Source organism: Mobula birostris, chromosome 8, assembly GCF_030028105.1.
Source record: "Mobula birostris isolate sMobBir1 chromosome 8, sMobBir1.hap1, whole genome shotgun sequence".
NCBI classification, from domain to species: domain Eukaryota; kingdom Metazoa; phylum Chordata; class Chondrichthyes; order Myliobatiformes; family Myliobatidae; genus Mobula; species Mobula birostris.
The window spans coordinates 69,338,818-69,900,566 of NC_092377.1; the positions used below are offsets into that span (position 1 = coordinate 69,338,818).

The following is a 561,749-nucleotide window of genomic DNA, read 5'->3' on the forward strand; positions in this document are numbered from 1 at the left end:
AATCTCCCCCGACTATTAATTTAAACTTCCAGGTTTTCATGGCGGCATAATTTCCAAAGTCACTGCTCTTCTCCAAATGTCGCCGTTGCTTCTATAAGCGTCGTTAAATAGTTGTAAGGTCCGCAGTTGTAGATGGTTTGATTGCACAAAAACAAAGTCACTGCAAATGTGCGTTTGCACCGATAGAAGTTTTTAATCGGTATTAGCATCAATCTTAAAACAGGTTTAGGCAATCTTGAACTTTAACGGTAAAATTAATGTAGAATATCTCCACAATTACTGTACAATCACCAAACACTCCGGTTGAGTTGACCCATTCCTCTGGAAGATGTAGCTGTTTAGGGAAATGTGACACCAGGTATTTGTACCGAGATCACCCTGCGTGTCTATCACAACAGATAAAAAAGAGACCACGACATTTCTGTATAGTAATTGGACTGCATTCCCTTTCACATTTTTAAAGGAAATGAAGACCGATGTGTTGCATTTACTTTGAAATTAACAATCCTGGTTTTCACCAACCCACGGAAAGGATGGGGGGGGGCATTACTGTCCCGTTTTCCTTTTTTCCATTAAGAAACATGGGTCACTCTGAATAGTTAGTTCTGCATGATCCAATCCCAGTTAAAACCAAAGCCTCTGCTTGGGAGAGTGTCTGAGGCCGTTGACAGTGGAACTCGTAACGGGCGGTAAAATAGACGAAGCCTATTGTGGGAGGTAGGGGGAGGATGGACGGGAATTTCAGCCGAATTTCGATGTAGTGTCGGTAGGAATAACGTGTTTTCTGGCCGGTGTGACTGCAGGTGTGGTTTAAAAATCGCCGAGCCAAGTGCCGCCAGCAGCAGCAGAACGGGGGCAGCGCCAAAGCCCGGCCAGCCAAGAAGAAGTCGTCGCCGACTCGGGAGAGCAGCGGCTCGGAGAGTAGCGGCCAGTTCACCCCGCCCGCCGTGTCCAGCTCTTCCGGCAGCGGAACCAGCAACTCCAGCAGCGGGCCCACCTCGCTGCTCAACCCACCAGCCTCCATCTGGAGCCCGGCTTCCATCTCCCCCGGGGCGGCAGTGGGGGAGCCTCTGGCCGCCAGCGCTTCCTGCATGCAGCGCTGTTCCTCCTCTTCGACCTCCAGCGCCTACCCGGTGGCCTACGGTCAAAGCGGCGGCTATACCCAGGGCTACCCGCCTTCCTCCTCCTACTTCGGCGGCGTGGATTGCAGCTCGTACCTGGCGCCCATGCACTCGCATCACCCTCACCACCCCCACCACCAGCTGTCGGCCCACGGCACCGCCCTCAGCCCCATGAGCACCTCATCCATGTCTGGGCATCACATCGGTCAGAGCGCGGCTCACCACCACCACCACCACCACCATCACCACCCTCACCAGGGGTATGCGGGCGCTGGACTGGCCTTCAATTCGCCCGACTGCTTGGATTACAAAGACCAGACGCCGACCTGGAAACTCAACTTCAACACAACGGACTGTTTGGATTACAAAGACCAGACCGCCTCGTGGAAGTTCCAAGTGTTATGAAATAAGGATCGACTTTAATGCACCAGATCTGAGTGTGTTAACCTGCAAAACAAAAGATAACTTGTTGCTTTCTCCTGTTAAGGTGTGATGCAAGCAGGTGTCTGAAACTATTTTGCTAAGACTGATTTTAGTTCCATTCAGACCATCTTTTAATTGACAATCAACGTCGTGTCTATTTTTAATTGGATATTGAGTGCTGATGTATGTGTTGCGACTTATAAAGCATCAAGTAAAGAAAACAAACCCATTGTCATACTCCGGGGCACAAGCGTGCAACGTTACTGTACACTCCCAGCCTGCTGTCGATTTCACAATAAAGTGTATTCAACTCGATGTCCAGCGGCTTGCTGTACTTAAATCTAGCGATATTCGTTCTCTTAACGCTGATCTCATCGGTATGTCTTAAACCAGCTGTCCTGCGTGTGTTCAAATAAAACACTGGGCAGTTAGTGATCTTTTTGTTTTAGCTAATTGAATTCGTTAAAATTTAACATGACTCGAAATAAAACGAATTCTACCTGGGTTACATTGCGTTTTTGCCACGTATGATAAGAGTACAGTGAATATTGTCGTCATACCATCCGGAGGGGCTTGGATCTAATTCACATTTTGATAAACGGGAGGAAATTGTGTAGATAGTGTTGTAGTGGGAATACCAATTCGAATAGGGCATAGCACTTGCACATCTGTGTAAATTATGTTCGCGCTGAGTTTTTTTTGCTAAATGAGGTTATTTTGCGAATTGGATCTTTCCTATCGAATGCAGTGTTGAAAGTATTTAAGGCACCGCCGTTATATACATTATATATAATTAAATTCAATTGAGGAGAAACCCGTGTCTGCGTGCTTGCTGTTTTTATCTTCGATCGGTTGTTTCATGGGAGAATTCAAACTTGCATCGATGTAGTATAACAAACCCGCACTGTTTTTGACAAGCGCCTATTTTTTTTACTAGACTAGTTGTCCAGCTAATATTAAGTCGGCCAAATAAGGCGAAGCTTGTCCATCGCTTGAACGTTGTTTCAAGTCTGACTTTAAGTGAAACGCCGCACTCTTTCCTTAGGTCAATTTTTGAGACTCTATGATTTTCAGTGCTTCAGTACCCGATGTGGTTGTGACTGGATCCATCAAAAACATTGGGTTTCTGACCCTCCGATAACTGCTTAATGAAGGACCTATTGTCATGCGATCTGAATAAAACAATGAAAATTGATTCACCTCGTTAAAAGAACCTATGGGTAGACAATTAAGTCTTTAAATGCGTGTCTCTTCTCTCCTGCTGTACCGGGTTTGCAGCGCTTACAACGTGTAAGTCTTCGAACCAACTTTGTTTACCTCGAGACTGCGCTAAAAAATAAGCGGGAGACTTTTCCCGAGTTTAAAGCACCTTGTTCTTCAGAATTCAAGCGACGATTCGAGGTAACGCGGAGGACGGACGTTTTCGTACGGCCCAGATAGCTTTTTAGGTCGGGGAAAACGCCTAGAATTTAGTTATCGGATTTAAAGGTTTTCTTTCGCGGATAGTTGGTGAGTCACGTGGGGGGCTAGAGCCGTTCGTTTTAGTGGGGAAAACGCGAGGATTAAGTCGGATCGGTCAGCGATTTTAAATTTGCTCGTGTAGTCCTATTTAATTTGGGTCGTCAGTAAGTTTATATAGCGAGGCCATAAGTAAAATAGCCCCAAAAAATCTATACTTAATGCTCGAATGAAATATTTGCTTTTCTAACCTGTGTTCTCTAGATGTACGGTCACGTTGGCTTGGCTTTAAAGGTGTGTTACACGTGTACATATCAGTATTAAGAATCTGCTTTTCTGGTGCGGTTTGGATTAAAATAAGCTACAGCCAAATGAGTATAGATAAAATGGACAGGAATACAGTGTAGAATTTACACACAAAACATCTAACACCAATTTATTTGGGTGACATCCGTGTAATTTTGAAAATATATAAATCCTCTTAGGTAATTGGTATGTAGCATAGATCGCTTTTTATAGTAATTGAATCGATGATTTGAGGGCTAAATCTTGTCCACGATTTGATGAACCCTAATGTACTTAAGACATACAATGGCACACTGTTTAAAGCAGGATCTTAATACTTCATTTGATATTGCCTGCACACCCATATTATAGATTTCAAGAGTTAAGATTTTCAAGTTTCTTGTTTTTACCTCTGCCTTCTGGTATTTCAGTACATTCTCACAGTCAGAATCTCTACACTCGCACAGTTAGTACCTGTCAAAGAAACTTCCTAATCTGCCAAGTCAAGTAATCACAAAGAGGGGGTCCCATTGTATGCGCGAACTTTGAGTAAAGCAATTGTTTGTAGATTAAAAGTGACTAATGTTTGTAACCCTGATGTAAAATTTGTATGGTATAATCAAACTGTTGGAAATAATCAAATTTTTAGTATTACTAAATTTGAAATGCATTCAATAATATAAGCGATTTCTCTGCTTAAAACCCTTGCTACGTTTCATGCAATATTCGAATTTAATTGGGTAGGAGAGTGCTTTATTTCTCCAGCGTGTTAAGTAATGAACCTTTTGCCATCCTGCAGTAACTACACCGATCAGTTTCGGTTTCTATTTTGGGCTTAATTTAGATTTATGACAACAAAATAAAACCGGGTTACTTTATACAGGAGCTTCATTATATTCTTGCATTTGCCAAGAGTTTATTAAAGCGCTTAATTTTCAAGGTTTTTAAAAATGCGTCTTTAAGTTTTAACTGGCCTGAAAATGTTAAACGTCTTAACTTTAGTGCACGAGTCATTCGCAGTCAGAATAGGTGCCAGTTCTAACTAATAAATGAGTTCCATAATCCAGCTACAAAACTTGGATCAAACTATTCCAGTCGTTCTTGGGCTGCAGGAGTGAAGCTTGGAAATCTTGTGCATAGAATTGTGTGTTGAACAATAAGTAGTTTTGCAATTAACATTTGATTTCTTATGAAATGCAAAGTCATTCTTTTGAAATGTAACAGAATGAATTCCACTTAAAGTGTTCTGGTTCTCTGAGACTTGCTCACTGTCTGTTTTTTCTGCAGGCAAAACATTTATCTCAAATGCAATTTGGAAATTTTCTAAGCGACTAAATACCTAAGCCCATACTAAGTCTTTTGCGCTGGTGGATGCAGTCAGTTGCTAGTTTGTTTCCAATGATTTAAAACTACTTTGTATCTGATCACAAGAACTATCTAGGTTTGAAGTACTTTTGGTTGTGCAGATATGAAGATGTTGTTTCCAACTACACAGTTGGAATGAAGATGTTCTTTTCAATCAGGGAAGTAGAGGCTAGTGCTACAGTTGTAGATATGTGCAGTGCAATATAATGCAAGGCACAAGGACAGGTTTGAGTTCTGATTGAAGCAATCGAGGAACATCAGTGACAGCCAATCTAGCTATTTTTTAACCATATAATTTCTGCTTTGAGCTCACTTCTAGCTATAACAAGAAGTTAATGGGATAATTAAGTTCCTAGTGATCTGTTGTTAGTAGTGTCAATGGCTGACATGCATAATAGTTATTTGAATAATACGAAATAATGTCATAATTAAAAACAGTGTTTATCAAATGCATTTACTATTCATTCGACACTGGTGGCTGGAAGGGGAGGAAAAATGACAGATTTTGCTGCACGAGAAAGTGAATGGAGTTTTTATGTGTGGTTGTGGCATAAACGTGCTGCATTCTGGCGCCATTCTTTCCTCTTCAGGGCATTTCGTGTTGAAGCCAGTCCATGAGATATTTGCCCAAAGGAAAGCTCGGTTCTCCTACCACACCTCACTCCTGAAGCACAGCAAAGCAAAAAGGCAATTCTGGCTAACTCTGGATGTAGGATATACAACGTCCAATACCAGAAACCACTCCTGAGCCGAATTGTATCCCTGCTACAAGATCATGTTAGTATAATGTGATTTTATTTTAAATAAGATGCCCCCCCTCCTACACAATTTCATCTTTATCAGTTTGCCTAGATGTGGTGAATTACTGCTGTGGGGATATTTTTACCAGCATAGAAATGTAATAATGTATTTTATCAGTGAATCACCCTATTTAAAGTACAAATATTCTTCTATTCATTTAGGTGGCAGATGTTCACAATATCTTAATATAAGCCCCTTGTTGCCCATTACATGCTTCCAATAGGTGTTGCTACTGTAAGCAAACACCAAGTAAGTTGATCTCTTAGAAGAACATTCCTTTGTGTTCAGTTGAAGACCTTTTAAATTGTCAATGCATGGGTTCCTGCTGTTCTATGAACTTTAATTGGCTGCTAGCCACAATCTAAAGCAATTGAAATAAGAATTATCATTTAGTTGGAACCTGAATGTTGTGTTTTGCAGGCAACACACATATTTTGTGGTGAATTTGTATTGAAGTGAAATTTTCAGTGCAATGCAAAGAATCCGTTCTAATTTAGCAACACTGTAAATGTTCAGGTGGCAAAATAGTCACAGCATAAATAACTTATTTAGTTGCAGAAATCCAAAATCACTCCTAAAAACACGCCAAATGCTGGAGGAACTCAAGTAGATCAGGCAGCATCTGTGGAAAAGAATAAGGAGTCAATCCATAAAATGGATTCAGCAGTGGCTGGATGGGAGATGCCAGAGAGGTGGAAAACTGTTTGTCAGATTGGAGGCTGGTGGCTGGTGACTAGTGGTGTGCCTCAGGGATCTGTACTGGGTCCAATGTTGTTTGTAATATATATTAATGATCTGGATGATGGGGAGGTAAATTGGATTAGTAAGTATGCAGATGATACTAAGATAGGTGGAGTTGTGGATGATGAGGTAGGTTTTCAAAGCTTGCAGAGAGATTTAGACCAGTTAGAAGAGTGGGCTGAAAGATGGCAGATGGAGTTTAATGCTGATAAATGTGAGGTGCTACATTTTGGTAGGACTAATCAAAATAGGACATACATGGTAAATGGTAGGGCTCTGAAGAATGCAGTAGAACAGAGGGATCTAGGAATAATGGTGCATAGTTCCCTGAAGGTGGAATCTCATGTGGATAGGGTGGTGAAGAAAGCTTTTGGTATGCTGGCCTTTATAAATCAGAGCATTGAATATAGGAGTTGGGATGTATTGTTGAAATTTTACAAGGCATTGGCAAGGCCAAATTTGGAGTATTGTGTACAGTTTTGGTCACTGAATTATAGGAAAGATGTCAACAAAATAGAGAGAGTACAGAGAAGATTTACTAGAATGTTACCTGGGTTTCATCACCTGAGTTACAGAGAAAGGTTGAACAACTTGGGTCTTTATTCTTTGGAAAGTAGAAGGTTGAGGGGGGACTTGATAGAGGCATTTAAAATTATGAGGGGGATAAATGGAGTTGACGTGGATAGACTTTTTCCATTGAGAGTGGGGGAGATTCAAACGAGGACATGAGTTGAGAGTTAAAGGGCAAATGTTTAGGGGTAACATGAGGGGGAACTTCTTTACTCAGAGAGTGGTGGCTGTGTGGAATGAGCTTCCAGCAGAAGTGGTTGAGGCAGGTTCGATGTTGTCATTTAAAGTTAAATTGGATAGCTATATGGACAGGAAAGGAATGGAGGGTTGTGGGCTGAGTGCAGGTCGGTGGGACTAGGTGAGAGTAAGAGTTCGGCACGGACTAGAAGGGCTGAGGTGGCCTGTTTCCGTGCTGCAATTGTTATGGTTATATGGTTGGGCCCAAAAAGTTGTTTATTCCTTTCCATGGGTGCTGCCTGACCTGTTCAGTCCCTCCAGCACTGGGTGTGGGTGTTGCTCTGAATTTTCCAGCATCTGCAGAATTTCTTCTGTTTTTCACTCGTTAAAAACACATTTTTGTCCTATAGTTCTCACATGCTCCATGCTCCAAGTCTTGTCTTTTTCTATATTAAATTATATTTTCTTATTAATCTACCTTACTTTAATGGCCACAGTTGTGTAGCATCACTCTGAAGAATGTGGCTGTTAATGATTTTTAATTAACTTTTGAATTGAACTTCTGTTCAAATGAGAAGAAATATTAAATAGAATCAATTAGCAAGTGTGTTTTAAAAAAAATCAAACATTAAAAATGATTGGCAAATTGAATATTGTTTTACATTTTAAATTGCTTAGTGGTTACCCCTCCCCCACAGTTTCTATTCCTGCCGATCAGATGAAAAGACGTATATGAGGACCTTGTGTTTTTATTCTCATTTATACTATTGTTTACTCTTCCTGTTGCTTCATTGATGTGAATAATGCTGGTGTCCACTCTTTCTGTAATATCCTCAGTTCAGGGGTATTCATGTGACAAGCATGTTAGTACACCTGTGGTTGCACTAAGTCCAGCCCAAGTTTTGGATGGATTTCCCTCCCTGAAGGACATCACTTTTCTTTACAACTATCCAGTAGTTTTGTTGACATAAGAGACTCTTTAGATGCTGGAAATCCAGAGCAGCACCACCACACAAAATGCTGAGGAATTCAGCAGGTCAGGCAGCATCTATAGAAGTGGATAAACGGTCAACGTTTTGGGCCAAGAAGGAAGAGAGAAGGCAGAACAGAGAATGGGGAAGGAGTACAAGCTAGAAGGTGGACAGTGAAACCAGGTGAGTGGGGGAAGTAAATGAAAATGGTGAAGGGCTGGCGAAGAAAGAATCTGATAGGAGAGGCACCAGTGGGAGGTGATAGGCAGGTGAGGAGAAGGCATGAATAGAGGGAAGCCAGTGTGGGGAATTGAAAAAGGGGGAGGGGAAAATTACCAGAAGTCTGAGAAATTGATAGAGAAATTGCAACCCAACATAGATTGGGGACTGCTTGGTCAAGCACCTTCTCTCCATCCACAAAAGCAGGATTTCCCATGGCCGACCATTTTAATTCCAATTCCCATTCCAACATGTCAGTCCATGGCCTCCTCTACAGCCACAATGAGGCCCTCTCAGGGTGGAGGAGCAACACTTCATATTCCATATGAGTAGCCTCCAACCTGACAGCATGAACGTTGATTTCTCTAACTTTCGGTAACTTCCACCACCCACTCTTCACTCTTCTGTTTCCCACTCTGGCTCCTCTTCTCAGCTACCTATCTCTTCCCCAGGGTCCCCCTTCCTTCCCCTTTTCCCCAGTGCCCCCTTTCCTTTCCCTTTCCCCCCACTGTCCCCCTTCCTTCCCTTTTCTCCCACTGTCCCCCTTCCTTCCCTTTTCTCCCACTGTCCCCCTTCCTTCCCTTTTCTCCCACTGTCCCCCTTCCTTCCCTTTTCTCCCACTGTCCCTCTTCCTTCCCTTTTCCCATGGTCCAGTCTCCTGTCGTATTCTTCTGTCCAGCCCTTTACCTTTTCCACCTATCACCTCCCTGCTTACTTCAACCACCCTCTCCCCACACATCTGGCTTCACCTATCAGCACCAAGTTTATACTATTTCTCCCACCCCGCCCCCCAAACCTCTACTAGCTTCTTCCCTGTTGCTTTCCAGTCCTGAAGAAGGGTCTTGGCCCAAACCATCAATTTATTCATTTCCATAGATGCTGACGGACCTGAGTTCCTCCAGCATCTTGTATGTGTTACTCAGTAGTTTTAATTATTACACTTCCTGAAACTATTTCAATTCCATAGTCTTTAAATTGCCCAGCTGCCTGATGTATTTAAGATAAGTCTCTAGAAGTCTGGCTACCAGTTCCACCGTCACTGGTATGAAACAAAAACATGTTGGTCAGGCAGTATCTCTTTTCTGGTACTGGAAGAGAGTTAAAATGCTTTGTCTCTATAACGCCATCAGTTCAAGTTAAAGTAGCTTACTTTGAAGCATTTACTACTCAGAATTAACCTCCAGATTTTCAGTGAATTAATCGGTAGTGAACATTTACCTGGATACAACCACCGTTGGGCAGGAATTTTCAAGTATGGTTAAATGTCAAACATGCTAATGTGCTCATTGAGTTACACCCTCAGACCATGCCCTGCTTTAAAACCTGCACAGAGGAGAGACTTCTGTCAAAATTAGTACTTATGGCTGAAAGGAAATTGCAGACACATTAATCATTTTGATAGGACTTGAAAAGCTCTTAAAATCTGAATTGCTATGTTTGGCCTCTTGCAGATCCACCTCCCTGGCTTGGAGTGAATGATACAATTATTTAATTAAATTAAACATCCTCATGCCCTGGTGTCATTTCAGACCAATCCACAAACCTGCCAGTTTGTGAAAGGTTTTATTTAAATTCTTGACTGAAAACTCAATCATTCAATAACTGCAAAAGGGAAACCGAATCAGCGTCACATAGGAGGTGCGGTTTCTTCACATTTTGGTATCATTGGTCCTCGCTTGTTTGTAGCCCTTAAGTTCTAACAGGTTAAGCATGGAAAGGAGATTGTTGAGGCTAGAAGTAGAAATATGTGATCTTTGCAGTAACTATTTAGGGATAGGCCCTTTCAGACCTGATCTATTTAAACCGAGCCTAATCACAAGACAATTTACAATGACCAATAACCTACTAACCGGTACATCTGGGACTGTGGGAGGAGGCCGGAGGAAATCAATGGGGTGAATGCACGAACTCCTTACAGTTGGCCCCAGAACTGAACTCTGCATCGCACTAACCACTATGCTACTGAGAGGCAAAGTCAATGGCTTTAGTCCTGTCGGTGAAATCCAACACGAAATGTGGAGGAATCAGACTGCAAAAGGTACAACATATCGAGTCAGCAGCATACTTGTGGACACAGCCCATATCACCAAGGTGCGAATATCCATGGTAAGATGCAGTCTCTGCTCCAGCAAAAAGGAAATGCCAAAGCAACAGCCTGAAACTTGCCTATCATTTTTTGAATTATCATCTCATCGCCAAATGCTAAGTAAATTAATGTTGAACTTTATTTTGTAACAATGCAAATGCCATGATTCCACAAATCTAGATGTTGGAATTAGTAATTCGTAGTCTTAGTTTTCAATGTTTTAGATTGCATGGTAGTTCCATGTCATTACTCGGTACAGGGATCTGAAGAGAGTTTCCACTGGCTTTGTTGATTGCAATAGAGCAATTGCCTTTCCTGCTGTCAAGCTATAGCTTTCGTTTTGTATTTATATTCAACCTTTTTAATAAAATGTTCCATCTGACTTTGGAGTCGGCAGTAAGGAACCATGCCAACTTATCAAAAATTTGACCCTTTATTATAGAGAACTCTTCAATTTTGAAACTTCATTTTAACCTTATTTTTCTTTGGTCGTATTTTATCTGTTTAATCTCCTCACACCTGTGGTATCCAGCTGTACATATATGCTGTCATTTCTCTTGTCAGTTTTTAGTGGGAGGTTGAAAGAATATGTCATCTTGCATATGTTAATTCTTCAGGAGTGTATATCAAGTTGACCAAACTTAAATATTTATATTTTTGGTTGACAATCATTGTGATTTCTTTTTTAATATGTGACACAAAGACTTTTAATTGGCCCCAATGCTGCATTTCCCCTCTCTAATTGGGCACATTCGTGCACAGTGAAATTCATTTGGTGAGATGCCCTGGATTACTACCTTCTAGCCAGTATTTCTGGAACAACTAAGTAGTGAATTGACTTTCATTTGCAGAGACCTCAATTAGTATTTGTTTTGGGATCAAAAAAATGCTGCAGTTTGATTTTTAGCAGAGCACGTTTCTCAGCAGTTGCCTTGACTACTAGGATATTTTTCTAGTAGTCTTCACAAGCTGCACCAGTATGGAATACTGGAAAGTTCCTTTCTACTCAGTCAGGAAAGCTGTGACACTCTTTGTTGGAAGAGTCAATTAGTTATAGTCAGTCTTTTTGCAGCAGACTTCCATGTATCTGCACTAAAACGGGATACATAATGAAATTGAATCAGTTCATGTGTAGCTGAAATTTGTTTACAGATGTAAGTTTGTTCTTCTCCTGTGGTACACTTACTTGAATGTGGTACAATGTCAACTGTGGCTGTGTTGTTAAACTAAGGCCTTTTCTGACACAGCAACCACTCTTATGAGCATGCTGTGAGTAAATGGGCTGCCTTAATCCTTAGTAAAACACTTCACTAATGGTACATTTAGATTTCCAATTCTATATGCAACTTCCAAAGGGTGGATTGAAGGCCCTTACATAATGCAGCTCACAGAATTCTTAGACTAAACCTAATTTAGTAAGAGCTATAGTCTCACCAAATTGTGATCCAATGTTTCCTTGTGATCTTTTGTACTGCTTTAGTAAGATTACGTGGATCAGGAAACTTGATGATCTATCTATTTGGGTTTGAAAACCAAGCAACTTAATAGATTCTTCAATGCTTAAGCTGTGCCTGGTGAGATTTTGTGCTTTAATACTATTTTGAAATTTACAAGATAAAACTACTGACCTTATTCTCAAGGCAAATTATCAATAGTTTGGAACAAATGTTTGTATTCCGGCTCAGGTTTCTGCTGCCCTGAAGCAGGCCAATAGTCATGTGACAGCCACATCCCACAAACCCTCCAGTAGTCCAGAGTAAATTATGACACTTTTGTACATCCCACTCACTGTATACTGTCCTATCTAGGGACTGTTGATACTAAACTTTCAGTTTACTTGAGATAAGCCTCAGCTTCTACCTCAGTGATATCTCGCTCTTCATTCTGTTAAATATATCCTTTCTCTACATTTATTTGACAAATATTGACTGCATGCATCAAGATCTGCATTTTTGATGGTGATTATAATCTGCACATAAAAACAGATTCTTAAAGTGTTTATATTATTTCTCCTTCTGGTGAAAGGATGTTAGGTCCACATTATTTGTTTAATTTAATGGCACTATTTCCGTGTTCGTTTAGCATCATTTTCTGTCCACGAAGCCTTCTTATTAACTGAGATCTTAACTGATCCACGAATATTTTGTTGTATTCTAAATCAGAATTTGAATAAGCTAACTGCGTATCTGATTTTATCTTGCCTTTATCATGTCACTAATCAAACTATCACACAAAACCCAATGAGTCTGAGCCTTTATTTCCTCAAGCTACACTTTGGGAGGTCTGAAACATCAAGTTCAGATCTGTTGCTTCTGAATTCAACCCTTTTCAGGCCACTGCCTTAGACACAGTAAAACTGTTTGAATTTCTAACATAGCTTCTGTGATTTTAAAGAAACAAATGCTCATTTTTTTCATATAGTCTGACTGATCCTTTGCGCTTCTGCCTCTTAAATATCCATTTCTTTGTCGCTCTCTAACTCTGCTTCAGTTGCTGGTTTTCTGTCCACCATTGTCTGCAAATTTAATCCTACATCTTTGGCTCCATTCAAAGCTTGTGCATATTAAATCCAAACTGTATGCCTAAACCTCTTGTCTTTCAATTACTTAAATTTCTATTTAACTCATCTTTTAAATTCTTCCAGATTTTTACTTTATTAATTTGCCACTTCTTGATCTGAGATTTGTGGAGATACTTCTCCCCTGCACTAAATGCATTCTTTAAATAACAAATGAAAATGTATATATTTTAAATGTAGGTGCTGAAAGTCTGAAATACAAACGGAAAATATTGGAAACACACCAGTGGGCCAGGCAGCATATGTGGGAAGAGAAACTAAGTCCTACAACCTACAGTACTGTGTAAAAGTCTTAGGCATGCTAAATTTCTTACGTAAAATTTGTTTTGAATGGTTTTTTTGTCTTCTGTATTAGTGTGTCAGTAAAAAAAGGGCAAATTTTAGATTTCCAAACATTCGATTTCCAAAAACTAAATGCTACAGAGAATGTGGACAGAGAATTTTTTTATTTTGTTAAAGAAAGTAAGATATTAAGTAATAAGCCACTTGATTACTTCGTAGGTATATAGCCCAGAGCATGAGTTAACAAAAATAACAAACAGGATGCTAATGATCAATGACTTTCTAAAGTCTCCTGAAGAAAGACAAAGATGTGGACAAGATTGAGCACCAGAAATGCAGTGGCCAGCGGCAGAAACTGAGTGCAGCAGCTGGGAGAGATATCAAACTGACGTCCATTCTAAATCCGAAGAAGTCTAGCACTGCTATCGGCTCTGAACTGGGAAGGCACTGGGGCTGAAGTATACCACTTTACAGTCTGGAGAAGTCTCGTCAGAAGTGGTCTTTGTGGAAGAGTTGCTGCCGAAAAGCAATTCCTCCAAAGTGGAAACAAAGCCAAGGGACTCCCCTAGGCACAAGAAACACAAGGACTGGTGTTGAGCGATGGCAGTGGGTATTGTGGACTGATGAGTCAAAATTTGAATGTTTTGGTTCAAGAAGGAAGCAGCCTGTCTGAAGAAGAGCTGGAAAGCACGATGTGGGTGGGTGTGTGCACCAACAGTAAAGCACCTCGGGAGCTTCCCTGCAGATTTGGGGCTGCATCTGTACAAATAGAGCTGGTGATCTGCTCAGAATTAATGGAATCCTCAATACTGAAAGTACAAGCAGATTCTCATTCATCGTGCAATACCAACAGGGAGATGTCTGGTTGGTCCCAACTTCATTCTGCAGCCCCAAACACATGGCCAAGGTTGTAAAGAACTGTCTTCAGCAAAAAGATCAAGTACTGCTACATCATTGAGACTCTCTGAAGAGACAGAAGCAAGTGAAACTGCTGCAGTCTGCAGAAGAACTGTGGCAAGTTCTCCAAGATGCCCGGAACAACCTCTCTGCCAATTTTCTTATAAAGCTGCATGTCAGTGTATAGTACCTAAGAGATTTGATACAGTTTTAAAGTCAAAGGGTGGTCACATCAAATGTTGATTTGATTTAGTGTTTTTTTTTCTCTTTGCTGCTCTTTGTAGTATTTTTTTGATAGCATATTTTCATTTCATTATTTTTGAAAGCATCTTCACTTCAGAGAATTTTTTTACATCTGCCTAAGACTTGCACAGTACTGTTGACTGTACTTGTGCTTTTGCCTGACTGAACACCTTGTTTCTAAGCAACACACACAAAGTACTGGAGGAACTCAGTGGGTCAGACATCATATGTGGAGGGAAATGTCAACATTTGGGGCTGAGATTCACCTTCAGGACTGGAAAGGAAGGGGGCAGAAGCCAGAATAAGAAGGTGGGGGCAAGGAGGAGTATATGCTGGCAGATGATGGCTGAGGACAAGTGGGGGGGGGGTAGGGGAAGGGGGGGGATGAAGTTGGAAGATGGTGGGTCGAGGAGTTAAAGAGCTGAGGAAGGAATCTAATTGAGAGGACAGAGGACAATAGGATAAGGGGATAGAAATGGGGGACCCAGAGGGAGGTGATGGCAAGTCATGAAGGCAGAGGAGAAGAGGGTGAGAGGGTAATCAGAATGGGGAATGGAAAAAGAGAGGTGTGTGTGGGGTGGGGGCAAGGGAGGCTGGGGAAATGACTCATGGGAGTTAGATAAATCAGTGTTCCTGCCATCAGGTTGCTACTCCAACCTGTGTGTGGCCTCATTTGTGTCAGTAGGGGTGGCTGTGGACAGACACACTGGTACGGGAATGAAAAGTCAAAGTGAAATTGGGTGGCCACGTGGAGTTCCTGGCTGATGCATTGGACAGAACAAAGGTTTAACTACTCTTAAAGTTTCTGTTGTCCACATATTAACAAGGGCCCTTCATTTTTGATTTCTTCAAAGGGAAATATTGTTTCCATATTGAGCTCAACCTATACAACTCAATGGAGGTTTCAATATTTGAGGACAAACCCCTCCTCGTGCAACACTCCTTGCCAGCAAGTTATCCTTTGCTTTGGTACCATGTTGTGAATGTTTTTATCCTTTATTATCTTATTGCAAAGCCTTCATCCTTTTTCTCCACAGATTTCTTGTAATGCTCTTGCCCTGAATTATTTTCCTCAGAGATATTCAGATTCCCACTTTTATAAAAGTAATCTTAAGTTTATTGTCTCTTTTATCCTTTCAAAGAGACTTTTTAAAAACTCTTGTTTAATAGTTCTGAAACTTGTTCCATACTGTTACAACAACTCCTCCTCACTTTTGAGGTTGTTTACCTAGTTACAGTTTCAGATGTATTTTGCACAATTTCCATTTAAAGATAACGTGTCTTATTACTTGAAGCTCTGTACTTTCATCCTATATTCTGTTCGAAGAATGCACCAAGTGGTCCATTTGTTTGCAAATCTGAAGAGATGGGGGGGGGGTCTTTCCTCATTAATAGCCTTTGACACATTCTGTTCAAGTCAATGGCAGGTGGTGTGTCGTCAGCTAGTAAACTAAAAGTCGAATCTGCGGTAAAATATGTGGGTGGTTAAGTCATTGGGAAATTTCATAAAAAGTGTTGACAGTGAAGGCTTTCAAATTGATGAATTGGAAACTAGTATTTCATCTCTAAGCACTTTGCCTTAATTTTTGTAACAGGTCTTGACTGAAAGGTAAGTGGAAGATTGGATGACAATTGAAAAATAGATGGACTGAGGAAGTTTTACAGGAAGAATCACAATTGTAAAGGCAGTGAACCAGTTAAAGCTGGCAGATCTAGGGTTGGGCAGATGAGATTGTGATCATGTACAGATTGTAAGGGAATACAGTATATCAAGCCAATCAAAATGGTATCAGATGTTGGGCTGCAGAGGATTGGTGTGGCAGGGGGAGGGGGGGATCTGTGCTGGTGCTTTTTGAGGGAGAATTGTGCAAAAGAGTAGAAAGAGAATTTAATTAAAATAGAGTCTGATATATTCAGTCAGGAGCATCGACTGAGAAGGAAGCAGGAAGTGGGCCTTAAGATTGGGAAGCATTGGAACAAAATGAGGATTTTGAGAGTCATTTTAAAAAAAAAAGCGTATCATGGAATCTGGCTTTTATATTTTCATATCCTTCCCTGCAAACACTATATGAGACTTCTTTTATGTATGTCCCAGTGATTACTCAGCTATAGATTAAATGCAACAACATGTTTAGGGTTGTGGTGCAAACTTAATATAGCTTTTTGATGGTCCGTTCTGCTTTGACTGGCATTTTCGAGTGAGGAGTTTTCTCTTGTCGGCAGGAAGAGAAATGTGGTCTGACAAAGTAGAAATCAGGAGTTGCGTGGAAGGTTAAAATGCAGGACATCAAGGACATCCCATGATTACCAGGTACCACCTTCTGTTGAGGTTAGGCAATGGAGGGGAGAGCAGGTGAGTGTGTGACTGAAGATCTGGTGCAGGTGGCAATACTTCAGCGACGTGGACTATTGATGCTCTTCTGATGCAGAAGTGACCTGTACTAGAGAGACTGGAGGGTGGGTATGGAAACTGCTCTCAAACTGGACAGGGACCAATATTGTGAAGAGATCTCCTAGTGGTTGGGTGGTCTTTAAACTAGTCTGGCAGAGTGGTGTCAGGGAGTAGTTAGGTTCCTGTGAATATATTTCTATTAGTTTTAAGATAGTTATGGAAAAGGATAGGACAGACCCACAGGTCAGGGTCCTCACGTGGAGCAGCACTAAGTTTGGGGCAATTATGCAGGATCTGATCTTGGGTGAGGACAGGCTTCAGCAAGCACAGGCTCTGGGTAAGTTTCTAGTAAGTTTTTTTTTTGTTCATACATAGCTAGTGCATAGACTGGGTCCAGAATTACAGGTATGATCCTTATGTGAGATATGGGAACTCTGGGAGACTGCCTCTGGCCTCCCTCACAACTACATCTGCACACAGTGCACTGAGCTGCAGAGCTGCAGTTGGATGACATTTGGTTCATATAGGAAAATGAGGTGATGGAGGTGACTGCCTCCCTGTAGCTCCTAACCAAGTTGTAGGAGGCAGGTACCTGGGTGACTGCCAGGAGAAGGAAAGGGAATAGGCAGCCAGTAAATTTGGAAAATCAAGTTTGTGCTGGATCCCAGTAGAAGGAATCTGCAGAATGCCTGCAAGATGGCTTTTTAGAGCAGCTTGTGGTTGAACCCACCAGGGAAAAGGCAATTCTGGATTCGGTGTTGTGCATTGAACCTGATTTCATTAGGGAGCTTAAGGTAAAGAAACCCTAAGGAGGCAGTGATCTTAATATGATAGAATTCACTCTACAGTTTGAGAGGGGGAAGTGAAAGTCAAATATATCAATATTACAGTGGTGTAAAGGGAACTATGGAGCCATGAGAGAGGAGGTGACCAAATTTGATTGGAAGGGGACACCAGTTCAAAAGTACATGCATTATCAAAGTATATATACATAATACAACCTTGAGATTTGTCTTCTGAGAAGCAGCCTTAAAACAAAGAAAACCCAACAACAACAAAAGACTGTCAAACAGCTAAAGTGCAGAGAGAAAAAGAACAAATCATGCAAACAGTAAACGCAAGCAAATAACATTCTGAGCTGAAGTCTACAGAGAGTCTGTCCACAGTCCCTTAGTTCAACGCAGAGCGGAGCAGCAAGCTGAACCGGCTCATCTTTTGCCTTGGGCCCTGACACCCTGATTCTTTCAATCTGGCCCGGTGCTTAAATTGCCATCCAAACATCAATTTCGGTTGCTTCAATATGCTCTGGGGCCTGGACCCTGCCATCTCAATTTGGCCTGGTGCTTAAATTGATCAAACTTCGGGCCTTGCTCTCGGCGATGGGCCTGTTGCTCGCCTCAGCTCTGCCACATCGAATTGCCTCCAGCTCTAAAGGGAAGTTGCAGGCTATTGTTTGCAGTGATCATTTACCAGAAAAAGACAAGCAAGTTATTTAGTTGTGTTACTTGTTTCATTGGCCATCAGCCCAGAGTTGCTAAGATTCACTAATAATAATAATAATAATAGTACTAGGCATTCGTTAGTCTCGTGAGACCATGGATTTGCACCTTGGAAGGTTTCCAGGGTGCAGGCCTGGGAAATTTGTATGGAAGACCGGTAGTTGCCCATGCTGCAAGTCTCCCCTCTGCACGCCACCGATGTTGTCATAAGGGCATTAGGACCCATACAGCTTGGCATCGGTGTCGTCGCAGATCAATGTGTGGTTAAGTGCCTTGCTCAAGGACACAACACGCTGCCTCAGCCAAGGCTTGAACTAGCGACCTTCAGATCACTAGACGAATGCCTTAACCACTTGGCTACACGCCAAAAGATTCACCAGTGCCATCTTAAACTGGAAGCAGGGATGACGGCAGAACAGCATTAACTGGAAATCCTGGGAGCTATTTAGAAGGTGCAGGATTGATACATCCCAACGAAGAAGCATTCTAAAGAGAGGATGAGGCAACTGTCACTAACAAGGAAAGTCAAGGGCAGCAAAAAAAGGAAGAGGGCATATAATATAGCTAGAATTAGTGGGAAGTTAGAGGATTGGGAAGCTTCTTTCAAAAATAAAACAGAAGCTTTCTAAAAAAAAAAGCAATAGAGAGAAAAGTTGAAATGAAATAATATAATACAAATGAGGATACCAAAAACTTTTTGCAGGTATATAGAATAAAATAGAGGCAAGAGCGGATATTGGACCACTAGAACATGATGCTGGAGAGGTCGTAATGGGGGACAAAGAAATGCCAGAAGTACTGGATAAGTATTTTGTCATTCTTCACTGTGGAAGACACCAACAGGATGCCAGAAATTGGAGAGTATTAGGGGACAGAATTGAGTTATAACTTAGCTGTTATTACTAAGGAGAAATTGGCTGTGAAGTTGAAAGGTCTGAAGGTAGATATGTCATCTGGACCAGATGGTCGACACCCCAGCATTCTGAAAGATGTAGCTGAAGACCAGAGGTCTTCAATAGATTATGGAATGATTCCAGAGGACTGGAAAATTACAAATGTCACTCCAGTCTTTAAGAAGGAGGGAGGGAAAAGACGGGAAATTACAGGGCAGTTAGCCTGACTTCAGTGGTTGGTAAGATTTTGGAATCCATTATTAAAGATAAAGTTGCAAGATACTTGGAGGCAGATGGTAAAATGAGCCAAAGTCATCATGATTTCATTGAGGCGAAATCTTGCCTGACAAGCTTGTTGAAATTGGTGGAGCAGACACGATGGACCAATGGCCTAATTCTGCTCCTGTGTCTTATGGAAGAGGTATAATGCATTAGGATGGACAAATCCCCAAGATCTGTCTGAGTGCATCCTTGTGTTTCATGGGAGGCTGGAAAGGAAACTGTGGGGGTCCTTATGGAGATAGTTGCTTCATAGTTGGTCACTGGTCAAGTTCCTAAAGACCGGAAAATGACTAGTAGTGTTCCACTGTTTAAAAAAACATAGTAAGGACAAGCTAGGGGACTGCAGTCCAGTCGGGCTTGCATCGGTAGTAAGGACATTTTCTGGAGGGAATTCTGAGGGATAGGATCTACCAGCATTTGAACAGGTAGTCTGGTTACGAGGAGTCAGCTTGGCTTTGTGCATGGGAAGTCATGCGTGACAGCTGTCTTAAAGGTTTGTTTTTGAGGATGTAGATGAGGCTCGGACAGTGGATGTTGTCTATTTGGATTTTTAGTAAGGACTCTAGTTAAAGTCTTGTATAGAAGGCTGGTGTGGAAGGTTGGGTCCCCTGGAATCTGGGGAGAGCTGGTTAGACAGATTCAAAATTGGCTCGGGTAGGAGGAAGAAGCACTGAGAACAATCAGAGAGGAAGAGAGGTAAAGCAGCAGTCAATCTAAGTCATGTATATTTGCAAGAAGTAACACAGTGCCTGGGATCACAGTGTACAAATAGAACCCCAGTGATCCCAGCCACAGCTGGCCACCCACACTAATCACCACCATCCACAAGCCCTTCACCCCAGGGGAAAAGCAGTGCATTCTATCTGAACTGCCTTCACTTAGTTACGCGTGGCAATGGAAAAATTTGCCATATGTTAGAAGAAATGATCAAAATTCACCAAATGTACCCCAAAGGTATACACCCATTGGTTAAAGGTAAATGTCCAAAAATACATGGGACAGTATAACTCCAGAGGTGCAGGATGGAACTTGGGAATGCCAGCAACGAGGAGAGTTAACAGAACTTTAGGGAAGGAGTGCGGCAATGACTTGGAGAGGGAGAGATTAACTGGGAAATGATTGTCAGTTGCTCAGAAGGCCCATAAGCCTGCCATGGACTATGCAGAGTGAAAATACTGGACCGATGAGGAATACTCAGGGCTGGGCAACCCAGGGAGGGATGATTCAGTCGTCTTCAAGGGACGGGCTGAGCTCAACCCACCAGGAGAATTTAGACTTGGATAATGGTGGGATAGTTTCATGGGCTAGGGAAATAGAGGGGCTGTAAGGTGACCGTAGCTGCTGTGAAGATGCAGTGATCTTGTTCTGTTTGTCACCGACCAGGGCACTTAGCGAGGGCCTGCCGTGCTAGATTTGGAAGGGCAGAGGAGATGGTAAATGACAGCTGTGGTCTCCCAGGCCACGGTTGGAGACGGGGTTCTAACAGAGGAAGGAGGCAGAGTCACCCATTGAGTCAGGTAGCGGCTACAACAGAACCAAGTGCCCTGTCTGTCCAGTTTGACTGCTGACCAGATGGTAGAGGTAGTAAGGACAGCCTTGAGGTCAGGTGAACAGTTGGTAGTGGCACTGGTGACCCATAAAGGTACACAACAGCATTGTTAGGGGGCCTGCAACGCAATATGTTAGTGGATACAGGGACATCGATGTCAATAACTGACCTTCCTTGCCAATGACTGGAGAGGCTATTTGTATTACAGGCGTAAGGGGAAGAATGGCGAAGGCAAGGTGAAGTGAGTCACAGACACTCGAAATCGGTGGAGTGCAGCTTCTAGGTAATGAGGGTACTATCCTCAGCATTGACATACTGAGGGCAGTGGAGAAATAACATAGACAAGCCAGGGGCAGTAAACGCTTACAAGCCAGCCAGCATAGCTGCAGCTGCTCCAGTCATCAGGGACTGGAGCCGGAATGAATCTATCAGTTACTTTGTCGGCGGTTCCCAGAGGTGTGGGCTAGACACAAGCAAGATTGTGGTTGGATGAAGGTGAACTCAGTTAAAATAGAGGGGATCTGCATAAACCCCAAAAGCAGTATCTCATGCATAGTGGATGCATAGACAGCTGTCCAGAGTATAGAGAAGCAACTAAAACATCAGGCAATGCTCAGAGGGACATTGCCAGGCACTAACTCGTATATATGATCAGTAAAGAGACCAGATGGATCATATCAGTTAGCAATAAACTACACAGCCCTCAGTAAAACCACACTGAGATAGCATCCCATTGTGGCCAGCCCTACCACAATCCTGAAGGGCCTGTCTCCAGAACATAAAATTTTCTCAGTCCTGGACCTTGCTAATGAGTGTTGGGGCTCCTGTTAGCACTTGAGTCCCAAAGCCAATTTACCCTCACCTTGGGTGGGCATCAGTATATATGGACCAGAATGCCCCAGGGGTCCCACAAATAGCCCAACTGTTTTTCATAAGGTCATGGCACAGACTGTGGGAAAAGTCAATTTAATACCCTACTGCTCGACCATCTTCAAATATTTAGATCATCTGCTAATGGCCTCGGAGGGTGAAGCAGGTCACTGGCCAGGGGGGAGGGATAGCCAGTGATTTAGAAATAGTGTGGGACGAGGAATATCAAATCAGCCTACACGAGGCTCAGATAGGAAAACAAACAGTCCAATACCTAAGATGCACTATTTTGTGGAGAGGAAGGACCATGTCAGATGACAGACTTTCTGCAATCAGCTCCATGCCCCGCCCAGTCAATGTGAGGAAGGTAATGGGCCTATTCAATGACGTAAATTGGTAATTTCATATCCAGGTTCTCAGCACCAGTGGCTCCGATACAGGCCTTAATCACAGGAGGGAAGCTCCCTCTAGAGGAGGCCAGATGAGGAAAAGACTTCCAGATATCAAGAAAGCTCTGGGCTCTGCACATGTGTTAGTTAGCCAGTATGGCTCTCCCCTTTCACCTTTACTGCAGCGGTGAGGGAGGGTGTTACAACAGTGTCCATGCGGACACAAGAAGGCCGGTGGCAGGAGAATCTCCTGCGCTGAATCGCCTGCCCTGAGGGATCTTGAAGGGACTATTGTGGAGAAGGTGTTTCCTCCAGTGGGAAAAATTAGAACTTGGGGGTCATTCTACTAAACTAAAGGACTACTTAATTAGGACAGATGAGACATTTTTTTTTTCTCTCAAAGTATTTTGGAAGTCTCTTCCTTAAAGGGTAGTGAAAAGGGTCTTCAAATATTGTTAAGAATTAATCCACCTTTACCAGGAAATGGTTATCACAGGAGAGCCCAACTCTAAATGTACTTATGGAAATTACAATGGATATTTACAAAATGGAGAAGGTAACAATATCTGTTAATCATAAGTTGGAACAATTTTATTCATACTGGAAAAAATGGTTTAACTACATAACACCTCATAGGCCTGATTTTATTCTCACAAGTCAATGAATATGTTGTAAAAAAAAATCACTCCCTACTCTGTACTTAGTTTTCTTCTTCCAATTGTTCTTTCTTTCCTCTCCTTTCTATAAGTGTATACCTCAGATAAATATTATGTTGAGATTTGTGACAAATATGATTGAGAGTAAGCGTTCGGCATGGACTAGAAGGGCTGAGATGGCCTGTTTCTGTGCTGTAATCGTTATATGGTTATATGTTATATTACTCAACAAAGCAGGCGGCTGTTGTAGCAGGACTTCCCTGCTGTGTGGTAGCCTTTGTGCAAGTGAGCAAACCTGACGGGACAAGTCGTACTTCACCTTCCCCGTGCTGTTGTAGAGCTCTTGGACATGGAGACTGAGAGCATTTGCCAACAACAGGAGGGCAGCTAGGGAGCCAGATCTCATCCTCAAAGATAAGTAATGAACCCTACAGGCACGAGCCTGACGGGGAGGCATGTGAGTGCCAAATGGACATAGAGTGGGAGGAAAATATTGGTGTGACAGAAACACCTCTGGAAGTGGAAGCAGAGGAAGTTGGAGGTAGATAGAAGGGAAGCCACAGACTGGATGGGCCATGGTGAAGGAAGCTGGTGAGAAGTTAGCTGTAGGAGCTGTACTAGGAGGTTGCTCAGCCGCAGTAGTGGAACTGGTGGCTCTACAGTACAAGCGGAGGAGTAAATATTTATAAACAGTGTAGGTATGCATTTGGGGTGGTGCATGATTATCTGATGGCATGGGCACAATGTGGGTTTGTAACCTCACCAGGGGCAGATATCCAGCACGGGCACCTAATACAAGATCCTCTGGGAGCAGTGAGACTGCGAGCAGAGGCCACTGTGATTAAAGTAACGGCTCACCAGAAAGGGGAGAACTGGCTGGTGGTGCAGTGGCATCCACACCGGACTTTGAGGTGAGTGGTCCTGGGTTCAAATCCGGCCGGCTCCTTGCACTCCTTCCATCTGTGCTGGGTAGAGCGTTCAGCTAGCAACTCGGGCTTGTAAAACAACAGACAGATGCTAAGGAAACAGCAAGGTTACCACCCGATGTACCATAGGGCATGGAGAGGAACAAGAAAGGGGCAAGTAAGGAGCAGGTAGGGAATGAGTGGGCAGACATCAGGGCATAAAAGGCAGTGGAAGAACATGAGGTGACTGAAATTGCAAGTGTGCAGGAAGAAACTACTGGAGCCAGTTCAGTAAAATTATATGAGGAAGCAGAGGAGCAGAGATTGACGGAGTGAGCAAAGGAAAGACCAGATGGGAGCTGGACTCGGGGGGAGGCAGGTGTCTCAGTAGCCCCACCACATGTTAGGCATACTATTGAAGGTATATCATGGGCCAGGAATGGGGAAAGATGTTGAGAAATTCTGCCACCATTGCATCATTTGTGCCCAGCATAACCCTGGTAAGGGCATAAGGGTGCAGCTGGCAAACCAGCCATGGCTGAAGGCCTCCTGGTAACTTCAGGGGGCTCCTGCCAAAAAGCAGGGGAAAAGCTACTGGCTGGTGACCATGGATCACTTCACCCAATAGGTAGAGGCCTTCCCAATGAGAGATTCTACTACCAACACAGCAGCACAGATCTTAGCTCAGGAAATCCACTGCAGCCCAGGTGAATTTGGATCAAAGAGCACATTTCACAGGGAAATGGATGAAGGAAATGTGCAAGCTGTTAGGGATTTGACAATGGTTCCGCCTACCCGATCACCCTCAGAGTTCAGGAATGGTAGAAAGGATGAATCAGACAATCGAAACAGCCTTGGGTAAAGCTATAACAGAGACAGGAAAGACATGGGGTAATGTATTGCCAGGAATCCCGATGAGATTGTGAGCAATCCCAAACTGCAGGCTGGGTTTAAGCCCCTATGAATTACCGATGGGCCAAGCAATGCGACTCTTTGGGTTGAGGGAACTTACAGGGATAACATGACCCAGTGTGTAAAGGTCCTCTGTAACAAGCAAAGTGTTGAGGGACTGAGCAAAACAACAACATTGTATTGCGGATCAGAGAGCCAGAGGGAGAGAAGGTAGTCCTCCCACAGCCGGGAGACCAAGTCCTGGTAAGAGATCTTCCTGAAAAGGCAGGGCTTGCTCCCAGGTGGGCAGAACCACAGATTGTGCTTCAGACAAATGATACTTTTGTTTGTGTACAGTTCCAGCGAGGCAGCCAGTGGAAACACTGGACTCAGGTTAAACCGTGTGACTCATCTCCTTGTTGCTTTCACAGACAAAGCAAGAGATTAAGCCAACCCATGAACAGTGTCATTACAGAGAATCTAAGAATCTGACCACACCTGATGGAAGTAGGCCTGCAGATGAAAGAGAATGGAAATGCAAATACAGAAGGCAGTCCCCCCCTCTCCCCCCCTCTCCCCCCCTCTCCCCCCCTCTCCCCCCCCCCCCAGTTTAAAGTGTAATGGTAACTACACTTAGTAAGGAAGGCTGGTTATTAGAGGTAGATGATAGTTGTATCGATCAGACGATAAAGATACTGGGGAAAACGGACGAGATGGGATCCAAGTTAAGGCAGAGACATCAAGTTCCACAACCTCAATGGCAAGGCAGACCGAGGGAGAGTGAATAAATTGAACACAGCGTCTGTCAGGCAGCGACCCAAACTGAAAGGGGAGTGGATACATAAGCTGGGCTCTTTCACTGTCCAAGCCACTGATCGAAAGGATGGTCCAGGAAGGGGTGCCACCAGGGTGAGGTCCTTGCAGCTTGGAAGCTACAAACCCTCCTGTCAATTGATCAAACAGACTAGTTGTCAAGATCACTCTGATAATCTTCTGTCATGGCGTGGAATGTGAACTGTTCCCTGTGAACCCAAAACAAAGTCAACTTGTTGTGACCCTGCCCAGAGAGTAACTACTGACAGCCAGTGCTGATAGTTCTATCTATCAGAGATTGAAGGGGAAAGATGATGTGATCAGATTTCTGCTATGTCCGATTGCTGTCTCTGTACAATCTTGTACAGAGCCAGTTAGAGATTTTAGATGGAGTAGATGTAGGTACATAAAGGTAAGTAATTGAGAAAGGGATCTGAAGGGAAGGGGGACTGTATCCTCAAAGTTTGGCCTTCCTGAGATTTCTGTCCAGGGACCAAGATATGTTAGGCAGTATTCTGGAATTATATGACTATAACAGATAATAATTCAAACAAGAACCAGGCTTTGTTCTTATTGTAAATGTAATTAAGTTCAGGAAGCTTGCAAATAGCCTTTAGTTTTTTTTGTAAACTGCAAGAAATAAATTGGGCACAGGGTAGTGTAGCAGTTAGCACGAAGCCATTGTAGCTCCTGGTGTTAACAGACTTCAGAGTTCAATTCCAGTGCAGTTCTGTAAGATGACCTCCCCGTGGAATGCGTGGGTCTCCCCCTGTGCTCTGATTTCTTCCCATGGTCCAAAGATATACCCGGTAGCTTAATTGGTCATTTAGATTGTCCCGTAATTGGGTTAGGGTTAATCAGGTTTGTTGAGGGTTGCTGGGGCAGCATTGCCTGAAGGGGCAGAAGGGCCTACTCCACACTTGATCACTAAAATAAAAAGAAGGTAAAAGCACGGGCTGCTCCACTGGCAGATTGCATATGTAAGAGCCAAACATCAGGTCAAAGTTGAAAGTAAATTTATTATCAAATTATGTGTGTGTCACCATATAGAACCCTGTGATTCATTTCCTTACAGGGATACTCAACGAATCTATAATAGAATAATAACCATAATAGCATCAGTGAAAGACTGCACCTACTTGGGCAGCCAAACAATGTGCCAGAGACAACAAACTGCAAATACAGACAGAAATGGGTGGCATTACTTGTCAAGGAAAATGTCACGCAGTGCTCAGTCAGGACAGACTGAAGAACGTCTAGTGAGCTGCTATGGGTGGAATTGAAAAATAAGAAAGGTATAACCACATTAATGGAGCTCTATTACAGACTACCCAACAGTCCAAGGGGTTTAGAGGAACACATTACAGAGAGATCCTAGACTGTTGCAAGAACCATTTTAACTTTCCAAATATTGACTAGGACCCAATACTGTAAAAGGATAAGTTGGGATAAAGTTTCTTATATGTGTTCAGGAAAGTTCCTTTAATCAGTACGTAGAAGTCCCAGTGAGAGAGTGTATGATACTTGATCTGCAGTTAGGGAATGAGGAAGGGTAGGTGACAGAAGTTTGTGTAGAGGAACACTTTGCACCTAGTGATCACAAAGTCATTCGTTTCAAAGTAAATATGCAAAAATGTGCAAGAAGTGTACGTGGCTAAGTGGGAGGTCTTCAGTAGTGAAATTTTGAGAGTACAAAGCTTGTACGTGCTGTCAGATAAAAGGTAAAGATAACAGGTGTTGGGAGCCTTGGTTTTCAGGAGATATTCAAGCCCTGGTTAAAAACAAAAGGAGGTGCATAGCAGGTATTAGTAGGCAGGAAAAATGAGGTGTTTATGGATACTAGAAATGTAAGAGAACACTTAAGAAATAAATCAGGAGAGTTAAAAGAGGCATGTGGTTTCTCGAGCAGACAAGGTGAAGGAGAATTCTAAGGGATCGTACAAGTATGTTAAGAGAAAAAGGATTGCAAGGGACAAACTTGGTTCTGTTGGAAGATCAGAATGGTAATTCACACATGGAACCAAAAGAAATGGGGGACATTTTGAATAATTTTTTTGGCATCTGTATTTACTCAGGAGATGGACACAGAGTCTAGAGAAGTGAGGCAAAGTGGCGTCAATTTCAGACCTTATACAGATTGCAGAGGAGGAGGTGTTTGCTGTCCTGAGGCAAATTAGGGTGGATAAATCCCTAGGGCCTGACAAGGTATTCCCTCAGACCCTGCAGGAGGCAAGTGCAGAAGTTGCTGGGGCCCAGCAGATATATAAATCATCCTTCGCAATGGCTGAGGTACCAGAGGATTGGAGGATAGCCAGTGTTGTTCCGCTGTTCAAGAAAAGTTCTAAACATAAACCAGGAAACTATAGGTCAGTGAGTCTGACAGCAGTAGTGGGAAAGTTATTGGAAAATATTCTGAGGGACTGAATATGCAAGTATTTGGGCAGACATAGACTGATTAAGGATAATCAGCATGGCTTTGTGCATGGTTGGTTATGTCTAACCAATCTTATAGATTTCTTCGAGGAAGCTACCAGGAAAGTTGATGAAGTCAAGGCAATGGATGTTGCCTATGTGGACTTTAGTAAGGCATTTGACAAGGTCCCTCATCTCTTACTAGCTCTTCCTTCAGTTAGTCCTGACGAAGGGTCTTGGCCCGAAACGTCGACTGTACCTCTTCCTAGAGATGCTGCCTGGCCTGCTGCGTTCACCAGCAACTTTGATGTGTGTTCCCTCATGGGAGGTTGTTCAAGAAAGTTCAGTTGCTTGGCACTCAAGATGAGGTAGAAAATTGGATTAGGCATTCCCTTTGGGAGAAGCCAGAGAGTGGTAGTAGATCATTGCCTCTGTGACTGGAGGCCTGTGACTCGGGAAGTACTGCAGGGATCGGTGCTGGGACCTTTGTTGTTTGTCATCTATATCAATGATCTGAATGATAAACTACATCAGCAAATTTGCAGATGATGCCAAGATTGGGAGTGTTGAGAACATCGAGGAAGGAGAATAGTTTGTAGCGAGATCTGGACCAGGTTGAAAAATAGCTGATGGAATTTAATGCAGGCAAGTGTGAGGTGTTGCATGAGGTAGCACCAACCAGGATAGGTCTTGCACAGTGAGAAGTGTGGTAGAACAAATGGATCTGGGAATACATGCCCATAATTCATTGAAAGGGTGTCATAGGTAGATAGGGTTGTAAAGAAAGCATTTGCCACAGTAGTGCCCTTCATCAATTAGAAGTAGAGTACAGGAGATGGGATGTTATGTTAAAGTTGTGTAAGACATTAGTGAGGCCTAATTTGGAGAATTGTGTGCAGCTTTGGTCACCTACCTACAGGAAAGATATAAATAAGGTTCAAAGAGTACAGAAAAAATTTACAGGAGTGTTGCCGGGTCTGGAGGACCAGAGTTATAAGGAAAGATTGAGCAGGTTAGGACTTTATTCCTTGGAACATAGAAATTGGAGAGCAGATCTTATAGAGGTACACAAAATTATGAGAGGTATAGATGAGGTAAATGCAAGCAGGTTTTTTTTGCACTGAGGTTGGGTGGGTCATGGGTTAAGGGTGAAAGGTGAAAAGTTTAAGGGGAACATGAGGGGAGACAACTTCACTCAGAGGATCATGAGAGTGTGGAATGAGCTTCCAGTGCAAATGGCGCATGCAAGCTCGATTTCAACGCTGAAGAGAAGTTTGGATACATTGGTGGAAGGGGTATGGATGGCTATGGTCCTGGTGCAGATTGAAGGATGTAGGCAGTTTAAATGGTTCAGCCTGGACTAGATGGGCAGAAGGGCTGTTTCTGTGGTGTACTTTTCTATGACTCTAAAGAAATAATAGTAATAACTAAACATTAAGTACCAAGAGTATGAGATGAAGAGACCTTGAAAGTGAGTCAAACAACAGGAATTCTGCAGATGCTGGAAATTCAAGCAACACACATGAAAGTTGCTGGTGAACGCAGCAGGCCAGGCAGCATCTCTAGGAAGAGGTACAGTCGACGTTTCAGGCCGAGACCCTTCGTCAGTGAGTCCTTAGGTTGTGGGAGCGTTTTAGTGATGGGGCAAGAGCCTGATGGTTGAGGGGTAATAACTGTTACTGTATCACTATCCTGATGGCAGCAGCAAGAAGAGAGCATGACCTGTGTGGTGGGAGTAAGGTATGTATTTATTTATTAGAGTAATGACTTCTCTTAGCCATCTCCCCTGTGCATGTTTTTATTTTAATTCATATGTAGTTACACAGACACAACAAATTGGCAATGAGTATGAGCCTGAATGTCAGAGAACATCACCAACTGCCCTGACAATTATGGGAAGAAACACTGAGAGTTAAACAGTATGAAAGCCAGTCACAGATACTAACAAAGCGATGTGTGCATAGTAGACAGTGAAGGACGTGCAACTAGTAAAGTTAAAGTGAAAATAATATGGTGATGGCTTCAGTTGGGAAAGTCAATAAACTCAATAGTGCTAATGAAAGCTGGGAGTCGTTTATCAAGATGGTTGAACTGTATTGTAATGCGAACAACTTGGATGAGCAAAAGAAAGTATGCATGCTACACACATCAAAGTTGCTGGTGAATGCAGCAGGCCAGGCAGCATCTCTAGGAGGAGGTACAGTCGACGTTTCAGGCCGAGACTCTTCGTCAGGACTCATGCAAGTACGCTCAAGTATGCTCATGCTCAAGTATGCATGCTTCTTAGCTTAATGGGTGCCAGAACATACAGTCTCTTATGCAACTTAGTAACTCCTGAAAAGCCAGCAAGCAAGACATTCAAAATTTTACAAGACCCCATTTGAGCCATAAACTGCTGGTAATAGTTGAGAAATTTAGATTTTACATAAAGAACCAGTCAAAGGATGAACGCATTTCTGAATACATTGCAGAACTGCACAACCTTTCCCAGTAAACAGAGATGGACTGTTGCATCAAGGGACAGACTTGATGTCTGTGGCATGCACAATCAAAATACTCGAGACTACTGTTAGAAAGAGACCTATCCTGAGCACGGGCATTGACCATTGCAATATTGTTAGAGACTGCAGCAAAGGATGCAGCAGAACTACAGAAAAAGAAGTTAGGATGTGAAATGCACAAACTGACCCTGAACAGTGCAAAAAGCCAAAAATATTATCCATGTGGCAAATCCTACCATGGTATAAATGACTGTTGGTTCAAAGAAAAAGTTTGCAGAAAGTGTCACAGACAAGGTCATCTAGAGTGAGTGGGTAAGGTAGAAAAAAAAGCACAACTGAGTGAAAAGTTTCAAACACAAAACTAAGCAACTGCATAAAGTGATGGAATGTGAAACAGAATCAGACAACACAATCTGACAAAGGTGAGCTGTCATGCCTAGAATTGCATAGTATTACTGAAGAGATCACAAAATCACATCGATCACAACAGATGTGTCTGGTGTAAAACTTGAAAATGGAGTTGGATACAGTGTTAGCTTTGTTTATGATTTCAGAGGCTGACTACAACAGACTGTTTTCTAAACTACCATTAAATAAGAGCTCAGTGATGCTAAAGACATACACAGGTGTAAGTGTGTCTCATAGCAAACTGAAAATAGATGTGATTTATGGAGGCCAAACACAACAGTTAAAGCTTTGTGTTGAAAAGTGGAGGGCCAGCACTCTTTGGACATGAATGATTGAGGAAAAATCTGACTAGACTGGCATTCAATCAAAGCTCTCAATGTGGTGTTTACATGCAACTGTAGCCCAAATGGTAGCACTAACCAGAGACTGTCACAGCAGCTAAATGCTAATGAGAAGGTGCTTGAGAAGGAGATTGGTAAACTCAAAGGCAGGAAGGCCAGAATTGAACTGAATGAAGTAGTAACACCAAGGTTCTATAAAGTGTGTCCAGTGCCTTACACACTACATCCTAAGGTGGATGCTGAACTTCACAGCTTGGAGGCATCTGAAATTCTCCCCAAGGGTGAGTGGAGTGATTGGGCCACGCCCATTGTCCCAGTGATCAAAATAGGGAAGGCCAGAGCTGTTCACATAAGTGGGGATTTCAAGGTGCGCATCAGCCCAGTGCTGTGTACCGTGCAGTATCCCCCGTCACAAATAGAAGATTTTTTTTGTCTTTGGTGGGCGGGGAGAGGTTTTCAAAGATTGACTTGTCACAAGCCTATCTGCAAATGGAGATCGAGCAGTGAAGTAGGAAGTTCCTCACAATCAACACTCGCAAGGGACTTTTCAGTATAATCTTCTCATTTCTGGTGTTGCATCAGCTCCAACGATTTGCTAAAGAGCAATGGACCAAGTACTCCCAAGATATCTCAGGAACATAATGTTACCTTGTTGACAGTATCGTAACTGGCAAGAATGAGGAAGAGCACCTCCAGAACCTTGGTAAAGTGCTTACCAGGCTGCGTGAGTATGGTCTGTGTGCAAAGAGAGAGAAATGTGAGCTTTTCAAGAATGAAATCTCATTGTGGGCAAGTCTTTGACAAGCATGGCTTACATAGGTCACAAGAGAAAATTGAAGCAGTGGTACAGGCACCCAAACCGGAAAATGTTTCACTACTCAGGTTGTACTTGGACTTTGTAAACTACTACCACTGGTTTCTCCCAAACATTGCTACAGTGCTGCATGCATTGAACACACTGTTGCAGACAGGAGCAAAGTGGGAATGGTCAGGAAGATGTGAAAGAGCATTCAAGAAAACAGAGTCTCATTGAATTGAATGATCTTTATTGTCATTATACATAGATACAATGAAACTCTGTTTGGCTTCCTCTCAGGCAACTAAATAAAACGGTAGATAAAAACAAGACAGTAATAGAAAAGCAGTATTAAATAGATAAGTAGCAGAAAATAAGTTGCAGCAGCACCAGAATATCACAGTAATGCACAACGTGCCATTAGTGCAAGTATTTGAGTCCATGTGTGTGCTCACAGTTTTAGTCATTGTTCTGTGGGAGTGGTGTGATGGAGGCCACAGCTCTGGGATAGAAGCTGTTCCTCAGTCTATTCATTCTGGCTTTTAGTATCCTGAACCTTTTGCTGGATGGCAGCGGGTCAAACGGAGTGGCCGGGGTGTGTGGTTTCTCTGGTTATGCTGATTTCTTTCCTCCTGAGTCTGCTGGAATAGATGGTGTCCAGTCCTGGGAGCTCCATCCTGACAATTCGCTGGTCTTCACGTGACGCAGGTCTTGTCGCTCAGCAGCTGTGCAGCTGGCATACCACATTGTGGCACTGTTGGTCAGGATGGTTTTAATTGTGCTTCTGTAGAAGTTAAGCAACAGCTTTTGTGGGAGTTTGGCCTGTTTCAACTTTCTGAGGAAGAAGAGTCGTTGTTGTGCCTTTTCTACAAGCAGCGAGGTGTTGGTGGTCCATGTCAGCTGTTTTGACAACATAACTCCAAGGAATTTTAGGTCTTCCACACTTTCCACTGCCTCTCCATGTATATGGAGGGGGGTGTGCACTCTGTCCTTTGATCTCCTGAAGACAATGATCATCTCTTTTGTTTTAGAAGTGTTAAGGACCAGGTTGTTGTCCTTACACCACTCCATCAGATGATCCACCTCAAGCCTATAGGCTGTTTCATCCTCGTCCGAGATCAGGCCAACCACTGTGGTATCATCCACAAATTTAATTATGGAGTTGGAGGTGTAGATGGGGGTGCAGCCATGTGTGAAGAGTGTGTAGAGCACAGGGCTCAGCACACAGCCCTGCGGGGTGCCTATTTTTAAGATGAGGGTGGTGGAGGTGTGCTTACCAATTCTGACTTGCTGTGGTCGGTCTGTGAGAAAGTCCATGACCCATGAGTACAGGGAGGAACCAAGGCCAAGAGAGTTCAGTTTGCTGACAAGTTTATGGGGGATGACTGTGTTAAATGTAGAACTGAAGTCCACAAATAACATCCTCACATAAGTGTTCGGTTCCTCTAAGTGAGTCAAAGCAATATGGAGGGCTGTTGTGATTGCATCCTCTGTGGAGTGGTTTGCCCGGTAGGCAAACTGGTGTTTGTTCAGATCAGGTGGGATTATAGCCTTAATGTGTGAGAGCACAAGTCTCTCAAAGCACTTCATGGCTATGGGTGTCAGCGCTACAGGGCGATAGTCATTCAGGCACCTCACAGCTGATTTTTGGGGCACTGGGATGATGGTGGAGGTTTAATCTAATAACATCAGATGAATTGCTTGCCTATTATGACCCATCACTACCCATCAGACTGGCATACAATGTGTCCCCTTATGGCATTAGAGCATTTTGTCTCACACTATTAAAGATGAATGTGAACATCTGATTGTATTTGCTTCAAGAGCACTGATGAGCGCAGAACACAATTACTGTATGCACATATTGAGAAGCGTTTAGTCCAATATGGAGAATTAAGAAGTTCCACCACTATCTCCATGGATAAAAGTTTATGCTAGTGACAGATCACAGGCCTCTTGTGTCCATTTTTAATCCCAGGAAGGGAATTCCAGTGATGACCGCTACCTAGTTACAATGTTGGGCACTATTCCTAGGAGTCCACTCTTACGACATAAAAGAGTTTAAGGGTACCAAATAACACAGCAATGCTGATGGCTTGTCACATCTTCCACTGTTGGCAACTGAAGAAGAAAAGTCTTCATACTGTGACCCAGTAGAAGTGTTCCACAGCACATCGGGGACCAGTTGCCGGTAACAAATTCAGAGATACACAGGGAAACAAGGAATGACCCGACATTGTCAGAAGTCTGTGAAATCACCATGCAAGGATGGCTAGCTCATGGTAACCCTATGTTTCTAGAGTTTGCAGTGAGATGAGGTGAACTGTTGGTATATCAAAGAATGCTGGTGTGTCGATCTCGTGTTGTGGTTCCCTCTAAACGGCGCATCAGAGCGTTAGAGAATCTGCATGAAGGACACCTCGGTACAGTCAAGATGAGGAGTCTCGTCCAGAGCTATGTGTGATCACCGGGAATAGATAAACAGATTGAAGACTTGATCAAAAGCAGTTCAAGATGCTAAAAAGTTCAAAATGCACCCCCACAGGCATTGTTACACCCATGGGAGTGGCCATCATCCCCATGACAAAGAGTACATATTGACTTTGCTGGGCCATTCATGGACTCCATGTTTCTGATTGCTGTGGATACTTATTCGAAGTGGCCGGAAGTTATACCAATGAAGTCAACCACCTCAGTCACCCTGTCTCTGCCCTGACGGCTATTTTTTGCCAGAAACAGCTTACCAGAACAAATTGTGAGTGACAACAGACCACAATACATGTCAGAAGAATTCCCACTGTTTATGAAGAAAAATGGCATCAGACATGTCAAGTCAGTCCCTCACCACCTGGTAATGAATGTGTTAGCTGAAAGGTTTATCCAAACCTTCAAGAAATCCATTAAAGCTATGGACAAGGAGGACATTTCTCTTCAGCACAAGGTGGACAATTTCCTTCTTGTGTGTCAGAGCTCTGTTCAAGCAGTGACAAATCAAACACCTGCAATGCTGTTCATGAACAGGAATCTGAGATCCTGCATTTATCTCCTGAAACCAGACTTATTAAAGGAAATGCAGAATAAACAGTTCAACTAGTTGCTAATTGAAGTAGCAGGAAGTCCTGGTGCCTGATTACTGAGAAGACAAGTGGACACCCAGTAGGGTAGCTACAAGATCTGGACCATTGATGTACACAGTCGATATTGGAGATCAGACATGGAGACGTCATGTGGACCAGATGATGCTCAACTGAAGAACACATCTGAGTCAACTGCATCCAACAAGATGGACACATTACAATCATTGGACTTGCCTCTAAATGATCATGTCACTAATAGCAAAGTGACCCCAGTAACTGAGAACGTTGTCTTAGACAGGGTACCTACCTGATGCCACTCTGCAGATCCAGAGGCGCTATCCCAAAGGTAAGAGAGCAGCACCCAAATGACTGAATCTTCAGAACAGTAAAGTAAGTTGTGGACTGTTATTGTGAAAGCATATTTATTTGAATGGGTGTGAAAGGGAAATTTAATGTTTTGTACATACAGTTTTATATTACATTAAAGGGGGAAGTGGTGTAATATATGGATTGATTTATCTTAGATCAATGACTCCCCTTAGCACTATATATGATCTGCTAACTACGCATGCACATTGTTCTCACTCTCATGCTCTCCTCTCCTCCTCTCCCCCCCCCCCCATTTGAATACACTCGTTAAAGCCATCTCCCATATGCTTTTTATTTTCATTGAAATATAAAGACAATGGTGGGGGGTCCCTGATCTTGGACACTCAATGTTGAGGAGGGTTTTACCTGTGATGGACTGGGCCGTATCCACTACTTTTTGTAGGTATAGTGGTTACTTGAAAACAAATCGAAACCACTGAGACTAAGCCAGGGTAATTGACACTATATAACACATTTCCAAATAATTAATTTCTAAATTGAAGATACGTTCAATCCTCTATTACAAAACCAGTAAAAGAAAATCAGAATCAGGTTTATTATCACCGGCATGTGACGTGTAATTTGTTAACTTAGCAGCAGCAGTTCAATGCAATACATAATCTAGAAGAGAAAAATAATAATAAACAAGTAAATCAATTACAGTATACATATATTGAATAGATCAAAAAAGTGCAAAAACAGAAACACTACTGTATATTTAAAAAAAAAAGTGAGGTAGTATCCAAAGATTCAACATCCATTTAGGAATCAGATGGCAGAGGGGAAGAAGCTGTTCCTGAATCACTGAGTGTGTGCCTTCAGGTTTCTGTACCTCCTACCTGATGGTAACAGTGAGAACAATCTTGTAGCATGACTATACTCATTTGCTTCTACTTCCCAACCCACATGACATATTACCATAATGAACGCACCAATAAACATAATGCAGGCAGAAAATAGATGTGTGGGTCCTCAAGACCCAAAAAAAGATACATGGCTCTGACAGTAGGATCTTCCATTCAAGGGCATTGGTCTTTCCATACCAGGTTGTGATGGAGCCTGTCAATATACTCTCAAATGTACATCAATAGAAGTTTGTCAAAGTTCGGCAAACTCCTAATGAAGCAGAGATGCAGCTGTGCTTTCTTTGTAATTGCACTTATGTTCTGGGCCCAGGTCAGCAGCAACAAATTATAGCACCAAGGAATTTGAAGTTACTAACCCTCTTCACCTCTGATTCTCTGACTCATGTCCCTCTGGTTTCTTCCTCCTGAAGTCAATAATTAGCTCCTTGGTCTTGTTGATATTGAGTAAGAGATTGTTGTTGTGGCAACACTCAGCCAGATTTTTAGTGTCTCTCGTATATACTGATTCATCACACCTTTGATTCGGCTAATGACAGTGACGTTGCCAGCAAACTTGAATATGGCATTGGAGCTGTGCTTAGCCACACAGTCATATGTGTAGTGAGTTAAGCTAAGCACACAGCCTTGTGGAGCACCTGTGCTGATGGAGATTGTGGAGGAGATGTTGTTGTCAATCTGAACTGACTGGGGTCTGCGAGTGAGGAACTTGAAGATCCAGTTGCACAAGGAGGTACTGAAGCCAAGGTCTTGAAGATTATTGATCAGTTTTGAGGGGATGATGATATTGAATGTTGAGCTATGGTTGATCAAGAGCATCCTGATGTATGTATCTTTGTTGTCCAGATATTACAGGGTTGAGTAAAGAGCCAATCAGATGGCACCTGCTGTGGACCTGTTGCGCTGGTTGGCAAATTAGAGCGGATCCATGTTGCTTCTCAGACAGGAGTTGATATGTTTCATCACCAACCTCTCATCGCAGTGGGTTGGTGTTCATTGGTCTGCATCAAACCAGGCAACATTGCTAAGTTATATGTACCATTCTGATTTGAGTGCAACCTGGCAGACCAGATGGATGCTGTCAATTACGATATCAAACTTGATCACAGGTATAGGCAATGCATGGTTTTTGTATATTTACCATACTTGTGTACTCAGACAGCCCTGACAACATTAATTTTGGATGTCTGGCTCTGTTGTTAAAAGGTTTTAGAATATTTGAGTTAATTAGTTTATCCCAAAGGTGTTTGGACTTTCAGAAGTGTCTTATCAATTACAGTGTGTTTCCACTATGTATCTCAAAGGAATTATTTGTCAACCCAAGTATTGAAGTAAACAATATCATTATAATGACTGAAATTGTATTGAATCACAATTTGATCTTAAGGGTATAAAATGTGATGTACCTTTAGGTTTGTGAGCCTCTATGGATAGTGTCTCCAGAATGATTCCTGTTTGTTGTACTAAATAGAGACTTCTATATCACCAGCTTCAGTGGCTCTCCGATGACTTCAGTCCCAGTCACACACCTCTGTTATTCATTATTTATATAAATAATTTGAATAGGAATGCACAAGGTTTGATCAATAAATTTGTGGATAACTTAAGATTAAGCGATGTTGTTGGTTACGAAGTTATCATAGGATCCCGATAAGACAGGAAAGTCGGCTGAGGAGTGGCAAAGGGATTTCAATACAGAGCAGTGTGTGTTGATGCATTTTAGAAAGACAAGCCAATGTTATATTTAAAGAAGCAATGGTAGGTACCGGGTATGTAATGGAGCAGAGGGATCTGGGAGTACAGATGCATATTTCATTAACGGCAGGGTGGTGGTAAAAAATGTTGAGCACACTGGCCTTCATCAGTCAGTGCAATGACTACAGGAGATGGGATATTATGTCGCAATTGTATAAGTCGTTGGTGAGTACTATGGTTAGTTTTGGTCACTCTGTTAAAGGAAAGATGTGGTTAAACTGGCAAGAGTGCAGCAAAGACTGATGAGGACGTTGCTATGATTAGAGGGCTTGAGTTACAGGTAGAGGTTGGCCAGACAAGGTCTTTATTCCTTGGAACATAGGAGAATGAGGGGTGCCTTTATAGAAAAGTTTAATATTAGGAGAGACATAGATAAGGTGAATAGTAAATCTTTCCCCCAGGTAGGGGAGACCAAAACCAGGGTGAGCAGGGAAATACTGAAAAGTGACTCGGGGTAATTGCACACAGAGGGTGGTGAGTATATGGAAAGAGCCTCCACAGCAAGTGGCTGAGGCAGGGACAATGGAAAAATTTAAAAAGCACTTGGGATAGTGTTTAGAGAGTTATGGGTTGAATGCAGGAAATTGAGACTAACTGGGTGGGCATGGAATCATTGGGCCAAAGGGTCTCTATTCGTGTTGTATTGCTCTGTTGCTCTGTAAATGAGATAGGCCACAGAGTTCAGGGATTAGATGGTGAGAAATGGGTGGAGTGTCCAGAAACATTTTCTGAAGCAACATATAGATGGTGCTACTGGAGGAAGGGCTACACTCAACCTCCTGTTAGGAAATGAGATTGCGCATGTAGTTGATGTTTTGGGAAGAGTACTTTAGGACCAGTGACCAGAATTCTATTAGTGTCAATATAATTATAGAGAAAGATAGGACTAATCTTTAAAATGAAGATCGTAAATTGGAGTAAGGGTAACCTTGATGGCATCAGATAGAACTTGCAAGGGTTGATTGGGAGAAGCTGCTTAAAAGTAAAGCAACATCTGGCAATGGGAAGCTATCAAAATTGAGATGGGGAGAGTTCAGGATCAACATGTTTCTGTTAGAGTAAAAGGTGAGGACAGCAAGATTAGGGAACAGAAAACAAACTGCTGGGGGGAGGGTAACTGTCAATGTTTTGAGTTAAGATCTTGCACCAGGACTGAGCAGACTTGGAAACCTTGGTTGATGAGAGATATTAAGGGTTTGATTAAGAAAAAGGAGGCATAAAGGGCCATGAGATATCCCTGGCAGATAAGATGAGGGTCAATCCTAAAAGATTCCTTAAGTATATTAAGAGCAGAAAGGTAACTGGGAGAGACTAGTTCCCCTTGAGGATCATTATGGTGATCTGTATGTGGAATTATAGGAAATGGGTGAGGTCTTAAATGAATACTTCTCATCTTGTGCATCATTGAAAAGGACATGGAAGCTAGTGAGTTCCAGGGAGAGAACAGTAATATTCTGGAACATCTCAACACTGCAAAGCATGAGATATTGGATGTCTGTAACACATCTGAGAAAGAAATGGTACATTTTTGTAAGTTAAACAGGACAGATGTGCATAGTGACCCGCAAGACCCCCCAGCAGTTTTGATGAACAGAGGGATCTTGGGGTATAAGTGCAATATTCCTTAAAGATGGCAACAGAAGTAAACAGAATCTATGGAGGGAATAAACAGTTCACATTTCAGGCCAAGACCCTTCATCAGGTCTGCTTATTCCTCTCCATAGATAGTGCCTGACCTGCTGAGTTCCTCCAGAAGTTTGCATCTATTGCTCTTGATTTCCAGCATCGGTAGAAGCTCTTGTGTTTACAAATAGACAGCAGTGAGGAAGGCATATGGAATGATTTATTTCATCATCTGAGGCACAGAGTATGAGTTGGGATGTCACATTATAGTTGCTCTAAATGTTGGTTAAGCCATACTGAAGGCACTGTGTGCAGTTCTGGTCATCACACTATAAGAAGTGTGTGGTTAAGATGAGGAGTACAGAGAAATTTCTTTAGGATGTTACCTGTATTAGAGGGCATGATTTATCAGGAGATATTAGATGGACAGTCTGTTTTCCATGGAGTAAAGGAGGCTGAAAGGTGATGTGGTAGAGGTATATAAATTTGAGAGGTATAGATTGGATAGCTGGTGTCTGAAACTACAGGGCACAGCTTTAAGGTGAAAAGGAAGTTTAAAGGAGAGGTGAGGTGTTAAGTTTTCACAGTGAGGAATTGGTATGTGAAAGAAGCTGCAAGCAGAGGTGGTGGAGGCAAGAACAGTAACACATTTAAGAGGCATCTTGACATGTACTTGCATGTGTAAAGCACAGAGAGTAGGAGAATTAATACAGGTAAGTAGAATTAGTGTAGATAGGCATGATAGTTGGCATAGACCTGATGGGCCAAAGCCAAAGGGTTGTTTCTCAGCTGTATTATTCTATTACCCTAAGTTTCCTGTGAACTCACATGGCCCCAAGATGAAAGCCACCAAAAAAGGTGAGACCCTGTTCAGTGTAGGAACCTGATATCAAAACCTGGTCATATTTTAATGGATGGAAAATGAACACTGTTTTGAGAAGGAACCTGCTGATAATGAGCAGTAAGGAAGAGAAGCTGGTTGAGATGGGTTGTTAAGATACTTTGTTTATCACATTTAGTTTGCAATATTACTTGCAAACCGTTGTACTGCACCAGGTGCAGTATATTCAGATCTGCCGTTAGATTTTACAAAATTATTTTGTCACTCCATTGCATTGAGATAAATTAAAAATATCAGTGTAACACTATCAAACATTTGATATCATCACACACAGAGATTTATTACTAGACAAGTATTTCCAAAATAGCCAATTTCAAAAGTAAGGATATTTGGATTTTAACAACAAATGATGTATAAATATTTTTAGTTGTGTAGAAATTTTTAATAGGGGCTCAATGGACATAAGAAATGAAGCAATCTTGATCATGTAAATTTTTACCATCAATTTATGCATTCTAAACGTTAATCCTCTTAACGTACAAAGCAAAGAAAAATACCATGCGTGAAGGATTATACACCACTGATTGATGCTAGATTAATCCCTCATGCAGGCCATCATCAGCTTCAACAGAAGCCATGAGTGAAATGGACAAAAGTAGTTCTCGGAGATAAAATCATGTGTTGTATACAAAGTCAATATAATGACCACAAACTTTCTTGACTATCCCAAAAATTTAATGAGAAAAGGGATAATTTTCAAAATGACCTTGGTTTAAATGAAAGATCATAAGACCACTGGTATTTCCATGTCTCTACTCAATTCCAAATAACAGTATAAAATATTTAAAATAATGTCTTTGGGTTGCCAAGCAATTTGAAATTAATTATAATAAAAATGGGTTGAATTACACAATTAAACAAGAATAGAATAATATGTTAAATAAAATACTTTGCCTTTCATTTAATATGGCCACATAGTAAATGCATTGTCATAATAACTTTTAATATTAGTTTAACCTTTGATGTTGGAGAGCAGCTACTAGAGTTGCTTCCTCAGAGCTCCAGTTTACTGGTTCAATGCTGACCCCTGGGATTGTTAGTGTAGAATTCTTAACTTCTCACTGTCACTGTGTTACTCCAATTTCCTCCTATATTCTAATGACACAAAGTTGGTATTTAAATTTGCCACTGTCAATTGCCCCTAGTGTGTATCAGTGAGTCTGGAATCTGATGGAAATAAGGGAAGCGTAAAATAGGATTAGTGCAAATGGGTGCTTTGCACAGATATAGAGAGCCAACACACCTTTGCATCCTGTACAATTCTCTCACTCTACAAACCTCACCTTATAAATTCTAATCCTCTATGGACTTGCTTCTAGTCTATGATCCCTCCTCTAGCTGTCTAACATTCCCCATTCCCTTTTACCCCACCACTGGTGATCAACAATCTTGGTAATATTCCTTGCCATTTATGCAAGGGTAAAGGAACAAGGAAATGTTGTGTAGGATGTGTAAAGTGAGGTATCAGGGAGAGGAAGGAGGGAAATGTGAAGCAAGGTGAAGGCTAAGGGGGAATTTCTCCCTCCAGGGCCTGCAACAGTGGTAGTGGGCTGAAACTGTTTGGAAGGTTTTTATAGGTAAAGTAAGATAATGGGACAAGTCCATGTTGTGGGAAATATGGAGTAATGCAAGCTGTAGAGGGAATGTGGGGAGGTGAGAAATTAATGCACTGTTAGAAATGGAAAAGGGGTATTATGAGAGATGTATGAGTGAGTTAGGCAAAAGAGCTGTGTAGCCAAGATGGGTATGGGCACAGGATAAAGTCAGGAGGCGGAGCTAGATAAATAAATATTTTATTCTCCTTTGCACTTGTGTACAAGAAATTACATTAGCCAATCTTGAATCTTCAATAATGTAAAGGTGGAAAGAGAGGGTATGGTGGGGGACAGGAGATATGAGGGGTATTTCTGCTATTTTGGGAGCTGTAATGGAACATTATGTTTTGAAAGATTAAAGTTGCTTGTTTTATTCTTTGAGACTATAGAAATAAATTCTTCATTTGTCTGTTCCTTGATAATTGTTATAATGCAAATACATTTGTAATTAGACCAACATAATTAAAGCATCCATCTTCATCCAATGATTGGTAATTCTTTCATATCATTTTACACCAAACCGAAGTGTACCACTTTCAGAGTGCTGCTCTTTCCAAGTTTCTGTAGAAAAAGATCAAGTTTTAATAAACATGAGGAATACTAACAGGTATAAATTGGTTTGTGTTGTGCAAAAATAATACCTATATTCCTCTTTTGCATGTAATCTAATAAAGACAGTTGTAAGGTTTCAAATGTCTTTAATTATCTTGGAGATTGTTACTGTATAACAGCTATTAGCATTTACATACTGGCCTTGCATTAGTTTCAACATTCTTGTACATACTTTGAAGTTTGCCTGTGTAAGTTTAGATGAATGTTGAGAGCACTTTTTTCCATAGACACTGCCTAGCCTGTTGAGTTTCTCCAGCATTTTGTGTGTGTTGTTGAGAGCACCGACAGTTTTCTATAGTTGTTGGGGCCACTTTCACACAACTTGGGGAATTTTTAACCAACCATTTGAAAACTCTGGTTTTGCACCAGCATGTGGGCTTTTGAGACAGAATCAGATCAAGAATGAACTCCCACTTCGTATCAATTAGCACCCATAGCAGCTTACTGTCAAAGGGAATGTGGCAGAATTTAAATACAATGATACTTGAACATTAATTTGTGACAGAGTGGCACCATGTGTTCTCCCGTTGCAGAAAGTGCTTCAGGGTCACAAGTTGACTGGTGTCAAAAAATGTCTGGTCAAATTTTGAGAGTGAAGGAAAATAATAAGCAAAAGGTCATTATGGTGTTTTACTCCACTGAAACATAAAACTGGTACAAGATTCTAGTGTCCAGATTGTGATTTCTCCCTGCCCTCCTAATAACACCACCTCCCCACCAATTACCACCTCCACCAGGTCATCCCAGCTAAGACCCACCTCTAACCAAACAGTGAGCTCTGCTGTGAACTTTTGTAGCTTAATGTTAAATTATTTCATTGCATTTGCAGATATTTAAACATCTCACCTGCGGTTCTCCTCCTCCTTCAAAAGTGTTACCTTAAAAAATACGTAATATATTATTTTCCTTATCCAATGCCATTTTAGATAGTTGATGCATAATGAATGACATTCATGAAGTTTAGAACATGCAAATATTTAAAGTGTGCATTATTTTGAATAAAAGGCAAATTAATATTAAATTACATTAGCAATGAAAATTGATGAAGTATACAATGTTGCTGTTACTTTTAATTATGATCAGTAAAATTACATTATAAAATGTCAGAGGAGCTAAAAGCTCTGACAATTTTAAAAGATTAAATCCTAACTAAATTGAGGTTTTAAATATATTCCTAATACCTGTGAGCATTTCTTAGAGTTTATTTTCCAAGTAGCAAGTTTTCCAAATACTATTTTGCTTCTTTCAAACATCTACCTTAAAGTCTTCAGGCATGTACCATAATTGTTTTATTGCACATTTTATTGCATAAATCTTTTATTGCACATTTTTATACAGTTGATGTCTTTTACCTGCCTGGATCCAGGCTGATGGGTCACCTATCAAGCCTGAACCATAGGTGTTGAATTCAAGTTCACTCTCTGTATCGCCCCTCAAGTTATGGCACGAAGGCCTGATCAGGAGAAAACAATAAGTTAACACTTAAATTGATATTATTTGTTTACATCAGCTCTCTGATACATCACCATTTCAAATAACTGGAAGTACTAGTTCTACAATATATCCAACCTGGTATTTGTTTTTGGACAGGTTCCTCACCGATTAGTGCTGCAGTTCTGTGTTCTGCCATGAGTAATCCTATGCAGGAGTACATTGGGGAATTGGCAGTGAAGAGTAAGCTAATGAGGTCGAGACTTATGCATTCCCACTCAATGGCTGTTAATTGTGGAACTACTATTATCTTCCGAGATCTAGACCAATTTTTTTTCCCATTTCAGCGTATGTGATTGTGTTGCTGACATTTATTCCCTATCTCTAATTGTACTGAGAGATCATAATAGATTGAGTTCAAGAACCGCGAGGTAGTGGTGCAGCTTTATGAAACCCTGATTGGATCTCTCTTGGACCATTGTGTTCAGTTCCACTCGCCTCATTATAGGGAGGTTGCAGAGAAGTTTTACCAGGATGTTGCTTGGATTAGAAAGCATGTCTTATGAGGATAGGTTGAGTGAACTAGGACCTTTCTCATTGGTATGAAGAAGAATGGGATGTGACTAGTTAGAGGTGTATAAGATGATGAGCATATATCAAGCAGATAGATTTTTTTTCCAGGTTGGAAATGGCTAGTATGAGGGGCATAATATTGGAGGAGATAAGATTGGAGGAAAATATAGTGGGGATGTCAGTGGCAAGTTTTTTTTTACACAGAAAATGATGGGTTCATGGAACACCCTTGCCAGGGGTAGTGGTAGAGGCAGATATTTAAGAAGTATTTAGGCAAATGGCTGATAGAAAAAATGGAGGGCTATGTAGGAGGGAAGGGTTAGATTAATTTTAGAGTCAGCACAACAGTGTGGGTGGAAGGCCCTGTAGTGTGCTGTTATATTCTATGTTCCAGCTTGGGTGGGGAGTTCACCCCGGCAATGTTAAGGGACCATCATCATCCCCCTCAGGCTGAGGTATTGAAGGTGATGTATCTACCACCCTTGTCCTTTTGAGTGTTACTATTCATAAGTCTGCGAAGTACTATCAAAGAGTTGCTGCAGTGCATTTTGTAGCTGGTAAACAACACAGCAGTGATGTCCTCCAGAATACTGGGGAATATGGTAATGATACTGTAACATGAGACTTTCTTGTTCTGGGTTCTCAGTATCATTAGAAAAGCTAAAAGAAAATATGAGGTTGCTTTGGCAAGTAAGGTGAAAATAAATCGCAAGGGTTTCTACAGTTATATTAATAGCAAAAGGATAGTGAGGGATAAAATTAGTCCCTTAGAGAATCAGAGTGGACGGCTATGTGCAGAGCCAAAAGAGATGGGGGAGATTTTGAACAATTTCTTTTCTTCGGTATTCACTAAGGAGAAAGATGTTGAATTGTGTAAGGTAAGGGAAACAAGTAGGGTACTTATAGAAACTATAATGATTAAAGAAGAAGTACTGGTGCTTCTAAGGAATATAAAAGTGGATAAGTCTCCGGGTCCTGACAGGATATTGCCTAGGACCTTCAGAGAGGTTAGTGTGGAAATAGTAGGGGCTCTGACAGAAATATTGCTCATGTTGTTCCATTGTTTAAAAAGGGTTCTAAGAGTAAACCTAGCAATTATCGGCCTGTGAGTTTGACATCAGTGGTGGGTAAATTGATGGAAAGTATTCTTAGAGATGGTATATATAATTATCTGGATAGACAGGGTCTGATTAGGAACAGTCAACATGGATTTGTGAGTGGAAAGTCATGTTTGACAAATCTTATTGAATTTTTTGAAGAGGTTAGTAGGAAAGTTGACGAGGGTAAAGCAGTGGATGTTGCCTATATGGACTTCAGTAAGGCCTTTGACAAGGTTCCACATGGAAGGTTAGTTAGGAAGGTTCAATCGTTAAGTATTAATATTGAAGTAGTAAAATGGATTCAGCAGTGGCTGGATGGGAGATGCCAGAGAGTAGTGGTGGATAACTGTTTGTCAGATTGGAGGCTGGTGACTAATGGTGTGCCACTGGGTCCAATGTTGTTTGTCATATATATTAATGATCTGGATGATGGGGTGGTAAATTGGATGAGTAAGTATGCAGATGATACTAAGATAGGTGGAGTTGTAGATAATGAAGTAGGTTTTCAAAGCCTGCAGAGAGATTTAGGCCAGTTAAAAGAGTGGGCTGAAAGATGGCAGTTGGAATTTAATGCTGATAAATGTGGGGTGCTACATTTTGGTAGGACTAATCAAAATAGGACATACATGGTAAATGGTAGGGCATTGAAGAATGCAGTAGAACAGAGGGATTTAGGAATAATGGTGCATAGTTCCCTGAAGGTGGAATCTCATGTGGATAGCGTGGTGAAGAAAGCTTTTGGTATGCTGGCCTTTATAAATTAGAGCATTGAATATAGGAGTTGGGATGTAATGTTGAAATTGTACAAAGCATTGGTAAGGCCAAATTTGGAGTATTGTGTACAGTTCTGGTCACCGAATTACAGGAAAGATGTCAACAAAATTGAGAGAGTACAGAGAAGATTTACTAGAATGTTACCTGGGTTTCATCTCCTGAGTTACAGAGAAAGGTTGAACAAGTTGGGTCTTTATTCTTTGGAGCGTAGAAGGTTGAGAGGGGACTTGATAGATGTATTTAAAATTATGAGGGGGATAGAGTTGACGTGGATAGGCTTTTTCTATTGAGAGTGGGGGAGATTCAAACAAGGGGACATGAGTTGAGAGCTAAAGGGCAAAAGTTTAGGGGTAACATGAGGGGGAACTTCTTTACTCAAAGTGATGGCTGTGTGGAATGAGCTTCCAGCAGAAGTGGTTGAGGCAGGTTCAATGTTGTTATTTAAAGTTAAATTGGATAGCTATATGGACAGGAAAGGAATAGAGGGTTATGGGCTGAGTGCAGGTCAGTGGGACTAGGTGAGAGTAAGAGTTTGGTATGGACTAGAAGGGCCGAGATGGCCTGTTTCCGTGCTGTAATTGTTATATGGTCTGTGAGGGACAAATAGTAGGAGCCATTGAGTGGCCCAAGCCCGACTATTGTTCAGGTTGTATTGTATTTGAATACAAACTGCTTCATTACCTGTGGCACTATGAATGGAATGGAATATTATGCCAGTATGAAGGAAAATCCCCATCTGAGTTAGCATGAGTGAGTGTTCATTGATGAGGCAGCTCAGAAAAGGAACTGTATATCTGACATAGCCGATGAAGAATTTCATCCCTTCTCGTTTCAGTTTCAGGAGGTTTCCCTCGTTCAGTGATATCGATCATTGGTAATTTTGGTCTATCTATTTTAAGTTGAAAGATGATGGTATTGGAGCCAGCTCAGATTTGTTTGATTACTGACGTGGGGGAGTTGTCTAATGGGGAAAGATAATGGAAATTTTAATTGAGAATAATGAGAGAGCATGGGATTCTGGAGTTGTGGGGGTGGGGTGAAAATTATGCTAAGTTGTTTCCCCTCATGAGATTGAGGGAGGAGGCATAGCTTCAAAAACAGAGTTATCCATTAGACAGCGATAATAGGCATTTTCTCTTTGATGGCAATGAGTGTTTGGAATTCTTATGCCAGCTGTATCGTTAACTATATTCAGACCGAGGCAGAAGGTTTTTGGTTTATCGAAGAGTCTGGACAGCAGGCTGGCGAGCAGAACTGAGAGCAAGACCACATAAGCTTCAATCGTATGGAATAGCTGATGCTGAACAGCTTGTTGCTGCTCCATTTACTTACCCTGCCTTGAAGTTGAGAGTAGTCCCCCACAACCTTACCTCTTAGTATATCTGTACCAAAACTGTAATAATGTCGGCAGTCACTTATTTATGGTGAGGTGCAACTGAAGCACTACCACCCCACCAGCCTCCACATCCTCTTACCCCATCCTCCCAGCACCCTATCAGGGATAGGATTCCTCTTGTCCTCACCTATCACATCACCAGCCTCCACATCATCCTCACCTACCACCCTGCCAGCCTCTGTGTCCTCTTACCCTATCCTCCTGCCACCCTACCAAGGATAGGGTTCCTCTTGTCCTCACCTACCAATCCACCAGCTTCTGCATCCAGCACATAATTCTCTAAAACTTCTGCCACCTCCAACAGGATTCCACCACCAAGCACACATCTTTCCCTCCCCCCCGCTTTCTACTTCCCTCAGGGATCGCTCCCTATGTGACTCCCTTGTTCATTCATCGCTCCCTGCTGATCTCCCTCCTGGCACTCATCCTTGCAAGGGCTACACCTGCTTCTACACCTCCTCCCTCACTACCATTCAAGGCCCTAAACAGTCCTTCCAGATGAGGTGACACTTCATCTGTGAGTCTGTTGGGTCATCTACTGTGTCCGGTGCTCCCACTGTGGCCTCCTGTACATTGGTCAGACACGGCTTCACTGAGCACCTACGCTCCGTCCACCAGATCTCCCAGTGGCCACCCATTTTAATACCACTTCCCATTCCCATTCCAATATGTCCATCCATGGCCTCCTCTACTGTCATGATGAGGCCACACTTGGGTTGGAGGAACAACACCTTGTATCCCGTTTGGGTAGCCTCCAACCTGATGGCATGAACATCGATTTCTCAAACATCCGGTAATGCCCTCCCAACTCCCCTCCTTCACCATTTCCCTCTCTCACCTTATCTCCTTGCCCACCCATCACCCCCTTCTGGTGCTCCTCCCCCTTTCTTCCATAGCTTTCTGTCTCTTTCACCAATCAACTTCCCAGTTCTTTACTACATCCTTCCCCCTATTCACCTCTCACCTTGTGTTTCTCTATCCCCTCCCCCTACTTTTTAAATCTATTCAAACAACAGGAATTCTGCAGATGCTGGAAATTCAAGCAACACACATCAAAGTTGCTGGTGAACGCAGCAGGCCAGGCAGCATCTCTAGGAAGAGGTGCAGTCGACGTTTCAGGCTGAGACCCTTCGTCAGGACTAACTGAAGGAAGAGTGAGTAAGGGATTTGAAAGTTGGAGGGGGAGGCGGAGATCCAAAATGATAGGAGAAGACAGGAGGGGGAGGGATGGAGCCAAGATCTGGACAGGTGATTGGCAAAAGGGGATACGAGAGGATCATGGGACAGGAGGTCCAGGAAGAAAGACAAGGGGGGGGGACCCAGAGGATGGGCAAGAGGTATATTCAGAGGGACAGAGGAAGAAAAAGGAGAGTGAGAGAAAGAATGTGTGTATAAAAATAAATAACAGATGGGGTACAAGGGGGAGGTGGGGCATTAGCGGAAGTTAGAGAAGTCGATGTTCATGCCATCAGATTGGAGGCTACCCAGACGGAATATAAGGTGTTGTTCCTCCAACCTGAGTGTGGCTTCATCTTTACAGTAGAGGAGGCCGTGGATAGACATGTCAGAATAGGAATGGGATGTGGAACTAAAATGTGTGGCCACTGGGAGATCCTGCCTTCTCTGGCGAACAGAGCGTAGATGTTCAGCAAAGCGGTCTCCCAGTCTGCGTCGGGTCTCGCCAATATATAAAAGGCCACATCGGGAGCACTGGACGCAGTATATCACCCCAGTCGACTCACAGGTGAAGTGTTGCCTCACCTGGAAGGACTGTTTGGGGCCCTGAATGGTGGTAAGGGAGGAAGTGTAAGGGCATGTGTAGCACTTGTTCCGCTTACACGGATAAGTGCCAGGAGGGAGATCAGTGGGGAGGGATGGGGGGGGGGACAAATGGACAAGGGAGTTGTGTAGCGAGCAATCCCTGTGGAATGCAGAGGGGGGGGGAGGGAAAGATGTGCTTAGTGGTGGGATCCCGTTGGAGGTGGCGGAAGTTACGGTGAATAATATGTTGGATCCGGAGGCTGGTGGGGTGGTAGGTGAGGACCAGGGGAACCCTATTCCTAGTGGGGTGGCCGGAGGATGGAGTGAGAGCAGATGTACGTGAAATGGGGGAGATGCGTTTAAGAGCAGAGTTGATAGTGGAGGAAGGGAAGCCCCTTTCTTTAAAAAATAAAGACATCTCCCTCGTCCTAGAATGAAAAGCCTCATCCTGAGAGCAGGTGCGGCGGAGACGGAGGAATTGCGAGAAGGGGATGGCGTTTTTGCAAGAGACAGAGTGAGAAGAGGAATAGTCCAGATAGCTGTGAGAGTCAGTAGGCTTATAGTAGACATCAGTGGATAAGCTGTCTCCAGAGACAGAGACAGAAAGATCTAGAAAGGGGAGGGAGGTGTCGGAAATGGACCAGGTAAACTTGAGGGCAGGGTGAAAGTTGGAGGCAAAGTTAATAAAGTCAACGAGTTCTGCATGCGTGCAGGAGGCAGCACCAATGCAGTCGTCGATGTAGTGAAGGAAAAGTGGGGGACAGATACCAGAATAGGCACGGAACATAGATTGTTCCACAAACCCAACAAAAAGGTAGGCATAGCTAGGACCCATACGGGTGCGCATAGCTACACCTTTAGTTTGGAGGAAGTGGGAGGAGCCAAAGGAGAAATTATTAAGAGTAAGGACTAATTCCGCTAGATGGAGCAGAGTGGTGGTAGAGGGGAACTGATTAGGTCTGGAATCCAAAAAGAAGCATAGAGCTTTGAGACCTTCCTGATGGGGGAAATGGAAGTATATAAGGACTGGACATCCATGGTGAAAATAAAGCGGTGAGGGCCAGGGAACTTAAAATCATTGAAAAGTTTAAGAGCGTGAGAAGTGTCATGAACATAGGTCGGAAAGGATTGAACAAGGGGGGATAAAACAGTGTCGAGGTATGCAGAAATGAGTTCGGTGGGGCAGGAGCAAGCTGAGACAATAGGTCGGCCAGGACAGGCAGGTTTGTGGATCTTGGGTAGGAGGTAGAAACGGGAAGTGCGGGGTGTGGGAACTATAAGGTTGGTAGCAGTGGATGGGAGATCCCCTGAGCAGATAAAGTCGGTGATGGTGTGGGAGACAATGGCCTGGTGCTCCTTAGTGGGGTCACGATCGAGGGGTAAATAAGAGGAGGTATCCGCGAGTTGTCGCTGTGCCTCGGCAAGGTAGAGGTCAGTACGCCAGACTACAACAGCACCCCCCTTATCGACGGGTTTAATAATAAGGTTAGGATTAGTGCGGAGGGAGTGGAGAGCAGAGCGTTCGGAAGGAGTGAGGTTGGAATGGGGACAAGGTGCGGTGAAGTCGAGACGGTTGATGTCCCGTCGGCAATTAGCGATAAAGAGATCCAGGGCAGGCAGAAGACCAGAGCGGGGTGTCCATGAAGAAGAGGAGGGTTGAAGACGGGAGAAGGGGTCATCGGTGGGGGTGGAAGAGTCCTTGCCGCAGAAGTAGGCTCGGAGATGGAGACGGCGGTAGAAAAGTTCCGCATCGTGGCGAACACGGAACTCGCTGAGGTGTGGGCGAAGGGGGACAAAGGTGAGGCCCTTACTGAGGACCGAGCGTTCTGCCTCCAACAGTTGAAGGTCGGAGGAGATAGTAAAGACCCGGCACGGATGAGAGCTGGGATCAGAGGGGGGAGGGGGGAGGGGGGAGGCTGGGGGTGTCAATGGAGAGGGGAGGGTTGGGGTGAGAGGAAGATGGAGCCTCCGAGGGCCCAGGAGTTGACGGTGGGATCTGAGGAAGACAGGGCTGCGGAGTGGTGGTGGGGGAAGGGGAGACGGGAGTCACAACAGCATCATGTGAAGACCCGGCCTGGAGTTCAAGGCTGGAATCTTGAGAGCTGGGATCAGAGGGGGGAGGGGGGAGGCTGGGGGTGTCAATGGAGAGGGGAGGGTTGGGGTGAGAGGAAGATGGAGCCTCTGAGGACCCAGGAGCTGACGATGGGATCTGAAGGAGACGGGGTTGCAGAGTATTGGGGGGGAAGGGGAGACGGGAGTCACAACAGCAGCATCTACTCCCTAGCTTTTCTCACGAGGCCTGCAGAAGGATTTCGGCCAGAAACGTTGACTGTACTTTTTTCCATAGATGCTGCCTGGCCTACTGAGTTCCTCCAGCATTTTGTGTGCTGTACTAATGAGTGTGTTATTGCTGAGAGCATTGTGCTTTTTTGTCGCTTTCCTTGACTCATTTGGATCAGCCCAATTCTTTTGTAGTAGAATATCTGGGCAATTTTCTATTCTCAGCTAAATATCAATATTGTCGCTGTGCTGGAACAGTCTGATAGAGGCAGGGTAGTTCTGGAGCACTAGTAGTCAGCTCTATGTTCATGCTTCATTTGGTATCCATTGGCTTTACAATGTCATTGTACTTGGCTGATTTGTGACAACATTAGAGTGGATTGTACTAAATGAAGACCGGTGGGTATGATGACTGGTGGGTTAGGGTGTAGGCCAAGAAGGAATATCCACTTGACACTTGTGACTGAAAGCTGCTTTCGCTTCAGGCTTTTTGTCAGGATAGTTAATATGCAAGGGGATGAAATGTTTTCTGGATGTTGGCAACAGAGTTATTACAATCAGATCAGCCGTGATCTTATTAAATGACAGAGGATGAGGGGACAGTTGCCTCCCAGTGTGTGTGTGTGTGTGTTTTCATATGTTCTTGCCTGGGTGTTATCACTGAGAACCAGGATGCCATGGAGCCTCCTTTAACTAGTTGTTTCATTATCAACCACTCTTCAGTAGTGGGATATGGCTGTACAATCGAGCTTTAAGCTGACCTTTGGGTTTGAGAATTGTTTTAAGATTACTGCTCCCACTGCTGAAGCATGTAGGTTCAACAAGTTGGTGGCTTGTTTGTAGATACTTGAGTCTAGATTGGTTCACTAGCTTGGTATTAACGGATCTGGAGGTTTTAGGTAGAGTGGTGGAGGAGTTCATTTAGATTTTTCTATATGGTGTTTCATGCTTCACACTGCTTGCTCATACATTGTCCAGTAGCCACAGTATGTGATCATTTCAGACAACTATGGTCGAACCGTTCCTGGAGATGTGCACTGATTTGCTAGTTTCCAACCTGCCAACCCCATCCCATTCCCCCTCAAGAACATTCCATGTCCACAATATTTCTTCCAAGTGGCATTCAGTCTTGACTAGTAGTGATTCAGCAGTGCTGGAAATCAGGAAGTTACCACATCCATTTTTGTTATGTTACAAATGAAGGACAGGGACTCATGTTGAGGACTCATTGCCAATACACCATCCCATGACATTAACTCTTTGCTGATGACTTCAATAAGAACTAATATAGGACTTATCCAAATATTTGAATATCAGCTGAAAGTGTGATTTTTGTAATATATTTGTCCTCATGAGCTACCTCTGAATTTTTCATTTGAGCATTTCAGAGGGCAATCACACAGCATTAGCTCAAGCCATGTTTGGTCAGACAAGGAAAGGACATGAGCAAATCAGTTTTGTGAAATCTGTTGTTCATTTTCAATTTCAAATTTGTTCAATTAACAATTTAAATGCCTCAGCTGCACTGATGGGATATGAATTAATGCCTCTACATCATTATGGTATCCTGGTCCTATAAACTTAATGCAAAGATGCAGTAATTTACAAATTAACCCATAAAGCTTCTGTAGATTTGATATACAGTATCAATGACACAATTCAATCTCACTGCAAACACAGCAGTAGCCTTAATAACATTAATTGCATGTTCCTGCCAACATTTTAACCTGTGGCCCTTTTTCACATTTCCTTGTAATATTTGTTGATGTCCGTAGTGTTTGTAACTACAATAGACAACTGGATTTTCAATGATATCAAGCGTTGTTTGAACTGGATGCCTGCTGACACATGATAAAGATCTGGTCAAAACCCTGACAATTTTTTTGTTATCTTCAGTCTTCCCATGCATTACAGCTTAGGGCGTGCTGCTGCAATTTCTGCTCTTTGATTGTCAAGTGATTGTCCTCTTCATCAGCTTTCCCTCAGCCAAATAAAGCTTCAATTTTGCTGCTATTCCATCACCATAAGCTTTATTGGCTGGATAGAAAAGACAATGACACTTCATCTGAGACTAGATTAGGCTGAGAAACAAGAATGAAAGGATTGTTTTCTTCTCAGTCTGTTTATCTTTGGTGTAGCATCTTGATCAGCTGTATTACTCAGCAGTGGGCAGCATTCTGATTTTTGGCAGCCAAACTGTTCGGACCTTTCAACTGTTTAAACCAGCTTAATCCTGTCCACCCTCTCTTTAAAGTATTCTTTTAAGTTGAATGATTTTGGAAGAAAGGAAGTACAAAGGAGAAGCAGCCAGTTTAAAGAAAGTCTGTCAGGACTTTCAGTGGAACGGAAGATCGTGAAGAAAGTTGGGGACAATTCCTCATGGACTTCATGCGCAAGTTTTTAAAAGCGAATGCGGTCTGTTGGGACATTCTGAGGAGCAGGAGATTGCTTGGGTTATTAGTAACCTAGCAAGGACCAATAAAAGAAGTTAGGTTTAAGCAGAGTGAGCCAGCATTAAAGTGGGAGACTTTGGCTCAACAGGCAAAGGCTAAAGGTGCAGAGTTGTTTGGAACTATTTATTTGATTGTAGAACTCAGACATGAGAAGTTAGAGCCAAAGGTATAACAAGCTCAGCAAGAGAAGGCTAAGTAAGTGACTTAGGTGAGTGTATAAGTCAAAGGTTTCACAGAAAAGGAACAGGCAAGTACAGGTAGATCCTCCGTCCTTGATTCAGTGTAGGCAAGATGTAAGTTAAGGTAGTGGAATGATACTCCTGTAAACTCTGGGATTTCAGGGTATCTAACATTCTCCCTGATGACTGCATCAATGGGAAGTGCACCCAGCTTCAGCTCCCTTCTGACCAGAGCAAGGAACTGCAGATAGAGCTGGGTCTCCTCAAGATCATTGGGAGGCTGAAGCCTCATAGATAAAACTTTTACTGAGATGGCCAGAGTGCAGGCTTCAGAAATCAGATGGATGACTACCAGGAGAAGTAAGGGGAGTGAGCAGTCAGTACAGAGTACCCCTGTGGCCCTTCCCCTCAGCAACAAGCAAATCCCTTTGGAAACTGCTGGGGGGAATGACCTATCAGGGCACAACAGCAGCAGTCAGACCAGTGGCATTGTGGCTGTCTCTGAGGCTCGGCAGTGAAGGGTAAAGTCTGCCAGAGCGATAGTGATAGGAGACTCTGTAGCTGTGAAAGGGACACCGAGATGGTGTGTTGCCTCCCAACTGCTAAGGTTTAGGATGTCTCAGAGTGGCTGCAGATTATTCTCAAGAGGGAGCGTGAGCAGCCAGAGGTTATAGTACATATTGGCAACAATGACATAGGTAGAAAGGGGAAAGAGGTCCTGCACAATGAGTATAGGGAGTTAAGGAAGAGGCTGAAGTGCTCCAAGATCGTAATCTCTGGATTACTCCTGGTGCCACGTGCTAGTCGGGTAGGTATTAGATGACAGTACAGATGAATGAGTGGCAAAGGAATTAGGACAGGGGCCAAAGTTTCAGATTCTTGGATCACTGGAATCTCTTTTGGGGCAAGGGTAACCTCTATAAGAGGGATGGTTGCTCCTAAACTGGAGGGAAATCAATATTCTGGCTGGAGGTTTACTAATACTACTCAGGAAGTTTTGAGCTAATTTGGCAGGAGGATAGGAACCAGATCAGCAGGGCAGAAAGTGAAGGAATGGAGATAAAGGTAATTTTTTTTTTCAGCGATACAGTCAAATTGGCAATAGAGGCCTCATTCAGGTCATGGAGAGAGATTTAAAGAAAAAGCTTTTGTAGGATTTTTTTTTTTTCAGCAGCACAGTTGTGATTCATTAGCAAGGGCAAATAAAAATAAGGCTGGGACAAGCAGCCAAATTTTTGGAGAGGCCATTGTGTGAGTGACCAGGGTTGAAGTGGGGAGGCTTTGGCTCATCAGGCTTTGGTGAGAACAGGCGTGGGCAAGGTAAGTATCTGATGAGTTTCTACTTCTTTCTTCTTTTTCTATGAAATACTAAAGGGGGAGGTTGAGCAGCCAAAAGTCTTGGTACATATTGTCACTAATTACATAGGTAGGAAAAATGAGAAGGTCCTGAAGAGAGAATTTAGAGAGCTAGGTGGAAGCTGAAAAGCAGGACCTCCAGGGTAGCAGTCTCTGGAATGCTGCCTGTGCCACGTACCAGGTAAGGGTAAGAATAAGATAATTTGGCAGATTAATGTGTGGCTGAGGAACTGGTGCAGGGTTTCAGATTTCCAGATCATTGGGACCTCTTCTGGGGAAAGTATCTGTACAAAAGGGAAGGGTTGCACCTGAACCCGAAGGGAACTGATACCCTTGCGGGCAGGCTTCCTAGAGTTATTGGGGATGATCTAAACTAATTTGGCAGGAGGATGGGAACCAGAGTGAAAGGGTTGTTGGTTTACAAGCAGAGGCAGTGTGTAGTAAGACTATCAGGAAGGACAGGCAGATGATAGGGCAAAATTACAGTCAATGGGATGAGTTGCAGGATAAAAGGAAAATAAGATTGAAAAGGATGACAAATATAGGATTGAAGACGTTATATTTGCATTGATGCAGTATATGGAATAAGGTGGATGATCTTGTAGAACAGGGATTGCCAGGTGTGACATTGTAGGCGTCACTGAGTTGTGGCTGGAAGAGATTTATAGTAGGAGCTTGACACCCAAGGATACACATTGTATCAAACCAAATGGCAGTTAGGCAGTGGCCCTGTTGATAAAAAATGAAATCAGATCCTCAGAATGAGGTGACATAGGACCAGAAGTTGTAGAAACTTTGTAGGTGGAGGTAAGAAACTGCAAGGGTGAAAAGCCCTGATGGGACTTGTATACTAGCCTCCAAAGAGTTCCCAGGATGTGAGGTACAAATTACAGAGGGAGATAGAAAAGGCACGTGAAAAGGGCAATGTTACGATAGTCATGGGGTTTTTCCAATATGCTGGTGGAGCAGGAAAATCAGGCTGGTGCTGGATACCAAGAGAGAGAATTTGGAGAATGCCTTTGCTTTTTAGAGCAGCTTGTCATTGAGCCAACAAGGAGATCAGCTTTTCTGAATTGGGGTTGTGTAATGAACTGGATTTGGTAAGGGAGTTTGAGCCCAGCAGGAGAAAGTCAATTCTGGACTGGGTGTAGTGTAATGAATCAAAATATTAGGGAACTTAAGGTAAGGAAATCCTTAGGAGGCAGTGATCATAATATTATAGAATTCACCCTGAAATTTGAGAGGGAGATGATAAAGTCAGATGTAATCAATATTACAGTGGAGTAAAGAGAATTTACAGAGGCATGAGCGAGGAGCTGGCCAAAGTTGATTGGGAAGGAACACTAGCAGGGATGATGGCAATGCAGCAATGGCTGGAGTTTTTGGGAGCAATTTGGAAGGCACAGGATAGATACATTCCAAAGAAGTAGTATTCTAAAGGTAGGATGATGCCACTGTGGCTGACAAGGGAAGTAAAAGCCAACATAAAAGCAAAAGTGAGGGCATATAATAGAGCAAAAATTACTGAGAAGTTAAAGGATTGGGAAACCTTTTTTTAAAAAAAGCCAAAAGTGGAATAGATGAAATATGAAGGTAAGCTAGCCAATAATGTCAAAGAGGATACAAAAAGTTCTGTTCAGATATATAGAGTAAAAAAGGCAAGAGTAGATATTGGACCACTGGAAAATGACACTGGAGAGGTGGTAATGGAGGACAAAGAAATGGCAGACAAACCGAATAAGTATTTTGCATCAGTCTTCACTGTGGAAGACCAGCAGTATGCTGGAATGTTGAGAATGTCAGGGGACAGAAGTGAGGGCAGTTGCTATTACCAGGAAGAAGGTGCTTGGGAAACTGAAAGGTCTGAAGGTAGATGTGTCACCTGGAACAGATGGACTACACCCCAGGGTTCTGAAAGAGGTAGCTGAAGAGATTGTGGAGGCATTAGTAATGATCTTTCAAGAATCAATAGACTGTGGCATGGTTCCAGAGGACTGGAATATTGTAAATGTCATTCCACTCTTCAAGAAGGGAAGAAGGCAGCAGAAAGGAAATTATAGGCCAGTTAGCTTGACCTCAGTGGTCAGAAGGATGTTGGAGTTGATTGTTCAGAAGTACTTGGAGGAATATGATAAAATATGTCAAAGTCAGCATGATGTCCTTCAGGGAAAATCTTGCCTAACAAATCTGTTGGAATTCTTTGAGGGAAATAACAAGCAGGATAAATGAAAGAGAGTCAGTAGATATTGCGTACTTAGATTTTTAGGCGACTTTTGACAAAAGTTCGAAGTAGATTTATTATCAAAGTACACATGTCGCTATACAACTCTGAGATTGATTTTCTTGCAGGCATACACAATAAATGTATATTCAGTAGTTCGCTGAGCCTGGAGGTTAGGTCACAAACATTTTGTCACCAGTCGAGGTGACACCATCAGTGCAGATTTGAGTGTTGTTTCTGTTGAGTATTCGTGTATATATTGGTCCAACTGTTTGTTCTGATTGGTTTGAGTGTTTGGGGCAGTCTCCACATTGGATTTGGTATAATAAATTTGTTCTCTCCATGTGGGCTATTGGATCTTTGAGTCTCAAGACGAGCATTCTGGTGGTTGTGCTGGATTTGTGTACTACCGTTATTCCGTGTGGTTGCAGCAGTCTTGCTGTCATTTTGGAAATATTCCTTATGTATGGTAGGGTTAGCCTCTTTCTTGTCTGTTCAGTAGGAGTTAAAAGGTTGTTTCTCTGAAGTTGCATCTGAATGCTATTCAGCCAAGTGGATACACACTGAAGTTGTGCATACTTCAAGAAGAAAGAAGAAAATCACCTTTTTTCAAGTATTCACATTCAATGGCTATCCAAAAATCTTCATCTGAAGGCACCTCGTCCAGAGAAACAACCTTTTAACTCTTAAAGAGCATTATGGTGGATGTCCCCAGGGCCTGATGGAAAATACCCCAGCTTACTGAGAGCGGCAACATATGAGATTGCTGGGGCTTTGACCAATATCTTCATATCTTCTTATCCTCTTACCCACAGGCGAAGTCCCAGAGGACTGGCCTGTAGCTAATGCTGTTCCATAATTCAAGAAGAGAACCAGCAATAATTCTGGAAGCTGTAGACTGGAGAGTCTCATGTCAGTGGTAGGGAAGTTACTCGAGAGAATTCTTGGGGATAGGACTTATGAGTATTTGGAAAACTATGGCTTAAGACAAGACCATAAGACAAAAGAGCAGAAGTTGGCCATTCGGCCCATTGAGTCTGCTCCACCATTTTATCATGAGCTGATCCATTCTCCCATTTAGTCCCACTCCCCTGCCTTCTCACCATAACCTTTGATGCCCTGGCTACTCAGATACCTATCAATCTCTGCCTTAAATACATCCAACGACTTGGCCTCCACTGCCGCCCGTGGCAACAAATTCCATAGATTCACCACCCTCTGACTAAAAAAATTTCTTCACATTTCTGTTCTGAATGGGCGCCCTTCAATCCTTAAGTCATGCCCTCTCGTACTAGACTCCCCCATCATGGGAAACAACTTTGCCACATCCACTCTGTCCATGCCTTTCAACATTCGAAATGTTTCTATGAGGTCTCCCCTCATTCTTCTAAACTCCAAGGAATACAGTCCAGGAGCGGACAAACGTTCCTCATATGTTAACCCTCTCGTTCCCAGAATCATTCTAGTGAATCTTCTCTGTACCCTCTCCAATGTCAGCACATCCTTTCTTAAATAAGGAGACCAAAACTGCCCACAGTACTCCAAGTGAGGTCTCACCAGCGCGTTATAGAGCCTCAACATCACTTCCCTGCTCCTATACTCTATTCCTCTAGAAATGAATGCCAACATTGCATTCGCCTTCTTCACTACTGACTCAACCTGGAGGTTAACTTTAAGGGTATCCTGTACGAGGACTCCCAAGTCCCGTTGCATCTCAGAACTTTGAATTCTTTCCCCATTTAAATAATAGTCTGCCCGTTTATTTTTTCTGCCAAAGTGCACAACCATACACTTCCCAACATTGTACTTCATTTGCCACTTCTCTGCCCATTCTTCCAATCTATCCAAGTTTCTCTGCAGAACCCTCCGTTTCCTCAGCACTACCGGCCCCTCCACCTATCTTCGTATCGTCAGCAAACTTAGCCACAAAGCCATCTATTCCATAATCCAAATCGTTGATGTACAGTGTAAAAAGAAGCAGCCCCAACACTGATCCCTGTGGAACACCACTGGTAACTGGCAGCCAACCAGAATAGGATCCCTGTATTCCCACTCTCTGTTTCCTGCCAATCAGCCACGCTCTATCCACGTATGTAACTTTCCCGTAATTCCATGGGCTCTTATCTTGTTAAGTAGCCTCATGTGTGGCACCTTGTCAAAGGCCTTCTGAAAATCCAAATATACAACATCCACTGCACCTCCCTTGTCTAGCCTACTGGTAATTTCCTCAAAAAATTGTAATTGGTTTGTCAGGCAGGATTTTCCTTTAAGGAATCTATGCTGAGTTCTGCCTATCTTGTCATATGCCTCCAGGTACTCTGTAACCTCATCCTTGACAATCGACTCTAACAACTTCCCAACCACCGATGTCAAGCTAACAGGCCTATAATTTCCTTTTTGCTTCCTTGCCCCTTCCTTAAATAGTGGAGTGACATTTGCAATCTTCCAGTCCTCTGGAACCATGCCAGAATCTATCGACTTTTGAAAGATCATCGCTAATGCCTCCGCAATCTCCACAGCTACTTCCTTCAGAACACGAGAGTGCGTTCCATCTGGTCCAGGAGATTTATCTACCTTTAGACTATTCAGCTTCCTGAGTACTTTCTCTGTTGTAATTGTGACTGCACACACTTCTCTTCCTTGCCACCCTTGAGTGTCTGGTATACTGCTGATGTCTTCCTCAGTGAAGACTGATGCAAAATACTCGTTCAGTTCCTCTGCCATCTCCTTATCTCCCATTACAATTTCTCCAGCATCATTTTCTATCAGTCCTATATCTACTCTCACCTGTCTTTTACTCTCTATATACTTGAAAAAGCTTTTAGTATCCTCTTTGATATTATTTGCTAGTTTCCTTTCATAATTAATCTTTTCCCTCTTAATGGCCTTCTTGGTTTCCTTTTGTAAGGTTTTAAAAACTTCCCAATCCTCTGTCTTCCCACTAATTTTTGCTTCCTTGTATGCCTTCTCCTTTGCTTTAACTTTGGCTTTGACTTTGACTTCTCTTGTCAACCACGGTTGCATCCTTTTTCCACTCGAAAATTTCTTCTTTTTTGGAATATATCTGTCTTGCACCTTCCTCACTTCTCGCATAAACTCCAGCCACTGCTGCTCTGCTGACTTTCCTATCAGTGTCCCTTTCCAGTCAACTTTGGCCAGTTCCTCTCTCATGCCACTGTAATTTCCTTTACTCCACTGAAATGCCGACACATCAGATTTCGGCTTCTCTTTTTCAAATTTCACATAACTCAATCATGTTATGATCACTGCCTCCTAAGGGTTCCTTCACCTCAATCTCTTTAATCACCTCCGGTTCATTACACAATACCCAATCCAGTACAGCCGATCCCCTAATGGGCTCAACAACAAGCTGTTCTAAAAAGCCATCTTGCAGACATTCTACAAATTCTCTCTCTGGAGATCCAGTGCTGACCTGATTTTCCCAATCTACTCGCATGTTAAAATCCCCCACAATTATCATAACACTGCCCTTCTGACAAGCCTTTTCTGCTTCCAGTTGTAATTTGTAGTCCACATCCCTGCAGCTGTTTGGAGGCCTATAAATAACTGCCAACAGGGTCCTTTTACCCCTGCTATTTCTTAGCTCAACCCATAAAGATTCTGCACCTTCTGATCCTATATCACCTCTTTCTAATGATTTCATATCATTTCTTACCAATAAAGCCACTCCACCCCCTCTACCTACCTGCCTATCCTTCCGATACACCGTGTATCCTTGGACGTTCAGCTCCCAGAGACATGCATCCTTTAGCCAGGTCTCAGTGATGGCCACAATATCATACCTGCCAATCTGTAGCTGTACGACAAGATCATCCACCTTATTCCTTATGCTGCGTGCATTTAAGTACAACACCTTAAGACCAGTATTTGATACTTTTCGCTTTGATTTCACTGCAACTTTATTGCATTGCAACTCATCCCATTGGCTACAAATTTGTCCCATCACCTGCCTGTCTTTCCTGACATCTTTACTGCTCACTATCTTAGATTTATTTCTGTTTTCCCCTTCCTCTGCTCTGTCATTCCAGTTTCCATCCCCCTGCCAAATTAGTTTAAACCCTCCCTAACAGCTCTATTAAACTTCCCGCCAGGATTTTGGTCCCCTTCGGGTTCAGGTGTAACCTGTCCTTTTTGAACAGATCATACTTCCCCCAGAAGAGATCCCAATTATCCAAGAATCTGAAGCCCTGCCCCCTACACCAGTCTGTCAGCCACGCATTCATCTGTCTGATCCTACTACTCTTGCCCTCGCTAGCACATAGCACAGATAGCAATCCCGAGATTACTACCCTGGAGGTCCTGCTTCTCAGCTTCCTTCCTAACTCCTGGAAATCTCTCTTCAGGACCTCCTCCTTTGTCCTATCTATGTCATTGATACCAACATGTACCAAGACAACTGGCTTAATTATGGAGAGCCAGCATGGCTTTGTGCAGGGCAAGTTGCATCTTACTAATTTGATTGAGTTTTTTTTTGATGAGGTGACGAATGTGATTGATGTTATCTCCATGAATGTTATTAATGTTGACAAGGTCTCTTGTGTGATGCTCATCCAAAAGATTAAGGTACATGCGATCCATTTTGAATTGACCATTTGGATCTAAAACTGGCTTCCCCATTGTAGACAGAGGGTAGTTGTCAAAGGGACTTACTTTAGCTGAAGGACTGTAATTAAGGTGTTCCACAAGGATTTGTACAGGGACCTCTGCTGTTTGTGATGTATATAAATGACCTGGATAAAAGTTTAGATGGGTGGGTCAATAAGTTTGGGGATGATGCGAAGATTGGTGGTGTTGTGCATAGCGTAGAAGACTGGCAAACAATACAACAGGATACAGATCAGTTGCAGATACAGTATGGAGCTTAACCCAGCTAAACGTGGAACATTGCAGTTTGGTAGGTCAAATGCAAAAAAACAGTACACTGTAGCCTTTTACAGTGTTGATGAACAGAGGGATATTGGGGCGTGTTCATAGCTCCCCTGAAAATGGCTACACATGCTAATAGGATGGTTAAGACATCAGATGGCATGCTTGCCTTTATTAGTCAAGGCACTGCGTTCAAAAGTCAGGAAATTTCATTGCAGCTTTTTAAAACACTAGTTTGGCCACATTGGGAGTATTGCAATATAGTTCTGGTTGCCCCATTATAAGGAGGATGTTGAGGCTTTGGAGAGGGTTTTGAAGAGGTTTACCAGAATGCTACCTGGATCAGAGGCCATGTGCTGTAACAAGAGCTTGAACGAACCTGGGTTGTTGTCTCTGGGGCTGCAGAGGCTGAAGGGAGATCATATAGAGGTTTATAAGATTATGAGAGGCATAGTGTAGATAGACAGTGTCTTTTTTCCAGGGTTCAAATATCTAACACCATAGGGCATGCATTTATGATGAGAGTGTAATTTCAAAGAAGGTGTGAGTGGCAAGTTTTTTGTGTTTTTTTACACAGAACGGAGGGTGGCTGGAATGTTTTGCCTGGGGTGGTTGGAGAGGCACAGGTAGATACATTAGGGGATCTTAGAGAGTTTAGATAGCACATGAATGTGAGGGAAATGGAAGGATATGGACATTGTATAGGCAGAAGGAATTAGTTTATTTGGCTATCTGATTATGAATTTAATTGGTTCAGCACATTTTGGGCCGAAGGGCCTGTTCTATGTTCTGGACTAACCTGACGAAGGGTCTCGGCCTGAAACGTCGACTGCACCTCTTCCTACAGATACTGCCTGGCCTGCTGCATTCACCAGCAACTTTCATGTGTATTGCTTGAATTTCCAGCATCTGCAGAACTCCTGTTGTTTGGTTTCATAAATGTTGAGATTATCTGATGGGAATATTTCCTTGCACCCATGGTTGAGTCAGAAACAGGTTTAATATCACCAGCATATGTCGTGAAATTTGTTGAATATCTGAACAGGCCTAGTCACCTTGTTATGAACTCTCAATCCTTGCAGTTCATGTTTGGAAACAGTGGAGGTCAACTTAGGCTTGAGCTCAGCCAGCCAAATATGAAGTTGATGATATAACCATATAACAATTACAGCATAGAAACAGGCCATCTCGGCCCTTATAGTTCGTGCCGAACTCTTACTCTCACCTAGTCCCACCGACCTGCACTCAGCCATAACCCTCAATTCCTTTCCTGTCCATGTAGCTGTCCAATTTAACTTTAAACGACAACATCGAACCTACCTCAACCACTTCTGCTGGAAGCTCATTCCACACAGCTACCACTCTCTGAGTAAAGAAGTTTCCCCTCATGTTACCCTAAACTTTTGCCCTTTAACTCTCAACTCATGTCCTCTTGTTTGAATCTCCCCCACTCTCAATAGAAAAAGCCTATCCACATTAACTCTATCTATCCCCCTTGTAATTTTAAATACCTCTATCAAGTCCCCCCTCAACCTTCTACATTCCAAAGAATAAAGACCCAACTTGTTCAACCTTTCTCTGTAACTCAGGTGATGAAACCCAGGTAACATTCTAGTAAATCTTCTCTGTACTCTCTCTAATTTGTTGACCTCTTTCCTATAATTCAGTGACCAAATCTGTACACAATACTCCAAATTTGGCCTCACCAATGCCTTGTACAATTTCAACATTACATCCTAACTCCTATACTCAATGCTCTGATTTATAAAGGCCAGCATACCAAAAGCTTTCTTCACCACCCTATCCACATGAGATTCCACCTTCAGGGAACTATGCACCATTATTCCTAGATCCCTCTGTTCTACTGCATTCTTCAATACCCTACCATTTACCATGTATGTAATAATTTGATTAGTCCTACCAAAATGTAGTACCTCACATTTATCAGCATTAAACTCCAACTGCCGTCTTTCAGCCCACTCTTCTAACTGGCCTAAATCTCTCTGCAAGCTTTGAAAACCTACTTCATTATCCACATCATCCAATTTACCACCCCATCATCCAGATCATTAATGTATATGACAAACAACAGTGGACCCAGTACAGATTCCTCAGGCACACCACTAGTCACTGGCCTCCAATCTGACAAACAGTTATCCACCACTACTCTCTGGCATCTCCCATCCAGCCACTGCTGAATCCATTTTACTACTTCAATATTAATACCTAACGATTGAACCTTCCTAACTAACCTTCCATGTGGAACCTTTTCAAAGGCCTTACTGAAGTCCATATAGACAACATCCACCGCTTTACCCTCGTCAACTTTCCTAGTAACCTCTTCAAAAAATTCAATAAGATTTGTCAAACATGACCTTCCACATACAAATCCATGTTGACTGTTCCTAATCAGACCCTGTCTATCCAGATAATTATATATACCATCTCTAAGAATACTTTCCATCAATTTACCCACCACTGACGTCAAACTCACAGGCTGATAATTGCTAGGTTTAGTCTTAGAACCCTTTTTAAACAATGGAACAACATGAGCAATACGCCAATCCTCCAGCACCAATCCCTTTCTAATGACATTTGAAATATTTCTGTCAGAGCCCCTGCTATTTCCACACTAACTTCCCTCAAGGTCCTAGGGAATATCCTGTCAGAACCCGGAGACTTATCCACCTTTATATTTCTTAAAAGCTCCAGTACTTCCTCTTCTTTAATCATCATAGTTACCATAATTTCCCTACCTGTTTCCCTTATCTTACACAATTCAATATCCTTTTCCTTAGTGAATACCAAAGAAAATAAATTGTTCAGAATCTCCCCCATCTCTTTTGGCTCCACACATAGCCGTCCACTCTGATTCTCTAAGGGACCAATTTTATCCCTCACTATCCTTTCGCTATTAATATAACAGTAGAAACCCTTGGGATTTATTTTCTATGCTCTGTCTGCCAGAGAAAGCAGGATCTCCCAGTGGCCACACATTTTAATTCCATGTCCCATTCCCATTCTGACATGTCTATCCACGGCCTCCTCTACTGTAAAGATGAAGCCACACTCAGGTTGGAGGAACAACACCTTATATTCCGTCTGGGTAGCCTCCAACCTGATGGCATGAACATCGACTTCTCTAACTTCCGCTAAGGCCCCACCTCCCCCTCGTACCCCATCTGTTACTTATTTTTATGCACACATTCTTTCTCTTACTCTCCTTTTTCTCCCTCTGTCCCTCTGAATATACCTCTTGCCCATCCTCTGGGTCCCCCCCCGCCTTGTCTTTCTTCCCGGACCTCCTATCCCATGATCCTCTCGTATCCCCTTTTGCCTGTCACCTGTCCAGCTCTTGGCTCTATCCCTCCCCCTCCTGTCTTCTCCTATCATTTTGGATCTCCCCCTCTCCCTCCAACTTTCAAATCCCTTACTCACTCTTCCTTCAGTTAGTCCTGACGAAGGGTCTCAGCCTGAAACGTCGACTGCACCTCTTCCTACAGATGCTGCCTGGCCTGCTGCGTTTACCAGCAACTTTGATGTGTGTTGCTTGAATTTCCAGCATCTACAGAATTCCTGTTGTTTGGATTTATTTTCACATTACTTGCCAAAGCAACCTCATATCTTCTTTTAGCTTTTCTAATTTCTTTCTTAAGATTCTTTTTACATTCTTTATATTCCTCAAGCACCTCATTTACTCCACACTGCCTATATTTATTGTAGATATCTCTCTTTTTCCGATCCAAGTTTCCAATATCCCTTGAAAACCATGGCTCTCTCAAACGTTTAACCTTTCCTTTCTACCTAACAGGAACAAAGATTCTGTACTCTCAAAACTTCACCTTTAAATGACCTCCATTTCTCTATTACATTCTTCCCGTAAAAAATATTGTCCCAGTCCACTCCTCCTAAATCCTTTCACATCTCCTCAAAGTTAGCCTTTCTCCAATCAAAAATCTCAACCCTGGGTCCAGACCTATCCTTCTCCATAATTATATTGAAACTAATAGGATTGTGATCATTGAACCTGAAGTGCTCCCCAACACAAACCTCCATCACCTGACCTATCTCATTCCCTAACAGGAGATCCAGCACTGCCCCTTCTCCAGTTGGTACCTCTATGTATTGCTGCAAAAAACTATCTTGCACATATTTTACAAACTCCAAACCATCCAGCCCTTTTACAGAATGGGCTTCCCAGTCTATATGTGGAAAATTAAAATCTCCCACAATCATAACCTTGTGCTTACTACAAATATCTGCTATCTCCTTACAAATTTGCTCCTCCAATTCTCGCTCCCCATTTGGTGGTCTATAATACATCCCCATAAGTGTTACTAGACCTTTCCCATTCCTCAGTTCCACCCAAATAGCCTCCCTAGCCGAGCCCTCCAATCTATCCTGCCAGAGCACCGCTGTAATATTTTCTCTGACAAGCAATGCAACACCTCCCCCTCTTGTCCCTCCGATTCTATCACACCTGAAGCAATTAAATCCAGGAATATTTAATTGCCAATCACACCCCTCCTGTAACTACGTTTCACTATTAGCTACCACATCATACTTCCAGGTATCAATCCATGCTTTAAACTCATCCACCTTTCTTATGATGCTCCTAGCATTAAAATAAATGCATGTAAGAAATTTTCCACCTCTTACTCTCTGTTTATCACTATCGGTGCAAACAACTTTACTATTTTCTTTTTCTTCCTTCTTCCCTACATCTGTTCCTACACTCTGGTTCCCCTCCCCCCTCGTATCTAGTTTAAATCCACCGGAGCCTCTCTAGCAAACATACTTGCAAGAATATTTCTCGTCCTCCAGTTCAGATGTAGACCGTCCCGCCGGAACAGGTCCCACCTTCCCTGGAAAACTGCCCAATTATCTATAAATCTGAAGCCCTCCTTCCTGCACCAAGTCTTCAGCCATGTGTTGATCTGCGATATCTTACTATTTCTAAACCCGCCTGCACATGGCACTGGTAGCAATCCTGAGATTGCTATCCTGGAGGTCCTGTCCTTTAACTTGGTGCCTAACTCCCTAAACTCACCTTTCAGGACCTCCTCACTCTTCCTACCCACGTCATTGGTCCCTACCTGGACCACGACATCCGGCTACTCACCCTCCCTCTTGAGGATACCGAGAACTCGATCTGAGATATCGCGGACCTTGGCACCAGGGAGGCAACAGACCATCCGGGATTCTCGATCTCTTCCACAGAACCTCTTATCTGTTCCCCTACCTATCGAATCCCCTATCACTACTGCTCTCCTCTTTTCCCTCCTTCCCTTCTGAGCTGAGGGTCCCATCTCGGTGCCAGAGATGCAACCACTGCAACCTGTCCCTGGTAGGTCTTCCCCATCAACAGTATCCAAAACGATGTACTTATTATTGGTGGGAACAGCCACATGGGTGCTCTGCTCATTCTGTCTATTCCCCTTCCCTCTCCTGACAGTCACCCAGCTCCCTGTCTCCTGACTCTTAGGGGTGACTATCTCCCTGTAACTCCTCTCTATTTCTGCCTCTGCCTCCCAAATGATCCAAAGTTCATCCAGCTCCAGCTCCAGTTCCCTAACTCGGTTTGTCAGGAGCTGCAGCTGGATGCACCTCTTGCAGGTGTAGTTATCAGGGACAATTGCGCTCGCCCTGACTTCCCACATCCTGCAAATGGAGCACTCAACTGCCCTAACTGCTGCCTCCATTACCTACTCTTAAGGTAATTAGATTTATTCAAGGAACTTACGTGGCCTTACCTCACTTAGAGTGAAGATCTTCCTCAGCCTCTGCTCGCCAAAGCCTCAGGAGCCAAAGCCTTCCTACTCTGTCTCCCTCTACAACATCGCCCGCTCTGTTTATCTACTTACTTTTAAATACTCCCGCTGCCTCACGGTCCGACTTACACGTGCTTGCGCAGTCGTGCCCCGTTCAACTGCTGAAGAAAATGATTTAAAACAATTTGACATGGAATCCTTTTAGTCACTGCTTGAGGTCCTTTACAGTATACAAATGAAAACTGAGATATGATTTGGGATGAAGGCACACCTAGAGAATCCTGTTTCACCTAGGTTTTTTGAACATAGAACACCACAGGCTCTTCAGTTGTGCTGACCTGTTAACCTACTCTAAGATGATCTAATCCTTCCCTCCCCTAAAGCCCTCTATTTTTCTATCACCCATGTGCCTATCTAAGAGTTTCTTAAATGCCCCTCATGTATTTGCCTCTTCCACCTCATCTGGCAGGACATTTTACACATCCACCACTCTCTGACTGAAGAACTTGCCTCTGATGTCCTCCCTATACTTTCCTCCAATCACCTTAAAACCATGCCCCTTGTATTAGGCATTTCTGTCCTGGAAAAAAGTTTCTGGCTATCCACTCGATCTATGCTTCTTATCAAGTCACCTCTCATCCTCTTTAACCCTGTATTTTGTCTTTAAAGTTAACCTTCCAAAGTGAATCACTTCACACTTTTCTGGACTGAACTCCATCTGCCACTTCTCAGACCAGCTCTACATCCTATCAATGTCTTGTTGTAACCTACAACAAACTTCTGCACTATCCACAACACCTCCAGCCTTCATCTTGACTGCAAACTTACTAACCCACCCTTCCATTTCCTTATCCAAGTCATTTATATATTAAAAAAAATTGCAAACAGCAGAGTTTCTTTGACAGATCCTTATGGAACACGACTGGTCACTGACCTTCAGACAGAATTCCCTCCATCTACGACTACTGTCTGGCTCTTATGGGCAAGCCAATTCAGAAACAATGGAGCCAAGTTTCCCTGGATCCCATGCTCCTGACTTTCTGAAGGAGCCTACCAAATGCCTTACTAAAATCTACATATACCACATTCACTGCTCTACTTTCATCAATGTGCTTTGTCACATCCTCAAACTATGTTTCTCTAAATTCTTGTAAATCCTGTCCCTTAGAAACTTCTCCAATAATATGTACATCATTGAAGTAAGACTTACTAGTCTATAATTCCTAGAATTATCACTTCTTCCTTTCTTGGACAAAGCAATAACTTTTGCCATCCTCCAATCATCTGGTACTACCGCTTTGGCCAGTAAGGATGCAAAGATCTTTGCCAAGGGTACATCCTTCGCTTCCTGCAGTAAACTGGGGCATATTCCATCCAGCCCTGGGGACTTGATGTTTTTCAAAAGTTCTAGCACATTCTCTTTGGTAACATCGATGTATTCAAACATATTAGCCTGTTTTATGCTGTCCCCACAATCAATGTCCCTCTCACTGGTGAATACTGAAGCAAAATACTCATATGAAATATGAAGCAGAATCATGTTCATGCCCATCAAAAAAAGACTAATCCTACATTTCAGTTCTTAGTCCATGTTTTTGTAGGTCATGCCACTTCAAGTATATATTCAAGTACTGAGGGTATCTATACCTACCACTGTTATAGGCAGCAAGATCCTGACGACCAGTATCTCCATTTTCTGCTGCATCCATAGTGCTGTGGTTTGGTCCTGGCTTTGCAGAAACAGTGTGTTCTCAGTCTAGCTATTGTCCACACCATTAGCCTGAATCCATCATGCAATGCTGCTTTCCATACGAAATAAATCCAAACTGTTGGATTTGCTGATAATACAACCATTGTTGCAGAATCTCAGATGGAGATGAGAGGGTGTACAGGAGTGAAATATACCGACTAGTTGAGTGCTGTCGCAGCAACAACCTTGCACTTAATGTCAGTAAGACCAAAGAGCTGATTGTGGACTTTGGGAAGGCTAAGATGAGGGAACATAAAACAATCCTCATAGAGGGATCAGAAGAGGAGAGAATGAGCAATTTCATAATTACTCACCCCCTTCAAATCAATACTTACTAGATGCACCTTGGGCAGCAATTACACCCTTGAGTCTGTGTGGATTGGTCTCTATCAGCGTTGCACACCTGGACACCGCAGTTTTTCCCCAATCATTCTTTACAAAATTACTCAAGCTCTGTCAGATTGAAAGGAGATCATGAGTGAACAGCCCATTTCAAGTCCAGCCACAAATTCTCAATTGGATTGAGGTCTGGACTCTAACTGGGTCATTCCAGGACATTAACTTTGTTGTTATTAAGCCATTCCTGTTTAGCTTTGGTTTTGTGCTTTGTTGGAAAACAAATCTTCTCCCAAGTTGCAGTTCTCCTGCAGACTGCATCAGGATTTCCCTGTATTTTGCTGCATTCATTTTACCCTCTATCTTCACAAGCCTTCCAGGGCCTGCAGCCATCCCACCTCTCTCGGAAGTTCCGGGAGTCTCCCATATATTAATAGTGGCTCCCTGATGCCTGCAAATTATATACAATATCCTGGAAATCAATTTTTTTGAGAGAGAGCAAGAGAGCTTGAGAGCGAGAGAGCGTGTGAGTGAGAGAGAGAGAGTGTGAGAGACAGCGTGAGAGAGAGTGAGAGAGAGAGAGAGAGAGAGAGAGAGAGAGAGCACGCCATGGCAGAGTGTTCCAAAAAAAGAAAATATAAAACGTATGTCACCCCAGACTACACTAAAGTGTACCCCTGCCTAATAGGGGTCAAAAATAATGACAGTGTTGCTTGTTGCACTGTTTGCAACAGTGACTTTTCTATTGCCCATGGTGAGTTAAGACTGTAAAAGACATGTTGAGGTGAGTTCAACAGGTGTCATTTGTTCATTAGCATAGCTAACATTATTTAAACTAGCTGGCTAGCTGCTGAGGAGCTACTCTATTGCAGACATCCCAGCTCTCCTGGAAGTTCCGGGAGTCTCCTGCAAATTGATGGAGCTATCTCCCTGAAATGAGTTTTTGCAGGGTGGGATGTCTGGGCCTGCTGCAAGGCTTGCTTCAGGGTAAGGATGGTGTGTTTTTGATGTGTGGTTGTTTATCTTATGCCAATCATAGCATTTAGTCTGATGACCAAAAAGCTCAATTTTGGTTTCATCAGACCATTGAAACTTCTTCCAGCTGACTTCAGATTCTTCCATATGCCTTCTGGCAAACTCTAGCTGAGATTTCGTGTGAGTTTTTTCAACAATGGCTTTCTCTTTGCCACTCTCCCATAAAACTGTGACTGGTGAAGCATGTGGGCAACAGTTGATGTAGGTGCAGCCTCTTCCATCTCAGCCACTAAAGCTTGTAACTCCTCCAGAGTTGTCATAGGTCTTCTGGTGGCCTCTCACTTTCCCCCTTCTTGCACAGTCACTCAGTTTTTGAGGATGGCCTGCTCTAGGCAGATTTACAGCTGTGCCATATTCTTTCCATTTCTTGATGATTGACTTAACTGTACTCCAAAGGATATTCAGTGACTTGGTAATTTTCTATTTCATGTCCTGACTTGTGTTCTTCAATAACCTTTTCGCGGAGTTGCTTGGAGTGTTCTTTGTCTTTGTGGTGTAGTTTTTGCCAGGATACTGACCAACCAGCAGTTAGACCTTCCAGTTACAGGTGTATTTTTACTACAATCAATTGAAACACTTGACTGCACATAGGTAATCTCCATTTAACTAATTATGACTTCTAAAACCAATTGGCTGCACCAGTGATGTTGGTTTGTCACATTAAAGGGGATGAATACTTATACAATCAATTATTTTGTGTTTTATCACTTTGTAGAGATCTGTTTTCACCTTGATACGAAAGAGGTTTTTTTTTCTGCTGATGAGTGTCAAAAAAAGCCATACTGTATCCACTGTGATTCAATGTAGTAAAATGACATGTAAACTTGTGGGGGTGGGTGAATACCTTTTGTAGGCACTGTATGACTCATGGAATATCACTACCTGAAAGATGATCTGCAGATTGCACACCATCCTGAGTTGAGAACATGTCATTGGATCTTCATCATCAGCAGCCTAAATCTTTAAACTCTACACAACAGCACTGTGGGAGCATGTTCCAGAACCACAACCAATTCTCAAGAGCAATTAAGTTTAAGCAGTGAGATCTTGAATAAATTGGGTATGACATTCACATTGATATAAATGTGATCAGAATATGATTTACTTAGCAGCATGATTTCTATAATGTATCTCTCGATTATATTTGTTACTCAGCATGGTCACGTAACTAAAGTGTTCATGGGTCTAAAGCTTCTACTCGTGTATGAAAAATTTCAAAAGGAGCAAAAGGTGTGTTTGCGCATCTAAAGAACCTATGCAAGAAGGACCTGGAAAGTAGATCTGTATCTTTCCTGTGTTTCTGTTGGTAATCTTATCTGTAAGAATCTCTCTCTTCATTCTTTTTGTGTGTGGAAAGGCTCAATAAAAAATATCAAGCAAAGTTGTTTGTATCAGTTAATTATTTCAGTCGATGATAACTTATATCATAGGTAGTTCCTCGGGTCAAACAAGGCTACAATATTGAATAAATCCTCTATTCAACCTTCTCTGCTGCAATGCTGCACCTCTGTTCCATAAAGCCTCCTCCTAGTTGAGTTAAAATAATATTTAGTGAGGAATCTGGTTATCAACCATCAACATAAGAGTATATAGATGATAATTGGTTATGTGGACATTTGGAGGCTGAACTTCAAGTTATCATTGACTCCACTGAAGATATGGTGAGAAGGATTTACTCTAAATATCTATAGACAAAGGTCCTCTTCCAATTTGCTCCTATCATTCCTTCCTACAATCAAGATCTTAAATAAAACCCTGGAAAATGTGATTCACTTTTCATGCTTAAGTGAACGTAGACATTTATAAATGGAATTCATAACTGTCTTCATTATGCCAGCAATACCTGCAGTGAGCTGATAGGTGTTCAATAACCAAGGCTTCAAACTCACTACCAAGCTATTGGTGAAGTGAGTATCAATGATGACCACCTTTATGTTTGGTTTGAAGACATGTACAATAAGATTTCAAAACACTGGAGAAATATCATCAATACTGTCTCTGTGAAATGCTGCAAATCCATTGGTAGAATACATAAGCCAATGTCTGCCCTTCCCAGACCAACTTCCCCAGTTAAGAGGGTTGGTCATGTTCAAACAGTTCATGTGGAAAACAGATACTTGACTCCAAATTGCTGTTATCTCAGGATTTTTCCAGGAGACAGAAAGCAGTCAAGAATGTTCTCAAAGACCCCCTGTAAAATGCAGTATTCCCACTGACAATAAAATGCATAGCCTATGAGAGCTCAAATGAAAAAGTCACTGAACACCTTGCATCCCTAACATATAGGAGTTAAGAGGTGAAGTGAAAACAGCATATCATCCCTCACAACTGAGCCACTGGTCCAATCAATATACAAAGGAGCAGAATTAGGCCTTATGGCTCATCAAGTCTGCTCTGCCATTTCATCATGGCTAATCCATCTTCTTCTCAACCCCATTCACAAATTTCATGACACATGCCAGTGATAATAAACCTGATTCTGATTCTCCTGCCTTCTCCCTATAGCCTTTTACGCCCTGACCTATCAATCTCTGCCTTAAATACACCCAAGGATCCTGCATCTACAGCTGCCTGCGGCAATGAATTCCACAGGTTCAACACCCTCTGGCTAAAGAAATTCATCTTCATCTCTGTTCTAAATGGACATTCCTTTATTCTGAGGCTGTGCCTTCTGGTCCTAAACATCCCCACCATTGGAAGAATCCTCTCCACATCCACTCTCTCTACATCTTTCAACATTCAATAGGTTTCAATGAGATACCATCTCATTCTTATAAGTTCCAGCAAGTACAGGCCCAGAACCATCAAACTTTCTTCATATGACAAGCCATTCAATCCTAGAATTATTTTTGTGAACCGCCTTTAACCCTCTCCAGTCTCAGCACATCCTTTCTTAAACAAAGGGCCCAAAACTGCTCGCAATACTCCAAGTGAGGCTTCACCTGTGCCTTATAGATCCTCAGCATTACATCCTTGCTTTTATATTCTAGTCTTCTTGAAATGAACACTAACATTGCATTTGCCTTCCTCACCACAGACTCAATCTGCAAATTAACCTTTAGGGAACCCTGCATGAGAACGCCCAAATCCCTTTGCACCAACTGTGTTACTTGTCTGGGAGAGTCTGTGGATCTCCTGTAAATATATTCAGCCCTTCAGAGCTCACAAATTTCACTCTCCATTCTTGGGGTCACTGCTTAGGAGACATGAGAAAGATTTAAGGGATAACTGGGGTAGAAAATAAACAGAATGATTAAAGGAAGTTATAGAGGCTGAACTGCTGAATATACTTAAACTTACAGACAGATTTTTACTCAGCAGTGAAAGAAAGGGATATGGTAAACAAGCATTAAACTGGAAATGATTCCTAGGTTAGTTCAACCTTGGTCTTGTTCAGAGGTGGAGTATACACTAGGAGCCACATAGCCTGTGGTTATACTTCTCATTTTTATTTATGTGCTATGCTGAATGATAAAAGGGTAAAGGGAGATATATGTGGAACAAAAGCACCATGTTAGATTACCTGTTTCTAGAATAGAAACAGGCAATAAGAAGCGCATTCCATATTTAAGGAGTGCAAAACTGTTGTCACTCTCACCTGATATAAGGGTTGCTCTGTGCAGCAAGCTGTGGTAAATAGCTGCTGTTACTGGCTAAGCCACGAAGTGCATTCCCACTCTTTGATCTTTCTGCTTCCATTGATGTGGAAGGAAATTCAGATCCATCTCTTCTCAAAGGATCACCTCTCTGTGCACATTCCAGAGTTACTGTAAATAATAGGAGAATTGGAAATTATTTCAAAATGAACCTTACAATCTAATGTAAGGCACAAATACAAAAAAACAACACTGAAAGGACGCAGCAGGCTGGGCGGCATCTTTGGACAGAGAAACAGAAATAATAATCAAGCATAAATACAAGAGAGTCTGCAGATGCTGGAAATCCAGAGCAACACACACAAAATGCTAGAGGAATTCCACAGGTCAGGCAACATCTATGGAAAGGAATAAACAGTCGGTGTTTCGGGCCAAGATGCTTCATTGGTACACTCAAGCATGAACCCTTTCACAGGGCTGCAATATTTGCAAATGTAGCAATACCAGAAACCTATACACAGGCTGAGGGAGAGGTGGAGAATTAAAGAACAGGAGTGTCTGGATTTTGGTGGTGGGCAGGGTTATTAACAAAGAAGTTGAATCATTAACAGGTCAGTAAGCCAAAGGGTAAAAATGTACTGGTAATAATCTAAAGGTTGAACTCTGTTTTCAGTTTCAAGGCTGCAATGTACCTAACTGAAAAGTGGAGGTGGTATTCATTAAACCCGTGTTGAAGATTAATGGACTATTGTAGGAAGACAAGAAAAGATTAGGAGTAGGTTGAAATTCTGGTAGAGTCATGCATGTTGGCTGAGTGGAGGTGTTAGGCAAAGTAATTGTCCAATTGGTATTTGCTCTCTCTAACTTAGAGGAGTCCATTCATTGAGCATTTAATGCATTAGAGTTACAGCACAACTTTAGTTGTCAAAAGTTTTTGGACTAAAGTTAAAGCATTTTGAAATACTTTGGAAGCTCAAAAGTACTTCAAAATAATATTTTAATTTGCTTTAATTAGTGACATAATGTCAATTTTAACTTGACTAAATTGATTTACTTCAGAATGAGTAATTCACATTTTAAGACAAAAGTTGACTCCTTTGATAATGCATTGACTGGCCACATCAGTTTATATGAGAGACAGTTTTAAGCAATTATAATTGTATCAAACCACATTTTTCCTTCAGTGATTATAAGAATTTTTATAAAATATTTAAAAATTGTTTTTGAGGGAATTCTAATATACAGAAAAATAGTAATTATAGATTTATATGAATACACAAAAGTGAAATATTCTTGATGCTAGAAACTAAAATCCCATATTTTATTGAACATGAATAGTATTATTTCCTTAAATAAAATATTTTAAACTGTAATTATGTACAACCATGGCAGTGGTCAAAATGCATTCATATTCTAAGGAAAAGTTACGTTTAAAATGCAAGCAAGCTGTTCAGCCAGAATCAGAACCAGGTTTTTATCAATTGTTGTTAGTTGCAGCAGTATAGTGTAAGACATAAAAATTACAATAAGTTACAAAAACTAAATAGTGCAAAAGACAAATAGTGAGGGAATGTTCATGGGTTCATGGACATTCAAAAATCAGATAGCGGAGGGAAAGAAAATGTTCCTAAAATGTTCTGTATTCTCATTTAGACCAAAACAGGCATGACATAATACAACATCCAGTAAGAGTTGCTTAGCCAAAATATACACAAGAGGCTCAACTTGCTCTGCATGATGCAAGTGGCCACAATATAGCAGTAAGAGCACCAACAAAGCTGACCTCAGGGCTTGTTAGTTGGGCACGGCTCCTGCTCCTGGTTGCCCTCTGGTGTCACTGTCTCCCCTTTTAATGAAAATCAAGCTACCTGGATGATGCCAGCATGTCTGAATGAGCAGACACTCAATATCTACCAGAATTATATGAAGAATGGTCATTCGGATCAGGACCAGGAAGCTAGCTGATATCCATAAAAAGAAGCTGTTGTATGTGATATAAGGAGGAAAATGATAGGAAATAACTGGTAAGGGAAAGGAATGGGGAAAAAAATTTATCTGGAGCCAAGACCAGTCAAAACGTTATCAAGAATTTTTAGCAAATTCTAAGGATACACCAGAAACACAGTTTTGTAATAGTTATCCTTCAACACAAGGGTTAGGAGACATGGGTGTTTCTTACATTAGCCGTATCATTCAAAGAAGGTAGAACACTTAAGAGTTCAGAATGTATCCTATGAAAATATAACAAGACTGGGAATACCAATGGCAGAAAAATTATTCAAATCCCCTGCACTGATATTTTTCATCTCAAGAAGCACAATTTGCCACAGAATAGAATTATAGGATCATAATAGATAGGATTATTAACTTTACAATTAGGTTTCATGCTTACCTATTTTTCTACATAAAGAAGATATACTGTTGATGAAATGCAAAATACTTTGAATACTTCAATTCTAAAATTGAAGTAGAAAATACTAGATGTTTGTCATCTATATGAACAGTTTCAGCATTAAATCACATTACAACAATGACCTCAGTAATTTGATTGTAGCCTGTTTTAGGGTAAATTAGGCAGATGAAAGGCTCTACAGAATAGAATTTTAAAAAATTCTCTTGAACTCTTTTCTGTATTGGTAACTCTTTTATGTAGTTTCCTCATGAACTTAAAATACAAATTGAAAATAAGTAAGTTAAACATAGAGTCAGAGTCATAGAGTTGTACAGCACTGAAATTAGCCCTTCAGACAACTCATCCGTGCCTATCTACAGAATCCTTATGCCCACATTAGACCTGTAAAACCTCTATTCCTTTCCAAGTACCTGTCCGAACACAATTAAAGCACTGTAATTGTATCCTTCTCTGCCACTTCATCTGGCAGCTCTTTCCATGTGACCACTGCCTTCATTGTGGAAAAACCTGGCCCTCAGATCTCATCGAAATTTCTCCCCTCTCCTTAAACCTATGACCTCTATTTTTAGACTTCCCTACTCTAGGCAAAATACTTAACTATCTTCCCTCATAATTTTATAAAGCGTTATCCATAAAATTACCCCTCCATCTCAGGGTGCTGGCGCCTTCATGTGGACCACCACAGTTGTAGTGGCTGCTACCTCTGTGTGGGTTGGTAACATAGAACATAGAATAGTACAGCACAGTACAGGCCCTTCGGCCCACAATGTTGTGCCGACCCTCAAACCCTGCCTCCCATATAAGCCCCCACCTTAGATTCTTCCATATACCTGTCTAGTAGTCTCTTAAACTTCACTAGTATATCTGCCTCCACCACTGACTCAGGCAGTGCATTCCACGCACCAACCACTCTCTGAGTAAAAAACCTTCCTCTAATATCCCCCTTGAACTTCCCACCCCTTACCTTAAAGCCATGTCCTCTTGTATTCAGCAGTGGTGCCCTGGGGAAGAGGCGCTGGCTATCCACTCTACCTATTCCTCTTATTATCTTGTACACCTCTATCATTTCTCCTCTCATCCTCCTTCTCTCTAAAGAGTAAAGCCCTAGCTCCCTTAATCTCTGATCATAATGCATACTTTCTAAACCAGGCAGCATCCTGGTAAATCTCCTCTGTACCCTTTCCAATGCTTCCACATCCTTCCTATAGTGAGGTGACCAGAACTGGACACAGTACTCCAAGTGTGGCCTAACCAGAGTTTTATAGAGCTGCATCATTACATCGCGACTCTTAAACTTTATCCCTCGACTTATGAAAGCTAACACCCCATAAGCTTTCTTAACTACCCTATCCACCTGGGAGGCAACGTTCAGGGATCTGTGGACATGTACCCCCAGATCCCTCTGCTCCTCCACACTACCTTGGCTGATGTCCAGCAGCCTACTTGGAACTGGTGCAGACCAGGAGAATCCAACCCTTGAAACATTTTGAAAATGTTAATAATGATGTTTTTAAATTTACATGTAAAATACAAATAAATCTATGTAATAATATGTACCTTTATCAATGTTAATATTTCACCGTATTTTGAATGCATGACTTTATACTTAAATCCAACAGCAGTTCTCACATACAAAGTGCTGCAGCAACTCAGCTGGTCAGGCAGCATCTATGGAGAGGAATAAACAGTTCACATTTCATCTGGACTGGAATGGAAAGGGGAAGAAGCCAGAATAAGGTGATGAGGAGAGGGGAAAGAGTACAAACTGGCAGGTGATAAGTGAAAACAGATGAGTGGGAAGATGGGTAGCTAGGAGAGGGGGAATGAAGCTGGGGGGGTAACAAGTGGAAGGGGTAAGGGGCCGAAGAAGGAATCTGATAGGAGAGGATTGTGAACCATGGAATAAAGGGAAAGAGGAGGAATTCCAGAGCAAGGTGAGGTGAAGATAATGGTTAAGGAGAGAGCCAGAATGGGGATTGAAAAAAGAAAGAAGGACGATGACAAGAGAAATTATCATGTTAGTGAAATTGATGTTCATGCCATCAGGTTAGAGGCTACCTAGATGGGATATGAGGTATTCCTCCTCCAACCTGAGCATGGCCTCTGTGGTAGTAGAGGAGACCATGGACCAACATGTGGGGATGGGAAATTAAATTGAAAGAGGTGGCTACTGGGACACCTGGCCTTTTGTGGTGGATGGAACAAAGGTGTTCAATGAAGCAGTGCCCCAAACTACATCGGGTCTCATCGAAGTAGGGGAGGCCACACTGGGAGCACTGGATACAGTAAATGGCCCTGACAGACTCAAGGGTGAAGTGTTCCCTCATCTGGAAGGACTATTTGGGGCCCTGAATGGTGGTGAGGGAGGAGTTAGGGACAGATGTAGCACTTGCCCCACTTGTAGGAATAAATGTAGGAGGGAGATCAGTGGGGAGGTATGAGTGGACAAGGGAATCACGTAGCGAGCAATCCCTGCAGAAAGCAGAGATTTAGGGGTGGGGTGGGAGGGAAAGATGTGCTTACTGGAAGTTCAAAAAGTCAATCCAGGATACTTGCTGGAGGCATACATCTTATATAAAGCAAGTCAGAGTTTATTTCACTTTGATCTTTGTTGACTATCAACATAACTATTCAAGTACAGTTATGATAGACAGCACTGATGGTATTCTATCAGCCACACTGCAAACAAAGAAAGCAACTTGACAAGGTAAGTTTGTTCATCAAATTTGGAGAAAATCCAAAAAAAAATCTGAAATAAGTTTCATTTTCTTTTTAAAATCAACTATTTCATTTCTAGATGTTAATTTAGGGGTAAATTATAAATGGGATAGCAGCTCTCAAAAGAGTCAATTATGCTTCAAAGAGTACAATAGGAGACAACTATGCCTAGTTTTCAGAATGATCATGTGTTCTTCATCATAAAAACTCTGCACTCTTGAGCTTCCCAAGCTCCTATCCCTTGGGAAGAGAATGAAAATTAATACTGGGATTCAATTTATCAACTGGTTGTTTGAAAGAGGTTTCTAAATTATGCCATTATTTACAATAACATTACTGCCCAATTATTTTGAAAAATGTCTCATAACAGGCATGCTTTAGAAAGAACTAGAACAAAGCACATATTAATAAAAAGCACAATTGACATTGAATAAGGAATCTACTTTTGTTCTATTTAAAGGATAGGCAGAAAAGATAAACAACTTATTAGGCTAAAGGAACATGGTTTTCATTGAATGATGTAAGCTTCGATACATAAATTGTCTAGTATTGGACAATCAGGATAAATAACTAATTATTGTATATATGGTTCTATACTTTCCTGCAAAATTGGGAAAAACTAGTAGCCTATATCTCAATGGATAAATGATGGAACTTCACACCCATAGAAAATGAGGGTCCAAGGTTTAAACCACGGTCTCTGCTGAGCTCATTTAGTTGACTATTATGTTAAAAGTGCCTCAAATGAAAACAATGCAGATTTAATGAAAATTAATACACCAGCTATTTGACCATTCCTCATTCTTACTGAAAAATCCCTTAAGGGCATATGACAGATTGGGAAGAAGGATGATCACTTGACTGAAAGCCCACGTACCTAGAAATTAGACTTCAGATTGGTAGCAATAAACAAGCAATATAATTGTGACAATGCCCTGTACGATGCATTTAAAATTAGATTCATTTTAAGTGATTGGAGTGGAATTTCAGATGAGTTCAACAAGTGGATGCTACCTTATTGCAAGTTTATTGCACTGATCATTGTTTAAAAAGGGTTCTAAGAGTAAACCTGGCAATTATCGGCCTGTGAGTTTGACATCAGTGGTGGGTAAACTGATGGAAAGTATTCTTAGAGATGGTGTCTATAATTATCTGGATAGACAGGGTCTGATTAGGAACAGTCAACATGGATTTGTGCGTGGAAGGTGATGTTTGACAAATCTTATTGAATTTTTTGATGAGGTTACTAAGAAAGTTGACGAGGGTAAAGCGGTGGATGTTGTCTATGCGGACTTCAGTAAGGCCTTTGACAAGGTTCCACACGGAAGGTTAGTTAGGAAGGTTCAATCGTTAGGCATTAATATGGAAGTAGTAAAATGGATTCAGCAGTGGCTAGATGGGAAACGACAGCGAGTAGTGGTGGATAACTGTGTGTCAGATTGGAGGACGGTGTGTAGCGGTGTACCTCAGGGATCTGTACTGGGTCCAATGTTGTTTGTCATATATATTAATGATCTGGATGATGGGGTGGTAAATTGGATTAGTAAGTATGCAGATGATACTAAGATAGGTGGTGTTGTGGATGATGAGGTAGGTTTTCAAAGCTTGCAGAGAGATTTAGGACAGTTAGAAGAGTGGGCTGAAAGATGGCAGATGGAGTTTAATGCTGAAAAATGTGAGGTGCTACATTTTGGTAGGACTAATCAAAATAGGACATACATGGTAAATGGTAGGGTATTGAAGAATGCTGTAGAACAGAAGGATCTAGGAATAATGGTGTATAGTTCCCTGAAGGTGGAATCTCATGTGGTTAGGGTGGTGAAGAAAGCTTTTGGTATGCTGGCCTTTATTAATCAGAGCATTGAGTATAGGAGTTGGGATGTAATGTTGAAATTGTATAGGGCTTTGGTAAGGCCAAATTTGGAGTATTGTGTACAGTTCTGGTCACCGAATTATAGGAAAGATGTCAATAAAATTGAGAGAGTACAGAGGAGGTTTACTAAAATGTTGTCTGGGTTTCACCTCTTAAGTTACAGAGAAAGGTTGAACAAGTTAGGTCTTTATTCTTTGGAGCGTAGAAGGTTGAGGGGGGATTTGATAGAGGTGTTTAAAATTATGAGGGGGGTTGATAAGAGTTGACGTGGATAGGCTTTTTCCATTGACAGTAGGGAAGATTCAAACAAGAGGACATGAGTTGAGAGTTAAAGGACAAAAGTTTAAGGGCAACATGAGGGGGAACTTCTTTACTCAGAGAGTGGTAGCTGTGTGGAACGAGCTTCCAGCAGAAGTGGTTGAGGTAGGTTCAATGTTGTCGTTTAAAGTTAAATTGGATAGATATATGGACAGGAAAGGAATGGAGGGTTATGGGCCGAGTGCAGGTCGGTGGGAATAGGTGAGAGTAAGAGTTCGGCACGGACTAGAAGGGCCGAGATGGCCTGTTTCCGTGCTGTAATTGTTATATGGTTATATGATCAAAGATGATTTGCTGGCTGGTGGCGTAGTGGCATCAGCACTGGACTTCGGAGCGAGAGATCCCGAGTTCAAATCCGGCCAGTTCCCTCGCACGCTCTCCATCCGTGCCTGGGTTGAGTGTCGAGCTAAGAGCTTGACCTCGTAAAAAAAAACCTGGAGAGGGATGGGCTCCACCAGGTTTCAGATGCCCAAGACATGTTGTACGATAAGCATACCAAAAAGATTGGTGCAGAAAGCTTGTCATGACGGCGCCCTGACTCCATCAGGAGTTAAGGGTGCGCGTGCACACACACACACACACACACACACACACACACACACAAAGATGATTTAATCTACACCGGACTACATCCAGTTTAAAGTACTGACATAGGCTGTAAAAATAATTAAAACTAAATTAAAGGCACATAAGCTCAATTCTGAACCATATTATGTTATGTTCTGAATTACAAGTGATTTAATTGTTCACTAATTATTTATCAATGACAGTAATTATATTTGTAACCTTCAACTCCATTTCTATTTAAATGAGTACAGGTTGATTTACAATGCCATTTAGCCTTATTCCTGGGGTGTAATACTTATTACTATCTAACACATTGAAAGACTGCTTGGTAAAGTGGCTATAATCCAGTTTAGGATTTAGTCATAGAGAAGGAGGGGAGGAAAAAAAGAGGAAAGTCTTGAAGAAATGCAACATCCTACCAACAACTGGAAACTTCAGATTTATTACCAGTCAAAATGATGGAAGAACATTCAGGATGATATTGAAAAGCTTGAAGTCATGCATTGGGAGAAGATGGAACCCTGCCTCGGTGCTGAAAGAAGCACACCAGCATGCACACTATTCATCCATCTATCCTGTCTGCACTATCTGTAGAGTAGTGGCCACCCTGTACAAATTCATTCCTTTGTTTAAAGTAAGATATTTCTCAACAAGCAGTGTATCTTTGTGTCTCACCATTTTGAAACTGGAACTGCAATTGTACTAACTAAAGATTCTCTAATATATATCACTAAAACCCTATGTTGGGAAAAATAAAAGACTCACAGCTCTACTAGTTATCTCCTAACGGGCAGAACATAACTTCTTAGGCTTATTAATAGAGGAGATGTGAGCATATGTTTCATACATAAAACAATCCTATAGCCTTTCCCATTTCCTCTCATAAATGAAAATGTTAAATTCTATCCTAAGGATACCTGATAGATATCAAGTCAAAAATAGTTAATTGGAATATTACCATTCACCAATTAATGGCAATAATTTGCAGTGTTTCTGTGATATTAAGGATAACAAATTCAGAAATTATACCAATTAAATCTGATTTGAATAGGGATTTAGGCAAATGCAGGCACTTTCTAAATAGCTCATTAGCTACAACTTTGATAGCCATGGTGGACTGACATAATTTCCATGGTGGAAGATTTCAGTTAGAAAAATTGCTAACAATGTAATTCAAATCAAACATTTGAAAAGTTACAGCCATCATTTATGTAGATAAGCTTTGTCCACTTAATATCATAATGCATACATAGATTTCTATATTCTTGCATAATTTAATGCACAAACACTCATATCTATGCAAGTTGACATGCTAGCTAATTTTTCAGTGAATCACCACTACAGTGGGCTCAGCTACATTTTTTTTTAAATGGGAGAAGGAAATCTTTCTCCAAACCATCATTTATTGTTGCTTTTGAGAAGAAGCTGGTTATGGACAATTGCATTCTTTCTGGTGAGGGCAATCACAGTGTTATTAGGAAGAGAATTACAAGATTAAAATCTCAGGATAATAAAATAAACTGTGCTAGTTTCAAGTAAGGACTCTGTAAATTTGGAGGTATTCCTGAGGAACCTTAAGTTGTTGCAATGCAAGTTGTTGTTGGTATACCTTTAATTGCTGTGCACTAGTGAGGCAGAAGTAATATTTAGGATGAAAAATGGTAGAACAAATCAAAGGACTTTTCAAAGTACATTTATTATCAAAGTAATGCACACAAAATGCTGGAGGAACCCAGAAAGCCAAGCAGCATCATTGGAAAAGAGTGAACAGTCGATGTTTTGGCCAAGACCCCTCATTAAGACTTTCTCTTGTTTATTATCAAAATATGTACACTATATACAACCTTGAGATTTGTCTCCTTACAGGCAGCCACAAAACAAAGAAACGCAATAGAACCCATTAAAAAAAAGACCTTCAAACATCAATGTGCAGAAAAATAACAAACTGTGCAAACAATAAAAGTAATCAAATAGCACTCAGAACTGAAGTTCACGAAGGTGAGTTCACACACACGAAGACAGTCATAGCTGATCCAGGAGCCCGTTAGATTCAGGCTGCAGCCTTAGTTCACCACAGAGACAAGTAAACCTTACGAGCAATAAGCTAAACACTGGCCAGTCCCCCTCCTCCGCCGCAACAACCTGACCTTTTCAATCTGGCTCAGCACTTAAATCAGCCAAACAATGGGACATTTCTCGCTCTTGGAACTGGGCCTTGCTGCTTTGATACACTCTTAGGCCTGAGGCCCACTGCCTCAATTCGGCCTGTACCTGATCATTCTAATCTGGCCTGGTGCTTAAATTGGTCAAATATTGGCTTGTTCTTTGCTCTCGGGCCTAGGCCCCGATGCCTCGACTCTGCCTTGCCTCAGTTTTGTTTCTTAGAATCGTTTCCCAAGTCCACTCCAACAGTGGCTAAACATTGGCTTGTCCCCCTCTCTTGGGCCCAGTCCCTGCTGCCTTGATTTGCAACGTACACACCAGGCCACAACTTCCTATACCACAGTTCACACTGCAAAAATGCCAGGTTATACTGGCAGTTCAAAAGCTTAACTCTGAAAGGGAAGTTATAGGCTATGATTGCAATGATCATGGAGGAGTAGCCATATACATAAGGGACAATTGAAACATGAACCTGCTTATGATAGGAGATGAATCAAGACTTAGTGAAGATATTTGACTGAGAATTGAAAGCTATAAGGATAAAGGAAAAACAGTGGGTGTATGTTATGCAGCCTCCAAAGCTGCTAGTGATTTTAATAAACAACTCTATCAGAATATTAGAAAAGCAAGTTCTGAGAGTGATGTTATAGTTATAGGACACTTAAATTTCCCAAATATTGGGTGGGAGAACCCAGTGACTAATGGATTACAGGAAAGTGAATTCATTGAGTTATTGAATGATTGTTTTTTGACCCAGTACGTAAATGCACCAACAAGAGGGGAGGCCAGTCTGGATTTGATATTCTGTAACAATCAGGACAGAATTTTGATTATGGAAGTTGTTGAGCCTTTAGGAACAGGCGATCATCACGTTGTTAGTCTCGAAGTTTTTTGGGACAGTATATCAATTAAAACCAAAGCCAATTAGTTGAATTTCAGAAAGGCAAAATTTGTGCAGATGTGGCAAAGACTTCAGAAGATAAAATGGAAGGAACTGCTTGACATTGAGTCAATTGAGGAACAATGGTGTCGATTTAAAGAGGTAATACATGCAGTGCAGGAAATGTTCATACCCAAGGTCAGGAGAAGCAATAAAAACAACAGATCAACTACATGGATGAATAAAAATATATCAAAAATTATTGAAGAAAAGACAGCTATATAAATAATGCAAAAAAATAGTAATTATGTTAACTGTTGGGCATACAAAAGTGTGAGAGCTATAGTCAAGAAGGAAATTTGGATTGTCATAAGGCGGGCTGAGAAGGATATTGCTGATAATGCTAAGACTGACCCCGAGAGATTTTCTCAATGTTTTAGTAGTACAAGAAAAGTCGAGGAGGAAGTTGAGTGAATTAGGAATAATAGTGGGATGATAAATTATGCAGAGAAGGACATAGCGGACATTCAACTCATATTTTGCATAAGTATTTACTTACAAAGATGTTAGCAATATGCCAATTAGTGTAGATACCATTAATTTTGTTTTAAGTGTCATAGAGATCTTAGAAAGTTTCAGCTTCAGCTGAAAAGGCTTTATGTTAACAAATCTCCAGGGCCAGACAACATATATCCAAGGATACTTAAAGAGGTCTGTGATTATACATACAAACCCCTAACATGCAGTTTTCAAAAGTCTTAATGTGTATCATAGGTAAGATAATGGAAACTTTAATAATGAAAGAGTTGGAAAAGCAGCTGATAAGAACAGGCATGTTAGCAGAAAGCCAGCATGGGTTCAGAAAGGGGAAATATGTTTTACTAATATGCTGGAGTTCTATGAAGAAGCAACTAAAATTTGCGATATCATTTACTTGGACTTTCAGAAGGCTTTTGACAAGTTACTCCACGAAGTTAATAATCAAATTACAGGAGGTAGGGAATCAGGATAAGGTGTGCGAATGCGTGCAGAAAACAACGAGTTATGGTGAGAGGATCATTTTCGCACCTAGATGATGTCAAAAGTGGGGTTCCTCATAAATCAGTTTTGGGGCTGCTGCTGTTTTTAATTTATATTTATGATTTGGATAAGCACATAACAAATAAACTAGTAAAGTTTGCAGATGACAAAATTGGGGGGGGGGGCAGGCTGATAACATTCAGGCAACAGAATCAATACAGATAGATGTAAACAAAATCCAAATGTGGGCAGATAAATGGTAGATAAAATTTAAAGTATGTAAAATATTACATATAGGAAGTAGAAATGTTGGATATAGTCATATAATGGGGGGGGAGATTTGAGTTAGAACGTGCATTGTATGAGAAGGACTGGGCATCCTGGTAGATTCATCACTATCAACATCTAGCCAAAGTACCGAAGTGATTAGAAATGCTAATATACTGTTGGGCTATATAATGTGTTCAGTGGAGTTCAGGTCCAGAGAAGTTCTCCTCAATGAGTTCAGAGAAGGGCGACAAGACTCATTTTAGGTTTGCAGGGTATGAGTTATGAAGAAATATTGAAATAATTAAATCTTTTCAGCCTAAGTAGACAGAGAATGAGAGGAGACATGATAGAAGTGTTCAAAGTATAAGGGTATAAGTAAGATCGATGCCAGTTGCTACTTCAAAATTAATCCATCAGTGAGGACACAGGACCATAGGTGGAATCTGGTTAAAGGGAGATTTCAGACTAATATCAGGAAATATTTCTTTACGGCGAGTTGTGGACACATGGAACAAACTACCTAGTTGTGTAGTTGAGAGTAGTACCTCAGGGCAGCCTTTCACGATCTTCTTGACCTGGAGGAACGCTTGAAATAATTTTCATTTCTCAAGGAAATCCTGCATAAAAATTGTTGTTTGTGCAGCTCATAGTACATTAGCTTAATCAGTAAATTGTAGATATAATAATCCAAAAATAATTGGCAATGCCCTTTTCAGTAGAGAATGAATTTTTAGCTTACATTTCTTGAAATTAATCTCTTTCTTTCCCTTTCATAAATTTTAAAAACTCATAAGGCAAACATAATAAATTTCTCAATTCTCGGTCAAACTTGAGACATGCACACATGGACGGATATCACCTTCAACTGAAATGAGACGATCTCTATCCTTGCTCTTGATGCTTATTAAAGAAGAAAAGGCTTGCTCACACATGTAAGAATTTGAAAACTGCAGCAAAATATTCAATGCTTTCTTCTTTTACAGAAATCCAGAACTTGTTCAGGGGCAGGTCAGTAAATCTCATCCTGACTGCATGATCAGACTGTAGCTCACAAAGTTCTTCCTCTTCTCTCAAAGTCAAGTTCTCAGGCTGAGCAGAAGATTCAGAGAAAGGGTCCCTCACCCTGTCATACACTTGTGTTGAAAGGGTAGAAAAGTACTGTTCAATTTTGCTCTGCGGTGCTTCCAGGTGATTTTCAATAAGACTTTCTGATATCCTTTCTCACTTTCAAGCCCAAGCAGCAGTGGAAATATTTCAAGATTCACCTTTCAGCTCAAGCACCCAGTTGCGAACTCTTCTTCTGCTAAACCACTGGATTTCTATATGTAACAGGAGATTGTTGTGCTCTTTGTCCAGGTTTTCACACAGTTTTTTAAACATTCTCTCGTGTACTGGCTTTAAAGCTACTAAATACCTTGCTTCCTGAACCCTTTTACTGACTATGACTTTATTTTTAAAAGTTGTTTTGAGACTCCAACAGTCATTTATAATAATCAGCCCTTTTATGTGTCATATGGCTGTGATTTTTAGTTAAGTGTCTTTTCAATTTCGCTGGAGCCATTGCTATATTTGTAAGTTGTTTGCCACAGACTAGGCACAATGGAATAGGACAACTTGGATCACCAGTCCAAGTAAAGCCCATTGACATGTAGTTTTCATTATAAAGACAGACTTTTTTGTGTCTGTTCTTGTACTGGTGCAGCAAAATGACTCAGAAGATTGCAATTCTTCATCATTAACCTTAGCAGAATTATCCATAAACCTAGGCACAGAATCCACCTCTTGTTCAAAAATCGCCACACTGGACCATCTTTAGAAATTAAAATTTCCAATGTTCTACTACACTGGTAGTTTGTTCGCTCCCATAAGTCAGTCGGCAGTGCATAAGGGGAAGTTGGGGGAGGTAGTTCAGGAGGGAGACACTGATGTTACAGCCCAAGTTGGGCAAGTCCATTCAATGCTTGGAAAATGCACTTCATGCTCATCAGCCTACTGTCCTCCCCTCCATGCAATACTGCGCACACCAATTATCTTGCATCAAAAACTGAGAATGGACTTTACCAAATAAACACAGTCCTATTGCGCACTGCCATACTGGACTAAGAGGCCTCGAACAAGATTGCTTACGGGGCTGCTCAGTCACTGCACACCACCGTGAACACTAGCATCGTGCATTGCACTAAGTTCAAAAGTCTCTATTTCCTGATGAGACTGAGGTCTTTTAACATCTGCCGGATGATGCTGAGGATGTTCTACGAGTCTGTGGTGGCCAGTGCTATCATGTTTGCTGTTGTGTGCTGGGCAGCAGGCTGAGGGTGGCAGACACCAACAGAATCAACAAACTCATTCGTAAGGCCAGTGATGTTGTGGGGATGGAACTGGACTCTCTCACGGTGGTGTTTGAAAAGAGGATGCTGTCTAAGTTGCATGCCATCTTGGTCAATGTCTCCCATCCACTACATAATGTACTGGGTGGGCACAGGAGTACATTCAGCCAGAGACTCATTCCACCGAGATGCAGCACTGAGCATCATAGGAAGTCATTCCTGCCTGTGGCCATCAAACTTTACAACTCCTCCCTTGGAGGGTCAGACACCCTGAGCCAATAGGCTGGTCCTGGACTTATTTCATAATTTACTGGCATAATTTACATATTACTATTTAACTATTTATGGTTCTATTACTATTTATTATTTATGGAGCAACTGTAAAGAAAACCAATTTCCCCCGGGATTAATAAAGTATGACTATGACTATGACTATGAAAATTGAAGTTTTTTTTAAAATCACAATCTCTCATGGAGCTCCTAGCAACCTCTCACGGAACCCTCGGATTCTGCAGAACCCCAGTTGAGAAATCCTGCCTTACAGACTTTCAAATCTATACTCAATAGCTATTTCAACACACTATGCGAATAGGAATTTGGCAAGCTTTGTTGGGCTGAATGGCCTGTCCTTGTCAAAAACTTTTTATCGTTCTAATGTTCCAATGATCATTTTTGAGAAAAAGTGTGATTAGTAGTAGTTTTGCTTGCTACCAGCAAGCCATCATTGTGCTTCACAAATGCCATCTTAAACCAGAACTTTCATATATAACCATATAACAATTACAGCACGGAAACAGGCCATCTCGGCCCTTCTATTCCGTGCCGAACGCTTACTCTCACCTATTCCCACCGACCTGCACTCAGCCCATAACCCTCCATTCCTTTCCTGTCCATATAGCTATCCAATTTAACTTTAAATGACAACATCAAACCTGCCTCAACCACTTCTGCTGGAAGCTCATTCCACACAGCTACCACTCTCTGAGTAAAGAAGTTCCCCCTCATGTTACCCCTAAACGTTTTCCCTTTAACTCTCAACTCATGTCCTCGTTTGAATCTCCCCCACTCTCAATGGAAAAAGCCTATCCACGTCAACTCCATCTATCCCCCTCATAATTTTAAATACCTCTATCAAGTCCCCCCTCAACCTTCTACACTCCAAAGAATAAAGACCCAATTTGTTCAACCTTTCTCTGTAACTTAGGTGATGAAACCCAGGTAACATTCTAGTAAATCTTCTCTGTGCTCTGTCTATTTTGTTGACATCTTTCCTATAATTCGGTGACCAGAACTGTACACAATACTCCAAATTTGGCCTTACCAATGCCTTGTACAATTTCAACATTACATCCCAACTCCTATACTCAATGCTTTGATTTATAAAGGCCAGCATACCAAAAGCTTTCTTCACCACCCTATCCACATGAGATTCCACCTTCAGGGAACTATGCACCATTATTCCTAGATCCCTCTGTTCTACTGCATTCTTCAATACCCTACCATTTACCATGTATGTAATAATTTGATTAGTCCTACCAAAATGTAGTACCTCACATTTATCAGCATTAAACTCCAACTGCCGTCTTTCAGCCCACTCTTCTAACTGGCCTAAATCTCTCTGCAAGCTTTGAAAACCTACTTCATTATCCACAACTCCACCTATCTTAGTATCATCTGCATACTTACTCATCCAATTTACCACCCCATCATCCAGATCATTAATGTATATGACAAATAACAGTGGACCCAGTACAGATCCCTCAGGCACACCACTAGTCTCCGGCCTCCAATCTGACAAACAGTTATCCACCACTACTCTCTGGCATCTCCCATCCAGCCACTGCTGAATCCATTTTACTGCTTCAATATTAATACCTAACGATTGAACCTTCCTAACTAACCTTCCATGTGGAACCTTGTCAAAGGCCTTACTGAAGTCCATATAGACAACATCCACCGCTTTACCTTCGTCAACTTTCCTAGTAACCTCTTCAAAAAATTCAATAAGATTTGTCAAACATGACCTTCCATGCACAAATCCATGTTGACTGTTCCTAATCTGACCCTGTCGATCTAGATAATTATATATATCATCTCTAAGAATATTTTCCACCAATTTACCCACCACTGACGTCAAACTTACAGGCCAATAATTGCTAGGTTTAGTCTTAGAGCCCCTGCTATTTCCACACTAACTTCCCTCAAGGTCTTAGGGAATATGCTGTCAGGACCCGGAGACTTACCCTCTTTTATATTCCTTAAAAGTGCCATTTCTTCCTCTTCTTTAATCATCATAGTTTCCATAACTTCCCTACCTGTTTCTCTCATCTTACACATTCAATATCCTTCTCCTTAGTGAATACCGAAGAAAAGAAATTGTTCAGAATCTCCCCCATCTCTTTTGGGTCCACACATAGCTGTCCACTCTGATTCTCTAAGGGACCAATTTTATCCCTCACTATCCTTTTGCTATTAATATAACTGTAGAAACCCTTGGATTTATTTTCAACTTACTTGCCAAAACAACCTCATATCTTCTTTTAGCTTTTCTAATTTCTTTCTTAAGATTCTTATTACATTCTTTATATTCCTCAAGCACCTCATTTATTCCATGCTGCCTATATTTGTTGTAGATATCTCTCTTTTTCCGAACCAAGTTTTTAATACCCCTTGAAAACCAGAGCGCTCTCAAACTTTTAACCTTTCCTTTCAACCTAATAGGAACATAAAGATTCTGTACCCTCAAAATTTCACCTTTAAGTGACCTCCATTTCTCTATTATATTCTTCCCGTAAAACAAATTGTCCCAATCCACTCCTTCTAAATCCTTTCGCATCTCCTCAAAGTTAGCCTTTCTCCAATCAAAAATCTCAACCCTGGGTCCAGACCTATCCTTCTCCATAATTATATCGAAGCTAATGACATTGTGATCACCGGACCCGAAGTGCTCCCCAACACAAACCTCCATCACCTGACCTACCTCATTCCCTAACAGGAGATCCAACACTGCCCCTTCTCTAGCTGGTACCTCTATGTATTGCTGCAAGGAACTATCCTGCACACATCTTACGAACTCCAAGCCATCCAGCCCTTTTACAGTATAGGCTTCCCAGTCTATGTGTGGAAAATGACGTGGAAAATGATCTTTAGCAGTAAAGTTTTTGAACTTAATCCAAGTCATATACATGCAGTAAATGTATATTATGTCATCAGGTATTTGTAGATAGTAGGAAGGTGTTTGTGAGTGATTTGATTGTATTTTTTTCTTGATCAAAAAAGAACTTATTTGATAAGAATGACCAGGAAATTCAGAAGCCAATTAACCACAATTGGAAAAGAATCACCACTGAAGGATGAAGGCTAAACAAAATACCTGTGACCTAAGAGCCAGATGAAGAGTGGCAAAAATGCAGATGATTCAAAAGGTTAGACAGCCATGAGATTCCTGACAGTATTGCAAATGTACCAACTCCTATGCAAAGGTTCAAGAAGGTATTTCACTATCACTTTCTCGAGGGTAACAGTGGATGGGCAATTAAATGCTGGCTCAATCTCTGAAGCCCACATCACTTGAATTAATACATTAAAAAAATAATTCTTCAGTGCTGTCAAAGCTATCTACAGTCCATGAAACCAAGAACCGACATGACAGAAAGCCATGAATGGCAATGAATATGGAGGTAGCACCTCTGAAAAGAACACTTCAAAAATCTCTTCTGTCCCAATTCTTTTTGTGATACCCTAAACAATATCCAGATAAAGAAACTATTGTTTCAACAAAACAGATAATTTTTTAAATGTAGCAGAACAATTCTGCTGCTATTTCCTGTGACAGAAAATTGTTTAGAAATTCAAGGCAAATACATTCAACCTTGTTAAATTGCTGATCAAGATCTTCAGTTGTTAGGTCATTATTAGGTTATCATTTGCAACACTTTGCTGAAGCTGACATATGGCCCTCCATGACACAATTTAGTTGTCTACATTTAGCCCAGCAGGTGAAAGGTTTGAGGCCGGATCCTATATGGGAATGTCACAACACAAGCATCACTTTTCCAACTACTGGATGTAGGGGAAGAGTTCTCCCAAGGAGTAAGGAAGCCAGTGTAGACAAGTGCCCATAAGAGGTACATTCTTCTAGATTGCCATGGGGTCTTCACAAGAATGTATTGTAAATACCTTTGATGAAAGCTTGCACTCTGAAGAGGCCTTGATACAGAAAAAAATCCATGGCTACCCTAACTGCTTCTGACGGAAGTCTCCTTTCAATAATCAGCAATCTAAGAGTAATGGCAGAGATCAACAGCAGCAACATAGAATAGTTATGAGGCTAGGAAGCCAAGAGTGATTGCAAACTTAAGCTCCAAGAGCAAAGCAGTCTAGACACACAGTATTTAAAGTTACAGTATTGGAGAAGAAGAAATGCAGTTTCAGTATTAGCCCTTTAAGCAGCATAGTTTCAAGGGTAAGTTAGTAAAAGCTGGTTGTTCTATGAGTAAGAAATATTTGCATATTGTTCACGCTAATGAGGTTGAAAGTCTCTGTGCAGATAAATATAGCATGTTCCCATGATATGGGGGTTTCATACCTTGAATAAAACATGTTTGGCAAAGGAAATCCTGTAAGAAATCGAAAGATGTGTAGATCTTCAAATACAAAGGACACTGCTTTCAAGGAACTTTGAGAAATTTTTTGTCCACTCTTTTCAAAAATTTAAGCATTCTTTCAATCAACTATTGAAAATTCACAGATGTAAACTTATACTATAGCAGTCTAGAAAAACTGCAACTTGCTAATCTTTAGGAAGTAAAATTCTCATCTTCACCAGTTTTGATCAGCAATAATTTTCACTGTACAAAGACAAAATTATAAAAAGTACTTAAATATATAATCAACTGGAAATGTAAACATAACAATCTGATTACGCTCAAGTTATATAATCCTGCACTCTCTACAGTTTATTTTTAGTCTGAGGGAGTTGAATAATCTTGTTTAAAATATCTACTTTAAAACATCTATCTAATGAAGTCTTCAATCTGAAATATTAACTCTGTTTTTATTCCCAAAGATGCAGTCAGCCCTGATGAATATTTCTTGTGTTATCCATTATTATTTTAGATTTCCACCATCTGCTATATTTTTATTTATTCTTGCTTAGAGATTTATTGATTCTGCATATTCACAGCATTAATTAAACATGCTAACCTATATATTGTCAATGTCTTTCAGCATTGTTACAATCTTCATCCTGTTTCTCTCCAGTTTCTAATTTGAAAACAAGTATAAATTCTCATAAATTAAAATATCCTTGGATCCAATAACTGTCAGTCTTTTCAGTTACTCATCTGAGAAAACCCTCTTCATCACAACTCTTGTAATACTTCTCAAATAGCACTTCTGAGTCAAAATGAGTAATCAAGGTTAGGGACAATTTTATTTTCAAGTTATATGATAGGAGGATGCTGAACAGAATAGCCATATCTAATCTTTTACTTCCAATATAGGTAGTTATTGGATTACATAAGGGTTCTGCTCCTGAGAACTGTACATTCACTGAATTCTCTGCAAGCGAGAAAAGTCCATTTTTTGTAGTAGCCAATATCATAGTGCTCGACATAGACCTACTTTGCAACCTAAAGCTACCCATAAATACTGGAAAATATACTAAATCAAGTTATTAATGAACACTGCAAAGCATTTTATTATCTTGAAAAATCATTTATAACTGTATAGAATTTACACGAAGACAAATTTCTGTAAGTTAGGTAATCTGTAACCCACAGAGCCACTGTATACTATACTCTGAGGCCTAGGTCTTACTTCATTGCTGATGTTGAGTTATACAGTATAACAATATTGCTTTTGGGCTCCAAGATTTTTTCTAAGGTGTTAAGTGAGCCCAACTTAAAAGTCAGATGAATTTCAGGTTGTATACGCTATTAAATGTACTTTGAAATTTTGAATATGTTTAAATTATCACTAAAAACTGGGACAAGGGAAAAGTCATAGAAAAGACAATGCTGTAACCGTTTTCAGGTATTTCACTAAGCAGCAGACAAAGTCGTTTGTAGTTCAGATTTTACAGGTTCAAGAGATGTACAACTTACGGTATTTACTAGACAGCAGATAAAACACGAACCACTCAAGGTCTCAAATTTGGTTTAAGAAGTCTTGCCAGCTGGATGGGAAATGGGGCTACAATTAATGGGTAATGATTTGCAACAGTACTATTCCTTACTTCAGTTACAATGCAAGAGGCTGTTTCCTTTGTATAAGATTCTGCATATTCACAGCATTAATTAATATGTGAAGGGATCAGGACTGCAGAGAAAAGATAGACAGGCTATATGGTTATATATATGGTTATATGGTTATAGATTTGCATTTATGTAATGCCATATTCTAACTCGGGGCTTCTTCCAGCAATTTTCAACTAATTATTCTTGTGCATTGTCAGTGTTGTAATGCAGAATGTTTTTCACCCAATTTGCAGACAACTTTTATCTAAAAATCAATAATAATCTTAACAATAGCACACAGCAAACCAGTGTTAATGTTGTTAAGTAATGACTAAATTATTCAGATTATGAAAATGCGTCTTCTTGAATGCAACCACTGTGCAGACTTAATCCAGTTACCTGCTGCAAAATTCTGCCCTCTTAACTCTGCTGCAAAATGAAGATTCATGTCAAAGAGAGCAGAATGTAATGTTCTAGTTAAAAATTGTGACAGATCGCTCTCATAATATGGTAAGTTTTAAACACCAAATGCATTCTGGTTTTGCAGAGATATCTGCAGAACTTCTCAACTGAACTCACAGCAATGTATCAAATGGATAACATTTGTAAGAGGTACTATCATATCAGATTTACCATAGATAATGCTTGCCAGGATGATAGAATACAGATCTGCTAATACAGCGCTCGTGTGGCTTTAGAAGCACTGTTAAAAGATAGTATAAATGGCAAGTTTCAAATCTTGCAGCAAGAAAGTAAAACTCCATCATATTCAGAAATTGTCACTATAGCCCATTACAGTTGTAAAGAATTCAATTTATTGCAAAATCCTTTTCTTGAGAACATGAGACTGAGGGAGAGACAGCAAGAGAACTTTTTGACTAAATTCAGCAGACTGAGTCCAACAAAACTGGATAAATAATTTGTATATAGCCTGGATAGTTACAACAGCATTAGTAAGACAGCCCTAATCTCAACTAGAATTGACATTTGAGATTCATTGTACAAATATAAATCATGTCAGCAAATGTTGCAGCAAAGACAACATTGAAATGAATAATTTTCAAATGAATAATTGAAAGCTGACAGTTTACCTCGGATTTCTGAACAGAAGTTACCAGATCAACTAGAACTTTTTTTTAAGCAACTTGTTCACAGAAATATTTTCTTGTAATTGTGCAATATTTATTCCCACTTGACTGGTAATTAGATTATAATGCTTGCCAAAAGACTCCACTATGACAGTTATTATTGAGGGAGGGCAGCCTCTGAGGCATTTGCTGGAAACAAAAATCTGTCCCATTATCTTAAAGGTTAAAGTTAGCATACAAACACACCGAGCCACCTGTATCCCTCAAGGCTTCCTTGTAGATTGTACTCTTCAAAGGTTTGAAAACCAGAGTACTTCAAACAGATTTCAGTCAACACAGCAATAAGACACATGTGAAAAGTACTGTACATGTCTGTGCAATGATGAGAAAAGCAAATTATGGCGTCAAATACAGTTACATATATTATTGGTCACTTTTTTGATGATTTGTACATTTAATGATTTTAAATGATAATTGTTGATGCCTAATAATTTTGGCTGGAATCAAGTGACGTTTCAGTTGTGGAGGGTTCATGCAACTTTGAAACTTTTGCCTTCCATAAATATTTTCTCCCTTTCTAGGTCTAAACAGTGTCACTGCACATTGAACAAGATAGCAGACAATTAATGCTCCTGAGTGAGAAAGACTGTAAGCAGTCTGAGAGAGGTCAGCAAGGCTGCAGAACATGAACCTGTGCCCAGAGAACACAGAAGCAATTTGGGGCAGTTTGCAGTACTAAGAAAAGAACATCCAACACAAAGTGCCTGCCCCTGCTCTTAAGATTCTCCAGATCACCAGAGACAGACTCAACCTCTTTGAGGATCCCTGCAACACCCTGGTGGAAACAGACCAGATTTTTCTATACCAAAGTAGAAGTGTACAATGTCAAAGGGAAATCTTTCCAATGAAAGAACTACAGAAATCATTCATAAAAAGACTCAAATACAATTAAATTCTTAAGATTATTAAAAATAGTGAAGAACTGCATATGGTGGGTTTCTTACATGGGATTTGCCATGCTGAATAAGAAAGAGAACATGTAGGAACTTGAAGCCTAATAGAGAATATGCATTTTGGGTTAAGTGTGGCATAGAAAATTTAGCAGGGCAATAAATAGAAGCTCGAGGCAGGGAAACTTAATGTTTACTTGCTTCAAGTACACTTGACTCACAGGATACAAGGAAAAATAGTAAAGTATGAACTGGAGTTCAAGTTCTGAAAATTAACAGGAATTACCTGAAGGCAATAAAGATAAAGGAGATGATTCATCACAAACAGGACTTAAAAGCATAGCTTGAAAATATGACTGACAGTTCAGCGCTTCTATTTCAGGGTATTACTAAGGGGAGAATAACAATATATTCTCCAGTACAGAACTTAGTAACCATCCTTCACTTCCTCAAGTTTTATTGTTGAAAAATACTCTTGAATAGAACAGCTTATTTTTGTTATAGGCATTTAATAAGTCTAACAAACCAAAGATGACCATTTAATTAAACAGCCTTAAAGTGCATTGCCTTTATCAGTTAATGAGAGTTTATTGTTGTGTATAAATGTGATTAGCTATAAAAACCCAAGTGATGCAAGTAACATTTTACATAGTTTATAATCATGTGGCTTTAAAAAAGCAATTTAGTAATTAAATTAGAACGACGGCAACCATTCTCCATTATTTTAAATGATAAAGAGCTTCGAAGCGGTGCTAAGCAAGATGATGAGCTCCTCACGTGAAAGAGAAAGCAAATCAAACACATTGTGCAAATGAACGTCAGAGCTTTTTGGGATCACTTGTCCCAGAGTGGCTTAATGAAACCAAGGAACAGGACAACATTCACACCAAGCCAACTTTCCTTACCACAGATGAAGCTTAATAAAAGCAGTTTCAAAACAAGTAGGAAACAAAATGTGTGTCACCTTTACCACAAAGAAAATGCATTGAATAAGCTAGAATGATTCTCATTCATTCAACTTCCCCTTAGGTAACATGGGTTTAGTCGGCACCAATCTGAAGCAGCTAAATAACAGTACCATTAAGAAGTTGTTCTGAATATATTTAGGCTATCCTCAAATGTTACTTTTGTAATCAGTGATATACCATATTCAGGATAATTTTAACGACTGCTAAGCTTCAGCATTTTGTTAAGCGCTGAAATGACAATTTCAGTTTGTATTCTCAGGTGAATTTACTTTGTTTACATATTACAGGACTCATTCTGTTAGGCCTCATTTTCAGAAGTGATACAATTTGATTTAATATAACAATTTTCATCAAGTTAGAAGTGAGGTGATTTTTGTTTTGTGGTAAGACAACTTAATTTCTAAAAAGCCTGTGGTTTTGTCACACAAAGGTTGTCAGAATTCAATATACGTTTGTATGACCATGTTGAAAGTTCTATTCTATTCACCTGTATTTTCCCTAATAATTAATTACAAAACAGGTACCTTTTCCAGTTGATCTATCCCTTTAACATTTCAGTTCCACAAGATTTTTGTTATACCTTTGAAATTCTCATCAAGTATCTTTGCCCCTACTCCTTACCATTAGTTTTGTAATCTCTCCACACCTTTCTTTTATGCTAGCCGATGCATAACACAAATTTAAATGCTTAAAAATCATCAGTTCTCATGAAAGATTATTGGCTTCAAATGTTAATTCTGTTCATTTCTTCAGATATGTTGCCTGATCTGTCAGGTATTTTGAGGAAGATTTTTGTCATCAAAGGATGGATCTTTGGACTTCTCTCCCCTGAGGGCTATGGAGGATCTTACAATACAAACAGAAATCAATAGTTATCTGAATAATAAAAAGAACCCAAGGACATGGGGATGCAAAAAGGAAAAGTTGTTTGATATACAAAATCAGGCATGATCTGATTTAAAGTTGGAACAGGATGAGAAAGAGAGTGACACAGAACGCAAGACAAAGGAGCAGAATTAGGCCATTCAACTCAACCAGTCTGCACCTTCATTACATCATGGCTGATTTATTTTTCACCCTCAACCTCAATGTCCTGCCTTCTTCCCACAACCTTTGACACCATTACTGATCAAAAACCCATCAAACTCCATTTTAAATAAACCCAATGACTTAGCATTCCACAACCACCTTTGACAATATATTCCACAGATTCACCACCATATGCCTATAGAAGTTCCTCCTCATCTCTGTTCTAAAAGGATGTTCTTCTATTATGAGTCTGTGCCCTCTGGTCCTAGACTTTCCTACTATGAGAAATACCTTCTCCACATCCACTCCATCTAGGCCTTTCAATATCTGGTAGGTTTCAATAAGATGTCTCCTCATTCTTCTAAGCTCCAATGAATACAGGCCCAGAGCCATCAAATGCTCCTCATACATTAACAATTTTATTTCCAGGATCATTTTCATAAAACTCCTCTGGACCCTCCCCAATGCCAGCACATCCTTTCTTATATATGGAGCCTAAAACCACTCCCAATACTCCAAATGTGGTCTGACCATGCCTTTTGAAGCTTCAACATTGCATCCTTGTTTTTATATTCTAGACCTTTTGAAATAAATACTAACATAGCATTTGCTTTCCTTACTACTGACTCAAGTTTTCGAGATTAAAGGACCTGTATTAGGATTCCCAAGCCCCTTTACACCTGTTTTCTGGAATTGCTTCCCACTTAAAAAATAGTCTACACCTTTCTTCCTTCAACCACAGTGTATGGCCATATAACTCCCGACACTGTATTCCATCTGCCACTTCTTTTCCCATTTTCCGAATCTGTCCAAGTCCTTCTATAAACTCCTTGCTTCTTCAACAATATCTACATCTCTACCTAATTTTTATCATCTGCAATCTTGTCCTCCAGATCATTAACATATAATGTGAAATGTAGTGGATCCCTGCAGAACAGCACTAGTTACTGGCAGCCAACTAAAAAAGGGCCCCTTTATTCTCACTCTGTGTCCTGCCAGCCAGCCAATCTTCTGTCCATGCTAGGATATTTCCAGTAATACCATGGGATATCACCTTGCTTAGAAGCTTCATGTGCAGCACTCTGTCAAAGGCCTTCTGAAAATCCAAGTAAACAACATCCACTTACTCTCCTCTGTCTATCCTGCCTTTTACCTCCTCAAAGAATTCCAAAAGATTTGTCAGGCAAGACTTTCCTTTTAAGAAACCATGATGACTTTAGTTTATTTTATCATGGGTCTCCAAGTACCCCAAAACCTTTCTTTTCTTTCTTTCTTTTTAAATCTTTTTATTAATTTTCCAAAAGTATAAACAGAATAACACTGTTGATACAGAGAGATTGGAATAATCTTATTTTTGATAAGCATATACAAAAAAGATTTCAAATAGACTTCCAAACTCTTGATATAGTTAATCATAGAGAAAAAAAGAAATAAAAAGAAAAAATTACAAAGAAAAACCCCAAAAAGAAGCAAAAAAAAACCTAAATACTAAACCCCAAAATAAAGCAAACGGAACAAAACAAGGCTAGACCATGATCTTGAATCGACCACGTTCAATAATGTCGTCAACTCCGCTCCTCTATTCATATATTTTAAGTTAATAAGAAGGATTCGGAAAGGTCAAATTATATCATATGAAAATGTTGAATAAATGGATTCCAAGTCTTCAGATTTAACCGAAGGATCAAAAATGTCACTTATGATTTTTTTCTAAATTTAAACATAATATAGTTTGAGAAAACCATTGAAATGTAGTAGGAGGATTGGTCTCCTTCCAGCTCAATAAAATGGATCTTCTGGCCATTAAGGTAACAAATGCAATCATCTGACAGGCTGAAGAGGATAAAAATCTATGTTCTACCATTGGCAAACCAAAAATTGCCGTAATAGAATGGGGTTGTAAATCAAAATGCAAAACTGTTGAGATAATATCAAAAATATCTTTCCAAAATTTTTCCAAAAGAGGACAGGACCAAAACATATGAGTTACAGAAGCCACCTCAGAGTGACATCTATCACAAGTAGGGTATATATGGGAATAAAAACGAGCTAGTTTATCTTTAGACATATGGGCTCTATGTACTACTTTAAATTGTATTAATGTATGTTTGGCACATATAGAAGAAGTACTAACGAATTGAAAAATTTTATCCCATTTCTCTATAGGTAGACAAAGTTGTTCTCTTTCCCATTCGTTTCTGATTTTATCAGATATACCTGGCTGTAATTTCATAATTATATCATAAATAGATGATATAATTATGAAATTACAGCCAGGTATATCTGATAAAATCAGAAACGAATGGGAAAGAGAACTTCAACTTTGTCTACCTATAGAGAAATGGGATAAAATTTTTCAATTCGTTAGTACTTCTTCTATATGTGCCAAACATACATTAATACAATTTAAAGTAGTACATAGAGCCCATATGTCTAAAGATAAACTAGCTCCCTTCTGAAAGGGATTTAAACCTAAAATTTTATCGATGATGTCAGTAGGGTATGAGGTTGGGAAGATAGGCAGCATGATATTTAAAAAGTTTCTTATTTGTAAATATCTGAAAAAAAGGGATCTGGGCAAATCAAATTTATTAGTTAACTGTTCAAAAGACATGAAACAGTTATCCAGAAATAAGTCACAAAAACATGTTATACCTTTCGTTTTCCATATCAAAAAGGCTTGGTCCATAACTGAGGGTTGAAAAAAAATTAGATATAACAGGACTTGATAATATAAATTTGTTCAAACCAAAAAATTGAAACCATATTCATAATGTATGTTTAATTATTGGATTAACCATTTGTTTATTCAATTTAGATAATACAAAAGTAAGTGAAGTTCCTAAAATGGAAGCCAAAGAGAACCCTTGTGCAGAGTAGCCTTCAAGGTTTATTCAGCAAAACCTATCCTTAATAGTGGACTGTAACTTCTTATGAACTACTTAAGCCATGCTAACAGGCCTATAAGTTTCCACGTTTTGCCTCCCTCCTTTCTTAAAGGGTGAAGTGACATTTGCAATTTTCCAGTCTTCTGAACCATTTCAGAATCTTGTGATCTATGAATGCAGACCCCAAGGTCCTTATGTTCTCACCTTCCAAAGTACATATATCACACTTTACATTTTTCTCACCATTCAGCCTACCTCTGCATCTATCAATGTCCCATTGTAACCTATGACAACCTTCTACACTATCCACCAACCTTCATGTCAACTACAAACTTACTCACTCTTTCACTTCCTTATCCAAGTTATTTATATAAAAAAAATCACAAAGTAGCCAAGTTTCACTAGATCCCATGCCTCCTGATTTTCTGAAAGAGGCTACAATGAGGAAACTTCTCAAATGCCTGACTTAAATCTATATACACCACATTCACTGCTCTGCCTTCGTCAATTTGTTGTGTCAAATTCATTCAGGCTCGTGAGGCAATACCTCACTTTACAAAGCCATGTTGATAATCCCTAATCAGACTACGTTTCTCCAAATTCTTCCTCAAAGAATTCAATCCTTTTGATGTAATGTGTATCTTTGGGTGTTAAACTCACAGCTGTGATCTTCTTGACTGTAATGCCCATGACATCATACCTGCCAATTTCTAACTTTGCGACAAAACCATTATCTCATTTTGTGTACTGATTGTTTTCAAATATAACACCTTTAGTCCTGTATTCTATTTAGTTTCAATGTTGCCTTAAGTTAAATTCTTAGCCCTTTCTAAATGTTTTGCCTTAATCTTTATATGTTATGTCTTAATCTTAATCTTCAATAACCTTTCCTGCACTCTCCTTCCTTTTTCTGTTGAACCCACACAGCTAATATTTAGTTTAATGCCCTACCTACAGATCTAGTTATGCAATTTGCCAGGACCCTGGTCCCAGAATGGTTCAGGTAGAATCCATCCCATTGGAACAGGTCCCTCTTTCCCCAATACTGGTGCCAATATCCCACAAGTTCAAATCCATACCTCCCACACCAATATTTTACCCACACATTTATCTCTCTGATCTTAATAACCCTGTGCCAATTTGCACATGGCTTAGGTAACAATCCAAATTTTATTACCTTTTTTGGTTCTGTGTTTTAATTTAGTCCCTAGCTGCTCAAATTCCTTCATCATAACATATTTTCTTGTTCTTCCTCTGGATCTCACTCTTCTACTGGTCATTGAGATGTCCCAAACTCGGGCACCTGGCAGACAACACAAACTTTGGGACCCTCGATCTTCACCAGAAACCTCACCAATGTTTTCCTCTGCTAGGTTATTCCACACCCCCTGCCCCAACTGTATCCAAAGCGGTATAACTGTTGTTGAGGGGAACAGCCACAGGGTCCTCTACACTGGCTGCCTCCTTTCTCCCTCCTGTTTCCAGTGTCCTGCACCTTAGGTTGTAACTACCTCCCTGTATGTCCTGTCTATCAACCCCTCAGCCTCCCAAATGATCTGGAGTTCATCCACCTCCAGTTCTTCCCTGACGCTTCATAGTGTTTGACGCTCAGATTTCAGGTCATTAACTTTGAGTCTTATTTCCTCAATCAGCCAGCACTTGCTGCAAAGGTGGTCACCAAGAACCACAAGGAGATCCACCAGCTCCCCCATCATGCAGCTACAACACATCTCCTGATCCTGCATCTCTACTTTATGTAATTAATTGTAATTTGGCATCATCTTAGTTAACAACTACAGTGGATTACGATTAATTGGGATTCATCGGGATCATTACAATTTTGCCTGATTAAGTGGCTACACAATTAGCCAGTTTCATGGAAATAGTTTGAAAAGCATAAAAAAGACAAACTACTACATTACTGTGAAGCAAATAAGGTATTTATCTAAAATATAGAACAAATTAGAAAACTACTATAAAACTGTGTATTAGTTCCTAATAGTTATCAATAGAGGAATTCATCCATGTTCTTTTGATTGACTGTAAATGAATAAAATTGGTGCAGGTAAGTGCAGATAATAGACTGCCATCAGACACAATGCTTTCAACAATTGCATCCTCCAAATCTTCATTTTCATTGTAACATTCAGGATGATTGTTGATGTATTCAAATTCTTCGTAGTTCCCAACTTGAAGTACAGTAGTTTCATTTTTGGAGCTCTCGAGTGAGGGCCGCATGGAGCCATATGCACAGAATAATGACAACAATGCAGTATTGGTGGCCATTAAGAGTCACTACATGCAGAGCTAACTACGGTGAAGTCTAGACATCTGTAAGAAAATTGAAGAAAAAGTTGCAGAGGTGGCGGTCTCTTTGAGAAGTGAAATTGCTTCATTGAAAGCGGAAAATGACGCTGTGATTACCACATTGAAAGCGCAGCTGAATACACAGGATCAAACTCTGAAAGAGATAGCAGAGTCGGCTAACGGAGCTGCAGACATAGTTGTGGAGCTGGAAAGCAAGGTGAAACCACTTTGTGGGCAAGTTGAACAACTTTCTGAAAAATGCCTGGATTTAAAGGGACGTTCGAAAAGTCAGAATTTGAGAATTGCGGGCCTACTAGAGGGGAAGGAAAATGGACAGAAGACAAGAGATTTTGTGGCACAGATGCTAAAAGAAGCTCTAAACCTGGAAGAAGCTCCGGTGATTGACCGAGCACATAGAGCACTTCGGAAGCGTCCGGAGGACGACGAGCTGCTGCGACACCTGATCGTGAGGATCCATTATTGCCATGTATTTGAAGATATAATGCAGAAGGCGATAGGTACCAAGAATCTACAATATCAAGGACGAAGGATTCAGATCTTCAGAGACCTTCCATTCATAGTCGCTAAACGACGTGTGGCTTTCACACTGGTCAGAAGGTTGCTGCGGAATAGACCCGGAATTAAGTTTGGCCTCCTCTATCCCGCGAAGCTACGTGACAACTAATGGAACCGAGGCAGTGTTTACAGATCCAGAAAAAGTTCGCCGGTATGCAGAACGTCATTTGGGAAATGCTGAGAAGTGACTGTGCACAGTGAGAGGAAACCCCTTACAGAATGAAGATGCCCCAAGTAAAACTCCGCGGTCGGAAATTGTGAACGTTTCAAATATTAATGAGGCTCTGCCTCTAATCCCTGTAGAAAACAGGACTCTGAGCTATATTTGGATTGTACTATGTTGGATTAAGGTCCTATGAGTGCCCAGGTAGTAATAAGAGCTGGTCTAAACTGGTGTTGTATGTTGTTAATGGTGCTAGACTTTCTGGTGCTGGAGTAAGTTATAGCTTTGAGAATCACACTTATTTTAAAATCTTGATAATCTCTATTTGCTAGTATTTTCTCATTTTTTTCATTCCGATGACAGATTTCGCGTTGTGACCATCTATATAACTGGGGAGCTACTAAATCGGTTCAGAGAAGTGTTAGAGATCAAGAAGTTATTCGTAGAGTTTTACCTAGGTGTATTTGTGTATGCTGATATGGATTTTTTTGTTGGTTATTTCGAGTTTTCAAGGATGGTGGGGGTTGTGGGGGGAGGGAGGGACAGGGGTAAGGGAGTGCTGTTTGGGATCCATTTATTTCTAATGATCGATAGATTTACAAGGTCCAGAACAGATCAAAAACATTATCATACAGATGTTAAATACTCAGACGGTAGGAGGTCAGGGGACAAGAAATCGCATAATTTTTTGTTCCTGGAATGTAAATGGGATTACATTCTGAGCTGGTGAAAAGGGGTAAAGTGCTGTTTCAGCTAAAATCGCTACAGGCCGATGTGCTCTTCTTGCAGGAAACACATTTGAAGAATGAAGCTCACTGTAAAATTAGGGTTGAGTGAATAGGCCAAATATATTCCTCAAAGTTTCCAATGAAATCTAGGGCTGTGACAATAATAATTCGCAGAAGTGTTCCATTTCGTCACCTAACAGCAATAGCGGACTGGGCAAATACAGTCTACACCAGTTACCTTACTGATTATCTACGGACCAAACTGGGATGACGTGGAATTTTCTTAGATGAGTTCTAGGATTGATACCAGAGGTCTCCAGCACTAACCTGATTATTGGAGGGGATTTTAATTTTGCTCTGGATACATATTTAGACAGATTTTCCAATCAGAGGGCATTACCATCAAAGGCAAGTGACCTGCTGAAAACATATATAGACAATATGAATCTGTGTGAGATTTGGAGACTATTCAACCCAACAGGGAGAGAGTATTCATTCCACTCTAGAGTTCATAATGTATATACTAGGATTGACTATTTCCTCCTTGATGGCAAAATACTGCCACAAGCCGATAACATAAGATATCATAATATTGTCATCTCAGACCACAGCCCTGTTACTTTTTCACTGGAGCTGGGTGAATTGATGCAAATACATAGAAATTGGAGGTTTAATCCTCAGCTACTTACAAATCCAAAATTTTGTGAGTACTTAGAATCAAATTTTATTGTTTTTTGAGACAAATGATAACAGTGAAACATCCCCAGGACTACTATGGGAAACATTTAAAGCTTATAGAGGATGTGAAATTTCCTTTCAGTCTTCCCTAAAGAAATGTAGTAGAGCAGAACAAATAGAACTAGAAGAACAAATATGAGGGGTGATTGATAAGTTTGTGGCCTAAGGTAGAAGGAAATGAGTTATTAACTTCAAACTTTCTGCATAATCACTCAAAGACTTGAACTGCACATGCATGTAATGAGAGCTGTATAACTCATCTCCTTCTACCTTAGGCCGCAAACTTATCAATCACCCTCATGCATAAACTAGACATGGAGAATGCGCGATAATCATCTGCAGAAAAATACAACAGAATTTCAGCATTAAAATACAAACTTAACCAAAAATTCTCAGAAAGGATGTGCAGAGCCTTTATGTTTACAAAACAGAATTTCTTTGAATTTGGTGATAGACCGCACAAATTGCTGGCAAGACAACTACGCAAATTGGAAAGTGATCAGGCCATTCATAAAATTAAATTAGACTCAGGCACTCCATTGGTGTCACACAAAGACATTAATCAAAGATTCCGTCAGTATTATGAAAAATTATATGCATCTCAATCTAATGTACCAACAGGGAGCGTGCCTACATTTTTGGACACCTGTAGGCTACCTTCACTCAATCTGACGGAGTGTCAGGCTTTGGAAGCAATAAGATCCCTGAAAAATGGCAAGAGTCCAGGTTTGGATGGAATAGGTAATGAGTTTTATAAGAAGTTTAGTGACTTATTAGCACCTTATATGGTAAGGATGTATAGAAAGTCGTTTGAAACTGGCAGGTTACCCCAAACCCTACACGAGGCCATTATCACACTTATTCCGAAGAAGGACAAAGACCCAGAGGAGGTAGGATCTTATAAGCTGATTTCACTGCTAAATTCAGATCAGAAAATTTTTTGGCTAAAATGCTGGCAAGGAGACTCAGTCAGCAGATAAATAAATTGGTACGCTCATATCATTCTTTCCATAACGTCAGGCGCCTTCTTAATATAATGCATCCCCCAAGACATCCTAAGGGAGACCTTTTAATATTAAGTTTAGGTGCTGAGAAAGCATTTGACCAAGTGGAATGGCAATAGCTCTACGAGGTTTTGATAAAATTTGGAATGGGAGACAAATTTATAACTTGGATTAAGCTACTGTACAGTATCCCTAGTGCTAAAATACTAACTAATCAGACCCTCTCGGAACCATTCAGTTTGCACAGGGGCAGAAGACAGGGCTGTGCATTAAGTCCCTTATTGTTTGCGTTGGCCCGGGAACCACTGGCAGAGACTATACGTTCTAAGCCCGATATCTATGGGTACAATACAGAATACACTATCAACAAAATTTCCCTTTATGTGGACAATATTTTGTTATTTGTAACGAAACTATTAAGAGTTTTGCTGGAAATAGTCAATTTATTTGGCACTTTCTCGGGGTATAAGATTAATTGGGGGAAGAAGTGAATTATTCCCGGTCTGAGTAGCATAACAGGAGGGGCTTAAACAATTTCCATTCAAAATAACCCTTGAGAAGTTTACTTACCTTGGAATTGCAATAACCAAAAAGTATAGTTCTCTATTTGAAGTGAATTTTACCCCTCTAATTGAAAAGATTAAAAAGAAAATAGAATTTTGGAAGACACTCCCAGGTTCCTTAGTGGGTAGAGTAAATGCAGTCAAGATGATCTTCCTTCCCCAACTGCTCTATCTATTTCAGAACCTGCCCCTCTATCTTACCAAAACCTTTTTTAAAGGATTAGATTTGATAATTCTACCTTTCATATGGAATTATAAAGCCCATCGAATTAGGAAAGAGCATCTCTGTAAGAATAAGACTAGTTGGGGGCTGGCACTACCCAACTTTATTTTTTATTACTGGGCTGCTAACTTAGCCATATAGCATACTGGATAGATGATACAGTTGTACTTCCCGGATGGTTGGAGATGGAATGTGAGGATTGTCTACCATATTCCATAGAGGCAATCATTATGTCCCCTATTCAGTTAAATAAAGCCTGTTATAGAGGCAATCCCATTACCCATAGCACTATACAGATGTGGAGACAAATGCGGAAGCATTTGAAACTCAGAACACTATCTTTTCCTGTACCTACATCAGCAAACCCGTTTTATCCCCTTATGTATAGATGGGGCCTTTGATGCATGGTGAGAATTAGGGATACGCAGCGTTGGAGACTTATACATACAAGGGATTCTTGCGTCGTTTCAGCAGCTCCAGGGCAAATTTGGATTGCAAAAGAGTAATTTTTTCAGGTATCTCCAGCTAAGACACTACATAAGGTCACATCTTTCTGGTTTTATCAGAACCTGATAAATTAGATAATCATTTAAGATCATGTTTAGGGACAGAACACATCACCATCTATCTGTATGATGCCATACAAAACAAGTGTCATACAACAATGGATAATATTAAAAAAGAGTGGAAAAAGGAGTTGGGTACAGAGATAGAGGACGTTATATGGAATGAGGCTTTGGAGTATGTTAACTCCTGTTCCATCAATGCCAGGCACTGTTTAATACAATTTAAAATCCTACAAAGACTACATTACTCAAAAGTAAGGATTTATAATATATTCCCAGAGGTGTCCCCAATGTGTGAGAAATGCAAGTCCTCGGAGGCAAATTTGTTACATAGTTATGCTTTATATCCCAGGATACAAGAGTATTGGAAGCAAATATCTGAGGTCCTATCAAAGGTACTAAAGGCTCAGATTATATCAGACCCCATTTTAATAACTTTTGGAACTTCTGTGAGGTCAAATAAATTCCAGGCTACTCAGCAACAACTCCTGACCTATGACATACTTAATGGAAAGAAACTCATACTGATGTTTTGGAAGAAGGAGGAAACTCCAACACTCAGGCAATGGCTGTCTGCATTAATGGATACTCTGCATCTAGAGAGGATAAGATACGTTATCAAGGACAGACTCAAGGAATTTGAAAAAACCTGGCAACCATTACTGTGGTATTTAGAAGAGACCGACAGCTGAACTAAGTGTGGGGGGTGGTAGGACCTAAATGGCACATACGGGAGGGGTGAGGGGAGGGTAGGGCTGGGAAGGGGAAAGGAGACAGGGTGGTAGGGTTTCCTTTGCTTTTTGCTTGTTTACTATACATACATTCATTTGATTTTCATTATGTTGTTATAAGAAAGAAAAGAAAAAAAGAAGCATTGTACTTTAGGATATTGTCTGTTGTGGTTAAGCTGTTGCTTTACAATAAAAATATTTGAAACCAAACTCAACTTCTTTTTATTGATCCTTGCCAACTGATCTCATTCTCAGCATAAAGTCTCAACAGGCCCTACTTGCTTCTGAAAAGTGGCACTACTGATGGCAAGTAACGGCTCCTGTGATCTCAAACTCAGTAGACTTATTCCTCTTTCTGTCTCTTTTGTTTTGTTGAACAGGTGCTAATTGTTTTGCACTCAAAGAAAACAACTTTACTAATAATTGTACTACTAGTTACACTGTATAGGCCAGGAGTGATAAAATGATCTGCACTTGCCCGGATAAGTGCAGTTCCATTTAGCACAAAAATCTTGACAAAATTCCAGACAAAGCAGCACTGATTCTACCCACCAACCATTCCCTATTGAATGGCATTCCCTGCACCACCAGAAATATACATTCCCATTATCACCATTACACTGTAGCTGCACTGTTTACTATCTTATATTATTCTGCAGTTCTTTGCATAGGCCACTTCTATAGCAAATCTGCAAACTTTAACCACCAAGAAGGACAAGGGCAGCAGGCCACATAGGAACACACCACCCTCGCATCAGACATCATCTTGACTTGGGAGAATATTACTTCTCCATTATTATTGGATCAAAATCCTAGAATTTCCTAGCTAGTAGCGAAAGTAGCAATCTTTACCAGGACTGCATTAGTTTAAGAAAGGGGCTCACTACCTTCTCAAAAACAATCATGAAGGGGCAGTAAATGCTGGTTCAAGCCACATTCCAAAATATGTATAAATTGAGGAAAAAGACCTTTGGTTCTGACTGGCAACAATCACCATCTAGCAATCTTAGAACTGCCATTCCAAATAGCGACTTAAAGATTTTCACTTGATTTCCTCACCGATCAGTATGATAATTTTAAAATGTACGCCATCCACAAATGTAGTGGATATTTTACTATTGAGCTGAAAGACCTGCAGCCACACTTGAAAACAATAAACTCTATTACAGGTTATGATTTTTTGCTTTGAAAATTAAAGAAATCTTTGATACGTCACTGAAAAGATCCACACTACATAAACAGAAGCAAGTAATAATGAATAATAGGTACACTTAGCAATAAAATATAACATATTTCTAATAATAGTAATGATCCCTATCGTGACAATGCCAATTCAAACCAATTTACATAAAAGTAAATATGAGTGAACCAGAAACCCTGTGACATATCAAAAGCACTTTTCAGGTGGTACAATTCAACCCTTAACAAGGTATGCCCAAATGTTGTAAAATTATTTTGCTGCAGTTCAGATTTCTCACCACTTATTCCTTGTTTAAGTCAATAAAAGGTTAACACAAAAATAAATATGAAATGTTGCTTTCCTACCTGAAAATCCATCTTTTTTGTGCCTGATCTGAAATCAAAACTAGGTCCCAATCTTGACCTGATTCTATTGCACCACCCATTCTCCTGGGATGAGGCTTCCCACTAGCATTATGCTGGGAGCGTTGGAATGCAATACTAAAAGTGATTTTATCTTAACAGAGTATCTGTGGTCTGAATAGTTGTAGGAAAGCTCAAAATAAATAGGTTCCACACAACTCTGTAATTCACTGTACTTATCTTTCAAATCTGTGAGGTCATGGTTTTTCCTCACATAGTACATGTAATTTAGAATGAGGCTCCAATGTCAAGACTGAGTATATTGTAACAAATAGAATAGCATTTAGTTCTTGCCAGATTTTGTTTTTGTACATATTAATTTTTGACAAAATTCCTTAGGCAAAACCCAATTGCTTATAACACATGCTGAAAATCTAAAACATTAATTTCATCACAGTTGTTGATCTAAAGGCAGAGGAAGACATAGAAAGGAAGGAGTGAGAAATAATGACTATATTTGAACAGCATGGTGAGATAATTTTAAAAAAAACCCAGAAAGGACATAATAATGCCACTCTACCAAAAGAAAAAGAATATTAAACAGCAAAGTTGCCCACAGCAGTAAGTGTGCTAAATTATGAAATGCATACTTTTGCTGGATTAAGCATTGAATACAACTACAAAACAGCCTGATCAAGATTTTAGGAACCAACCCCCGTATATAAAATTAGCATTACTAGTAGATGCAAGGGTTTAATGTGGTCATGGATAAGAACCAAATATTGGGTGCTAAACACAAGAGATTCTGTAGGTGCTGGAAATCTTGAGCAATACACACAAAAATGCTGGAGGAACTTAGCAAATCAGGCAGGGGAATAAACAGTCAACATTTTGGGCCAAGACACTTCATCGGGATCAGTCCCCTCGTTTTCTATTTGTGTCCATAGATGCTGCCAGACTTACTAAGTTCCTCTAGTATTTTGTGTGTGCTGGCTGATAAACAATTTTTGTTATATAGAAAACCTCTTCAGTGTGGCCATTATCTTAAAACTTTTTTAAAAATTTCCACCACCCACAACACCCTCCCCCTCCATTTCCTCCAAAATTATGCTGTCACAATTCCGGCAGACAAAATGCAGTATAAATCACTGTCATCTTAAACATGCAAATGACACTGCATTAGAATAACATAAACACAGTCAGGGCAAATTATTTTTAACATCTAACTAATTGTACAATTCATTTTCGTCCTTTCCTTCAATGTAGTACATTATGTAGCCACAACTCAAGTGGAATAGATTATACAGGAAGGAATCTCCTGTAGGAAGAAATCCAAAATAGAGTATCTGTGAAAGATTTATAAGATGCTGAGCTCTACCTCAAGTCTTTGATTTCTTTCTTTGCCATTGTATCCCAATACAAAAATATCCAACTAATTTTTTTCCAGACTCTTTCTTTTAAAGATGTTTTTCTTTATTTTTACAATTCACTTCAATTTCTCTCCTGTAGGAAAGGAGGTGGTCCTGGAGTCAAAATGAATGGGCTGAAAATGCTTGATCAAAAACTAGGTTTTACAGAGAGCTTTAAGGGAGAGAAAGGTAGTGAGATAGAGAGGTTTAGAGAGTCTTTAAGGCAAGGCAAGGCTTCCAATGATGGACTAAAACGAAAGGGAGTTGGTTGGGGGGGTGGGGGGAAGAGGGGTAGAAACCTCAGATCTGGTAGAATTGGAGAGATTATTGAGGTGGTAGTGGAGGCCATGGAGGAGCATACTGTTGTGTGGATGAAATTATTTCAAAATAAGGATGTGATACAATATTCCTGTATCAGAAATGAATGAATACTAATGAGGACAAGATGAACAGAACTTGGCAAGAGGTGGAATGGTGAAAGTAAAGAAAATGTTTAATAGACAGATCAACTAGAAACTGAAAAAAAATCAAAATAAGGTAAAAAGGAAGGTGGGATTTACAATTTGTTGTAGTTTGATAAATATCATGCTTCTCATTAGATTAAAGAATCAATTGGTGATCAGGAGTTGGGGGATGGGTTTGGAGGGCAGGATTTTGATACCTGGCACAGAAACATCTTAATATTACAAACAACATTCGAAGGTCCAGTGCAGGCTTATTACTCCCATTCAATAAAGGCCACAATACAAAATGATGAAAGGCTTGGAGAAATTTGGTTCTTGAACTGCAATTGGAACAATTCCAAACATGGGTTTTTGTCCTAACTGAAAAAAGGTAATCCACTGTAGGAACAAGAGCGTTTGCAGAGTAAGTACACTTCTAGTTCATATGCTTAAAACAGATAGCAGCATCAACACACTGTTTGCAAGGCAAAAATGTTAGTTATTATGGCCATTTTGTCCTGACCTGCAAAGTACAATTTTAGAGTAAACTTGTATGCAAAATTTTGTAACAGTAATTTGCATGGAATTTACACTGAACCATGTTCTTCAAAAGTTTACAGGAAGAAGTAGCAGGAAATCCTGAGATGAAGTGACAAAATCTCACTCTTTTGTCCTAATTCTATTATTGGCAACAACATTGGGAAAAGGCAAAAAAAAATTGTGAATTACTATTTTCTCTCTGTATTCTCTTTCCTCAAGCATAAGCAAAATTAATGATGTCAGATTTAACAAAACTCTTCATAGCCAAAGAAGTACTTTGAAGTGTTGTCACAGGTGTAGTACAGAAACACAACATTCATTCTGGCCAAAGCAAGCACACACAATGTAAATACTTCCATAAATAATCCCCGATTAACACCAAAAGTATTCACTGCTATTTTTCCAAAGGAGCTGTGAAAACTTATTTAAATGAAAAGGTTTGGCTTAACTTCATCTAAAAGGCAACAGAAATGTACCATTTTCCCCACACTTATTTTTTTCTTGTAGATGCCTGCAAGGAAACAAACCTAGAATATTTGGTAACATATATGTTACTTGATAATAAATTTACTTTGAACGTTGAAAATTCTGAATTCCTTTATACTTTTGATATCTGCCTAAATTTTGAACTGGAGACACAATTGAATACACAGCTTCCTAATGCAGAAGTATAAGTGCTATCAGGTGAACCATATCTGTAAGTGTTCACCATTACAATTGTGGAGCATACATCTGTGAAGCACCCAATATACATTATATCATAAAAGGACATCAAAATGCTGAATTCATCATGAGCCTGAGGTTAGTACAGAGCATTACATCTGATGTAGCTGAATAACTACTGTGAAGGGAAGAAGAAAGATGGTTCTAAAGAAACTAGAAGAATGGATGAAGCCCTTACAAGAAGCAGGACTGGAGGAGGAATTCTGAAGTCAGATGTGGGGAACTATAGGGATCGTTGCTTTGCTGCTGCTTACGTGTGGGAGGGGAGCTTGGGGGGGGGCTTTGGGGTTCTAACATTTAACTGTCATTCATTCTTTGGGGTACTCCTCTGTTTTCGTGGATGGTTGTGAAGAAAAGGTATTTCAGTATGTATATTAGATTAGATTATGAGGACATGCAATCCTCTTTTATTGTCATTTAGTAATACATGCATTAAGAAATAATACAATGTTCCTCCAGAATGATATCACAGAAACACAAGACAAACCAAGACTAAAAAGACTGACAAAAACCACATAATTATAACATATAGTTACAACAGTGCAAAGCAATACCGTAATTTGATAAAGAACAGACCACGGGCACAGTAAAAAAAAAGTCTCAAAGTCTCTCGAAAGTCCCATCATCTCACGCAGACGGTAGAAGGAAGAAAAAAACTCTCCCTGCCATGAGCTTCCAGTGACACAAACTTGCCGATGCAGCACCCTGGAAGCACCCGACCACAGCCGACTCTTGAGTCCGTCTGGAAACTTCGAGCCTCCGACCAGCCCTCCGACACCGAGCACCATTTCTGCCGAGCGCTTCGACCCCGGCCCCGGCAACAGGCAATAGGCAAAGCCGAGGATTTGGGGCCTTCCCTTCCAGAGATTCTCGATCGCACAGTAGCAGCGACAGCGAAGCGGGCATTTCAGAAGTTACTCCAGATGTTCCTTCGTGCTTCTCACGTCTGTCTCCATCAAATCAGGATTGTGCACGGCATCTACTTACAAATACGATATCATTTCGGAGCGGCTGTGCGCGCCACCATCTTCTCCTCCCCTCCCTTGTATACATTGTATACAATATATCCCTTGTACATATTGTATACATTTCTCTGACATTCAATGTACCTTTGAAACCTTTGAAATGGATAACAGTCATGTTGAGATAGAAAAGTGGAAGAAATGGAGAAATCTGAGCTAGACCATGTAAAAGTGAGAATTTGTGATATTGTCAGGTTCAGTATGAATGCATGAATGAAGGAAGTTACACCAAATCAATCAGAAAAGAGAGATGAGGTGTAAAGTCTAAGGGGGGTATGAAATAAGGACAAGGACTTTTTCTACAAGGATCATCATCATCATCGTCAGGTGCCATGCCCAGATTGAGCTTTAGAAGGATATTTAATGTTAATTCAGTTTTTTGGCCCCATGGTTCTTGTCTGGCTTGCTAAGTACAGTAGTTTTTTTTAAAACTTCAGATTTCCAGCATCTGTTTTTATTTTACTTTTTAATTCAAAAAGATGTGTCACCTTGTGAAAGAATCCACGTAGTGGTTATTTACACTATTCAGGCAATTAATTTTTTAATGATGATTCAGAATTGCTGGCAAATGTTGAGATGCTAGGAACAACTCAGTCCTTCTTCGTTTAGATTTTTGCAAGAATGAAATTTACAAAAAACTCTTAAATCTGAACTCTATCTTTACCTGTGCTGGTATATTTCCTGATTATTTCTAATCAGTCACTATAAGTATCTCTTAACTGAAGGCAATGTTGGAGGAGGAAGACCCACCAAGGTATGACAGACCTTAGGATATCACTCAGAGTCATCGTTGTGTTTGTGATCAAATGTATCTCGTCATGTCCAAACAAGCTAACTTACTGGATTTCCCTTAGGCACTGCTAGAGAACTATGCACACACCATATAGCCAAATATTCACAATAGGGACTGTTCTACCAGAAACTGAAGGGAAGTAGCTATATATACAAAATATGATTACAGAGCAATTCCAAGGCTAGGTATCATGCAATGAATTACTTTTCTCCCAACTCCCTATAGTCAGTCCACCATTTACAAGGTTCTAATCAGGAGTGTAATGGAATACTCTCCACTTAGCCTGGATGTGTGGATACAGAACTAGCTTGATGGTAGGAAGCAAAAGGAAATGGTGCTACGTTGTTTCTCAGATTAGAGGGCATGGCTAGTGGTATACCATAGGGTCAGTTCTTGTTTTATATCTACAGTATAGTAACAATTTGGATAAGAATATACAGAGCATAGTTAGTAAGTTTGCTTGCGAAACTATCACTGAGAGTGAAGAAGAAATTCAAGAGCTGTGGTGATGTCAGGATTGCTACCCATTCCATGTGCTAGTGAGGCCAGAACTAGGAAGATTATACAGTCTAATACATGGCTGAGGAGTTGGTGTAGGAGGGAGGGTACGATATTTTTGGATCATTGGGCTCTCTTCCAGGGAAGGTGGGACCTGTACAGAACGAACACACGCAAAATGCTGGAGGAACTCAGCAGGCCAGGCAGCCTCTATGGAAAAGAGTTTCGGGCCAAGATCCTTTGGCAGGACTGGAGAAGAAAAGTTGAGGAGCAGATTTAAAAGGTGTGGGGGATTGGAGAGAGAAACACAAGGTGATCAGTGAAACCTGAAGGGGGAGAGATGAAGTACAGAGCTGGGAAGCTGATTGGTGAAAGAGACAATAGGCCATGGAAGAAAAAAAAGAGGGAAGGAGCACCAGAGGGAGGCGATGGGTGGGTAAGGAGATAACATGAAGAGGGAAAAGGGTATGGGAAATGGGGTGGGAGCATTACCGTAAGTTTGAGAAATTGATGTTTATGTCAACAGGTTGGACGCTACCAAAACAGAATACAAGGTCTTGTTCCTCCAACCCAAGTGTGGCTTCATCATGATAGTGGAGGAGGTCCTCGATGGACATATTGGAATAGGAACAGGAAGTGGAATTAAAATGTGTAGCCATTGGGAGATCCCTGTACAGAAGGGACGGTTTGTATTGGAACTGGAGGGGGACTGATATCCTATCTGGAAGGTTTGTTAATGCTCCGCAGTGGGATTTAAACTAGAGTTTCAGGGGAATGGGAACAAGAGTGCCAGAACAGTTAGTGGAAAGTTTGTGGAGGCAGATGTTGGTAAGATCTCAAAGTCAGGAATCAAAAGGTTGAGGATGGTGCGACTCATGTCCTGAGCTGTCTATATTTCAATGCAAAAAGTATGGTGGGAAAGGTGGATAATCGTGCTGAAGATGAGGTAGCTGGTTTACAAAAAGAGGCAAAGTGTAGTGAGGAGAGGCTGCACATAAAAGGTGGACAAAATCAAAAAGGGTGAATACAGGACTGAAGGTGTTGCATCTAAATGCACACAGTATACCGAATAAGGTAGATGGACTTGCAGCACAGCTGTAGATTGGCTGGTATGATGTGGGCAGCACTGAATCACAGCTGAAAGAAGATTAAAGTTGGGAACTTAATGTCCAAGGATATACATTGTATTGAACAGATAGGCAGGAAGGCAGAGGGAGTGGTGTTACTCTGTTGGTAAAAGAATGAAAAAAAAATCATTAGAAAGGAGTGATATAGAGTCAGGAGGTGTTGAACCATTATGGACAGAGCTAAGGAACTGCATGGGTAAAAAGACCCTGATGGGAGTTGTATACAGACCCCAAACAGTAGTAAGGATGTGGCCTATAAATTACAACAGAAGATAGAAAATGGATGCCAAAAGGGCAATGTTACAGTAGTCATGAGGGACTTCAATATGCAGATAAATTGGGGAAGTTAGGTTGGTGCTGGATTACAAGAGGGGGGATTTTCAAGAGTGCCTATGAGATGGTTTTTTAGAGCAACTTGTGGTTGAGCCCACTAGAGGACCAGCTACTCTGCACTGGGTGTTGTGCAATGAACCAGAATTGATTAGAGAGCTTAAGGTAAAAGAACCCTTAGGGCAAGTGATCATAATATGATCAAATTCACCCTGAAACTTGAGAAGGAAAAGCTAAAGTCAGATGTATCAGTATTAGAGTGGAGTAAAGGAAATTCCAGAGGCATGAGAGAGGTGTTGGCCAGAGTTGATGGGAAAAGAACACCGGCAGGGATGAAGACAGAGCAGCAATGGCTGGAATTTCTGAAAGCAATTTGGAAGATACTGGATATATACATCCCAAAGAGGAAAAAGTATTCTAACGTAAAATGACACAACTGAGGCTCACAAGAGAAGTCAAAGTCAACATAAAAACCAAAGAGAGGGCATATAATAGAGGAAAAATTAGTGGAAAATTAGAGGATCGGGAAGACCATAAGACATAGCAGAGCCAAGCTATTCAGCCCATTGAGTCTGCTGCACCATTCCATCATGGCTGATCCCAGATCCCATGCAACTCCATACACCTGCCTTCTCGCCATATCCTTTGATGCCCTGACGGACCAGAAAATGATCAACTTCCGCCTTAAATATACACAAGGACTTCTGTGTCAGAACATTCCACAGATTTACTTCTCTCTGACTAAAAATATTTCTCCTTATCTCTGTTCTTAAGAGTCGCCCCTCAATTTTGAGGCTGTGCCCTCTAGTTCTGGATACTCCACCCATAGGCAACATCCTCTCCACATCCACGCCATCTAGTCCTTTCAACATCTGGTAGATTTCAACGAGATCCCCACACAATCTTCTAAATTCCAGTGAGTACAGGCCCAAAGCTGCCAAACGCTCATCATATGTTAACCCCTTCATTTCCTCTGGACTCTCTCCAAGGACAACACATCTTTCTGAGATATGGGACCCAAAACTGTTGATAATACTCTAAGTGCGGCCTAAATAGTGTTTTATAAAAGCTCAGCATTATCTCCTTGTTTTTATATACTATTCCCCTTGAAATAAATGCCAACATTGCATTTGCCTTCTTTACCACAGGCTTAACCTGTAAATTAACCTTCTAGGAGTCTTGAACAAGGACTCCCAGGTCTCTCTGCACCTCTGATATTTGAACCTTCTCCCCATTTAGCTAATAGTCTGCACTATTGTTCATGGGAGAGCCGGTCTCGGGCTTGTCCCAAAAGTGGCAAAGGCAACATCAGTGCAGAAGAGACGGCTCATGATGGAGGAGTTGAGAAGACAGGAGGAGGCGGTGCAACACGTCAGGGCCGTCTCAATGACCAAGCAGGGCCAATGGACTAACTGGAAGAGCCCGGAAAAGAGGAATCTTAGCTGGCGTGACATCTGGGAGATGGAGGGATCTCGGCTAAGTTTAGTCATCAGAGCCACTTATGACCTCCTACCCACACCCCAAACCTGAACCAGTGGTGGGGAAAAGATCCCACTTGCTTTCTTCGTCAGGTACCTGCATCACTAAGGCACATTTTAACAGGATGCACCACGAGCCTCACCCAGGGGCGGTACACTTGGCATCATAACCAAGTTCTCAGACAGCTGGCATCAATCTTGGAACAGAGGTGAATCACCACAAATACTCTCCCACAAACATCGGCAGGAAATGTCCACATCACACGATTTGGACCAGCAGGCCAACCTCCAGAGCACCATATAACATCAAAAGATGTAAGCATTCTGCAGGTTGCTCAGGATTGGAAAATGGATGTGGACTTGGGGGAAAAAAGCTTGTGTTTCCCCAAGACATTGCGGCTACAATGCTCTGGCCAGATGTGGTCCTGTGGTCCACAACAGCCAAGCTGGCATATGTTGTGGAATTGACAGTACCATAGGAAGATGGTGTCAAAGAAGCTTATGAGAGGAAAAAGACCAAGTACTCTGAACTGGCAACTGAAGCTGCCCAGGATGGCTGGAAGACCAAGATTTTCCCTGTAGAAGTGGGATGCAGGGGATTCGTTGCTACATCTACGACCAGTCTATTGAAGAAGATGGGGGTGAGGGGTCACTCCCTCCAATAAGCAATCAAGTCCTTGTCGAACACAGCGGAAGAAAGCAGCAATTGGATTTGGATTAAAAGGAAAGGCAACAACTGGGCTGCAAGATGAAGACAGGAGGGTATGGAACTGAGGGGGGTGTATCTGGGACGCCAGGTAGTACCATTGAGCCCTCTGGAGACGTTGTGGACTTATCAACGAAACATCAAAGAAGGAGGGTGCCTACCTGATGATCCCGATGACGTACCTACCCTCCCTCCTTGTCACCACTCCAAGCCCACTGCCAACATCGAGAGAGCTAACTTACCATAGGAATTGAAACATCAAGTCCTAGTAGCTCTACCTTTTTACCAAAATGCATTATCATACATTTCCCAACACTGTATTCCATCTGCTACTTTTTTGCCCATTCTTCCAATTTGTCTAAGTCCTGCTGCAATTGCATTGCTTCCTCAGCACTACTTATCCCTCCACCTATCTTCATATCAACCGCAAACTTTGCCACAAAGCCATCAATTCCATTATCCAAATCTCTGACAAATAATATGAAAAGCAACAGTCCCAATACTGACACCTGAGGAACACCACTAATCACTGGCAGCAAACCAGAAAAGGCTCCTCTTTGGGATGTAGTCTGTCTGGTCCAGATGACTGATACACCTTAAGATCTTTGAGTTTTGTCACGTACCCCGTGGTGGGGATAAAGAACCAGCAGAAATAGAAACCACTTTGGAGTCTCGTATTGCTATAAACTACTAATATTTATTAGTAACTATGCAATACAGTAATATAAATGTAGATAAATCACACAGGTTAGCAATGATTATATATAAAAGTAAGTGTGGAATATATATGTGTGAAAAACCAAGCTTCTTTAAGTCTTGGGGTAAAAAGATACAGTCTTACGATGTTGAGTAAAGTTCAGTTCAGTTCATGGTATTTAGTTGAGTAGTGATGGAGAGAGAGAGTGAGTTGAGTCTTCAGGTGAGCTGATGCCATCGATCTTCTCGTCGTCCTCCAAAATCCTTTACAAGTCACCGACTGTGACTTTAACCAGGGGGACCGGTTTTCCTGTGGTGGAGCTATCACCCCAGCAAAGGTGGACACATAGACAACTCCCCACCAGTCAACCCCTTCTTCAACGGTGGAATAGCAATTTGGATCGATCCGCCTCATCGATCCTCCAAAACCCACTTTCTCTGCAGGCACAACAATGCTCATTCACTGTCCAGATCATGTGTCCTGAGGTCTGTATCATCTGGCCTCCTATTTATTTCACCAGGCTGAGCATCACCTGTCATTCAAAGAGTCCCTCCTTCCTTTGTCTGTAAAGGAGTGCAAGCAGGCAACCTGTCCTTGAAGAAATATCAACAATCTGCTTTCGGTCACCATAGCAACCTTCGAGCTGCTCGGTGCTGTCTCCAACTCCAAACTCAGTAAAAATCCAAAGTTACTTCCAATGCCTTAAAGTGACAGTCCAACTGTCAATCTTCGTCTCTCTCTCTCTTTTCCAAAAGCAACATATTGGTGGTAAATAACTCTGTCTCTCTCTCCTTTCTAAACAAACCATCAATGATGAATATCTCTCTCTGTCTCTCTTCAAACAGTTAATAGGGGTACTCCTGGATCCCCTCACAGTTTGCCTAGCACTTTTTCCTTTGTGCTAGCAATGGCACTCATCCCTGCTCCCTGACACTCACGGACCTCTGGCATACTGATAGTGTCTTCCACAGTGAAGACAGATGCACGAGGACTACAAACCAACAGAAGGCAACTAAAAAAGTCATTTGTTAAAGATGGAATACGAAAGTAAGCTAGCCAATAATATTAAAGAGAATACCAAAAGTTTCTTCAGATACATAAAGTGTAAAAGAAGGGCGAGAGTGGATATCAGACTGCTGGAGACGTAGTAATGGGGTCAACAAATTAGCAGATAAACTGAATTAAGTATTTTGCATCAGACTTTACTGTGGAAGACACTAGTAGTATGGTGGAAGTTCCAGGTGTCATGAAGTGTGTGAAGTTACTATCACCAGGGAGAAGGTTCTTGGGAAACTGAAAGGTTTGAAGGTGGATATGTCACCTAGACTAGATGTTATACACCCCAGAGTTCTGAAAGAGGTGGCTGAAGAGACTGTGAAGGCATTAATAATGATCTTTCAAGAATCACTAGATTCTGGAATGGTTCTGGAAGACTGAAAAATTGCAAGTGTTACTCCACTCTTCAAGAGGGGAGAGAGACATAAGAAAGGAAACTATAGGCCAGTTAGCGTGACCTCAGTGGTTGGGAAGATGTTGGAGTCAATTATTAGGATACTTGGAGGCACATGATAAAATAGACCGTAGTCAGCATGGTTTACTCAAGGGAAAGTCTTGCCTGACAGAACTGTTGGAATTCTTTGAAGAAATAGCAAGCAGGATAGATAAAGGAGAATCAGTGGATATTGTGTACTTGGATTTTCAGAAGCCCTTTGACAACGTGCCACACATAAGGAAAGATCCCAGCATGGATAATGCAGTGGCCAGTTGGCAGGAGGCAAAGAGTGGGAATAAAGGGAGCCTTTTCTGGCTGGCTACTGGTGACTGATGGTGTTCCACAGGGGTCTGTGTTGGGACCGATTTTTTTCAATAGGTACATTTAATGTCAGAGAAATGTATACAATATACGTCCTGAAATTTTTTCTCTTCGCAAGCACCCATGAAAACAGAGGAGTGCCCCAAAGAATGAATGACAGTTAGATGTCAGTTTTATGTTATGTGTCAATGATTTGGATGATGGAATTGATGCTTTGTTACAAAGTTTGCAGATGATATGAAGCTAGGTGGAGGGGCAGATCATTTTGAGGAAGTAGAGAGGCTACAGAAGGACAGACAGATTAGGAGAATGAGCAAAGAAATGGCAGATGGAATACAGTGTTGGAAAGTGTATGGTCATTCACTTTGTTAGAAGGATTGAAAGGATTGACTATTTTCTAAATGGAGAGAAAATACAAAAATCTGAGGCACAAAGGGACTTGGGAGGCCTTGGGCAGGATTCCCTCAAGGATAATTTGCAGATTGAGCCTGTGGTGAGGAAGGCAAATGCACCGTTAGCATTCATTTTAAGAGGACTAGAATATAAAAGCAAGGATATGATGCTGAGACTTTATCTCTGATGATCAGACTGGATTTATCAAAAAGCAATATATTACCACTTCAATATTTGTTGTTTATTGAATGTTATTTATTCTCCTTCTAAAGAGATTTTGGAATGTGTGATATCCTTAGATGCTGAGAAAGCCTTTGATTGGGTTGAATGGAATTATTTATTTAAAACTTTAGAAAAATTTAACTTTAGGCTCGATTTTATTCAATGGATTAAATTACTTTATTTATCTCCCTCTGCTCAAGTTCTTACTAACTCTCAGTACTCTAAACCATTTAAACTTCACCGTGGAACTAGACAAGGTTGTCCTTTGCTTTTTGATTTTGTCTTAGAACCTTTAGCTATTGCTTTCTGAGAGTCTAATGATATCACTGGTATTGTAAGGAGGGGTATTACCCACAAAGTTTTGCTTTATGCTGATGACCTTTCACTCTACATTTCTAATGTGGAGTCTTCTTTACCTTCTTTACCCTGCTTTAGTCAGTTTTCAGGATATAAACTTAACTTTCATAAGAGTGAACTTTTTCCTTTGAATAACTTGGTATTAGTTAATACTAACCTTGCTTTCAAAATTGTAAGAAATCAACTTACTTATTTGGGTGTAACAATTACTAGGAACTATAAATTCCTTTTTAAAGAAAATTTTTTTTACACTTCTGAATGTTAAGAAGGCACTATCCAATTGGTCACCCCTCTCTTTATCGTTGATTGGCCGAATCAATTCTATTAAAATGAATATTTTGCCTAAATTTTTATATTTATTTCAGGCCATACCTGTTTTTATTCCTAAATCCTTTTTTGATTCTTTGGATTCTATTATATCTTATTATATATGGAAAAGTAAAATTGCTTGATTAAATAAAGTTCATCTTCAGAAAGCTAAAAAGTATGGAGGTTTAGCCTTACCCAATTTTAGGCTTTATTACTGGGCAGTCAATATACGGAATCTTACATTTTGGTTATATTATATTAATCGAGAGGACTGTCCGGTTTGAGCTACTTTAGAAGCTAATTCTGTTAATAAATTTTCTATCATTTCTCTTCGCGGATCCTCAATTCCTTTATCTTTAAGTAATTTAACTGATAATTTTGTAGTTAAACACACTTTAAGGATTTGGGTACAATTTAGAAAATATTTTGGTTTATTGAATTTTTCACTTACCAGTCCCATTTTTTCTATTTTTTTTAAACCATTCTATGTCTGATGTAGTTTTTAAAGAGTGGAATAGATTGGGTATTAAATGTTTTCATAGTCATAGTCATACTTTATTGATCCCCAGGGAAATTGGTTTTCGTTACAGTTGCACCATAAATAATTAAATAGTAATAAAACCATAAATAGTTAAATAGTAATATGTAAATTATGCCAGGAAGTAAGTCCAGGACCAGCCTATTGGCTCAGGGTGTCTGACCCTCCAAGGGAGGAGTTGTAAAGTTTGATGGCCACAGGCAGGAATGACTTCCTATGACACTCTGTGTTGCATCTCGATGGAATGAGTCTCTGGCTGAAAGTACAACTGTGCCCAACCAGTACATTATGTAGTGGATGGGAGACATTGTCCAAGATGGCATGCAACTTGGACAGCATTCTCTTTTCAGACACCACCGTGAGAGAGTCCAGTTCCACCCCCACAACATCACTGGCCTTACGAATGAGTTTGTTGATCCTGCTGGTGTCTGCTACCCTCAGCCTTCTGCCCCAGCACACAACAGCAAACATCATCGCACTGACCACCACAGACTCGTAGAACATCCTCAGCATCGTCTGGCAGATGTTAAGGGACCTCAGTCTCCTCAGGAAATAGAGACGGCTCTGACCCTTCTTGTAGACAGCCTCAGTGTTCTTTGACTAGTCCAGTCTATTGTCAATTCGTATTCCCAGGTATTTGTAATCCTCCACCATGTCCACACTGACCCCCTGGATGGAAACAGGGGTCACCGGTACCCTAGCTCTCCTCAGGTCTACCACCAGCTCCTTAGTCTTTTTCACATTAAGCTGCAGCTAGTTCTGCATACACCGTGTGACAAAGTTTCCTACCTTAGCCCTGTACCCAGCCTCATCTCCCAAACAAATCATGAACAAATCTTTTTTCGATATTTACAAATTAGAGACTTCTTGCGTTCTCAACTACACACATTTCCTAAAAGTCCAGATAAAAATTTACTTAATATAATTTTTAATTTGAAACCCTTCCATAATGCATCTATATCTAATATTTATGGTATGTTGTTGGGAATGAGAAATATTCCTTTAGGTAAAATCAAAAATCTTTGGAAACAAGATTTACAGATTTCAATTTCTGAGGACACTTGGAATGAAATTTTTAAATTGGTTAATATCTCATCGTTATGTGCCAGTCATTCCCCTCTACAATTTAAAGTGGTTTATCAAGCCCATATGTCTAAAGATAAGCTGTCTCATTTTTATTCGGATGTATCTCCCTAATGTGATAGATGTAATAATGGAGAAGCTTCACTAATCCATATGTTTTGGACTTGTCCGAGTCTTGAAAAATACTGGAAGGAAGTATTTCAAACTTTTTCGGTGCTTTTTAAAGTAAGTTTTAAACCTAATCCTTTGACTGCTTTATTTGGTATTGTTGGAGGAAATGATATTATTTTGGAGACACATGATCTGCATATTTTGGCCTTTATTTCTCTTATAGCCAGGAGGGCATTGTTGTTTAAGTGGAAGGATGTCACTCCGCCTACTCGTACTCATTGGTTACCTGATGTTCTGTCTTGCTTAAATTTAGAGAAGATTCGCTGTTCAATTCCGAACCTAGACAAGATTTTTTTACATTGTGGGGACCTTTTTGAATTATTTTCAAAATCTTTGATTTGCTGTTAAGCACAGATGTTGGCTAATAATATGTTTTACTATATGTTCAGGACTTTTTCCCCTTTTTTAAACCTAACAGCTGTTTTTTTTCTGGTAGTGAGTTTAGATTTTTTGTATAATAAAATGATCTTGTTTCAATATTATGTTTAAATTTAATTCATATGGATATGGGGTAATTACACTTTATCTGTGATTCCAATGTATATTGTAATCGATATATATTATATATCCTACTGTATTCTGTATTGTTTTATGTAAGAAATTAATAAAAATATTGAAAAAGAAAGATAAAGCACTGGTGAGGACTTACTTTGAGATATTGTGAACAGTTTTGGGCCCCTTATCTTAGAAAAGACGTATTGAAACTGGAGAGGGTTCAAAGGAGGTTCACAAAAATCATTCAAGTATTGAAGAGTGTTTGACGGCTCTGGGCCTGTGTTCACTGGAATTCAGAAGATGAGGGATGACCTCATTGAAAACCATCGAATGGTGAAAGGCTTCGATAGAGTGGATGTGGATGTGGATGTTTCCTATGGTGAGACAGTCTACAACCAGAGGACACAGCCTCAGAATAGAGGGTCGTCCTTTTAGAACATAAACGAAGAGGAATTTCTTTAGTCAGAGAGTGATGAATTTGTGGAATTCTTTGCCACAGGCAGCTGTGGAGGCCAAGTTTTTATGTATATTTAAGGCAGAGGTCGATACATTCTTGATTGGTCAGGGCATGAAGGGATATGGGGAGAGGCAGGAGATTGTGGCTGAGAAGAAAATTGGATCAGTCATAATGAAATGGTGAAGCAGACTTGGTGGACCAAATGGCCTAATTCTACTCCTATATATAATGGTCTTAGGATCATCAGCCACACAAGTGAGACAAAGATTGGCAGAAAGAGTTTAATTCATATAATTATGATTTATATAATTCATAAGGGTGGCAGGGAAGAGAAGTGTGCGCAGTCACAATTACGACAGAGAAAGTACTCAGGAAGCTGAATAGTGTAAAGGTAGATCAATCTCCGGGACCAGATGGAATGCACCCGCGTGTTCTGAAGGAAGTAGCTGTGGAGGTTGCGAAGGCATTAGCGATGATCTTTCAAAAGTCGATAGATTCCGGCATGGTTCCGGAGGACTGGAAGATTGCAAATGTCACTCTGCTATTTAAGAAGGGGGCAAGAAAGCAAAAAGGAAATTATAGACCTGTTAGTTTGACATCGGTGGTTGGGAAGTTGTTGAAGTCAATTGTCAAGGATGAGGTTACGGAGTACCTGGAGGCATATGACAAGATAGGCAGAACTCAGCATGGATTCCTTAAAGGAAAATCCTGCCTAACAAACCTATTACAATTTTTTGAGGAAATTACCAGTGACAAGAGAGATGCAGTGAATGTTGTATATTTGGATTTTCAGAAGGCCTTTGACAAGGTGCCACACATGAGGCTACTTAACATGATAAGAGCCCATGGAATTACAGGAAAGTTACATACGTGGATAGAGCGTTGGCTGATTGGCAGGAAACAGAGAGTGGGAATAAAGGGATCCTATTCTGGTTGGCTGCCGGTTACCAGTGGTGTTCCACAGGGGTCTGTGTTGGGGTCGCTTCTTTTTACATTGTACATCAATGATTTGGATTATGGAATAGATGGCTTTGTGGCTAAGTTTGCTGACGATACGAAGATAGGTGGAAGGGCCGGTAGTGCTGAGGAAACGGAGAGTCTGCAGATAGACTTGGATAGATTGGAAGAATGAGCAAAGAAGTGGCAAATGAAATACAATGTTGGAAAGTGTATGGTTATGCACTTTGGCAGAAGAAATAAACGGGCAGACTATTATTTAAATGGGGAAAGAATTCAAGGTTCTGAGATGCAACGGGACTTGGGAGTCCTCGTACAGGATACCCTTAAGGTTAACCTCCAGGTTGAGTCGGTAGTGAAGAAGGCGAATGCAATGTTGACATTCATTTCTAGAGGAATAGAGTATAGGAGCAGGGATGTGATGTTGAGGCTCTATAAGGTGCTGGTGAGACCTCACTTGGAGTACTGTGGGCAGTTTTGGTCTCCTTATTTAAGAAAGGATATGCTGAAGTTGGAGAGGGTACAGAGAAGATTCACTAGAATGGTTCCGGGAATGAGAGGGATAACATATGAGGAACGTTTGTCCGCTCCTGGACTGTATTCCTTGGAGTTTAGAAGAATGAGGGGAGACCCCATAGAAACATTTCGAATGTTGAAAGGCATGGACAGAGTGGATGTGGCAAAGTTGTTTCCCATGATGGGGGAGTCTAGTACAAGAGGGCATGACTTAAGGTTTGAAGGGCGCCCATTCAGAACAGAAATGCGAAGAAATTTTTTTAGTCAGAGGGTGGTGAATCTATGGAATTTGTTGCCACGGGCAGCAGTGGAGGCCAAGTCATTGGGTGTATTTAAGGCAGAGATTGATAGGTATCTGAATAGCCAGGGCATCAAAGGTTATGGTGAGAAGGCGGGGGAGTGGGACTAAATAGGAGAATGGATCAGCTCATGATAAAATGGTGAAGCAGACTCGATGGGCCGAATGGCCGACTTCTGCTCCTTTGTCTTAGGGTCTTATGGCCTAAGTATAAGGTGTTGCATTTTGGGAAGACTTTTATACCGAATGGTGGTGTCCTGGGGAGTATTACAAAATACAGGGACCAAGGAGTACTAATACATAGTTTCCTGAAAGAGGCATCATAGGTAGACATGCTGGTGAAGAAAGTTTTTGGCGCATTGACTTTCATCAGAGAGGGAACTGAGTATAGAAGCTGGAATGTTATGCTGCAGTTATACAAGATGTTGGTGAGGCTGCCCTTGAAAGTATTGTGTTCGGTTTTGGTCAACCTGCTATAGGAAAGATGCCATTAAACTGGAAAAAGTGCAGTAAAGTTTACAAGGATGTTGCCAGCACTTGAAGGACTGGGTAATAGGGAGAGGTTTTTCAGGCTAGGACTTTTTTCCTTGGAGTATAGGAGACTGAGGGGTGCATGCAATTTTGAGGGGCATAGATAGGATAAATGCACAGTCTTTTTTCCCAGGATTGAGGAATCAAGAACTAGAGGGTGAGGTTTGAGGGGAGAGGAGAAGATTTAACTGGAACCTGAATGTCAATTTTTTACAATGGAGAGGGTTTCACATATGGAATGATCTGTCAGAGGAAGTAGTTAAGGCAGTTACAATAACAAACATTTAGAAGACATTTGAACAGGAACATGGATAGGAAAGATTGAGGTATATGGGTTGAATTTGGACAAATGGGACTAGTTTACATGGGCATCTTGTTGATATGTATGAGTTGGGCCCAACAGTCTGCTTCTATGCTGTATGACTCTACAACTCTATGAGTGCAGCTTCAACAATACCCAAGAAGCTTGAATCCATGCTTGATATGCACTCCATCTGTCACCATTCACTGATTCCTTCACACAATGACAGCAGTTTGTTCCATCTACAGGAGGCACTGTAGCAATTCACTGAAATTCAAAGGACAGGTCACTCCAAACCCATGAACTCTACTCAAAGGACAAGGGTATCAAAAGCGTAGCAACATTACCAACTGTCAATTACCCTCCATGCCACACACCATCCTGACTTGGAAATATTTTGCCTTTTTTGATGCTGAGTCAAAATCCTGGAACTCCTCCCTCTCTAACAGTACACAGTATATCCACACCTCAAAGGTCGCAATGAAGGGCAACTCACTGCTATCTTCCTGATGGCAATCCCCGAGAAGCCCACGTCCCTTCAATGAATTTTAGAAAAAGACTGTGTCATTGGTGGAGTATTTAGTGTTTAATTTTATTATTGTTTAACTAACATTCTCCATCACCAATTTTTTTCCAAAGTTTTTTTTTAATCTCTTCCTTCTTGGGTAATCTCTTTAAAGCTATATGGGCCATTCCTTTCACTTACTGTTGAAGTGCTACTGCCAGTTAGATATTAGAGTATTATTGCAGGTATTGCCCAGCACACAAACACCCAACTTATCTGCAGTCTGTCCTTGCGAGTTATCATTTGGAAGACCAATGGGAGGGAGTTGCCTGCTGCTGCAGGGCTACAAACACCACCTACCATGTGAAAACTCAATTCATGGCCATGTTTCAGAGTTGGAACCTGCTCGGTCATATGCATGACCATTCATTTAACTAAACCTTACGACTTTGCAAGCCAAATGCCCTCCTCAGAATTTATTTTCCTGTCTACTATTGCATTAGAAGCAAATCTGGTTACATTACACTCAGTCCTTTCCCAAGTTATCAATATCAACCATAAATAGCTGAAGACCAAGCACTGAGCAGGGCAAATTCTACAAGCTACAATTTGTCATCTTGAAAATAATTGGCTAAACTTTATATGCCTATGTAAATCAATAATATATCTAAGTTGATATATTTCTCTCAACCTTGTGAGTCTTTGTTTGTGAAAATGTTTCTTGTCATGTCACTTTAGGTTTTTTTACCAATTATCATAAATCTGTATTCTGGCAATTAGTCCTTTAGCTATTGGAAACAATTTTCATATATTCAATCTAAATTGTTCACGAATTTAAATATTATCAATTCTCCCTCTGACCTTTTCTACTCCAAGAGAAATATTTGTCATGGAGTGCTTTGAGAAAATGGTTATAGTGTGAATCAACTTCTGCCTGTAGGGAGTCTCTGTATGACCTCCTGTGGAATGTGTGGGTTTTCTCTGGGTCCTCCAGTTTCCCTCCACAGTCCAAACACATACCAGGTAGGTTGACTGGTCATTGTAAATTATCCCTTGATTGAGTTAGGGTTAAAGCAGGGTTGTTGGGGATTGCTAGGCAGTGCCGCTCAGATGGCTGTATCTCTGAATAAAGTAATCTGCTCCAATTTGTATAATGCCACAACAGGCCAACAGCAGATGCATTTCTCTGGTTCTAGACCATTTGGACAAAAGGAACATACCATCCAAACCCATTGTCAAGCTTCAAGACCTGGGCTTCTGTGCAAATGACGCTAAACAGTGGCACTTAGTTATGATGGCGCGAAACGGAGACTCCTTTGCTTGCATCTTCAGAAACAGCTCAATTTCCATCTTTAATATCTCTATTTTTCCCTTTTGCGGTTTGTTTGAATACCCTGACCTGGAGTTACATGTTGACTTCAGTTCTTTGAGGGAATGGGACCCGCTCTTGGGATTTCATGACTGGCTGTTACTCGACATGCCAAGGATGCGGCTTAAGAGCTTAGCTCACCTTCGGTGGTCCGAGATCTCATGGCTCTGGAGATGAGTGGATCAAAGGTTGGTGTCCTGGCAGAAGATCGGTGTGTCATGTGAGTCGGAAGATCTCTGGCTATGTGCCCAGAGACCTGAGATCTTTGGGCACAGAGCTCGGAAAAAGTTACGCAACGGACTTTTAACATCATAAATCAGCGAGTTATTTGTTATGTCACCCCTCTCACTGTGAAACGGACATACCTCTTTCTCCCTCATTAGGGAGAGAGAGAGAGCCTGTGTTATGTCGAATATCGGATGAATCAGTAGTCTTTGGGGTACTGCAAGTCTGTGTCTTTGCTGTTGCTTTGCTGCATGCTTGAGTGTTTAGTGGGGGGTGCCAATGCTTTTTTTTTGCTGGTGGGGGGGATTGTTGCCATGCTGTTGCATATGCGAGGGAGGGAGGGGAGCTGGGAGGGCTTTGGGCTTCTAACATTTAACTGTCATTCATTCTTTGGGGTCAGTCCTCTGTTTTCGTGGATGGTTGTGAAGAAAAAGCATTTCAGGATGTATATTCTCCATTTCTCTGACATTAAATGTACCTTTGAAATGGATATTCAACTTCCTCTCAGCAGATCTCACTCAGTGAAGATTCTAACAATATCTCCTCACCAATGACTACCAGCACAAGTGCACCTCTAAAGATCATATGCTTTGCCCCCTGCTCTACTCTATATACACATGATTGCACATCTAAGCACATCTCCAATGCTATTTTCAAATTTGCTGATGATTGGATGAATCATCTTACTGCAGTGAGGTAGGTCACCTGGTTAGTGTTAAAATATCAGATGATCTGTTCTGGGCCCAGTACATAGATGCAATCATAAGGAAAGCATGCCTATATCTTTACTTACTAAGGAGGTTAAGGTATGTACTGTTGAAAGTAACCTGACTGGTTGCATCATGGTCCGGTACAGCAATTCAAATGTACAGGAACGCAAGAAGCTGCAGAGGGTATTGGACTCTACCCAATACAACAAGGACACATACTTCCCCACTGTAGTTATATGCTGTAACTACTGGAGGCATTACCTCAAGAAGGCAACATTTATTATCAAACATCCCCACCATATGAGTCATGCCACATTCACAGATACCATTGTATCTGTCAGATTGCATGGGGATTGTGAGTGAACAGCCCTTTTCAAGTCCAGTCATAAATTCTCAATTGGATTGAGGTCTGGACTCTGATTTGGCCACTCCAGGACATTAACCATTCCTGTCTAACTTTAGCTTTATGCTCACGGTCATTGTCTTGCTCAATTTCTACAACCAGCCTGCTGAATATTCACAATTACCTTCAACTTTCAATTCGCGTTTGCTTGTTTCATGATCAGCACCTGTTAGTCGGTATATGTTCACACCAACACTGATAAATGTATTCTTTCAATACACAATGGAGATCAATTTTTGCTTTACACAGTGTTTTTCTATTTTCTATCTGTGATGCACAGACTTGGGAATCTTCCCACATGCCCTGTAGAATTTTCCATGTGGACATCATGTCAGCGCATGAAAAAATTTGGATTTTGGAGATTTGCTGAATTTGGAATTTCTGACACAAGAGGTGATGATACATTGTATTATTGGACTTTTGAAGACATTCAGTAGCTTGGAAGTAACATAAATCAGCCATACAGCACAGAAACAGACCATTCAGCCAACCAATGCCCATGCTGACCAGTGGTCACCCAACTGTATTAATTAACTTGGCTTATTGCCTTCAATGCCTTGGCAATTCAAGTGCTCATCCAGACAAATTTCAAATGCTGTCAGTGACTTTGCTTCCACTATTCTCTCAAAGCAGTTCATTTAAGGTACTTCCTGCTCTCTTCATCCTTTGTAGGGATCTCTCCCCCTCAGATCCCTATGAAATCCCTTATCTTTGATCTAAAATCTCTGTTCTCTACTTTTATTCACTTCTGATAAGGGAAAAGATTCTAGTAGTCTACCCTATCTTTCCCCTTCATAATTTTATATATCTCAATGAAGTCCTCTTTTAATCTTCTCTACTCCAGGAAAAACAGAGCTAGACTCTTTAGTCACTCCAGGCAACGTCTGTACCCTCTCCTGCATTATCATATCCTATAGTGTGGCAAATGGAATGATATATGGTACTCCAGCTGAGCTCTGAAGTCTTCCATTTAAAAACGCAAACAACAGGAATTCTGCAGATGCGGAAGTCTTCCATTGTTAATTTGCTGATATCTATTGTGTAATATTGAATATTGATAGGATAATTGTGAAGCTCTGAGGCACATCACAGAACTCAATTTGCTCAATTCAAATGACGTTCCACAGAGGCGTTTGTAGATTCTTTCAGAGCAGAACATGTACATATTTTACAATGACTACAAAATACAATATTAATTCTGATTAATCCTTTGAAAGAATCTTCAAATCAAGCTGTCAATCCAAATCAAGCTGCAAATAAGAGATATTTTTAAAAAATTGATATGAAAAAAAAATCAGATATTTTACTTTCAGACAGAATTTTTAAAATTCTTACCAACTTCACTTGTCATAGATTCTATATCAATCTCATTAGCTTTCTTCTTAGCCACTTCAGCCAGGGCCATTTCACTCATATCCAAAGCAACATAATAAATGTCCTTTAAAATATGAAAACAAAATCAGTTAATCTCAATCACATAAAAATTAAAGCAATAAGCTTCTTAAACAAACAAAACAGATTAAAATTTCACTTTTCTAAACTATTACAAATTTAGGAAAGAGTGCTCATCAAACAGAATTATTCTCCCATTGTTAATATAATTTAGTGGATCAGAAAATACATATGGCATAAATTTAATCTACAGACAAGCAGAATTTTAAAACATTTTCCCTATATCCATTCAGTAGGTTTCAATGAATCCCCCCTTCATCTTTCTAAACTCCAATGAATACAGACCGAGAATAATCGAATGCTCCTCATACATTAACCCTTGCCTTCCCAGGATCATTCATATAAACCTCTTCTAGAATCTCTCCAAAACCAGCACATCCTTCCTTGGATATGGAGCCCAAAATGGCTAACAATATTCCAAATGTAGTCTGACCAACGTCTTATAAAACCTCAACATTACATTCTTGCTTTTATATTCTAGTTCTCCCGAAATTAATGCTAACATTACATTAGCTTTCATTACTACTGACTCAGCCTACAAGTTAACCTTTAGGGAATCCTGCACTAGGACTCCCATGTTCTTTTGCAGCTCTGATTTCTGAATTTGCACCCTGTTTCAAAAATTTATGGTCGTGCATTTCAGTAAAAGACTTTATTCCTCCTAATCTGTCCAAGTCCTTTTGTAGACTTCCTACTTCTTCAACATGACTTGCCCCTCCACCTTTCTTTGTATCACCACAAACTAGGCCATAAAGCTATCAATTCTGTTATTCAAATTATTAACGTATAATGTGAGATGTAGTGATCCCAACACTGACCCGTGTGGTATAGCACTAGTCACCGGCAGCCAACCAGAAAGGTCTCCATTTTTTCTCCCCACTCTTTGCTGTCTGCTAGTCAGCCAAACCCCCTATCCATGCTAGGACCTTTTCTGTAATACCATGGGCTCTTACCTTGTTTAACAGCCTCATGTGTGGTACCTTCTGAACAATGTGTTCCAAGTAAACAAATTCGACTGACTTGCCATTGTCTATCCTGCTTGTTATTTTAAAGTTCAAAGTAAATTTATTATCGAAGTTACATATATGTCACCATATACAACCCTGAAATTCATTTTCTTCTGCACATACTCAATAAAGTTTCCGGGGTGCCATCAAAGAGCTAACTTGTGCGGACAGCTCCGATGTTCTAATAATAATCGAAACAGAACCAATGAAAGACTGCCCAACTTGGATGTTCAACTAGAGTGCAGAAGATAACAAACTGTGCAAATACAAATCTATATGAATAATTATAATGAATAAATAAACAATAAATATCGAGAACATGAGATGAAGAGCCCATGAAAGTGAGTCAATTGATTGTGGGAACATTTCGGTGATGGAGCAAGTGAAGTTGAGTGAAGTTATCTCCTTTGGTTCAAGAACCTGGTGGTTGAACGGTAGTAACTGTTCCTGAAGCCGGTGGTATGAGTCCCGAGGCTCTCGTCCCTCCTTCCTGATGGCAGCAGCGAGAACAGTGCATGTCCTGGGTGGAGGAGGGCCCCGATGACGGATGCTGCTTCCCTGCAATAGCATTTCATGTAGATGCGCTCAATAGTGAGGAAGACTGGGCTATAACCCACCAACTTTTGTAAGGTTTTCTGTTCAAGTGCATTGGTGTTTCCATACCAGGCTGTGATGCAGCCAGGCCAGTCAGTACTCTCCACTACACATCTATAGAAGTTGGTCAACATTTTAGATGTCACGTCAAATCTCTGAAAACTCCCAAGGAAGTAGAGGCACTGCCTTGCTTTCTTCATAATTGCACTTACTTGCTGGACTCAGGGCAGGTCCTCTAAACCAAGGAATTTAAAATTGCTCATCCTCTCCACTTCTGATCCTCCAGTGAGGACTGGCTCAGGGGCCTCTGGCTTCCTACTCCTGAAGTCAATAATCAGCTCCTTGGTCTTGCTGACATTGAGTAAGACTCAGCCAGGTTTTCAATCACCCTCCTATATGATGATTCGTCACCATCTTTGATTCAGGCTATGAAAGTTGTGTCATCAGCAAACTTGGATATGGCATTGGAGCTGTGCTTAGCCACAAAATTAAGTGTAAAGTGAGTAGAGCAGGAGACTAAACACACAGCCTTGTGATGCACCAGTGCTGATGGATATTGTTGCCAATCTGAACTGACTGGGATCTGTAAGTGAGGAAATCCAGGACCCAATTACCCAAAGAGGTATTAAGGGCAAGGACTTGGAGCGTAATGATTAATTTTGAGAGAATGATGGTATCAAATGCTGAGCTGTGGTCAATAAAAAGCATCCTGATGTAAGCACTTTTGCTGTCCAGATGTTCCAGGGTTGAGTGAAGAGCCAATGAGATACCATCTGCTGTGCACCTGTTGCTCAGGTAGGCAAATTGAAGCATATCTAATTTGCTTCTCAGACAGACCATCAACCTCTCAAGTCACTTCATCGCCGTGGATGTAAGTGCAACTGGGTGATAATCACGGAGGCAGGTTACCACGCACTTCTTGGGCATCGGTATACTTGAAGCAGGTGGGTATCACATACGGCTGAAGTGAGAGGCTGTGGATCGCAGGGAACTCTCCAGCCAGTTGATCAGCACAGACCTTTAAGTACTTGGACAGGTACCCAGTCTGAGCCAGGTACTTTTCAGGGGTTCACCCTCCTGAAGGCTGCTCACACTTCAGCCTCAGAGACTGAAATCATAGGATCATCAGGGGATGTAGGAGTTTGTGATGGTTCCTCCATATTTTGATGGTCAAAGCGAACATTTAAGGCATTGAACTCATCTGGAAGTGAAGCCCTGCTGTCACCTATTTGCTAAATATAATTTTATATGATAGTATTCATGCTCTGCCTTAACTGTTGAATATCCTTCGTTGATTCAAGTTTCGTCTGGAATTGCCACTTCACCTGTGAGACGGCTTTCTGGAGATTGTATCAGGACCTCTTGTAATTTTCTTGGTCACCTGACTTGAATGCCTCGGAACTGGCTCTCAGCAGTTCAACTACTGCATAGAGTCTTTTCATCTTCGGAAGTTTTCTGTTAACTCTGCCATAGTCGGATGCATCAGCAAGGGAGATGAGGCTGAGTACAGGGCTACGGTAGGAAACTTTGTCACATGGTGTGAGCAGAATTATCTGCAGCTTAATGTGAAAAAGACTAAGGAGCTGGTGGTAGACCTGAGGAGAGCTAAGGCACCGGTGACCCCTATTTCCATCCAGGGGGTCAGTGTGGACATGGTGGAGGATTACAAATACCTGGGGATACGAATTGACAATAAACTGGACTGGTCAAAGAACACTGAAGCTGTCTCCAAGAAGGGTCAGAGCCATCTCTATTTTCTGAGGGCACTGAGGTCCCTTAACATCTGTCGGACGATGCTGAGGATGTTCTAAGAGTCTGTGGTGGCCAGTGCGATCATGTTTGCTGTTGTGTGCTGGGGCAGCAGGCTGAGGGTAGCAGACACCAACAGAATCAACAAACTCATTCATAAGGCCAGTGATGTTGTGGGGATGGAACTGGACTCTCTCACGGTGTGTCTGAAAAGAGGATGCTGTCCAAGTTGCATACCATCTTGGACAATGTCTCCCATCCACTACATAATGTACTGGTTGGGCACAGGAGTACATTCAGCCAGAGACTCATTCCACCAAGATGCAGCACAGAGCGTCATAGGAAGTCATTCCTGCCTGTGGCCATCAAACTTTACAACTCCTCCCTTGGAGGGTCAGACACCCTGAGCCAATAGGCTGGTCCTGGACTTTTTTCCTGGCATAATTTACATATTACTATTTAATTATTTATGGTTTTATTACTATTTAATTATTTATGGTGAAACTGTAACGAAAACCGATTTCCCCCGGGATCAATAAAGTATGACTATGACTATGAGCAGATTGCAGATCTCAAGGCTTCCAAGGTTTCTGATTGGAGAAGACCCTGAATGATACTTCCTCAAAGAATTCCAATAGATTTGTCAGGCAAGATTTTCCCGTAAGAAAATTATGCTGACTTCAGTCTACTTTTATCATGTCCCTCCAAGTACTCTGAAATCTCATCCTTAATAATGGACTGTAAAATCTTACCAACCACTGAAGTCAGGCTAACTGGTCTAGAACTTCCTGTCCTTTGCCTTCCTCCCTTTTTAAAGAGTGGAGTGACATTTGCAGTTTTCCAGTTTTTCGGATCCATTCCAAAATCTAGTGATTCTTGGAACATCACTATTAATTCCTCCACAGTCTCTTGAGCTACCACTTTCAGAATCCTGGGGTATAGTCAATCTGGTCCAGGTGACTTATCCACCTTCAGACCTTTAAGTTTCCCAAGCACACTGGCCTCAATAATAGTGACTGCATTCACTGACTCAAATTTCTGGCACGTTGCTGATATCTTCCACAATAAAGACTGACATAAATACTTCTTCAGCTCATCTACCATTTCTTTGCTGTCTCTCCAACATCATTTTCCAACAGTCTAATATCCACTTTTCTCTCTTTTACTCCTTATACTTTGGTGCTAGACAGTTTGTGAACCCTGTAGAATTTTCTCTATTTCCGCATAAATATGACCTAAAATGTGATCAGATCTTCACACAAGTCCTCAAACTAGATAAAGAGAACCCAAATCAATAAATAACACAAAAACATTATACTTGTTTATTTGTTTATTAAGAAAAACGATCCATATTACATGTGAAACCCCCTTATGTGGACGTCTCTGGAAAGCCAGCTCGTTAGCCCCTCGCTAACAGCCACTAGATTCTGCAGTGATAAACAACACCTTTCTCTGGCTTCTTACATCTAGGGTGTATATGACTTTGGTCCTGCCAAATCCATGAAGTTGGGATGTCTTGCCCACCCAAACCCCAGTTTGTGTGAATGCTGTGTGATTTACTGCCTCCGGCATGAAATAACAGATTGTACATGCCGTACCATTAAAAAGAAGTATATTTAAGAATGCTAAGTTAAGCAAACAGTTATTAAATGAAAGAAAGAGGAAAAAATGGCCCATTAATCTTTAACAGTCAAATGTGCACTTAAGTTGGAGCTCATCATGAACTTGTCTGTCACTCACGTGAAGGACACTCTGTCTGCGTGAAAACACACGCCACATTCTGAACGTTGTTTGAAATCCATCACGAACAAAATGGATCTCCCACAGGAGTATTGGTTCTTCCTTCTTGAAGCCATTCATCTGCACGAAGCACCTTGTGCAACAGGGATGGCATCCTCAGCCATCTTTTACCCCCTATCCTCTTCCAGCTCCCATCAACAGACACCTCTTAGCTCGCATCCTCTGGAAGCTCTTCTCAAATCTACCATCCTGATTTGCTGACAGCACATTCCTAAGTTGAATAATAAAGCTTTTTATCTCAGCTCAAACCCAAACAAGCTGAGAGCAGTACAGAACAGCTGTAATGGAATACCTATAGCACAGCAGTGAAAATCTTAACCAGGGCATTGCACATGCATCTGTTGGAAAAAGTATGGGAACCTTTGCTTTCAGTAACTAATGTGACCCCTTTGTACAGCAATAATTTCAACCAAACATCTCTGGTAACTGTTGATCAGTTCTGCACATTAGCTTGGAGGAATTTATAAAACCGCTTCAGCTCTGGGATGTTGGTGGGCTTCCTTGCATGAACTGCTTTCTTCAGGTCCTTCAAAACATTTCTATAGGATTAAGGTCAGGACTTTGACTTGGCCATTGCAAAACACAATTGTTCTTCTTCCTTTAATCATTTTGTTGTTAATTTACTCTTCTCTTTCAGATAATTGTCTTGTTGTATTATCCAACTTCTATTAAGCTTCAGGTAATAGGCTGCTACCCTAATATTTTCCTGTAAAATGTCTTGATACAGTTTTGAATTAATTGTTCCCTCATCGGCTGCAAGCTGTCCAGGCCCTAAGACGGCAAAGCAGCCTCAAACCATGATGCTCCTTCCACCATGCTTCACAGTTAGGATGAAGATTTGGTGTTGGTGTGCAGTGGCCTTTTTACCTCCGAACATAGCAATATGCATTTCTGCCAAAAAGTTCAACTTTAGTCTCATTTGTCCACAGAACATTGTCCCAGAAGTGTTGTAGAACATCCAAGGAAGTCTTGTGCAAACTTAAGATGTGCAGCAATGTCTTTTTTGGAGAGCAGTGGTTTCCTCCGTGGTGTCCTTCCACGCACACCATTCTTGTTCAGTGTTTTTCTCTCGTGGACACATGAGCAGAGACCTTAGCAAGTTCTAGAGATTTCTGCAGGTCTTTTGCTGTTACCCTTGGGTTCTTTTTCCACCTCCTTCAGCAATGCACATTGTGCTCTTTGTGTGATCTTTACAGGATTTCTACTCTCAGGGAGAGATGCAACAGTACTGAGTTTCCTCCATGTGTAGACAATTTCTCTTACTGTGGACTGATGAACACTCAGGTCTTTAGAAGTGCTATTGTAGCCTTTTCCAGCTTCATGCATCTTCACAATTCTTCTTCTAAGGTCCTCTGAAAGTCGTTTTGATCAAGTTGTTTTCTTGAGAAGAGCAGGCTCTGTCAGTAACCTGACTTTGCGTGTCTTTTTATAGAGCAGGGCACCTCTTTCACCCACATCTCCAGTCTCATTTCATTGATTGGAACACCTAACTCCAAATAGCTTTTGTAGAAGGTATTACCACAGAGGTTCACATACTTATTCCAACAAATACATGTAATATTTGATCATTTTTCTCAATAAATAAATGAACAAGTATAATGTTTTTTTGTTGTTTATTTAATTGGGTTCTCTTTATCCAGTTTTAGGACTTGTGTAAAGATCTGATCACATTTTATGTCATATTTATGCACAAATAGAGAAAATTCAATGGGATTCACAAACTTTCTAGCACTACTGTATATCTGAAAAAGATTTTGGTAACCTCTTTTATATTATTGGCTAGCTTAACTTCATATTCCATCTTTTCTCTCCTTATGACTTTTTGTTGCTATCTGTTGCTTTTTAAAACCTTTCCGATTATCTATCTTCCCACTAATTTTTGCTAAATTGTATGGCCTCTTGCTTTTATAAATACAAGAGATGCTGCACATGCTGGAAATCCAGAGTGACAAATACAAATCACTGGAGGAACTCACTAAATCAGGCAACATCCATGGAGAAGAATAACAAGTCGACTTTTCAGGCCGAGACCCTTCATCAGGACTGGAAAGTAAGAGGGAAGAAGCCAGAATAAGGTGGTGAGGCAGAGGGTAAGGTGTACAAGCTGGAAGGTGATAGCTGCTGTGGATAGTGTGGAGGGCTGTCAGAGGTCACAGCGGGACATTGATAGGATGCAAAACTGGGCTAAGAAGTGGCAGATGGAGTTCAACCCAGATAAGTGTGAAGTGATTCATTTTGGTAGGTCAAATATGATAGCAGAACATAGTATTAACGGTAAGACTCTTGGCAGTGTGGAGGATCAGAGGGATCTTGGGATCTAAGTCCATAGGACGCTCAAAGCAGCTGCGCAGGTTGACTCTGTAGTTAAGAAGGTATACGGTGTATTGGCCTTCATCAATCGTGGAATTGAATTTAGCAGCCGAGAGGTAATGTTGCAGCTATATAGGACCCTGGTCAGACCCCACTTGGAGTACTGTGCTCAGTTCTGGTCGCCTCACTACAGGAAGGATGTGGAAACCACAGAAAGGGTGCAGAGGAGATTTACAAGGATGTTTCCTGGATTGGGGAGCATGCCTTATGAAAACAGGTTGAGTGAACTCGGCCTTTTCTCCTTGGAGCAACAGAGGATGAGAGGTGACCTGGTAAAGGTGTATAAGATGATGAGAGGCATTGATCGTGTGGATAGTCAGAGGTTTTTTCCCAGGGCTGAAATGGTTGCCACAGGAGGACACAGGCTTAAGGTGCTGGGGACAGAGGGACAGAGGTTTAAAGTACAGAGGAGATGTCGGGTAAGTTTTTTACTCAGAGAGTGGTGAGTGCGAGGAATGGGCTGCCAGCAACGGTGGTGGAGGCGGATACGATGTCTTTTAAGAGACTTTTGGATAGGTACATGGAGCTTAGAAAAATAGAGGGCTGTGGGTAAGCCTAGCAATTTCTAAGGTAGGGACATGTTCGGCATAACTTTGTGGGCCGAAGGGCCTGTATTGTGCTGTAGGTTTTCTATGTTTTTTTTCTATGCGATGCTAGGTGAGGGGGAATGAAGTGAGAAGCTGGAGATGATAGGTATAAAAGGTAAAGGGCTGAAGAAGGAGGAATCGGATAGGAGAGGAGAATGTGCCAAAGGATAAAGGGGAGGAGGACAGCACCAGAGGGAGGTTTAGGCAAGTGAGGAGAAGGGGTAAAAAGTGAGCCAGAATAGGGAATGGAAAAGGAAAGGAGGAGGAAGATGGAAAAATTACTGGAAGTTGGAGAAATCGATGTTAACACTGTCAGGTTAGAGTCTATTCAATATGGAAAACGAGGAGTTGATCTTCCAGCCTGAGAGCAGCCTCATCATGTCAGTAGAGGAAGCCATGTACAGACATGTCAGAATGGGAACGGGGATTGGATTAAAATGGTTGGCCACTGGGAAATTCCTGTTGCAGATGTAGCAATGGTGCTCAACAAAGTGGTCCCTTAATCTACACTGGGTCTCACTGATGGAACACTGGGCCACACTGGGAACAATGGATACAGTAGATGTCCCCCGACAATCTTGCAGATGAAGTGGTGCCTTACCTGGAAGGACTGTTGGGGCCCTGAATGGTGGAGAGGGAGAAGGTGAATGGGCAGGTGTAGTACTTGTTCCACTTGTAGGGGTAAGCACCAGGAGTGAGACTAGTGGGGAGGGATGAAAGGACAAGGAAACCATGGAGAGAGTGATCCCTGCGGAAAGCGGAGAATGTTAGGGAGTTAATAATATATTCAGAGGTAGGATCCCATTGAAGATAGTGGATGTTGAAGAGAATGACTTGTTGGACGTGGATGCTCATGGAATGATAGGCAAATGCAAGAGGAACTCTATCCCTGCTAAGACGGGGAAAGATGGGGGGAGGGCAGATGTTCAGGAAATGGAAGAGATGCAGATGAGGGTAACATCAATGGTAGAGGAAGGGAAACACTGTTCTTTGAAGAAAAAGGACTTTGAAGTGCATAGGTACTGAACATGTGTAGTGAAAATTAGGTGATATGGGCCAGGGAAAATCATTGAAGAGATTGACAGCATGTGAATTGGCATGGATTAGGTGGGAAGGAGCTTCTTACTTCATACCCCCTCTCCCACACTCCTACCTTCCCCCTCAACTAGCTTCACTTATCACCTTCTAGTCTGTATTCCTTCCTCTCTCCCTACCTTCTTACTTCTTCTTTTCCAGTCTTGATGAAGGGTCTCAGTCCAAAATGCCAACTTTGAAAACCTCTCCATTGATCCTGCCTGATGTGCTGATTGCCTCCAGCTTTCTATGTGTGCTACTTCTGTTTTTATGTCATCTTTCGACTTCCCTTCCAAACCATGGTTGCCTCACCTCCCTTTAGAATGCTTTTTCATCTTTGGGATGAACTGATGCTGTGCCTTCCAAATTATTCCCAGATGTCTACAGCCACTGCTGCTCTGCTGTTAACCCTGCTCGTGTCCCCTTTCTATCAACTTTGGCCAACTCCTCCCTCATAGTTCTGTAGCTCCTTTTACTCCATTGTAATACTAATACATCTGATTTTAGCTTCTCCCTCTCAAATTGCAGGGTGAAGTCTATCATGTAACTATGAAAATGGACAAGGGAGAGCCAGTGGATGTAGTGTACCTGGACTTTCAGAAAGCCTTTGATAAAGTCTCATATAGGAGATTAGTGGGCAAAATTAGGGCACATGGTATTGGGGGCAGAGTACTGACATGGATTGAAAATTGGCTGGCTGACAGAAAACAAAGAGTAGTAATTAACGGGTCCCTTTCGGAATGGCAGGCAGTGATCAGTGGGGTCCCGCAGGGTTCAGTGCTGGGACCACAGCTGTTTACAATATATATTAATGATTTAGATGAGGGAATTAAAAGTAACATTAGCAAATTTGCCGATGACACAAAGCTGGGAGGCAGTGTGAAATGTGAGGAGGATGTTATGAGAATGCAGGGTGACTTGGACAGGCTGGGTGAGTGGGCAGATGCACGGCAGATGCAGTTTAATGTGGATAAATGTGAGGTTATCCACTTTGGTGGTAAGAACAGGAAGGCAGATTATTATCTAAATGGAGTCAAGTTAGGAAAAGGGGAAGTACAACGAGATCTAGGTGTTCTTGTATATCAGTCACCGAAAGCATGCATGCAAGTACAGCAGGCAGTGAAAAAAGCTAATGGCATGCTGGCCTTCATAACAAAGGGAATTGAGTATAAGAGCAAAGAGGTCCTTCTGCAGCTGTACAGGGCCCTGGTGAGACCACACCTGGAGTACTGTGTGCAGTTTTGGTCTCCAAATTTGAGGAAGGACATTCTTGCTATTGAGGGAGTGCAGCGTAGGTTCACAAGGTTAATTCCCGGGATGGCGAGACTGTCATATGTCGAAAGATTGGAGTGACTGGGCTTGTATACTCTGGAATTTAGAAGGCTGAGAGGGGATTTTATTGAAACATATAAGATTATTAAGGGATTGGACACGCTGCAGGCAGGAAGCATGTTCCCAATGATGGGTCCAGAACCAGAGGCCACAGTTTAAGAATTAGGGGCAGGCCATTTAGAACGGAGTTGAGGAAAAACTTTTTCACCCAGAGAGCGGTGGATATATGGAATGCTCTGCCCCAGAAGGCTGTGGAGGCCAAGTCTCTGAATGCTTTCAAAAAAGAGATGGATAGAGCTCTTAAAGGTATTGGAATCAAAGGTTATGGGGATAAGGCAGGAAATGGATACTGATAGTGGATGATCAGCCATGATCACAGTGAATGGTGGTGCTGGCTCGAAGAGCCGAATGGCTTAGTCCTGCACCTATTGTCTATTATATTATGATTACTGTCTCCTTAGGGTTCCTTTACTTTAAGCTCCCTAATCAAATCTGCTTCATTACAAACATCCATTCCAGAATTTCTCCTTTTCTAGTGGACTTAACCATAAGCTGCTTTAAAAACCCATTATATAGGCATTCAACAAATTCCTTCTCTTGGGATTCACCACCAACCTGATTTTCCCAATCTACCTGCATATTGAAATCCCCTATGACCATCATAACGTTCTGCTTTTTACATGCCTGCATCTTCTGAATTACTCCCACAAACTCCAACCATTACTTCTATTTGTATAGTCTCACTCCCCTGACAAACACACTCTTTTCTTCTTATGCTTTTATATACCCTCGAAGTCTTGGCTTGCAAGAAGCATGCTGTGAGACATGTAAGTACCATTAGCTTTGTCTATCCAAACTCATTGTGGCATTCTGGTGCTGGAACTTTGAAAAGAAGGGCCACATACTTAGCTATGCAGAAGACTTTCTACATACAGCATGTTAAATTTTACTTTTGTCGTTCATTAAATATGAGACAAATACCCGGTTAAAAGTCGGTCTTTGAATTTACGCTTGAACTATTTTGTTTGAAAAATAATAACAGAAACTTTTAATTTGCAAGAGTGACATATTGAAAATTTTAGTTTCCTAAACATGTACTAGCTCTGTATTTTAAGTAAAACAGTTATATTTCTTCAGAAGATGAGAAGAACTATCAAGTACCTTAGACCAAAAGGTGTCAACTAAATCCATCACTCATAAAACAAGGTAAAAATCACATTGTTTAAAATGTTATCAGGAAATACAAAATAGGCCGAAAGTTGGGTTTGAGAAAAGGTCAAGAAAAGGATAGTTCTTTCGTGTCATTTTGGTCAATTTCCTAAGTACAGATCCATACCTGACATAGAAAAGTAAGAGAAGTACTCACCATGAACAGGTCTCGTGAACCAATATCTACTGCCAATAGAAAAGCCTTCTCAAACCTCTGGTACCTGTCAAAGCACAATAGACTGTTATAAAATATTTTTGTGAAAAATGTTATCAATACTCACCATGATACAATTGACTAGAAAACAGTTTCGTATTTCATGAAAAGTATATTATGTCCATTGGGATTATATATATATATATATATATATATATATATATCTCACAATAATATTGTATTAATAAAAAGGGAGTGACCCACTAAACACATGCCAAATTTCAATTTTTGTGCAAAAAAACATGGGAAGATATATTCAATAGGAGGTCAAGACAGCATCACTGTTACATCTAAAATTCTTAAATTTGGTGGGCACACAGAGAGAGGTACAGTTTGTACAGAATAAAGAGATTAATGCATTTTGCTCAGATATTTATAATGAAAATGAGGAATACTTATCAACTCTTTATGAAATGGGACTTACCAAAATAAATTATTTGAGAATTTCTGTTTTATGTGATAAAATTCAAAATTACCCCAAGAGTTGAAACCAAGCATAGTTTTCAGGTAAATCAAAGGAAGAGGACAAAATTGAAGTTCAGAATCTAGACATTAGGGATCAAAAGCTCTAGAAAATACACCCTGGTACTAGTTATATTAATAACACTGTCCAACAAGTTCATTCATGCACTTTAATTTATTCTGCGTGATATAGTTTCTGAGGAGACGTTGGATTGGGTAGCTGGAGGGAGATTTCAGGGCAGTTGGGACATTCTGTGTGCCAGAACTCCCAAGCAGAGGTTGTATTGTTCATAATTAGGCACTTGACAAGGCCAATAAAAAGAAGTTAAGTTTAAACAGAGCAACCATTGTGGGAGTGGGCCAGTGTTAGAGTGGGTAGCTCAGGCTCCGGTTCATATAGTCTTCAGCGATGAGAGGTGGAGACTGTAGGTAGATTTTTTCATTGAGTTTTTCTTCCTTTCTTATCGCACAGTTAGAGCAGTGGGGAAGCAAGCAGGACAGTGGAATGCTCCTTTTGCGGGATGTGAGAAGGCAGGGAGATTTCCAGTGTCCCTAATGACTACACCTGCAAGTAGTGCATCCAGCTTCAGCTTCCTTCAGACTGCATTAAGGAATTGGAGCTGGAACAGGATGGGAGAAGGGTTGGTCGACAGGACATACAGGATGGTAGATAGCTGGGTGATTGTTAGGAGGGAGAAAGGGGATAGGCAGACACTGCAGAGTACCACTGCAGCCACTCCCCTCAACAACAGGTTTGGGTACTGTTAGAGGGATAAAGTAGCACACAACGGTCACGTCTCTAGCTCTGTAGCTCTGTGGCTCAGAAGAGGAGGGTTAAGAAGACAAGTGTAGTAGTGATAGAGGATTCTGTAGTTAGAGGAGCAGAAAAGAGATTCTATGGACTTGAAAGAGATACCCGGATGGTATGTTGCCTCCCAGGTGCCAGCGTCAGGAATGCCTCAAACCAGCGGTCCTTCTGAAGGCAGTGACACCAACCAACGACCTCTCTGAGGGAAGCGCATGAACCAGCGACCCCTCCAAGGGAAATGACACAAACTAGCAGGCCCTCCGAGGGCAGCAACATGAACCAGCAGCCCCTCCGAGGGCAGCGACACGAACCAGCGGCCCCTTCGAGGGCAGTGACATGAACCAGCAGCCCCTCCAAGGGCAGTGACACGAACCAGCGGACCCTCCGAGGGCAGTGACACGAACCAGCGGACCCTCCAAGAGCAGTGACATGACCCAGCAGCCCCTCCGAGGGCAGCGACATGACCCAGCGGCCCCTTCGAAGGTAGCGACACAAACTGGCGGCTCCCGAGGGCAGCAACACGAACCAGTGGCCTCTCTGAGAGAAGCAACTTGAACCAGTGGCCTCTCCAAGAACCGTTTGCTCTCATCCACATTTGCCTCGATGTTTCAATTTTCCTCAATGCTGTATCAGTGAGAAGTGTAGTCGATCATGGCCCCTCATCTCGTCTCTGAGCTTCTCCTTGTGGTAGCTCGTGCTCACATTTTTGTCCTGGAGTTTTCCTTGGGGACAGCAGAGTGATAGCTCACTCAATTGAACTACGGACTGTAAATCACAGGCTCCAACAGTTTCAAAAACAAAATTAAGATAAAAAGAATAAGTAGAAGATATAGAAAAACTGAAATGATTAACTATTTGGAAAATGTCACCTGAAGAATCATTACTGGTGCCATCTTGACTGGAAGATTAGGTAGAAAGCTGAAATGCAGGACCTCCAGAGAGTAATCTCTGTTTAGCTGCCTGTGACACATGCCAGTGAGGGTAACAATAGGATGATTTAGCAGATGAATGTGTGGCTGAGGAATTGGTGCAAGGGGCAGGATTTCAGATTTCTGGATCTCTTCCAGGGAAGGCATAACCTGTATAAAAAAGCCAGGTTACACCTAAACCCAAGGGAGAACCAATAACCTTGTGGGCAAATTTGCCAGAGCTGTTTGGGAGCATTTAAACTACTTTGGCAGGGGGATGGCAACCAGAGTGATAGGGCCGAGGATGGGGCAGTTGGTATACAAATAGATGCAGAATTACTTAGAGATACAGCACAGTAAAGGCCCTTATGGCCCAAGGAGCTTGCACCGCCCAATTGCACCCACGTGACCAGTTAACCTACTAACCCTTATACCTTTAGAATGTGGGAGGATCTGGAGCAAACCCATGTGGTCACAGAAAGAACATATAAAGTCCTTACAGAGAGCAGTAGGAATCGAACCCAAGTTGCTAGCTACGCTTCTGTGCCATCCCAAAGACTTAATGCCAGAAGTGGGATTCCACCCCACGTGGACATAATGTCCATTGGATCTTACGTCCAGTGCCTTAACCACTTGGGTATCCTGGGTGGAGATGAAGTATTTGAAGAGATACATGGGATATCACCCACATGGAGAAACAACAGCAAAAACATCAAACGCCAAATCCCCCAGCCTTCCAATCAGCAACAAGAAAAAATGGGGAAGAACACGAAAAAAAACATGGAACTGAAAAAGGCCAATATGAACCACAGTTAGTTTGAACTACAGTTCAATCAATAAATCTCAGGAATTCGATAACGTCTCTGAAAGTATTGGGATCCGAGGGAATAGAGTAAGTTGCTTTTCTCTGTTTTTTGTCAAGCTTCTTCAATGCTCTTGGGGTTACCTTTTTTCCTAATCATAGGGCACTTCAGCACAGAAGCAGGCCCGTTGGACCATCTAGTCATGCCAATATGTGAAAGGGTTTAATGATGTTACCACAGAAAACCGAGTACTTGATGAGTCAGTATTCATGTATCTGTTACAAATAAACTTTGGTGAACAATGACTCATCACTATGTTAATGGTGGAGGATTCTCTGATGGCAGTGCAAATGAATATGAAGAAAAGGTGACTGGACTCTCTCTGAAAGATGGTCATTGCCTGATACTTAAGTGCTGTGAACACTGTCACTTGTCACAAAGAGCAAGCACATAAGCATTTATTTTTGACAAATTACACAGCATTTTTTAAAGTCATTCTTGCTTTTAAGGAATAGACTCTTTTAGAATTTGCAGTGGGATGTTTTGAGCAGCTAATATGCTGGTTAATCAGCACGTTACAGTCAGCTACCACCACATGCTATTTCCTCTAGCTATAAATTAAGGTGGTGTGAAAGGCTGACTGACACCTGAAAGTGCCAAATTAAAATTCTGAAATGATATAAAATGATTTGGGAGAAGAATCAATGGGAAAAACCTAAAAAACTAAACAAATAATGTGATTGAGTTTCTCACTATTAATTTTAGATTTACTAAATTCATAAGCATAAACCTTAAAAATTACACAACAGAATGAACAAATAGTAAATATACTGTGTGTGCGTGTGTGTGTGTGTGTGTGTGTGTGTGTGTGCGCGCGCGCGCGCTGAACATCTGAGATTTTAAAAAATCAGTACAAACTGAAAATTACTTTGTAACTGCTAAAAAGTAAGGCAAAGGCCATGCTGCTATCTAGTTGGGAATCTGTGAACTGAAAGGCCAAGTAAACAATAAATTCCCACATACAGTTGAAAGTAGTTGAGGTAAATCATATAAAACAATGCACAAGGAAGCAAGAAATAGAAGATTATGCTGAAAAGGTTAAATAATGTAGGGTCTTATGGAGTACAAAGACCAGCATAGACTAGATAAAACAATCTATTTCTACATAAGCAAGATACAGTAAGTTTTGCATAAACTGTACAATATTTGTGAAAATAAAAAAAACGCTTATTAAGGATATGCCATCATCACTCACCTGAGTAACTGGTGAAAGAAGCGCCTTGCATATCGGCTGATTGGATCCCTGTATTCTAACACAGTTGTGTCAGATAAAGGTCTTGTGGGGGTATAAAATGTTCCAAGAGCTGCTTCAAGTTGTGCTGCAAAATTAACACCTCATTTGAAAAGGAACATAGCAAAAAGTCAAATTGTTGCATTAATTTTGGGCTTAAAACCCACATACACAAGATAAAAGCTCAATTAAATATTATTAAAGTATATTGATAAATTCAACAGATTCTACAGGTGTGTGATGTATCATAGCCTGGTATGGAAACACCAATGCCCTTGAATAGAAAATCCTACAAAAGGTAGTGGATTATGGCCCAGTCCATCACGGGTAAAGTCTTCCCCACCATTGAGCACATCTACACAAAGCATTGTTGCAAGAAAGCAGCATCCATTATCAGGGACCCCCACCACCTAAGGTCATGCTCTCTCCTCACTCCTACCATCTAAAAGAGAGTACAGGAGCATCAGGACTTATACCACCAAGTTCAGGAACAGTTGTTACCCTAAACCATCAGGCTCTTGAAACAAAGAGGATAACTTCACTCAAATTCACTTGCCTGATCATTGAAATGTTCCCACAACCAATGGACTCACTTTCAAGGACTTCATCTCATGTTCTCCATATTTGTTGCCCACATAGTTATTATTGTTATTTCTTTCTTTTTGTATTTGCTTGCCAATAATATGAAAACTGGCAGAAGGACATGTTCTGATAAGGACATTTTGATTCTGTATTCAGGGTTCCGTGGAACTGGCACAGAAGAGATGAAGCCAGCATAGATCAGCGATGACAGCAGTTCCCAAACTTTTTTAGGTTACCAACCCCTTAGTTCTCAGACCACATCTGCTCCCTTTCTGGCCATTACATAAAAACTATGAAGAATTTTGATTTATGATGCACAGTGAAAGAAAATGGGAACTGCAGATTCAAAGCAGTGACAAATAATTGCAAAAATATTCAAATCTATTTAAATATACAAAAATAATGTATTTAATTATAGTAAACACAATTTTCATCAACAATTTTAGAACATACATTAGTTGTCCAACTGTTCACTACTTTGTTGCTTTTCCATCTTTCAATGAGATGGAAGGGCTTGGTGCAGTGATATCAGCTTATCAACATCAGGCTGAATGTCTCAGATTCCATATTCAGTAGTTTGCAGTCTGTTTAATTGAAAGAAGTTGGGCGACTGCACTGAAACCTCACTCCACTAAAAATGATGCTGGAAAGGCAATAAAGAACATCTTGATCTTTTTCCATAGTGCAGGATAGTGCTCAGAAGTCCTAATACAATTTCTTGAACCTCTGGTTCAACTCAAAGTAATTTTGTAGTGAGATCGGTTCTTCCTCTATCTTCTCTGATAATTTTTCGTTACAAGTGTTCAGAAATGGATTTATTAACCAATCTGTAATTTGGATCAACAGAAGAACCTGAAATCTCTTTGTCATGTCTTTATGCAGCTCGCCCAGGTGGGCACAGAATAATTGAAGATCATCATCCGGTATTCTTTTTTTCTCTTCCAACTCAAAGAAGCTTGGAAATTGGAAAAGGTTGTGACAACCAATGTTACACTTAAATAACTTGGACAGAAATTTGGTAATAACTGATTTGACTTTGATAAGATTCACATAATTTCCTTGCAATTGAAGATTGATTTCAGTAAATTTTGTGAATAATTCTGAAAGATCAGCAATGTCATGTCTAATATTCTTGAGCTGATTACTGAATGAAGTCTTCAAGTCTTCAAAGAATTTTTTTTCAGTTTTCAAAAATTCATGAACACGTCCCAGGCAGCTTCTTTTGAGAGCCACCTGGTGTCTGTGTGCACCAGCAAACTTTCAAACTGTTCATCATTCTCAACACAAAGCTCTAAAAATAGTCAAGAATGGAGGGCATGGGACTTGATTTTATTTACTGCTGTGATAACAGTACTTAATGATTTGTGCAGCCGATCACTTAGGTATTTTGTGACAAGATGTTGTCTGTGAATTACACTGTGAATAGTAAATAGTAAATGGCACAGTGAATAGTAAGCTTTTTTCAAGTAATAACCCCATGGTGGTGTCAAGTCATTGATAGTGCTCCAACTGTTGCACAAGCAACAATGTTGGTGAATGGAGTATCCTTCTCTTTGAAAAATTGCTCAACAACCGAAAATATTGACTTCCTCTTCATATCTGTTTCTAGTCTCTTTGCAAATAACAACTCTTGAACCATGTTTTCACCTTTTATGAAGCAAACATAACAAAGAAGCAAAGATTCGTTGGCTGACAAAATTCACTCTTCCAACTGCAGAGCAAATTCTGTTGCACAATGTGTCTTCCACATTCTCAGACATTGATTGAATTCATCTTTGAACAAGAGTTGTTGCTGAGTGGAATCGCTTTAATTATTTACTGTGGTGACTTATGCAAAACTGTACAGTACTCAGAAACTCCCCTCTGCCTGCTGAATTAGTTCTTCTCCAATTCTCTAGGGTTTTCCAGATTTAGCAATCAGCAATGAATTTTATGAAGGACATAAACCATCACTGCTTTGTTGTGAAGTGCTAGCAAACGTGTTTTAAATATTTTCTGCTTCTGAAAATTTTCCCGAAGTGGCTGAAAATAAGCCAAGTTCTTGTTTGCTTTATCAGTGTATTCTCTTCAAATGTTGAAGGAGCTTGGACTGTTCTGTTGCTGCATTTCAAAAAAACTGTCTCACACAACAGACACAATGGCCATTCAATGAGAACTTGGTTGATTTTCTACCCCAACAGCATTGTTCTTCCCTATGCATTAAATTCTCTAATCTATCAACCTCTGCAAACAATGAACAGGCCTCCAAAGTGTTTTGAGGGCGAGGACTCCAAATGTTCATTACTTTCTGAGCAATAACATAGTTCATGATCTCACTCCAAACCCATTATTTAAGTTAATGACCACAAGATAAAATACATTTCTTTATCCAGGGAAATCCTGACATCCTCTTCCCCTTGCATCACCAGCATCTACCCTGTTGAGCACACTTAAGAATTTTGTATGCTTTAATAAGGTCACCTGTCATTCATCTATACAGTAGAGAGAACTCAAGTCTAGCCCAGTGTTTCCCAACCTTTTTTAACCCAACACCTCCACTAAAGCACTTTCATATTTACCAATGCACCCTAAAGCACCTTCATACTTGCCAATGCCCTTCTTAGGCACAATATACTTTTTGACACCCCCATAGTGTAAAAACATGTCTACCATATGCTAACATGAGAAAAATGATTCTGCTTTAAATTTTTATTTGCCTTTAAACCTAGTTTACATAGTATCTGTCAGCTGTAGAACAGCTTAGATATCAATGTGATCACTGAGCTTGATGATTTTTAGCAACAGTTGAAATATCTGGTTCAAGTTGTGACAGCAAAAGCCTTAAGTCCCCATACGTAATAATGTCTAAGCAGTTTCTGTTTTTTTGTGAGTTTGTGGTTCACTGCACTGAAGCCTCATTCAACAAAATAGGAGGATGGAAATGCAATGAAGAACAGTTTGGCTTTCTTCCAATGACCAGGAAACTTTGTAATTAGAGTGTAGCCACATACCACAAAGGCTGACATTTTTGAAAAAACATTTTTGCTTCTTCATTATTCAAAATTTTGATAATTTCTATTTGCAAGCTCTCTTCCTGTTCTTCCACCGTGCAAAGAAATGGGTTAATTACCCAGCCCGGAATTTCCAGATTGTTGAGATCATTGAACCAATTGTGAAAATCCTTTTTCAGTGATTGCAAGTGTACACAGTACTCTTGCAAATCAATGTCTATGAAAGAGAGTGCCATACTTTCCATGCAGGGAAACTGTGGGAACATTCTTCTCCCAATGTTTCACTTACACATTTCCAATTTTCCAACATAAGTGGACACTGTACTTTTTGCCTGGATTATACTAAAATTCTCACCCTGCAGTTTCATATTTAGAATGTTCATTTTGTCATACAGATCAGCTAGGTACACCACATCTCCAAGTAGAAGTTCAATTTTGTTTTTCAAGCTCTTGTCAACTTTGAGCAAAAATTCAACCACAATGTCAAAAAGATCAAAGAAACATTTTAAGCAGCAGCCTTTTGACAGCCAATAAACTTCAGTGTGAAGAAGCAAGCATTCAAACTCTTCATCATTATCTTGGCATAACTGGCAAAATATTCTGCTATTTAATGGATGAGCTTTAATCTTGTTGATAGCAGATATTATAAAAATCATGCTTGAAAAAAAAGTTTCTGGCTGTGAGATGTTGATGATGAGTTACACAATGGGTTGCAAACAGACAGAATTTCTTTTTTCATAAATGCCACTAAACCAGCATGGCAACCTGTCATAATTGGTGTTCCATTTGTTGCACAAGAAATCATGTTCCTCATCAGAATATTTTTATCCCTTACAGACATTTTGAGCTCATCATAGATTGATTCTCTGCTGATATTTGTTTTTAACTTTTTAACCAAAGGGAATCTCTTAATGAAATTTTCCATTTTTGATAAACCATACATATGCCTCATTGTCTCACACAGTTGACTCATCCAGTTGTATCCCAAATTCTGTTTTTTGTAGCTCTGTGCATAGTTGATACTCAATGCCTTCACTCACTTTGTCAATATGATGAGCTACAGAGTTATTGAGAAAAAGTGATTTTAAAATGCTGGTATCCATTTTGAGAACAGTGGTGAGCACTTCTGATACAGCAAGCATTATTAATCTCTCATCAATTGTATGAGATTTTCCACACTTTGGTATCACTTTGGAAATGCGATAAGAAGCAATGAAACCACTGTCAAAGTTATTTTTAGCTTTCCTGGCAAATGACTTGACTGTGCAACACTTTTCAAACGCTTCTCTCATCTTCTGGAACGAAGTAATACCATAAGGTGTCTTTTACGGAAGTGTTCCTGCAATCTTGATGGTTTCATGGCTTTGGGATAGAGCTGGGATGTTGGTTGGGATAGAGCTGATGTTCGGCAAGCTACCTTTATACTACTCTAGTTAGCACAATTGACCAATCACGTAAAGTCTCATAATCCCCAAAGATGGTTCTTGACCGCACATTTGAAGCCAAGGTTGCATTGAACACCTCTAGAGGAATCCTCAGGGTTGACAGGATTGGCTCTATTTCTCCATTTGGTTCCTGCCAGCATTGCATTGCTGTGCGTGCAACCTGTTTGCAGTAGATCTGTAGAGGAAGTTGAGAAGGTGTACTTGATTTACCAACTGTTAAATTGCATGAACTCGTTCCGTGCTGCAAGTCAAAGGGAACTGTTGGCATGCTGGTAGCTAATTTATGCATCCCTAATAATGTCTGTTTGATTGGTAAGGTTGGATGAGATTGCCAAGTTTCAGATGTGTTGTGATAACAAGTGCCCACCGCCTGCAGAGCTATGGTCTGTCCTATGCTCCTTTTTTTTGGAAGTGCCTGCTCTACTAATGGCCAGTCAAGTCTTATGCCTCAAGTTAAGGTGCTGCTTACCGCTTCCCCCCCCCAGACTATATCTATTTCCCCAAACACCCACTTTAGGACACATAACTGCCCCCTTGCTATCTTCCATGGCAGTACTCAATCAACAAACTCACATTCAAAAGGCAAGTTATGTAAAAAAAATATTTATCTGAGGAGCCAAAAGCTGAGCCGTCTTTCAGTGCATTCTGTTACAGGTTCCTGCTTATCTGCGACTTATTCAAGCCCTCCCAGTCTGCACCTCTCCTCATTGCTAGTCCTCCTTCATCACACATCCCAGTCACTTTCCAGCCTTCCAACAGGGTCCATCTGCAGATCACACCCTGTAATAAATACACTGCTAATTGGACTGCCACATAATTGCGAATACCTCTGCTGTAGTTGTGCAATATCAAGACTTGAGTCAGCTCTTGATCTGGAAACGTTTCAGTTTTTAAAATATTATCTTTGTGTTCAAATCCCTCCATGGTCTCACTCCTCCCCGTTTTATGATTCTGTGAAAAGTGGTAGGAGTATCGCCATTTCTCAGGTCAAGTCACTTAAATTTGTAGAATGAAAGTCTCCAGACAGTACTACTAGGACTAGGTAATCTCTACCAAGACAGAGACAAATCTTATTTTATGCAAAGAGAAACCAAACAACAGAATTAACAGCAGTATTTTCCAATGATTAAATTATCATTTCGTGCATTCTTACATTCTCTTTCTGATGTAAGTTTCTGTTTAAGGAGATGATCCACAATAGCAGTGAGACAATTGTAGCACTGTAGGCCCACAGTGTTCCAATTCATGCCAAGCAAGACGTTAATAGCTTCCTCAATTTGCTTGTAACGAATATATTGGCAAATAAGTTCAGTGGGACCCAGCTGTGCTTTCAATAAGACACCTGTCACAGGAAGGAAATTCGCCACTCAGTATTTTCAATACATAATGTTAAACTAAAGAAAACTGTTAAGTTAAATACCACTGGATCTGGTCAAATGTTAGTCAGTCTCGAGGTCACTAACAGTGTAAATTATTTGGAAGTCTAGTGATGCTGAAAATTCATTTGATCTTAGTAACAAAGGGTGACTAATCAGCACATTGTTAACCTTGTAACTGTACAGAAGAACAATATTCACTGGTGCATGATGCTCAATTAGATGTCTTATGACATAACAATGCAAAAGTCTGCAAAAAGTTCTGTAGCTATGTATCTAGAACATTTAAAACAATTGGGTTCTGGTAATCTCAAGTGTGAGAGATGCTGATTGTGGATGTCGTTCCTGGTGTTCACCTTTTGTGGGTGGTGAGCTTCCAAATGACTGACTGACAAGGGGAGAATGAAGTGACAGACAACTCATTGCCTAATTGATTTAAGAACAGTGCCCAGGGAAGCAGTCCAATTAAAATTACAAGCAGGCAATTAGCAACTAAACTGTAAATCCTCATGTGAAGCCTGCTGGCAATAAAAGTAAAATGAACCATGCTTGCAAAATGAAGTAAAATCTGCACATTTCTTGGAAACAGGCATGAGCCAAAACACTGGGGAGGGCAGAGAAAACTGTGCAGACATCTAGAGGAAGCAGTATGCCTCACAGGTAACCAGGTGATTTATCAGTTTTCTAATGTACAGCATCTAGAAACATACAACTATAATTAAATGTGTGTTTGAACACCATTCAGCTGTAAACTGCAGCCTTCGGCAAAGCAAAGTCAGAGCAACCTGATTAAAAAAAGTTAATTTTTTCAAAATGAATTTAAAAGTAATGAAAGATGGCAATACAACTCTTGTACATCCGATTAATTGGATGGAGTAAATTGGACCTGTTCATTTTTTGTTCAGAAGTTCAAACCATATAGGCATTGCAAAAGTGTAGTCCAAGTTTCTTGGGATTCAATTGTACTGTGATATCCTGTGGTTCGTAAAGATCTTTGTTTTTGTTTCTGTGTATAATGTATTTAATTAAGTGTGAAACTGTTAAAATATTTTAAACATTGTACCCAGGAGAGACACTCAATTGAGATAGATTTTCTCCTTTCCACACTTGACGGGTTTTGCCCTTTGGCAATCAGTTTGCAGAAATCATATTTACATTGTGATCTGAAATTTGCAGTTAGCCTGCCAAATCACCATATACTATGAATTTAACTATCAAATTTGTGAACGATTCCTTTTGACATTGACTTGATTGCATCTTAAATGTCAATACTCTAGCACAAAAGATTGTTCATTGTCCTCAAATATCCTTCTGAATTTTATACGCCAGGAGCATCACATTACCTAACTTGCCTATCCCTTTATCCATCCATCCAACTTCACCTGAAATTTTAATGCAATTCTTGCCTAAACAACCGAACCTGGAGGTGAATTCCACTTCCTTGCAACTGAAGAGTTTAAATTGTTCTCTGGAAGAGGCAGCCCGATCATAATGGTATAATGATTTCCTCAGCTGCAGGATTATGTATATTTTTTCTAAACTCTTGCAGAACATTTGAATAATATACTAATGGGTTTTTTTCAAGTTTGCAAATTTATAACTATGTAAATAATATTAAATCATCAAGATTTCCTTTTTCACACATTTTCCACATAGCACAGACTGAAAATGAATAGTAACCTTGACATGCATACTGAGTAACTGTTATTTTACACATTACCTTACTGTACTGCTTAACATTTGTTCATACAGATCCTAATATTAATTCAACTCAATACCAACTTCTTTACGCAAATTGTAAATGTTAAATATTGCGGACAATTATATTTTGTATTGTAAATTCAGAAATGCCAACAAAATGGAAGATAAATTATGAATCACAGATGTGATTATTAATCAAATTAGTAAACTAAGTAAGTTAAGCCATTTATAATATTGCTTTCCTTTAGGATAGAGTACAAATGCATTATTAAATTGCAAGTGCTCACCTAATTTCAAATAAAGGACTCCAACAGGCCCTTTGTCAAATCTTAGAAAGAGGAGATCGTGCACATTCAGGTTATCAACGTTTGGAGGAATAACTTGAGGAACTGTCCACTGAATTTGGACCATTCTGCTTGTTACAGCAAAGTATTGGCTGAATTGAAGTTTGTTTACAGGTTTTATGTCCTCCGCTAATAACTGTATCTTTATTGGTGACAATGCCATGTCATAACACTGAATTTCACCTTGGCAGCTCCCCACTAGGATTACAGCACCGTCAGGATGCCATTCTACCATTGAAGGCACAAAATCAGCATGAGCCAGCAGAGTCGCTCTGCGATATGCATCATATAAAATCATTGAAGAATCCTCACAGCCGAGGACAAGCTTGTCTTCTGTAATATTTCTGCTGCAGCAAGTAGCTTTGGATCTCAGTGGGATGCTAATGACTGTCACACGCTGTAATTTATTCCGAGCACATTCATAAATGCAGCTGTCTGCCATTGGTTCTTTGTCTGGATTGACGGAGCATTCTACTGTATGGACCTGATTTGGTTGATTAATACTAAAACCAGCATCCAGTGGATCACCTTCTGTGCGTGTAAAGCTTAAAACCTGAAACGAAAATGAAACAGAGTGTAAATTAAATAAAGCAAATAATTAATATCACAGTTGAATAGTTGCTATGCTATTCCCACATTCAAATTCATGGAAAAGCTAAATAATACAAGCTTATAAAGCAAAGCACAATATTTTAAAATGTTCAGATATCAATACACAATTTATCCTGATATTGTCAAAATAATGGTGGATCAGTTTCCCATTGGCTACGTAATCCTCATAGCAGTTTAGCCACATTATTTATTTTCAAGCAACACACATCAAAGTTGCTGGTGAACGCAGCAGGCCAGGCAGCATCTCTAGGAAGAGCTGCAGTCGACGTTTCAAGCCGAGACCCTTTGTCAGGACTAAATGAAGGAAGAGTTAGTAAGAGATTTGAAAGTTGGAGGAGGAGGGGGAGATCCAAAATGATAGGAGAAGACAGGAGGGGGAGGGATAGAGCCAAGAGCTGGACAGGTGACAGGCAAAAGGGGATACGAGAGGATCATGGGACAGGAGGTCTGGGAAGAAAGACAAGGCGGGGGGGAACCCAGAGGATGGGCAAGGGGTATATTCAGAGGGACAGAGGGAGAAAAAGGAGAGAGAGAAAGAATGTGTGTATAAAAGTAAGTAACAGATGGGGTACGAGGGGGAGGTGGGGCATTAGCGAAAGTTAGAGAAGTCGCTGTTCATGCGATCAGGTTGGAGGCTACCCAGATGGAATATAAGGTGTTGTTCCTCCAACCTGAATGTGGCTTCATCTTTACAGTAGAGGAGGCCGTGGATAGACATGTCAGAATGGGAATGGGATGTGGAATTAAAATGTGTGGCCACTGGGAGATCCTGCTTTCTCTGGCAGACAGAGCGTGTTCAGCAAAGCGGTCTCCCAGTCTGCGTCGGGTCTCGCCAATATATAAAAGGCCACATCGGGAGCACCGGACGCAGTATATCACCCCAGACGACTCACAGGTGAAGTGTCGCCTCACCTGGAAGGACTGTTTGGGGCCCTGAATGGTGGTAAGGGAGGAAGTGTAAGGGCATGTGTAGCACTTGTTCCGCTTACATGGATAAGTGCCAGGAGGGAGATCAGTGGGGAGGGATGGGGGGGACGAATGGACAAGGGAGTCGCGTAGGGAGCGATCCCTGCGGAAAGCAGAGGGGGGGGAGGGAAAGATGTGCTTAGTGCTGGGATCCCGTTGGAGGTGGCGGAAGTTACAGAGAATAATATGTTGGACCCGGAGGCTGGTGGGGTGGTAGGTGAGGACCAGGGGAACCCTATTCCTAGTGGGGTGGCGGGAGGCTGGAGTGAGAGCAGATGTACGTGAAATGGGGGAGATGCATTTAAGAGCAGAGTTGATAGTGGAGGAGGGGAAGCCCCTTTCTTTAAAAAAGGAGGACATCTCCCTCGTCCTAGAATGAAAAGCCTCATCCTGAGAGCAGAAGCAGCGGAGACGGAGGAATTGCGAGAAGGGGATGGCGTTTTTGCAAGAGACAGGGTGAGAAGAGGAATAGTCCAGATAGTTTGCGTTATTTATTTTCACTTATTTAGAGATACAGCACAGTAATAGGCCCTTGCAGCCCAGTGAGCTCACACTACCCAATTACACCCAAGTGGCTAGTTTACAGTAACCTATACACGTTGGGAATGTGGGTAGAGATCCACATGGTCACAGTGCAAATGTACAAACTCCTTACAGACAGTGAAGGAATTGAACCCCGACCACTGGGTCTCTGCTGCTATAATTGTGTTACACTAACCACTATGCTACCGTGCCGTCCATAAACATTATTAAAGGTAATCTCATACAATGCGATGTGAATCCTGCTGCTGATAAGGTATCCATTGCCAGAAGGGAAAGAATCTGATCAGAATTCTACTTATTCAGAAGCTGTAATCGAAAAGCATAAGCAGAATGACTGATGGGATGTTGGTGGCGGAATAGTCGCCAAAAACCAACAAGACAAAGATTTCTTCAAATGAGATAATCTTGGCAAATGATGGCAAAATGAAAATGGCTTTTTGACGTCCAGAGTAATTTTCCAGACAGCGTGAAGGCTGGTAGTGCGAAACATAAAGGCTGTTCCGTCTATCTATCACATATTTATATTTTGTACATTCATTCAAAATATTTATATTCTGTTCATTTCTCCAATTACTTGAATTAATATTCCCTGGCTGTATTGGAAATAGAAATTATGCCTCTGAGTCTACAGCTCAGGAACTTAACCACTATGATACTACATGCTTAAAGTCAGGGCTAGAAATTTCTGAAAAAACTCATCCAGGATTGCACAGAGCAAAAGAAAAATAATGAATGAAAACCTCAACTCAGCAAAGCTCACAGAGTCTGGCCTTACCTCTGGAAATCAGCTCTTTGGCCCATATTTGGATAAGTTTATGAGAAGGTCTGAAACCTAGGGTCCTGGAGATAACCAAGCCTGACATAAAAGGTGAATGCGACTTTATGGAAATTTCAAAAAAAATCCTTCTAGCCCTTTGCTGATGATAGAGAATAAATTTATTAATTGGTTGTTAACTAAATGATAAGTAAGGAAGGTGATAAATGAAACCAGATATTAGGTAGATGGACCAAGGGGAGGGGAAGAAACTGTATAACAAGGGGAGCAGGGTAAGGAGGTGGGTCAGAAAGAAGAGGATGGAGGAGAAACTGGGTGGATTGGAAAGAGAGAAGAAGGAACACATGGGGTGTGGCTGACCTGAAAATGGAAAACATAATGTTCATACCATCAGGTTATAAATTGCAGGATGTAGATGAACTGGAAAGTTGGATGGTCTGGTGGCAAATGGTGCTTAATCCAGACAGGTGTGAGGTAATGCACTTGGGGAAGTCAAATTCTTGTAGGATATATGGCAGGACATGACTTCCAGTTAAGATGGCGCTGAGCTACAGTCTCCGTTATGGTCATGGCTCAGATTTAGTTGTTTTTTTTTAAATATGTAGGGATGGTTTTGGGGACAGAGAGGGGAGTTAGAGGTCGGGTTTGGCTTTAGGAACAGGGATGTGGAGGAGCTAGAGGGCAGGGCAGAATCTAAACTTCTGCACTGCACTCCTGGCTCGAAAGCATGCCATGTGGATGTGTGATAAAGGAAAACAATGGTTGTCAGTCTGACAAGTGCTGTGAATGAGAACCAACAAGGATGAGGGCTGATCCAAGTTGGCAAGTTCCCCTAGGTCACTGGATCCTGGGATAAGATGTCATTGTGAGCAGTGGAGCACAAGAGCCTGCAACTCCCGTTTGTTGGCGAGTCAGCAATTCGAGGTTCCATGAGCAAGTCCACAGTTCAGGCCTGGACTTCGGGGTACCATTGTGGCTAGTCCTGGAGTCGATACCAAAGATTGAAGCCTGAAGTTCAATCAGAAGTCTGGAAGTCAAAGGCCAATGGCCAAAGCCCTGGACTTATGAGTCTGAGGTCCACTGGGGGAGTTGGAAGCCATTGCAATGAGTCTGCAAGAGGCACAGGGGCATGCCCTGGGGTTGCATGACATCTGTGTGGATGTGTGGGAGGGAAGGAGGAAAGGGGTTTGTTTTGCTGTTACTGTTTTGTTGTTTGTGCATTCTGTATTGTTGTGCTGAGTGCAGTAAGCATGCTACGTTGGCACTGGAATGTGTGGCATTACTTGGCTGTCCTTAGGTTGCTGCTGGTTGTTAATACAAATGACACATTTCACTGTATGCTTTGATGTGCCTGTGATAAATAAATGAATTTGAATCTGATCTTAGGAGCATTAGCGTACAGAGGGACATTAGGGTGCAAGTCCATGGCTGGCTTAAAGTCATGACACAAGTGTCTGTATTTACTTGGGAGATAGATACAGAGTCTATAGAAGTGAAGCAAGACAACATCAACTTCCCTATAGACCCTTTACAGATTACAGAGGAGGAGGTGTTTACTACCCTGAGGCAAATCAGGATGGATAAATCCCCAGAGCCAGACAAGATGTTCCCTCAGACCCTATGGGAGGCAAGTGCAGAAATTGCCAGGGACCTAGCAGAAATATTTAAAACATCCTTAGCAACAGGAGAGGTATCAGAGGATTGGAGAATAGCCCAATGTTGTTCCGCTGTTTAAAAAGGGCCCTAAACAGAAACAAAGAAATTATAGGCCAGTGAGTCTGACATCAGTTGTGGTTAAGTTATTGGAAGGTATTCTAAGGGACCTAGATATATAAGTATTTGGATAGACATGCACTGACTAAGGATAGTTAGCATGGCTTCGTGCATGGTAAATCATGTCTAACCAATTTTAATGTTTTTCAAGGAAGTTACCAGGAAAGAGGATGAAGGCAAGGGAGTAGATGTTATCTACTTGGACCTTAGTAAGGCACTTGACAAGGTCCTGCACAGGAGGCTAGTCAAGGATGTTCAGTCACTTGGTATTCAGGATGAGGCAGTAAATTGGATTAGATATTGGCTTTGTGGGAGAAGCCAGAGAGTGATAATAGAGGGTTGTCTCTCTGAATGAAGCCAGTGATCCATGGCGTGCTGCAGCGATTCGTGCTACGTCCTTTGTTGTTTGTCATGTATATCGATGATCAAGATGATAATGTGATTAACTGGATCAACAAATGTGCAGATGATGCCAAGACTGGAGCTGTAACACATACAATATGCTGGAGGAACTCAGCAGGCCAGGCAACATTTATGGGAAAAAAGCACAGCTGACGTTTCGGGTCAAGACCCTTCAGCAGGACTGTACTTTTTTCCATGGATGCTGCCTGGCCTGCTGAGTTCCTCCAGCATTTTGTGTGTGTTGCTTGGATTTCCAACAACTGTAGATTTTGTAGACATCTGTAGAAGGGTCTCGGCCCGAAACGTCGACTGTATCTCTTCCTAGAGATGTTGCCTGGCCTGCTGCGTTCACCAGAAACTTTGATGTGTGTTATCTGTAGATTTTCTCTTGTTTAAGATTGGGGGTATAGTGGATAGTCAAAAAAGTTATCATGGCTGCATCAGCTGGAAAAATGGGCTTTAAAAAAATGGCAGATGGAATTTAATGCAGACAAGTGCGAGATTTTGCACTCCAGTAGGACCAACGAGGGTAGGTCTTACATGGTGAACAGCAGAACACTGCAGAGTGTGGTAGAACAAAGGGATCTGGAAATTCAGGTACATCATTTGTTAACAGGAAGAAAACTTTTGGCACATTGGCCTTCATAGATCAATGTATTAAGTACAGAAGATGGGATATTATGTTGAAGTTGTATAAAACATTGGTGAGGCCTAATTTTAATTATTGTGTGCAGTTTTGGTCACTTACCTACAGGAAAGATATAAACAAAGTTGAAGGACTACAGAGAAAATTTACAAGGATGTTGCCGGGTCTGGAGGACCTGAGTTATAAGGAAAGACTGAATAGGTTAGAACTGTATTCTTTAGAAAGTAGAAGATTGAGAGGAGATTTAATAGAGGTATACAAAATTATGAGGGGTATAGACAGGGTACATGCAAGCAGGCTTTTTCCACTGAGGTTGGGTGGGACTACAATCAGATGTCATGGCTTAAGGGTGAAAGGTGAAAAGTTTACGGGGAACATGAGGGGATACCTTTTCACTCAAAGGGTTGTAAGAGTGTGGAATGAGCTGCCAGCTTAAGTGGTCCATGCAAGCTCAATTGTCACTTTTAAGAGAAGTTTGGATAGGTACATGGATCATGGTGATATGGAGGGCTATGGCCCAGGTACAGACCATTAGGAGTAGGCAGTTTAAATGGTTTTGGCATGGACGAGATGAGCCAAAGGACCTCTTTCTGTGCTGTACTTCTCTATGATTCTAAGTGAATAGGTCAGTGAAGGCAGCATTTCGTACCCGACTGGGATGTTGAATCAAAGATTTGGGACATTATACAGCAGCTGTACAAAACATTGAGTTGGAATAGATTTGGAATATTATATACAGCTCTGGTCACCAAACTAAAATAAGGGTGTGATAGCCATAGAGAGAATGGAGAAGAGATTCACCAGGATATTGCCTAGAATTAAGGATCATAGTGACAAGGGGAGATCGATTAGTCTGTATTTCTTTTCTTGGAAGACTGGGGGTGGCCTTACAGAGATTCATAAAATTATGTGAGTTATAGATAGAATAGAGTCGTTTGCCCTGGGCAGAGGAGTCTAGAACTAAAGAACATGGGTTTAAGCAAAGGGGGGAGAAATTTAAAGAAGATCCGAATGATACATTTTTCACACAGAGGATGCTGGTTATCTGGCATGAGCTTGTCAGAGGAGGTTAATGTTGAAAAGGCATTTGGACTAGTCCTGCTCATTACAAGTTCAAATTAGTATGTGAATAGCTTTCCTAATCTTGTGAGTAATGCTCAGATGACTGTGAGAAGGACAATGCTTTGTTGATCAGGTAGTTCACGTTGAAAAAGCATTTGGACAAGTACTTAATATGAAAAGCCCAGAGTGATACAGGTCTAATGCAGGTAAATAGAATTAGTGCAAATTGGCACCTCACTTGGCTCAGATGTGGTGGGCCAAAAGACCCTGTTTCTGTGCTGTACAATTCTATTATTCTATGAACATATGAATCTCTACTGAACTGCTGCCATTACATTAGGCACCTCCATGCTAACTTTTTGACACTGAAGTCCCCAGATTTTGTGACTGCTATTCGGAGTACTTCTGCCAAGTGGACTTGGACAGAGAGTAGCACTGATTTATCAGTTAAGGGTCAACAGTGGTAACCTTTGACCTGATGCCATCAAGCTTCATAGGATTAGCAGCCACTGCTGAGGACATGCTGGGTTATTCCCTCCCTCCTGTAAGGCACTGTACTAATCCATCTGATGAGCCTGTCCTTCTAGTGAGATGGAAAGTGTTCATAAATTGTAAAGGAGGAGACAGCCAGGTATGATTCTGTTCGGATGACTATTTCAAATTGTTGCTTGAGTAATATGTCAGACAGTTTTCCTCAGATGATTGTGAGGAGGACCTTGCCTTGCTCATCTGGTAGTTAAACCTTTATATAATCATACAGGCTGCATTAGGAACCTAGGTTGATGCAAGTTGAGCCATCCATTTCTATATAATCATTATGGTATAACTGAGTGAGTTGCTAGGCTATTTCAGAGTGCATTTAAAAGTGAACACCTTTGATGAGTCACATGTATGCTGGACCAGGTAAGGATGATAAATTTCTTGCACTAATAAGCATGAATGAACCAGGTGGGTTGAACAACAATCGTATAATTTTGAACAAGACAGTGTTCCTCTGGGACCAAGATGCAAAAAAAAACATATATGCACATTCAAAATACTGAGAGAGAGAAAAAAAGAACAGAAACACAAGAAAACACATTTTCAGTCTAAGACCCTGAGTGACAAGACCTGCAAATTGATGGTTCATGGCAGTCCAGCCTGTAATTCCATTGATCCAACACTGGAGGGCAGCACTGACAGGCAAGGCCATCCCACCCCACCCCCCCAACAGAGCACAGACACCACACTACACTGCCTCCAGCATCTCCTCACCTGGACTGTAGCAGCAAACAAGCCCACGGCTTGAGGCCTAGTCCTCGCTACAACAGAGGCAATACTGCTGCTTCACCTCCTGTCTATCCACCAAAGGGAAAAAGCCCTATGACAATCAATGCTCAGCAAGGTGCTGCAATCGCAAAGAAATGTCCAAGACAAGTTGACTAGTTGTAAATCTAGACTATTAACTTAATTGAAACTCCACAGCTGCTGTGGTGGAATGTAAATCAGATCTGTGGATCATTAAACCAGATTTAGACAACTGATTCTGTCATTTAAGATGCATCATCATATGTACTGCACTATCTATAAGCTCCTTTCTGCTGATGCCATTGCAAAGATAACAGAAGAAATGACACTAAACATCCAAGGATTAGCAAGGACTGAAACAGAGCATTTCAAAGAATGCTGTGCAAATACAGATGTTTGAAATCACTTGTGGAAAACGAAATAGCAAAAGTATCCTGTGTTCTTAAGATAGCTTTCTTGGTCAGCATGCTAGGAAACCGACAAAGATAATGAACAATTTTAGATCTCGCATTGAACAATGATAAAAGATTAATTAATGATGTTATTGTTAAGGGGCCATTAGGAACACTGTTTATAATATAATTTTCTGCAAAGACTAATAGTGATCAAGTTCAATCTGAAAACAGGTTTTAAATTTTAATGTAGCAAACAGTGAAAGCATAAACATATCTTGACTGGTAAATTTTAAGCACAAAGGTTATGACAGTAACTAAGCAATAGCTAATTTTTTTAAAAATAGTACATAGCTTGCAAGTCATTTCTATCCCTTTAAGACAAAAAAAAATCCCATCAGAATCAGTCCGGCTATGCAAACAATGGAAAAATCAGTACAAAGCTTTTCCATTGACCTAATAATGTTGTCAAAAGTGGTAAATGGGATTGCTAAAATTTCAGAGTTCAGCAAAGGTGGACTGAGTAAGAAAAGGAAAAGTTGAATACATGGAGTTGTCTAGCGAGAAACCTAGAAACAGACCACAAGAGCTTCCTTAGGTTTGTCAAAGGAAAATATTTGGAAAAATTAATGTAGCTTTGCTACAGGCTAAGTCATTAACTCAGAAACACAAGTGATTCTGCAGTTGCTGGAAATCCAGAATGATGCATACAAAATGCTGGAGGAACTCAGCAGGTCAGGCAGTGCCAACGGAAAGGAATAAATAGAAGACATTTTGATTCAAGACCCTTCATCAGAAGGGGGTACAAGCCAGAATAAGGAGGTGGGGGGAGGTGATAGGTGAAGCCAGGTGTATGGGGGAGGGAGAATGAAGTGAGAAGCTGGGCGGTTATAGGAGAAAAAGGTAAGGGGCTGAAGAAGCATTCAGATAGGAGTGGAGAGTGGACCATGGGAAAAAGGGATGGAAGAGCGGCACCAAGGGGAGGTAATAAACAGGTGAGAAGACAAGAAGTGGTAAGGGGGGAACTAGAGTGGGGAATGGAATAAGAAGGCAGGGGGAAGAGAGAAAATCCAAATTAATGGAAGATAAGGAAATGGATATTTACGCCACTAGGTCGGAGGCTACCCAGACAGAATATGTGTTGTTGCTCCTCCAACCTTAGACTGGCCTCATCGTGGTTGCAGAGGAGGCCATTGATGTCAGAACGGGAGGGGGAATTGGAATTAAAATGTTTGTTCACTGGGAAATCCTGCTTGTTATGGATGGGACGAAAGTGCTCAACTTTCTCTCTATCTATGTCAAGTCTCACCGATGTTGAGGAGGCTACATCAGGAGCACCAGATACAGCAGATGACTCCAACAGATTTGCAAGTGAAGTGTTGCCTCACCTGAAAGGACTGTTTGGGGCCCTGAATGGAGGTGAGGGAGGAGGTAAATGGGAAGATGTAACACTTCTTCCATTTGCAGGGATGTGACAGGAGGGAGATTAATGGGGAGCGAGTGATCCCTGCAGAAAGTGGAAAATGGTGGGGGGGGGGAGAAGGAAAAGATGTGTTTGATGGTAGGATCTTGTTGAAGATGGCGGAAGTTGTGGAGACTGATGTGCTAGATGTGGAGGCTCATGGGGTGGTAGGTAAGGACAAGAAGAACATCCTGATTAAGATAGTGCCAAGATGGGGTGAGGGTGGATGTCCAGGGAATGGAGGAGATATGGGCGAGGGCAGCATAAATGGTGGAGGAAGGGAAACCCTATTCTTTGAAGGAGACATCTTTGATGTTCTGGAAAGGAAAGCCTCAGTCTGGGAACAGATGCGGAGACAAAGAAACTGAGAAAAGGGAATGCCATTTTACAGATAACAGTGTGGGAAGAAGTATGCTCCGGATAGCTGAGCGAATCAGTAGGTTTATAAAAAGAAATCTGTAGACAGTTTGTCTCCAGAGGTAGAGACAGAAAGATTGAGAAAGTGGAGAGTAGTGTTAGAAATAGACCAAATGAATTTACAGGCAGGGTGGAAATTGACAAGCTCAGAATGAGTGCATGAAGCAGCACCAATGCAGTCATCAATGTAGCACAGAAAAAGTTGGGGAGCATAACTAGTGAAGGCTTAAAGCATGGACTGTTCGACATAGCTAACAAAAAGACAGGCTTAGCTGGGGCCCATGCCAGTGCCCATGGCTACGCCTTGAGTTTGAAGAAAGTGGGAGGAGCTGAAAGACAGAATTATTGAGTGTGGGGACCAGTCCGCCAAACAACGGTGGCGGGGAACTGTTTGGGTTTGTTATCGAGAAAGGAGTGGAGAGCTTTAAGGCCTTCTTGATAGGGAAGTAGAAGTGCGGAGGGACTGGACATTCATAATGAAAATTATGTGGTCAGGGCCAGGGAATGGTAGATTGTTGGAGATATTGAGAGCATGTGAAGGGCTGCAGATGCAGGTGGGAAGGGACTGAACCAAGTGGGATAAAGTGGAGTCAAGATTTGCAAACACAGGTTCAGTGGGGCAGGAGCAAGCAGAAGCAATGGGCCTTTCCAGACAGTCAGGTTCATGGATCTTGGGGTAGGAAGTAGAAACAAGCAGTGTGGGATAAGGGAATTATGAGGTTGGTGGCAATGGATGGGAGATCTCTGAGGTTGATGAGGTTGTTAATGGTGAGGGAGACAATGGCCTCATGGTCCTGAGCGGGGTCCTTTTTAAGGGCTAAGAAGAGATACAGTATCTGAGAGTTGCTGCCTGGCCTCAGCCAGGTAGAGGTTAGTCTGCCAGACTACAGCAGCATTCTGTTTCTCTGTAGGGTTGATGGTGATGTTGGGAATGGTGCAGAGAGAGAGGAGGTAAGTGCATTAAGAGGGAGTAAGGCTTGAATAGAAGAGAGAAGTGTTGAAGTCAAGATGGTTGATGTTTCATTGGCAATTAGAGATGAAAACATCCAGATTAACTCAAATTTTGTGTGTCACTTCAAGGAAGAACAAAGAAAAGCTCTCAGAAATGATGGAGGATTACACTTCTGAAACAAGGAGTACGAAGAAATTATCAGTAGTTCACAAGATACTATTAAAAATGTAAGTGATGAGAATGAGGATGATAAATATTCAGGAACTGATGATATGAATTCAAATGTTTTTGAAGGGGGGTGATTATAAATCTGTAGGCTGCATTGCTTTTCAAAATTCCATAGATTTCAAGAATAGTTCCTATAGATGGGAAGATAGTAAATTTAGCCCCATTATTTAAGAAAGGAGCAAGTGCATAAACAAGGACAGCTGGATATCATGAGAGGGGAAAGTGCTATAAATTACTATTAATTACCAAAGGAAGCCATGTTTGGCATACTTGTTGGAATTTTTTGAGGTTGTAAGTGAGTGGAATAGACTTAAAAACACATAATTGATGTGGCATATTGGGGTTTTCAGGAGGCCTGTGATAGGGTGCTACAAGTTTATTGAGTTAAAGCATCAGCAATTCAGAAGAGATGAGGATAAATTTGTTCATGCAGAAGGATGAATCTTTGAATTTCCCTGTCAATAATGCTGTGAAGGCTTAACCACTGTACTAAAGACGTATATAAACAGAATTCTTAACATTGAGGGAACCAAAGGATGTGGGTTCGTACAGGAAAATGGGTTTGAGTGAAAGATTAATCACAATCATTTTAATTGGCAGAGCATACATAAAGCGCAAATGGCCCATTCCTGCTTCTGCATATGTTTAAGCTGAACAGATGTCAATTATTTTACATCCAAAGTAAAAATGAAGTTTCTGATACCTTAAGAGTCCATCTTAATGGACCAACTTGATACTTCTTCCTCCAACATTTTGTTTAAACAATTTTTAAGTGCCTACATACAGCAAAGCTTTCATCTTCAGCTGGGAAACTTAAAGATACATAGACAATCTCCCTGATTTTCCAGCCTATTGAGTTGTACATTGGATAATCATTAGTGCTTGCTATACCACCCTATCTGAATATAAATGTTATACCCATGATATCTGCTTCCATCACTAGCACAGGAAGCACATTCCACAGCTCCCTATCTAAAAGCCCTTGCACTTGAACTTTGGTTATGCTCCCTCAGCTTAGAAACTCCAAGTATAGAAGTAATCTTTTTAACACAAAAAAAAACACAGAATAATGGCAACAGGAGACCAAATTTCTCGAATGCACGGGAGACCAAATTTCTTACATTTGTAAGATGCTGGTCCATCTCAACCCAATAATTTGCCTCTCTGGTTGGAATGACAAAAGTGGGAACTTAGTGCAAACTAACCAGCAAATGTCTTGAAGTGTGTAAACTTTTGTCAACTTCCCTTGTTCCCATCAGATGGGAATAATTCTAATATCCTCTCTGTACTTAGTAAATCATGTAGTGGAGTGCTTTGGACTTCTACAGTAATTGAAATAAGTGGATTGCCTGTGATATTACATTATTCCCAATCAGGTAAAATATATTAGAAGCTAGTGAGTAAACCAAGCACTTGATGAGACACGCAAAGTCAGACTTGATTGAGGTTTTTATGAAGTGCTTAGATAAGCATATGGATATGCAGAGAATAGAGGGATATTGACTTTTGTAAGCAGGGGAGACTAGTTAAGTTAGGCGTTTAGTACTAGTTTAATTAGTTCTGCACAACATTGTGGGTGAAGGACCTGTTCCTGTGCTACATTGTTCAATGTATGAATCAAAATAAATGCAGCTAAAGGCATAAAAGTGTGCATAGTCTAAAATGCTGGAAAAAACAATTAAAATTATAGAATTCTAGGAATAAAGTGGGTTTTCACAGTACCTGAAGTGCGTTAGTTCAAAAAATGCAAATATGATTATTTTCCTGTACTGATACAAAACATTAATTTGTTTAAATCAAGAAAAGCATCTCAAAAGCAACAATATTTATCAAATTGTTTAGGCACTTCAATTTTACGCATGCTTTGCATGGCAATTGCAGGAAGATCCATGAAAACTACATACCAGAGCAAGTAATTATTTCAAATGGTAGTTTCCAAGTAGAAAATTGGCTTAACTTACAGTTTGAAAAAGCAACAAAGGAATAAATATGCTTGAAAGATTTAAGTCTATGGATTCTCAAACAAAATTAAGAGATGATTTATTTCAGGGTATATTAATCAAAATAGCTCATTTCATTTTATACAGTAGCACACATTAAATATTGCCTTAATTAGGAATGTATGGAGGAGCTTTTTGAAATTTCAACATAGAATAATCTTGAAATAATAATAATTATACTTTATGTTGCATTTGATCTTCAGGGTCCCAAAAATAATATCAAAGAATCAAAAATGTACAGGCATGAGTTCTTCCTTTGAGTTCCAATTGGTATCCACTTATTTGATGGTTCCTGCCTTTGCAACAATCCCTCAGTTACAGGGACGTCATTCTGCCATCAAACTAGGGATTAAAGTTGAAAGAAATACTTAGAAGCTTTTATAAAATATTTTCCATATAAAGTTCCATAAAACAGAACTTTGCATCAGATTTTAAAAAATTGCACGTATGTATTCACTGTAATTACACTAGGTGAAAATTCTTACCTCAAGTTTGCCATTTATGCAGCTTAACAATACCACATTAGCTCGGTCACTTTCATTGGCTATTGGAAACCAGGGCCAGCCACCTCCATTAGCCATTTGCCACCAGCAGATCACCATTTCTTGCACACAGTTAATGGCCAAATGACGCTCAACCCTGCAACCTTTAGGCCCTGGTAAATCAATGTAAGAAATCTACAAACAAATGAAAATTAATGTGAAAATCAAATTTCCTGCATTTGTATTAAATATTCCACAAAATAATGTTGTTTTCATTTTATTTCAGTTTGATTAACTTTATTTGAATCATAGAAGTCAGGGCATGGAACTGGCCATCAGGTCCACAAACGCCATACCAATCAGTAGGCACCCACCAGTATTAATTCCTCCTTCCATTTGGCGATTCAAATGCTTATCAATACACCTCTTTTAGCAACTTTGCTTCCATCACTGCTCCTAATAGGACATTCCAGATAATGTCTGCAAAAGGTCCCACTCAAATCTTCTCTAAATCTCTTTGCCCCTTACCCTAAATCTATGCCCAAGTTTTACTAACCTTTGATGAGAAAGGATACTTGCAATCTGTCATCTATTCTAGAAAAATATGACCTTTAATATACAAAATCCATTTGAAATCCACCAAGACAGCATTATTTAGGAGAAAATTAAAAGCAGCTTTACTAATCTTGAGAAATAATATGTTAGAATATAGTGACACTATAATTTAAAATTATAATTTTTGCTTCCTCTTTTATTCCCTACCCTTCTCCCTACAAAAAAAAACGTTGAGAACACTATTAAAATACAAACAGTGAATCATCTGTATGTCACATGAAAAACTGTCCTGTAACCTACCTAAGGAATTAATAGAGTTTGATAGCAAGAAAAAAAATACCATTTTGCCATTTCTGGTCAGTAATAATCAAATCATTTTCTGAGGATTAACCATACAGCTAAGCCCACTGGACCAGGCACTCATAAAGGGCAGGGGTTCCCCTTATCAGGGAAATGCTTCTGGAGCTAGTTTCACTATAGGATAGATTGCTTTTATATTCCTGTCTTGGAAGCAACAAAGGATTCCAGTAATGCGATAATGCCAGAGTGCACACGGTGTTCAGAACCTGTGCATTTATGTGTTGTATTTACCAAATAATCGTGCTCATCCAAATTTGATCTCACCACTTGTCTCAGGCCATTATAACAGGGTTAATGCTGAAAATCCTTTGCTGCATTTATGCAGTCAGAGGTCTTCTCTATTCACAGTCAGATTATTGCTTTCTGTCGCCTTGAACACACATCAGAAAAATTGTAGACAAACTTTTGATGCTGTCCACCTACCCAGAATTTTCAAAGCTTTCAACTCATCACACCGTGTTAGTTATCTAAACCAATTCACTGTTCTATTCCTACACAGATTTTATCCCAATTGCTTAAATTTTCTTGGTACAAAAATGTTCAATAAGCTTTCCAACTAACGGACAGAAGAAGGATTAGCATGATTACATCTCCACATACCACCAATTATTCAAGACCAATAATACAGTGACATTTGCCATTAAGAAAAATTAATTATTAAAAGTGTAGGGAATTATAATAAAAAAACTTGACAAAATCTTAAAAAAACTTGACATTTACTAAAATACTATTTAGTTTTTATTATTTAAATTCACAAAGCAGATTATTAAAACTGATTAATTCAATACACAATTATCAAACGAATACAAGTAATTTCTATAACTTTGAATACAATATAGTATTAATAGCAGACCAATTAACCAATCTAAATTATTTTTGTCTGAATATGGTCCAAATTAAACACATGCTCAAATATATATAACAGACAGTCCTTTATATAACTTTCTTTCTGAACTTTAGTGTGATTTCCCATGAGGTGCACTATGATTGAAGTTCAAGATACAGAGCAGAGATGGATTATTGGGCTACAGTGCAAACTTAAAATTAGACAACCTCAATTAAAACATACAAGTACCAAAACCCATTAATTCTTAACACAGTACATTAATAAATAAAACACATGTCCATATCCACTTCCTTCAGTGCTCCCACCAGCCTTTCCCTTGCCTGAGTGGTGGGAAGACTGAACTAAAACCAGTGTACTGCAAGATGGTCTTGGACTGTGGGCATACCTGGACAAGCAGCGTAGCAGTTTCCTCAGGCATAACATTAAAACACATTCTGAAGATTTTTTGACCATGGCTAATTCAAATTTTTTCTCTCCAAACCTGACCGAGTATAAACAGTCAGAGCCCATCGGGCTTGTGTTGGGTTGGGTAGCAGGGCCAACATGAATACTGCCAGTTTAACAAAAGGAGCTTTTCTTATATAAAATAGTAGCAGCTGCACTATAATCATTTCCTGAGAATTAATCTTTTATCCCTTAAAAGTAAATGGATGTTTCTTTCCCTACATCAAATACAGAAATTAACAGGCCTGTATTGCACAGAACTTACTGTTGACAGACTTTCCCCACACCAGCAACTCTCAACACAATTACAAACTAAGAATGCATTTAATACCACAACAATCCTTACTACCGGGGAAAGATGGTCAGGGCCCTGCTGCTGATTCCAGCTGGAATAACTTAGGAGCTCTGATCACATCATCCTTCCCATCCAATCCAATTTATTTCCTGTATTATGTCTTAATTTCTTAAAAACACTGTTCACCACGCCTTCAGTTGGATTTGCCTCCACAGATTTTACTGCCAATTTCTTCCTTTAAGATACTCTTTAAAATCTACCTTTGCTAAAGCCTTCAGTAGATTGTTTACAAAATTGTTCAACTGGTGTTCCAGCAGAGGCAGTTTGTGGAGGATTTGTTTCTGTATTTTCATTGGAAAGGGCATTCTCTTGTACTCTACAGAAGGATAGTGAAATCCATATGTGTAGTGCAGATAAAATTAATAAAACAACATTGAAGCTCTGCTAGGAACCTTATAAGTGCAACCTTCAAATATACATGGTCAAATAAAATTACAACATGAACTTCACTAAACAAGGTATGCAGATACAATTTGTTTGAGATACAGCTGGCTCTCCTCACCGACCTTGTTTCCTGTATGAACACTAAGTGTAAAGATATGTGATCTTTACAGCAGGAATGAGCAAGTGTTTGGCAACTAACTGTAATTTTCCTTCTTATTTCCTCCCTCAATAGGGAGAGATTTTTGCACAGTACTGTAAATTTCCTCCCAAAGTTCTAAAATTGCCAGCTACCTACGCAAGCTTTCAATTCATATTGTAACATGAAGAAATTCTCTAATGTTACTAAATTATTCATTGTGAGATGTCTTGAGTAGCTGTTACAACAATATCAATGCTGTTAGAATAAACATCTATTAAATCTTTTACTGCAAATAATATTAAGGAATCATCTAGGTTTCCCAGTGAAAAGGCAATGATCAGCAGACCATAAAAGAGGTTCCAGATTCAATCTTGATTATGTTGCGTTAATGACACCAGACAGCAAAAAGTATAACCTAGTTATCCATGCTGTAATGGTAGGAAAGAACCATATGAAGCTTTTCCTGTGTTTTTCAAGCATAATAACACTACTCACCATGAACATTACCACAGCTTGTTGATGAGCAATGTCAAAAATCAAACATATTGTGGCATTCTGCTAGTATATAAGGAATTCCACTAGATACAAGGTCAACAACCTTAGAATAAAATGTAAATATACTGACTTAAGCATAAACATTACTTAGTCCACACGATATGCAGTCATTCTCATTTATTATACCTTCCTGTCTGAAGTATTCACAGATAAATTTCCAATTTCTTTGCATATTGCAAGGGAATCTGAAGCTAAAGATATAAAGGTAGTCAGGATGGTCCGATTTGTCCATACTGCCTAAAGCTAGCTAACATTAACCAAAAACTCAATCATACAGATTTTATCACAGTCTCAGAATTAAAGGAACTTTTTAAAAAATACTAAGAAATCTAAGGTCACACCTGGATATTTCAAAAGAAACTTGGCTGAATAGAGCAGAGAAGCAATGTTAATATTTTAAGGCACAGATTCTCCAATCATGTAAAAGCACATTAGTGTCTATCAATTGTGGAAGATAAAGACATCACTCCAACTATATTTAACTGGCAGTAGCACGTGGCCAAATGGTTAGAGTGTCAGACTAGCAATCTGAAGGTCATGGGTTTGAGCCTCAGCCGAGGCAGCGTGTGTGTCCTTGAGCAACACACTTAACCACACAATGCTCCAGTTTACCCAGCTGAGAATGGGTACCTGGGGATTAACCTCGCCCTAGACTGGCGTCCTATCTGGGAGGCGGGAGGGGGGTGAGTCTCGTACTCTTAGTCGCTTCACGCCATGGAAACCAGCATAAGCACCAGCCCAATGGGCCACAGGGCTCTTTAAAAATATCTCCCTATACAAGGAAATGCCATGTCTAAATTAGAGTGCTTCAGCTTGTTTGGTGTGTGATCTGTAAAGTGCTCATTCTTTTAAATTGAGAATTCCCACAATGGGATATGAAAAACAGGGAATAGTGAAAACTGATTTGTGGTAACAGTTTCAATTTGAGCAATGGTGAGAATATCTAATGAAACTTTACCTTGCTCTGACCAGATAGCCCATGACAGCACAAACTGAGTAGATATCCTTACATGAGACCTGTCACTATGATGTCAAAGGCCACACTCAGAGTTTGGACATCTGGGTACACTCCAAGCCCATTCTGGGATACTATGTCCATCCAGGATGACCCCATTCCCACAGGTTATGCAGGGATACTCTGTTGAACTCAGGGATATCCTATGCACCCAGCTACTTCACCAAACCTAGGGTATTCTACTTAGTAAAAATTGATTCAGAACATTCCATCTACCTTCCCCTCCATACTGAGGCATTCCGCCCGTATATCAATTCAGAGCACTCATCTAAAACTCTATCCACCCCAGGAAGTATGTACCACACTGGAACATTAAATCTATTTTATCCACCCTTCGTGACAACATCAAATGTTGACTGACTGAACACTTAGATTAATGGTTGAAACTGAAGTAATACCTTACCTGGAACAGTTCCTAGTCTTTAAAATTGCTGTGATCAAAGCACTGGGATTGACAGACCTAATCATCATCAACCATAATTTTCAAATGTCACATCCATCTTCTTGGCAGTTTGGTGGATATTTTTAGAGATGGAACCGCGCAAATAAATCCATGGTTAGAAAACCAATTCCTTCACTGGTCAATACAAAATCTGTACTGCATACTACCTCTAGGTTCAGTTGGGGAAAGTAATCCATTTGACATTATAATGCTCTGAGCAGGTTAACAACCCTAGTGGTTTTCTAGTGGTATTTCTATTTGAACAAATAGAACAAATGAATTCATTTCATACTGATAAAGTTTACTAGAATAGTTGCATGTACCTTAAGATCAGAAGTAGAAAACTTTTCCATTTTTTTGTTGACATCAGGTGAACTTTGTTTCTTTGTGAACTGGACAAAGCAAAGTTTACTGGTTTCCAGAAATGTTATGATCATAAAACTGTCCGCAAGCACAGCTAGACAAAGCCAAAATAATACAAAATTAAACATGAGATTCACTCATTTTCAACAATTTTGTTGTTCCAATCTGACCCATGTAACTTTACCAGCCCAAAGAGGGATTAAAAATAATTTATTGGTGATTGTCCTTTCTTTGATGGTATCGTTGAATCAGCAGCTTATTTTATACTCCAACCTTCTCTTTTGACTAAGAAAATCTCAGAGTGAAGGAAATCTTTCTACATGTCTACCCCTTATTTTGAGATTGTGATACGTGTTTCTAGACTTGTTACTGAGGGGTTCATCCTCTCTATATCCATCCCACTTAGTCCCCAATACTTGTGTACGTGTCAATGAGATCACATCTCATTCAAATCTCCATAGAGAATAGAAGGCCAACCCTAACCCTATTCGTCTCAAAGTACATGACAGACTAGAACATAGAGATGAATAGACTAGCCTAGGAATCACTCTGGTGAATCTTCACTGCACTCACTCAATAATAAGTGTAGCTGTCCCTGGTTTAGAAACAGCCAATTTATGGAACACCCCCCACATACAAAGGAGCTCCTGTAATACTATTAAATTCTAAGGTCTTATTATGTACATACAGTTGAAGTCAGAAGTTTACATACACCTTAGCCAAATACATTTAAGCTCAGTTTTTCACAATTCCTGACACATCCACAGTAAAATGAGTCCTATATCGACATAACCTGAAAGGCTGCTCAGCAAGGAAGAAGCCACTGCTCCAAAACTGCCATAAAAAAGCCAGACCACAGTTTGCAAGTGCACGTGGGGACAAAGATCTTACTTTTTGGAGAAATGTCCTCTGGTCTGATGAAACAAAAAATTGAACTTGGCCATAATGACCATCATTATGTTTGGAGGAAAAAGGGTGAGGCTTGCAAGCCGAAGAACACCATCCCAACCGTGAAGCATGGGGTGACAGCATCATGTTGTGGGGGTGCTTTGCTGCAGGAGGGATTGGTGTACTTCACAAAATAGATGGCATCATAAGGAAGGAAAATTATGTGGATATATTGAAGGAACATCTCAAGACATCAGCCAGGAAGTTAAAGCTCGGTCGCAAATGGGTCTTCCAAATGGACAATGACCCCAAGCATACCTCCAAAGTTGTGGCAAAATTGCTTAAGGACAACAAAGTCAAGGTATTGGAGTGGTCAGCACAAAGCCCTGACCTCAATCAGATAGAAAATTTGTGGGCAGAACTGAAAAAGCGTGTGCGAGCAAGGAGGCCTACAAACCTGACTCAATTCCACCAGTTCTGTCTGGAGGAATGGAACAAAATTCCAGCAACTTACTGTGAGAAGCTTGTGGAATGCTACCCAAAACGTTTGACCCAAGTTAAACAAATTAAAGGCAATGCTACCAAATAGTAACAACGTGTATGTAAACTTCTGACCCACTGGGAAAGTGATGAAAGAAATAAAAGCTGAAATAAATCATTCTACTATTATTCTGACATTTCACATTCTTAAAATAAAGTAGTGATCCTAACTGACCTAAGACAGGGAATGTTTTCTAGGATTAAATGTCAGGAATTGTGAAAAACTGAATTTAAATGTATTTGGCTAAGGTGTATGTAAACTTCTGACTTCAACTGTACGTTTATTCCTATGAGCAGCAGAACTATTTTTTTCTCATTCTCTACTTTTTTTCCTAATAAATCATGTACATTTGGTGCCATTCATTAATACTACTGTGGAGGTATGGTTACTATATCGAGTGATTTTTGTACATTTTCCCAGTTAAGGACAAAATCAATTTTAAGGATGCCTATATAACTGTAAATCTTTTCTATACTCTTTACAGCTTAATGTTATCTTTCTTATAACTGAATATAATATTCCAAATGTAGCCTCTCCAACATCTTGTACAAGTGCAACATAATGTACAAATTTCTATATTCAATGCACTGACTGATGATGGCCAGCATGCAAAATCTCTAGTCATAAATCTGTCTAGCTGTGAATTGACTTCCAGGAAACCATGTTCTTGTGCTCCTAGGTGCCTCCGTTCTACAACACTTCCCAGGGCTACACCGTTCACTGTGGAAGTCTTATCCTGATTTGTCTTCCCAAAATGCAGCACCTTGTAATTATCATGAATAAAATTTTCAGTTCAATTCTCGGCCCACTTACTCAGCTGTTCAAGATTCTTCTATAATTCCTGATAAGTATTTTTAGTGTCATAAATAGCTCAGCCTATTTTAGTATCATCTGCAAGCTTAGTAACCATGTTTTGTAGATTCTCTTCCAAATCATTGATATGGTTAACAAGAACCAATGGGCCAAGCACTCACCTCTGGGAAACACCACTGGTCAAGGCCTCCAGTCTGAAAACAACCATCCAAGAACACCTCTCCTTCCTATCATCAAGCCAACTGTATATCAAGTTAGCTAACTCTTCCTGGATCCCATGCAAAATAACTTTCCATTGCAGTCCACCATGTGTAAGTTTATCAAATGTCATATAGAAGCCCATATAGACTATATCCACTGCCCTGCTCTCATCAACCTTCCTGGTGACCTCTTCAAAAAACTCAATCAAATTGGCAAGATATAATCTCCCACACACTCTGTGCTGACAATCCCAAATCAACCACTCTCTCCAAATGCATGTTATCTTATTCCTTTGAAAATCTACTACAGGTCAACTTTCACTAATCTGACTACCTGTAATCCGGTTCCTTCGATAATCCGCACTGATTTCAAATTTTCCGAGCAATTGTAACTTCAAATTTTCCAGGCCACCGTACCAATCTGCTGCGCATTGTTTTGGTTGCGTTAGATCTGTTCACGTGTTGGCGCGCTCTTGTAAGCACAGACAGGCTATTCCTGCTTGTTTTCCTACATTTATTAATATCATTTGTGTGAGGCACAACCACCCGGCACTTGCCCGTCTCACCCGCCAGCAGCGGGGGAGCTGGCACGCGCTGGGTCGGTCCGCCTTCTCGCCCGCCTGCCAGCGTCACCCAGCCAGCACTCTGTTCTCTTCTGCCTACAACCTCAGATCAGACGTGGTGACCCACTGAATTTAAGCACATTACTAAGCGGGGGAAAAGAAACTAATGAGAATCCTCTCAGTAACTGTGAGTGAAGAGGGAAGAGCCCAGCACTGAATCCCCAGCTACCTGGTGGTCACATGAAATGTGGCATTTAGAAGACCTCCTTTCTCCCACTTCTGCTTCTGACAACCCCATGCTTGCAGATATGTAACTTTGCCTGACTGTATATTAAACATTTTTGGGGTAACTGCAAGTCTGTGTCTTTGCTATCGCTTAGCTCACCCTTGAGTGCTGGTAGTGGGTGCACTTTATTTTTTGCCGGTGGGAAGGGGGGATTGTTGCTTGCCGTCGCTTACGCGTGGGTGGGAGGGGAGCCAGGGGGGGACTTAGGGGTTCTAACACTTAACAGTTGTTCATTCTTTGGGGCACTCCTCTGTTTTCACAGATGGTTGCGAAGAAAAAGCATTTCAGGATGTATATTGTATACATTTCTCTGACATTAAATGAACCTTTGAATCCTTTGATATTTTTGAAGTATGATGAGGGGGTTAGCTATTGCTTAATGTGATCCTTCTGAAATTCAGGATTTTCACTAATCCGGCATTCCTCAGGTCTCAATGGTGCCGGATTATAGAAGGTCGACCTGTAGAAATTTACCACATGTGTTAGGGCTTACTGGTTTACAGTTCCCAGGTTTTTATATGCAATCCTCCTTAAATAGAGGAACAATATTAGCCATCCTCCAATCTTCTGACACTTTGCTTGATGCTAATAATGCATATATATCAGCCAGAATTCCCTCAGTTGCTTCCCAAAGTGTTCTTGGATATACTTGATCAGGCGCTGGAAACTTATCTACCTTCATATGTTTTAAGGCATCTTCTACTCCAATGTGGACTGTCCTTAAGACATCCCCATTATTTTGCCCTAAGTACCCTAGTCTTCATGCCTTTCTCCATGGTAAAAGAAGAGAAATATTAAGGCCTTTTTGTGGCATTTTTAAAATGAAAAATAACTGCCAGTTTGGATGCAATAATAGAATATTATAATATTACTTAGACTTTTTTTGAAAATAAGTTTCACAAAAGATATCTGTCTTTTGTTAAATATTGACATTACATATAATATAAAATGGCAAATAAAATAGAATTATTTTTGCAATTATTTTATAGTATGAAAATAATACTTAAAGACTAATGTGACCCTGAATTGTTCATTACTGATATCTATATTTCCTCCGGCACAAGCAAAGGAAGGTGAAGCTGATTTAATATTAAAAGCAAGACATGGAAAGCCCAGTAGATAACAGATAATCATTATTTATTACCCCAAAAGTTATAATCAAGACAATACATGCCAATAATAAACAAAAGAAAATCTGCAGATGCTGGAAATCCAAGCAACACACACAAAATGCTGGAGGAACTCAACAGGCCAGGCAGCATCTATGGAAAGAGAGTACAGTCGATGTTTTGGGGCAAGACCCTTCGGCAGGACTCAGCCCGAAACATCAACCTGCCAATAATAATCGGTTTTGCAAATCTCTGGTCAGAATAATTAGTAAACCTATCATCACCACTTCACTTTTCATCTGTCATATTCAAATATTTGATTTGCATGCCATTTACAGTTACCGTCATTGATGGTGTCAGAGATGAGTTTCCCCACTAAGGTCTTGTCGATCAGAATTTTCTCCAGATGTGGGCCGCAAAGACTTAAAGAAACCAGAACACCTGAACCAAAGAAAAGCTGGAAGAATTAAGACATAATGTTAAGGGCAATCTTTGAAACCATCATTCCAAACTGCAATTTTTATACAAAATATTAAATACAAATATAAGTTTAAAAAAATTGGATTAGCTGTTTGAAACTCCAAAAATCCATATTAAATGTTATGTAATAAAACAGAAGAGCTCCCAAAAATTGGACTTTGAATCACAAAAAGATACACAATTGAAGGAACCCATTCAAGCCATTCTACCTCTACCAGCTCTTTCCTCTTCTTGGCAATTTGCTTCCTGTCAAACTAACCAGAGTTTCATGTTCTGGAAGGGTCCATTTCCAGGTTAAAAATTAAATCGATGCTGAATTGATCTGGACTATAGATTTTCAACGGTGCTTCTTTGTCTTTGTGATGTTAGCATACACAATGAGAATTGCCAGCATTCTCATTATTTCCCTGATCTTGAACTCCCATTCCTTACAGATACTGACAAATACAGTGAATATGACCAGTGTTCTGGCTTCTGGATCACTGCCAAGTTGGCCAGACATACCCTGGTAGGGTCAGCATTAAGAAACACAATTCTAGCATTATCCCTAACTCCAATTAGCATGTTTTTTTGAGCATGGTTCCTACTGGATGCAGAGGGTCACCAAAATTATGGTGATATTTGTAATTCTGCTCATCTATTATTAAGGAACTATACTTAAAGTGCAAATATCTTTCTCCTTCCGAGATTTACCTGATTTTTTTCACTCTTTGACTCAGGGAAGAGGTTTCAGTATTTGCTCAAGAAACAATGGCTATTATTTGTTCTTTATCTCCAAATTGATCCTTTTTTACCTCATCAGTTATTGATTTTAACAGACTGATCTTGGTATCAGTTTAACAAACTGATACCAAGAATAGTAGGACTGACATATTAAGAGATAGGATTGGTTAGGCTCATATTTACTACATTTAATAAGAACATAATAACATCAGACAATATGAAGAATAGGCCAATTGGCCCCTCAAGCCTACCCTGTCACACAATATGACAATTCTCCCAAATGCCATCTTCTCTAGTGTGTCAGTTCCCCCAATTCCCCGATCTTTCAAAAAAGTATCTTTAAATACACCCAACAACCTAGACTTTGTAATACTCTGGGATAGAGAATCTCAGAAATTCTTGAACACCTCAGTTTTAAATGACCACCCCAAATCTTGTAACCATGTCTCCCATTTGAGATGTTCCCAATAGTGAGAATATACCAACATCAACACTACCATGTCATGCTTCCATTCCACCCAAAGGATCTTGCATGCTTCAATAAGTTCAGTCCTTAAAGTTCTGAATTTCAAAGAAAGGGACCTCATGGAAACCTACAAAATTCTATAGATCTGGACACGAGTCACAGTGTAAGATTACAGGGTAAGACTTTCCAGATTGAGATTCCTTGCAGCAGTCTTGCTGTCATTTTGGAAATATTCCTTATGTATGGTAGGGTTAGCCTCTTTCTTGTCTGTTCAGTAGGAGTTAAAAGGTTGTTTCTCTGAAGTTGCATCTGAATGCTATTCAGCCAAGTGGATACACACTGAAGTTGTGCATACTTCAAGAAGAAAGAAGAAAATCACCTTTTTTCAAGTATTCACATTCAATGGCTATCCAAAAATCTTCATCTGAAGGCACCTCGTCCAGAGAAACAACCTTTTAACTCTTAAAGAGCATTATGGTGGATGTCCCCAGGGCCTGATGGAAAATACCCCAGCTTACTGAGAGCGGCAACATATGAGATTGCTGGGGCTTTGACCAATATCTTCATATCTTCTTATCCTCTTACCCACAGGCGAAGTCCCAGAGGACTGGCCTGTAGCTAATGCTGTTCCATAATTCAAGAAGAGAACCAGCAATAATTCTGGAAGCTGTAGACTGGAGAGTCTCATGTCAGTGGTAGGGAAGTTACTCGAGAGAATTCTTGGGGATAGGACTTATGAGTATTTGGAAAACTATGGCTTAAGACAAGACCATAAGACAAAAGAGCAGAAGTTGGCCATTCGGCCCATTGAGTCTGCTCCACCATTTTATCATGAGCTGATCCATTCTCCCATTTAGTCCCACTCCCCTGCCTTCTCACCATAACCTTTGATGCCCTGGCTACTCAGATACCTATCAATCTCTGCCTTAAATACATCCAATGACTTGGCCTCCACTGCCGCCCGTGGCAACAAATTCCATAGATTCACCACCCTCTGACTAAAAAAATTTCTTCACATTTCTGTTCTGAATGGGCGCCCTTCAATCCTTAAGTCATGCCCTCTCGTACTAGACTCCCCCATCATGGGAAACAACTTTGCCACATCCACTCTGTCCATGCCTTTCAACATTCGAAATGTTTCTATGAGGTCTCCCCTCATTCTTCTAAACTCCAAGGAATACAGTCCAGGAGCGGACAAACGTTCCTCATATGTTAACCCTCTCGTTCCCAGAATCATTCTAGTGAATCTTCTCTGTACCCTCTCCAATGTCAGCACATCCTTTCTTAAATAAGGAGACCAAAACTGCCCACAGTACTCCAAGTGAGGTCTCACCAGCGCGTTATAGAGCCTCAACATCACTTCCCTGCTCCTATACTCTATTCCTCTAGAAATGAATGCCAACATTGCATTCGCCTTCTTCACTACTGACTCAACCTGGAGGTTAACTTTAAGGGTATCCTGTATGAGGACTCCCAAGTCCCGTTGCATCTCAGAACTTTGAATTCTTTCCCCATTTAAATAATAGTCTGCCCGTTTATTTTTTCTGCCAAAGTGCATAACCATACACTTTCCAACATTGTACTTCATTTGCCACTTCTCTGCCCATTCTTCCAATCTATCCAAGTTTCTCTGCAGAACCCTCCGTTTCCTCAGCACTACCGGCCCCTCCACCTATCTTCGTATCGTCAGCAAACTTAGCCACAAAGCCATCTATTCCATAATCCAAATCGTTGATGTACAATGTAAAAAGAAGCAGCCCCAACACTGATCCCTGTGGAACACCACTGGTAACTGGCAGCCAACCAGAATAGGATCCCTGTATTCCCACTCTCTGTTTCCTGCCAATCAGCCACGCTCTATCCACGTATGTAACTTTCCCGTAATTCCATGGGCTCTTATCTTGTTAAGTAGCCTCATGTGTGGCACCTTGTCAAAGGCCTTCTGAAAATCCAAATATACAACATCCACTGCACCTCCCTTGTCTAGTCTACTGGTAATTTCCTCAAAAAATTGTAATTGGTTTGTCAGGCAGGATTTTCCTTTAAGGAATCTATGCTGAGTTCTGCCTATCTTGTCATATGCCTCCAGGTACTCTGTAACCTCATCCTTGACAATCGACTCCAACAACTTCCCAACCACCGATGTCAAGCTAACAGGCCTATAATTTCCTTTTTGCTTCCTTGCCCCCTTCTTAAATGGTGGAGTGACATTTGCAATCTTCCAATTTGCAACCATGCCAGAATCTATCGACTTTTGAAAGATCATCGCTAATGCCTCCGCAATCTCCACAGCTACTTCCTTCAGAACACGAGAGTGCGTTCCATCTGGTCCAGGAGATTTATCTACCTTTAGACTATTCAGCTTCCTGAGTACTTTCTCTGTTGTAATTGTGACTGCACACACTTCTCTTCCCTGCCACCCTTGAGTGTCTGGTATACTGCTGATGTCTTCCTCAGTGAAGACTGATGCAAAATACTCGTTCAGTTCCTCTGCCATCTCTTTATCTCCCATTACAATTTCTCCAGCATCATTTTCTATCAGTCCTATATCTACTCTCACCTGTCTTTTACTCTCTATATACTTGAAAAAGCTTTTAGTATCCTCTTTGATATTATTTGCTAGTTTCCTTTCATAATTAATCTTTTCCCTCTTAATGGCCTTCTTGGTTTCCTTTTGTAAGGTTTTAAAAACTTCCCAATCCTCTGTCTTCCCACTAATTTTTGCTTCCTTGTATGCCTTCTCCTTTGCTTTAACTTTGGCTTTGACTTCTCTTGTCAACCACGGTTGCATCCTTTTTCCACTCGAAAATTTCTTCTTTTTTGGAATATATCTGTCTTGCACCTTCCTCACTTCTCGCATAAACTCCAGCCACTGCTGCTCTGCTGACTTTCCTATCAGTGTCCCTTTCCAGTCAACTTTGGCCAGTTCCTCTCTCATGCCACTGTAATTTCCTTTACTCCACTGAAATGCCGACACATCAGATTTCGGCTTCTCTTTTTCTAATTTCACATAACTCAATCATGTTATGATCACTGTCTCCTAAGGGTTCCTTCACCTCAATCTCTTTAATCACCTCCGGTTCATTACACAATACCCAATCCAGTAGAGCCGATCCCCTAGTGGGCTCAACAACAAGCTGTTCTAAAAAGCCATCTCGCAGACATTCTACAAATTCTCTCTCTGGAGATCCAGTGCTGACCTGATTTTCCCAATCTACTCGCATGTTAAAATCCCCCACAATTATCATAACACTGCCCTTCTGACAAGCCTTTTCTGCTTCCAGTTGTAATTTGTAGTCCACATCCCTGCAGCTGTTTGGAGGCCCATAAATAACTGCCAACAGGGTCCTTTTACCCCTGCTATTTCTTAGCTCAACCCATAAAGATTCTGCACCTTCTGATGCTATATCACCTCTTTCTAATGATTTCATATCATTTCTTACCAATAAAGCCACTCCACCCCCTCTGCCTACCTGCCTATCCTTCCGATACACCGTGTATCCTTGGACGTTCAGCTCCCAGAGACATGCATCCTTTAGCCAGGTCTCAGTGATGGCCACAATATCATACCTGCCAATCTGTAGCTGTACGACAAGATCATCCACCTTATTCCTTATGCTGCGTGCATTTAAGTACAACACCTTAAGACCAGTATTTGATACTTTTTGCTTTGATTTCAATGCAACTTTATTGCACTGCAACTCATACCAATGGCTACAAATTTGCCCCATCACCTGCCTGTCTTTCCTGACATCTTTACTGCTCACTATCTTAGAGTTATTTCTGTTTTCCCCTTCCTCCGCTCTATCATTCTGGTTCCCATCCTCCTGCCAAATTAGTTTAAACCCTCCCTAACAGCTCTATTAAACTTTCCCGCCAGGATATTGGTCCCCTTCGGGTTCAGGTGTAACCTGTCCTATTAGAACAGGTCATACTTCCCCCAGAAGAGATCCCAATTTTCCAAGAATCTGAAGCCCTGCCCCCTACACCAGTCTCTCAGCCACACATTCATCTGCCTGATCCGACTATTCTTGCCCTCGCTAGCACGTGGCACAGGTAGCAATCCCGAGATTACTACCCTGGAGGTCCTGCTTCTCAGCTTCCTTCCTAACTCCCGGAAATCTCTCTTCAGGACCTCCTCCTTTGTCCTATCTATGTCATTGGTACCAACATGTACCAAGACAACTGGCTGCTCACCCTCCCCCTTTGGAATATTCAGGACCCGATCCGAGACATCCCGTACCCTGGCACCTGGGAGGCAACACACCATGCGGGTATCTCTGTCAGGTTCACAGAATCTCCTGTCCATAAACCTGATAGATTACCTGGTAATTACCTGATTACCAGATTTGAACTGATGTAAAACCAAACCTAGGTATAAATTAAAACCACAACATAAAACCATTGTTGAGCACATACCTGACAAAAGCTCTTGTTCTTCCATTTGCTCAGCACACAACGAGTGCACTGCAGCAGTTCCTAAAGGACAACAAAAATACAGATGGCCATGTCAGAAGCATATGTTATCACCAATGGTCGGAGTGTTTCTAATATCATATCAGAAAAGATAAGCATGCTTCAAACACAACAATGGAACTGTGTTAGTGCATACTGCTGCACTGGAGGCTGGTTATTATACACTTTGCCAAGGCTAAATCTCTGCAAAAAAATTAAAGCTGATGAAAGATAAACAAAGGTGTATAATTGTTTACTGTCAATTTTGTGACTAGAAGGTACCTCAAACTCCTTGAGAGTGTCTCTAAGTTTATCAGGTCGTTTATTCTTGGGTGTCCATAAGTATTCATGAGCTAATAAACAAAATTTGAATTGTTAAAATTATAATGATAAGAATTATATCGTTATAACAATTACCATTGTCATTCCATTGTTAAAGCACCAATAATTTATCTGACCCTGTCAACATTATCCAGAATTTAAAAACATACATTACAAAATAAAAACAAATTAATAAAATGGCAACCAGAGGACAGATTCAAGATAAATAGCAGAAGTAAAATCAGCATTTATGTGGTGTCTCTCTCTTTGTTCTGCATTATGGATTGGACAATTGCGTTTATGGGATGTGGAGTTTTCAGAATTATGTTTTTATATTCTGTGTTTTTTGCCCATTTCTTTCCATTTTGTTGTGCGAGTGGAGGGGGCTTGGGGGTCAATGTTCCTGTTTCATTTTGTGCAGTGGGGAGATTGATGTTCTTGTTCTGTTTTGTGTGGTGGAAGGCGGGGTTTGTGGGTTGATAATCTGGAGGCAATTCTTTCTTGTGTGGGGAGGGTGGGTTTGATGTTTCTCTCTGAACAACTTTCATGCTTTTTTCTTTGTTTCATGGCTATCTGGAGAAGACAAATCTCAGGGTTGTATATGGATACAAACCTATGAAAATAAAATCTGCAAACCTTTGGGGAAAACCCAAGAGAATGGGTTAATTTGAGATCTTTTTAAAAATCCTTCACTGTGTTAAAAGGCTTCCTGTGATGCATGATTCCATGAATCAATGTTAAACTAATTTGGAAGCTTCAGATTTAGCAAAACATTATACATAAAGAACATTACGTTTAGATATAATATAGCATACAAACATGCAGGATTCAGACGCATGGGCTACCATTTCATCAGCAAGAAGATAAATATAAAGCTGGGAAAACATGAGATCAACTTAGGCATTTTGCCTGCCCATAATGTGATCTCTTATAAAGCAGTAAGTAGATCTGTTGGCCTCTTCCCGCTGCATTTCAGATTCCAATTAATGTTCCAGAGTCATATTTCTACCACTCTCTAGGCAGAGATGTTTCTCCAGATTATCTCATTATGAATAAGATTTGGTGAGGATGTGCCTTACATTTTGCATGAATGAAAGTACTCACGGGGAAAAAGTTCCCTTTACAAATGAATTACTAAAATAGAAACAATATCTAACTGTAGTGTCCTTGTTTTTTAATATACACTTGGATGTGAAGAACATTTAGAAAAACAGCTTTAATAACCACATGGCTTATATATTTAATGTGGTACCCAAGGGACATAATAGTAGGCAATATCCCATTACCAAGGAAGACAGGAGTGCTAGCATTTATTAGCACTTTGATTTATTCCACAAAGCTAGCCTTTCCTTTAAAAAAAACTGTAATATCCAAATTAAAGAAAGACAATCCCATTTGTGCAAAATGGGGAAATAACATTTGCTTCATTTATTAAGAGCCTATTACATTGTTATGCTAACACATGGGTTACCCTCAGTGATTTGCTGTTTCTCTTCTAGGTAACAGCAGTCTACTGATGGAACTGCAAGAATTTTAAATGAAAAAGAAATTTAAAATTTATGCCTACTGTAAAAACTAACAAATATTTTTGCTGTAAAGTTACAAGATGATTATGATACTGCTACAAATTTTAAAAAAGAAAAACATTAAACATAAATGTAGATTAGGAGCAGAATCCACAAACCATTAATAATGCAATGACAGTATTAAGTGTACAGAAAGTGGGGTAAATCCAGCTTTGGAAAAGGTAGCAACATAAAGAGCATTGAATTGATATTTCAATTGACAACCACTAACAACCACTAACTGTCACCACAGTTAAATTTCTACCCAAGGATGCTCATAGAATCCTTATACAAGTTGGGCTAAAAGAAATAATTCATCTGAGAACATATATATAAAAATTCAATGACAAAAAGGCTCGCTACTTCATATATTATCAGTAGGATTTTGATGCCCCCTGCTGGAAAGTTTCATGCAGCAATATGGGGCATCAAGAGTTACTGTCAGATAGTTTTTAATTGGCATTTCAGTAAAAATTAAACTTACCAGATTCTTTTCGATCATGGTATTGAAAGGTGCCAATATCTGCATCTGCCATAGAATTTGGAAAAGGAAACAAGTAAAATAAAAAAAAATCAAATTGACATTCTTAAATATAATACCATGCTGATATTAAAAAAGTTATGCATCATGTCACTTAACAAGACCATCTTTAAACATTTAGTATAAAATCAGAGTTTATATTGACCCTTGGTTACAACATCATCTAGCTGATCGCAATTATTTTACCTACAGTAAATTGAGTAGATAAAACACTCTTTAACCACACACATAACTTTGTCTTTTTTGTTTTCTCACAAAGAACTAAATCATTTCTTATTTAGTCCCACCTGACTGTTATATGCAATTTTGTAGTGCTAACTATCTTTATACAAGTAAATGACAGAATAAAGTTGAACAAAGAGCAAAAGCTGCTTGCAGGTGAGGCAATGAGATTGATTCCTGATTTGTGCTAACTTGATTGTTAATAGCTAAAATGTTTGAAGTGCACTGTATTTAACATCAGTGCCCTAAGTGCGGGGCTGGAAGGAACTGAAGTCTGCCATTGTTTTTATTCCTGATTTCTATCCTCAACAAGGTTGAGTGGCGGCCAAGTTTGGCTTACTGGTACCACTAATGATTACCTTACCAGCATTCAATGACTGCATCTTGAGAAAAACCACTATTTGAGATCAGTACACCAGAGAGATTTATTACCTATCAGGAATCAATGCCCCAGTGGAGAGAAAAAATTCGGAAAATGGGGAAAATAATTTACACTCAATACTTCCAAAGTACTTCACTACCAAAAAAAGTTGAAGGAACTTAGAGGTCAAGCAGCATCCGTAGATGCGAAGAGTAGTTAACACTTTGGTTTGAGATCCCACATAAGGATTCACTTTGACTATTGCTTTGCTTCCACAGATGCTGCTTAATCTGCTGGGTCCCTTTAGCAGTTTGTTTTTTGTTTCAGATCCCAGCATCTGCAGTTTATGGTGCTTCCGTTCTTCACTAGCCTTTTGAGATAAGTCGTGTAGGATGCTATTTATATGTGTTTTTAAAATCTTAGATATATATAAATTAATAGGGTGAATTTAAAATGTTCTAATTGATACACAACTGCAAAAATTAACATTTTAATACTAAAGATAACAAAATGCAGATGTAACTTGTATTGTAATATATTTTACATTTGTATTTCATTACATTAATATATCTTAAATCTTTATCTAAAAGTAAATTGAATTTCCACAATAGATGACACAAATCAATTAAAAGGCTATTAAAATATACAGCACAAAATAAAACATATTGGAAACCAGATTTATTTCTAAAACAGTAACATTGTCGAAATCAAACACTATTAGGACTTGGCAATAGCTCAATTACCCTTGACTTGTAAGGTATTCTTCATAGACCACAGGTGTAGCTCAGTTAGACAGAAAGACATCTGATGGCAGATGGAAGACAGATCTGTTAAAGCAAGAAGCAACCCAATGTGTGAAAATTAATTAGCCTCCATTAAGCAAAAACTGAGAATCTCTGGAAGGGAAATTGTAAATGGTCCCTCATTAACCATATTTTAAGATGAAAATGTCAATAATCTGGGGACCAGTACACATTAGCACATTTGACATTTTTTTTCCATTAACTAACAAAAAGCAGGATGAGAAAAGCAGTTTTTTTTTCTCCCGAAGGATTTTCTTATTATGTGGCTGGGTCAACGTTAAGCTCCAGAAGGAAGCACTATTTGAGAAACCCATTAACTAATGTCTCAAATTCCATGCACTTTCTTTTTTGTAATACTGAGTATTTTGGAAGAGAAAGCAAATTTGTAGATTCCACCATTTAGCATTCCGTGTAAACCAACAACTAATCACATGAGAATATTCTTTGATTTTGATTCCAACATGCTAAACCTACTGTTGTTTTTCACTGATGGAGGAGTATAGAGAAACAGTAGAAAATGGTTCAAGGATTGTTCGAACAATCCTGCAGAACTGGCTATATCACATTTAAACATAAACACCACTATGGACCACAGGGGATGAATAAATTGCTTCAGTGTTGTATATTCCATGTAATTATATGTTCACCATAAACAACAAAGAATTCCATTTCTTCAAGAAGTACAAATTGATATATTATACCAATATTATAAATTTTACACTAATATATATATAAAATTCATATGTCATTCATTAATAGAATCATCACTTCCTAAACAATTGTACTCACAAAATAATTTGTATGAGAAGTCATTTGGTAAAACTAATTCATAGCAAGAACTGTATTTTTATTTTTTAGAGCGAGTTAAAATATCATAAATAATACATCAATTTTATGAGTCTTCTGTAAACTAGGAAACTGATATAATCTTCAAATGTTCAAAGATTAAAAAATTTACATATAATTTGCAAGAACAATCATAAATAACATGCATAAATCACAAAGAAATGAAACCATTTTTTCCTTCTAGAAACTTACTATCCTAGTCATCACCAGCTTCTCTTTTTCGCTCTTCTGTTATCCATTTTATTACTAACTCCAGTGATTCCACTTGAGCAGTAATGGACTTCTATCATTTAAGTAATCGTTTCTCAAATGTATGTCATGGTGTATAAGTGATAAAGTATATGAAGAGCTGAACCATACTGTATATGATAATCCAATCAGAACCCCTTAAAACTAATACATTTACTGGACTATGATCACAAATGGGTGCACTGGCTAATTTTTCTGCTCCCCAGTGGATGGTTACTCAGAAGTACGTCTCCACTTCTGACTTAAGATGACCTAACAGAGCAATCTTACAATTAAACGTGCAACTTTCATGCTGCCTGATCTACTGAATTCCTCCAGCATTTTGTGTGTGTTGCTCTGACTTTCCAGCATCTGCAGAATCTCTTGTGTTTGAATTTTACATGTGTTATTTTTGCTCCTATTCATTTTATTCCTAATGAGTTAACAAATAAAATATAAGTGTAAAATCTTTGTTTTCCGCAGAATGATCAACATGCATGATACAAGTGACTGCTTGAAGTACAGTTTTTGCACAATTGAAAAACATCCATTTGAAAAAGATAGCTAATGAGTTAGCTAATTAACCTAATGATAGCTAATGAAGTAATAAAATGGTTTTGATTGATTATCAACTCACACAGCACCATTAATATAGCATGAACGTTCTTGAAAATGTCAGTAAATTTTAAAGAAAATTAGAAGCATTTTTAAATAACAACGTAAGAAATAGGATCACCAGTATGCCATACAACTCAATGAGTCTGCTCAACCATTCAATAAGATCAACTAATTTGATCCTGGCCTCGACTCCACTTGCCTGCCTGGTCACATAAACCTCATTTCCCCTCAGGTCTAATAACCTACCTACCTCTGCCTGAAGCGAACTTAATTATACACCTCTCTTGGTAGAGAATACCAAAGACTCTCAACCCTTTGAAAACAGATATACCTCTTTATCTCAGCCTGAAACGGATGTGTCTTTATAACAAATCTATGGCCCCCATTTTTAGATTCTCCACCAAAGGAACAATTCTCTCAGCACCTATCCTTTTTCTTCTAAATTCTGGATAATGTAAGTCCAAATTGTTTATCTGTTGCTCCTCAGTTAACTCCTTCTTATCTGGACTCAATCTAGTGAAGCCCTAAACAGTTGTTGAAAAGCTGAAAGAATAATTTAAACATTAATCATTACCTTTATTCGTTGCATGTATCGCAAAACATACAGTGAAATGAATCAGAATCATATTTATTATCACTGGCATATGTCATGAAATTTGTTAACTGAGCGGCAGCAACACAATGCAATGCATGATAAATATAGAACAATAAATAAATGAATTGTAGTATTTTTAATTTATTAATTTACAGGATATGGGGGCATCGCCAGCTAAGCCAGCATTTATTGCCCATCCTGAGTTGCCTTTGAGAAGGTGGTGTTGAGCTGCCTTCTTGAACCGCTGCAGTCCCTGAGGTGTAGGTACACTCACAGTGCTGTTAGGGAAGGAATTCCATGATTTTGACTCAGCAACAATGAAGGAACGGTGATATGTTTCCAAGTCAGGATGGTGAATGATTTGGAGGGGGATTTCTAAGTGGTGGTGTTCCCAGGTATCTGCTGTTCTCATTCCTCTAGATGGTAGTGGCAGTGGGTCTGGAAGGTGCTGCCTTAGGAACTTTGGTTGTGTTGTTGCAGTGCATCTTGTAGAGAGTACCCACTGCTGCAACTGTTCGTCGATGGTGGAGGGATTGGATGCTTGTGGAAGCGGTACTAATCAAGTTAATTGCCTTGTACTGGATGGCGTCAAGCCTCTTGAGTGTTGATAGAGCTGCATTTATCCAGGTGAGTGGCAAGTATTCCATTACACTCCTGACCTGAGCCTTGTAGATAGTAGGGACCCAATTATACGCTGGGGATATGAGTTCGAATCCCACATAGCAGCTGGTGAATTTGAATTCAATAAAAATATCTGATGACCATGAAACCATGTTGGTGGTCGTAAAAACCCATCTGGTTCACTAATTTCAGGGAGGAATCCTGCCACCCTTACCTGGTCTGGCCTATATGTGACTCCAGACTTAACAGCAATGTGGTTGACTCTAAAATGCCTTCTGAAATGGCCTAGCAAACCAATCAGTTGTACCAAGCCGCTAGAAAAAAGAAAGTATATGCATATTAAATAGTTAAATTAAAAATAGTAGTGCAAATGCAGAAATAATAATTTTTTTTAAATGAGGTAATGTTCATGGGTTCGATATCCATTTAGATAACGGATGGCAGAGGGGAAGAACCTGTTCCTGAATCACTGAGTGTGTGCCTTCAGGCTTCAGTACCTCCTTCTTGACGGTAACAATGAGAAGAGTGCATGTCATAGGTAAGGGGGGTCTATAACAATGAACACTGCCTTCTTAAGGCACCGCTCCTTGCAGATGTCTTGGATACTATGGAGGTTAGTACCTATGATGAAGCAGACTAATCCTGTGCCGTAGCCCCCACATAACAGTCCGTCAGAATGCTCCCCACAGTACATCTGAAGAAGTTTTCGAGCATTTTAGATGACAAACCGAATCTCCTCAAACTCCTAATGAAATATAGCCATTGCCTTGCCTTCTTTATAGCTGTGTCGATGTGTTGGGACCAGGTTAGATCCTCAGGAACTTGAAATCGGTCACTCGTTCCACTTCTGATCCCTCTATGAGGATTGTTTTGTGTTCCCTCGTCTTACCCTTCCCAAAGTCCACAATCAGGTTTTTGGCTGTGATATGACTGCAAGGTTATTGTTGCAACATCACTCAACTAGCTGGTATATCTTGTTCCTATATGACTTCTCACCTCCATCTCAGATTCTGCTAACAATGGTTCTATATCATCAAATTTAAAGATGGTATTTGAGCTATGCCTAGCCACATAGTCATGGATCTAGAGAGAATACAGCAGTAGGATAAGCACACATCCCTGAGTGTGCCAGTATTGATCGTCAGTGAGGAGAAGATGTTATTACCAATCTGCACAGATTGTGGTCTTCCAGTTAGGAAGTCAAGGATTTAGTTGTAGAGGGAGATACAAGAAGCCTGGGTTCTGTAGCTTTTCCATCAGTACTGTAGGAATGAAGGTGTTAAACGCCGAGCTATAGTCAATGAACAGTATCCTGACATAGGTGTTTGCATTGTCCACATGACCTAAGGCCGCATGGAGAGCCATTGAACTTGTGTAATCTGCATCAAATCAAATCAGGAATGATTGTGTTGGGCAGTCCACAAGTATCACCATGCTTCTGGCATCAACATAGCAATCCCATGATTTACCAATCCTGACAGTAGGCCTTTTGGATGTGGGAAGAAACCAGAGCATATGGAGGAAATCCATTTGGTTACAGGGAGAACGTACAAACTCATTACACACAGCAGCAGGAATTAAACCCCAACCTTACAGATGGCAGCTGTAAAGCATTATGCAAACCTCTATACTACTCTGCATGCTCTATAAATTCTGACTACAATGACACAGATTTTATGGCATTGGAGGAATTCCTTTACATGCCATTCATACAGATTTTAAAAGCAAATTTAAAATTGTGACTACAATGTTGACTCTGTCCAGCATACATGTGATAGGCTTACGCATAGAAGATTGCTGACAGCATAGCAATGACATTAATCACTGATACAACAGAGATTTGATATTGTTGCTGCATATTAAAGTGTATTTATCACTAAGAAACCAAATGAGCCTTACTTGGAATAAACTTTCCTTTAAAGGCCTGTGTGATCTTAGATTAAAAGGATAGGCCTTGCTTGAGCCTCCATCTGGGAGTCTACCGTTGATGAGACCTATGGAATCTCTGATTGAGATGTCCCTCAAAATGTAGGTTTAGCCTTCAAGGTTGGGGATGCTCGTAGGAATAGGGTAGGAAATACTGATGAGGTGGAGTGCAATAATTAAATGATTTTCTTGGTTGTCTATTTTGGAAGCTGCGTTATCTTACTGCCTGTCAGAGAAGTGGAATGCCCTTCCATTTGTTAAACCCCACATTCTCAACAAGTAAAATCTGATTCACTACTTGAAGGTTCCCATAGAGAACCACCACTTTAAGAACTTCCACTTTGACAGGAAATCACAAACTAATATACTTCTCCCATAATTTTTGAAATTATATAGAGTTACAAACCAGAATGAAGGTCTGATATTTGAAATGCTTATGCACATGATTCTATGCGTGCAAGTAAAATTTTTCCATGCGTGCAAGTGATGAGAGTTGTCCCTTATGTAGCACTATTTTAACTTGTACTTCTAAATTTGAATTAATAGAATGCTACATGGTCACGTTAACTGTATTTACAAAATACATAAAAGTAACTGTTGTTTGTACCTCTAAGTTCTTAAAATTGTAGACTCCATCCCAAGTATACCTATTTCTGTTCAAGTAGACTTAAAGAATAATAATGTCATTACTTAAAAGATTAGTCAGAAGTAAAAATGCTCAAAATAGAGTAAAAAGGGCTCTATGGAAGCAAATTAAATAATAATACTGATGGAAAATAATGTTATTCATAAGATGTATGTTATAAACAGGTTCACAGAAGCCTCACACATGTTTGGCCTCACCATGTCTAGACAAAACAGAGGCCTTACTTCAGCCTGATCTGCTGCTTTGCTGCCTTCCATCACCAAAGGCACAACACTGAAGGTAGTAAAGGAATTTAAATACACTGCAGTGTCATCTCCAGTGATGGTTCCTGGGATAAAGAAATCAACGCCAGGATTTGCAAAGCTAGTCAGAGTCTGGGCCCCTTGCTACCAAGCATGCTTAGCCAGCACAATATCCAGATGTCCACTAAGATCAACTTGTATAACCTCCTGTATGGTTGTGAAACATGAACAGTACACAAAATCCAACTCAAACTGCTGAAGCATTTCCACGTGTGCAGTCTGAGATCCATTATGAGTATTCGCCTGCATAACTGTATCATAAACCTGGAAGTCCTCAATAGCACAAAGACTACCAGTATTGAAACCATCATCCTGAAAGCACAACTTCATTGGACCGGAGATGTTATACACATGGAGGACTTCAGACTCCCTAAGCAGCTGCTTTGTGGCCAGTTATCATGGGGATGTAGAAACCGTGGCAGATGTTGTAAGAGGTATAAAGACTGTGTGAAAGACAGCATTGCCTATATTCGGCTTGCTGCCTGGTATCTGGAACAGAGGACATGAGACAGAACTGGGTGGGGCACCTTGGCTAAACTTGCTCACAGCAACTTAGAAGATAGGTGTCACATGGTCCTGGAGTCTGTCCAAAATAAGAGGAAAGCAACAGCAAAAGCCACGCCTATGGAATCAGGACAACTCCCTTGTCCCCACTGTGTACGTCTATGCTATTCAAGAACTGGCCTCTACAGTCACCTTCAAATACACATCAGATGAGCTGAACAAACAGACAAACAAGCACGATTGTTATTGCCAAAATTGACCTTCAATCAACACAGAAACCTCAGTCACGGTACAGCCAGGTCTGGATTTGCCCTACAGTAGTTCCAAATAGGAAGCCGTTCCGCTACGATCCAAGCTTGACATCCTCATTCAGACAGAAATACTTCGATGTCAAGTTATTTTTTAATCAGCAAACAAAGGTCCAGGATGATACCCCTTTGTAATACTTAATACCAGATCAGTTATCCCTGCATCCTTTACAAATTTACTTTTCAGAGGTTTTAATTCACATTTAAACCCTACTTTCTTCCTGATACAATCAATTTGTTACATGTTTAATAATGACTGACAGGGATGATGTTATCAGATTTGACTGCAATAATGTTTGCTGGTTTTAATGAAATGGGGAAGTTAGTGAGAAGTCGAAACATATTGGATTGTGTTGCAAAAGTTCATTATTTTGAACACATTTTTACTCCATTTCCACCCCCCACCCCATCAACTGTGCAGAAGGTACCATTACTGCCTCTGACAACAATATACGATCAGCTGACAAGACTGATCTGTGAACCAGTTGCTCGAGCATTCAGAGACAGAACCCTTTGTTACAATACAGATTGCACAATGATGTTAAACCAACAGAAGTAATGTCTGAGAGAAATTTTACTGCTACTTCAAAGTTTTGCTGAAGGGAAAACAGGACATTATATTATTGTTTAAATTTATTTTCTCTAAAATCACTATATTTTTCTCATACAGTTATGCTGTAAAGTCATCAATTTTTGTCTCAGCATAGCACCTTGTAATAATTTGCACGTGTGACATTCAGCAAGAAGAAAGGTCACAACACTCATCAGTGTGGTCATCAAATTCTTGACATTCAAATCAATTTCTCCATGTTCATGGTTATATTATAAGAATTTGGTTTGAAAGCTATAGTGTCATTGTGGCTTTTTTCATTGTAATCTTTGTGCACAAACAGCAAATACAGCCAAAACAAGCTTTTCGGGCTTATGTTCTACAGAGAAACATAGAAAAGCTACAGCACAATACAGGCCCTTCGGCCCACAATGCTGTGCCGAACACATACTTACTTTAGAAATTATCTAGGGCTACCCATAGCCCTCTATTTTTCTAAGCTCTATGTACCTATCCAGGAGTCTCTTAAAAGACCCTATTGTATCCGCCTTCACCACCGTCGCCGGCAGCCCATTCCATGCACTCACCACTCTCTGAGTAAAAAACTTACCCCTGACATCTCCTCTGTACCCACTTCCAAGCACGTTAAAACTGTGCCCTCTCGTGTTAGCCATTTCAGCCCTGGGAAAAAGCCTCTGACTATCCTCACGATCAATGCCTCTCATCATCTTGTACACCTCGATCAGATCACCTCTCATCCTCTGCCACTCCAAGGAGAAAAGGCCAAGTTCACTCAACTTATTCTCATAAGGCATGCTCCCCAATCCAGGTAACATCCTTGTAAATCTCCTCTGCACCCTTTCTATAGTTTCCACATCCTTCTCGTAGTGAGGTGACCAGAACTGAGCACAGTACTCCAAGTGGGGTCTGACCAGGGTCCTGTAAAGCTATAACATTACCTCTCGGCTCTTAAACTCAGTCCCATGGTTGATGAAGGCCAATGCATCATATGCACCACGGCTTTGAGTATCCTATGGACTCGGACCCCAAGATCCCTCTGATCCTCCACATTGCCAAGAGTCTTACCATTAATACTATATTCTGCCATCATATTTGACCTACCAAAATGAACCACCTCACACTTATCTGGGTTGAACTTCATCTGCCACTTCTCAGGCCAGTTTTACATCCTATCGATGTCCCACTGTAACATCTGATAGCCCTCCACACTATCCACAACACCCCCAACCTTGGTGTCATCAGCAAATTTACTAACCCATTCCCCTACTTCCTCATCCAGATCATTTATAAAAATTACAAAGAGAAGGGATCCCAGAACAAATCCCTGAGACCTCCATGCAGAATACAACCACTCTTTGCCTTCTGTGGGCAAGCCAATTCTGAATCCAAAAGGCAAGGTCCCATTGGATGCCATGCTTCCTTACCTTCTCAATAAGCCCTCCATGGGGTACCTTACCAAATCCCTTGCTGAAATCCATATACACTACATCTACTGCTCTACCTTCATCAACAAGTTTAGTCACATCCTCAAAAAAATCCAATCAGGCTCTTAAGGCACGACCTTTTGACAAAGCCACGCTGACTATTCCTAATTATATTATGCCTCTCCAAATGTTCAGAAATCCTGCCTCTCAGGATCTTTTCCATCAATTTACCAACCACTTAAGTAAGACTCAGTAGGCTATAATTTCCTGGGCTATCTCAACTCCCTTTCTGGAATAAGGGAACAACATCTGCAACCCTCCAATTCTCTAGAACCTCTCCCGTCCCCATTGATGATGCAAACATCATTGCCAGAGACTCAGCAATCTCCTCCCTCGCCTCCCACAGTAGCCTTGGGTATATCTCGTCTGGTCCCGGAGACTTATCCAACTTGATGCTTTCTAAAAGTTCCAGCACATCCTCTTCCTTAATGTCTATATGCTCAAGCTTTTCAATCTGCTGTAAGTCATCCCTACTATCACCAAGATCCTTTTCTGTAGTGAATACTGAAGCAAAGTATTCATTAAATACTTCTGCTATCTCCTTCAGTTCCATATACACTTTTCCACTATCATACTTGATTGGTCCTATTCTCTCACATCTTATCCTCTTGCTCTTCACATACTTGTAGACTGCCTTGGGGTTTTCTTTAATCCTGCTCGCCAAGGCCTTCTCATGGCCCCTTCTGGCTCTCCTAATTTCATTCTTAAGCTCCTTCTTGCTAACCTTATAATCTAGATCTCTATCATTACCTAGTTTTTGAACCTTTTGTAAGCTTTTCTTTTCTTCTTGACTAGGTTTTCAACAGCCTTTGTACACCAGAGTTCCTGTACTCCACCATTTTCCCTGTCTCATTGGAACGTACATGCAGAATGCCACGCAAATATCCCGTGAACATTTGACACATTTCTGCTGTACATTTCCCTGAGAACATCTGTTCCCAATTTATGCTTCTAAGTTCCTGCCTGATAGCTTCATATTTCCTCTTACTCCAATTAAATGCTTTCCTAACTTGTCTGTTCCTATCCCTCTCCAATGCTGTGGTAAAGGAGATAGAATTGCGACCACTATCTCCAAAATGCTCTCCCACTGAGAGACCTGACATCTAACACCCTGTACAGAACACCGGCCTCACATACATACTTCCTGTTTCTATTCCTCACAGGTAACTTACCTTGCCTCGACCCGTTATCGCTGAAGCCAGGATGAGCCAAAGCCCTACCACTCTGTCTCACATCACTCCGTCAATGGCCGCTCCTTTGATGACTGCTCTGCTAGGCAGTGTCTCCCTTTTATGCCTGAACCTTCCCCGCTACCTAACTCACGAATGGTAGCCGCCGATAGGCCATGTACAATGGACATACGCTCTCAAAGCTCCCTTTTTAAATAATTGCTGCCGACCTGTGAGAAATCCATCTTGGTAAAACTCTGTTGACGCCGCTGGTAGACCATGTACACCAGAGTTGTATCCATTTCATTACTGTTCAGGTAGTAAATTGTTGCAGTGCTACTGTTAGGTTTAATAATCAGAACTAGATAAAAGATTTTAATGAGTATATTGTTCCATTAATTTTCTTGTTAGTAGCATTATTTTCATTTATATTCTCACCTGATGCCCAGGTTCAATATGAATAGTCAAGATTATATAAATTTCCAGCAGGAAATACTCATTTCTTCTGCTGCATGGCAGTAATTAACTCTAAAACATACCCTCATTTTTATCATGTCATGATTTTCACCCTATTGCCTAGCCATCTATCACAAATCTCTACATTAGGCAATATTATGTTATTAGCCAAAATTTCCCAAATGTATATTTTGAGATATTACAAATTAATGATAATTATGGCGTTTCAAAGAAGACATAAGTAAACAGTTATAAGATTTGTAAACAACAGGAACTCTGCAGATGCTGGAAATTCAAGCAACACACATCAAAGTTGCTGGTGATTTGTAAAAGGTCCAGAACTGTGTTCACTGTACTGAATAATTATGTTAAAATATGCCAAAACAAAGTGTAAATAAATATGTAACAAGAAAGAGAGCATTAACCATTAACACAAAAAAGCATAAAAACATAAATTGCAGAAGAATTTAGCTATGATACAAAAATTGAATAAAATCACCTCCAGTCACTTTTATGGAACTATTGCAAAATGTATCAGACTCCTGAAAATTTCAATAGGAGTCCTGAAGTCTGACAATTATCCATTGAAGGGTAATGCAATTAGTTTATTGTACACCTGAAACAACCTCTGTTCTCTTCAGAGAGAATGAATCCCCATCAAATTTTCTGACAAGCTGTCAACCACATGCAAGAAACTCCACACCCAACTTATTACTGCACTCTGCTTATTATCTTTCTTGGCATTCCATTTTGAAGTCATGTGCAAACTTGTGTTATAGAATAAACCCTATACTGGTGTTTTTTAATGCAGAAAAATTACTGAGATAGTGTATCCCAAGGAGTGGGTTACATGGGCACAGCAGCTGTACTCAAATAACTAAGGTCTTGAGTGCACGTGACTAGTCCCTGCACAGTTTTCTAACCAACATATGAGCTGGTTTGTAACCAAGCATATTCCTGTTGGAAGCCATTACTGGGGGTTGTATACTCTTGGGATTGTTATTACATTGGGTAAGTAGAGGGCTGAGAATTTCAATGGCAAAATTATTAGTGTCGTGGGAGCAGCACGATGCCAAAGGATGAAGGGAATAATTTACCTGGCGGGGTCCTGAGTATAGCACAGCACTGGGACTCCCCAGAATCCCCAATTTCAGGTGTCCCAGCACAGCAGGATCTGAATTTTCCTCCAAAACACTAAAAGAGAGGCAACGCCGTACACACAAAAAAGTGCCATTCAAGTTTTCTTAATGAAGCAAAATGACCTACAAATGGTTGTTAATGCATTTCAATCCAGATAAATAAATTCCCTTCCATAATGCCAGGAAAGGAATCCTACAGAAAATGCATATTTCAGCAAATTATATGTCTTCCATCAAAATTCAAGAGACAGCTCTCTACAGTTAAATCAAATGTCTTTCCCATTCAAAAAGGTGGTAAACTTATTTGTATGACATTCAAGCAAAGAAACATTATATAATACTGAAAGACAGAAGGATGAAACTTCAGCAAGAGAGCATGAACTACGGGGATGTTAAACCTTCCATTGAAATGTCTGATTTCACAACAGTGAATTTGGAGTGGTGTATAATGAAAAATACAATATCTCTATAGTGTTTGTGCTCCAAAATGAATTTCTACACCTCTGTCTTTTAACACCACATTGTCTTTACTTGATTATCTGCTCTGCATGAGAATCAAAGATAATATTTAAGTTTGTTGTTGTTCCTTTCCACACCTTGTGGTCTATTGAGCGGCAAAACCATTTCTTTAGCACTTTTGTCTGTTTTTTGACAAGGCCGAGTTGCTAGCTCGACACTCAACCCAGCACAGATAGAAAGCATGCAAAGGACCATTCGCCTCTAAGTTTGGTGCAGATGCTACTACACCATCAGCTGGCTATATTTAGTCATAGTCATACTTTATTGATCCCGGGGGAAATTGGTTTTTGTTACAGTTGCACCATAAATAATAAATAGTAATAAAACCATAAAAAGTTAAATAGTAATATGTAAATTGTGCCAGGAAATAAGTCCAGGACCAGCCTATTGGCTCAGGGTGTCTGACCCTCCAAGGGAGGAGTTGTAAAGTTTGATGGCCACAGGCAGGAATGGCTTCCTATGACGCTCTGTGTTGCATCTCGGTGGAATGAGTCTCTGGCTGAATGTACTCCCGTGCCCAACCAGTACATTATGTAGTGGCTGGGAGACATTGTCCAAGATGGCATGCAACTTGGACAGCATCCTCTTTTCAGACACCACCATCAGAGAGTCCAGTTCCATCCCCACAACATCACTGGCCTTACAAATGAGTTTGTTGATTCTGTTGGTGTCTGCTACCTTCAGCCTGCTGCCCCAGGACACAACAGCAAACAAATTTAAATTAATACACCATTATTATGATCAAAATTGAGAAAGAAGCCCTGGGGGGACCAAAGATCAACAATTATCTCCATCTTTTATTTTATTTGGTCAGGTTCCTGCATAATAAAATAAATTTAAAGTAGTGATCTAGTATCACATGTGAAATCAATGTCTGGAATTACTCTAAGAGAATATAACGGGATAAAGTTGGTGGACATGAAATGAGAAAGCATATTAATGGCTACAATTCTATTATCATGAGCAGCATTTTTCAGTCTCACCTGAAGTAAACAGTGTAGATTTGGAATTCATTGATTCATTGATCAGATCAACAACAACCTTATTGAATGCCGGAGTCATACCAAGTTGAATAGCCATGACAGATAGAAGATTGGTCAGGAGTGAAGAAAGCCTATTGGATTAAATAGCATTTAAAAAAAAAGTGATCTGAAATGGTAAGGCAGATGAACTTTGGGCCTGGATAACTACATGGAACTGGGATATTACAGCCATTATGGAAACGTAACTGAGGGAGGGACAGTCCTGAGGTACAGATGCTTTAGGGGGTGATGGAAGCAGAGGAAAAGGAAGAGGGGGACTTGTACTTTTGATTAAGTGAATGTCAGAGCAGTGATTAAAGATGAAATTATTGAAGGAGCATCAAGTGAGGCTTTATGGGTAGAAGAGAGAAATAAGAAGGGGATGATCACATTGAGGGATTGTACCTTAGGTCACTATATTGTAAATGGGAATTAAAAGAACAAATATGCAGGGAGATTGTGCAGACTTGCAATAATAATAGGTTTTTATTTTCCTACATAGATTGGGACTACCATATTGTTAAGGGCTTAGATGGGATGGAATTTGCTGTGCATTCAGGAAAGTTTTCTTGAACAATGTACAGCAGGCTTTACTAGGGAAAGGGCCAAGCCTGGCCTACTCTTGGACTGTAGAATAATTGGAGAGTGTCAGCAACTTTAAATTCCTTGGTGTTATTATTTTGGAGGACCTGTCCTGAGCCCAGTACATAAGCGCAATTACAAAAGAAGCATGGAAGTACCTCTGCTTCCTTAGGAATTAGTGGAAGTGCGGCACAACATCTAAAGCTTTGACAAACTTCTATACATATATAGTGGAGAGTATACTGACTGGCTACATCACAGCTTGGTATGGAAACACCACTACCCTTGAATGGAAAATCCTACAACAAGTAGTGGATACGGCCAAGTCCATTATGGGTAAGCCCTCCCCACCATTAAGCACATCTACATGAAACGCTGTCGCAGGAAAGCAGTATCCATTATCAAGTACCCCACCACCGACAGCATGCTCTTTTCTCGCTGATGCCATTGGGAAGAAGGTACAGGAGCTTCAGGATTCACACGACCAGGTTTAGGAAGATTTCCTACCATCAACCATCAGGCTCTTGAACCAAAGAGGATAACTTCACTCGACTTCATTTGCCCCATCATTGAAATGTTCCCACAACCAATGCACTCAGTTTCACGGCCTCTTCATCTCACGTTCTTAATATCTATTGCTCATTTATTCATTATTTTTTCTTTCTTTTTGTATTTGCACAGTTTGTTGTCTTCTGCACTCTGGTCAAATGCCCAAGTTGTGTGTGTTGCTTTGGATTTCCAGCATCTGCAGATTTTCTTGTGTTTGTGTATCGTTGATCCTGTTATGGTTATTATTGTATAGATTTATTGAGTTTGTCCACAAGAAAATAAATATCAGGGTTGTATATGAGGATATTTATGTACTTTGATAATAAATTACTTTGAATTTTGACCAAGGTAACAGTGGGGAGTACTGTACTTTGGGACAAGTGATAGCTTTAAAATAGTTATGGAAAGGAATAGAACTGATCCACAGGTTCAAGTTCTAAATTGGGGCAAGGTGAATTTTGATAGTACGAGGTAGGAGCTTGCATAGGGTGATTGGGGTAGGTTGTTTGCAGGCAAATGAACCACAGGCAAAACAGAGATTTTAAAAAAGTGCGGTTGTGAGGGCAAATGAATCTCTGGTGGAGTATAAGGGACGCAGAAGCACATTCAAGTAGGAAATCAGGAGGAAAGTGGTGCCAGATCACTCTATGACTCTACGGAGCAGGTCTGAGGGGACGAGTGGACAACTCCTGTTCCTAATTCCTATGTTTGTATGTTAATCCTAAAAAGGATTTAGAAAGTGGGATCCTAAAACATTAGTAAGCAATTATCATGGTGGTAAGTGGAGCTGGCAAACAAAACATCTGGAACAGAATCCAGGAATTCGGTGACCAATAAATAACATGTCTCTACCTTAGAAATTACTATGCTTACCTATAGCCCTCTATTTTTCTAAGCTCCATGTACCTATCCAAAAGTCTCTTAAAAGTGGTGTGCCTCAGGGATCTGTTCTGGGACCCTTACTCTTCATGATTTTTATAAATGACCTGGATGAGGAGGTGGAGGGATGAGTTAGTAAGTTTGCTGATGACACAAAGGTTGGAGGTGTTGTGGATAGTATGAGGGGCTGTCAGACGTTACAGCGGGACATTGATAACATGCAAAACTGGGTTGAGAAGTGGCAGATGGAGTTCAACCCAGATAAGTGTGAAGTGGTTCATTTTGGTAGGTCAAATATGATGGCAGAATATAGTATTAATGGTAAAACTCTTGGCAGTGTGGAGGATCAGAGGGATCTTGGGGACTGAGTCCATAGGACGCTCAAAGCAGCTGCGCAGGTTGACGCTGTGGTTAAGAAGGCGTACGGTGTACTGGCCTTCATTAATTGTGGAACTGAATTTAGCAGCCGAGAAGTAATGTTGCAGAAATATAGGACCCTGGTCAGACCCCACTTGGAGTACTGTGCTCAGTTCCAGTCGCCTCACTACAGGAAGGATGTGGAAGCCCTAGAAAGGGTGCAGAGGAGATTAACAAGGATGTTGCCTGGATTGGGGAGCATGCCTGATGAGAATAGGTTGAGTGAACTCAGCCTTTTCACCTTGGAGCAAGGGAGGATGAGAGGTGACCTGATGGAGGTGTATAAGATGATGAGGGGCAATGATTGTGTGGATAGTCAAAGGCTTTTTCCCAGGGCTGAAATGGTTGCCACGAGAGGACACAGGTCTAAGGTGCTGGGGAGTAGGTACAGAGGAGATGTCAGGGGTAAGCTTTTTACTCAGGAGAGTGGTGAGTGCATGGAATGGGCTGCCAGCAACGGTGGTGGAGGCGGATACAATAAGGTCTTTTAAGAGACTTTTGGATAGGTACATGGAGCTTAGAAAAATAGAGGGCTATAGGTAAGCATAGTAATTTCTAAGGTAGAGACATGTTCAGCACAACTTTGTGGGCCGAAGGGCCTGTATTGTGCCGTAGGTTTTCTATGTTTCTAACTGGATGTCTCCTTCATGGAAAATGGAAGGCATCTTTTTTTTCCACCAGATGTCTAGATTAATGATGCTCAGGAAAGTAAAACATCCATCAGGAATATAAGGGAGCCAAACCTGGGGTGACCAGTAGCTAAGAAGTAATTTGGAAAGACTTAAAAGCAAACATGCTGAAAAAAGTTTTTTGTTACAGGACTGAAGCTTGGATACCATGAAGGCAAAATTAGATGGATACCCCCTGTATAACAAGGAACTAAAATAGTGTTCTTTTTAAAAATCACTTCTGGCTCTGGAATTTTCAGGGCATACAAGGGTGAAGGATTTTTATCTGGAATGAAAAGCACAGACTGTCATCATTCCTAACTTTTATCCCTTTTCATTTAGCTCAAACAGTGCTGAAAAGCCTTGGCTCAAATAAATTGTGGCAAAAGAAAAATAATAAAATTACACTGACTTTGAACTGTGGATATTATTACATGGACACTTCTATAAAGCACTCATTAAAAATGAAACTGTTAAATTGAATCAAGGCCTAACAAATTGGCTCACACAAGCTTAAAGGGACAATTAGATAAAAATTGTCAAACCAGGAACAGAGCAATTTCGTGCAACACAAAAGGCAGAATCTCATTTCAATCACCACCCATTTCAAATTTGACTTCCCATTCTGATGTCCATGGCTGCCTCAACTGCAACAATGAGACCAAACTCAGGTTGGAAGAACAACACCTCATTCTATCTGAATAGCCTCCAACCTGAAGACATGAGCATCGATTTCTCTAATTTCCAATAATTACTCACCCCTCCTTCCTTCTCTCTTTTTCTATTCTCCATTCTGGCTGCCCTTTTATGCCTTTTCATCTCCTCACCTGCCCATCATCTGGTTCCCCTCCTTCCATGGTCCACTGTCCTCCCCTATTAGATTTATTTTTCTCTAGCCTTTTATCTCTTCTATCTATCACCTGTCAGCTTGTACTCCTTCCCACTCCTTCAATTTCCTATTCTGGCTTCTGCCCCCTTCCTTTCCAGTCTTGATGAAGGGTCTTGACCCAAATGCTGACTGACTGTTTACATCATTGATGCTGCCTCACTTGCTAAGTTTCTCCAGCAGTTTGTATGTATTTCTCAATATTTCAAGCACCTGCAGAAACTTTTGAACAATTTATTGCCTATCAGGAAATTGTCTTCACTGAGATTTTTTTTTATTTCCCCCAGAATCTTTTCCCTAGCATAGAAGTACCCAAATGATTTCCTTAGTGAGGAAAACTGTCAAAAATCTGCAGCAGACTGAAAAATGGCAGAGAGAATTTAATGTAGGCTAGCATGAGGTGTCGCACTTTGGGAGGACCAACTAGAGCAGGTCATACACAGTGAGCGATAGGGCACTGAAGAGTGCAATAGAACAGAGGGACCTGGGAATACAGATCTATAATTCATTGAAAGTGGCGTCACAGGTAGATAGGGTCATAAAGAAAGGTTTGGGCAAATTACCTTCATAAATCAATGTATTGAGTATAGAAGCTGTAATGTTATGTTGAAATTGTCTAAGACATTGTGAGGCCTAATTTGGAGTAATGTGTTCAGTTTCTGTCACCTACCTACAGGAAAGAAGTACACAAGATTGAAAGAGTGCAGAGAAAATTAATAAGAATATTAATGGGACGAGGACCTGAGTTATAAGGAAAGGTTAAATAGGTTAGGACTTTATTCTATAGAGTGCAAAAGACTGAGGGGAGACTTGATAGATTTATACAATGTTATGAGGGGAATTAATAGGGAAAATACAAGCAGGCTTTTTCCACCGAGGTGGGCTGAGACTACAACTAGAGGTTATGGGTTTCGAGTGAAAGGTGAAATACTTAAGGGGCACATGAGAGGGAACTTCTTCATTCAGAGGGTGCTGAAAGTGTGGAATGAGCTGCTAGCGCAAATGGTGGATGCGGGGTCAATTTCAACATTTAAGAGAAATTTGGACGGATACATGGATGGAAGGGGTATGGAAGGGTATGTATTGGCAGGAATTAGATAGGCCAAAGGGCCTGTTTCTGTGCTGTAGTGTTTTGACTCTGTGATTCTATGACATCAATGCCATGCAACAATATACTAAGATAATGCTTTTGAAATGAGAGGAATCTGAATAGGCTGGTGAATATGTCCTTACAGTGGAAATGTTACTTTCTGGATAGGTCCACAGAGATTTCCTACAATATCCAGCTGTTCGATCCACTGACTTCCTCCATCAGATTGTTTGTTGCTCCAGATTCCAGAATTTGCAATGCTGTACATCTCCATACAAAAATCATTTGAGTTAAACAAGTAGTTGTTAACCCCACTGATCTGAAAATTGATCATTCTAATTATTCAGTGAATAACTAGGTTTTTCTAGCCATCCCCCCCCGCCCCCCGAAACTGCAATTTAGAAAGCAACACTCGAAATGCTTATTTATCCATGCTAATATCTTACATTTCCTACAACTTAAAATACAGCTTTCCTCTTGTTCAAAATGTGACCATATGGGGGCCAAGGTCACAGTCACTCTCAATATCCAAGCTTCAGGTTTATTCCAGGATGCTGACCATGTCACACCTCACGATTTGCTGCTCACTGCTGGATTAAGGATGTCACTGAAGCTCCATACGCAAGAGAAAATCTATCTGCTTTTCCTTCAGTTCATGACCAGAGCATGCAGTTATTGCAGGTTTCCTCAAAGACCATGCAGGCAACATACCTACAGATACCTCTACATACCTATAGATACCTCAGTTGCAACCTCTGCCAGAAATGCTCATTCACAAAGGAACATCTTTACAGTAGGGATGGTGTTACCTGGCTGATGCACAGTATTAGATTAACGCCACATGTGCCAATAAAAGTAAAGCATACCCTTGCTCATAGAAATTTTGCAAAGCATCACTAAGATACTCTAAATATGTGGAAGACGGTCTTGTGGTTGTATGAGATTAAAGTGAAGCTTTATGGCCTCACCACTAAGGGGTACATGTGGCGTAAATCTAATACTGAGTATAAGCCAGGAAATACCATCCCTACTGTAAAGTATGGTGGAGGTAGCATCATGCTCTGGGGATGTTTTTCCATAGCAGGGAATGGAAACCTGGTCAGTACTGATGGTAAGATGAATGCTGCCAAATACAGATGCTGGATAAAAACCTGCTAGCCTCTGCCAGAAAGCTTAAACTGGTGAGGAAGCTTGTCTTTCAGCAAGACAACAACCCAAAGCATACTGCCACAGCAACCATGGATTACCTTCAAATGAAGAAAATTGATGCCCTTGAGTGGCCTAGTAAGAGTCCTAACCTTTACCCAATTGAACATCACTAGCAGGACCTCAAGGCTGCTGTTGACTGCAGCTCCCCAACAAACCAAGTCATAGAAAACTGTAGCACAGAAACAGCCTCTTCAGCCCATCAGATCCATACTGAACCATTTAAACAGCCTAGTCCTATCGACGTGCACCAAGACCACAGCCCTCCAAGCCTCTCCTATCTCTAATTCTCTTAAAGGTTGAAATCGAAATCACATCCACTACTTGTACTGGCAGCTCATTCCACACTCTCATCACTCTCTGAGTGAAGAAGTTTCCCCTCATGTTCCCCTTAAACATTTCACCTTTAACCCAGGACCTCTAGTGAAAACTCACCCAACCTGCTTGCCCTTTCTCTTATCTGCTCACCCTTTCTCTTATCCCTCATAATTCTGTAAACCTCTATCAAATTTCCCCTCAATCTTCTACATTCTAACCTATTCAATCTTAATCTTTCTTTGTAACTCAGGCTCACCAGAACAGACAATGTCCTTGTAAATTTTCTCTGTACTCTACCAATCCTGTTTACACAGACATCCCACGTCTCCCGCAAATTAATAGTAGCTCCCTGATGCCAGCAAATTATATACAATGTCCTGGAAATTGATTTTTTTGAGAGCGAGTGTGAGAGAACGTGCGAGAGAGAGCGAGAGAGTGAGTGCAAGAGCAAGAAAGCAAGCGCGCGAGAGAGTGAGAAAGCAAGCGCGAGAGAGCGAGAGCAAGAGTGAGAAAGCAAGTGCAAGAGAGTGAGAGCGAGCGAGAGCGACCACAAGAGAGACAGCGAGAGTGACAGCGAGAAAGCAAGCGTGAGAGAGCGAGAGCAAGAGTGAGAAAGCAAGCGCGAGAGCGAGCGAGAGAGACCACAAGAGAGAGTGAGAGCGAGAAAGCAAGCGCGAGAGAGCGAGCGCTAGTGACAGCGACCACGAGAGAACGAGCGCGCGATGGAGAGCGAGAGAGTTCCAATAAAAGTCAGAGTGGCAGAGTGTTCCAAAAAAAATATAAAACGTACGTCACCCCAGACTACACTAAAGTGTACCCCTGCCTAATAGGGGTCAAAAATAATGACAGTGTTACTCGCTGCACTGTTTGCAACAGTGACTTTTCTATTGCCCATGGTGGGTTAAGACTGTAAAAGACATGTTGAGGTGAGCTTAACAGGTGTCATTTGTTCATTAGCATAGCTAACGTTATTTAAACTAGCTGGCTAGCTGCTAAGGAGCTACTCTATTGCAGCCACCTCTCCCGGAAGTCTCCCGCACGTTGATGGTGCTACCTCCCTGAAATGAGTTTTTGCAGGGTGGGATGTCTGTTTACATCATCCCTATAGGTAGGTAACCAAAACTGCACACAATAGCCAAATTCGGCCTCAATGACATCTTATACGATTTCAACATAACATTCCAACTCTTGTACTCAGTACTTTGATCTATGAAGGCTAATGTGCCAAAAGCTTTCCTTATGATCCTATCCACCCTATGGAACCACTTCCCCAGATATCTTTGTTCTACCGCACTCCTCAATACCCTACTGCTCACCTGATTGGTTCCCCCTCCCCCAAAAATGAAACACCTCACACTTCTCTGCATTAAATTCCATCTGCCATTTTCCAGTCCATTTCCCTAGCTGGCCCAAATCCCACTGCAAGCTTTGATAGTCTTCCTCGCTGTCCACTACACCTCCAATCTTGGTGTCATCCACAAATTTGTTGCTCCAATTAACCATGTTATCATCAAGATTGTTGATATAAATGACAAACAGCAATGGACCCAGCACTGACCCCTGCGGCATTCCACTCATCACAGACCTCCAGTTAGAGAGGAGACCATCTCCTACCACTCTCTGGCCTCTCCTGCAAAGCCAATGTCTAATCCAATTTACTATCTGTCTCATCTTGAATGCCAATCGACTGAACCCTCTTGAAACCTCCCATGTGGGACTTTGTCAAATACCTTGCTGAAATCTATGTAGACATCATCCACTGCCTTGCCTTCAACAACTTTCCTGGTAACTCCCTCGAAAAGCTCTATACCATTGGCTAGACATGACCCACTACACACAAAGCCATGCTGGCTGTACCTAATCAATCCCTGTCTATCCAAATATTCAGATATACAGTCTCTTAGAATACCTTCCAATAACTTTGCCACTACTGATATCAAGCTCACTGGCCTATAATTCAGGTGTATTCTTAGAGCCTTTCTTAGACAGCGGATCAACATGAGCTATCCCCCAATCTTCTGGTACCTCACCTCACTCTCAGAATGATTTAAATATCGCAGTTAAGGCAGATAAGGCCCCTGCAGTTTCTGCACTAGTCTCCCACAGGGAGGAATGGGCAAACCTTGCTCCATTACATTATGAAAAGCTAATAGTGACTTATCCAAAAAGTAAAGCCACGGGAGGTGGTTTGACTAAGTACTGAGGAAAGGGGGATGAACAGCTAACATATCAGTTTTTGAATTTTTAGTTTTTCATGCTTTACAATTTTCCCTGTTTGGTGGACTCTACTATATAAACAAAAAGATCATGTGTTTCACAAATAAAAAATCTCAGTTAAACTGACTGAAATCCCTGATTGTAATACTCATTTATGTGAAAGGGTTGGGGGCTGAATACGTTTACAAGGCACCATATGTCTTATGCTACAACACCATTCTGTGACTCTTGCAACTAAAGTTCTTGTTCAAAATGTAAATTTCACAGCAGGGTTAGGCAAAGTGCTGATTAACAGCAATAAAAGATAATAATTCAATCTCCAGCTCCTAGGCTCTTATGCTCATTAGATTTTAACAACACTTTTGACTTGGTTCTCTCGAAAAGAACAGAAAGCTTGACTCCAGAAAACAGGACTTCAGCAATACAAAATATAAAATAATGTCACTTAAGTAAAAGAGTATAGATAAATCAACTGCTAAATGAGAAGCAGTAGTAATGAACTGCATGTAGAGGGGAAGAACAGAGACAGGACCAGGGTTGGGGGCTTAGTACAGGGTTAAAAAGAAAGTGAAATCATCAGGATATTTGGAACGTGAGTCTGAAAAATTAAGGACTCCAGTATTGTCATTTATCTCTGTAGTTGCCAGCTGCTTTCTACTTTTAAATCAGTGATTTTAAATAATTTATACTGTGACATGTTACTCAACAAATTGTGTAGAGTGTTATCACTAGTATGTCAGATATAAACAAGTTTGTATTCAGTAACTTCAATTTTCAAGCAATGTTCATTTGACACCAACCCTGCCAATTTCAGCCTAAATAGATTCATCAATTTCTTTGTATTAGCACAAAAGATAAACCTGGTGAACAACAGGAAGAACTACATGACATTCATCTTCCAGTTTCACACTCACACATACCTTGCACCACCATTCCATAATCCACAAGCAGACACGCACAGGATGTATAGCACTCTTTCTTTTCACCAAACCACAAGCTATCCACACACATGCAAACACCCAGAATGTAGACCTTCCCATTATTCTTGCATTGTTTCCTCTAGGTAAATGAGCTGATGGACATTGCTATCAATCTATTCCCAATATATGATACGCAAACAACAGGAATTCTGCAGATGCTGGAAATTCAAGCAACACACATCAAAGTTGCTGGTGAACGCAGCAGGCCAGGCAGCGTCTGTAGGAAGAGGTGCAGTCGATGTTTCAGGCCGAGACCCTGACGAAGGGTTGCCCAATATATGATTTTTTTTTAAAGAAGCACTCTAATGCATGTGTTGTATCTGTGTGGATAACATGCCATCCATGGTTAAATTACTGGGAATATGTTTAAACTGGAAGGCATGTGTGAGAGTGATGTTGTAAAAGTACAGTATGTCAGGGATTGGTAGGTGATGCAAGTAGTGGGTAGGAGTTAAGATTGTTGAAGGTTAGTGTTAAGTGGGTATTGCAAATGAATACCAGGTAACAATGTATGAGAATACTAACTTTGTTGCTGACAGAAGGTATGTGCTCCTTTGTTTGTGGAAACGAATGCAAAGTCAGTGAATTTTTCACTTTTTTTTGTATTACAGTATCTTAGGACACAGGAGAAAACCAAATGGTCCACTGAGTGTACACCAACTCTTAAAGCAATTACATTAATCTCATTATTTCCATTTCCCACATCATAGCTTCATTAGTGTATTCCTATTTCTTTACACCATATCTGCCAAGGCATCCAGAGCTATATCTGTAAAACTAATGTCTATACTCTGCTTACTCTAACAAGGCTTGCTACATTGTTCACATAGCTGTGACAGCAGGGTAAAGAGATAAGAAGGAAAGTTGTTTATTTCCTTCATTTCACCTCCAAGTGGTATCACAAGTTGAGCTGTGTTCATTAAAGTTTCCTTAATCAGTACATAGAAGACCCAATGAAACAGTGTGCAATACTTGATATGCTATTAGGGAATGAGACAGGGCAGGTAGGTGGCAGAAGTTAGTGCAGGGGAACACTTTGCTCTAGTGCTCATAATCCCAATAGTTTCAATGTAATTATGGAAAAGGATAGGTCTCGTCTTTCAGCTGAGATTCTAAATTGGAGAAAAGGGCAATTTTCATGGTATCAGAAAGGATCTGACAAGGGTGGATTGGGACAGATTGTTTTAGGTCAAAGATGTACTTGGTAAGTGGGAGGCCTCCAAAATTGAAATTTTGAGAGTACAAAGTTTATACGTTCCTGTCAGAATAAAAGGCAAGGATAACAGGTTTATGGAACCTTGGTCTTTGAGAGATATTGAGGCACTGGTTAAGAAAAAGGTGGTGCATAGCAGGTATAGGCAGGCAGGACCAAATGAGGTAATTGAGGAGTATAAGAAATGCAAGAGATCACTTAAGAAGCAAATCAGGAGGGCTAAAAGAAAAGATGAGGTTGCTCTAGTAGACAAAGTGAAGGAGAATCCCAAGGGCTTCCGCAAATACTGTATACGTATTGAGAGCAAAAGGTTAACAAGGGACAAAATTGGTCCTCTGGAAGATCAGAATGGTAATCTAGGCATAGAGTTGAAAGAAAGAGATCTTAAATGGATTTTTTTTGCATCTGTATTTAGTTGGGAGATGGACACAGAGTCTATGGATGTAAGGAAATGCAGTAGCGAGGTCATAGACACTATATAGATTACAGAGGAAGAGGTGGTGCTGTATTGATGCAAATTAGGGTGGATAAATCCCCAGGGCCTGACAAGGTGTTCCCTTGGACTCTATGGGATTCTAGTGCAGAAATTGCAAAGATAGCTAAAACATCCTTTGCTATGATTGAGGTGTCGGAGGATTGGAGAATAGCCAATGTCATTCCATTGTTTTAAAAAGGATCTGAGAATAAACCAGGAAATTATAGGCCAGTGAGCCTGACATCAGTAGTGTGGAAGTTACTGAAAGGTATTCTAAGCGACTAGATATATAAGTACTTGGATAGACAGGGACTGATTAGGGATAGTCAATATGGCTTTGTGTATGGTAAGCTGTGTCTGACAAACATTATAGTTTTTTGAGGAGGTTACCAGGAAAGTTGATGAAGGCAAGGCAGTGGATGTTGCCTGCATGGACTTCAGCAAAGCCTTTGACAAGGTCTCACATAGGAGGTTTAATCACTTAGCGTTCAAGATGAGGTAGTAAACTGGATTAGATATTGGCTTCATGGAAGAAGCCAGAGAGTTGTTGTAGATGGTAGCTTCTCTGACTGTGACTAATGGTGCGCTGCAGGGATCAATTGGTGCTGGGTCCATTGTTGTTTGTCATCTATGTCAATGAACTGAATAATAATGTGTTTAGCTGGGCAGTATTTTTGATTTTCAAATATCCTAGCTGATTTGTGCATATACAGTTCATTAATAGCCAGTTGACCTATTTCTGATTGAGGAGATGAAGATCTTGACAAGAGAAAAATCAGTTATTAACTATCCAGTACAAGAGAAAGCTTAGCTATATGCTTTGACATAAATTGCAAATTCCTTACCAACATCATCATTGGAGATGACTACTAATCAGAAGTTGAACAGACTACAAGATAGTATCTTCTGTCTCTGTGGCTCACTGCTAATTACTGTTCACTAACTTGGCTACAGGAATTATAATGAATCACAATATTGTGGCTGAAACTTTCATGATTTACAGATACACCATGACAATCCACAAAGGTTAATTTTACATTATCTTTCTTTCCTGTAGTTGCTACCAAGAGCAATAATATTGTGGGAGCATCTTCAGATCTAATCTTCCCTCCAAGTTACATACCATCTTGACTTGACTTTGTTAGTCTTTCATTATTGCCACTCATTTGTCTGAACTTTGTTGGCTAGAACTGTCTTTACAAGTATAGCAATGATTGATTTAAAAATCTGATGCCACAACTAGGACAAATATAGATGGGAGAATAAATAGGGCCGTGTCAGCATTGCAGCATCTTCAGAACAAATTTCATAAAAAATGAAGATCATACCAGCAATTTTGTTTTAGGTGTACAACACCTTTCTGTATCAAATAACAAATTGTTTCATAAAATATGTTTACATTTTCTGTAAGTACAAACTTCCATCCTTGACGAAACAATACCTGAACTATCAGAAATACCCTCATAGGATAAAAAAATGTATGTTAACTAAAATATGAAAATAATATACAGACAACCAATAAAATGTGAAAAATTACAGCATAAGGTACAAAAATCAACCCCAGGAGTTCAGGAGTTGTATTTGTACTGGAACATCAAAATATTAAAACTAATCTGTGCAAATCAACGTATAGCTTCTGCAACACAAAGCAACAAGAAATGTGTGTAGAAATCTCTTTTTTATGTTGCACAATGTCAGAAATGGGGGAAAAAAAGAAACGGTAGGTAGAAGACAGTCTCATGGTGACAGACCAAGATCTCATGGAGTCTTGGCATTACAAAACATCACGAGCAAATAATGAGTTCAGTTTCTGTGCAGGATCGAGCCACATTATCCATGTCCTTCAGAAAGATCTTCAGTTGCAGGCAATTAATCTTGAAGAGATAATAATGGTGAGAGCAGACCTGGTAGCGACCAGAATTGATGTAGGTCATGCAAATTGAGGTTAACAGCTTTCTAATTTGAAATAGCAAAAAAGGGAAATAAAACAGAACAAGTAATTTTTAAAAGAAAAAATAATGCATCAAATAAAATACTTCACAATGGGAGCAATGTTTCACAGATAGAAAACCAAACTAAGGGGGACCTTAAGTCTGAGATTTAATCAATAAGAGAAGGAATAATTTTCAATAAATAGATGGTGAAATAGTGGAAGGAAGGCAAGGCTGGTTATTGACCCCTGGGAAACAAAAAGCATGATAAAGAACAAGTCACCCAAAGGACAAGATTGAGTGCCAATAGCTTGGCAGTTTTGGAGGCATATAACAAGCGCTTAAAGCACATATGATACAAATACTAAACAAAGGAGAGAAGAGATTGTTTTAATGAGGAGGGCAGTAAAGAGCTAAGGAAATGGAACATGAGAAAGGCCATTCGAGGTTTTGAGTGAATTTAAGGTTGATGCAGTTTTCATCTTGGGAAGGTGCTATTTTTGTTGTATTCCTGCAATTTCCATTAAATTTAGCGGCTATCTTAAAAATAAACAAGTTGCACAACTCAAAGCTATCATAGATTTTTTTTTAAAAGAAATTCACATTGAGATTCTATTTCCAACTCTATGTCCTGTTTCAATTGATTTAACTTCCATATGCTCAAAAAGTTGAACAGTGCTAGCCTGAGAAAACATGATTTTTATGTCTTCTTGAGAAAATAGACTTATTCACATTCAAAGATTCAACATTCAGCCTAGATGAATATGTCATTATTATCACAGACTTTATCCCAAGATTATTGAAGATTGGACACCAAAGAGGACAATCTGGGTATTACCAAACCCGAAACAATGGCTGAACTAGGAGATAAACTCTCTACAGAAGTCTAGGACTGTGGTGCTCAAAGTAGGTGACCATGACCTTTACAAGTAATCCAGACATGACCTCCATAAAGCTATTAGAGATGCCAAGAGACAATGGCAGTCCAAATTTGAGTCCCAAACTAGCAGTCAATTGTAGTAGGGTTTATGTATAATAACAAGCTACAAAACGAAGTTCGGCAGGATCATCGACAACAATACATCCCTTCCCAATGAGCTTAACATATTTTCTATGTATATCTTGAATAGAAATGGGTTGAAAATTTACCATTGCAGGAAATGCATTCAGCTGCAGCTTCTAACACTCTGCATTAAGGAGTTAGAGCTGGAACTGGATGAACGCTGGACCATTTGGGTGGCTGAGGGAGTGACAGATAAGACATATACAGAGTGCAAGACACCGTAGACTGGGTGGCAATCAGGAAGGGGAATCAGGTTAAACAGCCAGTGCAAAGTAACCCCGTGGCCATCCCCCTCAACAACAGACACACCACTTTGGACACTGTTGGGGGGAGGGGCACAGATGACCCAGCAGAGGAAACTCACAGTAGTCAGGTCTCTGGCACTGAGACTGGCTCTGTGGTTCAGTTTTTCAAGGAAGTAACCAAGAAAGTTGATGAAGGCAAGGCAGCGGATGTTGTTTACATGGACTTCAGCAAGGTCCCGCATGTGAGGTTTTTCAAGAAAGTTCAGTGGCTTTGCATTCAAGATAAGGTAGTAAATTAGATTAGACATTGGCATTGTGGGAGAAGTCGGAGAGTGGTAGTAGATGGTTGACTTTCTGACTAGAGGACTAGTGCTGCAGGGATCGGTGCTGGGTCCTTTGTTGTTTGTCATCTACATCAATGATCTGAATGACCATGTGGTTAACTAGATCAGAAAATTTGCAGATGATTTGGGAGTGTAGTGCACTGTGAGGAAGGCTATCAGGGCATGCAGCTGGATCTGGACCAGCTAGTAAAATGAGCTGGAAAAAAGGCAGATGAAATTTAAAGCAGACAAGATTGTACTTCAATAAGGCCAACCCGAGTAGGTCTTACACAGTGAATAGTAGGGCACTGCAGGGTGACGGTAGAATAAAGGAATCTGGAAAACAGGTCAATAAATCATTGAAAGTGGTAGCACAGGTAGATAGGGTCATAAAGAAAGCTTTTGGCACACTGGGCTTCATAAATCACAGTATTAAGTACAGGAGATAGGATGTCATGTTGAAGTTGTCCAAGACATTGGTGAGGCATAATTTGGAGTATTATGTGCAGTTTTGGTCACTGACTACAGTACAGATGTAAATAAAGTTCAAAGGGTACAGAGAAAATTTACAAAGATGTTGCCAGGACTGGAGGACCTGAGTTATAAGGAAAGATTGAATAGGTTATGACTTTATTCCTTGGAATGTAGAAAATTGAGGGGAGATTTGAGAGGTATACAAAATTATAAGGGGTATAGACAGAGTAAATGCAAGCAGGCCTTTTCCACTGAGGTTGGGTGGGACTACAACTAAGGTCATGGGTTAATGGTGAAAAGTGGAAAGGGGAATACGAGGTGGAACTTCTTCAATCAGAGGATGGTGAGAGTGTGGAACAAGCTGCCAGTAAAGTGGTGCATACAAGCTCGATTTCAACGTAAAAGAGTAGTTTTCATAGGTATGGATGGCAGGGGTATGGAGGGCTATGGTCTGGGTACAATTTGAAGAGAATAGGCAGTTTAAGTGGTTCAGCATGGACTAGATGAGCTGAAGGGCCTGCTTCTGTGCTGGACTTTTATATGACTCCAATGCATCGGAACCCATAGTCAGTGTTATGGATATAAGATCAATCTTCTGGGGAGTGAACCTAAGGAAGGCACCTGGTGTCCCTAGCTATGTCATTATATCCTGCACAAATCAGCTGGTAGGGTATTTATATAAACTTTTAACCTCTCCCTGCTTCAATTGAAGGTTGTCTTTTACTTTAAGATCACTATCATCCTGGTACCCAAGAAAAACAAGATAATGTGCCTTAATGACTACCACCCAGTGGTCTGACATCCACCGTCATGAAGTGCTGTGAGAGGTTGGTCAGGGCATGCATTAACTCCAGCCCATGGCAAACCTCAACTCACTGCAATTCATCTACTGCCAAAACAGATCTACAATTGATGCATTTTCCCCGGTCCTATACTCATCTCTTGAGCACCTGGGCAGTAAAGACATCTATGTCAGACTCTTGTTTATTGACTACAGCTCTGCCTTCAATAATATAGCTTCAAGCACACTCATCTCCAAACTCCTAAACCTGGGACTCAACACCTCCCTTTTCAACTGGATTCTTGACTTCCTGACCAACAGACCACACTAGGTAAGGATAGGTAGCAACACTTTCACTACAAATATTCTCAACATTAGTGCCCCAGAAGACTGAACCTACTTGACCCCTACTCTACTCCCTATACATTCACAACTACATGGCCAGATCCTGCTCTAATTCTACCTACGTCTGCAGATAATACCACTGTAGTGAGCCTATCTCAAATAATGATGAATTGGTGTTCAGACGGAGCTAGAAAGACTAATGACTTGGTGTCATGACAATAACCTTTCCTTCAGTGACAGCAAAAGAGCTAGTCATTGACGTCAGGAAAGGGGGGGCGGTGGCGGTGGGGGTGGGGGTGGAGGGAAGGTAGTGCACATGATCCTGTCTACATCAACAGTTCTGAGGAGAAGAGGATTGAAAGTTTCAAGTTCCCAGGAGTGAACATTATAATTGCCTGTCCTGGTCCAACTATGTTGAAGCCATGGCCAAGAAAGCTCACTAGTACTTCTACTTCCTCAGGAAGCTACTTTGTAAATAAATCTGGTGTCCCTCATCAGTATTTATCAACACACCAACAGAAAGCATCCTATCCAGATGCATCACAGCTTGGTAACTGCTCTGCTCATGACCACAGGAAATTGAAAAGAATTGTGGATACAACTGAGAAACTAGGCTCCACTCCATATACTCTGTCTACACCTCTTGCTGCCCCAGAAGAGCCAGGAGCATAATCAAAGGTCCCACCCACCCTGGACATTCTTTCTTCTCCCCCCTCCCAACAGGCAGCAGATTCAAAAGCCTCAAACAAGTACCACCAGACTCAAGGACAGTTTCTATCCTGCTGTTGCAAGACTATAGAACGTTCCCTTGTACAATAAGATGGACAATCTACCTTGTTGTGACCTTGCACCTTACTAAGTACCCGCACTACACTTTCTCTGTTTTATAACACCTTTTTCTGCATTCTGTTATCATCATACCTTGTACTACCTCATTACAGCGTTGTAATGAATTGATCTGTATGGACAATAGCAAGAGACAATAATAAACCAACTTACATGAAAATGCTGATCGACTGTTTAATGATATTAAGGTGAAAATTGGATCCATCCCCTAAAATAAGCTTTACTGACTGCTTTCCTGCTAATAGTGAAACGGCTACTCAATGTAAACTGGCAAGAATTTCAGCAACATCTCACATTTCTTCGGATTGCAGAAATCAAGAAAATTAACCGTCACACGCAATGGTCAGACTCAGCAAAACTACTTTTAAAATAATTTATGAAGCATTCAGTGTAAGCAATAGTTTATTCTTACACAGTAAATGAAATAACATAATTTCAGGTGTACTATGCTTCCAGCAGTGATGCATGAAGTCAAACTAGAGCATTGTCAAGAGTCTTTATTAGAGGCAGAGAGTAATTGGACCAAATCACTTAATTGTTAATCACCATCTCAAAGTCAAATATTGCCATATTGTTGATATTGTTATATATTTATGCCCGTGCTTATTACAAAGCACTGGAAAACTCACTTTTTATAAGGAAAGAATGACTGAACTCTCAGAAGCAGATTCATCGTTAGAGAGAAAAAATCTTTGTTTTTAGACGTATGTTAATTAAAATACCAAAATGACATGAAAGTGGCTCGTAATAATGTGAAAAGGAAAGGTGTGACGCTCCATACAGCACAAAAATTAACCCCGGGAGAAGTTGTATTTGTAGCGAAAGATCTAAGTTTAATAAGGACTTCTAAAGTTGTTATGGATACACTATTTGAAAGACAACCGGTGACAAGCAGAAAAAAAGACAGGATTACAAACATCCAGATCAATGAATATAAGTGAACATTATTCACAAAAATGGCAAGCATCATGTGTACAGTATGTCAATCACTGACAACATTAGTGAAGTCCAACACTCAAGTGTACAACTGATACTCCAGGCAAACGCAATACTCTGCAAAAACAGTCAAAACAAGCTGGACAGGAAAAGTTAAACTTAATAGGATACAGGCTCCACATAACAAAGGTCAGGCCGGGTGTGAAAAGTTGAAAAGTTCACATTGAATGATAGACGGGGCCCTGAGGGCCAAAAGAGAAATGCAAGAACAAGGTGAAAAAGATAAAGTTTCAACAACAAGAGTTAAAAGAAAAAATATTTAAGTGTCAAATTTCCAGCTAAGACAGTTAAAAATCAACTTGAGAATTTCTTCTAAGTGTTGAAGTCATATGGAAACTACAAGGGTAATGCAAGTTATACAAAGCAATGTCTTCCAATAAAACAAAACATAGTTGTTGCAGTGTCAGTTAACATTATTTAAACCCTTCCCTCTTGGGGCAAGTTCTTGATGTTACTAGAAGCTCTGCTGATTAATCATTTCAGTGGCATGCATTTGTTGAAATGCTGAAGGAAAGCCTCATGTTTATAAATGTAACCTGATTGCTGTTGAAAGTACAGCAAATTAAGCAAATATTCACTTTGTACTGCTTCACAGATTTGAGCTGTCATTGGCAAGTCAACTTGTTTCATCAGGTTTTCAATGAACACATTTGAGGACACATAAAGGTCAAATATATATTTCATCAATTGCAGGTTCATTTCTTGTATTTCTTTTTCCTATTGCTACAATTAGAATGGAATTGCATAATCTCATAGAGTTGTTATAACAAGTTAACCATTTCTATTTTACACCTTCATGTCACCAGCCCAGACTCTAGAAAACTCTTTGTCCTCCAACCAACACCCCAAATTCCCATATACTCTTCAAGTTAAAAAATAATACAATTTCAAAGGATTATTAAAAAAGCAAGGATATTGAGTACAACTTTAATATAGCCAAAGGTTGCATGCAAAAGCAATGGCTTTTTATTTATCTGATGCTCTCTAATTCCACTTGACCTGGATAACATTTGATTTAATAAATCAAATAATTAAAAATGCTATAAAAACTCAATGGGTCAAGCAGCAACTTTGGATAGGGGAAAAAAAAACTAATATTTCAGGTCAAAGATCATTCTTTATTCCCTCTCCATAGACGTTGCCTGACTGCGAATATTTGCTGTTTTAGTTCACTTTGAGTCTAACTTTTTTTTGTTTGTGCAACTACTTAACTACTTCACTTTGGACAATCCTATAAATTGTGTTACTGGAAGTATATAAACAAATTGGTGTTTAGCATGACAAAAAACATGATATTGACTATGTTAATCTATTCACTTTCCTGTGACTTCAAGTCAAAAATCAAGAGATCAACCAGATCAACCTCATTAGCGGTGGACCAATCGATTGTGGGGGGGGCGGGGCAAGAAAAAGACAGAGAGAGAGAGAGACACCTGCAGAGGAATTTGCAGTGGGAGGGGAAAGATCCAATGGTCCATGTGGGTACCAATGACATAGGTAGAATGAGGAAAGAGGTTCTGCTGAGGGAACCTGAGCAGCTAGGGATTAAATTAAAAAGCAGAACCAAAAAGATGGTGGAGATTATCTGAGCCATGTGCAAATTGCATAGGGTCAAGAAGATTGGAGAGTTAAATGCATTGCTCAAGAATTGGCGTTTGAGACATGGGTTTGAATTCATGGGAAATTGGTACCAGTATTGGGGAAGGAGGGAGCTGTACCAATGGTACGGGCTCCACCTGAACTGTGATGGGACCTGGATCCTGGCGAATCACATAACTAGGGCTGCGGATAGGGCTTTAAACTAAGTAGTAGGGATGTCGGTCCAATAGATTGGAGAAGAATGGAAAAAGTAAAAGAGAAATATGTGGATAAAGATAAAGCAAAAGATAAAAAAGGAGAAAAGTAAGAGTGGAGTAAAGAAAAGTCAAGTACAAAAGAGAAAAAGATTACAAGATCTTAAAAGCACAATGAGCGTAAGGGCACTTTATCTGAATTCCTGGAGTATTTGAAATAAGGTCAGTGAACCTGTGGCAGAAATCAGTACAAATCTGTGGCCAATACAGAAATGTGGTTGCAGGGTGGAGATGATTGGGAATGAAATATCCAAGGATACCAGGTAGTACGGAAGGTTAGTCAGGAAGGTAAGGGAGGTGAGGTAGTTCTCTTAAGGATGAGATCAGGGCGATGGTGTGAGAGGATACAAGATCTAGGGAACACAATGTTGAATCCATCTGGATAGAGATTTGGAATAGTCAAAGGGAAAAAAATCACTGGTGAGAGTTGTCCATTGGCCACCGAATAATAACATTACAGTGGCACAGGCAATAAACAAAGAAATATCTGAGGCATGTAAGAATGGAACAGCAGTTATCGTGGAGGACTTTAACTTGCACATAGGTTGGGCGAATCAAATTCATCGAGGCAGTCTTGAGGAGGACTTCATAGAATGCATCTGGGATGGCTTTCTTGAACAGTATGTTACTGAACCTACAAGGGAACGTGCTATCTTAGATCTGGTCCTGTGCAATGAGACAGGTAAAATTAGTGATCTTGTAGTTAGGGATCCTATTGGACGAAGTGATTGCAGTATGATTGAGTTTCTCATACAAATGGAGGGTGTAATAGTTCAATTGAAAACCAGTGTACTTTGCCTAAACAATAGAGATTACAATGGGATGAGGGAGGAGTTGGCTAGTGTAGACTGGAAACACAGGCTACATGGTGGGACAGTTTAGGAACAGTGGAAGACTTTCAAAGAGATTTTTCACGGTGCTCAACAAAAGTATATTCCAGTTAAAAGCAAGGACAGTAAGCGTGGGGAGAGCCAGCCTCAGATAACTAACGAAATAAAAGAAGGCATCAAACTAAAAGCTCATGCGTACAGTCGCCAAGAGTAGTGGGAAACTAGAAGATTGGGAAGACTTCAAAAAGCAACAAAGAACCACAAACCGAGAAATAAAGAAAGGGAAGATAGATTATGAAAATAAACAGCACAAAATATAAAAACATATAGTAAAAGTTTTGATAATTATATATAGCGGAAAAGGATGCTAAAGTGAAAGTAGGTCCCTTGGAGGACAAGAGGGGGAATTGATATTGGGTAATGAGGAAATGGCGGAGGATTTGAATGACTATTTTGTATCAGTCTTCACCATGGAAGACACGTCTACCATGCCAAAGAGAGATGTTATGGATGCGATGGGAGGTGAGGACCTCAATACAATAGCTATCAGTAAAGAGGTAGTGCTCAGCAAACCTGTGGGCCTGAAGATAGATAAATTCCCTGGTCCTGATGGAATGCATCCCAGGGTACTGAAAGAAATGGTAGAAGGCATAGTAGAGGCTTTGGTGATAAACTTACCAAAATTCTCTGGACTCTGAGCAGATCCCGGCAGATTGGAACACTACAAATGTCACACCACTGTTCAAAGAAGGATGTAGGCAAAAGGCAGGTAACTATAGGCCAGTTAATTTAATATCTGTAGTTATGCTAGAAGCTATCATTAAAGAAGAAATAGCGAGGCATCTGGAAAGAAATGGATCCATCAGACAGATGCAGCATGGATTCAGCAAAGGCAGGTCCTGTTTGACAAATTTACTGGAGTCCTTTGAGGATATAATGAGCGCAGTGGATAGAGGGGAACAGATGGACATTATTTACTTGGATTTCCAGAAGGTGTTTGATAAGGTGCTGCATAAAAGACTTATCCATAAGATAAGGATACATGAAGTTGGGGGTGATGTATTAGCATTGATAGAGGATTGATTAATTAATAGAAAGCAGAGAGTTGGGATAGATGGATGTTACACACATAAAAGTTGCTGGTGAATGCAGCAGGCCAGGCAGCATCTGTAGGAAGAGGTGCAGTCGACGTTTCAGGCCGAGACCCTTCGTCAGGACGAACTGAAGGAAGAGTGAGTAAGGGATTTGAAAGTTGGAGGGGCAGGGGGAGATCCAAAATGATAGGAGAAGACAGGAGGGGGAGGGATAGACAGGAGGGGGAGGGATAGAGCCAAGAGCTGGACAGGTGATAGGCTAAAGGGGATACGAGAGGATCATGGGACAGGAGGTCCGGGAAGAAAGACAAGGGGGGAGGGAACCCAGAGGATGGGCAAGAGGTATATTCAGAGGGACAGAGGGAGAAAAAGGAGAGTGAGAGAAAGAATGTGTGCATAAAAATAAGTAACAGATGGGGTACGAGGGGGAGGTGGGGCCTTAGCGGAAGTTAGAGAAGTCGATGTTCATGCCATCAGGTTGGAGGCTACCTAGACGGAATATAAGGTGTTGTTCCTCCAACCTGAGTGTGGCTTCATCTTTACAGTAGAGGAGGCCGTGGATAGATGTGTCAGAATGGGAATGGGATGTGGAATTAAAATGTGTGGCCACTGGGAGATCCTGCTTTCTCTGGCGGACAGAGCGTAGATGTTCAGCAAAGCGGTCTCCCAGTCTGCGTCGGGTCTCGCCAATATATAAAAGGCCACATCGGGAGCACCGGACGCAGTATATCACCCCAGTCGACTCACAGGTGAAGTGTTGCCTCACCTGGAAGGACTGTTTGGGGCCCTGAATGGTGGTAAGGGAGGAAGTGTAAGGGCATGTGTAGCACTTGTTCCGCTTACACGGGTAAGTGCCAGGAGGAAGATCAGTGGGGAGGGATGGGGGGGACGAATGGACAAGGGAGTTGCGTAGGGAGCGATCCCTGCAGAATGCAGAGAGAGTGGGGGAGGGAAAGACGTGCTTAGTGGTGGGATCCAGTTGGAGGTGGCGGAAGTTACGGAGAATAATATGTTGGACCCGGAGGCTGGTGGGGTGGTAGGTGAGGACCAGGGGAACCCTATTCCTAGTGGGGTGGCGGGAGGATGGGGTGAGAGCAGATGTACGTGAAATGGGGGAGATGCGTTTAGGAGCAGAGTTGATAGTGGAGGGAGGGAAGCCCCTTTCTTTAAAAAAGGAAGACATCTCCCTCGTCCTAGAATGAAAAGCCTCATCCTGAGAGCAGATGCAGTGGAGACGGAGGAATTGCGAGAAGGGGATGGCGTTTTTGCAAGAGACAGGGTGAGAAGAGGAATAGTCCAGATAGCTGTGAGAGTCAGTAGGCTTATAGTAGACATCAGTGGATAAGCTGTCTCCAGAGACAGAGACAGAAAGATCTAGAAAGGGGAGGGAGGTGTCGGAAATGGACCAAGTAAACTTGAGGGCAGGGTGAAAGTTGGAGGCAAAGTTAATAAAGTCAACGAGTTCTGCATGCGTGCAGGAAGCAGCGCCAATGAAGTCGTTGATGTAGCGAAGGAAAAGTGGGGGACAGATACCAGAATAGGCACGGAACATAGATTGTTTCACAAACCCAACAAAAAGGCAGGCATAGCTAGGACCCATACGGGTGCCCATAGCTACACCTTTAGTTTGGAGGAAGTGGGAGGAGCCAAAGGAGAAATTATTAACAGTAAGGACTAATTCCGCTAGACGGAGCAGAGTGGTGGTAGAGGGGAACTGATTAGGTCTGGAATCCAAAAAGAAGTGTAGAGCTTTGAGACCTTCCTGAAGGGGGATGGAAGTATATAGGGACTGGACATCCATGGTGAAAATAAAGCGGTGGGGGCCAGGGAACTTAAAATCATCGAAAAGTTTAAGAGCATGAGAAGTGTCACGAACATAGGTCGGAAAGGATTGAACAACGGGGGATAAAACCGTGTCGAGGTATGCAGAAACGAGTTCGGTGGGGCAGGAGCAAGCTGAGACAATAGGTCGGCCAGGACAGGCAGGTTTGTGGATCTTGCGTAGATCGATGTTACTCTGGTTGGCAAACAGTGGTGAGCGGTGTGCCGCGGGGGTCAGTGCCAGGGACACAAATGTTCATGATATACATTAACGACCTGGAAGAAGGGACTGAGTGTAGTATATCTAAGTTTGCTGATGATACTAAATTGAACGGAAAAGTAAATTGCGCAGAAGATACAGAGAGCCTGAAGAGAGATGTAGATAATTTAAGTGAGTGGGCAAGGGTCTGGCAGATGGAGTACAATGTTGGTAAATGTGAGGTCATCCGGTTTGGAAGGAAACATGAAAGAACAGATTATTCTTTGAATGGTAAAAAAATTGCAGCATGCTACTGTGCAGAGGGACTTGGGAGTGCTTGTGCATGAATCACTAAACAGGTCCCCGCCAGTCGTACCTTTACACCCTGTGAGACTCTGGCCAATTCCCGCGAATCGGTCCTCCAACTCCCACCAACTTGTGGGGCACAATGCTCTTTCCAGGGTCTCGTGGCGTGTGTGTCGTGCGTTAGCAAACCCATTATTTTTATCCCCCTGATGGGGTATCACCTGTCCATCAAACTTCACACTTCCTATTGTCTCAGCTGGATTGTTATGAACAGTTCAGGTTCAAAGCAAACTGCCTGTGGCAGATGCCAACATCTGAATTATGTCTCTCTCTCTCTCTCTCTCTCGTTATCTCTCTCTTCTCTCTTATTAGCATTTTGAATGGCTCTCCATTGTCTCTCGTTATCTCTCTTATTAACATCATCCGTTCTGCAGCTCTGCTTGGCTTCACACATGACACCCCCACCCTTAAAAGAATTTTTACCGGGGGTAAAAATTACGGGCATGAATGCACATTATAAAATCACACTAATATACAGGTAGTCATCAGCTATACGGCTAATACAGAGAACTTTAAATTTTAACACCTGGACAGACAATCAGCAATCACATTGTCGGTTCCTTTTACAAGTTTTATCTTTATATCAAATTCCTGTAATACCAGACTCCAACTTAACAAGCTTTTGTTCTTATCCTTCATTGTGGTCAAAAACACTAATGGATTGCGATCAGTGTAAACTATCAGTGGTTTCCGTGCTGGACAAATATAAACCTCAAAATGTTGTAATGCCAAAATGATTGCTAGTAATTCCTTTTCCACAGTGGAATAATTTCTCTGATGGACATTAAACTTCTTAGAAAAATAAGCCACTGGGTGTTCAATTCCCTCCTCCTTGTCTGTCTGCAACAGCACCGCTCCTGCCACTTCGTCGCTAGCATCTGTTGCTAGGGAGAAGGGTTTTGAAAAGTCAGGCGCACTCAATACAGGGTGGTGACACAGTATCCCCTTCAGACTCCCGAAGGCTTGTTGACAAAGGTCGTTCCACACAAACTTCTCATTCTTCAGCAAGAGCTTAGTAAGAGGGAGGGTAATATCTGCAAAGTTTTCACAAAACTTCTGATAGTACCCCACCATCCCCAAAAACCTTCTCAGGGCCCTTTTGTCCATCGGGATGGGAACTTCAGAGATAGCCCGCACCTTAGCCTGCATCGGTGCCAGCTGCCCCTGTCCTACCACATACCCCAGATATGTGACCTTAGCGTGGCCAAACTCACTCTTCGCGAGGTTCACTGTCAGGTTGGCTTCAGACAGCCGTTTAAACAGTTCCTCTACCGCCACAATGTGCTCCTCCCACGTGTCACTCCAGACCATCAAATCATCAATATACGCTTCTGCGTTCTTTAACCCTTCTATCACTGAATTAATCATCCTTTAGAAGGTCCCTGGGGCATTCTTCATGCCAGAAGGTAAAACATTATACTTGTATAACCCAGATGAAGTGACAAATGCTGAAATTTCTCTAGCCCGGTCGGTTAAAGGAACACACCAGTACCCTTTCAGCAAATCGATCTTTGTGATGTACTTAGCCCTCCCCACTTTATCGATGCAATCATCTACCCTTGGGATGGGGTAAGCATCAGTTTTTGTGATGGTGTTCACCTTTCTGTAATCTGTACAGAATCGTATGCTCCCATCGGGTTTCGGGACAACCACACAGGGAGAGGCCCATTCCGAGTTGGATGGCCTAATAATACCTGTGGCTAGCATGAGTTCAATTTCTTTCTCCACTAGCTTGCCCTTCTCCAAGTTCATCCTATAGGGGTGTTGCTTAATAGGCTGATCTGACGTAACAATAACATCATCTACCGTCCCCTAGCATCGCCTCAGGACATCCGGACATACAACTGCATGCTGGTTAATTAGCTTTATCAGCGGCTCGCTCTGTTCAGGGGTGAAGTGAGAGACCTTATCAGCAAAGTTGGCCAAAACAATAGAGTTCTCCAATCTGGTCGGCACCATGTTTATCTTTTCAAGACGTGTTTTCCCCTTATCATTTGGTGCCACATCCTCATTCATTTTTGTGATAACATCGACTGGATCTGCTTTCTCATCATGGTAAGCTTTTAGCATATTGATATGCACTAATTGTGTCGGCTTACGTCTGTCCGGTGTTTCAATAACATAATTCAAAGAGTCTATCTTTTTAATCACTTTGTACGGACCATGGAATCTCTCCTGGGGGGGGTTGGTTACCACTGGAAACAGAACTAAGACCCTATCGTCCACTTGAAACACTTGCTCTCGGGCTCGTCTATCATACCACTGTTTCATTTTTGTTTGGGAGTCTCGTAGATTTTCTTTGGCAAGGTCACAGATCCTTTTAAGCCTCCACGAAATTTTAAAACATAATCAATCATATTGACTTGTACTGTCGGGCTAGACCATTGCTCTTTCAGTAAGGTCAGAGGTCCTCTGGGCCAATGAACGAAGACGAGCTCCAATGGGCTGAACCTCAATGACTCCTGAACCGTGTCCCTTACGGCAAATAACAAGAGAGGCAAGGCATCATCCCAGTCTCTAGCGTTCCCTTGACAATAAGTTTTAATCATGGTCTTTAACATTGCGTGGAATCTCTCCAACGCCCCTTGAGTCTCTGGGTGGTAAGCGGAGGCCAAAATCTGCTTTGCTCCCATCTCATCCAACATCCGTCGGAATGTGTGAGATGTGAAGACACTCCCCTGATCTGACTGAATTTCCCTTGGCAACCCCACCGTAGTGAAAAATTTCACAAGCGTCTTTACCACTGCGGGAGCCTTGACGCTTGCCAGGGGCACAGCCTCCGGAAACCTAGTGGCGGCACACATTATAGTCATCACATACTCTCGCCCACTCGCAGTTCTGGGCAGGGGACTGACAAAATCCACAATTATTCGGGAAAAAGGTTCCCCGAAAGTGGGTATCGGTCGAAGGGGCGCTTTAGGTAGGACCTGGTTCGGCTTACCTACCACATGACAGGTGTGACACTGTCTACAATACTCAATATTATCCTTCCTCATGTTCGGCCAGTAAAGCTCTTTCATAACTCGATCAACTGTTTTCCTCACCCCAAAACATCCACCGAGGGGTATCTTGTGGGCCAGGTTAAAAATCTCGTCCCTATAAATTTTCAGCACTACCACCTGGTGTACCAACCCCCACTCCTCATCCGCGGGCACGGTACTTGGTCTCCACTTCCTCATCAGTACTCCCTCCTTCACATAATAGTCCACTGGTTCCCTTTTTATTTCTGCTTCAGAGAGAGCTGTCTCCGTCAAAACCATCAGCTCCTCGTCTCATTCCTGTGCCTGTATAAATTCCTTCCTCGCTAATGATAAATCTACCTCAACTCCCTCACTTTCTTCCGCTCCACTATGCTCCTTCTTCTCACTTTCTAACCCCTCCTGGTACAAGGCTGGCAAAAACGTCTCAGCTAAATCCACATTCGCTTCAGCAGCCTTTCTCAACATGCGTCGAGTTACTGCGCAAGCAGGATAAACCTGTGAATCCATGGGCGGGTCCTCAGTCCTGGCAGGCTTGCTCGTCAGCTTTACTGCTGGGTACACATCTCCACCTGCAAGGTCGTTACCGAGTAAGACCTCCACGTCTTCCATCAGTAATTCGGACCTCACCCCTATCGTGACTGGTCCGGAGACCAAGTCACTTTTCACGTATATCTGGTGCAAAGGTACTGCTTCAGTCCCCTTCCTAATGCCTTTTATCACACTGACCTCCCCAATCTCGGGCTCTGCACTGAATTCTAACACCCTCCTTAAGATCAATGATTGACAAGCCCTAGTGTCTCTCCAGATCTGTACTGGAGCTGGGGTTGACCCCTCCTTCACTGACACCAATCCAGCTGAAGTAAACTTCTCGCACCCTTCCTGAACTCTTTCAGACCTCTTCTTCCCTAGCAGTTTGTTTGCCGGCTCAATACAGCCAGTCAGAGTCGTTGTTTTTCCTTTCTCTGTCTCCTTCTTTGGGACAAAACACCTGGAGGCAATGTGACCGGCTTTCCCACAATTATAGCATACGAAACCAGGAGACTTCCTACCAAACTGCTTCCCATCTTCCTTATCCTTTTCACTAGTCCCTGGCTTACTTTCTGGCTTAGCTGGTGGACTTTCTCCGCCCTCTCGTCTACCCTTCTGGTAGCTCTTACTCGGGGTAAACTTTGCTTTGTGTGTTAACGCGTACTCATCCGCTAACTTAGCAGTTGCGGCTAACGTTTCTGCATCCTTCTCATCCAGATAGGGCCTCATACCTTCAGGGACACAACCTTTAAATTGCTCAATCAGTATTAGCTGTAGCAGTTTGTCATAATCCCCAGTGACCCCTTTCGAGGCGCACCAATACTCACCATACATTTGCATCTCACGGGCGGCCCCACTGCTATAGCCTCTTTTACCACATCATCCCCCTGTGCATCTTCTGCTGACAACGCTGAGTAAGCTTGCTGAGCCTTCCCCTTAAGCACGCTCTGGAGTAGAACAGCCTACTTATCCCTCGGCCAGTCCTGACTTGCAGCGACTTTTTCGAAATGTAGAAAGTACTGATCAACATCAATTGGGGAAATCAACCTAACCTCCTGGGTCGCCCTGAACCCTCCACGTTGGTCTGGCATTTGGCCCCTCTCTCGCGTTATCTTTAACTTCTCCAGCTCAAACTCCTTTTCCTTCTCTCTGTCCTCCCTTTCTAGCTGTTTCTCTCTCTCTTCCCTTTCTAGCTGCTTTTCTCTCTCTTCCCTTTCTAGCTGCTTTACTCGGAACTCATGCTCGAGCCTTAATCTTTCCATCTGCAGCTGCACCGCCTCCGCACCAGGTTTGCTCATAGTCACCACCTCCAGCACCCCGTGGGGAAACACATCTTTAGATACATAATGCTCAACGATGGCTCTGTGCATCTCCGCTCTCCTCATTGTCTACTTCCCCTTCAAAAGATTCAACCGTTTTGCAACAGTCATCAATTCTGCTTTCTTGGCACCCTCTAATGCCTCCAAGGTTGGCGCCTTTAGAAATTCCTCAATCTCCATTTTTGCTGTTTGCCGTTTTTTTTTATTCGGGAATTTAACCCAATCAATTTAACCCGTCCCAATTTTGGCGTTCAAAATCCCGGGCGAGCCCCCACTTATGTTATGTACCCCGTAACTGGGTTGTCAAACCAGCAGAAATGGAACACATTGGAGTCTGTGATTACTAGAAACTAATAAAGTTTTATTAACAAAAATAATACAGTACGCTAACACAAGGATATAAATGTAACAGGTTAGGAATGATAGTATACTCATATACACAGAAATAGGGTAATAGGAATCAACCAAGCTCTATCGCAGTCTAGGGGTAAGATGATCAGTCTTAAGGTGAAGCAGAGCTCAGTTCAGTCTAGCGTAGTTCAAAGTAATCGCTGTTGTTGTACTGTTGGGGGGGGGGAGAGAGAGAGAGATAGATAGATATACAGTTGAGGTTTCAGGCAAACCTTTCGATGCCTTCTGATCCCGCTGTGGTCACCGACTGTGACCCCTCTGTTCTGGATGCGACCGTTCTTCTATGGTGAACCCGGCACCCAGGCAAGGGCGAACACACAACAGGTCCCCACCGGTCGTACCTTTATACCCTGTGAGCCTCTGGCTGATCCCCGCAAATCGGTCCTCCAACTCCCACCGACTTGTGGGTCACAACGCTCTTTCCAGGGTCTCGTGGCGTGTGTATCGTGCCTTAGCAAACCCGCTATTTTTATCCCCTTGATGGGGTATCACCTGTCCATCAAACTTCACACTTCCTATTGTCTCAGCAGGATTGTTAATGAACAGTTCAGGTTCAAAGCAAACTGTCTGTGGCAGACGCCAACATCTGAACTATGTCTCTCTCTCTCTCTCGTTATCTCTCTCTTCTCTCTTATTAGCATTTTGAATGGCTCTCCGTTGTCTCTCGTTATCTCTCTCATTAACATCATCCGTTCTGCAGCTCTGCTTGGCTTCACACATGCACCATCTAGTCCAGGTGACTTATCTACTTTCAGTCCTTTCAGTTTCTCAAGCACTTTCTCCCTGGCAATGGCAACTTCACTTGCTTCTGCCCCTTGACACTCGAATCTTCAGCATACCACTAGTGTCTTCCACAGTGAAGACTGATGCAAAATGCTTTAGATTTCCCTTTGATTCTGCTTATGAAGAGGAGTCTATTTCAGCATACGTGACTGAATTGAAGAGATTGTCTGCACATTGTCAGTTTGGTAATGGGGTTAATGAGAGATTGTTTAGAATATGGAATCTTACAAGAAAGCATTCGAAAACGGTGCCTAACTGAAGCACACCTTCCATTTAAAAGAGTAGTTGGAAGAGCAGGTGGAACAGCTTTAGATAAACCAGGAACAGCTGCAAAGAAGGATGGATTGGCTTTTTCCAGGAAGAAATTGCAGCCAAAATGGCCAAAGTGAAAGTACTGAAGGCTTCAAGTGCTGTGGGTGCTAAAGTGCTCCAGCAGGGCAGTTCTTTGGTGCAAATTCTTCTGTTGGTATGGTGCAGAGAAAATCCAACATACTCGATATCAATGTGGATACGTTTGTTCCTCAAATGTCTATAAGCCACAAATTTGGACCCCAAGGAGTTGTTCAAGACATTGTGACGACAAACCAAGTTATCAGAAGATTGATGCTGATTTGAGAAATAAGGGAGACAACGGAGAAACATTCAAAATGCTAATAAGAGAGAAGAGAGAGATTAACGAGAAAGAAACACATTTCAGAATATTGACAGACCGGTTGCTTTGAACCTGAACTGTTTGAAGTTTGATGGACAGGCGATACCCCAGCAGGGGGATAAAAAGAACAGGTTCACTAAGGCACGACACACACCACGAGATCACGAGATAACGAGACCCTGGAAGAGCGGTGTGCCCCCACAAGTTGGTGGGAGTTGGAGGTCTGGTTCGAGGGAACCGACCATAGACTGACAGGGTGAAAGGGGACAATCGGCACGAACCTGGTGTGTGTGTCCGTCCTTGCCCGGGTGCCGGGTTCACCGCGGAAGAACAGTCGTATCCGGAACGGAGGGGTCACAGTCGGTGACCACAGAAGACATAAGAGGGTTCACCCGAAAGCTAACTGCGAAGAACATCAAAGGTCTGTCTGAATCAGATTTGCGTATTCTCTCTCTCTCTCTCCAACGGCACAACAGCGATTACTGCGAACTGTACTAAGCTGAACTGAACTCTGCGTCACTTGAGACTGATCATTTTACCCCTAGACTGCGATAGAGCTCGATTGATTCCTATTACCCTAGTTCTGTGTACACGTGTGTATTATCATTGCTAACCTGTTGTATGTACATCCTTATGATTAGAGTACTCTGTTACTTATTTCTTTAATGAAACTTTATTAGTTTCTGTTAAACCAGACTCCAACTAAGTGGTCCATTTCTGCTGGTTTGGCAACCCAGTTACGGGGTACGTAACAACATCCATTCTCAGCATATACTAAGGAGAGACTCTGAATTTATGCCATTTCCAATAGCACAAGATGCTTCTGAATACATCAATTTACAGTATGGTGACACTTGTGTTTCAGATGATAAAAGTCTAAATACTTTGCCGGAGGCCATTAGGACGTGAATGGAAATAGCAAGTTTACTGATGCAACAACAAACATTGCACCTCTGCCTAAAAGGGAGATTCACATCTTTGATGGCAATACGTTGCAGCGTCATTCATTTATGAGGGCTTTCAAGAATAGCATTGAAGGCCAATGATTATGGTCAGTCTCTATTTTCTCGAACAGTTCACCCTAGAATGCTTGTCAAAAGTTGCCAACGAGACAATCTAGACCAAGGATATGCAAAGGCCAAAGCTTTACTGCAGGAACATTTTGGTAATGAGCTGAAAATTGCAGCGGCCTACATTGTTAAGTGATTCGCAATGTTAATGATGGACCCTATGCAATCAGAACAAAGCAGGGTTGGACGGTTAATGGACCACTGAAAAGAGACAATGGAGGTGGAAGATAGTACCCTGGGCCAGAGCTGACAGTTAACAGGATTTCAGATTTGAAATTGGATGAGTTTTGACCGCAGCAGTTCAAGGCAGATTCCCTGAATGCAGCCAGGAGGAACAATCTGGTTTGTCAAGTAAAGATCACAAATTCAGTGAGCTGGTGGCAAGTTCTGCAAAACTAATGGATGGCCACTACCAGATTAGTTTACCTCTGAGAAAGGAGGATGTTAACGTGACTAATAACAGGAAGATTGCTGAGCAGTGTGCTCTGAACCTAAGGAAGAGGTTCAACAAGAATTTGTCAATTTGTGCTAACTATACAGCTTTCGTGCAGGACGTCATCTCCAAAGGTTATGCTGAAGGAGTGCCAGCAGAGGTTCTGGAAGGCAGTGATGGGAAAGCCAGGTATATCCCACATCATGCTGTTTATCACCATAGAAAAGGGAAACTTCGTAATGTTTGACTGTGGAGTGACTTTTTAGAGACTGTCACTTAACAGTTATTACAGGGACCTGATCTTACTAGTTCTTTGATTGGAATCATAATCAGATTCAGAAACAAACCAGTGGTGATTACAGTGGATATTAAATCAATGCTTCATCAGGTGCCAGCAGAAGATGCAGACCTACTCAGACATGGTGTACTTTAGAATGGTGGTATATCTCTTTGGAGCAACTTTATCACTCAGTTGTGCCAAATTCATTCTCAGGAAGTGCGCAGAAGATAATGAAGAACAGTTCAGTCATGAGATGGTGCATAAGGTTTTGCATTGCCTCTATGTTGATGACTGTCTGGTGTCAGTGTCCTCTGAAGAAAAGCCAGTGCCTCTCTATCATGACCTTGTGCTAAAGTGCTAAAGGCAGTTTTTGAATCACAAAGTGGATAAGCCATACACTTAGTGTGCTATCTATAATGCCAAAAGAACAAAGAGCAAAAGACATGAATGATTTGGATTTGGATCAAGCTATTCCTCAATGAGTATTAGGTATACAATGGTGTGTTCAGTCTAATACATTCAAGTTTAAAATCGCAATCCAACACAAACCGCTTACAAGCAGGGGGATCCTCTCCACAATTAGTTCCATTTATGACCCTTTAAGAATCTTGAGTCCTGTGGTGTTATCTGCTAAGAAGATCCTACAAGACCTATGCAGGTAAGGGCTTGGTTGGGATGAAGCTATACCAACGTTAGTCGTTTGTGACTGGACAAGTTGGCTGGGTGAATTTTGCCAACTGGAAAACTTCAAGGTAGCTAGATGTTTGAAACCTTTCGATTTTGGTGTAGTTATTGTTGCACCGTTACACCATTATATAGATGCAAAAGAAGATGGCTATGGGGTAGTGACCCACCTATTGTTGCATGGCACTTGCATAGTGCTTTTATTCTGGGAAAATCTAGGGTAGCTCCATTGAAGTCGGTTTCCATCTCTTGTGTGGAGCTCATTGCTGCTATGAGGGCAAGTATGGACACACTGTGGAAGAAGGAATTGCATATACAGCTTTAGGATACCGTTTTTTGGACTGTCAGTACCTCTGTGTTGAAGTATATTAAGAATAAAACGTCCAGGTTCAGAATCTTCATCAGAAATTCTTAAGGTCTCACAGGTATCTCAATGGAGGTATGTGAATATTTCAAGAAATCCAACACATGTAGCCTCTGGAGGACTGAGGGTGAAGGCCTTTCTGAAAAATAAGACTTGGGCACCAGGATCTCAATATCTTCTTCAGCCTGAAAGTGAATGGCCTATAAATCCCAATTGTTCTGAAGAACTTCTGCTAGATAATCCAGAAGTCAAGAAGATCGTTAAAATGAATGTCAAGCTGATTGAAGAGGAGTTGGACGCACTGACATGCATTATGCATCATTTCTTGTCTTGGACCAGTTTGAGGAAGACAGTAGAGAGAGGAAGGTAGGGACAGAGAGGGGGAGGGGGAGGGGGAGAGGGTGAGGGTGAGGGGGTGAGGGTGAGGGGGTGAGGGGAGAGGGAGGGTGAGAGAGGGAGGGTGAGAGAGGGAGGGTGAGAGAGGGAGGGGGAGAGAGTGACGGGGAGAGAGTGACGGGGAGAGAGTGACGGGGAGAGAGTGACGGGGAGAGAGTGACGGGGAGAGGGAGAGAGAGAGAGACGGAGAGGGAGAGAGAGAGAGACGGGGAGAGGGAGAGAGAGACGGGGAGAGAGAGAGAGAGAGAGAGAGAGAGAGAGACAGACAGGGAGAGAGAGAGAGAGAGACGGGGAGAGAGAGAGAGAGATACGGGGAGAGAGAGAGAGAGACGGGGAGAGAGAGAGACGGGGAGAGAGAGAGAGAGAGAGAGAGAGAGAGAGAGACGGGGAGAGAGAGAGAGACGGGGAGAGAGAGAGAGACGGGGAGAGAGAGAGACGGGGAGAGAGAGAGATGGGGGGAGAGAGAGAGATGGGGGGAGAGAGAGAGATGGGGGGAGAGAGAGAGATGGGGGGAGAGAGAGAGATGGGGGGAGAGAGATTTAGAGATTGTTTGCTTTTGTCAAAGAAAGATGTTTCCAAATGAATTCCCGAGTTTGTAAAAGGGTGAAAGTGAGAAAAGGGACAGTCATATTTTCAGGTTTAATCCAGTACTTGAAGATAATGTCTTGAATGTTGGTGGACAACTAATAGGGCAGCTATGCCTGAAGAGTCTAAACATCCTGTTACATTGGCTGAAGGATTTTCATATGAAGGGCATGAAGATTATGGGGTGGGAGGGGGGATGGCAGGAGATTGAGGCTAAAAAGAAAAATTAATCAGCCATGATGTAATAGCACAGCAGGCTCGTTGGGCCAAATAGCCTATTTCTGCTCCTAATTATGGACTTCTATATCAGATCTCATTCTGAGCTATGTACATCAAGAATGGGACATGGTGGCTGTGATCACATTATCCAGATTGCACCAAAAATATTGGATTCCCGATGCTAGTACAGCTATAAGAACAATCCTATCTAAGTGTGTTGTTTGTCGATAGTTGGACACAGCTCCAGGATGTCAGAGGGCACAGACATCTACCTCTGAACGGGTCCTCTCCAGATGAACCTCTGTTCACATGTGTAGGAGTAGACTACTTTGGACCTTTAGAGGTGAATATCAGGAGTACAGTGAAGAGGTATGGGGTCATATTTACCTATCTAACTATACAAGCTATTCATATTGAAGTGGCATCTTCTTTCGACACAGATTCCGTTGTTAATGTACTTCACTTCATAGTAAGATGAAGGCAAGTTCGTGATTTGCGCTTTGATAATGGAACAAACTTCGATGGAAGTGAGCATGAGTTGAGAGAATCCATTGACAATCCATTCACAAAACAATGATGTACTTCTCCAGAATGAAATTAAGTAGATTTTTAACCCCTTGGATGGCTCATATCATGGAGGTGCATGGAAGAGATTGATCAGGTTGATAAGGTGGTTCTCAATTCTAGCATGAAGGTGCAGAATCTTAACAAAGGTGGTTTCCACAAAGTTCTTTGTGAAGTGGAAGCCATTATCGATGGTTGTCCAATTACTAAAGAATCATTCAATCCCAATGATTTGGAAGCATTAACACCTTATCATCTGTTGCTTCTGAAGACCTCACCATCCTTACCACCGGGAAAATTCTGAAAGGGGGACGTTTATGCTCATTGTAGATAAAGCAACTCCAATACATGTCAAACTTGTTTTGGAAACAGTGTGTCAGGGAACATTTACTCCAGCCACAGAAATATCATAAATGGTCGAATATAAAATGCAATTTCCTCCCAGATGATATTATGCTTGTAGTTGATAGCACAGCACATTGAAACTCATGGTTCATGGGAATAATCATTCAAGTTTTTTTTCCAGACAGAAAAGGATTTGTACAAAAGGAAGGCATCAAGACCAAAACCAGCTGTCTGGATTGGTCTATAACCAAGATTTATCTCCTGCAGAGGTTTGAGGAGGAGCTACAGCACTAGAAGCTTTATCATTCTGTTTTGACAGAGAAATGGTGGTACTGGGCTAAATGCTGTGTTACATGCTCAAGGAGATCTGTTTTTTTTTGTGAGAATGATGTAATGGTCTTTTGGAGGTCACCTGATGTGATTTTCCTGCCGATGAGGTCACGTGATGACATGTGCCCCATGACTATATAAGGGTCGACCCAGGTGACATAGTTAGTTTTTGAGTTTGTAGATTTCCAGGTAGAACGTGTTGTGCCTCCGTTTCTGTTGCATGTTTGTTTTTGTGACGCAGTTCCATTTTTAAAACGGAAGGTGTGTTCTCTTACAAGAAATGGTATTATTGGACTGGAAATTTGTGGCTGGAAGGGCCAATTTACTCAATTCCGACAGTTTTGAAGGGAGAGAGAAGAATTCATCGAAGTAAAGGATCGAGAGAAGTCGGCATCATTTGGCAGTTTAATAAAGAATCGACCTTATTGAGTCTTCATTGGAGAGAACCTGCATCGAGATAACTCTTGCAAAAGGGCAATCAGTTCATGCAAAAAGGTGCTCTCTCTCTCTCTAAAGGAATTTAAGGTCAGTTGACTTAAACTGTTCATTTTCAGCATCGGGAATCCTGTGGACAGAACCAGCAGTAAAGGTGCGTCTGTGAAGAAATCCTTCTCCAGAGAAGTCTCTCCCAATTGAATGTGTAAAACCATTGGACTTCTGAAGTTATCGCTTTAAGAACTATATCCGACTGTATTGCTTTAAGAACTATTTTCGCATTTAACGCTTTAAGAACCAGAGCCAAGTGGCGAGTTGGTGAACGGCTACATATCTGTTAACTTCCGGTTATAGTTTTCCTTTTTTTTCCCTTATCGTTTATATGTTTTTAATAAATGTTTGGTTGTTTTTATATAACCTGTCTCGATTAATATTCATTGTTGCTGGTTACGTAACATAATTTGTGGGGGCTCAGCCTGGAGATGTTCCGATTTTGAGTTTATGTTCTGGTAATTGCCATTTTGATTTGGAAAAGGGGAATACCCAATTTTTTTTGGTTTGATTGGTGTGTGTGTTGTATTCGGCAACAATGGATATTGACAGTTTTTTGAAGGCACCTGACTCGGGATTCTTAGAGACTGTGAGAAAACCTGTGGTATTGGAGATTGCTAAGAGTTTGGATATTAAAGGGATTACGAGAAATTCCACCAAGGCTTTTATACAAAGAAAAATTGCTGAACATTATATTAATTTGGAATTGTTTGATCAGGAGGTGTTAGATAAGTTTCCACTGAGTAATCTGGAAATGCAGTTGCATCTTGAACAGTTAAAGTTTGAAACATTTAAAGTGGAAATGGCCGAAAGAGAGGCTAATAAAAAAAGGGAATTCGAGGAAAGAGAAGCCCTTAAAAAAAGGGAGTTTGCAGAAAGAGAAGCTGAAAACCAGAGGAAATTTGAGCTAGAGGTGCAGAAATTAAAGTTCGGGAGTCAGTCTTCTAGTTCTACGAAACAATTTATTGCTAGTCGTGAGGTTGTTTTGGCTCTTCCATTTAATGAAGCTGATGTGGATGCATATTTCCAACATTTTGAAACAGTTGCTCTGAGTTTAAAGTGGCCGAAGGACCAATGGCCAGTGATGTTACAAAGTATAATTAAAGGCAAGGCACAACAAGTTTATACAGCTTTAAATGCTGAACAAGCACTGGATTATGATATTGTTAAAGAGAATATATTAATGGCATACGAGATGGTTCCGGAAGCGTATAGAGAAAGATTTAGAAGTTTAAAGAAATCGGTGCAAAAAACTTACGTGGAATTTGCCTATGAGAAATCTGTGTGTTTTTAGAGATGAGTTTCCTCTAAAAATGTGAATGGGGAGTATAATAAATTGAAAGAGCTGATTTTGCAGGAGGAATTTAAAAGAAGCATTCCTGTTGAAGTGAGAACGTACTTAAATGAACGGGACACTGCTACATTGCAGGAGATTGCTAAATTGGCTGATGAGTATGTTTTAACTCACAAGAATAAATTTTCTCCAGGTAAGATTTTTAAAAGGAAAACTAGCACAGAGTCAAGGTAAATCAGACATTAAATCTGAAGTTAGTGAGAAAAGTAAGGATGAAGGGAGACATGTGAAGGAAAGACATTTTGGTATTATTTGTAATTGTTGTAAGAAACCTGGACATGTAGTGGCTCATTGCTTCCGATTGAAACGGAAAGAGAAAGAAGTGGCCCCAGATGCTTGTGTGCAGCATATTGGAAAACCTGTAAAACCACAGGGTTTAGAAAATATTAATGAAGATGTGTCAGAGCCTGATCAAGTTAAGAAGGGATATGAAGCTTTTATAACAGAAGGATTTGTATCCTTGAAAGAAGGATCCAATGCAGTACCGATAAGGATACTTAGAGATACTGGAGCTTCGCAATCACTAATATTAGATAGTGTGCTAAGGTTTAGTGATGAGTCTGACATTGGTGAGGTAAATTATATAAGAGGAGTAGGGAGTGCCCTTATGCCAATACATTTACATAGAGTAAATTTGAGGTCAGGATTAGTTACAGGGGTTGTTAAAGTAGGACTACAATCTAGTTTACCTGTGAATGATGTTTCTCTTTTGTTAGGGAATGACTTAGCAGGGGGACAAGTTTTTCCTGAAGTGCAATTGACAATAAATTCAAATTCTGAGGAACCACAGAGGGATTTTAACACAGATTCTTCCTGTGTTGTAACAAGAACTATGGCTAAAAAGACTGACGTAAAGGAAATGGTTGTTACCCATGACAGTTCAAATCAAGATTTGAATTTTGGGGATGTATCAGAAACTTTCTTACCTACCTTATTTGATCAGGATTTTGGTGGCAAGTCTGATCAGAAAGATTTGTCTCTATCTCGGAAGGAGATGATAGCAGAGCAGGGTAGGGATCCTGAGATAGTTAAATTAAAAGCACAAGCTCTTCCAGATGGTGAAATTGGAAAAGTACCAGTTGGATATTATTTTGAAAAGGGGGTATTAATGAGAAGGTAGAGATCGCCTACATTTCCTGCTAGTGAGGAATGGGAAATTAATCATCAGGTTGTTGTTCCTAATGTGAGGGGATCCTGGAGTGCCCCTATTAACTGTTTGAAGAGAGACCGAGAGAGACATTTATCATTGTTGGTTTGTTTGGAAAGGAGAGAGACACACAGAGTTATTTACCACCGATATGTTGCTTTTGAAGAGAGAGGGAGAGAGAGACGAAGATTAATAGTGGACTGTCATTTTAAGGCATTGGAAGTAACTTTGGATTTTTACTGAGTTTGGAGTTGGAGACAGCACCAAGCAGCTCGTAGGTTGCTATGGTGACTGAAGGCAGTGGACACTCGATGTTATGATTTTCAGCTGGTTATTGATGTTACTTCCAAGGACTTGTTGCCTGCTTGTGCACTCCTTTACAGACAAAGGAAGGAGGGACTCTTTGAATGTCAGGTGATGCTCAGCCTGGTGAAATAAATGGGAGGTCAGATGATACAGACCTCAGGACACATGATCTGGACACGGAATGAGCATTGTTGTGCCCGCAGAGAAAGTGGGTTTTGGAGGATCAATCAGGCGGATTGATCCAAGTTGCTATTCCAGTTTGAGGAGAAGGGGTTGACTGGTGGGGAGTTGTCTATGTGTCCACCCTCGCCTGGGTGATAGCTCCACCACAGAAGACTGGTCCCTCTGGTTAAAGTCACAGTCGGTGACTTGTAAAGGATTTCGGAGGACAACGAGAAGATCAATGGCATCAGCTCACCTGAAAACTCAACTCACTCTCTCTCTTTCTCTCCATCACTACTCAACTAAATACCACGAACTGAACTGAACTTTACTCAACATCGTAAGACTGTATCTTTTTACCCCTAGACTTAAAGAAGCTTGGTTATCATACATACATTTCCACACTTACTGATTTATTTACTTTTATATATAATCATTGCTAACCTGTTTGATTTATCTACATTTATATTACTGTATTGTGTAGTTACTAATAAATATTATTAGTTTATAGCAATACGAGACTCCAAAGTGTTTTCCATCTCTGCTGGTTCTTTATCCCCGTCACGGGGTCCATGACACTAAAATTTACTGAAATGAGATTTTGACTATGGCTCATAGTATTCCTTTGGGTGGTCATTTAGGAGTAAAGAAAACTATGAACAAAGTTTCTAAACATTTTATTGGCCTAGTTTAAGACAAGATGTTGCGACATTTTGTAGAACGTGACATGTCAAATTGTTGGTAAATCTAATCAGGTTACTCCAGTGGCTCCACTGCAACCAATTCCTGTATTTGGTGAGCTGTTTTCAAAAATCATTGTAGACTGTGTAGGTCCTTTGCCAAAAACTAAAACTGGACATCAACATTAATTAACTATTATGTGCACAACATCTAGTTTTCCAGAGGCAGTACCTCTTAGGAATATAACAGTCAAAACTGACAAAGGCTCTTATAAAATTCTTTTCACTTATTTTGGGCTGCCTAAGGAAATACAATCAGATCAAGGTAGTAATTTTATGTCTGGGTAGTTTCAGCAGATAGTTTATAAACTGGGAGCAAAGCAGCCTATCATCCAGAATCACAAGGAGCCTTGGAGAGGTTTCATTCTACACTAAAAACTATGATTAGGACATATTGTGTAGAAAATGAAAAGGATTGGGATGAAGGTATACATTTACTACTTTTTGCAGTAAGGGAGGCAGTACAGGAATCATTAGGTTTTAGTCCTTTTGAACTTGTGTTTCGACATAGAGTTCGAGGACCTTTGGCTTTGTTGAAGGAACAGTGGATTAATAAAGAAGTACACACTAGTTTGTTAGATTATGTTTTGAAATTTAAAGAGAGATTGCACAAAGCTTGTAGTTTGGCCAAGGAAAATTTAAAGTTAGCTCAAGAGAAGATGAAGATGTGGTATGATAAGGAAGCTAGGATGAGGTCATTTAAGCCTGGAGATAAGGTGTTGGTTCTTTTCCCAGTGCAAACAAACCCATTACAAGCAAAATTCCATGGTCCTTATGAGATTAAATCTCAGGTGAATGAGGTGGATTATGTGGTTAAAAACCCCAGATAGGAGAAAGACAACACAGCTGTGTCATATAAATATGATAAAACCGTATTATGAGAGAGAAGTTGCTACTGTGACTGTTAAGGAAAAAGGTTAAGGAAATTAAACTCCAATTTAATAATCCAGTTTAATGTTACAGGAGTACAATATTTTGATCACTCATATTAAGGGTAAAGACAATGTGATCGCTGATTGTCTGTCTGGATGTTAAATGTACAATGAAAGTTTGTTTTTTTTGGAGTGATATTTTATCATTTGTAACACTCCTACTGTATATTAGTTTGTAAAGGGCTGAAAGATAAGATTGTATATATTGTGTATTCTGTAAATTTTATACCTTTGGTTTTTTTTGTGTATAAATTGTTAAAATTTTGTTCTTCAAAAGACCAATTTTTTTTTGGAGGGAGGTGTTACACGCTCAAGGAGATCTGGTTTTTTTTGTGAGAATGATGCAATGATCTTTTGGAGGTCACCTGATGTGATTTTCCCGCCGATGAGGTCACGTGATGACATGTGCCCCATGACTATATAAGTCGACCCAGGTGACACAGTTAGTTTTTGAGTTTGTAGATTTCCAGGTAGAATGTGTTGTGCATCCGTTTCTGTTGCGTGTTTGTTTTTGTGACGCAGTTTCATTTTTAAAACGGAAGGTGCGTTCTCTTACAAGAAGTGGTATTATTGGACTGGAAATTTGTGGCTGGAAGGGCCAATTTACTCAATTCCGACAGTTTTGAAGGGAGAGTGAAGAATTCATCGAAGTGAAGGATCGAGAGAAGTCAGCATCGTTTGGCAGTTTAATAAAGAATCGACCTCATTGAGTCTTCGTTGGAGAGAACCTGCATCGAGATAACTCTTGCAAAAGGGCAATCAGTTCGTGCAAAAAGGTGCTCTCTCTCTCTAAAGAAATTTAAGGTCAGTTGATTTAAACTGTTTATTTTCAGCATCGGGAATCCTGTGGACAGAACCAGCAGTAAAGGTGTGTCTGTGAAGAAATCCTTCTCCAGAGAAGTATGTGTAAAACTGTTGGACTTCTGAAGTTATCACTTTAAGAATTGTATCTGACTGTATTGCTTTAAGAACTGTTTTCGCATTTAACGCTTTAAGAACCAGAGCCGAGTGGCGAGTTGGTGAACGGCTACGTATCTGTTAACTTCCGGTTAAAGTTTTCCTTTTTTTTTTCCCTTATCGTTTATACGTGTTTAGTAAATGTTTGGTTGTTTTTATATAACCTGTCTCGATTAATATTCATTGTTGCTGGTTACGTAACAGCTGATAACCTTTGTTTATTTATATTGCATGACCCGTCTGGAAGAAGAAGAAAGAAGAAAGAGGATATTTGTGTGAATGTTAAGATTTCATGCTTCTATGTTTTGGTAATATGTAGTTATAATTATCATAGTTGGGGGTTGGGACGTAGGAGTCATACATCTGCATTGTATTCTCTGTTGCATATTTATTATGTTGATTTGTAGTTGCTAGTCACATGGGTTGAGCTCTGGTTAAAAAAAAGTGAAGGGTTTATTTATGTATTTGTGCTTTGTTCTGGGCATTTTAAAGCTAGGTGTCATATCTTTTGTTGACCGCCTGTTTACATTTGAAATCACTTCACTCAACTTTTCTTTGCTTAAGTCTACTTAAGTACACTTAATATCAGTAGTTTTCATTTCATAAGATTCTTTGCTTCAAGATTGTATGTTTTGCTAATTGTTAGTAAAGGATTGAATACATTTCTTCGACTTTTTGAACAATTTTATTGTATTGATCAGAGGGTGCGTCATTCCCATGCTTGGTCTCTAGCATTGGCATTGGTTTGTTCGAATAGCTGCTACAACCGTTGTGGCAGGGGCTCACATAAACCAGACCAAAGCAGGTTTAAAGGTGAAACTTGCAATCAATGCAACAAAGTGTATCACATACAAAGAGCATGTCAGGCAGACAAAAATTGCACAGAAAAGAGAAAAAAAGATAAAAAGTCAAGTTGCAGTTTCAAAGAGAGCACTAATCTACATGCTGTTGATGAAATAGCTGACAATGATGAAGGTGACACAGGACCGAGCAGCCTTAGGATTTACAATGTGAAAACTAATAACAGGCAAGCAATATGGCTTACACCAGAAGTGGATTTCAAATTAATTAAATGGAATTTCACACTGGCTCGGCTGCTTCAGTAAGTCTGAACGGCATTTCAAAGATACTTAACTGAAGCCTGCAGATATCCAACCAAGAACTTGTACTGGAGAAAAGATAACTCCTGTGGGAATTAAATTTGTAACAGTGAAATACAACCAATAACAAGCCTCATTGGGCTTGTAGACAGTAAAAACAGGACGACCAGCATTGTGATTTTGTGACATTGTGAATGTGATTTTCTGAGAGAACTACAACTTGACTGGAGATCCCTCCACCATTTGCATGGCACATCCCCGGCAATAAAGCCAACTGAAAGTGAATTATGAAAGGTACTGTATGATACCACAGGAGCGTTCAAGAGTGGCATTGGAAAACTCAAATATATCGAGGGCAAGACAGTCTTAAATGAAAATGCTGCACCAGGATTTGCAAAGACTGTCCAGTTGTTTATACTATCCATAATAAAGCAGCTACTGAACTAGATGGCTTGGAGGCTGAAGGAATTCTTTCCAAGGTTGAGTGGGTAATGCCAGTGATCCCAGTCGACAAGCAGAATTGGTCTGTCTGGATCTGCGGTGATTTTAAGGTTACAATCAACCCAGTACTGAAAGTAGATCAATACCCTCTGCCCAGGATAGAGGATACCTTTACAAACTTTTCTGAAGGAAAACACTTCAGCAAGGTGGACTTAGCTGAGACCTACCTACAGATGGAGATGGAAGAAAAGTCCAAAGTGATTTTCACCATTATCGCTATGACAGGCTTATTTTTGGAGCAGCATCTGCACCTACACTCTTACTGAAAGTTATGGACCAGGTGCTACAAGGCTGCCCAGGCACTGAGTGTTACCTGGATGACATCACTGTTACCAGCAAGGATGACAATGAACATCTCCAAAATCTCAAACCTGTGTCAAAAAGACTAGAAGATTATGTCATTACTACAGATTGGAACACCCAGGCACTCAGTGTCATGTGGATAGCATCACTGTTACCGGCAAGGATAACAATGAACACCTCCAAAATCTCAAACCATTGTTAAAAAGGCTAGAAGATCATGTAGTTACTACAGATCGGAACAAAATGGCAATGGACAAAGCAGTGGAGGTGGCTTTCAAAAAGGTGAAGGAAATAGTGATGACAGACACTGGACTCACACATTATGATCCACATCATCCAGTGAAGCTTCCCTATGATGCCTCATCTCACGGTATAAGACCATAAGACAAAGGAGCAGAAGTCGGCCATTCGGCCCATCAAGTCTGCTACACCATTTTATCATGAGCTGACCCATTCTCCCATTTAGTCCCACTCCCCTGCCTTCTCACCATAACCTTTGATGCCCTGGCTACTCAGATACCTATCAATCTCTGCCTTAAATACACCCAATGACTTGGCCTCCACTGCTGCCCGTGGCAACAAATTCCATAGATCATAGGTATAGGTGCAGTCATGTCACATATTGTGAGTGATGCAAATTGAAAGTCTCCCAATTACAGCGGAGATGATCCAAAGAGAAACCAGAAGACTCCACACTGAATCAAGTCTACATGGCCACCCAAAATGGCTGGAATGTGCAGCAGAAACTTCAGTCCCCCCATTTTTACCACTGCTGAGATGAACTTGCCCTTGACAGAGGTTGCCTTATGTGGGAATTGAGTTGTTGTATCATTTAAGCTGAGAACTAAAGTGTTAGAGGAGCTACAAACCAGTCATCTAGGCACGGTTGAAATTTGAGTGTTGACTTGAAGCTTTGTCTGGTGGCCTGGGATAGAGTAGCTTGCCATGCACCACTCAGTAGGGTGATGTATCCAGAAAATGCCAAGACCAGTGCCTCTCCATCCCTGGGAATGGTCTGTATTGACTTGGCAGAGGATTCATGTGGATTTTGGCAGATCATATTTGTTGGCACAAATTTCTTGGTAATAGTGAATGCAGCTACAAAGTGGGCAGAAGTGTTTCCAATAGCCTCTACTCCAACCTCACACACAGTTGACGTGTTGAGAAACCTCTTTGCAAGGACTGGTGTTCCAGAACACTTAGTCAGTGACAATGGCAGAACAGTTTATAGCAGAACAATTTCAGTCATTACTAAAAACTATAGAATAAGACATATTACATCTGTACCGTACCACCTAGCTACAAGTGGCGAGGTGGAATGGTTTGTCCAGAGTCCAAAGAACATTCTTTTATCAAACTCAACAGAACATACCACACTGACACTGAATCAGAAGATTGCCAATTTCCTCCTCGCTTATTGTAATGCAGCACACTCCACAACCAGCAACTCACTCGCTATGCTATTCCTGGGTTGTCTCTTGCATTCATGCTTGGATCTCCTCAAACCCAATCTAGAAGGAGAATGCAGGACAAATAGTTGAGGCAAAATGAAGGCTCCTCGAGGTGAGGAAAAGTGGATACTCGGAAAGATTAAGAACAGAATTGGGCCTCTCTCCTACATAGTGGAGACTATGTCTGTTATCACCTGGAGACAACACTTCACTCAGTTGAGGAGAGCAGAGTGAATTGTTAGAGAAGAAAGGTGCCCACAGCTGTCAGAATCACTTCCCGCAGTCTCAGACACAACTCCTACAATCACCACTGAGGAGGCCCCAGAACCTGAGATTGTTTCACAGCCGCAAGTCTCACCTGCCAAGTGGAGTAAACCCCCTTGTCAGGAAAGACATTACCCCGCAAGGGTAAGGAAACCTCCACAGTGATTAAATCTTTAGGCCTAAATGGGACAATTTAAATTTTACTATGCTCTGGATATCTGTATAGTAGTTGTATTATATAGTATATTGTGTTTAAGTTGAGGTGCATTCTATAGAGTTGGAGTTTATAGCTAAGCAGGGAGGAGTGTTGTGTATTTAATATTTCAGTAGCATTTGGGTAATATTGTAAATATATTGTTTGATTAAACATTCTTATTTGTTTAAATAATTCATTGCTGGTTATATGTAAAAATAAGAGAATTGCATATGTCATGCCGTTACCACATGACATATGTATGCCCCACTAAAGTAAAGACTAAACTTAGGCTCGCATCTCTTGGGCTCTCTTTTTTTCTTGTCATTAGATTTATGTTTTGGAGTTACAATACTCCATGAAGACAATGACCAGCTCTTTGGTTTTGTGAACTCTACGGGTAAAGGTTGCCTTGAGACCACACCACTGAACTTTCTGTTGCCTTCCAGTAAGTATGCTGTATTGTCGATGTTTAAGATCTAGCCCACTACAGTGGCGTCATCTGAGAACTCCTAAATGGAGTTAGAATTTGGCCACATAATTGTGATTGTTTTGGGAATATGGCAAGAGACTGAAGACATAGTCTTGTGGAGAACAAGTGCTGCGGGTTATTGCACAGGAGATGATGTTGTCTCTTCTTTGTTGATTATTTAGATTTAGATTACGAAGACACTCAGTCCTCGTTTATTGTCATTTAGAAATGCATGCATTAAAAAATGATACAATGTTCCTCCAGTGTGATATCACAGAAACACAAGACAGACCAAGACTAAAACTGACAAAAATCACATAATTATAACATATAGTTACAACAGTGCAAAGCAATACCGTAATTTGATAAGAGCACACTGTGGCATGGTAAAAAAAAGTCTCAAAGTCCCAATAACCCATCATTTCACGTAGATGGTAGAAGGGAGAAAACTCTCCCTGCCACGAGCTTCCAGCGCCGCAAACTTGCCGATGCAGCATCCTGGAAGCACCTGACCACAGTCCGACTCTGAGTCCATCCGAAAACTTCGAGCCTCCAACCAGCCCTCTGACACCGAGCACGGACTCTGCCGAGCATTTCGACCCCACCCCAGCCGCCAAGCAACAAGCAAAGCCGAGGATTCGGGGCCTTCCCCTCCAGAGATTTCAGGTCACACAGTTGCAGCGGCAGCGAAACAGGCATTTCAGAAGTTTCACCAGATGTTCCTCCATGCTCTCACGTCTGCCTCCATCAAATCAGAATTGTGCACGGCACCCTACTTGACAGATAACAGATATTCATCACCGGAGAGGCCGTGCGCGCTGCATCGCACTGCCATCTTCTCCTCTTCCCGATTGTGGTCTGTTGGTCAGGATTTCAAAGATCCAGTTGCAGAAGGGGTTCTAGAATCCTAGCTCAAGAATTTTGGAAGTGTGTTTGTTTGGGATTATGGTATCTAAGGCTACGTCCACATTATGCCGGATAATTTTGAAAACAAAGCTTTTTCTCTTTGTTTTGACCCTCCGTCCACACTGAACCGGCATTTTTAGCCCACAAAAACGGAGATTTTCAGAAACTGTCTCCAGAGTGAATAAACCTGAAAACGCCTAATATCTGTTGCAGTGTGTACGGGGTAACTGGAGCTTTTTAAAACCTCTGTCATGACATGCTGGAACAAATGGCAGCAGCGCGGCATTTCATTGTTTTCTTCTTATTATTCTTACTACTTTATTGTTTAGAGCGTAAATCATCACAGCGATATTTGATTCTGCGTTTCGCAGAACCTAACAATTTCAGAACAGACGGCAACGAGACTAAAGCCAGAAGAGTTAGAAATGTACTCACGAAATACTTTGACCCATAGCTTACTGAATAAATAAGTATACTCACTTTGCCCTGTTTTCTGTCCTCACTTGTATGAAGGTAAAGACAGAAAACACCCTCCACCACCTCCAGTTTAAATTCCATGCGGAATATTTTGGAGGATCAAGAACCAAGAACCAAGAACCAAGAACCAGGGTGGATTACCTATTTATGCAAGTACTTCTCTGACAATAGATGTGTAACAACCTAATGTAACATTGTATGGAAATACAAGATAACACTGACGCAGTCATGTTTTATACATTTAACAAGGTGCTTTATTAATGCAACAGAGTTAGTCAGTTTTTCAATGTTCGTCGTCAGCCGGGTCATACTGTCCGTGAATTCCCTGTCAGTTGCCTCCATACGCTTCAGTATTTGTTTTTTTTTTAAGTTTTAAGTCCTCCTGCGCGACAGCCAAGAGCAATTCCTTTTAAGTTTTTCTATTCTGTAACTGGACAAACGCACACCAAGTATACCGTTTCCTCTTCACTTGTTTTCTGTGTGTCCTGCAAATGCCCCGTTGGAGGAGATTCGCCCAAATATCCGTCTAATGTGGACAGAGATATTTTGAAAAACGCTTACTGTGGACGCCTGTTGTTTTTACTCGAAACCGGCGTTTTCAAAATTATCCGGCGTAGTGTGGACGTAGCCTAAGGCAGAGTTATGGTCAATAAATGGACTGCAGAATACAAGTATTTGTTCAGTGTAAATAGCAGAAAGAGACAAATTACCCACTTGCACTGGCTGCTGAAGAGTATCTGCTTATACATCACATTGCATTCAAACGGGTAGCAACAGGGCGTAAAGATATTTTACAGTGTATTGTGCAATTTCCCAAACACATGAAAGGTGTGCGATATCTGCTTTTCATCAACAAAAGACTCAGACTTTACTCAAAAGCAAAGAATAACAGAAGCTGGGAATTCAAAATAACTAGGTGCAGCAGATATTCAGCAGGTCAGGCAGCATCTATGGAGTGAAATAGTTTTAAATCAGAGAAGATCATAAATTCTGATTAGAGATCATCAATCTGAAATGTTCATTGCTTCTCTCATTACAGACATGGTCTCAAAAATACAGTCATGGAGAGAGCAGGACCTACTGTATATTTCCAGCATTTTCTGTTAATAAGCATGGTTTCCAGTATCTGCAGACATTTCTTTTTACTTGATAGTTGCTGGTACACAACTTGTATTTATTGGAAGCAAAAGGAAAATGAAAGATCTAGTAATGTGAAACACAAGATAAACCAAACTTCTGCTGTCAAATTGACAGGTGAGCTTGGGAACCCAATACCAGCCCCGAATTTAGAAATATCAACCTGTCACAGCAGTTGAAATGCTTTCATCTCATCTTTACAGTTCTGTGCTTTGGTTGAGCTTGCAGCCCTACCTTGTGCACACAGGGGGAAAATACACAAGATGTGTGTTCACACCTTCACTTCTTTTCATTTATTTGCTGACAGGTTGCAGCAATGCATTTATTGCCAAGATGAAGGGTCTCAGCCCGAATCTCAGCTCTGTTCCTTCCATTAATGCTGCCTGACCTGCTGAGTTCCACCAGCATTTTGTGTGTGTTGCTCTAGATCTCCAAAATCTGCAGAATCCCTTTATCATTCATTGTCAGTCCTCAATGACCCTAAGTGAGGAGGCAATTACCAATCAACCACTTTGGCAGAGATGGAGTCACCTATAGATCCAATAGGAGAGCAGATCTCCTCCTTCTCATAGTGGGTTGTACTTCCATGAATATTGCAGCAGAGGCCAACCATTTTTTTATATAAGAAAAGTGTTCACTTACTTAACTTTTCTTTGGGATATGATCAATTATCTAGAACTCTTAGTTTTTAACACTAGGCTACCATACTCTTGTATACCATACCTGAACAGTGAACTATCAAGTGGAAAGAAATAATTTCACATCATTTTATTTTTATTATAACTATGCACAGATACCAACAAAATTTACATTAACAATTTGTTAAAAAGCAGCAGATATAGAACCACAGAAACTACAGCACAGAAACAGGTCTTTTGGCCCTTCATGGCTGTGCCGAACCATTTTCTGCCTGGTCCCACTGACCTGCACACGGACCATATCCCTCCATACACCTCCCAGCCATGTATCTGTCCAATTTATTCTTAAATGTTAAAAAAGAACCCACATTTACCACCTCGTCTGGCAGCTCATTCCACACTCCCACCACTCTCTGTGTGAAGAAGCCCCCCCTAATGTTCCCTTTAAACTTTTCCCCCTTCAGCCTTAACCCATGTCCTCTGGTTTTTTTCTCCCCTTGCCTCAGTGGTAAAAGCCTGCTTGCATTCACTCTATCTATACCCATCATAATTTTATATATCTCTATCAAATCTCCCTTCATTCTTCTACGCTCCAGGGAATAAAGTCCTAACCTATTCAACCTTTCTCTGTAACTGAGTTTCTCAAGTCCCGGCAACATCCTTGTAAACCTTCTCTGCACTCTTTCAACCTTATTTATATCCTTCCTGTAATTTGGTGACCAAAACTGAACACAATACTCCAGATTCGGCCTCACCATTGCCTTATACAACCTCATCATAACATTCCAGCTCTATACTCAATACTTCGATTAATAAAGGCCAATGTTACAAAAGCTCTCTTTACAACCCTATCTACCTGTGACGCCACTTTTAGAGAATTTTGTATCTGTATTCCCAGATCCCTCTGTTGTACTGCACTCCTCAGTGCCTTACCATTTACCCTGTATGTTCTACCTTGGTTTGTACTTCCAAAGTGCAATACCTCACACTTGTCTGTATTAAACTCCATCTGCCATTTTTCAGCCCATTTTTCCAGCTGATCCAAGACCCTCTGCAGGCTCTGAAAATCTTCCTCACTGTCTACTACACCTCCAATCTTTGTATCATCAGCAAATTTGCTGATCCAATTTACCACATTATAATCCAGATCATTGATATAGATGACAAATAACAATGGACCCGGCACTGATCCCTGTGGCACAACACTAGTCACAGGCCTCCACTCAGAAGCAATTCTCTACTACCACTCTTTGGCTTCTTCCATTGAGCCAATGTCTAATCCAATTTACCACCTCTCCATGTATACCTAGCGAGTGAATTTTCCTAACTAACCTCCCATGCGGGACCTTGTCAAAGGCCTTACTGAAGTCCATGCAGACAATATCCACTGCCTTCCCTTCATCCACTTTCCTGGTAACCTCCTCGAAAATCTCCAATAGATTGGTCAAACATGACCTACCACGCACAAAGCCATGTTGACTCTCCCTAATAATTCCCTGTCTATCCAAATGCTTGTAGATTCTGTCTCTTAGTACTCCCTTCAATAACTTACCTACTACCAACGTTAAACTTACCGGCCTATAATTTCCCAGATTACTTTTCAATCCTTTTTTAACAACGAAACAACATGACCCACTCTCCAATCCTCCGGCACCTCACCCACAGACAGTGACATTTTAAATATTTCTGCCAGGGCCCCCGCAATTTCAACACTAGTCTCCTTCAAGGTCCGAGGGAACACCCTGTCAGGTCCTGGGGATTTATCCACTTTAATTTTCCTCAAGACAGCAAGCACCTCCTCCTTTTCAATCTGTACAGTTTCCATGATCTCACTACTTGATTCCCTTAATTCCATAGACTTCATGCCAGTTTCCTTAGTAAATACAGACGCAAAAAACCTATTTAAGATCTCCCCCATTTCCTTTGGTTCCGCACATAGCCGACCACTCTGATCTTCAAGAGGACCAATTTCATTCCTTACAATCCTATTACTCTTAATATACCTGTAAAAGCTCTTTGGGTTATCCTTCACTTTGACTGCCAAGGCAACCTCATGTCTTCTTTTAGTCCTCCTGATTACTTTCTTAAGTATTTTCTTGCACTTCTTATACTCCTCAAGCACCTGATTTACTCCCTGTTTCCAATACATTTCATACAACTCCTTCTTCTTCTTTATCAGAGTTGCAATATCCCTTGAGAACCAAGGTTCCTTATTCCTATTCACTTTGCCTTTAATCCTGACAGGAACATACAAACTCTGCACTCTCAAAATTTCTCCTTTGAAGGCTTCCCACCTACCAGTCACATCTTTGCCAGAGAACAACCTGTCCCAATCCACACTTTTTAGATCCTTTCTCATTTCTTCAAATTTGGCCTTCTTCCAGTTCAGAACCTCAACCCTAGGACCAGACCTATCCTTGTCCATGATCAAATTGAAACTAATGGTGTTATGATCACTGGAACCAAAGTGCTCCCCTACACAGACTTCCGTCACATGTCCTAACTCGTTTCCTAACAGGAGATCCAATATTGCATCCCCTCTAGTTGGTCCCTCTATATATTGATTTAGAAAACTTTCCTGAACACATTTTACAAACTCTAAACCATCTAGACCCCTAACAGTATGGGAGACCCAATCAATATATGGAAAATTAAAATCCCCTACCACCACAACTTTATGTTTCCTGCAGTTGCCTGCTATCTCTCTGCAGATTTGCTCTTCCAAGTCTTGTTGACTATTGGGTGGTCTGTAATACAATCCCACTAATGTGGCCATACCTTTCCTGTTTCTCAGCTCCATCCATATGGACTCAGTAGACAAGCCCTCAAATCTGTCCTGCCTGAGCACTGCTGTAATATTTTCCCTAACAAGCAATGCTACTCCCCCACCTTTCATTCCTCTGCCTCGATCACATCTGAAACATCGGAACCCTGGAATATTAAGCTGCCAGTCCTGCCCCTCCTGTAGCCAAGTTTCACTAATTGCTATAACGTCATAATTCCACGTGTCAATCCACGCGCTCAACTCATCCGCCTTCCCCGCAATACTCCTAGCATTTAAATATATACACCTCAGAAGATTTTTACCACCACTCACAACCTTTCTATTAGCGGATTTGCTTGAACTTTTAACATCATTTATTTTCACCCCAGCCGCACTGTCAGCTCTGGCACTCTGGTTCCCATCCCCCTGCAAATCCAATTTAAAGCCTCCCCAATAGCACTAACAAACCTCCCTGAAAGGATATTGGTCCCCCTGTAGTTCAAGTGTAACCCGTCTCTCTTGTACAGGTCCCACCTGCCCCAGAAGAGGTCCCAATGATCCTGAAATCTGAAACCCTGCCCCCTACACCAGTTCCTCAGCCACTTATTCATCCTCCAGAGCATCCTATTCCTACCCTCACTGGCATGTAGCACAGGTAGCAATCCTGAGATTACCACCCTTGAGGTCCTGCTTTTCAACTTCCTACCAAGCTCTCTATATTCACTCTCCAGGACCTCCTCACTCTTCCTTGCTACGTCATTGGTACCGATGCACACCACAACATCTGGCTGGTCACCCTCCCACTTCAGAATGTCATGCAAGCGATCTGAGACATCCTTGACTCTGGCACCCGGGAGGCAACAAACCATCCTGGATTCTCTGTCACGACCACAGAACCTCCTATCTGTACCTCTAACTATCGAGTCCCCTATCACTACCGCTCTCCTCTTTTTCCACTCTCCCTTCTGCACTGCAGAGCCAGACTCAGTGCCAAAGATCTGGCTGCTGCAGCTTGTCCCAGGTAAGTCATCCCCCCTCCCAACAGTATCCAATGCAGTATACTTGTTGCTGAAGGGAATGGCTGCAGGGGAATCATGCTCTGCCTGCCCTTTCCTCTTCCCTCGCCTGACAGTGACCCAATTTCCCATCCTCTGCTCCTTTGGCGTAACTACCTCCCTGTAGCTACGATCTATAATCTCCTCATTCTCCCGAATGATCCGCAGGTCATCCAGCTCCTGCTCCAGTTCCCTAACGCGGTTTGTCAGGAGCTGCAGCTGGATGCACTTCTTGCAGGTGTTGTTGTCAGGGACATTGGAGGGCTCCCTGACTTCCCACATCCTGCAAGAGGAGCATTCCAACATCCTGCCTGGCATTCTCTCTGCTCTAAACAAACTGGACAAAAAACTTACCGGAACCTACCCTGGCCTCTGCCTGTTCTTGCCGAAGCCAGTTGAGCCAAAGCCGTCCCACTCTGACTCAGTCCACTCTGACGATGGCCGCTGTATATGGTGTTCTGCTTTTTAAACCTTGGTGCGCTACGTCATGCGCCTGCGCAGTGCAGACCCTTCTCCCTGAGCAGTGTTTAAAAAAAAAATGACTTTTTCTACCCGATTTCTTCACTCCCTTCTTCTTAGCTGCTTGCTTAGACTGAAACAAGAACCGTTGAAATTTTCTCTTTTTAAACCTTGGCGCGCTATGTCATGCGCCTGCGCAGTGCAGATCCTTCTCCCCAAGCAGTGTTTAAAAAAAAACGACTTTTTCTACCTGATTTCTTCACTCCCTTCTTGGTATCTGTTTCCAACCATTTTATTCCTCAAAAGAGAAGAAATTCTATCTGCAGCTGTTTTGTAACATGGATGTAATGACCCTCTAATTCAGCTAATAAAAAATACATGGGTGGATTATATTTTCAAGACAACACAATACTGAATGGCTGTTGGCAACACTCTTCTACAACACAGGTTCAAATACCTGTATTCAAATCATGCTGAGGAGTTAAAAGAATATTTATGTCGCAATTCATCCTCAGTCCCATCTACTAAATGTTACAATGACATATCAAATTTTTCCTATATGCTATGATAACAAAGTATAAACTGATTATATTTTATAGGTCTAAGAGGTACAAGCTCTTAAGTCAAAGTAATATGCTCAGTTTTATCGTTCTGCAAGGCGCTAGTTAAATCTCCAAAAACAGAAAATCGATTAAACTATGAAAGCTATGAAAGTACAGTTATACAATACATATTCTCTCTTTCAAATGTACTTTAGCTATTTATGATTTTTATAAAATATAATTAATAATGCCAGATGCGGAAGAATTGCTTTTGTGTGTGTTCAGGAATGAACTTCACAAGCTAAAGAAAAAAATATAGTGTAGGTTGGGATATTTCAAATGTTTCAAATTAGGTAAGTTACTTCAGCAATTTGAAAACAAACATGATTCCAAGCTCTGTCAAGATAAAGGAATAAATTACCTGATGGGATGGAGGAATAAATTTAAGGATATTCCCAATGCTTCCTTGAGAAAATATAATGTTCCCAATGGTCCTTGGCCATTCAAGAAGGGCACTAGGAATTTCTGATTCCATTTAGCAGGATCATCCAGATGAAACCCAGCGTAAATAGTAGAAACAAGGCACTAACACCCAAAATACTCACCCACCCTCCCTCACTATCACTCATAATAGTCTGTAGGTCCCACACAAGACTCACTGGTTATTTCAGTACCCAGAGAAATGGAGTGAAAGCAATTTGTCCTCAAAGCCGAGGGACTGTGGAAGAAGAGGATGAAAATCTAGAGAGTAAAGTGACAGAAAAATGTAAAAAATTGCTTCCATGTTTAGTCACTTTCAGGAAATGATCACTGAATCCAGGCACAAAACTTGCCTATTTTCTGTACTGCATCAGTTTTATAAATGTGTTCATGCTAGCATTTGAGAACTATTATGGGGACTTTATACTCTCTCTCCCAGAGCACCACCTGATATGTATCGGCTGGGAACAGGAATGATTCCCATTATTTTGCACATGATGACAATACACAGAAAAAAATAAGACTTGAATTTTATAAAGATGAAAAATCTTCTATAATAATTGTTAAAATTGTGATAGTTTACACTTTAGAATTTCCAAAAGATTCATTCAAAATTCTGTGATCTTGGCAAAACCAAGCATTGTCAAACTTGGCACATGAAATTAAAACTGATTAAAAACAATTTCAACAAGTAGCTAAACATCCAACTGGTGCAGACTTCAGGATGTCTTTTCAGGGTAGAGTTAAATTTCCAAGCAGACCTGAAATACTTTGTGGAAAGTATTTGCAAATACTGTACTGCATGCAAGCTAAATTATCAATTTTGTTCATTAAATGTTTTATTTAAAATGAAAAGATGCTGTCAATAGGTTTTCTATCTTTGCACATGACCAGACGGATATTAAGGCACAACAGAAAATTTAGAATGATCTTGATGCTCATCATTGACACATGTATTGAAAGCATGGTAGCCCACTATGAAATGGTTGAAATCAGAGATGCTCAATAAATCAAATAATCTACAGTGCTTCTATTTTATACTTCATAATTATTAGCTCATCTTAAATGCATCATCCATTATTTTCCACAGAACTACCAAATAGAAAGTTCCGTATTGTCACTGTCTAGTTACAGTAGTTCCTCCATTATTTTCCTTCTTTAATTAATAATGAACAGGTTTTAATTGTCACCTCTAATTTTAGTGTCATTCACAACCAGAAATGCCTTCTCTATAGCTACTGTAGCATCACGTTAAAGACTCTCATCACATCCGTTAATCCTTTACTTTTTTGGTTGCAACAATACTTCGTAACTTGACTCTTTACGCCAATACAATAGACATTGGCAGCCTTCTGAAACGATTTTCATACAATTATGCCCTTAAAATCAGTGAGCATAATCCACACTTTCGTAAAACAAGTATTTTCGTTTGCTAAACATAATATAAACCCACGAGCTTTTGCTCAGAAACTCTACAACCACAGCAATTAAAAGGTAATCAACTTGTGTGTTTACTCGTGTTTCCGGAGGTAACTTCGCCTCAATCATTAGAAAGTCCGAATAAATCTCCCTTCTTTTGCCAGTTAATATTTGCAGGAAGATTAACTTCATTTATCACCTCACTAGGACTGCTTCTGTCGCGGCTGACAAGCGTGTTTAAACAACAAGCCTGCCTTACCTGTCGCTTGCGTCTGCAGTGGCCCGCTGCGCTCAGTCCTCGCGTCCTGGCAACCAGGGCGACCGCCCATTGGATGACAAGGATGGTGTATCGTTTTCCGGTGGTAACTGCGAACGATTGCTTCCGATTGTCAGGAAGTGCATCGCCCCATGCTGAAAAAAGAGGCTGAATTTTTGATCCCTCCGCGATAAGAATAAACAAGCGCGTCCTTGAAAACCAAGAGAACAGTTCAGCAGACAAAAATAGCACAATGAGCACAACTTACTAGGATTTCAAAGCTAAATATCAGAGTATACATAGTTTATAATTTACAGGTTTGACACTCTGCAACAGGAAATAGCGAGGCAGAATAGGGCGACGTGAGTGCGTGCTGCATTTTGGGAGTTAGGGTTTGTATTATGCTAACAATCGCGCGCACTTTCTGAAATGAAACTACAAATCCCAGAGTTTGGGGAAACGTGGCCACGTGGGCCAAGCACGTGACGCCGGCCGTCTTTGGCGCATTCGAGCAAAGGTGACCTAGAGTAGTGGTGCAGAATGGTTCGTATCTTTCACATCACTTTATGGTGCATTGCTTAAAAGATACGTAAATTCAATGTAAATTCAAGTTGCATGTTGGTTCTGGATTATAGTCGTTCCTGTTAAACCTTGTAAGCTTTTATTTGTCGTCTTTGTAGATAACGTGACCTACTGTGGTGGCTCACGACTTACTCGCCCACGAACTCAGCAATCTAATTGTGACTCTTGAATCATTTTGTGCACGGTGCATGGCTGCTTTGTAAACACGGCACAGAATTAGATCTACTTTGTTAAAGTGATTTTTTTTTGTTGTTCATGTGTCTGTCATGTTGAAATAATGTTGGAAAGCGCGGAGTTTATTCCATGCAATGGGGTCGTTAATCATTTTATTGTATTGAGTTGGTGTAAAGTTTAAAGCAAGCTAAATAAACATTTGTACACCTGGTAATTTGCACTTTGGAGTTAAAATGGGTATTATGTAGAAAAAGAGGAAAGTGCCATCCATACCCACGAGAGATTCGGAGATACCGGAAATATAGGTCAGCACAAGGTATTGAATGCACTCAACAGGTCAGGCAGCATTTATGGAAGGGAGCAAACAGTTGACGTTTCGGGCTGAGTTCTCCATAAATATTGTCTGACCTATACTCCAGCATTTTGTGCGTGGAAAAAGTGCATGATTGTTTTGTTTTGCGAGTAGTGTAAAGGTTCCCCTTACGGTGCTGGATGTGCGTGATTAGAACCGGAATTGTGACCTTGAAAATGTCTACGACGAAATCTCGTATTGAATGACTGCAGTAGTTTTGTATTTTATTGAAATAAATTTCTGGAGGGGCGGTGTTGACGGTAGATTTTGCGAATTTTAATTTTCTCAACAGAGAGAACAGATGCTTGGACATATCGTCATTATGTGATGTGTTGTATGATAAGCGATCATGGTCTTCTATTTATCCATGACCATGATAGGTCATGACAATTTTTTCTACAGAAATTGCCGCCTTCTGAGCAGTGTGTTCGCAAGACCGGTGACCCCAACAATTATCAATACACCAGAGATTGTCTGCCTCGCGTCAGTGGTTGCATAATCAGAAATTGTGATATGCTCCGGCTGCTCAAATAAGCATCTGCCATCTGCTCCCTTCGCTTCACGTGGCCCTGACTGGGGGAAGGGGAGGGCTGTCTAGGTGCTACACCTTGCCCAAGAGTGACCTTCAGGCCAGTGGAGGGAAGGAGTGCCTTACACCTCCTTTGAATCGGAATCTGGTTTATTATCACCAGCATGTGACGTGAAATTTGTTAACTTAGCAGCAGCAGTTCAATACAATGCATAATCTAGTAGAGAGAGAAAAATAATAAGTAAGTAAATCAATTATGTATATTGAATAGATTTTTTTAAATATGCAAAAACAGAAATACTGTATATTTAAAAAAGTGAGGTAGTGTCCAAAGCTTCAATGTCCATTTTGGAATCAGATCGCAGAGGGGAAGAAGCTGTTCCTGAATCGCTGAGTGAGTGCCTTCAGACTTCTGTATCTCCTATCTGATGGTAACAGTGAGAAAAGGGCATGCCCTGGGTGCTGAAGGTCCTTAATAATGGACACTGCCTTTCTGAGACACTGCTCCCTGAAGATGTCCTGGGTACTTTGTAGGCTAGTACCCAAGATGGAGCTTACTAGATTTACAACCTTCTGCAGCTTCTTTTGGTCCTGTGCAGTAGCACTTCCATACCAGACAGTGATGAAGTCTGTCAGAATGCTCTCCATGGCATATCTATAGAAGGTTTTGCGTGTATTTGTTGATATGCCAAATCTCTTCAAACTCCTAATGAAGTGTAGCTGCTATCTTGTCTTCTTTATGACTACATCGATGTGTTGGGACCAGATTAGATCCTGAGATCTTAACACTGAGAAACTTGAAGCTGCTTACTCTCTCCACTCTGTGAGGATTGGTATGTGCTCCTTCATCTTACCCTTCCTGAAGTCCACAATCAGCTCTTTCATCTTACTGACTGATGTTGAGTGCCAGGTTGTTGCTGCAGCACCACTCCACGTCTTGGCATATCTCACTCCTGTACACCCTCTCGTCACCACCTGAGATTCTACCAACAATGGTTGTATTGTCAGCAAATTTATAGGTGGTATTTGAGTTATGCCTAGTCTCACAGTCATGTGTATACAGAGAGTAGAGCAGTAGGCTAAGCACACACCCCTGAGGTGTGCCAGTGTCGATCGTCAGCGAGAAGGATATATTATCACCAATCCACACAGATTGTGGTCTTCCGGTTAGGACACTGAGGATCCAATTGCAGAGCGAAGTACGGAAGCCCAGGTTCTGTAACTTCTCAATCAAGATTGTGGGAATGTTGGTATGAAATGCTGAGCTATAGTCGATGAACAGCATCCTGACATGGGTGCTTGTGTTGTCCAGGTGGTCTAAAGCTGCGTGGAGAGCCATTGAGAATACGTCTGCCGTTGACCTATTATGGCGATAGGCAAATTGCAATGGCTGCAGGTCCTTGCTGAGGCAGGAGTTCAGTCTAGTCATAGACGTATCTCCACCCTGCCACCCAAGATTAGTAATCAATCATTTGAGACTCACACAAGCCTGCATTTACTGGAATCTGGGGTAGTACAAAGTTCTGGAAGAACAGCAGGTCAAGCTTAGGAGGAAAATGGGTAATTGTTGTTTCAGGTTATAATGCAGTCCAGATGAAGGGTCTGGATTTAAAACATTAACTGTCCACTTCACTCCAGAAGTACTCGCTGACCCACTGAGTTCCTCCAGCACTTTGTGTGTTCCATTTAGGACTAAGATCTTTTTTTTCTGAAGGTCTGCTTTGCAGAGGATTTGACATACTGAAAGTCCTTGTGTACACAAGGTTGAGAGGTTTTTGTTCCATACTGGGGATTTGAGCATGGAGAATCTGGTGGTAAAATGAAGAAAAAACAAAGGTCAAATCATTCCTGATCTTGTTGAATGGCAGAGCAAGTTTAGGGGGTGGAGGAAGTGTATTGTTCACTCCATGTAACTTAGTGATTTGTTTTACAATTAGTACTTCCATTTGGGTCAGTGTCCTTCAGCATTTAAAAGTTTGATTCAGTTGCTTGATTTTGGAATCAATTTTCTTAAGTTTCCTTTTTTTTGTTATCTCCATGCAAATCATTGATAATTACAGGTAGTATCAAACTAAAATTGTACTGAGATGAAAGTGGTAGCTTGGAAAGTGCTAGGAATTATTTTGAACCAGATGAGCATGAAGTTGAAGTGCTCATAACTTTCAAAGGTTTGCTGTTTTGAACAATGAGCAATATCAACAGAATTAAATATCTAGTCAATGAAGTTGTGTTTGGGGAAATTGTGATCAATAATAATTCCACCTTGTGAGCTCCATCTGCATCTGGTTGTGAAAAGAGGAGATGTGCATTGGCAGCAATGCCTGAAGGCTAGGCCAATCCTGAGGAACTGCGCCAACACTACTGAGGGGGAAACTTGTCCTTGAAATGTAACTTAAAAATATTCAACAGCAATCATATTTTTCTGTTTCTTACAATTTCTGTGAGAAGTTGCTGGGACGTGCTGGGCTGCAGAACAAGATAACAGTTAAGAAAACAGGTCAATCCCATTTATTTTCACAGACAACTGGAGTAGGGCAGATGCTTGTTCATTCATACAATTAGCAATTTTCGGACCAATTGGAAAATTATTCTTCATGTAACATTCACCCAAAGTAGGTGTGCAGGTTGATGCCAGTCAGAAAACTTAGAGTACCTTCAAATTGGTTTCTTAAATGCATACACAGCTGATAATAGAAAAGTGAGGGGCTGGCTGTTAATAATGAATGGGACGGCCTTCCTTATTTATGAATATTTCCAAGTATGCAGAACTATTTCATTCCAGTGATCTGTGTTTATTTTGACAACAGAACTTGAACAATGGAACCTTGGAATTTCAAGCAAAAGTCTACAGATATTTAAACCAATTTTCCAAATGGGATTTTGTATAGTTTCTATTGGGAAAAGCCTAACTTGTGAATCATTAATTATCATTTTGATAATTTTTCAAAACTGGTTAGATTCTGGACTAGTTCCTGAGGATTGGAGGGTGGCTAATGTAACTCCACTTTTTAAAAAAGGAGGGAGAGAGAAACCGGGGAATTATAGACCGGTTAGCCTAACGTCGGTGGTGGGGAAACTGCTGGAGTCAGTTATCAAGGATGTGATAACAGCACATTTGGAAAGTGGTGAAATGATCGGACAAAGTCAGCATGGATTTGTGAAAGGAAAATCATGTCTGACGAATCTCATAGAATTTTTTGAGGATGTAACTAGTAGAGTGGATAGGGGAGAACCAGTGGATGTGGTATATTTGGATTTTCAGAAGGCTTTTGACAAGATCCCACACAGGAGATTAGTGTGCAAACTTAAAGCACACGGTATTGTGGGTAAGGTATTGGTGTGGGTGGAGAGTTGGTTAGCAGACAGGAAGCAAAGAGTGGGAATAAACGGGACCTTTTCAGAATGGCAGGCGGTGACTAGTGGGGTACCGCAAGGCTCAGTGCTGGGACCCCAGTTGTTTACAATATATATTAATGACTTGGATGAGGGAATTAAATGCAGCATCTCCAAGTTTGCGGATGACACGAAGCTGGGTGGCAGTGTTAGCTGTGAGGAGGATGCTAAGAGGATGCAGGGTGACTTGGATAGGTTGGGTGAGTGGGCAAATTCATGGCAGATGCAATTTAATGTGGATAAATGTGAAGTTATCCACTTTGGTGGCAAAAATAGGAAAACAGATTATTATCTGAATGGTGGCCGATTAGGAAAAGGGGAGGTGCAACGTGACCTGGGTGTCATTATACACCAGTCATTGAAAGTGGGCATGCAGGTACAGCAGGCGGTGAAAAAGGCGAATGGTGTGCTGGCATTTATAGCAAGAGGATTTGAGTACAGGAGCAGGGAGGTACTACTGCAGTTGTACAAGGCCTTGGTGAGACCGCACCTGGAGTATTGTGTGCAGTTTTGGTCCCCTAATCTGAGGAAAGACATCCTTGCCATAGAGGGAGTACAGAGAAGGTTCACCAGATTGATTCCTGGGATGGCAGGACTTTCATATGAAGAAAGAATGGATGAACTGGGCTTGTACTCGTTGGAATTTAGAAGATTGAGGGGGGATCTGATTGAAACGTATAAGATCCTAAAGGGATTGGACAGGCTAGATGCAGGAAGATTGTTCCCGATGTTGGGGAAGTCCAGAACGAGGGGTCACAGTTTGAGGATAGAGGAGAAGCCTTTTAGGACCGAGATTAGGAAAAACTTCTTCACACAGAGAGTGGTGAATCTGTGGAATTCTCTGCCACAGGAAACAGTTGAGGCCAGTTCATTGGCTATATTTAAGAGGGAGTTAGATATGGCCCTTGTGGCTACGGGGGTCAGGGGGTATGGAGGGAAGGCTGGGGCGGTGTTCTGAGTTGGATGATCAGCCATGATCATAATAAATGGCGGTGCAGGCTCGAAGGGCCGAATGGCCTACTCCAGCGCCTATTTTCTGTGTTTTCTATTATAACATTCTGAATGTTAAATGTTAATTGTTATTTTGAACATAACATCAAATTATTTGCTATACAGGTAGGAACTAAAATACTTCCTTCCTTGAGCACTACAGCATTCCTTTCCCAGTTTCATGGTACCATAACTTGAAGTGTATTACTCTGTTTAAATCCTGGAACTTTTTACATAACGTCATTCACCAAGAGATGTGCAGAAGCTTAACCAAGTTTTACACCTCAACCAATAAATACTGGCCTTGCTCGTGAATTCTGCACTGGAATCATTAAAAAGACCATCAGACAAAGCAGCAGATTTTGGTCATTTGGCCCATCGTCTGCACTGCTATCCCATCGTGGTTGAATATTATCTCTCTCAACCCCATTCTCCTGCTTCCTTTGAGGCCCTGTCTAATTCAGAACCTAGCAACTTCCGCTTTAAAAATACTCAGTGACTCGACCTCCACAGCCGTCCAGGGCAATGAATTCCACAGATTCACTACCCTATGGATAAAGAAATTCACCCACATCCCAACATTTTCCCAACCTCTGATATCAGGCTAACTGGCTGATAACTTCCTTTCTTCCTCCTCCCTTAAAGAGTGGCATGACATTTGCAATTTTCCAGTCCTCTGGAACCATTCCAAAATCTAGTGAGATTTGAAAGATAATTACTAATGCCTCCACATCTCTTCATCTACCTGGGGTGTATACCATCTGGTCCAGGTGACATCTACCTTCAGATCTTTCAGCTTCCCAAGCACATTCTGCTCAGTAATAGGAACTGCATTTCACTTCTGCCCCCAACACCCTCGAATTTCTGGCACGCTGCAAATGTCTTCCACAGTGAAGACGATGCAAAATACTTGCGTTTGTCCTCCATTTCTTTGTGTCCCTTTACTACTCTAGTATCATTTTCCAGTGGACAGCTATTTACATTCTCCTCTCGTTTACTCTTTATATTTCTGGAAAAATCTTTTGGTATCTTATTACTGGTTCGCTTACCTTCATATTCCATCTTTTCTCTCCTTATGACTTTTTTAGTTACCAGCTGTTGGCTTTTTAAAACTTCCCAATCCTTTAACTTCCTACTGATTTTTCTGCTATATTGTATGCCCCCTCTTCTGCTTTTGTGTTCTCTTTGAATTCCCTTGATCACCATGGTTGCCTCATCCTCCCTTTAGAAGACTTCAAATTTCTTTTATTGCACTGTGATATGATACATCTCACTCGATCTCCTTTTCAAACTGCAGGATGAATTCCATCATATTATGATCACTGCCTCCTTAGGGTTGTTTTACCTTAGCTCCTGAATCAAATCTGGTTCATTACACCAGGGGTCCACAACCTTTTTTGCACCCCGGACCAGCTGACGGGGGGGGGCCGTTGGTGTTAAAGACAACCGGAATATAGGTGATAAGTCAGCTATAAGTCACTTACAAGTGGCTAATACACTCTATTTTGTTTCTAAGGGGGTTTTATCTTAACGAATTTGATATTAAACACACAGTGCATATTTTCCTCGCATGAATATAGTGATTAGTCAATTATAACAGTGGTCCCAAACCTCCGGGCTGCGGACCGATACATTGCCGTGAAGAATGCAGTGTACAGCAGTGGCCGGAACACACCCAGCGTCGCCTCTGATCTGGGCTGACATTTACGTGCCGGGCAGCACCTGATCAATTAGCTTGTATATTTTGGCTTTTTTCTTAAAGATGTGCTGGGTGCATTCCGGCTACTGCTGTACCGCTGTATTCTTCGTGGCCTGGAGGTTGGGGACCACTGAATTATAAGTCAATAGCATCATAACATTTTAAGTAACGTTTGGATATTAAACACACAGCGCATATTTTCCTTGTATGAACATGTAAAATCATTGCAACACCCCAATATCACTGAATCAGTGGGAGCCCTGGAGGGGTGATAGGAGAGAGTGATACTCGAAGGGGGTTCCTTATATCCAGTCTATTCCGCAATTTAGTTTTTGTTGCATTCATTGCAGAAAACCCCGCTTCACAGAGATATGTTGGAAATGGAGGTAACGTTTTCAGTGCTTTCGTAGCTATCTCAGGATATTCAGCCTTGACTTTGATCCAGAATGCCGGCAGAGATGTTATGTCAAACATACTTTTCAGCCCGCCGTCATTTGCAAGCTCGGAGTCCTTCCTGCGCTGACATGGGAGATTCACCAGAAACATTCACAAATGGGTCACGGACCCATTCCTTTGCACGTCTTGGGTCACTGATGACCTCGCGTGCGTTAAAGTTCAACAGTGGGCGTGACAGGGAATGAGGAAAGGTGCAGCTGACTCATATCGTTTCATATCGCCAAATCATATCGTTTCCTCGCTGCCCGGTAGCACGTGCTTTGCGGCCCGGTGGTTGGGGACCACTGCATTACACAACACCCAAACCAGAGTTGATGATCCCCTAGTGGGCTCAGCTACAAATGCTATAGAAAGCCACCTCATGGGCATTCTACAAATTCCCTCTTTTGGGATCCAGCACCAATCTGATTTTCCCAGTCTACGTACACATTGAAATCCCTCATGACTATCATAACATTGCCTTTTTTATATGCCTTTTCTATCTTGCATTGTAATTTATATCTTGCATCCTGGCTACTGTTCAAAGGCTTGTATATAATTCCCATCAGAATCTTAACTCTACCCTTGTGGCATGCGCATACACGTATCAGGGGTATCAGCTGCTGAGAGTATCAATTAATTTCTTCACAAGGCATGAAATTGGTGGTGTAATGGCTTTTTCCTGTGGAAAACAATACTGTAGCAACAAATTTGGCGTGGGATTTGTTAGTCAGAAATAGGATTCCTAAAATGACCTTTATTTGAAATATTGCTTGATTTTACTGTTGCAAACGTGCTAAAGAAAAACAATGTGTAGTTTTGAAATTATCGGTCATATTTTCTCCGTAGAAGTATTTGTTAGTGCAAATTAATTTCACAATTGTCACTGATTAATTAGCTTTAGAGTAGTTTGTATCAAAAATTTCCTTTAATTTCCTTTACATCAGCAACAAAAATTAATTACATTTTTAAAATATTTTAGCTGTGGGTTTAATTACATTTTCTATTTTGCATTCATTCGATACCTTCATAATAGGAAACTGTTAAATGTCGTAGAAAAATGCAGTCCTTTAAAGCATGCTAGAACCTACAGATCAAACTTGGAAAGTATGTTTTAATTCACTCTTTTTATTCTCATTCAATTTCTCTTGCAGGCAGAACCAATTAAAGTGCTTGTGACTGGAGCTGCTGGTCAGATAGCCTATTCCCTTATCTTTAACATTGCAAAGGGTGATGTTTTTGGAAAAGACCAGGTAACATTTACTCTTTTAAAGCAATTGCTTGAATATCTAATCCTTTTTTCCTCCGTAAAGCAACATTGTTTATTACGGAGACTATAGGAAGAGAGTTAAAGTGTCATGCTTTCTCTCTTGATCATTCTGGTACTGTATTTTAAATTCAAATAATGCCAGATAGAAGGAAGCAATAGAATTATTCATACATTTGGTTATTTATCCCTAACTGAAACTTCCCAGTGAAGCTTTGTCTCCATCTGCAATAGATTGCTGAAGTTACATTGAATTAAGTAGAATCGAAGTATAGTATCATATATAATGCAGACCTGTTTTTTTGTGTGTTACTTCCAAAGCCACTTATTCTTGTGCTGCTTGACATTACACCAATGATGTCGGTGCTCAGTGGCGTGGTGATGGAAATCCAAGACTGTGCCCATCCACTCGTGAAAGGTAAGTAGACTAAATATGAGTGCTTAGCATCTCCTTAAATTTGAAAAATCATTAAAGTAATTTATTTTCTGTTCGAAGGCACTTGGTAAATTATAAAAACAGAAAATTTTATTTCTACTTTCTGTGTGGGGTGGGTTACAGTTATCAATTGAAAATTTGTTAAACTGGGCATTGGACTACAAACTTAATTTGAATTTGATAATCTGATTCTATAATTTTATAGGTATTGGGTACTTGTTGGAATTTTTCTTGTGCACCTATTATAAACCATGCTAATAGGTCATTAATAATGTGAGTCTGGCTGTGATCTGAACTGTTCTGTGTCCATTGCATGTTAATGTTTCACAAGTGATTGGTTAAGAACCTGTAATTCATTTGGGCTGAGCCATGGAATGATCTTCGTCCTCCTTTCAAGCTCTTCAGTAAACATTCAAATTCTTTTTGGGGAGTTAACTAAATCTTTTTGAACTGAGTGTTGCTATCCCACTTTTAGCCAGAGAACCTCAGATTATGCTGCTGTATTGAGCAAAAGACAATCTTTGCCCCTTTGTTTAGTTTGCTTCTTTTGGTTCTTCAGTTATGTCTATTGTCATGGCTTAAGTATGTCATCCTGAACTGATTACAGCAAATATTTTTTGCACCTTTCCTAATGCATTTCTCTACTTCCTAACTGGGCACAATATTCAAGATGTGGATGAACCTTGAAAACTTCAATGTTTAATTCCAATTTTTTAATTATGTCCCTTCATAAAGCCCAGTATACTGTATGATATTTTCTACCACAGGCAGTGCTGTCATTATAGATTAGTTTGTCCTTGTGGCACAGAAAATTAGTCTTCAGCAAATTTTAAACTTGTGCCCTGTGTGTCAATGTCGCAAAGCTAGTGTTGGTACCTGAAAGCCATCAAAATCAGCTGCTGAACATGATTTACCTGATTCTGTAAGATTGTAAATCGGCATGTTTATTGTTCTTATCAACACGATTCATTACAATACTGTGGAGTGTTTTTTGACTTGTGAACAAAATCCGTTTATGGGCATCTGTAATAACAAACCCCTTTGTTATCTGTGGTAGATGTAAACTTGTCCAATAATAATTGACCTTGATTATCTTTTATAGAAGATTTTCTTATCACTGAATTTAAACAAGTTTGGTTGAAGTTGTTGGGTTCTTCTTTGAATTTAAAATAAGTATATTTGTAGTTCTGTAGTCTATAGGTATTAGCTGTCTACAGTTCCATTCTGAACTGTTCTTTCTTTGATCTGATTTGATCTTCAGTATGTAGGTGTAAATCAGATCAAAGAAAGAACTTTAATATTTGTAATTATGTTTCCTTGAGGTTGTTATAGCCAGGGATAGGCTCCCACGATGGTAGTGGGGATTGGCAACCAAGTCCAGCTCCTGGCCTTCAGGTATGGCTTAGCTACTAAACCCAGCAGAACTGTTCTGCTGCCAGGCGAAGAGGCAAAGGCAGGTTACAGCGCCTTAAAACCAATCACTTTGGGCAGATGGGGCTCATCAGCTGTGGTTAACAGCTCGCCTAGGAGAAGGAAAACTCTGATTTCAAACCTCTGCTGCCTTGTGGCTATACCCACTCATGGGGAAAGCTTTGGGAGCTAACTCCAGGGAAAAACCCAGAGCTGGAATACCTAAGGCAGTCCCACATTGAGTTTAATGCTGACTGGCAGCTCCTGCAATGACACTGGTGCCAAACTATATCAGTCTCTGCAGTTCTTTTTGGATCATCAGCTGTGTTGAGAGAGGGGGCCTTATACATGGGCAAGAACTTGCTCTCCATGTCATACTGCACTGGCTTGCGTATCATGTAGACAGCTGGGAAGCAACATTCATGGTCAACCCTGATCAACGGAAGGCCTCATTTGTAATTATTCTGAAAGTTCTTGTCCCTCCCCTTAAGGAATTAAATAAACTGTACCTGAATCATCACCTCTTTAAAGGATATTTTTTTTTTCAGTTACTCCTGAGAATCCTTTTTTCCAGTTTATCTTGGATAGATTATTCTAGGAAATCAAAAGTTTTGATATTTTGATGTAAGTGGCTTGTATCCCATCATTACTGCTTATCCATTAAACCATTGCGTAAAGATATGTAACAAAAATAACTTGTACCTCCTCTTGGAGAAACTCTGGAAACAATGTAGAAGCATCAAACCTTCCCCAATTCCTGCAGTGAATCTTGACAACTAAGATTTCCCAGGTTAATTTTTAGCTCATGAATCTTGTCCTTCAAAATGCTTGTAATTTGAGCTGACAGTTTAAAAAGGCCTGTGTAAATCATCACTCATTTATAAAAAAAAATCTTCAGCTGCTCTTCTGTTCAACAATTCCATAGTAAAAGCAGTGTTAACTATTTCCAGGGAGCAAAATAAACTGTTGGAACCTACATATTATGGCCTGTGACAGACTTGCCCAGGAATGCCTTTGGAAGTAACGTTCTACCCCAACCGTCTGTTATCCCTAGACCACATACTCCTGCATGAAATATCTGAAGCCAAGCTGCTCACAATGCTTTTCTGTTTGTTTATTAGCAAGTTGATTTTAAAACAGAAGTTTGGCCATTGTAATTGGATTCCTTTTAATTTAAGCCTTTTTCCTTGTAGAGGTTATTTCAACTGACAAGGAGGAGGAGGCTTTTCAGTCAATTGATGTTGCAATTTTAGTGGGTTCAATGCCAAGGCGGGAAGGAATGGAAAGGAAAGACTTGCTGAAAGCTAATGTGAAGATCTTCAAATCCCAGGGTGCTGCTTTGGAGAAATTTGCCAAAAAGAGTGTCAAGGTAACATGATTTCAGCTTAACTACCCTCTTTATAGAGCTTGTAGTTTCGTGTGAAAGATCCTGATTGATATCAAGGACAAAGTCTCTAAAATGAGCTAAATTGTGGCCATGGATAGATGTTTGACAAGGCTGGCAACAAATGGAACTTTACAAACCAAGAAAGGATTATGAGGAGGTTTGTAACTTGAGCCATACACAATCTGCCTGTGGCATCAATGAGTTGGATGGCAATTATAACAAAATAGCCTGTGTTTGTAAATACTACTGAAATAACACTACGGAAAAATAACTTAAATTTGAAAGTGTGAAAGCAAAGTAGTGCTGAAAGCACTTGACAGGTCGATAAGTAGCTGTGCAATGAGTTAATGCTTTTGGTCTATAGTGTTTAGTAAAACTCTTGTTTTAAAAATATAGTAAAAGTTGGTGGCAGCACAGTATCGCAGCAGTTAGTGCAGTGCTTGCAGCACAGTAGCTTAACAGTGTAATGCTTTACAGTGCCAGTAGTTGGATTCCCACCTCTGTCTATAAATAGCTCTCCCCATGACCACGTGTGTTTCAATCATATTCTAAAGAGGTATGGGTAGGGTTAGTGAGTTATGGACATGCTATGTTGGCACTGGAGGCGTGGCAATATTGCGCTGCACAATCCTCACTAACTTATGGAAACAGTGCATTTCACTGAATGTTTTGATGTTCAAGCGACAAGTAAAGCTGATATTTAATCTTTAGTAAAATGAAATCCGCTATCTTTTTACTTTATTATCTGCTGCCTGGATACAAAGGGATTGGATCATTTGGTAATTGGCCCAGGCGGCAGGTTTAATGTGGAGTCAAGAAGCCATTGAAACATTCACTGGAATTGCAAGGAAATGGATTACTGACAATATTCAGACAATCTGTTGAAATAGATAAGGGCTCACCGGGAATTAAACCATGCTTGTTTTAGGCCCCTGAGGAACCAAAGGAAGTTCGGGGGTCATTGATACCTGAGAAATATAAATCAATCTATAATAAAAATAAATCAGGAATTATGGATAGCACTGGAAAATTAAGAGGCAGGTGATCACTATGCTTTTGGCGAATGGCAGAGCAGGTTTGAGTGGGCATATTATCTACTCTTGCTCCTCCTGTTTTGTATGTTCTTATGTTATTTTTATGGAATAAGTTGGTGAGTAGTGGGCGTGGTATGTTGGTGCTGCATCTAATCTTTTAAAACTCTGTAAGCTACAGTTTTATAGTGAACATATCACTTAAATATTTTGTCATCTTTATTGCACCTGATACAACCAAAGCTTTGTTTATGGCTAATGATTCTTATTCCCCCCCCCCCCCCACTTTGTATTACTATTTAAGATAAATAAATGTATTTATTTCAGGTTCTTGTTGTGGGAAACCCAGCCAATACCAATTGTTTGATAGCGCTGAAGTCCGCACCGTCAATTCCAAAAGAGAATTTCTTTTGCCTGACTCGCTTGGATCATAATAGAGCAAGAGCTCAGGTATTCCTGAATGTCAGCTTTAATTTTGAAATGCAGGTGTTTGGAAACCTAAACAGGGGGACATGTTAGGAATTTTAATTGTCTTCCATAAATCCTGCTTTTTGCAATAATGGCAAGAACACATTTCATTGGGTAGTTGTTGTGCATAAGTGCTCAGCTGGAAGTTATGGATGAATGCAGAGTTCTCTTACATATGAATGAAGACAACATAGTTTTGTTTCCACATAGCACACATGCAGTTGTTAATCCATAGTTTTTCTTGGCGGTGACTAAACAAATTGAAGGTAAAGTAATGGATGTTGACTGTATGAATTTTAGTAAGGTATTTGGCAAGGTTCCCCATGGCAGGCACATCCAGAAAGTCAGGAGACATGGGATTCATGGAAATCTGGCTGCATGGATTCGGAATTGGCTTGTCTGTAGAAGGGAGAGGATGGTAGTAGATGGAAGTGTATTCTGCATCTGTTCTGGGAACCCCTACTCCTAGTAATTTTATAAATGAGTTGAATGAGGAAGTGCAAGGATGGGTTAGTAAGTTGCAGGTGATTTAAGCAAAAAAGTTGGTGTGTGAATAGTGTGGAAAGTTGTCAGAGATTACAATGGAATACAGATAGGATACAGAACTGGGTGGAAAATTTGCAGATGGATTTCAATTTGGAAGACTGTGAGTTGATGCACCTTGGAAGATTAAATTTGAAAGTGGAGTACAACATTTTAACAGTGTGGAGGAACAGAGGGCTGTTGGGGTCCACGTCCACAGATCCCTCAAAGATGATGCTCAAGTTGATAGGGTGGTTGAGATGGCATGTGGTGTGTTGGCCTTCATCAGATGGGGGATTGAGTTCAAGAGCTGCAAGGTACTTTGCAGCTTTCTAAAACTCTAATTGGATCACATTTGGAGTATTGAGTTCATTCCTGCTTGTCTAAATCTGAAAGCTTCAGAGAGGACCCAGAGGAGATTTACTTGGATGCTGCCTGGATAAGAGAACATGCCTTATGAGAAAAGGTTGAGGGAGCTGGGGTTTTTCTTCTTTGGAGTGAAGAAGGATCAGTGACTTGGTAGAGGTATAGAAGATTATGAAAAGCTTAAGTAGAATGGGCAGCCAGTCCCTTTTTCCAGGGTAGCAGTGGCCAATACCACAGGACGACAGTTGAAAGTTAGTGGAGAAATGTGGAGACTCTGGAGGAATGAGGGAAGATCTTATTGAAACGTTTCAAATATTAAAAGGCCACAGTTGGAGTGGGTGTGGAGAGTATGTTTCCTATAGTGGGGAAGTCTAGGACCAGAAGGCATGACCTCAGAATACAAGGACACCCCTTTAGAACAGAAATGAGGAATTTCTATAGCCAGAGAGTAGTGATGGTGTGGAATTCATTGCCACAGACAGCTGTAGAGGCCAAGTCATTTAGTATATTTAATGTGAAGGTTGATAAGTTCTTGATTAGTAAGGGTGTCAAAGGTTACGGGGAAAAGGCAGGAAAATGGGTTTGGGAGAAGTAATAAATAAGCGGAGAAGACTTGATGGGCTGATTCTTCTCCTATATCTTTTGGAGATGTAAGACTTGAGTAGTTTGAACACACTGCCCGTATGGTTTAAAGGCTGATACACTAAGGGCACTTAAAAGACTCTTAGAGAGGCACATGGATGTAGGGAAAAATTAAGGGTTCTGTTCTGTGTAGGATGGAAGAGTTTGATCGTGGAGTAGGTTAATAAAGGTCGGCACATCACCGTGGGTCAAAGGGCCTGTACTGTATTGTGTTTCATGCAAACCTAAATCTTAATCTAAATAAATGTTGTACATTGCCAATTCTTCAAAGTTGGAATGTTTTGTTCTTTATTTCTATAAATCTGGTTTCTTGTTAATGACTTGTATTACAATTTAAGTTTTCTTTTAGCTTGCATGTAGATTGGATGTACCTCCTAATGATGTAAAGAATGTTATCATCTGGGGCAATCACTCTTCCACTCAATATCCAGATGTACATCATGCCACTGCGACAATTCAAGGAAAGGAAATGAGTGTCGTTGATGCCATCAAGGATGATAATTGGCTGAAGAATGACTTTATTAAAGTAAGTAACAGCATAATTGTAAATTTTTGCATTTGGAAATGGATGAATTGACATTAATTCCTTTGTATTCTGTTTCTTTTAAATATTTTACGTGAAATTTTTCTTTCAAACTGATGCTATATAATTTAAATGAGTTAATTTTGTATTTTTTACATTGATATTAGATTGTGAAACATTAACTGTAATCCCAAGGTACGTCGCAGTATTTGGAAAAAAATATCAGCATGCTCTGCACAAACAAAGATTGTAGTAGGAAAGAAGTATTTTATCTTGTAGAAATTTATGATAAGAGTCAATCAGGTGAAGATGTGATAGATTTCAAATAGGTTGTTTTCTTAGTCTATCATTTGAAGTCTGACTTAATTTCCATTGAGTGTACGATCAATTATAAAACCTTAAACCATTGATACCGTCTATTTAGTAAGTTCATCTTTGGTCTTAGATTCAGTTGAGTGAAGTCGCAAATTGTTTTGTCTTGTCTTGTAACATGCATATAAATGTGTTTGTGCTGAATATAATGGCTCTTAGTTTTGAAAGGCCACTCTATGTGTCTTTGAGGGCTTTTTTGTTCACTTTAACACTTATCTGGGTACATTGGGCCTTTCAGTTGCAGCATTGTTGGTGCTTTGTGTATTGTGGTTTTTTAAAATTAGAAATAAAACTTAATTTTGGCTGTGTGAAGTGACTTCCTCAGATGTTCCTATTTTAAGTCAACGTTCATCTTTTATGTAGTAGCATAAATATAGTTTCCTTTTATAATCAAAGTTAAGTATGGTGGATACTGGTTAATTGAACATATCAGGACCAGTCCTTTTTGGCCCATTATACAGCTATTCACGGAAATAGTTTAAAAAGTATAAGAAGACAAACTACTGTTTAACTAAGTAACAAATTAATTAAATGAAATACTGGATAAATTAGAACACTAACAATATTACTGGTGGTTGTTCATTGTAATGACGATGACAGCAAACCCATGTGGGAGAGATTTTAATAAAAAGCCGTTGCCCTGTGGCAGTTCCACTCTCTCAGTCTCAGAATTTTGGGTCCAGTGGGACAAGTGGATGTCACAGCTGGGGTCTTCCCTGGTTGCAGTGAATGACCATGACTACTGTGCTTCGTCATACCTTCCGCTCTCCATGTAGCGTTGCAGAACTGCCTTCCTGGCCATTGGATCTCACTGTGCCCAGTCCACCAGAGCTGACTTCACATGCTAGGACAGGCATATTCCATCTCACTGGGGTATGAGACCTGCTGGCTACCCTCACCTGGTATAGCCCACCTGTTGTTGTGGTGTATTGGGATGCAGCCACTGTCGAATGCAAACAGAGTGTCCAAAGAAGTCCAAAGGAAACATTCAAGGTCATTACTGATAGCTTCAAGTTCTTCATAGTCCCTAACATGCTTAAGTAGTGAAATCATTTCAATTTCGCTTCCGACTGTTTCTGGCATTTCCAAGTCTGAATGCTTGAAACTGCAGTGAGCTAAATAGTTCAGAATTGTCCTACTGCCAACTATCAGTGACAAAAATCATTGCTTTTTAGGCAACTGATGCTATTTTAAAAACTGTGTGCTCTAAGTACAGGGTAGTGTCTAATGGTCACAAAATATGCATCCGACTGATGCTAGTTAGAAAATGTTTGACAACGGTCTCCTGCCCCGGTTCAGCGGCATATTGTCCCAAGTAAATGGCTGCCCCAATTAACTGGAATCCACTGTATATCAATAGAGGCAGTGGACCCATAACCCACAAAAACCAGATGTATTTAGGAATGAAAGTAGAAATTGTCAAAGATGGGCGGTTCCCACGTGCTGGAACTGACAATGCAAATGACCTAATGTTGATGAACTTGGATTGATTCTAAAATTGGTTTGTTTCTACCAACAGATCATACAACAGCGTGGCGCTGCAGTGATTCAGGCGAGGAAGCTTTCCAGTGCAATGTCAGCTGCTAAGGCCATCTCTGATCATATGAAGGATATCTGGTTTGGCACTCCTGAGGTATGATCGCTACCTATCTGTAATAGGCAAACTATTGTTTTGTTTTTCCCTGAAGCCTGCGTCATTCATGTGAAAAGTTTTATTTCATTGCCGCATGCCAGCCTTTATTAGGATTTTGAAGAGATTTGTTTTGTAAATCTTTAGAATTTCTATAGATAGGCCATGGAGAGCATTCTGATTGGTTGCATCACATCCAGATATGGAGGCTCCAGTGCACAGGATTATAGGAGGCCGTAGAGGGTTGTTGATTTAGCCAGCTCTATCATGAGCACAACCCTCCTCCATTAAGGATCCAAGAGAGTGCCATCCATCACTAAAGACCCTTAATATCCAGGACATGTCTTCTTGTTACTACCATCAGGGAGGAAGTACAAGAACCTGAAGACCTACACTCTAGAAGTGATTTAGGTTCAGCTTCTTTCCCTCTGACATCAGCTGTCTGAATGATCCTTTAACACTACTTCATAATTTATTGGCACTATTTTGTAATTTATAGTCCTTTTATGTCTTTGCACCATACTACTGCCACAAAACAACAGATTTCACAACATAGAAGTCAGTGATAATGAATCTGATTCTCAGAAAAGTGAGGTAATGCATTTTGGGAAGTCAGTAGGGGTAGGATAGGTATAAGGAATGTTCATGAATAGAGGGATGTTCACAGTTCCAATTACCCAGCCACAGCAGCTCTCTGTTGCAGTGAATTCCACAGAATAACCATCCTCGGGCTGAAGATATTTCTCATCTCAGTTCTAAAAGGGCATCCTTTTATTCTGAAGCTGTCTTCTCTCGTCCTAGGCGCTTCCACTATGAGAAAGAAGCGAGGCTATGTGGAGCAGCCAGTGTTAGAATGGTCAGGTTTTGGATCAATGGGCCAGTGAAATGCACCTCCTGTGAGATGTGAGACCTAATGGTCTCCTTTATGTCTACATCCATAGGAAGTGCAGCCAACTTCAGCCTCTGACTGATAGCTGGAGCTGGATGCAAGCAGGACCATCCAGGAGACTGAAAACCTCATGGATGAGTCTTACTGAGGTGGTCACACCCAGAGCGCAGGCTTCAGATAGTAGATGGGCGATCACCAGGAGAAGTAAGGGGAGTAAGCAGTCAGTGCAGGGTTCCCCTGTGGCCCTTCCCCTCAGCAACATTTACCCCTTTGGATACTGCCTGGGGGTGGGGAGGGTGACGACAGCAGCTGGGCCAGTGGAACTGTGTACAGCTGTGAGTGAAGGATAAAGTCAGACAGAGAGGGAAGGATAGGAAACTCGATAGGAAAATGGACAGCAGGTTCTGTGTCCACGAAAGAAAAGCCAAGATGGTGTGTTGCCTCCCAGGTGCTAGCGTCCAGGATGTCCCAGAGCGGTTGCAAATTATTCTCGAGGGAGGGTGAGCAACCGGAAGTTGTGGTGCACATTGGCACCAATGACAAGGGTAGAAAGGAGGAAGAGGTCCTGCACAGTGAGTATAGGGAGTTAGAGAGGAGGTTAAAGAGCTAAGGTAGTAATCTCTGCACTACTCCCAGTATCACGTGCTAGTCAGGTCAGGAATAGGATGATCATACAGATGAATGAGTAGCTGAGGAAGCAGTGCAGGGGGCAGGGTTTCAGATTTCTGGATCATTGGGATCTCTTCCGGGAAAGGTGTGACCTGTTCAAAAAGGATGGGTTACCCCTGTCCCCGAGCGGGACTATTAACTTTGCGGGCGGGTTTATTTGAGTTGTGAAGGTTTTAAACCATCATACCATGGTGGGTTTTTATGTCATAGACCCCTACCAATAACCAAGGGCTTTGTCAACCCCAGGTTGGGAATCCCTGGTTTAAACTAAGTTGACGGGGAGTTGGGAACTGGAGTGATGGGGCTGAGGATGGGATAGTTGATATACAAATCAATAGTGTTTCGTGAGACTGTGAGGAAGGACAGGCAGATGATAAAGCAAAATTGCAGTCAGTAAGATGAGTTGAAGTGTAAAATGGGGGCAAAATCAAAATTGGTGATGAATACAAGACTGAAGATGTTGAATGTGCGCAGTATACAGAGTAAGGAAGATGATCTTGTAGCGTAGTTAGAGATTGGCGGGTATGATGTGGGAGGATCACTGAGTCATGACTGAAAGAAGATCATAGTTGGGAGCTTAACATCTAAGAATAAATACTGTATTGAAAGTACAAGCAGATAGGCAGAGGCGGTGGGGTAGCTCTGTTGATTTAAAAGAAAATGGAATCAATTCCTTAAAAAGAGGTGACATGAGATCAGAAGATGTAGAATCCTTGTGGGGAGAGTTTTTTAAAAAATAAACAAGGGTAAAAGGCTGTTGTTGGGAGTTCTGTATAGGCCTCCATGGAGTAGCCAGGATGTGGGATATAAATTTCAATGTGAAATAGAAAAGACATATAGTAAGGCAATGTTACGATAGTATTGGGGGATTTCAATATGCAGGTAGACTGCGAAAATCAGGTTGGTGCTGGATCTTAAAAGATGGAATTTGTAGAATGGCTATGAGATGGCTTTTTAGAGCAGCTTATGGTTAAACCCACTAATGGAAAGGCAATTCTAGATTGAGTTTCGTGTAATGAACCAGATTTGATTAACGAGCTTAAGGTAAAGGAACACTTGGGAGGCAGTGATCTTAATATGATAGAATTTACCTTATACTTTGAGAGGAAAAAGATAAAGTCAGATATTATACTGGAGTAAAGGGAATTACAGAGGCATGAGGGAGAAGCTGGCAAAGGTTGATTGGAAGGGGATACTAGCAGAGATGATGGCAGAACAGCAATGGCTAGAGTTTCTGGGGGCAATTCGGATGACGCAGGATAGATTCATCCCAAAGATGAACTATTCTCAAAGGAGGGTAGGGTAACCATTGCTGATAAGGGAAGTCAAAGACAGCATAAAAAGAAAGAGTGAGCATATAATATAGCAAAAATTAATGGGATGATTGGGAATCTTTTAAAAACAAACAGAAGGCAACTTTAAAAAAAAACTGCAAGGAGAGAATTGATGAAATATGAAGGTAATCTAGCCAATAATTTCAAAGACGATACCAAAGGGTTTTTTCAGGTATATATAAAGAGTAAAGGGGAGCTGAGAGTGGATATTGGATAACTGGAAAATGACTGTGGAGAGGTAGTAATGGGGACAAGGAAAAGGTGGATGAACTTAAGTATTTTGCATCAGTCTTAACTTTGGAAGATACGAGCAAAGTGGCAGTAATTTGAGAGTGTCAGGGCAAAAGTAAGTATAGTTGCTATTACTAAGGAAAAGGTGCTTGAGAAGCTGAAACATCTGAAGGTAGATGAGTCGCCTTGACCTGATGGACTACGCCCCGGCGTTCTGAAAGGGGTAGCGGCATTGGTAATGATCTTTCAAGAATCACTGGATACTGGAATGGTTCTGGAGGACTGGAAAATTGCAAATATTACTCCACTCTTTAAGAAGGGAAGGAGGCAGAAAAAAGGAGATTATAGGCCATTTAGCCTGATTTCAATGGTTGGGAAGATGTTGGAGTCTTTCATGGTACTTGGAGGCACATGATATAGTAGACCAAAGTCAGCATAATTTCCTTTAGGGGAAGTCTTGCCTGGGAGACACAGTTGATGGTTTTCTGGCCAAGTTTGCAGATGAAACAAAGATAGGTGGGGCGGGCAGGTAGTGTTGTGAAATTGGAGTCTGACGAGGACTTCGACAGTTTGGGAGAATGGGCAGACAAGAGGCAGGTGGAATATAGTGTTGGGTGTGGTCACACACTTTGGTATAAGGAATAAAGGCATAGACTACTGTATTTCCTAAATGGAGAGAGAATTTAAAAATGAGAGGTGCAAAGGGACTTGGGAGTCCTTGTGCAGGATTCCCTAAAGCAGGGGTTCCCAACCTGGGGTCCATGGACCTCTTGCTCTATGCTGTTGGTCCATGGCATTAAAAAGTTGGGAACCCCTGCCCTAAAGGTTAACTTGCAGGCTGAGTTGGTGTTAAGGAAGGCAAGTGCAATGTTAGCATTCATTTTGAGAGGACTAGAATATAAATAGTTATGGCATTCTGGAATGCCATACTAGGTCTAGTATTAGGTAACGAACTGGGTCGGGTCACAGATCTCTCAGTGAGTGAGCATCTGGGAGACAGTGACAGTGATCACCGCTCCCCAGCCTTTAACATTATCATGGAAAAGGATAGAATCAGCGGACAGGAAAATCTTTAATTGGGAAAGGGCAAATTATGAGGCTATAAGGCTAGAACTTGCGGGTGTGAATTGGGATGTGTTTTTGCAGGGAAGTGTACTATGGACATATGGTCGATGGTTAGGGATAAATTTGTCCTGGTGAGGAGGATAAAGAATGGTAGGGTGAAGGAACCATGGGTGACAAGTGAGGTGGAAAATCTAGTCAGGTGGAAGAAGGTAGCATACATGAGGTTTAGGAAGCAAGGATCAGATGGGTCTATTGAGGAGTTTAGGGTAGCAAGAAAGAAGCTTAAGAAGGAGCTGAGGAGAGCAAGAAGGGGGCATGAGAAGGCCTTGGCGAGTAGGGTAAAGGAAAACCCCAAGGCATTCTTCAATTATGTGGAAGAACAAAAGGATGACAGGAGTGAAGATAGGACCAATTAGAGATAAAGGTGGGAAGATGTGCCTGGAGGCTGTGGAAGTGAGTGAGGTCCTCAATGAATACTTCTCTTCGGTATTCACCAATGAGAGGGAACTTGATGACAGTGAGGACAATATGAGTGAGGTAGATGTTCTGGAGCATGTTGATATTAAGGGAGAAGAGGTGTTGGAGTTATTAAAATACATTAGGATAGATAAGTCCCCGGGCCTGACGGCCTGACGAGGCAAGGGAAGAGATTGCTGAGCCTCTGGCTAGGATCTTTATGTCCTTGTTGTCCACGGGAATGGTACTGGAGGATTGGAGGGAGGCGAATGTTGTCCCCTTGTTCAAAAAAGATAGTAGGGATAGTCCGGGTAATTATAGACCAGTGAGCCTTACGCTCTGTGATGGGAAAGCTGTTGGAAAAGATTCTTAGAGATAGGATCTATGGGGATGAAGAGAATCATGGTCTGATCAGGGACAGTCAGCATGGCTTTGTGAAGGGCAGATCATGTCTAACAAGCCTGATAGAGTTCTTTGAGGAGGTGACCAGGCATATAAATGAGGGTAGTGCGGTGGATGTGATCTACATAGATTTTAGTAAGGTATTTAACAAGGTTCCACATGGTAGGCTTATTCAGAAAGTCAGAAGGCATGGGATCCAGGGAAGTTTGGCCAGGTGGATTCAGAATTGGCTTGGCTGCAGAAGGCAGAGGGTCATGGTGGAGGGAGTACATTTGGATTGGAGGGTTGTGACTAGTGGTGTCCCACAAGGATCGGTCCTGGGACCTCTACTTTTTGTGATTTTTATTAACGACCTGGATGTAGGGGTAGAAGGGTGGGTTGGCAACTTTGCAGACGACACAAAGGTTGGTGGTGTTGTAGATAGTGTAGAGGATTGTCAAAGATTGCAGAGAGACATTGATGGGATGCAGAAGTGGGCTGAGAAGTGGCAGATGGAGTTCAACCCGGAGAAGTGTGAGGTGGTACACTTTGGAAGGACAAACTCCAAGGCGGAGTACAAAGTAAATGGCAGGATACTTGGAAGTGTGGAGGAGAAAAGGGATCTGGGCGTACATGTCCACAGATCCCTGAAAGTTGCCTCACAGGTGGATAGGGTAGTTAAGAAAGCTTATGGAGTGTTAGCTTTCATAAGTCGAGGGATAGAGTTTAAGAGTCGTGGGGTAATGATGCAGCTCTGTAAAACTCTGGTTACTCACATTTGGAGTACTGTGCCCAGTTCTGGTCGCCTCACTATAGGAAGGATGTGAAAGCATTGGAAAGGGTACAGAGGAGACTTACCAGGATGCTGCCTGGTTTAGAGAGTATGCATTATGATCAGAGATTAAGGGAGCTAGGGCTTTACTCTCTAGAGAGAAGGAGGATGAGAGGAGACATGATAGAGGTGTACAAGATAATAAGAGGAATAGATAGAGTGGACAGCCAGCACCTCCTCCCCAGGGCACCACTGCTCAATACAAGAGGACATGACTTTAAGGTAAGGGGTGGGAAGTTCAAGGGGGATATTAGAGGAAGGTTTTTTTACTCGGGGTGGTTGGTGCGTGGAATGCACTGCCTGAGTCTGTGGTGGAGGCAGATACACTAGTGAAATTTAAGAGACTACTAGACAGGTATATGGAGGAATTTAAGGTGGGGGGGTTATATGGGAGGTAGGGTTTAAGGGTCGGCACAACATTGTGGGCTGAAGGGCCTGTACTGTGCTATACTGTTCTATATTCTATAAAATCTAGGATGTTATGCTGAGCAACACACACGAAATGCTGGAGAAACTCAGCAGGCCGAGCAGCATCTATGGAAAATTCCTTTGGCAGGGCTGGCAAAGGGTTTCGGCCCGAAACATTGACAGCACTCTTTTCCACAAATGCTGCATGGCCTGCTGAGTTCCTCCAGCATTTTGTGTGTGTTGCTTGGATTTCCAGTGTCTACAGATTTTCTCTTGTTTGTGATTGGGTGTTATGCTGGGGCTTTATGAGGCATTGGTCAGACTGCATGGGGTCTCTATGAAAAGATGTGCTGGCATTGTAAAGGGTCCAGAGGAGCTTCACTCGGATGATTCTAGGAATGAAAGGATTATCATATGAGGCTCTGGGTCTGCACTCGCTGGGGTTCAGAAGGATGAGGGAGGGATCTCATTGAAACCTTTGAAATGTTGAAAGGCCTAGACAGAGTAGATATGGAAAGGATGTTTCCCATGGTGGGAGAGTCTAGGACAAGAGGGCACAGCCTCAGGATAGAGGGGCGCCCTTTCGCAACAGAGATGCAGAGAAATTTCTTTAGCCAAAGGGTGGTGAATTTGTGGAATTTGTTGCCACATGCAGCTGTGGAGGCCAGGTCATTGGGTGTATTGAAGGCAGAGATTGACAGGGTCTTGATTGAATATGGCAGCAAAGGTTACGGGGAGCAGGCTGGGAACTGGGGTTGAGGAGGAGGGAAAAAAGGATCAGCCATGATTGAATAGTGGAGCAGACTTGATGGGCCAGATGGCCTAATTCTGCTCCAATGTCTTATGGTCTGAAAGGGTTAATGTATTATGGCTCTGGCCTGTATTCACTGGAGTTTAGAAGACTGACCTATTGAATATTCAAAGGCCCAGACAGACTGGATGTGCAGAGGATGTTTCCTGTAGTGGGTGAGTCTAGAGCCAGAGAGCCTCAGAATAAAGGGATATCCACTTAGAACTGATTTGAGGAGGAATTTTTTAGCCAGATGGTGAATCTGTGGAATTTATTGCCACAGATGGCTGTGCAAGCCAAGTCATTGGGTATATTTAAGGCAGACGTTGATAGGTTCTTGATTAATCAGGGCGTCAAAAATTACGAGAAGACAGAACAATAGGGTTGAGAGGGATAATAAATCAGCCATGATAGAATGGCAGGCTCAATGGGCCAAATTCTGCTCCAGTACTGTACCTTATATCCTCTCCATATTCTCTCTATTCAAGCCTTTCATTATTCCCCTCTCCCCACCTTCTTATTCTGGCATCTTCCACTTTTTCCAGTCCTGATGAAAGGTCTTTGCCTGAAACCTCGATTGTTTATTCATTTCCGTGGATGCTGCCTGATCTGTTGAGTTATTCTAGCATTTCTGTTCCTCTAGCATTGCTTTTAATATTCAGTAGGTTTCAATGAGATTTCTCCCCCTCCCCCATCTTTCTAAACTCCAGTGAATATTCATTTCTGGAACCATCAAATTCTCCTTATAAGAGTGACTACAATAATCTCTGCCCTTTAATTCTGTTGAGTTTCTGGTGTGCTGTTGTGTTTCCATGGTGAAGACTGACAAGCTTTTATTCAGTTTGTCTGCCGTTTCTTTGCTCCCCATTACCAATTCTCCAGCATTATTTTCCAGCAGTAAGATGTCCACTCTTGCTTTTTACTCTTTATATATCCTCCTATTATTGGCTGGCTTACTTTCACATTTCACCCTCTAGCTCCTCGACAATTTTCTACTACTTCATGTCCTCCCTTTTGCTTTTATGCAGCTGTTGACTCCCCTTGTCAGCCACAGTGATCTCATCATCCCTTTGGATTGGTGCTTATTCTTTACACAAAATGATCCTGCTGTGCTAATTACCTCCAGAAACTCTTGGCCGTTGCTGTTCCACTGTCATCCCTTCCAATTAACATTGGCCGCCTCCTCTCTCATGTTTCTGTAGTGATACCAGTACATCACCTCCCTCAAGTATTGTCGCACATTCCTACAACCACATAGCATCCAACAATGTTCGGCAGAGCCACAAAACAAGAACAGCAACAACAAAACTACAGCAAAACAAACCCCACTCACTTCTGCCCCCCCCCGCCCTCACGCCCCCTCCCCCCATAGACAGGCCTACGATCCCAGTACCGGCTGCCTCTAGTCCTTGGCTCCCAACTCTCAGCCATCAGCACTCCAATAATCAGTTCCTGGCCCAGGCTTGGATGCATCAGGCTGACCTCTGGACTGATTTCCCAACTTCACCCTTCAACCTTTGGTCAACTACCTTCGACCTTTGGCTTTGTCCTCCGGACTCTGCCGATCTCTGGGTATCGAACACAAGACTCTGCGGTCACTGGTTTGACCTTTGGGTCTTGGCTTCCAGACTGGCATGGAGCGCTGACCTCGGTGACCTGTGGGTTCACCAGCCCTCATGACTCCCGCCTGTACTGACCTCCATTCTGGGACTTGCTTACCTGGAGATCGCTGGTCTCCACAGCACCTGACAACTCAACTTCTGGGATCACTACTTGGATCTTCCTACTTACAGTCACACCTTCTTGTCCCTGACAATAAACTGGATTTGAAGCAGTTAATCTAATAGGTTCAAAGGTACATTTAATGTCAGAGAAATGTATACAATATACATCCTGAAATGCTTTTTCTTTGCAACCATCCATGAAAGCAGAGGGGTGCCCCAAAGAATGAATGGCAGTTAAATGTTAGAACCCCAAAGTCCCCCCCAGATTCCCTCCCTCCCTCCTGCGCGTAAGCAGCAGCAAGCAACAGTCCCCCCTCCCCCCACTGGTAAAAATAGAAGCACCAGCACCTGCCACCGAGCACTCAAACGTGCAGCAAAGCAGCAGCAAAGAAACAAACTTGCATTACTCCAAAGACTGTGCGTTCACCCGGTATTCGACATACCATTGTCTGTCCCTCCCTCCCTCACGCCACCGCCCCCCCAATAAGGGAGAAAGCGGTGTCTCCGTTTCACAGTGAGCGGGGAGACATAACAGACAACTCATTGGTTTATGATGTTAAAAGTCCGTTGTGTTGCTTTTTCTGAGCTCTGTGCCCAAAGATCTCGGGTCTCTGGGCACACGGCCTTCGATCTTCCATCTCCCACAACATACCAATCTCCTGCCTAGACACCAACCTCCAATCCCCATGGACTCCAGAGCCACGAAATCAGGGACCTCCGAAGGCGTGCAAAGCTCTTAGGCCGTGCTGAATAAAGGCCAGTTGTGAAACCCCGAGAGCGGGTCACATTCCCACAAAGACCCGAAGTCAGTGTATAACTCCAGCTCGGGGTCTTCAAAAGAACCCTGAAAGGGAAAAGTAGAGATATTAAGGATGGAAATAGGAGTGACTGCCTTCTGAAATATCTGGGTAACTCTTCTCCTTGCTAATGTGTTGCCATTTTTAAAGCCCGAGTTCCTCAAGCAACTGACACTCGTTTTGAGTTGAGACCCTGCCTTATATTTTTACTCCAGATTACAGACACTGCAATTTTTGACTCCCCTTAAACACGCTTTTACAATTCTTTCATGGTGTCCATTCAGGATATTTGTCAGAGATTGAATTTTATTACACGGTTGCTAAATTAGTTATTGCTGGTGGTGGTAGTGGGGATAAGCTCCCACTACACTATCTATTAAATGATTGCAATGGCGTGCATCTCAAATAGCCTCTAACAACCAAGTCCAGCTCCTAGCCTTCATGTGTGGCTTAGCTACTAAGGTCAGCAGAACTATTTCTGCCGATGGGCGAAGGGACAAAGGCGAGTTAACTGGCACCAGTTGTTTCAGGCAGATGGGGGTTGGCAGCTCATCAGAGGAAAACCCTGATCTCAGACCTCAGCTGCCGTGCGGCAATACCCACTCACAGAGAAGGCTCCAGGAGTAAACGCTGAAGGGAAAAAAACTGCAGCTTGAGTCCCTAAGGCAGTTCTCGTTGAGTTCATTGCTAACTGGCAACTCCAGCGATGCAGCTGGTGCCAAACTGCTGTTCATTTGGATTCATCAGCTGCGTGGAGAGGGGAAGCTTGCTACATGAGCAACAGCTTGCTGTCTGTATCGTACTGCCCTGACTTGAGTGTCATGTAGACAGCTGGGACACAACGTCCAAGATTGACCCCGACCAGTGAAGGGCCTCAGTTTAGTTTAACATTTGATTTGCATTATCCCAGCAAAGATTTTTAATGCCTTCAAAATGAAACTGATATGAATGAAAATAAAAATGCCGTCTCTTTTTCTTCCCCCTTCAGGGTGAATGGGTGTCAATGGGAGTGATTTCTGATGGAAATACATATGGTATCCCCGAAGGCCTGATCTATTCTTTCCCAGTAAAAATCAAGGTAAACACACAATTTTTTTTCTTTCTTGAACTAGCACAAGTAAGGTAAAAACAGACAGGTTCATACTTAAAATGAGCTTCATTTGTCATGTAGATTGAAACATAGTGAAATGCATTGACGACATGCTTGGGGCAAGTGTTGTCTTGCTTCTGGCATCACTATAGCGTGGCCACAGCTTACTCACCCTAACCTGTACATCTTTCGAGTGTGAAAAGATAGCGAAGCACCTGGAGGAAACTTGTGCGGACACGGAGAGAGCTTCCAGACGGGGAAGGAAATTGAACCTGGATTGCTGGTGCTGTGAAGTGTTATACTAACTGCTGCACACTGTGCTGCCCGTACTAATATGATATATTCCATTTAATATAGGTTACTGATGTTGATATTCACTAATTGCTTCTGTTTATTCCAGAATAAAACTTGGTCTATTGTCAACTGTTTGCCAATCAACGACTTCGCCTGCGAAAAGATGAAAGCCACTGCTGATGAACTAGTATCAGAGAGAGATACAGCCATCGAGTTCCTAACAAGTGCTTAAAATCATTGCTCATCAAAATACTCTGTAGTTAAAGTAATATGTCAAGTTATTGGGTCTGTTGAATCAATAAAAAACATTTAATCGGGATTATCATCTATACTGTAACGGTTAAACTCCTATTAATGGTATGCATAAGGAAGTTTTTCCACATATTAAAATCTAAACTTCCAAACAACTTTTTGCTTTTTTTTTCATTCCTTGAGCAGATTTTCAGCTTTTTTTCTCATTGTGTTAATTTTCCTCTTTTTAAGGCCTGGATGGGTACTAAGCAATACCTGATACAAATATTTTATAGTCGGGTCAGAAGATTGGACGGAATATTAAAAGGAAAAGAATGACAAAGAATTAGTTTTAAAGAAAATAGAGTACATAATAAAGCTTGACAAAAGTAAAATAGCTTCTCAGGTATTTCAGAAAGAAAAGTTACTGAAGTGTGCATTGGTGCTATAAATAGTAGGAGAATTAATTGGAATGTGGCCAATAAATTGCAAGTGTTATTACTTAAGTGATTTTAGATTGGGAAGAGTTAGTGCTCAAAGTGATGTGTGTTTCTGATAGTGTACTTACTAAAAATGAGCATTTCAATTCAGCAAGTAAGTAGGAAGTCAAATGGTATATGGCTGCCTTCGCAAAATGATGTTAAACGGTTATTGTAGTGATGCCAGGTCTGACATCCTTTAAAGTTAGACCATCCCAAAGGTGACGAGACTCGTGTTGGATTATCAAACACAACATTTGTACATTGCCAATTCAGTTTTTTTCAAAATCAAACATTTCATTATCCTTTTAATCAAAATAGCTCGACTTGGAAGCATCCATTATGTTGTTGCTGAACCTGTTGAAGAGAAATATTTTGAGACAAAATAACACCTATAAGTCCAGAATAAAACTAGAATGTTGGAAAATCTCAAGTGATGGATTTGTTTCCATTGAGCAATAGTGAAGATTTTTGTTTTCTAGGTTAAATATTTTGTTTGATTCTTTCAAGATGCAATAGGGTCTTTTAAGAGACTCCTGGATAGGTACATGGAGCTCAGAAAAATAGAGGGCTGTGGGTAACCCTAGGTAATTTATAAAGTAAGTACATGTTCGGCACAGCATTGTGGGCTGAAGGGCCTCTATTGTGCTGTAGGTTTTCTGTGTTTCTCATTCTAGCTGAGGGATTTTCTCTGGGAATCTCAAGATTCTTAGTACTCAATAGTACCAATGACTCGTCTGAGTTCTCGTTTATAATAGCGTACTGATAACAGCTTGCTACAGAGGGAGAGGAAAATGTTAATGTTTCAAATTGTTGAGATAGTCATAGTCACACTTTATTAATCCCGGTGGAAATTGGTTTCCGTTACAGTTGCACCATAAATAATAAATAGTAATAGAACCATAAATATTTAAATAGTAATATGTAAATTATGCCAGTAAATTATGAAGTAAGTCCAGGATCAGCCTATTGGCTCAGGGCATCTGACCCTCCAAGGGAGAAGTTGTAAAGTTTGATGGCCACAGGCAGGAATGACTTCCTATGACGCTCAGTGCTGCATCTCGGTGGAATGAGTCTCTGGCTGAATGTACTCCTGTGCCCACCCAGTACATTATGTAGTGGATGGGAGACATTGACCAAGATGGCATGCAACTTAGACAGCATCCTCTTTTCAGACACCACCGTCAGAGAGTCCAGTTCCATCCCCACAACGTCACTGGCATTTTGAATGAGTTTGTTGATTCTGTTGGTGTCTGCCACCCTCAGCCTGCTGCCCCAACACACAACAGCAAACATGATAGCACTGGCCACCACAGACTCGTAGAACATCCTCAGCATTGTCTGGCCAATGTTAAAGGACCTCAGGAAATAGAGACGGCTCTGACCCTTCTCGTAGACAGCCTCAGTGTTCTTTGACCAGTCCAGTTTATTGTCAATTCGTATCCCCAGGTATTTGTAATCCTCCACCATGTCCACACTGACCTCCTGGATGGAAACAGGGGTCACCGGTACCTTAGCTCTCCTCAGGTCTACCACCAGCTCCTTGGTCTTTTTCATATTAAGCTGCAGATAATTCTGCTCACACAATGTGACAAAGTTTCCTACCGTAGCCCTGTACTCAGCCTCATCTCCCTTGCTGTTGCATCCAACTATGGCAGAGTCATCCGAAAACTTCTGAAGATGACAAGACTCAGTGCAGCAGTTGAAGTCGGAGGTGTAAATGGTGAAGAGAAAGGGAGACAGAACAGTCCCCTGTGGAGCCCCAGTGCTGCTGATCACTCTGTCGGACACATAGTGTTGCAAGCATACGTACTGTGGTCTGCCAGTCAGGTAATCAAGAATCCATGACACTAGGGAAGCATCCACCTGCATGGCTGTCAGCTTCTCCCCCAGCAGAGCAGGGCGGATGGTGTTGAACGCACTGGAGAAGTCAAAAAACATAACCCTCACAGTGCGTAGACACGATTCAGCAGGAAGACGATGGCATCCTCAACTAGTCGGGGCTGGTAGGCGAACTGGAGGGGATCTAAGTGTGGTCTGACCGTAGGCCAGAGCAACTCCAGAACAAGTTCCACCAGGCCATCAGACTGATTAACTCTCAATGATTTGAGTGTACCCTATATTACATTGACTGTTCTACTTATTATAAATTACTGTGATTGCACATTTAGATGGAGACGTAACGTAAAGATCTTTACTCCTCTATTTGAAGGATCTAAGAAATAAAGTCAATTCAATTCAATAGAGTAGGCACTGAGGACACATCGTTGTGGGGTGCTCATGTTGAGAATAATCCTAGTGGAGTTATTGCTGCCCATCCTTACCAATTGCTTTTGCTGGTCAGGAAATCAAGGATTCATTCGCACAGGGAGGTATTGAGTCTCAGTTTTAGAAGTTAGTTTGGAATTATAGTACCGAAGGCAGAGCTGTAGTCTATAAACAATAGTCTAACATGGATGTTTTTACTGTCCAGATGCTCTAAAGATGGGCGTAGAGCTTGGGAGAAGGTATCTGCCATAGACCTGTTTCAGTGAATTGCAGTGGGTTGAGATTGCCTGGAAGGGTAGGGTTAATGTATTCCTCTCAATACACTTCAGAATCAGAATCTGATTTAACGTCACTGGCATATGTTATGAAATTTGTTGATTTGCGGCACCTACACTGCAATACATACTTTTTCAAACAAATTATAATAAGAAATGTTATAAAAAACTCAGTAAGTAGTGCAAAAAGAGAGCAGAAGAAAAAGGTAGTGTTCATGGGTTCAACGTCCATTCAGAAATCTGCTGGCAGAAGGGAAGAAATTTAACTGAAATGTTGAATGTGTGTCTTCAGGTTCCTATTTCTCCACCTTGATGGTAGTAATGAGAGGAGAGCATATCCTGGATGACGGGAGTCCTTCATGATGACTGCTGCCTTCTTGAGGCATTGCTTTTTGAAGGTGTCCAATGCTGGGGAGACTAGTGCCCATGATGGAGCTGGCAGAGTTTACAACTTTCGGCAGCTTTTTTTGATCCTCTGTAGTGGTCCCTCCATACCACATGATGATGCAACCAGTTACAATGCCCTCCAAGGTTTATCTAGAAATTTGCTAGAGCCTTTGGTGACCTACCAAGTCTCCTCAAACTCCTAAAGAAATATAGTCACTGTCATGCCTTCTTTGTAATTGCATTGTTATGTTGGACCCAGGATAGACCTGAAGAGATGTTGGCACCCAGGAACTTGAAACTGCTCACCCTTTCCACTTCTGATCCCTCAATGAGGACTGATATGTGTTCCCTTGACTTCCCCTTCCTGAAGTCCACAATCAATTCCTTGGTCTGTTTTGATATTGAGTGCAAGGTGGTTGTGGTGACACTGCTCAACCAGTTAATATATCTCACTCCTGTAAGCCTTCTCGTCACCATCTGAAATTCTACCAACAATAGTTGTGTCATCAGCAAGTTTATAGATGGTGTTTGAGCTTTGCCTAGTCAGTCATGTGTGTAGAGAGAGTAGAGCAGTAGGCTAAGCATGAGACGAAGGCCCAAATCCTCGGCTTTGCATATCGCCTGTTGCCAGGGCCAGGGTCGAAACGCTCAGCAGAGATGGTGCTCGGTGTCGGACAGGTGGTCGGAGGCTCGGAGTTTTTCGGATGGACTCGGAGTCAGACTGTGGTAGGATGCTTCCGGGATGCTGCATCAGCAAGTTGGCGGCGCTGGGGGTTTACCGTCTGTGTGAAACGATGGGACTTGTGAGAGACTCTGAAATTTTTACTGTGCCATGGTCTGTTCTTATCAAATTACGGTATTGCTTTGCACTGTTGTAACTATATGTTAAAATTATGTGATTTTTGTTAGTTTTTAAGTTGATTTGTCATGTGTTTTCATGATATCATTCTGGAAAAACATTCTTATCATTTCTTAATGCATGCATTAGTAAATGACAATAAAAGGGGACTGCGTGTCCTCATAATCATAATCATCATCATCATCCTTGAGGTGCACCAATGCTGATTGTCAGGAGGAGATGTTAATAGACAATAGACAATAGGTGCAGGAGTAGGCCATTCACTGTGATCATGGCTGATCATCCACTATCAGTATCCAGTTCCTGCCTTATCCCCATAACCTTTGATTCAGCTATCTTTAAGAGCTCTATCCATCTCTTTCTTGAAAGCATCCAGAGACTTGGCCTCCACAGACTTCTGGGGCAGAGCATTCCACATATCCACCACTTTCTGGGTGAAAAGGTTTTTCCTCAGCTCCGTTCTAAATGGCCTACCCCTTATTCTTAAACTATGGCCTCTGGTTCTGGACTCACCCATCAGCGGGAACATGCTTCCTGCCTCCAGCATGTCCAATCCTTTAATAATATTGTCTGTTATGTTTCAGATAATCTTATATGTTTCAATAAGATCCCCTCTCAGCCTTCTAAATTCCAGTGTATACAAGCCCAGTCGCTCCAATCTTTCGACATATGACAGTCCCGCCATCCCGGGAATTAACCTTGTGAACCTACGCTGCACTCCCTCAATAGCAAGAATGTCCTTCTTCAAATTTGGAGACCAAAACTGCACACAATACTCCAGGTGTGGTCTCACCAGGGCCCTGTACAGCTGCAGAAGGACCTCTTTGCTCTTATACTCAATTCCCCTTGTTATGAAGGCCAGCATGCCATTAGCTTTCTTCACTGCCTGCTGTACTTGCATGCTTGCTTTCAGTGACTGATGCACAAGAACACCTAGATCTCGTTGTACTTCCCCTTTTTCTAACTTGATTCCATTTAGATAATAATCTATCTTCCTGTTCTTACCACCAAAGTGGATAACCTCACATTTAACCACATTAAACTGCATCTGCCCACTCACCCAGCCTGTCCAAGTCACCCTGCATTCTCATAACATCCTCCTCACATTTCACACTGCCACCCAGCTTTGTGTCATCGGCAAATTTGCTAATGTTACTTTTAATTCCCTCAACTAAATCATTAATATATATTGTAAACAGCTGCGGTCCCAGCACTGAACCCTGCGGTAACCGCAGGGTATTATTGTCATTAATGTTATTTCCAATCCACACAGACTGGTCTCTCAGTGAGGAAGTCAAGGATCTGGTTGCAGAGGGAGGTAAAGCGGCCCAGGTTTTGGAGGTTGTTGATTAGAACTGAGAGTATGATGATGTTCAACGCTGAGCTGTAATCAATAAGCAGCAGTCTGATGTAGGTATTGCTATTGGAGAGCCAGTGAGATTGCATATGTTTTAGACCTATTGTGGCAATAGGGAAATTGCAGTGGGTCTAGGTCCTTGCTTAGGCAGGAGTTTGGCTATGACCAATTTCATCACAGTAAATGTGCAACTGGGAAATAGTTGTGAGGAAGCTCACTCAGCTCTTCTTTGGCGCTGGTATAATCGTTGCCCTTTTGAAGCAGGTGGGAACCTCCGACTGCAGCAGTGAGAGATTGAAGATGTCCTTGAACCCTCCTGACAGTTAGTGGCACAGGTTTTCAGTGCCCAGCCAGGTACACCATCAGGGCCTATCACCTTGTGAAGGTTCACCTTCTTGAAAGATATTCTCATGTCAGCCTCAGAGACAGATCAGAGGGTCACCATCTGCTGCAGGAATTTGCACGGGTGTAGTTTTATTCTCCTTTTACAAAGCATGCATAAAAGGTGTTGAGCTTATTTGGGAGCGAAGCATCACAGCCATTCATTATGTTTGGTTTCATCTTGTAGGAAGTAATGGCCTGCAAACCCTGCCAGAGCTGGTGTGCATCCGATTCCATTTCTAATTTCAACTGGAATTGTTTTCTTGCCCTTAGAATAGTCTTCCATAAGCTGTACCTGGACTTCTCATTTAGTTCTGGATTTCTGGTCTTGAATACCACAGTCTCGCCCTCAGAAGACTATGAATCTCCTGGTTCATCCACAGCTTTGGTTTAAGTATGTCTAGCGTATTCTCGAAGGCACATTCACCCATCACCCAGACAGGTCTTGATGAACCTGGTGACAACAGATCCATTCAGATTCGAAGATAAGTCCCTTAATAATCTCCAGTCCACTGAGTCAAAGCAGTCCTGTAAGTGCTCCTCTGCCTCTCTCGACTATACCTTCTTGGTCCTCGCCACTGGTTCTGCGGTCTTTGCCTATAGTCTCTGCCTATACACTGTGAGTAGAAGTACAGCCAGGTGGTGAGACTTCCCAAAGTGTGGCCATGAAAGGGCACAGTAGTGGTATGGTGGTATAACAGTGTTGGCTTGTCTCATCCCACAGGTGATATGCTGTTGCTGGAAATCAGTGCCACCAGACGGCAGTCAATAAGGTGTGTTACCGTGTTTTTCTCTGATATGAAGATGATAGTGGTCTTCTTAAAGGATGTAGGAACCTCAGATTGAAGCAGGCAAAGGTTAAAACTGTCTGGAAATACCCCTGCCAATTGATCTACATGGGGCCTTAAGAACATGGCCAACAACGATGAGAGGGGAAAATGCTTTTCGTGGATTCACTTTCTGAAAGACTGATCTGATGTCTACAATGGTGGCTGTGGGTTCAGGTACACTGGAGGTTGTTGGGGTGGGTAGTGACATTCCAATCACCTTCTGTTCAAAACATGTTTTGTATGCATTGAGGTCATAGGAAGGGATGTATTGTCATTGCCAATGCCGCCCAATTTCATTTTGTAGCCGGTTATAACATGTTCAACTGATGACTGGTCTGGTCTTTGATTCTGTACTGGTATTGTCTCTTGGCGTCCTTGACAGCTTTACAAAAGCCGTATCTGTATTTCTTGTAAACACAAAATAATCTGCAGTTGCTGGGGTCAAAGCAACACTCACAACACGCTGGAGGAACTCAGCAGGTCGGGCAGCATCAGTGGAAAAGATCGGTTGACGTTTCGGGCCAGAACCCTTCATCAGGACTGTAGGGGGAAGGGGCAGAGGCCCTATAAAGAAGGTGGGGGGGGAGGGTGGGAAGGAGAAGGCTGGTATCTTTTCTCTTACTGGTTTTTTCACCTGGAACCTACCAGCCTTCTCCTTCCCACCCTCCCCCCCACCTTCTTTATAGGGCACCTGCCCCTTCCCCCTACAGTCCTGACGAAGGATTCTGGCCCGAAACGTTGACTGGTCTTTTCCACTGATGCTGCCCGACCTGCTGGGTTCCTCCAGCGTGTTGTGAGTGCTGACCTGTATTTCTTGTAAAGGTCAGAATTAATTGATTTGAATGTCACAGTTGTTGACTTTAAGTAGGGAGTGGATCTCCATGGTTTCTAGTTTGGGGACACCCAAATTGTCCTCGTTGGTACATTTGCTAATAAATTCGATGAAATAATGACATAGCGTATAGGCTAGCTGCTCTGTATTTGAACATGGACCAACCCACCAGCTTAAAGTAATTGTGCAGAAGGTCATCTGATTCCTCAGACCAGCACAGTACAACTTTCTGCACTAGAGCCTCACATTTCAGCTTCTGTTTGTATGCAGAGAGAAGGAGCACAGCCCAGAGGTCTGATTTACCAAAGTATGAATGGAGCGGGTGGGGATGGTGGCCCAGTGGGAAGTTTTAATGGTTGTGTAGCAATGGTCAAAGCTGTTAGGCTCCTGGTGGAACAAGAGACATGCACATGGTATTCTGATACCATGAAGCTGGTATGATTTACATGTTCACATTTACTATCCCTCCCACACCTGGGTCCATCTGCCCATCATCATCTCTCTATCTTTTTTATTGAGTTAGAGATACAACACAGTAATAGCCCCCCCCCTCCCCCCGGCCCAGTGAGCAAGCACCACCCAATTACGCTCCTGTGACTTGGTTTCTCCTTTCACCTACCACCTCCAACTGAGTGAATGGTAGTATAAAAGCTAAAGTGTACAACTGAAAACATGTGTTTCCATTTTTGAATAAATCTTAAATTATATCTTTAGAATTGCCTTTAATCCTGAATTGTCAAATTGATCAGCAAATTCTCCCAGCACTACAACTGAAATTTGGAATTCAGAATCATGAGGATTTAATCTGTATCATAATTTCAAAAAAGAACAATTGATTTATCCTCTGTGTCCTGACCAATAATTGTCTCTCAACTAAAATCACCAAAACCAAATAATCTGGTACAGTATTGGCATGTTATTTCCCGATATTGCTGTACATAAACTGCCAAATATATTTCCTACATAACAAAGAAAGTTGCAGCAATTCTAGACCCATCAACACATCCAGTACTCTCTGTGTGGAGTTTGCAATGTTCTCCCTGTGACTACATGGATTTCCTCCTATTTCCCAAAATGCCAGTTGGTTGGTTAATTAATTTGCCTATAAATTTCTGTACTTTATGAAAGGATTAGTAAGTTTTTTTCTTTTCAGTTCACTGTTGCCACAAGACAACAAATGTCATGTAACAGAAGTCATTGATAATAACTTACTTATCACCTGCTACGCTGCTGGTGTTTAGGGCAGCAATGACGGTCCTCCATCTCTGGCAGTGTTCAGAGCTTCCTTTGTTGTGTCGGTAGCTTCTTCTAGGTCTTCACGACTATCAGTCATACAAGTTCCAGGTAGAGACTCAGAAGTATTGTCGGTCATACATACAAAAGGGTTCTTCCTTGCTCTTTCCTTAACAATTTTACCAGTCAGGGTTGTTGGCCCTGAGTTGAACCCCCAAACCTGGAGGACCAGTGGACCATTAAGTCTGGCCTCTACCCTTTAACCTGCCTGACATGGGTGACCCTACCAGGAGCCAAAGCATGAAGCCCTGACTTCAGCTAGCATAGCTCTCCCGGTCATTGAGGCACACAAGCCTCCAACCATGACAAGGTTGTGGTCCTCTTGGAGGTCAGTGATAATACATCTGGCTCTAAATCTGAAGTGTGAAGGTCAATGGTGGAAAGTAGGTGGGGTGGGAAGTTGATGGGAATGTGGGGAGAATAAAATGGGTAGATTTAGATTCATAGAGTCATAGAAAAGCACAGCACAGATACAGGAGCTAAAGCCCATCTAGTTTGTGCCGAACCATTTAGTGTAGAACTGGAGTTCTGATGATCAGCACAGACCTGGTTAGCCAAAGAGACTGCCTCCATGTGTTAAGATATTTAAGAAATGCTTTGGGACATCCAAAGATTGTGAATGGCTCCATATTAATGCAAGTTATCTATGTTCACTTCTAATTAAATTGTAAATACATTGGGAGGAAAGTGATGCAATGACCACTAGGTGGTGCTTATGTGCTGTCTTAAAAACTGGATTTCACTTTTGCCAATGACTCACAATAGTGTTCAATCAGCTCAAATACCATTAGTAAAAAGTAATGTACCACATTAAAAAAGTGAAAGCAGTTCTATAATAAGTTTGTCTCAGGAAGAAAGAATGCCTAAAATGTCAAATCAAATTACAACAAGAAACCTACAGAACTAAGAAAGTTGCAGCAATTCTAGACCCATCAACACATCCAGTACTCTCTGTGTGGAGTTTGCAATGTTCTTTGATTCATAGTTGGGAAGTGAACTTTTGTGAGGTGTTTCTTGGAGGTCAGTATGTTCCTGAGATCTCCGCAATCCTGGTTTTTCAGAATACATCAGATGACAGGTGACCTCCTGCTCTACTACTGCATTCGCTTAGCTTTATAAATTAATTTGTAAAAGCATTACTTCTACAAAATACTTTATACTTATGCTTTATTCTTGATTTTAAAGTTCAGCTTTGTTTCTATACCAGTGCTGTAAAACAATGATTTGCAGCAGCTAATGCGTTTATGGAAAGAACAAATGGATTGTGTGCTGAGTGAATATTTAACAATGTAATGATTTTCATTAGACATTGCAAGCAAATGATTTTACCACTCTCAAATAATTCATAAGAACATAAGAAATAGGAGCAGGAGTAGGCCTTCTGGCCCATCGAGCCTGCTCCACCATTCAATAAGATCATGACTGATCTGACCGTGGACTCATCTCCACCTATCTGCCTTTTTCCCCATAACCCTTAACTCCCCAACTATGCAAAATTCTATCCAATCTTGTCTTAAGTATATTTACTGAAGTATCCTCCATTGCTTCATTAGGCAGAGAATTCCACAGATCCACCACTCTTTGGGAAAAGCAGTTCCTCCTCATCCCCATCCTAAATTTACTCCCCCAAGTCTTGAGGCTATGTCCCCTAGTTCTAGTCTCACCTACCAGTGGAAACAACTTTCCTGCTTCTATCTTATCTATCCCTTTCATACTTTATATTCGGGTCATCACCTACTGATATATAATCAGACAGTGGGAAAGTGAATATTGAGAAATCTTTACTGTGTAAAGGTCCAGCTTCAATTCTTTCTGAAGTGCAAGATGCTTCGTAGCAATTCAATTTCTTTGCCTATACTGTATCTGGAAAACAGGTCGTTTGTCAGATGCAGCACTTCAGCATCTCTAAAGAGTGCCCAGGAGTACAGTTGTAGCTTAAGCTGCCATTCATCTCACTGCTCTGCACTCCTCAGCCTTCTGCTTAGTATCACATTGGCCGACAGGGTCATTCACGTTTGAAATGTTCTGCCTTCCAGGGACTGATTCATATTGACATATGTTTTCTTGGCAACAAAGATTTGCTGTACAATTATTCACTGTTACTTCGGATGCTGCGGGTTCTGTTTTTCAAGTACTAACATATTCTGGTGTAACTCCACCATGGACAGTCCCAAGCCCGGCTACGGAAGGAGGAAGGTTAGATATCAGCCTAGCAACCTTATCTCATAAAAACCCACTGCTACAGAGACGCCTACAGAAGCTCCAAAGACCACATCCCCTGGGAGAGTAAGAGTACACCAAGAAGATGGGCTACACCTGGGGTCAACTTGAAGCACTGGCCCAAGACAGAGGACATTGGTGAGGTACTGTCAGCAGCCTATGCCCAGAAGGAGTGATAGGCTTAAAAGTATATTCTGGCATGGAATTCACTGAGTTCTATTATCTACTTGCCTTAAGGCCACATTAACGCCAAATAAACCCCATTTGTTTCCTCAAAAATAGAGACTTTTAATGTTGAAAATAATAAATTTGCACACCAAGGAGGTGCACGGGACAGCAAATTGAATAAGCAGCATATAAAGAAATAAAAACAGAACATTCTGGAGATACTCAGTTATGTATTGTCAATAAAAGGACAACCTTAATGTTTCAGACAAATAATCCTTTATCAAAAATGAAATACCGATAAAACAAGTTTGTTTTAAGTTGTAGGGAAGGGGGAAGAATAGAGAAAATAGACAGTCAATGCTTCAGGCTGAGATCCTTCGTGAATCCTGATAAAGGGTCTCAGCCTGAAACGTTGACTATTTATTGCCCTCCATAGATGCTGCATACCCTGCTGAGTTCCTCTAGTACTTTATGAGTGTTGATCAATATTTCCAGCATCTGCAGAATCTCGGACATGAGAAAATCTGCAGGTGCTGGCAATCAAAAGCAACACACATAAAATGCTGGAGGGACCCAGTCAGTCAGGCAGCATCTATGGAAGAGTGAACAGTCGACGTTTTGGGCTGAGACCCTTTGTCAGAGCTATCTGCAGAATGTCTTGTTATCTGTGGAAAAAAATAGAGGATGTACGTGAAGGGGTGGAGATCAGGAAATTCCGGATAACACAAAGGTATTGGTGACATCTGAGAGGGCAGTGAAGGCATGTTAATTACAACTGCTCTATTTGGATGAAGTGTAAATAGAGAGGTGAGTGAACAATGCTGTGTCGTACAGAACACAGCCATTGCTGGAAATCCCTATATACTTGTAACTGTGCGGCCAGTTTCTGCTCGAACTCCATTTACAAGTTTGCAGGTGACACCACTGTAGTGGACCGGATCTCAAACAATGTCGAGGTGGAGTACAGGAAGGAGATAGAGAACCTGGTAACATGCTGTCAACCTCTCCTTCAATATCAGCAAAATAAAAGAGTTGGTTATTGGCTTCATGTAGCAGGCCAAATTACTCATACCCCTGCATCAGAGGTGCTGAGGTGGAGGTGGTTGAGAGCTTCAAATTCTGAGGGGTAAATATCAATGTAACACGCTATAAGGTTTCACTGCTAATGTAATGACCTCTCTGTAATGTTTCGTTGCTAATGTAATGGTTTCTCTGTAGCAGCAATGTTTGGGTTATGACTAGAGATGACGGGGCTTTGGAATGTGGGGGCTATCCAATGAGTGGGATGTTGTTCTTTCTTATGTGTCTGGGTGCCGTGATCTGTGGTCTTTTGCCAGGGAGAGACGAAGAGAGAAGACGCGAATGGAGAGAATTGGTAGACCTCGGACGGAGTGGACTTGGAGCGAGGGTCCGAAGGTCAGCGACGATCGGAGGAGGTCGATGGGGGACAAGCGGCCTTATCAGTGAGTTTCAACCTTGCACATTAGACTGTTTCATGAGAATGGGCCCTTTTTCTCTTTTGTTTTCTTTACTAACCCTATAGTCAAATTAAGAATTATAAAGCTCAATTGTTTAATCGCATATCGTGTACTGTTTGTTATTTCGTGGTACTGATTTGTAACAGGGGACACGTCGCGCAGCATCCACCCAAGCGAGATTTCTTAAGTTTAGCCGGGCCGGGGGTGGGGGGGTGGGGGGGGTGGGAGGGGGCTATCATCCCCTATATTAAGCTGCTAGCCGGAGCGAGATTTACATCAACAACGTGCCCTGGTCCAGCCATCTAAACACTATGGCCAAGAGAGTATACCAGCACCACTAATTCCTCAGAAGGTTAAGGAAATTCAACATGTCCCCAATGATTCTCACCAATTTTTACTATGTATTACAGCATAGTATGGTAATTACTTTGCCCTAGACTGCAAAGATTGCAGAGAGTTGTGAAGATAATCCAGACTATCATAACAACAAGCCTCCCCTCCATGTATTCTGTCTACACTTCCTGCTGCTTTAGGAAAGCAGCCAACTGTTAGGCCTGCACAGGCAGGCACCTCCCAGTCTCCACCCAGCAAACAGGAGACACCTGCCACTTGTTTCCAACCGCATCAGCTACAGTCTTTTTAAACTCAGCTTTCATCCACAGTCCATCGTTTACCCATCAGACCAGCCAGCCTCAAGCGGTTGCTCCAAGCCTTCAGCTGCAGCCAGTTTTGCACAACTGTTCAGGATGGTTTAAATTGATTTGGCAGTTGAATGGGAACCAGAGTGATAGGGCTGAGGATGGGGTAGTTGGTGAATAAACAGAGGAAGGATGTAGTAAAACTGCTAGCAAGGAAAGTCTGATGATAGGGCAAAATTGCAGTCAACAGAATGAGGTGCAATGTAAGAGCGGGACAAAATCAAAAGGGATAATGAATACAAGACTAAAGATGCAATATTTGGATGCACATGGTAGACGGAATAAGGTAGGTGAACTTGTAGCACAGTTACAGATTGGCATGTATCACATTGTGGGCATCACTGAATCGTGGCTGGAAAAAAGATTACAGCTGGGGCCTCAATGTCCAAGGATGTACAATGTATTGAAAGGACAGGCAGGTAGGCTAAGGGAGTGGGGTGGCTCTGTTGGTCAAAAAATTAAATCAAATGATTATAAAGAGTTGACATAGGATCAGAAGGTGTAGAATTGTTGTGGGTAAAATTAAGAAACTGCAAAGGGAAAAAGACCCTGAAGGGAGTTATATACAAACCGCCAAACAGTAGTAAAGATGTGGTCTATGCCAGTGCCACCGATTGAAACATTGCAGGAGAAAATGGTACATCGGGAACAGTGGATCGGCTGTCGGGGGCTTCGTACTTAGTGAGTCGCACTCTCTCGCCCTCTCTCTTATTGGTGGGGGAGAGTTTGGTGCCAGTTCTCAAGTTGGAGAACTTGGCATAAAGGTGACACAGCAGACTTTCCCAATGCAAATCAGTGAGTTGTTTTGTTATGTCTCCCCTCTCATTGTGAAAGGGTGACACCCCTCTGTCCCTTTACTGGGGCGAGGGAGAGAGCCTGTGGTATGTTGAGCAATTAGTTTTTGTTGTACTGCAGATCATGGTCTTTCTTGGGGGCTTTGCTATTGCTTGCTTGGTGGATTTCTCAGCTCCATTGCTTCTGATCCAGTGATGGCATCAGCTACATCACTGTTTCTGAGCAGTGTTTCTTTCACGTCAATGATTTCCCTTCACTATGATTGTCAAAGCTCCCAAACTCTATTTCTCATAGTCTTAACTTCATTGTGGGGAAAAAAGATAGAATTCCCTTCATTCTCACCATTTGTCCCTCCAGCCTTCACATTCATTGGATCAATCATCATAATCTCTGCAATCTTCAATGTTCCACCAGTAGAAACATCCTTCTCTCACCTTCCCATTTAGCATGATAAAGAGACTATTCCCTCTGCAACACACTGATCAACTCTTCTATCTCCACCAGCACTCATTCCCTCACAAACCAATCATTCACTTCCACACAAGTGCAGGAGGTACAACAGCTGCACTTTTACCAGTTCATAGGAGGAGACCAAAATTTTTCTAGTGCCAATAGATACTGTACATATAGAGAAATATATGACATCAGATCATACAAAGGCCTAGGTATATCAGGAGCTTACTCATGTGCCACACCCTGACATAGACCCATTTGGCTGGCTATTCCAAGATCTTTGAATTCATTTAAGCAGTTCAGCAATGATTAATAAATAAATACCATTCTCTTCTGAGAATCACTAATTAATGTCACCGGTTCAGTCTTTATATCACTGCCCATGAGACACTCCTTTGCTCACTACAGTGTTCCCTCTACAACAGAATACGCTTTTTTTTAACCTTTCCAATTCTGATGAAACATTATTTCACCACAAATTCTGTGTGACCTGCCGAACATATCCAGAATATTCCGCTTTCAATTAAAAAGGGAACTTTCAATAATTATTTTGTATGGGAACATAAGACCAGAAGCTACTCATAATAGAAAAACCTAATGAATAAATATTATTAATTTACCAATACTGTATTAATTCACCCTATCAGTATCTCCAATATTGTCCTTTTTTCCCATTTCTGGTTTCCACTATGTGCCGTTGTTTGGTTTGCCTTTTGGTAACCACCTTTCAAAACTTGTTTTCAAAAATAACTTTTCAAACATGACATGCTGCTTGTTATGTTCTGTAAAATCAAAACATTAAAATAATTTAAAGGAAAACAAAGGATTCTGAAATACAAGTCTTAGTTTGTTTTTTACTTTAAGCGAGGCACATATGTAATTCACGTATTTTTACATATACCCTGTAATGAATTATATAAACAACTGAAGCTCCCTCACTGGGCTTGTGTGGAAACTTGGCTCATTGCCAGCCCCGCTAACAGCCAGAGGACTCAGCAGTAAGAAGGCTATGCTTCATAAACATTTGGCGTCTCGGATCGGTATTATTTGAGGTTTAACCAAACGGGAGCACACTAATGTTCTGATTAAAGAAACCTCGATTTGAATGAAAGCTGCGTAAGTACTGCCTTTACACAATTGTCAGTCAGCAAGAAATAACAAAATATATTTACAAATTTCAGCTTTATCGAACAGTTAGTAGCAAAAAGAAAAGAAAAAAAATAAGAGGACCCATTACAGTTAACATAATGTACACATAAAGTTGTAGCTCATGTTAAAGTTGCGCTTAACACATGCCTTAGACCCACAGTCTGCATGAAAGCACACACCACATTCCGAATGTCACCCAAAATCCATCTCGAACAAACGGGCACCCTCAGGTGTATTGGCCCTTCCTCCTTGGAGCCATTCATCTGCACAAAGTATTTCGTGCAGTTTTATCTACGAAAGTTGGGGCTCAGCTTCCCACAGCGTCCTTGGTCATCTTCCCTCCTGTCTTCTACGCAGTTCCTGCCAAAAAGACCACCAACCCCAACTGTGTCTGTCACAAATCTCTCTCCACCCTGTTTTCTCTTGGACTTTCTCCCAATTTCACCATCCTGAATGGCTGACACAACATTCTTAAGTTGAACATTATAGCCCCTTATCTTTAGCTGAAAACTCAAACATGCTAAAGCAGAACACACTGCTTTTACAGAAATGCTAACATGAAATACTGACAGCATAGCTGTAAAAATCTTAACCAGGGCATTACACAACAAAGAATGCTTAATCAAACAATATATTTACAAGATTACTCAAATGTTGCTGAAATATTAAATACACAACACTTCTCCCTGTTCAGCTATAAACTCCAACTCAATATAGAATGCACCTCAACTATATGCACTGCATACTATATAATACAACTACTATATAGACATCCACGGCAGAGTAAATTTTAAATTGTCACATTCAAGCCTAAAGGTTTAACCTCAGTGGAGGATTTCTTACTCCTGTGGGATAATGTCTTTCCTGACAAGAGGGATCACTCTGCTTGGCAGTTGAGACTTGTGGCTGAGAAACAATCTCGGGTTCAGGTGCCTCCTCTGTGGTGGTTGTAGGAGTTGACACTGAGACTGCAAGAAGTGGTTCTGACAGCAGTAGCCAGTTTTCTTCTCTAACAATGGACTCTGCTGTGTGCCCATGAACAGTCCGCAAAATCCACATAAATCCTCTGACAGGGCAATGCGGGCCATTCCCAGGATGGAGAGGCATTGCTCTTGGCATCTTCTGGGTGTGTTGGCATCCTGTACAGTGTGTTGGCAAGCTGCTCGAACTCCTGAGCTATACCAGGCCACCAGACAAAGCTTCAGGCAAATGCTTTCATTTTAACCATGCCTAGATGACAGAAATGTTGATCCTCCAACACTTTAGCTCTCAGCTTAGATGGTACAAAAACTCTCGATCCCCACATAAGGCAACCTCTATCAAGGGCAAGTTCATCCTGGTGCTGGTAAAAACAGGGGAGGTGGAGTTTCTACTGCACATTCCAGACATGTTGGGTGGCCATGTAAACCTGACACAGTGTGGGGTCTTCTCTGTTTTCCCTTTGGATCATCTCTGATGTAACAGGGAAATTTTTGATTTTTTAAGGAGATCTTGTCAAGAGGAGTGTCTTGTTTTGTAACTTTTTCCGGTATTTTCTTATCCAAGGGCAAATGGGATAATCTATCAGCAATTCCATAATTAGTCATCCTCTTCAATTCAATCTTGTAATTGTCTCCTCCAAGAAACAGAGAGCATCTCGGTATTTGTGCTGCTGCTGTTAGTGGAACACCCTTCTGTGGATTGAAAATGGACACCAGTAGTTGATGATCAGTAATGAGGGTAAACTCTCTCTCATACAAGTACCGGTTAAAACGTCTTCAGCCCTAGGCGGGAGGAGAAGATGGCAGCGCGCCTGCGCCTGCTCAGCCCTCTGGTGAAAAATGATATCGTATCTGTTAAATAGGGGCCGTGGACAATTCTGATTTGATGGAGATGGACGTGAAAGCACAGAGGAACATCTGGAGAAATTTCTGAAACATCTGTTCACTGCTGTCGTTACTGTGTGGTCGGGAATCTTTTGGAGGGTAGGCCTCAAAATCCCCGGCCTTGCCTGCTTTTGGCGACTGAGAAGGAGGTCGAATCATTCGGACAGAGATGGCGCTCAGTACTCAGTGTCGGAAAGCTGAGCAGAGCTCGAAGTTTTCAGATGACTCAGAGTCGGATTGTGGTCGGCATGTCGGGGAGAGTTTTTCTTCCTTCTCCCGTCTGCGTGAGATGTGGGACATTTGAGAGACCTTGAACTTTACTGTGCTCATGGACTTCATCAAGTTATGGTATTGTGCACTGTTGTAACTATATGTTATAATTATGTGGTTTCGTCAGTTTTTTCAGTCTTGGTTTGTCCTTGTTTTGTGATATCACACCGGAGGAAATAATGTATCATTTCTTAATGCATGCATTACTAAATGACAATAAAAGAGGACTACATGTCTTCATGATCATAGAGATTGCCTATTGTCAGTTCAGTTGATGCTTTTGCTGCTGCTAGTGTGTGGGAGGGGAGAAAGGGTGCTTTGGGTTTCTAACGTTTTCTGTCATTCATTCTTTGGGTTCTTTTTCTCTCTGTTTCATGGATGTCTGCAGAGAGGTTGTATACTGAATACATTCTCTGATATTAAATTGAACCATTGAACTAAACAAACTATCAGTGCATCATTAAGCCCATCACTGAACTGACAATGCTCAGACAATTTCTTCAATCCAGCTATATACACTGAAATACACTCTCCTTCCTCTTGATTCCACTTATGAAACCTAAAGTGTTCTGCAATCAACAGTGGTTTTGGTTCTAAATGTTCCTGCATTATTTTCACGATATCAGCAAAGCTCATTTCTGCTGGTTTGTTGGAGCAGTCAAACTTCGATGCAAATTGTATGTCTTTAAGCCTAATGCACTCAGCTAAGTTGGCACTTGTTTCTCATTGACTAATATAGAGAAGTCTGCTTGATGAACACTGCATGCAAAACACCATATTGGAATATTTCCAATGATAGGAGATTACCTTGACATTCAAAGTTTTTACCATCATTCAATGTTTTATTAACAACAAAACTGAAATTGTCATTGACTAGAAGCTTAATGGGAGCTATAACATGATCTTGTAACTACATGAGCAAGAGAAAAACAAGATGCTCTGCAACAGCTCCTTATTCTCCAAAGACTTATCACTATGTATGTAGAACTTATGGCAAGGCAAGATTAAAGTGCAGACAAATAAAGTTTCTATACGGTGTGCAGTACTCAGGCAAGAAAAGTCTTTGAAGAGCATAGCTCCCCTTTGCACTGCATGGGACCAGAGCAATTTGTATACCAAGGCAAGATAATAGACAATAGGTGCAGGAGTAGGCCATTCAGCCCTTTGAGCCAGCACCGCCATTCACTGTAATCATGGCTGATCATCCACAATCAGTACCCTTTTCCTGCCTTCTCCCCATATCCCTTCACTCCGCTACCTTTAAGAGCTCTATCTAAGGATGCAAGTGAAGGATTCTAGGGTGACATTTACTATTGGATAGTTATTTTACAAATGGAACATAGAACATCGAACAGTACAGCCTAGGAATATAGCTATTGGCCCACAGCGTTGTGCTGAACCAGTTAAAAAGTAAACTTTAAAGTACCCAACATCTAATCCCTTCTACCTACTCTATGTCCATATCCCTCCACCTTCCTCATAGTCATGTGCTTATCTAAACATCTCTTAAAAGACTCCACTACCATATCAGGCAGCATATTCCAGGCAATCACCACTCCCTGGGTTAAAAAAATACCCCTCAAATCCCCTTTGAACCTTCCCCCTCTCACCTTCAACGCGGACCCTTTGGTATTGGACATTTCTACCCTACGAGAAGGATGCTCCCTGTCTACTCTATCTATGCCTCTCATATAACTATATAACCATACAACAATTACAGCACAGAAACAGGCTATCTCGGCCCTCCTAGTCCATGCTGAACTCTTACTCTCACCTAGTCCCACCGACCTGCACTCAGCCCATAACCCTCCATTCCTTTCCTGTCCATATAGCTGTCCAATTTAACTTTAAACGACAACATCGTAGCTGCCTCAACCACTTCTGCTGGAAGCTCATTGCACACAGCTACCACTCTCTGAGTAAAGAAGTTCCCCCTCATGTTACCCCTAAACTTTTGTCCTTTAACTCTCAACTCATGACCTCTTGTTTGAATCTTCCCCACTCTCAATGGAAAAAGCCTATCCACGTCAACTCTATCAATCCCCCTCATAATTTTAAACACCTCTATCAAGTCCCCCCTCAAACTTCTACGCTCCAAAGAATAAAGACCTAACTTGTTCAACCTTTCTCTGTAACTTAAGAGGTGAAACCCAGACAACATTTTAGTAAACCTCCTCTGTACTCTCTCAATTTTATTGACATCTTTCCTATAATTCGGCGACCAGAACTGTACACAATACTCCAAATTTGGCCTTACCAATGCCTTATACAATTTCAACATTACATCCCAACTCCTATACTCAATGCTCTGATTTATAAAGGCCAGCATACCAAAAGCTTTCTTCACCACTCGATCCACATGAGATTCCACCTTCAGGGAACTATGCACCATTATTCCTAGATCCCTCTGTTCTACAGCATCCTTCAATGCCCTACCATTTACCATGTATGTTCTATTTTGATTAGTCCTACCAAAATGTAGCACCTCACATTTTTCAGCATTAAACTCCATCTGCCATCTTTCAGTCCACTGTTCTAACTGTCCCAAATCTCTCTGCAAGCTTTGAAAACCTACCTCATCATCCAGAACACCACCTATCTTAGTATCATCTGCATACTTACTAATCCAATTTACCACCCCATCATCCAGATCATTAATATATATGACTAACATTGGACCCAGTACAGATCCCTGAGGTACATCGCTACACACCGTCCTCCAATCTGACACATAGTTATCCACCACTACTCTCTTGCGTCTCCCATCCAGCCACTGCTGAATCCATTTTACTACTTCCATATTAATGCCTAATGATTGAACCTTCCTAACTAACCTTCCATGTGGAATCTTGTCAAAGGCCTTACTGAAGTCCATATAGACAACATCCACCGCTTTACCCTTGTCAACTTTCCTAGTAACCTTATCAAAAAATTCAATAAGATTTGTCAAACATCACCTTACACGCACAAATCCATGTTGACTGTTCCTAATCAGACCCTGTCTATCCAGATAATTATATACACCATCTCTAAGAATACTTTCCATCAATTTACCCACCACTGATGTCAAACTCACTGGCCAATAATTGTCAGGTTTATTCTTAGAACCCTTCTTAAACAATGGAACCACACACATCAAAGTTGCTGGTGAATGCAGCAGGCCAGGCAGCATCTCTAGGAAGAGGTACAGTCGACGTTTCGGGCCGAGACCCTTCGTCAGAACTAACTGAGGGAAGAGCTAGTAAGAGATTTGAAAGTGGGAGGGGGAGGGGGAGAACCAAAATGATAGGAGAAGTCAGGAGGGGGAGGGATGGAGCCAAGAGCTGGACAGGTGATTGGCAAAAGGGATATGAGAGGATCATGGGACAGGAGGTCCGGGGAGAAAGACAAGGGAGGGGGGAACCCAGAGGATGGGCAAGGGGTATAGTCAGAGGGACAGAGGGAGAAAAAGGAGAGAGAGAGAGAGAAAGAATGGTGCATATAAATAAATAACGGATGGGGTACGAGGGGGAGGTGGGGCATTAGCGGAAGTTAGAGAAGTCAATGTTCATGCCATCAGGTTGGAGGCTACCCAAACGGAATATAAGATGTTGTTCCTCCAACCTGAGCGTGGCTTCATCTTTACAGTAGAGGAGGCCGTGGATAGACATATCAGAATGGGAATGGGATGTGGAATTAAAATGTGTGGCCACTGGGAGATCCTGCTTTCTCTGGCGGACAGAGCCACATTTCACTATCAGATCTCCCCTCAGCCTCCGCCACTCCAGAGAAAACAACCTGAGTTTGTCCAGCCTCTCAATGTAGCATATGTCCTCTAAAGCAGACAGCGTCCTGGTAAACCTCTTCTGCATCCTCCCCAAAACTTCAACATCCTTCCCAAAGTGGAGTGACCAGAACTGTATGCAATACTCCAGATGTGGCCTAACCAGAGTTCTATAAAGTTGCAACATAACTTCTTGACCTTTGATCTCAGTGCCTCAACTAATGAAAACAAGCATTCCATACGCCTTCTTAAAGCATTCTATTAACCTCTGTAGCCACTTTCCAACAGCTATGAACTTAAGGGTCTTGCCCTCAACAGTGTACTGTTTCCTTGTGTAAGGGGTTTCTTCTTTTATGTTAACTGCGTAGGCTAATTAAAATGGCTTCTTTGTTATGTTATAATTAAGCTGGCTTCTTTGTTACGTTAAATGCTGAGAACGTCCTCCCGCTAGCAGTTTGTTTTGGATTATCTATTGATACGAGGGCGATTGAACCAATTGGGATAGTTGTTATGCTTTCTGTGTGTCTGTAAGATATTGTGATGCGTGGGTTTTTGCGCAGAAGGTGGGAGAGAGAGACAGAGGATGGACTAGGTGCTGTGAGTCCACTAACGGGGTCGGATCCCGAGCAGGAGTCCGAGGTCCAGGGTGTTTGGTGAGGAGAGGAGACGGAGATGGACTCGAGTGGAGCGTCTGGTCCACCACTGTTGTTGGTCCCAGGCGGCAGGTTGAGGTGGTCTGAGGGGATTGCAGGGTGAAGAAGGAAGGTCCTGAGCTCCAACTGTTTGTGCACGAAGAAATTGAACTTTGATAAATGTGGCGCCTTTTATTTTCCTTTTATATTTTATTCTCTATTAATTATATAGTTCCAGTAATATCTATAAACTGTGAATCATTTAATCGTATCTGGTGTATTGTCTGTTATTTGGGTGGGGTGGGGTACATCACACAGCATCCACACAAACTAATTACCCAGTTTGGCAAAGCCGAGGGCTGTTTCCCTAGACGACAGCGAGCCGAGCGACCCTGAGGCTGGCCAGGGGGCCTACATTTGGGGGCTCATTCGGGATTGGATCTAGTGGTATGCTGTGTGGTTGCTCTGTTTAAATCAGTAATGTGTGTCTCTGTAGGTTATTTGCTGGTTATTGCTGCATGCGTGGTGGTTGAGGTCTTTGTTTGAGTTCAGACTAACGTTGACGAGTTGGGGGTGGGACTCGGGGCTGTCCATGCTGTTGGGAGAGAGAGGAAAGAGTGGTCTGATTTGGAGGTATTGTCTGCGAATAAATATTCTAGCTCTGGCAGGCTCCGCCTGGCATTTGGGATAGTGTCTACCCCAAGAGGGGCGGAGACATGCGAGACGTGGGCAGAGCGGATCTCTCAGTTGTTATATGAGTGTCAGTGCTCGGTTGAGGGAGAGCGACAGGGATTGGTTGAAAGTTTGAGTAGGCGGGCTGGTGACGGTGTTAGAGCTGTCAGGTTCACTTACACCATAGTGACAGCTGTCAGTTATTTGAAGGGGGGGGGGGAGTTTTCAGTGTGTCTTCTCCGGCTAGGGGGGGCAGCTAAATTGCTTGCAGTGTCGGGGGGATCATTTCAGGGGATCAGCCCCTCCTTCAGTTGTTCAGCTAATCAGAGAGGTGTCGGGAAACTTAGTGAAGGCCCAGTGGGGGAATGGCTTGGGGTCTCTGGGGAAGCACGTTCCCAGCAATGTACCAATGAACTTCCGAAAGGAAAAGACCCTATTCCTGAAGGCTTAGAGTGGCCACGCCCCAGGGTGTCGTTATGGATAGAGGGAAGCGATGCTAAAGCCATCCTCGACCCCGGGGCGCAGGTCAAGTTGTTGTACAGTTTGTTTTACAACTGGTGTCTGAAGCATTTACCCTTGACAACCACAAGGACACCGGAGATTTTGGGTACCAGTGCCAGTAGTTATCCAGAAGACGATGATTGGTTAATGACCCTGGAGTTCATGAGGGCACTGTCTGGGCACCCAGCGTGTCGAGTTCCTTCTGAGGACGTGTGTAGCAGCCTTGAGCCGGTACCGAATTTAAACGAAACCCAGCGGTGGTACGGCCTGGGGAAAGTAGCTGAGGGTGAGACCCTCTTAGTAGATGCTCCGAACTACCACGAGGGAGGGGAGTTGACCGCTGAAGACACCTCAGTGAGAGAGAGGTTGTGGCGACTGGACCCTGGTGCTGTGGAAGACATAGGCAGCGTGTGTGCAGATTATGTGACGTGGTTTAAGGTGCTGGATCTGAGGAGTGGATGTTGCCAGATCCCGAGGAGTGTGGCTGATAAGCAGCAGATGGCCATTATTAGTTCCCTAGGATTCTTTCGATCCGAAAAGATGCCAAAGGGCATATCCAGAGCCCCTGCAACCTTCCCGCGGGGCATGAGGAGGACCATGGGGGAAGTGAAGGTGTGTGGAGTTTTGGTGTATGTGGATGACCGCCTAGAGCTTGGATTCGCCAGGGGGGACTATGAGGCGAGGCGAGTGGCTGAGCCTGGGCGACAGAAGCGAAGTATCAAATGTAGAGGAGTTTTTGGCCGGAGGAGTTTGGTGCAATGTGAGAAAAATGACCCGACATACCAGTTGAACTTCCTGGTGGTGGAACAGACCGTGGTGGACCTGGGGGTGGAAACCCAGGTCGTCAATCGGAATGAGACATAGGGGAGAGAGGGGATTTGCACTGCTGAACTGAACACTCAGAAATGCATGCCAGAGACGGAGTGCTGCCCTTGTGGGACGACCATTCCAGACTTGGAATTCACGCTCGTCAAAGTGGAGAAGGAGAAATGGAATTCTGAGCCGACACCGCGGTCATGTACTGATGAATTAATCCAGAAAAGATTGGAAGACTTACAAGTTGGGGAAGAACAAGGAAGTGTTCTGACTCAGGCCAACAGAAAACAGAGAGCCCAGGGAGGGGAGTTTGACTACACTCCCGAGGAGATGAAGAAATGGAGGACAGATCTCAGAAAAGGGAGGGGGACGCTTGAAAGGAACCTGAAGATGACTATCAACAGTTTAAATGAAGTGGAAAAACTGAAAGTTGACCCGGAAGAAGTCATCAGGAAAAAAAAACTGGAGGCTGACATCCTTTAACTGATGCTTTTCAGGTCAGAGTGGAAGAAGCTGGTGGGGTAACTGCGTCCCAGATTGAGATGGCCAAGAACCCTGAGTCAGAGCTGCAGAGGCTGTAGCGAGAGTTGAAGGAGTCCCCGAAGAAGCTGCCATCTCGACTGCAGGAGGCTGAAGGGGTAGCTCTGGCTAAATGCTTCAGTTTGAAGAAACTCAAACAGCAGCTACCGAGCGAGGGAATGAGGAAGAATACGGATTCGAAGGATGATGTGCTGGACATGTGGTACATGCTGCCTTTCGCTAACTTCCCCGTGATTGAGGAAGAGACCTTTGGCCCTTCTCCCACTGAGTCAGGTGTAGTGGGGAGGGCTAGCTGTGGGCAGTCTGAGTTACAGCAGGACCAGGAAGGAAAAGAAGCGGGGCCCTGGACATGGGACAGGGGGCTCCGGGTTGTAGTGGTGACATGAGTGAGAGAGGAGTTTGCGAGCAGACCCGAGGTATCCCTAGTATAAAAATAAAAAAGTATAACATAACAAAGACGAGTGGGAAGCCGGAGGATTGGGAAACTTTTAAAGAGCAACAGAAGGTAACTAAAAAGGCAATACGCGGAGAAAAAAATGAGGTATGAAGGTAAACTAGTCAAGAATATAAAGGAGGATAGTAAAAGCTCCTTTAGGTATGTGAAAAGGAAAAAAAATAGTTAAGACCAAAATTGGGCCCTTGAAGACAGAAGCGGGTGAATTTATTATGGGGAACAAGGAAATGGCAGACGAGTTGAACAGGTACTTTGGATCTGTCTTCGCTAGGGAAGACACAAACAATCTCCCAGATATAATAGTGGCCAAAGGACCTAGGGTAATGGATGAACTGAAGGAAATTTATATTAGGCAGGAAATGGTGTTGGATAGGCTGGTGGGTCTGAAGGCTGATAAGTCCCCGGGACCTGATGGTCTGCATCCCAGGGTACTTAAGGAGGTGGCTTTAGAAATCATGGACGCATTGGTAATCATTTTCCAATGTTCTATAGATTCAGGATCAGTTCCTGTGGATTGGAGGGTGGCTAACGTTGTCCCTCTCTTCAAGAAGGGAGGAAGAGAGAAAACAGGGAATTATAGACCCGTTAGCCTGACGTCGGTGGTGGGAAAGATGCTGGAGTCGATAATAAAAGATGAAATTACGACACATCTGGATAGCAGTAACAGGATTGGTCCGAGTCAGCATGGGTTTAAGAAGGGGAAATCGTGCCTGACTAATCTTCTGGAATTTTTTGAGGATGTAACTATGAAAATGGACAAGGGAGAGCCAGTGGATGTACTGTACCTGGACTAGCCTGGACTAGTGTACCCAGAAAGCCTTTGATAAAGTCCCACATAGGAGATTAGTGGGCAAAATTAGGGCACATGGTACTGGGGGCAGAGTACTGACATGGATTGAAAATTGGCTGGCTGACAGAAAACAAAGAGCAGCAATAAACGGGTCCCTTTTGGAATGGCAGGCGGTGACCAGTGGGGTACCACAGGGTTCTGTGCTGGGACCACAGCTGTTTACAATGATTTAGATGAGGGAATTAAAAGTAACATTAGCAAATTTGCCGATGACACAAAGCTGGGAGGCAGTGTGAAATGTGAGGAGGATGATATGAGAATGCAGGGTGACTTGGACAGGCTGGGTGAGTGGGCAGATGCATGGCAGATGCAGTTTAATGTGGATAAATGTGAGGTTATCCACTTTGGTGGTAAGAACGGGAAGGCAGATTATTATCTAAATGGAGTCAAGTTAGGAAAAGGGGGAAGCACAACGAGATCTAGGTGTTCTTGTACATCAGTCACTGAAAGCAAGCATGCAAGTACAGCAGGCAGTGAAAAAAGCTAATAGCATGCTGGCCTTCATAACAAGGGGAATTGAGTACAAGAGCAAAGAGGTCCTTCTGCAGCTGTACAGGGCCCTGGTGAGACCACACCTGGAGTACTGTGTGCAGTTTTGGTCTCCAAATTTGAGGAAGGACGTTCTTGCTATTGAGGGAGTGCAGCGTAGGTTCACAAGGTTAATTCCCGGGATGGCAGGACTGTCATATGTCGAAAGATTGGAGCGACTGGGCTTGTATACTCTGGAATTTAGAAGGCTGAGAGGGGATCTTATTGAAACATATAAGATTATTATATAAGATTATCTGAAACATAACGGATAAGATTATTAAAGGATTGGACACGCTGGAGGCAGGAAGCATGTTCCCGCTGATGGATGAGTCCAGAACCAGAGGCCATAGTTTAAGAATAAGGGGTAGGCCATTTAGAACGAAGTTGAGGAAAAACTTTTTCACCCAGAGAGTGGTAGATGTATGGAATGCTCTGCCCCAGAAGGCTGTGGAGGCCAAGTCTCTGGATGCTTTCAAGAAAGAGGTGGATAGAGCTCTTAAAGATAGCGGAATCTAAGGTTATGGGGATAAGGCAGGAACTGGATACTGATTGTGGATGATCTGCCATGATCACAGTGAATGGTGGTGCTGGCTCGAAGGGCCGAATGGCCTACTCCTGCACCTATTGTCTATTGTCTACAGTAGTGTCTGAGCCTTTAGGGTTTAGATGAGGGGGTACGGAGGTCTCGGAGAATTAGGAGGCTCCCAGATAGGTTGGCCTATGTAGCGCTCGTGGACGGGTGGAAGGTCCACTGTTTGGGGGAGCAATGTCGCTGTGTGTATCTGGATAGGTTTTTGTGTCTGTAGGACTGGTTGGTGAGTTATTTAGAAGTCATGAGGGCATGACTTTTGTTTGGTGGGGGGAGAGTGTAAGAGGTTTCTTCTTTTATGTTAACTGCGTAGGTTAATTAAAATGGCTTCTTTGTTATGTTAAATGCTGAGAATGACCTCCCGTTAGCAGTTTGTTTTGGATTATCTATTGATAAGAGGACGAATAAACCAATTGGGATAGTTGTTATGCTTTCTGTGTGTCTGTAAAATATTGTGATGCGTGGGTTTTTGGGCAGTAGGTGGGAGAGAGAGACAGAGGATGGACTAGGTGCTGTGAGTCTGCTAATGGGGTTGGACCCCGAGCAGGAGTCCAAGGTCCAGGGGGTTTGGCGAGGACAGGAGGCGGAGACGGACTCGAGTGGAGCATCTGGTCCACCATCGTTGTTGGTCCCAGGTGGCAGGTCGAGGTGGTCCGAGGGGATTGCAGGGTGAAGAAGGAGGGTCCTGAGCTCCAACTGTTTGTGCACGAAGCGGTTGAACTTTGATAAGTGTGGTGCCTTTTATTTTCCTTTTATATTTTATTCTCTATTAATTATATAGTTCCAGCAATATTTATAAACTGTGAATCATTTAATCGTATCTGGTGTATTGTCTGTTGTTTGGGCGGGATGGGGTACATCATACAGCATCCACACAAACTAATTACCCAGTTTGGCGGGGCCAAGGGCTGTTTCCCTGGACGACAGCGAGCTGAGCAACCCTGAGGCTGGCTGAGGGGGGGGCTACACTTGCATTTGCCCTACCAAGGTGCAACACCTCACATTAACTGGGTTAAACTCCATCTGCCATTTCTCTGCCTATATCTGCAACTGATCTATATCACGCTGTATTCTTTGCCAGTCTTCAACACTATCCACAACTCCAGCAATCCTCATGTCACCTGCAAACTTACATTGTCATCCAGATCATTTATATACATCACAAACAACAGAGGTCTCAGCAGATGGAGTTTAATACAGACAAGTGTGAGGTATTGCACGTTGGAAGGACAAACCAAGGTAGAACATACAGGGTAAATGGTAAGGCACTGAGGAGTGCAGTAGAACAGAGGGATCTGGGAATACAGATACAAAATTCCCTAAAAGTGGCGTCACAGGTAGATAGGGTCGTAAAGAGAACTTTTGGTACATTGGCCTTTATTAATCAAAGTATTGAATATAAGAGCTGGAATATTATGATGAGGTTGTATAAGGCATTGGTGAGGCCGAATCTGGAGTATCGTGTTCAGTTTTGGTCACCAAATTACAGGAAGGGTATAAATAAGGTTGAAAGAGTGCAGAGAAGGTTTACAAGGATGTTGCCGGGACTTGAGAAACTCAGTTACAGAGAAAGGTTGAATAGGTTAGGACTTTATTCCCTGGAGTGTAGAAGAATGAGGGGAGATTTGATAGAGGTATATAAAATTATGATGGGTATAGATAGAGTGAATGCAAGCAGGCTTTTTCCACTGAGGCAAGGGGAGAAAAAAACCAGAGGACATGGGTTAAGGGTGAGGGGGGGAAAGTTTAAAGGGAACATTGGGGGGGCTTCTTCACACAGAGAGTGGTGGGAGTATGGAATGAGCTGCCAGACGAGGTGGTAAATGCGGGTTCTTTTTTAACATTTAAGAATAAATTGGACAGATACATGGATGGGAGGTGTATGGAGGGATATGGTCCGTGTGCAGGTCAGTGGGACTAGGCAGAAAATGGTTCGGCACAGCCAAGAAGGGCCAAAAGGCCTGTTTCTGTGCTGTAGTTTCTATGGTTCTATGGTTCACAGATCCCAGCAGAACACCACTAATTACAGACCTCCAGCTCAAATAAGTCCTTCCAATCACTACCCTCTGTCTTCTATGCACAAGCCAAACTGTCAGTTCACTGTCGACTCCATGCATCCTAATTTTTTGGATTAGCCTCCCAAGAGGCTAATGATTTGTCCAATCTATATACTACTAAAACTCTCATGCTCTGTCTGTCTGTTTGTGACCTCCAATTAGCGCAAATGGTGCATTACAGCGGCACATTTTTTGGCTAAATCGAATTAAAAATGCGCTCACTTACAGAATGCAGGCAAAGTTCAGGGTTATATATTCGTATAAAATTGCTCATTCGCCAAAAATCAACAGGCTGGCTTTCATCCGAGACCCGATTGGCCATCATGGAAATCGGGGCGCAACAGCCCGACGCAAGCACACGGCCAGCCTCAGCAGCGACACCTACCGGAGCAAAAGGGCAGGGCAGCTCTATTTCGAGGGATCACATTCTACTAATCACCATCAGCATGTGCAGGATTGGGACAGATCTAACTGCCACCCATCAAAAAGAGATAATTCAATTTTATTGTGATGACGTACTTCGAGACAACCATAAAACCCTTTGCTGCAGTCAAAGGACAGCGGTGACTATATCACGCAACACACATCAAAGTTGCTGGTGAACAGGTCAGGCAGCATCTCTAGGAAGAGGTACCGTTGATGTTTCGGGCCAAGACCCTTCGTCAGGACTAACTGAAGGAAGAGCTAGTAAGAGATTTCACGTCCATTTAGGAGAGCACCAACCACATCATCAAGAATAATCAGCATCCTTTGGTGTTACTGCTTCATATCTTCTATCCAGCATTAGAGTAAAAAACAAAGGTCAGCCTAATTATGCCGCGTGGAAAGGGAAGGGGGACATTATGGCCAAGAGATGATGCCAAACGTTGTCAGGAAACGGTAAGGAGAGTGGGAGAGAACAAGGATCGGTTGAGGCCAGGGCCGCACGACTCCAGGATCAAAGAGTCAGGACAAAAAAAGATGAGAGAAGAAGAGACAGAGGAGGAGAGACATGCATGTCTCCAGGATCAGAGACAAAGAACAAACAGCAGAAGAGATAAAGAGATGGGGGATGAAAGGACTGCACATCTCCAGATTGATAACGAGAGGCACGAGGGTGGCAGATAAACCAATAATCATGCCATCGAAAGTGTCCTTCGTTGAAAGAGGAGGAGCTATATTTGTTTTGCTATGCATTGTTCTTCTTTAATAAATTGAGGTTTTCTACTTCAGTTTCCAAAGCAAAGCAATACCAATAGGATTCAGGAAAATTTAATGTTCATTCTGGTCACATCAGACTGCACTACCCTTCTCTCAAAGGGTGCCCCAACGGGTCACCCCGTTGTCTAGTGCTTTACTAAAATCCATATAGGTATTATTGACTTTTAGAGTGTAGATTCCATTGTCTATTAATGCGTGTATTACCATAGTGTGATTGGTGATTAATGATGCTAATAAAGAATTCAAAGATTCAAAGTACAGTTATTACCTGAAAATGTATAAACGAATCACTGTGAGATTTGTCTGCTTACAGGCAGCCACAAAGCAAGAAACCTGAAGAATACAATTTAAAAAAAATTAAAGACCATAACCACTGTACTGAGAAAGGGAAACATACAAGCATGCACATGCACACACACACGCGTGCACACGCACACACACACACACGCACACGCACACAGACGCATCATCCAAACTACAGCATTTCGAACCAGAATGGGTCCTTAGATTTGCTCCCCAGAGCAGCCAGAGTAGTCCCAAACCTTGATCTCAGTTCATCACATTAGCAGGACAAAAATGCAGTGAAACTTGCAGAGATGACAGCCGATGGAGCAGTTCACAGATTTGGTGCTGCAGAGAGATGTATGAACATCACAGGAGGGTGTGCAAAATCAGCCTCACCCTCACCTCCAGTCCTGACACTTGGGCTTTCTAGTCTATTGGGACTGATGTTTAAATTGTCTAAGCACCGGTTAGTGCCTCACTCTAGGACCCAGATCATGGCACAGCGAAGCACCTGGGCTGCACAGCCCAAAGCTGTTCTTGATCTCACCAGATTGGCTCAGCGCTTGGAGTGATCCAACCTCACACCCAGGTTTGATGGATGAGCATCAAAACTTTTCCATATCGACTCCTCCCCAGATCATTCACTCCAACAGTGAATTAGAACATCCACAAGGTTATCAATAGATCAATATCTGAATCCAATTAGTCTTTTCTTTGTTCAAACTTCAGAACAGTTTGATGACAAGGCCATGCTTTTCTTCTTGTGCACAATTAAATAAAGTGTGATTGAGGAACAAGTGCAAGTTTTCAGAGTCCAGTTCATCAGCAGCAATGGAGATGCCACCAAGATAACTCCCTTGAACTTTGTTTTACAGGAGGAAGGAGCTGAGCCCCGGCAGGTGATCAGTCATAAATCCTCGACAGCTCATATTTGAGTCTGCTGCTGGTATGTAAATTTCCTCATGTTTGGAGTAGTCAGGGTATGCCAATACCTTTGTCACCAACATAGGAAAGCTGTAGCAGTAAAATAATAGAGTGCCCCAGGCCAGATCAGATCCCAGGAAGTGCATGGGAAGGAGAGTGTAGGTGATTCCTTGATTGCGTGTGTGAACGGCAGTGTGAGAGTCCTCTGTCCTGGATCTCCTAAGGGGACACTGGGAGTGTGAATGTTTGTACATAATGGACCAGAATCCATTAAGCATGTTATGAAGCGGCTGGAATGAACTAAGGGAGCTGATACAGGATTCTCTCCGGATGGTACTTTTAATGCAGGTCATCTGGAGTGCTTGCAGAAGGTGTTGCTAGAAAAAGAAAACATGTCAGAAAACTGTAGAGTGGCCTGTATTTGTTCACTGGAAGAGTGAAATGCAGAAACAGTTAGATAAATCTAGTAGAAAGAGCAAGGAAGTGAAAAAACATTAGAACAGAAAACTACACTAAAAGAACAGGTGAAAAATAATATATCTGAAAATTTGCTGATTCAATTCACCACATTATCACCCAGATCATTGATACAGATGACAAACAACAAAGGACCCAGCACTGATCATTGTGGCACACCACTAGTCACAGGCCTCCAGTCAGAGAGGCAATCATCCACTATCACTCTCTGGCCTCTCTCACAAAGCTAATGTCGAATCCAATTTACTACCTCCTCCTGAATGCAAAGTGACTGAACGTTCTTGACTAATATCCCATGTGGGACCTTGTCAAAGGCCTTGCTAAAGCCCATGTAGACAACGTCCATTTTTCCTTCCTCAATTTACCTGGCAACCTCCTTGAAACACTATGAGATTGATTAGACATGACTTACCATGCACAAAGCAACACCCCACCAGCCTCCGGGTCCAACATATTATTCGCCATAACCCCACCAGCCTCCAGGTCCAACATATTATTCTCCGTAACTTCCGCCACCTCCAAAGGGATCCCACCACTAGGCACATCTTTCCCTCCCCCCCCTCTTTGCTTTCCGCAGGGATCGCTCCCTACGCGACTCCCTTGTCCATTCGTCCCCCCCCCATCCCTCCCCACTGATCTCCCTCCTGGCACTTATCCTTGTAAGCGGAACAAGTGCTACTCATGCCCTTACACTTCCTCCCTTACCACCATTCAGGACCCCAGACAGTCCTTCCAGGTGAGGCAACACTTCACCTGTGAGTCAGCTGGGGTGATATACTGCGTCCGGTGCTCCCGATGTGGCCTGCTATATATTGGCGAGACCCGACGCAGACTGGGAGACTGCTTTGCTGAACACCTATGCTCTGTCCGCCAGAGAAAGCAGGATCTCCCAGTGGCCACACATTTTAATTCCACATCCCATTCCCATTCTGACATGTCTATCCACGGCCTCCTCTACTGTAAAGATGAAGCCACACTCAGGTTGGAGGAACAACACTTTATATTCTGTCTGGGTAGCCTCCAACCTGCTGGCATGAACAGTCGACTTCGTTAACTTCTGCTAATGTCCCACCTCCCCCTCGTACCCCATCCGTTATTTATTTTTATACACACATTCTTTCTCTCACTCTCCTTTTTCTCCCTCTGTCCCTCTGACTATACCCCTTGCCCATCCTCTGGGTTCCCCCCCTCCTTGTCTTTCTTCCTGGGCCTCCTGTCCCATGATCCTCTCATATCCCCTTTGCCAATCACCCGTCCAGCTCTTGGCTCCATCCCTCCCCCTCCTGTCTTCTCCTATCATTTTGGATCTCCCCCCTCCCCCTCCCACTTTCAAATCTCTTACTAACTCTTCCTTCAGTTAGTCCTGACAAAGGGTCTTGGCCTGAAACGTCAACTGTACCTCTTCCTAGAGATGCTGCCTGGCCTGCTGCGTTCACCAGCAACTTTGATGTGTGTTGCTTGCATATCCCTAATCAGTCCCTGGTTATCCAAATACTTATACATCTGGTCCCTTAAAATACTTTCCAATAATTTACCCACCAACATAATCCGACACATTTCCCGTCTTATTTTTAATCTTCCTGTACTCAGACATCCCACCTCTCTCGGAAGATCTGGAAGTCTCCTACATATTAATAGTGTCTCCCTGATGCCCGCAAATTATATACAATGTCCCGGAAATCAATTTTTTTGAGAGCGAGTGAGCGAGAGAGCACGAGAGAGACCACGACAGCAAGAGTGAGCACAAGAGACCACAAGAGCAAGAGAGAGAGAGAGAGCATGCGCGAGAGAGAGAGCGAGTGCGAGAGCGACCATGAGAGAGAGAGAGAGAGAGAGAGCCATGGCAGAGTGTTCCAAAAAAAGAAAATATAAAACATACTTCACCCCAGACTACACTAAAGTGTACCCCTGCCTAATAGGGGTCAAAAATAAAGACAGTGTTGCTCGCTGCACTGTTTGCAACAGTGACTTTTCTATTGCCCATGGTGGGTTAAGACTGTAAAAGGCATGTTGAGGTGAGTTTAACAGGCGTCATTCGTTCATTAGCATAGCTAACGTTAGTTAAATTAGCTGGCTAGCTGCTAAGGAGCCACTCTATTGCAGACATCCCACCTCTCCCAGAAGTTCCGGGAGTCTCTCGCAAATTGATGGTGCTACCTCCCTGAAATGAGTTTTTGCAGGGTGGGATGTCTGCTGTACTTCACTGGTGGCTACGGAATTCATAAGTACCTCTGCTAGGGTCCTGCAATTCTGTACCAGCTCCCCACAAGGACCATCTTGTCAGGCCCTGGGGATTTTCCCACCCTCATTTGCCTCAAGTCAGCAAGCATACCATCCTCTGTAATTTGTATATGGCTGCTGGTGTTTTGCCTCACTTCTGTAGACTCTGCCTCCATCTCCCGAGTAAATACAGATGCAAAAAAAAACATTTAAAATCTTCACTGTCTCTTACAACTCCATGCATAGATGACTGACCACACTAATCTTCAAGAAGACCAGGCTGTGGTCTGAGTGCAGATTGATTGGACTGGGCAGAGTAATAGTTCAGCACGGACTGGATGGAGTGAAGGGCCAGCATCTGTGCTGCAGAGTTCTATGACTCAAGTTTTCTATGCTAATAGTGTTGACCTCAGTGTTTTAAAAAAACAACTACTACCAGAGGCTGAAGATGTTGATTTAAATGTACCTTGAACTGATATAGTAGAAGCTCTGAGAAAATATTTTCCTTGGCATAAGTTACACTATCGAACAAAAGACACACAATGATGTTCATGAATACACAGAATATGTACGTATTGTACTTTAAAAGCATTCCAGATTAACCGCAGAGGCAGGGACATCTGCCTTAATAAATGTTATTGTAAATGAGTTTTGACTTGTGTTACAGAGAATGTATACTCTTAGTTGTGTAGCATGTGAAGAGTTAAGTAAAATAGTGGGTCTTTTACAATAGTGCCAAAGGTAGTTTCATGCCGAAGGATTACCTCAAACAAAATACTGGAGGAACACAGTAGGTCAGGCAGCATCCACAGACATGAACAAACAATTGACATTTCAGGACAAGATCCTCAGGAGGACTGGAAAGGAAGGGGGAAGATGCGAGAATAAGAAGGCGTGGGCATGGAAGGAGTACAAACTAGAAGGTGATAGAGGAAGCCAGGTGGGTATGGGAGGGAGGATGAAGTAAGAAGCTGGGAATTCTGTGAATGCTTCCTGACCTGCTGAGTTCCTCCAGCATTTTGTGTGTGTTGCTCTGGTTTTTCCAGCACCTGCAGAATCTCTTGTGTTTACTGTTATACTGTTATTGGAAATAAGGACAAAATACTTGTATGAGTACTGGAGGCTGCCCTGGCTGCTCCACCATCACCACTGGGTAATATCGTGCGTATTATTTAAATAAGTATTGTTTAAAACTAAGTTTACAGTGAAATTGTAAGCAGAGGTTACAATATAAACTTAGTTAAGCTGTCCTATACAATTTGAATGTTATTTTAACCTATAGTTCTATTTTCTATTTACCTAAAATGACAGTGACTTAAGTGTTGGTTGATCATTACCAGATTAACCTCAGCTTACAATTTCACCGTAAACTTAGTTTTAACATTAACTACATTATATGAACTTCACTCATGTCACCCACTTGTGACTCATATTATATTTGTTTTGAACAGCATAGTTAAAATTAGATAATGCTGTTCTAAAAGTTTGCAGTTCTTTGATTCACATCAACAATCATAAGAAACGAGTACAAATTTTTGGAGTCCAGTTAATTGTCAACAATATATATTCAAAGCACAAATCAGGATTGTTGCTGATATTTCAGTAATATTTGAATAATTTTGTATACATATATATTTGATTAAGTATTCCTGTTTGCTTAAATAATTACATGTTACATACATAGACACATTAATTGCCTACATCATCATGACACCACGTGATATGTGCATGCCTCACTTACGGTAAAGATAAAGTCAAACCCGTATTTTCAGACTCCTGTGTCTTTCTTTTGAATTAATTTAATGTTCTGAAGTTACAAAACATACATTGGCGAAAGGGTATTTTAAAAATGAACCTGTGACGGCTACTGACCTGTTGAAGCAGCACTTTAGAGTTAAAAAACAGCACAGTGAGGAACAGAAGAGTTCAAAGCAGCACAGCACATGTTCTTCAGAAGGGAAGACATGGTCGAGGTTTTTTAAAAAAGGCCATAAATGGAAGAATTCAGGGTTCACAAAAAGTGAATACTGGGTGATAATAATCATTAAAAAAATTGGAAATAGCTGGCTACATCTGAAAGATTGATGAGTTAGATTTCACAATGGATTTCACAATTGGATCAGTATTTTGAAGCAAATGAAATAATCAGTGAGAAACGAGTGCCAATTTTGCCAAGTGCATTGTGTTTGAAGGCATACAGTTTGCTTCGAAGTTTCACTGCTCCAACCAAACCATTGGAAATTAGTTTTTCTGATATTGTCAATGTAATGCAGGACCAAAACCATTGTTGATTTGCAGAACACTTTAGGTTTCATAAGCAATATCAAAAGGAAGGGAAGTTCATTTCAGTGTATGTGGCTGAATTGAAGAGGTGATCTGAGCATTAGCAGTTTGGTAATGAGCTTACTAATACACTATAAGATCACTTAGTTTGTGGAATCATACAATAAAGCATTAAAAATCGGCTGCTAACTGAAGCATAGCTTACACTTAAAAGAGCAGTGGAAATCACAGTTTCAATGGAATCTGCATTCTGAGTTGCAACTGAGTTGCAGTCAGAAATGAAAGTGAATGTAAATAAAATTGCAGCAAAAGATGCAACTGAGTTGCAGTCAGAAATGAAAGTGAATGTAAATAAAATTGCGGCCCCTAAAAGAAGCCACCCTGGGTGAACAAATTGTGTTTTTGTTGCCACAGCGGCTCACATACACCAATCAAATGCAGATTTAAAGGCAAAATTTGCAGAAAATGCAACAAAGTAGGTTGTATACAAAGAGCACATTGAGCATACAAAAATAAATAAATTGTCTTCAGGAGTTGAGTTACAGGGAAAGATTGAACAGGTTAGGACTTTATTCCTTGGAGCGTAGAAAAATGAGGGGAGATTTGATAGAGGTTTACAAAATTGTGATGGGTTTTGACAGAGTAAATGTGAATATGGTCTTTCCACTTAGATTAGGAGAGATAAATACAAGAGGGCATGGCTTTAGGGTGAAAGGGGAAAGGTTTAGGGGGAACATTAGGGGAAACTTCACTCAGAGAGTGATGGGAGTGTGGAACGAGCTGCCATCTGACGTGGTAAATGTGGGCTCATTCTTAAGTTTTAAGAATAAATTGGATAGGTACATGGATGGGAGAGGTCTGGAGGGTTATGGACTGGATGCAGGTCAATGGGACCAGCAGAATAATGTTTCGGCACAGACTAGAAGGGCTGAATGGCCTGTTTTCTGTGCTGTTGTGTTCTATGGTTCTGTGCAGTTTATCACTACAGTAGTCTTATTTTTGGAGTAGCATCTGCACCCGCACTCTGGCAAGAAAACTATGGACCAGGTGCTGCAAGGCTGCCCAGGCACTCATTGTTTCCTGGGTGACATCATCGTTACCGGTCAGGATGACAAGGGACTGCTCCACAATCTCAAGGCAGTGTTAAAAAGATTAGAAGGTTATGGGCTCAGAGCACAACATGACAAGTGTGAATTCTTTAAGTCAAGCATCACTTATTTTTCTTCAGGTTAAGATGGTGCTACCAAACTGGTAGTTCAAAAGGCAAGAAATTTGACTAAAAACATTACTAATAACATCTTTTCTTAGTAAACTGTGTTAAATTATCACTACAAATAATGAAGAGGTGAGTGATGGCAAAGCGAGTTTGGGAGACGAGCTGGGCTGGGGAGTTGCAGAATTGATGCAGATGGAGTGAGCATTCAGAGAGGAAAAGTCGGGGCAGAGGAGTTCTGATGCCTGTACAACAGGTCTAGGTGCGGGGTTGAACTGACTTGAAGAGTTTGAGAGCAGTTTTGGGCTGGGCCTGGACCACGTGACTAGGCAGCATGGTCCAGGCCCCGAGCCCTTCTCAGCAGTGGTTCCCAGGTCCTAATGAGAGGTATGATTCACTGTTTGGACGATTTAAACGCCGGCCCAGATTGGAAGCAATAGACAATTTCACTCGCTGTCTGCAATGTTCACTCCTTTCTCCAAGGCGCCAGAGCCTTTTGCTACAGTAGTTCCTGGGTCCTAACATGAGGTACGATCTGATGTTTGGACAATTTAAATGCTGGCCCAGGTGGACTGGAAAGACAAGGTGTCAGCATCGGAAGCGAGAGCTGATTTTGCTCGCTCTCTGTGATGGTCCCTTCTCTCTCCATGGCACTGAAGACTGCCCCGGCTGCTCTGCTCTATGCCTGATAATATGATGGACTGATACCAAGGCTTTTGGGCCTACTCTGGCCTGCTCCAGAGTTTGGATCTGAGGACTCAATTTGGTTTGGCATGTTGTTGCTTGCTTCAATTGTTCATACAATTTATGTCTCCACTCTCCCACTTCTCTTGCACAATGGGTGTTGGTCTGTTTTTTTTAATTGGGTTCGTCCAGTTTTCTTGCTTTGTGACTGCCTGTAAGCAAACAAATCTCAAGGTTGTATAATTTATATATTCTTTGAAAATAAATGTACTTTGAATCTAATTGTCACTGCATGAACAGTGCATAAAGCCTGATTTATACTTCTGCGTAGCCCTACGCCATAGCGAGCATGCGCAGTTGTGCCTGCGTCGCTCTGCAATTCACCGCCAAAACGCTAGCTGGCAGTGGGGTTTCTATGCCACTGTGTTGAGTTTCTTCATGAGAGACATGGACGAGGAAATACATTTCAAACATTTTTGGATATCGGCAGGTAGATTTGACGACTTGGTTCATCATCTCCAACCATTTATTTTGCCTCAGTGTGCAGACATGGCAGAGAAAAACAACCGGAAATGCGTAGGAGGAAATGCGATGCTATCGAGTGGACCAATCACTGTTGTTGCAGTCTGCGTCACCGCAACGCGTGAGTTACTTTTTTGGGGAGGTGCACATTACCCTACAGCGTAGGGTATGTGGTACCTACAGCGTACATTTGACGCAGAAGTATAAATTGGGCTTCCAGATTATACAAGTGTGCTGGGAAAATTCAAGTAGAGGCAAATGCCCCAAAAGGGTTGCCAACTGTCCTGTATTAGCTGGGACATCACGTATATCGGGCTAAATTGGTTTGTCCCATACAGGACTGCCCTTGTCCTGTACTTCCCCTGCTAAGGTAGAGCGTTCCTATGAAACCGTTCGTAAGCTGTAATGGCGTAAAGCGAAGAAGCAATTACCATTAATTTATATGGGAAAAATTTTTGAGCGTTCCCAGACCCAAAAAATAACCTACCAAATCATACCAAATAACACATAAAACCTAAAATAACACTAACATAGGGTAAAAGCAGGAATGATATGATAAATACACAGCCTATATAAAGTAGAAATAATGAAATAATGTATGTACAGTGTAGTTTCAATTAACAGAATTGGGAAGATTAAGCCAAAACCAATTTGTAGAAATCACACGGGTGCCCACGCAAGCGCAAGGCTTCATGGTCATGGTAGTCTTCTCGGGGTAAACACAAGTGTCCCATATTTGACTGCTACTTTTGTCCCTTATTTGGGAGTGAGAAAGTTGGCAACCCTATGCCCCAAGGCCAAAGGATGTGTCATAGTTGCAGTCCTTTTTAGGATTTGTCAATTACTATAACAGGTTCCCGCCAAACCCGGCAGATACGTATAGTGTGGAGAACATTCTAACTGGCTGAATCACCATCTGGTATGAGGGGGAGGGGCTACTGTACAGGATCAAAATAAGCTACACAGAGTTGTAAACTTAGTCAGCTCCATCATGGGCACTAGCCTCCGTAGTATACAGGACATCTTCAAGGAGCGATGGTGGCATCCATCATTAAGGACCTCTATTACCCAGGACATGTCCGTCTGATTGCTACCAGGAAGGAGGTACGGGAGCCTGAAGACACACACTCGGTGACTCAGGAGCAGCTTCTTTCCCTCTGCCATCCAATTTCTGAATGGTCATTTGCCATGAGCACTATCTCATGACCTTTCATTACTTTTATTTTTGCACTATTTAATTTAAGAATTATATATATACTTTAATTCATGATTTTTTCCTATTTTTATGTATCGCATTGTACTCTTGTCATAAAGACAACAAATTTCACAATATATGCCGGTGATATTAAACCTTATTCTGATTTAGATCTTCAGGACAAAGCTGTTCACTTGATTGGAAGCTAAGTATACAACTTTAAACATTTATTCTCTTAATTATTTCAGTACTATAGGTTCATTTGCGATGACCTACTTATCCAGCACAATAGCTGCCTGATCATCTATTGCAGTTAGAATGTCATTGAGTTATAGAATTACACACTAACTGTTGCCACAGACAGTTGTGGAGGCCAAGTCATTGGGTATATTTAAAACAGAGGTTTATAGTTCTTAATTATTAATTGTGTCAAAGGTCATGGAGAGAAGGCAGCAGAATGGGGTTGACAGTGATAAAGCGCCCGTGAGGGAATAGCAGAGCAGACTTGATGGGCTGAATGTCTCAATTCTGCTCCTCTGCTCTTATGGTAACAAAACAGACCTTTCGCCTACACACACACAAAATGGCGGAGGAACTTAGCAGGCCAGGTAGCATCTATGGAGATAGTAGAAGTTGTGAAGAATTGTATGCTGGATGCGGAGGCTGGTGGGGTGGTAGGTGAGGGCAAGAGGAACCCTATCCCTGGTGGGGTTGCGAGAGGATGGGGTGAGGGCAGACATGCGTGAAATGGAAGAGATGCGGCTGAGGGCAACGTTGATGGTGGAAGAAGGGAAGTGCCTTCCTGTGAAAAAGGACATCTCTTTTCTTCTGGAATGAAAAGCCCCATCTTGAGAGCAGATGTGGTGGGGACAGAGGAATTGAGAGAGGGGGATGGCGTTTTTACAAGTAACAGGGTGGGACGAGGTATAGTCCAGGTTGCTGTGAGAGTCCGTTGGTTTATAATAGACATCGGTGGACAAGCCGTCTCCAGAGATAGAGACAATGAGATCGAGAAATGGGAGGGAGATGTTGGAAATGGACCAGGTAACTTTGAGGGCAGGTTGGAAGATCGAGGCAAATTGGATGAGGTCGATGAGTTCGGCATGGGTGCAGAAAGCAGCACCAGTGCAGTCGTTGATGAGGTATAGGAGAAGTGGGGCCGGACACCAGTGTTGGCTTGGAGCATAGACTGTTCCACGTAGCCGACAAACAAACAAGCCTAGCTGAGACCCATGCCAATGCCCTTGACTGCACCATTTGTTTGAAGGAAGTGGGAGGAGCCAAAGGAGAAGTTATTTAGAGTGAGGACAAGTTCCACTCTAGACAGAGGAGGGGAACTGGTTGGGTCCGGTGTCCAGAAAAAAAACCGGAGAGCTCTGAGGCCTTTCTGGTGGGGGATGGGGGCTGTTTAGGGACTGGATATCCCAATAAGATGATGGGCGCCAGGGAACTTGAAATCATTGAAAAGATCCAGACTAGTGGTTCCAACTGGAGTATACATCAGAATCAGATATCAGAGCATGAATTGTAATGCACACAAAATGCTATAGGAACTCAACAGGTCAGGCAGCATCATCAATGGAGACAAATAAATATATATAAAATGTGTGTGTGTGTGTATGTATATATATATATATATATATAGATAGATAGATAGAGATAGAGAGATAGATAGACAGACTCCACTGGCCTAAAAGCTGATTTCTATCCTGCCCACTACTCTGTCCTCAGACCTCGACCTTCAGGTCGGACACGTAACGTCACACAACAGCCACCACCGCTGATAGGCTACTTTCTCTGCCAATCATAGCCATAAACCCAATAGGCGTCTTTCCCTTGACCGCCGCCTTCAGTGCCTGCAGCTCGCTTGCTCTTGAAGGTGGGTTTGTTTGCTTGTTCCACTATGGTGCAGTTTTATCGCCGATTCTCGGGCCATTGGAAGAGCGAACGTGGAGGAAAATAAGGGGCGCAAAGGAAAAGGGAGGGCTGGTGCTCTGGTGTAGGGTTTGAGCCCGGCACTCTAGAAATTGGGGCCCTGTGCTTCATTAGCGACGTTGAAGTTATAATTTCGTAACTCGGCGATTAGTTTGTGGACACCGACAGTTTTCTAAATGACCGGCGGGAGTTGGTCGTGTTTGGCCGCGCGCGAGTCGGTGGCGCGGTCGGGTCATGGAATGCTGGGTAATGTAGCGGCGAGGACGGGACGGGTGGGCGCGCGGCGGCCAGTGGAGTGATGGAGCGCGCCTGGCGGGGGCGCGCGAGGCGGAGGCGGCCAGTGGAGTGATGGAGCGCGCCTAGCGGGGGCGCGCGAGGCGGAGGCGGCCAGTGGAGTGATGGAGCGCGCCTAGCGGCGGCGCGCGGCATTACTGGCCCAGTGAAAAGCGTGACCTTTGGGAGCCGCGATCAGCCGAAAGTGAAGCAACAGTTTGTGCTAGGGTGCAGCCCTGTCCCTGTCCCCGTCCCGGGCCCGCCTCTTTCTCAGTCTTTAAAAGTCGATGAACACCGAACGCCTTTCAATCGGCGGCTTGGAGTACTGTTCATCCATTTGTAAACGATTGACTGTAAAGTATTGCAGATTTACTGTGGCAGAATGTCGCGAGGTAAGCGGAGAAGCTTGAAAAAGAAACATTTTTAGAGCTATGGGGGGAAAATAAAATCTGGCAATGTGACTGATTGGATTGCTTGTCCCGATGGGGTAAATTGTCTCTTCCCTTTTTTTGTGATGTAACCTTTATCCCTTGGTAATATTATCAGGACTCGTTATTTATTTCCCAAAATTAGTTGATTGTTGACTTCCTGAAATGTGTACTGTTTAGAATATTTTTTGTGAAGTTTTCTATAACGTCTTTTGTTGACTGGACAACCTTCCTAGAGAAGACCCGCTGCTTGCAATTTGTCTTTTACTTTGTTAAATCTGCTGCGAATTGTTTGCGTTGTTCTGTGGGGTGGTTGGCGCGTCAGTCTATTGCTAAATGTTTGGCAAATGATGGACGAGGTCCGAGAGGAGGACGTTCATATTAGCGAAAGAGCGCATACTTGTTTTGCTGAATGCTTGTGCTTGAGAAACAGCATATCATAAAATATCGGCGACCAATAACCAGGCGTTTCTTTTCGAGTGCTTACACTGGAAAGAGCACGATTACCTGAGTACGAAACTGAGAATATCGAAACTATTTTATGGAGTTGCCAGCGTGGATATATTTATAGAATCAGAATATATTCCCTGTATTTTAAAAAATCTCAGATTCTTAATTAAAATGTTATTACAAAAAACTGTGGCGGGATGTAGACATAACTGACACCATTTGCTTCACTTTTCTTATTATTACTTTTTTAACTTTTTATCAGAACAAATCCCTTTTGTACCATTTTAATCCTCCGTCTCCTACTAGCTTTGCTCAGATCGTTACCTGAAAATTTTCCTTTGCATTCTATGATTTCTTTTACCAACCATCTTTAAATCAATGACCTGTTTTGTTCTTTCTCTTAAATACAAACAATTTGTTTATGCTTAAATTGTTTATGCCTAAACGCTTAATTGTAATAGATGCCTTACGCCAACTTGGGTGTTTTAACTAGATCCTCACCATCCAGGCCATGACATCGCTTACCATCGGACAGGACGTACTGAAGCCTGAAGTTTCACTTCCCTTCAGCCAATATTTCTTGAACCATCTGGCGCAATCCTAATTACTAGAGTGCCAGCACTTTACACTAAAATGGACTTTGTTTGTTTTAAGTGTATTTTATCTAAAATTTTGTGTATTTGTTTAAATGCTGCTTGTATAATGCTAGTTGCCTGTGCTTTGAAAGTAATTTTCATATGTGTATTTGTGCTTATGACAATAAACTGTTCTTTGACTTGGAGGTGTGGCAGAATGTGTCTTCATGGTAGAAATGATCGTTGATATAAAAATCAGCTACCTTTTCTGTTGAGATGTAAGTGAGGTCTGGTGAGCACTTATTATATTCTGTTTTACTGTTTTCCATATTCATATATATCCTTCCTGTAAATAAATTTCTGGACTTGGCCTTATTATTCTGTGGTGCTATATTTAAGTGATTATTTTCTAATATACATGTTCCCTCATTTTCCTAACCAAAATTTAATGTCTTTTGAGTTTGAATAATATTGCAGTATTAAGTTTATTAATAATTTTGAACTTGCATCGGTACTTTTATTACCAACATCCACAGCCAATTAGGTGTTTACTAATTTAGAATTTTTTTAAACTTACAAATCTTAAATATAAATTGGACAAGTCATTTCAATGCTGATCGTTGTGGACTCAGCCCCCTCCCAGTTGAAAGCAGAAGGAAGGGTTTTCTGATGTATGTCTCTTGACGCTATACATTCTTGCCTCATTTGTTATTCTATCACTCGCAGAAGTTTAGAAGAATTAACTAACTCATGCTACACTTATTACCTCGAGAATTTGACAAGGTTGATCAAGCTTTTGACACATCTATTTTGATGTAGTCTTGCTTCTGGATTTTTTTTCTCCTTTTAATAATATTTTCATTAATTTTCCTGCTGCTGATAAGTCATTATGTCACTGGATGTGTTCTAGCGTCATCATTAAATAAAGGTATTTCATTACTCTTCGCTAGTTCTCTGGCACTGTATCTTTTTGCAATGAATTATTAAATTTGTCTAATAGTGCCTTTCCTATCTGTTTCCTAGATCCTTTTAAAATGTGTGAATGTGATCCACTTGGATCAAGGAATGAATTTAATGTTATGATTTCATTTGCGAGGTGGTCATATCATTTCTAATCAGAATTTATTGAATCATACAACACAAATATGGCCCTTCTTATAAAGTCCATGCTGACCATCAAGCGCTGGTTTCCACTAATTTTTGTCAGTCACCTACATATATTCCTGTCAATTTCTCCGGAGTCCACAAATCAACATAGTATAGGGGCAATTTGCATTGGCAAATTAACCTACCAACTGGCAAGAATTTGGGCCTGGGAGGTAACTGAGCACCTGGAGAAAACACATGCAGTCACAGGGAGAAAGTACAAATTCCTTGCTGACAGCATTGGAGGACAAGATTAAACATCGGTCTCCAGAACTATAAGGTAGCAGAATACTAGCTGTGGTTTTTATAATGCTACGTAATCTTTTGCCACAGTAAGTACAAAGCAAGTTATTTAATAATCCTGACATTTTTAAAAAATTGGTGCTATGGCTTCAATATTCTTATCTTTATTAGCTCTTCCAAACTTGACATTTTAATTTCAATCTGTAGTATTTTACAATTTTCTTTCACAATTTTGTATTTCTTTTGCTACCTAATTATATTCTAACATGCCTTAAGTTCTTCATATTCTCCATTTTCCTGCTCTCTCTACTGTTCATGAACTTGCAACAAGGCACTTTCATTTCCTTCAAATTTGTCACTTGTGTTTTAATCATGTTTACAAGAATTGAGGGCAATCTCTAGTGCCTCATCCACGTGTATTATGGCCTTTGAAAAAGCATCAATTCTATCTTCTTGCTTACGCACTTCCCCTGTATTAGAGGTGAAGGGGAGGGTGTTGAGGAGACACAGTTGCATTCCTAAAAACGATCCAGAAACAGAAAAACTACAGCACAATACAGGCCCTTCGACCCACAATGCTGTGCCGAACATGTACTTATTTTAGAAATTATCGAGGATTACCCATAGCCCTTTATTTTTCTAATCTCCATTAACCTATCCAGGAGTCTCTTAAAAGACCCTATCGTATCTGCCTCCACTGCCATTACCGGCAGCCCATTGCATGCACTCACTGCTCTCTGTGTAAAAATAACAACAACAACAACAACAACTTGCCCCTGACATCTCCTCTGTGCCTACTTCCAAGCACTTTTAAACTGTGCCCTCTCGTGTTAGCCATTCAGCCCTGGGGAAAAGCCTCTGACTATCCACATGATTGATGCCTCTCATCATCTTTTATACCTCTATCAGGTCACCTCTCATTCTCCGTTGCTCCAAGGAGAAAAAGCTGAGTTCACTCAAACTATTCTCACAAGGCATACTCCCCAATCTAGGTAACATCCTTGTAAATCTTCTCTGCACCCTTTCTATAGTTTCCACGTCCTTCCTGTAGTGAGGTGACCAGAACTGAGCACAGTACTCCAAGTGGGGTCTGACCAGAGTCCTATAAAGCTGTAACATTACCTCTCGGCTCTTAAACCTCAATCCCACGGTTGATGAAGGCCAATGCGCTGTATGCCTTCTTAACCACAGAGTCAACCTGCACAGCAGCTTTGAGTGTCCTATGGACTCGGACCCCAAGATCCCTCTGATCCTCCACACTGCCAAGATATTCTGCCATCATATTTGACCTACCAAAATGAACCACCTCACACTTATCTGGGTTGAACTCAATCGGCCCTCCTCAGCCCAGTTTTGCATCCTATCGAATGTCCCGCTGTAACCTCTGACAGCCCTCCACACTATCCACAACATTCCCAACCTTTGTGTCAGCAAATTTACTGACCCATCCCTCCACTTCCTCATCCAGGTCATTTATAAAAATCATGAAGAATAGGGGTCCCAGAACAGGTCCCTGAGGCACACCACTGGTGACTGACCTCTCTGCAGAATATGACCCACCTACAACCACTCTTTGCCTTCTGTGGGCAAGCCAGTTCTGGATCCACAAAGCAAGGTCCCCTTGGATCCCATGCCACCTTACAATAAGCCTTATCAAATGCCTTGGTGAAATCCATATACACTACATCTAATGCTCTACCTTCATCAATGTGTTTAGTCACATCCTCAAAAAACTCAATCAGGCTCGTAAGGCACGACCTGCCTTTGACAAAGCCTTGCTGACTATTCCTAATCATATTATGCCTCTCCAGATGTTCATAAATCCTGCCTCTCAGGATCTTCTCCATCAACTTACCAACCACTGAAGTAAGACTCACTGGTCTATAATTTCCTGGGCTATCTCTACTCCCTTTCTTGAATAAGGGAACAACATCTGCAACCCTCTAATCCTCTGGAACCTCCCCCGTCCCCATTGATGATGCAAAGATCATCACCAGAGGCTCAGCAATCTCCTCCCTCGCCTCCCACAGTAGCCTGGGGAACATCTCGTCTAGTCCCGGAGGCTTATCCAACTTGATGCTTTCCAAAAGCTCCTGCACATCCTCTTTCTTAATATCTGCATGTTCAAGCTTTTCAATTCGCTGTAAGTCATCCCTACAATCGCTGAGATCCTTTTCCGTAGTGAATACTGTATTCATTAAGTACCTCCACTATCTCCTCCAGTCCCATACACACTTCTCCATTTTCTCACTTGATTGGTCCTATTCTCTCGCGTCTTATCCTCTTGCTCTAAACATACTTGTAGAATGCATTGGGGTTTTCCTTAATCCTGTCCGCCAAGGCCTTCTCATAACCCTTTCTGGCTCTCCTAATTTCCTTCTTGAATTCCTTCCTGCTATCCTTATAACCTTCTAGCTCTCTATCATTACCTAGCTTTTTGAACCTTTCGTAAGCCCTTTTTTTCTTCTTGACTAGATTTACAACAGCCTTTGTACACCACGGTTCCTGTACCTGACCATCCTTTCCCTGTTTCATTGGAACGTACCTATGCAGAACTCCACACAAATATCCCCTGAACATGTGCCACATTTCTTCTGTACATTTCCCTGAGAATACTTGTTTCCAATTTATGCTTCGAAGTTCCTGCCTGATAGAACCATATTTCCACTTACTCCAATTAAACGCTTTCCTCGCTTGTCTATTCCTATTCCTCTCCAATGTAATGGTAAAGGAGATAGAGTTGTGATCACTATCTACAAAATGCTCTTCCACCGAGAGATCTGACACCTGACCAGGTTCATTTCTCAATACCAGATCAAGTACAGCTTTTCCTCTTGTAGGCTTATCTACATACAGTGTCAACAAACCTTCTTGAACTCACTTAACAGACTCCACCCTATCTAAACCCCACACTCTAGGGACATGCCAATGGATATTTGGGAAATTAAAATCTCCCACCATGACAACCCTGTTATTATTACACCTTTCCAGAATCTGTCTCCATATCTGCTCCTGGATGTCCCTGTTACTATTGGGTGGTCTATTTAAAAAAAAACACCCAGTAGAGTTATTGACACCTTCCTGTTACTTTCTTTCCAATATTTTTATTAATTTCTTACATAAAAGAATACAGAGTACAGTAGAATATATAATATATATGGATTATAATATAATGAAATCACAGATAAGGTGTAATTACCCCATATCCATATAAAATTAAATTTAAACATAATATTGAAAAGATATTATTACAAAAAGAATCTTAACCCACTACCAGAAAAAACAACTGTTAGGTTGGGGAAAAAAAACGAAAAGGAAAAGATCCTTAACATTTAGTAGAACATATTATTTGCCAACATTTGTGTTGAATAGCAAGTCAAAGATTATGAAAATAATTCTAAAAAGCTCCCCACAATGTTAAAAAATCTTGTCTAGGTTCGGAAATTGAACAGCGAATCCTCTAAATTTAAGCAAGACAGAACATCATGTAACCTATGAGTAGGCGGTGTGGCATCCTTCCACCTAAGCAACAATTCTCTCCTGGCTTTTAGAGAAATAAAGGCCAAAATATGCAGATCCTGTTTCTCCAACAATACCAGATAAGGCCGTCAAAGGATTAGTTTTAAAATTTACATTAAAAAGCACCAAAAAAGTTTGAAATACTTCCTTCCAACATTTTTCAAGACTCGGACAAGTCCAAAACATATGGATTAATGAGGCTTCTCCAATATTACATCTATCACAAAAGGAAGAATTCCTGTTTCTAACTTCCATCCACAGAGACTCAGTAGACAATCCCTCCATGACTTCCTCCTTTTCTGCAGCCGTGACACTATCTCTGATCAACAGTACCACTCCCTCCCGTCCTTTCTGAAACATCTAAAGCCTGGTACTTGAAGTAACCACTGTTTCTGAGCCATCCAAGTCTCTGTTATGGCCACAATATCATAGCTTCAAGTATTGATCCAGGCTCTAAGCTCATCCGCTTTGTTCATGATGCTTCTTGCATTAAAGTAGACACATCTCAAACCATCAGTTTGAGCGCATCCCTTCTCTATCACCTGCCTAGCCTCCCTCTCGCACTGTCTCCCAGCTTTCTCTATATGTGAGCCAACAGCCCCCTGTTCCGTTTTTTCAGTTCAGTTCCCACCCCCCAGCAATTCTAGTTTAAACTCTCCCTAATAGCCTTATCACGAAAATCTGTATCACGATTTTCCATAAAATGAAGATGCATCATCTGCACATGTCAGAAATACGAGGTAAAAGAAAAACTCTTCATTTACCTTTCTCACAAATTCCAAGACATCAAATTCTGTATGTCAAAGTTTTGAATAGTGATTTATTAATATTGTAAGGACCGATTTTGGTTACCTATATGGCTTTAACATTGGTTGCCTGTACTTGTATAGACAACTAAAAACTCAAAATATATTCATAAGACATTGTTGCTTTGTATTCAAAAAAAAGTCTAGAAGATTATTGCTGTTTAACTGTCACTTGGGCTTCAACACAGTTGCACAGTTATTAGTGCCACTGCCCTAAAGTAACCTGGGTCCAATCCTAGCTTACAATCCTGTTTGTGGAGTTTGCATATTCATCCCTTGTGGGTTTTCTCTCTCACCCCAAACATAATGTGGATTTGCAAGTTTGGAAGCAGTTTGCACTGGCCTCTTGTAAGTGGTAGAATCTGAGCGGAGGGAGGTTTGATGGGAAGAGATTTAGTTGAAATAGGTGATTAGTGGTCCATATTGATGGGCTGAAAGGTATGTTTCTGTGTTGTTATGACTGATTCGTTGAGTAACTAATGCAATTAAATATTATAAGATTTGGTTATTGGGATGAATCTTTAGCACTGATTAAATCCTCCAAATGATTTGATTTAAATACACCTTCACAAATTGTAACTTTGTGTACATAGTTCAATTCACTGAAATACTGTAAATTTCTTGTCATTTATTTGTTAGGTGTTCCTGTACCGTTAAACTTTACTGCAGCCATGTCGAAAGGTGGGATAGCCAAGTTTGAGTGCCAGCAACTAGAAAGTGCTATGGCAAAAGAGCTTGCTCAATTATTGGCGACTGCTTCAAAGACTGAGTATGATGTATGTATATAGTTTTTCTTTTCAGCTGCTACACTGTGTTTAGAGTATTCAGATAGAAAACTTTGTACCTTTTGCAAACTAGTTGGAAGAGGATGTAAGAAATGATTTGAGATTTGGAAAAAGTGGTTTTATTGAATTATTTAACAATGGGGGGGGAAGAGATGACATGGAACGGTTTAGAAAGGGAAATCCAAAGAATTCATTTAAACTGCTCAGTTATACTAGCGGGGAGGGAAGTGATGGGGGTGGTTACACAAAGTTAGAGCTGAAAATTGGCGGTGATGAAATTCTTTGGGTGATGCTAGTTGAAGAATTTATAAAGGAAGATGTTGCCTTGTTACAGGAGGTACTAAATGATATATAATGTTATTATCTATATAATATTAAATATTATATGCAATGTTGAATCACATTTCCAGAAATGCATTTAGTTTGGTTATCAAGTTCAAGTTTATTTTCGTTTGACTGCACATTTAAACAAACAAATAACATTCCATTCGACCAGGGTGCACCAGGAGACCATAAGACATAGGACCAGAATTAGGCTCATCAGCCCATTGAGTCTGTTCCGCCATACCATCATGGCTGATCCCCGATCGTACTCAACTCCACACACCTACCTTCTCACCATATCCTTTGATGCCCTGACCAATCAGGAAACTGTCAACTTCCACTTTAAATATATGCACGGCCTTGGTCAGAGCATTCCACAAATTCACTGCTCTCTGGCTAAAATAAATTCCTCCTTGCCTCCGTTCTAAAATGTCGCCCCTCAGTTTGGAGGCTGTGCTCTCCTGTTCTGGATAACCCCACCATAGGAAACATCCTCTCCACACCCACCCTATCTAGTCCTTTCAACATTCGGTAGGTTTCAATGAGATCCCTCTTCTCTTCCCCCCACCTCCCAGCATTCTTCTAAATTCTAGTGAGTACAGGCCCAAAGCTGCCAAACACCCGAAGTGTGGCATGACCAGTGTCTTATAAAGCCTCAGCATTATCTCCTTGCTTTATATTCTATTCCCCTTGAAATAAATGCCAACATTGCATTTACCTTCCTTACTATAGACTCAACCTGTAAATTAACCTTCTGGGAGTCTTGCATGAGGACTCCCTAGTCCCTCTGCACCTCTGATGTTTGAACTTTTTCCCCACTTAGATAATCCACACTATTGTTCCTTTTACCAAATGCATTACCATACATTTCCTGGCATTGTATTCCGCCTGCCCCTTTTTTTTTTTGCCCATTCTTCCAATTTGTCTTAAGTCCTGTTGCAATTGCATTGCTTCCTCAGCATGCCTACCCACTCCACCTATCTTTGTATAATGTGCAAAGTTTGCCACAAAGCAATCAATTCCATTATCTAAATCATTGACAACAATGTGAAAAGTAATGGTCCTAATAGTAACCTCTGAGGAACACCGCTAGTCACTGGTAGCCAACTAGAAAAGGCCCCCTTTATTCTCACACACATATATCTCACACAACACATAAACCAAAATGTGATACTGTAAATAAGTTTAAAATGTGCTTCAAAATGTATGTAGTATGCAGCACAGGTAAGCAGTACAGTAAACAGCTCACTGTCCTAATGGCGAGACCTCTGTAGTGGCAGGGTATTCATCAGTCTCACAGCCTGAGGGAAGAAGCTGTTACCCATCTGGCAGTACTAATCCTGATGCTTCTGTACCTCCATCCTGATGGTAGTGAGTCAAAGAGATTGTGGGATGGGTGTTGGAGATCCTCAAAGATGCTTTGAGCCCTTTGTCTGTAACGCTCCTAGTAAATGTCATAAATAGGGAGTAGGGAGACCTTGATGATCCCCTCGGTGTTTTTTACTGTTCTTTGTCGGGCCTTGCGATCCGATGCCCTGCCGCTTCCATACCACACAAAGATACAGCCAGACAGGGCATGCTTGATGGTGTTCTTGTAGAAAGTCATTAAAATGGGGGCAGGGAGCCTTGTACACCTCATTCTCCTCAGCAAGTTTCGACAGTGCTGTGCCGCCTTGACTAGTGGGAGGGTGTTGTGGGTCTAGGTTAGATCGCCCATTATGTGTACACCAAGGAGCTTTGTGCTCTTCACTCTCTCCATGGAAGAGCCATTGATGTGTAATGGAGAGTGGTTGACCTGAACCTTCCTGAAGTCCACAATCATCTCTTTTGACTTGTCAACATTGGGACTTGGGTGGTTGTTCTTGCACCATTTGACAGATCTCTCTACCTCCTCTCTGTATGCTGTCTCTTCATTGTTGCTGGTGAGACGAATCCACTGTCGTATCATCAGTGAACTTGACGATGTGGTTTGAGTTGAATCTGGCAGTGTGGCTGAGAGTCAGCAGTTTGAACAGTAGTTGACTGAGCATACAACCCTGTTGGAGCAACAGTGCTCAGTGTGACAATAGCTTGAGATGTTGCTGCCAACTCAGACTGACTGAGGTCTTTGTGTTGAGATCCACAATCCAGTTACGGAGAAGAGCATTGAGTAACAACGAGGACAGTTTACCCACCAACCTCTGAGGGATAATCATGTTAAACGCTGAGCTGAAGTCAAGGACCAAAGTCCTGGCACACAAGGCATTGTATTCTAGGTAGGACAGGATGGAGTGAAGGGCCACAGCATCATCAGTGGACTGATTTTGAGTGGTAGGTGAACTGCAAAGGGTTCAATGTAGCTGGAAGGTGGAATTTTACATGATCCATTACTGGCCACTCAAAGCACTTCATGATTGTTGAAGTCAGTGCCACTGGGCAGTAACCATTTAGGCCAATTGAGTACTGGAATGATGGTGGCTGCCTTGAAGTCTGCAGAGGCCGTTTCAGAGAGATATTAAAGATGACTGTTAAGACCTCGTGTAGCTGGGCCGCAGAGTCCCTCAGCATCTGACCAGGTATGTTGTCTGGCTTTGCATAGGTTTACCCTGAATAGGGTACTCCTCACCTTGATTGGCTAGACAGTAGGCTTCTTCCTCAGGAAGAGAGGAGGTTTTCCTCACTGTCACGTCCTTCAGTTGGTCAAATCGTGCATAGAGAGCATTTGGCCTTTCAGGGAGGGAGGTGTCACTGTCATTGATGCGCAGGATGGCCTTGTCTTGTATACCATGTCTTGTGCCTTGTGTCCCTGGTGACACAAAGGTGTCTGTGGATTTTCTGTGCATACTGAATGCTTTGACTTCCTGATGGCACAGGTGAGTGTGGCTCTTGCTGAGCTTAGAGTTGTCCTGTCACGCCACCCGCCCCCCCCCCCCACCCCCCCCCACCGATCCAATCTGAAAACAGTGTCCTGATCCCTAAGCAGTGAATGAACCTCTACAATCAGCCCTGGCAATGTAGTGTTTAATCACGGTAAAGTCCTTAATGCATTTTCCTATGTAGCCAGTCACTGATCCTGCGTACTCATCAATGTTGACATGATTATTATGTGCAGCTGCCTCCCTTAATATGCTCCAGTCCGTGATTTCAAAACTGTCCTGTAGCACTGAGGTGACACCTTCAGGCCAGGTCCTGATCTCCCTTGAACTGGTTTGACTTGTTTAACCAGTGGTCTGTATGTAGGGATTAGCAGAATGGATACGTGGTCTGAGTATTGGAGTTGAGGATGGGGTGCAAAGGGGGTCTTGTAGGCTTCACAAAGTTTGAAATAAACCAGGTCAAATATTCTCTCCTGTGGTTTTGAAGTTGATATGCTGGTAGAACTTTGGCTTTAAGTTTGCATGATTGAAGTCACCAGTAACAATGAAGATGCCATAGTTGTGAGTGGCTTTGAAGTTGCAGATTATGCTGTAGAACTCTTGCCTCCCCAGCATGAGAACGGGGAATGTAAATAGCAGTAATCAGAATGCAGTAAACTCCCTTATTAAGTAGGGGGGCGGGGACTTACACTGCCATTGTGATTTCATATATTTATTTAGCGGTACAGTGTGGAGTTGGTCCTTCTGCCCCCTTGAGCCAACGTTCCCTGATTTAACTTTAACCTCATCACACAACGTTCCCAGTATGTCTTTGGACGGTGGGAGGAAACCAGAGCACCCAGAGAAAATCCATGCATTTTGTGGGCAGGATGTACAGAAACACTGCAGAACAGCACTGGAATTGAACTCTGAACGCTGAGTTAAAGTAGTGTTGCGCTAACTGCGGTGCTACCCTTATTGCTGCTTACATCACAATAAACATTATTACTGTGGAAGGACATTAAAATGATCAATATTCCTTTGTCATTTTGAGGACGTTATTGTGAATCAAAACAGATTTACAAGAGTAGTTAGAGACGGGCTTTAATTTCTTACATTCTCATTGAGTTGTATAATCAATGATTGAATAAAAATTATTTGTATTTAGTATACCGTTAGTCAAAAATGGGCTTGGAGTTTTGGTTAGAATAACTGAGGATAACAGTGTTTTATAGAGTAATGTTGGGGTGTGGAGGAATGGGGGAAGATTCCTATTGGTAGAAAGTTGAGCCTAGGAATCCAGTTATTCTATCTCTGATAGACTTGGTATGGAAATCCTCTAGAGGAATTGAGATGAATTGCCATCCAATTATTACCCATGAGCCATATCAGAATATGTAATGGCTGATGTTTTCAGGTATAATTGAATATTTAAGTGATTGCCAATAAACACCTTAAATTCAGTTTTTCAGATGTGTGTTATATCCTTCTCATCTCAGTTAACTTTCAAATTTAATTAGTGGTATCTCGTCAAATCCAGTTGATTGAAACTTACTGTATCATATTTGCCCAGAAAGCACTAGATCCATCTTACTGTAATTTAGTATATTTAAACAAGGCATAGGCTCTCTTATGTCATGTTTGGAGAAAGTGGTGCATAGGATTTGGGGCACTTTTCATTGTAGGGACCAGCAGTGTGTACTTTTACCCCACATGGCAAAACTGGGGCTATCATAGCTTTTGTGAAGAATTGTTTGTAATTAAATTTGTAGTAGTAATACTCATTCCTCTAATTTTTACACTCATTCATTCAGTCAATTTTGAATTCAAGTAAATCACCCTCTCCTTCACCATTATGCATTATTATTTCCCTCTCACCTTATCTCCTTACCAGCCTATCACCTCCCTCCCTTTAGTACTCCTCCCCCTTTTCTTTCTTCCATGGCCTTCTGTCCACCCCTGTCAGATTCCCCCTTCGCTAGCCCTATATCTCTTTCACCTATCACCTTGTAGTTCTTCCTCCCCTCCATTTTCTTACTGTCTCCTCATCTTTTTTTCCCCATTCCTGATGAAGGGTCTTGGCCTGAAACGTCGACTATACTCTTTTCTATGGATGCTGCCTGGCCTGCTGAGTTTCTCCAGCATTTTGTGTGTGTTGTTTGGATTTCCAGCACCTGTAGATTTTCTCTTGTTTTTGATTTAAAGTAATGCTAGGCGTGATTGATTTTTCTCCTTCCTAGATTGAAAGCTAATATAATAAGCCAAAAGCATAAGAATGCATGGTAATGTATTTTTTTCTCTCTGGGGCATTAAGAAGTAATCAAAAAGTGCCTTTTGTTTCAGAGCAAATTAATTTGCTGTGTGTAATTTTGATCTTTCATTCTAAATTCAGTTTTGAGCTGAATTGACTGACTTGAAATTTGAAACTGCCACTGAACTAAATATGTAAGTGTTACTGAGATACTCTATAGTAAAACTTGTCCTTTCAGATATCTGTATGAATGAATACTGTATACCTGTAAAGTGTTGTTATTTGTTTTGTAGCAAGTGAAGAAAGATTTTGAGGGATTCCAGAAATTGTTTCACAGTTTACTACAGCGAAAAGGTCCTTCAGTAGAATGGGAAAAGATTCAGAAGGCTCCTGAAGATTCTGTAAGTCCTGTGCATACAGTAATTCAAAGGTTTCAAAGGTACATGTAATGTCCGAGAAATGTGTAGAATATATATCCTGAAATGCTTTTTCTTTGCAGCCATCCACGAAAACAGAGTGCCCCAAAGAATGAATGACAGTTAAATGTTAGAACCCCAAAGCCCCCCCTCCCACGAGTAAGCAGCAGCAAAGCAACAATCCCCTATCCCCCACCAGCAAAAAAAAAGCATCGGCACCCACCACCGAGCACTCAAGCATGCAGCAAAGACACAGACTCGCAGTACCCCAAAGACTACTCGTTCACCTGGTATTCGACATACCACATGCTCTCTCCCTACCTAATAAGGGAGAAAGAGGTGTCTCTGTTTGAGACGTAACTAACAACTCGCTGATTTATGATGTTAAAATTCCGTTGCGTCGCTTTTTCTGAGCTCTCTGCTCAAAGAACTCGGGTCTCTGGCACGCAGCCAGCTCGCTACTTTCAATCTTCTGTCTCCCTCGACACACCGGATTCCTGCAGAGACACCAACCCTCAGTTCGCCAGTCTCCAGAGCCACGAGATCCCGGAACTCCGAAGGCGAGCTAATCTCTTAGGACACATCCTTGGCATATCGAATAACGGCCAGTTGTGAAACTCTTGAGAGTGGGTCCCTTTCCTGCAAAGAACCGAAGTCAGCCTGTAACTCCAGGTCAGAGTCTTCAAAAGAACGTTGGAAAAGGGAAAATAGAGATATTAAAGATGGAAATAGAGCTGTTTCTGAAGATGCATGCAAAGGAGTTGCTATTAGGCGCCATTGTCTCCTCCTAAGCTCCTCCAATCTTCATTTTTTTCCCACTTTTTTAAAGAAAGTGAGTGAACAGAATAGAAATATTACACCTATAACTATTAAGATTTATTCAGACTTCTGTTGCAAAATTTCTATGTTTTTAAAAAATTTAGTTACTGACTTAGATGCTCCTAACAGATGAATAGTATGCTAGAGCTTGCTTTCTGGTGCCATCCCACGGCTGTATCCGATTCTAACCGAACAAATTTATGGACAGTTTTAGAATAAAGTGTGCTATCATTGTATTCCAACAATAAGGCACTAGTGGCAGTGGGGCAACTATCTCCCCTGCGTAACGGAAGGACTTGGGAAATGACAGTGGTCAAAATCTCCTGTAATCGGGAATGTTATGTTAATAGGTGAAAGATGGCAAAGAAAATGTAAGACAGAATTCGCCCTGACCAATTCCTCACACAAGCAAAATGTTCTTAGGAATTTAAAAAAAATGCCCAGAAATTATTTTTAAGCTACCTGTATCAGCATAGGCAAATATTTCTCACTTTCCTTCAGCAAGCAGGATCTAGATCAGACCAGCATGCTGTTATCTCTTTAAAAATGTTCTTTGAGGAGTGTGCTCAGGCTGAATGCTGGTTTTCAGCTGAATTGTAATCATGCATTTTGGTACGGCCTTCAGAATTCTCTTTCAAGTCATGATGTAATTGGTTACTCCTTTAATGGAATTGAACTTGTTATGGGGATTCTTGGCTTTGACTGCATCTGCAATTTATAGCAATGTCATCTGGGTCAAGACTGTTTTCCTTTTGGATATGAAACGCTCTGAAATGAAGCTGTTGGCAAATCATTTTTTAAAAAATTTTTTTGGGGACCGATATTTGGGATGTAAATAACATGTCAAAATTGTGACACTGTGCCTTTACCTCACTGGACCATTCTCATTTCTCAACAAATATTGGTCACTGAGGGGGAAAATCTTTAAACTATTAGATTGAGCTTATTTGATTATAGTACTGAAGTTGAAGAAATATGTGGAACATAAGGAATTAGGGGAAAATGCCAATTCTTTTGAATTTTAAAAAAAATTTAAAAATAATTGCTTTTTTTCTGGTGGGGTGGGTGTCATTGAACAGGTGATGCTGAATGGCTTTAAACGTTTGCAGCCCACTGAGAAAGAATGGAGTAGCTTATAGAGCTTTTCAGCCATCAGCTCTGAGTCCACCATGTTTAAGGCAAATGCACAGTCTCTGAATTTCATCTCTGGAGCACAATTGTGAACCAGATTGATATAAAAACCTATCTGGTATTTTGTCATTGCTTTTACTAAGACTAATTAGTTTTTTAAACTCCAAATTACTTTGCAATTTAATTTAAATTCCATAGCTGAAATTTGAACTTTTGGATTATTATTTCAGGCCTCTGGGCTTCTGGTTTGGCTATTTAACCACTGCTCTACTGCTGTAATAATTGCCTTCTGTTCCCCCAAAAAGCAGAATGTTTAGTTTCCTAACGCTCAGAGCAGTATCTAGGAGGGGAGCATCTAAATGAAGTACTCCATAGGGTTGTATGAGGTACCAGGTAGGCCCCTTTGGTTGCAAGTTTTGTGGGGGAGAATTTAACTCTCCTTTGCCAAATAAAATGGAGGGCCATGTGATTTTTTTTTTCAAGTTTTGTCAGCACAATTTTTTATTTTTAAACTGGATTTACTGAATTATCAGTGATGAGTGTTTTACCAAATATTAATCAACATTCCCATATATTGACTGTGGTTAAAATTAGTTACATTGACTCTTCATCACCAGATGCATAGTTCTTATGAAAATGAATAGGTTACGTGAGCAAGAATAATTATTTCTGTTCTTCATGTAATTGCACACTTCAAAATACCAAGCAAACATATGTAGTTTACTGTGAAGCTTTGATCTTTTTTCCATCACTTTTCACTTTCTAGGTGTTTTTTATTTTGGGCTATTCATCTAGGTTGCTTTATTTCTTACAAAGTTGCAGAAACAAATAAGTTTAACATTTTTTATGATCTAGTTTTCTGTATGGTGACTTAAAGCAACAATTTATTAACAAGGAACCTTATTTTACCAGTACAGCAGTGAACTGAAGATGTTTTATGTGAAGCATTTGGGTCCTCCAGTCAAATTCTGATTGGTGATCAGGAAGTAAAAGAAAAGTGCTGACCGATTTAAATATTTCGTGAAAAACAGCTTGTTCTTGTTTTCAAATATGAAAGGAAAGGCCTGTCAGTACAGCTCGATTAACACTTGGGCTTGTGTGCTGTTCATCTGCTTGAGTTAGTTTTGGATTACATATGTTTCATGCAGTAATATACAAAGGTTACACATTAGGTCAGTGCTTTGGTATAGATTTGCAATAGGGTTTGGAATGAGCAGGTTTGGCAGCATTCCAGGTATTGGAGAGTGGGTACAGTGAGGGTGTATGTTCTTCTGTAGAGTGAGGGAAATAGAAGCTACTCAGTAAGAAATTTATACACTCAGTGGCCACTTTTATTAGGTACAGGAGTGGGAACCATTGTTGTCTTCCGCTATGGTAGCCCATCCACTTTAAGATTCGACACATCTTTGATGTGTTCAGAGATGCTCTTCTGTACACCACTGTTGTAAGGGACAGAATGGCCTTCTCTAGTCTCGTGTTCCAATCTTCTTCAATGCAGATCTGATGCAGTCTGATTCTGGATTTGTATCATGTGCATTTGAAGAGGTAGAACTATCCTTACAAAACTTATGGTATTTTTCTGCAGTAACAATAGGTTCCCATAAAATCCATTAACCTACAATAGTAAGATTTGCAAATTGAGACACTAAATTGGGTTAGCACTATTCCATTAACCAAAATACCAGTTGCTGTATTAATGTAGCCTTTTTTTAAAAATAGGACTTGTCCATCAGTAGCTACATTTTTTTTTAGAAACCATAGAAAAACTACAGCACAGAAACTGGCCCTTTGGCCCTTCTTGGCTGTGCCGAACCATTTTCTGCCTAGTTCCACTGACCTGCACAGGGATTATATCCTTCCATACACCTCCCATCCATGTATCTGTCCAATTTATTCTTAAATGTTAAAAAAGAACCCGCATTTACCACCTCGTCTGGCAGCTCATTCCACACTCCCACCACTCTCTATGTGAAGAAGCCCCCCTAATATTCCCTTTAAACTTTTCCTCCTTCACCCTTAACCCATGTCCTCTGGTTTTTTTTCTCCCCTTGCCTCAGTGGAAAAAGCCTGCTTGCATTCACTCTATCTATACCAATCATAATTTTATATACCTCTAATCTCCCCTCATTCTTCTACGCTTCAGGGATTAAAGTCCTAACCTATTCAACCTTTCTCTGTAACTGAGTTTCTCAAGTCCCGGCAACATCCTTGTAAACCTTCTCTGCACTCTTTCAACCTTATTAATATCTTTCCTATAATTTGGTGACCAAAACTGAACACAGTACTCCAGATTCGGCCTCACCATTGCCTTATACAACCTCATCATAACATTCCAGCTCTATACTCAATACTTTGATTAATAAAGGCCAATGTTACAAAAGCTCTCTTTACAACCCTATCTACCTGTGACGCCACTTTTAGAGAATTTTGTATCTGTATTCCCAGATCCTTCTGTTGTACTGCACTCCTCAGTGCCTTACCATTTACCCTGTATGTTCTACCTTGGTTTGTACTTCCAAAGTGCAATACCTCACACTTGTCTGTATTAAACTCCATCTGCCATTTTTCAGCCCATTTTTCCAGCTGGTCCAAATCCCTCTGCAAGCTTTGAAAACCTTCCTCACTGTCCACTACATTTCCAATCTTTGTATCATCAGCAAATTTGCTGATCCAATTTACCACATTATAATCCAGATCATTGATATAGATGACAAATAACAATGGTCCCAGCACTGATCCCTGTGGCACACTAGTCACAGGCCTCCAACCTGAGAAGCAATCCTCTACTACCACTCTTTGGCCTCTTCCATTGAGCCAATGTCTAATCCAATTTACCACCTCTCCATGTATACCTAGCAACTGAATTTTCCTAACTAACCTCCCATGTGGGACCTTGTCAGAGGCCTTACTGAAGTCCATGTAGACAACATCCACTGCCTTCCCTTCATCCACTTTCCTGGTAACCTCCTCAAAAAACTCCAATAGATTGGTCAAACACGACCTACCACACAGAAAGCCATGTTGACTCTCCCTAATAAGTCCCTGTCTATCCAAATGTTTGTAGATTCTGTCTCTTAGTACTCCCTCCAACAACTTACCCACTACCGACGTCAAACTTAACTGGCCTGTAATTTCCCGGATTACTTTTTGATCCTTTTTTAAACAACAGAACAGCATGAGCCATTCTCCAATCTTCTGGCACCTCACCTGTAGACACCAACATTTTAAATATATCTGCCAGGGCCCCTGCAATTTCAACTCTAGTCTCCTTCAAGGTCCGAGGGAATACCCTGTCAGGTCCTGGGGATTTATCCACTTTAATTTGCATCAAGGTAGCAAGCACCTCCTCCTTTTCAATCTGTACAGTTTCCATGTTCTCACTACTTGTTTCCCTTAATTCCATAGACTTCATGCCAATTTCCTTAGTAAATACAGATGCAAAAAACCCACTTAAGATCTCCCCCATTTCTTTTGGTTCTGCACATAGCCGACCACTCTGATCTTCAAGAGGACCAATTTTATCCCTTACAATGCTTTTAAAAGCTCTTTGGATTATCCTGCACTTTGACTGCCAAGGCAACCTCATGTATTCTATTAGCCCTCCTGATTTCCTTCTTAAGTATTTTCTTGCACTTTTTATACTCCTCAAGCACCTTATTTACTCCCTGTTTCCTATACATGTCATACAACTCTCTCTTCTTCTTTATCAGAGTTGCAATATCCCTTGAGAACCAAGGTTCCTTATTCCTATTCACTTTGCCTTTTATTGTGACAGGAATATACAAGCCCTGCACTCTCAAAATTTCTCCTTTGAAGGCTTCCCACTTACCGATCACAGAGAACAACCTGTCCCAGTCCATGTTTTTTAGATGCTTTCTCATTTCTTCAAATTTGGCCTTCTTCCAGTTTAGAACCTCAACCCTAGGACCAGATCTATCTTTATCCATGATCAAGTTGAAACTAATGGTGTTATGATCACTGGAACCAAAGTGCTCCCCTACACACACTTCCGTCACTTGTCCTGACTCGTTTCCTAATAGGAGATCTAATATTGCATCCTCTCTAGTTGGTACCTCTATATATTGATTTAGAAAATTTTCCTGAACACATTTTACACTCTAACCCATCTAGACCCCTAACAGCATCGGAGTCCCAATCAATATGTGGAAAATTAAAATCCCCTACCACAACTTTGTTTCCTGCAGTTGCCTGCTATCTCTCTGCAGATTTGCTCCTCCAATTCTCGTTGACTATTGGGTGGTCTATAATACAACCTCACTAATGTGGCCATACCTTTCCTGTTTCTCAGCTCCACCCGTAAGGACTCAGTAGACAAGCCCTCTAATCTGTCCTGCCTGAGCACTGCTGTAATATTTTCCCTGACAAGCAATGATACCCTCCCACCTTTCATTCCTCTGCCTCGATCGCATCTGAAACATCGGAACCCTGGAATATTAAGCTGCCAGTCCTGCCCCTCCTGTAGCCAAGTTTCACTAATTGCTATAAGGTCATAATTCCACGTGTCAATCCACGCCCTCAACTCATCTGCCTTCCCCTGCAATACTCCTAGCATTGAAATATATACACCTCAGAAGATTCTTACCACCACTCACAACCTTTCTATTTGCGGCTTTGCTTGAACTTTTAACATCATTTACTTTCACCCCAGCCCCAATGTCAGCTCTGGCACTCTGGTTCCCATCCTCCTGCAAATCTAGTTTAAAGCCTCCCCAATAGCACTAACAAACCTCCCTGAAAATATAATATATTACTATAGGAGAGGGCTTTAATATATGGGGAAAATATAATATATTACTATGGGAGAGGGCTTTATTTATATTGCTGGAGTCATGGAAGGATGCAATGGAAAAGGAAGCCATTTGACTCATTGAAATGGTTGCACAATTAATTCCACTCTTATGCATTTCCGTATTATCAGCAAATGATTCTGTCTCAGCTGTTTACCTAATTTCTTTCCAGCAAATGTTTGAATCATCTTTTGCCTTTTTCAACAACTTTGATCAAGTTCTGAATAGCCTTTTCTCTCTTAGTGTTCTGGTTCTTTTGTAAATATCTACCATCTTTTGATTTGGTCACTGATTTTGTTCTATTCTGGGAAACCTTTGCTTTTTGCTTACTGATGAGAACATTTCCTGTGTTTGAAGATGCCCATCAAATCATTTCAGCACGTGTTTTGTTGTCTAGTTTAGAATAGTTAAATGAAAGGGAATACTGAAACGATGCAAAAGGGCACACGAGAGCAGCACAAGGCATACCTAAAAGTGATGAGGTGTGAACCCAAGAAAGCTGCAGAACAGGAATGTGCACAAATAGACTTGAGCAATCATGCAACCAATGAGTCAGATGGAAGGCCAGGATTTTTACCACATCTGAAGTAAGACTCACTAGTCTATAATTTCTTGGGCTATCACTAGTCTCTTTCTTGAATAATGGAACAACGCCCATAACCCTCTAATGTTACCGACCTAGAAAGTCGGAGCAGACATCAAAATCTACATATTCTCGGCTTGTCAGAGTCTATCGAAAGTGGATCTCCCACTGAATTTTTCTCCACTTTGCTATGTGAGATTTTTGGGGACGATATACTTTCGACCCCACCCGAGATAGAGGTCATCGCACCTTAGCGCCTAAGCCGGAGCCGGGGCACAGGCCATGCCCTGTAATTATTCATTTTCATTGCTACCAGGTTAAAGATCTCTTGGTTAAAGAAGCCTATCTGAGAGGGAAGTTGGAATACAAAGGTCAACCAATTCGTGTCATTGAGGACTATGCTTCCCAAGTTCTGTGTCTGCGAGCTGAGTATAAAGGAGTCATGAAAGAATTAAATAATCGCAGATTCAGGCCTTCCCTTCGATTTCCAGCTCACCTCTGAATAACCCTTACTAATGGAGGCAAAAAGTGGTTTGACTCGGCTACGGAAGCTCAGAAATTTATTGATAGCCTCCCTGTTACTTCGAGTCCCTCAGATTCGGTCTGATTACTTATACTGGTGGAGAAGTACTTTTTTTCTTCTTTTTTCCTGATCTTTCTTCCTTAAGTTGGTAATTTTTTTTTCATAGTTTCTCGCAGGTAGGTCACTGGGTAAAGTCTGTTTACTTGTTTTTATATTTTTTCTTAAATACTAGTTCATATCTTTTTTTTGGTTATTACCTGGAGTTAAGCTTAACAAATTTTGGTGGAGTTGTTTTTCTTTTCATTATGTATAACTTTAGTTTGTAGTGCTAAAAGTTTTCTGGTTCTTAATTGATAAAAGATGGAGCTGATGACGATGTTAAGAGACAGGACGTTGGGTAATGGGGTGACTTTTTTTTGAAGAGCTTGCTGCTTTTCGGTAGCTCTCTTGCCTTGGTGGGGGGGGAGGGAACTCTAACGCCAATATTATTCATAGAACCTTTAGATACTTGTATTTTTCAGGACGTATTTCTAACCAGTTTTTCTTGTTTTATCCTTTTGCCCCAGAGCTGTTACTCGAATTTCTGACGATGCTTATGCCTACTATACTCTATCTTTTTTTTTAAAGGACAGTGGTTAGTCCGTTGAATTTTGTAAACTGGAATGTTATGGGATTGAACCATCCCATTAAAAGAGGAAGGTGTTTTCACATCTTGAACAGCTTAATGCAGCAATTGCTTTTTTGCAAGAAACACATTCGTAGTTCTGATAACTCTCGTCTCATGTCAAGATGGGTGGAACAACACTTCCATTCTACTTTTCAGGTTAAAGCCAGAGGTGGGAGAGAGGTTTCAATTCTTATAAACCAAAATGTTCCCTTTGGGCTTCATAACAAAGTATCTGATACAAATGGAAATTTTATTATTGTCTTGGGTAAATTATATAACACACTGGTAGTCTTGGCTAACTTATACGCTGCCAATTCGGAGGATGTGGAGTTTTTTGATCATTTTTTTTCTCTTTGTTGCCTGAGCTGAGTTCATATTCTCTCATATTGGGCGGTGATTTTAATTGTTGGTTCGATCGTCCTCTATTTCTAGACTACCAAGTAAATCTTCTTTATCAATTCAGTCTTTCCTTTCCAATTATGGTATCTCCGATGTATGGCATTTTTTCCATCCAAATGAAAGAGATTACTCTTTTTTTTCACATGTCCATCACACTTTTACTAGAACTGATTATTTTTTAATTGATAATCAGCTGATTCCATCTGTTCGCTCTTGTGACTGTCAGAGTATATTGATTTCAGATCACGTCCCAGTCACCCTGTCTATAATTCTTCCTGGTTTCCCCCAAATGAATAAACATTGGCGTTTTAATCTGACCCTGTTGTCGGATAAGGATTTTGTAAAACTTATGGAGGACCAGATAGCTTTTTTTAAAAAATACAAACACGTCATCTGAAACCTCAAGTCAGGTTGTTCGGGATGCTATGAGAGCATATCTAAGGGGTCAAATAATTTCATATACTGTGAACCTGAAAAGAAAGACCCATAAAGAGTGATTAGATCTGGTCAATCAAATTAAAGCAACAGACCAACTATATGCCCAGACGAAAAATACGGAGTCGTATAAGAAACGGGTGGAACTTCAAACTAAGTTTAATCTTATTTCCACTCACCCAATTGAACGCCAACTTTTGGAAAGTAAGAGCCGATTTTACATCCATGGTGATAAATCCGGTAAATTTTTAGTTAACCAACTAAGACGCTCTAAATCTAAACAACATATTACAAAAATTCAAATGGGAAATGGGAACATTATCTTGAATCATTCTGAAATTAATGACACATTTAAGAATTACTATTCTCGACTCTATACTTCTGAATCTTTAAATGATAATATTTCTGTTGAGCATTTTTGAAATAGTTTAAATATTCCTACCCGTTCTCCTGATCTCAAAGCAAAACTGAATGAGCCATTATCATTGGAGGAAATAACCTCAGCTATTTCTGTATTGCAGTCTGGTAAATCTGGACCTGATGGATTCCCTGCAGAATTTTATAAATCATTTTCCTCACAGCTTTTGCCTCAACTAATTTTAGTTTTATCCGACTAGTTTAAACAAGGTAAATTGCCAGCATCATTTAATGAGGCATATATTATTCTTTTAGCGAAAAAAAGCAAAGATCCATCAGAGTGTTCTTCGTACAGGCCGATTTCTTTGCTAAATGTTGATGTTAAAATTTAGGCTAAAGTTTTGGCCCGCGGATTGGAGAACATTCTACCCTTAATTCTACCAAACTGGTTTTATTATAAATCATCTCTCTTTTTTAAATATATGGCGTCTATTTAATATCTTAAACTAACCTTCAGCTGGAATTCCTGAATGTTTCATTTCTCTAGATGCGGAGAAAGCATTTGATCATGTGGAGTTGTATTATCCCTTTGCGGTTTTAGAAAAATTTGATTTTGGACGAAGTTTTATTACGTGGATTAAATTGTTATATTCACACCCCACTGCTTCTGTCTTGACCAACTCTCAGCAATCCCAACCTTCCAACCTTAAACGTGGCACCAGGCAAGGGTGCCCTTTAAGTCCCTTACTTTTTGATCTGGCTATAGAGCCATTGACAATTGCGTTTCATAGCTGTGCTGAATTGTCGGGGATTTGGAGGGTGGTGTTGAGCACAAAGTCTCTCTTTATGCTGATCATCTTTTACTTTTTATATCAAATCCAACTACCTCCTTATCCCCAATGTTTTCACTCCTTAACAAATTTAGCCAGCTTTCCGGATACAAACTTAATTTACATACGAGCGAACTCTTTCCAATAAACAGAGAAGCACAAGTATTAGAATAGTAAATAATCAATTTACTTACCTTGGCATTACAGTAACAAGGAATTATAAGCATCTTCTTGGAGAAAATTTCATTGATCTTTTAAACCATACAAAACAGAGTCTAGTACGGTGGTCACTGCTGTCTATGTCCCTGATAGGTCGAGTTAGTGTTGTTAAAATGCATATCCTTCCTAAATTTTTATACTTATTTCAGTCTTTACCAATTTTTTTTTTCTAAAGCTTTTTTTGACTCGTTAGATTCTATTATTTCGTCCTATCTATGGAAGACCAAATGTCCCAGACTAAATAAAGCTCACCTTCAAAAACCTAAAAGGGCAGGTGGTATGGCCTTGCCCAATTTTCGTTTATATTACTGGGCAGCCAACATACGTTGTCTCATCTTTGGTCTTACTTTTATAATCAGTTTAACTGCCCAATATGGGTGGCAATGGAGTTGAACTCTTATAAGAATCTCTCTATTCCCGCACTTCTTGGATCCGCATTTCCTTGCCATCTGCCTAAATCAATTGTTAATCCTGTCATCAGACACACTCTGATAATATGGGCTCAGTTCAGAAGATATAATGGTTTTCATGGTTTCTCTCTCGCTAGTCCTATTCTACGTAATCATCTTTTTCAGCCTTCTATGCAGGATTTCACATTTCAAGACTGGCACAGATAGCTGCTTTGAAGATCTTTCCATGGACAATGGCTTTGCAACTTTTGAACAACTGTCTGTAAAGTTCAACCTAACCAACACTCATTTCTTCAGATATCTCCAACTTAGACGTTTTATCAACTCTTTAATACTAAACTTTCCTGAGGTACCCGATAAAAATGTTGTGGACTTGTTTCTTCGTACGAACCCATTGGGTAAAGGTTTAATATCCACTTTTCGAGAAATATTAGCCATTTTGAGGCGAGCCGCCTTTGACAAAATTAAAACTGCTTGGGAGCATGATTTAAATTTTTTTCTGTCCGACGAGGTTTGGGATTCAATTCTCAAGTCACTTAATTCAACTTCTTTATGTGCTCGCCACTGCCTTTTACAGTTCAAGGTTGTACACAGGGCTTATATGCCTAAAACTGAATTATCGCGGTTCTATCCTGATACTAGTTCCTGTTGTGACAAGTGTAAAGGGGGTGAGGCTTCCCTTATTCATATGTATTGGGCTTGTCCTAGCTTGGAGAAATTCTGGAGAGATGTCTTTTTAACTTTATCCCATATACTTATTTGCTATTTGGAACCTAACCCTCTGATTGCTCTTTTCGGCACCTTGGGAGAAGTTGATACACGCCTGAGTCTCGACTAAACGTTGTACACTGTCTTTTGCCTCTCTTTTGGCCAAACGTGCAGTCCTTCTTAGGTGGAGAGATGTTGCCCCACCCACTCATGCTCAATGGCTCAGAGACATTATGTCCTGCTTAGACCTTGAAAAGATTCATTATTCACTTCTTAGTTAGGACATAAAGTTCCAAAAGGTGTGTGGACTTTTTCTTGAACATTTTCATAATTCCTGTTTAGACTAAGGGTTTATCCCTCTTTTTTTGCATTTAAATCCCTTACTTCCAGCTTCTTTTGGTTAAGACACTGTTTTTTAAAATGTGTAAACATATTATAGCTCAGGTAGTAGGCAGTATACCTTTTTATAAATACAGTTCTGATTAACTTTTCTATATATCGTAAGGTTGACTTGGAGTTGGGTAGTGGGAGGGTGGGGTGGTAACTAACTTTATAGGATTCTACTATGGGTGCTTTTCCTTAACTGTTATGAACTGTACATTTGATATGTTTGTTTTGCACTGTATAAACCTTTTTTACTGTTTTTTGTTATTGCATTGTAGAAACTTATACAACTTTGTTAATTTTTTTAATAAGACATCTGTGAGGCCTAATTGGAGTACCGTTTGCAGTTTTTGTCACCTATCTACAGAAGAGATATATACAAGGTTGGAAAAAGTACAACCAGAGGTCGTGGTTAAGGGTGGAAGGTGAGAAGTTTAAGGGGAACATGATGGGAAACCTCTTCACTCGGAGGGTCATGAGATTGGAATGAGCTGCCAGCACAAGTGGTGCATGTGAGCTCAATTTCAATGTGCTTAAGAGAAAAATGGATAGGTACGTGGTATGCAGGGCTATGGTCCCAGGTGCAGGTTGATGGGAATAGGCAGTTTAAATTGTTTCAACATAGACTAGATGGCCTGAATTGCCTGTTTCTGTGCTGTACTTCACTAAGACTCTGTGGGAACTATTTTGGAAGATGACAAGCTATTTCACAATGAATGTGCAAGTCATTAAGTCTGGGGGATTTATTTCAGTTTTGTTTAATTTCCCAAGTTACATGCTTACATTACTAATGCTAATTTCTTTCAATTTATTCCACTAGCCTTGACAGCAAAATACTTATTTAGTTTTCTCTTCCATTTCCTTATTCCCTAATACATTTTCTTGATCGTGGTCTGTGGGGAGCCCATATGAGCACTTGCTAATCTCAAAAGTTCATTTATTATCAAAGTATGTATACAGTATAGGTGTCCCCCGCTTTTCGAACGTTCACTTTACGAAACCTCACTGTTACGAAAGACCTACATTAGTACCCTGTTTTTGCTTTCAGAAGATGATTTCACTGTTACAAAAAAAAAAGCAGCGCGCGAAAAAATCAGTGCGCGATAAAAGGCAGCGCGCGCCCCGAGCAGCCGTTTGCAAGATGAGTTCTATGGTGTCAGAAAAGCCTAAAAGAGCTCGTAAGGGTGTTATACTTAGTGTAAAATTAGACATAATTAAGCGTTTTGATCGTGGTGAACAAAGTAAGGACAACGTGAGTTTGGCTTGTGGAAGCTGGCGAAGATGATGTTGAAAAGGTTTTGGCATCCCATGACCAAGAACTGATAGATGAAGAGCTGATGCAATTGGAAGAGGAAAGGATAACAATCGAAACCGAATGCAGTAGCGAAATGAACGTGAAGCAACTGTGTGAGATTTTCACTGCAATGATAAGTACGACTTTAATTTTGAAAGGGTACGTAGGTTTAGGAGATATTTGCAACATGGTTTGAGTCCTTACAAAGAACTGTGTGATAGAAAAATGCGCGAGGCTCAGCAGTCAAGCAAGCCTTCCACATCAGCCACAGCAGATGACGAACCTCGACCTTTGACATCGAAGCGGGCAGTCATAGGAGAAGATGAGCTGCCTGCTCTAATGGAAATAGACGAGGAGATGACACCCTAGTGTCCCACCACCCCAACACCCAGGCCATGGACAGATACTGTACCGATTCACGGAGAATGCAGCAGTAGCCGGGAGGCACACAGCACATCTTTAAGAAAAAAGCCGAAATAAATAGGTGCCGCCCCACACTTAAATGTCGGCCCAGATCAAAGGCGATGCAATCAGCAATCGGCACTGATCTGGGCCGACAATTATGTGCCGGGCAGCACCTAATTAATTAGCATGTTTATTTTGGCTTTTTTCTTAAAGATGTGCTGGATGCCTCCCGGCTACCGCTGGACCCCTGCATGCCCCGCGGCAATGTACCGCTCGGCGGCCTGGAGGGTGGGGGCCATGGCACCACCCCAACCTGCGACGACTCGATCTACCACACCATCGTCAGTGTGCTCTGCGCTGTCTTCCCAATTCCAGTAAGTGATACTACACTGTACACACATTATTTCTACTTTATATCGGCTGTGTATTTTTACGTGTTATTTGGTATGACTTGGCAGCTTCATAGCTCAAAGGTTGCTGGAGAGCGCTTGCACCGTGTTTTTGACAACAGCGCTTGTGTGAGATTTTCTGCCGACGGCGCTTGCGTGAGATTTTTGCTATGGAGAACAGTTCAGTAATGATTGTGGAAAAGTATTTCTACTTTATATAGGCTGTGTATTTATCATATCATTCCTGCTTTTACTATGTGTTACTGTTATTTTAGGTTTTATGTGTTATTTGGCATGATTTGGTAGGTTATTTTTGGGTCTGCAAACGCTCACAAAATTTTTCCATATAAATAAATGGTAATTGCTTCTTCACTTTACGACATTTCGGCTTACGAACCGTTTCATAGGAACGCTCTACCTTCGGATGGCTGGGGAAACCTGTATACAATTATGAGATTCAAAGTTCAAATTAAAATTTATTGTCAGTGTACATACATGTCATCATTCAACCCTGAGGTGACTTTTCAGCATACTTAGCAAATCCATAGAACAGTAACTGTAAACAGGATCAATGGACAACAAACTGCAAATGCAGGTAATAAATAAATAGTAATATATAATGAGCATGAATTAACAAGATCAAAGTGTCTTTAAATGAGTGTTGTTTTTCTCTTGTTTAAGAGCCTGATGGTTGAGGGGTAGTAACCTTTCTTGAACCTGGTAGTGCAAGTCCTGTGGCACCTGTACTTTCTACCTGATGGCAGCAGCGAGAAAGAGCATGACCTGGGTGATGAAGATCTTTGATGATGGATGTTGCTTTACTACGGCAACATTTCATGTAGATGCGCCCAATGGTTGGGAGGGTTTTACCTGTGATGAACTGGGCCAAATCCACTATCTTTTCTGGTGAACGCAGCAGGCCAGGCAGTATCTCTAGGAAGAGGTGCAGTCGAATTTTCAGGCCGAGACCCTTCGTCAGGACTAACTGAAGGAAGAGTGAGTAAGAGATTTGAAAGTTGGAGGGGGAGGGGGAGATCCAAAATGATAGGAGAAGACAGGAGGCGGAGGGATGGAGCCAAGAGCTGGACAGGTGATTGGCAAAAGGGATACGAGAGGATCATGGGACAGGAAGTCCGGGAAGAAAGACAAGGAGGTGGGGGGGGAACCCAGAGGATGGGCAAGGGGTATATTCAGAGGGACAGAGGGAGAAAAAGAGTGAGAGAAAGAATGTGTGTATAAAAATAAGTAACAGATGGGGTACGAGGGGGAGGTGGGGCCTTAGCGGAAGTTAGAGAAGTCAATGTTCATGCCATCAGGTTGGAGGCTACCCAGACGGAATATAAGGTGTTGTTCCTCCAACCTGAGTGTGGCTTCATCTTTACAATAGAGGAGGCCGTGGATAGACATGTCAGAATGGGAATGGGATGTGGAATTAAAATGTGTGGCCACTGGGAGATCCTGCTTTCTCTGGCGGACAGAGCGTAGGTGTTCAGCAAAGCGGTCTCCCAGTCTGCGTCAGGTCTCGCCAATATATAAAAGGCCACATCGGGAGCACCGGACGCAGTATATCACCCCAGCCGACTCACAGGTGAAGTGTTGCCTCACCTGGAAGGACTGTTTGGGGCCCTGAATGGTGGTAAGGGAGGAAGTGTAAGGGCATGTGTAGCACTTGTTCCGCTTACACGGATAAGTGCCAGGAGGGAGATCAGTGGGGAGGGATGGGGGGACGAATGGACAAGGGAGTCGCGTAGGGAGTGATCCCTGTGGAAAGCAGGGGGGTGGGGAGGGAAAGATGTGCTTAGTGGTGGGGTCCCGTTGGAGGTGGCGGAAGTTACAGAGAATAATATGTTGGACCCGGAGGCTGGTGGGGTGGTAGCTGAGGACCAGGGGAACCCTATTCCTAGTGGGGTGGCGGGAGGATGGAGTGAGAGCAGATGTACGTGAAATGGGGGAGATGCGTTTAAGAGCAGAGTTGATAATGGAGGAAGGGAAGCCCCTTTCTTTAAAAAAAGGAGGACATCTCCCTCGTCCTAGAATGAAAAGCCTCATCCTGAGAGCAGATGCGGCGGAGACGGAGGAATTGCGAGAAGGGGATGGCGTTTTTGCAAGAGACAGGGTGAGAAGAGGAATAGTCCAGATAGCTGTGAGAGTCAGTAGGCTTGTGGTAGACATCAGTGGATAAGCTGTCTCCAGAGACAGAGACAGAAAGATCTAAAAAGGGGAGGGAGGTGTCGGAAATGGACCAGGTAAACTTGAGGGCGGGGTGAAAGTTGGAGGCAAAGTTAATAAAGTCAACAAGCTCTGCATGCGTGCAGGAAGCAGCGCCAATGCAGTCGTCGATGTAGCGAAGGAAAAGTGGGGGACAGATACCAGAACAGGCACGGAACATAGATTGTTCCACAAAGCCAACAAAAAGGCAGGCATAGCTAGGACCCATACGGGTGCCCATAGCTACACCTTTAGTTTGGAGGAAGTGGGAGGAGCCAAAGGAGAAATTATTAAGAGTAAGGACTAATTCTGCTAGATGGAGCAGAGTGGTGGTAGAGGTGGTAGAAGGAGGTGAAACCCTGTTGTCCTCTATGTCACAGTTTTTAACTTTCTAGGAGGTTAGGGCATTCAAACCCTGCCACAGCTATTGAGCATCCCTCATTGATTCCAGTCTACTCAGGAATCTCAGTTTTGCTCCTGAGATGGCTTTATACCTGCACCTGATGATCATACCTGCACCTCTTGTAGCATTCGTGATCTCCGGACTTGAATGTCTGGAGATTCAAGCAGATTCTGGGTTTCATTGTTCATCCAGGGATTCTGACTGGGGAATGCACTGAATAATTTCATGGGGACACTCTCACCACAGCTGTTTTACTAAAATCTAATGACCCTGCTGTAGTCATTCAGGTCCTCAGTTGATTTCCCGAACATGGCCCAGTCCACTGATCCAAGGGAATGCTGTAACCAATTCTCTGCCTTCTGCAACCACCTCTTCGTTGTCTGGGGCCTTGCTCGTTTTGCTCTGTCGGTATGCAGGTAGCAGGAGTATAGCCAAATGATCTGACTGGACAAAATCCGGTCTTGGGAACGAATGATAGGTTCTCCTTATTGTAGTGTAGCAGTGGTCTCATAAGTTGGGATCTCTGGTACGACAGGTAACGTGCTGCTGATAATTGAGCAGGGTTTTCTTCAAGCAGGCCTGGTTAAAGTCACCGACTATAATTTGAAATGTATCGGGATGGGCTGTTTCTTACTTACAGACAACCGTGCAGTTTTGTGAGTAGTTGCTTATAATTGGCCTATGGTGTTATGTAAACCGTGCTTAGGATCATGGATGAGGACTCCTGAGGCAAAGAGAATGTTGTACATTTAATCATCAATTGTTCTAAGTCAGGGGAACAAGAAGTCGACATAACCCCTACGTCTGTGCACCAATGAGAATTGAATAAAAAGCACACACTGCTACCTTCTTCCTTACCAGAATTCACGGTTCAATCGTAAAACCTTACAGTTGTATCACTGCATTCGGTGTATCCACACTTAACCAAGTTTCAGTGCAACAAACACTTGAGATCTGCCTCTGATACAGCTGCCTTGCCTGAGATCATAAGTTTTGGATTCTCCAGTGACTGCACATTCACCACAAGATGCTAAGCCTCATCTCTCTAAGCTTTCAACTTGGTTTGAATTCCACCTCTCCTACCATGTTTTTGGCCGTGGCATTGACCCTTAACTGCTTTGTTGTAGTTCTTGACTTCTGCTCCGCATTTAATCATCGAACGAGAGATCTGAAGATCATTGATGTAATTTCATAGTCTGTTGTTAAAAGGAAATTTGCATTCTGCAAATTGCAGCAAAAGTAATTCAAAAGGGGAATATTTAAGGAAAAATTGTTCAATTTTCTGCAGCCTGCAGAGAATTGCTGATGAATGCCGTCACCATCTTGTCCCTGATAGCCACAGAACAGAGAAAACCGTGGAAGTCAGTTCGAGGAGAAGCAGCAAACCCACCCCCCGCACAAAAAAAGAATGGCAACGCAATCTTCAACCCCCCCCCCACCCCCACCCAGCACAAAACGCAACAACAACATCAGCCCCAAATTCCCTGCCGTGCACAGGGAACCTTTTTGTTCTACAAAGTTTGTACGTATATATCATGGCTTCAATAATGTGTTTTTATTTCTTGGTAACTTACACTTTTATCATATGCTGTAATTTACCCAATCTTTTGGCTTGCTCTGCTTTTTGGCAACATGTTTAAGCATTTTTCATTTCAACTGTTATCTTAAACTCAACAGTGTTAATACACCTAAGAAGTATATGTAAAATAGTACTTTTTCATATCTTGGAAGCTACCAGTTGGGTTTTAAAGGTAAACATTAATGATGAAAATTTCCACTGGCTTCATTGTGCTAGCACAGCCTTTGGTCAATTGAGGAAAAGGAGATTGAAGATCAAGACCTAAGACTTTCACACAAAACTCATGGTGAACTATCATATATGCTTATAACACCTGGACTGCCTACACCTCAAAACACTGGGGGACAGAATATCATTGTGGCCATCCCATACACTGGAAGGATGTGAATCAGTGTCGGCAATCGCCAGCACTGAGGCCTTAATGATACTCAGTTGGCTCCTTCTCACAGTCCACGTGGTTCACATTGCCTTACAGCAGATCTCTGAATAGACCATATGCAGAGCTCTGTCATGAGGAGAGATGACCTTGCAGACAGGAAAAGATTTGAGGATTTACTCAAAACCTCCTTGGAGAAATACAATATACCCACTGACTTCCTCATGTTTGGTAAAAGAGTATTTGGGACAGTATTGAGAACCTCAAAGCAATTCGTTATGAGCATGCAGAACTGAACCTTTGCATAAGTCAAGAGGAGTGCTGCACTTCACAAAATATGCACTGTCTGTCCTCCCAGCTACCATCTGTGGAAGAGATTTGCGTTTCCTACATTGACTTTGCTAACCATTCCAGAGATTATTCAACCAGAAAGGAAGCAAGGCATTACCTGATGAGAGGAAGGAGATAAATTTTTTACAAACAGCATTAATACCTTGCATGTTAGCCAGTGCTTACATACTGCTCTACGTTTTCATATTTATCAGATTTACCATGGCTAACTTGTGCCTTACACTTATGTATATGCTTTAAATTTAAGATCATAGCTTTGAATTGAACAATATTGTGTTTCATCTGAATATAAAATTCTAATTATTATTTGTCTCCCCAAGGCCCCTTAACTACTGTTAGCACAATACAAGATGTTTTATGTAAGAAAAAAGTTTTTGTGCTAGATTTCTAGGTCATCATAGTGAAGAACTATCTTGCATACAGTCTATGAATTTGTTCTCCATGCTGCTATTGCTAAATTTAACTTGTCCAGACTATATAGTAAAGACTCTCATAATTACTTTATTACCCATGTTACTGTATGTGTCCTTGGGCACTTACACTGAGTACAATGGTTATTTGATCATTTCCATTTATTTAAATTTGTGCCATCAATTCTGTCTTGTTCTGAATGCTGTACACATTCTGATAAGAAGCCTTTTGTTATTTTTACTCCCCCCCCCCCGCCCCCCAACTTTGACTGCAATCTTATGTTTGTTTGCTGTGTCCCTACCTGACATAATTAATATTACCATTTGGCTATTCTGCTCTATTGCCTTATCCTTCATCATTAGCTTGTTGAATTTTTTGTCGGTTGAACCTCATTTCCTCCCTTTTACAGCATTTGTAATTTGTAATGGGAGTTTAATCCTAAATAAAGAGCAACAGAAGTGCTCAAGTAAAATATTTTGCTATAATTTATCAGTTGACATTGGATTTTTGAATGAATATTGATAAGTTTGGAGTATCATGATGGTTGCATTTCTTTAAAATTTCAATTCTACTTCCAGATTCAGTCGTATGATAAAATACAGGCCCGAGGATTGCCAGATGATATAGCTTCACTTTTAAGTAAACTGGTGGTGGTGAAGTTGAATGGAGGACTTGGCACTAGCATGGGTTGCAAAGGGCCCAAAAGTCTGATTAGTGTACGTAATGAGAATACGTTCCTGGACCTCACAGTACTGCAGATAGAGGTAAGAACAAATTGTTCTGATCTAGAATGCATTCAACTATCATGTAATTTTGCTGTTGACTTTTTCTAATTGGTGGAATGTTGTATTGTACCCAGCCACATAAAATTGGTTTGGGCTTCTCTAATGAAACCCCGAGCTATACAGACTTGTACTGTTGCCTAAGTAGACAATACAGTGCATTCAGACAACAGTCAGGTTGTCTGGCTGCTTGGCTAGATACTGAAAGAATAACTGGTGCTCAAGTTCCTGTGAGAATGATGAATAACAGATAGAACTGCAAGAACTGGAATCTAAAACTAAAAAAACAGAAATGCTGAAAGAACTTGGCCAATCAATCAGCATCCGTGGAAAGAAAAAAAAAAGGTTGTATTTATTTATTTGAACCTTACATCCATCCCACAGTGTGAGAGAGTAAAAATCTTTGCATTATGACTGTTGCAATGTACAGACATGTGAATTCATAAGTCTAATGGCTTGTAGAAAGAAGCTGTCCCATAGCCTGTTAGTCCTGGCATTAATGCTGCAGTACCATTTGCCAGACGGAAGCAGCTGAAGTAGTTTATGTTTGGGGTGACTGGTGTCCCCGAAGATCTTCCAGACCTTCTTTGCACACCTACTGCTGTAAATGTTCTCAGTGGAGGGAAGTTCACATCCACAGATACGCTGGGCTATCTGTACCACTCTCTGCAGTGCCTAGTGACCAAAGTTGGTGTGGTTCCCATACCAGGTGGTGATACAGCTAGTCAGGATGCTCTCAGTGGTGCCCCTGTAGGTTTTGAGGATTGTGCTGAACTTCTTTAGCTGCTTGAGGTGGAAGAGACACTGCTGTGCTTTCTTTGCCACACAGCTGGGTCTGTTTAGATCAGGGATCTTGCTCAGAACTTGGGCAAGAGTGGAGGGTTTGTAGTTTACAAAATGAAACTGGGGGAGCAGCGAGGTAGAAGACAAAAGACTACATGGAGGTAAGATCAGGCCATAAGCATGGGTACTGAAGTCATTGTAGACACATTGCTAACCAGTGATCAGCTTTTGACTGCCTTCTGTATTCTAAGTACTACTTAAAATATAAATAAAGGTTCAGGCAAGTGTAAGGTCACTATGAATAGTTGTTTGGACATGGAGGGTCATTCAGGGGACCGTGTGGAACCATATTCCTCCCTCTGATTCTGATTGCCTCCTTAACAGTTTTACATCTCTGTTCCAACCCATTATGTAGGCACACCATTGGTGAATGAATCAGCCACACAGGTTTTGTACATCAAATTTTTTTCAACCTCCTTATACCATTTTTCCTTCTATCCGTTTTCCTTTTGCTGTGAATATTCATCTCTAAATTGCCATCGGACAGCTCTTCAAATTAAACTTCTGTTAATGTTATTGTCAGGCTGAGTGTGCATTGAGCTCTGATCAAATTGTCAAATGTACTGTCTAGGGACATCTTTTTAATCTAACTTAAGTATCTACTAACAGCATTGCCACTGACTGAGTTGGAAAGAAGTTAGGGTGTTGCTAGGAACACAGTTAATTGTAAGTAAACAGTTAATTTACTCAGTATAAACTGAGGCTGTGAAATACATTTTTGATTGGTGTGTGCAACTACTCCCAATGAAAATGATGTGATTTATCCAGAAAAAAATGCCCTGAGTGAAGGATGATATACAAATTACATTGTTGTGGCCACTCGGCTTGAGTGACTTTGTAGTTACCTGACCATCTCCCAATCAGGCACTGTGCATAGTTAAACCATAAGAAATAAAAGCAGAATTTCATCTGGTCCATTGGGTCTGCTCCACCACTCCATTGTAGCTTGTAGAGGGATTTATTATCCCCCTAGCCCCATTTTTCTGCCTTCTGTTTGTAACCTTTGGCACCCCAACTTATCAAGAACCTGTCAACCTCCGCTTTAAATATACCCAATGACTTGGCCTCCACAGCTGTTTGTGGTAATGATTTCCACAGATTCATCACCTTCTGGTTAAAGGAATTCCTCCTCGTCTCTGTTCTAAATGGACATCCCTCTATTCTGAGGCTGTGCCCTCTGTTTCTAGGCTCCCCCACTATAGGAAACATCCTCTCCACATACACTCTATCTCGGCCTTTCAGTATTCAATGTGGTTCTATGAGATTCCTCCCCTACTGCCCAATTCTGCTAAACTCTAGCGAGTGTAGTCCAGAGCACTCAAACACTCCTCATATGTTAACGTTTTTATCCTGGCATCCTCCCCCTTCCTTCTCGTCCTGAAGAAAGGTTTCGGCCTGAAACGTTGACTGCTTACTCTTTTCACAAGATGCTGCCTGACCTGCTGAGTTCCTCCAGCATTTAGTGTGTGTTGACTTGGAATTCCAGAATCTGCAGACTTTCTCGTGTTTGTGGCCTATAATTTCTTTCACTGTCTCCCTCTCTTAAAGAGTGGAGGGACATTTGCAATTTTCCAGTCTTCTGGAACCATTGCAGAATCTAGTAATTCTTGAAAGATCACTACTAAAGCCTCCACAATCTCTTCTGTTAATGTTAGCGTGCTGTAGAAATGCAAATATTCATTTTGTATTTGCTCTCTGAAGCCATATTGGAATATTGAGTCAGTATAAGAAAATGTAGAATATTATTGTGGGATTTTGAAACTGGATGTGCTGGTGTAAGTAAAAACAGCAGAGTTTGGTGAATAGCTTGTGTAACAATGTACAGTACAAGATACATCAGTTATCAAAACTTCCCCTTGTAGAATCAAATCTAAATTTATCTTTTTGTTAGCATTTGAACAGAACGTACAATGCAGATGTTCCCCTCGTCTTAATGAACTCATTCAACACTGATGAAGATACTAAGAAGATATTACAGAAATATAATCACTATGGAGTGAAGATTCATACCTTTAACCAAAGCAGGTAAATAAATCTTTTCAGAATGAGAATCAGGTTTATTGTCACCGGCATGTGATGTGAAATTTGTTAACTTAGCAGCAGCAGTTCAATGCAATACATAATCTAGCAGAGAGAGAAAAAAATATTAATAAATAAATAAATCAATTACGTATATTGAGTAGATTTAAAAAATGTGCAATAGCAGAAATACTGTATATTAAAAAAAATGAGGTAGTGTCCAAAGATTCAATGTCCGTTTAGGAATCGAATGGCAGAGGGGAAGAAGCTGTTCCTGAATTGCAGAGTGTGTGCCTTCAGGCTTCTGTATCTCCTACCTGATGGTAACAGTGATAAAAGGGCATACCCTGGGGGCTGGAGGTCCTTAATAATGGACGCTGTCTTTCTGAGACACTGTTCCCCAAAGATGCCTTGGGTACTTTGTAGGCTAGTACCCAAGATGGAGCTGACTAGATTTACAAACTTATGCAGCTTCTTTCGGTCCTGTGCAGTAGCACCTCCATACCAGACAGTGATGCAGCCTGTCAGAGTGCTCTCCATGGTACAACTAGAAGTTTTTGAGTGTACTTGTTGACATGCCAAATCTCTTCAAACATCTAATAAAGTATAGTCACTGCCTTGCCTTCTTTATAACTACATCGATATGTTGGGACCAGGTTAGATCCTCAGAGATCTTGACACCAAGGAACTTGAAACTGCTCACTCTCTCCATTTCTGATCCCTCCGAGGATTGGTATGTGTTCCTTCATCTTACCCTTCCTGAAGTCCACAATCAGCTCTTTCGTCTTGTGACATTGAGTGCCAACTTTTTGCTGCAGCACCACTCCACTAGTTGGCATATCTCACTCCTGTACGCCTCTCATCACCACCTGAGATTCTACCAACAATGGTGGTATCGTCAGCAAATTTATAGGTGGTATTTGAGCTATGCCTAGCCACACAGTCACGTGTATATAGAGAGTAGAGCAGTGGGTTAAGCACACACCCCTGAGGTACACCTGTGTTGATCGTCAGTGAGGAGGATATATTATCACCAGTCAGCACAGATTGTGGTCTTCCGGTTAGGAAGTTGAGGATCCAATTGCAGAGGGAGGTACAGAGACCCAGGTTCTGTAACTTCTCAATCAGGATTGTGGGAATGATGGTATTAAATGCTGACCTGTAGTCGATAATCAGTATCCTGACGTAGGTGTTTGTGTTGAACAGATGGTCTAAAGCCGTGTGGAGAGCCATTGAGATTGCATCTGCCATTGACCTATTGTGGCAATAGGCAAATCGCAGTGGGTCCAGGTCCTTGCTAAGGCAGGAGTTCAGTCTGGTCGTGACCAACCTCTGAAAGCATTTCATCACTGTCGATGTGAGTGCTTCCGGGCGATAGTCATTAAGGCAGCCCACATTATTCTTCTTAGGCACTGGTATAATTGTTGCCTTTTTGAAGCAAGTGGGAACTTCTGCCCTTAGCAGTGAGAGGCTGAAAATGTCCTTGAATACTCCAGCTAGTTGTTTGGCAAAGGTTTTCAGAGCCTTACCAGGTACTCCATCGGGACCTCCCGCCTTGTGAGGGTTCACTCTCTTTAAAGACAGTCTTAACATTGGCCTCTGAGACAGAGATCTAGGCTGCCTTGTGAATTTAGTAACTCAGTTTGATCTGATTACAGTCTCAGCTGTTTTTAAGTGTCTGTTGATCACCCATTTAGCACTGGTACTTTTTAATGAGCATTTGATGGAAGCAGCATTAATCCATTGTCAGTAGCAACCTGGCTACCACTTTATACTCTAAGAGCATTAACCATCAGATTTTTCCTGTCAGAAGGTACATCATTTTAAATGCAATTGCAAATGAATTGTTGAACTATGATTCATTTTTCCATAAATTTAGCAGATATACTTCCTATTTCAGAAGAAGAATTGCATAACTTCCGGTTAAATGAATGTTTTACAGCCAATGATGTGCTACAAGTGTATTTTGCAGCCTGGTAATATAATAGTTTTGCCAGCAGTGAATGACACTCCCAGTTTATTGATGGTAGTTCAGTAATGCAATATAGCTTTGATTCCTAACCAGTAAATACATGCACCATATCAATTTTACAGCATCAACTACTAGGTCTAGCATAAATTGTCCTATAGTTTTGTAAACCTGTAATTTTCTTAGTTTGTTTGCCCAACCAATAATGTCTATTGCTGCCCTGCAGCCAAGACAAAGAATAACTGAAAGGACAGTATTACCTGTTTATTATGTTTGACCATGTTAACAATTTCTAGGTTTCAAATGAAAGTAGATTTCACAACAAGGGAAAGCTTTACCTGAAATCTAAGTACAGTTGAAATAAACTACTTTTGATAGATTAGTTGTCTTAATTTTTACCCACTACAGCAAAAGAGAATGGTTTCGAGTTCAATGTTTCAACAACATAGAATACTAAAAACATTTATGTGATGGTTTTACGAATTCCTTAACTTTAGACCAGTTGTCATAGAATAGGATGTATTAATATGAATTTTCCATTACTCTATTAGATCTAGTTAGAAAATTTGTTTTTAGTAAAATCTCCCAATTTTTAAAATTATTCCTCAGGTACCCACGGATTAATAGAGAATCCTTGCTTCCTGTAGCTAAAGAAATAGCTAGTTCTGGGTCTAATGCAGAGGCCTGGTATCCACCAGGTCATGGAGACATTTATGCCAGCTTCTACAACTCGGGTCTATTGGAAATGTTTCTCCAACAGGGGAAAGAATATATTTTTGTATCCAACATTGATAATCTTGGAGCAACTGTTGATCTGTACATTCTTCATCATCTTTTGAATCCACCAAATGGAAGGAAGTGTGAATTTGTTATGGAAGTAACTGACAAGACTAGAGCAGATGTTAAGGTAATTAACTTGTTTTAGATTCAAATATCAAGCATCACAAAATTTAAGTATTTTAAATATAAAATATATAATTTATGATTTGCATGTTGGAATGTGCAGCAAGAATGAAGCAAAGCACAGAACACGGATAGAATCCCATTATATGCTCTTCCCATATTCAGACACGTATCGGCTAATCTCACTGCTGTGGACTGAAAAGTAAACGAATTTTGAGCTCAAATGTTTAAAAAAAAACTTCAAAACGTTGAAAACACATCTAAATGTTTTGTGACTGCAGGATTGCTTGATGTTGTACATATGCCAGAGCACAGCACAGATTGACACACTTGGGTTTAATCTTGTCAGAAACTATTGGTTAATGTTGTTGAGACTTGTGACAAACTCTAATAGTGCTGAGACACAAGAGACTGCAGAACTGGAATCTTGCGCCTGGAGGAGCTCACTAGGTCAAGGCAGCATCAAATCATGTTGAAATGGTTACTGACTTCCTAGACTTTTAACTCCATAAACCAGTGATTCACGTTTGTATTTTTCTTGTAGAGCTTATTTATTTTTTGGGCTCCAGGTGATGATGCAAGGCCAGCGTTCATTACTTATTCAAAATTGTCATGAGAAGGTGAGAATCCTTTCCAAGGGTAGCAACATACACAAAATGCTGGAGGAACTCAGGCCAGGCAGTAGCTATGGAAAAGAGGACAGTCGACATTTTGGACCGAGATCCTGTTGAAGGGTCACAGCCTGAAATGTCAACTGTACTCTTTTTCATAGATGCTGCCTGGCCTGCTGAGTTCCTCCAGCACTTTGTGTGTGTTCCTTGGATTTCCAGCATCTGTAGAATTTCTGTTGCTTGTGATTGGATTTCCAAGAGTCAACTCGTAATGGTAGACTTGTGGTAAATTTCTAAGGCAGGCAGGTGTTACTTTTGTTCTTGATTCTAGAGGTTGAAGATCTGAAGTGGCCTAGGTAAGTATAAGTGTATTTTGTGCTTGAGACATAATACAACCATTGCTCTGGTGGGGTAGGCAATGAATGTTTGCGATGATTGATGGGGTTCTAATCAAAAGGACTGTTTTGTACTGAATGGTGTTGTTTCCTGAGAGCTGTTGGAGCCTCACTCATTCAAGCAAGTAGAGAGTGATTTTGAGTTGTGCTTTATAGATAGTAGAAAGGCTACTGCTATCTACAGTGGCGGGGTGGGGTGGGGGAGTCATTTGCTGTAGGCTCTGGTCCACTTGTAGCCATGGTATTTGTCTGTCTAGTCCAGATGAATTTCTGGTCCCAGTAGTTGTAATTTTCTAACATGCATCCCCTCTATACTTCTCAGATTTCTATGAGAGGTCTTGCAGTTCTTTTTGGGTATATCCACCTTTTGGCTTCCCAAAATATGGGATCATGAGTCCATGAAATCACTGAGGGGCCAAGGCGGTCCAGTATTTGTGAAGCGAAAAATAAAGAAATTCTCCAAAGGCCTTGGTGCACTGAAAAATGCATGCTTACAAACATGCTTACTAAGAACTGAAATGACCTATTAGAAATTGGGTAGACCAACTCTTTGAACAAATGCAGTTCTACCTGGAAGGACTCTGAAAAGTCATACTTTAAGAAACTAGTAAAATGTTGCTGAGAAAGAAGTAGTGCAACTCAGTCAAAGCATATGTAAAAATAACGTAGCGAAAAATTGCATAAAGTAAATGTCATCAGCCTTTTTTTAAGTAAATAGACTAGCTGTCATAAACTGAATCTAATGCTAAGCAATTCAGTATTTCAATTTCATCAGTTTTCCAACAATAACTTAACTACACATGATTTAAATGAGGAACTATATCAAATAAATACCACCTATAAATTTCAGGAACTTGTAATCAGTTGAAGACAAAGTAAGGAAAGAGCAGTCAGAAGTGATTCTGGCTTGAAATATTAAAGGAAATTTTCAGTTGTAGGCTTTAAAAATGACATGACTTGCTTTAACACTGCATTAATAAATACATACTCCTTTATTTTTGGATAAATTTCCCTAGAAAATCAATAGCATAAGACTGAAAAACAATTTCCATTGGTTTTGGATTACATTTTTTCTGGACCGAAAAGCAATAATGTGTGTTTCTAAGTTTCACTTGGAAATCCAGGTCTGAATCAACCCTGTGCTCCTGATGTATTTCCTACTTCAGTCATGCATGGGTTATTTTTTTAAGAACATTTTGGGGAAACGCTCATTTTGTTGTCCTGCAGTGGCCATTTTTGGACAGTTTGGATTTTCCAGAGCTTTTCTGGATTGGGACCTCTCAGGTAAATCCTGTACTTGCCTTTAATTCTTATAACTCCTTGCATTGCAATAACTTCAGTTAATTTCTTTTCCCTCCCACTCCTATTCATGCATTAAAATCTTGCATTGGAGCAAGTGGTACAAAAGTGAAGTATTATTTTAAAATGACATTTTTTCTTGAGCAGTGTTTCAAAAGTCCAATAATGAACTTCTATTTTCATATACATGTTCAGTATTCTGCTTATTAGTCATAAAGAATTATCCTTGAAGTAATACTTGGCTTTTCCAAATAAATAGGAATACTTGTATGCCATTGTGATCATTTTAGTTCATGTTTGAATTCTATGCATTGAGTGTGACTCTCAGAATTACTTCCTCTTTGTTATTCTTTAAAAGGTGGAAATAACAACTTGAATTGTTTGCTTATTTTCACATTTGATTCTCATGAAGCCATTGCTCTTCAGGGTGGTACCCTTATTCAATATGATGGAAAGCTGAGACTGCTGGAGATAGCTCAGGTACCAAAAGCGCATGTCGATGAGTTTAAATCTGTCACTAAGTTCAAGATCTTCAACACCAATAACTTGTGGATTTCTTTGGCTGCAATTGAAAGACTACAAAAACAAAATGGCATTGACATGGAAATCATTTTAAACCCGAAGGTAATCTAATTTATTAAATATCAGATGTTTTAAAACAAAAGCTTGCAGTTGTTATAGTTATTACTTACTAGACTTGTCTCAAAATGCATCATAAGAATTACTGTTTATAGTCCCAGAAGATAAATATTGTAGCCAATTTGTGTAATGCAGTATCCCAGAAACAACACTAAATACTTTTATCATTTTATTGTTGTGATTAATGTATTATCTTTGGAATAAATCATCATGGTAGTATTAAATGTTTCTCCTTCCTTTTAGCTGTGCCATGATTATTAGATATTAGACCACAAGGCCATAAGACATAGCAGAATTACGCAATTTGGACCATCGTCTGTTCCGCCGTTCAATCATGGCTGATCCTTTTTTTCCTCTCCTCAGGCCCATTCCCCATAACCGTTGATGCCATGCCCAACTAAGAACCTATCAAGCTCTGCCTTAAATAACCCAATGACCTGGCCTCCACAGCTGCCTGTGGTAACAAATTACACGTTCACCACCCTCTGGCTAAAGAAATGTCTCTGCATTTCTGTTTTAAATGGACACCCCTCTGTTCTGAGGCTGTGCCCTCTTGTCCTATACTCTCCCACCATGCGAAACATCCTTTCCACATCTACTCTGTCAAGGCCTTTTAACTTTTGAAAGATTTCAATGAGATCATCCCTCATCCTTCTAAATTCTAATGAGTACAGACCCAGAGCTGTCAGATGTTCCACGTATGATAACTCTTTCATTTCTGGAATCATCCTTGTGAACCTCCACTGAGCCCTCTCCAATGCCAGCACATGTTTTTTTTAGATGAGGAGTCTAAAACTGTTCACAATACTCGAGGTGAGGCCTCACCCATGCCTTATAAAGCCTCAGTATCACATCCCTGCTCTTGTATTCTAGACCTCTTGAAATGAATGCAAACATTGCATTTGCTTTCCTCACCACTGACTCAACCTGCAAGTTGACCTTTAGGGTGCTCTGCACAAGGACTCCCAAATCCCTTTGCATTTCGGATTTTTGGATTTTCTCCCCATTAAGAAAATAGTCTGCGCATTTATTTCTACTACCAAACTGCATGACCATGCATTTTTCAATGTTGTATTTCATTTGCCACTGTCTTGCCCATTCTCATAATCTGTCTTAAGTCCTTCTGCAGCCTACCTGTTTCCTCCACCAATCTTCGTATCATCTGCAAACTTGGCAACAAAGCCATCTATTCCATCATCTAAATCATTGATATACAGTGGTCCCAACACCGACCCTTGCGGAACAGCGCTAGTCACTGGTGGCCAACCAGGAAAGGATCCTTTTATTCCCACTTGCTGCCTCCTACCAATCAGCCAGTGCTCTAACCATGCCAGTAACTTTCCTGTAATACCATGGGCTCTTAACTTGGTAAGCAGCCTCATGTGTGGCACCTTATCAGAGGCCTTCTGAAAGTTCTTTACTGCATCCTCTTTATCTATCCTACTTGTAATCTACTCAAAGAATTGCAACAGGTTCGTCAGACAAGATTTTCCCTAAAGAAAACCATGCTGACTTTGTCTTATCTCATCTTGTGTCACCTAGTACCCCATAACCTCATCCTAACAATTGACTCCAACATCTTCTCAACCACTGAGTTCAGGCTAACCGATCTATAATTTCCTTTCTGCTGCCTTCCTCCTTTCTTAAAGAGTGGAGTGGCATCTGCAATTTTCCAGTCCTCTGGCACCACGTCTGAGTCCAATGATTTTTGAAAGACCATTTCTAATGCTACCACAATCTCTAACACTACCGCTTTCAGAACTCTAGTGTGCAGTTCATCTGGTGTGGGTACCTTGGGTCTTTCAGCTTTTTGAGCACCTTCTCTCTTGTAATTGTAACTGCACTCACTTTTCTTCTCTCTCACTCTTCCAACAACTGGCACACTACTGGTGTCTTTCATAGTGAAGACTGATGCAAAACTACTCATTTACTTTATCTGCCATCTCTTTGTCCCTCATTATTATTTCTCCAGCCTCATTTTCTAGTGGTCTTATATCCACTCTCATCTCTCTTTTATTTTTTTACATACTTGAAAAAGCTTTTACTTTCCACTTTGATATTATTTGCTAGCTTGCTTTCATATTTCATCTTTTCCCTCCTAATGATTCTTATATTGCCCTCTGCAGGTTTTTAAAAGCTTCCCAATCCTCTGTCTTTCTGCTGTTTTTTTTCTATGTTGTGTTGTACCATTTTGCCATTTGAGTATTTCTTCATTTTTGGAATACGCCTATCCTGCGCTTTCTCATTTTTCATAGAAACTCACGTTATTGCTGCTCTACTGTCATCCTTGCCAGCATCTCCTTCCAACTTACGTTGGCCAACTCTTCTCATACCACTGTAACTTCCCTTACTCCAATGAAATACAGCTACACAGATTTTACTTTCTCCCTATCAAATTTCAAATTGAACTCAATCATACCCTTAAGGTTAACCTCCAGATTGAGTCGGTAGTGAAGAAGGCGAATGCAATGTTGTTATTCATTTCTAGAAGAATAGAGTATAGGAGCAGGGATGTGATGTTGAGGCTGTATAAGGCGCTGGTGAGACCTCACTTGGAGTACTGTGGGCAGTTTTGGTCTCCTTATTTAAGAAAGGATATGCTGACGTTGGAGAGGGTACAGAGAAGATTCACTAGAATGATTCCAGGAATGAGAGGGTTAACATATGAGGAACGTTTGTCCGCTCTTGGACTGTATTCCTTGGAGCTTAGGAAAATGAGGGGGTGACCTCATAGAAACATCTCAAATGTTAAAAGGCATGGACAGAGTGGATGTGGCAAAGTTGTTTCCCATGATGGGGGGGTCTAGTACGAGAGGGCATGACTTAAGGATTGAAGGGTGCCCATTCAGAACAGAAATGCGAAGAAATTTTTTTAGTCAGAGGGTGGTGAATCTATGGAATTTGTTGCCACGGGCAGCAGTGGAGGCCAAATCATTGGGTGTATTTAAGGCAGAGATTGATAGGTATCTGAGTAGCCAGGGCATCAAAGGTTATGGTGAGAAGGCGGGGGAGTGGGACTAAACAGGAGAATGGATCAGCTCATGATAAAATGGCGGAGCAGACTCGATGGGTCGAATGGCCAATTTCTGCTCCTTTGTTTTGTCTTATATTGTGATCACTGCCTCCTAAGAGTTCACTATGTGGATGGAGAGGGTCACGGATTACAGTGTTTTCCACAGAATGCTACTTTTCACATCCTCTCCATATTATGAAATGAAAATCCAAATAATGTGTAATTAAAGTCTAGGTGTCTTTATCTGGAATATAATTTCATAAGTTAATTATATGAACGTCTTCCAATTTACTGGTTTTCTGTTTAGAATATCCAGCATTTTTCAGTGTGTATATAGAAATTCACATCAGTACATTTTAGAGTAATGTGTTTGGATTGGTTAGAATTAAATTGACTAGGTTGATTGGTAGCACACTGTTGCTTTGGTGTTGGAAAATTATACTTTGAAGTGCCATACTAGGATTTGCACTTCTGAGCTGATATTTAGTACAGTATTGAGTGATTGCTGCATTGTTAGAAATATCTTTAGATGAAATGCAAGATTGAGGTACGGGTAAATGATTTGTGAGAAAGCAGATCACTTCTCCCAGCGTTGCAACCTGTACACTAATGAATAGGAACATCGGAAGGCAGAATAACTGTGGGATATAGTTGTATGCAAACACCGAATACACTGAAAAGAATTGATTAGTTGTGAAGCACTTCAGGATGATTAGACTGCATGAAATGTGCATTGTGGCTGGTTTCATTCTTACAACACAATTTAAAATCTTGAATGTTAAATCTGAATCTAGATTAGATTGTGAGAGTAGAAATCGCAAACATATGAAGTTCACAATCTCTCTGTACGTGAGAACTAGTGTAGAGTTTTGTTTAATCTGTGTTTGCAGAAAGAATTGGAACTAGCAGGATTTTCCTGATTATTTTTTGATAATGCATTTACTTAGGGAGATATGATATGTGGGTGTTAGCATTAACTCATGTACTCGCTTTTAAGGAAATGGTTTTTAAGTCTAAGTAAAGATTTATTTTCTCAACAATGACTCGGATGGCATCATTTTTAGTTATATTCTGTATTGTCCTTTACATTTTGTTAGTTGGGGGAAAAATCTGTAGATCAAAACTAGAAATTATTTTCACCTCTTGCAGCCCTTTGACATTTGACTGTATTGTCCTTCTGCCATGACTGTCCTGTTATCAACTGAAATGCAGCAGTCTATTCCTGATATTTTCTTTTCCTCTTACCTCCTGCAGCCAGAGAATCTCTAAAATATCCCCTTGAACATTCCTACACTATTGCTCTGACAATTCCTAACACGTTCGTTTGCTCTGCCCTTGCATGACTAATTACATTGGGAGCAATGTCAGGTTCCGGGTGCACATTGAAAATTAACTTCACCTACTTCTCTTATTTTCAACTTTTCCCCACTGCCTCTCTTGTGCTGCTTGGTCATTATTCAGTTCAGCATAACCTGCATTTCCTCCAAATGGACATCAACAAAACCAAAGCCACTACCTTTGCTGTATCGCATCACACTTCCAACACTATCTTGGGAGAACTAGATTGTGATCTCAGCATTGTATTTGACCCCAAGCTGGGCATCAAATATTAATGGGTTAGTAAATTGGTTTGTGGATATTGTAGGTTTCAGTGATGCAGAGCTGGGCCGAGAAGTGGCTGATGGCGTTCAATCTGTAAATGTGTGAAATGATACACTTTGGAAGATCAAACTTGAAAGCAGGGTCAGAGATAATGGAAAAATTCTTAGCCATGTAGAAGAAGAGGGATCTTGGGGTCCATGTCCATAAATCCCTCAAAGCAGCCGCGCACGTTGATAGGGCAGTGAAGGTGTATAGTATGTTGGCTTTAATTAGTTAGGGGATTGAGTTCAATCTGCAAGTTAATACTACAGCTCTATAAAACACTGGTCAGACCACACTTAGAATATTGTGTTCACTTCTGGTCACCTCATAGGAAGGATGTGAAGGTTTTAGGGATGGTGCAGAGGAGATTTACTAGGATGCTGCTTGGATTAGAAAGCATGTCTTGCAAGGATAGGTTGAGCAAAGTAGGGCTTTTCTCTTTGGAGTGAAGGAGAATGACAGGTGACTTACTACAAGGGTGTATGATGATAAGAGGCATTGATAATTTTTTTTACGCAGAATGGGTGGTGGTAGAGGCAGACACGGGCGTTGAAGAGATTCTTAGGTACGCACAGGGTTGAAAGAAAAATGGAGGAGGGGTTAGATTGATCTTGGAATAGGTTAAAAGGTTGGCATAATATTATGGTCTGAAGGGCCTGTACTGTACTGTGTTATACTATTCTGTTTTATATCCTGTCCATCACAAATATCTCCTTTTAATCAAAAATAGTACTACTGTGAAATCACTTGCCCCTGAATGACTTATCCATTGCTCTGTTACCTCCAGAGCTGCTTATTTCAATACTTTTCTGTCCTTGTCCCTTTTGGCTCATGTTCTCATTCTTAGGGGAACGAAAGGTCCCAGGTTCAAATCCAGCCAGCTGGCTCCCCTGCACGCTTTCCATCTGTGCTGGGTTACGAGCTGGTGATCTCTTTGGAAACTCACCCGGCAGAAGGCAATGGCAAACCACTGCTGTATCTTGCCTCGTACGCAATTCCCCACGTCAGAGAGGTGTGGAGGGAAATCGTCCGCTAACCGGAGAAACTCCGGCTGCGACGTGCCTTTCCTTTCCTCGCTCTCAGAAGGTTCCTGTGTCCCACACTTGCTCTTGGAGCTACATTTGCCTCCACTTAAGCAAATCTTAAATTTTAGAGTTGTCAACTGGGTTTTCAAATCACTATCTTTGTGTCCTCCTGAACTGATACCTACCACTATTCTTCCAGTTCTGGCCTCCTAGATACAGTGGCATGCAAAAGGTTAGGCACCCCGGTCAAAATTTCTGTTACTGTGAACAGCTAAGCGAGTAAAAGATGACCTGATTTCCAAAAGGCATAAAGTTAAAGATGACACTTTAATATTTTAAGCAAGATTGCTTTTTTAATTTCTATCTTTTACAGTTTCAAAGTAACAAAAAAGGAAAAGGGCCCGAAGCAAAAGTTTGGGCACCCTGCATGGTCAGTACTTAGTAGCACCCCCTTTGGCAAGTATCACAGCTTGTAAATGCTTTTTGTAGCCAGCTAAGTCTTTCAATTCTTGTTTGGGGGATTTTCACCCATCCTTCCTTGCAAAAGGCTTCTAGTTCTGTCAGGTTCTTGGGTCATCTTGCATTCACTGCTCTTTTGAGGTCTATCCACAGATTCTGAGGTAGTCCATTGTGGACTTTGAGGTGTGTTTAGGTTCATTATCCTGCTGTAGAAGTCATCCTCTTTTCATCTTCAGCTTTTTTACAGACGGTGTGATGTTTGCTTCTAGAATTTGCTGGTATTTAATTGAATTCATTCTTCCCTCTACCAGTGAAATGTTCCCTGTGCCACTGGCTGCAACACAAGCTCAAAGCATGATCAATCCACCCCCGTGCTTAACAGTTGGAGAGGGGTTCTTTTAATGAAATTCTGCATCCTTTTTTCTCCAAACATACCTCTGCTCATTGCGGCCAAAAAATTCTATTTTAACTTCATCAGTCCACAGGACTTGTTTCCAAAATGCATCAGGCTTGTTTAGATGTTCCTTTGCAAACTTCTGACACTGAATTTTGTAGTGAGGACACAGGAAAGGTTTTCTTCTGATGACTCTTCCATGAAGGTCATATTTGTGCATGTGTCGCTGCACAGTAGAACAGTGCACCACCACTCCACAGTCTGCTAAATTTTCCTGAAGGTCTTTTGCAGTCAAAAGGGGGTTTTGATTTGCCTTTCTAGCAACCCTACAAGCGGTTCTCTTGGAAAGTTTTCTTGGTCTTCCAGACCTCAACTTGACCTCCACCGTTCCTGTTAACTGCCATTTCTTAATTACATTACGAACTGAAAATAGCTACCTGAAAACACTTTGTGATCTTCTTATCACCTTCTCCTGCTTTGTGGGCATCATTTATTTTAATTTTCAGAGTGCTAGGCAGCTGCTGAGAGAAGCCCATGGTTGCTGATTGTTGGGACAAGGTTTGAGGAGTCAGGGTATTTATAAAGCTTTAAAGTTTGCATCTCCTGACCTTTCCTAATGATGACTGTGAACAAGCCATAACCCTAAACAAGCTAATTAAGGTCTGAGACCTTGGTGAAAGTTATCTGAGAGCTCAAATCTCTTGGGGTGTCCAAACTTTTGCATGGTGCTTCCTTCCTTTTTTTCACTCTAAAATTGTAGAAAACAAAAATAATACACTAATCTTGCTTTAAATGTTGAAAAGAATGTTTCATCTTTAACTTTATGACTTTTGGAGATCAGTTCACCTTCTACTCACTTAACTATTCACAGTAACAGAAATTTTGACTGGGGTGCCCAAACTTTTGTATGCCACTGTAAACTTCATTCCCTTTGAAATATTTTAAGCCTGTCCAGGAGACTGCCATCTCTTTTCTGCTTACAAGCCCTTTTTTGGCCAGTCTTTTTAATTACCCATTTATCTATTCTCTTCCTGCACCTTGACAGTGTTTTTAAATGTCTAGTTAGACCCTTAAGTCCAGTTGTCATTTGCTTTTATTTTACTGCATATTTTTACTGCACATTTGCTATTTTTTTTCTAACAGATACTGGATGATGGCCTAAATGTGATTCAGCTTGAGACAGCTGTAGGTGCAGCCATTAAGTGCTTTGAAAATGCATTGGGTGTCAATGTGCCACGTAGTCGCTTCTTGCCTGTCAAGACCACATCTGATCTAATGTTGGTGATGTCCAACCTTTACAGTCTTAATGCTGGATCTTTGACAATGAGTGATAAAAGAGAGTTCCGAACTGTGCCCCTGGTTAAACTTGGGAGTTCCTTTACTAAGGTAATGAACTCGGGAGATGCCAGTAAAAGTATTGTTCATTTGTTAAACACTGAACTATCCATTCTTGAATGGTTGTAAACCATACTTTGTAGGCTTAATATTTTTCTCTCTCAATTTGAATGAAACGTGACCTGTTTTTTACCCAGAGAAGGAAGAAAAATAGAAAATAAATTGAAATATACTGTGCCATAATTGGATGGGTAAGTTTATAAAAAAAAAAAATACTTAATAGTTAAGTCATCAAATTTGGAGCCTGTTTGATATTCCAGGGATCTACCTCTACAGACTTGTTCATTCTGCGGCAAAAGCATGTCTCACTCCAGTGGCCTGAACTGAGGATGCATATTTTGTGATTTAAGGAGTATTCTTGTCAATCTGCCTGTCTACCAGAGGACTTTGGGTTCAGACCCAGGGAATAATTGTCAAACACAGTTTACTTAAAAATGAGGATGAGGAATGTTTTGTCAACTGAGTGATGTAAGCTTGCTAATGAACAGTATGTATACAGTCTAATAAGAGCCACAGTTGGGAAGTAGATATCTGAGAGTACTAATTTAGAGAGGCAAGTTTAAAGAATGATGGTCAGGATAAGGTAGAGAGATGTTAATAGCTTAGAAATTCAGCATTAGTACCAGTTTGATAGAAGCTAAGAAAATCAAGGGCTAGAAAACACTGTGGACCCACATTAGTGATGTAGAGCACAACTAATTCAAGAAATGTATAAATATATGAACATGTTCATGAGGAATGGAGACAAAAGGAAGTTTAATCTTCATATTGAATGGAGAGACCAAACTAGTTGTAATGGCAAAGACACATTCATGGAGTGCATCAATCTCATTGTGGTGAAGAACCAGGTTAGAAATGGCTTTTTTTGACTTTACACTGCTGTAAAAAAAACTCAGTTAACCTGTTGGTTGAAGATCTTTACGGGAAAGAGCAGTGATTTAAAAATTTATGATTGGTACAATTTCAGGTCTGCCTGCAATGTGGATCTTTAATCTACACTATTATAAGGTATGATAGTAAATTAGCAAGGGAAAATATAACTGAATTATTACATGAAAATTAGTTGTGAACTATCCTTTATGGCAAAAAAAAGTGAAGTAGTCCATACATGGCCTGCAAATAACAATCAAAGGTAAAGGCTTAGAGTTACAGCAGTGAAATCTAAGGATTGGGGAAAACTTCAGAATTTTTGGCATAAAAGGACTAGGAAATGTATAAGGGAAAGTGGAAATATGAAAATAATCTACCAAAAAACATAGGAAAAGCTATGAGATGTGTTTTACAAGGAAAAGATTTAGCTTTTGTTTACTTTTTTGTAGATAGATTGATAAGTAATAATGGAGAATGAAGAAATTGCAAAAAAATTGTCTTCATAATCGATGACAAAGGAAACCACGTGGTCAGAGAACAAAATTAGAGAATGAGCTGAAAGAAATTAACAACAAATCAGAGGAGGAAAAAATGAATGTAATGGGACTGAAAATCAAATTTGAACCTGATTATTTGTTTTGTAAGAATTGTCAGTGACAATCAAAATTCCATAGATTCTTAAAAATGGAATCAAATCTACCAGGTGGTAGCTGGTCACTTAAACAATAGAATTAAATGTTGATATGGGATTATTAAATAATTTGTGCTTGACAAATAAGCTTTCTGATGTTATAGACAGCATAGCTAAAACATGAATAGCTGCAGACTACCTCACATCATTGTTGGTAATTAACTTCATCAGGAAAGAATATAACCCCAGACTGCAGAGGCATTATCAAATTATATAGAATATGTTGGCTGCATTTCTCATGTCTATCTTCATTTAACAATGAGGAAGGAAAGTTAATATTGATACTTAAAAACCCAAGATCCTGTTTTGTTTGTGAAGTCAAAATTTATGCTTCTCATCTAACAAAGCATTGTTTAAAGATGTAAAATGACAGCAGCAGCTAACGTGGTTGTGATCCAACTTCAGAGAAGATGAAACATTATTTTATATCTAAAATTGAATTAATAGTAGGCTTGTTAGGTGTAGAGTACAGCAAGTGGATGTAACATTTTACTAGCTTTTAAAACAGTGGCCAAATGGAGAAGTAAGTACTAAAATACAAAACTTTAAATTAATGGAAATTTATTTTTTCTTATTAGGTACAAGATTACTTGACCAGGTTGGACAGTATACCAGATATAATTGAATTGGATCATCTTACTGTTTCAGGAGATGTTACTTTTGGAAAGCATGTTGTATTAAAGGTTAGTGAAAATCATGTTATTTAGTGTGCATAGTAAAGTGTTTGTTTTTTCCTAAATTGCAATTCTCTATTGCCCAATTTTCACATGACTATTGACTGTATTTTTAAAAACGTTTTTTCAAAATGTTGCCCGTGTTGAAATGAAAACTGAACATTTAGTTACAGCCAAACTGAACCTTTTCCCTTGCCAACTTGAGTTTCTGAAAATGCTCCAATTTGACTATGAATGAGTTCTTTGATGGTTCTAAAATATTTCAATTAAATTCTTGTAGGAAAAGATGTAAGTACTTGCCAAGTGTATCAGCATAAAACAGTGGTTTGTACACTTCTGGTATCAAGTCAGAATCTTGTCTAAGCTAATTAGTAAATCACACCCATTATTGAAAATCTGTCAGGGTTTTTTAATTTCAAATATCATTTTCAAGTTCATTTAGCAATCATGTAAAGATGTTTTTTATATTTACTCTTTTACAACCACAGACATTATAAAATGCTTTACAGTTTGAAGAAATCCATACTACCAATTCAAGTGTTTTTTTAAACAAAGGCAATGAAATAGTAAACCAGTAATCAGTAGTATTAGCTGGAACAGTAGGAGAGGACTCTTGCAATGTGATTTAATAGGATGTTTTAGATCCATCTGAGGGTAAATGGGCCTTAATTTATATCATGTAAATGCATTCTTTCTGCTCCATGCACAAATAAAAGTTAAGAACATGGAATGCCTTGGATTGAATTATTCTCACCGTTTAATCCACATCTGAATGCTGTGCTGGTAGGCTAACTGGCTACTACAACTTATCCCTCAGTGTTGTTAATGACAAATCAGAGGGGAGTTGATGGATGTGTAAGAGCATAAATTGCAGGGGTACAATGAAAAGGAGAATGGGACTAATGGGTTGCTCCCTTGGAACCAGCTTGCGGTCAATGGTTAATGACCTCATTGTTACAAGACATGCCCATATTTCCATTACATTAGTTCATTCAACTTCTATATCAGCAATTGGTATTCAGTAAATTGTTAAATGTTTCAGTTTTATGTAATTAAAATGCATTTTTTAAAAATACCTGTCATCACAAGCCTCAGCCTGAACAGGAAATTATTTCTCTTTTTAGGGAACAGTCATCATTATTGCAAATCATGGAGACAGGATTGACATACCTCCAGGTGCCATATTGGAAAATAAGATTGTTTCAGGCAATTTGAGAATCTTGGATCATTAGAAAGATGACCCTGAACAGCTGAAATAAACTACTTAAATTGTTTCACATGATTAGTCACACAAAAATGCCAATCAGAGTTATGTGCATCTGGTGAGTGTCTTAAGTGTAAAAATGTTGTTCTTCTGGGCAGCTCTTTACAAAATTGCTTGCCATTTTAAAACTGTACCTGTTACAGTCTTATTTTAAATTGTATTAACAGCAGCTTGGTAGCACTTGTATGCAAGTATCAAAATGTGACCTTAATTTTCCCATTAAAAGCAACTTTTTAAAAAAAGTAGTAAGTCCACTAACTATAGTGGAGCCAAATTACAGTTTTCCATACAGAGCTTGTATTTACTTTACATTGTTAGTAAAATGTAATAAAGTGCACTTTGAAAATTGTTTATTGTTATGCGCAGTTTTGGAGTAGTAAATAGATTTCTCTTCCTTACCCCCACACATCTTAGCAAAGTGCAGGCAAAATAACCAGAGGAGCACCATTCTTCCCACATGCTTGGGCTGAAGGGGGTGAAAGGGAGAAATTTAGAAAGGTTTTAGATTACCACAGTGAAATTATACTTCCTCTCAGTTCTTAAAGGAACGACTGCAGAATCGAAAGCTGCAATTAATGGAGAATCAAAATGTTCCCATAATTAAGTTATTAGAGGTTTAATTTTAAAATAAAGTTTCACTGGATGGAATGTAAAACAGAGCCATGGTTTAGGGATTATTTCAGAGGAGGAAGAGGAGCATATATTCCACTTAAGCATGAATAAGCACCTATAAAGAAAAACACCTTATCCTCTGAACACAACTTCAAATGTCCCATCATTGAAAAGTTCCTACAATCAATGGACTCACTTACAAGGACTGTACATCTCATATTACCGATATTTATTGTTTCATAGTTTGTTGTCTTTTACACTCTGGTAGCATGCCCGAGTTGGTCAGACTTTCATTGGTTTCTGTTGTAGTTACTACTGCTTAGATTTGTTGAAAATGCATCTCATGGTTGTATATGGTGACATATCGACTTTGATAATAAAATTTACTTTGCGGAACGTACAACACACAAGATGCTGTTGCTGCAGTTTTGAACTTCTGCATTTTCTTATCTATTTAATGCAGGATAAACACAAACCAGAGCCCAAGTCTACAGCTGCTCAAGGCTTCAATCTTCTTGGCAGTAAAGTATGAAATTAGTGTGTTAAAGTGACCTGTTTATATCAGCACAGTGTCAGTGAGTTTATAAACAAGATAATTAATGGTTTTCAAAAAAAACATCCATAGCTGAAAAATGAGCCAAGTTGCTTAATTGAATAGAAGGAAGTCCACCTGTAAAGGTAAATGCAAAGAGATTACACCAGATGTTTAAGCGGACTTGGAATTATGTTACTGGCTCTTGGGGTGGATTGCAAAGAACTGTTAATATTTGGGTGGCAAGCAACCTTCAGCTCTAGCAAATTAAGTGCTGTTCAAACAATCTCCAATTGGATCACCAGAAGTATAAACTGTAAATAATAAACAATCTTACATTTTTTAAAATTTTATTTTAATATTTCAATTAAAAACACAAGGATTGGAGAGAGATTACTATCAGATATTATCAATCCTCAGCAAGCTTAGTTTTAAATTAATTATAATAGCAGCACAGAAGGGAGACAAGTTGGTGTTCAGTGCCACCAGTGTGGAATTAGGCACAATAAATATGGACTTCACTCCTGGCAGCACAAACTAATTTTTTTGCACTGCATGAGAAATAAACTTAGGCACTTGACTGTATTGTGGACAGCCACCATTAACTCTGTTTATGGATGGCACAAAGTTCCACAAGATGATGAAAAATAACCACTTCATTTACAAGAACAGATTGAAAATAAACTAACCAGCTAATGTTTTCCTTGAAACCCAGTGAGGCATTTTAAGCACCAAAGAACTTTCCTAAACATTTATTTCAGGAATGAAACTGGAATCTGCCAAATGCAAAACAAGAAAGTTGTTAAGCTGCTGCATCTAAAAAAAAAAGAAACTCTTTTACAAATATATTGTTGCTGTCTTCTATTGTTTACCAAAGGTGCACTGAGGATATACAACTGAAAATAACCCCAAAACACTTGAAACTTTTAAAGCTTTGCTTAAACAACAACTGGGCTATGGGAAAATTGTACATCTTATATGCAACCACCACTCCAAAAGATTATTTAAAATTCATCATAGAAAGGTCTGTAAAAAAATAAAGTTCCTAGATTATTAATAGTCTCCCGCACCATGGATAAACAAAACCATTTTTGAATTATTAATGTAACATGAATTTACAACCTTTTAAAAGCTATTTATAAACTGTATTGTCATTAACTTTTTTTTAAAATAGTGTTATGATTGCACAAGTTTTAACATACAAATAATCAGATGCAAAGCATCATTTAGTGCTACATACAGTCTTCCAGGAAAGCCAGAGCTCACATACAGTACTGCTTTTGGTCCACAGACATTAGAACCTACTTTGAAAATGAAGAACCTACTTTAAAAAAATAAAGAACACTCAGCTGAGCAGCTGCCCACAGAAGAACATTTTCTGCAAATCACGCCCCAATTTGGTCTAAGAGGTGCTTCTCCAGTGGAGCACAGTCATTTGATTATTGGGACAGTGAAGGTTGAGGATCATCAAAATTAAATCGCAGCATGCAAAGAGGTGTTCTTCAGAATGTCACCTTTTCTGCTCCCATATGTCTGTCACGTTAATGTCCAAACTCTCAAGGCCTTTTAGTGCTTGAATGTTTCCAGTGTAGAAAGCTAGATCTGATGTAACAAGCCTGCAGATAAAATAGATTGTCCAATTAGTCTCAGCCATAATTTCTCCATGTACGAGTATGCATGATTTGATGCAGCTACGTCAACTTCCCGTCATCTCTCTGTGCCACTCAACCATTTTTTTTAATAGTTTGTAACAAAAAAAAAATCAATGCAACATAATGCCTTGCTCATTGTGCTGTGAAGTTGCAATGACCACAGACAAAGATAGACAACTTTACCATTTCATTCTGTGGCTAGCATAGTTCAACAAATAACTGAAGTAGTTTTACACAAGTATTCACTATTCAATTGCTAAACCCACTAAGAAAGAGCAGAGGCTGGAGCAAGAGTAACCACTTACTTGAGCTGATATTTTACATGCAATTCAAATAACTTAAGTTGAAGAATTTCTAATGCATATTACAACTGTTGTATTTTTCAGGTGAAAATAAAATGTGCTGTAAATTGCCCTGATTCAAGATAATAATCACTACAATTATACCAATTGCAGTCAAATAAATTCAAAAGCAGCTCTAAACCTAGTTTTTTTTTCTACAACCATGACACCAATAAGGATGCTTTAAAAATGTTTATTATTTTTAAAACAAATTACTGAAAATCTTACAAAGGTATCCTGACATAAAAATATAAAAGCATTTGCCAGAAAATTGAGTATCTTAAAATGTTACTCACAGGTATTTTCAGCAGTATTATCAAATCAGTCTTAATCACTATTCTTAAAGATCAAAAATTTCTAAATGTTGCTGGATTGTGCTGATTCATGGCAGATTTTACATTCAGCAGTATGCAAATACATTCAAGGGGAAACATTAATCAAAAAAAATGTACAAACCCATGTAAAGGTCCACCATCATTCACCACGTTTAAGCGGGTAAGTTGCCTCTTCAAATGAACTTTAAAACTTGAATTGATTCTCAAGAACAACATCTAAAGGTTCAAAGAGAAATGCATTCACATTATGATGTTAATTTGTGCTCTTGCCCCTTTTCCTACTTTGCTACCACCCACTCTCATACACATTTCCTTTCCACAAATACAACATTAAGTTTCCAGAGATTCTGTACAATGGGACCAATTTCTCACAGTAATATTTTGGTACATTTCCAACTGACTTTTTGAGTTCAGAAGAAGGGGGGGTGGGGAGAATCTCATTAAAACTTATCAAATAGTGAGAGGCCTAGATAATGTGGATATGGGGATGTGGTTTCCTATATGGGGAAGTCTACCACCAGATGGCACAACCTCAGAACAGATGGAATTCCCCCTTTAGAACAATGACGATGAGGAACTTCTTTAGTCAAGGGTGGTGAATCTGTGGAATTCACTTTCACAGCTATGGAGTCCAAGTCATTGGGTATATTTAAAGCGGAGATTGATAGGCTCTTTAATAGTAAGGGTGCCAAAGGTTATGGGGAAAAGGCAGGAGAATAGGACTGAGGGAGATAATAAATCAACAATATTGAATGGTGGAGCAGACTCAATAGGCCAAATGGCCTACTACTGCCCCTATTTCTAAACACAAAACACTAATTCTTTAATTTTTAAATAAACATTAATTAATGCTTGTAATGAATGGCCATGGAGAGGCAATATCAGAAATTATAGGGGGATTCTGTAATTATTTGGTAGTAAAAATAACAACTACCATATCATTTCTTAATGCATGCATTACTAAATGACAATAAAAGAGGACTGCGCGTCTTCATAATCTAATACATCTGGGGTGCATTATTTGAATGTATTAGTTAATTTCTTGGTGCCTTACCATTTCTACATCATTATTGTACAACTTGATAAGAATGGTGGTCTGGTTCGTAAGTTTACATATGACAGAAGAACTGGTGGTGTGGATAGCAAAGATTATCTAAGGGTACACAAGAGTTTCAATACCATGCTGCAAATGTAAAACATTTGCTTTACAGCAGCATAGAATTGGAGAGCACAGACTTGAGGTTAGAGAGGAGAAATTTAAAGGTGATCTGATGGGGAAGTTTACAGGATTAAAGCAGACAAATCAGATAATTTTAGATAGGCATAATTTTTTTGGCATGAATATGGTGTGTTGTAAGGGTTCATTTATGTGCTCCACAATGAACTAAGATAAACCACAGCCTTCATTTAAATGAAGTGTACCTATACAATACTCCACCAGTTATCTTTTGCATTTAATTATTGGGTGAAGTGCTAGAACAGAGAAAGCTCAAAGTGACTGCACAGAAGTTTTTGAAAAATGGTAAACAAGTAGAGAGACAATATTAGGAACTTGGTTTTGTAATATAGTGCATGTCATATAAAAGCAAAAAAATTACAATTGAAAATGAAAATGTTGGAAACATTACGCAGGTCAAGAGAAGCAGAAAAGGGTTCCAGGTCAAAGACCCTTCATCAGAACAGGGAAAATGAAAAAAAAAACACGCTTCATTTTAAGTTGCTGGGAGGGTTGAATAACAAAAGTGATCTGAAAGCCTACATTACTGGTCGCCAACCCGTCGATTGCGATCGACCAGTCGATCTTTGAGACTTTCCCAGTAGATCCCGAAAAAAATCAAAAATAAATACACAAATACTGATGTGAGCATTATAAAAATAAGTAATACTAATTAGGATAATGGTAATATAGCAATACTTTCGCTACTGAAAGCTGTTTGTAAAAAGAGATTGTTTCCGGGTTGCAGGGTTTTAGTTCCGTTCTTTCTGCCCAGTGCAGAGCTCCCCCGCCATGCACCACGTTTTCAGCGTAGCTTGTGCTGCATCAAAGTGACCTATTAGATTAGATAAGAGCAGTGGTCCCCAATCTCTGGGCCGCAGACCGATACATTGCTGCGAAGAATGCAGTGGTAGCCAGAACGCACCCAGCACATCTATAAGAAAATAGCGGAAATAAACAAGCTAATTAATTAGGTGCTGCTGGGCACGTAAATATCGGCCCAGTTCAGAGGTGATTGCGTCCTCTCTGATCTGGGCCAACATTTACGTGCCGGCCGGCACCTAATTAATTAGCTTGTTTATTTCGGCTTTTTTCTTAAAGGTGTGTTGGGTGTGTCCTGGCTACCGCTGCATTCTTCAAGGCAATGTATCGGTCTGTGGCCTGGAGTTTGGGGACCACTGGATAAGAGTACAGACTGTCGCAAACATCAGTATACGGCAGTCGCTCGTGATATCCTGATAGCATGGCGGAGGCTCCATGAAAGAAAGCAAAAATGTACAAATTCCATCCAGAATGGGAAGAGGAATTTCTATTTAACTTGGTGAAACATAGAAACATAGAAAATAGGTGCAGGAGTAGGCCATTCGGCCCTTCGAGCCTGCACCGCCATTTATTATGATCATGGCTGATCATCCATCTCAGAACCCTGCACCAGCCTTCCCTCCATACCCCCTGATCCCCGTAGCCACAAAGGCCATATCTAACTCCCTCTTAAATACAGCCAATGAACTGGCCTCAACTGTTTCCTGTGGCAGAGAATTCCACAGATGCACCACTCTCTGTGTGAAGAAGTTTTTCATAATCTCGGTCCTAAAAGGCTTCCCCTTTATCCTCAAACTGTGACCCCTTGTTCTGGACCTCCCCAAAGACAAGTGTGTGTGTATGTTGTGCCACCAAACACAAGCACTGACTAAAGGGAATCTGGAGTGGCACCACAACACCAACCACCAGGAATTTAAAGACACCTACCCCCCAAACAGCTCAATTCGTGCCAGGAAAGTTGAGCTGAAATCAGGGTTGAGGGCCCAGCAATCGTTTTTCAGAAAACATGCTGCTCAAAGTAAGGCTGCTATTGAAGCATCATTTCACGTAAGTCATCTTTTGGCTAAACACAAGAAGCCTTTTACAGATGGCGATTTATTCAAGGAAGCAATGGCCATTACTGCAGAGACTGTTTTTAATGACTTTAAAAACAAAAACTACATCACAACCGCAATACATAATATACCGCTTGGCCCTGCAACAGTGACAGGGAGGGTAGAGTCACTGTCAGAGGACATGGATCGACAAAAGTGTTAAAGGACTTGTCACTCTGTGAATAGTTTTCACTACAGTTCGATGAATCCCGGGAAGTAATGCAAACAGTTCAGTTTGTTGTATTTGTTAGAATGGCTTTTCAAGATTTTACAACAAAGGAGGACTTCCTCACTCTTTTGCAATTAAAAGAGAGAACGAGAGGTGAGGATATTTACAATGAGTTTAAAAAATGTCTGTGAAAATGACATCCCCATTCATAAACTGATGGCAATGCGCGGTGTATGCGTTGGTTTTATAGCACTAAAAGTTAGTTACTACTTCAGGTCAACTTACCTATGTGAAATTGCATTTTCACAGCTGAAAATTATTACATCTAAGTACAGGAGCTGTCTTACTGATAGACACCTCACAGGCCGTCTCGGACTGGCTGTCTGTAGTTATGAGCCAAATTTCAGGAAACTAGCAGAAAGTATTCAGCCCCAGTCATCACACTGACAGCAACAGTCAATTTTTATTCATTTATTATTCATGTTGAAATAAAATTAAATAATGAAACTTAGAATTAAAGGTGTGAAGTATTGTAATATTCTTAAAGACAGCTATGGCCTGCTTGATATGCTAGTTACAGTGTTTTCTTGTTTGAATTAATTTGAAAGTTTGACAGAAGTATTTTGTGTAATTCAAATACAATTAGCCCAAATAAAAGGCCTCAAATTGGAAGTACAATCTGAGCTGTTTTTTCTCTAAATGATTTAGTAGGTAGATTTTGCCTTTCACTAAGGTCGAGGTAGGGGATCTTGGGCTTAAAAAGGTTGGTGACCACTAGCCTACATGATCCTGATGTAGACTTACAAGGAAAAAAGTTTGGACGTTGGAAGAGGATTCAAAGAAAACTTTCAAAAGGTAAGTGAATATATATTTGAAAAGTCGTTTTACAGAGTATGGGGAACAGCTGGAAAGTGGGATGAGTTGGATGACTCTTTTAAGAGGCAATATGTGTGCAACAGCCGAAATTATCAGTTCTGTCGTGCAGACTCCAAAATTCTGATCAGAGATTACCAAGCTGCTGCTTGTAATGCTAATTTGTCAATCTTCATATCGCTGGAAATACATACCACAAAACAATCCTTTCTTCAGATACTTTTTTAAAATAATAAATCACAGAGCAAGGACACAGCCAACAAAAAAAAAAAATCAGCATTTATAGTCTACCCCAAAATGAGGTGCCAATTAAAAGTTCAACCACATTGGGGACCTGGACTCAGGTGTAGGCCAGACCAGATAAGAACATAAATATTTTTTCCAATGGCCACGTCACTAAATAATGAACACAGGATGATACAGAGTTGACAGTCAAAACCTTTACCCGGAGTAGAAATAAACATCAGAGGACACGCTTTTAAGGTCAAGGGGGAAGTTGTTTTTTTTTTAAAAACACACAGAGGTGGACACCTGGAATAGGTTATAAAGAATAGTAGTGGAGGTAGTGGGAATTTAAGAGGCTTTTGGATGAACACGAGTATAAAGGAAATGGAGGGATTTGGATGATACACAGGATGAGGACATTTAGTTCAAGTTGGGTTCAGGATCAGCACAACATCATGAACCAAGTGGCCTATCCAGTGCAATATTGTTTATGTTCTTACATTGTATTTCCAGTTAATACTATCCAATATTAATACAAAAGCACGTTACTCAATTTGTTATGGACGCATAGATTTAAAAAAATATATTACCAACCTGTGTTTGTTCTGGAGGTAAGAGGTCATATATAGCTTCATGCATTTTAGATGTTTGCTTACAGATGTTTCGGAAACAAGTAGAAGGTACTGGTGCTTTCACTTCATACTGGAAACCAGGTAAAAGCATAAATACTCATTAGTTTAACAGTAACTCACTATTCCTCAACATAGTATGTCCTTGTAGTCAAAGAATTAAGGTAGCTGCATTTTAATGGCTGGGATCTGAAGGACCTAGGATGAAATGATATTGCAAGTTCATCTTGCAATACATATGCTATTGCCCTCTGTTGTAACTATCACATATACTAACATTCCAGTTACTGCATTAACTTACTCATTTCTAATGTGTTGTCTTTATATTAAATGGTTACTTTATCCTTCAATGCCTCACCAATTATCACACAAATCTTCATGTACCAGTTAAAAATTTTCCGTTGCATTGCATCACAAATTGCTGCTAAAATACCACTGTTCATTCCTTCCACAGCAATAGAAAATTAAATGGCAGGTATCATGAAATTACAGAATGACAGGAAATCCTCGACAAATGTGTAGCTCTCACAATCCCCAATTAATACACACTTCAGCCACTGTGCACTATCCTCAAAAATCTCTGTTCCAATTGTCCTCATTCTTTAATAGAAGTCTCCTTTTCATCATCCATTTGTAAGTGAATCTTCTCTTTGCTGTCTTCACTGATTTCTTATCTTTGCTAATTACTTCAGCCTTCTCTTTCATGTAGGATTACATCAAATCAGAAGTCACTCAGCTTCTAGTCAAGAACAATCAATAAATAAGACTTGCCAACAACACCCACATTGAAAGAACTTTTTTTTTGTAATTTATTTTTTATTGAATTTCATCATCAAACAAACATTTCCATAAGTATTTCAGATACTTCCTAAATAAAAAATGCTTAGTCATTTGTTGATCTCCATCTCATGACATCAAGGATTCTTCCACAGATGCTGCTCTCTGCACATCTTATTACCCATAAGACATAGGAGCAGAATTAGGCCATTCAGCCTACTGAGTCTGCTCTGCTATTCCATCATGGCTGATGCTGGATCCCACTCAAATCATACACCTTCCTTCTCGTCATATCATTTGATGTCTTGACTGATCAGGAAACGATCAACTTTCGCCCTAAATATACACATAGACGGCATCCACCGCAGTCTGTAGTAGACAATTCCACAGATTTACTACTCTCTGGCTAAAATAATACCTCTTTAGCTCCATTCTATAGGATCACCCCTCAATTTTGAGGCTGTGCCCTCTAGTTCTGGATACCCTGCCACAGGAAACATTCTCTCCACATCCACCCTGTCACGTTCTTTCAACATTCGGTAGGTTTCAATGAGATCCCCCTTGCGTTCTTCTAAATTCCAGCAAGTACAGGCCCAAAGCTGCCAAACACTCCTCATATGATCACCCCTTCATTCCCAAAATCATCCTTGTGAACCTCCTCTCGACTCCCTCCAATGACAACACATCCTTTCTGAGATATAGAGCCCAAAACTGTTGACAATACTCCAAGTGTGGCCTGACTAGTGTCTTATAAAGCCTCAGCATTATCTCCTTGCTTTTATACTCAATTCCCCTTGAAATAAATGCCAACATTGCATTTGCCTTTTTTACCACAGACTCAGCCTGTACTTTAACCTGATACAAGTTTTGCATGAGGACTCTCAAGTCCCTCTGCACCTCTGATATTTGAACCTTCTCCCCATTTAGATAATAGTCCGTACAATTGTTCCTTTTACCAAAATGCATTATCATACATTTCTCAACACTGTATTCCATCTGCCATTTTTTGCCCATTCATCCATTTTGTCTAAGTCCTGCTGCAATCGTATTGCTTCCTTAGCATTACCTACCCCTCCACCTATCTTTGTATTATCCGCAAACTTTGCCACAGAGCTATCAATTCCATTATCTAAATCATTCACAAAAGAATGTCAAAAGCAGCCGTCCCAATACTGACCCTCGAAGAACACTATTAGTCATCGGCAGCCAACCAGAAAAGGCCCCTTGTACTCCCACTCGCTGCCTCCTGCCTGTCAGCCATTCTGCTATCCATGCCAGTATCTTTCCTGTAATGTCATAGGATTTTATCTTGTTAAGCAGTCTCATGTGTGGCACATTATCAAACGCCTACTGAAAATCCAAGTAAATGACATCCACTGCCTCTCCTTTGTCCACCCTGCTTGTTACTTCCTCAAAGAACTCTTAACAGATTTGTCAGGCAAGATTTCCCTTTACAGAAACCATGCTGACTTTGACTTATTTCATCATTCATCTCCAAGTACCTTGAAACCTCATCCTTAATAATAGACTCCAAAACTTTCCCAACCACTGAAGTGAGGCTAACTGGCCTATAATTTCCTTTCTTTTGCCTTCTTCCCTTCTTAAAGAGTGGACTGACATTTGCAATCTTCCAGGTCCAATGGGATCATGCCAGAATCATGTGATTCTTGAAGGATCATGACCAATGCATCCGCTCTCTCTTCAGCAACCTCTCTCAGGACTCTGGGATGTAGTCCATTTGGCCCAGGTGACTTATCCACCTTAAGGTCTTTCAGTTTGCCTGGCACTTCTTCCTCTATAATAGCAATGGCACTCATTCCTGCATCCTGACACTCACGGACCTCCGGCACATTGCTAGTGTCTTCCACAGAGAAGACAGATGCAAAGTACCCATCAAGTTCATCTGCCATTTCTTTGTTCCCTATTACTATCTCACCAACATCATTTTCCAGTGATCTAATACCAACTCTCACCTCCCTTTTACTCTTTATATAACTGAAAAAATACTTTTGGTATCCTGCTTTATATTAATGGCTAGTCAGCCTTATTTTCCCTTCTTAAGAATTTTTTTTCAGTTGCCTTTTGTTGGATTTTAAAAGCTTTCCAATCATCCAACTTCCCACTCACTTTTGCTACCTTATATGCCCTTTCCTTGGCTTTTATGCAGTCTTTAACTTCCTTTGTCAGCCATGGTTGCCTACCCCTGCCATATGAGAACTTCTTCCTCTATGGGGCATCTCTATCCTGTGTTTTGTGAACTATTTCCAGAAACTCCAGCCATCTCTGCTTTTCCGTCATCCTTGCCAGTATCCCCCTACAATCCACTTGGACAAGCTCCTCTCTCATGCCTCTGTAATTCACTTTATTCCATTGCAATATTGATACATCTGACATACTTCTCCCTCTCAAACTGCAGTATGAATTCAATCATATTATGATCACTGTCTCCTAAGGGTTCCTTTACGTTAAGCTCCCTAATAAGATCTGAGTTATTACAATACACGCAGTCTAGGATAGCCTTTCCCCAAGTAGGCTCACGCATAAGCTGCTCTAAAAAGTAATCTCGTAGGCATTCAACAAATTCCTTCTCTTGCAATCCGACACCAACCTGATTTGCCCAATCCCCTACCATATTGAAGCCCCCCCATTACAATTGTGTCATTACCTATATTACATGCCTTTTCCAGCTCCCTTTGCAATCTTAAGCTTGCATCTTGGCTACTATTTGGAGGCCTATATATGATTCCCATAATGTGTTTTTTTTAACCCTTGCAATTTCTTAACTCCACCCACAAAGATACAACATTCTCTGACCCTATGTCACCTCTTTCTAAATATGTAATTCTATCTCTTACAAACAAAGCCACACCACCCCCTATGCCTCCTGCCTGTCCTTACGATACAAAGTATATCCTTTGATCTTAAGTTCCCAACTATGGCCTTCTTTCAGCCACGACTCAGTGATGCCCGCAATTTCATTCCGACCAATCTCTGATTGAACCATGAGTTCATCCACCTTATTCCAAACGCTATGCGCATTTAAATGCTGCACTGTCAGACCTGCATTCTTCACCCTTTTGAATTTTGCCTCTGTGGTACTATTTAACTTTGCTCTGTCTGCATTTGTACCCAGTCATTGGCTTGTCCTTCCTTACATTCATGTTACACCCATCATCTATTAGTAAACCTGCTGGCTCATCCTCAGCTCTATCACACTGGTTCCCATCCCTCTGCCATATTAGTTTAAAACACTCCCAACAGCTCTAGTAAATATGCCCGCAAGAATATTGGTCCCCCTCGGATTCAAGTGCAACCCGTCCCTTTTGTACAGGACCCACCTGCCCCAGAAGAGGTCCCAATTATTGTGCATTTTTTACACAAAAGTCCAATGGTAAAAATCTCAAAATTATTTCCAGGTATCACATTACGGAGGGAAGGGGTGAGGGGCCAGATAATCTGCAGAACTGAGTTGAAAACAGTCCTTGTGGACTTTACGTGCCCATTGTAAAAAGCGAGAGGGACCTGTTGGGACTTGTCTGTGTAGTGGGAGGTTTAAGCAGAGTGACCACTGTATGGGTGGACAGTGTTGGAGTGGTCAGGCTTTGAGTCAACAGGCTTGGGCGAGAACAGGCGCAGGCTAGAACTCAAGTTTGAGAAGTCAGAGGTATAATGACTGTAAGCAAGATGGTAGAATGTTCCTCCTGTGAGATGTGGGATTTCAGAGTATCTAATGGCTCCCCCTGATGATTACGTCTGCAGGAAGTGCACCCAACTTCAGCTCTTGACTGACATGGTCAAGGAGCTGGAGCTGTATGTATTCAGGACCATCTGGAAAGCTGAAAACCTCACAGGTGAGAGTTTCACTGAGGTGGTCACATCCAGAGTGCAGGCTTCAGGTAGTAGATGAGTAACCACCAGGAGAAGTAAGGGTAGTAAGCAGTCTTTGCAGGGTTCTCCTGTGGCCAATCCCTTCAGCAATACGTATACACCCTTTTGGATACTGCTGGGTCAGATGACCTATAAGGGCACAGCAGGAGCAGCCAAGACAGTGATAGTGCGTCTAGTTCTGAGGCTAAGCAGGGAAAGGTAAAGTCAGGCAGAGCAATTGTGATAGGAGACTCAATAGTTAGGGAGATGGACAGTAGATTCTGTGGCCACAAGACAGAAGGCAGTATAATGTGAAACCTCCCAGGTGCCAGGGTTGAGGATGTTTCAGAGGGGGTGCAGAAGATTTTCAAGAGGGAGGGTGAGCAGCCAAAGGTCATGGTGCACATTGGTACCAATGACACAGATAGAAAGGTGGGGGCGTGGGGGTGGAGGTGGAGGGAGAAGTCCTGTGCAGCGAGTATGAAGAGTTAGGGAAAAGGCTGAAGGGCAGGACCTCTAAGGTAGTAATCTCTGGATTACTCCCAGTACCACATGTGAGTCAGGTCAGGAATAGAATGATAGTACAGATGAATGAGTGGCTCAGGAAGTGATGAAGGGGGCAGAGTTTCGATTTCTGGATCTTTGGAATCTCTTCTGGGGGAGGTATGAACCCAAGGGGGACCAATATCCTTGCAGGCAGGTTCGCTAGAGCTGTTGGGGATGGTTTAAACTAATTTGGTAGGCAGATATGCACTGGAATGATCAGGCTGAGGATGGGGCAGTTGATATACAAGTCGATGCAGTGTGTAGTGAGACTGAGGAAGAACAGACAGATGATAGGGCAAAATTGCAGTCAGTAGGATGAGGTGAAGTGTAACATCAGGGCAAAATTCAAAAAAGAGTGGATGAATACAGCAGTGAAGATGTTATATTTGAATGCACACAGTATATGGAATAAGGTAGATGATCTTGTATCGCAGTTAGAGATTGGGAGGTATGATGTGGTGAACTGTCATGGCTGAAAGAAGATCACAGTTGAGAGCTTCATATCCAAGGACATCCATTGTATCGAAAGGACAGGCAGGTAGACAGAGAGGGTGGAGTGGCTCTGTTGGAAAAACAAAATGAAGTCAAATCCTTGGAAAGAGATGACATATGATTGGAAGATGCCGCATCTTTGTGGGTAGAGGTAAGAAACTGCAAGGGCAAAAAGACCCTGATGGGAGTTATATACAGGCTCTGAACAGTCGCCAGGATGTGGGATACAAATTTCAATGGAAGAAAAAAAAGGCATGTAATCAGGGCAATGTTATGACAGTCATGGAGTATTTCAATATGCAGACAGACACGGAAAATCAGGTTGGTAATGGATCTCAAGTAAGGAAATTCATCAAATGTCTAGAAGATGGCTTTTTAGAGCAGCTTGTGGTTGAGCCCACTAACAGAAAGGCAATTCTGAATTGAGTGTTGTGTAATGAATCAGATTTGATTAAGGAGCTTAAAGTAAAAGAACCCTCAGGAGGCAGTGATCATAATATATCATAACTCATCCTGCAGTTTGGGAGGGAGAAAATAAAGTGAGATGTATCAGTATTACAGTGGAGCAAAGGGAATTACAGAGCCATGACAAAGGAGCTGTCCAAAGTTGATTGGAAGGAGACACTAGCAGAGATGACGGTATACCAGGAATGGCTGGAGCTTCTAGGAGCAATTCAGAACGTGCAGGATTGATAAATCCCAAAGATGAAAAGTATTCTGAAGGGAAAATGAAGCAACTGTGTCCAACAAGGGGAGTCAAAGACAGCGTAAAAGCAAAAGAGATGGCATATAATATAGCAAAAAATAGTTGGAAGTTAATGCGTTGCAAAGCTTTTAAAAAACCAACAGAAGGCAACTAAAAAAGTCACACAGGAGGAAAAAATGGAATACAAAGGGAAGCTATCCAGTAATATCAAAGAGGATACTAATTTTTTGATATATAAAGAGTAAAACAGAGCAAGAGTGATAAATGATACAGGATAGGTAGTAATGGGGAACAAAGAAATAATGGCCAAACATAATTAAGTATTTTGCATCAGTCTTCACTGTGGATGACACTAGCAGTTTGCTAGAAATTAGAGTGGGTTAGGGGCAGAAGTGAGTGTAATTGCTATTACTAAGGAGAAGATGCTTGGGAAGCTGCAAGGTCTGAAAGTGGACAAGTCACCTGGATCAGATGGACTACACCCCAATGTTCCGCAAGAGGTAGCTGAAGAGATTGTAGAGGCATTAATAATGATCTTTCATGAATCACGAGATTCTGGAATGATTCCAGAGGACTAGGACATTGCAAATATCACTCCACTCTTCAAGAAGAGAGAGGCAAAAGAAAGAAAATTAAAGACCAGTTATCCTAACTTCAGTGGTTGGGATGATATTGGACTCCATTATTAAGGATGAGGATTTGGGGTACTTAGAGACACACATTAAAGTTGACCACAGTCAGCATGGCTTCCTTAAGATAAAATCTTGGCTGACAAATTTATTGGAATTCTTTGAGGAAACAGCAGACAGGATAGACAAGGGAGAGTCACTAGATGCGTGCTTGGATTTTCAGAAGGCCTTTAACACATGAGGTTGCTGAACAAGATAAGAGCCCATGGTACTACAGGAAAAGTAACAGCATGGAAAGAAGACTGGCTTACTGGCAGAGGCAAAGAAATAGAATAAAGGGTTATTATGGTTGGCTGCTGGTGACTTGTGGTGTTGTGTGGGTGTGGGGATGAATATTGGGATTACTCCTTTTCATGTTATATGTCAATGGTTTGGATGACAGAATTCATGGCTTTGTGGCTAAGACTGCATATGATACAAAGTTAGGTGGAGGAGCAGCTACTGTTGAGGAAGCAGGGTTTCTGCAGAAGGACAGATTGGGAGAATGGGTAAAGTAGCAGATGGAATATAATGTAGGGAAGTGTATGGTCATGCACTTTGGTAGAAGAAATAACAATGTGGACTATTTTCTAAACAGGGAGAAAATTTAAAAATCAGAGGTGCAAAGGGACTTTGTGCAGGATTCCCTGAAGGTTAATTTGCAAGTTGAGTCAGTGGTAAGGAAGGCAAATGCAATGTTAGTATTCATTTCAAGAGGGCTAAAATGTAAGAACAAGGATGTGATGCTGAGGTTTTACAAGGCATTGATCAGACCACACTTGGAGTCCCATTATCAATGAAAAGATGAGCTGGTATTGGAGAGAATCCAGAGGAGGTTCACAAGAATTATTCTGGGAATGAAAGGGTTAATACGTGAGGAGCGTATAATGGTTCTGGGCCTGTACTCACTGGAGCTTAGAAGACTGAGGGGCAGATCTCACTGAAACCTATCCAATATTGAAAGGCCTAGATAGAGTGGATGTGGAGAGGATGTTTTCTATAATGGGTGAGTCCAGGACCAGAGGGCACAGCTTTGGAATAGAGGGATGTCTATGTAGAACAGAAATGAAAAGGAATTTCTTTCACCAGAAGATGGTGAACCTGTGGAATTCATTGCCAAGGACTGCTGTGGAGGCCAAACAATTGAGTACATTTAAAGCAGAGGCTGATTGGTTCTTGGTTATGGGAAGATGCACCCAGAAGAACAATTCAAATCATGACTGTATGTAAACCTACTAGCAATGGTCTAGAAGCAGACATCCAGGAACTACAACTGTACTTAAAATAGCACGTGACCATCAAAATAGCAGAATATGCATGTTTTGAATTCTTTAAAGAACTGAGCATAGCCAAAGAAACAAAATTTAAAATTTTACCTTAGACAATGTTTTATCACAGAGTCCATCCATGATTGCAACAAGTTTTGCCAAAATCTCAGCAATATGGTCATTATAATCCTTAGCAAATAGATAAAAAAAATTATGCTACATTGAAATATACCAAATATACATGAATCATCAACATAATGCAGAACTTTGACTTTATCTACTGACGTTTGACTACTACTTCTGTGTTGGATTTAGGCAATTTATAACAACTGAAGCTTTCAGAAATGAATAGTATCCAGAATACACATCAACTTCCTTTACAAATACAATAGAAAAGGAAAACAAAAGGCAGAGGTAAATGAGAAAACTGAGAGGAAGGAAGGAAATTAACCCTTTCTTTTACCAGCATATTTATCAGAAACTGTAGTGGTAGGCCCTCTGTTGTTCAGGGTTGACCATAGATATTGCATTCTATCTATACAAGCCAGAACAGTACAATATGGAGAGCAAGCTATTGCTCATGCAGCAGGCTCACCATCTCGACACAGCTGATCAACCCAAAGGAACAGCAGAGATTGATACAGCTTAGCACCAGTAGTGTTGCAGGAGTTGCCAGTCAGTGTTGAGCTCAATGTAGGACTGCATTAGAGACTTCAGCTCCAGGTTTTTCCTTTGGGGTTTACTCTCAAAGCCTTCCCACGAGCAGGTATAGCTTCAAGGCAGTGGAGGTTTGAGATCAAAGTTTTCCTTCTCCTAGATGAGCTACCAACCACGGCTGACAAGCCCCATCTGCCCGAAGTGAATGGTTTTAAGGTGCCAGTACCTCACCTTTGTCAGTAGAAATAGTTCTGTCGGGCTTAGTAGCTATGCCACATGTGAAGACCAGGAGCTGGACTTGGTTGTCAGGGGCTATTTGAGATGCATACCTTTGAGTGCATTTAATAGGCAATAGGAGCAACTACTACTACCCGACCATGACAATCTTAAGGAATCCAGAAACTGTAGTACTGGAAATTAAATGCAAACAACTTAATCAGTAGTAATGCCTCCATTTTGATTACAAAAGGAAAAAGTATCACGCGATGTGAGAGACAATTTATTCGACTCAAGTACAGGGATATGTTGCTCTTTGCTTGGTTTCCCAAAACACTTCAATTCTATTCAATGTCTTTTCATATACTCAAACCTTTATTGCCCAGCATTTGTCTTTGCCAGCCCCTAACTTTATTTGAGGCAGGATTAAGTTCATATTGCTTTTTATCAAGTTAGTTTTCATAGGTTTTAAAAGACTAGCAACAGGAGACAAACTGCTTTTTACATTCACAAGAGACTGGAAACTTCCAAGGGCAAGAAAATTATATATTGTTGGAGGCCAGGATAAGCAAGAGTTTCAGATGGTATGTGCAGTGACCAAAAGACTACTATTCTATAGTGAAGGATTGCTGCTGCCCCAAATACCATCAGAACTGGATAAGTCTTAAGACAAAAGTGATGTATTTGGTACAAACACCACACACAAAATGCTGCAGGCCAGGCAGCACCTATAGGAAGAAGTACAGTTGACATTTCCGGCCCACTAGTCCTGATGAAGGGTCTCGGCCGGAAACGTCAACTGTACTTCTTCCTATAGATGCTGCCTGGCCTGCTGTGTTCACCAGCATTTTGTGTGTGTTGCTTGAACTTCCAGCATCTGCAGATTTCCTCATGTTTGTGTATTTGGTACAAAGTTGATTTTCGACCAGTATTAAAGATTCCACCGAATGTAATCAATTATTTTAAATGAAATGTAAAAGTTCCCAAGGTCAAGAAATGAGATAACTGGATAAGTTATATGTCTTTCATTTTCATTCTGAACAAGTTATGAATTTTTGAATCGTCTATGAACACTACCTCGCTATTCATTTCTTGCACTTTTAATTTATTTACTTTTAAGAGTTTATAGTAATAGCTTTGTGTTGCCCACAAAGCAACAAATTTCACAACATATGTCAGTGCTAATAAATCAAATCTGATCTTAACAGCAGTTGCTTTCATAAGAAGACTAGTAAATGGCGTATTTTTGATTTTCATTCTGACTGCAAGCTATCAAAGTACTCCAAAATTCCAGAACTGTTTATGGATCAATCTGCCATAACTTACAAGAACTGGGAAAGTATCAGTATGAGGATACTCATGAAAGCACCTTAATACAATACCACAAGGCCATCTTCAATGTACTTCCGTTTCAGATAAGAAATCCATAAACAGAATTCCAGAATCTTTATATTTATACAGGACTAGTCACAGATGGATTGACATTAGGGATGATTGGAAAATAGACTTTACATTTCAGAAAAAATGTTGTTATTAAGGGGACTCTTCCTAACATATAAAAAGACAAATCTGATAAAGAAAATTATCCAAAGTCATATTAGTCATGGAAATAGAGGACAAAGGTTTGCTTGAGTGGAAATAAAAGGACATTCAGAAAGAAGTGCTGACAGTGATCATTTTGGTAATAGATCTCCAAGTGGAGACACATTCTCAACATACAAATAATGACTTAACAGAAAAGTACACATACCTCAAGGATACATTTTTCATTCTTATGTATAGTAATAACTTTACAACAAATCCTAAATGTTAAGATAGTCAGTCACTTTTAAAACAGCTCTTTGATACTTATTCCAAACAAAAGCCCAACGTTAATGCAACACCATTTAGAAAACACTGAACAATTTTACCTTAGTGATATGGTCAAGGTGCCGCAGCATATTGTATTGCTTGGGCTGTAGCCGAGCTTCAAAGTGCACTCTGATTATGGGAATGTAGTGCACAATTAGCTGTAAACAACGAGAGGCAAGTGCTGCAGAGATAAAGTCAAAATAAAGGCTAAGAATTAGCAAAAATGAACATCAAAGATATTGCACATAAAAGAATCTGTTAACTGGACATACCACCCAAACAACCTGCACTTACTACAAAACTAAATTCTCATTCCACATGCCAGCTCCATTTCCCTATTTTTCATTCCTCTTTCCTTTACCCCATACTTACTGTCTCTGCTCCAACTGAGCAATGCTTTCCTCAGGATTATTTTGTTTGTAGTTTGTAATTCCACAGAGGAATCAGCAGCCTTGGGAATCTGCACAACAATTTCTTTACTGTCATGAGATCCACAACTATGCAGGATGGTAACTATAACCTAACAGGGATTTTATATAATTCAGCATTGCTTCTTGATTGTTTTATTTGAAAAATCATCTCGTAACCATAACTTGTGTTGTCTATTAGAAATTACATTTCTTGTACACCAGCCCTCCTAAATACCTCTGCTCTCCAAGGTTACTTTGTTTTCCAAACAAAATAAACTTTTAAAAATCAATATGTATCATATTATATTTACTGACATGAAGTCACAACTATGATTTTGAATCATACAACCCTCTGAACAATATCTACTTGCATTTTCCTTTGGTGTTTCAATTTAACACATCTGCTATTACAGTCATTTGCAAATGTGAACACCTTTCCTATTCATACATTCAAATCAATTTATTAGTGACCAGAAATTCCCTATGAAGAACCAAAAACCACTCTGAAAAATTTTTGCAGCTTAACAATAGCGCACTGCTTTACAGCACCAATAGTAAGAATGGAGTTCGATTCCCACCGCTGTCAGTAAGGAGTTTATACTGCATGGGTCTCTTCCAGGTGCTCCAGTTTCCTTCCACACTCCAAAGGTGTCTGTTTAGGGTTAGTGACTTGTGGGCATGCTATGATGTATGGAAGCATGGTAACAATTGTGGGCTGCCCAGTACAATCCTTGCTGATTTGATTTGATTTGATGCAAACACACATTTCACTGTATGTTTTGATGTCACATGTGACAAATAAAGCAAATCGTTTAATCTTTGATTTGCAAAAGGAGACTTCCTACCATTTTCTTTCTTTCAATGTTCAGTCTTGCGCATCTAACCAAAGCAACATTGATTTGCTAGGAACATAAGCACTGAATAACAATGCATAAGGCAGACGGAAAGCAGCTAAACATTTCTAAGTTCACATTCATTGCAATTTTGGGGCATTAAACATTTTGCCAAATATTAAAAAATGACTTTCTTTGCATCCATGATTGGGGTTCAAAACAGACATATGCTATTTGATGCAGATTTTGGTTGCTATTACTTGGCACTAGCTTAGTAAGTGAAATGTTCTATTGGTCTAAACTACATTGTTTCTAACTGGGAAGTTACAATGTTGAATCATATTCCTGAGGCTAAACAACAGATTGCAGGAATGCATGATACCCAACATCTAAAGTGTACAACTGAAGAAACAAAACATTGCAGATGAGACTTAAATTTGTCAAGGTGCACTGGGAAAGTTATTTAAGGAGAGAAGTTACTAGAGGACACTACCTCTGCTCTGCAATACGTAGTAACTGGTGGTCTGATCTGTTGGTTGCTGTCAGGAAGGTAACCAATCCACAATATGTGTAGGAAAATCTCCATGTCTAAGAGTTGGAAAATATACTGCATGTACAGTAACTTCCCTTTCATGTTTACCCAAGGCCATTATCTGATAAGCAAAAATGGATCTTAACTATGGTAAATGTATTCCTGAAACTTTTTTTAAAACCAGTACCCATTTGTCAGCCCATTGAGTAACAGTTCTAAATGAATTATTTAATGGGTTCTGAATGGGAGTGGAGAATTCCTAGTTTAATACAAAATACACTTAACATAAAAATGAAAAGGGCCTGAATTAATTAGAATTAATCAGAGCAAGAAAAAATATTATTGCTGACAATCAATAGGATAAATCTAGATGCAACAATGAATTCTGAAAGACGGGAAAATCTGCAGAAGTCCAAGCAACACACACAAAATGCTGGAGGAACTTAGCAGGCCAGGCAGCATCTATGGAAAAAAGTAAACAGTTGATATTTCAGGCCAAGACCCTTCATCAGGACTGGGGAAAAAGATGAAAAGTTAGAGCAAGAAGGGGGCAGGGGGGAGGGAAGGAAGTAGTACAGAGTGGTAGGTGATAAGTGAAAGAGACAAAGGGCTGGGGAAGGGAGATCAGATAGGAGAGGGGAGAAGACCATGGAAGAAAGGGAAGGTGGAGGAACACCAGAGAGAGGTGATAGGCAGGTAAGGAGATAAGGTGAGAGAGGAAAATGGGAATGGTGAAGGGCGGGGGCAATTACTGGAATGTTGAATGAATTTTGTAAGTCTTGGTTATAATCACTAGTAAAACAAAAACCTCCGTTACCTAAATTTTTGGTAGTTATTGTTTTCAGTCCAACAACCTGTAATGCACCTGCTCCAAGTACCAGCTGGCAGCTTCGTGAATTAAAATGCTGAAAAAGGAGAGATGTTTAAGTGCCTTCAATTTAATATTTATTGCTTAGAACAGCATTCTAAATGGCATTAAGTATCTGTATGCAACATACAATACTAAATTATTCATAAGCCACATAATTAAAGAAATCTTCAAAATAATCACAGATCACTAATATTACTCCATTAATGCTAACCTAAAATAATGAACTCTAAATATTTATAAGCAAAGGGGTGAGTATCCCAGTTACATCAAAATACTGTAAAACTTCATTTCTAAGTTTACTTAAATTTTAATTTAGTCCATCAACAAGGTGAAAGAATGCAAAGATTTTAAAACTCTGAAGGAATATAGGTTACGCTTTTCTTTAAACACCAAATGTAATTATCTTTTTATATAAATTGTGCATGTTTTACACACTTTGTGGAAACAAACAGAAATTGAAACAGTCAATCTAACTTAGAGATGTTCAGTGGAAAAGCAATTTGGTGTTTCAAAGTTCATCTATCAAAGAATGTACAAATTATACAATTATTGAGATTTGTCAGGCAGCCACAAAGAAAGAAACCTGAAAGAACCCAATTAAAAAAAGACCAACACCCAATACGCAGTGAAAGGTTGGCGGGGGGGGGGGGGACCAAATTATGCCAACAATAAAAGCAAGCAACAGCATTCCAAACCAAATTGCTAAAACTGCCCAATGCATCACCAGCACTAGACTACCCAATGTCAAGGACATACAATGCCTTGAAAAAGTATTCAGCCCTCCAACCCCTTTGGTCACATAAATGAGAATTACAACCAGGAATTTTGATCAATTTAACTGAGAATTTTTTTATTTCTTAATTATGTGCTCCTTTTTTCACAGTAGAGCCCAAAAATGGAAAATTGCAAAGCATGAGAAATGAAAAACGTAAAAACTGAAATGTCAACAGTTCAAAAGTATTCATCCCCCTTTGCTCAGTACTCAGTTGAGCCACCTCTCACAGCTATTACAGACTGTTGACTTTTTTGATAAGCCGCTATTAACTTTGTACAACATGATGGAGCAAGATTTGCCCATTCCTCCTTGCAAAACTGCTCAAACAGTGCCAGATTAGTTGGGGAGCAGTGGTGGACAGCAATTTTGAAGTCTTGCCAAAGACATTTGATCGGGTTGAGGTCAGGACTCTGATTTGGCCACTCAGGGACATCAATTTTCTTCATTTGAATCCACTCTGTGGTTGCTCTGGAGGTGTGCTTTGAGTCATTGTCCTGCTGAAAGACAAACTTCCTCCCTGGTTTAAGCTTTCTGGTCGATGCTAGCAGGTCTTTATGCAGGATCTCTCTGTGTTTAGCAGCAATCATCCTTCCATCAATCCTGACCAGATTTCCAGTCCCTGCTGTTGAAAAACATCCCCATAGCATGATGCTATCTCCACCATATTTTACAGTAGGGACAGTGTGGCCTGGCTGATGTGCAGTATTAGATTTACGTCACACATATTGCTTAGTGTTGAAGCCGAAGAGTTCCACTTTAGTCTCACCTGACCCCAAAACTTTCTTCCATATCTTTACAGAATCTTCTAAGTAACGCTTTGCAAAGTCTTCACAGGCAAGGATATGCTTTTTTTTTAGTGGTATGTATGGCATAAATCTAATAATGTGCATCAGCCAGGTGACACCATTCCTACTGTAAAGTAAGGTTGTGGTTGCATCATGCTATGGGGATACTTTTCAGCAGCAGAGAGTAGAAATCTGGTCAGGATAGATGGGACGATAAAATATTGCTAAATACAGAGAAATCCTGGATAAAAATCTGCTAGCCTCTGCCAGAAAGCTTAAACTGGAAAGTTCGTCTTTCAGCAGGACAACGACCCAAAGCACACTGCCAGAGCAACCGTGAAGTGGCTTCAAATGAAGAAAATTTATTGTCCTTGAGTGGCCCAGTCAGAGCCCTAACGTTAACCCGATAGAACATCTTTGAACATTGAACACCTCATGATTGCTATTCACCACCGCTCCCCGACTAACCCGGCACAACTTGAGCAATTTACAAGGATGAATGGGCAAATCTTGCTTCATCACATTGTGCAAAGCTAATAGAGACTTATCCAAAAAGACTACAGGCTGTAATAGCTGCGAGAGGTGGTTCACTAAGTACTGAGCAAAGGGGGATGAACACTTCTGATCTGCTAACATTTCAGTTTTTGAATTTTTAGTTCTTCATGTTTTATAATTTTCCCTGTTTTTTGGGTTCTACTGTGATAAAAAATGAGCATGTGATTCACAGATAAAAATTCTCGGTTAAGTCGATCAAAATTCCTGGTTGTAATACCCGTTTATGTGAACAAAGGGTTTGGGACAGAATACTTTTTCAAAGCCCTGTACATGCTGATACAGAGAGATGCTGGAAAAAGGCCAGCAATATCATGAAGGATTCCACCCACCCAGCTCATAGTGTGTTCCACTCCCACCAGGGAGGAGGCTATGTATCATCCATGCCAGGATCCCTGGACTCTCCCCAAGTAGTAAGCCTGGTCAACATCTCCAACCACCAACTCACCCCTGCACACCCATTACCACCACGCCTTTATCATTTCCTGTCAGTCCCCTTTATATAGACAGTCCTGCATCTAGTGTCATTTTAAGTACATAGATTGATTGTAAGCTATCTTATGTATTTATATTTATTATGTTCTTTATCTTAGTGTGTTACTACATCGGATTCGGAGTAACAATCGTTTCATTTTCCTTTACACTTGTGTACTGGAAATGACATTAAGCACTCTTGAAATCATCCTTTGGTGCTGGAGATCAGTTTAAACATAGTCTGAAAACAGACATTTTTAAATTTGCGATCTAACCATGTTGCAATTGTTCTCAAAGAATGAAGGGTTATCTTATTGAAACATATGAATTTAAGGGGGAACAATGGGGGGGGGGCGGGAAGATGTCAAGAGATTGCCATTTGTGGAAGAGTTTTGAATGAGAAGACATAGTTTCAAGATAAAGGGCCAGTCATTCAAAACTGAGGGGTGTAGAAATTTTTTCTTGCAGAGTCTGTGGTGGCCAGAGCGATCATGTTTGCTGTTGTGTGCTGGGGCAGCAGGCTGAGGGTAGCAGACACCAACAGAATCAACAAACTCATCCGTAAGGCCAGTGATGTTGTTGGGATGGAACTGGACTCTCTGACGGTGGTGTCTGAAAAGAGGACGCTGTCCAAGTTGCATGCCATCTTGGACAATGTCTCCCATCCACTACATAATGTACTGGTTGGGCACAGGAGTACATTCAGCCAGAGACTCATTCCACCGAGATGCAACACAGAGCGTCATAGGAAGTCATTCCTGCCTGTGGCTATCAAACTTTACAACTCCTCCATTGGAGGGTCAGACACCCTGAGCCAATAGGCTGGTCCTGGACTTATTTTCCGGCATAATTTACATATTACTATTTAACTATTTATGGTTTTATTACTATTTAATTATTTATGGTGCAACTGTAACAAAAACCAATTTCCCCCGGGATCAATAAAGTATGACTATGACTATGAGTATGGTGACTCTCTCCAATTCTTTACCCAGAGTTTGTGGAGGTGAGATCATTACAAGTATTTAGAAGCAGAGACAGAAAATTGGCTGACTAGAAGACAAAGAGTGGGAATAAAGGGGCCTTTTCTGGTTGGCTGCCTGTGACCAGTGGTGTTCTGCAGGGATCAGCGTTGAGTCCACTACTTTTCATGTTACGTGTTAATCAGCTGGATGATGGAATTGATGTCTTTGTGGCCAAGTCTGTACATGGTGGAAGACAGGTAGTGTCGAGGAAGCAGGGAGTCTGCAGAAGGACTTGGATAGATTAGAAGAACAGGCAAAGAAGTGGCAGGTGAAATACAGTGCAGTGAAGTGTATGGTCCTGCACTTTGGCAGGGGTAAAGGAATAGACTATTTTCTAAAAGGGGAGTGAATTCAGAAATCAGAGGTGCAAAGGATTTGGGAGTCGCAGTTCGGGATTCTCTAAAGGTTAACTTGCAGGTTCAATTGGTAATAATTATGGCAAAGGAAACCTGTAATGATGAGGCCTTATAAAGCATTGGTCAAACTGCATTTGGAGTTTTGTGAGTAGTCTGGGCCCCATATCTAAGAAAAGATGTGCTGGCACTGGAGGGGGTCCAGAGGACGTTTATGACAATGATTCTGTGAATGAAACAATTAGTGTTCAAGGAACATTTGATGGCTCTATACTCACTGGAGTTTAGAAGGCCTAGATAGAGTGGACATGGAGAGGATGCTTCCAATAGTGGGAGAGTCTAGGGACCAGAAGGCACAGCCTCAGAATAAAATGGTATCCCTTTAGAATAGAGATGAGGGTGGAGAATTTGTGGAATTCATAACCACAGATGGCAGTGGAGGCCAAGTCATTTTGGTGTATTTAATGTGGAGGTTTATAGAATAGGTCTGCGAGGGAAAATAAATCACCATGGGTGAATTGTGGAGCAGATGCAATATGCCAAATGTCCCATGTCTTGTGGTCTTATTTAAAATGGAAGTAAATAACTTCTTGAAAGATCAGAGAATTGAGGGCTGTAGGATCTGGCACAGCTAAGTTTAGGCCTGGGGCTGACTTCAGGAGCCACAATCAATCCCGCAATCTCCCTCGTCATGGTCTTGCACTTGACCGTCTCCTTGTACTGCACGCTTCATCTGTAACTGTAATAGTTTATTTTTCATTGTTATTACTGGTCCCATGTACTACCTCCATGGATTGATGCGATGAAATGATCTATATGGATGGCATACAAAACAAACCTCTATACAAGTGACGATAATAAACCAATTTACCAATTTTCTTAGGTGTGCTAATGTCCTGGGTATGTTTCATTTATCATGACTAGCATGGGGGCCCCCTAATAACTATGACAAATTGAAACCCTCCTACACAACTTTTGGTTCCTTTAGATTGTTATAGCTGAGTGTGGTAATGGGGACAAGCTCCCACTGTCTATTAAGTGCTTCCAACAGCATGCACCTCAAATAGCCTCCGACAACCAAGTCTAGCTCCTGGTCTTCTCATGTGGTTTAGCCACTAAGCCTGGCAGAACCATTTCTACCGACAAAAGAAGGGGCAAAGGTGGGTACCAGCAACTTAAAACCAGTCACTTTGGGCAGATAGGGCTCATCAGCTTATCTCGAAGGAAAACTCTGATCTCAAACCTGCGCTGCCCTGCAGCTATACCCACTCATGGGGACGGCTTCAGGAGAGAACCCCGAGGCAACGTCCAGAGCAGGAGTCTCTAAGGCATTCTACATTGAGTTCAACACTGCTGGTGCCAAACTGCATCGGTCTCTGCCGTTCCTTTGGATTCATCAGATGCATGGTGAGGGGGAGATTGGTACATGGGCAACAGGGCAACAACTTGCTCTCTATATTTTACTGCCTAAGCTTGCATATCTAGACATCCACGGTCAACACTGACTGACCTCACTTTACACAAGTTTCTTTTCATTTTTCTTTGTTTCTCTTTGAAATTCTCCTTCGCAAGACAGGTACCTGACTCATGCCATCACTGTCCACAGGAACGCTGACAGGCTAATACTTAAGATCCTTTATTAAATGTCTGGCTTTCAAAATGGTTAAGATTACCTTCAATAAGTCTGCAAGACGAGTGAGCATGTCAGTAGTAATAGAAGGGATGTCATCTACACATTGACAATATTCAAATATTATTCTTATTAACAGTAAAACAGTCCTGTTAGAATAAAAGAAACCAAGAATTATAAATCACTGTATTCTGAGAGTTACAAGCTGGTTGACAGGACTATTGCTATACAAAAAATACACTAGAACTTGCACAAATAGATTAGGCTAGACATATTGCATTAAAATCCAGTACATCTGCCGAAGTATTAACTGTGAACATGAAGTGGAAATTATTAGGAAAATTACAAGATCTTAGAAAGAGAAGTAACTTTAACCCCATGCCCAGGTGATAAAACTGAATAAAAGTTAATGGGCTGAAAAAAAAGACTGCCTTGAAGAATTCATAAGAAATTGGGCACCATGGTAGTGTTGCGGTTATGGCAACGCATTTACAGTTCAGAGCGTCAGTGTTCCCAGTTTAATCCCACATTCTCAATAAGGAGTATGTACATCTTCCCTGTGGAATGTGTAGGTTTCCTCTAGGCACTCCCGTTTTCTCCCACAGTCCAAAGACATACCGGTTGGTAGATTAATCAGTCATTGTAAATTTTCCCATGATGAGACGAGGGTCAAATTGGGGGTTGCTGATGGACTGGCTTGAAGGGCCAGGAAGGCCTACTCCAATATAAAATTTGGAACAATATGCTGTAACTTTACAAAACACTAGTTAGGCCACACTTCGAATACTATGAGCAATTCTGTCAACACACCATAATATCAAGAGAAGTGAACTGAACTTCCTTTCAAAATACGGTAAGCATCAGGAATTTAATGAAAGATGTTACGGTTAATAGTGATGCAGTGTAATGTCTTTTTGCAAAGTAATCCAGAATACAAAATGTGTATATATTCTAAAGACAGTATCTTAATAATATTTTTAAGCATTGAGAAAACTTGCATTACTTTAAGTGCCAACATACCCAACTACAGCATACTTCTCTCCATCTACAGCCAGGAAATCTGCTGGCTTTCGTTTTTGTTGTTCTAAAATTTGAAAAAAAAAATCACTTTTAAAGTGATGAAAACAGTTCTCCTACTTTTGCCAAGAACCCTCTACACCAGGATGTTATTTTAATACATAGAAATCATATATAATGGATACATTATTTATGAAATTGTAATGGCTAAGAGCTTATTTTCTATATGAATTGACTCAGCTTATGACAATTCTCACACACTGTGAAGTTTTTCACCTGTTAAATAACAGACTTCCGCGATTAAATTTTTAACAATTGAACATTTAAGAAAGAAATCAGGAGGGGTAAAAGAAAAGGTATGAAGTTGCCCCAACAGACAAGGTGAAGGAGAATCCCGAGGGATTCTACAGATATGTTAAGAGCAAAAGGATTGCAAGGGACAAAACTGGCCCTCTGGAAGATCAGAATGGTAATTTATGCATAGAGCCAAAAGAAATGGGGGAGATCTAAAACGGATTTATTTTTGCATCTGTATTTACTCGGCAGATGGACACAGAGTCTATGGAAGTGAGGCAGAACAGCAGCGAGGTCATGCACCCTATACAGTTTAGAGAGGAGGTAGTCCTTGCTGTCTTGAGGGAAATTAGGGTGGATAAATCCTTAGGGCCTGACAATGTGTTTCCTTGGACCCTATGGGAGGCAAGTGAAGAAACTGTCGTGGCCTTGGCAGAGATATTTAAATCATCCTTAGTAACAGGGAAGGTAGCAGAGAACTGGAGGATAGCTAATGTTGTTAGCTATTGATTGGAGAATAGCTAAGAAAGTTATTGAAAGATATTCTAATGGACTGGATATGTGAGTATTTGGATAGACAGACTGATTAGCAATAGTCAGCCTGGCTCTTTAAGTGGTAGGTCATGTCTAACCAATCTTATGGAGCTTTTTTGAGGACGTTCCCAGGAAAGTTGATGAAGCCAGGACTGTGGATGTTGTTCACATGGACTTTAGCAAGGCCTCTGACAAAGTCCCACATGGGAGGTTGGTCAAGAAGGTTCAGTCGCTCAGCATTCAAGATGAGGTACTGAATTGGGTTAGACGTTGGCTTTGTGGGAGAAACCAGTGATAGTGGATGGTTGTCTCTCTGTCTGGAGGCCTGTGACTACAGGAGTGCCGCAGGGATTGGAGCTGGGTTCGTTGTTGTTTGTAATCTATATCAATGGTCTGGATGATAACATGGTTAACTGAATCAGCAAATTTGTGGATGACACCAAGACTGGGGGTGTAGTAGACTGTGAGGACTGGGATCTGGACCAGCTGGAAAAATGGGCTGAAAAATGGCAGATAGAATTTAATGCAGAGAAGTATGAGGTGTTACACTTCAGTAGGACCAACCAGGATAGGTCTTACACAGTGAATAGTAGGGCACCAAGGAGTGTGGTAAAACAGAGGGATCTGGGAATGCAAGTCCATAATTCATTGGAAGTGGCTGCACAGGTAGATAGGGTTGTAAAGAATGCTCTTGACACATTCATAAATCAAAGTACTGAGTACAGGAAATGGGATGTAATTTTGAAGCTGTTTAAGACATTGGTGAAGCCTAATTAGCATTATTGTATGTAGTTTTGGTCACCTACCTACAGGAAAGATGTAAATAAGTTTAATTGAGTACAAAGAATATTGACAAGCATTTTGCCGGGACTGGAGGACCCGAGTTATTAGGAAAGATTGAAGTTATGACATTATTCTTTGGAACGTAGAAGATAGAGGGGAGATTTGATAGAAATATACAAAATTATAAGGGTACAGCACAGATAGGGTAAATGCAAGCAGGCTTTTTCCACTGAAGTTGTGTCGGATTACAACTAGAAGTCATGGGTTAAGAGCGAAAGGAGAAATGTTTAAGACAAAGGAGCAGAAGTCGGCCCTTCGAGTCTGCTCCGCCATTTTATCATGAGTGGATCCATTCTCCCATCTAGTCCCACTCCCCCACCTTCTCACCATAACCTTTGATGCCCTGGCTACTCAGATATCTATCAATCTCTGCCTTAAATACACCCAATGACTTGGCCTCCACTGCCGCCCATGGCAACAAATTCCACAGATTCACCACCCTCTGGCTAAAAAAATTTCTTTGCATCTCTGTTCTGAATGGGCGCCCTTCAACCCTTACATCATGCCCTCTCGTACTAGACTCCCCCACCATGGGAAACAATTTTGCCACATCCACTCTGTCCATGCCTTTCAACATTCGAAATGTTTCTATGAGGTCCCCCCTCATTCTTCTAAACTCCAAGGAGTACAGTCCAAGAGCGGACAAACGTTCCTCATACGTTAACTCTCTCACTCCCGGAATCATTCTAGTGAATCTTCTCTGAACTCTCTCCAACGTCAGCACATCCTTTCTTAAATAAGGAGCCCAAAACTGCCCACAGTACTCCAAGTGAGGTCTTACCACTGCCTTATAGAGCCTCAACATCACATCCCTGCTCCTATACTCTATTCCTTTAGAAATGAATGCCAACATTGCATTTGCCTTCTTCACCACCGACTCAACCTGGAGGTTAACCTTAAGGGTATCCTGCACGAGGACTCCCAAGTCCTGTTGCATCTCAGAACTTTGAATTCTCTCCCCACTTAAATAATAGTCCGCCCATTTATTTCTTCTACCAAAGTGCATAACCATATACTTTCCAACATTGTACTTCATTTGCCACTTCTTTGCCCATTCTCCCAATCTATCCAAGTCTCTCTGCAGACTCTGTTTCCTCAGCACTACCGGCCCCTCCACCTACCTTCGTATCGTCAGCAAACATAGCCACAAAGCTATCTATTCCATAATCCAAATCATTGATGTACAATGTAAAAAGAAGCGGCCCCAACACTGATCCCTGTGGAACACCACTGGTAACCGGCAGCCAACCAGAATAGGATCCCTTTATTCCCACTCTGTTTCCTGCCAATCAGCCAACGCTCTATCCCGTAATTCCATGGGCTCTTATCTTGTTTAGCAGCCTCATGCGTGGCACCTTGTCAAAGGCCTTCTGAAAATCCAAATATTCAACATCCACTGCATCTCCCTTGTCTAGCCTACTTGTAATTTCCTCAAAAAATTGCAATAGGTTTGTCAGGCAGGATTTTCCTTTAAGGAAACCATGCTGAGTTCTGCCTATCTTGTCATATGCCTCCAGGTACTCTGTAACCTCATCCTTGACAATCGACTCCAACAACCTCCCAACCACCGATGTCAAGCTAACAGGTCTATAATTTCCTTTTTGCTTCCTTGCCCCCTTCTTAAATAGCGGAGTGACATTTGCAATCTTCCAGTCCTCCGGAACCATGCCAGAATCTATCGACTTTTGAAAGATTAGCACTAATGCCTCCGCAATCTCCACAGCTACTTCCTTCAGAACATGAGGGTGCATTCCATCTGGTCCGGGAGATTTATCTACCCTTAGACTACTCAGCTTCCTGAGTACTGAGTTTAAGGGGAACATGAGGGGAAATTTCTTCACTCAGAAGGCTGCGTGAGTGTGGAACGAGCTGGCAGCAAGGTGGCGCATGCAAGCTCGATTTCAACATTTAAGGGAAGTTTGGATAAGTACACGGATGGTAGTGGTTTGGGTGCAGGTCAATGGGAGAAGGCAGATTAAATGGTTCGGCATGGACTAGATGGGCCATACGGCCTGCTAGTGTGCTGTATTTTCTATGACTCTATTAATTCCATCTTGTTGTAAACATTACTTTCCATCCTAGTAATTAAAATGTCCAAATAGAGAAAGAAATGTCTTAAGAAATGTCTGTTTAGTATATCTTCCTTTTGGCCTAACAGACAGGAGGCATTTTTGGATCTGGTTTAAGAACCAGCAGATTGTACGAAAACAGTCATCATAGAATTATGGCAACATTTTGTTTAATTTGAAGAGTAACAAATTAAGCTGTAAGGGCACAATAGAACCAAAGAGTGGTGGTGGAGGGGTACTGGTTGGGTCTGGTGTCCAGAAAAAAAATGAAGGGGTTTGGCCTGAAACGTTGACTGTACTTCTTTCCTAGATGCTGCCTGGCCTGCTGAGTACCTCCAGCATTTTGTGTATGTTGCTCGGATTTCCAGCATTCGCAGATTTTCTCTTGTTTGTGATTGGAGAACCAAAGCGTAGTAGGTAAAAGTGCAATTAATGAATAATATTAAAGGGAGGTCTCAGAAACAGGAAGAAACATTCCGACAAGTGGAAGTCAAAGCCAGACCCCTTGGGTAACAAAAGAGAAACACAACACTATGAAAAAAAAAGGCATGTGAATGCTCAAAACATCAAGAGAAAACCAGGCTGAATATAGTAGTCTTACAGGGGAGCTCAGAGGAAAACATGACCAAAGGGAGAATTTAAGGTCGAAAGATAATGCTGAATTTCTTTCAAAATATTGGTAGGCCACTTGTGGGAGTGTTGCATTCAATTCAGGGCACCACGCTTTAGGGAGGATATAAATGGATTTCAGCTGTAAAGTTAGATTGGACAAGGTGGAAATTTTGACCTTGAAGCACAAACATTCAGAAGATTTCAGAGAAAAATAACTACGGATTTTATTTTACCGGGTTAATAGAGCACCATTCCATGCCAGATTGTAGGACCAAAGAGAGAAGGAAGGAAGAGAGACAGTATAGAAAGGACGCACAGGGAAATACTATTTTAAAAGAACCAGAGTAATTTGATCGGGATTTATTGCCGCATTGGTGGTAAAACAAGTTAAACAAGGCCATATGAGGAAACAAATGGGTAATTACGGGGAAGTCCCCGACAGAAACATTTCCTCCAGTAGGCCAAATCTGACAAAAGCTGAAATATTTGCTTTTCTAAATTTTAATTTGAAAATGCAGAGAAAAATTGACCTGTGACTTTCTTCTCAGGTAAAGCAATCACTCCATCTTCAGTGGAATTGACTAAGTCCTGGAACTCAGCTGGAACCTCAGCTTGCTTCCAACGTTCATTATCCAATAGAAGACTGCATCAAAACAAAACCAACAGCTCTGATCTCAAAATAATCAAATTACAATTACATTTTTAAGGTTACATATAATCTGAGATGATTCACAAAGCTAACTTCTTGAAGTTGCTTTGTTTTGATCATACTTGAACAAATCACAGGAAGTCATTATATTAAAAATAAACACTACCATGTTTGTGTTCAGATAATATTTTATTCTTCACTTTTAGCCCCCACTAACAGTGAAAAATAGATGAAGAAATATGAAAAATAATGTATAGCTAAACCTTCCTGGCATTTCAACTAAGAAGTCTAATGATTCTAAAGATATAAATTTAAACACTTTTGTGCTTTTCACAGAAGTGAAATTAAATCGCCACCTCAATTACCCTGGATTCTGATCATCTGCTGCAAACAAAAGTAGATTACATTCCAATACTGAAAGTGTCCACATGGGGGCAGTGCAGTAGTTTATCTGTCTCGTAATTTCTGTGATTCAGGTTCACCTCTGATTTCTCACTCATGCTGTCTACATGGAATTTGCATATGCTTCACTTTTTCTGGAATGTGAATCTTAGCAGAATTGTTTATGATTCAGTGCTAAGCATAAAACAAAAAGCAATACAATAGCAACTACCAATTTACAAGATTATAGTGCAAAAAGCTATGAGCAATCAATAATTAACACAAATGTCAGTAATCAGACCAATAAATGTAAACATAAGAACAGACTAAATAATTAACAAGGAAAGGAGGAAAGACCATTTAACCATTGTTGCGCAGGGACAGTTAGGGTATTAGACCTGAGTGAATTTTGTTGAGAAGCTGCATAGCTACAGGAAAGAAGCTTCAGAGAAGACATATAGTCCTGGTGGTGACGGACTTCTAGCATCACTCTGATGGCAATTTGGTGAGCAGGTGACTGCTAGGGTGGGTGGAGTTTTCCAGCTCTGTTCTTTGCTCTGGCAATGAATAAGTCTTTTAATGTTGGTAGCTGACAGCCAATGATCTTCTCCGCTGAGTGGAGTACCCGGCCATATTACTTCCAGTATATCACTTAAGTATACTTATGCATCCTCTGTTATTTCTCACAGAACTTGAAAGCTCGTCTTATCTTCACCAAGTGTATACTGGTTGTTCAGAATGTATCAGGAGGCTATAGTCATTCTATTAAACATTGAAAGCTTGATCTTGGGCAAATTGGTCTATCTAGATAGAGCTCTTAAAGATAGCGGAGTCAAGGGATATGGGGAGAAGGCAGGAACAGGGTACGGATTATGGATGATCAGCCATGATCACAGTGAATGGCGGTGCTGGCTCGATGGGCCGAACAGCCTACTCCTGCACCTACTGTCTGTCTAGTTTTGCCTCCCTTGAAAGCAGACCATCACCCTACCCAATTCCCAAGGTCCCATGGCTAATTCATAATAATCCTATCTCATTGCTCCCCTTATTTCTCACACCCTTTCATTTCCAATATTTTTAATTCTTGTAAGAGACACGGCAAAATACCAACTTAATAACCTCGCTTTTTTTTTTGCAAGGCGTTTCTTTACATCTACAATTGATTGGCCCTGGCATCATTCACCTTTTCTAGCTTATTCACTTTGTTCTAAAAGATTATTTTATTTCACAAATAAGCTTCTTGTCAGAGTCTTTTCAGTGCAAGATTTACATTTTTTCCCTGCTTCCTCTTTGTACCTACATTAACTTATTTTTGTCAAAATATACCTCCCCCCCCCAAATAAAATGTCTTGCTTTCACCTTTCTACACAATTTCTGGAGCCTCAGCGACTACATTCACTATCCTTGGAACAAATTAAAATATATAGTGATAGAATATATAAGAAAATACCATTCTGTAAAATTTGAATTTTAATCCCAGAAGATGCCACCACTCAATTGGCCACCCCACAGAGTCTAGGCAGCATGTCTCAGGAGTAGAAATAAGAGATATTAACATCTAGTCCTACAAAACATATCTCTATTGCTGAATGCCAAGGCAGAATTCACAAGCAAACTCAGCACACCTGTATATTTAATCACCAAACTTCACCAGCTTGGTATCAATGTATCCCTCTACAACTGGACCTTGGACTTTCTGACTAACAGACCCCAATCAGTTAAGTTAGACAACCTCTCCTCCTCCACTCTCACCCTGAATATCGGCGTGCCTCAAGGCTGTGAGCTGAGCCCTCTTCTGTACTCCCTTTTCACCTATGACTGCGTTCCTGTACATGGTTCTAACTCCATAATCAAGTTCGCAGACGACACCATGGTGGTTGATCTGATCGGAGGAGATGATGAGACGGCCTACAGGGACGAGGTCCAGCACCTGGCTGCATGGTGTGCCGACAACAATCTGGCCCTTAACACCCAGAAGACCAAGGAGATCATTGTGGACTTCAGGCATGCTAGGAGTCACACTCACGTCCCCATCTACATCAGCGGAACTGGAGCGTGTATCAAGCTTCAAATTCCTTGGTGTCCACATTTCCGAGGATCTCACCTGGTCCCTGAACTCCTCTATCCTGATCAAAAAGGTGCAACAGCGCCTTTATTTCCTGCGGAGCATGAAGAAAGTTCACCTCTGTCCCAGGATACTGACGGGACCTTTACCATTGTACCATTGAGAGCATACTCACCAACTGCATCTCAGTGTGGTATGGCAATTGTTCCGTATCAGACCGCAAAGCACTCCAGCATGTGGTGAAAACTGCCCAGTGGATTATCAGCACCCAATTGCCCACCATTGAGAACATCTACCATAAACGCTGCCTGGGCAGGGCAAAAAGCATTATCAGGGATGCATCTCACCCGAACCATGGACTTTTTACTCTCCTCCCATCTGGTAGGTGCCACAGGAGCCTCTGCTTCCGCACCAGCAGGCACAGGAACAGTTTCTTCCCTGAGGCTGTGACACTGCTGAACCTCTCATCACAGCGCTAAGCAGTATTGCACCCATATTGTACTGTCTCAGTACTTCTATATTTGTGTGATGCAGCACTTTTTCATTCGCAGTTATTTTGTAAACAACGCTATTCTTTGCATTTCTGGTCAGATGCTAAATGCATTTCATTGGCTTTGTATCTGTACTTGGCACAATGACAATAAAGTTGAATCTAATCTAACCTAATCTAAAATATTTCTTTTTCTATGCCCACCTGTTATCTAGGTATGCTTTTCAATGCATGCACACACATTAAAAACTTGGCAACCTGCCATCTTTGCTTGGCGTTCTGTCTTATGTTTTTTATACTCATTTGTCCCCTCACATTGCCCCCTAAACTATAATTGAATTTGATCTTGATTTAGCTCCTTGAACCGTAGGGCATACACTTGCAGGTCATATGGTTATTCAGAAACTCAATCTAGTTTGGTCATGTTTGTGTTTGAGATCAATTTGATGTCTAATAGTTGGATAACCCATACTTTGAGAGTTCTAAAGTACCTTAGAACATGCTGTGTTCCAGCCAAACCATTACACCTCAGTAAATTTAGTTTTTAAACAGTGGATCATGAACTTGCACTGAAAGACAGGCTTATGCCAACTTCCTTTTGGTTCTAAAACAAGTTTACTCCTGACAGTAAATAGCTGAAAGAATATTTGGCATCCTTGCTCATTGGGCATACCTGAGTTTTGTTTTCCTTTCTTCATGAAATCGATTGACAAACTTATTGGCCTGACTTTGAAGAGCACCGCGAAGGGACATACTTCGCCTGTTGCAAATCTTCTCCGTTTCCTGTACAAACATTTCTACTGTTCGTGATAGGGCCACAAACTCTGAGGAGTTCAACTTTTCAAGGAAACCATCCTTCAAGACAAGGAAACATGTAAATGATTTAAGCAAATTAAGCACAGGAAACCATGTACAGCAAACTTTTTTTTTCCCATTTAACAAACTCAATTATGCATTTATTTAAAAGAAAACTACAGCTTAACCAGGTACAATGGACAGCAGCTGAGGGATTAGTGTCCTGTCCTTTCACTTAAGATGTCTGGGCTTGAAACTATCAAAGTGTTTATAAACTGAGGCAAAGAGCCAAGATATTAACAAGGCTGAAAACTAGATGGCTACTGATGGAAGGTAATAATAAAGGTGATGTCAATGAAACACTTAACTGTCATTACACATACATGGGACCTGGAGAAATTGAAAGAAACAGAATTGTTACTACTTCACTGGAAAACGTGGAAAATGAAAGTGTAGCATTTTATCCAAATCTCAGAGAGATGAGAGGCATAGAGAATTGAGGGTTTGGAGTCTGAGAAAAAGACTGACGAATCTAAGAAGCGATCATGAATTATGAAGAATAATGGGAGTGGAAGAACATCAGTTCATAGGAGAACGTCAAAAGGAAATCCTTGAAAAATGAAGAATGTAAAGTATATGGCACATGGTGAATATCTGGAATAAAAGCAAACTGCGATATTCAACTGATCAAGTGGCATCTATGAAAAGAAAAACTGAGTTCATGTTTCAGCTCAATGACCTTCTGAATAACCTGTATCACCAGATTTGGTAATATAGACTTGAAATTACAGAGAAAAAATGGTGGGAAAATGGAAACAAAATAGGCTGGCGGACTAGAGGTTAAATATAAAATTAATATAAGGGTAGAGTTTGTGTAAATGCAGAATTAATTGAAGTTACAAATTTGGAAACAATACAATCTCCGTTACATTTTGGTTAAGTTGTCTCATTTTTCTTTAGTCATTTAATCTCTCCAGACACTCATCCTCTTGCATATCTTTCCTTACTTCTTGGGCAAAGAAAAGCTTGGAGAAATAATAAAACTGAAAGCCAACCAATTCCCAAGACATTATGATCTGCATCTTAAAGATTAGTAAGGGATTCCTCTGAAGAAAAGAATGGACTGTTTACCATCTTCCAGAATTCCACTGAACATGAAAGATGGAACACAATGTGGAAAAATGTCTGGCCATATACTTTGTTGAACAATAAGAAAATGAAGTACATAGTTTTTTAAAAAATAGTGTGCTAATGAAAGGCATTGGCATGCAAGGGAATCTGGGCATCCTTCTCTATAAATCACAGAACGTTAACGTGCAGGTTCAGCAATTAATTTGTTGGTTTTGTAGCAGAAGTAATAATACTATGATTATAAAAAGGATCTGATGAATCAGTGTTTGGAATATTCCGTATATCTGTCTTCCAATCCAGGAAGGATATATTAAACCCACAGTTTGTGTATCAAAGGTTAAACAGATGTGTTTCTGGGATGAACATACAGAGGGAGGGAAGTGTAGAAGCTGTCGTTCCAGGACGAACTGAACAGATCTGGTGATTTCATTAAAACACTGATTGGCACATGTTTCTCCTGGCTCTGCCCTGAACTAGTGGTCTCAGAGGCAAGATAGAACTTCTTCATCCAGAGAGGTGAATTTTTGGCATCTTTTATCCAACAGAGCTCTGTTTCAGAGTAGATTAAGGTCCCTTCCCCACAGTTGTTCCTACATGATATGAATCTGTAAGTTTTCAGCCATGTTCCCAACTATACAATTTGATGAGCTAGTAACGCCAAATTCCATTTCTGGTATCTGCACTGGCAGACCTTCTTGAACAATGGCTGCTTTGGAGTAAAACATCAAACAAATTCTAAGACAGTCAAGCAGTAGGCAAAAATGATTTTATTGTATTTTATCTCCAACCCCAGACAATATCCCTACCATGTCCTACTTTCCCACTTTATGTGGTACTTATGTCTATCAGGTTTCTTTTGTTGAGCCCAAAGTATGCATGGAATTAACATAAACCAATTATTGTTGTGTAACATTGTGTCCCTTTCTTACAATAAACTAAGGATTCTACACAGCTGCTTGTGTTCTGCTGGGGAATTGACAATGAGATCATTAATTGCTAAATTTCTATTGAGATGCTAACCATTTTATAACATTTACAGACCACAGACATCAGAGATCTTTTTTCCCAAATGTAAACCAAGTTTTGAGTTAATGATATATCAATGTTTCATTAACAAGTAAGGGGTTGCCACATAACCCATGCTGAACACTGCCTTTCATAATAAACTACATTATTTGGGAGGGTGAATTTCTTTTAAAAAAAATCACCATGTTTTGTGCCACTTAAAACTAAATCCTAAATTACAACGAATAAAATTTGATTTTGCAGAGCTGGCAGTTTTATTATTTTTCACTTGAAACAGTTTAGTTTTTTTTATTAGAGAATCTTAATTAAGATTTGAAACACTTACACAGTTCAAGGAAAATGAGGATCATTCCAGTAAGTCAATTAAGGAGGAAGGAAATGAAAGGAAGAAAAATCTGAGTATAATCTTCAATAAGGCATCTACTGTAGTATCATTACATGTTGCAAGATACAGTAAACTAACCGTTTCAACAATTGTAAATCCTCTAAAATACGTAGCACTTCATAGCTTGACAAGGAAGAATATTGAGGGCATATTCATATAGGAAAGCTGATTGACACAATAGTTTTCATGTCCACAAGTTTCTTGGATCTCACACCAGCAGAAATTTACACCATTTTCTGTTCAGAGCACAATTTTTACAAGGATGTTGCCTGGATTGGGGAGCATGCCTTACGAGAACAGGTTGAGTGAACTCGGCTTTTTCTCCTTGGAGCAACAGGGGATGAGAGGTGACCTGATAGAGGCCTGTAAGATGATGCGAGGCATTGATCCTGTGGACAGTCAGAGGCTTTTTCCCAGGGCTGAAACGACTAACGTGAGAGGGCACAGTTTTAAGATGCTTAGAAGTAGGTACAGAGGAGATGTCAGGGGTAGGTTGTTTTTACACAGGGAGTGGTGAGTGGAATGGGCTGCTGGCGACAGTGATGGAGGCGGATACAATAGGGCCTTTTAACAGACTCCTGGATAGGTACATGGAGCTTAGAAAAACAGAGGGCTATGGGTAACCTTAGGTAATTTCTAAGTAAGTACATGTTTGGCACAGCATTGTGGACCAAAGGCCCTGTATTGTGCTGTAGGTTTTCTATGTTGCTATGTTTTCCTGAAAATGGAAAGTAAGTACATGTACAAATCAGGCTAATCTTGAGTGGGATGCATCATTCTCCCACATTAACACATTCTCCAAGCTTTGGTGGCTCCTCTCGTGCTTCATTATACAAAACTGGGATGGGGCTGATGTTTGCTAACAACAAGCTAAACTTGCAGCAAATGTTTGAGTTTTGATCATTTGAGTAATCCATCAAACTTGTGTCACATATCACTTACAGGGAGGCAGGACAAAGGAAATAGTAATAAAAAGTTTTGGCAAATGGTGCAGGCAATCTATAACAAAAATGGTACTGCATCATACCCTCAAGCACTGCAAGAAACTCAAACCCAATAAAATTATCCAGCTAATTTAAAAATCTCCCACCACGCCAACCCTGTTATTAATACACCTTTCCAGAATTTGTCTCCCTATCTGTCTGCTCGTCAATGTCCCTGTTACTATTGGGAGGTCTATAAAAACACCCAGTAGAGTTATTGACCCCTTCCTATTCCTAACTTCCACCCACAGAGAATCAGTAGGCAATCGAGGTGGGATCAAAGTACGACTGCGCAAGTGTGTGGACGTCAGCGAGAAGGATTTAAAAGATGATAATTTTTCCTCAGCAGGTTGATCGAGGCGCGACCGTGCAAGCGCGTGGACGTCAGCAAGTTTGACCGGCGGGAAGGATTTAAAAGTAGAGAGTTTTATAGAGCAGGTGCCAGAGGAGCGGGCAATGGAGTAGAGGGATACAGAGTAGGAGGGCTTTGGTTCAACAGGGTTTCGGTGATAACAGTTCGAGGCGAGGTAAGCTACTTGTGAGGAACAGCAAGTATGTCTGTGAGGCCGATGTTCTGTACTGGGTGTCAGATACGGGATGTCCAGGAGACTCCCAGCCTCTCGGACGGCCACATCTGCACCAGGTGAGTCGAGCTGCAGCTCCTTAGGGAGCGCATTAGGGAACTGGAGATGCAGCTCGATGACCTTTGTCTGGTCAGGGAAAGTGAGGAGGTGATAGTGAGGAGCTATAGGCAAATTGACACACTGGGGCCTCAGGAGACAGATAAGTGGGTAATTCAGGAGAGGGAAGGGAAAGAGTCAGATACTAGAGAGTACAATTAGTTCTCCTGTCTGAGTACTGTTGGGGTGGGGGGGGGGGAACAACCTACCTGGGGAAGCAACAATGGCCACACCTCTGGCACAGAGTCTGGCCCTGTGGCTCAGAAGGCTAGGGAAAGGAAGAGGACGGCAACAGTAATAGGGGACTCTATAGTTCGGGGGTCAGACAGGCGATTCTGTGGACACAGGAAAGAAACACGGATGGTAGTTTGCTTCCCAGGTGCCAGGGACCAAGATGTTTCTGATTGCGTCCACAATATCCTGAAGTGGGAAGGTGAACAGCCAGATGTCGTGGTACTTATTGGTAGGGAAGAGGTCCTGAAAACAGATTACCGGGAGTTAACAAAGAAGCTGAGAAGCAGGACCTCAAAAGGCAGTAATCTCGGGATTACTGCCTGTGCCGAGTGACAGTGAGCACAGGAATAGAGTGAGATGGAGGATAAATGCGTGGCTGAGGGATTGGAGCAGGGGGCAGGAATTCAGATTTCTGGATCATTGGGACCTCTTTTGGGGCAGGCGTGACCTGTACAAAAGGACGGGTTGCACTTGAATCCGAGGGGGACCAATATCCTGGCAGAGAGGTTTGCTAGGGCTATTGGGGAGAGTTTAAACTAGAATTGTTGGGGGGTGGGAACCGAACTGAAGAGATGGAGGATGGGGTGGTTGGCTCACAAATAGAGAAAGCTTGTAGGCAGTATGTGAGGGATAATAGGTAGGTGATAGAGAAGGGATGCACTCAGACTGATGGTTTGAGATGTGTCCACTGTAATGAAAGAAGAATCATGAACAAAGTGGATGAGCTTAGAGCGTAGATCAGTACTTGGAGCTACAATGTTGGGGTCATTACAGAGACTTGGATGGCTCAAGGACAGGAATGGTTACTTAGAGTGCCAAGCTTTCAGAAAGGACAGGGAGGGAGGCAAAAGAGGTGGGGTGTGGCACGTTGATCAGAGATAGTGTCACAGCTGCAGAAAAGGAGGAAGTCATGGAGGGATTGTCTACTGAGTCTCTGTGGGTGGAAGTTAGAAACAGGAAGGGGTCAATAACTCTACTGGGTGTTTTTTTAATAGACCTCCCAATAGTAACAGGGACATTGAGGAGCAGATAGGAAGACAGATTCTGGAAAGGTGTAATAATAACAGGGTCACCGTGGTGGGAGATTTTAATTTCCCAAATATTGATTGGTATCTTACTAGAGCAAGCGGTTTAGATGGGGTAGAGTTTGTTAGGCGCATTCAGGGAAGTTTCCTGACACACTATGTAGATAAGCCTACAAGAGGAGAGGCTGTACTTGATCTGGTATTGGGAAATTAACTGGGTCCAGTGTCAGGTCTCTCAATGGGAGAGTATTTTGGAGATAGTGATCATAATTCTATCTCCTTTACCATAGCACTGGAGAAGGATAGTAACAGACAAGTTAGGGAAGTGTTTAATTGGAGTAAGGGGAAATATAAGGCTATCAGGCAGGAACTTGGAAGTATAAATTGGGAACAGATGTTCTCAGGGAAATGTATGGCAGAAATGTGGCAAATGTTCAGGGGATATTTGTGTGATATTCTGCACAGGCACGTTCCAATGAGGTGAAAGGATGGTAGGGTACAGGAAGCGTGGTGTACAAAGGCTGCTGAAAAGCTAGTCAAGAAGAAATGAAAACCTGATGAAAGATTCGAGAAAAGTTGGTAATGATAGATTTCTGGAAGATTATAAGGCTAGCAGGAAGGAGCTCAAAAATAAAATTAGGAGAGCTAGAAGGGGCCACGAGAAGGCCTTGGCGGACAGGATTAAGGAAAACCTCAAAGAATTCCACAAGTATGTGAAGAGCAAGAGGATAAGATGTGACAGAATAGGACCAATCAAGTGTGACAGTGGAAATGTGTGTATGGAACCGGAGGAGATAGCAGAGGCACTTAATACTTGCTTCAGTATTCACCATGGAAAAGGATCTTGGCAATTGTAGGGATGACGTACAGTGGACCGAAAAGCTTGAGCATATAGACATTAAGAAAGAGGATATGCTGGAGCTTTTGGAAAGCATCAAGTTGGATAAGTCTGCGGGACCAGATGAGATGTACCCCAGGCTAATGTGGGAGGCAAGGGAGGAGACTGCTGATCCTCTGGCAACGATCTTTGCATCATCAATGGGGACGGGACAGATTCTGCAGGATTAGAGGGTTGCAGATGTTGTTCCCTTATTCAAGAAAGGGAGTAGAGATAGCCCAGGAAATTATAGACCAGTGAGTCTTACTTCAGTGGTTGGTAAGTTGATGGAAAAGATCCTGAGAGCCAGGATTTATGAATATTTGTAGAGGCATAATATGATTAGGAATAGTCAGCATGGCTTTGTCAAAGGCAGGTCGTACCTTACAAGCCTGATTGAGTTTTTTGAGGATGTGACTAAACATACTGCTGAAGGCAGAGCAGTAGATGTAGTGTATATGGATTTCAGAAAGGCATTCGATAAGGTAGCCCATGCAAGGCTTAGTGAGAAAGTAAGGAGGCATGGGATCCAAGGGGACCTTGGTTTGTGGATCCAGAATTGGCTTGCCCACAGAAGGCAAAGAGTGGTTGTAGATGGGTGATATTCTGCATGGTTGTTGGTGACCAGTGATGTGCTTCAGGGATCTGTTCTGAGACCCCTTCTCTTTGTGGATGAGGAAGTGGAGGGATGGGTTATTAAATATGATGATGACACAAAGGTTGAGGATGTTGTGGGTAGTGTGGAGGGCCGACAGAGGTTACAGCGGGACATTGATAGGATGTCTTGGGCTGAAAAGTGGCAGATAAGTTCAACCCAGATAAGTGTGAGGTGACTCATTTTGGCAGGTGAAATATGATGGCAGAATATAGTATTAATGGTAAGACTCTTGGCAGCATGGAGGATCAGAGGGATCTTGGGGTCCTGGTCCATAGGACTCTCAAAACTGCTGCACAGGTTGACTGTGTGGTTAAAAAGGCATACAGTGCATTAGCCTTCATCAACCATGGGATTGTTTAAGAGACAAGAGTTAATGTTACAGCTTTATCGGACTCTGGTCAGACCTCCCTTGGAGTACTGTGCTCAGTTCTGGTCACCTCACTATAGGAAGGATGTGGAAACTATAGAAAGGGTGCAGAGGAGATTTACAATGATGTTGCCTGGATTGGGGAGCATGCCCTATAAGAATAGGATGAGTGAACTTGGCCTTTTCTCCTTGGAGTGATGGAGGATGAGAAATGACCTGGTAAAGGTGAAAAGACAGGCATTGATCATGTGGATAGTCAGAGGCTTTTTCCCCAGGGCTGAAATGGCTAACACAAGAGGGCACAGTTTTAAGGTGCTTAGAAGTAGGTACAGAGGAGATGTCAGGGGCAAGTTGTTTTTTTTTTTAAACGCAGAGGGTGGTGAAGGTGTGGAATGGGCTGCCGGCGATGGTGGTGGAGGTGGATAAGAGACTTTTAAGAGACTCCTGGATAGGTACATGGAGCTTAGAAAAATAGAGGGCTGTGGCTAACCCTTGGTAATTTCTAAAATAAGTACATGTTCGGCACAGCATCGTGGGCCAAAGGGCCTGTATTGTGCTGTAGGTTTTCTATGATTTTATGTTCCTAATTGCTATCAAAAGGTTTCAGTGTTAACAGAAGGTGCATTCAAAACTACACCACTTCTCATCAATGGCAAAATATTACTATTTAAAAAGATTCAGTGCTCTGACCAGGTCTCCTCCAAACTTTGGTTAGTAGCTACCCAGGGTTCAAACAAAAGTCTATAAAATTACGTTATATAACCGCAAGGAAATTCTTTTCTAACAATGATGAAAAATAATAGGAATCTAGGTTCTTATGGGGAGAAATCATCTAGAACCTTTTATAACATTAACTATTTAGGAGCGAGATCATCAGACAACTAGGAGGACGAATTGTAGACACAGTCAACCAACAGACCAACAAAATGGAGGCAGAACAACACCGAAGTTAGAGTAGTGCTGAATAAGGTCAGATCAGAAATGGTCAAACGTCCTGAAGGAAGCATGTTCACAAAGATTGAGGAATCATCATCAGGTTGAGGTTTATACTTGGGTACACTGTCTGTAGGATTAGATTGTACAGAAGCAACACAGCTTATCAAAGAGCAAGAGATACACAGAATCACAATGAGAGTCCATAAAAAACAAGTTAAAAATACAAGTCTGACTACAAGTCCAAGTATTTACATAATTGCAGGCTTGTGTAAATGATTTATTCGGTATTTCAAACTTTAGAGCACTGTGGCAATTGACACATTACAGAATTTACACTTAAATTATACATAAATCCAATTAGGTCTGTATAATGAAAATAATGCAATTAGAAATCAATTTTTCCCAATAAGTGATTACAATATAGTTGGTAAAATACAGTACAAATGAATTGAGGAGAAAGGTTTCATATAATTACTAAAAAGCGCAAGGGAGAAAATAAGAAGGCTTAAAACCTCTAGAGAAGTAAAGCTTAGATCATTAAATTGCTTATTTGATGTAGGGTCACGTTCACACATAAAGTTACAATTTTAATGTGACTATGACATAGAACTGAAAAGCAATTTACCTTAGCTCTAGCCATAAGGAACTTAACACACCGATCATGGCAGATGTCGGAAGCACTGCACAGAAGTTCTTGAATATTGTTGGCAACTCTGCCAAGTTCTAATTCTGTAAGTCGTGAGTCGTCACTGACCCTGAAATCAAAAATGGGACTTACTACAAACTTTCAGAAACAATTTTAGTGAAGAAATATAAAAGCTATCTTCCTTCTTTCTCTTTCAAAACATTTTTTTCCTTTTTGGAGGGTACAACTTTCCATTGACTATATATTATCCAAGTTTAAGACTAAGCCAACATAGATGTTGAATGATCTCACAACCCATAACCCATAACTAACAGCAAAAGCCAAACTTCATTACCTATGTACAAGGTACCTTCAAAATGAGTGAAGGATAATGAAAATCCAACTAACATAAAATGGTTTTGCCATCACTGAAGCCCCCACTGTCAATAATCTGGGCTTACTAATGATCAGAAAATTAACTGGAGTAGCCAAATGCAAAAGCCACAAGAGCAAGTCAGAGATTAGGGATCCTGTGGTGAGTAACTCAAAATTCAAAGTAAATTTATTATCAAAGTACTTAAATGTCACATATACAGCCACAAAATTCATTTTCGTGTGGGCATACCCAATAAATCCAGAGAATAATAACCATAGCAGAATCAATGAAAGACCACAAAAACTTGGGTGTTCAACCGGCAGGCAAAATGTAACAAACTGTGCAAATGCAAAAAAGAAGGAAATAATAACAATAAGTAAATAATCAATATTGAGAACATGAGGTGAAGAGTCCTTGAAAGTGAGTCCAGTTGTGGTTGAAACACAAACAACAGGAATTCTGCAGATGCTGGAAATTCAAGTAACACACATCAAAGTTGCTGGTGAACACAGCAGGCCAGGCAGCATCTCTAGGAAGAGGTACAGTCGACGTTTCAGGCCGAGACCCTTCGTCAGGACTAACTGAAGGAAGAGTGAGTAAGGGATTTGAAAGTTGGAGGGGGACGGGAAGATCCAAAATGATAGGAGAAGACAGGAGGGGGAGGGATACAGCCAAGAGCTGGACAGGTGATAGGCAAAAGGGGATATCATCTGTTACTTACTTTTATGCCCCACCTCCCCCTCGTACCCCATCTGTTACTTATTTTTATGCACACATTCTTTCTCTCACTCTCCTTTTTCTCCCTCTGTCCCTCTGAATATACCTCTTGCCCATCTTCTGGGTCCCCACCCCCTCCTTGTCTTTCTTCCCAGACCTCCTGTCCCATGATCCTCTCGTATCCCCTTTTGTCTATCACCTGTCCAGCTCTTGGCTCTATCTCTCCCCCTCCTGTCTTCTCCTATCATTTTGGATCTCCCCCTCCTCCTCCAACTTTCAAATCCCTTACTCACTCTTCCTTCAGTTAGTCCTGACGAAGGGTCTCGGCCTGAAACGTCGACTGCACCTCTTCCTACAGATGCTGCCTGGCCTGCTGCGTTCGCCAGCAACTTTGATGTGGTGAAAAAAAGTTCACTTATGGGGCAAGTGAAGTTATCTGTTTTGGTTCAAGAGTAGTAACTGTTCCTGAACCTGGTGGTGAGTCCTGAAGCTCCTGTACCTTCTTCCTGATGGCAGCACTGAAAAGAGAACATGTCCTGGGTGGTGGGGGTCCTTGATGATGGATGACTCTTTCCTGCGTCAGTATTTCATGTACATGTGTTCAATGGTGGGAAGGGCTTTGATTGTGATGAGCTGGGCCATATCCACTACATTTTACAGAATTTTCCATTCAGCCAGTATACTCTCCACTACACATCTACAGAGGTTTCCAAATCTTCGCAAACTCCTAAGGAAATAGAGGCGCTGCAGTGCTTTCTTCATAATTGCACTTACGTGCAGGGCCCATTATTATCCGAAATAACAACACAGAGCAATTGAAAATTGCTGACTCTCTCCACCTCAGATCCTCCGATGAGGACTGGTTCATGAACCTTTGGTTTTCTCCTCCTGAAGTCAATAATCAGCTCTTTGGTCTTGCTGACATTCAGTAAGAGCTTGTTGCCGTGGCACCACTCAGCTAAATTGTCAATCTCCCTCCTATGTGCTGATTCATCACACCTTTGATTTGGTCAACAACAGCGGTGTTGTCAGCAAACTTGAATAAAGTATTGGAGCTGTGCTTAGCCACACAGTCATAAGCGTAAAGCGAGTAGAGCAGAAGGCTACGCACACAGGCTTGTGGTGCTGAAGGAGATTGTGGAGGAGATGTTGTTGCTTATCTGAACTGATTGGGGTCTGCAAGTAAGGAAATTGAGGACCCAATTTCACAAGAAAGTATGAGGACAAGTTCTAGGAGTTTATTGATCAGTTTTGATGGGATGATAGAATTGACTGCTATGCTGTAGTCCATAAAGAACATCCTGGTGTATGCACCTTTGCTGTCCAGATGTATCAGGATTGAGTGAAGAGCAAAATGAAACTGCATTTGCTGTTAACCTGTTGTGCCTGTAGGCAAATTGGAGCGGATCCAGTCACTTCTCAGCCATTAGCTGACATGTTTCGTCACCCACCTCTCAAAACACTTAATCACTATGGATGTACAAATGTTTGTAAGTGTTACTGGATGACAGTCATTGAGGCAGGTCACCACGTTCTTCTTGGGTACTGGTATAATTGAAGCCTGCAAAGCCAGTCTACTATCTACAAAGCTCAAGTCAACACTTTCTCGTGCCTGGATGAGTTCAACCTCAAGAATACTAGAAGAGTTCAACACTATAAAGATAGTGCTTGACAGGCACCCATCCCAACCATTCACTCACTACACCACCAGTACATTGTAGCAGCAAATTTTTACCTTCTATGGGATGCAATACAGTAACCCACCAAGATACCTAAACAATACCTTTCAAGTTCGACCAGTTAGATGGACCAGTTAGTTCACCATGGGAACACCACAACCAGGAAGTTTCCCTCCAAACCAAACATCATCTTGACTCTGAAATATTCTGTTATTCTTTCACCACCACCGGCTCAAAGTCCAGAACTGTCTCCCCAACAATTTTGCGAATGTACTTACACCATAAAGACTACAGCAGTTCAAGAAGGCAGTTCACCACCACCTTCTCAAGGGCATTTTGGAGAGGGAAATTAGCTGCTGGTTCAGCTAATGAATAGATAAATTTATATGAATATATAAAACAGAAACTCCTTTGGATGTACAATGGGAATTGAGACACAACCCAGAAATTATTTTTTGTTTGAAAGCCACAATTTTGGCTACAATGATTCAAAAACCCAATCTTATTTCAACCTTGTCATAACATTTATTCTGAATGGATGCACAATGCTCACAGAAATTCTAGCATGATCACTAACATGGACCAAAAGAAGTGGAAATCTAGAAGCAAGATAGTAGTGACTGTCCTCAATATTTGCATTTCAGTGTGGTACCAAAGAACACTCATAAAACCAAAATCACTGGGCACCAGTGAAAAGACGTCTGAGTTGCTGGAATCATACCTCATACACAGGAAGATGGTTGTGGCTGTTAATCACCCCAGCCCCAGGACACTTCAGCAGAGTTCCTTAGAGAAGATGGCCAAACCATCTTCAGCAATGAACTCTCCTTCCATCAGGAAGTTAGATGTAGGAGCATCTGCACAATATACATTTCTATTCACAGTTCCTCAGCAAATGAAACAGCTAATGCCTGTGTGCAACAAGACCTGAACAACAGTTAGGCAGCAGTCATGCCAGTACCAATGGAACATTTACAACTTGAAGGGAATACAAGTTAAAAGCTCAATGGAGCACTAACTTGAGAGCATTGAAACACAAACACTGAAGTAATCCTATTCTTTAACAAAAGTAAAATGACAAATGCATGAAATTAGGAAAGCAAAACAAAAACTGGATATAATCAGTGGTACAGTACACTGGCTCCCTTGTTGAGTTTAAATTTGCATGAATCAGTGAGCAGGACTAACTGAAGAGTCCTTCCCAAAAGTACAGGCATAATGAGCCAAATGACCACCTTGTGCTGGAAGATTTTATGTTGTCAAAGTGACTTAGATGTGCACAAAATAAGAGAGAGAAAAACAAAGTTAATTACTTCAGGCACACACAGTAAGATCAGGAAAATACTTACATGAGCTGTAATCCCCCTGGCGTTTCTGAAGATGTGTGTTCCTTACTGGATGATGAATCAGTGGTACATTCCACTTCAGAAGCTGAATCACTGCCATATGCATCATTGTTTTGAAAGGCTGTCCTCTGTGGTTCAGTTTCTACTTCTGATGAAGTTAGTTCTTTCTCATCATATGCATCACTAATAAACATGCCTTCATGAGTCAAATAAGCTACTTCTGTATCCAGACTATGACCCAAACCAGTAGTTTTCTTATAAGAAACAGCTTCCATTTCCCTGGTCTTTTCCTGATTTTTGTCCAATACCAGGAAAACAACTCGACGGATGGTAACCAGGGTTGCCTGCGAAGTCAAATATATAAGGTATACACCATTCAGTATTTATAGCCTAATCTGCCTAAAGTATAGTTACATCACCAGGACTGTCTGGATCACTGTTTCAGAAATACAAGCTCAAATCCTATTTTGACATCTGAAGAACTTAACTTTAACAAATTAAACAAATTTGGAATTTTAAAAAATGGACCCTGTTATAATAATAATCATAAAACCACTGGATTGTTTGACAATTTCACCTGGTTCATTGAGTTCCTTCAGGAAGAAAATCTGCCTTCCTTAATCTGCTTGGATAATATTCAACTAGTTCTACCAGCATGATTGACTTAACTGCCTCCACAATTTAGGACCATTAAGGATGGACAGCAAATGCTGGCATTGCCAGTTATGTCACATCCCATCAATGAATTAAAATTAATATTTTAAATGTAAACATTTGTTAATTTATTTGGAAGTGTATAGGAGTCATTCAACTGACAATACCTGAGAACAGTTCCAATTAACCATTATGTAATATAAATATAGGACTGAAAATTAAGCAAATAATCAATAAATCTTAAACAGTTTATTCAACTCTTCTACATATATTACAACAATATTTAAAAATAAAACATGACAAGAATAAGCAGTCTTTGTATTACCCAAGCCTAACCACCATCATGTCAAAAATAAACTGCAATTCTATTGCACTGTTCACAACTTTAAAATATAAAAGTCACAGTGGTGGCTGATGTCAATTACGTGGGCATTACTGACATTTCTTTGAGCAAAAATTGTTTAAAGATGGACTTAGAAACATCCTAAGTGTACCTAATGCTTACCTTAACTCGCTTCAGAAAATTAATAAAGCTTGAAAAGATATTTTTCAGAAGATCCAACCACTGAGGAAAATTCAGCATTCGCATCTGATCTGCGAGCCTTAAAAGGTAGATACTGATAGATTAGTGTTTCTTTTATTCATGTAAACTCATGGGAATACATTCTGAGAATATGAAAACCTTAGATTGAAAATGATTACTGATCACTGCTTGGTGTTGAGGAAAGATAATAAAATTAATAGTTAGCTTGTCCAGTTTTAATTGAAATTGAAATATCCTTATTGTCACTGCATAGTACAATTTGTCATGCAGCACCAATACACCGAAAATGAGTTTGCAACTCTCATACTCAATGCTATAAAACAACAAATAAAATAAATAAACAATAAATAACCAGCCAGTACAAGCAATGTCCAGCAGTATAAAAGTGCAACTCAGATGCATGACAGCCATAAAACCAGTATTAAAGTAGCAATATAACAAATTTATGGATGATGCCTACAGCAGCAGCAACCAAACTAACATTGCAGAGCAACACACACAAAATGCTGCAGGCCAGGCAACATCTACTGGAAGAGGTACAGTCTACGTTTCAGGCCGAGACCCTTCGTCAGCACTAGATGCTGCCTGGCCTGCTGCATTTGTGTGCATTCCACCAGCATTTTGTGTGTGTTGCTTGAATTTCCAGCATCTGCAGATTTCCTCGTGTTAACATTGCAGAACATTGTTGAGGGGCTGAATGATGCAGTTCTGCTCCTATACCTTATTATTGAAATTACATTCTTTAAGCAAACCATTACTGCGTTTGACTGAAGTATTCCAGAGTTAACGCATCGAAAGACTGGCTGATTCTTGTTTGTGGAATAACCAAGGGGAACAATGAGACATTTTCTTAAATATAATTATAAATCTATGTTTAATTAATTTCATGATGGAAGAGTTTTGATTTACCATTTACACATTTTTGGTTCATGACTGGCAGCTTCATAGAGATATGTACATACAGAATACTGTGGAAAAGCAAAGGCTAATCCAAGCTATTTTTTTTATTTTTTAAGGCACAACTGCAAGACAAGGAAACCAACAGTGAATATTACAATGGGGCCTTTTACCCCATTGTTTTCATGGATAACAATAGAACCATTTAAGATATTTCACTTTCCAACTTGCCATATAGGTTATGGTTTTTCAAACGATTATGCAGGAATCTTTTAAATGTGACGAGATTTGCTTTCATCATGTTTTCAAAACAATAATTTCCAGACACCATTGCTCTTTGGGGATTTTTAAAAATATTTCTCATCAGTTGCTTTTATACCAATAAAAACAAATGCGGCCCAGTCAGTTTCAGTAGGCTTGACCAACATCTTCAATAGTCTCTGTTATTGCTATCACATAATTCTTGTAATCTAATGACCAACACCCTAGCTGTGGCCTAAGTGCTTTTTTTTATATATTGTTTTGTCTTGACATTCCTGCTTTAACATTCTATGCCTCAGCCAAAAAGGCACATATCACATATTTCCCAACCACCTCATCTATTGGTCAAAGATGAACACTTCTTGGTATCCAACTATTTACTCTATATTTCTTCACCTTGTTTGCCTGCCCCAAATAAATTAACTCAAATTCTCCAACCTGAATTCTAATTGCCACCCTGTACCCATCTAGTTAGTCCATTGATAACTTTCTATACCTTGGAATGGCCATTTATACTATCACACTTCTGACATCAGCAGCCAACTTTTTACTCAGAGGCCTCAAACATAAGAAAGAAAGGGGGAGCGGAGCACCAGAGGAAGAAGGAGAACAAGCACGAGTTATTGTGAGAGAGAAAGAGAGAAGAGAAAAATAAATAAATAAAAATAAAGGATGGGGTACGAGGGGGAGGTGGGGCATTAACGGAAGTTGGAGAAATCAATGTTCATGCCATCAGGTTGGAGGCTACCCAGACGGAATATAAGGTGTTGTTCCTCCAACTTGAGTATGGCTTCATCTCGACAGTAGAGAAGGCCATAGATTGACATATCAGAATGGGAATGAGACATGGAATTAAAATGTATCGGAATTCTTTCTTCCAAGGCCATCCACCCTCTGATACTCCCCCTTCTCCAGCCTTGTATCCCTTTTGCCAATCAACTTCCCAGCTCTTAGCTTCATCCCTCCCCCTCCTGTCTGCTCCCATCATTTCAGGTCTCCCCCTCCCACTTTCAAATCTCTTACTATCTCTTTTTTCCATTAGTCCTGATGAAGGGTCACGACACGAAATGCCAACTGTACTTCTTCCTATAGACGCTGCCTGGCCTGCTGCGTTCACCAGCATTTTGTGTGTGTTACCATCACTGATAGCCCTCTTCAAAAAAAATTCAACCAAGACAGGTAAACATGACTTGCCCCATAACAAACCCATGTTAATAGTTCTTAAGTAACCTGCCTTTCGCCAGATAATTCATTTCATTTCACTGTTTCTTCCCCCCATTAACACCATGAAGTTAATTGACCAGTAGCTTTTTGGTCTAACCCTTTATCCTTTTACTAACAATATCATTGACCCTTTCCAGTCCGATAGCAACATGTCTGTTGCAAGAGAGAGGAAAATTATTGTCAGAGTCTTTGCTTGTCCTAAAATCCCGGGACATACTTAATCAGAGCATTGCAATTTATCCAGATTTAAAGATTCTTAATTAGTACTATGTTAAGTTATCATCAGTAAAAGTGACTTTAAAATAACTTTTAACCAGCAGGGAAATTGCTTAAGCACTAACTGAAGCAACTGACGATGCCAAGCTCATCAGAATGACTTACTGTATTTTGATTAAATTACTTACTTCAAAACAACTTCAGTGTCTATTTCATCCATTTGTGCAATAGTTTCAATCACAATCTGCAAGATATACACACAGGGAGTCACAACCAGGGAGCCCGAGATTAGCCTGTGTATAAAACTATAGCTTTGGTACATGTTTAATATTTCAAAAGTAACTTCCAAACAACAATCGGACTACCAAGCATAATTTAACAGTTTCAATGACAAGGATAGCAAATTAAAACTTAAATAGAAGTGAGCTGTACAGTCCCTCAATCCAATTCCACCATTCAATAAGATTGTGACCTACTTTGTATTGCAATTCATTGTCTTTTCTAATCTTCAGTTCTCGAATTGTTCAAAAACCTTGAACTTATTTTACAAATAAGTATCCACACACTCCTCTAGATGTAGAAAATTGCTTATATTAACAATTCAAGTTCAAGAATAGAAATTGCACGATATTATGTAGTTGTAAACTGTTTAGTAAGACTGGCCCCAGTGCCTTCCCAAATATGAAAATAAAATGCTCTGTTTAACTCTTTGCCATATATCTCCATGAAATACTCAGCTGTAAATTGCATCTGTGGCAGTAAAGATAAAACATTTCAGGTTGCTGATCTTTCAAAAAAAAACACAAAACAGCTTGAAAGTGAAAAGAGGCAGGGAAAATCCACACAACAAAAGGGAAATCTAAAATAAAAATAGAAAATGTTGGATATATACAACAGGTCTGGCTGCATCTGTGTGTGAAGAAACAGAGTTAACATTTCAGGTTGAAGGCAGAGGGACTGATGGAAATCCCAATTGTAAAGTAGAACTTCCTCAGATTGAGCAGGTTGAAAAAGTAGTAATGAATTCAACAAGTGAATATCCACCCCCCCAAAAAAAAACTGCAGATCCTGAAAACCTAACATAAAACAGAGAACGCAAACACGAGGAAATCCACAGATGCTGGAAATTCAAGCAACACACATAAAAAATGCCAGTGAATGCATCAGGCCAGGCAGCATCTATAGGAAGAGGTACAGTTGACGTTTCGGGCCGAGACCCTTCGTCAGGGCTAATTGAAAGAAGAGATAGTAAGAGATTTGAAAGTGGGAGGGGGAGGGGGAGATCCAAAATGATAGGAGAAGACAGGAGGGGGTAGGATGGAGCTAAGAGCCGGAAAGTTGATTGGCTGGAAATATTCAGCAGGTCAAGATGAATCTATTGGGAAAGCAACAGAGTTACTGTTTCAAGTTGAAAAATAAAAAAACGGGAAGTTCTAGGATTGGGAAAAGAGCAGAAATTTAGTTTGGAGAAGCGACTAACTAAATCACATTTTTTTTGTAAGAAAATGACCCAGGCAGAGATTTAGTTGAGATGTACAAAATTATGAATATCCAGAGAAGGTAAAGAGGAAGGAAATGTTTCGCTGGTGAAAGAGTCACAGGGCTGGAGAAGGGGGAATCTGGTAGGAGAGGACAGAAGGCCATGGAAGAAAGAAAAGGATGATGCGCACCAAAGGGAGGTGATGGGCATGTGAAAGAGGGAAATGGGAATGGGGAATGTTGGGGGGGGGGGGGGGGGCGCATTGGCGCATTATCGGAAGTTTAAGAAATCAATGTTCATGCTGCTAGCTTGGAGGCTACCCAGACAGAATACAAGGTGTTGCTCCTCCAACCTGATTGCGGCCTCATTGCAACAGTAGAGGAAGCCATGGGGATGGAAAGTGGAATTAAGATGGGGGCCACTGGGAGATCCTGCTTGTTTTGGCAGACGTAGTGTAGACGCTCAGCAAAGCGGTCTCCCAATCTACTTTGGGTCTCACTAATATACAGGGGACCACACCGGGAGCAACAGATACAGTAGACAACCCCAACAAACTCATAGGTGAAGTGTCGCTTCACTTGGAAGGACTGTTTAGGCTCTGAATGGTAGAGAGGGAGGTGGCATAGGGACAAAAATAGAAGAGAAGCGGTTGAAGGCAGCATTGATGGTGGAAAAAGGGAAGCTCCTTTCTCTGAAGAAGGAGGACATCTCCTTCATTCTGGAATGAAAAGTATCATTCAGAGAGCAAATGCGGTGGAGATGGAGGAATTAAGAGAAGGGGATGGCATTTTTACAAGCAACAGGATGGGAAGAGGTATCGTCTAAATCTGACTCCATATCCTTTTTTCTCCAGTCCTGATGAAGGATCTCGGCCTGACTGTACTCTTTTCCATAGATGCTGCCAGGCCTGCTGAGTGTCTCCAGCATTTTGTGTGTGTTACTGTACATCTAATTTATTTTTTTCTAAACTCATATGATGTTTGAGTTCCTGCTGATGGATTCCCTAAGTTAATTGACAAGTGATCTTTCATTAACTGGTCTTCAGTTCCCTGTTACCCCTTCCCCTCTCTCATAAAAGTTTATTCACAATACAAACTGCCTGTGTAATTTTCTATAAAACTGCAATTTTATGTTGCTCTAAATAAATTAATTTAAAGATTGAGTCAAATCACCTGAGACGCAGGTGTTAATATTATTTGCCTGTTAGCCAGTTTTAATAAATACTGTATCTTCTTATGACTTGACAGCATTAACAGAAAGCTGGCAGTCAGTAACACATTGAACTCAATTTAATGGCAGCTTCAGTGTTCCCAATACAGTCACCAAGAAACCAAAGTACTGGGGCAGTCTACATTTTATTTCTTAAATTAAAGTGCACTGAAAATTCAGTATTTATTTTTATTCAATTTATTGTCAAAAGAGCTGGGATCTTTATACTTTTATTGCATAAAACATAACCTGATATATCAGTTACACCTTAAGCTCAAAGCCAGATTTTTATATAGCAGTACTAAAACAATACCAGAGAAACTAATTACAGAAGTCAAAATGTACCTGTTTAATGATGTTTCTTGCAGCAATGAGCATCTTGTCATGATAAATATCCAAAAAATCTAGTTTTCTTTGTCTTAGCAGCCCAAAAACCAAAGATATTAAGCGCTCCTTTAAAAAAAAATACTGAATAAAGTTATCAAGGTGTGTAATTTTACTCTGGTCTCCTCTAGACTTTTTCAAAAACATATCTTTCTATATATTAATTAAAAACAAAAATGGCTACCAAAACTAAATGATTGGGTTTGCAAATAAAAAACCAAAATGTAGTATTTGGAACTTTATGTATAAAATTTGAACATATTTATACTACGGTGAAACAGAAAAAGACATAGCTATTTGCATTGATTGCTTTCTGACTATTGATCCCATGTTCACGTAAAACATGTCCTTGAATGAACTACACTGGTCTGAAAAGCTATGAATCTGAATGTTTCTCTTGCTGAAGAAGATGGGCTAGTTATGAACTGACTAAATGGGAGGTTTACCAGCTTGTACTAGCTAAACTCAAATTCAGCACCAAAACACACAAAGTTCTGAAGCTCTTCCTCTCAGGTCAATTCCTCTCCCAGCCCCGCACCATCCCCCCCCCCCCCCCCCACCACCCCAATCTCCATTATTCCGGTTAAGTGCAAGGAGATTTAATCATTATGTTTGAGGCCAGGGATCATCATCGTTTTGAAATAAACACTCCGCTTTGTTCATGCCAGCTTCAAGCAATGTAAGGTCAGGTATATTGGTTTACACACTAAATAATGCATCTCAAAGGTAACCACTGGGGAAAAATTCTAGAGTAGTAAATAATTTTGTTATAGGGTATACCAAATGCAAGTTCAATTTTTCTTAGTTTAATTCTGGAACCTGTGCATATTCATTTCTCAGAGTTGTACAATGCATCCCATGATGGCATTGGTTACAGTGTCTTGAATGAAAATACGCCCTTCTGCACTTCAGCATTTTCAACAAAATTACATCCTTGCTCTTACATCTATATCTTGAAGACAAAAGTTACAACAAAGTACAGCAATAATTTGACCACTTCAAACATTCTTTATAAACCCTGCTTCAATGTCACAGATCTGACTTACTGAAGCAGTGGAGTAACTTTGGAAAGAAATTCATACGGTTAATTTTAGGATCAACGTCTGAATTCTACGAAAGACTAGAAAATCTTAAGTTTCTTTTTCAGCCAAATCGTCATATGGCAAATATTCTGACTGGGGAAAGAGGTAGCTCAGAATTATAAATCAGCAAATGGTCATTTTAGTATACCTGTCCTGATTAAGAATGATTCATCAATAAATATCACACAAAAGGGATAATTTGTTGGTGGTGAGCTTGCTGTGTGATAAAGTGGCTTTCACCATTCCTCACAATATTGGAGGCTACTATTCAAAATTATTTCATCAATTATATCAACGATCTGGATGATAATGTGGTTAACTGGATCAGCAAATTTGTAGATGACACCAAGATTTGGGGTGTATTGGACAGTGAGGAAGGCTATTATGGCTTGCAGCAGGATCTGGACCAGCTGGAAAAATGGGCTGAAAAAAAGGCAGAAGGAATTTAATGCAGACAAGTACGAGGTGTTACACTTTGGTAGGACCAACCAAGGTAGGTCTTACACAGAAAATGGTAGGGCCCTGAGGAGTGCAGTAGAGCAAATGGATCTGGGATACAGGTCCATAATTCATTGAAGGTGGCAGAATAGGTAGATAGGGTCGTAAAGAAAGCTTTACATTAGTCTTCATAAATCAATGTATTGAGTACAGGAGATGGGATGATACGTTGAAGATTTATAGACAGCAGTGAGGTCTAATTTGGAGTTTTGGTCAGCTACCTGCAGGTAAGATGCAAATAAGATAAAAGAGTACAAAGAAAATTTACAAGGATGTTGCCAGGTCTGGAGGGCCTGAGTTATAAGGAAAGATTGAATAGATTAGGACTTTATTCCCTGGAACGTAGAAGATTGAGAGGAGATTTGATAGAGGTGGGACTACAACAAGAGTTCATGGGTTAAGGATGAAAGGTGAAAAGTTTAAGGGGAATGTGAGGGGAATCTTCTTCACTCAGAGAGCGTTGAGAGTATAGAAAGAACCGCCAGCACAAGTGGTGCATGTAAACTGGATTTCAACATTTAAGAGAAGTTTGCATAGGTACACGGATGGTAGGGTATGGGAAGGCTATGGTCCCGGTGCAGGTTGATGGAGTAAGCAGTTTTAAATGGTTCAATCTGTTCATGTGCTGTACTCTTCCAAGGCTCTATGACTGTGAAGGTCAAAAGAGACTGAAAAATATAGAATTCAAAGATTCCACTGATTTAAAGTAAATATTTTTACATACCTCTTCTAACATCTGATCATCTTCCAATGGTCTATTTAAATCACTATGAGCATATGTAGAAAAATCTGCTACCATCATTTTATCTATAAGTCTTTCCAGTTCACACAGCTGAGAACCAAGGTGTCTGGAAAAGACAAAATACATTAATAAATTAGTATTTTTAATTCATCATACTTCAAGCACTAAGAGACAAAGGATTAAACTTTTTAAAAAACTATTCTACGAAGTACAGCTCATTACAATTCCACAATAATGCCATAACATATCATAGCACAATTTTGATATTAATTCTGAGAAATATACTTCAGCAAGAGTATCTTCATTTAACCAAATCCATTTCAATAAAATGATTAGATGTCCCAATAATGATTTCTTCTAGAAGTCAATTAAATGAGTTACTAATACCCAAGATACCTTTTATTATGATCAATACGAGGTTCATTGTCTGAATTCATGAAAATTACATAGCCAACAATAACTGAAGTCTCACTCTACCAATGATACAAGAGACATCATAAAATTGAGACACATTTGAAGGAAAATATCTGGAGAAAGGAGAAAAGACAGTAGAAAAATTATAGTGAATAAAAGCTTTAAAAAAATCTAATTTTCTAAAAGCATTAAGTCATGGACTGTACCCAGACTGATAGCTCATTCACACATTAGCATAACAAAACACCCAACCTTCTTCTGTAAGACCTACACAAATAATACTGAAATGTTTTGAGCATTACTGCTTCTAAACAACTTACACAGCCCAAGGATAGTGATAGAGAGGGTCCTCCATGATGAATGCCATTTTTCTGAGGCACCATCTGTTGAAGAGGGCTGTGCCAATGACGGAGCTGGCTGATTCTACAAACCACTGCGGCCTCTTCTGTTCCTCTGCATTGGAGGCTCCAAACCAGGCTGTGACTCAACTAATCAGAATGCTCTCCACCATACATTGATAGAAATTTGCATGGTGACATACCAAATCCCTCAAAATGCTAACAAAGTAGAACCCCTGACATGCCTTCTTTGTGACCTCATCAATGTGATGGGCACAGGATAGATCCCCGGTCTTGCAGATACTGTTGGCTGTTGTTGCAAAAGCACTCAGCTAGTTGATTTAGCTCACTCCTGCAAGCCTCCTGATTGCCATCTGAGATTCTACCAACAACAATGATATCATTGACAAATTTACGGATGGTGTTGGAGTTGTGCATGGCTAGTCAGGAGTGTAGAAAGAGAAATAAATGTAAAGGAAGTAAACAAAAGAGGAAAGTGTTCATATTCTACAGTATCCAAGATAGATGAAAACTTCAATTTACATAATATTTTATAAATGATATTTCATCCTTACACATTTAATTTAAAGCAATAAATGCATGAAACCCAGTAGTAGAGGAAACTGACATAGCCAAAAAGGAAAAGATTAGGCATAACCTAGTGCATGGACATCTCACAGAGACGGAAAAAGGACAGAAAGATCCAAGGACATGAAGAGAATTTAAAACCTGTGAGAAACGATTCTGTCCATTCAGAAGTTTTACTCTATTTATCATATATTTTTCCAAATGCGCAAAATAATACAATTACCTACCATTCACATTATCTTTTAGGTAAAGAACATGTGTAAAAGTTATTTGTTCATAACTTTTGTTTAGTAATAAATTCCTACAAAAATATTTGCACTCTCGGTACATTATTTCAACTGTACAAGAAATGCACAATTACAAGTCAGTTTGCTCAGAGCAAATAATGGAATAAAATGGCATGGCATCATGTCAGATTTAAATCATTAGATCATGGGCTGGACCTTAACATTTCAGCACGTCTACCAACCGACCATAACAAAATGGGGGGGGGGGGTAATATTTAATTTGGTATAAAGAAGAAATATATTATAGCAAAGCAAAAGTACACTGATAAAAAGGAAAAAGATATGCAATATTTATCAGCAAAATAAAACATTCGAAGTTAGTATAGGATAAGGGGAACAGGGATTTGGTCCACCAGTCCTAGGGGTCCAGTATTCATCCACCCAGGCTTTAAATAAAATTCTTTTGGGACTCCTGTAGTTTCACAACATGAAGCAAAAAAGAGAACGTTTAGTCTGGCACTACTTGGCATGGTAATCTGGAGTCTGTGAGGAATTAGAGTGAAGAGCGTGGTGTAATTATGACTTCTAAGTGCCAGCCAGTCAGATGAGGGTACTTTATAAGACATCACTGCAAACATTCAATTTGGCATTTTGTGATCTGTTCCTGCAGGTACTGCATGTGTTGTTTAGCAATTATTCCTCATCAGATTTGCCTCACACATAACAAACCAGAAAAGTTAAAATCTTGTATTCTGTAGAAATTCCAGTTACTAGGAAAATAATTACAAAAAATCTTTTCAGTAACTCAACAGCAGCTCTTGATGATGAAAGGCAACGTAGATTTTCCAGTTAGAGTTAACTCATATCAATTTTTTCACAATTATATTGTGGCAAAGGTTTTCCATTCATAGAAGCTAGAAAAAAGTAAAGATAATGTTGCATAAAATGCATGCCATAAAGGTAACTAAGCAGCCCCAAAACCCGATGAGGTGCCTGTCATCACTGAGCTGCAAATGGCCAAAAACAATTGTAATTTGTGTGCAATCTTCCTAAAGCAAGAACTGATTCATCTTCAGATTCTTTACATGGAGATATCAGGAATCTGTACAATAATTAAATAAACATAAAATATTTTAACAATGAACTTTGAATAATGCATTAAGCGGATGATATTTCTATCCTAAAATTTACTAATTTCATTAACTTTAATCCCTGTTTATACATTATCATTAACAATAAATCATTCCAATTTAACTATCTAAAAAGGTGAAAAAAACAATCCGTGTACAAGATTATACTTGAATGATAAAACCAATTTAATCACTCTACAATTAACCATGGAATTAGTAACAATGCACAAGTTTGGTTGAAGAGTTTTGTTTTTTGAGTAATTGAAAAATGCTCATTTCGAACTTTATTCGCACAAGCTTCCCTGTATTTGCGTAAGTATAACAAAGTTCTTCCCAGATTTACTAAATACATAGTTTAATTGCCTTTTCTGAATTAGGTCATAAAGGGATAACTACTCCCCTCTAGACTCACTGAATTTTAATCACAAGAAGCATGCAGCTGTCTTGTTTCATTCAAATAACGCTGATAGATATTATCTGGGCAGTTTTGCTCCTGTAATTTAAAATCCATTTATTATTGCAATAATTCTCAAAATATTTATGAATATTCACTTCTAAATTCTGGACCACTATTTTAATCTACCATTTCCCTCATTCTCTGCACTCTAGGTTTTAAACCAAGTGGAGACAACTCCAGCATGACAATTCAGATTCAGATTCCTTTATCACTTGAACATCGAAACACACAGTGAAATGTGTCACTTGTTTTAACCGCCAACTTGAAGTACTGAGTGCCTCCATCAGCAAACAAGAAACTACCGACTCCGACGCCTTTCAAATCATTGTCGGGGATTTCAATCAGACTTGCTTGAAGAAATCTCTGCCCAATTATGAGGCCAATTATGATCATTAGATCACCTGCAGCACCATGGGTCCCAACACACTTGATCATTGCTATGCTACGATTAAGAATGTCTACTACTCCATGCTTGGACCGTACTTCGGGAAATCTGATCACTTGGTTTACCCAGCGATAAGGACAACAAAGTGGTGGTCACAGGAGGCAGAGGATTGGCTATGGGATTGCTTCGAATAGGTGGACTGAACCATGTTCAAGACTCCTCAAAGGATCTGAGCCCAATATACCATGATTGTCACAGACTTTGTATAAACAGTCGTAGGTATGTGTGTCCTTACATTATTGTTTAGTCTTCCTAATCAGATGCCCTGGGTGTACCATGAAGTCTGCAATCTACTGAGGGGCAGATCAGTGGCATTCAGATCTAGTGACCCAATAAAATACAAGGGGGTCAGATACAATCTCTGGAAAGCCATCTTACATGCGAAGAGATCAAACTTCAATCACTGAAGGATGTTCAACAGCTGCGGCAGGGCTTGAATGCCACCACTTCCTACAACATGAAATGAAGAGACATAGATGACAACAAGGCTCTCTCCCAGATGAGCTCAATGCTTTTCGTGCTTGCTTTGATAGCGACACCTTCCTGACCTCCCACAGCACCCAATGGCCCTGTGATTTCCAGTCTCTGAGGCCGATGTGAGAGCATCCTTCGTGAGGATGAACCCATGGAAAGCATCTGGCTCAGATGGGTCACCTGACTGAGTATTAAAGACCTGTGCTGATTGATGGCTGGAATATTCATTGATATCTTTAACCTCTCGCTTTGGCAGTCTGAGGTTCCCACCTGCTTCAAGTAAGCTTCAATTATAACAGTGCCTATGAAGAATGTGGTAAACTGCCTCAATGACTATTGCCCAGTAACACGTCCACTGTGATGAAGTGCTTTGTGGGACTGGTGATGAACCTGCCTGAGAAGCAACTTGGATCTGCTCCAATTTGCCTACTGGAGCAACAGCTCCACAACAGATGCTATTTCATTGGCTCTTCACTCAACCCTGGAACATCTGGACAGTGAAGATGCATATATCAGGATGCTCTTCATTGACCATAGCTCAGCATTCAACATTAACATCCCCTCAAAACTAATCAATAGGTCTCAATACCTCCTTGTGCAATTGGATCATCAATTTCCTCACTTACAGACCCCACTAAGTGTGGATTGGCAACATCTCCACAATCTCCATCCACATAGGAGCACCACAAGCTGTACGCTTAGCCACCTGCTCTGCTCGCTTTACGCTTATGACTGTGAGACACACCGTTGTTGGCTGAATCGAAGGTGGTGACGAATCAGCATAGAGGAGGGAGACTGATAATCTGGCTAAATGGTGCCCCTACAACCAACTCTCACTCAATGTCAGAAAGACCAAAGAGCTGATTATTGACTTCAGGAGGAGGAAACCAGAGGTCCATGAGCCTCTTCTCATTGGAGGATCAAAGGTGGAGAGGGTCAGCAACTTTAAATTCATTGTGGTTACCATTTCATTACAAAGAAAGCACAATCACCTCTACTTCCTTCAAAGTTCGTGAATATTATGCATGTCATCTAAAACTATAGATGTGTGATGGAGAGTATATTAACAGGTTGCATCACGTCCTGGGTATGAAAACCCCAATGCACTTGAACAGAAAAGCCAAAAATATTCGATACAGCCCGGTCATAGGTAAAGCTCTCCCTACCACTGAGCACATCTACACAGAGTACTATTGCAGGAAAGCACCATCCAGCATCAAGGTCCCCCACCACCCAGGCCATGCTCTCTTCTCACTGCTGCCAATAGAAAAAAGGTGCAAGAGCTTCAGGACTCATACCACCAGGCTCAGGAACAGTTATTACCCCCCAACCATCAGGCTCTTGAACCAGAGCGGATAACTTCACTCATCCCATCAGTGAACTGTTACCACAGCCCATGGACACCCTTTCAAGGGCTCTTCATCTCATATTCTCGAAATTTGTTGCTTATTTATTTATTATCAGTTTTTTTTCCCTTTCTGTATCGGCACAGCTTGTTATCTTTTGCACACTGATTGTCCCTCCTGTTGGGCATGGTCTTTCACTGATCCTATAGTGTTTCTTGTATTTATTGTGAATACCAGCAAGAAAACTAATCTCAGGGTTATATATGGTGGCGCGTAGGTACTTTGATAATAAAATTAATTTCAATACAACCTAAGAATGTGCTGAGGGCAGCTCACAAGTGTCACCATACATTCTGTATCAACATAGCATGATCACAATGTTCAGCAGAATAATACAAGCAAAAGCGATAACATCACAGCAGCAAAACAAGCCCCCTTCCTCCCTCCACACACCCACTCACACACAGACAGGCCTCCAACTCCAGGACAATCTGCATCTGAGCCTCCAACCTCCGGACAAACTAAACCACTGGCTTGGACCACTGGGCTTTTTTAACATTTAACATTTTTACTGCTTAGTTTCCAAAACTTATTTTCTTACTGTCTAAGCACTAAATTATCACTGCAGTACAGAAACCCATTATCAAAAAAAAAGTGATTTTAGCAAACTTCAACCTGGAGCCGCTTCTTCCCTTTACTTAGCAGCAAATTGTCCAGCTACATCTTGTTAATAATTATTTTTAGTGGCTTTAAGTTAAAAATTCAGTTGACGGTAAAAACAAAGTGCTTTAAAGGAGTAGCATGAGGCTTTATTATATGCTCTAAAGTTAAGTATGCAGAAAATAAAGACAATACAGTTGATAAAAAGTGATTTTTCCAGTATTCTATACCTGAAACTATGAATTCCTTGAAGCTCCTGTTGCAGCACCTCCTGCGTTGTTGCAATTAGATCCAGTGCCCCAACAAATTCAGAAGTGGACAGTAACAACTGTACTGTAGGCTGTGTTTGATGCACTGTAGCCATTAATTTTAGTTTATTATATAATTTTACACAGTTATTTCTAGTCACAGCAAGTCTCAATATTTGCAACGATCCTTCACATGTCACTTTGTCAATCTGGGCAATTTTGTCACGAAGCATTTTTACAGCTTGAGAGGTTTTGGTGAGGTAGTCCTGCAATTCATGTTGAGAGGTCATAGCATGGAAAAAGGCATCAGAACGGAGAGAAATCTGATGAGCTATGTTCACTTCCACAACATCCAAATAATGGCTTAACTGCGAAACAAAAATGCATCAAAATCTTAAAAGTACGGCCATTCAAAACTTCACAGATTAATAAAAAGAGCTTGGAAGCATGTTTTATTTATTGCCACCTTCAAGAATTTTTCACTCAACTTCAGTCGCCCTGTCACTGAACTGATCCCACAACCTATGGACTCACTTCCAAGGACTCACCTCATGTTCTTGATTTTTATTGCTTATTTTATTGATTTATTTTTCTTCGGTATTTGCACAATCTGTTGTCTTTCGCACATTGGTTGTTTGTCTGTCCTGTTAGGTGCTGAATGTTACTGATTCAATCCTTGAATTTTACTGAATATGCCGCAAGAAAATTAATCTCAGGGTTGTTTAGAGTGACATTAATGTACTTTAATAATGAATTAACTTTGAACAATGGCCTAACCATCACTTCTATTGCTCTACTCATATTAAGCTCTACTCTGCTTCAATCACTTATTATAAAGATAACCTCTTCTATCCCCTAGTCCTTCCCACCCTTAAATACCTCAGTAGAATCACTTTATAAGGAAATAGATCTCAAAAATGTATCTTCCATCAAGATAGGCATCATCTACTTAGCTTCCATCAATTCTTCTCCCAACCCCAAGACAAATCTTCCACGTCAAGAATATTCCCTTGTCATTTGCAAGCTCACTTCTAGCTGCAAACTGCAGATCTCACTGTTTCAATGCCAATAAGCTAATTGCCAGCTGTATTCAATTTGTTATTTCCCATCTTGTTTAAACTTCAAATGGTTGCTTTTCCTCTGCAGTGCTACTCACTAATGAAAAAAAAAGACGACTAATTTTGTAACGGCCGCTACTGAAAACCTTGGCAAGGGCAGCAATTTCATCCATTGACATCACTAGTCAGTCTGCATCTTACTTTTCTGGAAATATCCTGAAAATAATTGAAAGGACCCTTTGAAATGGCCAGTAAAAGTTCAAATATTTACATATCCAAACCTTAACTGTTTAAGTACTAGGCAATGACATCTCCACATACCCTTGATATTCAATATTATTACCATTGCTGAGTCCTCTACAAATGGTTCCTGCATATCTTGATAACAAGAAACTCAACTCGATCAATCATAAATACCATGGCGATCAGAGGAGGTTAGAAGCTACCAGTATATATCTTGCAGCAAGTGACTAACCTCCCAATTTTCCAGGGCCTTTTTTTTTTACTATCCATAAGACAGAAATCAAATGGACTATATGCGAGAAAGGGAGGACTCTGTGGAGGGATCATCTGATGAGTCAGAGAGGGTGGAAGGCAGAAACAGGAAGGAAGCAATCGGTCTATTAGGAGTATTCCACAGACCCCATCAACAGCAAAAGAGGCAGTGAGGTGCAGATCAAGAGGTAGATTTTGGAAATATGACAGAAATAACAGAATTGTTGTCATGGGTGCCATTAACTTCTATAATATTGATTGGCACCTCCTAAGTGCAAAAGTTTTAGATGGGGCAGAATTTGTTTAGCAAGTCAAAGTAGGATTCTTGATGCAATATGTGGACAGGCCGACTAGAAGAGTAGCCACACTGTATCTAGCACTAAGCAATGAGCCTGGTCAGACAAACCTCTTGATGGGTAAGCATTCTGGGGATAGTGACCACAACTTCCTGACCTTTAACATAGCATGGACAAGGATAAGAGCAGATGGCATGGGAAAGTACTTAACTGGGGGAGGGCTAATTATGATAGTATTAGGAAAGAATTTGAGAGTGTAAATTGGGAACAAATGTTTTCATAGCATGTTGGAAGGACAAACCAAGGTAGAACATACAGGGTTAATGGTAAGGCACTGAGGAGTGCAGTGGAACAGAGGGATCTGGGAATACAGATACAAAATTCCCTAAAAGTGGCGTCACAGGTAGATAGGGTCGTAAAGAGAGCTTTTGGTACATTGGCCTTTATTAATCGGAGTATTGAATATAAGAGCTGGAACGTTATGATGAGGTTGTATAAGGCAATGGTGAGGCCGAATCTGGAGTATTGTGTTCAGTTTTGGTCACCAAATTACAGGAAGGATATAAATAAGGTTGAAAGAGTGCAGAGAAGGTTTACAAGGATGTTGCCGGGACTTGAGAAACTCAGTTACACAGAAAGGTTGAATAGGTTAGGACTTTATTCCCTGGAGCGTAGAAGAATGAGGGGAGATTTGATAGAGGTATATAAAATTATGATGGGTATAGATAGAGTGAATGCAAGCAGGCTTTTTCCACTGAGGCAAGGGGAGAAAAAAACCAGAGGACATGGGTTAAGGGTGAGGGGGGAAAAGTTTAAAGGGAACATTAGGGGGGGCTTCTTCACACAGAGAGTGGTGGGAGTATGGAATGAGCTGCCAGACGAGGTGGTAAATGCGGGTTCTTTTTTAACATTTAAGAATAAGTTGGCCAGATACATGGATGGGAGGTGTATGGAGGGATATGGTCCGTGTGCAGGTCAGTGGGACTAGGTAGAAAATGGTTCGGCACAGCCAAGAAGGGCCAAAAGACCTGTTTCTGTGCTGTAGTTTGGTTTCTATGGTTTCTAAAGGCACAGAAGAAATGCTGAGGTTGTTTAGGGAATACTTGCATGGAGTTCTAGGTAGGTTTCTTCTATTGAGCCAGTGGAAGCAAGGTAGGGAGAAGGAACCATGGTTGACAAGAGAGATGAAACATTTAGTCAAGAGGGAGAAGGAAGCATACTCAAGCTTTAGGAAGCAAATTACAGGCAGGACTCTTGAGAATTATTAGGTAGCCAGGAAGGCTCTTAAGAAAAGACTTAGGAGCTACAAGAAGATATGAGAGGATCCTGGCAAGTAGGATAATGGAAAATCCCAAGATGTTATGCACATAGTGAAGAACAGTAGGGTGATTAGTCTGAGGATAGGGCCATTCAAGGATAAAGGATGAAATGTGTGCCTGGAAGCACAGGAAGTGAGTGAGGTTCAAATGAACATTTTGCTTTAGTGTTTACTAGAAAGAGGAACTAACAAATGTGAGGTCGATGTACAATAGGTGATGTGCTAAAGCACATTGAGGTTAAGGAACAGATAATGTTGGAGCTTCTAAAAAACATTAGGATAGACAAGTCCTTGAGGCTGTATGGGATATATTCCAGGTCACTATAGGAAGCTAGGGAAGAGACTGTGATCTATACATCCTCCCTGGCTACAGGAGCGGTAACAGAGGATTGGAGGATGGCAAATTTTGTTCTGTTGTTCAAGAAATGTAATGGGAATAATCCTTGGAAGTACTGATAAATGAGTCTTATGTCAGTGGTGGGCAAACTATTAGAGAGGATTCTTAGAGAAAGGATATATGAGAAGCATGGTCTTATCAGAGATAGTTAGCATGGCTTTGTGAGAGGTAGGTCATGCCGCTTAAGTCTGACTGACTTTTTCAAAGCAGCGATGAAAAAAATTGACAAAGGTAGAGTGATGGATGTAGTTTCTACAGATTTTAGCACAGCATTTGTTGAGATTCCCCATGGAAGGCTCATCCAGAAAGCCATGAGGCATGGGATCCAAGGAAACTTGGCTGAGTAGATTCATCAAAGACCAGTTCTCAAAAAATAAATTTAAAGAAAAAAAAAACAAATGAAGCTACTCATGTCTATTGTTCTTTAGTAGAATTGGGTTTTCTCTAGCTTTTAGCCATAGACCTGACCTAGATGAATATGTAGATTCTAATGAAACCAAATACCACATAAAACAAGTCAAAGAGAGCCATAGAGATGCCTGGATTTTAAATTTAAGCAGTCATTTCATTCAGAAAAGACCATATTGATAGACGATCCAAAAATAGGTCTTACATCTAGATTTATAGATGATAACATATCACACAACAAAGATAAAGGTAATTCAATTAATCTGATCCTTAAACCTTTACTTCCAGGTGGCATTTTGAATCAATTTGCTGGGCCATGTTGTACCATGGCTCATTATGATTAAGTTATTCCCTGGACACTGTAAAATTTACATTCATGGAAGGGTTTTCCTATGTTCACCAATTTAACCTCTTATCATGGAAGATGGAAAAACAGTACAGCTGTACTTGATATCATCATTCTAACATGGACATTTTAATATAACTAAAACAAGATGCTGATACTTCAGCAGGTCAGACAGCATTTGAATTGAGAGAAACAAAGTAGAAGTTTCATGACAACACACATAAAATGCTAGAGCAACTTAAAAGTTTCATGATTGTTGCAAAGTCCGTCTGGGTCACTGATGTCCTTCAGGAAAGGAATCTAGCATCCTTATTTGGTCTGATCTGGCCTACATATGTTATTCGACCCAGGAATGTGATTGCTTTCACAGGCACTTAGGGATGGGCAACAAATGCTGACCTCTACAGTGATGTCCACATTTCAAAAATGAATAATGATAAGTTATCTACTTTTCATCGCCACTAGATATTAGTGCTACCTCAATTGACTGGGAAACTCTACTAAATCATCAGATTTTCGCATCTTAAAAGAGAAAACAAGAAAAGTCAAAATTTCTTCAAGGGTAACAACTTATGATTCTAGTACCTTTTCCTGTAATAACCTGGAAGATGCACCATCACGAGCTCCTTTCACACCAGCTTCATGTTGACCACCAAAATGTGACCAGGGTAAGACAGATGAGAATGTTAGAGGATCTTCCAGAGCAAAGTCTGACTTCAGAAATATCTGTAAGATAAAATATAAACAATATTCAGTACCTTTTGTATTGATTGTTTCTATTTAAATCAATGTAACATTATGCCAAAGCTAAAGATCACAACGTAATTAACAATGAGATGTCATTAAATAACAGCAAGATTTAAGCTGTTAAATAAAGACTTCATTCCAAGCATCAAAACATGGCAAAATTCAGAGCTGCCTTCATGGTGAGAAGTGGCTCCTTCAAAGCATGAACAGCTAATCCACATTTGATTGAAAGATAACAAACATGACTGATTTGTGCGGAATTTTTTTAAGCAAATGGAGCAAATTTTTAAAAAAATCTCAAATGCTGCATTGTCAATGTTAAGTAGGCTCAATTCTAGCTTATTTCTGGTTCCCTCCAAACATTATGAGAGTGTATTGAAGATGATCCTCTCAGACTTCTCTCTTTCTGCTGCCACTGCCTCCAGGGAGACACAAATAGGAAGTGCCTGCTGGGCCCAGGAATCACTAGAACAAGTGCTGCTGTTCTGCTTGCATTTGCAATTTAGCGATATCTCCTGCTGATATCACATCAGATTCTGATTTCGCATAACTTCTGGTATGTAAGGATAATGGTAGTGTCTAGATCTTGATAAAGTAATTAAAAGACTATGCATTACCTTGGGTACTTGATCCAAGTCCATTCTTGATTTGTCTGCAATGATATGAATATTGATAAAATTAAAATGCAATGCATCTTAATCGTGCTGGACTTGGTACCCACAGTCCCTATAACTCAAGCACTTACTTGACTCTGCAGAGGGCTCATTAGCCTGACCCTCTAAAACATGAGACAGACAGTGAGACACAGCAGTGGCATTAGCAGCAAGTAGGCTTCAAGCAGATCACTGCTAAATGCACCACCTATAGAACACTGATAGCAATTCATAGGGGTGGAGTTTTATACATTGTCAAAAGCCAGTGAGTTACATTTTTAAAAGACTGATAATTAGGAGATATTCAAAAACATAAAATTGTTCCAAATTATTATTAAAGATGTAAAAAAAAATTAACAGTAAGTAAAAATAATTTACATACATTCCTCCTTCTTAACTCCAGGTCATAAAAAAAAATTGAGAGAGATAAAAACACAAGACAGTTTGCAGATGCTGGAAATCCAGAGCAACACAAACAAAATTCCGAGCAGAAACTGGAGAAATTGATCCAGAACAAGTTGGAAGACTTGCACATAGGGGAAGACAAAGGAAGCTGCCTGACTAGGGCCAACAGAGAAATGAGAGAGGGGAGCGGAAGTTTGAAGGAGACCTGAAGATGATCATTGACAGCCTAAATGAAATGGGAAAACTGGAAATTGTACAGGAAGCAGTCATTAAGAAGAAGGAGCTGGGACCACGAAACTGGAGGAGTCCAAGAAGAAGCTGATGCCTCCATTACAGGAGGCTGAAGAGACTGCAGAGGCAGCCCAGAACAAATGCTCCAGTTTGGAGAAAACAAAACAGCAGTTACCGATCGAGGAAATGGGGAAGAATACGGATCCGAAGGATGATGAGCCGGATGTGTGGTACCTGTTGCCTTTCGCTAACTTCCCCTTGATTTAGGAAGAGACTTTTGGCCCTTCTCCCACTGAGTCAGGTGTAGTGGGGAGGGTTCTTTGTGGGCAGCCTGGGTTACAGCAGGACCCTGAAGGAAAGGAAGCGGGGGCCTGGACACGGGATAGGGGGCTCCGAGTTGCAGGGAGCTTGAGTGATAGATTGAGAGAGGATTTGGTAAGCAGACCCAAAATACTCCCGGTAGTGTTCGAGCCTGATGGATTAGATGAGGGGGGTACGGAGGTCTCAGAGGATTAGGAGACTCCCGGACAGGTTGGCCTACAAAGTGCCTGTGGAACAGGGCGCAAGGTCTACTGTTTGGGGATTGATGTCACTGTTTGTGCCTGGATTGGATTGGTGGGTTTGCAGGAAAGGTTGGCGAGTTATATGCATGTCATGAGGACATGACTAAATTTGGTAGAGGGAGAGTGTAGGGGGTTTCTTATTTCATGTTACTTGCTAAGGCTAATAAAATGGCTTCTCTGTAGTGTTATAATAAAATGGCTTCTTTGCAATGTTAACTGCTGAGGTAAGGGGTTCTCTGTAGCAGCATGTTTGGGTTATAATTAGTGATAACGGGACGTATTCATTTGCTAACCAATTGGGACAAATGTTATTCTTTCTTGTGTATCTGAAAGCTGTTGTTTGCTAGGGATTTGGTCAGAACTCATCATGGGAAAGAAGAGAGTAGATGCACCTGAAGAGATGCTGTGACCCAGTGAGCAGAGCGAACCCTGAGTGGGGGCTCGGGACCCAACGGAGTTCGGAGGAGATCGAATGGTGGAAAGTGGATATTGAGTGAGCTCCAACGGCTTATTTGTGCACAGAACTGATAAATTTACTGACTTGGTGCCTTTATTTTATTTTACATTTCGGTTCTCTACTAACCCCATAGTTCAAGTAAGAATTATAAAATCTTAATTATTTAACAGCATTCTGTGTACAGCTTGTCATTACAGGGTACTGATTTGAAACAGGGGACACATCGCACAGCATTCACCCAAACGAGAGTTCTAAGGTTTGGCCGGGCAGGGGGTTATCACCCCACGATCATGCCACTAAGTAAAGCAAGGGTTACACATGGATTTTCATAGTGTATATTTCATCTGCTGCTAATGGTCAACAACATTTCGTGGGATGCCCAGTTCTGAACTGAATCAGAAGAATATGTCAGGCACACGTAATTGAGGGTTCCTCAACATGATTGTACAGCAGTTATTACACCAATTCTATCACGGACAGAAGCAGCTATCACAGGTAGGTTACCTGAAGAAGCTTATCTCTCATGGTTTTTCTTACTACTTGCCATAGACCCAGTTGCCCACTATGCCCTTGAAAATGTGGTCAGTTCAGTCTGTGGTGGAATTTACGTGTAAATTTGCTGCCAGACCAAAGACTTTATTCAGTGTTTCTTCCAAGTCTATTCAACATCAGGCATCAACTGAGGGAGGACAATAGGCAATAATCAGAAGGTCCTTACCCAAACTCGACATGATGCCATGAGGATTCATCAACTCTAAATGCGATGCCTATATACCACAGATCAAAAAGATTTGCCAGCTAAATCCTGACAGTGGCACAGAGAAACTCAGAAATTCTGATGCAGGAGTTCGGCATATCAACTGCAAGGGAAAATTCTCTGGGTTTAATAATGTCAAGCTTGACTACAGCAGGTAAGGATTTCATCTACTCAGGGATATTGGTGAAACAGATGCACTTTCACAATAATCCTGTAGCTTTCCTGGTCATCATTACTATGACTAGTTTGGCCTTTCTTTTCACCCAAATTCCACAGCCTCCATGCTGGGATCTGAATTCGTGTCTTTACATTTTTCAGTCCAGGGCTCTTCGCTTATTATTGATCCAATAAAAAACTGAGACTCACGAGTACCATTGATTCAAATGAAAAGGCACATTTTCACTTTTAATTCAAATAACCCAGTCTGTTCCCACCACTGAGAGTAGTAGATGTGGATGCCCAAACATTAAAAATAAGATCAGCCTACCTCAGGAATAACAAAAACATTTACAAAGATTACACTTTTCTTTCCTTGGACATTCAAACTAAGGACACCCTACAAAGTCAAGCTCTCAAATAAAGAGGAGGTACAAGAAACTCATCACATCCAGCTAAAGTACCTGAAACATCTAGAGTCCATTTCCCTTCACAGGTGCTGCCTGACCTACTGAGTTCCTCCAGCAGATTTTTAAAAACTTCTCAAGTAATTCAGTCAGTTTACATCTTTCTAAATATTACAAGGTTATAGCACTTTCCATTCTTCTGCAACAAAAATAAAACTAGATTTTATGAACTGCATTTTCAGCATTTCATAAATGAAAAAAAATCTTGCACCTAAATATATTTCATTTTTGTGCATCTCAAATGCCACATATAATCCAAGTGAAAAATGACCTTACCATGACTACGTATAACAGGTGCAAGTGTTCGATCAGGTCCATCCTTAAGCGGACAAATTTCCTTACACTTCTCATGAATCTTCTGTCGCTAAGCATAAGAAATGCATTGAAGAGATGAAGCAATTTCAAAAACAGAAGTTCATAAACTTTAAATATTGATAAGAGTATTTGATTTGAGATTGATATCAGAGTTGAATTTTAAGTAAATAGCTTTGATCAATTTTGGATCTTTGTCAAAAGAATTTCATTTTTGAAAGCATTATATAAGATTGAAGCAAGAAAATACATGGTCATGGATAACAGATAAAGATAGGATAGTGTCTAGATAGGGAAGAATTTGCTTCAAGTGATGTTGAAAGCCAAAATAAAGATCATTTTCTACCAATGCTTACAGAAGTTGTGGCTTGAAGGTAGGATGCAAAGTGTTCCTTGGTGATTAGTGGGAGGTAGAAGGAAGGCATAACTTCGGTCTCCATAAAATCCAACCCCCATGTTTTTGTAAAGAAATCAGATTCCCTTTTGGATAGTCTGGGGTCATTTAATGCTGCTGGAAGGTTCACTTTGGAATGATATATCGTCCACCTATGCTGATCAGCCACTACTGACGGGCTATCACAAAAACTGCTAGAATCTCCTGCAAAAATAGAATGCACAGCACACATTATAAGAAGGCATTTGTATAAATATAACAAGGGGACTCAAATCATTTCAACATCTCAACACAAAAACTGTATCTTTAAATAACTTTTCCTTCCCATTATAACTTTCTACTGATGATACAGGTTGAAGTCTGTGTTTGGCCCACTGCAACTCTATGCCATGGAGCAAATTAGTTATATGAGTAACTATTACATTTTATTAGTCACTCAGATCACTGCAATCACTGGAATGAATTGATCACTAATATCATGCTACAATATGTGCTATGGATTTCTTTGGAAGTAGCCAAGCTCCTAGACAAACAAATTTAATTTTAAGGCACTTTGGCAATAATAGAGTATACATTTTCCAAAAAAAAAGGACTTCAGCCCTCTCATCATTGTGATGTCCTGATCCAGTCTCTCACACAAACATTTAGATGCAACAGAAACATTAAATCATTCATTTGTCAGCATTATGCAGAAAACAGAGAGAAACTGAGATGTTGGTTGCAATCTAATCACCAAGGTTACTGGGTCTACAAAAGTGTGCTCAAGCTAGCCATATCCATATAGTTCTGATCGAAATGCTACAGGAATGAATCTCTGTACCTCCCTCTGGATCCTCAAATTCCTAACTGGAAGACCACAATTATGTGGATTGGAAATAACATCCCCACCTCGCTGATAATCAATACTGGTGCACAGGGATATGAGCTAGCTCACTGCTCTACTCTCTCTACACTCATGGCTACGTGGCTAGGCATAGTTCAACTGCCATCTATACGTTTGCTGATGATACAACCATTGTTGGCAGAATCTCTGATTCTGACGAGAAGGCATACAGGAGTGAGATATACCAGCTATTTGGGTGGTGTCACAGCAGCAACCTTGCACTCAATGTCAGAAAGACCAAAGAGCTGACTGTGGACTTCTGGAAGGGTAAGATGGGGGGAAACAAACCAATCCTCATAGAGGGATCGAAAGTGGAGAGACTAAGCAATTTCAAGTTCCTGGTTGTCAATATTTCACAAGGAGTTTGAGAAGATTTGGTTTGTCACCTAAAACACTTAGAAATTTCTACAGATGTACTGTGGAGAGCATTCTGACTGGCTGCATCACTGTCTGGTATGGCGGGGTGGGGCTACTGCACAGTATCGAAGTAAGGTGTAAGAAGTTGTAAAATTAGTCAGCTCCATCATGGGTACTAGCCTCCATTGTATCCAAGATATCGTCAACGAAGGTGACGTCTATCATTAAGGATCCCCAGCACCCAGGGCACGCTCTTTTCTCATTGTTACCATCAGGAGGGAGGTACAGGAGCTTGAAGCCACACGCTCAGCGATTCTGGAACAGCTTCTTTCCCTCTGCCGTCTGATTTCCAAATGTGCATTGAACCCATGAACACTACCTCAATACTTCTTTTTAAATTTCTGTTTTTGCACTACTTATTTTAACCTATGTAAGATACACATATAATTACTGTAATTCAGTTTTTCCTTTATTTATCAGGTACTGCATTGTACTGCTGCTGCAAAGTTAACAAATTTCACAACATATGCCAGTGATATTAAAACTGATTCTGATCAAATGTGGAACGATCTCTAGCCTACGATTTAGCAAATATAGTTGCTATAGCTTAAAAAAAAATCAGAATCTAAATTTCTTGAAGTTCCTTCTCTACAAATGCCGAAAACAGTTTTCTGTAACCCTCTATAAATTATAACTGACACTAAATAATCAAGGTGTATGTGTTAGGAATAAAATAATAGAAGATTGATGTTGCCTGGATTAGCTGATGAGAAGAGATATGTTCTTATTCCCTTTCTTCAGAACTTGAAGGCATTTTTGCCTCAAAATATTTTCATATCGAATTTCTGAGATCAAGTATTCCAGATTGCCCATTATGCTTTAAGCAAGCAATGTTAATACATATCAGGCATTGGAAAAAAGATGAGGTAGTAGAAGAATGGAATGGGTAATATCGCGTTACCTGTTGGTTCCTTTGGACAGACATCTGGCAAAGACCTAACAGCTTTAAAGGGTTTCAAAGAAAGTTCCATTTCTTTTTTGAACTTCCCATCACTGTTGCTTGGATGAGGCACTGGTGGAGAACTATGGCTTGAGGCCATTGCACAAGGACATCCCAAGCAGGTGCCTAGCTGTACAAATAGAAAGAAAAAAATAAGTCATATAAAAATATCAAACTCGTAGAAGGCAATAAAAAGTCATTTTAAAACAATTAGAACTTACCCTCATAAGAATAGCTTCAAAAGATACTCATAATTTTCTTGCATTTTCTCCGAATTACACAAAAATGAGTTTATGACTAAAATTTGCTTGAAAAATAATATAACTGAAATGAGCAAAATTGCATTGGCATCTTTGATAGATAGATAGCAACGGTTTCAAACTGTTCCAGTTTTGTTCCTCACACTACTTTATATTTGTGCATCCTTTTTAATCATTACATTGTTCTGACCTCTTAGTCAGGATTCATCAGTAACAAAACAGAAGTTCCTATATCGCTAATGCACTCATACACCTAGATACTGGTACATGTATTCATACTCTGATTCACTCTCTTGAATAACGTTTGGGGCATAATGTACATAAGGTAATCAACTGATCATCCTTAAACACGTGAAATTCAAAATTCTGGAATTAACTCTCAGATCCCTGAACAGGAAATTTGTGATGTTTTAAGTCGTTAAATTCATGAATAAATACAAATATGAAATAAATAACAAGACTGGATAGGAGTGCAGAAAGTAATAAGAGGACCGAGTTAACATTAATTTTCTTCCCTGAAGGAGTATTACATTAAAATAAGAACGTTAAAACATGTATTTGCAACTTGCTGGGGAAAGCCAATCATTTATGTGAAACAGTTGTATTTGTTCATACAACCAACCATCAAAGTTGGAGATTCCCATGCAAATACAAAAATAGTGTTTTCTTTCTCACTATCCAAGAAACCCAACAGGCTTTCAACATGAAGTAACAATTCATTCAACCACTTCAGTATATTGTATTCAATTATCAAAACATGACCTCTGCAATGGAAATACAAAACGCAGGCCAGGTGACTACCTTCCAGAATGCCTGCATTCAGTCAAGAAGAGCGACTTTGAACTTCCAGTCTCCTGTCTCACACCAGCACCAGTGACTCAGTCTTCAGCCTCCTGTATTTCCAACAATGTCCAATGCAAGATCAAACTACAGCCCTTCATCTTTCATTTGTGGATATTACAGACCTTCGGAGTAACATCAAATATACCAAATACAACAATTTCAGGGAATCTTTTTTTCCCCTCTCTGTGGATGTGGATCAAATTTATATTTCAATTTGTTTTACTTTATATCAGTTCTTTTGAGTTATTGCTCCTTTGACAGCTGAATATTTTCACAGTTCTGATGCATCGTCCTTGATCCAAAATGTCTTTTTCCATTTCTGTTGATGCTTATTTCCTATTCGAGATTTTGGTGAAAAGAGTTGTAATTTACTATGACTGATTCAATGCAAAGAAAATCAAATGGATGCATTTGTGCTACAAACTTGGAAGTATTTCAGAAACTGATCTGTACCTTTATTGGGAGCTTGCTGTCCTACAATAATGCATCTTTAAATTTATTTATAGATTTGGGAATGAAATATTATCAGAATATCAAACAATGTAAAGGCATAGCAGAATCGGGGAGCAGTCTGCGCGAGAGATCCCAGTCTGATCAGGATCATACTGTCTAGCAGAGTCCCCATAATCCTATGGGTTGCCTGGGTGCTCCGTGCTGGTAGGTTATCTAACCCCTGTAAATTACAACTTGAGCAGGTCAGTAAAGGAAAAAAATCAGGCAGACTTGTTGGCTAAGTAAGAGATAAATCACTGGCAAATAAGTGAGAAAATGGAACTGATGGGTGCGCTTGACAGCCAGCATAAACTTGATGGTTGGATGGCCACGTTATGTACATTGTGAGAAATTCAAGAAATATGAAACAATTGACTTTAGATGAGGCCAAATAATATTGAGGACATGGAATTTCCAAAATACTACAGGACAGGGGGACTCAAGAATTCAGATGAAATGAAACTTTTTAAACATGGAATTGCTAATACTGTTTTTTTATACAGAAGCATAAATCTGAGCATATGGTACAGAAGTGCACATAATATAGGAAAAGTAAACATGCTAAGGAAAGAACGGGCCTTACACTCAACATCTGCAAAACAAAGACTGTCCACCAACCTTCTTCTACTGTATAACATGGGCTCTGAACTCAGGGACAATGTAGACTACCTCTCATATTTCAGGATCCATTTCTCAGTAAATATACATCAGAACAACGTTTGGTCCATTGAGAAAAGGGGTGTTTTTGTACTTTACATCAGGCATAAATGTCCTGGTCTGCTGCTCTGTCCAATGCTTTTGAGACCTGGATTACTAAAATCCTCAAAAGCTCTGGAAGTATAAACAAAACAACATCAACATCCTCTCACAGATCAACATCCCCATCCTTAAGGCCCTAGTTATATTTACTTGACTACATTGGCCAGACCATATTGATGGAATGCTTGACACCTGACTCTTGAAACAGTCACTCCATTTCTGATCATCTATATGCAGAAAAAACATAGTACAACAAATCAATTACGGAGCTGTGCATTTGTTTACCTCCTCATCACTATCTGAAATTTCTCCAACAATAGTTGTGTCATCGGCAAATTTATAGATGGTGTTTGACCTGTGCCTAGCCACACGGTCGCGGACGTAGAGAGAGTAGAGCAGTGGGCTATGCATCCTAAAGGTGCGCCAGTGTTGACTGTCAGTGAGGAAGAGATAATGTCCTGTGGCACTTGCTATAACAACACTGTTATTTATATACAAACCCCATTTCCAGAAAAGCTGGGATATTTTCCAAAATGCAATAAAAACAAAAATCTGTGATATGTTAATTCACATGAACCTTTATTTAACTGACAAAAGTACAAAGGAAAGATTTTCAATAGTTTTACTGACTAACTTAATTGTATTTTGTAAACATACACAAATTTAGAATTCAATGGCTGCAACACACTCAACAAAAGTTGGGACAGAGTTAAAATAAGATTGAAAAGTGCACAGAACATTCAAGTAACACCAGTTTGGAAGACTCCACATTAAGCAGGCTAATTGGTAGCAGATGAGGTATCATGACTGGGTATAAAAGTAGCATCCATCAAAGGCTCAGTCTTTGCAAGCAAGGATGGGTCGTGGCTCAGTACATAATATTGTGAAAAGATTCAGAGAATTCAGAGACATCTCAGTGCACAAAGGGCAAGGTCGGAAACTACTGTTGAATGCACGTGATCTTCGAGCTCTCAGGCGGCACTGCCTAAGAAACCGTCATGCTACTGTGATAATTATAGCCACCTGGGCTCGGGAGTACTTCGGAAAACCATTGTCACTCAACACAGTCCGTCACTGCATCCAGAAATGCAACTTGAAACTGTATTACGCAAGGACGAAGGCATACGTCAACTCTATGCAGAAACGCTGGCAAGTTCTCGGGGCCCGAACTCATCTCAGATGGACCGAAAGACTGTGGAACTGTGTGCTGTGGTCAGATGAGTCCACATTTCAGCTAGTTTTCGGAAAAATCGGGCATCGAGTTCTCCGTGCCAAAGATGAAAACGACCATCCAGATTGTTATCAGCGAAAGGTGCAAAAGTCAGCATCTGTGATGGTATGGGGGTGCATCAGTGCCCATGGCATGGGTGAGTTGCATGTATGTGAAGGTACCATTGACTCTGAGGCATATATTAGGATTTTAGAGAGACATATATTGCCATCAAGGCAACGTCTCTTCCCGGGACGTCCATATTTATTTCAGCAGGACAATGCCAGACCACATTCTGCACGGGCTACAACAGCGTGGCTTTGTAGACACAGAGTGCGTGTGCTTGACTGGCCTGCTGCCAGTCCAGATCTATCTCCTATTGAAAATGTATGGCGCATCATGAAGAGGAGAATCAGACAACGGAGACCACGGACTGTTGAGCAGCTGAAGTCTTATATCAAGCAAGAATGGACAAAATTTCCAATTGCAAATCTACTACAATTAGTATCCTCAGTTCCAAAACGATTAAAAAGTGTTATTAAAAGGAAAGGCGATATAACACAATGGTAAACATGCCTCTGTCCCAACTTTTGTTGAGTGTGTTGCAGCCATCAAATTCTAAATTTGTGTATGTTTACAAACTACAATTAAGTTGGTCAGTAGAACTATTGAAAATCTTTTCTTTGTACTTTTGCCAGTTAAATAAAGGTTCACGTGAATTAACATATCACAGAATTTTGTTTTTATTGCATTTTGGAAAATATCCCAACTTTTCTGGAAATGGGGTTTGTATATATATCTTCCCAGTCTATGCCCGTAGGCACAGAACTACAATGCTCTAAATTGTCACACTCTTAAATTTTCTCCGAAGCAATGCCTTCAGCATTGACGTGATCCTTGTCACTTCATTCTCTTGACATCTTTGTAAAGTATAGCTTCCAGTATTAGATACAATACTTATGCTGTAACTTAATGAATGTTTGGTGCAGAGAATATTTTAACTAAAAGATTACTCTTCTTTAGCAGATTCTGAGGTAACTGATGAGGCCAGAAAGGGAACTGTAAACTCTTCTGCAATGGGGAGGAATGTGGATGGTGTACTCCACCTACTATTCGAGGTTGCTGTGTGCTCCCAGTTCATAGAATTGAGGACCTCAATACTATCATGCAAGTTCCTTCTTCACTTTGAGTGGCTAAAGGGAAAAATTCTCAGGAGTTTGTTAACATCTTTCTGATGCATGGGTTCCAAGTAATTGACAGAACTGGCATATGTGCAATAGAAATTCAGATTCTATTAAAGCAAACAGGATAATGTGGATTGACAGCAAATACTCAAACCAATTATATTTATTAGAAATGTAAAATTCAAAGTCAATACAAGCTGGCCTTTGACTAGCATTAGTCACAGGAAAATTAGGTGGTCATAAACTTAGAATTCAGATAAGAGGGCAAATGTTTTGCATAACACAGCAAAACGATAACGGTAACAGTCATTTGGCCTTCTGTGTTCATGGAAACATAGAAAACATATGATACCAATAACAATCTGATCAATCATTCTTGAGTTGGGAAAGAACTATCCAACCAAATTCAACCTTCCAGTTATTGACTCAGCATCCAACAGTACACATTTCAAGTACACATCCAAGTTTTATTTAAATGTGATCTTTTCTGCTTCAACTTTTCTTACAGGAGTTACGTTCAGATGAAATATTTGTTTGTCATCTCCATTCCAATCATTCTATCAATTACTTGGAACCCATGGCCTTGTTTTTCAACCCGTCTCATCCATGGGAAAATAGGTTCTTCTTATTGACTCCATCCAGTGGTCTCAATTTTATACACCTCAGTTAAGTATTCCCCCTCCATCGTTTGCTCTGAAATGAAAAACAGTATCAATTTATCCTATCTTCCCTCCAATCTATAATCCCCCAGATCTGGCAACAACCTTGTAAATCTCTTCTGCATCCTCTGTAGTGTAATAAGTGTTTCCTGTTAAGTGATAGTACAATATCTATTGTATATAATTTTAGCATCCCCATCCTCTGCTCTTTTACTCTATGCCTCAAATTATGAAGGAAAGCATTCAAGACATTTTTAAAATCTAACATCTTTATGGTATAGTGGTTACCAGAATTATATATTCCACTCAAACCATGGTCTAACTGGCATTAGACAGCATTCTCAAACCATAGTATAACCAATCAGACCATCTATATTCTCCTGAAGTCCTCTCCATCAAAAACATGATGATTTCCTTTAAACCAATTTCATCGAAACTACAAACAAGAGAAAATCTGTAGATGCTGGAAATCCAAACAACACACACAAAATGCTGGAGGAACTCAGCAGGCCAGGTAGCATCCTTGGATTAAAAAAAGTACAGTCAAGATTTCAGGCCGAAATCCTACCAAAGGGTCTCAGTCTGAAACGTTGACTGTACTTTTTTCCATTGATGCTGCCTGCCTTGCTGATTTCCTCCAGCATTCTGTGTGTGTGGCTTTATCAAAACTACTACATTTAAGTGTTAATTATTGACTTATAGAACAAAAACCAAGAGAAAGAATAGTGAGCCTTGTGGAACCCCACTGATAACATCCTTTGTGTTAATAAAACAGCCACCGATAAGTATCTGCTTCCAGCTACTAGATCTGATCTGCCATTGATCCATGGAGAATAAAGGCCACGTACCTTTACATTGTTTGACCAGCTTACTATGTTGGCATCTTAATTAAATCCCTGCAGACTACATCAAACAAATTGCCATCATGTTTAACTCATCAAAAAAAAATCAATCTACATAAACATATATGATCTTCCCTTACAAATGCATATTGGATATTCTTAATTGCTCTTATGCTCACGTTGTCCCTCAGAATAGATTCCAACCAATTGTTTGACATTGGCATCAAAGTAATTTGACTGCAAATATTCACTTTATCTCTTCCTCACTTTCAATAGAATGACACAATATCAACAGTCTTTCAATTGTACAGTGCCACCCCTGCCACCAGGGAGAATGCAAAAACACAACTAGCTCATTTGACTCTTTTATGCCTGCTCCATCATTCAGAAAGATCATGGCATTAAAATAAAATGTAGCCACCTTCCTGCACAAACTCCAAATCTCCAAACTCCCTTATTATCTAAAAATCTAATGATCATCATCTTAACACACTCACTGATTAAACCTCCGTAGCCTCTGAGCAAAAGAATTTCTTTCTGTTGCCAAATGTGTACTTAATGCATACCTCATCTTAGGCATCAAGACAGCAGCGACCAATTGGAGATAGCAGAAGCTTGAGATGCCGTGATTTACTCAGGTTTGCCGATCAAGTATTAAAGGCAGCGACTCACGACAGTAGGATGTGTCACGACGTTCTGCAAAGGGAGTTCAGGGAGTTAGATGCTAAGTTAAAGAGCTCCACCTCCAAGGGTTGTGCACTCAGGATTGTTACCCATGCCACGTGCTAGTGAGGGCAGAAATTACACAGGTTTAACACATTACTACAGAGTTGGTGTAGGAGGGAGAGGATGAGAATTTTGGATCATTGGGATCTCTTCCAGGGAAGGTGGACAGCTTGTATCTGAACTAGAAGGGGACTAATATCCCGGTGGGAAGGTTTGCTAATGCTGCACGGTGGGGTTTAAACTAGTTGCAAGGGGATGGGAACCAGAGTGCCAGAACAGTTAGTGGAGTGGTTATGGGGACAGATGCTGGTAAAACCTCAGACAAATTTAGGAATTAAAAGGTTGAGCATGATGCAACTAGTGTCCTGAACAACGTATATTTCAATGCAAGGAAAGGCAGATGAGCACAAGGCATGGATCAACACCTGGAAATATGCAATTGTAGCTATTAGTGAAACTTGGTTGCAAGAGGGGCAGGACTAGCAGCTCAATATTTCTGGGTTCCGTTGTCTCAAGACGTGCAGAGCGGGAGGGATTAAAGGAGGAGGGGTGACATTGCAACTCAGGGAAAATGGCAAATGTTCAGTCAGAACAGGCTGCACAACTTGTCAAGTGAGGCATTATGGGTAGAACTGAGAAAAACAAAGGAATGACCACTTTGTGGTGTTATATTACAAACAACCCAACGATCCGAGGGATCGAGAGGAAAAAAAATTTGTAAAGAGATCACAGACAACATAAAGGCTCAGGAAACAAGGTTGTGATAAAAGGTGATTTTAACTTTCCACGTATTGACTGGGACTCCCATACTGTAAAAGGACTAGTTGGGATAGAGTTTGTAAAGGTGTTCCTTAATCAGTACGTAGAAGTCCCAATGACAGAGTATGCAATACTGGATCTGCTATTACGGAGTGAGACAGGGCAGATGACAAAACTGCATAGGGGAACACTTTGTATCTACTGACCACAATGTCATTAGTTTCAAAGTAAATATGGAAAAAAGATAGGTCTGGTCAGCAGTTTGAGAACTGAAATTGGAGAAAGACTGAGTTTGATGGTATCAGAAATGATCTGGCAAGCGTGGATTGGTACAGGCTGTTTTCTGGCAAAAATGTACTTGGTAAGTGGGAAGCCTTCAAAAGTGAAATTTTGAGAGTACAAAGCTTGTACATGTCTGTCAGAATAAAAGGTAAAGACAACAAATTATGAAGATGGCAGAGTTAGTTCATCAAAGCATCAGTTAAAGTTGATACTTCTACCTGGCTGGAAACCAGAGAAGAGTTTATTCCCAGTTTTATACTTTTTCAAGGCATTTACCAAGGAAGTGGATCAAAGTGGCAGTGAATTTTGTCTGCATGGACTTTAGCAATGCGTTTGACATGGTCCCACATGGGAAGGTGGTCAAGAAAGTGCAGCCTTAGAGATGAGATAGTAAATTGGATTCGACATTGGCTTTGGTAGTAAATGGTTGCTTCTCTGACTGGAGGCTTGTGACTAGTGGTGTGTTGCAGGGATCGATGCAGGATCCATTGTTGTTCGTCATCTATATCAATGTTCTGGATGATAATGTGGTTAACTGGATCAGCAAATTTGCAGATGACATCAAAATTGGGGCTGTAGTGGACAGTGAGGAAAGCTATCATGGCTTGCAGAGGGATCTGCATCAGGTGAGAAAATGGCAGATGAAGTTTAATGCAGACAAGTGTGAGGTGTTGCACTCTGGTAGGACCAACCAGGATAGGTCTTATACAGTGAATGGTAGGGCTTTGAGGAGTGTGGTAGGACTGATGCGCTGAGGTTGGGTGGGACTACAACCAGAGGTCATGGGTTAAGGGTGAAAGGTGAAGGGGAATATAAGGGAAATCTTCACTCTGAGGGTCCTGAGAGTGTGGAACGTGCTGCCAGCACAAGTGGTTCATGTGAGCTTGATTTCAATGTTTAAGCAAAGTTTGGATAGGTATATGAATAATTTGGGTATGGAGAGCTACAGTCCTGGTGTAGGTCAATGGGAGTAGGCAGCTTAAATGGTTTTGGTATGGACTAGATAATTGAAGGGCTGTTTCTGTGCTGTACTTTTCTATGGCTCTATATGTGGCTGGGTATCATGGACATTACTGACTGTGCAAGGAAAAACAGCATCAACTGTAACAGTGACACCACCCCCGCCCCCCCCCCCCCCCCCACCGATGCTCTAAGCAACTTTTAAGCACGCTTCAAGGCATGAAACACAATATCGGCCATGAAAGCTACAACCCTCCCAGGTGAGCAGCTACTGTCTGTAAGACATGAGTAGGAATCTGCAGAGAGTCAATACCCATAAGGCGGCTGGGCCAGAGAACGTCACAGGATGAGTACTCAAGGAACGTGCACTTTAATGAATGGCTCATTTTTATTCCACTTCCCATTCCCATTCTGATATGTCCATCCATGGTCTCCACCACTGTCAGGATAAGGATGGAGGAACAGCACCTTATATTCCATCTGGGTAACCTCCAACCTGAGGACATGAATATCAATTTCTCAAACTTCCAAAGAATACCTCCACCCCTCCCCCCTTCACCACTTCCCATCCCCTTGTCCCTCTCTCATGTTACCTCCTGGCCCAACCATTGCCTCCCTCTGGTGGTCTTCTTCCCCCGCCCCCGACCTTCTTACTTCCATGGCCTTCTGTCTCGCTCACCAATCAACTTCCTAGCTCTTTGCTTCATTCCTCCCCCTTTAAGTTTCACCTATCACCCGGTATTTCTCCTTCCCCTCCCCCCACCTTTCAAGTCTACTCCTCAGCATTTTTTCTCCAGTCCTGCCGAAGGGTTTTGGCCCAAACTGTCGACTGTACTCTTTTCCATGGATGCTGCCTGGCCTGCTGAGTCCCTCCAGCATTTTGTGTGTGTTGCTCAGATTTCCAGCATCTGCAGATTTTCTCTTGTTTGTAGCACTTATGTCTGAATGTTGTTTCGGGATTTAATTCTGGCTTTTAATACTATTCTCCAACAGGCCTTGCTGAACAAACTCTTACTCCACAGTCTAAATAGATTACTGTGCACCTAAGTGTAAGACTTCCTAACCAATAGACATCAGAGACTCAGGATGCACAATCATTCCTCCCTCCCCACCATCTTCAACATGGATGCCCCCCAGGGCTGTGTGTTGAGCCCACTGTTGTACATTCTACTCATGGATGACTGCACATGACCAAACATCCATTGCCAATGACATGACAGTGGTGGGACTCATCACCAAAGGCCCACAGAGAGTAGGTGGAAAAGCTCGAGGCCTGCTGCCAGGCAAATAACTTCTTCCTCAATGTCAACAAGACAAAGGAAATAGTGAGTGACTTCAGGAACACCTGCACCACTCACAGCCCTGTCCTTCGGCAGCACAGCAGTGGAAATCACGAGCAGTTTCAAAATTCCAGGAGTGCACATTTTGCACAATCTCTCATGATCCCAGAACATATTCTACACAACACCTCTACTTTCTCTCTGAGGAAGCTGAAGAGAGCTGGACTATGCACATCTATACTCACATAATTCTACAAATGGCAGTAGAGAGCATCCTAACAAGCTGCATCACTGCATGATACAGAAATTGCACTGCAACAGACAGGAAAGTACAACAACGGGCAGTCAAAATTGCCCAATGCATTACCAGCACCAGCATACCACCATCAAAGACGTTTATGCAGACAGCTGCCACAAAAAGGCCAGTAACATCATGAAGGATCTCACCTACCGCAAATGTCACCTGTACTCTCTTCCATAGATGCTGCCTGGCCTCTGAGTTCCTCCAGCATTCTGTGCGCATTTCTTGGATTTCCAGCATCTGCAGATTTTCACTTGTTTACCCTGCTGATGGACTGAGAGGAGGCTACTTAGCATCCACGCCAGGACCACCAGACTCAAAAATCAGGAACCTTCCTCAAGCCGGTAAGGCTGATCAACACCTCCATCCACAAAGCCACCCCACCACATCCCCAACCACCACTACTTTATCATTTCTTGTCATAGTCACCTTATGTTCAGATATCACTTGGTGGATGTACAATCAATCTGTGGATATAAGCTATCTTGTGTATTTATATTTATCCAGTTTTTTTACTATTGTGTTCTTTATCTTATTGTGTGTGTTTTTTTTGTGCTGCAATGGATCTGGAGTAACAATTACTTTGTTCTCCTTTTCACTTATGTACTGCAAATTATATTAAACAATTTTGAATCTTGACAACTGTGATCTCAGGTATGGAAACATCATCTCTGTCCCCCGACAAACCCTATAAAAATGTTGTAAGTTTCAAAAAGATAACCGCTCAACCTTCTAAGCTCTAAAAACTGATGGCCTAGTCTTATTAATATCTCCTCAAATCACCAAACAGACCATCCATCTGTTGGAAGTTTTGCTGCACTCGTGCTACTGTGAATATATACTTTTATCGTTTGGGAAATCAAAACTATACATAACATTCCAGATGTAATCTCATAAAGTGCCCTACACAATTGAAGCAAGATGTCTGTGTTCTGCAACCAAATCCTCTTGCAATAAAAACCAACATACTATTTGCTATTCCTATTGTTTGGTGTACCCTCATGTTAGCTTTCAGTGATTATGTACAGTACATGCCCTATAAACACTAACAATTTAATAATCCCCTATGTGTCCCCCCTCACAAGATACTGTCCACATTACATTTCATTTTTCAGATTGACATCTATTGATTTAATCTGTCCATAATCCATTGAATGCATTATACGGGATCATCTTATCCAGATCCTAGGTGAAGCTTCAGTTATCCCTGCTGCACCTCACTGATCATAGCTTCCCAATCTGAAAATGGTACTTTTATTCCTAATCGCTTTGACTATTAACCAATCCTCAAATGAAAAAATGATGGTGACAACTTTAGCAATTTTCTCCCTTGCTTCTTTTCACTGTCCGGATTACATTTCATCCATGCCTGAAGATCTGTTTAGTTGCTAAAAAGCAAAGTGTCTTAATACTCTCTCTTGTACTGTATTTATTCCATTGATCATTTCATTTATCTTTAAATTTCAATATTGGCATCATTCCCACTTTGTAAAGACCACCACAAAACATCCACAAAGAAGAGCTTTACCCAGATCCCCCTCCAATGAAAGAAAGCATCCTTTCCCAATGAATTCAATTTTTTCTATGCAAGTTTTTTTAACAGCCTCCAATACACCTGTACCTCTCAGTTACCAGGCAAAAGTCTGAGAGTGAAACAGGACAGAGATCCCATAGGTGTCCTCAGATCCTGTGCAGACATTTTTAACCTCTTCCTACTCCATGTGCTGATTCACACCTACAAGAAGAGAACTATCATACCGGTATCAAAGAAAAGCAGGGTATCATTTATTAAAGGCAACCACCCTGTGGCTCTGACGTCTAGCATCATGATGTGCTTCAAGAGGGTGGTCATGGCACGCATCAACTCTGATCTTCCAGATAACCTCAACCCACTGCAATTTGCCTACCACTGCAACAGATCCACTGCAGACACCATAGCCCTGGGCCTAGAATCAACTCTGGAACACCTAGGAAACAGAAGACACCCATGTTATTGACTATGGCTCCAAAACTATATTTCCCAAACTCCTACACGTAGGATTCAGCACCTCACTCCGCCACTGGATCCTTAATTTCCTGACCAACAGACCACAATCAGCAAGTATAGGTGGCAAAATCTCCACCACAATTACCCTCGGCATTGATGCCCTGCAAGGCTGGGCCCTCAGCCCCCTACTTTACTTTCTATGTACACAAAGCGTGGTCAGATACTGCTCTAACTGTATCTACAAGTTCGCAGGTGACACCAACATAATGGGCAGGATTTCAAACAATGATGAGACAGAGGATAGGAAGAAAATAAAGAGCATAGCTACATAATGTCAAGACAACAATTTCCCCCTCAAAAGTCAGTAAAACAAAAGAGCTGGTCTTTAACTTCAGGAAGTTGGGTATGCCCTGTAGGTACTGAGATTGAGATGGCACAGAGATTCAAGTTCCTTGGTATAAATATCACCAATAGTTTGTCCTGGTTCCGCAACTTAAATTCCACCATCAAGGATATCAACATTTCTATTTCCTTAGAGGGCTAAGGAAATTTGGCATGACCTGTTAACCTTCACCAATCTTTACAGATGCACCATAAAAAGTGTTTTATCTGGTTGATTTACAGCTTGGTATGGCAAATGCTCTGCCTGAGACCACAAGAAATTGCAGAGTTGTGGACACAGCCCAGTCTATCACAAAAACTAGTCTCCCCTTCATTGACTCTGTCTGCACTTCCTAATACCTTGGAAAAATCAGCCAGCATACTCAAAGACACCCACCCTGTATTCTGACATTCTCTCTTCTACCTCCTTCCATCAGGCAGAAGATACAAAAGCTTGAAATTGCACCACAAACTCAGGGATAAGTTCTATTCTGCTGTTGAAAGGACCTCTTGAACAATGAAGATGAACACTTGATCTCTTAGTCCGCCTTGTCATGGGCCGTGCACCTTATTTGTTGAGCTAGACTGCACTCTCTCTATAACCATAACACTATATTTTGCATTCTGTTTGTACTTCTGTTTGGAATTATCTGTATGCATGGCACACAATTTTTTTTTACTGTATCTCAATACGTGTGACAATAATAAATCTTCTGCCTCCAGAGTAGGAATTCTGAACTGGGTATTTGTGGGGAGCATGCCTTCCCACAAGAAATCTTGAACTAGGGTCACATTCTCAAAGGGCTAAGCCATTTCAAAGTGAGAGGATGCAAAATCTCTTAACTTAGTGAGATAGAATCTTCTTGGAATTCTCTACCCTAAAGTACAATGCAGGTCAACCACTAATTGCATTCAAAACATAAATCAATGAATATCTGAATATTAAAATATCTGGATATCAAGAAAATGGGGATCTATAAGAAAAATGGACCTATATCTATCGCTTCCAATTTCTCATGTTCATCGGTAAAACATGTGAAATTAATATACATAATATTAATTATATTCCAAATGAGCAAAATTACACATTGACAGTGGCACTTCATACAAACCCTTTATTTCCAAACCACTTAATTAAAAGTAGTTTAGTCAACAAACATCTGTTATGATGGGGCAGCGGTAGAAATAGGGCTGGACGTTAACGTGAAATGAAATCTAAATCAATCAGGGTCAACAAAATAGAACATTAAACTTGCCAAATAATAATTACTTTTGCGAAGCAGGAAGCAGACGGGCACAAACTATCGAAACCCTGTTTCAGAGCTGTTATCTCCAGCAGTTTCAGTTCCAGCATCTCAAAACGTTCAGCGTTCGCACTTTGCTGTTTACAAGAGTTGACCAATGAAACGATACACCACATGAAAGTTTAACGCTGATCACCCCGTCAGCAATGACATTGCTCCGAGATCGCATAACAACAGTCCCGAGGCCTAGTCGGAGTTTAGGCCCTGCCCCCGTCGCACCGACTGCCGCCACCAGTGCCCATGGATCTGACCTACACCTGAGCCATTGCCCTCAGCCGGCCTCCTCCTCGGCTGTCAACCCCCATCCACGCCGCTCCCTCCGTGCCCGCGCATGATGAAACCGAATGGTCTACCTGCTCCGCCTGCCACTGCACTCCCAATACTGCCACCCGGAGCCGGAGCCGGAGTCATACCAAGCGCCGGCCCAGTCCGGCATGCACCGCACCGCACCGCACAGGAGGAGGAGGAGGGGGCGGGTCGGGAACTGTCACATGACATCGTCCCGGCGACCGAGCCAGTTGAAGGGTTGGTGGCCGGTTCGAGACTAATATCAGGATCAACTTTGTTATCACTGACATGCAGCGTGAGATTTGTTGTGTTGTGAAAGCATTACGGTGCAAGATATTAAAATTACCATAAATTACAGAAAACGAATTGTGTGAAACTTGAATAATGCGTGCATGGACCGTTGAGAAATTTGATGGCGGAGGGAAAGAAGCTGTTCCTATATCCGTGAGTGTGTTCCAGCAAGCTCCTTTCCTCCCTGAGGGTAAAACGCGAAGAGGACGTCTCGGATTGTGAGGATCTTTCATGAGCGATGACACCTTTTGAAGATGTTCTCGATAGTGAGAGGGTTGTGTTCGAGATTAAGTTGATTACATCCCTCTGCAACCTCTTGCGATCCTGTGCATTGGAGGTTGTAACCAGAAAGAATGTACTCCATGTTGTCTGACCGATTCCTTTTAAAGCCACAGCATTGCATACAGCATATTCTAGTCCTCTCAAAATGAACGCTAACATCGAATTTGCCTTTCTTTAGGGAATCCCCTCAAATCCCTTTGCACCTCTGATTTCTGAATTTATTCCGTTTAGAAGAATAGCCTAGCCTTAATTTCTGCTAGCAAAGTACATGACCATACACTTCTCTACATTCTATTCCATCTGCCACTTTTTTCCCCCCATTCTTGCAATCCGTCCTGACAAGGTAGAGACGCTACTGTGTCTTCTTCATGACTACAACAAGGTATTGGGCACAGGGTAAATCCTCAGAGATGTGGACACCTAGGAACTTTTAACTGCTCCTTCACCAACAGTTGCTTGTACCTGGAAGCTGCATACAAAAATAGGTTGATGAATCACGAAAGCAATGATATGAGCCAATAAACCAATAAAAGAGCATTGTTTCATTTTGAAAGGAATATTAAAAAAGGATATTTTATTCTTGTACAACAAACATATAGTTAGAATCCTAATTGTAGAATAATGAGGCCATTTGGCCTATTGTGTTTATGCCAGTTGCAATTGGGCTGCTGGAGTTCAGTCACAACTAAACAATGGCATCCAGTTCTAGCAACTACACTTTAGGAGAGATGATAAATCAAAGCCGGTCAGTTTCCTTAATATCTATGAGATTTTTGATCTTTGAGAATCGAGGAACAGGTATAGGCCTCTTCGCTTCTCAGACCTTAAGCTTGCTCAACCATTTAATAAGATTATAGCTGATCTGATTGTAACTTCGTTTCTGAACTACATCCAGCAATATTTCATCTCCTTGCTGATTAATTAACCAACCACCTCTGCCTTAAAAATCAAAGAAACTGATTCCACTCATGGTTCGGAAAGAGATTGCCAGAAAAAATTACCTCATCAACACTTAAGAAGCATCTGACTTGAATCACCAAGGCATAATAGGTTACAGAAGAACTTGCAATTAGTGCAATGCTATTACAGTGCTAGTTGTCTGTAAGGAGTTTGTACATTCTCCCTGTGACAGTGTGGGTTTCCTCCAGGTACTCTTGTTTCCTCCCACATTCCAAAGATTTAATTTGATGCAAATGACACATTTCACTTTATGTTTCAATGTACATATGACAAATAAAGCTGATCTCAGAAAATGGTATTAGTACAGATATAGATGGTTGGCATGGATGTGGTGGGCAGTACTGTGCTGTATAATATATCTACTTGGAAATCTACTTTATTTTTTTTAAGAGACGCCCTTGTTCTAGTTTCTCCCAAAAGAGAAGCACCCTCAGAATGTTATACTTTTCAATCAAGTCACCTCTAAATCTTTTATACATCAGTTTACAGAACATTAGCTCCAGCTAGTACAATCCTTCCTCATAATCTTATATGAACTGTTTCCAATACATTAATAATGAAAGTAAAGAGACTAATACTCTGCCCATTATTCCAGATGTGGCCATTACAAATGCCCTAATTAACTGGAGCAGAACCCTCTGACTTTTGCATTGTCTTAATTACACACAGCAGCTGGTCCTTCATTGCCCTCATGAGCTCTAAATTCCAAAAGCCATGATACTTAATTTCTTCTCATGAGTCCTAAATGATCAAATTTGCTCTAAGATTATGACCCATGGCTTTTAACATTCTGAACAGCAGAACCATCAACCTAACATCTACACTACCAAGTCTTACAGAAGTTTTATTTATGTTTCAATGAGCATATGCTGTACTTCGTTCCCCAAAATCTGTAGATGCTATCTGTTTAACTTCCGTTCATGGCAACACCATTTTGGTGAACCTGTAACCTCCACTCCTTTGCAACTTACTTTGCAAATATACCTTCTGCTTTGAAACCATAAGACATAGGAGCAGAATTAGGCCATCTGGCCCATCGAGTCTGCTCCACCATTCAATCATGGCTGATCCTTCTTTTTCCTCTCCTCCTCATCCCCAGTTCCCAGCCTTCTCCCCGTAACCATTGATGCTATGTCCAGTCAAGAACCTATCAATCTCTGCCTTAAATACACCCAACCACCTGGTCTCCACTGCTGCATTTGGCAACAAATTCCACAAATTCACCAGCCTTTGGCTATTAAAAAAAAGGGTGCATGAAACAAAGCTTATGTATGATATTCCAGGTGATTTTTTATCAGGACCCTATAATTGGAGCAAGATAACTTTTTCACACAAATTATCATGTAATAAGGACCAATATACCTTTCACTTCATAAGTTGCTTGCTTGCCTGCATGTTATCTTTCACCAATTTTTTTTTGCTGGAATCTGTCACAAGGAATTGATAACAAGACTTTCAACTGAGATCCTTCTCAAAAATTCAACATTTTAAAAAAAACTGAGCTTTTTCTATCTAAGTGGGTGATCTCATTTTTTTCCCTATCTGTCATGTCCTTACGCATCTTCATAACCTGTTTATATCCTCCACAAGTGTTTCTGCAGCCTCCTTAGAATCTACTCACCAATGAACTTTGCAGCATCTCACTAGCCACAATTACCCAACATGGAAATGGTTCACTGATCCCCTTCTGGCCTCCTTGAGCCAACAAGTCTTAAAACCATGTCCACAACAATATCAACTCCAATTATATTCATTAGTCAAGTCGTCACTTTTTATTGTCATTTCGACCATAACTGCTGGTACAGTACGCAGTTAAAACAAGACTTTTTCAGGATCATGGTGCTACATGAACAATACAAAAACTACACTGAATCACTTGTGTGCACTATTTCCAAGACCATCTGCAAATCCAAATATACCTATTTAGTTACACCCTCAAAATACCCTGTAATGTTTTGGCAAATATTTCATGAATGCCTGTTGAATTTGTCCAATTCAACTGTTATTTTCTTTGTACCTATTTTTCCCACAATACCCTAAATAGATTTTCTCCATTCCTGATGTCAGGGCAACTGGTCTACAATACCCTGTTTACTATCTCCTTTCTTACTTAGGGCTACATTTACTACTTCATAATCTGTGGGGAAACATTAGCATGAATGGGTAAGAACCATCTCCACAACCACCTTCATTAAAACCCTTGAATGCACTTCACAATGTGCTGGATTTTTATTACCTTGCAATAGCATTAACTTCTTCAATACTTAACTTACTAATGTTATTTTCTTTGAGCTTCATATCTACTCACAAAATATCTGATCAATTTCTCTGCCGCTTGCTTATTCCCCAGGATAATTTCTCCTGTCTTTAATTTTTCTCCCTAAACTGTTTCCCCTTCCTTGTCAATTCTTTGATCTTCTGTTGAATTCTACTATTTTCCCAAACACATTCACTTGGTCCAGTTCCGACACACCTCTCTCCCTTTCTTGATCTGTCTCCATCTCTGGAGACAGTGTTTACTTATTTTTTAATTATATAGACCTGCTATCTTGACTGTACCTCTTCCTGCCCGGTCTCCTGTAAAAATGCCATTCCCTTTTCAGTTCTTTCATCTCTGCCACATCTGTTCCCGGGATGAGGATTTCTTTTCCAGGACATCAGAAGTCTTCTTGGAAGAACAGGATTTCCATTCCTCTACTTTTGATGCTCCCTCACCCCACTCGCATCTTCTCCATTTCCCAGACACCATCTTGCCACCACCTTAACAGGGATAGAGTTCCTATTGTCCTCACCTACCATCCCATGAGCCTCATCATCCAACACATCATTCTCCACAATTTCCATCATCTTCAATGGGAACCTACCACCAAGTACATCCTTACTCCCCACCCCCCACTCTCCCCAGGGACCTGTGTCCCTTCCCACTAATCTCTACACCTGAACATTTGCATCCTCCCTCACTCTACTCAGGGCCCCAAACAGTCCTTCCAGGTGAGGCAACACTTCATCTGTGAATCTGTTGTGATCATCTACTACCAATGTAATCTCCTCTACAATGGTGACACGAGTCATAGATTGAGGGACCACTTTGTTGAGCACCCTTCACTCCATCTGTAAAAAGCAGGATTTCCCAGTGGCCAACTATTTCAATTCCAATCTCTATTCCCATTCTGACATGTTGGCCCATGGCCTCCTCTTCTGCCATGATAAAGCCAATCTCAGGTTGGAGGAACAACACCTCGTATTTCATCCAGGAAGCCTCCAACCTGATAGCATGAACATTTGCAATCTGGGCTATTATATGAACTATCAGTCATCATCTTTCAATCAGGTTGTTGAATGACTATGATTGGATAATTTAGATGATGCTATGATGGGACTCTTTAAGATGTTGCAAGCTAGCTAATAAGGAATTAACACTTGCTCAGGAGCCAGTCAATGACTTGTGTGGAACAAAGTAGTTACTGAGAAATTATATGAAAACCCTCAAACTAACCACAGCTATTTCAACTCACTACCCATCACACAAACAAATTAACCATTAACCAACTATTCCTATTGAGCTGCATTGTTAGTTCTTCACGATTCACACAAGGGCCTAACTCCCTACACTTGCAGACAGTAATCAAATTCCAACACTGTCTTGATTTAACATCTATGGGAAAGGCTTAGAAGGCTCGGCTGAGCAAGCTAGGGCTTTTCTCGTGAGCAAAGGAAGATGAGAGGTAATTTGACATACCTACAAGACAATAAGAGACATTGATTAATTACCAGAGACTTTTTCACCAGGGTGGAAATGGCTAATAACAGGAGGCAAAATTTTAAGGTGATTGGAGGAAAAGTATAGGATGTGGAATGTCAGAGGTCAGCTTCTTACAGAGTGGTGGGTGCATGGAACACACAGGTGGTAGAAGCAGACAGATTAGGGACATTAAGAAACACTTAAGTTAGGCACATGAATGATAAAAAAAAATGATGGGCTGTATAGGAGTGAAGGGTTAGGTTGAAAGGTCAGCCCAACATCATGGACTGAAGGCCTGTATGTACGGTGCTGCAGTGTTCTATGTTCTAAGTGTTTGCACCTTCCAGTGAATCTCCTTATCTCACTCTGTGCAGCATATGAAATCATTTTTAATAAGGAAAACTAATTGGTTATGCAAGTCATGGTCACCAAAGATAGAGAAATACTGACTCACCTGCAAAGACTTGATATCATTAAAAAATATTATCCACCTTGAAATACATCAGTTAAATGAAGTGCCTTGTGTCTCAAACCGAGAAGGAAATAGCTCTCACAAATTAACAGACATGGATTATGCTAATGCATCTCAATTTCAATGGAACATTTACTGTAAACTTCACAACTATTTTCATATGCTTGCTAGTGATTTAAAAGCTCTTCTACTTTACTAGGGTAACTGTAAAATGTGCTTTTGTAATTTTTCTTGTATGTTACACTGCACTGATGTCACACGCAGTTCCCTGCTCATTAATGGACTATTATTGCTAAATGTGATCCCAAGCCCATACTGTAGAATAGGTCAACTCACTCAGTTCTTAAGGGTAAAGATTTCCAATGCAATTTAGATACAAGCTCTTTACATATCATTGCAAATATGGCCACTCTATACTTTATACTGAGTTAGAAATGTATAAAAGATGAACATTCGAACACAATTGAAACAGGAGTTTGAAAATATTGGTTTTGCTCATCAAGAAATTGCAGAGGAATTGAGATAAGTACAAAAAGGACTGCACGATGCTGTAGTGATTAGCACAATGCTTTACAATACCAGTGACCTAGGTTCAATTGCCACCCGTCTGTAAGGAGTTCATATATTTGTCCCATGACTACGTGAGTTTCCTCTGGGTGCTCTGGTAAGTTGTCCTGTGATTAGGCGAGGGTTCCATTGGGGTTTGCTGGGCGGTGCGGTGCAAAGGGCCATTAGGGTCTACTCTGCGCAGTATCTCAACATACAAACAAAACATGCGTGTTCACACGAGTTTGACAGTATCCTGCTTGTAACATTTAAATAGCACAAATAAAGTCTGGCTATCATTTTAACCAATTCATGTAATTTAATTTATTCCCTTTTCTCTCATGCACTGCTTGTTGAAAAATTCAAATATTTATCCCCTCCTCCAGAGCCAGCAACAACTATTCAAGGTGTATAATTTTTTTTTAAAATCCCCACTCATCTTTCTGCAGATTTTAATTTCCTCTGTTGACCTCCATAGTCATCTCTTTCTGTGACATGATCCTCAATTTACAAGATGTTCATCAAACCATCAGTACAATAAGTGTAGCATTTATTTTTAATCAATTGGTCATGCCTTATGTTTTATTCACACATTTGGAAATGTAGATTTGTTCAAATGCTGTCTTTTGAAATGATGAATTTCAGCTCAACTCTGCTATAACCTCAAAATAACCAACATTAGGTCAAATATAATTTTATGAAGTTTTTGAAAACTCAAGTTTCTTTCTCAACTTATTTGAAAACAATCTCCAGTAAAATGCCAATGGTAGGATTAGAATACTTAAAATGCAAAAAAAAATCCCTAAACTTCACATTAGTGCATGTTTTGAATAGCTGAGTTATAACACTTTCCACTTTAATTAAATAAAAAAATCCTGGGTCTTAGTGTACAGAGTTGGGTTTGGAGATTTCATAACTATACACAGTCTAAAAGCTTTATGCTATTGTAAGGTTTCTTTTCGATTTACAAAAAAATTTGACTTTCTATGTAACATAACATTTTATGGAAACTTCCAATTCCACCCAAAATCTTTAAAAAAAAACATAACAGAGGGCAAAACCGGAATGTGAAGCCTCTTTATTTTTGGCATAACATCCTTACAGAAGTCAGGCCTGATGTATTTTGGTAGAATGTCAACGGTGCTTTGAATCTTTTAGAGACTGAATATTGTCTGAATCTTTGACTGAATAGGATACTCAAGCAAGATTACAATAGAACCCGATGAGACAGGTCCCTTGGCTAGCAGAGATAGCTGTGGCAATAATGACATCAATTAAACCATAAACATTCATTTTAATAAAAAAATCTTACACACAATACAGGTGTATTCCTCCTTGTGTCTACAGAAACAGACCAATAACCAAGGAAACCACATACAGCACAAAACATCCATTTGAAGTTTGGAATTTCAGGCAAGAACTAGCCATCTTCAAACAGGATCTCCACGTTTCTTCAGCAGTTCTTTGAGTGACTATAGAGAACATTAACTTGAGGAACATCAGACAAGTTTCTGCTCTCCAACCAATTGGAATTGCTTTCCTCTGGTGACTTGGAGCTGCTTTTCTTGATATCAGATGGACAGCTAGTGTCTTGTCTAGGTGTTGCTTTTCATCTATGATAATGATATCTAGCATGCCCAACTTCATTGGACTGATTTATCGGATAAACAATTTGCAGAAACTGAAAAACACCAGATTTTACCAATATAGCAAAAAAATTCAAGGAACACAAGCAGAGACATTGAAAAGCACTTTTAAGATCATACATTCCAACAGCAGTGTATCTTAGCTTTAACCTAATCTTAATAAATAAGTCTATTCAATGATATTGCATTAAATGATTTGTAAAATTTTTGCTTTGCTCAGAGTGGAGGGTAGTAATCGAAAGAATGAACTGGGTGTTCAAAGAGATCAGATTCACAATTTTAGGCAAAATATTTGGAAAAGCTATCAAATGGTACATTAGTTTTAAGTTGTGTACCAACTTCAAGGAAATGCATGTAAATTTCTGTCTCCAATCAAAGCACATGAAGTTGTGTGTAATAATAGGGAAGTGAAAATGATTCTGCTGAATAAAATAAAAATGATCAAAACCACAGATATTGGCTAAATGCAAGTTCCATATCTGGTGATCTGACACTTGCCAACTTATTTGTAATGTCACTCCAGAATACCTTGCAAAATATTCATTCGTCATTACCACCAATCTCATGGATAGCTATGAAAATCAATGGCAAATAATATCCCAAAATTTTATCTCAGCAATCACTTAACACTAAGAAATCTAACATTTGAACTCAGTGCCATTTTCATTCTTGTTTGAACAATGTACAAAGTTAAAGAGTTAGGTATAAAGTTGAGAATGCTTTGTTTGTTCAAAGTCAGTGGAAACTACCACCACGTAAACTTGGATGACAAAATGATATTTATCAGCATAAAATTCTTTATCATCTGCACCCCTGTAGCCCATCCTACACAAGATTCCACTACATTTGTTGACAGCTGCCTACAAAGTATCTCCACTGTATTGGGATAACCTCCTTGCCTCCAAATCATGATGGTCATGTACCATGGCTTCAATTTAGCAGCCAAAACACAAGGGTAAGATTTGATATTAGTTACCTGGCTCCAAAGATTAATGTTTTCTATTGCATTCTCACAGAACCATGTATTTGTACCAAACTAAATTGCGACAAACTTCAAGGTTCGCTTAAGCACCATGGAACAATTGGAAAGCTAATTTTTACTCTCAAGGAAGCCATTCAGACAGATCCTGTGGTTTAATTAATTCTAAATACAAAATAACTCTGCTTTGCAGATTATTGATGGACTTCAAGATAGCAGGAGCAGTCAAAAGTAGAGCCAAATCCAACAGTTTTATTTTCCAACGGAACAAATAAACACGATTGTAATTGTATTTTTTAAATTCATTTTACAAAACAAAAAATAATCACCATTCTAGTATCTGCTCAAACAGAATTTATGAAATGGCAATAAATCACTGTTTTAAATCCTGAGTTTAATGCACTGTCAGTAATACAGTCAGAGCCATGAATGTTGGAATACCAGCACACTGAGGCCATATTTAGTTACCTTTTTTTTGCCCTTGAAGCATTTGGAGATGCATGAAGTAGATGTCAAAATGAAAAAAAATTAAAAATCAGATCAGATTTGACACAGTTTACTTCCTCACTCAGCAATCTCTCTATTATGAAAGTATTTAGTTTTTTAATACCAATATCCAATTTGTTTTCTAGATTCTTTCATAATAAAATAGTTCAAGATTATATACAATAAACTGAATTAAAAGGGACAAGTGATCATTGCTCAGGGTACAATTCAGATTACCAAAATCAAAGAGCAGTTTGAACATTGCTATCTAATATTACTTCACAAAAAAATCAAGACATAATAGGCTTAAGGTTAGCATTCCACATATGCTAAGAAACCCCTACAAACTTCTAAAGCTACATACATTACAGGCAATAATTTAGTACAAAAGGTCCTACAGAACTTAAGCTGCTATACAGCAAAATAAGCCAGCTTTACACATCCTCAATTACCGGAGCTAAACAAGAGTTTAGCAGGTGAACTTGTGTAAACAATTAAATATATTCAAGATGGTGTCATTTTCTTAAACAGTGATGCACCTCATCACGTTAGTAGCACACCAGAAAGTATTTTGGCAGAAGGGCTTCCCTGTTACAAAATGTTCAATGTAGTTAAGATGCAAAGAACTACTCTTATGCTGTGAAACTGAAGTGGTATATTGTTTTGTAACAAAGAAATACAAAATATTTAATGTACCCAATTTATATCTTTTCTTACTTTGAGCCTATTGACATTTAGCAAAAATACACAAGGATCTGAGTGAAACTAAATTTTCTACAAGCTCATTTATACTCAATGATCAAATCCTTCTGACCTTACTTGCAATTGAAACCTGTCAACGCTCTTTAGAAATAGTTATTCTATGGGAGACAAACTACTCACTCCTTCATACAGGGCCAGAAGCAGCACTGCAAGACAATTTCAATGATTGAGGACAGTACCATAATAAATGACAATCTTAAAAGTTCAAAGCTTTCTGCAAATAGTGTTGAAACAAATTAATTACACAGAATCAAAAAATCCTTTTTGTAGTAATAGTAGCAGTAGGTTGAGTTGTATTGGATCTATTCACTCCTTTACAAACTAAGATTAATCATCTGAAATTGTTTTACATTTCTAACTACAAGAGTTAAATTTTGTACCTGGTATCTGTCAATAGGTCCAAAATAAGACGTGTTTTTTTTAAACTATTTGGGCAAGAAAGTTTTGTATTTCAAAATACCTGCTTTTAACAAATGCAAAACTTATCAAAACTCTGTCTCAGAGGCAAAAATCACAAAAAAATTAGGTTACTTTCCTCAAAGGACTACATAATTCAGGTTATGTCCCAGAACAGACAAATCCAAAACCCATGGAATTCAATATAGAAAACTAGCTTATAATTCTGAAAGTTATCAAATGTCTTTCTGTTATCAGTTTACCCACCAGTTAATAAAATCACGTCCTTAATCAAGAGGTCCCTGGAAAATAAGTCGAACATATCCTTGTTCCCCTGTGAGCTGAGTAGAGCAGAAAGGACAGGCGGCATGGAAAGTGTGAGTGCCATGAGGAAGGGGAATTTGGGACCAGTAAGTGGTAGTCTTTTCTGAGCACACATGTCCACAAGGGCTGAACGCATGGGTTGGAGGTCCTGCATCAACATAAAATCCAGCCTCACTCCCTAACCAGAGAGGAACGTACGGGCCTAGCGATCGACACATGGGGCATTCTCTTTCTTTTCCATCCCTTTCATCCTTGTTTCCCCAGTTGTGATAACCATGCACATGTCCACAATTGAGATATACCCACGGTTGCTTCTCATCGACATCTTTCCTTTTCATACTGGGGAATGCAAGAGTGTTAAATCCAACTGGGCATTGTGGTCTGGCTGCATTTATCTCCTGGCGAAGGGCCTCCAGGTGCTTCACCGTAGGAGTATGTGCAAGTCCTTCAGCTGTGCGCCAAAGCAATGTTGCTCCACAGAGATCTATTAAAGAACCATCCTGCAAAACGTTGGTTTCATTTTCAACCTAAGAGGCAAATGAAATCAAAAGTGTATGAATTATGTTAAATTACTTTTGCTCATGACAAAACTGCATATTTGTAACTTTGTGGAAAGTCCAAAATTAAAGACAGGATAAAAATATTAACTGAATCTGAATAGCTTCAACATAATATACAAACAAGTTCAGGTACTAATGGCATTCAAATGAATGGACCTGGATTTGACAAAATAAATCTCAAATGTATTTGTTGGTAGGTGATGTGAGGGACAGGGAATTTGGGATGAGAGTGGAAGAAAAATGGATATTAAACAACATATCCGGGGTCTTCCCCAACTGTTTCAGACAAAGGGCTTACAGGTCAGTTCGCACAAATCAGCAAAGTTTATGGTAGGCTTCCCTACCACAACCATTCTATAACAAAAAAGGACACAAGAAATACTTTATAATGTGACAATTCCTTGGAACGTACCATTCTTCCTCGTTGCTGTGCTGATCTTGTTTCTCTCAAAGTAAAGACATTGCCACAAACCGATATCTCTCTCCAGACCCCTGGTTTGGAATCTTCGGTAAATCCAAGCCGCGGATGCATCACAAGTACACCATTTGTTGTTAGACCATCCATCTGAGCATCAGAAGTTTTCCATTTAGCTGCCTTCTCCTGAAAGGAGGCAAGAAAATAATTACTGTGCATATTGAAGCCATACAAGTTTGAATCTAAAGATTGTAGTGAACAGCTTAATTTCCATTTGGACTTACCCCAAGGAATATATTCTTAAATGAGTCAAATCCAGCTGCAAATATCCTAGCAGTGTAGGGAAGATTCCTTTCACATATAATGCGACATGCAAATCTGGATATGGTGCTTTGAGCAGACTGAGTATCAGCATTACTTTGACTTCCTGGTACAGTGTCTGTCACCACAAAATCAATTGGACTCTCAGTTGATCGGCCAATCTAAAAGGAAAACAACAAATAAAAATCTACTGTTACAAGTGATTCCCCCTCTCCACACACATTATCAAAGTCTAATATTTGCAAGGTTCCCAAGATTAGTTGTTGAAATCACTGATTAATCAGCAAAGCCAATAGACTAACTCTAGGCAATTGATGTGTAAAGATGAAATGCTGAAACTCAAGCTCTGAGTGATCAGTGCTCCTTAATCATTTGACTCAATATCAGCTGGACCAAGGAGCAGATTATTGACCAGGAGGAGGAAGCCAGAGGTCCATGAACCAGTTCTTATTTTGGGGAGGGGGGGGGGTGGGGAGAATTAGAGGTGGAGAGGTTTAGCAACTTTAAATTCTTTGGTGTTATCATTTCAGAGGATCTGTCCTGAGCCTAACACAGAAGTTCAATTATGAAGAAACACAGCAGTGCCTCTGCTTCCTTAGAAGTTTGCGAAGATTCAGCATGATATCTAAACCTTTAACAAACTTCTCTGGATGTATGATACAGAGTATATTGACTGGTTGCATCATGGCCTAGTACAGAAACACCACTGCCCGAGACCAGTGGGGATCACTTCTCACGCCCATCACTGAAACAAACTCACTCACACTCAGAACTTTGAAATAACTGTTACTCTGGATCTGATGCAGCACAAAAATTAAAGTACATAATATTAATTTTGAAAAAATAACAAAATAAAAGTACATAAGAGCTTATATACAGTGGTCTGCAAAAGTTTGGGCACCCCGGTCAAGATTTCTGTTACTGTGAATAGCTAAGTAAAAGATGAACTGATTTCCAAAAGGGCATAAAGTTAAAGATGACACTTTTCTTTAATATTTTAAACAGATTTTTTTTAAAATTTCCATCTTTTAGTTTCGAAACAATAAAAAAAAGAGGCCCGAAGCAAAAGTTTGGGCACCCTGCATGGCAGTACTTAGTAACACCCCCTTTGGCAAGTATCACAGCTTGTAAACGCTTTTTGTAGCCAGCTGAGTCTTTCAATTGTTGTTTGGGAGATTTTCACCCATTCTTCCTTGCAAAAGGCTTCTAGTTCTGTGAGATTCTTGGGCCGTCTTGCATGCACTGCTCTTTTGAGGTCTATCCACAGATTCTCGATGATGTTTAGGTCAGGGGACTGTGAGGGCCATGGTAAAACCTTCAGCTTGCGCTTCTTGAGGTAGTCCATTGTGGATTTTGAGGTGTGTTTAGGTTCATGATCCTGTTGTAGAAACCATCGCCTTTTCATCTTCGGCTTTTTTTTTTTTTTTTTACAGACGGTGTGATGTTTGCTTCCAGAATTTGCTGATATTTAATTGAATTCATTCTTCCTTCTACCAGTGAAATGTTCCCCGTGCCACTGGCTGCAACACAAGCCCAAAGCATGATCGATCCACCCCCGTGCGTAACAGTTGGAGAGGGGTTCTTTTCATGAAATTCTGCACCCTTTTTTCTCCAAACATACCTTTGCTCATTGCAGACAAAACGTTCTATTTTAACTTCATCAGTCCACAGGACTATTTCCAAAATGCATCAGGTTTGTTTAGATGTTCCTTTGAACCTTTTGAATAGAACCACTTACCAGAAGGGGGACCCTATCCACAGTTAGTTCCCTCTATGACCCTTAAGGAATCTTGAGTCCAGTGGTGTTAACTGCCAAGAAGATCCTACAAGACCAATGCAGGTAAGGGCTTAGTTGGGATGATGCCATACCAACATCAGTCGCTTGTGAGTGGACAAGTTGGCTGGAGGAACTTTGCCAAGGAAGTTGAAGATAGCTAGATATTTGAACCCTTGAATATTGGTGAAGCCAATGGTGTGCTTTAGCACCATTTTACAGGCACAAGTGAAAATAGTTATGGAGTAATGACTTACCTATTGTTGCATGACACGTGTTCAAAGGTGCACTGTGCTTTTATTATAGAAAAATCTATGTAGCTCCTTTGAAGTCATTTTCTATCCCTCATGGGAGCTCATTGCTGTTATGGTGGCAAGCCTATGGACACATTGTGAAAAAAGAAGTTGCATATGCAGCTTTAGGACTCTTTTTTGGACTGATAGTACTTCTGTGTTGAAATAGATTAAGAATGAAACTTCCAGGTTCCGAACCTTCATCGCTGACAGAGTTTCAGAAATTAAGGTCTCACGGGTATATCAGAGGTACGTGAATACTTCAAGCAACCCTGCACATGTGGTCTCTAGAGCAGGGGAGCAGGGGAGCAGGGGTCCTCAACTTTTTTTTGCACCGCGGACCAGTTTAATAACCGGCCAGCCGCCGGGGGGGGGGGGGGGGGGTGGGTGTTAATCACAACCGGAATATAGGTGATAAGGAGAACAGCCAGAGGTCGTGCTACATATTGGTACCAACGACATCGATAGGAAAAGTGAGGAGGTCCTGAAAACAGACTACAGGGAGTTAGGAAAGAAGTTAAGCAGGACCTCAAAAGGTAGTAATCCCAGAATTACTGCCTGTGCCACGTGACAGTGAGTATAGGAATAGAATGAGGTGGAGGATAAATGCGTGGTTGAGGGATTCGAGCAGGGGGCAGGAATTCAGATTTCTAGATCATCAGGACCTCTTCTGGGGCAGGAGTGACCTGTACAAAAAGGACGGGTTGCACTTGAATCCGAGGGGGACCAATAGCCTGACGGGAAGGTTTGCTAAGGCAATTGGGGAGAGTTTAAACTAGAATTACTGCGGGGCATGAACCGAACTGAAGTGACTGAGGAAAGGGAGGTTGGCTCACAAATAGAGAAAGCTTGGAAACAGTGCGAAACAGAGGATAGGCAGGTGATAAGAGAAGGGACGCGCTCACAGCGATGGTTTGAGATGTTGTCTATTTTAATGCGAGTATTATGAAGAAAGCGGATTAGCTTAGAGCGCGAATTAGCACTTGGAGCTACATTGTTGTGGCCATTACAGAGACTTGGATGGTGCAGGGGCAGGAATGGCTACTTCAAGTACCAGGGCCAGAAATTAAATAAGATTTTTAATCCCCCCCCCCCCCCCCCCCCCGCCAAGCTGGCTCACATTACGGAGGAGCACTGGAGAGATTGATTAGGTTGATAAGAAAGGTTCTCAATTCTACCATGAAGGTGCAAAATCTTGAGATCCAGAGTTTCCATACAGTTCTTCGTGAAGTGGAAACTATATCAATGGTCATCTGATTACGAAAGAATCATTCAATCCCAATGATTTGGAAGAGTTAACACCCAGTCATCTGTTGCTTCTCAAGACCTCACCACCCTTATCATCAGGAAAATTCTGAAAGGAGGATGGTTATGCTTGTTGTAGATGAAAACAAGTCCAATACATGTCCAACTTGTACTGAAAACTGTGGGTCATGGAATATTTATTCCAGCACAGAAACACAACAAATGGTCAATATGAAATGCAATTTCCTCCCAGAAGATTTTGTGCTTTTGTTGATAACACAGCATCTTGAAACTTATGGATTATGGGAAGAATCATTCAAGTTTTTTCAGACAGAAAAGGATTTGTGTAACAGGTACGCATCAAGGCCGAGACCAGCTCTTTAGATTGGCCTATAATCAAGATTTTCTTCTATAGGAGGTAGAGGTTTGAGGCTGGACTAAGTGCTAGTAACCTCTGACCTAGATGAGTGTAGTATGACTTGCCTGGAAGAAGAAAGAGGACATTTGTGTGAATGTTAAGATTTCATGTCTCCTGTGTTTTGGTAGTATGTAGTTGTAATTATTATAGTACAATAATTAGGAGGCTGGTATGTATGAGTCATGCATCTGTTTTCAATCTTCATTGTAGTGTGTGTTGCACATTTATTATGGGTTGGAGCATATATATTCATGCTTTGTTCTTGGCAGTTTAGTACTGGGGACCGACAGATGTCATTTCTTTCATTGACCATTTGATTACACTTAATTTCGTTTAATTACATTTGAAGTCGCTTAACTCTTTAACTTTGATCAAATCCGCTTAAGTACATTTAATATTGCTAGTCTTAGTTTCAGAAATTGGATCACTTCAAAATTGTTGTTTTGCTAGTTACAATACATGATTGAATATATTTCTTCAACTTTGTGAAACATTATTATTGGATTGATTGGAGGGTGCATCAGACAAGGATAACAATCTGTGGGAACGCCAGCAGCAACATTCATTTCTTCAAGTTTGTCGCTACAGGAAGGTTGGACAAACTCCACAGATGAACTAGGAGGTACGTCGTCTGCTGAAGGCTAGATCTGTGGCATTCAAGTCTGGCAAAAGAGGCATTTTGAAAGGGTTTGGAGGTGACATCGGATGTACGACAACTCTGGCAGGGTTTGCAAGACATTACTTCCTACAAAGCGAAACCCAATAGCATGAATGGCAGCAATGCTTCACTACCAGATAAACTCAACACCTTCTATGCCTGCTTTGAAAGGGAGAATATAACTACAGGTATGAAGATCCCTGCTGCACCTGATGTCCCTGTGATCTCTATCTCAGAGGCTGATGTTAGGCTGTCTTTAAAGAGAGTGAACCCTCGCAAGGCTGAAGGTCCCAATGGAATACCTGATAAGGCTCTGAAAACCTGTGCCAACCAACTAGTGGGAGTATTCAAGGACATTTTCAACCTCTCACTGCTACGGGCAGAAGTTCCCACTTGCTTCAAAAAGGCAACAATTATACCAGTGCTTAAGAAGAATAATGTGAGCTGCCTTAATGACTATTGCCCGGTAGCACTCACATCTACAGTGATGAAATTCTTTGAGAGGTTGGTCATGACTGGACTGAACTCCTGCCTCAGCAAGGACCTGGACCCATTGCAATTTGCCTATCGCCACAATAGGTCAACGGCAGACGTAATCTCAAAGGCTCTTCACATGGCTTTAGACCACCTGGACAACACAAACACCTATGTCAGGATGCTGTTCATCGACTATAGCTCAGCATTTAATACCATCATTCTCACAATCCTGACTGAGAAGTTACAGACCCTGGGCCTCTGTACCTCCCTCTGCAATTGGATCCTCAACTTCCTAACCGGAAGACCACAATCTGTGCAGATTGGTGATAACATATCCTCCTCACTGACTATCAACACTGGTGCACCTCAGGGATGTGTGCTTAACCCATTGCTCTACTCTCTATGTACACATAACTGTGTGGCTAGGCCTAGCTCAAATACCATCTATAAATTTGCTGACGATACAACCATTGTCGTTAGAACCTCAGGTGGTGACAAGAAGGCATACATACAGGAGCGAGATATGCCAATTAGTGGAATGATGTCGCACAACAACCTGGCATTCAACGTCATTAAGACAAAAGAGCTGATTGTGGACTTCAGGAAGGGTAAGGCGAAGGAACACACACCAATCATTATAAAGGGATCAGAAGTGGAGAGAGTGAGCAGTTTCAAGTTCCTGGGTGTCAACATCTCTAAGAATCCAACCTGGTCCCAATATATCGATGTCGTTATAAAGGAGGCAAGACAGCGATTATACTTCATTAGGAGCTTGAAGAGATTTGGTATGTCAACAAATACACTCAAAAACTTCTACAGATGTACCATGGAGAGCATTCTGACAGGCTGCATCAGTCTGATATGGAGGGGCTACTGCACAGGACCAAAAAAAAACTGCAAATGGTTGTAAATTTAGCCGGCTCCATCTTGAGTACTAAGGTACAAAGTACCCAGGACATCTTCAAGGATCAGTGTCTCAGAAAGGCAGCGTCCATTATTAAGGACCTCCAGCACCCAAGGCATGCCCTTTTCTCATTGTTAACATCACAGAGGTACAGAATCCTGAAGGCACACACTCAGCAATTCATAAGCAGCTTCTTCCCCTCTGCCATCTGATTCCTAAATGGACATTGAACCTTGAACACTAACTCACTTTTTTAAATATATATTATTTCAGGTTTCTTTTTTGCACAATTTTAATCTATTCAACATACGTATACTGTAATTGATTTACTTATTTTCTTCTATATTATGCATCGCATTGAACTGCTGCTGCTAAGTTAACGAATTTCACGACACATGCTGGTGATAACAAACTTGATTCTGAACTTGTTTGTTTTTCTCTGGAGCAGCAGAGGCTAAGGGAAGATTTGACAGACATTTATAAGATTATGAAAAGGTATAGTATCTTTCTCCCAAAGTTGAAATAGCTACTACAGGGCATGCATTTAAGGTGGAAGCGGTTAAACAGTGATGGGTACCGAGGTAGTACTGCCAGGGGAGGCAAATATGAGAGAGGCATTCAAGAGGCTCTTTTTGATATGCTTATGAATGTGTAAGAAAAAGAAGGACAAACAAGGATGGATTAGCTTAACTGAGCATTGGATTACTAATTTAATTAGTTCGGCACAACACTAAGTCAAAGTGTCTGCTCGTGTTGTTCTGTGTAATACAACACAAAAATACAATATCATCCAAAACTTGTCAAATTTTATCATAAATTACAATCCCACTTTGCAACATTTAGTATTTGAAAGTTTGGAACTGATCCCTTGATGTATAATTAGCAATATACATCTTTAAAACATTACTGCATTAAGCAATCCTATCAACTGATGATTTTGTTTAAAACTATGTAAAATAACAAACATAATGCCAAGATTGCAATGCAACAAGTTAACTCAATTTCTAAAACAAGTTCTTTAAAAACAGATTTTTAAAAAATTTATAAATTGTCAGAAATTGAGTGGGTTTGTCCAGTAAACAAGGCAACACTGATAATCAACTACTGAAATGCTGCTGTTGATTCTGGAATAAGTAGAATGATGATACAGAATTAAATCCCATATTCATGCGAGTTGAATGAAATATTTCTTTTTTAATTTCTTGGTGCAATGATAAACTGTGGTGAAATAATCTCATTTATGGAACTGAAAGATGGCTTTTTAAACTACTGGTTAAATCACTTTCGAAAATATACGCTCTTAAAGCCCAAAAAATCTGAACGGTGCTTACCTGAAACATATCCGTATTGTTGTCATGTGTATATTCCACCACCACTGTCTGAGCTCGAGACAATGTATATGAAATACTGTGTTGGTCCTTGTTGCTTATTGCCTATACAAAATAAATTGAAAAGGAAAATGTGAAACTAAATAAACTATTTCCAGCATATACATCTTACAAATTTAAAATAGGTCTGTATGCAACACAATCATAATTAATTCCTACTAAACTGCATAATAGAACAAATACTGATCCAAGAATTTGCAGCATCTACAACTACAAAAGTTGGAGCATCTCTCAACCTGGATCAAATTGGATTTTGATCCAATAGGGAAAAAGCATGGAAACACCAGTATAATTAGTTCCAGAGCAGTCAACAACTGCCAAACAGCACATTAGCTACTTCAAACTCTTGTGCTCACTTTACATTTGGATTGAGTTTTTGAAAGTGCTAGTCAAAAGATGTTTTTTTAAGAAAAGGAAAGCAGGGGAAGACATGGAATAAGAATACAATTGATGCTGTTAATCATGAATGTGGCCTTAGCGTTGATTCTAATTTCTCCAGATTATTTTGACTCCAGTGTGAAAGCAATTTAGCCTTTCATCAAAATATCCAATTGAAAACAAAAATACAAATTAGAGATACTGGAAACCAAAAGTAAAAAAAATACTGAAAATGCTAAATAGGTGAGGTCACATCCAAGTAGAGAAATAAAGTCCTTAATTCAGGCCGATGACTTCTCACTGAAATACTTCCACTGTTATACCCTTTGTATTTCAAGCTATTTATTCTATCTCACTTCCTGAGGTGTCTGCATTTTAGCCAGAGAACTACAGTAGAGAAAAAGGCCCTTCAGGTCTGTGCAGAAGTATTGAAACTGACTACTCCCATCGACCTGCACTGGGACCATAGCCCTCCATACCCCTACCTATCCAAACTTCTCTTAAACATTGAAATACAGCTTGCATGCACCACTTGTGCTGGCAGCTTGTTCCACACTCTCATGACCCTCGAGTGAACTTTCTACTCATGCTCCCCTTATACTTCTCACATTTCACCCTTAACCCATGACTTCAGTGGAAGTTCATTCCAACCTCAGAAAAAAAATCTGCATTTACCCTCGCTATACCCCTAACTTTATAAACCTTTCAAATCTCCCCTCAAATCTTCTATGTACCAAAGAATAAAGTCCTAAACTATCCAATCTTTCCTTATTACTCAGTTCTTCAGTCCCTGCCACATCCTCATAAATTTTCTCTGTACACTTCCAATGAATTATGAACCAGTATTGCAAGATCTCTTTGGCCTACTGTACTCAATGCCTTACTGTTCATTGTTTAACACCTACCCTGTTTGGTCCTACTGAACAGCAAAACCTCACACTTGTCTGCATTAAATTTCATCTGCCATTTTTCAGCCCATTTTTCCAGTTGATGCAGATCTCTCTGCAAGCCATTATAGCCTTCCTCACCAACCACTACATACCCAATCTTGGTGTAATGCACATTAGTGACCCCATTAGTGACAGCCTTTAGTCAGAGACAACCATCAACTTCCACTCTTTGGTTTCTCCCACAAAGCCAATGATTTACAACTTCATCTTGAATGCTAAGCAAATGAACCTTCTTGACCCACCTCCTATGCAGAACCTTGTCAAATGCCTTGCTAACATCCATGTATACAACATCCACTCGAAAAATTGCTAGATATGACCTACCATGCACAAAGTCATGCAAACTATCCCTAATCAGTCCATGCCTATCCAAATACATATGTATCCAGTCCCTTCGAATACCTGCTAATAACTTTCCCAATACTGATGTCAGGCTCACCGGCCTATAATTTCTTGGCTTATTCTTAGAGCTTTTCTTAAACAGCGGAACAACATTAGCTATCCTCCAATCTACAGTAGCTCACCTGTTGCTAAGGATGATTTAAGTGTTTCTGCTTGGGCCCCTGCAATTTCTGCACTTGCTTCCCAAAGGGTCCAAAGGAACATCTCATCAGGCCCTAGGGATTTATCCATCCTAATTTGCCTCAAGACAGCAAACACCTCTTCTGTAATCTGTACAGGTTCCATGACCTCTCTGCAGTTTTGCCTCACTTCTATAGACCATGTCTGCCACCCAAGTACGTACATGCAAAAAATCCATTTAAGATCTCCCCCCATCGCTTTCGGCTCCGTACATAGATTACCATCCTGATCTTCTGATGACCAATTTTGTCCCTTGCTCTTAAGTTACTCTTTTACTCTTAAGTTACCTGTAGAATCCCTTCAGATTCTCCTTTGCTAGGGCAAACTCATGCCTTCTTTTAGCCCTCCTGATTTCTTTGTGTTCTCTTGCATTTCTTATACCCCATAAGTACCTCATTTGCACTTACCTGTCGAAACCCATTGGGCGCCTTTTTCCTTTCTTAACCAGGGCCTCTATTTCTTGAAAGCCAAGGTTCCCTGAACCTGTAATCATATTTTTTTTCTAACAAGCAACTACGAGCTTTGTACTTCCAAAATTTCACTTTTGAAAGCTTCCCACTTATCAAGAACACCTTTGCCAGAAAACAGCCTACCTCAATCCACACTTCCCAGATCATTTCTGATCCCATCAAAATTGGCCTTTCTTCAATTTAGAATCTCAACCTGTGGACCAGACATATCTTTTTGCATACTTACTTTGAAACTTATGGCATTATGGTCATTAGATGCAAAGTGCTCCCCTACACAAACTTCTGTCACCTGCCCTGTCTCATTCCCTAACAGAAGATCAAGTATCACACGCTCTCTGGTTGGGACTTCTATATACTGATTAAGGAAACTTTCCTGAACACATTTGACAAACTTTATCCCATCTAGTCCTTTCAGATTGTGAATCCCAGTCAGCATGTGGAAAGTTAAAATTGCATACTATAACAACTTCTATGTTTCATGAAACCCTCTGATCTCTCTATCAATTTGTTCATCTAACTCCCACAGACTGTTGGGTGGTCTATAATATAAGCCCCATTAACATGGTTATACCTTTCTTATTCCTCAGTTCCACCCATCAAGCCTCACTAGACAAATTCTCCAGTCTGTCCTGACTGAGCACTGCCATGACATTTTCCCGAGTAGTAACACAACCCCGGCAACTTTAATCCCTCCCATTCTATCATATCTAAAACAACAGGAACACGAAATATTGAGCTGCCAGTCCTGCCCCTCCTGCAACCAGGTCTCGCCAATGGCTACAATTTCACAATTCTGTGTGTTGATCCATGCCCTGAGCTCATCTGCCACTCCCAAAATACTTCTTGTATTGAAATATATGCAGATCAAGACATTCGTCACACCTCTGAACCTTTTGATTCTTAACTTCATCTGAGGTCTTAACATGTCTCCACAACCTCTCCACTGTCTGTTTTGACACTCTGGCTCCCATCCCCTGCAACTCTAGCTTAAACCCCCTCCACCACTAACAAATCTGCCTGCTAGGTTACAAGTCCCTCGCCAGTTCAGGTGTAAACCTTCTCTTCTGTACAGGTCATACCTTCCCTGGAAAAGAACCAATGATCCAAAAATCTGATGCCCTCCCTCCTACACTAACACCTCAGCCACGTGTTAAAATGCATGATCTTCCTATTTCTGGCCTCACTAGCATGTGGCACAGGCAGCAAACCTGAGGTCACAACCCTGGAGATCCCATTCTTTAACTTAGCATCCAGCTCCCTGAACTCACTTTGCAGAACCTCCTTATTCTTCCTACCCATGTTACTGGTACCTACTTGGACCACGACCTCTGGCTGCTCACCCTCCCACTTAAGAATGCTGAGGACTTGATCCGAGATGTCCTACAGCACGGCACCTGGGAGGCAACATAGCATCCAGGAATCCCATTCTCATCCAGAGAACTTCCTTTCTATTCCCCAAATTAATGAATCCTCTATTGCCACAACTTGCCTCTTCTACTCCTTCTGAGTCAGAGCACCACACAGTATCTGCAGAGGTACACTTGAGGGAGGCAGCCACAGGGATACTTGGCATTGTTTTTTTAAAAAAAAACTCCTTTCCCCTTCCTGCTGTCACAAAGATTCTTATGTCCTACACCTTGGGTGCAACTACCTCTCCGTATGTCCTATCTACTACACTTGCAGCCTCCTGAATGATCCGCAGTTCATCCAGTTTCAGCTCCAGCTCCTTAATGCTTTGATTGCTTCCAAAACATAGCTAGCTTTGACTTCTAAGTATCCAAATGTGATCAAATCACATCATTATCATCCTTTACTAACAGCATTCAGGAGCATTCTGGAATGCAAAAAAAAAGTTCAATCGTAAATAATTACTTAAATTGCACTCTTATCACCTTATGCCCACAGCTTCCAAGTAGCATGTGAACACATAGCAAGCTCAGAAGCGTCTCAACATGAAACACTGACCTGTCTATTTCCTTCTCAGATGCTGCCTGGCTCATTGCGTTCCATCAGCATTTTGGTTTTTCCCCTTCCAAAGTGGCAAGCTGTTTAATTTCTTAACATAAACAGCTATGTCTCTCCCTCTCTCACACATCTTAAGTCAAAGTCCAACAAATAAAAACTAAGCCCAAAATAAAAGTTCATATTCTTGATCTAGTCCACTTACTTTGCCCTCTGTATAAAGTCTCTAAAGTAAACTTTATAGTTCAAGAAAATGACATGTTAATTATCAATTAGAAATTACAACTTTGAAGACATACTTTCTCTGCTTGAGGTGTGCAGGTGACGTGCACTGTGCTTGGTTTCACCCCATTTGGTTTTGGTCTTTTGAATAAAGCAAATCTGCTTTTTCTTCGTCCTCTGTCTCCATTTGGCAGAGATCCATTGTACCTTATAGAATAGAAAATCAACTGTAAATAAAATGTGAAATAATCAAAACTTGCCCTGAAACTTTAACACAGGGGTCCCCACCCTTTTTTGCACCGCGGACCGGTTTAATATTGACAATATTCATGAGGACTGGCCAACCTGGGGGGTGGGGGGGGGGGGGTCAAGTAGGGTTAAACTCACCTCAACGTCTTTTACAGTTAGGGTTGCCAACTTTCTCACTCCCAAATAAGGGACAAAAGGGAAGCCTTGCATGGGCACCTGTGTTGTGTGCGCATGCGTGTACATGCCAATTTTTTTCCACAAATTGGTTTTGGCTTAATCTTCCTGACTACACTGTACATACATTATTTCTTTATATAGGCTATGTATTTATCATATCATTCCTGCTTTTACTATATGTTTGTGTTATTATAGATTTTGTGTGTTATTTGGTAGGTTATTTTTTGGGTCTGGGAACGCTCAAAAATTTTTCCCATATAAATTAATGGTAATTGCTTCTTCGCTTTATGCCATTTCAGCACAAAAAGTTTCATAGGAACGCTGTACCTTTGCTGGGGAAATACGGGACAAAGGCAGTCCCATATGGGACAAACCAATTTAGCCCAATATACAAGATCACACATCAAAGTTGCTGGTGAACGCAGCAGGCCAGGCAGCATCTGTAGGAAGAGGTGCAGTCGACGTTTCAGGCCGAGACCCTTCGTCAGGACTAACTGAAGGAAGAAGGGTCTCGGCCTGAAACGTCGACTGCACCTCTTCCTACAGATGCTGCCTGGCCTGCTGCGTTCACCAGCAACTTTGATGTGTGTTGCTTGAATTTCCAGCATCTGCAGAATTTCTGTTGTTTGCAATATACAAGATGTCCCGTCAAATACGGGACAGTTGGCAACCCTTATGTTCAAGTTCAACAGTGCGTTATAGGGAATGAGGAAAGGTGCAGCTGACTCATATGGTTTCCTTGCGGCCCAGTAGCACATACTTTGCGGCCCGGTGGTTGGGGACCGCTGCTTTAACACATTACGCTCCAGTTGCAAGACACTCATGCCCAACTATGCTTTACTATGATTAGAACAGACCTCCATGTGGAACCTTAAAAGATATTTTGCAAGCAAGCTTAGAAAAACAATTAAACAATTCATGTCTAAAGACATGTAGACCTCCAGGAATGATCGCACTAGGTCACGGGAGGTCATCAACAGGAATTGTGGTTACCACCATCAACTGTATTCAAGTACAAAATCATTTAACCCAGCAGCACTTCAGTTCCATAGAAGGATATTTAACAGTCTAAAGATAACTTATGTCCATCCAGTACAGTTGCACTGTGCTTGCATTCACATTAAAGGAAGTCTCTATTAGAGGTCTTTCACTTACAACTCCAGGTGCAAAAACCCTCCACCAAAACTGAAGAAAATGATAGTGGTATCAAAAACAAGACAACTTTAAGAGAGAAAGATTTTAAGGGAATCTGGTGGGGGGAGGGTTGCTAAAACAAAAAAGCTGCTTGTGGTGGCAACATTAGATACAATTCCTATATTTGGGAGGCACTTACTCAAACACATCAACAGGCAAGGCTATAAAGGATTCATGGCACAAGGAGATAATTTATTGACAGAGAATTGAGATTCAAAAAAAACTACATTCTGGTATGAAGATATCAGAAGTTTGTTGGTAAAACAAGAAATGGGAGAAATATACATACAAAAATTCAGGATGCATTCATGAAAACCAGCACGTCTAAATTCCTGGAACTATATTTAAGCACACAGTAGTGAAAGTATTCACTTGATTATGGGACACATAGGCTTGCTAATATCAGAGATTCTGACATAGCGAATGTCTGAAGTTTCAGACTAGCAAAATTTCAACTCCAATAAATTCATCAATGTCGGCTGGTGAAATGATCGGAAGGCATGATGTGCCGGGGATATAAACAGTAATTTCTACACTTTTCTCCATAAAGAAACCTGTATTTCATCTTCACAAATTCTTATCCTACCAGTCTCATTGTTGTCAGTAAACTTCAAAGTAAATTTATTATCCACCATATACAACCCTGAGAATCATTTTGTGGGTATACTCAAAGCCACAAAATAACCATAATAGAGTCAATGAAAGACAGTACCAACTCAAGCATTCAACCAGTGTACAAAATACAACAAACTGCAAATACAAAAAAAAAAACAATACATAAGCAATAAATAACAAGAACATGAAATGAAGAATCCTTGAAAGTGAGTCTACTGGGTGTGGGAACATTTCAATGATGGGACAAGTGAAGGTGAGTGAAGTTATCCCCTTTGGTTCAACAGCCTGATGGTTGAGGAGTAATAACTGTTCTTAAACATGGTGGTGCGAGTCCTGAGGCTCTAGTACCTTCCTCCTGATGGCAGCATCATGAGAAGAGAGCATGGGCTGTATGGTGGAGGCCCCTGATGATGGATGCTGTTTTCCAGCAATAGCGATTCCTGTGGATGTGCTCAATGGTGGGGAGGGCTTTACCCATGATGGACTGGGCCGTATCCACTAGTTGCTGTAGGATTCTGTTCAAGGGCATTGGTGTTTCCATACCAGGTTGTGATGCATCTTTATATACACCTTTAGAAGCTTGTCAAATTCTTCGATGTCAGAGGAACTCTTTAGAAAGTAGGGGCACTACCACGCTTTCTTCATAATTGCACTTGTGTGCTGGGCCCAGGATAAGTCCTCTGAAATAATAACACCAAGGAGTTTAAAGTTGCTGACCCTCTCTACCTTTGTTCGTCCAATGAGGACTGGCTCATGGACCTACAGTTTATTTTTCCTATGGTCAAATAATCAGCTCCTTGGTCTTGCCAACAGCTTATTGTTATGGCACCAATCATCCAGATTTTCAATGTCCATTCTATATACTGATTTATCACCACCTTTGCTTCAGCCTAGAACAGTTGAGTTGTCAGTAAACTTGAAAATGGCATTGGAGCTGCCCTTAGCCACACAGGCATAAGTGTGAAGGGAACAGAGCAGGGGGCTCTTGTGGTTGCCAAGCTGAACTGAGCTTGCAAGTGAGGATATCTAGAATCCAACTGCAGGAGGTACTGAGGCCAAGGTCTTGGAGCTTATTGATTAGTTTTGAAGGCTGATGGTATTGAATGCTGAGCTGCAGTCAATAAAAAGCACCATGATGTATGTATCTTCATTGTCCAGATGTTCCAGGGTTGAGTGAGGAGCCACCAGATGCATCTGCTGTGGACCTGTTACTCTGGCAGGCAAATTGGAGCGGACCTACATCACTTCATGCAGGAGTTGATACATTTTATCACCAACCCCTCAAAACAAATGAGGAAGCAAGTGCTATTGAGTGATAGTCACCATGTTCTTCTTGGACAACAGTATAACTGTAGCCATCTTGAAGCAGGTGGGTACCTCAGACTGCCGAAGCAAGTGGTTAATAGATCTCAGTGAACACTCTAGCCAGTTGATCAGCACAGGTCTTCAGTACTGGGCCAGGTACCCTGTCTAGACTGGATGCTTTTTCTGAAGGCTGCTTGCACATCAGCCTCAGAGATTGAAATCATACGATTATAGGGACTTCCAGAGTTTGTGATAGTTCTCCATGTATTCTTTCTTTCTTTCTTTTTAAATCTTTTTATTGAATAAGTATACAAAAAGATAAGCCATATAGGCACTAATACACTGTTAGAATATAATAAAATTACAGGAGATATTAATACAAAAAATGATACAATATAATTTAAACATAACGTACCAAGGTAACATAATAGTATACTAATTTTAATATATATATCAATAGAGAAAAGGAAAAAAACCCACCCTGCAACTAACTAAAAGCAAAGCAAAGCAATGGGCTAACTTGAAACCAGAGTTAAAAAACTTAAAATCACGTCCTCAATCCCGACCTCCATTAAAAACACTAAAAAAAAAGGGTATATATTACATTAAATGAAAATATTGAATAAAAGATCTCCAGGTCTGTTCAAATTTAAATGAGGAATCATAAAGATTGCTTCTAATTTTCTCCAAATTCAAGCATAATATCGTCTGAGAAAACCAAAAAAAGGTAGTTGGAGCATTAAGCTCTTTCCAATGTTGTAAAATACATCTTTTCGCCATTAAAGTAAGAAATGCAATCATTCTACGGGCTGAAGGAGAAAGATTACTGGCAATTTTAGGTAGTCCAAAGATAGCAGTAATAGGGTGAGGAGAGATATCTATATTCAATACCTTGGAGATAATATTAAAAATGTCTCTCCAAAAAGTTTCCAGAGTAGGACAAGATCAAAACATATGAGTTAAAGAGGCTATCTGCCCCGGACATCTATCACAAAAAGGATTAATATGAGAATAAAAGCGAGCTAATTTATCTTTGGACATATGTGCTCTATGAACAACTTTAAATTGAATTAGGGAATGTTTAGCACAGATAGAGGAAGTATTGACTAATTGTAAAATCTGCCCCCAGTCATCCACGGAAATGATAATCCCCAATTCCTGTTCCCAATCTACCCTAATCTTATCAAATGGAGCTTTCCTAAGTTTCATAATAATATTATAAATCATAGCCGATGCACCTTTCTGACATGGATTAAGGTTAATTATAGTATCTAAAATGTATCTAGGAGGAAGCATTGGAAAGGAAGAAAGTATAGTACTTAGGAAATTTCTAACTTGTAGATATCTAAAAAAATGTATTCTTGATAAATTATATTTATTAGATAATTGTTCAAAAGACATAAGGGAACCATCTAAAAATAAATCCAAAAACCGTGAAATACCCTTAGTCTTCCAAATTTGAAAAGCACGATCCGTAAAAGAGGGAGGAAAAAATGTTACCTAAAATAGGAATCGCTAGCCCAAATTGGTTAAGATCAAAAAATTTTCTGAATTGAAACCAAATACGTAAGGTATATTTAACTATCGGGTTAGATACCTGTTTAAGGCGTTTCAAATCAAAAGGAAGAGAGGAACCTAAAATAGAGCCAAGTGTATAACGCTGAATAGATTGTAATTCCAATGCTACCCATTTAGGAATGGATAGTATAACCTGGTCAAGTAACCACAATTTCATATGTCGAATATTAATTGCCCAATAATAAAATCTAAAGTTAGGTAATGCTAAACCTCCATCTCTCTTAGCTTTCTGTAAATGTATTTTACCCAGTCTCAAGTTTTTATTTTGCCAAATAAATGAAGAAATTTTGGAGTCAACTTTATCAAAAAAAGATTTTGGAACAAAAATTGGTAATGCCTGAAATATATATAAAAATGTTGACAAAAACATCTTAACTGCATTAATACGACCAATCAAAGTTAAATATAAAGGAAACCATTTAGATGAAAGTTGAATAATATGGTCAATTAAGGGTAAAAAGTTAATCTTAAATAAATCTTTGTATTTACAAGTAATTTTAATCCCAAGATATGAAAAATAATTATTAATCAATTTAAATGGAAAGTTATGATACAAGGGAAGTTGTTTATTAATCGGGAAAAGTTCACTCTTACTAAGATTTAATTTATAACCTGAAAAAAGACTAAATTGTGCTAATAAATCTAAAACAGCAGGGATGGATTTTTGAGGATTAGAAATATATAAAAGTAAGTCATCAGCATAGAGTGATATTTTATGGGACTTTAAGCCCCGAGTTATCCCAGTAATATTTGGAGATTCTCGAATGGCAATTGCAAGAGGTTCTAATGCAATATCAAATAATAAAGGACTAAGAGGACAACCTTGTCGAGTACCTCGAAAAAGAGGGAAAAAAGGTGAGCTTAAAGTGTTAGTACGGACCGAGGCCACAGGAGAATGATGTAACAGTTTAATCCAGGATATAAATTTCGAGCTAAAATTAAACATTTCAAGCACTTTAAATAAGTAAGGCCATTCTACTCTATCAAAAGCTTTCTCAGCATCTAAAGAGATAACACACTCAGGAACATTTTGTGAGGGAGTATAAACAATATTTAACAGTGTACGAATATTATAAAAAAGAGTAACGACCTTTAATAAAACCCGTTTGGTCTTCCGAAATAATAAAAGGAAGTACTTTTTCTAATCTTAACTCTAATAACTTAGAAAAAACTTTAGAATCAACATTTAATAAAGATATTGGTCTATAAGATGCACATTGAGCAGGATCTTTATCCTTCTTTAGTATTAGAGAGATTGACGCTCTATTGAAAGATTCGGGAAGTTTACCAAGTTTTAATGAAGCCTCAAAAACCCTACAGAACCAAGGGATTAATGAAGGTGCGAAACATTTATAAAATTCTACGGTAAACCCATCAGAGCCAGGAGCTTTCCCCAAATTCATAGAGAAAATAACATTCTTAATCTCATCTGTGGTAATGGGAGTATCTAACATAGAAGACATATCCTGTGAAATCTCAGGGAAGTCTAGGTTATCTAAAAAATCATTCATATATTTAGAATCTCAAGGAGACTCTGATTGATATAAGGAAGAATAAAAATCACAGAAGGTTTGATTAATCCCCGCATGATCAAGTATCAGTCGGTCATTTTGGTTATAAATCTGATTAATTTGAGATTTAGCATAATTAGACTTCAGTTGATTAGCCAACTGTTTGCCAATTTTGTCACTGTGTACATAAAATTCACCTCTTGTTTTCTTTAATTGGTTTACAATCGAGGACGAAAGTAATAAACTGTGTTCCATTTGAAGTTCAGTTCTTTGTTTATATAACTCCTCAGAAGGAGCTATAACATATTTCTTATCAATTTCCTTAATCTTGTCCGCAATTACCAACTCCTCCTGCTTCAGCTTCTTCCTCAAAGCAGCAGAATACGAGATAATCTGACCACGAATATAAGCTTTAAAAAGTATCCCAAAGAATGTTCACAGAAATATCCTCTGTATAGTTAATTGTAAAAAAAAATCAATCTGTTCATTCATAAAGTTAACAAAGTCCGAGTCCTGAAGCAACAGCGAATTAAAACGCCATTGTCTATTATTTTGTGTATTGGCCTGAATTTTAATAGAAAGCTTAAGTGGAGCATGATCCGAAATGGTTATAGAGTCATAATCACATTTAATCACTGAAGAAATAAGACAAGAGTCAATAAAGAAATAATCAATTCTTGAATAGGAATGGTGAACATGTGAAAAAAAAAGAAAAATCTTTTTCCTGAGGATGCAAAAAACGCCAAATGTCCGTCGACCCAGAAACAGAGAGGAATGAATTAATCAAAGTTGCAAATTTATTAGGTAAGGTCCGTAGAGGAGCCGAACGGTCCAAAGCTGGAGATAAACAGGTATTAAGATCTCCGCCCCAGATCAATGAAAACTCATTCAAGTTCGGGAACTGATTGAATAATGATTTATAAAATTCCGGACAGTCCATATTAGGACCATAAACATTAACCAAAACTACCTTTTTATTAAATAGTAGACCACTAACCAATAGAAATCTACCATTCGGATCAGAAATAGTATCATGTTGTATAAAAGTAACTGAGGAGTCTATAAAAATAGAGACGCCTCGAATCTTAGCATTGGAGTTCGAATGAAACTGTTGTTCCTTCCAGAATTTAAAAAAACGTAGTCTGTCCCCCCTCTGCACATGGGTCTCTTGTAAAAATAAAATTTGTGCTTTAAGTCTCCGGAACACTTTAAAAACTTTTTTTCCTTTTAATAGGATGATTAAGACCATTAGTATTCCAGGAGACAAAATTAATAATAGACTCCATAAACCCTAAAGTCAACCCGCAACAAGGAGGATTGACGATAGGCTTGACCTACGAACCCGGAAAGGGAACAGAACAAATAAGAGATACCCGGAAGAAGAACGTAACCAATACTTCAATAATGTACATAGCCCAAGAAGAAAGAAACTAAAATGTGAAGCCCCTCCCACCACCCCCCACCCCATGACCCCAAGGCTAAATCTAACGCAGACCAGCCCGAAAGAAGCAAGCACTAAAACTACCCCCATGACTTCCGGTATACGCTCTCTAAAAAAAGTGTAAATATAAAAAAGATCAGCTAATTATAAAACAGTAAAAGAATAAAAAAAGGTAACTCAATTAAAACAAACACTTAATATAACAGAGTAAAAGCCAGAAAATATAAAAAAACCGCAACAAACCCCAGACCCTATGAGTAAACAAAAAAAAAGAGATTATTAACATAAACTAGTTATAAAAACCTACAAAACAAAGTAGATTTAAAAACTACAAAATTTAAGGCCACAAAGGAAATATGTAAAATGACGGTGAGGAAGTAACCACCCAGAATCCCCTGGGGAAAAAGAAAGGAATGACGCAGTTAGAAAGAAAGTTTAGCAACCATATTAAATAATCAAAAATAAACTTTTCTGCCCATATAAGGCAAAAAAAATTAAGACTGACAAATTCACGACCTCCGATCAACGAAGATAGTTAAAAATTACGATTAAGATGTTGAAGGTGAAAATTGATCCAGATAACTCTGGGCATCCGATGGAGATTCAAAAAAACGGAGGGCTCCATCCGACGTACGAATCCTTAGACGTGCAGGGTAAAGCAGCGCTGGTTTTAAATCCATCTTGTAGAGTTCTGACATCACAGATCTGTAACGAACCCGTTGATCCCGAATTGGTTTACTGAAATCCTCCATGAATCGGAACTTAAGATCCAGAAAATCAATGTAACCTTTAGATCGAACGAAACGAAACAGTTTCTCCTTGTCTTGAAAGTAATGAAAACGTAAAATGACATGTCGAGGTTTATCTGACCTAAGCGAGTATGATGGAACTCTGTGAACACGATCCAATAACAGTGGTTGGTCAGGAAATACAGTAGGAAATGCATCTTTTAAAAGTTGAGAAAAATACTTCATAGGGTTATCAGATTCAACAGCTTCACGCACCCCAATCATTCGAAGATTCTGCCGTCGCATTCTGGATTCTATTCAGAGTTTTTAAAGGTCAGAAAGTCGAGTTTCTTCTTCATTACATTAATTGTTTCTTCGATTTTCTCCATCTTGAGCTCACTTTGTTGCGTGGATTTTTGAAGATCAGATATAGCCGACTGATGCTCCGTAATAGATATTTGTATCTTCTCGATTGAATCAGCAATTTTCTGGAAATTAATTGAAATTTCCTCATGAATCAGCTCCGTAATAGAGGTTGAAATTTCCCTTTGAATTAGCTCCGATATAGCTTTCAAAGTCACCGGTGGTTCAGTTGGAGGGAAATCGGTACCTTTCGGTCTACCCGGAGGTTTGCCGTCCTTCCCGTTTTTTCCATTCTTAGACATAGCAGACCTTAAAAACACCCAATTATCGAAGAGCCCAATTTGTTTCAAAGTATTGTAAAAGTCGATGCCTTAATGGTTAATTAAAATATAGCTGATCATAAGAAGAAAAACTCAGAGGTAATGGAGCGAGTCAAGAACGCGACTTCACTCCATGAGCGCTACCGGAAGTCCCATGTTTTGATAGTCAAAGTGAGTACAGAAGCCATTATGCTCAAATGAAAGCAAAGCCCTGCTGGTGATAGTATTTGAGCCCTGCCGCAACTGTTGAGCATCCTTCATTGATTCGTTCAGTACAGAATTGCCACTTCACTTGTGAGATGGCTTTCCAGAGACTAACTTTCTTAGTCACCAGATTTGAATGCCTCAGATCTGGCCTTCAGCAGATTATGAATCTCATGGTTCATCCAGGGCTTCTGATTGGGGAAGACTGAATGACTTTATGGAGATACACTCATCTAAACTGTTTTACTTCAGTCTGTGACAACCATGGTGCATTCATTCTGATCCACAGATGTGTCCTTGAACACAGCCCAGTCCACTGATTCAAAGCAATCCTGTGGACGATCCTTTGCCTCGAGCCATCTCCTCCTTGTCATCCTAATCTCTGGAGCTTTCTCTTTAGCCTCTGCCTGTATGCAGGTAGAAGGACATCCAAATGATCTGATTTACCAAATTGTAGTCTGGGCATGCAATGGTAAGCATTCCTCATCTTCGTATAACAGCGGACTAGTATGTTGGGACCTCTGGTGCTACAGGTTATACACTTATTGGGTAGGGCTTTCTTCAAACAAGACTGGTTGAAGTCCCCAACTGTGATTTGAAATGTGCTGGGATGGACTGTTTCTTGTTTGGAGACGGCATCAATCAGCATCTCAAGCACTTGATTATAGTCTGCCTCTGGTGATACGTTAATTGCAGTCAGGATATGGAGGAGAACTTGCTAGGTAAAAAGAACAGATGGCATTTGACCATTTGGTGTTCATGGTTGGGTGGGGGGGGGGGCAGAGAATACAAGTTTGACAAAACCACCACATGCAGATCACCACTGAGAGATTATCATGAAACACACACTTCAATCTTTTGCTTTTTCTGAATCAGCAGTTCAGTCCATTCAGGAAATCAAGAAGCCTTCTGGTTTGATCGTTGTATCGTGTTTTGGGAGAAAGCCAAGTACGGAACAACAATCTCTCATTTCCCTCCGATAATCAGATCCTCTATTTTTGTTAACGTCACAGAAATTTATAGGTTAGAAATGGGATCTGTAAGTTTATACAGAACTTAATGTGAATCAAAATAAAATGTGCATCCAATTAAGTTGATTTGGTCATCCATGTGTAAATTGTACCTCTTCACGTGTTTCTTCCTCTTTTACTTATGCTGGATTACTTTCAAAATTGTTAAAGAGGAAATTATCTTCAGAGTCTTTAAACATTACTCAAACAGGTTTTATTTAAAAGGTCTTATCTTTCAATTGAATATTTAAGTAATACATAGAACAACGCATCAATTTATTGTGGATAAGAGACACCAATCAGTACCTTTTTAAATTGACAAAAACTTAAGATTCAAAATCGAATTAGTAATAGAATAAAGCTGTCCACGCTAACCTCCCATGAAAACAGAAGAGCTCATTTCAAACACCAACAACCTGCATTTCTCGAAAACTTAACACGGGGGGAAATCATCCTTCATACTTTATGGAGGTGCAATCCATAAAATGTAGGTTGGGCTAAATGAGGTGACTGCACATTGGGCAGCTAAATTCCTAGTGAAAGAGGTGGATTTTATGCAGATTTTCTAAAGATTTGAATCCTTTTCTAAATCAGAAAAAGATTTATAGCACCTGTCAAAATTATCTGCAGCAGAATCTATAATCCATTGTTTGTCTCATCAACTAAGTACCCTTCTTAAATACAAACAAATGCTTACCCTAGCACAATGATTTCACCATATTTAATGGGTGCTTTTGTGGATGAAGAAAGATTTTCTTGATCAGGAGAAAACATTAGACGAGTTAGGTGGTTTAAACACACGTTGTGGTTTGCTTCAGAGTCTTGAATTTTCACACAACTTTTTCATCATTTATGTTTAAATGTTCCTGCAAGAAAAAAAGGTTTATTTTCAGTTTAGGGGCATTTCAACTTACTTATGAATTTACACAGTTTGCAGGGCATTAAAGTGTATTCCAAATAGAGGTACAATCCTCAAAATCCAAAGTAATAGTCAACATTTTAGTTCAAAACCCTGCATCAAGACAGAGTGGCAAGGGGCAAGGTATGAGCTAGCAGTTTGCACAGCAGATAACATGCATTCGCCAGTACTTTGATATTATTAGTTGAACAAATACATTAAAATGCTACTTTAAAGGTACAGTTAAAATCTAACTGAAGGACTGATTGACAATTCTGACCAACTAAATCCTCTAGTTTACAAAAACATTTGCAAAATCACATGGGAGTTATATTCTTAAGACTAGGAGTCCTAATACTGGTCCTAGACTAGTGAGCACTCATGAAGTGTAATAACTGGTACAATTTTAGAAACAGACAGCCAAATACAGGTTGAGTAGCCCTCATCTAAAGTTCCAAAAACTTCTGAAATCCAAAATTTATTTTGAGTGCTGACACGATGTCACAATGGAAAATTCCAAAAGGGACAGAAAAGGTTCCCAGGCAATGCACAGGTCTCTGTGCACCACAGTTTGAGAAGTGACCTCACATATGGAATGAATAGAAGCTCATGCAAAATAGAAAAACACTGCATAAAGCAAAAAATGAAAATCAATTGTGTATTGAAGAAGTTCATTCATCAGTGGAGTGAACATATGGCACCTAACAGTATGCTGATCATGAAACAAAGAACTATCACGACAAACTGAAAATTAAAGGTAATTGTGAATATTCAGCACTGGTTGCAGAAATTTAAGAAAAGGCACGGCATTAAATTGTTAAAACATTTGCTGATCACAAAAATCTAATTTCAGAACAAGTCTACAATGCTGATAGGTTTCACCTCAAGTATAAAAACAAAGTAGTAAAATACAAATACAGTGTTGCTTTTAGTACCCTCTACACATTTTCATTATATTGTATATAATTTTTTTACTGTTCAAACACAGACTGCTTACTGGTAGCACATAAATAGAGAGTCAGAAATTATGGCAATCCAAGCTATCTCATTATAAATTCCAAAATCCAAAACACTTCTAGCACCAGTTTGGATAAATGTACTCAATCTGTATGACATAGCAAATTTCCATGACAGTAATTTGATAATACAATAATTGAATTCCTGTAATGATGATGATGATTGAAAAATTAAGGTCTGAAGGAAAAAAAAAATGACCCTTCAACATAGGGTTCTACTTCCATCCGAGTGCTGAGACTATCCCATCTCTATGATGGCACACTTATTAAAAATGTTCAAATATTTCAAGTCTCCAATTAACCCAGTAGTTGCCATTAGTCTAAATTAGTTTGAGAACTGTGCAAATATGCTTTTTTTTTTACATTACACATGTACTTTTGCTGCTTCTGGGACCATTTGAGTTCCAAAACTTACCTATAAGCATAAAGTCCTGGGAGATTCAACATACTACATCGTCACTGCCACATAGCTATTTAAAACAAGCTGCATTTTGGAGAGGCAGTAAGAGGAAATTCATTCAACATCATACAAGGTTTGAGTGTGTGTTGTCTTGAGTATAGAATCTATTTTGTCCTGAAATACACAGGCACTGAAAAGAGCCAAAAAGCTGCTATAGAAACTCCATCGCACTCTGGCTCACATTCAATACGAATGAGCAAACCAGATGCCGAACCATCAAGATCTCTGAACAAGTTGGATGCTGGATTAACATGAGTTTTACCATAACACAATTTAACACACAATAAGGCTTCTAGTCGTTTCAAAATGCTTCCACTACCATCAGTAGGTGGTCCCTTATCACATATTCAACCTGTTATGATATGGTTGCTTCACCCCACCCTACCCAAGTAGAAAAGCAAACCTTATCTACATAATTCATTAGACTGTAACATCCAGACCACATTTGGAAGCATGTCAGGAGAGCTCAAGAAACAAGGAGAAAAGCAGAACTGAATGCTTTTGGGATTTTAACTATTGAAAGTTAGCATTTCTAAAGCTCCAATTTAATATGAAACTTTAAAATTTAACACTATGCTAAAGACTTTGTTGCTTAAGTAGCTTAAAATGACTTAATAAAATTAAATCTATTTTCAAGAACACAAATTCTTGACTCCAGTTAACAGCTCTTGAATATTTTTAAAATCTGTATATCCAGTTGGGATTGCACACAAAAAAACTCAGTAAATAGAAAGGCACTTGGAAATTGCCAGTAAACATGTAAAATGACCTTTGCCCCTTTATAAAATTGCTAGGCATCGCATTATTATGTATCAAATTAAGATAGTTAAATTCCAAAGTAACTACATGCTCAGGAAATGTGATCCAGTGACTTTGACCATGGAACGATTGTTGGTGCCTGACTGGGTGGTTTGAATATCACAGAAACTGCTGATCTCCTGGGATTTTCACACACAACAGACTCTAGAGTTTTCAGGGAATGGTGCAAAATCAAAAAAAATCTAGTGAATGACAGTTCTGTGGGCAGAGGAGAATGGCTAGACTGGTTCAAGATGACAGGAAAGTGGCAGCAATTCAAATTACCACACGCTACAACAGTGGTGTGCAAAAGAACATTTCTGAATGCACAACACATGAAATGTTGAAGTGGAAGGGCTGCAGCAGCAGAGGACCACAACATCTTCCACTCCTGTACCTAAATAATGTGGTCACTGAGTGTACGTTTAATAGCTTAATTGCTATAATTAACTGCTCATTAAATATAAAGAGAATTAATAAAAATAGCATGTACAAATTTAACCAACTTATCCTGACAACTCAAAACACAGAACAAGAGTAAACCAATGTTCAGAGTACACCTCCAAAAGACTAATGAAAAATTAGGTAAAAAGACTACTTAAAGTATTTAATTTTATGACAGTAGAACAAATCTTAATTTCAACAAAACAAAGTTTTGTCAAAAGCAGAAGATTAAAATAGAAACCTATGGAAATAATATAAGCACACCAGACACTAAATGCAAGCTGTGTGATGACTACCAGACATATGCAAATAGCCTGCGTATCCATGTCAAGGTTGCAGAAGAGTGTGTAATTAGGCAGTTGATACAGTGCTTTCAGGAAGATTGAGCTTAGGGGGAAGGAAGAAAGCCAAGAAATAAAAGTGAACTGGAGAAATGTTCCAAGCATGCCGTAAATCAGACCTACAATGAAATTGAGCAAAGCATTTAAAGGGCTTGAGATCCTAGGGAAATAAATGTTTGTGTTAATGACTGAATTATGATAACCTACAATTATGTGCCAGATGTTAATTTGAAAATTGAGGTTATCTGAAGCACAAACTCATTACTATTACAAAGTACAATAAATAAGGAAACATCCCTTTTAAAATGGAGGGATTATAATGAATGGTTGTCACCAACTTCATCAAAATCTGCGTGTATTAATGTGCTGCTTCAAGGAGAGTGCCTAAACCATAATCCCTCAATGAACTAGGATATTTTCAGTCTGCTGAAGGCCAGATATGTGCCATACAGGACCAGTGATCCAGAATCCTACAAATCCAGGTACAACCTATAGAAGGCCATTGAGAGAGAAAGAAGGGAATTCCATGCGAAGGGGTCAGGGACACAAATCGGATACATGATAGCTATGGCAGTTTACACGCCATTTCTTCATACCAGGTGAATCCCAACAGCAGAAGTGGCAGTGATGTTAAACTTGCTGGTGAACTCAACATCTTTTATGCTTTGAAGGGGAGAGTAACACCACACTTGTGCGCATTCATACAACATCTGGCAATTTGCAATCTGTTTTGGATGCCAAGATCAGAACATCCATCAACAGGGTGCTCTCTTGCAAAACTTCATGCCATGTCAGTGGATATGGCTGGGTACTGAAAACCTGTGCAGATCAATAAACTGGACTATTCAAGAACATCTTCAAACTCTCACTGCTGTGGCCCAAGGTTGCTATCTGCTTCAAATGTACAACAATTGTACTGGTGCCCAAGAGGATGAGCTATCTCAACAACCATCAACCAGTAGCACTCACTTATACTATAATGAGTACTTGAAGAGGTTGGTTATGGCTATAATCAACTCCTGCCCGAGTGCAACACCCTGGTTAAAATTTTTATTGCTATGCTGTAGATATTTCATTTTAGCACTTCTGTAAGAGCAGCCTGTTCTGCTTTTAGTATGTTTGGGCTTGAGCTAAAGATAATGAGCAATGTTGTTCAACTTGGGAATGTTATGTCAGCCAATTACGATGGTGGAATTGGGAGCAGGTTCTGGAGAATGCTGGACAAAGAGGTTTTGGTGATGGACACTGGTGTGGGTTGAGATCCCTTTGGTGGAAGCTAGGAGAAGACAGGAGGAAAGATGACTGAGGGCGGTGTCCCTGCTGCAGGTGTTTTGTGCAGATGAATGGCTTCAAGGAGGAAGGACCAATACTCCCATAGGGGAGCCCATTTGTTCGTGATAGATTTCAAGCAACATTCGGAAGGTGGTAGGTGCTTTCACGCAGACTGTGGGTCCAGCGTGCAAGCTAAAGACAACTTCAAGGAGAGCTCCAACTAATGTGCCCATTTGGACTGGGTTAACTGTGATGGGCTCTTTTTTTCACCCCTTCCTTTTTCCTACTGTTTGAAAAAACTGACAGTTCTAAATATACTTTCTTCATAATTGTATGCAGTGCACGATGTTACTTCTTACCAACGGGTAACTGCAAGTGGCAGCATTTACACAGTATTCGCTCGGATTGGGATGCAGGTGGCTGAAACATCCCCACTCTCTTGTTCTGGTGGGACCAAAGTCATATCGACCCCGCTTGAAGGTGGCTTTTGAGTTGAGTCTATTGGCTTATTAGCAACGTTTCCAGAAATGCGTGGTAAAAAGGGGTTTCATTAGAAAAGACCTGAACATGCTGCAATTAACTTAATGGTCAATTTAATGATGTATCGATTTCACAACTTTAAGGACTTCTTCAAACCAAGCAGATACAATATCTTTAAGTGGTCAGAGGTTCATCACTAAGGCTGGAAGACTCCAAGCCAGGCTGGAAGGCAAAGGGATGAGGCCCCCTCTACCCAGCATCTTGTTGGCAACTGTGTAGTTGCTGGAGAACAAAATTGCAGACCTGAGGGGAAGATGACTGTACTGCAGGGAAATGAGTGATTGTTCTGTTCCATGTCTCAGGGAGACTTGGCTTTCTCCCAACACAGAAAGGTTTCTCAATTTACCAAATGGACTAAGCTGCTGATTCAGAAAAGGCAAAAGGTGGAGGTGTGTGACTCTCAGTCGTGCTCTGATGTGGCAGTTTTGTTGCATTTGTACTCCCCCAACCTTGAACACCTAATGATCAAAGGCTGTTCTATTTACCTAATGAATTCTCCATAATCCTAACTGCAGTCTACACATCACCAGTGGCGATCAAGAGCTTGAGGTCATCCCCAAACTTCTAGTCTATCCCAAAGCATTTCAAATCATAGTCGTGGACTTCAACCAATTACAATTAGCATAGAAACTGTAGCAGCAGAGGTCCTAACACCACCAGACCACTGTTACACTACGGCAAGGAATGTCTACCAGTTCATGCCCAAATATTTTGGTAAATCAGATCACTTGACTGTCCTTTTCCTATCTGCATACAGGCAGCGCCAGAGTTTAGGACAACAAATAAGTACTCCCAGGAGGCAGAGGAGTGGCTATGGGATTACTTCGACTCAGTGGACAGGACCCTGTTCAAGGATTCATCTATGAATCAGAATGAATACATCATGGTTGTCACAGACTTTACTAAAACAGTTGTAGGTAAATGCATCTCCACAAAATCTATCAGATTCTTCCTCAATCAGAAGCCCTGGATGAACCATGAGATTCACAATCTGCACAGGGCCAGACAGAAGCATTCAAATGTGGTGACCAATAAAGTTACAATCTCCAGAAAGCAATCTCACAAGCGAGGTGACAATTCCAAATTATACCTGAATCAACAAAGTAAGCTCAACAGTTGTGGCAGGGCTCGAATACTATCACCAGCAGGGTTTCACTTCCATCTGTGCTCCCTTTGACCATCAAAGCATGTCAAACTCGAAGTCCCCAAGGATCCTATGAGTTCAGTCTGAGGTTGGCATGCGAGGAGGGTAAACTCACAAAAAGCATCCAGCCCAGACAGGGTACCTGAGCAAGTACTAAAAAACCTGTGCTGATCAACTGGTTGGAGTGTTCACCGAGATCTCTAACCTCTCACTTCGGCAGATTGAGATACCCACCTGCTTCAAGCAGATTTGTTATACTGGTGGCTAAGAATAAAGTAACGAGCCTTCATGACTACTGTCCAGTAACACTTATAACCACAGTGAAGTATTTTGAGAGGTTAATAATGAAACACATCGACTCCGACACAAGTATATTGCTTCCATTTCAACTTGCCTAATAGAGGTCCACAGCAGATGCCATCTCATTAGCTCTTTACTCAACCCTGGAACATCTGGACAACAAATATGCATACATCAGTATTCAATATCATCCCTTCAAAACTAAACTCAAGTTTCTAGACCTTGGCCTCAATACCTCTTCGTGCGAATGGATCCTCGCTTTCCTCACTTGTAGACCCCAATCAGTTCAGATTGGCAACATCTCCTCCACGATCTCCATCAGGACAGATGTGTGCTTAGCCCCCTACTCTGCTTCTTTACACTAACAACTATGTAGCTAAGCACAGCTCCAATGCCATATTCAAGTTTGCTGATGACACCACTGGCATAGACTTAATTAAAAGTGGTGATAAATGAGCATATAGGAGAGAGATTGAAAATCTGGCTGGGTGGTACCGTAACAATAACCTCTTACTCAATGTCAGCAAGATCACAGAGAAGGCAAACAGATCCATGAGCGAGTCCTCATCGGAGGATCAGAGGTGGAGGGTCAGCAACTTTAAATTCCTCAGTGTTATTATTTCAGAGGACCCAGCACACAAGTGCAATCATGGTAGCACCTGTACTTCCTTAGGTGTTTGGTATGACATCTAAAACTATGACAAACTTCTATAGATGTGTGCTGGAGAGCATATTAACTGGTTGCATCACAACTTCGTATGGAAACACCAATGCCCTTGAACAGAAAATCCTACAAAAAGTACTGCATACAGCCCAGACTCGGGTAAAGCCTTCCCCACTAGCGAGCACATCTACACAAAACGTAGTCGCAAGATAACAGCATCCGCTATCGGGGGCCCCACCTTCCAGGACATGTCTTCTTTTTGCTGTTATCAGGAAGGTGGTACAGGAGCCCCAGTACTAACACCATCAGGTCCAGCAACAGTTACTAATCCTCAACCAAAGGGGATAACTTCACTTGCTTCATCGCTGAACTGCTTCCACAATCTATGGACTCATTTTCAAGGGCTCTTCATCTCATGATCTTGATATTACTTATTTATCACTTCTTTCTTTCTGCAGTTGCACAGTGTGTTGTCTTTTCCATACTAGTTGAACACCCAAGTTGGTGCAGTCTTTCATTGATCCTGTTATGGTTATTACTCTATTATGGATTTATTGAATATACTCGCAAGAAAATCATATTCAGGGTTGTATATAGTGACATGTGTACTTTGATAATAAATTTGCTCTGAACTTTAAATTGCCTACTGTAGCCATACATCACTGCCTCTTCCTTCTGCCTTGGACCACCTAGTCAACAACAAACATGCATCAGGCTGGTATATTTATACCTGTGCAAATCGTGTTGCATCTGGTGACCCCGTGATCTGTCTCAAAGGCTGATGTCAGAACATTTTTCAGTAGGATGAACCATCACAAAGCATCAGTCCTTGATGATGTACCGAGTAGGGTACCGAAAACCTATACCAACCAACTGGTGGGAGTATTCAAGGACATCTTCAACCTCTGACTGCTGCAGCTGGATGTTCCTACTTGCTTCAAAAGGGTGTAAGTCATGCCAGCAGCCAAGAGCAGGGTAAACTGCTTCAACAAATATCACCCAGTTGCACTCACATCTACTGTGATGAAGTGCTTTGAGAGGTTGGTACTGGACCTGCTGCAATTTGCCTATTGCCATAATAGGTCTACCATGGTTGCAAACGCACTGGTCTCCACTCGGCCTTGGACCATCCGGACAACAGCAATATCTGCATCAGGCTGCTGTTTATTGATTACAGCTCAGCACTGAAAACCATCATATCCTCAGTTCCAACTAATAAGCTTCAAACCCTAGGCCTCTGTCCCTCCCACTGCAACTGAATGCTTGATTTCCTCACCAGGAGACCATGGTGCAGATCAGAAATAACATCTCCTCCTCGTTGACAATCAACACTGGCACACCTTGAGGAGGAGTGCTTAGCCCACTGCTCTTTTTCTCTCTCTCTCTCTCTCTGGCAGCAAAATCTCAGAGGATGACGAAGGGGCATACAGGAATGAGACAGATCAGCTGGTTAAGTGATGTCACAATAACCTTGATCTCACCATCAATGGGGGAGGGGGGAGGGGGAGTGGGGGGGATACACGGGATTGCAAGAGGTGACAGAGGGCTATAGACTCAGCCAGCTCCTTCACAGGCACAACCTGGCCGCCCCCACCATCAAGGATATCTTCAAGAAACAATGCCTCAAGAAGGAAGCATCCATCATCAAGGAACCTCATCATCCAGTACATGCCCTCTTCTTGCTGCTACCATCAGGGAGGTGGTCCAGGAGCTTGAAGACCCACACTCAACAAATGAGAACAAGTTTCTTCCCTTCACCATCAGATTCCTGAACTGGCCCTCAGCACTACCTCATTATTTGTCTTTTTTGTACTATTTTGTTATGCATTGTCTTTGCTGCCACAAAACAACAAATCTCACTTCATGGATTTACTGAGTATGCCCACAAGACAACAAATCTCAGGTTTGTATATGGTGACATATAGTCTTGATTTACAGCAACTATAAGACCAAATAACTAACCTAAAAACTTAATCTTGAAATATATTTAAAGATAAAGCCAGAAAAGTGGCAGAATGAAATTCCAGTCTACAGTGAACTAATTAATTTCCATCCAGGTTGCAGCAGGAGCACCATTACTTCAATATTCCTCTGACACAGAAAGAGGAAGATTAACAAGAAAGCAATTCCTGCACGTGGCATATACAATGACATGCAAATGTTTGGGTACCCTGGTCAAAATTTCTGTTACTGTGAATAGCTAAGCGAGTAAAAGATGAACTGATTTCCAAAAGGCAAAGTTAAAGATGACACATTTCTTTAATATTTTAAGCAAGTTTACTTTTTGATTTCCATCTTTTACAGTTTCAAAATAACAAAAAAGGAAAAGGGCCCGACGCAAAAGTTTGGGCACCCTGCATGGTCAGTACTTAGTAACACCCCCTTTGGCAAGTATCACAGCTTGTAAACGCTTTCTGTAGCCAGCTAAGTCTTTCAATTCTTGTTTGGGGGATTTTCGCCCATTCTTCCTTGCAAAAGGCTTCTAGTCATGTCAGATTCTTGGGCCATCTAGCATGCACTGCTCTTTTGAGGTCTATTCACAGATTCTCAATGATGTTTAGGTCAGGGGACTGTGAGGGCCACGGCAAAACCTTCAGCTGGCGCCTCTTGAGGTAGTCCATTGTGGATTTTGAGGTGTGTTTAGGATCATTATCCTGTTGTAGAAGCCATAGTCTTTTCATCTTCAGCTTTTTATTTTAAATACAGACAGTGTGATGTTTGCTTCCAGAATTTGCTGTTATTTGTTGAATTCATTCTTCCCTCTACCAGTGAAATGTTCCCCGTGCCACTGGCTGCAACACATGCCCAAAGCATTATTGATCCACCCCCGTGCTTAACAGTTGGAGAGGGGTTCTTTTCATGAAATTCTGCACCCTTTTTCTCCAATACCTTAGTTCATTGCGGCCAAAAAGTTCTATTTTAACTTCATCAGTCCACAGGACTTATTTCCAAACTGCATCAGATTTGTTTAGATGTTCCTTTGCAAACTTCTGACGCTGAATTTTGTGGTGAGGACACAGGAAAGGTTTTCTTCTGATGACTCTCCCATGAAGGTCATATTTGTGCAGGTGTGGCTGCACACCACACAGTGCACCACCACTCCAGAGTCTGCTAAATCTTCCTGAGGGTCTTTTGCAGTCAAACGGGGGTTTTGATTTGCCTTTCTAGCAATCTTATGAGCAGTTTTCTTAGAAAGTTTTCTTGGTCTTCCAGACCTCAACTTGACCTCCACCATTCCTGTTAACTGCCATTTCTTAATTACATTACGAATTGAGGAAACGGCTACCTGAAAGTGCTTTGCTATCTTCTTATAGCCTTCTCCTGCTTTTGGGCATCATTTATTTTAATTTTCAGAGTGCTAGGCAGCTGCTTAGAGGAGCACCTGGCTGTTGATTGTTGCGACAAGGTTTGAGGAGTCAGGGTATTTATAAAGCTTTGAAATTTGCATCACATGGCCTTTCCTAACGATGACTGTGAACAAGCCATAGCCCTAACAAGCTCATTAAGGTCTGAGACCTTGGTAAAAGTTATGAGAGCTCAAATCTCTTGGGGTGCCCAAACTTTTGCATGGTGCTCCTTTCCTTTTTTTCCCACTCTAAAATTGTACAAAACAAAAATAATACACTAATCTTGCTTAAAATGTTGAAAAGAATGTTTCCTCTTTTGGAGATCAGTTCATCTTCTACTCACTTAAGTATTCACAGTAACAGAAATTTTGACCAGGGGTGCCCAAACCTTTGCATGCCACTGTACATATACAAAAAAGGGCAAGGATAATTTCTCAACATAGAGGCAATGAGGCTGACTGGCAATTTTACTTCACTACTTCAGCACAGAAAATTTAAAAATTGCGTGATCACAGGAGGTCAAGGTACTGCCTTAAAATGAATTTAAAATTCCATGACATCATTTCTGATTTGTATCCCAATACAGAATAGCTGCACTTTCCACTCAATGAATGCACTGTCCATTTCTAGAATGTTGGCAGTCACGTGCAAACTAAAGTATTTGATCTCAGAGCATGTTTTGCATTTCCAGTTTGCAGAACAAAATTCCACCAGTAACTGAAAAAATGGCTAATAATGCAAGTTTTATTTTGAAGTCGTTAACTAGTAATTAAACATATTTACACAATGAAAGCCTTGATAATATACATTGCAAATTTCATGCTAAGGTTTATGTTTTTCCTTAGCAGACGTAGGTCATGAAATATTTCAAGAACCAGTTCAACATTATCTTTGGTGGATTAGAGTGCACACAAGCTGTAATGCCCAGACTAAGTAACAAAGCTACCTGGGCAAGATGTGCTTTAATCACAGAATGCAAAATTTGGGTTCAAATAAATTCAAAACCTAGAAGATCCTGATGAAGGATCTCAGTCCAAAACTGTTCATTTGACTGTTCCCTCCTCTCCATAGATGCTGCCAGACTTGTTGAGTTCATCCAGCATTTTGGATTGGTTCTTTAAAACTAGAGTTGCAGGAGCAACTTTGAAGTTTGTTTCAGCGAAAAGTGCCATTTTTGAAACTAGAAACTTTGGATAAAGGATTTCTTGACTTTGTGGAAGCATGGTGGAACCTCAAAACAACCTACACAAACCTTAGCTGTGATAAAAATGTGGCAATAATACAAGAATGGTGACACATGTCATTTTAAAATACCCCCTCCCTTCAATCCTTTTGCAACACAAATTACAATGATTACATTGCCTTACTGTTGCTCAGTAACTCATAATTTAGACCAGGTGTCAAGAAACATTACTTTCAACCATTATCTAAATTACTCAAACATTGTTAAACCTTAAATACTGCATTTTATTGAAATAATATGGGTTCGACAAATCTTAAGTCATAGTAATGCAAAAATAGCTGATCAGAAATCAATTCCTCTGATATACAGTGATTCATATTTCTCAATTTTATTAACACCAAATAACAGATTTTCGATACTACTGGCTATTACTCCTATTAAGACAAAATACACTTAGATCATGATTTTAAAAAGTTTCACAACATATAATAAATTTCCCTGTGGGCAGTTTAAGGTAAGAGCCCATGGTATTACAGGAAAGATACTAGCATCAATAGAAGATTGGCTGACTAACAGGAGGCAAAGATAGAGAATAAAGAGCACCTTTTGTGGCTGGCTGTTGATGGGTTAGTGTTGGGGTCTCTTCTTTTCATGTTATTATCAATGACCTGGATGACAATTAATGATTTCATGGCCAAGTTTACAAACAATACAAAGTTAGGTGGAGAGGCAGGCAGCGTTGAGGAAGTAGTGAGTCCACAGAATGACTTCACTCAGATTAGGAGAATGGGCAAAGTGGCAGATGGAATACAATGTAGGGAAGTGTACTGGTATACACTTTGGTAGGAGTAAAGGTGCAGACTATCTTCTAAACAGTAAGCAATTCAGAAATCGAAGAGGTAAGGGAACTTTGGAGTCCTAAGCAGGATCCCTAAAGGTTAACTTGCAGGTGGAGTCAGTTGCAAGGAAGGCAAATGCAATGTCAGCATTCATTTCAAGAGGACTAGAACAAAAAAAAGCAAAGATGCAATGCTGAAGCTTTAAGATGAGTTATGAGAGCTGTCGCTTGGCCTCCACAAGGTCAGTCCACCAGACTGCAAGAGCACTGTTCTTTTGATGACTTGGTTGCAATTGGTGGGAGGTGAACTGAGGGCTGAGCATTTGGAAAGAGGCAATGTTGGAGAGGCCCAGGACCAGTTGATGCCATGGCAGGAAATGAAAATGAAAATGAAATGGTTAAGGGAGAATACAAGGCCCAAAATGAGGGTCTGAGAGGAAAAGGAATACTTCAGATACGAGAAGGGGGTTGATGAGACATTACTAAAGAAATAAGACACCAAGGCAGTGACAACAGAAGTGTTCCAACTCATAGCTGAGGTGCAGGCACGAGGATATAAATGTGAGGCCTTTGCTGAGGACAGACTGCTCAGCACCTGAGAGGGGAAAGTCCAGCAGGAATTATGAAGAACTGGCAGGGTTTGGAACTGGGGAAAGGATTAGAAGGGCAATGGGAGGGGACAACTTGTAGGTGGTGAGATTGGGGGGGGGTAGTCACAGCAGAAAGGGAGGAGGAAGTAGCAAGGATAGTGTAGGTCAGAAAATGAGGAGCTGTGATAGGACAGAGGTGGCTACCAGTCTTACCCAGGCATAATGGTAAAGAAAAGCATCACCAGGAGATCTGCTGCTGTATGATTCAGAGTGACTCACATGTTCAATTTTGAGCTGATCTACCCATTAATAAGCATACCCATTTAGCAACACACAAAAATGTAGGAACTCAGCAAGTCAGGCAGCAGTTATGAAAAGAATAAACAATCAACATTTTGGGCTGAGATTCTTCAGGATTGGAAAGGAAGTAGGCAGAAGCCAAAAGAAGGTAGGAGAGGGGGAGCAGCATAAGCTAGCAGGTAACCAGTATTGTATTGTATCCAGCATTCCCAGTGCTGCTTCCTCTACGTCAGTGAAACCCAATACACTTTGCCGAGCAGCTTTGCTTCATTGGCTGCATGAGGCAAGATCTCTTGGTGACTACACATTTCAACAGGACTTTCCATTCCCAAACTGACATGCTTATCTGTGGTCTCCTATACTGCAATAATGAGGCCAAACTCAGGTTGGGGGAGCAATACTGCATATTCCAGCTGGGTAGCCTGCAATCTGATTACATGAACTTTGATTTTCTTTAAGTTTCAGTTAACTCCCACCCTTTCTATTTCCATTCTGGTTATCCTCTTTACTTGCCCATCACTTCCCTCCAGTTCTCCTCCTTCCCTCATTTCATGGTCCACTGTCCTCTATTAGATTCCTTCTTTTTCAGCCCTTTATCTCTTCCACCTATCCCTTCCAAGCTTATTACTTCATCACCCCTCCCTCACCCATCATCTGCCAGCTTGTACAGTCAGTCCTCCTTATCCGCGCGGGATTGGTTCCGGGACCCCCCGCGGATACCAAAAAACGCAGATGCTCAAGTCCCTTATTTAACCTGTCTCAGCGCAGTAGACTTTAGGACCCAGCGGAGCTCTGAATCCGCAGTGTTTCTGTTCACGAAAATAATCACGATCCGAATTGAAAATAAAGTGGAAATAATAAAGTGATCGGAAAGAGGTGAAACACCATTGGTCATTGGAAAAGCATTAGGCTACAGTCAGTCAACGATCGGAACAACTTTAAAGGATAAAGTGAGAAAAGCCCTGCCCCAATGAAAACAATTATTACTAAGCAACGCAGTGGTTTAATTATTGAAATACATACGTTTCTTAAGTGTTCTATATGCATAGAAAGGTAAAATATATACTATACACTAAGGCAAACGTTTGACTAACTGATGCTAAATAATACCGGATGCACCTGTTCTGACTTACTTAGTAAGAGAACTTCTGGTTTTTTTTTTATCCTGATCCGCAGTAACCTACGCACACCTTCCCATATACTTCAAATCATCTTTAGATTACTTATAATACCTGATACACTGTAAATGTTATGTAAATAGTTGTTATACTGCGTTTAGGGAATAACGATAAGAAAAAAAAGTCTGTACATGCTCAAACAACAAGTGCTGGAGAGAGAACTTCCGGGTTTTCCTGATCCGTGGTTGGTTGAATCCATGCATGTGGAACCCGCAGATAAGGAAGGTCGACTGTACTCCTTCCCCTCCCCCCACTGTCTTTTTCTGGCTTCTGCCTCCACCTTTTCCAATGCTGAAGGATCTCAGCCTAAAACGTTGAATGTTTATTCCTTTCCAGAGATGCTGCCTGACTTGCTGTGTTCCTCCACAGAACTTTGTGTGCATTGTTCAAAATTTCCAGCATTTGCAGAATCTTGTGTCCCTCGTTCAGAAAGATGGTTAAGCCACACTATAGAATTCAGGGAACAATAAGAAACGACAGCTTCTCGAACCTGGAGAGGCTCAACAGTTAAAGCAGCATCTGTGGGAGGAATACAACTGAATTCCTTAACATGAAAGAGCTGTCTCTACAACAATTCTATGGCAGGCAGTTTTACCAGTGAGATAGACTAAATGGCAGTTACTGAAAGTTAATGGAATAATTAGAGCATTGCCAGATCGGTAGGAGGCAGCAAATGGGAATAGAAGGATCCTCTTGTGGTTGGCTGCCAGTGCGTAGTTGTGTTCTGCAGGGGTCGATGTTTGGGACCACGTCTTTTTACTCTATATATCAATGATTTAGATGATAGAATACACAAAATGCTAGAGGATCTCAGCAGGCCGGGTAGCATCTATGGAAAAAAGTACAGTTGACATTTTGGACCGAGACCCTTCGGCAGGACTGGCTCAAAACATCGACTATACTTTTTTCCATAGATACTGCCTAGCCTGCTGAGTTCCTCCAGCATTTTATGTGTGTTGCTTGGATTTCCAGCATCTGCAGATTTTGTGTTTGTAGATGGAATAGATGGCTGTGTTGCCAAGTCTGCCAATGATATGAAGATTGGTGGAAGGGCGGGTAGTGTTGAGGAAACAGGTAGACTGCAGAAGGACTTAGACAGATTAGGAGAATGGGCAAGAGAGTGGCAAATGAAATACAATGTTGGAAAATGCATGGTCATGCACTTGGTAGTAGAAACAAATGTGCAGACTATTTTCTAAATGGAGAGAAAATACAAAAACTTGAGATGTAAAGGGACTTGGGAGTCCTTGTGTAGAACAACCCAAAGGTTTATTTGCAGGTAGAGTCAGTGGTGAGGAAGGCAAATACAACGTTAGCATTCATTTCAAGAGGTCTAGAATAGAAGAGCAGGAATGAGATGCTAAGGCTTTGTAAAGCACTGGTAAAGCCTCATCGTGAGTATTGTGAATGGTTTTGGGCTCTTCATCCAAGAAAAGATGAGCTGACATTAAACAGGGTTTAGAAGAGGTTCACAAAGATGATTCCGGGAATGAAAGGGTTATCATACAAGGAACATTTGATAGTTCTGGGTCTGTACTCGCTTGAATTTAAAAGGATGGGGGGTGGCGGGGATCTCATTAAAACTTTTCAAACGTTGAAATGCCTAGACAAGAATAGAGACGGAAAGGATGCTTCCCATGGTGGCGAGGGGGTCCAGGACAAGAGGGCACAGCCTCAGGATAGAGAGGCATCTATTTAAATGCGGAGAAATTTCTTTAGCTAGAGGGTGGTGAATTTGTGGAAGTTATTACCACATGCAGCTGTGGACGCCAGGCAATTGGGTGTATTTAATGCAGAGCTTAATACGTTTTTAACTGACCATGGCATCAAAAATTATGGGGAGAAGGGCTGAGCAGAGAGAAAAAAGGATCAGCTATGATTAATTAGCGGAGCAGACTCAATGGGCCAAATGGCCTAATTCTCTTATTGTCTAGATTGGGAAGAACAGATAGTTATGTAACATTTCCACTCATGAGTTCTCTCATCACTTGCTCCAAGCCCACTTTGATAGCCAAGTCCCAGTGACTCAATCAGTCATGTATCGTCCTCATGAGACAATTAAATTCTCCTTCCTGGGCACATTCTGTCCTCTCCAAATTGGTTAGGCAATGTTCGAAGTGAAGTAGTGCCTGATGCATCAGCTGGGGCTTGGCAATAACTAATGAACAACGTGTGGATGATAAGTGTATGATATTTTATGGGCCCCCAAAGTCAAGGTTGAGGTTTCTGAGAGCCATCCTTCATAAGAGTCACGAGTTAATACCATGAAATCACAATGTTTTATAATCACAGATGCTGGGAAAGAGAATTATTTTATATATTCTTATCAATTAACTGTTTTGGTTTGCATATCTAATGGTTTAACTCTCCAATTACCCACATTTCACTATTACACAAGAAATACAGTTCAAGACTCCATCAACAGGAAGAAGCAAGCAACTGATGCATGCACAGCCAGGTATTCCAGAATCAAACACATCACTCAGTTTAAACCGTCACGTTAAAGTGAATTTCTACCTTGTCTGGATGTGGGCCTTGCCTGAGGTACAAAGTTTGCTGAATTTCAGAGTCCACAGTGCCAAGAGTTAGATATTACAGTTTTACTATGCAAGTTTATTGTGCTCCTCATTTACATATCTCAGGGATCTTTTTCTCAGATTAAAAAAAGGTGTCAACTATTGGTTATGACTAATAAAGTGAATGCATTTGCTATATTTATTTAGAAAATTTCACTGTGGTATTTTACAATTCTGGAAAAAATTTGCAATGCTTTTCAGTACTTAACATCCAGAAGATTTTTAAAAAGTGATAATTCAAGGCCATCTCATTGCCTTGATGTAAAACTTGACGAAAACTGGCAAATTTACATGCTTATCATGACCAGGTAACGACCTTCAGTGAAATATTAAGATAAACCTTCATACATACGGACAACCTAACTGCTCTTCCTCCAACTATATATTTTAAATCCAGCCAAACAAATAACTAGTATCTTGTAAGACATCTAAAGTGGAATTTGAGCCCACAATCAACTGCCTATCAAGTCACACGTTACCATATGCTTGCTTGTCTCCCGTACTTTAAATAAACACATTTGCATTACAAACATAACTAATAATTGGGATTTTACTTGAATGCATGAAGTTTTAGGAGAAAATGGTATCCCGAATCTGTAAACGTGAAAAGTATAACATACTTGTAACAAGGCAGTTATAATATCTAACTCTTGGGACGGTGAATTTTGGAATTCAGCACTGTACCTCAAGGGAGGCCAAAATCCAGACAAAGACCCCCTCCTCGGGCCCGAGACCAAACGCCTCTCCCCATGGTTCACATGAGATCTAAGCAGTTTTAGGGGTAAGTGAGGGAAACTGAGGCAGGAACGAGAAAGGGGTACGCTTATGGATGAGGGTGGGGTAAAAAGGATCTGAAAATAATTCCATCAACTCTCGGTCTTCCCCGACGAGGCGTTGCGCAGAACTGCAGTTACCGAGAACACAAAGCGGTCAGAATCAAAACTGGCGCCGTTAAATTGCTCATCAATCCTAATATAACATCTATACTTTCTCACACGCAGTGGAAATGCAATAATTCAAATAACATACCAGAGCTCCATGAATTCCCTTTGTAATTTTACGTTAAAGTTAAAATTACGACCTCGCGCAAACAACCCCAACCCGAGTCACCATTTTGTTTTAAACCTCCCAAAGACGGGCGGCCGGCGCGTGGCGTCATGACGCAAACTCCGCCCCGTCTGGCACAGCGCCGTCCGACATTGTAGGAGGTCCCGCCTTCATTGTCAACTGTGCAACGTCACGGCAATGCCACGCCCTCCACTCCCCTCCTCCCCCTTTCCCCCGCCTCCGCCCCCGCCCCCCCTAGGCCTGCTACCTCTTACCGCACTGACAGGCATCAAATGACATCAGTGCGAAAGCTCCTCTCTTTCTGCGCTGACTGGCACGGGGGACTGGCACCTGCTCGAAAACCACGCTCCATTGATTGGTGCGTGAAGCCAAGGCGAAATTACATTCCATTTCAGAGATTACTTGGAAGCTTGTTAGGATTCCATCCAAAACACAAACTGCATTTGAACCACTTCCTTTCCTCCAAAAATTACCTTCCTAATTAAAAATTTCTTGCAAATATATATATTTGTTGAAAAAAAACTCGAGAGTTACACAAATGTCCGCATTTTATCTTTCCCGTAATGATAGAGGTTGGATCACTTGAAGAAATCCTGTTTAAATAATCAGATTAATAACATTGGAATGAGTAAGACCCAAGACGAAAGCGACTTAGGTCTACGAAACACACAAAATGCTGGAAGAACCCAACAGGTCAGGCAGCATCCATGGAATCTACCGAAACAGGCTCTGACACGAGAAAGCCTATTCATCAGAGAAGCTCTTGAAAATAATATAACAGCACTCCTATTTTATCAATATATGTGATATTTCCCCCCAAAATACAGAAGCGCTTTTAACGTTTGTGGTCAAAGAATGTTCTCCGACAACATGGACACCAGTGGATAAAAAAGAGGTTCAAAAGTATTTTCATAATTTACCTGAAAAAGTGTAACATCTTCCCTGATACTTGGGAACCCGTGGCCCTTGACCGCTCAAAATGAAGAAGGCGATGAGAAGTGATTTTACACATCACAAGCACACAGAAGCCGGCCGTAATTTGCGAAAGGAACAGACTTCTCCAAAACTCACACAAGTTCCTCCCTCCCCCCGTTAATTCCCTCTTGCCCCACTTGTGGCAGAGTCAGTGGATCCCATAAAGGCATCATCAGCCAACTCAGTACGCACACAACTGGAGTGGATGCAAAGTCATCTTCGACCGAGGATCTGGCTAAGAGGGGGAAGCTGATGGAATATTATATGGAAATAACATACTGTAAATTCAATTCTACCATGAATCATCTGCTTGCTTAGTACTTGTGAAATTTTATTTCTAAATTCCCTCAACTACTGATTCAGATCTACGTCGCATTTACTCTTTAGCCTTATCAAACACAGTAAATAAATCATGTTTATAATTCAAGCCTGTCATTGCCGGGAGCCAGACTCGCCTTTGTGTAACCCACCAAGGCGGGCTTCAAAGGATTCAATTACTCGACGTTATCAGACGTGGTTTATAACCAACTTATCCTACACGGGAAAGGTTTTACAGTGAAACAAAATCAATCTCTCTGAACACACATCCAATACATTTATCATCTTGTACATTTAAGTACAGGGATTAAATGTAAGCCCCGCTGGCCAACATTTGGTTTGAATCGGAGGGAATACTAGCGCCAGCTGCAGTGTTGTTTAAAACAATATCACAAGCAGTCACTAAAACATGATTGCACTCCGCTGTGCAATCTTTTATGCAATCTGTTATGCAATGTTACCGAATCTCCCACTTACCCGAATAGATTTTTGGTTCGTGTGTAATTTTGTGCACAACCCCGGCTCGCCGCTTTCAATCGTGACAGCGAAAAGCGCAGCACATTTCTTCTTACTGTCTCGTCGAGCTCTCCGCCCCTTAACTAAAGTCTCTTCCTGCGGGAGGGGAAGCCTCCCTCCTCCTACCATCCCCACCCTCCCCCCCCAACACAGTCTCCAGCAACCAGTTTCGCTCCTCCTCATCCAGGCCCGAAACCCACAAAGACCCACCACTAGAAAGCATCCTGGGAGTTGTAGTTCATTATGATCATGCTCAGGAAGTCGATGCAGACCCGTGTATTCGAGTTGTTATACTCCGCAGCAACTGACGGAGCTCGACTCCGAAGTCGTTACAATAACTTTCTGTGCCAGTTCAACCGAACCTCTGATAATACAGACGAACACAGTGGCTGTAATTCCCACTTGTTCCCCGGCTGTCCTAATTGTTCAGTGAGATATACTTTAAAATGTTGTGGGTCGAATGGCTTTTTAAAATATGTTAATTCGTTCCGTACATCACAAGAACAATCATGAAGTACTTTTACAGATACGAACGTGATGTTTTTCGAAATGAAGGTTGCGATTATGAGGGGAGTGTTGTTCCATTGTTTTCAAGTCTCCTGTAAGAACAAAAAAAACAATTTGCAACGAACATTTCAATGCAAGTTGCATTTCAGGCAGAGAGAGTCTAAATACTGACCCATTGCAACAAATAAAACTGAAAACTTTAAAAAACATCAAGGATCTATATAGCTTTCTACAGGCATGATTTGCAATGAATGAAAAGGTTGTTGCAAGTAGGTTCAATTATAGTTTTGAAAATTAAATGAAATTTATGTAATTTGTAATTTATGTAATTAAGTTTGGTCGATCTGGCAAGGGAAGTCCAGAATTTGAAGCATGAAAATCGGTTTCAGACTTTTGATCCTTCCCGAAGTTTTACTGATTACCACAACCTTTTTTCGTTTTATCGATAGAAGTGTTAAATTATGTACTGTATATTTCTTCTGAGTTCCTCGTTGAATCGATTAGTTGCTTTTTTCTCGTTCCATCCCCTTTGGAACTCTTCCTAAAATCACTGAAGGAGATCCCTGACCTGAATCGTTCATTGGAGTTTCTTTCCACTGATGCCTCTGGACGGATGGAGCTCTTCCAGCATTTTCTCGGTTTTGTTCCAAATTCCGGCATACTAATTATTTTGCAGAATCGCTGTGCTCCCCTTATTCCCTCGCACCCTTCAAAAGCGTTCTGAAATCCTAAGTAACTGATGGACCTTTTCAAAAAATAAATAATCTTCTTTTCCATCATGCTGTAGGCTCTGAAACTGCTTAGACAGTACACTTACAGATGAAAAATACACAGGCAATATGGAGGGAATGGTTGGGAAGTAGGACAAATTTGCTAGGTCTTGTTAAAAGCAGATCTGCATTTCTACAGTGCCTTCTGCGCCTCTTTGAAGATGTTCACAATGGTTTGTATTATGTTTTGTGACTCTGGGACTGCAGAAGTGAATGTGACTACTCTGGCACCTTTCATCTCTAACAGTTGACTCTGTTCTCCTCACCTGATGGATGTGGTGTCTCCAGATGACATCAGATGCAATCTGCATTGTGTGGGAGCATGGGCCCAGTCAGTCCTTAATCTTTCCAAGATCACCTCTGTAGTCCCTCGCCAGGACTGTTCGTCCAGGAGTGAAACATCGAACCTCCTTGTTTGAGGAGCCCTCAGTTTGTCTTAGCTGTTTGTCCTACATAGTCTTGATATTGAGTTGGAGGAGCTCCAAGCATGAGCGCAGGGGATGACCTGGGAACAGCTGAGCTGGTGAGCTGTTGGTCGTGGGGTGTGTTGCATTGTGATATACAAGAGGAAATTGGCAAGCTTTCAATTCGGTATTAGTGTACAGTAGTGTGTTCTGTTGACGTTGCTTCCAGTGGATGATCCATCAGCAACTTAATGATTAGTTGTCCATGCATAGAGTTGGGGGTGATGTATTAGCATGGATAGAGGATTGGTTAACTAATAGAGAGCAGAGATTTGGGATACATGGGTGTTACTCTGGTTGGCAATCAGTGGTGAGCAGTGTGCCGTAGGGATTGGTGCTGGGCCTTCAACAGTTTATGACAGGGTTCCCCAAATAGTTTTCCACAAGGGCCAAATTATGTCAAGCATGCCAAGCCAAGGGCCAAAACGTCCAGGGTTTTTTTTCATGGCGCCAGTAAGTTGTTTTATGGGCAGATATTGTTGTTGCTGCTATTACCATTATTATTATTATTAGTAGTAGTAGTAGTAATAGTAGTGGTAGTAGTAACAATTTAGGCCTGGGATTCTCAAAGCCTATGTTGTGGGTCACACCAGAAAAAAAAAATGCATTCTTGAAACAAAATAAGTCCAAAACCAACCATTTAATTATGACTCTAGCTATCACAACTGTCAGCTGTCACATTGAGAACTCATCTGGGATTTAAGATACACACGCACACACACACACACACACATACACACACACTGTAAACATGGTAGTCTTCACCACTTCTCTTCCACACAAAGAGTTTTAGTAGTACTGCCTTTTCCTCTGTTTCTGTTCTCTCATTTAATCTATTTGTTCTTTTTAATTAAGCTATGTAGCATTTGAAGTATGAAGTGTAGCTATAAATGAAATTATCAGTATTATTGTTGTTGTAATATTATTATACCACAATAAGATTGACAATTGGACAGAAATAAGTTGATTCACTCACCAATCAGTGATAGAAGTGACAGCGACGGGATGAGGCAATCCTTCTGATGTCAGGCCTGTATTCTGTTGTGGCAATCCTGAAGCACTGGCGGTGTTAGCCGACAATGGCGCCGTCTTTAATAGCTCCTCAACCGTTTTCTTGGTTTTCTCATCATGACTTAAATCTTCGCCAACCATATCAATTGCACACATTTTAATCAACTCCGAATCAGCGAATGGCTTCTAAGCTTTGGCAAAATTCCATGACACGTGCAATGATGCAGCTGTTGTGCTCTCTTGTGCAGATGTTGACTTACAGATAGTAAAAGCGGAGTGCTTGTATAATGTTACCATATTTGCAATTTTTTGTTTGCATTGATCTGATTTTGCAGGGTAGTTGGCATTAAAACTGGCAGCATGCCTAGTGTTGAAATGCCGCTTTAGATTTTCTGATTTGCAGACAACTATGGACTGCATGCATATTAAGCATGTCGGTTTAGCATTGGCATGGTCTGGTAAAATAAAACAAAACTGATCAGTCCAGTCAGATTTGAACTGACGGTTTTCCTGGTCGACTTTGCACTTTTTCGCACAGGCCATGTTGTTCTCGGTTTGGGGTCCGTGACTTACTGCTGGTAACAATTCGTTTAGATTACAGATTCACTTCTTAGATGACAGGCTAAGAAGCGAATCTGTCATCTGTCATCTGTCACAGCTGGTGTGTGCCGCTGTCTAGTTGAGGACCATGGAGAGCGTACAGTGGGTCGTGCACTCTACGGGAGTGTAGGTTAAGTGTACGGTGTGGGATGAGGTTAAAATAAATTAGAGCAGCATGCACTTTATTTACATGTTATGACAGGTGCATTCACATAAGTGCCAATGGATCAGCGCGGTCCAGACATTTGGTTCTCACGGTCCGGACCTGGCCCGCGGTCTGCCTGTTGGGGTTGTCTGGTTTATGATATACATTAACGATCTGGAAGAGGGAACCGAGTGTAGTGTATCTAAGTTTGCTGATGAAACGAAATTGAGTGGAAAAGCAAATTGTGCAGAAGATAAGGAGAGTGTGCAGAGAGATATAGATAGGTTAAGTGAATGGGCAAGGGTCTGGCAGATGGAATACAATGTTGGTAAATGTGAGGTCATCCACTTTGGAAGGAAAAATGGAAAAGCAGATTATTAATTGAACGGTAAAAGATTGCAGCATGCTGCTGTGCAGAAGGACTTGGAAGTGCTTGTGCATGAATCACAAAAGGTTGCTTTGCAGGTGTATCAGGCTATCAAGAAGGTAAACGAGATGTTGGCCTTCATTGCCAGAGGGATTAAGAGCAGGGAGGTTATGTTGCAACTGTACAGGGTACTGGTGAGGCTGCACCTGGAGTACTGCATGCAGTTCCGGTCTCCATACTTGAGGAAGGATATACTGGCTTTGGAGGCTGTGCAGAGGAGGTTCACCAGGTTGATTCCAGAGATGAGGGGTTAGACTAAGAGGAGAAATTAAGTTGCCTGGGACTGTACTTGCTGGAATTCAGAAGAATGAGAGGAAATCTTATAGAAATGTATAAAATTATGAAAGGGATAGATGAGACGGAGGCAGGAAAGTTGTTGAGATGACTACAACTAGGGGACATAGCCTCAAGATTCGGGGAAGTCAACTTAGGATGGAGATGAGGATAAATTGCTTTTTCCAGAGGGTGGTGAATCTGTGGAATTCTCTGCCCAATGAAGCAGTGGAGGCTACCTCAGTAATTATATTTAAGATAAGGTTGGATAGATTTTTGCATTGTAGGGGAATTAAGGGTTATGGGGAAAAGGCAGGTAGGTGGAGATAAGTCCATGGTCAGATCAGCCATGGTCTTATTGAATGGCAGAGCAGGCTCAACAGGCCAGATGGCCTACTCCTGCTCCCATTTCTTATGTTGTCTTATTAGATCTTGTAATTGTGTCCTCAAAGAAACAGAGCCCATATCTGCATTAATTCTGCTGCTGTTAGTGGGTTGGAGATGGACACAAGTGGTTCAATTGAATTGAAATGACTATTTCTTACATGCTTCACATACATGAGGAGTAAAATCTTTATGTTACGTCTCTGTCTAAATGTGGAATGTGCTATCAAAGTAATTTATAATAAATAGAACAGAATGTAACATAGAAATGCACTCAAATCAGTTGAGTTAATCAGTCTGATGGCCTGGTGGAAGAAGCTGTACCGAATCCTGTTGGTCCTGACTTTTATGCTGCGGTACCATTTCCAGGATGGTAGCAGCTGAAATAGATTGTGGCTGGGGTGACTCTGGTCCCCAATGATCCTCCCGGCCCTTTTCTCACACCTGTCTCGGTAAATGTCCTGAATCATGGGAAGTTCACAACTGTCCACTCCACTCTCCGCAGAATCCTGTGATTAAGGGAGGTAAAGCTCTCGTACCAGGCAGTGATGCAGCCAGTCAGGATGCTCTCAATTGTGCACCTGTAGAAATTTCTTAGGATTTGGAGGCCCATACCAAACTTCTTCAACCGTCCGAGGTGAAAGAGGTGCTGTTGTGCCTTTTTCACCACACAGCTGGTGTGTACAGCCCAAGAGAGGTCCTCAGTGATGCGGATGTTGAGGAACTTAAAGCTGTTTACCACTCAACCCCAGATCCATTGATATCAATAGGGGGTTAACCTGTCTCCATTCCTCCTGTAATCCACAAACTGCTCCTTTGTTTTTGCGACATTGAGGTTGATGACCAGTAATGAGAGTAAGCTCTCTCCCGTATGAGCACTGGTTGAAATGTTTTACACTTCAGACTAGGCTCAGTGCATAATGTTTCTCTAGGGTGGTAGAGGAATGTGATGCAAAGGCTATGAGGTGTTCACTTCCATCACTCATAGCACGTGACATGACTGCTCCTATAACATAAGGTAAGGCATCACAAGCAAGCTTCACTGGATGATGTGGATCATAAAGTGTGAGTACAGTGCTGGCCATCACCATTTCCTTTGCCTTTTGGAAAACCACCTCACACTGCTCTGTCCTTTGCCACTTCTTTCTAATCTGTAGTAAAGAGTTCAAGGGGTGGAGCACAATAGCCAGGTTTGGCAGGAACCTGTTATAGTAATTGACAAATCCTAAAAAGGACTGCAACTGCAACACATAGTTTGGCCTTGGGGCATCTGTAACTGCTTGAGTCTTCTCAGCACACTTGAGTAATTCTTGTGTGTCAATGGTGTGACCACAGTAAGTAATGCTTGGTTTAAATAATTCACACGTACTCTGAGCCTATAATCTTCTAATCTTTTTAACACTGTCCTGAGATTTTGGAGATGTTCCTTGTCATCCTCACCAGAGAAAAGAGAACTCCTGTGGGAATGACATTCATAACAGTGAAATACAACAACAGACAAGTTGCATTGGGCTTGTATGTGGTAAAAACAGGTGGTGGGGTATGATTGGCTGAGCCAGCAATAATTTTATTGGAGATCAATCCACAGTTGACCTGCCACATCCCCTGCAATAGAGTTGATTCTAAGCGAGTTAAGAAAAGTATTGGATGATGCCACAAGGGTGGCATTGGAAAACTCAAACATATCGAGGGTCAACTAGTGTTAAATGAAAATTCCACACCCAAGTTTTACAAAACCTGTCCAGTTCCTTTTACCGTCCATGATAAAGTAGCCAAAGAGCAAGATCACACTGAGGATGAAGGAATTCTTTCCAAGGTTGTCTGGAGCCCAGGAGTTATGTCAGTGGTCCCAGTAGCCAAGAAGGATGGGTCTACCAGAATCTGCAGTGATATTAAGGTCACCATCAACCCAGTACTGTTTTCTGCCTTTTTTTTAACTTGAACATCTTTTTCTCCCCTTCCAAAGAAAAAAAATGTGCTGCATTTTTTAAAAACTCTAACATTTATTTCTCCTTCTCAAAGGAAAAACAAACATGCTACATTTCAACAGTAGCTCATTGTCTTGCATTAGTTTTAAAACCTGCTCATTGCCACGGTTATGTTTTGTAACTCCAAAAAATAATTGAAAGAAAAACACAGGAGCCAGGGATAGCTCGTGTACACTTCATTTTACTTTAGTGAGGTCAGCACATATGACGCGGTGGCATAATGATGTACGCCATTCACATACTTTGACATAATGAATTATGTAAACAAACAAAGAATTCTTAATCAAACAATTTATTTACACTATTAATCAAATTTTACTGAAATATTAAATATACTACAGTTTGTAACCTATGAACTTTTTTTATGTAAAGCAACAAAGAATTGTATCCACAAGAAATCCTGCCATGTTGGAAATCCAGGGCAACACACACAGAATGCCAGAGATACTCAGCAGTCAGGCATCAGATCCTGAGGAAGGATCTCAGACAGAAATGGCAATTGTTTATTCCTCTCCATAAATGGTGCCTGGCTGCTAGTTTCTGTGGCATTTTATGTGTGTTACATGCACAGTATTTATGATATGAACTGATGCAGTCAATTTGTATAAGACCAAGGAATTGATTGTGGACTTCGGGAAGGGGAAGTTGAGGGAACACACACCAGTCCTCATCGAGGGATCAGTAAGTAAATAGGTGAACTCCTGAGAGTCAACATCTCTGAAGATCTATCCCAACGTATCAATGCAAATATAAAGAAGGTACGACAGCAGCTAAATCTAATTAAGGAGTTTGTGGAGACTTGGTATGTCACCAAAGACTCTGGCGAATTTCTACAGATGTACCATAGAGAGCACTCTCAGTGGTTGCATCACTGTCTGGTGAGGAGCGGCCACTGCCCAGGATTGGAAATAGCTGCAGGAAGTTGCTAACTCAGTCACTTACATCAAGGGCACTCGTCTCCCCAGCATCGAGGATATCTTCAAAAGGGGATGCTCCAAGAAGGCGGCATTCATCATTAAAGACCCTCTTCTCATTGCTACCATCAAGAAGGAGAGACAGGAGCCTGAAGACACACACTCAATATTTCAGCAAACAGTTTTTTCCCTCTGCCATCAGAGTTATGAATTATTATTTTTTATCATTATTTCATTCTTTTTTTGCTCCCTTTTTTCACTACTTTAATTCATTTTAAAATATGTATTTCTTACTGCAATTTACAGTTTTAAAAATTATGTCTTGCAATGTGCTGCTGCAAAAGAACAAATTTCAGGACATACAGTATGCCAGCGATATTAAACATGATTCTGATTCTGATTCAGCAAACAGCCAGTGCATTAATGACAAGATAATCTATCTCAGCATTACTGGTTAATGGATAACTATTTGCTAGGATATCACAGGTTTAAAGTGCCAGCTTTAATTCAAAATAGTCCCAAGGGATCTTTTTGCCTTTAACAGGGAGATCCAGTCAGGCCTGGGTTCAATGCTTAGTTGAAAGAATACAACCATTTCCACCGTATTGGTGTGGAAATATTTACTTAAATTGTACACTCAGGTTTCTGGTTTGGGAATTAAACCAACCAGTGCTACCTGGTATAGAGCCACCTTTTATGTTGTCCTATCACTGTGACTGGGAGAGAGGTTTAGCTCTCCTAAGAACTTGAGTTTTCCTTCTCCAACTTGTCATCATCTAGGAATTCCTCAAATATAATTTACAACACAGAAGGCCATTCAGCTCATTATATCTGCCCCAACCTAATCTGACATTCCTGCATGTCACTGCTGTTCTGGAACACATCCAAGGACTTTTTAAATGTTAAGAGCGTTCCTGTGTTTACAGCCTTTTTAGGCAGTGAATTCCAGACCCTTACTATGTTTTGGGTGTAAAATCTTATCTTTGTTTCCCCTCAAATCTTTCTAACAATTACCTTTAATATATGCCATTTGGTTTTTCATCACTTTATTGCAAGAAATAGGCTCTTTTGTTGTGGAGAAATGTATGGGGGGTACTTTAGTACAAGGAATAAAGGCATAGACTATTTTCTAAATAGGGAGCAAATTCAGAGGTTGGAGGTGTAAAGGGACTTGGGAGTTCAGGTGTCAGCTTCTCTAAAGTTTAACTTTCAGGTGAGTCAGTAATAAGGAAGGCAAATGCAATGTTAGTATTCATTTCAAGAGGACAAGAATATAAAAGCAAGGACCGTAATGCTGAGGCTTTATAAGGCATTGGTCAGACCACAGTTGGAGTATTGTGAGCAGTTATGGCCCCTATATCTAAGAAATGATGCACTGGCATTGGAGAGGGTCCAGAAGAGGTTTACAAGAATGATCATGGGAACGAAAGGGTTAATGTATGAAGAGCATTTGGGGACCTGTACTTGGTGAATGGGGGGGATCTCATTGAAACCTACTGAATAATAAAAGGCCTAGATAGAGTAGACATGAAGAGGATGTTTCCAACAGTGGGAGAATCTCAGCCTCGGAATAAATGGATGTCCCTTTATAACAGAGATGAGGAGGAATTTCTTTAACCACAGAGCAAATTTGTTGCCACAGACAGCTGTGGAGTGCAAGTCATAGTTAAAGCAAAGGTTGATTAGTTCTTAATTAGTAGGGGTGTCAGGCAGAAGAATGGGGTTGAAAGGAAAAATAAATCAGCCATGATTGAATGGAGGAGCAAACTCGAGGGACTGCAAGGTGTGACTCTCCTCCTATGTCTTATGGTCTTATTTACTTGAACTAGGCTCCTCAAAATTTTATATAGTTTTATATAACACCCATCTGCTAACAACTAAATATTCTCCCATTTATTGTACATTTCGTAGTCCTGTGAGGTAATACATCTCCTCAACCTTTACCCCCACATTTCACAGGATTAAATTCCACTTGCCACTCTTCCGCCCAATTGATCAAACCATCTCTACATTTCTAAAGACTAAAGCCTTGATCCTCACCAGCAACCATAAGGCTAACCTTTGCATTATCTGCAAACTTCTTTGTTTTGCAACCTAAAGTCTATATCCTTAAAATTTACTTGAAAAAGAAAAGTTTCAAGCAATGTGAATTGTAAATCCTCATTTCTCACCCTTCCAGACAGAAAACACCTGCCACTCATCACTCTTCCTGTCACTGAGGCAATTCTGTAGGTCCTGTGGGGCTTTATTTTCTTCTGACCAGTCTTCCATGAAGTAATAACGGAATGAAATAAGCACAAATGCACAAGAGGAAAATATTTTGAGAAAGGAATTTACACATAAAGGTTTAGCACTCTTATCTGAAACATTTCCACGAAAAGGCAATTATTAATATGTACGTCTCATATTTCACATGATGTAGGGAGCCATTCTACCCTTTGAATTTATGTCAGCTCTCTGTTCTCTTGTAAAATTTTCCTTTTCACATGTCCCTGCTGATTCTCCTTCTACTTCCCACATTGGAAGGAATGTACAATGACTGATCGAAATGCTAACCAGTCTATCATTGGCATGTGGGATGAAACCCGAGCACCCAGGAAAATACATGCAGTCACAGTGAGGGCAAACACACACCGCCCATTATCAGGCTGCTGGGACCATAATGTAGTAATGCTGAGCAAACACACGCCGCCCATTATCAACACACATCAAAGTTGCTGGTGAACGCAGCAGGCCAGGACAAAGGGTCTCGGCCTGAAACGTCGACTGCACCTCTTCCTACAGATGCTGCCTGGCCTGCTGCGTTCACCAGCAACTTTGATGTGTGTTGCTTGAATTTCCAGCATCTGCAGAATTCCTGTTGTTTCCGCCCATCATCAGGCTGCTGGGACCGTAATGTAGTAACGCTGAGCAAACACACGCCGCCCATTATCAGGCTGCTGGGACCGTAATGTAGTAACGCTGAGCAAACACACGCCGCCCATTATCAGGCTGCTGGGACCGTAATGTAGTAACGCTGAGCAAACACACGCCGCCCATTATCAGGCTGCTGGGACCGTAATGTAGTAACGCTGAGCAAACACACGCCGCCCATTATCAGGCTGCTGGGACCGTAATGTAGTAACGCTGAGCAAACACACGCCGCCCATTATCAGGCTGCTGGGACCGTAATGTAGTAACGCTGAGCAAACACACACCGCCCATTATCAGGCGGCTGGGACCGTAATGTAGTAACGCTGAGCAAACACACACCGCCCATTATCAGGCGGCTGGGACCGTAATGTAGTAACGCTGAGCAAACACACGCCGCCCATTATCAGGCTGCTGGGACCGTAATGTAGTAACGCTGCCTACTGCACCACTGAGCCACTCTTCAACAATGGCTGGGCTGGTTGCTATCCATAAAGAACTGAATTTCAGAAGGGGCAATTGTGCCTTTATTTCCAAACTGTAACAGGGGGTGGGGGGGACTGAAATGTGACCAGGCAGGCTGAGAGGACTGGACTTTGAAATGGTTAGTTTGCAAAATAATTGTTTAGTGGAATTTGTACACAAAGTAGGTCTGAGGATATAAATGATTGCAAATGTCAACCTCAAATCTTCTACACATGGTCTCTTCACACAATAAATAGTTAATAATGGTTCCTTATCAAAGCTGTCTCTCCCTTTTTCTGTATTTCTGGGAAAGCTAAATTTATTTGTTTCCCAATGCAGTCAAATGGGCCTTTCTTCCTGAAGATCCAATGTTTTCTTTCATATTCCTGTGAATTATCTTGTGGGTATGGCTTTCGGCAGTTTCCATGAAATTAATCTTCAATTGCTCAGAACACTGGGAAAATCTGAAAGGATTGGCAATCTAAATCTCAAAAGGAATTTGCAGTTTCAAAAATGATTTTTTGATAAGCACCTCAGGACATTTAACTGGATAAATATGTGTAAATATATTGATGTTCCTCTCTTCTGAGGAATCAAAGACTGAGGAAAGTGGATGTTGAGATGACTAAGGATAGTTTTGAACACAATTAAATATAATACATTGCAGCTGCATTTTGTGCAAATGTTATGAAGACCTAAAGATTGGGGAGGAGTACTTTCCTCCAGTCCAACCCTGCCATTTCTCCTTCCCACATGCAAAGTAGACCTAGGGCAAATCTAGACCAAACAATTCTCTCTCATGTTCCCACAGCAACTGCAACAAACAACACGCAGTAAAATCTTGGAGTTAATTTGTCCAGAAGGAGGTTCTTTGATCTATAGTCCCAGCACTAACTCTTTGGAGCCATTCCCACTCCTGGGTAAACAGCAACAGAACTTTATAATATCACCACTACACTTGATAAAATCATATTCTTAAGCAGTTTGTGTTACAGCATTGCCAGTGATCAGTAACACTATTGTTGAGTGCTTGTACCATCAAAATACAAACTTTGCGAGCAAAATCCCAATTTTCCCTTACAGAGAGCTTGTTACAAAACTCATAGGGTTAGTCTAAAAAGTAGTAGGCAGTCCTAAGGTTCTAGAGTCACATTATAAGTAAATCACAATTGGTCAATATTCAGGACAAAATATTCTTTGTATTCTTCAGAAAACGATTAACCATTCATCAACCTTTTATGTGTTGTAAAATGTAAGTTACACTCACTAAATTAGGCACGTTTTGTTTTGATGTTATGATAACTTTTGTTATGAATACTGGACTAATTTTATTTTCCATTTTTCAAGTTGATGTTCCATATTTCTGAAGGCTGCTGAATAGTGATGTTCACTTCAGAGTGTCTTTTAGATCTTAGATTGTCCTACAATATTTCCAAATGAAAATCAATGCTTTTAAGTGTGCCTCATTTCTTTGCTAGCACAACATAGGTCTTACTGATCAGGCACATTTTAAATCAGTTTGATTGCTGCAGCCTGGCAACTATATTTTGCTATTTGGCAAACCAATGAAGACTTAAGTTCCAATTACAGTCTAAAATATCATTGGTAATTATCCCCTGAGAGTTTGCAAAGCTCAGTCACATTATCTGTGGGAGGATGGTGTGAGAATGCAATACAACTATTCATTTATGCTGTAAACAGTTATATATTTTCATAACAGATGGTGCAAGAAATATTTATTTTTAATTGTACATCCAGTTAGCTGCTATCTCAATGTGAAAATGATCTAATTATGGAGTGATATTTGTTTCACAATATGGGTAGTCTATTTTAAAGTGCAATTTAGTTAAAATGCCAATTGCAGTCAGTTAAGATTCTTTTCAAAGCTAAAAGGTAAAATGATTCAATTTCAGTATGTTCATTCTTTCATATTTTGAAGTATGTTCACACTTCAGAAGATTTAGGAAACTAGTCTTATTTTTCAGTTTTAGCATCAATGAGGTCCAATGTTTAATTATGATTTAAACATATTAACTAATTTTAAAGCTTGTTTTCATGTTCTTGTGTTCTTTCCTTTAGCTAAGGGGGGTGCATCAAATGGTTTGCATAGTTGATCCACTTTCAGTACAATTACAACATTGGTATTAACTCAACAATGTAGAGATGTGCAAAGCAATGTAGTGCTAGGGCAAATCTAAGCCAAGCAATTCTCTCTCATCAGTCATCTCTCAATCAGTAACAAAATAATACAAGGAGCAATGGTAGAAGCACTTTTTTATACCAGTAATTTATTTTCTCATGCTTGGTTTGAGTTCTGCTAGGACCTTTTAGTTCCCAGTGCTCATTAGAAGCACAAATGCAATTCCAGACAAGAAATGAAATGTGTTGCCCCCAACATCAGTGGAAACATCAAATATGGACCAAGGAATCACTGTAAAATTTAAGTTATCTGAAATTGGGAAAAAAACTCTTAGCTGACTCATGTTGTACCTAGGACAAAGAAAGAGGATTATGGTCATTTGAAGCTGATCAACCCATCGACATTACTTGGCTGTCGGAGTTCCTTGAGCAAGTGTTCTACGCTTAATTATCTTCACTTGCTTTGTCAGTCACTATACCTTCATCATAAAGTCAGAGTCCAGCCATTTATTAATGTATATTGATACTCACACTCAAACAGGAAGATATAGTGCCATTTTTAAAAAGATTAGAGTTAAGTGCACTACAGTGTGCCTATGGCTTTGGGATACAGCTTCCTAAGGGCCATAGGGTTGTCCTCATCTTGCAAAAATTTCTGAAGAGGCCAAAGTCAAGTAATAAATTAGGTGGGGAGAAATATGAAGAAAGCTCATAATCAATCTAAAGCCAATGACTAGTAAGAATGCAATCAAATATTTTAAGATATCAATATGCTCTTGTGGATTTTATCATTTCTGAAATTTAATGTGTCATAAAAAGATTTTGGAAAGAACTTCAAACCCTTGGAAGCAGCACTTTATTATTCAGCTACGTTCATGAGTGAACTGCAATCAGATGTGTGTGTTTTCACCACCCTGTTGCTCCAACAGATGAACTGAATATAACTAGTGTTCTTCAGTGTTGTTTTGCTACAGACTCTGATCTGTTGTCACATCACCATGGATACAGTATCCAGGCAGCCGGAATGTTTACATTCTGTTTTACATACTTTAGGCTTTGAAGAAGTGAAATGTCACCAACTTAGTTCCTCAGATATTGAACCAATAAATATGTAAGGAGCTGATTTCTTTTTTTAATTATTAACTTATTATTAAGATTGATATGGTCAATATTACTGGACTGAGTGAGAGTCAACACATAATTTTATTGTAAATAACCTTATTTATTGAATAAGGACTCAGGGTCAACGAATTTTTTTTCTCTATGTAAATAACTTTATGTTGTAATATTTCTGAATGAAGTATATTTTTGGGAACAAATATTACTGCTAAAGATGATACTAAGTTGCTATGAAATCTGATGGTTTTCTGACAATTATAACACCGTCAAATATTTGGATAAAGTTGGTGGGATGTCAGTTCATGTAAGTTGATTGAAAAAGATTCTGATTGAGGGCAAAAGTACATGAGTTTTTAATTTTTATTGTTTTTTTTTACAATTGTGATTCAGGAGTTAAAAATAGAACAAAAATATAAGAAGAATATTCTGCAGGGCAGTGGAATTGGATGTAGTAAATCAGAATCTTGCGGTGTGGCATTGCAGTCTGTGCTGCAGATCCACAATTCCATAAGCAATAGTTTCTGATGTTACTCTAGGTTATAAAGGGTCAGGACAACAGGAGGTGTACGTGTGAAAAGAAATTAAAGTTGTGCCAAATCAGACGGGTTAGGCTCACATCCAGACTGTGACAGGGGTTGCAGTTGGCAATTCTTTACCATTTTACCAGTAGAGGAACATGATGTTCAGGAGGGAGTTAGAGGTATGTACACGGACAGAAACAATCAGAAACCAGGAGGAAAAACAAACTACTGGAGGAATTCAGCAGGTCAAGAAGCATCTCTGGAGGCAGAGGGATAATTGATGTTTTGAGTTGAGGCCCTGTCTCAGGACTGAGAGTGTGGAGAGAGACACTCTTAATACTGATGCAGGGTCTCAGCCTGAAATGCCAACCATCCCTTTGCCTCCAGAGACGCTGCTTGACCCACTGAATTCCCCCAGCAGTTTTTTTTTTGCCCCTTTGTTAAGGATTATCATTACCTAACACTTATGTAGCACATCTGTCTCCCTTACCAAATAACACTTGAATGTTCATCAGATTATGCTGCATGTGTGCATATCTATTTTATTGTCTGAGGAACTGCATGTGGGCTGAGCACAGTCTGATCTGTGGGTGTTCTAACCAATGTTTTTTATAGTTGTAACTGTAGCCAAAGGCTACTCTCCTCACTGTAAATACCACCAATACTTTTGAGTCATCTCTAAACTTAGTAATCATACTCCTCCTTGCTGACAATCAACTCAAGGAAGTGCTTGGCCCACTGGTCTACTTTCTCCGCACTCATGATTGTGTGGCTAAGCACAGCTCAGCTATAAATTCATGGTTGACACCACCATTGTTGGCAGCATCTCAGGTGGTAACAGGGAGATGTACAGGAGTGCATTAGATCAACTGGTTGAGTGCAGTCGTAACAACCACCTCACACTCAGCAAGACCACGGAACTGATTGTGGACTTCAGGAAAAGGAAGTCGGGAGAATACTTGTGGGTCCTCATTTAGGAGTCAGCAGTGGAAAAGCATCCGGCTTCAAGTGCCTGGGGGCCCAACACATTGACGTAATCACAAAAAAGGCATGCCAATGGTTGTGTCCCATTGGGGGTTCGGGAAGATTTGGTATGTCACCACAGACTCTTGTAAATTTCTATCAATGTAGAGTGGAGAACGTTCAGACCAATTGCATCACCACTTCATATGGAGCCTCCAATGCACAGCATTGCGTGAGGCTGTAGGGGGTTGTAGCTCATTCCCCCACAGGTACAAACCTCCCTGCCATCCTTCATAAGGCAATGCCATAAGAAGGCACCATCTGCCATTAAGGACCCCACCGTCGAGGACATGCCTGCTTCTCGTTACTATCGTCAGGGAGGAGGTACAGGAGTCTGGAGACCCACACTCATCAGCTTCGTCCCTCCGCCATCAGATTTCCAAACAGAAGATTTGTAATTTGTAGATTTTTATGTCTTTGCACTGCACTGCTACTGCAAAACAACAAATTTGATATATATCAGTGATATTAAATCTGATTCTGATCCTATATTATGATTAGATTAAGGCTTCATCAAGGAGTAGAGGCAAGTACTCTTCCTGCAGCCCAAACTGAAGTGATTACCAACAGTACCTCTTTATAGTACTGAACACTAGATGATCCTTTACTTTTCTGGTGATTGAGGATAATTTGCTCAAATGATGACTAATTAAATTGGATTTATCTTGCTTTTTGTAGACATGAAATTCCTGAGGAATTTTCCAGTCTATTGGACCAATAGCAGTGTCATAACTCTTTTGGAAAAAATGGCCACAAGTGCATTGAGTTAGAGGCCAGGATGCCCTCTGGCCTTATGGCTTTTGCCACATCCAGTGCTATCAAACTTCTTGATACCACATGGCGGTGGAGTACGTGCTGCTGTTGAAGACCTACATCACTTTCTTACACTTCTTGAGATATTGACTTGCTGTAAATCTGTGGCATTTAATACGATTGTAGTACCACAGAACCCAGTGGAAAGTATCCCTGCTGGGAAATGGTGTGAATTTGGGTTTTTCAAATAGAGTACAATATGGTGGTCTCTCCTATCAACAATGCTAAAGAGAGATTAATCTGTATTGGGAGATGGGATAGGGGAAGATCAAGTAGGTTTTCTCTAATACTGGTTCCCAAATCATGGCCAGTGACATAATCTGTCAGTTATGTCCATTAGGGTTCTAACAATTCATCCAGTCCAGCAATCTGCAGCTTTGTGCAACGAAGTTCTTCCAGTAAAATGCATTCTACGCCCTTGTTACTCTCAATGTTTCTTCAAGATGTCATTCAAGATGGAGGAATCTTATGAAGCTGTTGATGGGAACCTGGAGGAATTTTTCTTACCCTTGCTTGACCTGTTACAATGAGACATCATGGGGTTTGGGTTCAATGTAAAGGACTCACCTTTCAACCCAATATGAGTCTGACCTACCAGTGGAACAAGATGTGCATAGGAACCAAAATTAAATAGTCTTGATATGTTGGCTGAAATATTTAATTCTGTGACTGGCTTTTGTTGTAGCTTTTCCTGTTTATGTGCAGCCCCCAATATTCACAAGGTATGTTTTGTTAGAGGTATACAATCCTTGCAGCAACTTTACCATGTCAAAATATTATTCCTAGGTCAATGCCAGGTGGTTTTATTCATATTACATCTATACAGTGTCTACCATTTATTTAGACCCCACTGTGAAGTCTCGATCTATTCTTCTGTTTGTCTTTGCAATTTGCATTTTGTTATCTCAATGTCAACACAGAGAGATAACTTGAAAAGTCAGCATGCAAACTTTGTTTCCACCCAATGTCTGCTAATTGAAATAACCCACATAGTTTGATTTGTTAGCATTAGTGTTTCATCTAATGTCAATTAGGGTGGGCAAATGTTTCAGTAAGTGCTATCACAGGAAGCATGGCAATTCAGTCACCGGTACAAAATAGGGACAGCTTCAATTCCTAGAAGACTCATCTGTTTTGGGAAGTTCATCCTCAAAGTGTACATGAAAATCATGACCACCATGAAACTAAGTACAAGGCATTGAAGGCATTTGATGATTAAAAAATGCTGGCTGAATTTGATGTCAAACACAATAATCACTGCAAGGCTGGATACTGCTGAGATAAATGATAGAGAAACTTAACAGAAAATGACCAAGAAACGTCTGGGATTGGAGAAGGAGATATTCACTTGGTATAATGATATAGTTAAAGCTACCCACTCATTTAATCAAAAGTAAGTTTTGCGGAGGAAGCTGAAAGCTTTGCAGTGAAAATGGATATTGCCAACTTTAACCATAGCAACAACTTGCTTTTGTGTTTAAATTGCAAAATAATCTCATCAATTGGAGGCTTTGTGGGGTAGTTTATTTCCAGACACTTCAAATCTAAAGGACTGATATATTCATATTCAAGAAATTCACCCCGCTGATAATTTTAATGCAAATGAAATTGCTTCCTTCTACAACTGCACACAGTGCCAAAGGCCTAGCAATTGCTTGGAGTATCGACATTAAAGATTTTGCCAGAAAGGTGGTAGGCGTAACAGAAGTTCAGGTGTCACTTCTGTTGCCTCAAATGTCCAGATATGAAAAATACTGCTTGTTACTCATCAACAGGCTTAATGAACTAAGAAGTTTAAGTCACATCAACATTTGCAAGGCAGCAATGCAGCAAACCAAAAGGCATAAAGACATCAGCAATATCTACTTCACGGTTCAGGAACTTAATCTTTATATGCAATTCCAACTGTTTGTGGTTAACTGCTCAGATCACATGAGTGTCCAAGGACTCCGATTAATATAATTTTTTTTCTTCCACCCAATTTAACCTTTTTCAGTCGAAGAACAAAGCATAATGATAAATTTCAGATGTTTTTACCACAAGATGCTTGGCCATTATAAAGAAAGTCACCTGCCTGAAATCTGGCAAAAACTTTAATGTCGATACTCCAAGCAACGATCATCCTGGGAAATGGTCAAACAAGAAATAACCCGGAATTGCTTCACACGTGCATTTTCATTTGAAGCTAATGATTACAACTTCAAAGTATTTTCAAAATATGACAATACAGAGAGAATGCTAATGCTGTATTCTTCACAAAATCAAAATTAAAAAGTAAGAAATATTTTGCTCCTGTAGCCGGCCCTGGCGATGCTAGATCCTGTGTCGCACCAGTGGATGAGGATGCAGTCACAAACACCAGCTGCGTCGAAGCAAGTGGCTGATGAAGCAGACAGAAGCCGGGCAGGAACGTTCATTGATTGAGACTCATTAAATCTCTGCTTCAACAATTCTCTATTATTTTCTCACAGAGTATTTATGTGTTCCATTGCTACTACTCTGGTCGAAATCAACTTCACCATATATCCTCTCTGTATATCCAGATGCGGTACAGTATTGAAGGGAAGTAGTGTTAGAGTGTTCGGGTTCAGGAGCCACTTGGCAAGTGGTGTAACACTCTTTCTGACTAGGTAGTGAGGATAGCTGCCTGCCCAGAGATTGCCTGCATTTATCCAATCATTATTTTAAATCATAATGCTTCAATGCCTGACCAGTCAAAAGGGAATTTAAATATTGTATAATATTTTTAAATGCAGTTGAAAGTAAAATTCCAGTGATACAAATCCTGTCATAAGTCCTTTACCATTCATTGGTGTAGTTACATCAAAGCTGCTGGAGTTTAAATAGAATCAGTCCTCGCTTCTTTCTACAATTTTGCATTTAATCCATGGTCAAATGGTTTACAGTCAGTGCTTTCAAATAAATGATATGTAATCAAACTAAAATGAATCAGGATTTACTACTTATCTCCTGGTTTCTGTCTCTATAAGAAATTCAGGATTATTTAAAATCCAGTCTCCTCTCATAGTGCATCCTTGACATCCTAGAATGTATGCCAAACACATATGCAAGATGTTACAGGCTTCATCTTTATGATAAAGTGTCTGTTGCACCTAATAAAAAAATTGTATGTGTTCAGCATTGAGAAAGTTGGAAAGTATCCTATTGTTAAATGAAATATACAGTGCCTATGAAAAGTATTCACTCCACCCTTCCCCCCATAACTTTTCATGTTTTACTATTTTACAACATTGAATCACAGTGGATTTAATTTGGCTTTTTTTGACACTGATCAATAGAAAAATTTGTGTCAAAGTGAAAATAGATCTCTACAAAGTGATCTAAATTAATTACAAATACAAAACACAAAATATTGATTGTATAAATATTCACCACCTTCAAGTCAGTATTTATTAGTAGATGCACCTTTGGTAGCAATTACAGCCTTGAGTCTGTGTGGATAGGTCTCTATCAGCTTTGCACATCTGAACACTACAATTTTTCCTCATTCTTCTTTATAAAACTGCTCAAGCTCTGTCAGATTGCATGGGGATCGTGAGTGGACTGCCCTTTTCAAGTCCAGCCACAAATTCTCAATTGGATTGAGGGCTGGACTCCAACTTGGCCACTCCAGGACATTAACTTTGTTGTCTTTAAAACCATTCCTGTGTAGCTTTGGCTTTATGCTTGGGATCATTGACTTGCTGGAAAACAAATCTTCTCCCAAGTCGTAGTTCTCTTGCTGACTGCATCAGGTTTTCCTCCCAAATTTCCCTATATTTTGCTGCATTCATTTTATCCTCCACCTTCACAAGCCTTCCAAGGCCTGCTGCAGTGAAGCACCTCACAGCATGATGCAGTCACTACCATGCTTCACGGTAGGGATGGTGAGTTTTTTGATGATGTGCAGTGTTTGGTTTACCCCAGACATAGCATTCAGTTTAATGGCCAAAAAGCTCAATTTTGGTTTCATCAGACCATAGAACCTTCTTCCAGCTAACTTCAGAGTCTCCCACATGCCTTCTGGCAAACTCTAGCTGAGATTTCATGTGAGTATTTTTCCAACAGTGGCTTTCTCTTTGCCACTTTCCCATAAAGCTGAGATTGGTGAAGCACTCAGGCAACACTTGTAGTACGCACAGTCTCTCCCATCTCAGCCACTGAAGCTTGTAATCTTCTGGAGTTGTCATAGATCTCCTGATGGCCTCTCTCACTAGTCCCTTTCTTGCATGGTCACTCAGGTTTTGAGGATGGGCTGCTCTTGGCAGATTTACAGCTGTGCCATATTCTTTCCATCCCTTGATGATTGACTTAACTGTACTCCAAGAGATATACAATGACTTAGAAATTTTCTTGTATCCATCTCCTGACTTGGGCTTTTCAAGAACCTTTTCACAGAGTTGCTTGGAGTGTTCTTTTGTGTTCATGGTGTAGTTTTTGCCAGGACACTGACTCACCAGCAGCTGGACATTCCAGACATTCCGCACAAAGGTGATCTCCATTTAACTAATTATGTGACTTCTGAAACCAATTGGCCACACCAGTGATGATTTGGTGTGTTATATTAAGGGGGCAAATACTTATGCAATCAATTATTTTGTCTTTTATATTTGCAATTAATTTAGATCTCTTTGTAAAGATCTGTTTTCACTTTGACATGAACATGTTTTTTCTGTTGATCAGTGTCAAAAAACAAATAAATCCATTATGATTCAATTTTGTAAAATGATAAAACATGAAAACTTCCTGGGGGGGGTGGGGAATATTTTTTATTGGCACTGTAATCTCTGCTTGACTAAAAGCTGCCTATTTCCACACAGCGAACCCTCACAAACAAGTAAATGGCAGGATTATCTGTATTATGTCGTTGAGAGAGTGGGCTGGACAGTGAGGGAACATCCTGGGAATCTTTTACATCACTAAATGGAGACAAATCTATTCTCAATTTAACATCTCCATTGAAAGCAACACACACACAATGCTGAAGATGATCAGCAGGTCAGGCAGCATCTATGGAAATGAATAAACAATTGACATTTTGGGTTGAGGCTCTTCTTCAGAATGGAGAAAGAAAGAGGGAAGATGCCAGAATTAAAATGGTGGAGCGGGGAAGGAGGTGATAGGTGAAGCTTGGTGGGTGGGTGGGAAAGGTCAAGAACTGGAGAAGAAGGAATCTGATAGAGGAGAGTGGATCATGGGAGAAAGGGAAGGAGGAGGGGAGATTCCTTCTTCTCCAGCCCTTGACCTTTCCTCCCTACCTAGCTTCTCCTATTGCTTTCCAGCTAGCCTCCTTCCCCTTCACCCCACGGTTTTATTCTGGTGTCTTCCCCTTCTCAGTCCTGAAGAAGGATCTTTGCCTAAAACGTTGACTATTTATACAGTTCCATGGATGCTGCCTGACATGCTGAGTTCCTCCAGCATTGAAAGTAAATTTTAACACAAATTTTAATTTCAAGGTGAGAGTACTGTACCAATACTGGCCCAAAACTTACACTGTGACATGAGAACAAACATTATTCTGAAATTAATAATTATATCAACAATGCAATAAGTTGTCTGCCAAATGCATTTTCATGAAGTCAAGCCCAAGTAAAGACATATCCTGTAGAAAGTGGCAATTCCTGTGAAGCACATACTAATTTATCCATGGCTGTTGAATGAAGGAATGAAATGTCAAATTATTACAGTATGTCTGAACTTGCCATGTGATAATCACTTCTGTAAATCATTGTATTTTTGTATTGTAATTCTTCTTTATTACCTCTCCCAACTGCAGAGACACCAACCCTGAATAATTGCTTTGTTGCACCAGTATACACTGTTGGAAAAGTTCTAAGACTTTCAGTTTCCCATCTGTTTATTGAAGGCAATAACTCTCAATTAAATTGAAGTGCCTGGATCCAATAGTATATCAAGTGTCATGCTATATGAAACGACTTAATTCTTATAAGGTAGCCTCCCCATGCAAGCCCATAAGCGTGTGAATACCTACAAACACACACAGGCACAAACATCACATGTTTGTATTGGCAAGCCTAGCTTCTGCAGGGTTTTAACCATCAGTTTTGCACAAGCAAGATAAGTAGTCCTGAAACGACTAATTATTTCCTTGTTACATTTCACTGCAGGATTCCTCATGGTTCCGCTGTGAAACAGGAGCTTGTTGTAACTCTCAGTACTTACAATGAGGAATCTACTTTCAGATCTCGTGTTGGGTAAGACAGGGCACAGGATCCAATGGATATTTTATGGCTGTAAGGAAGATCCTTTAAATTACTTGAGTTACAAGCAATATATTAACCATTTAAATGTACTCAAGCAGATTAAATATTTTTATTAATTTATAATAACTTAGCTTTAATTGTTTATTTAATTTATTGTAGTTTTGCTGGATTTCGGGGACTTGCCTAATTGGTGACTCACTAGAAGACAACTTTTTTCTCTGACCAATTTCATGGGACTTTTGACTGGTCTGGTTTGCTCACACAGATGGTTTGGGTTGCCTGAGGCTTTCATCACTGAGCGCTCATTAACCAGTTTCACCTAGCAAGATTACCTCTTTCAACATGGCCAAGGTTAGTGATGTTGACAAGTTCCAGAAATGGAACAGCTGATAAAATATAGGCCACAGCACTGGAGATGAGAAATATTGGTTCAGAGGCACTGTTGACCAGAACAAATAATAAATAAAATTAAAAATGCCAAAGCCAAAAGGATGGGGCTAAACTGAATTAGCAATAACAGATATTCCAGCCTCTTTTCAAAGTCCAAAGCACATTTACTATCAAATACAACTTTGAGTTGCCTCTTCTTGCAGGAAGCCACAAAACAAAGAAACAGAATAGAATCCATGAAATCTCCACACCAAGACTGACAGACATCCAATGTGCGAAACGAGCACCAGACAGAGTTCCTGGAAGTGAGTTTGCCCCCCCGGAATGAGGTCATTGCTGAGGTAAGTGCCGCCAGTCAGGGAGCCTGACGCCTGCAGGCCGTAGCCACGAAGTCTGTAACTCAGCGCCGAAGCAAGTGAAGCCGATTCAGGAGCCCGGTGGCTGCAAGGCAACAACTACTCTCAAACTTGGTGGCACGGGACCATGGATGTTTGCTCAGCCTCCACTGGTTTTCTTGCCTTCTGACTCCCTCCTGTGAGCATTTGCTTCTTCCTAGGGCAAGCTTCAATGGTTGCAGCCTGGCCTTAGTTTCCTGCTTTAGGCTCTTTATTTCAAACTTAAATGGGGGATTTTGCTTGGCTATTTAACTGCTAGAATGGTCATTGGCTCTCAGCCAATGTAAATGACTCTTCTGATGAAGGCTCTTTGGCCTGTAACATTAATTCTTCACAAATGCTGCCTGACCTGATGAGTGCTTTCAGTGTTTTCTATTTTCACTTCACATTTCTGGCATTGCAGTAGTTTTTCCACACACAAAAGGCCGATTTCTGATAGTG

At 40.8% G+C, this 561,749-nt stretch overlaps 6 protein-coding genes across 11 annotated transcripts in view; 3 read left to right on the top strand and 3 right to left on the bottom strand.

The window, feature by feature from the left end:
* Nucleotides 1-1,526, top strand: part of otx1 (orthodenticle homeobox 1) — an 8,119-nt gene extending 6,593 nt beyond the window's left edge. The window contains exon 5 of the mRNA XM_072267074.1: nucleotides 804-1,526. Within this exon, the coding sequence (XP_072123175.1) occupies nucleotides 804-1,526 (723 nt within the window). The remainder of the gene's footprint in view (nucleotides 1-803) is intronic.
* A 39,213-nt stretch (nucleotides 1,527-40,739) lies between these two features.
* Nucleotides 40,740-263,806, bottom strand: wdpcp (WD repeat containing planar cell polarity effector). The gene is made up of 17 exons (XM_072265406.1): nucleotides 263,722-263,806; nucleotides 193,613-193,696; nucleotides 192,230-192,274; nucleotides 190,142-190,212; nucleotides 189,824-189,883; nucleotides 184,078-184,192; nucleotides 179,296-179,429; nucleotides 173,880-174,071; nucleotides 159,821-160,430; nucleotides 157,610-157,798; nucleotides 151,404-151,527; nucleotides 147,111-147,174; nucleotides 135,115-135,217; nucleotides 75,511-75,679; nucleotides 43,962-44,062; nucleotides 43,456-43,487; nucleotides 40,740-42,558 (listed from the first exon to the last, which is right to left on the bottom strand). The coding sequence occupies exons 1-17, from the start codon at nucleotides 263,789-263,791 to the stop codon at nucleotides 42,508-42,510; spliced, it is 2,214 nt and encodes a 737-aa protein (XP_072121507.1). The 5' UTR covers nucleotides 263,792-263,806; the 3' UTR covers nucleotides 40,740-42,507.
* Nucleotides 263,807-264,173: 367 nt separating this feature from the next.
* Nucleotides 264,174-293,293, top strand: mdh1ab (malate dehydrogenase 1Ab, NAD (soluble)). Its single transcript, XM_072265407.1, has 9 exons — nucleotides 264,174-264,261; nucleotides 273,027-273,125; nucleotides 273,461-273,557; nucleotides 276,179-276,354; nucleotides 277,731-277,853; nucleotides 279,751-279,927; nucleotides 281,816-281,929; nucleotides 292,491-292,580; nucleotides 292,993-293,293. Exons 1-9 carry the CDS (start codon nucleotides 264,259-264,261, stop codon nucleotides 293,116-293,118), a joined length of 1,005 nt encoding a protein of 334 aa, XP_072121508.1. The 5' UTR covers nucleotides 264,174-264,258; the 3' UTR covers nucleotides 293,119-293,293.
* Nucleotides 293,294-335,412: 42,119 nt separating this feature from the next.
* Nucleotides 335,413-390,494, top strand: ugp2b (UDP-glucose pyrophosphorylase 2b). Of its 2 annotated transcripts, none has more exons than XM_072265413.1 (10): nucleotides 335,413-335,461; nucleotides 343,597-343,733; nucleotides 349,445-349,552; nucleotides 369,835-370,020; nucleotides 372,773-372,906; nucleotides 375,479-375,776; nucleotides 378,504-378,701; nucleotides 386,395-386,637; nucleotides 388,786-388,890; nucleotides 390,006-390,494. In XM_072265413.1, exons 2-10 carry the CDS (start codon nucleotides 343,629-343,631, stop codon nucleotides 390,111-390,113), a joined length of 1,485 nt encoding a protein of 494 aa, XP_072121514.1. In that variant the 5' UTR covers nucleotides 335,413-335,461; nucleotides 343,597-343,628; the 3' UTR covers nucleotides 390,114-390,494. The 2 variants fall into 2 exon arrangements, with proteins under 2 accessions (XP_072121514.1, XP_072121513.1); XM_072265412.1 differs by lacking the exon at nucleotides 335,413-335,461 and adding an exon at nucleotides 336,000-336,182.
* Nucleotides 390,495-391,622: 1,128 nt separating this feature from the next.
* On the bottom strand, nucleotides 391,623-482,617 carry vps54 (VPS54 subunit of GARP complex). 3 transcript variants are annotated; one of them, XM_072265408.1, is made up of 24 exons: nucleotides 482,528-482,617; nucleotides 474,761-474,890; nucleotides 467,907-468,075; nucleotides 465,668-465,909; nucleotides 465,276-465,363; nucleotides 461,928-461,962; nucleotides 461,149-461,289; nucleotides 456,228-456,613; nucleotides 449,901-450,024; nucleotides 447,558-447,665; nucleotides 444,712-444,767; nucleotides 441,887-441,983; nucleotides 440,731-441,071; nucleotides 436,610-436,739; nucleotides 427,561-427,742; nucleotides 423,833-423,945; nucleotides 418,954-419,017; nucleotides 417,977-418,082; nucleotides 412,286-412,373; nucleotides 409,753-409,874; nucleotides 407,078-407,158; nucleotides 398,611-398,718; nucleotides 393,739-393,833; nucleotides 391,623-392,905 (listed from the first exon to the last, which is right to left on the bottom strand). In XM_072265408.1, exons 3-24 carry the CDS (start codon nucleotides 468,043-468,045, stop codon nucleotides 392,800-392,802), a joined length of 2,952 nt encoding a protein of 983 aa, XP_072121509.1. In that variant the 5' UTR covers nucleotides 468,046-468,075; nucleotides 474,761-474,890; nucleotides 482,528-482,617; the 3' UTR covers nucleotides 391,623-392,799. The 3 variants fall into 3 exon arrangements, with proteins under 3 accessions (XP_072121509.1, XP_072121510.1, XP_072121512.1); XM_072265409.1 differs by lacking the exon at nucleotides 482,528-482,617 and adding an exon at nucleotides 482,141-482,516; XM_072265411.1 differs by lacking the exon at nucleotides 474,761-474,890.
* Nucleotides 482,618-490,029: 7,412 nt separating this feature from the next.
* LOC140201383 (E3 ubiquitin-protein ligase pellino homolog 1) lies at nucleotides 490,030-537,926 on the bottom strand. Of its 3 annotated transcripts, XM_072265417.1 has the most exons (8): nucleotides 535,979-536,078; nucleotides 517,758-517,926; nucleotides 506,443-506,572; nucleotides 501,745-501,846; nucleotides 494,608-494,805; nucleotides 494,321-494,509; nucleotides 493,292-493,875; nucleotides 490,030-490,436 (listed from the first exon to the last, which is right to left on the bottom strand). In XM_072265417.1, exons 2-7 carry the CDS (start codon nucleotides 517,832-517,834, stop codon nucleotides 493,312-493,314), a joined length of 1,260 nt encoding a protein of 419 aa, XP_072121518.1. In that variant the 5' UTR covers nucleotides 517,835-517,926; nucleotides 535,979-536,078; the 3' UTR covers nucleotides 490,030-490,436; nucleotides 493,292-493,311. The 3 variants fall into 3 exon arrangements, with proteins under 3 accessions (XP_072121518.1, XP_072121515.1, XP_072121517.1); XM_072265414.1 differs by lacking the exons at nucleotides 490,030-490,436; nucleotides 535,979-536,078 and adding an exon at nucleotides 537,788-537,926 and having other exon boundaries at nucleotides 490,443-493,875; XM_072265416.1 differs by lacking the exons at nucleotides 490,030-490,436; nucleotides 535,979-536,078 and adding an exon at nucleotides 536,938-537,209 and having other exon boundaries at nucleotides 490,443-493,875.
* Nucleotides 537,927-561,749: the final 23,823 nt, after the last annotated feature.

What these genes read in the sequence shown, in the direction of transcription:
- vps54 (XM_072265411.1), bottom strand. Translation starts at nt 468,045, where the DNA reads ATGGCCTCAAGCCATAGTTCTCCACCAGTGCCTCATCCAAGCAACAGT. An exon ending in CTGTCCAAAGGAACCAACAG is followed by an intron (nt 465,910 to 467,906) that starts GTAACGCGATAT and finishes CTATTTTTGCAG; the next exon opens with GAGATTCTAGCAGTTTTTGT. An exon ending in GTGATAAAACATTGTCTAAG is followed by an intron (nt 398,719 to 407,077) that starts GTAAAATTTTAA and finishes CCTGGTTTCCAG; the next exon opens with TATGAAGTGAAAGCACCAGT.
- mdh1ab (XM_072265407.1), top strand. An exon ending in ATGTTTTTGGAAAAGACCAG is followed by an intron (nt 273,126 to 273,460) that starts GTAACATTTACT and finishes TTACTTCCAAAG; the next exon opens with CCACTTATTCTTGTGCTGCT. An exon ending in TCTGGTTTGGCACTCCTGAG is followed by an intron (nt 281,930 to 292,490) that starts GTATGATCGCTA and finishes TTCCCCCTTCAG; the next exon opens with GGTGAATGGGTGTCAATGGG.
- ugp2b (XM_072265412.1), top strand. An exon ending in AGACTAGAGCAGATGTTAAG is followed by an intron (nt 375,777 to 378,503) that starts GTAATTAACTTG and finishes ATTGCTCTTCAG; the next exon opens with GGTGGTACCCTTATTCAATA. An exon ending in TTGGGAGTTCCTTTACTAAG is followed by an intron (nt 386,638 to 388,785) that starts GTAATGAACTCG and finishes TTTTCTTATTAG; the next exon opens with GTACAAGATTACTTGACCAG.
- LOC140201383 (XM_072265417.1), bottom strand. Translation starts at nt 517,834, where the DNA reads ATGTTTTCTCCTGATCAAGAAAATCTTTCTTCATCCACAAAAGCACCC. An exon ending in GGTGAAATCATTGTGCTAGG is followed by an intron (nt 506,573 to 517,757) that starts GTAAGCATTTGT and finishes CTATTCTATAAG; the next exon opens with GTACAATGGATCTCTGCCAA. An exon ending in TTAAGAATATATTCCTTGGG is followed by an intron (nt 494,510 to 494,607) that starts GTAAGTCCAAAT and finishes GCCTCCTTTCAG; the next exon opens with GAGAAGGCAGCTAAATGGAA.
- wdpcp (XM_072265406.1), bottom strand. Translation starts at nt 263,791, where the DNA reads ATGGGCGGTCGCCCTGGTTGCCAGGACGCGAGGACTGAGCGCAGCGGG. An exon ending in GAATACCTTACAAGTCAAGG is followed by an intron (nt 192,275 to 193,612) that starts GTAATTGAGCTA and finishes ATTCTATGGCAG; the next exon opens with ATGCAGATATTGGCACCTTT. An exon ending in TTTCTACTTCTGATCTTAAG is followed by an intron (nt 174,072 to 179,295) that starts GTACATGCAACT and finishes ATTTGTTTGTAG; the next exon opens with ATTTCTTACATTGATTTACC.